The 576,716-nt window shown below is 40.8% G+C and overlaps 1 long non-coding RNA gene across 3 annotated transcripts; it reads left to right on the top strand.

The window, feature by feature from the left end:
* The first annotated feature begins 336,940 nt into the window (after positions 1-336,940).
* On the top strand, positions 336,941-352,780 carry LOC142151748 (uncharacterized). 3 transcript variants are annotated; one of them, XR_012691241.1, is made up of 5 exons: positions 336,941-337,186; positions 340,177-340,252; positions 347,979-348,084; positions 350,138-350,272; positions 350,443-352,780. It is a non-coding gene; the product is annotated as an uncharacterized LOC142151748 (long non-coding RNA). The 3 variants fall into 3 exon arrangements; XR_012691240.1 differs by having other exon boundaries at positions 350,138-352,780; XR_012691242.1 differs by having other exon boundaries at positions 340,172-340,252; positions 350,138-352,780.
* The last annotated feature ends 223,936 nt before the right edge of the window (positions 352,781-576,716 follow it).

The following is a 576,716-nucleotide window of genomic DNA, read 5'->3' as shown; positions in this document are numbered from 1 at the left end:
TACAACATAATGTACTGTATTTCGAAATGTTCTAACTAACTGTCTTAATTAAGACAGTGTGTACTATCTTGGTTTCACGCCACTCTCAAAGATATAATTGTCACTAACACTCTGTCTCTTGTGTGCCTGTGATCAAATAATTAAAATGGTTCTGCATGATGTCTTTGTGGGGATTTTTCTTCATCTTGGAAAGGCAACTTTATTCTTTTAACACAAACGCCTTCCCTGGCTTCCCTTCAAAACTCTTTGTACAGTGGGAGAAAAAAAATGTAATAATTCTTGCCAGCACATATGGTATTAGAAATATAGTTATCCTGACATTTACATTCACCCTGGAGTTTTATACAAAAAAAAATAAAATCACAAACTTCCACTATCAAGAGAAAGGGAATACATGAGTAAAACAGGGAGGCAATCTGACCCTATGTCTCAGAAACTCTCATAATAATAATGACTCAAATAAATGACACAATAACAAAGTAGTGAAGAGAATATGGCCACAAACTTTCATTTTAATTTTCCATAATTAAGCTTAAGGGGAGGGATGTGCAGGGCAACCAAGTACCCACAAAGCTCCATGGATAACATGCCTGTATATTCCATGGGCCACATATGCTACATTCTCCTACCTGGCCACCTAAAGCTCCATCTGTGTGAAAGCCATAACCAGTGTGTAATAACCATTTCCGTGGAAAGGGAACCCTTCAGGACTGCCGTTCAGGCCAGATCCTGGTGCTTCCCCAAATCAATCCCTACCAACCTACCCTCTTAAAAGGACAATAAATATGCCCCCTCTCCTTAACCACAACATAGGCTATGAAAACCATGACCTGTTTTATAACAAATATATAATATTATCCAAATGTTTACATAGAATATCCAAATTCCCTTTACTTTTATTAAAATATATATTTCATTATTTTACAGACATCTGTACATTACAAGCATATTTCTGAAGTTTTAAACGTTCTAACCTCTGCTTCCCTGCTGATTCGTAACTGGGTGGGTTGAGTGTGGTTATCTCCTTGTGTTCTGCTGGAAAGAGATGGACGTAAGTTCATCTTGCTGGTTTTAGGCTTTTCTCTGCCTATGCTGAGACATCAATGAAGTCACACAATATCCTTAATTTTTCATTCTGAGAAGTCTCCTAGCTCCGTGCCCTTAGACCACAAAATCTTACATGCTCGCAGAGCGGTAGTGGGACCCATGACAGTCTCCTGGGTGCAGTTATTATGACTGATTCTTAGTGGGTGCCTTCTACAAGATACTTTATAATATAAGTTCAGTATTGGGTTAGTATGCATTTATAACGGAGATTTAAAAAAAAATAGGATATTTGTGGTTCACCAACTATTTGACAATTTATTGTGGGATACTGAGAGATGAAGTAATAATTATAATTGCTGTTTACTGTTATGTTACCAAAACTTAGCAATGGTCTATATTGTTGAGCTTATAGTTTAGTGCCAATCAGACATATTGTCATGCATTAGACCTTTTGGTGTACTTTCAGGCAAAGCTGCTTGACAAGTTCTTCTTGCGTGCCTTACAGCAGCCTCCATATTGACTCTCAGGTGGGCACGCACCTGCTATTTAAGAACTCGGTCTCTCATTCCTTTCCACCCTCTCATTTCCCCTAGACTAGATATTCAAGTCTATGCTATCTGTGCTGTATTGACTGCTTGGCTCCGGTTCCAGTATTTTCCTGGTATTAGTAACCGTTTCACTGTAATCCTGGTATTATCAAGTGTTCCAGTATATGCCTGGTATCATCATCTATCCAGTATGTCCCAGGTATCACCACCAATCTGGTGTATTCCTGGTATCATCATCTATCCAGTATGTCCCTGGTATCACCACTAATGTGGTGTACTTCTGTTATCATCAACTATTCAGCAAATTATCACATTTGTTCCACTAATTATCATCATGTATATGATCAAGTATCTCCATGTAAAACCATTCATTACTCTAAAATTACTATATTTATGTCTATTTCTATTGTGCTGTCTATCCGAGAGTTCGTGCAATATGTAGCTTAGGCGTTCCTATACCTTGCTGAGTTATTAATAAAATGTAAGCCTTAGCAATCTCAGTAGTAGGAGTTGATGTATCATGCAGAGAGCATCAGTGTTGAAATCAATTTAGCTTCTGCTTTACCTGGACAGGCCTTGTTTTAATAGTTAGTGTAAGTTGAATGTACATTCACATGAGTATTATACTGTTCCACTTAGGGCCGGTGCTGCCATTACGTGATCCTAGGTAGTTGCTGCTCCTCTATGTCACTGTTATACTGGGAGTTTGAAGAGTCAAGGCTGCTGTCCAAGGTAAGAAGCAGCAGGGTCGCAGCTTCCAAATGGAGGGGGCGCTGCTTCTGTCCAGGTTACTAACTGTCCCCTTGATGAGGGTTTCTCTCCATGTTCTCTTGATTGTAGTGCCGCTTCAGGTGCAGCCTCCTGCCTCATCAACTGTTCTCAATGCCCTTGAGCCATCTCCAGATTGAGCAATATCATCATTGGCTGAGGAGGTGGAGTGTTGGGACGTAGTGGCAGAACTACCATTGGTGCAGCAGGTCCGGTACACCGGGGCCCATGGAGGTAATGGGCCCCCTCTGCATGGGGAAATAGCAAGCCTTGGGCCCCGATTCCCTCCTCCCCGCTTACCTGCACCAGGGCCCACAGCTTGCTAGCTTCCCTCTGGTGGGATGGGAGGATGGTTTGTTCTGAGGGTGGAAAAGTATAGTGTTTGTTTATTGCTCGGCAGGGATTTGTTATATTGCCACAATAAGCAATACACGAGTAATACATTTTATATCTCTCTCCATGTTAACCATTTTGTAGCCTGGTTTCCTGTTTAGTGGCTACAAGAGTAAGGAAAGTACATCTTAATATACTGTAAACCTAGTTTGGAGTTGGATAAATAAGTTGCATGCTGTTCACACGGAAATAGTTTTTCCACCTCATCCTTAGTTTATCTGTAAGCCAAGACTGTCAATAGAACAAAACAGGATGTTTGTCATGTCTATTCAGTCCCTCATCATCCTCTTAATACTTTAGACATTTACGTGGTAGAGCAATGGCGCATTAACCTGGCATGAAACAAACGTAATCTCTCTGGGGAATTCCACAGATCTTATGACTTTCTAAAGAGACACCTGTGAGGCTTTTAGCCAAGTATACAATACAGCTAGGGGCCAAACTATGTTATTTATTTTGTGTCCAGGAGGACTGCTCAGCGGCATAAACCCTGTTTCTAATTATTTTTTAATAAAATGTGTATTCAATACAGCATTGAATTTTTATGTCTTAGACTTGAATTCATTCTCATTTTACCAGCACGATTGTATTGAGTAGACAACACGGGATGTACAGAACACCGAAAGCCATATACAGCCCTGTAATGCACATACAGAGTAATTTAATAACTTACTAACAGACCCTTTTGAACTGTGGTCAATTGTGATAAATGAATATTGGTAACACTGAGCACATGTTCCTGTCTAGCTCTGCAACCTATATCCATTTGTATATTTTACTTGTCTATTTTTGTTAGCAGTACATTCTTACAACCAACATGTATCTACATTACTGTATTCAGTTAAGATGTTTAGTTAGGGACTAAATTATATCTGGACAGCAAAAGAGAAATTATCTCAATTTTGTCATTTTAGTTCATGAAGGGGGTTAGACCAAACACAAGAGCAAAACTCGCTGATTAGTGTGTTTTAACAAAAACTGGTTGGAAGACCCTTTAGTGTCTGAAAACAAAGTGGTGTGTCATGGCCAAAGCATATGCTTGGATGTGAGCCAAACAAGTCATTAGCTTATGACCAGTTATGTAATGTCCTCTTGGGGCGTGGAACACCCCACTTTTTAATGCACTAAAATAATTCCAGCGATTAGCATTTTTCTTCAGAGCGGGGCTCAACCCCTCTAAATAAATTGTAATCTTCAATTATATGTCATTTTGCAAATTATAAAAATGCATTCTTTTTTATTATTTTAATTGTAAAAATAAAACTGGTAAAACAAAATCTGTTGACAGGTAGCAATAACACAACATATTATTTGATGATGACTAGACTACTAGAGAGTATGTGGGTAGTTTATTTGTTCTCCCTGCGAGAACATGGGTTTCCTTCAAATTAGACTGTAAGCTCCACTGGTGCATGTACTTACATGCCTAGATAAAATCCTCTGATTGTACAGTGCTGAGCAATATGTTGGCACCATGTAGATAAATAGATAGTAAGAAAAAAAAAATATTGTTTTAAATAGCACTTGCGATTCCAAATCTGTCACAAGTTGTTAAAGTATATACTCCCTTTCTTCTTTTTCTTTGCAGTGATTGCCAGCCTACCTTTATCTCCCACTTATGAGGAGCATTCGATCCATGATACATTATGCATGAAGTGTCTGCAGCTACATGTATTTTATCTTCAGTCACTGCTTTCAATTAGCTTCTCTCCACAACGAAGCATAATTATAGGAAACATGTTTCCACAGGGCTTCCAAAAAATATTTGCATTTCAGTACAAATTATTAATTATTCACAATAAGGGCTTTTATTGTTGCAAAGGACAAAACAAGCATAGTTCAGGCTACACTGCAAGAGATGGATGATTGGAATTCTACAGGCGTTGGATTTTTAAATATCCTGCTGTCCCTGCAATCACTCTGTGAAGAGATGTGATTCCACAAAAGCACACTATTAAGTTGTTCTCTCTGTGAGCACTGATTACAGACAAGTGGGTGTTTAAATTGTTCATCAGGTACATAAGTGACATGTCATCACTTGCATTGCGGCATGTTAATGCTTAAAGGGACATCTATGTTAAAAAGAAAGGAATACTTTTTTTTTGTTAAACTGCAGAAGTGTAATAAGCCAAACCAATAGGGTTGGGAAACTCTCCTCTCAAGGCCAATTGATAGATCCCATTCAAGGCTAGATTTAACTCTTCAGACACCCTAGGCCTCTTTTCATTACTTGGCTCTTATGCAGGTTCTTATGAATAAACTGTGGGCGATATATGACGCAGAATGTATGGAAGTAATATTAAATAATATTAAAAATAAGATTGTTCTTACTGTCTATCTACATTTATGATTTGTAGCTTGTTGGAAGATCTAATAATCATTAATTACCCAGAATTCTCACAGAGCAGTGTATGGTATTATAGACCCGTATAGAATGGTAAGTGATATCACACAAAAGTTGTACTACCATAAAGAAGCATTTATGGGCACAGCAGTATATAGTACAGATACAAATTGTGAATAAGTCTACTGAACCATGCATGTTTGACACAGTTTTGATTTGTTTAAAATAATGATCCTTAAACAACTGCAAAATGAATAAACACATTTCTGCTATTGCATTATTATGCTGGATAAAGTTCAGATCTTCACTCTAGTTCATACTTGCCAACCTTTTTAAACTTCTTTCCGGGAGATCCCAGGCAAGGGGGCGTGGTTGGAGGGCGGGAGGGAGGGTTGCGTGGAATCGTGTCATTTTGGCCCAACCCCCCGCGACAAAATGCAGTTTTTTGTTGCGGGGGGGCGGATTGCGTCATTTTGACAGCTCGTCCGGGAGACCTACCCGAATTTCGGGAGTCTCCCGGACATTTCGGGAGAGTTGGCAAGTATGCGTCTAGTTGGAGCAATAATAATTGCATACAAATGTTTATTGACAAGAGACGCGATACAGCTCATACTTTGGTTTATTACATGTGAGAGCAGACTAACGTACCTAACTGTGACTACATTGCACTGTGGATATGTTTTCTGCCTGCCTTTTCATATTTCTAAATTACACATGAAAGAAGAGCTCATGTCTTCCTACCTGTAAACCATTGCGGCTTCACAACATCCCAACTTCTTAAAGGGATAGATTCATTAAATAAGATATGTAGTCTAAAATAATTGCCATTTTCATTATATTGTCTTAGAAAATAATGATGTTTTATAATAGTGCAGTAACTTCTTTTAGCCTGTAGGTGTCACTGTTGTCATTTTTCGATGGCTAGAGCTCTTACTTATGGGTCACTGCTAATCTCAATACCTCTGATGGACTTAGACATTAGAATCAGCAGCCCACCTACAGCTGCAGGATACTGCGAGGCAGTGTAAAATTAACATTAAGATTAAATAACGATCAGAAAGCAATTCTATATTACGGATAGTGAGTCACTTGCACAGTACAATTATACAATTAGACTTAGCGAAATGTCTTAGAGCACAGGATTGGGTGCAGGTAGACATATAGATGCTGGACCTTCAAATGCATAAACAACAAATACAAATGAGCAAAAATAGCTGCAAGACAGACATTTTGTGGAGTGAAATGTACACAAAAAGTTTTAGAAAATCAAAATTATGAGAGTGGTTAATTATGGTGTACAATAGAAATGTATGGTAATGTAAACATGCAAAATACAGTAGGATAACAGATATGTAGTAAATCACTTCCACAAAGACAATTATATTATCGGTACAGACTTACAGAGTCAGATGGCAACACCTTTGGGTATAGACTAGAGATGGGCGGCTCCGGTTCCCCGAGAACCGAACCCACACAAACTTTGGGTATCCGAGTACCGAGCTGAGTAGCTCGGTACTCTCCCGCCCGCTCCGAATCCAAATCGAGGCCGAACGTCATCGTGACGTCGTTGGATCTCGTGGCTCGGTTCTCGCGATACTTCAAGATTATAAATACATGCCTCCACAGCAATCCATCGCCATTTGACAGAGGGAGAGAGCAGGGTGTAGTCACAGGCTGATTAGAGCAGGGACAGAGAATCCAATATTCTTATTCCGATTGTTGTAACAAAAATCGCTATAGAAGAGAGGAGGATAGAGGTTTATTTTTTTTTAAAAAATATTTGGCACTCCCCAGTGCTTTTGGGGTGTCCCCCATAATTGTGCATAAATATTTCAAAAGTCATATCTGTCAAAAGTCATATCTGTCAGCAGTATCTACCAAATAATTTTTAGTACTCCCCAGTGCTTTTGGGGTGTCATCCATAATTGTGCATAAATATTTCTGGCTGTCAAAAGTCATATCTGTCAGTAATTTTTAGCACTCCCCAGTGCTTTTGGGGTGTCCCCTATAATTGTGCATAAATATTTCTGGCTGTCAAAAATACTATCTGTCAGCAGTATCTACCAAATAATTTTTAGCACTCCCCAGTGCTTTTGGGGAGTCCCCTATAATTGTGCATAAATATTTCTGGCTGTCAAAAATACTATCTGTCAGCAGTATCTACCAAATAATTTTTAGCACTCCCCAGTGCTTTTGGGGTGTCCCCCATAATTGTGCATAAATATTTCTGGCTGTCAAAAGTCTTATATGTCAGCAGTATCTACCAAATAAATTTTAGCACTCCCCCAGTGCTTTTGGGGTGTCCCCCATAATTGTGCATAAATATTTCTGGCTGTCAAAAGTCATATTTGTCAGCAGTATCTTACCAAATAATTTTTACCACTACAAGTGCTTTGCGCTCAGAATGGATTCAAAGCAGTCCACATATGAATCAGAATGAGCAACCAGGTTCTGTCACCAGTCCTGATGTTAGTGTTCCCAGTACGTCATCTGGGCAAGGCGATGTCAAACTACACAGTGTTTCTAAATCAGTCCAAAAAACAAAAACCCCAAAAAAATTTACTGTGTTGAAGCGAAAAAGAAGTGTTACTGAGCAAAAGTTAAGTGCCGATAAAAAAAATTGCCAGCATGCCATTCTACACACGCAGTGGCAAAGAGAGAATGAGGCCTTCACTTTTGCCTAATAGTGGCAGATCCCAAAAACTTACAGAGCCTACAATTGGTGCACAACTACTGTAACGCGTCAAAGCCGAGCTGCAAGATAACAGTAAGGCATTAGAGGATAATGTTTGCTCTGATTCACAAATGACACCAATCCCTGTGGAAAGTCCATCCAACAGTGGTATGTCTAATCGTGAGCATTCTGTTAGTGTACCCATAAAGAAGGGCCCTTTCAGCAGTTCTGCTAATGTGTACCTGAACAGCCCGAGTGCAGCCGGTGATACACAAATTGAGGATGCCACTTTGGAAATAGAAGAGGATGAGGGGGAGATATGTGGAGGTGACGAGGGCGCTAATGAGGATGTTGATGATTATGATGCAGACAGATACCAAATTGCCTTTCTCAATTTCTATTTATATTCTAGATTATATAACGGCTGAATAGTTTTCTATTTTATTCCTAGTGGAGAGGGGATCTGATGCAGACAGATACCAAACTGCCTTTGTCCATTTCTTTGTATATTCGAATTTCTAGTTCTACAGTCTATGCAGGCTGCTTTGTTTATATTGAACTACAAGTGGAGGAAGGGGGGGGGGCATAGATAGCCACCAAACTACCGTGGTCCATTTAATTTTACTTTCTAGTTCCACAGTCTGTGCAGGCTGCTTTTTTTAATATTCAATTACAAGTGGAGGGTGTAATATACACCCAAAGACGATGGCTACATTGCCAATAATCAAAGATGGAGGAGGTAGACAACCAGGTTTGTCTGTATAATTTGCAGACAAGTGTTCGAATTAAGGACGGCCTACCAGGGATTAAACTGTTTTTTTCATAATTTATTAGCTTTAGAATTACCTCACTTATCTAAGAAACTGGTGGAGCACTAAATTAGGCTATTTTAGACCAAAAAAATTGTATTTTTTTCAAAAATAGCAAAACAAAACCAAACAAAACCAAAACCAAAACCAAAACCAAAACACGAAGGTAATCCAGATCCAAAACCGAATACAAAACCAAAACACGGGGGTCAGTGACCATCTCTAGTATAGACAGACAAACAGATGCGGCTTTGAGACATGCACAAAGTATGAATAATAATTCACAATAAAGTTTTACAATACCCATTTTCACTTTACATAGCAGAGAACACACATTACCTTAAAGTCAGATACCACTAAAGGACACAGTTGAGACTTATATTACCTAAGGGGGCTTGAGGGTCTTGACTTGGTGTTTGTATAGACTAGAAGCTTCAGCGGGTCATCGCACTCAGGAGCCATCCTAGGGTTTAAATGCAAGGATGAAAGTCAACCACCCAGGGTCTTCCCTGAAGTGTACTCACCCTCAGCGCAGGGCAGTGGCCAATACCCATATAGCAGCAGCACGTGGATTAGGCCTTTGGGCAGTATCAGCTGGAGTGCTTTAGTTTAGGAGGTGCAGCTGCAATCAGATCCATATAAATACCAGACCACACAATGATCTGTTCAAGGCTTAATGATTAAAGCTTTCTTGTTTCAAATACAATCAGTAAAGACATGAAACACCCAGAGCTTTTCTGGCTCACAATGGTAAAAAGCAAGTTACAATCACGGCAAACTGCACATGTACAAAATCTGGCTAGTCAGTCATCATAAGATTCCTTGAGGAGTACTGTAACTCTATATACAGCTGTGCGGTAACATACATGAGTTGAGAGTTCAGTAAAAGTTACACCCTAAGCATAAGAAACATTCATACAGTATTTATGCACCTATTAAATAAGATACTTAATAGTATGCTGGAACCATTGAATGCATGCAGATAGAATATAATTGTTCCAAGCTCGCTGAACTCCATTCAAGAAATAAGTGCAGTCTAGCTCCACATTTCACATCAGTTTGCCACCTTTGGTTGACTTTAATTTATTGGCCTACTTGTGCCATCCTGCAACCTTTACTTCATTCTCTAGTTTAGAGGACATGCATAAGCAAATACATTAAAGTTACCTAAAGGAGGAAAACCCTTTTACCACAGCTGCCACTTTTTCTGTCACAATGGGGTATATTTACTAAACTGCGGATTTGAAAAAGTGGAGATGTTGCCTATAGCAACCAATCAGGCGCTAGCTGTTATTTTTTAGAATGTACTAAATAAATGACAGCCGTATCTGATTTGTTGCTATAGGCAACATCTCCACTTTTTTAAACACGCAGCTTAGTAAATATACCTCTATGGGTTTAAACTGTATGCATCACTTAGCCAAAATGTAATAGTTGAGACTTAAGACCTCAAAGGATGTGAAGGCTATGAGTAAATGTTGCATGGTTCCATATACAATAAAAGACAAAAGGGAAAGAATATAACACATCTGCTTTTAGCATGTGTAGGACATGATGACATTGTGTAGGATTCCTGGCTTATACGTATAAATACAGCTATGCAATCTTAATGCCAAAAGTATTTTTTTTTCAACATAAGGAACCATATGTTACATTAACTGCCTGTAACCTATTATGCTATTTAGTGTATATTTAGCTGTATATCTCTGTTCATAACATAGCAACCAAACACTCTTCACTAAAACCACAGAGGAACATTGCTTGTTTAGTATCGTCTGTTAACATCTGCACACTAAACTGCTGTGACTCCCATGTATGATAGATACATCGTTAAAACATTTTTTTTTAGGTAAAACTGTGCTGTAATAATGCTGACTAGCAAATATGACCTAGTAAGTTGCCTGTGGCATAAAAGTGGAGAGTAATTTTATGGTTAAAAAAACGAACAATGGGCAGGGACAAATCATGGTTAAATGAATGGATTTCATTGATTGTGGAAGGGTTGTTGTGTTGTATTCGAGGTGGTGAAGGTAGAGTTTGATACATAGGTTCATGTTTACCTCCAGATTCAGGTGGGATTTTGTAAGGGATTGTCCCAGTGTCCCCACCAGGGCCGGACTGGCCATCTGGCAGTTCTGGCAAATGCCAGAAGGGCCGATGACCAGATGGGCCGGTTACTAGCTGGCCGACCCCACTGCTCAGCACACAGACTGTCATGCCGAATTCCAGCATGACAGCCTGTGCGCTGAGCAATGGGGCCGGCCCTACACTAACTTCCTTGTTGCTGCGCCTCCCCTCCTCCCCTCCTCCCCTATGAAGCTCTCGGCGATCAGTATCACATGGGACGCGCACCATGTGATCGGTGCCGTCCCATGTGTTAAAGGAGACTACAGAGCGCGCCGCGGAGCAGAGCAAACAAGGTGAGGGAGGGTAGTTTGTGTGACAGTGCATCTAAAGAGTGTTTTATGTGGGACAGTGCATCTAAAGAGTGTTTTATGTGGGACAGTGCATCTAAAGAGTGTTTAATGTGGGACAGTGCATCTAAAGAGTGTTATATGTGGGACAGTGCATCTAAAGTATGTTTTATGTGTGATAGTGTAACTATAGTATGTTTTGTTTGTGACAGGCAGGGCCGGACTGAGACTAAAAATCAGCCCTGGCATTTATATCGCACAGGCCCACCTGTGTTCATGAGCAGGGAAAAAAACGTGCGCTGCAGCGCAGTGGCTGCGCCGCCAAGGGCGTGGCTACATTATGTTGGGGGCGTGGTCAAAATGGTGTGTTGATACATACATTATAATAAAACAATACATATATCAGGCCCTCCCCATTCACATCACACCACCCCTTCAGACACATTATGACACCCCCAGTCCACTGTACCTATCTATGCTTCTGATCCGTCAGGGTGGGAACTTTCTCTTAGTCTCACGAGATTAATAAATCTCATGAGACTTAGAGCTCCTCAGCTTGCTCTGCAGTCTGTGCCCTGTCCGGGACTGGGAGCACAGATCCCTCCTGCTGACCAGAACTGGATAAGGCTCGGGGGGCCAGGACACTTAAGGCAGGGGGGCTCCTATGATGCAATTTGGCTATTAGACACATTTTCGACAAATACACAGGCAATACTGTGTGCACTACTGTTAGGTGCACGCAGTTCTACCTTCACAAGCAGTACAGTGTGAAGCAGGACATATCTCCCAACTGTTCTTGTAGTCAGACCAAATCCTGACTAAGCGGGACAGTCACCCACCAAATTCAGGACAGTTGGCAGACAGTCCTGGTCTCTCCTACCTGTCTTGTCATTGTCACCACTTGTGGCTGCTGGTGTCTTTAGATCCGTTGCTGCTTGTCTGGATCCTGGGATGTTGGATGGCCTATTTGGAAAAAAAATGAGTACATTAAATTTAGAAAACTTCAACCAGCACCGTTGTTAAATTAATATAGCACCCACATTTGAAAATTAGGCCTCCCTCCAGCCTCAACATTAAAATACTAGTACTTACATTTGATAAATTCATCTATTTCCCTCCAACTAACCCTGACATTAAATTAATAATATTCCCATTTAATAAATAAACCTATTTCCCTCCCTCCAAACGACCCAAGCTAGAAATTGACATTCAATTAACAGCGCCCAAACCACGCCAGCATTAAATTAAAAATCCAATCAATTTAAAATCAACTCCAATTCATCTTAAATTGATAGGCCCCACTATTAAATTAAATTGCCCCACCATCACCCCACAAATAAAATAGCACCCAATAATTAGCCCCCCACCTGCAATTCACCATTAGATTAATAGCCTACCTCTCACATTATATTAAGACCCCCCCCCCTGACACTCACACATTATAGTCATACACCGGCCCTCACACACACATTATAGTCATACACCAGGCCCCCACACACACACATTGTAGTCATACACCGGCCCCCACACACACACATTATAGTCATACACCGGCCCCCACACACACATTATAGTCATACACCGGCCCCCACACACACATTATAGTCATACACCGGCCCCCACACACACATTATAGTCATACACCGGCCCCCACACACACATTATAGTCATACACCGACCCCACACACACATTATAGTCATACACCGACCACACACACACATTATAGTCATACACCGGCCCCCACACACACATTATAGTCATACACCGGCCCCCAGACACACATTGTAGTCATACACTGGCCCCCACACACACATTATAGTCATACACCGGCTCCCACACACACATTATAGTCATACACCGGCCCCCACACACACAATATAGTCATACACCGGCCCCCACACACACATTATAGTCGCACCAGCCCCCCCCCCCCCCACACACACACACATACTATAGTTACACTGTCACACACAAAACATACCCTGTCACAAACAAAACATACTATAGTTACACTATCACACATAAAACATACTTTAGATGCACTGTCCCACATATAACACTCTTTAGATGCACTGTCCCACATTAAACACTCTTTAGATGCACTGTCCCACATAAAACACTCTTTAGATGCACTGTCCCACATAAAACACTCTTTAGATGCACTGTCACACAAACTACCCTCCCTCACCTTGTTTGCTCTGCTCCGCGGCGCGCTCTGTAGTCTCCTTTAACACATGGGACGGCACCGATCACATGGTGCGCGTCCCATGTGATACTGATCGCCGAGAGCTTCATAGGGGAGGAGGGGAGGAGGGGAGGCGCAGCAACAAGGAAGTTAGTGTAGGGCCGGCCCCATTGCTCAGCGCACAGGCTGTCATGCTGGAATTCGGCATGACAGTCTGTGTGCTGAGCAGTGGGGTCGGCCAGCTAGTAACCGGCCCATCTGATCATCGGCCCTTCTGGCATTTGCCAGAACTGCCAGATGGCCAGTCCGGCCCTGGTGACAGGGTATGTTTTGTGTGTGACAGTGTAACTATAGTATGTGTGTGTGTGTGGGGGGGGGGGGCTGGTGCGACTATAATGTGTGTGTGGGGGCCGGTGTATGACTATATTGTGTGTGTGGGGGCCGGTGTATGACTATAATGTGTGTGTGGGAGCCGGTGTATGACTATAATGTGTGTGTGGGGGCCAGTGTATGACTACAATGTGTGTCTGGGGGCCGGTGTATGACTATAATGTGTGTGTGGGGGCCGGTGTATGACTATAATGTGTGTGTGGGGTCGGTGTATGACTATAATGTGTGTGTGGGGTCGGTGTATGACTATAATGTGTGTGTGGGGGCCGGTGTATGACTATAATGTGTGTGTGGGGGCCGGTGTATGACTATAATGTGTGTGTGGGGGCCGGTGTATGACTATAATGTGTGTGTGGGGGCCGGTGTATGACTATAATGTGTGTGTGTGGGGGCCGGTGTATGACTATATTGTGTGTGTGTGGGGGCCTGGTGTATGACTATAATGTGTGTGTGAGGGCCGGTGTATGACTATAATGTGTGAGTGTCAGGGGGGGGGTCTTAATATAATGTGAGAGGTAGGCTATTAATCTAATGGTGAATTGCAGGTGGGGGGCTAATTATTGGGTGCTATTTTATTTGTGGGGTGATGGTGGGGCAATTTAATTTAATAGTGGGGCCTATCAATTTAAGATGAATTGGAGTTGATTTTAAATTGATTGGATTTTTAATTTAATGCTGGCGTGGTTTGGGCGCTGTTAATTGAATGTCAATTTCTAGCTTGGGTCGTTTGGAGGGAGGGAAATAGGTTTATTTATTAAATGGGAATATTATTAATTTAATGTCAGGGTTAGTTGGAGGGAAATAGATGAATTTATCAAATGTAAGTACTAGTATTTTAATGTTGAGGCTGGAGGGAGGCCTAATTTTCAAATGTGGGTGCTATATTAATTTAACAGCGGTGCTGGTTGAAGTTTTCTAAATTTAATGTACTCATTTTTTTTCCAAATAGGCCATCCAACATCCCAGGATCCAGACAAGCAGCAACGGATCTAAAGACACCAGCAGCCACAAGTGGTGACAATGACAAGACAGGTAGGAGAGACCAGGACTGTCTGCCAACTGTCCTGAATTTGGTGGGTGACTGTCCCGCTTAGTCAGGATTTGGTCTGACTACAAAAACAGTTGGGAGATATGTCCTGCTTCACACTGTACTGCTTGTGAAGGTAGAACTGCGTGCACCTAACAGTAGTGCACACAGTATTGCCTGTGTATTTGTCGAAAATGTGTCTAATAGCCAAATTGCATCATAGGAGCCCCCCTGCCTTAAGTGTCCTGGCCCCCCGAGCCTTATCCAGTTCTGGTCAGCAGGAGGGATCTGTGCTCCCAGTCCCGGACAGGGCACAGACTGCAGAGCAAGCTGAGGAGCTCTAAGTCTCATGAGATTTATTAATCTCGTGAGACTAAGAGAAAGTTCCCACCCTGACGGATCAGAAGCATAGATAGGTACAGTGGACTGGGGGTGTCATAATGTGTCTGAAGGGGTGGTGTGATGTGAATGGGGAGGGCCTGATATATGTATTGTTTTATTATAATGTATGTATCAACACACCATTTTGACCACGCCCCCAACATAATGTAGCCACGCCCTTGGCGGCGCAGCCACTGCGCTGCAGCGCACGTTTTTTTCCCTGCTCATGAACACAGGTGGGCCTGTGCGATATAAATGCCAGGGCTGATTTTTAGTCTCAGTCCGGCCCTGGTCCCCACAGTCAAGACTTTTATCCCGTGTGCTGGGACTATATTACTATTTTAAAAGTGGCAACACTAACTTTATTCCTAACCCTAACCCTAAAGCTAACCCTAAAGCTAACCCTAACTCTAACCGTAAGGCTAATCCTAACGCTAAAACTAACCCTAAGGCTAAGTTTAACAGTTAGCTCTGATTTTAAAGTGGCATTGCGGCTTTAAAAATAGTGATATAGAGGTCGCACTTTAAAATGACGTGAAAAGAAGCTGCCGTTATTCCTGATGATCGTGATTTATTAGTACACTGTCGGGAACTGCATTGGTCATTCTTAAGGTCAGTCAGCATTTATTACAAGTCGGGTAAGTGGGTTTCATGAATTTTTGGTTGTGGTAGTCACTGTCGGTGTTATCAGCACTGTTAAAGTGACTACCACCGTGGCTGTTAGTTGAGAGTGAATGACTCAGTATAATGTGTGAGGAATAGTGGTATGTTTTTAGGTGTTCCTGTAGAGAGTAGGGGGCGCAGTCTAATGAAGTGGGCTCTGTTAGGGCTATATAGTGAGTGATAGAGTATAATATGTGGTATGTTAAAGTGTGATACTATTGAGAATGAAGAATGGAATACAAAGTGTAGGGTTGGCGAAAGGGGTTTTTAACTAGCGAGAAATTTCAAAAATAAACTAAATTAACCTCAGTAAATGTTCCAAAATCAGTGGTAGGTTATAAGAGAAGTGTATGGGGAGGTAGCTCGGAGTTCTATGTGTAAGGTAACACGGACCTTACAGATGCCAATTAAGTGGTGGATTAAGAGATTAAAAAAATGCCTGTGGTAAAAAACTTGCAGCATATTCCAATGAACATGGCAAAACATTTTTGCTTTTTATTGCAAAATGCTTTGGTGTACGAGGCTTTCTGTGTTTATTAATAAACGTAGGGTAGGAGGTTTGCCTCTCTTTCTAATGAAATTTTGAGCTCAAAGTGTTGATTAGACAGAGGCAATGGGTGAAGGGGCTCATAAATATCTGAGTAATAGGAGTCCAAGTATCAAGAAAACACAGTGGTAGTTTTATTCCACCCTCAGATGAAGTAAATTCTTTAACCTTTTGAAATGCATATGTGCCATATTCTGTTGCCTCTTAAACACTAATTAACCTATTCTCAGCAGTATTAATTATTAAAAATAAATTATCCTGGGTGGGCAGGTTTAAGAACTGCAAAGACTTCTCTATGAAGTGACTCAAAACTACAATTACAAAGAGCGGTGCACACTTCAATTTGTTAACCAACAGATAGAGGGTGTGCAAGCTCTGCACAGGTTTTCCATGCGTATTATGATGCAGCCAATGGCTAAGGGAACACTACACACATAGCAGTACTCCTCTGTGTCATTAAGTAAGCCAACATAAATACACAAGTTAGACAGGTAGTGTAGACAAGTGATGGGCAAAATGATACACTTCAAGGTCCACACATGCGGCCCTCTAACCTTCAGAAGGAATGGTATCATTAGTCAATACATATAATCTAAGAAAGAGACACAACGTTCCCTTAGAATAACCCCCACATTCCACCCTAGCCTCGCACTCACCCCAAAACACCCCTCAGACTCCTCACACCAGCATATGCTCTATAGCACCCCATCACACCTAAACACATCACAGTCAACCCACTTTTCCTAAACCACATTTATGCCCCCCAATAAGAGGAAAAAAGGGAGGCTCTATGACGCTTAAAGCAGAGAGTAAGAATTTGGGCCGGTGTAAACTTCTCCCAACCAATAATAGTGAAAAACATGCAATCAGTATTTATGTTAGTATATTCAAAGAGTACATGTACAATTTGAAAACAAACAAATGTCTCCCTCATGAAATGAGAAATGTTGCTATGAGTATAGACATAAAAATAGCAGTAATACCTGTAATGTATAAAATGGTTCTAGATGTAGTATTTCCTCCACTTACTTTTTGACTGAACTAACCTGAACTTAATTAGTTGATGTTTAAGAAAGTCTTTTACATCAATGACCCTAGGTTAGATCAGATCAAATTGAATTGGATTTAAAGGCTTGTTTTACAACTAATTAAATGTTAACAGTTATCCAAACGTAAATGGAGAATGGAAAATATTGGACCATACAAATGTCCAAGTGATAAAATATGATATACTGTCATATCTGTATATATGGGGGCAAATGTATCCAGCTGAGAGTTTTCCGGTGGGTTTGAAAAGTGAAGATGTTGCCTATAGCAACCAATCAGATTCTAGCTTTCATTTTGTAGACTGTACTAAATAAATGATAGATAGAATCTGATTGGTTTTTCAAACCCACCGGAAAACTCTCAGCTTGATACATTTACCTCATGGGGAGCTTTTATCTTATAGCTAAACCTTTTCAGAGTCGGCAATAGCAACATTGATACATGGAAGTTGTAAAAAGTACTACCAAACTAATGAAACAGGAAAGTATATATAATAATACTTTAAATGCATTGAATCCAATTATTTCTAAATACATGACCAGAGCCCATGCTGCAAGTATACTTTAAATGTGTGGAATCAAACTACAAGGAAATCCCTTCTGGGTACTCATTGAATAATCAGACATACAATTGCATCTACAATCCCACAATACAAGCTGGTAGAATATACTTGGAGCTATTTCCTGCAACCAGTCCACCTGCCCTCAGCACTATTCTATTTGCTGGCACTTTCTGAACTTACCGTAGATTGCAAAAGACAGTCCAGCTCCAGCACACAATAAAGGACACAATGTTTATTTAATGAGAGCAGCTTTCAATTTAATATTTATCAAAGCTCCACTCGACTCTCTTATTAAGGTATATGTGGTACATACGAAAGAAAACAAGCTTGAGTATTGGCTTACCTTCCATTTGGTGTGTTTTAAATGGTACCATGGTGTTTGAATCCTTCTTTCCTACCTTTTCTAAACATTTACATGCAACTTCTATTATATCTGAAAGAGTCTTGGAGGTCCAATTAATCTTGGTTAAAAGATGGCTTGCCCCTCTCCCCATGGTATTGGAATGACATTAAGCCAAACAGCTCAGTAAATATTGCATCCAGGGAGCTGGTTACCAAGAAAATAATGGGTTCATTATTTCCTATGGAAACTGAAAGCTCTTACTAACAGTTACTGTGCTTGTAACACACACATCTGCCAACACAGACCTGGCACAGGGTGAAATACATTCTGGGAATCTGCACACAGAAAGTGAAAGGTTGTGATGTCCAGAACCCAGTAACAAAGATAAGATGTTAAACATCATCTCCTCCAAAGGAGAAATGGAGGGGTCCCTTCCTCCAAAGCAAATTAATGTGGGTGTCTCTTCTACTGAGTCTTTTTGCTGTGGATATAATATACTGGCAACTTAGAGGGGGAAGGGACCACACATCCTACAGATGGAACATTATGGTGTGTAGATTTATGTATTTTGTATGCTCATTTGGTCATAACCATAGGCACCAAGTTTAAACGTGCACTTCCTCAGGGATCAGCAGTATATAAGAATACTGGTGACAAGATAATATGAACATACTAACGATGTGGTTAAACAAAAAGGAAGATTAACTCGGACCTAAAGTCATAGCTAAGAAGTACCAGAGTCATTTGTTCCATAAAAGTTTACTTAGTTATCTTTATATCCTGTTTTTGCTAGGGCTAAACTACATGCATTTTTCAAGTTGCACATTTTTGGGAAATAAACATTACCTGCCAAATCCTATGAGGTTCTGTTATTTAGTTATGTTTCATAATTTTCATGACTAACCATGACTATTCTAAGTAATGGGAGTCACTTTGAGCAGTATAGTGTCATGTAGTTATTACATGGCAGAAGCATAACGGAAGACAACATAACTAATCACATGCAACTGCACTTTATCACCCAACATGATTAATTAAATCTTCATTTCACAAAATGCGTTTATTGAGTCACCTACAACTTTCTTACAAGGCAGTTCCACTCTAATACCAGTGGTATGTTATGTAAAGGCGTAGGAGAAGATAGATTTATCAGACATTTTAATACTTTAGAATAGATGGCTCCTGGTAATGTATGTTTGGAGAACAGAGTTAAAATAATGATATAGGTTTATTTCTATGTCAACACACTATCAAAACAAACTCATTTTGGGGCTGATATTGAGTTGAATTTATGCCAGTTTGTATAGTGTAAAATATGCAAGTTGGTTCTGCACATGCCCACAAAACAGGCCACACACATATGCAGATTTGCTATAATCTGACCCTTAAAAGGAGGGATTGGGGTGAAGGGGCGGTCTAACATAGACTGAATACAGTAAGCGTATGACAGATTCAGACCTGCACAGAGAGACATATACACCTGTCAAGTCCATTTCAATTAGTGGTGCCTAAGGGCAGGTGCAAATACATGGTGATTATGATGACGGTCGCCAGCACAAGCCAACCGCTTCTGAATGGCTGATGCTGATAGATCTTTTTCTATTGATTATACATATACATATGTAAGCTGATTAGAGCAAGTTTTTTTTTCACACAAGAGAAGATGACTTATACCTCCTTTATTAAAGAGAACTTTTAAAAACGACAAAAGAGGCAATAAGCTGAACGCGCTTAAAATCATGTGTGTGTGTGTGTGTGTGTCTGTAAGTCTCCTGCATAGCCAGCCAATAAGATCCGTAGGGAGGGTCCATAGTTTTCTCTATATATTCTCCCTCTTGAGACAGGCTGGGTACTCTTGGTTTCCTGCATCGTATACCTCCTCCCACTCAACTATAGTCATGGCTATTCTCTATTTAAGTGATGCACTTACTTTTCTTCCCTCACAGAGGAGCACCCACACTTGCTTGGTGTGGGTGCGTCATAGTCGAGTCAAGCGGGGTGTAGTCACCCCTTTTAACTGAACTCTAACACCAGTCAATCGTAAAGGATTCATTCTTTGGACCAGTGGGCAATGGTCTGACATTCCACTGTTTGGCTTTGCATTTAGATTGCTGACTGCACTGCTATCGCCACCACCATTTAGTTTACTTCCCTTTAAATAAAATAATTTGCAAATACAGTTATAAGAAATAAACATCTAAAGGAAGTTGGGTGCATGAAAAAGAGACATCTACACTATGCAGTTTATTTTATTCCAACTTAATAGTGAATGCAAATGTTTACAAACTTGTAAGTGTATCTGATGTATGCCTGACGTAATCCTATTGCATATGCTACTTGTTCAGAACTACACACCTTTTGATTTGTCTAACTTTACATATGCACACAATCTGCGAATTTGGAGGCAAATGCGTTTGATCTCAGTATGAACCCCTTTATGTTTTAGATATACCATTTTCCAGTGTCATCATGTGACACAGTAAGGAAATAGGAAGAGTTTTCTAGGCAATAGACTGCGCCCCTACCAATCATCATCATCATTTATAAAGTGCTACTAAGTCCACAGTGCTGTACAGAGAACTCACTGCCCCATTGGAACTCACAGTCTAATTTCCGTAACATACACACACAGACCAAGAGAGACTAAGATCAATTTAATAGCAGCCAATTAACCTACTAATTTGTTTTTGGATTGTGGGAGAAAACCAGAGCACCTGGAGAAAACCCACGAATAGACAGGAAGAACATACCAACTCCACACAAATAAGACCATGGTTGGGAATTGTACTCATGACCACAGTGCTGTGAGGCAGAAGTGCTAACCACTACACCACCGTGCTGCCCACCCAATGGCTGCAGTATTACTCTAAAGGCAACACACACCTCCCAAAAAAACATGCAAATATGTACAAAAGAGGAAAGAATTTTCAGCTCTAAAGGTTTGTGCTTACACAGATAAACAAAACAATAAAAATAAAATGACAAATAATACTTATTTTTTCTTGAAGGCTTTTTGTTACACAGTGGGCCTGATTCATTGATGAAAGTAAGCCAAAAAAGGAGTAAGTTTTCTCCTGGACAAACCATTCTACAATGCAAGGGGTGCAAATTAGTTTATTATTTTACACAGATGCTTAACACTGGCTGTTTTGTCATGTAGCACACAAATACTTGATAGTTTTGCCGAGGTACAAAGTTACTCCTTTTTCTTGCTTTACTTTCCTTAACGAATCAGGCCCTGTATCTCTAGTAATACATTTGAATTAACTCCCATTGGACCACCCATACTCTGTGATTAGCTCTGCTCTGTAATGTATTCTTGCAATTAAAGTGCTAAGGCATTAACAAATACGGAAGTTTCATTTTTGCACTGTCGGGGGGCTTGTGATGTATTTGACACCCTATTATACAGGAGCTACAGTTATCTAATCAAACGCTCCATTTATAAATATCTCCCATCAATATCACTGTTAATGCCAGAAACATCTGCAGTCCTCTAGAGCTGGTAGCTTTCTACCATCACTGATTACAAGTAATACTGGGGCTCCAAAGGGAATAACTGAATTGGAAGACAGAAGAGGCATGTGCAAAAGAGGTGTTAGTGTTTACTGAAGTCTGCTGAAGTCTCCATACAAGGTGTAGCTACTTATATAATGGTAATGGAAGAAAAAAACATTTCTGTGCTAACCACTGAGCCAAGAAGGAGCACTTTGGCACATTGATTAGCAGCGCTGCCTCACAGCACTGTGGTCATAAATTCCAGATCAGGGCCCTAGTGTGTGTGTGTGGGACGGATGTGAATAAAAAATATTCATTGTACAGCGCTGTGTAATACGAGGCATTATATATATATATAGACGATAATAATAATGATTCTGTTTATACATTATCATACATATCTTTGTTGGCCATCTGAAAAGTTGGAATTGCTGTAGGGTACAGGAATTTAGTATTCAACATCATGTTAGCACATATCCACAATTATTAAAACATTTTCAGGTGAAATATCTGAAAATGTTATGTTTTTCCATACTGCAATATCAGTGCTGAAATGTAATACAAAGCTGGCAAATATATCTAACGAAACGTCCCTGGGAGCAATGAAATTGCAAAAAATTGCAAGCAGTATGGTAGTTTATTGATTGAGATGAAAAAAATCCTATCTATGACTGTATGTGTTTACGCTAGATCAAACAGGGGTAGACTTAATGTGCCACTGACAAATGGCAAGTATAAAAGATTATCAATTATAAAAGGCATCAAACATGATTTGTGATTTTTTTGGGGGAGTATTAGCGTTTTTTAGTTTTTTCTATTGAAATCACCATACTTCATATACTAAGTGCAGTAACAATTTTAACATCAATAGTTTTCCAAAACTGAAGTGGATTGTTTTTTACTAGAATTTTTTTTGAAACAATACATGTATACAACATAAAATGATTCAAGTAATACAAAAGAACAATGTAGTTTGGTGGAAACACAAGATGTTAGTGAAGGTGATAATCCCTGACAGTAACTAATGGTTCTATTTGTAGTTGTACAGGTTACACTGCTCTGTAATCTACTCTCATTCGCACCATTATTCACTCTGTTTCTGTTATCTTCCTGACTTCATCATTGTCAGGCTGCTGATCCTTTTACTAATAGCCAAGTAAATGCCTATAGAACAGTTCAGAGGGTGATGGGTAAAACTGCCATCTTTACTGCATGAATCATGTTGATACATACATATATATATATATATATATATATATACTGTTGTAATTATTTTCATACTTTAACAATATATTACTTGTGATTTAGACACATTAAGGGTCATGTGCGATCCTACAATTTGCTTTATATGTGGAACTTGTCAGGAGCCGCGGCGGCCTCGGGCACCGCCGCGACTCACTTCCTGTTTCAAGTGAACGTCCCGGCCGTCTCCATGACGACCGGGGCGTCACTTCCGGTTTCTCGGCAAGGCAACGGCCGGACGCCGAGTGTAACTAGCGGTGCGCCCCGGCAAGTAAGGCAGCCGGGAGCATGCGCTAGGATAGCCTCTGGGCTAAATAATGTCAATAGCATGGCCTGGGATGCATTTCAGGGCTAAGCCCTGATTGGCCAAAGTCTCTATATCAGGCAGGAAGGGCTTAGCCTCCCTGCCGGTTATAGCGTCCAGTTTGCCTGTCAGCCTAACCTGCACCTGCTCCTGCTTTGTATTGGTGAAAACCTGTTGGACTGATTGCCTGTGTATGACCCCTTGCATGGATTTGGACCCTGCCTGTGTTTCTTGTGACCCTGACCTTCTTGCCTGTATCTGGACCTAGCTACCGTGCCTGTGACCCTTGACCTCGCCTTGTATATTGGATTCTCTGTCTGCTGCCGGCCCTCGACCCTTGCCTGGACTTCACACTGCTTTCCTGGGTTCTCCCTAGTCGGTACGCACTTCACGACCCTCTGCTAGTCTGCGGTCAAGTTTGTCCCCACCATCAGGGGCTCCAGTGAACACCTGACTGACAGAGCAGACTCCGGGTTGTGCTGTACCGGCTAGAGGGGTTCCTAACATTATAACCGGCCACACACGTAGGGTGTAATGGATGGAGTCGGAACCACACCGTCTCCGGCGCAAGCCCTAGCGGGTCATGTCGAGTCCCTATACCAAATGATCCAGGAATTGTCTGAGCGTTTGTCCGTTCAGTAAGAAGCTGCAAAACCTTCACAATCCATTCCAGATTCCATTTGTGAACCTAAAATGAATCTGCCAGACCGGTTCTCCGGAAATAGATCCCTGTTCCGTAATTTCAGGGAGAGCTGCAAGCTCTATTTTCGGTTGAGACCCCGCTCCTCTGGTTCAGAACAACAAAAAGTCGGGATTATCATTTCCCTCCTTCAGGGTGACCCCCAGTCCTGGGCCTTCTCCTTGCCACAGACCAGTCCTGCCATGCAGTCAGTAGACGCTTTCTTCGAGGCATTAGGTCTACTATATGATGACCCGGATCGAATGGCCTCCGCTGAGGCTCATCTACGGGCCTAGAAACAGAGGAGTACTGCGCCGAATTCCGTAGATGGTCACCTGACAGTGGATGGAATGACCCTGCCTTACACAGTCAGTTTCGCCTAATCCTGTCGGAACAGATCAAAGATTCTTTGGTGCAATATCCGTCTCCTACCTCATTGGAGAATCTTATGCACCTCGCCATTAAAATCGACAGGAGAATTAAGGAGCGAAAGTCTGAGAAGGAGGCATCTTCTCTTCCATCTGCCGTGATTCCTGTTCCCGCGGATGGTGAGGAGCCTATGCAGTTAGGAGCCTATCGTCTCTCCCCTGAGGAAAGAGACAGGAGACGATCACAAGGCCTATGTCTCTACTGTGGCACTAAGGGACACTTTTCCCGTTCCTGCCCTAATAAGCCGGGAAAAGAGCATGCCTTGGGAATGAGGGGAAAGTTCACCTAGGTCTGCAAATTGTTTCCCCAAAAAATACTGTATTGATCCCTGCACAACTCACGTTCGGTGCCAGTTCCGTGGCCCTGTCAGCCTTCATTGATAGTGGAGCTGCAGGCAACTTCCTCGACATCGGATTCCCCCCTTCTGCCGGGATTCCTATGGTCAAGCTTCGTTCTGCAGTTACAGTTTGTGGCCTAGATTGGAGTCCTTTGCCTGGAGGCAAAATTGTTTGGGAGACTCCATAATCCTCCTCCTTATCGACTGTCCATCAGTTCCGCTGATTCTGGGTCATCCGTGGCTTTCTCGTCATAACCCTTTTGTGGATTGGGTGAAAGGAGAGATTATCCAGTGGAGCTCTTTTTGTTCACAGTCCTGCTTGACCTTGTTACTCCGGATCCTGCAATCAGTTCCTGAGCAGCTTCCTTCTCAATACCATGAGTTCCTGGACGTGTTCTCTAAACAAGCTGCTGACTCCCTGTCACGGGCACTAGGAGTCTTTACCCAGGGATCACCAGGTGATAGGCTTACCAGAGCAGTATAGGTGGTAATATGGTACTCTGGTAGCAGGGTGATCACGGAACAGAAAATAGCAGATGATGAGATGCTCAGGAAAGTCTATGACTAGCAGCACTGGCAATATGGAGGTAGTAATACACGAGGAACTGTATGGACAAAGGACACGTGAAGGTAGTCAGTGGTCTGCGGTAGCAAGTTGTACCACTGCTATAGTGAGGAGGAATGTCCAACAGAAACGAGGAGGTGATGAGAGTCAGCGTTCTGCGGATAGCAAGTTGTACCGCTGTCTGAGTGAAGGAATGGAATCCAAGTGGAGGTATCCGGGGAGTCAGTGGTCTGCGTTAGCAAGTTGTACCACTGCTATGTGAGAGGATACTGGAACAGGTGAAACTGTAAACAGGGGTCAGTGGTCTGCCACTAGCAAGTTGTACCACTGAATATATATGTGAGGAGGTGCACGGGGAGAGACTGCAACACAATATATACACGGGCACCTTGACTTTGATCCACAGTAATATGCACAATATAAATGTATAAATGACTGAACAACACTGCCAATATAGAAAGTCTCTTGAAGTAATCCAGCATGAGATAACACAGTCAATGATGGCAATAGACTCAGCGGATAGTACACTCCAGAGGAGAACCAACACAGTCAATGATGGCAATAGACTCAGCGGATAGTACACTCCAGAGGAGAACCAACACAGTCCAGCAAGGTATGCAATACACAGCACAGTCAATGGGAAGTATGCATACCGTGGTTCAGGAGAAGGCAGTCAGACAGGAGTGCAGAGATACCTGAACGGCAGGAGGCCGGCAGGATGCAAAGTCCCTGGATGGGTGAAGCGGTGGTCTAGCAGGTGCAGCGCACAGGTAGGTAGACCAGCAGGGAACACAGGAAGGCGTGGAGAGCGGGTCAGCAGTAGATGGATGAGTAGCGCTGAGAAGTAACAGCAGCGGGTCTCTGCGGGAACACGGAGGTAGCCAATAGCAACCAGCAGGTGCAGTAACGATGGGACACCGGAGCAGAGTTGAACTGGAACAGTTGATCACGGAGAGTAGCGGGTAGCAATAGTGGCAGCAGACTCAAGGAAACACGGGAGAGTTGACAAGGACTGAAGACTGAAGCGCACAGAGGCAGCGGATAGGAATCAGCTAAACAGTCACGATGAAACACAGACGGGTTGCAGGTTGAAGACTGTAGTGCACGGAGGCAGCGGATAGGAATCAGCCAAACAGTCACGATGATGAAACACAGACGAGTTGCAGGTTGAAGCCTGTAGTGCACGGAGGCAGCGGATAGGAATCAGCTGGCAGTCACAATCATGAACAGGTGAGTGGATGTGAATGAAAGACTGTAGTGCACGGAGGCAGCGGATAGGAATCAGCTCACAGTCACGATGATACAGTAGATGGTAGAAGTGGTATGGGAACCACAGTAGTAGAAGTGGTTTGGAAACCACAGAGGTAGAAGTGGTTTGGAAACCACAGGAATCAGCTGGGCTGAATAAACGAGGAAACACAGGAACACCTTCAGAGACTCATGGGGAATGAGACTCCAAGATCAGGCAACGTGGTGTTGACCACAGGTGCTTAATATAGGGAGGTTGTCTGATCTGCCAATTAAGTTAAAGGAACATACACTGGAGGTAGAGAAAGGGCTGCGCATGCGCAGTCCCTCAGGATGGAGGACGGCCACGGTTCCTAAATGTCCGGGAAGAAGCACTCACAGTCCGGTGAGTGACAGTACCCCCCCTTTTAAAGGTGGGCACAGAACGCCTGGAACCGGGCTTGTCCGGATTTTTGCAATAAAACCTCTTCAAAAGGGCAGGAGCATTAAGATCTTCAGCTTTGATCCAAGAGCGCTCCTCAGGACCAAAGCCCTTCCAATGAACGAGGAAACGGAGGACTCCTCGCGAAATTTTTGCATCCAGTACCTCAGTAATCTCGAAATCCTCCTCCTGATGAACTTGAACTGGCTGCGGAGCTGAGGGAGGATTTGAGAAACGGTTGATAATAAGAGGTTTGAGTAAAGACACATGGAAGGCATTGGAAATCCGAAGATTCTTAGGAAGAAGAAGTTTAACACATCAGTAAATGAAGCATATTGAGGAGGGAGTCCCGGTGAGGTAGATGAGATGGAAGATTGCTGTACTTTGAGAGGAATAACTTGGGAAAGGCAACGATGGTGGCATTCAGGCCCCCAAGACGTGACTTGAGGGGTGCACCAGTCAATCTGGGGAGAGTGACACTGAAGCCATGGAAGGCCTAAGACAATCGGACTTGTCGTAACAGGAAGGATTAAAAACGATATTACTTCATGATGCAGGGCACCAATCTGAAGTGTCACTGGAGACGTACTCTGAGTGATGAGACCGTTGATGAGACGTGATCCATCTATAGCCGTCACAGTAATGGGTGTTTTTAAGGTAATCACTGGTAGAGACCATTGATTTACTAATGATTTGGAAATAAAATTTCCTGCTGCTCCGGAATCAATTAATGCCTGTGACTCAAAGGTTTTGGTAGCAGAGGAAATCGTAACATCAAAAGCGCAGACTTTAGATTTCATGGAAGATGGAGAGGACTCCAGGGACCCTAACTTCACCTCTCCAGAACTAGTTAGGGCCTGGCATTTCCCGATCTCTTAGGGCAGGAGCTGAGAATATGAGTGGAATCAGCACAATAGATACAGAGTCTATTCTTTACTCTTCGTTTTCTCTCCTCGGAAGATAATTTGGAACGTCCTATCTCCATGGGAATCACAGAGGGTGAAACTGGACGAAATTGAGGGTTAGAACGAAGAGGTGCTTTAGCAGAAGTTGTTTTCTCAGCCTCTCTTTCACGAAATCTCATATCAACACGATGGCATAGAGAGATCAAATCTTCAAGTGATGAAGGAAGCTCTTGAGTAGTCAGTGCATCTTTAATTTTATCGGAGAGCCCCTGCCAGAAGGCGGCAACTAGGGCTTCAGTGTTCCACTGAAGTTCAGAGGCTAAGATCCTAAATTGAATGACGTACTGGCCTACTGTATGAGATCCTTGTCGTAGGCGGAGGATGCTGGAAGCAGCGGAGGTCACACGACCTGGTTCATCGAACACACTTCGGAATGTAGAAATGCATTTGGCACTATCTTGTAATATCGGATCATTTCTTTCCCACAGAGGGGAGGCCCAAGCCAGGGCTTGTCCTGAAAACAAAGAGATAAGATAGGCCACTCTGGAACGATGGGTAGAAAAATTTTGAGGTTGGAGCTCAAAATGGACTGAACATTGGTTCAGGAAACCCCTACAAGTTTTGGGGTCGCCATCGTACTTTGACGGAGTAGGCAGGTGAAGCGTGGAAGCTGTAGACACCTGGGATGGCACTGGGGAAACTGAGGAAAGCACAGAAGCCTCAGGAGTAGCTGTCACAGTCTGTCCAGATGTTCCTTGGGAGGTTAATGACTGATAACACTGAAGTAACAGCTGTTGGCGGGCATCCTGTTGCTCCACACGGCTGACCAGATGCTGCAGCATCTCCTTGGCTGTAGGTTCCGTATCTGGGTCTGTCATGGCCTGATCTTACTGTCACGGGCACTAGGAGTCTTTACCCAGGGATCACCAGGTGATAGGCTTACCAGAGCAGTATAGGTGGTAATATGGTACTCTGGTAGCAGGGTGATCACGGAACAGAAAATAGCAGATGATGAGATGCTCAGGAAAGTCTATGACTAGCAGCACTGGCAATATGGAGGTAGTAATACACGAGGAACTGTATGGACAAAGGACACGTGAAGGTAGTCAGTGGTCTGCGGTAGCAAGTTGTACCACTGCTATAGTGAGGAGGAATGTCCAACAGAAACGAGGAGGTGATGAGAGTCAGCGGTCTGCGGATAGCAAGTTGTACCGCTGTCTGAGTGAAGGAATGGAATCCAAGTGGAGGTATCCGGGGAGTCAGTGGTCTGCGTTAGCAAGTTGTACCACTGCTATGTGAGAGGATACTGGAACAGGTGAAACTGTAAACAGGGGTCAGTGGTCTGCCACTAGCAAGTTGTACCACTGAATATATATGTGAGGAGGTGCACGGGGAGAGACTGCAACACAATATATACACGGGCACCTTGACTTTGATCCACAGTAATATGCACAATATAAATGTATAAATGACTGAACAACACTGCCAATATAGAAAGTCTCTTGAAGTAATCCAGCATGAGATAACACAGTCAATGATGGCAATAGACTCAGCGGATAGTACACTCCAGAGGAGAACCAACACAGTCAATGATGGCAATAGACTCAGCGGATAGTACACTCCAGAGGAGAACCAACACAGTCCAGCAAGGTATGCAATACACAGCACAGTCAATGGGAAGTATGCATACCGTGGTTCAGGAGAAGGCAGTCAGACAGGAGTGCAGAGATACCTGAACGGCAGGAGGCCGGCAGGATGCAAAGTCCCTGGATGGGTGAAGCGGTGGTCTAGCAGGTGCAGCGCACAGGTAGGTAGACCAGCAGGGAACACAGGAAGGCGTGGAGAGCGGGTCAGCAGTAGATGGATGAGTAGCGCTGAGAAGTAACAGCAGCGGGTCTCTGCGGGAACACAGAGGTAGCCAATAGCAACCAGCAGGTGCAGTAACGATGGGACACCGGAGCAGAGTTGAACTGGAACAGTTGATCACGGAGAGTAGCGGGTAGCAATAGTGGCAGCAGACTCAAGGAAACACGGGAGAGTTGACAAGGACTGAAGACTGAAGCGCACAGAGGCAGCGGATAGGAATCAGCTAAACAGTCACGATGAAACACAGACGGGTTGCAGGTTGAAGACTGTAGTGCACGGAGGCAGCGGATAGGAATCAGCCAAACAGTCACGATGATGAAACACAGACGAGTTGCAGGTTGAAGCCTGTAGTGCACGGAGGCAGCGGATAGGAATCAGCTGGCAGTCACAATCATGAACAGGTGAGTGGATGTGAATGAAAGACTGTAGTGCACGGAGGCAGCGGATAGGCATCAGCTAACAGTCCCAATGATACATGGTAGAGTTGAAGTGGTTAGAAGACTGTAGTGCACGGAGGCAGCGGATAGGAATCAGCTCACAGTCACGATGATACAGTAGATGGTAGAAGTGGTATGGGAACCACAGTAGTAGAAGTGGTTTGGAAACCACAGAGGTAGAAGTGGTTTGGAAACCACAGGAATCAGCTGGGCTGAATAAACGAGGAAACACAGGAACACCTTCAGAGACTCATGGGGAATGAGACTCCAAGATCAGGCAACGTGGTGTTGACCACAGGTGCTTAATATAGGGAGGTTGTCTGATCTGCCAATTAAGTTAAAGGAACATACACTGGAGGTATAGAAAGGGCTGTGCATGCGCAGTCCCTCAGGATGGAGGACGGCCACGGTTCCTAAATGTCCGGGAAGAAGCACTCACAGTCCGGTGAGTGACACTCCCTACCGCCTCATCGCGATTTTGACTGTGCCATCGAGCTGATTCCTGGTTTCAAGTTACCTAAGGGGCGCTTGTATTCTCTCTCTGGTCCCGAGACCAATTACATGCAAGTTTATATTGAGGAGAATCTTGAGAAGGGGTTCATCAGGCTATCTAAATCTCCTGTAGGTGCCGGATGCTTCTTTGTGTCAAAAAAAGATGGTGGACTGCTGCTCTGCTTTCACTACCGGGGCCTCAATCAAATTACAGTCAAGAACACCTATCCTTTCCCTCTCATCTCAGTGTTATTCGATCAGTTAAGAGTTGCCACCGTCTTCACCAAAATCGATCTCCGTGGAGCATACAACCTCATCCGCATCAGAGAGGGAGATGAATGGAAGACGGCATTCAATACACACTCTGGCCACTACGAATATCTGGTCATGGCGTTTGGCCTCAGTAATGCACCTGCTGTGTTTCAAGATCTGATTAATGAAGTTCCTCGATTGTGTCGTGGTCGTCTATTTAGACAACATTCTCATCTATTCCATGTCATTAACTATACATCAGGGTCACGTCAAACAGGTCCTACAGAAATTGCGAGAACACCACCTTTATGCCAAATTAGAAAAGTGCGAGTTTGAGGTGCAAAAGGTATCCTTCCTAGGTTACGTAATTTCTTCTGAAGGGTTCTCTATGGATCCAACCAAGGCCCAAGCTATCCTGGATTGGGTGCAACCAAATAATCTCAAAGCAGTGCAGAGGTTCCTGGGCTTCGCTAATTATTATAGAAGATTCATTCATGGCTTTGCTGATATTGTGGCTCCTATTGTCACCCTGACCCGCAAAGGAATGGATTCCACTAATTAGTCGCCTCAAGCAATAGCTGCATTTGAAAACTTGAAAAAGGCCTTTGTATCCACTCAGGTCCTTAGACACCCAGATCCTAAAAAACTGTTTGTTCTTGAGGTCGATGCCTCTGATGTCGGTGCTGGTGCTATATTATCTCAGAAGGACTCTCATACTCACCGTCTGCACCCATGTGCCTACTTCTCGCGTAAGTTCTCTTCAGCTGAAGCCAACTACGATGTGGGCAATAGGGAACTACCGGCAATTAAATGGGCCTTTGAGGAGTGGCGACAATGGCTGGAGGGTGCAATACATCAAATCTCTGTTATCACGGACCATAAAAACGTACAATATATACAATCGGCCAAACGCCTGAACCCCAGACAGGCCCATTGGTCGCTGTTCTTTACTCATTATAATTTTGTAATCACCTACCGACCAGGTTCTAAAAATGTCCGGGCAGATGCGCTATCTCGGAGCTTCTTGGCAAATCATGTTCCAGTTACTAATCCCGAACCCATCATTCCTTCTTCCATAATTTATGCTGGGCTAACTCAAGACCTGAGCACAACACTTCAAATGTTCCAAAGACTAGCTCCTGATAATATGCCAGAGGGACGTCTATTTGTTCCAGTTTATTTAAGGAAGGCGGTTCTTGCAGAGGCACATAAAGTTATGTCCTCTCTTGTGATAACTGTGCCAGGAATAAAGTCCCCAGGAGTCGGTCTGCAGGCCAATTGGTTCCATTGCCCATCCCTGCGAAGCCTTGGACACATTTATCAATGGACATTATAGTCGATCTACCACTCTCTGCAGGACATAACACCATATGGGTTGTGGTAGACCGCTTCAGCAAAATATCACATTTCATACCGTTACCTAGGCTCCCTAGTGCCTGAGATTTGGCTATCCTGTTTATCCTGCATATATTTCGTCTTCATGGACTTCCTACCGATATCGTGTCGGATCGTGGTTCACAATTTATAGCACAATTTTGGAAATCCTTTTGTACCCTGCTTGGAATCAAGATTAGCCTGTCGTCTGCATACCACCCTCAGTCTAATGGGCAGACTGAAAGGATTAATCAGTCCTTGGAGCAGTTCTTACGATGCTACACTTCCGAATTTCACGACAACTGGTCGTCTTTATTGCCTTGGGCCGAATTCGCCTATAACAATTCATATCATTCATCTGCGCAAATCTCGCCATTCTATTACAACTTTGGTTTTCATCCCAGATCAAATTCCTTGTATTCCCTCAGATCCGCTGGTATTCCGGAGATTCGTTCCACAGCTGCTGATCTCAAGGTCATTTGGAAAAAAATGCAATCCACTTTAAGACGGGCCTCATTTTCTGCGAAAAAAAATTCGGATCGCCACTGTACCACCTGCTCCCTTAAAGTGGGCCAGAAAGTGTGGCTTTCTACACAAAATATTAGGCTCAGACAGCCTTGCAGGAAATTGGGCCCTAAATTCATTGGTCTGTTTCTCATTGTTAAGCAGATCAATGCCGTGGCATTTAGGTTGAAAATTCCTGGATCATTAAGGATACCAAACACATTCCATTGCTCTTTGCTTAAGCCTGTGCTATACCCAAGTCAATCCCAGCTTCCAAGTCCGCATGTACAGAATAGGAATAAACCTCAAAAATACATAATTCAGAAGATTCTCGATTCTAAGAACGTGCAGGGCCAGGTGCACTTCCTGGTACAGTGGTGGAATCGCGGCTTGGAAGAGCGGTCCTGGGTCCCGCGAAGGAAACTTAATGCTACAAAACTTTTAAGAGAATTCTTCAAAAAATTCCCTAAAATACCTGGGTGTCGGGGTTCCTTAACCCCTTCTCAAGGGAGGGTACTGTCAGGAGCCGTGGTGGCCTCGGGCACCGCCGTGACTCACTTCCTGTTTCAAGTGAACGTCCCGGCCATCTCCATGATGACCGGGGCGTCACTTCCGGTTTCTCGGGCGTGACCATTGTCAAGGCAACGGCCGGATGCCGAGTTTAACTAGCGGTGCGCCCCGGCAAGTGAGGCAGCCGGGCGCATGCGCTAGGATAGCCTGCAGACTAATTAATGTCAAGAGCATGGCCTGGGATGCATTTCAGAGCTAAGCCCTGATTGGCCAAAGTCTCTATATAAGGCAGGAAGGGCTTAGCCTCCCTGCCGGTTATAGCGTCCAGTTTGCCTGTCAGCCTAACCTGCACCTGCTCCTGCTTTGTATTGGTGAAAACCTGTTGGACTGATTGCCTGTGTATGACCCCTTGCATGGATTTGGACCCTGCCTGTGTTTCTTGTGACCCTGACCTTCTTGCCTGTATCTGGACCTAGCTACCGTGCCTGTGACCCTTGACCTCGCCTTGTATATTGGATTCTCTGTCTGCTGCCGGCCCTCGACCCTTGCCTGGACTTCACACCGCTTTCCTGGGTTCTCCCTAGTCGGTACGCACTTCACGACCCTCTGCTAGTCTGCGGTCAAGTTTGTCCCCACCATCAGGGGCTCCAGTGAACACCTGACTGACAGAGCAGACTCCGGGTTGTGCTGTACCGGCTAGAGGGGTTCCTAACATTATAACCGGCCACACACGTAGGGTGTAATGGATGGAGTCGGAACCACACCGTCTCCGGCGCAAGCCCTAGCGGGTCATGTCGAGTCCCTATACCAAATGATCCAGGAATTGTCTGAGCGTTTGTCCGTTCAGTAAGAAGCTGCAAAACCTTCACAATCCATTCCAGATTCCATTTGTGAACCTAAAATGAATCTGCCAGACCGGTTCTCCGGAAATAGATCCCTGTTCCGTAATTTCAGGGAGAGCTGCAAGCTCTATTTTCGGTTGAGACCCCGCTCCTCTGGTTCAGAACAACAAAAAGTCGGGATTATCATTTCCCTCCTTCAGGGTGACCCCCAGTCCTGGGCCTTCTCCTTGCCACAGACCAGTCCTGCCATGCAGTCAGTAGACGCTTTCTTCGAGGCATTAGGTCTACTATATGATGACCCGGATCGAATGGCCTCCGCTGAGGCTCATCTACGGGCCTAGAAACAGAGGAGTACTGCGCCGAATTCCGTAGATGGTCACCTGACAGTGGATGGAATGACCCTGCCTTACACAGTCAGTTTCGCCTAATCCTGTCGGAACAGATCTAAGATTCTAAGAGTCTGTATATAAGGCAGGGAGGGCTTAGCCTAACTGCTCCTGCTCCTGGTTCTGCTTTGTATTGGTGATAACCTGTTGGACTGATTGCCTGTGTATGACCCCTTGCATGGATTTGGACCCTGCCTGTGTTTCTTGTGACCCTGACCTTCTTGCCTGTATCTGGACCTAGCTACCGTGCCTGTGACCCTTGACCTCGGCTTGTATATTGGATTCTCTGTCTGCTGCTGGCCCTCGACCCTTGCCTGGATTTCACTCCGCTTTCCTGGACTCTCCCTTGTCGGTACGCACTTCACGACCCTCTGCTAGTCTGCGGCCAAGTCTGTCCCCACCACTTGGGGCTCCAGTGAACACCTGACTGGCAGAGCAAACTCCGAGTTGTGCTGTACCGGCTAGAGGGGTTCCTAACAGAACTATGCTTATTTGTCCACCAAGCACATTTCTAGCTCCATGTCAATTTCACTGTCTTTGGAAACACCCCTGTAAAATGAATCTATCCCTAGTTTTGTTGGTCGGAGGATGATTGCAGGGTTGAAACAGTAAAAATGTCACATCAAAGTCCAACCTGCTAACACTTCATTCATTTTTCCATTACGCTCCTAAACTGGTGTTTGCTTGAGCTCCATTCAGTTAGTCAATCATAAGGCGACATTTGGACTGTCATTATTAAACGTGGCACTTTTTTGTATTTCAGGATTTTTATTTCGCTGTTTGAAAAGTACATACAAATGTGTTTCCCCACAGAAGTACAACTGGAAGCAGCAAGTGCGCCCAGTTTTAAGTATGGAGACGAGATCCGATCAGACAAAAGACTGCGCACCCTGCAGGAAAGAAGGGAACACCTCTCCACACCTAAATTCTCATTTAAATAATCCGATACTACAAAATAAAAACTCTTTTCTGCACTTCTGCACAAAGCTAGGCGTGCTTGTGTGCCTGATCCGCAAAACATAGGGAATATATGTGCATGTAACATACTCTAACATTAAAGTCAACCGGAATATTTTGCAAATTTTAAGGCAAATTACACTCGTTGGGGACCTTCACAAGAGGTCAATATTTGGATGTATAATAAAACATGTGAAGGTCATTTGTAGCTTGTTGCTACCATTTGAGAGCTATTTTCCAGTTTATGAAATACAGTCATTATCAGCATTGTTCAAATAGATGTGTGGTACTTTCATACTTCACATATTTTCTGTCTATATAGTTTTATCGTACGCCAATGTCAGACTTGCTGCACCTTTAAGCGATCTGGAGGGTATTTGTCTAGTGCAAACATGCTTCTCTTTATTCATGTCTATTACATGACCTGACAGGCAGGCTGTTTTCCCTGACTAGAAGCAAATAACACGTTCACTAATTGGAGTAACAGATCATTCCTCCTGCAGGCTCTAATATTCCCATTGCAGTTATCTGCTGAGAGAAATGTGAATTTAGCATATTTAGTTATGCGGCGCACCAGAGAAGCAGTGGGCTCATTTTCATTTTGGAGAACTTTCTAACCATAATTTCATGCTCATTATCGTGATCAGTCAGATTCTACATTTGCTACCCAGTAAAATTGGGGCTTGTTTAGTCTGATTGTCTGATTGTCTGACCCAAGGGCAAATGTGCTGTAGTGTATTTATTTATTATTGTTTTTTTTATGGTACACTGAGAAGCGAACCAATGCCTCCAGCAAATCTAACAGAATCATTGTTAGCTCATTCAACCATTCAACCATTGGGCTCTATCTTCTTTATAAAAATTCATAAATGAAAATATTATTCAGCGATTTACATCAGATTTTATGTATGTTCATTGCTCCTAGTGATTTCATATGATTGCAGGATCTTATAGCTGAAATGCATGTTAAAAAGTAGGATGAATGAATGGTTTCATGTATAGATGCATCTGACACATCAATGTTCAAGCACCAGGTGGGCAAGAGCCTCACATCATTATTTTGTGCTGTCGGGCAAGCCAGTTCCTTCTGCTATGTAGCTCAGTCTGTTGCCTCCTGCTTAATTCCATTCCCCCCCTCACTTCATGACGCTGCCTGTCACATGCAGCCCTGTGGTCACTAATTAAATCCCCTAAGTGGACAGGTCTTCAAACGGGATCAGCACATGTCTCCTGGGAGACTCGGATGACAGAGGGCAGGAATTGGAAGTAGCATAAACGCTGAGGTTGTCTACATTGAAGAAAAAGTATTGAGCTCAGCAAGAGTTAACTTGGAGTTGTTAGTCATTATCAGCCAATCGGGTTTAGGGCGTAGGAAGGGGCTACGGTAGGGAAAGCTTATAAGGGTGGTGAGTGGCAGTTGGCTTTCTCTTGCCTTCTGGAAAGCTCCCTGTCCATCCAGGCCCTTTGTTTTGTCTGCTGTGTTTGTTGCTCTGCATTTCTTCCTGAAAGGTTCAGTTGGTGGAAAGCAGACCAATCAGCAGCCATAATGACACAATGTGTTGGGCACTCGCTCCTAACAGGGATGGGCAATTAGTTGTACTACCCCTTGGGGGAGTTATGGGGCCCCACTTGCTCGGATGGGCCTCGGTTACTGAGCAAAATGGGGTAGAGTTGGGCTCCACCGCCTAAAAGTGTCCCAATATTTAGTTCAAAGTTTATGGTTTATGGTTATGGCTGAACGCTGATTGGTCTTGCTATTATTTGCCACCACTATGATTTTTGAGTTTCATTTATGACCTTTCATTCACCAAACAAGTGTCTTGTGTCTTTATTTGATAGTGGAAAGGTAACTCTTGAAAAGTGAAATAATGTTAAAGATAAAAATTATCACTAGGCAGCTTATGTATTGTTGTGAAAATGTAAATGATCTGATTTGCTACAGCTAGTTCTGTCACCACCCACTTCAAAACTGGATGGGCATTAGATAAAAATTGAAAACTAAAATAGCTCTTACTCTAGTCAAGTGTACCCCAAAGCTTAACAACACAAATATATATTATTTTGAAAGAATAAAGTTAGTAACTTTTATTTTCATCATTAATGTGATTTATGATAGTGTGTAAGTAAAGAAAAATCAGAATTCTGGCCACTTGCTGAGTTTTCTCCCATCTTCCATCCCTACATGCTGTTGAGGTGTGCCTGCTTGGAGTCTGAGATTAGCACATTCCCCATAACTGTCACAGACTCTTTTTTCTGTATACCAAGATATTGTCTGTTCATGGAAAATTCCTAAACAACAGACTTTATCTCATTTATGTAATTAATGCTTCACTCAAAAGCACTGACAGTTTGACAAGATCTGGGGCCTCTGGATTGCCTCTGTCCATACTAATGATCTCTGAAATTAATCTGACAGCTCTGCTCTTTCTCTCCTTTTATTTTGCTCATGATACGTGTAGTTTAATATGTTTGCTATAAATCATATATAAATCATAAATATAAAACCATATATTAAAAATTTATATTTACAATAAAGACTTAAATTTCTGTAAAATCCAGGTGTTTCTATTTTTATTGATTAAGGTGTTCTAGTTAACATATAGACATGCCATATAAGAAACTTTTGTTTTAGCAAGCTTTTCACCTGTGTAGTTAGAGGATAATTGACGTCTCACATGCTTAGTATCCAGATGACAGTTTTCTTCACTAAGGGGAGGCAATCTCTACAACCCAATGTAATACGCGGACAGGTGACTAAACCCTTTCTACAATTGTTTCACATTCCCAGGAAAGTCCCTATACTCTGTGCTGAAAAGGGACAAAGCCTAACATTTGTCAGTATGTTCAAAGCAAAATAGGTGCATGGCTGAGTGGCTTGTGGTCGTGACTTGTGTATGGTCTGCATGAATCATCATAATCATTTATCTATATAGCGCCAGTAGATTCCATCCTTTACAATTAGGAACAAACAGTAATAAAACAATACTGGGTAATACATACAGACAGAGAGGTAAGAGGGCCCTGCTCGTAAGCTTACAATCTATGGGACTGTGAATCTGGGCGACCTTTTTTACAATTGTGTATAATTAGATGCAATATTAAACAGGATACATACATTAGATCTGGGTTTTCCAAATCCCGTCCTCATAGCCCCCTAACAGTACATGTTTTCCATACAGTTCGTCCTTGCTGGAGCACATGTCTATTCATTACTGACTGACACATTGCAACGATCCAATGGTTGCACTAATTACTTCACTTGTCACCTTGAACCTGCACTGTTAGGGTTCCATGAGGACTGAGTTTGGGAAACCCTGCTTTAGATGAAGATAAGCAGACGGAGAAGACAGGATCATGTAGACAGAACACATTGACAAAGACAAAGTATAGACACGTAGACAGAACCTATAAACAGGACACTTAGATGGAGACAATTAGGCAGAGAAATGCACATTAAACAGGATAGACTGGAATTAAAACTATAAGAAAATTGGTGATGATAGTGAAATGTGTGTTACGGCAACCGGTGCGGCATAAACTCATAGAACTAGTAGTAGAGGTCTTCACCTTTAGCAGCCGCCTTTCCTGTAGAGACTGGTTATGCTCACAGGTACTCGGATGACCCCAGGACTTAAACTCAAAGTAGTATAAGTTTATACTCACACGGCCGGTACAGGAGGTAGCACACGGAGCAGAGGCAGGCCAGAGATCTGCGGACTGGACGGAGCACCGGAGGAGATGTTAGGTACCAGCAGGGTCAGGGTCACCGGCAAGGGTTCAGCGTCCGGGTACAGGCAAAAGGTCAAGGTCACAGGCAAAGGCTCAGAATCCGGGTACAGACAATAGGTCCGGGTCACAGGCAAAGGTCAGAATCCGGGTACAGGCAGAGGTCATACACAGGCAATCAATCTATGGTTCAACACCAAACAGAAGCTGAGGAACAGGCAGCAGTACTGGAAACAGGACGCTGTAACTGGTAGTGAGGCTCAGTCCTCACTGCCTTAAATAGTCCCAAGAGCCAATCAGGAAAGAGCCCTGACAGAGTACCAGGAGTAGCTTAATTAATCCCTGGCAGTACTAGCCTATTATGGAAGAGAGTCTAGCTGCCTAATTATCTCCCAGCCATGAGTGGCTGGCCCCTTACAGAACTCCAGCGTCCCGGTTGTTGCCAAGGCAACCGGGACGAAGACGCCGGAAGTGGCGTCCCGGTCATCATAGCGACGGCCGGGGTGCCCGCAGCAGGAAGGTAAGAGTCGCGGCAGTGCCCGCGAGTGCCGCGGCTAACAATGTGGGGGTGCTGGACACAAATAAGTGGCTATAGGAGCAACAAAGGAAGTGGTGTTATAATGAAACTACATTGGAAGACATGACAGGAGCTGAGAAAGAGAATTAATAGAGTTATTTATAAATAGATATGAGCAAAACACAGCAATTCAATTTTCAGATCAGTTCAGTACTTTAGTTCCATGTTTCACTTCTTCCGGTAAACTGTGATGTTTCATGTTCAATATTCAGATCAGATTCTTCCAGTCTCTGTCACAAACATGTCTCCCTGCAGGTCTGGCTGGAGTGCAAATTTGCTGGTCCCAGGAGGAGGCCATTTGGCAGGGGTAGCAGACAAAAACACACTTCCCGCAACCAAGGAGTTTGTCCCGGGAGAAAGAGTAGTGATTGATGATTCTGAGAGTGGAGTAGAGGGGGATGTAACATGTGGTTATAGGATTGGAGACTATAGAATAGTTGGAAGAAAAGCAAATGTCAAAAACAAGTAATCTTTAAACATGGCACCACTGTAATCTGCTAAAGCTAGACTGAAAGTGAAGAATGCATATGAGCAGCAAACAGTTCTTGCTCCTCAGCTCTGATTTATGTTTTCTTGCAGAGGTGTGGAGTTGTGTTTAGCAATCAGGTACTATTCCTCAGCCCTGATTGTAGAGATGTGCTTTATAATCAGGTGTTCTTCCTCAGCTTTTATTGCTGTTACAAGCAGAAGTGCTTTGTCATCCCAGTATGTGCTGCATAATCCCAGTATGCCAGAAGATGATGACACTGTTGCAAGTGATGGCTCACGTCCGCCTACTCTCCACTGCCTCCTTTGCAATCAGCACGGGGTCCTGGAATCTGTGACAGCCAGGCACTCGCACAAACTAGTATAATTTTTTAAGCACAATCTGGAGGGGCAATTAGTACCATCTGAGCCCCTAACCTCTGATTGGCCACTTCATGTATTTAAGACAGAGAGGGCTTAGCCTCCTTGCCAATTATAGTGCCTGTGTGCTGCACAATTGTTGACCAGCTCTGTCCAGTTCTGCCCTGTGGATACTCTGCATTTGACCTAAATCATGTTGTGACCTTTGGCTTTGACTTTGACTTTGATCCTACTTGTAGGCTGATTGCCCCTGACCTCTGCCTGTTTACTGGATTACCACTGCTTGCTACCTGCTCTGACCTCTGGTTATCTGACTCGCTACGGACCCACGACCATTGAACTGTCTTTAGTACCAGCCCTCTGTATTCCGGTTATCCTCCATCCTGTGCTACAGTTATTCTGATAAAGTTTTACTACCTTAGAGTTAAGTCCTGGGAGTAAATGTATCAAGCTGCGAGTTTCCAGCGTTATTGAAAAGTGGAGATGTTGCCTATAGCAACCAATCAGATTCTAGCTATCATTTTGTAGAATGTACTAAATAAAAGATAGCTAGAATCTGATTGGTTGCTATAGGCAACATCTCCACTTTGCAAACCCGCTGGAAACTCGTAGCTTGACACATTTACCCCCTGAAGGCATCTGACTACCTCTGAAGAAGTTCAGTTCTACAGGAATGGCAGCTACAGTAGGTGAAGACTGATATTAGCCTGGTACTAAAAACTTTTAATAGCCATTTACTATAACAGACGCTTCTGTTTCTGGTGTCTGCAGTGCTGCGATCCTATTGAGAGCACCTGGTGTAGCATTGTCTCCCAGTGATTCAGATGGTCTGACATGTGTGCATTGAGTGAACATCTTCTTATGAAAACTATAAGAAATATTCTTCACCGAAAGAAGGCAAGAAGTATAAAAATATAGGTGTACCGTTATGTTACCCTCCATGTAATTTGCAACCAGTTTTTTATCATATGTCTAAGTTTTTTTCTTGATGGCAACTAAATAGGTTGTATAAGGTAGTTCTATGTTATAATATAAATATGGATCACATGATGTAACCTGATTATGCCAAGCTGAAAGCAATTTATGGTTATCAATTTGCACAAAAAAAGAAAATATAGTTGTGTTCCATTGATGTCTTTTTTCCTGTTGCGTGGTTAAATTGACTCAAACCCAAAAACATCTTTAATGTGGAATCCCATAAATCTCTGGGTGTCATAACTCATATGAACACAAATCCCGCTAGCAAAAATCATCTTGGCACAGAAATTAGGCTGGGACAAGCAGACGGGTGAGTGGGCAGTAGCTAGTTCAATGCCAAAATAATTATGCATACCATTAAGCATTTTAGTACAATTGGGTACCCTAATATCTTTTTGAAACGTGAAACACATTAGTATCACCTTAGAGAGAAGATTGGGGTGTCTGAACCACATATAAACAGAACATTTCAAATAGCACTGAAGACATGCAATAATAAATGATATATATTCCTGTATATGTGACCTATTTAGTCTTAAGATACCAATGTAAATATAAGTACCCTTTTGCCAACCAGCTTTCTCCAATAAGCCTAAACAAGGCCTTCCATGCTCTCAGTTTTATTTATAATATTCGTATAACTTCTAATTCCAACCTAGCTCAGGAGAATATTTAAAAAATGGTTATAAATGGGTTTGAAATTCATCTCACTCACTATTATTATTGTTATTATTATTATTATTATTATTATTATTAATATTTGTTATCATAGATATGTAAGGTGCCACATTGCTCCATAGCACCGTACAGTAGGGAAAACAGGACATACTTAAAACATCGACATACAAGGCAGACAAAATAAATGCAGATGTGAAAACAAAGGGTAAGGAAGACCCTGCTCATAGAGAGCTTACATTCTAAGTGGAAGTGGGCACAGCTGAAACAAGAGAAGCGAGTGTGGCTTAAAGTAGAGATTAAGACAGCTTGTGAGGGTGTATTAGTGTGAATAGTATCCTCAAGGATAAGATCAGCTTTAAAAAAAAAATTGGTGTTTAGAGAACATCTAAATATTTAAAGGCTGTGCGAAAGCCTTATTGAATGTGATAGGGAATTCCGTGAGTGTGGAGCAACACAAGAGAAGTCTTGTAGGCGGGAGTGAGAGGTGGTAGATCTAAGAGGGTAGGAGGGAGAGTATTTTGATATGAGATTTGTGATGAATGAAGGAGTGGTGTTGTTGAGGGCTTTGTAGGTCAGGGTGAGTAATTTGAATTGGATTCTGGAGGAATCCAGTGTAGGGATTTACAAAGTGGTACAGCAAATGTGGAGCCATGAGAGTGGAAGGCTATATCCACAACCTCATACAAAAATTAATTTATGAGGTTTTATCACTATCTTGTGACACTAAAAAATAATCAAGATCACAAGAAAGGCAATTATTATTACAATATATAATGAAAAATCTGGTACCATTGTCCGCCATACACCTGATCTCACTGTTCCTCTCAAAATGCCACTTACCTGTAAAAAAGGGTGTTTTGATGTATAAAATGTACCACTTGTCTGCTCATGATTAGTGGCTCAACTTTTTGTCATCCCCCAACTAGAAGAGCCTTCACTATCAAATATCATTATACACTAACCCTCTCTGTCCTGACTGTTGGGACGCTGCTCTCCTCTCCTGTTCCAGCTGTTGCCAAGAAGCCAAGATGCTCTGTTTCTTCCATCTTGGCTGATTGCTAGACTACAGACACAAATTACTGTGGGGGGCTAGCTTCCTATGAAGTATCCTGATTTGCCCTAATTAATTTAAATGCCAGGGAGGGCTTAGCCTCAGTGCTGGTTATAGCGTTCTTGCCCTGCATGATTTGTGAAGCCTGCTGTGTTGCTAAACCTGAGATTCTGATTGACTGCCTGTAAACTGACCCTGCTTATTTCTCGATTTTACTTGCTTGCCACCCGTCTTGTCCCTTGGCTTTGTTTTTGGACTCTTTAAACTTGCTGCCACCCTGACCTTGTATCTTGACCTTGGTATTTCTGTTTGCTGCCTGCCCTCTCCCATTTTGTATCGGTACTGGTTATTCTGTGTATACCGTCTGTATTACTACTCCCAGCCTCCATGTTCCATCACTACCTGTTTTCTCTTACTACTTTGAATAAGAGACCTGGGGGCATCTGACTACCTGTGAGAATATTGCTCTCTATGGGAAAGAGAGCTTGCTATAGGTGAAGACCTCTCATTGCCTTCTTCTAAGAGATAATCTGGTTTCCAGTGGGAGCCATCACATCAAGCCTCAGTACCTATGTGATCTATATGATCATTTGTCCATGTAAGAAACTCCATTTCGGTCTTAGAAAGCACCTTCTGAGAGAGGATGGCCTACATCATTTGGCTATCAAAAAATATATTAAATATGGATTCAATGACCAACTAGTTGCAGATCATTTTGTGAAACTGCAACATCTAGCTGACTCATTGAGATACGTGATTATAGATCATGATTCCATCACAAGCAGAGGAGGAGATCATGGTAATCTACTTGTACATCTAAAGGCCAATTGGATTCATAAACTGGGAACTCAGTCCAAGTGAACATACAGTGATATTGTCCTTTTATTGCTTCTTATAGTCAGCTCTAGTGTTTATAAGCTACCAGTTCTGCAATTTTTGTTTCATGGACTTTTATTTTTACAATACCTCTCATACTGTGTCTATAAATGTGGCTGAATGAGGACAGCACTCATAGGATGCAATTTATGTAATGTAGAACAGCCACTCAGCAGGTCCAACACAGCTTTAGGCTCGCTATGTGCATCGCTTTGTGCTAGTGTGCCTAAATTTCCACCAGGGCGCATAAGTTTGTGGAGGACGATGGTCTCATTTGGGGAGGAGCAGCAATTTGAACAGGCAAAAGGATGGAGTTGCTTGGAATGAAGGTGTTCATAGAGGAGTACAGCACAGGTGCACCTTATTTTCACAAGCAGTGCAGAAATGAGATATGGAGCAAGGCTATAATAATGAGATCTGACAACCTGCACACTACCGCATCAGCTCTAAATGATTAAAGCCAGAATTCCCCAGGACTCCCCTTCCCCTGTCAGCCAATCACAAGTGTTTGCCCCAGAATGGTTGCTTGTGATTAGCTACCCAGGACTCCTGTTCACCAGCCAATGTTATGGAATGATCCAAAATATATAGTAGTAAACTGGAGTGGTGGGGGATAAACTGAACTTTCCTTTTATGTCATATGTATAATGCTGCCTAGTGTGGGAATACTAAGTGTAAGGGGTGGGTCCCTTCCCCTAATGGTCATATAGTAAAAAAAAACAGTATTCCCTGGCGCAATGGATATGGAATGGGTGCAAAAATTTATTCAAAACAGAAGACTAATAAAACATTTATAGCATATATGGTCCAGAGCAAAATGAACTCGATATACATAAATATGCAATAAAGTAATATTCAGAATGACCAAATTCCAATGTTAGTCCAACAAGTTCAATACTCAACATATACATCCTCTCTGGAGGTAAAGGGAAATAAATAGAAGTCCAACATCTCAATAAAAAATGACAAGTTCAGTAAGGATAGGTTTCCAATGTATAAGCCCAGAGTCCGGTTACAGTAAATCAATAAGGATAAAATACATACCTTAAGTGAGAACCATGCATTCCCACTCACTTGTTGAATAGCCTTAAAACTGTAAGCAGGAAGGATGCGGTCAGATGTTTTCCTTAGTGATGCTGTATCAGGGTAAAGAGACACAACAGCCCTGTGTGGAATTAATTGGTTCCAGTTTGTCCCTTAGTGATCCGAAGTGTAACGGTCAACACTGCTGGGGTTCTCCATCCTTAAATATAATGATATAGTGATAAGCCAAATAAACAGGCTTCCGCTTGAAAGGTAGATCTCCAGAGCAGTCAAAGTAACCTTCTTAATCGTCCTCCTATTACCTACACAAAGTAACGGGTGGCTGATGTTCGGGTGGTGCGTCCACGCGCATATGCAGCGGTGTTTGCGGTTTCTGCCCGCACAGGAATGCCTTGTTAGCAGCTCCATGGAGACAAATAGATGCATGATGGGGAGTGAATCGCAGGCTTAGAAGTTGGTCTCTGATGTTAGATGTAGTATGTAGCGAATGTCAGTGGGCAACAAACGCTTTTCGCCCAGACCGGTCTTCTTTAGAGATGAATGTGTTACAAAGCGTGGAGAATGAGACTTCTTTGCTGCCTTTCCAAGTTGTCCCATGTGGTCCTCAGGCTCCGCTGGTTGCAAAAATCATTATTTTTGAGGACGGAGAACCCTAGCAGTGGTGACCGTTACACTTCGGATCACTAAGGGACAAACTGGAACCAATTACTTCCACTCAGGGCTGTTACATCTCTTTACTCTGATACAGCATCACTAAGGAAAACATCTGACCGCATCCTTCCTGCTTACAGTATCAAGGCTATTCAACAAGTGAGTGGGAATGCATGGTTCTCACTTAAGGTATACTTTTTATCCTTATTGATTTACTGTAACCATACTCTGGGCTTATACATTGGAAACCTATCTTTACTGAACTTGTCATATTTGATTAAGATGTTGGAATTCTTTCTATTTCCCTTTACCTCCAGAGATGTATATGTTGAGTATTGAACTTGTTGGTCTAACATTGGAATTTGCTCATTCTGAATATTACTTTATTGCATATTTATGTATACCGAGTTCCTTTTGGTCAGGACCATATATGCTATATACGCTATATATGTTATATTATGCTTCTGTTTGAATACATTTTTGCACCCATTCCACATCCATTGTGCCAGGGAATACTGCTTTTTTACTGTATGGAATGATCCAGTCTAAAAATATTGCTTTCTGTGGCATTATGTGAATATATGTTTTAGATTTTTTTTAAAGGGAAGTGCAGTGTGAAAATAGAAAATAATGAATATGTGGTTGATGTGATCAATGTGCCTATAGGCTTGACAGAAACAGATATATGGAAAATAAGTTCTGCCTTATACTTTTATAACTGTGTTATATATTACCATGATTTACTATAATTCCACCACTATGTAAGTGTAAGAAAAAAAATCTATGTAAGAAACTCTGTTTCATAGAGTATATTTTATGGGGGAGATCAGCTATATAGTTAAGTGATGGAAGGTCCTGCTGATGTTTGACTCTTAGTAGGAATGCATATAATCCCTAAAATAACTAATTTGAGGGACAAGTTGTTTGTGTTATATTTTCCATGTTTCAGCTCACCTGCAGTGAGCACATAGAGACTTATGTTGGCTAAAAAATCTTCTGTCACTATATGTAGTATAAATGTTTATTTATGGCACAGTAAATATTTCTTAAATGTCCATTATTTCATTTGAGAACTGCTGTAACACTGAATGATTTATTAAAGAAATCTTTTGGAGTAGCAGTGTTGCAAATGGTAAACCCGCATCTTCTACCAATACTGCTGCTTTTGTTTTCATATTCTTGCCATTGAACCCAATAAAGTTATACCTCAAAGCCCGTTAAACCACGGTGATCAAGATTATGACCTTATATTGTAGTGTTTGTCATCGAAAAATAAAAAAAGCTTATTGAATAAATGGATGGGTCTCCTCTCAAAATAAAACAAACAAAATAATTATGGGTTTCCCAATTTCACCAGCTCCACTCCATCACTGAAGTTACAACCACCTGTAAAGATTATCACCATCCTAAAACAAAACTTGCAACACACATATATAACATTTAAAATTCTAGAATATTAGAAGCTTGCATGTAAGAAATTATCTTAATGATAAACCAGATCGTCTCACATTGGTGTGGGCTCACCTGGCTCTTCTACAAAAGGCAAAGGACTACTCCAGCTACTTCCTGATTACTTGCCTACCTGTTTATTATATTATTATTATGTTCAATATCCTTCATTTTGTTATGTTATAGTTGTCTGATAAAAAATAACCAACAAAAAGTTGTAATACAGTTCAATGAATTAAATATATTTAACTAGTAATGGAACAGTGCATTGTTGGGTCCCATAGCAAAACTTAGCTAGAGGCCCGACAATGTCATTCTTGCCCCTTGCTCCTCTCTAAATACTGCAGAGGATAAATGACTAGGAACACCTCTGGACCATGTATATATATATATATATATATAATTTTAAACTTAACACCTTAAATGCTGCATAATAAAATTAATATGATGATGAGGGGCACATATCGTTTTGCCTTTGGTCTAACTGGGGTTTAGTTATTAATAAAAGAAGCAGTGTTTCAGGTATGTGCTGCACTATTGAGCTAGTACTGTTGAAGCATGTGGAGCTAATGTGACTTTGTTCTGATACTCCTGTAGGCATGCAGTATGCAGCAAAAGCTGGCCAAATGTGGGGTTTTGATGGCCAATATGCAAACCCAAAAATTTGATTTGTCTTATGAAATTGATAAAAAAATAAATAAAGAAATATAGAAATATCTGATCATCCAAGGATTAGATTGCCATGTGTGTCCAGTCAGGGGTGGAACATAACAATTTGGACCTAATAGCAATATGCCACACTTGTAATAGCAGTATTTATGCCACTGTGTGCACTCATTAGTCATCCAGACTACATGGGGTCTCTGTCATCCACTGATCTCTTGCAGACAGATCAGAAGTTTAAATTTGGTGTCAACATTTATGGCACATTAGCTAAAGCTTCATTGTTTTATGATTGAGTTGAATGACCAGATCCCCATGTGCATGGGCAGCGTAACTAGCAAGAGAGAATATTACCAGTGATGGTGTCACAGGATTGACAAGTCTAATTTGTCAAAACCATATGCTGGAATTAAGTCGGCTGCCCCTGTTCTAATAAGATCAGGAGCAGTCAGCTGGGGGCGTACAAGAGAAGGCTCAGCTGACCACCTGTTGCCCACAGCTTCTATAGAGTAAGTAAATAGAGTGTCTGTCGGCGGCTTATTATGACAAGTCATTTTTGCATTTGTCCCTGCGCAGCAGTGAAGCCTGGACAGCATTCTGTATCATGCACCAATACATTTGGACTGCAGCCTTGACAGACAACCAGGAGGAGGTAAGAATTATTATTTTATTTTACAAAAGTTAAGCAAGGGAGGGGCTGAGAACTGGGTATTGGTGGGAGGAGGGGCTTTGACTGAAGCTTTGCCTAGGGTAGTAAAAAACCTTGCAACAACCCTTGGTGAGTCCTGTCCTCCTCTCCTCATCCTCCTCTTCTGCTCCACCTCCTTCCTCACAGAGCATGGCAGCATCCCATGTGGTGCAGTGCTGTTCCACATATTGGGGCATTTCACTGATTTTCAGCCCATGAAAAACACAGTTAGTTGCATTTGATTAATAGTACAAACCTAACCTGAGCAACCTAGCTTCAAAAAGGAAGGATAGGGAAGCCACTAACATTTTTAGTATCCATCTGTTTTGTAAACGTTTTTACTTGTTGTAATGGTGGGGCACTACATAATTTTTTTGGGCTTGTAATCTTAAATGTCTTTTAGCCGAAGAGAAAAATGTTGCCTATCCCTGATCTATTACATGTGCCACCTGTATTACTTACATAGATACATAGTTGGTAAGGTTGTAAACAGGCATCCCATTGAAAGTATAGAAATACTCCAGAATGCTGGGACCTCTTGAATAGCCATAAAAGTTATTTTATGGGGAGAAAAATGTTATGTGTGCCCCAGTGATATCAGTTAAATAATTTTGTGCCGCAGAACAAACTTGCATTAATGCTGTCATGTCCATGTTGCAAAAAGTCCTGATCAGCTCTGTTACTCACAGTGCAATATTTTGCACATATGAATCTGCTGCTATCTTGGCTGGCAAATCCATGTGATCTCTAGAAAGACAGGCTCATCTTCACATGTTCACAAATGACTTTGTATGACACCCAAATAACGCACAATAAAGAGCAAATGTGTTTGCACAGAGAGTTTGTGAGAACTATAAAGACTTAAAACAATCTATGCAGTAATAATTTTTTGATCACAGCAAAGTGTTTGGAATAAAAATATTGTTGTCAGCTTATGGAGGCAAAGGGAATGATTGGATAGAGAATGGGGTGGAAGGGAATTAGAAAGATGATCCTCGCAGATATGTCTGCATACAGTTGAGTACAGGTTAAGTCAGGTCCAAATAAGATAACCAAGGCAGAAAAGCATGTGCACCTTAAACACAGTCACGTTATTAGAGGAGAGGGAAGGGGAAGGTTGGTGCATGAACACTGCAGCCTCATTATTGGAGAAATGAAAGATAGAAGCAAGATCAAGAACAAATATTGCACATTTGTGTGTATGCTGGCTGAATTTTAGTTTGGTTACATTAGGGAGTTACACAATTGTCTTGCCTACTGTTATGGGCCATGGCTGTTTGATAAGCTTCTAGAACCAGATTGGTAGAGATCTTCCCCTATAGCAGCCGCCTTTCCCGTAGAACTACTACATTCTGAGGTACTTGGATGCCCACAGGACTTGGCTCTATTGTAGTAAAAGCTTATAAGAACAAACCGGAGCGCCAGGCAGATATTAACCTGAATACTGGAGGTGGAAACCAGAGACAGTTCAAGGGTCGTGGGTCACATGTGAGCAGGATAGCTGGGAGACGGGCAAAAGTTCAGGGCAAGTAGCGAACATGGGTAAGCCAAAAATAGGCGAAGATCAAAGGGCACAGGAGTTCAAACAGAGTCCAAAGTCAAACCAAAGGGTCACAACAGGGAATCAACCCAAGATAGCAAAGATAACACAGGAACAGTGGAGCTTGTCAGCAAAGAGTTCAGGCCCAGGAACGCTATAAGCGGCATAGAGGCTAAGCCCTCCCTGCCTTATATACACACAATAATCAATCAGGGAACAACAGAAGCACAGTTAACATGAGCCCCAGGGGCTGCTTAATTAACTTGTACAACACTCCTCCTATTGCCCAGGAGGCTGAATAATAAGTAATCATGTTCATTGCGCACATGCTCAGCTAGTCATTTGCCAGGATGCTACGCCAATAATGGGAGTGTCCTGGCGGTTGCCTAGGTGACGGCCCGGACGAGACCCTGGAAGTCCCAGCTGTAGCCATGGCAGCCGGGACATGATCCGAAACGGAAGTGCAAGAGCTGTTGCGACTCGTCACACCTGCCACTGAAAACACACTCACTGGCTACTTTATTAGGTACACCTGTACACCTGCTCATTAATGCAAAGATCAAATCTTGTGGCAGTAACGTAATACTTAAAAGCATGCAAACAGGATCAAGAGTTTCAGAATGGGGAAGAAATGTGATTTAACTAACTTTGACTGTGATATGACTGTTGATGCTAGACGAGGTGGTTTGAGTATCTTAGAAACTGCTGATCTCTAGAGATCTTCACACACAACAGTCTCTACAGTTTACAGTAGAGATGGTCACTGACCCCCGTGTTTTGCTTTTGTATTTGGTTTTGGATCTGGATTACCGTCGTGTTTTGGTTTTGGGTTTGCAAAACCGCCCTTGCGTGTTTTGGTTTTGGTTTTGTTTGGTTTTATTTTGCAATTTGTTAAAAAAAATTACATTTATTGGTGGTAAAATAACATAATTTAGGTATTATTTTGTAGCTACATTATTATTAACCTCAGTAACACTAATTTCCAGTCATTTTTTATTCAATTTTGTGTGGAATTATTTTTGCACAAATCCTGGCAAGAGTTGTCTATCCATTTGTAGCCTTTTTAAAGCCACATTCAGTAGAGGTAGGGACCTTAACCATCTGGGATCTTCATCCATGTTTCGTCATTTTTCAGCGATTTCTTGGAAAACTGTTGGGAAAATCAGAAACTTAGGTCAAAAAAAATAACAACAAGTAGTCCAGCATAATCTACCTCCCTTCTCTCATCTACATCCCAGCACCTGCAATCTTCCCCCCCGAACACCTTCATAATCAATATTCCCCTGAACCAACAATTAGCAGTTAAACAATCCTTTGCAAGAGGAAGCAAGAATGAAACCTGTCACCCAGTCGCAAAGCGGATCACAGACGCCCTGGGTACTATGCTAGTGTTAGATCTTTGTCCAATGTCCACTATTAATACAGTTGGTTTAAGACATTTAATGTTCTGTCCCTGTTCTGTCCCTGTTAGCAAATGTCATCACTATACCATTTTTACTAGAAAAGCTAATTCTCTCCTGTCCCGGAAAGTTCCTAAAATTTTAATTATTGGGTGACAAAATGGCATTCTACCCACTGTACACTTAACCACAGATATGTGGACAAGCGGAACTGGGCAAACTAAAGATTATATGAGTGTGAAAGCCCACTGGGTTGGTCATTCGCCTTCCCCAGCATGGACAGCAGCAGCATGTACCCAGGTACGTCACATTTTTGAGAAGTAGGCTACTCTGCTTCAGTAAGAGGCATACAGCTGACAAACTGTTCCAAAAACTAAGGGATGTCAATGAAAGATGGCTAATCCTGCTTGCACTCTCGTGAGGATATGTCATTTCTGATTACGACCCCAATATTGGTCAAGCATTACAGCGGGGTTGAATTCCATCACATTTCCTGTTTTGCACACACTATCAACTTGGTGTTACAGAACTTTTTAAAAATGACATGCAGGAGATGCTGTTTGTGTACAGAAACATTTAGGGTCAATATCTGGTTTCTGCAACAGCATGTAGGAGGATGCAGCAGCTGCAAGAAGACTAGCATTTGAGGGGAATATACTTTAGTCCAGCGAAGTAGTTACCTGTGAAGAAAGTGCAGACACGGTTAGCTTGAGTCAAGTGATTGCCTTAATAATACATTTTGAAAAGGTGCTACAGAAAATTATAGTGTGAAATAAAACAAAGTAAATGTGCTAACTATATTGTAATTGTTGATTAAATACTTAATTTTCTTTGCAAGGATCCCAGAATTATCAACATCTTGTTTGGACGTCTTCTCCTTCAGTTTCTCTGGCAACTGCTTGTTGTAAAGAAAATTGCTTTCCCAAGACACCCAGTGGTGATGCAGATGAGTCCGCACAACATTTTGATATTTGCTCTGCTGTAAAAGAATTGTCCAAAAATCGTGACAGCTCTGCCCTAAAATCAACTAGTCATTCCCTTTGGAAGGCCATTATCGCCAATTACATCATACTAAATAGACTTCTATGATGGTGGGATGAATTAGTATTGTTTGAGGAAGATTATCACTAAACCCTGCCACCTCTCCTGTTTCGCAGTGAGCTATGGTACAATAAAATGTAACTGCAGATTTAGACCACGACTGTCAGCCCTGTTATTTCTATTTCAGCAATTACAATTAGCAATGGAGCAATGGAGCTCTTCTCTTTGGGTGTTACCTATATAGCGCAGCACAATTTGCCTGCAAAATCTACAGACAAGCCTGCTTGTCTTCCTCTTCATCAATGACTCTTAGCAATTGAGCACTCGTCTTTGGGTGTATATTACACCCAAACATTATTAGTGAAAATTAGGAAAAATACAGTTTAATCCCTGAAAGGCCCTCCACCGTCCTTTGCATGTTAATAGTAGGATTGGTTGGAGTTATGGTCAAGGTCACACATTTTTTTGACAAATCTTTCAAACCAGCCCAGATGTCAAACTGTTGTGGTCTGCCACCTGCCTCATCCCTGCTTGTGTTTGGAAAGTGCAAATTGGTGCCAGAATCTCACGTGCCAGAACTGCTGCCACTGGTGCCACACTGCTGCCTCTGGTGCAGGACTTACACAATCAACCACTTCATCATCAGCGCCCTCGTCGGATACCCAAATCTCCCCCACATCCTCTTCTAAAGACAAAGTGTCATCATCACTTGGTGTATCACCGGCTACACTCGGGCTGTTCAGGCACACATCAGAAGAACTGCTGAAAGGGCCCTTCTTTATGGGTACACTAACAGAATGCTCACGATAATATATCCCACTGTTGGATGGACTCTCCACAGGGATTGGTGTAATTTCTGATTCAGAGCAAACATTATCCTCTAATGCCTTACTGTTATCTTGCAGCTCGGCTTTGACGCCTAACAGTATTTGTGCACCACTTGTAGGCTCGGTAACATTTTTGGATCTGCCACTAATAGAGAAAGGCGAAGGCCTCATTCTCTCTTTGCCACTGTGTGTGTAGAATGGCATGTTGGCAATTTTTTTTTATCGCCACTTAACTTTTCCTCAGTTACACTTCTTTTTCGCTTCAGCACAGTAAAAAAAAAATTTGGGGTGTGTTTTTTTGACTGATTTCAAAACACTGTGTACTTTGACTTGCCCAGATGACGTACTGGGAACACTACCATCAGGGGGTAAATGCATGAAGCTCCGGGTTCTTCAACACCTGCGAGTTCGGCGTCTTCAGCGCTTAAATTTAAAGTGGCGCTGCCTTGTAAAGGGAAACTTCCCTTTACAAGGCAGCGCCACTTTAAATTTAAGCGCTGAAGACGCCAAACTCGCGGGTGTTGAAGAACTCGGAGCTTCGTACATTTACCCCCAGGACTGGTGACAGAACCTGGTTGCTCATTCTGCTCATATGTGGACTGCTTTGAATCCATTCTGAGCCCAAAGCACTTGTAGTGCTACAAATTGTTTTAGATACTGCTGAAAAATATGACTTTTGACAGACAGAATTATTAATGCAAAAGAATGGGGGACACCCCAAAAGCACTTATTTGGTAGATACTGCTGACAGATAGTAATTTTGACAGCCAGAAATATTTATGCACAATTATGGGGGACACCCCAAAAGCACTGGGGAGTGCCAAATATTGAAAAAAAACAAAAGTCCTCTATCCTCCTCTCTTCTCTAGCGATTTTTGGTAGCTCAATTGGAATAAGAATATTGTATTCTCTGTCCCTGCTCTAATCAGCCTGTGACTACACCCTGCTCTGTTCCTCTGTCAAATGGCGATGGATTGCTGTGGAGGCGTGTATTTATAATCTTCAAGTATCGCGAGAACCGAGCCCCGAGATCCGATGACGTCACAATGACGTTCGACCTCGATTTGGATTCCGAGCGGGCGGTACTCAGATACCCAAAGTTCGGGTGGGTTCGTTTCTCGGGGAACCGGACCCGCCCATCTCTAGTTTACAGAGACTTGTGCGCAAAATGAAAAACATTGAGCAGGCAGCAGCTCTGTGGTCAAAAGTGTCTTATTAATGAGAGAGGTCAGAGGAGACTACCCAGACGGGTTCAACCATGCGTTACAACAGTGGTATGCAGAAAAGTCTCTCTGAATGCACTGTAAACGAACCTTGACGTGAATGCTTTACAACAGCAGAAGACCCCACTGGGTTCACCTCCTGAGAGCTAAGAACTGGAAACTGAGGCTACAGTGGGCACAGGCTCACCAAACCTGGTCAGTTGAAGATTGGAAATATGTCTGGCTTGACGAATGTCGATTTCTGCTGTGATATGCAGACGTTAGGATCAGAATTTGGTGTAAACAACATGAACTCAGGATCCATCCTGCCTTACAGTTTATTCTGAATCTACTGCCACATTTCAAATTTACCTTTGATTAAATAAAATTAAGCAATTAATATATATTAAAAGAGAAGGCAACAAAAAGTAAACATAAATAAGCCTGCTGGGGATGTAAGCATTGAGGGCCATGGTTGGGAGAGTGAAAATTGAATGTGAACCAGTGCCCTTGGGCTGTATTTACACGACTGATTCATTCATTTCTAGTTCTAGATGTTCAGCTGAGGACAGCAAGTAAAACCTTAGCTTTCTGATGTTCTGTAGAAAAAAAGAGCAATCTGGCTATTTATCATATAAATCCCATATCTCTTGGTTGTGATGACTGAACTGTGTGCATTGGGTATTATTACAAGCAATTACATTTTATTCAGGACAAACAATCCTGCAAACAAACTAAGTCTGGCAAGTGTGATTACTTATCATGTCATCGATTACAACAAACTCTAAACTGGCTTATAATATTTTCTCAGCTTCAGCAATAATTGAAAAAATACAATAAAAAAACAACCAAAAATAAAAGGAAAAAAACTCAATGACAACCCCCAGTACAAAACATAACTGTCCTTATGACAGACCAGAATAAATGTAGCAATTGGTGTAGGGCAAATAGAGTTTCCATAACAGAAAAGCAAGTTGCCTTAAAGTGAAACATGAAGCATAACTTCATTTGCTGCAAACTGTCAGTTTATTGTGTTATACTATATTGATGTCAATTCATAATCCAGTCCACTTGGCTTCCTGTCCACTGCTGTGTGTAGAATTGTGTTTCACTATACACAAAACACTACTCAAGGTAACAATTTAAATATTATGTTGCATACTGTAAATTAACTCTTTGGAACAAGAGGGAATGGAAAATATTGCAAAGATAAAAAGTAATTAAAGCAGCAATTCCACAAGGAAGATTTGTCTTTTTTGTTCTAAATAGCAAATTATGTACCCATTAAGCACGCATCTGATTATTTTTCTTAGCTGTCCTTCTACAATTCATTATTTCGTTTTCACTATCTCCCTGGAGGTTACAACATGTGACTGCCAGTTACACAGACAGATGCTCACGTCTCTCAGCATGTCATGTGAAGATTAAGGGGAAAGGAGGAAGGGGAGGACTTTAGCATTCACAGAGCTCAGAGAGGATTCCAAAGCCTCTCTGCTCACTACATCATGTGCCATGTGACTGTATTTGCCATGGTAGTTCAAGACACATTGCAGATTTATAGATCATTAATAGCAGCATGAAGAAACAAACCAAGAACAAGTGGTAAATATCAACATTTGTTATGTTAAAAAAGACACCTCATTTTTTCATGGGATTGCTGTTTGATAACATAGTGTGATTGACAGTGTGCACAAAACATGTGAGAAACTAGCAGGGTCATCTGGCATTGTGCAGGTCTGATTTGTAATGTGTTGCTGTTTTTATATATTAGTAAATTATTCAGTAAATCGACAAAAAATGTTATTGTGAAAATAAGATTTGTTGCATTGTTGCATTTTTGTTATGCCATGTTATGTCGAGGTTTCCTTACAGCAATCAAACAATTTACAACCAAGAAATGATGTCTTCAATATTTGTCACTCTGTCGCATTGTCGCGTTGTCGCTAGGAGGTCTAATAGGCTACTTTTTTTTATGCCAAACAACCATGTAAGTTTTGGCACCTTTCCCTTGTGAGCTGGGGAAGATATATACATATATAAATATATATATGCACACACAAATACTTGATAGCTTATTTGTACACTGAAATTTAAAGTTGATATTTGTGTGCTACATGAAAAAACAGTCAGTATTTAACTTATGTGCAAAATAGAAAAGTAATTTGCACCCCTTGCATTGTAACATGGCTTTGTCCAGGAGACTACTTACTTAATTTTTTACTTAACTTTCCTTAATGAATCAGGCCTACTCACAAGGCCAAGAGGAATTGGTTGGAGTGAGGGCATTCCTTGCAATGTATAGAGAAGATGTACCGGTGTACAAAGTTTTGTAAAGCAGTGCTAAAATAAGATTTTCTTTTGTGAAGCAAAGATATTGAACTGAGAAAAGGGTTTGAAAGGGTACATAAATGAGGCTAAACTGAGATTTTAGGAGCAAAATAGAAAAGTTTAATTTCTTAAAAAAGCTCATTGGAAGTTGGACTGTGATGTAATGTTTTTTGGACTAATCCATGCACGTAGGCACACTTCTAGTTTGTAGATGTGTCTCCCCAGTTGAGAGTAGACATGTTTTCTAAAGTGCCGTGGCCAGGACCATTTAGGAGCACCAATGCATAACCAAAGCATTTATGGCATGCATTGAGTGATGCATTTTTTGTGACATATTTCCTTTTCATGCTGTATTGACTAGAAAGAATTAGAAAGAATTTGTATAAGTGTTTCTGGGCAATGTACAAACATTGACTCCCTTTGAGATGTAACAAATAAATGTTCCCATTTCGTGCCTGTAGCCTTTTCCGAAAAAAAACCCAGTTGATATCACAATGAATTTTCTGTATATTTCTGAACCTAGATGCAATGGTGCTAATAGGAAGTAAAGTGAATTTTAATAAATACTCTATTTGAAGTCAACGACGAATTGCCAGTGTACTTCTACACTTACATAGGTAATGCATACTTATATGTTATCTCAGAATTTCCGGGAGGTTCCCAAAATTCGGGGAGGACTCCCAGAGAGTAGGCATCCTCACTGCCCACAAAGGTGGGGTTTAATGACACAAATTCTTTTCACCAAGCCTCACCCCTGCTATGCAATGCCATGAATTTCAGCATTTCATAGCAGGGGGCATGGCCACAGTGACATGGCCATGCCCCCTCGTACACTTATCAGATGAGAGGTTATGAAAGTGGGCAAGTATGCGGTAATGTTGCTGATGTCAAGAACACATTTTGGCTGATGCTGAGTGAACGCATATGTATCCAATAAGTAAGTTCTAAAAAGCTGAATATAAAAGAGTGTATTTACACCCATGTGCTGGGATTCTCAAGATAAGCCAGGCATATACCTGGATACACTTACACCTAACCAGGTCATAAATCACAACAAAAGTTTTTTAACATTTGTTTTGATAGCAAAAAATGCATTCACTAAAGGGTTTGATTTGAATAATAAAGTAGATAAAATCATCCTTCTTGTGTATAAACGAGTGTAGCATGCAAAATCATATTATATAGGCACAAGCAATTTAAAAAGCACATATCAGCCTCAGAGGCTAATCAGTGGGTAATTGCACCAGCCCTCAGGCACCATGAAGTGATATGGCTACTGACTAGGGACAGATGTATATACATCTCCGCTCAACTTAGCATGAGCCCTATTGTGTTTTGTGGCTTTCTGTGTGCTGTAGTTAGGGTGTAAAATGTGTTAAAAATATAAAGAAAGGAGACAGATAAGTAATTCCACATTTCTTTTTTCAAATTCTATAAATTCTGTGCACACATAAGTTTCAGTCTGTGCTTCTAAGAGTCACAGAGAGCTTCACTAGATGTTTCCCTCTAGCACAATACAGGAAGAATTAGTATTTAAGGTGCTGTAAACTCATTTTATAAGGCTATAGATATGGGGCATTTCTTGATACTTATTGACTTCATTATGTTCCATGCACTGTGACCGGTTTGATTCTCCAGTGAGCATTATTTAGATGGTGAATTGTTGGCGAATATGAAAAGATTTGCAAATTAATTTGCCAATGGCGAGTCTCTGCAATTCTCCTTTATGTATATGCTGACACAGTGATTTTTATATTTTGTTTGTTTCTGAGCGCCGGACATTTTTCTTTTATTTGCACTTGCACATTGGTCTTATTGGTCCTTGGCTGCCGTCTTAAATTATTTTATACACTTGTACACATTTCATTATTTTAAGAAGCGCGTCTTTTTCTCTTTCACTATTTTGTTCCTTGCACTGTGACCGGTTTGATTCTCCAGTGAGCATTATTTAGATGGTGAATTGTTGGCGAATATGGAAAGATTTGCAAATTAATTTGCCAATGGCGAGTCTCTGCAATTCAGCCTAGTTTCAGAATCAGCCAAATCAATTCATAGCCTATTCAGAGCCTGTTGGTAGCTGATAGACATAAGAAAAGTTGCTATGCTTAGAACTGGAATGTTAAGGGGGTATATTCATCTTTCTGGACTATGCTTATTTTAATATATATATATATATATATATATATATATATATATATATATTTCAATATCCCTATTATTCTTTGTATATTTGTGTTTTAAGACATTCTTTATCAATTTAGATTGCCTTTTAAAATGTTCTTCCTCAAACTATTTGAAAGACCAGGACAAAACCATTAATGTATATTTTAACTTGATAAATGTTTAAGATAATCAATCACATTCAGTCTCACTTTTCCCGTTCATTATTCCATGATTAACAAGAGCTAATTTGGAATGAACGAATGAATGAATGGACGCCTGCTGGCAATGTGAATATTGACAAGATGTGAGAAGTGAAGCTGGTGAAAAGAATTTAGAATTACAGCCATTTCTAATGGACAAGGCATATTGATACAGAGAAGTCCATGTATAAACAATTGTAGACAAAGGCTTTGTCTGATATTTTTGCAGCATTAAATAGTAAAAACTAAATTAATTACATATGTACAAATATTCTATGCAGGCCCGGCGCTCCCATTAGGCAAGGTTAGGCACTTGCCTAGGGCGCCGGGCTCTGGAGAGCGCCTGGAGGGCGCCACAGAATTCTAAAAGACTTTAAAACTGTGCGGCGACCGCTGACCATACCTGTCACGGCCGCCGCACAGCATTCAGATGCACGGGGAGGGGGGAAGAGGCTGTTTTGTCACCACTGCCGCCTCTCTGCTCCGTCTCCTCCCCTCCACTTACTAGTGTCAGTGAGTGGAGGGGAGGAGACGGAGCAGAGAGGAGGTGGTGGTGAGACAAGGTAAGGAGAGGAGGGCGGCGATTTTTGCGGGGGGCGGCGGCGATTTTTGCGGGGGGGGGGGAGGGGCGCCACTTTTTAAAAATGCCTAGGGCGCCGTGGACCCTAGCACCGGCCCTGATTCTATGGAGTGCATGAAAGGAAGCAGATATTGGGTCTCATTTTAAACAACAACATGGAATTTTTGAGATCCACACAAGTTGTACATAAGTGTGATGCGGTCTATTATGTGTAGGTTTCATCTCCAGTTACACCTGTTAGGAGTGCCTGTTTTGCTCAGACACCTTGACCACTGGTGCAAACATACGTGCTGATGATGATGCTTGAATGTTTTATTATACACATCAAAGTGTGCCTAAAAATGTGATTTTCCGCAAAAGTGTAACTGGAATATGCAAAAAGCATCCCATTGAAAGTATAGAAAGTGAGTGTGTGTCCATATTAGGGAATTTAGACTGTAAGCTCCAATGGTGAAGGAACTGATGTAAATGAGTTATCTGTACAGCGCTGCGGAATTAGTGGCGCTATATAAATAAATGATGATGATGATGATAGGCATCAGGTTGCATTTCCGGCACCTCTGACCATATAAAGCGTTCAAGTCCTTTTATGGGATGTAAAAGTCTGTGCACCTTCCCATAAAATGCAAAACACCTTCTCCACCCCCTTCAGCTGTGGGAGGTGACACACTCTTAAACTACTCTTAAACTGTTGTGATAGTGCCCTCTTTTGTGGTGCAGGTAATTTGAGGGGGGTTAGATGTGTCATGCTTCCTTTCAACCTTTGTTGAATGCATTGCTCCATCTTTCCTGCTTCCTTCTGTGGCATCTAGCCTTCTTAATCAGGCAGCATCTTTATTTCCATTGCCCATGAATATGACATAGATCAGCTTTGGTCTCTGCATTGAACATTGTTATATCAAAAAAACAGCTTTCTCTCCTATGCCACGATGATGAAAATAAACAACACTGAGTTTTGGTTTTTTACTAATATTGCTGAAGTTGTTTAACTATTAATTCACAATGTACATTGCATTAAGCTTATATAGATGCACCTTGAAAAAGACCAATTCAGGTCGAAACATGTTGGAGCTTGTTCACTGTTGATTTTATTATATCTCTTACACTGAATGGATGCTTATTTTTGGCGTGCTCTGCATGGGAACCAGTTTGGAAACTCTGTGGAATCTTACCAACTGCCTGAATATTTCATCTATCTGGTATGAGTAGATATACATAGTTTTTATATTGTATATCTCTGTGAATGTATTAATAAATTTTTATTGAAGCAATATCACACTAGAGATATTTTATTTAATTTTTTTTATGTTGGTGAAACATCTATAGTCCATGTCAATGGAAATATCCCATGGATAAAGACTTTATGAAAAGTAAAGACAAGTTACTATTTTGATGAGCCTACATTCCATCTGATTCTTGTGAGTACCCCACCAAAGGGGGTGTCTACATATAAGAGAAGATCTTCTGTATTAATTTAACAACATAGTTTTGTTGTTTTGATGCATTATTCTGATTGTATTACACTATATTGCCCTTTTCTCTCTGTTTCATGATTTTATGAACAACTTGTGAGAAGTGAGAATCGGAGGGCTGTCATCAGCAAATTTAAGTATTTTTCTTTACTATCTATTTAGAAAGAATATTTATAAACACCTGTAGGTTTTCATATAACTATATTTTATCTATGAATGTTGGGAAGTTGTGTATATTCCCTTTGAATTCTAGCGGGCAGCTGTTAAAAGTGAAGCGCTACTTGGATTTCACATCCTTTTTTTACTTTGTATTAATTCACAATGTACATTGCATTAAGCTTATATAAATGTACAACAAAGCTTTACTGTACCTGTTATGTTTTATCTGATACGTGCAAGCATGATTATAACAAAGGGAAAAATTTAAAATTAAATCTTGCTTTTCCACTGAATTGAAAAAACTAGGCACACTTGGGCATCTACTCTGCACTTAATAATCTGTACTTTGATAGGAATGTTCTCATACCACACAAGCCCTTTCTCTGACCCTGTATAGATTTCTCTGCACTGTAATCTTGCTCTGAAAACTTATGGTAAAAATATAGCTTGTGTAACTCAAGACACACAGTGAGTCCAAAGCTGATGTTTCACTGCTCATTGGATGTTTTGCACTTCATAAATAACCCCATTTTCTAACATGCACTAATTGATGATTGGTTTCTGTGATGCAAATTTTGCACCTAAATGCAAAGTTGTTGTCACAATCTGCCTCGGGCTGCACTGCAGCACTCTCCATGGTGATGCTGATTTCCTTCCACAGCTTCTGCCTGTAAGGGACTATATTAGACTCTGCCATTAAATGAACCCGATACCTGCAGTACCTCTGCACCACCAAAGGTGCCACTGTTGTACTTGGGCTATTCTCCTATCTGCAGGAGTTAAGCTCATTACTCCTGGGTGCTTATCATCTGTCTCAGGCCTTTTAGAAGACTGCCTCTCCCAGCAGTGATGGCCAGTTCATCTATTGTCATAGCTGCTGCTGGTTGTTCTGTGTACTCCTGTTTTTGGATCCTGATTGACTTCCTTTTATAGACTCTTGCTTGTCCTTTTGTTTGCATCTCATCTCATGACCCTCACACTGGCTTCGCTTTCACCATTATCAGCTATTTATATAGCACCACTAATTCTGCAGCGCTGTACAGAGAACACACTCACGTCAATCTCCTGCCTCATTGGAGCTTACAGCGTAAATTCCCTAACAAATACACATACACACAGACAGAGAGAGAGACTAGGGTGAATTTGATAGCAGTTATTTAACCTACCAGTATGTTCTTGGAGTGTGGGAGGAAACCAGAGTACCCAGAGGAAACTGACGTAAACACAGGCAGAACATACAAACTCCACACAGCTAAGGCCATTGTCAGGAATCAAACTCATGACCCCAGTGCTGTGAGGCAGAAGTGCTTTGACTTCGCTTCTGCTTTCTCCCTGGCATCATCATGGACATTCTGAAATCTGACCAATGGCTTGTCTGACCCTCCTTTAGTCTGTGCCTGCCAACTGTTTCATTACCTATGTTCCTGTTCCAAAGCTGTCAGCTTACCTTGACCTCTGTGTATTTCTGCCCGAACACTGTTACACCGCCTCTGATCCAGTCTCCTGGCTGTCAGTTTACCTGGACCTCTGTGTACTCCTGCCTGCAGACCGTTTCACCTAATTCCTGCCGCACTTTTTCTGTCTGTTTTGACGTGTGTTCCGCCAGCGTCTTTATCCGACTAGGGTAGTTTTTGCAGGTAGACGCCCATAGTATCTAAATTATTCATGGTAACATCTACATAACTCCGTGTTTCGCCCTTTCCCTTCTACTGAGACGGAAGCTGTCGCAAGTGTACACTGCATCTGAAAAGCAGACAGCATGGCAGGGAACTGTTGCTTACTGCACATGCCCGTCAGTGGAAATGTGCAGGATGCGCCTGAAATGAACTTTGCGTCCAACTCTAAATAAGGCCCTCAGTCTTTCTCTGCCTGCTGATCATTCCACCTGCCTGGAGACCGTAGTCCTCAGCCCTATCTGGCTATCCTGATATCTACCATTCAGTACATATGTTTATCCGCTGTTCTCATTTGCTTCATCTCAGTCTAATCTGTATGTTTAATGCCTAATAATCCACTTTGCTTCATTCTGCATTACTTTCTGTAGTGTTCTTGCCAGGGCCAGATTAACAAGAGATCTAATTGGGCTACAGCCCACGGGCCTCTGGCATCCAGGGGGCCCTTGAAAGTGTTCAGCTGCATTTTTGATTGGGGCAGGGGTGCCCCCGGCCCGATCAATGCTGCTGAGCCTGTCACTGTAGTCCTACCGCGGTGCTCAGTAATCTCCTTACTGAGGAGATCTCCTCAGTAAGGAGCTTACAGCGCGCCACGGAAGGACTACAGTGACAGGAGAACAGAGCGGTAAGCACTTGGGGCGGGGCTCAAAGGGGGGCCTCACGGGGGGAGGGTTGGCGGTGGCTCACAGGGGGGCCTCACAGGGCATGGAGGCCCCTAATCCTGACAGTTGGTAATCTTGTCATGCTGTACTATAATATGAAAAAAGCTTAACCTTGAGAGTTCTCAGGTATTCCTATTACTACATGACCTTAGACAGGGAAGCTATCTGCCCCTCTGTCCCCAATCACCACAGATAATATCACCCAAAATATCTGATAGTACACCAAGCAGTGGGGAAAATAACCAGACACTTACAAACCACACTTTCTTCTGTGCAACAAAGGTATGTTTACTGGCAGCTGGGGCCTTAACTCCCTCTGGATTCCATCTTGTGGCAGGTCTAGCATCTCTTCATTGCCGATTCCTTAATGTAATACTGTGCCCTATGCCAGGAGTTCTTGACACTAATAATCTCTTTTCTGGCCTGCGAACAATTGTGATATCAAGCCCTTGGCACCATTCTCTTGGATCCGAACTCTTAGAACATTTAAAACTGCCTTCAAACCTGCTTCAGATTTTCTCGCCATACTCTGTTTCCTGCATTATATCTTGCACTCATAGCCGGCCTGGGTACTTTAACTTGCCTGGAAAGAGAAAGATGAGGGAGAGATTTCCTTTCATGTGCCATACCAGCTCCAGAAATGACATCACTCTCTCCTCTCACTTCCAATCCCATATATTCCTCCCTTACTCCAAATACATACTGGTAGGTTAATTGACTGCTATCAAATTGACCTTAGTCTGTATCTGACTGTGTGTGTGTTAGGGAATTTGAACTGTAAGCTCCGAAGGGGCAGGGACTGATATGAGTGACAAATATTCTCTGTACAGGAATTAGTGGCACTATATAAATAAATGATGATGACTGACCCAGGACAGGCTCCCCACTATTTTTAAGACTCCATTGGGTTTTCCTTCTGCTCCACAAACAACTCCACAAATACTGCAAAAGGATAAAAAGGATTTCTGTCGTTAAAGTTCCTCTTCACAAGGTCAGCAGCAATAATATAAAGAACTGTGCAGCTGGTTAATTTAAAATTTTGTCCAGATCTGTCATCTGTCATTTTCATAACATGACACTGACATTAGTGAGAAACTGTATGGAACTATAAGGGAAAAAACAAATTGAAAGCTAAAAAAAAATGGAATTATATATATAATAACATCATAGAATGTTAGATCTGACAATCAAGTATTTGGGATATTTGTTATCAAAAAATGAAAGGAAGATAATTTGATGTTTTTAGGTATCTGAAGATTTGGCAAAAAACCTGAATGAAACATATATTGTTAAAATACTAGATTTCTACAATTCTTAACCCAAATGTGTAGAAAAACCTAGCACTGACTATAACAGTCTATACCTTGTATAGTATAGATACAAAACCGATTCAAATAACAATTAATATACTTAGATAGGAAAAAATTGCTGCTTATTTATAGAAGATGTTGTGCATCAACTTCAATTATAATGGAGGAAAACAAAAAACAAAAACAAGCGCAAATAGATCCTATCTAATAAATGCCACTGTAGATTTAAAATATATACTAAAATTTATTTATACAACCATTAATACATATAGAAAACAAAAAATTAAAAATAAAATATCAAAACCTACTCCACCAAACCATTAATCCGGACTTTAAGATCAAAATTGGTGTTTCTTTTTAGTTAAAATACTCAACCACTGACAATAAGTAGCTGTGCTAACAGAATAGCTGTATGTATAATGCATCTTATGAAAAATTACTGGTTCATCTTTCAAAGAGAAATATATTACATATTAATGCATAAAAACTTAGTTGTACATTGTTGAGGCTCAAACTTTTGTTCAATGAAATATAAAGAAATAATGCAACATACTGAAAGGAATACGGTAAAAACAAAAGGTAATAATATGCATTAAGAGAAATGGTAATAAAATGCAAACAGAAAATAAGAAAACTTAGAAATGTCAAATAATAATATCTGTACCAGGGATTACTACAGAGAAAGTAAATTTCAAGATTAAAAATTTTCTTTTGTTCCTTTAGCCATTATCATACTGTTGATTATTTTTCCAACAAATTATTTTGGCTATGAAATTAATTTAAACAGTCATATGAATGAATCACCAAAAATCCTCTAGCTCTACATATCTCATGGATATTATACATATTCTATGTTAAATATGTTGGTTGTGGAAACATCAGGATTGGCCCTACATTTAGACTACATACAGTAAGACATATGGGAGTCTTAATCTTTAATTGTAATAGTGTACATTGACCACAATCCGAATGACATTATCATGTGGCATCTGTTTATAACATCAAAACACTAGAGGTCTTTTCCAACCACCTAATTGTCATCCTCACTCATAGCAAGGATACATCCACTGCATAATTTTATTCCAGTTTCTTCCCTTACCAACTCTTTTTTCCAAATGTAGTTTTACTTAGCCAGTCCATTACATCTCCCTCTACTGTCTATTTGTCTATATAGAATGTATTCTTACTTGATGCATATGGTGGAAAAAGTAGAAATTTTGCAATGTCTATCTTACTACTACTTTACATCCTACTTCTAAGATACTCTTCAAAATACATCAGTATGTATATGTCAAGGATTACAACCTATACTTAGATGTTGTGGATGATACAAGTTCCAGGGGCAAGCGTAGGATTTTTAGAGGGAGAATTCCAAATCACAGGATCAAGCATAGGATTTTCATGGTCACCATCCTTTTTTAGGATTTTTGGGCAATTCTTCTTGGCCTGTTTGGATGTTCGGTACCTGCATTACTTCCATAAACATGGCAGTGAGCTTACAGCTAGGTCTGAACTGGTAATTTTTCAGTCTCTGCATTGCACAGAAACAATCTAGACTAAACATTGTGGGCCTGATTCATTAAGGCACATCAAACAAATGTATTGTGTGCTTTTTCAAAAACTGACATAAATCAGGCATATACATGTCCCTATTGAACAAGAGCAGATGTAAAATACTTCTGTTGAATTTATTACAGGTCTAGGTGTGCTCTGCTCTAACAGACAATACACTGCAGGATACGTCTAAAACATTTGTGGAATATAAAGCCCCAAAAGAATGCACAGAAAAAATAAATATTCAATTAATGTCACCTGTTAATAATGTAATCATTAATTATAAAGATTTTTGAAAAGTTCCCCCCACCAATAAAATACATTTGGCATACCCGATCGTCATCATTAGTAATCAGCACTTACACCAGACCTGTAGCTGGTGCCAGTGATATGACCAAAAAACACGTAGCGATAAGATGCCCAAATGCTTGAATCGGACGATGCTGCATGCGCTCGAGCTTGACACATCCTTACTGTACATTGTTGACTACGTGCAATGTACACGCATACACCCATTCCTCTCCCCATTCTGCCCCTGAAATCATACGCTGTAGTAAGAGTCCGTTGTGCTTGAAGATTAACTGGTTGTTGCTGCATTCTCTGGCGTATGGTTTGTTTCTGGACATGTGCAGAGCAATTTTATGCAAAATACGGCACGTAATGGTATCCATGCTCATCAATAGCAGGATAACAAAGGAACTAAATGTGAACCTCAAATAGCAGGGCCATTTATTTTATTTTGTGATGCATCCTCATAACTTATTCAATCGTATTATCAACATTTTAATATAACTACCAGGGAAAACTCTGCTATATCTAAATCATGTTATATACATCTAAAGAACATTTCCAGAATTCGCACATCTCTCATGCAAGGCACTGTAAAAACCTTAGTTCATGCACTTAACATCTTCTGCATTGACTATTGCAATTCCCTCCTTACTGGTCTTCCCCAAAACAGACTCAAACCCTTACAATCTATTTTGCACGCTGCGGGAAGACTGATTTTCCTTGCAAATAGTTATTCCTCTGTTGAATCACTTTGTATGTCTCTACACTGGCTGCCTGTTTTCTACCGAATCCAATATAAAATACTTTTACTAACCTACAAGGCCATCAATAAAGCTGCACCAACATACATCTCCTCTCTTGTCTCAAAATATCTCCCAACTTCGCAACTCCGTTCTGCACAAGATCTGCGTCTCTCATCCACCCTCATTACATCCTCCCATTCCCGGTTACAGGACTTTTTCGGGCTGCACCCACTTTGTGGAATTCTCTCCCTCGCACAATAAGACTCTCCTCTAATCTACAAACTTTCAAGCGTTCTCAGAAAACCTACCTCTTCAGACAAGTTTATAATACTCCTCAACCACCCTCTTAACCTCACTACCTTACCCTATTACCACCTGTAACACAATATCACACAAGACAACTACCCCCTGACCAACATTGTTGTGTGACAGGATCATTTAGCCTATGAGTCACTTTTACCTTTGCAGCCTGGCTGGGCCACAATGCAAAATGTAGACTTAGCATTAGCCTCATGTGTCAAACTCCCATTGTCCCATAGACTGTAAGCTTGGGAGCAGGGCCTTCTCACCTCTTTGTCTGTTTTACCCAGTTTGTTTATTAGTTTACTGTGTTTGTCCCCAATTGTAAAGCACTACGGAATATGTTGGCGCTATATAAATAAATGATGATGATGATGATGATCAAGGACATCTTTAACCCTGGAGGCAATTAAAAGATAAATATGGTCTGCCAAACTTCCTTTTTTTTATTATATTTCTCCAAAATCGCTATATACAATCCTTACCTACCCCTGTGGATCTAAATGCTGAGGGTAATTTGGTAGATGCCCTTGCTGACTTGATGCATTTTTTGTCCTCCAATAAATATAAAACAAAATATCTGTATTTATATTTGATACAATCTACAGGCATTCACCCTTAGACAGGGATTTGTAAGAGCTGGCAGTCTAACATCACTGATATGGTTGACCCTGATATTATACTCAAATATCATGAATCTGTCATGAAGTCCTTAAAGTCCACAATGTTGCAAGAAGTCCATTTAAGAGTGATTATTAGAGCGTATGTTGCCCAAAGCCAAAGGAAACATGTGGTCTTGGATGAATCTGAACATTGTGTAAAATGCCAAAGAGCAAATGCCTCCTTCTTTCATAATATGTGAGAATGCCGCAAGATAATTAGATTTTGGGACAAAGTCTTGAGTTTTATTAGCACTACTTTTTCTCTTAGATTAAAGAAAGAGGTAATCCCTATGCTGTGCTCAAATCTAGATAAATGGAAACCAGTTCTGCAAGGTACTGAGCTTATTTCTCTACTAGTACTTACATTAAGTATAATAAAAAAAGTTATATTAAAACTGACAATAAAACTGACTATTTTGACAGATGGGCAACAATACCCGAGGTTGAGAATGGAGTGGAAACATTCCACAGAAAATGGGGTATATATGTTGACACATTGACAGATGGTCAGCAAAAACCCATCATGCAGTTGTTCGAATCTACTAAATGGTTCTTATATAGACAATTCAATGCTAATACTAGCCCAGACCTTCATAATTGATGTTGGCAGTATTAGATTTGGATGCTTGACAGTTGATGGGAAGAGTCACTCTGATGGATGACTTACACTTTAAGATGAAAAAATGAGCGTGGATGGCTCCAGCACAGGTTGCTCTTATTAAGATAGTAATTATTTTGTATCTTGGTTGTTGATAAAGTTTGAGCTGATAACAGATGTTGATTACCTTGACTTCAACACTATGGAGCATATTCAATTAGCTTTCGGATTCGCGTTACCGCGAAAAGTGCGCGTTCTTGCGGGTATTACGGTACCGCATTAACGCGGATTTTCGTACGCAACCCTATGGGCTGCGAACGAAAATCCACGTTATTGCGGTAACGTGTATTACATTTCGCGGCTGTTCCAGGGCGTTACCGCGAATCCGAAAGCTAATTGAATATGCCCCTATGAATATTTATTTTTAGTTTTTGTCATTAATTTTATTTTGACTCTGTCTTTCTAATTCTTTTTTGAATTTTTTTTGGATATTACACATCTTAATATTTAGTTTTATATTTCTTTGTATATTATTATATGTATGCTGAGGGGAGAGTATCCAACCTGTGCTTTATACGAAGACTGGGATTCTACCACTACTTCTATATGAACAATGCCTTGATACTAGACACCACTTTATCCTTAATGTTTATAACTGTGTAATCCTGGTACATGTTGATACATATTTGGTTGCATTGTTGTATATTGCTCTCTGACACAATAAAAAAAATACACAAGCAGGGAGGTTAAGCCCTCCCAGCCATTTAAACTAATGAGGGCCAATCAGAATGCTCCATTAGGAACCCCCCACACAGCAATTAGTGATTGCGGTCATGTGACTGCAATTACTAAACAGAGCATCCCGGCTGCCTGGCAACCAGTCAGGACGGAAGATGAAGTCTGCCCGGCAGAACAGCGTTCCGGTTGCTAGGCAACAGGTGGGACATACAAAGAATGTGAGCTGTCATGAGTAATACGGTGGCTCATAAACAGTTAGTGAGCATAGTGTGCTTGGCAACAGCCAGGACAGAGTGTCAATGTGAGCTGTCACAACAACTACAATCCCCATCATGACATTATGATGTCGGTATTATATAATAATGGTTATAACATCAGTTATGTATGTGAAATGTTAATGTTTAAAATATTAGCTTCTAAAACTCTGAGAATAAAAATAGATAGTGATTGTGGCAACCAACACACAGTAAGAGTAACTATTAATGAGGTCATCATTAAAGAAAAATATGGACATACTTGACAATTCAAGGGGCATACATTAAAGTATTTTTTATTACCAAGAGGCAGCATACACATGTGGCACAAAGTAAATACATCCACACATAGAAAACATTGAAGATTATTTTTTTTTATTATTATTAAACAGATCATTTTACAGTAAATTGTACATGAATGTATATGTTTGTATTACTAATCTGTCACTAGAGTCCACTAATATTTACGTCTAAGGGCAAATGCTGTCTTCTTGACTTCACTGCTGCGGTTTTTTAGTTTCAATCATGTTTTGTGGGTTTTGTGATTGTGGAACATTTTTAATTTCTCGTTAGAGAAACAAGAATCTTTTTGCCCCATGCTGTTTAATTAGGAATAAAAGAGTTTCATTAATATTAGTCATATCAAACAGAGATGATTCACCATGTGTCCAAAGCCAAACTGGATCTGAGAAATAATTAGTCCTAAATGCCTAGTAACTGTAGAAAAAAGCAATAAATCAGCCGCGGTGCTAATGCAATTATATTTCAGTGCAGAATACATTGCAGATTAATCATCTGACAACAGTTGGAAAAGCTATCAATTAAGGATTATCATTGTCTGGTAACATAAAAAAAATGACATTAAGACGCTGGGAAGTCAGGCATTTTTTTGCTGCATGTTAAATGAGGGATCAGCACCTTGAGATAATTACTTCTTGAAGTCATTCCATAGGGATAATAAGTGGCAATGAAAATTAAACTCCGGGCCAAGGTTTACAGGTAACACCTTGCCATAAACTCTCCAATGATGCTGTGACAAGTTTCCAGATGTCATTTTAAGAAATGTGAAGATGGTTTATATATTATTTTGTGCTTATTATTTAGCATTATGTGTTTGCACCAGTCCATTACATTGAAGAGCACTTGTTGCCTTCACACAGGAGTTTGAGCCATTCTGTGGACCAATTCAAAGCTCATGAGAATGCAGAACCATTAAGAACCAGTGATATCACAAAGACAGTTTATGACCAAAACTCATGAGGCATGACCAATATTCATGAGACATTGGTATCAGGGAGCAGGCTGCACACACCCAGTAGTATTAGGTGTTCTTTAAGCAGATTTGCAATTTTATATCTAGTTATGTTTTCTTTGTACCAATTATGAAATGGATTCTACTGCTAACAATTTAAAAATGTGTAACTACAACCTGAAGCCGTTTCACCATGTCATAGATTCCTAGGTCTACTTTTACCGTTTGGATAATACTTGCTAAAAGTAGAGCATGCCTGAGCATAGTGGGCCATTGTATAGCCAGGGCAGAAATACTACAACTACCATATTCTGTTTTGGGGATACAGATTCCCGTTGCTCAGCATCGATGATGGGTTTTCTTTATCTTATATGAAAATGCAATAATTTATCACATCCCTGGAGGCTAACACAGTGTATTTGTTGATTACGAAATGGCATTGGTTATCCTAGCATAGGTCAGCCTATATTTTCTAAGCTTTGTGCTTTTAGAAAAAAAAAGAAAAAAAAGGTCACTTAAAATGGAAACACATCAGTGAATCTTTCCCTTGTTAAGCACTAAGAGGTCTTACCTCTGCCCTTGAGAGATTCAAGCTTACATTTCCTTATTTGCATGCAACACTCTGTATGGCGGTTTAGTAAATTTGTCACACATTAAGTACCCTTTGTGATTTACCAATTGAAGAAGTGGTCAAGGAGCATTAAGATGTGCACATGATCAAACTCAGGATGACTTATTAGTGTAACACTGATCATTGCTCACATTCAGAAAGGTGTGAACAAAAGTGTGATTAGAATACACATACACAAATTATCTACATATTGTTACTTTACTTACTTAACGCTCTGTCCTTTGTTTCATTATCTAATTACATTTTCTTCCTACGTTTCGTATAACTTTCAGTCAGGGATCTTCTAACTCACTGCCTTTTTTATTTTTCTTACTTATTTCAGCTAGTAGAATATATGTATTAATTTTATATATAATTAATGTTGTCAGAGTTGGTCAGGAGATTCGATCTTAGGAATTTTGGCCTAGCCAATGAGATATACATTGTATAATGTATGATGGGATAGTTATAGTTCGTACAATGTATGGTAATACACAATTGCATTTGGCTTTATGCTGAAACTGATGTAAAACCATAGCAGGATAGATTCACTTAATATGTAATTTAATATTATAGTTCAGTTTAGTGCATAGGAGAGGTAAAGTTGTTCTTGGCTTCCTAGTAGAGTGGGGCCCATTAGAGGAGAATTAATCCAATGTCCAGTATACTTTCTATACCTGCCAACAGTTCTAATTTTTAGTGACCAGGCTGTAGCTTTTCAGAAAAGGGACATGGTTTTATTTGAAATGTGCCTGGACTGGGTTGATCAGGGCCTGGTTTTGTGTGGATCTAGGTGTGGCCTAATATATTCCAGTAGGTTATTTTATATAAGCTGTTTTGTTGTTGGACTGCATGCTATTTATTGCTTCAGGCTTCCCTTATTTCTAGTTCTGACCTCATGTCCTTCTCCAGGTTGGCTTGTGACACCTAACACAGCCCATAGTGAATCTCACTCATTGTTTGAACTTACTGTAAATGTCAAAGAGGAGCAATTCAATGATCTGTCTTAGGTAAGATTAAGTCTAGTACCCTCACACTTTCATTGTGGTTAGAAAATGCCTTATCTTACACTGAAGAGAGCCCCCATTTCTGAGAATTATATATCAAGACTGAGGGTATTTAACTATTTCCGCACTGCCCTTACTGACTATGTAGTATGATGTAAACATGCCACTGTCCTGTCCAGCATTAGTCAGGTTAATGTCTGGTCTGTATCATTTTGACAGATCAATATGCGCTGACATTTGAAGCCCCTGTAGCTGTAGAAGAGATGATTTGCTGTCAGGATAAGGCCCATGGGTGAACAGAAAGCTTTGGATGCCAATTACTGAATAAATATTTATTCCATTCGCACACCAAAACGAAGACCCATCAGCAAGCGTAATGACTATCATACAGAGATAACAAATGAGCAGTTAAAAGATGCTAGCAACAGAAAACAAAATGCTCACTCTAGAATGGAAAATGTAGCTTGGAATATATTAATAATATCATTCATATTATTTAATTTACTAAACGCTTGTGAAACATCAAGAAAATAACATAAATATCATGACATTAAATGAAAATATTGGGTGTGAGTCATTAAGGAGAGCAAAGCAAAAAAAAGGTGTAACATTGCACCTTGGCAAAATCATGTTGTATTGGAGGGGGACAGTGGCGCACGCAGGGGGGGGGTTTCTGAGTCTCCAGAAACCCCCCCTGCGCTAACTAAGTGGCCGCTATAGCTGCACTGTCCTATACAGCAGCCGCGGCGCTGTCAAAGAAGCGTCCGCGGGGGTGCTGTAGTGTATACAGCACCGCCGCGGACGCTTCTTAGACAGCGCCGCGGCTGCTGTATAGGACAGTGCTGAAGAAACGGAGCTGCTGCGTATGCGCAGCAGCTCTCGCGGGGGGTGGGTTTTTTTTTGGGTCAGGGGGTAATCCTCCGTTCGTCCCTGGGGAGGTAAATTTAAAATGTGGGGACAGATTTATATTTGGGGTAAGGCATGTCCTAGATCAACTTTAAATTGCAGTGTAAAAATAAAGCTATCAAGTGTTTGTGTGGTAGATGAAAAAACAGCCAGTATGTTCCTTATATGCAAAATAAACTAATTTGCACCCCTTGCATTGTAACATGGTTTGCCCAGGATCAAATTTACACTTTTTTTTGCCTTGCTCCCCTTAATGACTCAGGCCCTTTCAATCTTGAAAATTTAAATATGACTAGTAATTGAATGTGTTTCATTCTTGAGAGCTACATAAAAGATTTTTTTTGATCCCAACCCAAAAATTCAAGAAATGCACATTGCTATTCACTTTCACCATTTGTGTATTTGCACTTCTTGCTGGATCATGTTGCCTGGAAACCTTTCACGTTTCCAAGTCACTAAGGATCCCTTTGTATCCCAATTACCTAGCAACCCCTTTTTACATTGGAAGGTTAACTTCACCTAGCAACCTCTTCAATGTGTGGAATCCTAGCAACTCTTATGAGTGACAGATCGCCTAGCAATTGTAAGTCCTAGGAATTTTCAATGGGTTGCTGATTGTTAACCTATCAATAAAATACATTCATGTTTATCAAAAACTCAAGGTTGCTATTTTGTATTCATGATCCAACTATTTAGACTGTTTGCTAATAAGAATGGATGTATATGACAACTAAAAAAATAAGAAAACGGTTGTTGTCCTCAGAGCAGGACTAAATGTGTTTTGCATTACTCTAAAATCAACCAGGTAAAAACAATCACAACGTCTTTGCATCAAAATAAAGATCATGAAATGTCTTTGGGTTGTATAGATTGGTTTATTTTATTTCCAATCATGCTTTTGTTTCTTTTCAGTCACTATAATGATTGCTAGATAGTCTTAGAACAGTAATCTGTGGTTGGGAGGGTGAAGGGCTAAGTATTGGCTTGATATGAGACACATAATGCTTCACCTGCTGCCTCTATAATGAGTAGTAAATTCACTGGGGGATTCCATCGATCCAGCATTATAAACACAACAGCTCTGCAGTCAAGTGTCACTAAAATCCATTATGTTTCCATGTTATATATAAGACTTGTGATTTTCTGAAGCTTGTTACAAATGCAATCTTCCGTGAAAATAAGTGATAAGATACTAGATTTGTGTTTCTGAGTTGCAAAGAGAATAACATCTAGGTTATTAAGATGTAGACAAGTATTTGCTATGGATGACATTTTATTTAAGGGCTTGTTAAGACAAGAGCTTGTAACACGTTTTATGACTTTTTCTCATGTCACAATCTCATATGAGCACATGTAAAAGATTAAGTTTGACCCCCCCATCACTGTACAGTCCCCACTGCTGATTCTCCACACATATCAGAATGATGGCAAGCTTTTAACATTTCATCTGCTTTAAGGTACTGCATTTGGTTCTGATATATTTTTTAAAAAAAGTATGGTGTGGATCATCATCAGTGCTTGACTAAGAATATATCCAGTTAAACTGCCCAAAGGGATTATAACTTTTGAAAACCATCATATATTACATACCATCATGTAGAACCCACTGGGACCCCACGGCTGTTACCTAACTTTGTTAGCACATGGACCTCTCCCTACCTGTTTGCTAAATGGGGAGGCAGGCCAAAAAGTGATGGAGGGATTGTCCAAAAAGGGAAAACCACTGGGCACATACATTTTTAGGGAATATTTTCTATGGAGTGTAATGTTCTACACCATGATATAATAATATAACAGTATAAGGGGGGTATTCAATTGTCCGCGGGTTCGAGCTCGGAAAAACTATTACTTTTAATACGGTAATCTCTCGCTGGATTTCAGCTCGCAGCTCCCTGAGCTGCGAGCTGAAATCCAGCAAGTAAATTACCGTATTAACGTTTTTTCCACGCAGGATTACCGTAATAATGGTAATTTTGCACGGACCGCGGGATTTTCGGCAATTCCGCGGACAATTGAATATGCCCCTATGAGTGAGGAACTGGATTTTCTACCAATAATACCATATTATTTGGTATTGCTAATGTTAGATGATTGAACAAATTGGTGGGTGACAATTGGTATTTGTGGAGTCAAATCAGTCATATAAATAAAAACAAACAAATATTAACAAAGGATAAAACTAAAGGAAGAGATTTATGGGCCCTGTTTCCCATAAGGGCATTGGGCCTGATTCATTAAGGATCTTAAATTAAGAAGTTTCTTATTTAAGTCCCCAGGGCAAAACCATGTTACAATGCAAGGGGTGCAAATTAGTTTTCTGTTTTGCACATAAGTTAAATACTGACTGTTTTTTCATGTAGCACGTAAATATCAACTTTAAATTTCAGTGTACAAATAAGCTATGAAGTATTTGTGTGCTACATGAAAAAACAGTCAATATTTAACTTATGTGCAAAACAGAAAACTAATTTGCACCCCTGCATTGTAACATGGTTTTGTCCAGGAGGCCCATTGTGTAGATATTAGGTCATCCTTTGTTGAGCTCAGTTTTGCATGTAATTACTTCATTATGTTATTTCGGTAACATAATTTGAGTAGTTGACCTAATTTTCTGTGGCTGTTATGCAAATTATCAATGAAGGTATGCTTTGTCAATACAGCATAATATCACATACTTACTGTCTTTTAAATAGGAGCAGTCAGTGTATAAAGATGTTGTTGCTGCTTAGGCATTAACAATGACATAGATGTTATGGTCTGAAATGCTATGAAAATATTTGACAAACAACATTTGTTTAATTGTTTTTTTAATTAAAGTGGGTATAATAAATACTAGGTAAACACTGTAAAATTGCACTAATAAGGAAAAAAAAATGCCATATCATTTAATATAAAGGATAGAATAGGTAATTGTATTCAGTATACTACAATCACCTTGAAGTTCCATGAGGCACTCATCATTTGACCTTGTTTGTGAACTCCCTAGTGACTAGTAATATGTTATGTACACAAAATTGTATCCTCTATCTCAGTCATGTGAAACCAATTTTATGTTGAGGGCCAAATTGACTGCCCAATTTTGTTGTTGAAGGACATCTATCATGAAGATAAAACAAAAGATCAGTTGTAAAATGTTTTCATATTTATAATGACTTTGAAAAATGTGAATGACAAAATGATTGTTCTTTTTACAAAATTAACTTCAATCCTGACACTGAGCCTACTGCTACTCTTCTGTCTCACTGAGCTGGGTGCAAACATCTGATCCCAGTAACTGGGGAAGGGATTGTGTGATGTGAATCTTCAGATGCTGTACAGTAGCTCTGCAGTCTTACAGTTCACTTGAATCTTTCCACAATGGGCTGATAGTCTGTATCTAGCCCCCATCGTTTATGAGATCAGATGCCGACAACCCACTCAGTGAGATGGAACATTAGAAGTAAGCTTAAAATGGGCGACAGGCGCTAAATTTAAAAAAAAACCAACATACATTTTAGAGAAAATATTAATCTTGAGAAATCATAATTTAAAATATGAAATTCTTTTTTATTCTCAGTGTTTTTGATAATTATTCTTTAGTTTGGAACCAAAACAGGAAAACCCTTACTTTGAAACTGATTTTAAGAGAAACAACTGTACAAATATTTGATATACATGAGTAATATACAATAATCTTTTTTTTTCAGCCTAAACGATTTTGATATCTAGAAACTGCCATGATAAACTTGGTGTTACTAGGTTATAATTGTTCTCAGCAAAGGAAAAAAATAACATTTTACTATAATTGAAAATGGACATCACTGATCACTTGTTTTTCAAAAAAGCATAATTCAGTAGGTAATTTGTTAAAGTAGAAATTATATTTCGTAGCATAATTTGCTGCGGACTTAACAATTTAATAATCTTTTTCAGTGATTAACGATTGAGATGGCCTTTCACGTAATTATTATATTTTTATTTTCAATAGCTAGAGCAAAAGTAAAAACATGTAAAATATATAATATGATATGATTTTGTTAATAAATGAACAAGAACATTTTCGCACTATCTGTATTTGAGCTTTGGTCCAAAGTTAGTGGTATCCAAATATTTAGCAATGTAAAGCAAGAACTTTCTAACAGAACTTTATAAAAAATTCATTAAGATGTTTTTCTTAGTTATAAGATTTCATCTTTGTCATGGAACAAATGACAAAATAACAGCACAAGAGATCTGTTTATATAAGCTCACAATCCACTGAACTGTAATAAACATTGCAGAATATAATTTTGTTTGTATTGATTTTTTCGATAACTAATACGTTGCAGTGCCATAGGTTTCTTTACACAAGCATTTCACACCCCCCCTTTAAAAATGACACTGTTTACTAGCCACATTACACATTTATAAAGGTCTTTTCAAGGATCAATTGATAATTTTTTAGGGTCCCAACGATTGAAACTGAAGAGATTTGAAGGATAAAGAAGCAGTTTTTATTGCTTTTTTTGGCCAGTAGATACGTTGAAGCCTAAGATATCACAGTATAAAGATTGACGTTTACTGTATCCACCAAAACAGCAGAAGAAATAAAATGTCAATTTATTTAAGTCATTATTTATTTTAGACAGCCACACATACTTTGATATTACACAGCAAAAATAAAATGTCCACGAAAAAGGTGGAACAAGACACATGGTATTTTGCAATATAGGGCTTTCAACTTGCCAGGTTATACATTATTAAGCTTTCTCTTTTAATAATGAGTTTAAAAATTCCATTTGTGGAAGCTGTGCTCCTAAGACGTTCTGCATGTAATATTTCCCTGGATGGGAAGATTCCAATACAAACAGCACAGCGTATCACTACAGACTTACTCTGGCAGGAAATAGGCTGTAACAGCTTAAAGACATATTTTCATGTGGATATGAGAAAACTAGTTACAAAATAAACACTCTCCATGTTTGCAGGTGCTATGTTCCATTGTGTTAGCCAAACAGATGTTAGGTCATGGGACATTTTTTGGCATCCAGCTGTTTTTTCATTACGGATTTTCATGTCACTTTTTAGATGAAGTTAAGCATTACACCACAGCATTTCCAAGAACTAGGCTGTGTTTCATTTACAAGCTGTTAATATCTCTGTCTTTACTTTGGTTTGGCAATGTTCAAATAATACTGTGAAATAAACGATGACCTTTGAAATGAAGGAAACAAGCAGGATATAGAATATTGGAAAGAAATAACCTGTATTAATTCTGGCAAAGTCAATACCACCACACCCTCTCTCTATCTATCCATCTCATAGCTATCTATCCATCTCATAGCTATCTATTCATCTCATAATTACTATCTATCCATCTCATAGCTATCTATCTATCCATCTCATAGTTACTATCTATCCATCTCATAGCTATCTATCCATCTCATAGCTATCTATCTATCCATCTCATAGTTACTATCTATTCATCTCATTGCTATCTATCTATCTATCTATCTATCTATCTATCTATCTATCTCATAGCTATATATCTATCCATCTCATAGCTATCTATCCATCTCATAGCTATCTATCCATCTCATAGCTATCTATCTATCCATCTCATAGTTACTATCTATCCATCTCATAGCTTTCTATCCATCTCATAGCTATCTATCTATCCATCTCATAGTTACTATCTATTCATCTCATTGCTATCTATCTATCTATCTATCTATCTATCTATCTATCTATCTATCTATCTCATAGCTATCTATCTATCCATCTCATAGCTATCTATTCATCTCATATCTATCTATCTATCTATCTATCTATCTATCTATCTCATAGCTATCTATCTATCTATCCATCTCATAGCTATCTATTCATCTCATAGATATCTATCTATCCATCTCATAGCTACTATCTATTTATCTCATTGCTATCTATCTATCTATCTATCTATCTATCTATCTATCTATCTATCCATCCCATAGCTATCTAACTATCCATCTCATAGCTATCTATTCATCTCATAGATATCTATCTATCCATCTCATAGCTATCTATCTATCCATCTCATAGCTATCTATCCATCTCCTAGCTATCTATCTATCCATCTCATAGCTATCTATCTATCCATCTAATAGCTATCTATCTATCTATCTATCTATCTATCTATCTATCTATCTATCTATCTATCTCATAGCTATCTATCTATCCATCTCATAGCTATATATTCATCTCATAGATATCTATCTATCCATCTCATAGCTATCTATCTATCCATCTCATAGCTACTATCTATTCATCTCATTGCTATCTATCTATCTATCTATATATCTATCTATCTATCTATCTATCTATCCATCTCATAGCTATCTAACTATCCATCTCATAGCTATCTATTCATCTCATAGATATCTATCTATCCATCTCATAGCTATCTATCTATCCATCTCATAGCTATCTATCCATCTCATAGCTATCTATCTATCCATCTCATAGCTATCTATCTATCCATCTAAGAGCTATCTATCTATCTATCTATCTATCTATCTATCTATCTATCTATCCATCTCATAGCTATCTATCTATCTAACCATTGCATAGCATTTTATCTATCCATCTCATAGCTATCAATCTATCCATCTCATAGCTACTATCTATTCATCTCATATCTATCTATCTATCTATCTATCTATCTATCTATCTATCTATCTATCTATCCATCTCATAGCTATCTATCTATCTATCCATCTCATAGCTATCTATCTATCCATCTAATAGCTTTCTATCTATCCATCTCAAAGCTATCTATCTATCCATCAAATAGCTTTCTATCTATCAATCTCATAGCTATCTGTCCATCTCATAGCTATCTATCTTTCCATCTCATAGCTATCTATCTATCAATCTATCTATCTATCTATCTATCTATCTATCTATCTATCTATCTATCTATCTATCCATCTCATAGCTATCTATCTTTCCATCTCATAGCTATCTATCTATTCATCTCATTGCTATCTATCTATCTATCCATCTCATAGATATCCATCTGTCCATCTCATAGCTATCTATCTATCTATCTATCTATCTATCTATTCATCTCGTAGCTATCTATCTATCCATCTCATAGCTATCTATCTATCCATCTCATAGCTATCTATCTATTCATCTCAGAGACATCTATCTGTCCATCTCATATCTATCTATCTTATATCTATCTATCTATCTATCTCTCTATCCATCTCATAGCTATCTATCTATCCATCTCATTGCTATCTATCTATCCATCTCATTGTTATCTATCTCTCGTATTATTAACAGTTGTTTATAGCACATACATATTAAACAGAACTTTACAGAAAATATTTAATCATTCACATCAGTCCCTGCCCTACAAGATCTTACAATCTATAATCCTACCACATGGAGACACACACTCATACACACAACCACACAACACACACACACACACACACACACACACACCACTTAACCTACCAGTATGTCTTTTAGTGTGGTAGGAAGCCCGTAGCACCAGGAGGAAACCTACCCAAACACGGGAAAACATAACTCCACATAAATAGGGTGCTATTTATCCATTTATTTCTATGGTACCCATTTATTCCTATAGGGCATGATTAATTTTGAAACACAAACTGAAAGCAGTTCTCAAGTGCAAGAGGTTCTCAAGAAACATTTCCATATTAACAGATATAACTACTCTTTGGCCATATGCTATTTGCTGCATGCAGACAGAACAGACTGCACACTACACACAATGCATATGTGCAATTTAAAATCCCATCAGAATGCCTGGAAAAAAAGATTTAACTACATTAACAACTTTTAATACTACAAACATTCATAAAAAATACATTTTATCTTTTTTTTAGATTTTTTGCATGAAATACTGTACATATATCAGAACGTTCTTTATGCCTACTGTACATATAAAGCATGCTTACGGTTTATCTTACTTGCAAATACAAGTTCTGACATGCATATGCGTCTGTCATCAGTATCAATTGACACTTGCCCATGCCGTGTAGCTGGTGCGAGTGATAAAGCTAATGCTCATGTAACTCAGAGATGCCCAAACCTTGAATTTGGGGAATATGGGTGCACATCTGCCCAACTGTACATTGCCTTTGTGCATACGCCAGATCTTTCCCACGTTCTTGCATTCAATGGCATAAAGTCAGTTTCTGACCATGCGCAGAGAGATTCATACAAGATGTGTCACGCAATGGGACTTACATCTGAAGAGGAATCACGCTCATATTATCAATCTGTCAAAAAGTTAGACATTCATGCTGTGCAGGTAAAGTCCACCTCTCAGACTTTGCCCAATGGTAAAATTATCTGTGTGACTTACTAATTTAAATTGTTACAAGCAAAAATAAAGCAACAAGTTAAATGAGTGACATCAAGATTACTTAACATCATTTTGCACAATTATAGGAAATGATACATATGCAGTATTTATGCACATAACCCTAAACTTTCTGGGGTGTTACTTAAGCTAGCACAGATATATTCAGAAATATTCCACATTCTAACTAAATATAGGGATATTATGCTATTCCATTGTAAAACATCAGCTGTGGAAGTAGCCCAGGAACCAGTTTTGTAGGGAACAAAAAGTTGCTCTATCCATCCACACCCCAAAGCAGGTCTGTCATATCGTTACACACTTAATCACTGCCATCATCTATTGTGTTATTATAAGCACTCATGCTGCCCACAGCCCCACATCCCCTACTCAAAGAAAAACAGTGCCGATGCTAATGAAGGTTTACAATACTGGTGTTATAAAGCACTTTTTCTTCAGGAATTCTTAGATATAAAATATCTCTTCCCAGGAAGGTCACATAAAGATAAATTCACATTCACTAACCAGTGTATGAGTTCAGTTAAAGTTACATAACAAATATGGATATGAAATTTTAATCCCTGAGGGAGATATTTCATTGCTTTAGATTATCTGCTCAACTGTTATTTATAGTTTACACACCTTATGTATCTTTCAAATCATGAAATATGGCATTGTGTGAGGGAGCCTTACAGATTGTGTTCTGCATGAAGTCCCTGTGTGTGACTTATAGATACCCAGGGGCGGATCTAGGAAATTGCTATACCTGGGGCGATGTAGGGGGTGCGATTTAGGCCCCGCCCCCTTTCCGACTTCTAAGGCTGCCGGCAGCTGCACAGTATGTGCAGGTCCGCTCGGCAGTGACAGTGTGCTGCCCCGCTGCTCTGATTGTGTTTAAAACAAAATCAGAGCAGCCGGGCAGCACACTGTCACTGCCGAACGGACCTGCACAGTGTGCTGCCGCCGGCAGCTAGCCCCTGCTAGGGGGTGCGATTGCCCCGATTGCCCCCCCTGGATCCGCCACTGTAGATACCACAGTCACACCTTCTTGCTAACTGACAAGACTAGCACCTTTCAATACCAATATATCCACCTATCTTTACAAATAGCATAATTAAATATAGGTATCCTAGTTTAAAGGCAGGAGGTAAATCGGGTTATCAGATGTAAGTCCACAAATGTGGTGACTCTGTCAGGTTTATGACATGCATATGCTGATCTGGGTTCTGAGACTTTGATTAACTGAACTTAATAAAGTCCACCTGGGCTTACTGGCCACTATATCTGAGGAGATATAATTTGCTTTCAGTCATATCTGTATTTTATTTTTTAATTTGGCCTTTTGGATGACATTTTAAAACAGAAATTCCCTACATACTGGGAAAAATAAAGATTTTTTTTTTTTACTTTTAAGCAAACCACACTATTGTTGCTTTATTGGTTTATAAACCCAATCTGTGGGGTGATAAGTGAAATGAAATATAGAAATGTCTGGTTCATCTGTAAAAAGTGAATAACTCCTATAAAGTCAGACCTCTCTAAGAGAGGAAAGAAAAGGAGATTGATATTACACTTGTGGATGAGAACATTTATGAGTTTCAAATTTAATAGGAAAATATCTGCTGTGAAGTTTAAATCAGAATAAAGATTGCAGTGGTTTAGGTTTAAGAGTTAGCACAGTTTGCACTATGATCTTTTTTTTGTTTGTTTATTTATATGTAACACTGGAAGAAAAATAGGAAGTGATACACCTTTATTAAGAAGAAAGTACACATCATTTTAAAGGACAATATTTGTTTGCTTGTTTATAATATAACACTGGAAGAAAAAAAGGAAGTGACACACTTCTATTAGGAAGAAGGCAAACATCACTTTAAAAGGACATTGTGTTAAAATATGCCTATAGTTGCACCACCCTGATGAAGGCCATCTTGTCTGATCTTGGAAGCTAAGCAGGATTGGGCTTGGTTAGAACTTGGTTAGAACTTGGATGGGATACCAAGTGCTGTTGTTGCATAATGTACCAATAATGCACAATACACTTTATTTGTTTTTCGGATATTTTGTAATATTGGTTAAATTGGATGTTAACCTAAGGTGTATATTGCTGCAATTGGAGGTAGCACAAGGGAATCTGAAACATTTATTACTCCTATAGTAAGGGTTATTCATCAGACAAACTAGTAGGTTAATTGGCTGCTATCAAATTGACCCTAGTCTTCCTCTCTGTCTGTGTATTTTAGGGAATTTAGACTGCGGAATTAGTGGCGCTATATAAATAGCTGATGATTATGATTTTGACAGGTAATTCTTTGTAAAGTACAGTTACACCCTGCTATTTCTATTTAAAATGTTAAAAGCACTAACACCTAATCAAATGTATATATAAATGTAACACCCTCCAAAACCAAACTAGAAACATGAGTGGATGAGACCCTGCTCCAGACACTGTATCAGGAACTGCCAGATGCAGTAAAGGCAAAAGTGCATCAAGCGAGGGCGCCAATAGTTAAGTGACTCAGGTTGTGGTAGAAGACCAGCAATATATTTTGCTAAAAGACCAGTGTTGACATCCAACATATTGTACATTATTTCCTCCTGATGTTTCCCTCCACAGATTTTCAACTTGCTACTTTGGTCCATTTAGTGATGGAATTAATCAATGTTGGTGTTCAGTAAATTCTCTGATAGAAATAAAAAAAATGCCAATTTTGCCATAATTCATGAATTTAGACGAGTCTCAGCAAAACACATTTTAGGGTATTCATACATTGGTACTTGTGGCTGCCTGGTAACGTCACTTATAATGAATAGGGAAGGTCGGGCACATAAGAGATCAGATTTCTGTCTTTTCAAAGTCACTTGATGGTAATGTTGACTGAAATCTCTATTACACAAATAGAGTCTGGGATTAGAAAAAGATTAGTTAGACATTAATAAAGATCATTTCAAACTTTCTTATTATCAATTGAGCATATGTCTTTTTTATGCTTGTATGAGGTTCTGATATAACCAGTAAACCCAAATCACTCATTTGGACAGTATTTGGACTGTACGTTGCTCCTAATATATCTCCACAGGATTCTATCAGAGGAGTTATACAACAATGAAATCCTGCTCCCTGTCACCCTTTTTATTGGAAATAAATTAGAGGAGGAGCAGGCAATGTTTCATTTATTTGTAAAAAAAATATCTACCTATGTATTAAAACAACAATGCACCCCCTATTCTGAAATATAAGCATACTAAAAGTTACCTACAGCATTGTACATTTACATGGGCAGGGAGCACCCCGGCAACCATTAATACTCAAATATTAATATCATAATATTCTATTGGCATGTTGTCAACCTACCCAGAAGGTTGGCTTTATTTAACAGAATACAGTATACAGGTATATATATTTTGCAGGCACTAATGTGAAATAGTATACATATTCATACACTAGATGAGTGCTACATCTCCCTGCAGCACATCATCGCATATAGCAGGAAGAAGATACTGCTGCACAAAAGGTATTTTCGGCCATGTGCATTGTACACATGCAGAAGATATCTGGGTGGGCTGGACTGCACTGTGCCTCCTTTCCCCAGTATCGGAAACAGCAATTAGTACTTATCTCACAACACTCCCCATCACTTAGAGATGTCTCTGGTTACAAAACATATGCATTCAATTTTACACTAAACTTTAATGTCATTCTCCTGTAATGAAAACACAGGGTTAATACAACAAAATATGTCAGCATAAAAACATTAGTATTCATAACATTTCAAACCACATTTTATATGACATGTAATCAACACTTGTGATGTAAGTCCTTTTGCGACATGTAATCAACACTTGTGATGTAAGTCCTTTTGCAAGCATATCAGCTGCATTCTGCTCACTTGCAATGTATCTCACACTAATTTACTTTTTCTGAACAAGTTCTCTGATTAAGTTATGTCTAATGGCAGTATGCTTAGACCTGCCATTATGCTTGGTGCTTGCTGACAAATCAATAGCACCTTTGTTGTCTCATCTGATGTCCATAGTCTCAACTCTACTTAGAAGGTGTAGTTCACACAAAGTGTTTCTAATCCATAAAGCTTCTTTAGCTGTTTCTGCCAGAAGCCATATACTCTGCTTCGGTACTTGAAAAAGCAACTGTAGGCTGCTTCCGACTTGCCCGGCTGACTGGTGCACCAGAAAATTTTACCTTTCAGGTATCTTTGGATTCTTCTAACAGCTGTCCAGTACTGTTTCTTGGGATTTATTGAAAATTGACTCACTTCACTCACTACATGTGTGATGTTGGGACGAGTTCCAACACTTACATACATTAAACTTTCAATTACATTCTGATAGTGGATCTCTTTCTCTATTTCAGATTCACTTGTTGGTGACATTTCTTAGGTTTATTTTAGTACTCTTATCAATAGGGATATTAACTGGTTTAGCATCTGTCATCCCTTACTTTAGAATGTGAAATTCTCATTGCCAACAGGTGATGTGCAGGACATTAGTCTTTCAATCAGAATTTTTCTCTCAACAGCCTTTATATATTGTCTATAGGATGCTCCTGACCTGCAAGCCATAAGTCATCCACATATACAAGAACGATGAACAGCTTTCCATCTATTATTTTGTGTTATAGACAGTGGTCAGTCTCTGATCTTACAAAGTCCATGTCAATCAATGTATTGTCAAGTTTAATGTTGCAACACCAGCCACTTTTTTTCAAGCGGTACAGAGATTTCTCATTATAAGGTTCTGGGGGGCTCCATATAGATTTCCTCAACTGATTTCCCCATTTACAAAAGCAGAGTCAAATTCTAATTGGTAGAGCAACAAATCATGCGACATATATATGGCAATAACTAAACGAAGTGTATTGCCACAGGCAAGAATATTTCCCTGTAATCAGTTCCGGATTTTTAAGTAATTCCCTTTGCAACAAATTCCTTTGCAACAAGCTGAGCTTTGCAACAAGCAATTGATCTATCTGTATTTAACTTTTTACAGAAAACTCAATTGTTTTTAATTGTTTTAAGGTGGTATGGCCTATTGACAATGGTCCAGGTTTCCTTTTCATCCAAATATTTAATTTCTTTATCAAGGGCTGATTTCCACTATTCCCACTTATCACTGAATTTTGCTTCTTGCAAATTTTGTGGTTCTGAGAATGCAAAGTTGGCATATTTCTCACTGTATCTCATTGGAGATTTTCATTTATTACTTCTTCCTGCTTGTTATCAAGATTTAAATTCTCTGACTCAGACACATTGGAGAATGTGGGAAAGTCAGGTATTACTACATTCTTTTGAACTTCACGTCCTATTTCTCCACTAGGTGATGTTTCATGGAATATGATGTCTCTGGATTTCATGAGTTTCTCATTCACAATGTCCCAAAGTCTATAGCCTTTACTCTCGAAACAGTATCCATGTAAAATACAGTCTTGTAATTTAAAGTCCAATTTATGCCTTCTCTCTTTAGGGATGTGTACTTATGCTTTGCACCTTAAGATGACTGACATCTTCCAGACTATGCTTCATTTGGTGTCTTGCCATTTACTGCAACAGTGGATGCATAGTTTTTACATCATATTTTCTAGGCTATCATCACTTAACATCATACGTGATCTCTGAACTATAATATGATTTGCATGCTCACTTGCACCATTTTGTTCAGGCATGTGCCACATAGTCACCTGATGTTGAACATGATTTTTTAGAAAGTCAACAAAGTTCTTATTGAGGAATTCTCCTCCATTATCAGATCTCAAAATCTTTAGTTTATAGATCCATTTGAGTCTCCAGCTGCGTTTTGTATTCCTTGATCTTGTGAGTTCCTCTTTCGCTTTAAGGAAATACACTTGAATCATCCTTGTGTAATCATCAATCAGTATCATAAAGTACGGTAACCACTTATTGATTCAGTCTCCATAGGGCCACATACATCAGTGTGCACCAATGCTAATGGTGCCTCAGCTCTTGTCGCTGACTTTGAGAAGGGTTGTCTGGTTTGTTTATCTTTGATGCAACTCCCACATATTGGTTTATCAGGATTATTTACAGCCATTCCTGTTACCATTCCATTCAGAAGTTTCTGCACATTATCGTATCCAAGATGTCCTAAATGTTTGTGCCACAGTTCCTTAGTCTGACTTGTGTCAGAAGTAGCCATTGCATAACACCCCTCGGTGACTTAGGCATAGAGTTGCTGGCAACGGGTAGCTGTCGCTATTAAAGTCCCTCTTTTATTTTGCACAGTGCACTTGCCTTCTGCAAATTCTACTTTATAACCTTTGTTTTTCTTCAATATTTGTAATTAGTTTTACATTTTATTCTCAGGTGGACTGTATTTGTTCCGTAGGACATTGTCACTGATCCCTCTGACTGTGATGGAATCACACTCGCTCAGTAAAGTAAACCAATGCTTGTTATAACTGAAGTGTCGGGTGAATTCTCACACCAAAAGTTATTTCTGTGACTGTCCAGCACATTCAAAGCTGACTCACTGTTTTTGTCACGGTTACTTTTCACACCATTTTGCACTATCAGTCTGCACTCCAAGGCCTTATGTCCACTTTTGTGACAAAAGAAACACTTGTACTTTGGCTTTTTAGGTTTAGTGTCCTTAGCGAGCAAAGCAGTTGTTTCAGCTTTAGTGTCCACCTGCAAATGTAACAGTTTCACCCTCATGACCTCTATAGTTAAGTTGATAGGACATGACTATAATGCCTCTGGAAGAATATAAAATTCAGAGGTCAGGATCAGTAAAATAGCCATTGTGACCTCTTCATCATCCAGTTAGGCTCCTACAGACATTAAATGCTGTGAAACAGATAACATTTTTTCAATGTATTTGTTCCACGGCTATGCCAATGGTTCTAATGGCCCTATCGACATCATCGAGTTTCGATTTGTCCCCTGGGTCACTTGTGACCTTCCACAATTATTCACATTTCAACTGCATCTCCATAGTGAATTTCCACATGGAATAATTCTCTGAGTCTCTCAACTTTCCATGCTTGTACCTGGAGTATACATTTTCACCTTAATTCAAATAAAGGACTTGGCAAACTTGCTGTTTCCTCCGATTTGAAGTTGCTTTTCATGTTCAAAGTGTTCCTCACATTTCGGGCGCTTGGCCCCTAACCTATTGGCAGATGCTTGCTAGCAATAGGTGTCAGCAGATGTGAGTAGTGATGTTAGTCCACACATTGTCAACTTAATTAGAAAACTGGCTTTATTTTAAAGAATATAGGATACTGGTATATATGTCTTGAATGCACTGTCATGGAAGTGGTATAATATATATATATATATATGTGTGTGTTGATATATATATATATATATATATTTATACAGTAGATAAATGAGATGTCCGTGCAGCATAGCATCAAATACAACAGGAAAAAGATCCCGGACATACTTTGCATACGCAGAAGGTATCTGGAGGGGCCAGACGGCACTGTGCCTCTGGTCCCCCTTAATGGAGACAGTGGATAGTGCTGATCTCCCAACATATTTTACATTAAGAAGTGCATTATTCATATATTTCAGTAAATGGTGCAATGCAAATAGTAATGTTAGGCGAATGGCTAGATTTTCTTGATGAAAACAATGGACAAAGGGTACTTATTTCTTATACATGAAATTATGGTATGTTTTACCTTACAGAGTACTTCCCTTTCACTTTTCAAAGATAAATGTTTATATAATATCTGGCTTGTCCTCATAAGCACATATGCCTACTGACCACAGTAGGCTGTAATGTCTGATAGCGCTCCTTTGCTTTACAGTCACAATATCTGGAGATTTACATCTCCATTGTGCTTCCTGGCTGTCCTTGGCTTAAATGAATGTACTATATGTTATAGAACAATAATATGGGGACCAGTGTTGGAAAGCAGAGGTATAGAGACAGATATTCTGCTCAAACCGTTTTGACCCTAACAAGGACACTAACCACCCATCATTCAGGCTTTTTGTAAGATATTATTTCACTGTTATATATTAAAGGACAAAGCCGATTGCTCGCTGAAAATTGATTGGGGTCAAAGTTACAATATGTGTAATATTGTATTCAATTTTCACAATTTAGGGTACATCGGTTCTTTCAGCATGGGAAGTCAAGGCTTTCTGCTATTATGATGAGACTCTTGAATCATAGCTCAGAGCATTTGTGTGAGCTGCAATTAATCTGGATAGTCTCTTATTTATAGCACTTGGATGGATGTCTGGATACATCTGACATGCTAAAAAATGCAAGCTTTCAATCCCTCCCTGTAACTGTGCCCAGAATCAATACTACACACTAAACAATAGAGAAGCATTTAGATTCTAATGTGTGAATTTACTGATTTATTTCTGACATCCTAACAGTATAAATTAGCCTATTTATACAAGCAGAGGATTCATAAAAAGATCATCAATTATATCATTCTTTGGAACTTTTCAGAATTATAGGTTTCTCCACTAAGTATCAATAGCAACCATAGCCCAGTATTGCTAAATTATGTGCACCTAAATAATCTTGGAGGCAATCAAAGTGTATGAAATCTTACAGTTTGTATATATATATATATATATATATATATATATATATATATATATATATATATATGTTTGGAAGTGATTATTTCATTAAAAATAAACACAATTGTAGGGCATGTTCTCGGAGCACAGTAATATTTAACACTGTAGAGGCAAATGTTCTCATTAATGGAAATTACATTGTAATGACTAGACATATGAGCTGTGAGCTTCTATGGAACATGAAATAATGTCCTCTTGCATCAGTCCTGGGTTCTGCAGTATAATATTAATAGCATTGCAGGTAACCTTGGCTCTGGGATCATGGGTTCAGTTTAGGTTAGTTACTGCTGATTCTGTATAACGGAGGATAAAGGAAATATCAGTTTGGAAAGTAGGGATGTAAATAGAGACTTGTGGATAAACCACCAAATTCTTCTCTATGTTTTCAGCATATTAATAATAATCAATGTTTGTCTCTTTCCTATCTTATAATTACTTTATATCATATGCTTGTCTACTCTTTAATAATGATCTGATCAATATCAATCAGATAATTGACGAGTATGAGGCTTGCTCTAAAGCCAAACACATGGGGATATTGTAGTATGTCTTTTCTAAAGCCTATCTTTTGTGCTTCCTTAAAATGTAATTTAGCTCTTATTCTATAAAATGGTGTTTAATAGAGTAATGTATGACTTTTCTGTTAAAAAGGCAAAAAATAGTATTAGTAGTAGAAATTGATTTATTAGTATAAAATAGATTACGAGTTGTTATTTTTTTAAAAAGCAATTTATAACGTCAGTATTAACCATAATTTAAAGTTTAACTCTACTCATTTTTTACCTTTTTTTGTCCTTAGATATTTTTGGTGTAATGTCAAACATTGTGTTCGGAATCTGATGCTATTTTACATCTGGCCTGTAGTACCTCTATGCACCAGAAGTGCTGCTGTTTTGCCACTGGACATTTCCACCTCCCCTGAGGGAGTTAACCTCCTTCCCCGATCATCACCTGCATCTGTTCCACTGCCTTATATACCAACGCCAAACATTGTTCCTTGTGGTTCAGCAATTGTTTGCTGCTTCTGGTCCCCTTCAGTACTCCTGTGAATTGCGCATGCTGTTGTCCTGATTATCTGATTTTTGCCTGTTCCACCATTTTGCACCTTTTCCTATGACCCAGGTTCTGGGTTCATTTGACTTGTTTGTGGATCTCCTGATTTATGACCAGTCCAATGTCTAAATTGGCAAACCAGAATCTCCAGCTTCTCAGCCTTATCTGTCAATCCAGCTGTCCAATATCTGTAGTCCACTGTCTAACTTGGAAAACTGGAGTCACCAGCTTCTCAGCCTTATCTGACAATCCAGACATCCAATATCTGCAGTCCAATGTCTAATTTGGAAAACCAGAATTTTCAGCTTCCCAGCGTACCCTGGCAATCCAGATCACCTTGTACCTGCACTCCCTCTGTTATACCCAGATACCGGCATTACCAAGCCGTTAGATCAGGTTTGACCCTGTGTGCCATTGGACTGTGACCTGATTCTGCCAAATACTTTCTGGTTGCCCCCTACCTGCTACTGTGAGCTGTTCATTTATTCAAACAAATGCTAGACTATTCTGTTTTAATCCCTGCCTATCTGATTCTGAGTTCTGCCATACATCTTACTAGAATCACCTGTATTAACATTGACTGCCTTTTGATATTACCTGTGTGATCTGTGTTCAAAATCAAGACACTCCGTTTGCAATAACTACCAATACTTTCCATTGTATTCATACCGGGAGCCTTAACACATTGCTCATGTTTGCTTATTACATACAATTTGAGTTTGCCAGAAAAGTGGCCTTATGTTTTAAAGAATAGGGATGTTATAGCCTGTCATATCCTGGTGCTGGCTGTGGGTTTACAGGGGGATCACATGCTGCCCCCCCATCTCTGCAAGTGCCACAACCTGGCAACGGTATGAGTACTAGTGCCTTGTGTTATGCACATTTTGTTGCTATCCAATAACGATTGTCGAATCTCGATTTGTGTTTCCAACGCACAATTATTTTTTCTCAATAAGTAGCAGAATAATTCAAGTGAAATAATAATAAGTACAGCCGTTACTTATCGCAGGCGCTCTGGATCCAGTGAACAGTCATTCAGATCTGAAGTCTGTGGTCAAAGATGACTGATCACTAGATGAAAAGCTCCTGCTTATATGCAGATAGAAATACAGTGAAACAATGCAGATGACGTGGCTTGCTTCTATTGGTCCAGGTTTCAGGAGGGGTCCAGGGTATTGCAGATCATAGGCTAGTTCAAACCAAAATATCCAAAGGTGGGGGTCATCTCTCCAGGGGATGTGCTCCGACTTTCCCGCCAAGAATCCAGTCTCAACTAGTCTATTAGCATTTTATAGTCAGTATCACTTTAAAGGTTTATTCTGCAACATCAATAACTAGAGTATGCATTGTGCGATCTCTTCGGCGAATGAACCGGACAGCTGCTGATGAATATTGGATTAAAATGACACCAGACATGACACATTACCTTTAACCTGAACCATATGTTTTACTAACATGCGTATAACTTATAATATTAAACATGAATACTACTATATTTCGACATAAATAACTATGTGTTGTAACTACAATTAATGTGTACTATTTACAAAGGTGTGCGTTTGTGCGAATGTGTGTAAAAACTGTTTTTGCCACATGTTGCGGCTGGATACGCCCTTCCATGGGTTCATACATTTTGACTTTCATCCAAGGTTATCATGAATGTGAAGGATTAGTTGCTCAGAATTCAGTAATACTAGTTTATGAACGCTACTGATATTTAATAAGAATGAGCTGATTTTAGTTCTGGTTTCAGCTGAATACTAAGGTTTTTAAAAAAATAAAACATTTGAGTTTGGACAAATATTTGGCATTCTGCTAGCTGAATCCAAGTAATTTTCCCCTGTAATTACAGTGCATATAGTTATTGCATATTCAAACTAAAACTACACAAACAGTTTATTATTTAGACTATTAAATGAAGGTTCAGATTTGGTTTGTATTTTGAATAGTTTGAATCAAGAGTTCAACGGAATTCTAGAATATGAATTTGATGCATCGCTAATATTTTGTACGAAATCCTCTAAAAAAATCTCAAGCAGAAAATAAATGCTGCCCATTTAATGATCTATCTGCTGTTTTAGCTATTCATTTAAAATGTATTACAAATATATTAGTCAGTGATCTATTACATGTTTTGGCTGTTAAGTGTTTTATGTAGTTGTTTTTGAGTCATAAAATATTTTTATATATCGAGGTAGTCAACATTTTATACTCTGACATTAAAGGAATAATGTTTAATCACAGTCTTATTCTTTACTTTTTAAATTTTTAATTTATTTTTAGAGCAGTTTACAATCATTTAAACAACAGCTTTTAAAATACTCTATATGTTGTATTTGTTATAAAGAAGATTTACTATATATGACTCTGGCACAATATATAAATAAGTATAAAACAACATTATAAATGATGTTTAAAATCACTGCTAGGCCCAATACTATAAAAAAAACAAACCTCAATATAAATTCTTTATAGCAAGAATCATTGGACAATTAGTGGTTTTGTATCACATTTCCCTACAGACTTATTTATTGCTAAATGTATTTAAATCGTTCTCTACAATATAATTATGGGCTCAGTTGCCTTGTCTATACATTAATATGTACTGTGTTTCCTTGGGAGTGACAAGGACACTGCATATTATACATGATATACAGCAGTACTTTATGTTTTTTCTGTTCAATTGTACTTTTAACATGATATTTATAAGCAATTATCACCATAGAAATTGCTAAGAGCTTAATGTGTTTGCCACCACAAGTCAGTCACATTGCTTAAGTGTATTCCCGGACTGTGAACATATGAAGCTATATTTGTTTGGTTGTATGAGTCTTCGAGGGACAAATTTCACTTGTTTGTACCATTGAAAGACTCAATACTACCTTGTTTACTAAGCGAAAAAACGCCAAGCTGCAGTGCAGCCTCCTCTCTGCAGGTGTCGAGCGCCTCACTTTCAGCCAAAGCTCAGAGTTTTTCTATGGTGGTGATTGTAGTTGAGCAGAAGTTTGCAATTCCACTTGTAGATCCAAAAAATAACTTGATTTTAACTCCTGCTTTGATCTAGCTGAGATGAGGTCTCGTCCTGGGACACCTTGAACTTGTGACATTAACACTTTTGCACAGGAGCCTTCCTCTGGGTTTTCTGCCTTTCGCTCAAACCTTGACACATTATTAGTTTATGGAGGTGTCTCCTAAGAGAGGGGAGTAGACATGCACCTTGATATACACTGGGCTGACCATCTTGGTGCACCAGCACAACACCAAAGCTGTGTGGCAGTGCTTTACAGGTGCTTCTTAAATGAAGAATGTTGTCTCCTTGGTCCATGGTGATTTAATAACAATCCTGTCCAGTATTTTTGCGTTGTGAATATTTTACCTGCATTTGACACAGATGAACGCTGTTTAAAGAATTGGGATTGAAACTGTGCACAAACTCTTGCAAAATAATCACAATGATGTATTGTTTACAGACTTTGAAGACATATACATTTCGCCATAGAGTGAAGAAGGTTGCACTGTTGTCAGTCCCATCTGTCCAGGAACCTTATGCCAGCAGTTTTGTACGTTGTGCCACTTTGTATACTTATCCCCCATGCGTAGTTATTTCTGAACTGCTTTTTCTTTACACACTTGCGTGCATTTCTTTATAGGATTAATTAAGCAAAATCCAAACCATACTGAATTGTTTTTACTCATATCTAGATAATGCCTTTGGACCTCATTTAGATAAAATACAGCTAGAAGGTACAATTTTACACCTTGGCAAAACCATGTTGTGTTGAGGGAGGGAGAGCCAAATTTTAAATGCGTGGAAAGATTTAGTTTGGAGGGGGACACGTCCTAACTCATCTCTAAATCACAGGAAATAATCCATTTACACCCCCTTGCATCACAACATGACTTGTCCAGGTTTTGCACTCTTTAGCTGGATTTGCTCTTTACTCTGACTCAGGACCAGTTTTTTCCCATTGGGCCGATTTGTTTCCAGTGGTTTGACTAATTATACTCAAAATGGTTTAAAAGACATAATTGTATTTGCATAACTTGAATAGCCAAAATCATGACAAATTTGAAATACATGGCTCAACGCTGCATAGCAAAATAAGAGTATGGTTGCCTTGTTGTGAATTCAAACCTAAAACATGTGGAGCAATAATTTATCATCTACCCTACCATACAAGTAGAAATCATGAATATATTATTAAGCATTTTTACATGGAAAGATTCTGGCACTTGATTTGTATATATGTAATTGCAACTATAATTTAGGAAGTATGTGTTCTGAAGTGCGTTCAGTCCATTCACCAAACAAGTTTATTATTTGTTTGGGTAATTATGTCTGTTTATCTTAGTGGACGTTTAAAATGTCTTTGAAAATGACTTGGATCAGTTTGTTATGTCCACATTTAACTTAAAGTTTCCTAAACAAATTAGAAATATAAATCTACCGTATCTAGCCTTTGTTGTAAAACTCTTACAAACTCTTCCAAGAAGAATCTCCTTGTAGGAAGTAATTAAAACCTTATTTACGCAGTAAAACAATGTAATAATCAGAGCTGCAGAGCTGCATTCTTTAGAACAGTGATAGTATAAAACAGAGGTGACAAACCTGTGTCTAGCCAGCCATTGTGGAACTATAAGTTCAAGCATACCCTACCAGCTGCCAGCTATTTAGGTTGCATACCTCAGCTATAAAATGTATACATTGGGCCTGATTCAGTAAGGAACCTAAATGCCATTATGTGCCATATTTTGCACTGTTCATGCTTAGAAAAGTACTTGCCTATAAACGCAATTACATCAAATTCATCTTCAAACGCAAGGACTTGTCAGACAGTTTCATGGGCAGAACTAGGCAGAGTGGGAGTATATGCATGTAGTCAATGTACTGTAAGGACATGCCAAGGTTATGCACATGCATATTCTCCCAATTAAAGCTCTGGGCATCTCTCAAGTACGTGATTTTGGGTCGTATCACTTGCACCAGCTGTAGAGCAGGTGTAAGTCCCAAATGATAGTGATGATGGCTGTGTATGCATGCCACAACATGTGTTTCCAAATAGGAGCAACTGTAAAAAGTTATTTTATATAGTGTACGCATTGATAACATCTCAATATTCGGCGGGCAGGACGCCAACGGAAGCATTCCGTTGCGTATGTGACAGAGACGCCAGGCAAGGAGAACGGAATGCATCTCGTCTCTAGGCGATAGGACGCGATTGCGCAGAGAAAGAAGGTGATCGCCCAAGACACAGAGTGGAAGTGCGGGAACGGCGTCTGACAGATTAAAAAAATAAAGTCACAGTGAAATGTTAATTAAGAGAAACTGATGAAGGGGAGACTGACAAGATGGAGGGCACAGTGTAATGATGAAGGGGCAGTGGGCACAGTCACAGTGCCACAGTGTGATTGTGAAAGGGTAAAAGCATGATGAAGGGCACTGTGTAATGATGAAGGGGCAGTGGGCACAGTGTGACGGTGAAAATGCAAAAGCATGTTGGAGGGCATCATGGAATATGTAAATACAAATGAGATGTTCAACCATGTCCATATTCTTATTGCTTTTTCTGCACTAACAGCGTGGGAAAGGCCCTAGGTTATAATTTGACCTGCAGAATGTTAGATTTCATTATGTGGCTGAGCTTCCTTCGGTTTGGATATAGTCCATTGTCTACTTTTATGGTTCTTTGTATTTCTGTATGTGTACAGAATTCTGTATGTGAAAGAACAATAATGAATTTATGTTTATACGTGGTGCTTGGACTTTTTTTAGAGGTTTGTAGTTAGATAGCAACTACAGTCAGCCGGTAGGGAAAGTCCTGAACTCTTTTTGGAAATTATAAGATGTTATTTCTTCTATATTTCTGAATGACTGTTGCATTACCAATTTGAATTTGGGGCAATGTGTACAGTATATATCGTGTAGGATTATTGACTTTGTTGTTTTGTTTGGATTTTGCTTACTCCATCATGACGGCATTTTCAGCAGGAAATTAGAATGTATGGTATATTATTGGTAACAAATTTGCTATTAGCGTTTCTTATTCTGTAGAAAAACTGCAACATAATAAGTGAGATTGCTTTGCATTCTCCATCAGCCAGTATTTATAAGCACACATCTGGGTATGCTAAATGAAAGAAGAGGAAAGAGATGGAAAAGGAAGCACTGAAACAACAGAACTTGATGTAGTCTTTCATAACACTGATGATTCCTACAGTTCCTTCTGAGTATCCTGAACCTGAATTTGATGCACCAGAACCTCCTCAGTGCAGTATGACTGCACACAAGGATACAGGTAAACAGCAGGTTTCCCTACCAATATCACAAGCCTGAAGTCTTGGCCATCCCATGACATAGAAGCAGCAAAGGTGCAATAGACCTTCTTCTGCTTTCTGTGAAGAAATTGGAGATCTTCAGACCGAGAGCATTCAGAAATTGTCTACTGCCTTGTCAAGATCACAAGATACATCCAGAAAATCTATGGAGAATGATATCTTTAGAAAGGATAGACTATAATTTCTTTAATATGGTGCACTCATTTCCTAAGTATAGTAGAATAAAGATAATTAGTTGAACATCAAAATTGATTAAAATATAACTTTTGTTGTTACTATTTATACTATTCTTAAAATTAGCGAAATATAAAAATGGTGCTGAATAAAGTGAGTTAATGTTTATTTAAAACACTGGATACGCTGCTACTACACTTCTATGTAATCAAGGGAAAACATGAATATATTCTCTATATATTGCTTCAGGAGGAGAAATAATAAGGGACTGGACTGTTCAATCACTTTCTTAAGTCTTGATATATTCGTGTGGCAGAAGCTAGCTGACATATATCCTACACTTGTATACAGAGATCGTTAATATCCTCTACTAGATAGGCATATGGTAAGGCCCTCTGACTGACTCCACTACAAAGGAGTGCTGTTCTATCCCTTAGTGCTCTAGTCTAAGGGTAAATGGGAGAAGAGAAATTCCCTATTATTGATTGCTACTCGCTAGCTGGATAGAGTATTCAAGTCTAATAGTATTGAATATTAACTGACTTGGGCACGCATCCAGCATCTGTATACAAGTATATGATTTATGTTTTAAATACACATTAACTCACTTTATTCACTAGCATTTATATATTTCGCTAATTTTAAGAATATTTTAAATAGTAACAATAAAAGTTATATTTTAATATATTTTGATGTTCAACTAATTATCTTTATTCTACTATATTTATAAAAATTAGTGCACCATATTAAAGAGCTTCTAGTCTAACCTTTTTATTTATCTGCAAGTTACTGGAAGCACCCCTCATGGAATCTAGCAGAGGAATCTGGGATTAATGCATAATTGAGGGTATTTCTCACAATCAGTGCGATAGAATTTATTTATTTTTTCTCAGGATGATATCATTATAAGTTATTCTCATGATCCCGCTAACTGGGTACTAGGTAATAACATCACCAAATTCATTTTCCCGCAATCCGTTAAAAAATGCTTTGTCAGATTATTCAGCATTTAGAAAAATCTATTCTGATTGCACAAGACTTCTGATTCCAGAGGGTTTGAAAAAGTGGAGATGTTGAATATAGCAACCAATCAGATTCTAGCTATCATTTTGTAGAATGTGCTAAATAAATTATAGTTAGAATCTGATTGGTTGCTATTGACATCATCTCCACTTTTCAAATCCGACAGAAACTTGATAAATTTAACCCTAGATCTCTTTTAGAGAGAAAAACATTAATGGTGAATGTGTTCACTGCGATTGACTTATATACTCTAAATCGAAAGTCACTGTATTTTGCATCCCTTGTAAACTATACAGTAGTATATCACATGCCCTTGTAACATCAGGACTTAATGATTGGAAAAATGGATGGATCCAAGTTTAAGGACCATGAAACCTCAGTGATCATTGCACTGATGTAATGAAATTCACACAATGAGCCACATATAGATGCCGAATAGACAACGTCCTTATTTTACAAATGGATAAAAAAACAAAATTATTTCTAGGGAACTTTTAAAGAGAGTTGTTGCCGCTATCAAGTTCCTATGGGGACGTGGTTTACCCTTTCATGGGAATAATGAGTTATTTGGTTCTCCACAGAATATTTGTTTCCTTGGATGTCTAGAACGTATCCCCCAATTTGATCCATTTCTTGAAAATCAAGCAATATGAAGGAGCAGGAAGTGGACTAAGCAATTACATGTCCTCAATCACAGTTGAAGAATTTATTGACCTTATGAGAGCTAAAGTTTTAGATACAATAGTCCATGAACTCAAAAGGTTCAAAAAGTATTCTGTCATTGTGGACCCCGGACCTCAGTCATGTTGATCAAAAAGCAATAGTTGTGAGATATGTGAACACGAATGGACCAGTGGAGCGATTTTTTAGGATTTGTGCCAATACATTCCCATACTGGAGTGAACCTTGAAAGCATTTTACTATCAGTGCAGTCTGATAAAAATTATTGATATTTGCAACTGTCGAGGACAAAGCTATGACAATGACAGCAGTATGTCTGTCAAATACAATGGCTTGCAAGCAAGAATTTGTGCATTCAATCCTTTAGCACTGTATGTATCTTGTTCTGCTTACTCACACAATATAGTGGGACCATGTGATGCTAATTCTTATTTAACAACTGTGTTGTTCTTTAATTTCTTAGAGTATGTTTACACCTTTTTTTCTTCATCAACTCATCGATTGGAAATACTCATTAAATAACTCAGCAAAGCATCTGGATACCTTTCCCACAAGATGGCCAACTTGTGCTGATGCTACAAAAACACCAAGACGAGGCTACAAGTATGTTGGTGATGCACTCAATGAATTGAAGATTTCAGAAGAACAACCTGCGAATGCTCGAGGAAAAGCAAAATCTCTGGAAGGGCAACGTAACACATTTCAAACTGCTATCTTGCTTCTTGCTTGTTGCATGGGGAAATATTCTTGAAAGGTTGGATGCAACAAGTAAGACTTTGCAAAAAATAAATGTTTGTATTGATGAAGTAGTGAATCTCTGTAGTTCACTAGAGGAATATGTCCAAAATAAGATTAGAGATTTTTTTGACACCTTTGAAATTGAAGCTAAACAATTGATATCCAACCATTTTTATCCAGGTGAAGGAAAGCGCTCAAAAATTCAAAAAACTTTTCCATAATGAGGAAGAAAATAACAATGAACCACATTTTACAGCACGAAAAAAATTCATTTTCAATACCATCAATATAATAATAGATCGTCTTACTGTGGAGCTGAATAAGCAAAACAAGTCCTATGAAAACATCAATAGGCGATCTGCAGTTCTTAAATCATTTGGAATACCAATAAATGAGCTGTGAAGTTTGGCAGAGAATCTGCAAAACAATTACCCAGACGACCTTGAAGATTGTTTTACAGAATAATTTATCTTATTTTCTTCAATGTTGCCTGAGGAGAATAACCCATTGGCAATGGGGCAGTATATAATTGACCATGATCTTATGGATACATTCCCTAATATAGAATCCATGCTATGTATTTTTTTATGTTTGCCTATTGCTAATACCAGTGAAGAGAGGTAATTTCCCTGTCTAAAACAAATTAAAAATGAAGAAGATTCACCATGGGCCAAGATCGTCTATCATTGCTATCTTTGTTATTTGTGGAACCAGCTCTTGTTAAACAACTGGGGGTAAATGTATTAACTTCCGATTTTTGCTATTCGGTGAGATTGCAGTTATAATTTAAAGCAGCAATGGCTTTAAAGTCACAGCAATGCCGAATTGCGGCGACTTGCAAAACATTGGAAGTTAATATATATACCACCTGGACTTCAATGACCTAGTGGATGATTTTGCAAAAATAAAAATACACAGAATAACACTGTAGAAATATAAAGGTAAAGGGATGGTATATTTGTGAGAAGAAATTGATTATAACTGTGTATAGTGATCAGGGAATTTTTTGTATGACATTGTTTATGCTTTCTCTGACACCAGGCATTTAAAGTTAATATAGCTTACTTTGTCGAAGATTGTTTGCAGTGTGCTTTATGTCAAGCAGTAAATTGCAAAAAAGTTCAAGTTAACATTTTCTTAGCTTCAAATGTCTTATATCACACATTGTTTGCACTTTGTCTGATATAAAGCATTTAAAGCTAGGAAATAATTGTGTACAACATTATTTTCACTCTGTTTTAGGTAAGGGGTTAAAAAGTTAATATTTTTTTGGTATAACATTGTTTGCACTAACTTTTGTAGTAGGTGTTACAAGTTAATATATGCTATGCTAAAAAAATATAGTGCTTTGGATTGTTTCAGGGAAGGGGGGGCCCCAAACCAGTATCTTGCCTAGGGCCCCATGAGGTCTAAATCCGGCTCTGTTCGATTCGCAGATGAAGGACTACTAACAGTACCTCGAATCTCACATACTTAATTTGGGACTTAAGCTTTTAGCTCTGCTGTTCCTATTCTCTGGAAGTCACTGCCTCGTACAGTCTGCGGAGCCCCCACTCTAGAAATCTTCAAAAACAGAATAAACACTGAACTGTTTACTGAAGCATTTCATTAATTGCCCCTTTATCATCTATAATAATCCACATTCTTAGCTCTCTTTTCTATACTCCTGTACTGTTAATCCTTTATATATTTATTTAGCATCATGTGTTTTTTAATCTGCAAATGTAAAGCACCTTGAGTCCTATTGGGAGAACTGTGCTACATAAATAAAATGGTGACTATTATATGTCTGTGTGTGTTCCTGTGTCCTGTTCAGAATGGCTAATGTTGCTTAGTATTTCATTTATATGTACCCTGTGGAATCTGGCCGGGCTGAGATTAAAATCACCCTTGCTGATAGAACTGAGCTATCACCCTTAATTTACGTTCCCCTCAAGTCGTGCCTCAGTAACAAGCAAACCACATCTTCTGCCTTTTTGGCCAGCACCATCCTGCAGATGACATGATTAAATAAATCAACATATTTACTCAGCCCATAATAGAGCCCCAGAGTCATTTATCACTGTGTTAATGCAAAATCACAAATTGAATGGAATGTGTTTGTTAACATATGACTATGAATTAATAATTCATTCCTTATTTTTTAACAGAAATTGAAAATGCTTCTGTGAGTCAGACCTGGGGAGTTTTCGACCATTTTTTTCCTGCTGTTTTAAAACCGCTGAATATATTAAAGGCCAAACCGCCATTAAAACGACCAAAATGAATATTTTCTAAAACCACCACTTTACAAATTGCCATCCCAATATTAATAATGATGAACATACAAACTGTAGTATTTAATAAGCTGGGGTTTTTACAAAACCAACGCAAAACAGCCATGAAAATGGCCCAATCAAAAGAGGTGCCTGTGAGAGGCGACATTGCTCAAACTGCATATTCTTTGAGCTATCTGGCCATTCATAAAATAAGAGGAAGCACCATTGACATATAAATTATGGAGCAATCATTATTTATTGATACAAGGGCAACATTAATTTATAACTAACTTAAGGGTTAAATTTTATTTTGCATTATATTAAGGGGACAATATTATTGTATTATGTTATGGGGAAATATGAATATATAATTATATTAATTGGGCAATACTATTTTACTGCTAGTGGGGGCAATAATTATTTATGAAGCACACATGTATTGATTTATTACTGTTTATTTCCAATTATAAAGCGCTGCGGAATTTGCTATCACTATATAAATAAATGTTGTTGATGATAATGTTGATACGTAGAGATGTGGCCATGTCTAACTAGGCTACATCTCCAGGGGACTTGTTACAATAACATATACATGCCTCTACTGTACACTGCTTGTGCCTTTCTGACTCTGATCCACTTCTCTAGGCGTATGGGGCCACAAGTGCAAGTTACTGAAAACCTGGATCCATCCGCATTTCACTGTGCGTGTGCAGTAAGGGAAATGCAGAACGTTTTCAGCATACAGTTGGAAACAGGCAGCATTCATTCTGTATTGCGCATATTTCTTGTTTTGTTTCTTTCCTCTTACGTGTCCATCTGTCCATGGTTGTTCTAGTGTTGTTTTCTTTATTCCTGTGTTTTGAGGTACTGACCGTGGAGGTCCTCCTGTGTTGCTTGTTGCAGTGGCTGATAAATGCCTTTATATAGCTGAAACAACAGGGTCGGGAGGCTTCTGTACCACCAACTCCTTGGGGCAGATTCAAATGATAAAAAATCAGAGCGAGGTGTTTCCAGAACGGCCGTGAGACACCTTGTCTGAATTTTTTTTTTGCAGAAATCTCACTGAATTTTATTGTACTACTGGTAAAAAATCTGCGGCCATGATGTTCTGAGGAATCTGCCTCCTTCTCTGCTTGCTAGAAGGCAAAGGGCTCAGCTGCTGGAGCATTCGAGGTTAAGAGACCCCATCCATCCCATCACAATAGAAGTCTGAGACAGGACAGTTTGCTAATAAAAGTTGTAAGGATTATACTGGCAGACAATGAGTAGCCCAAGATGTGCTACAGTTGCTGGGCACAAAGAGAGGGCTATTACATGTGGTTGGATCTAGTCTGGTACATTTACAACCATTTGGGGAGAATCTGCTAATTTTTCTTTGGCTGTCAGTGGAGGTGTGTTGAAGAGCTCTGACAGATTAAACCACTGCAGCGAGAAGCTATAATAAAAATAGTTTTTTGGCCTATATTTCCATAATATTACATGAGTTGTTGGAGCAAGATGGTGGCATTTGCTGGGGCATAGAATCTTGCACCAGCCTGTGGAGGGAATTGGATGGGGTGTGGAGAAAGTTACCAATATAATATAAAGCAACCAATAGCACATTTTTATGGGTGTTTCTTGCTTTGTGGAAGAACACTTTTTATCCCACAAAAGCACTGGAATTTACTCTTAGCCATCCTAGTTTTTTAATTTAACATATTTTGCATCTTCCAGTTACATTGCAGTAGACAATCACATTACTTGGTGCACTTTGACCAATGGAAAACAAACAAGTGCCACATTGTAAAGGTAGTCCTAATGTCCATTCTCTGAGCAGTTTAGGGAGAGCAATGTAAAAGTTTAATTTAATGAAATGAGGGTTCTGAAGTTGTATGAATTTGTAGCTTCTCCAAAGAGTAGAACGTAGGCATGTACCTTGATGTGTGCAGAGTGTACAATGTGGGTGCACCAGTGCCAAGTGAATTGTGATGCAACTCCAGTGTGATGAGGTACACTGATATTTTTTCAGATGACAGACCATGGATATTGGTTGTTTTATGTTTGTTCGATCATCTGTTTAGGAGTTGGAATGCATTGAGCATGTATTTTGTATATAAAGAATATTGTATATTTTGTTTCCATTGAAGATGTGTTCATGATACAGGGACTTACGAGAAATACACTACTTTGTTCTCAATTCTTCATCACTAGCTCCTCCTTCATATCCTCATTTTATAGTGGGTGGAGAGAAAACAACTTGTAGCCAATCAGTTGATCAGAAAAAACCTCTGAGATCCACCAGTCAGGATCTCTCCAGGAAAAATATTACTTTTAATAGGTCCCTTCAAGCCCGCCACAATCAATGATTGCAAGACAGTCCAGTGTCACCATCCTCTAATTTATACCCAATAAATCTAAAGTCGGGGGAGAGGGGGTCGGATGCCGCGAATCGGGGGAGGGGGGGTCGGGTGCCGCTCGTCGGGTCCCGGCAGCCTCTTCGCCTCTCAGTGTCTCAGTGATAGAGAGAGGAGGAGAGGCTGCCGGGACCCGACGAGCGATCACGTGACTCTTTTTTTTTTTTTTAATCTGGACTGACCGAGGAGGAGCAGCGCACCGGAGAAGAAAGGCAATAGAAAGGTAAGTAAAACAACGGAGGGACAGAGGTGGTGATGGTGAAGGGGCACAGAAGTGGTGATGGTGATGGGCACAGAGGTGGTGATGGTGAAGGGCACAGAGATGGTGATTGGCACAGAAGTGGTGATGGTGATTGGCAAAGAAGTGGTGATGGTGAAGGGCACAGAGGTGGTGATGGTGAAGGGGCACAGAATTGGTGATTGTAAAGGGGCACAGAATTGGTGATAGTGATTGGCACAGAGGTGGTGATGGTGAAGGGCACAGAGGTGGTGATGGTGAAGGGCACAGAATTGGTGATGGTGATTGGCACAGAGGTGGTGATGGTGATTGGCACAGAGGTGGTGATGGTGAGGGGCACAGAGGTGATGGTGAAAGGGCACATGTGATATTGTGAAGGGGCAAAAGTGACAATGAAGGGGCACAGTGTGATGATAGAGGGACAAAAGTGACAAGAGCACATACTTAGATTTATGCGTATTATTTTTGCAAACAACTTAAGTAAGTATTTCTGCCCTGACTTCAATATTTATTGAGTTGTTTTGACCCAACTACTTAAAAAAACGGGACTGCTTGGTAATTATTTAGGGGTGCCTTTTTCTGCAGCAGGGTGGCCTTGCTCTTTTCACATGTTAGGTACGCCCCCAAAGATGCAAGCCACGCCCTCACCTCCTTTGGCGGTGGCACATGCTTTCATATCTACTTAACTATAGGGGTATATGGTAGGCATGCGGCGGCACATGCTTTCACTTCTATGTAACTATAGGGGTATATGGTAGGCTGCATAAATATAGTACTATAGATTGTTTCAGGGAGGGGGCCCAAAAACAGTATCCTGCCTAGGGCCCTATGAGGTCTAAATCCGGCTCTGGGAATATAAAGAAGACGGCCAACAGTGGGGTGGGTAATATAGCACACATGCAGCCTAACTGAATCTCTTACTCACTTTTTATTTCACTAACCATGGTTATAATAAAGCCGATTTTAAATTCCTAGGACTAGCATTTTGAATCTTCTCAATAACAGACAACTGAAAACCTTACTCAAACCCTTTCTGAAAATATTATGCATCATCCTTATTAGGGTAAAATCGTAATCGTAACCATTTACAGATAACATCTAATCTAATTGGAGAATCTGCCTTACTTAGAGTCAACACCTGACACTTCCCCCGCCCCCCGGAATGCCTCCCATTTCTTCGCCACAATCCTTTGCTGGATCTCCTCCTAAGCATTGCTTCCATGCATGTGCTCCCCGCTTTGCAGTGTCTTAATTAAATGCAAAATGTTTCAATATATTTTGGCTTGCGTGATAAGCCTCCCCTGTCCATAAATCTCCTCCCTTGTTGGCATTCATAAAAACCCTTCTTTGGTTGTGTGACCCTCAGCCAAACCTTCACATCCTTACCCCCAAAGTTTATGGACTGCCGGCCCTTCTGCTTCTTACAAAACTCCTCATCATATAAGCTTCCCATAATACCGTTGGATTTCATGAACATCCTGTGTACTAAATGCATATACTTAATGACATCTTAAAACTTGTTTTGAGTCATTCATACCACTCAGCCAATTGCCCACCTCCTCGCCTACAAGTTCTTTACCTCTGACCTCATCCAAATTCTTCTTAGCCTCTTCCATTATGAAGAAAATGTCCACAAACTTCCCACTCTTAACCGTATCTCGCACTTTACAACGCTGTTTCTACCTTATGCCTTTTTATTATTGCCTGTTAAATGTTTTTCAAAGGAGGATCTGGACAAATCTTCACTATCACTTGAAAATTTCTCAACTTCCTCTGACCAGCCTACCCCAGCTAAGGATTCATGCTCACCCGAATTGGCCTGGCTAGTCTCCACCCCTGCTGCAATTTGCAGACTGGTTGCGGGATAGAAGGGAACCATCTGTTTCCGTCTCTCACTGCCACACTCCACAGACCTCCATGGCATTGAAACAAATCTGTGGAAGTAGAGAAGTGTTAAGACAGTCCTGAAGACAAGAGGCTGGAATCCCACAATTACTCAAAAAATAACCTCCTACTTCCTTAAGCCGGATTGATAATACAAACTTGGCTTAAATTTACACAGCTATCTGCTATCTTTCAGTAAGGGTACTGATCTTAAGGGACAAAGGACCCTGTCCACTTGTGTGATCATGTTTTTGAGTGCAGCACTTCTTGTGAGAGGGGCAGTACAGTGAAAGGGGCAAGTGGAAGGGTCCCCAACAGTAAAGTAGTGATGTCAGACTCCTGTTCCAGGAGACTTGTGGTGTCAAACGCACCTCTATATGAAGCAGATGATCAAATAGCCAACTTGTTTTAATTGGCAGATCAAAACAACTATATGTTATTGTTTTTGTTTCACTTTGTGACAGGCGATCATGGCAGCGACTATTCAGAAAATACTGTGATCAACTGTAGAACCAATTTTAGTATACATTTAACACTTTAAAAGACCACATAACCTAAGATATAAGTTACCTTAGATATCACAAATATACATATGTTTATATAGTGTATTAGAACTAGAGTAATTTGAGTTGAAGATTGTGGGGGAAAATGTTTTCCTTAGCACAACAGATGCTGACCTCTCTCAGCCTGAAATTAGAAAAACAGCTTGTACTAAATTCCATAGCAAATGTAAATGCAATGTAAAATATTTGAAGTTCTGTTCAAGTATGCGTCATAGCTACCAATTGTCAGTTATTTCCTTGAACATTCCTTGGATTCCTTGGTTTTTTTTTTGCTGCATATTATTATTATTATCATTATTATTATTATCATTATTATTAATAACAATTATTATTATTATTATTATTATTATTATTATTAATGATTATTATTTTATGGAAGCTTATAAATCATTAATTAATAAGAGGAGGGCACTAATTTGAAAGGCATTTTCAAAGCACACCCAAGGTGAACTGCACAGTACCTTGGTTTTGCATCAGTATACCTCGATGATCTGCCCAGCATACATCAAGGGGCACACCTCTGCATTGTGGTGCAGCCTCCGCAATCAATGTCAGCCTCCATCTGTAAAGGGCTGAGACATGTTTAGGAGATGCACTGTGCAAACAATACATCAAAGTCCGATCACCAACCCCTTAGGTACTACCCCTTTTAATATACTACATATACTGCTCTTTTTCCCCTGAGATACAAGCTTTGTTGACCTTATTTCTGGCGTAAATAAATCATGAGAGTAAGAGGACATTGGAATTGTTTTTACTACATGTGTTAATTTTGTATTTGTGTAAGAAATGCGCCTGCTCTGCCGAAGGCTGGGTAAGATGTCATCTTGCTGTATACTTTTACTGTGTCCCGTTTAGTAGAGATGAATATTGTAAGAAATTTCACACTTAAAATACTAATAATAAAAAAAGTTTTCATGCACTGTGCACTGTTTAAAATAAAAAAATAAAAACAGACAGCTGTGTGGTTCAGGGGTTTTAAAAAGATTGGGACCCTGAAAGTGCTCCCTCTCCACCTCTTTACCACTTAATTTTTTTCACTGCTCTACAAACGAGGAGCTCCATACATTTATAGGAATGCCTTCATTCCACCTAACTCCGTCCACCTCAGTCCAACTCATCCCTCCTCCCTCTGCAAACTGCTGCTCCTCCTCAATGCAGCCGTTTTGCTCCACAAACCATCATTGAGGTGGAAATCTAAACAATTGCACAAAGTTAGGCATACAATGTGCCCACAGCTGTATGGGAGTGCCCATATTGCTCTTCAGCAAATACCTCCACTACTTTTAGCCTTATGATGTGGCGTCTGCCAGTGAATGTATGGATGCCCATCTAGCACAAAAAGGTGACCTCATTAACATGGGTCCATTCACTAACAATTTATATTTCTTTCATGACATTTGCCTTTGAAGTAGAGAATAATGTTGACAGAAACTAGAATATATGTTGCTCTATTTAAGAAACACCTATGTACAGATGGTTGGGTTGCTGTGCCAAAAACAGGTCAGTCACAACCTTCAATATGTAAAAATACAAGGGGGATTTGTCCACACACCCTAATTCCTAAATATATTCAAGGTGCTACAGTGATTTATGGTACAATACCCAACAGCAGGTACACACTTTAATCACTAAAACCATATTTAAAAACGATTTAAAAAATCCTTTTTATTATAATTGATAAGATATTATAAGGTGGTTTTTTTAGTTTATTGACATAGTAACAATCATATATTATGCAGCGTTGTACAGAGATTATGTAGTCATTCACATCCCTCCCTGCCATATTATAGCCTAATTCTTTACCACACTAAGGTGCATTTTGTATGAACCCAACTAACTTACTAGTATGTTTTGGACTATTGGCAGAAACTCACACAAACATGGGGAGAACATGCAACTCCACACAGATACAGCCCTGGTTGGAATTGAACCCATGACCCAAGCACTGTGAAGTAGAAGTGCTGACCACTGTGCCATCTGCACATCTGATCAAACTGTGGATCCCTATCTACCACACAACGTAGCCTCATTCTAATACCATTTATTTTGGTTTGTGTATTATTTCAGACACAGGAGTGTGGCACCTTCTAATGCATCTGGAAATGAAGTGTGTGTGGACCAATACCCACTATGTTTGATATATATGGCTTGGTGCACGTCCTGAAAATTGCTTGGAATAGTATTTTAACATTCACATGTACACATGTATTTTAATGTGTTAAAGCCCTGTTATTGCAATTAAATGTATCCAACATGCTGATCTACTAAAGAATCAGATGCTATTACAGCAATCCCTGGTTTCAGGCTTATTTTAAAACTCCTGAGTGCCCTACATACTGTATATGCTGAAATCTGTATACAGAAATTAGAGACCATAAATATTTAAAAAATAATTTCCACCTATAGTAACTACTCTGTAGATAATTATTTTAAACAAATACCTTTACAACCCAGGCATGATTATACTGTATTACTATGTATGCCAATAACCTACACTTTCAGCATCTGGCCAAGTGAATTTAAAACAGACTAAATGTTCGCAGAAAGGATGAATCTCTCGTAGGAATAACTAGTCAGCATGAGTAATCTATATAAATAACCAAAATTTGTTTTCTTTAAAAGAAACGATCACAGCCAACACCCCAATAACCAACCCACTCATAGCATATTACATACTGTACACTGACTGTATACAAAAATATGATGGATAAATAGACAGTAGGAGTTTGAGACATGGATATGATGTGTTTATAGAACTGGATTTGCTTAGAAAAGGAATAATATAATGTTATGTACCAAGTTGCGTACCCCATGGAAGGTGTTGAGGCAGCTTCTGGGCTGTTGTCACAGCCATATGTGATTTTTTTTTTAACCAGTAAAATAAAACAGGAACTTCGGATTTTCATAACTCTAGGTTTTCATGTGTTATTCAGCAAAAGATTTCCTTCCAGGCCATGATTATATGAAAACATTCTCATGAAAGGCTTCCCTGTTACTTGCCAGCGTATTAATAGAAAATGTAAGTCACACAGTATGAATATTAATTAAAGACTTAAGATGGAATAAGTGTGACATAAGTAATGCTCAGTTCTCATCAGGCAACATGTTAGAGCAATATATAACTATCCTTTGCAAAATGGAGAGAAATGCTAACAATTTTATGTTCACCTTTTCCTTCATATAAAATGGGTCTCAAATATATATTATATATATATTTATATGAAATATATATATATATATATTTATATATATATATATTTATATATTTCAAAACATTATATATATATATATATATATATATATATATATATATATATATATATAATGTTTTGAAATGTATTCTTTGCATTTCACTTGATTATAATTTATATATTTTTGTATACAGTGTTGCACTGCTTGAGAAAGATGTAACAAACTGTTAGAAGAAAAACCTTTACTAATGATGCATCGAAAGCTAATGAAATAAACCTGATACAAACTGCCCTATAAAAGGGAACCAGTTGTAGGTAAGACCCAACCCTCCTGACGAAGTTTTTTTAAACGAAATGCGTAGAGAAATTCAGAGGCAGTTCGTGTGAGGACTGTCTTTTACCGATTGCAAGTGTCACCTTGCTGAATGATATATCACATGCTTTTATCCGAAGGATTTCTGGTACGTGTTACATTATTTTGTGTCTGCTAACTAATAAATGCTCAGCCCCATGGTAAAGACTATAATGAAAATAACAGAAGGTAAGTCAACTGACAAGATGTCTTAAATGATTGGACGGATGTTTCCAAAACCTATACATGTACAAGTGCGTATGGATTATAAATTATGAATAATTGATGCTTAATGTTTTAGATAAATATTCATGTAAAGAAAGGAAACAAGGTTGGAATGAAATGAAATGCTCTACATTTCTTTCTTAATATCGCCTACCAACAATGGGAGCCAACTAAGGTAATGCATGGTTTAACCAACAAGTGCTTAAAAAGAAAGTATCTTTCCAATATACATACACTGTCATCAGTTTATTTCAAAATTAATTTTGCTATTAATATATACTGTATATATGTCATCAGTTCAGCCATTAGTTCACTCTTATGTCTGCATCAGCCAATAGCTTTCAAGGCTTTGATATGCAGTATACCCTATATCTCAACTAATTATATTGTCTTACAAAATAGGGTTGGGTTTAATTAGAGAATTTAAATATAGCTCTGCTGTAACTATATTCAATAATGTTAAGACGATTTTAGTCTTGTCATGTTAATCTTCTTAAATTGATGACCTCTGGGGTGGACAGTTGCACTTCAGCCACAAAAATCCCACAAATCCAATGTTTCAGGTTCAATAGCCTCAGCGTATTTAATTCACCAGCTCGCAAACAGAGCAAAATATAAACAAAATCCTAGCAGTCTGGTTACTAATACAGAGGTATTCTCTCTCTAGAGTGAGGGACCTAGTGTCCCTCACATAAACCAAACAATGGAACTCAAAGATCAAAGTTGCAGTTTCTCTCAAGAGTCATCTGACCCATCTGACCCATCTGACCCATCTGACCCATCTGACCCATCTGACCCATCTGACCCATCTGACCCATCTGACTTCCTCCCCAGACAATGAGTGAACTGCCTAACAACCTTTTACAGGCACCACACAGGTGCAACTCCTGATCAGTCTGCAGAGAGACTGGCAGACCAGAAGACCCGGACTAGGCCTTATGTATGGAACCCACCCTTCTCTCTCCATACATAACACCAGAGATCCTTACCATATTTTCCTTCAACTGGGAACACACTTTGAGAAGCTTATCCTCAGACACAACAATCTGCTTGGTATTCCAAAATACAAACAACAGGAATCTAGAAATGAAGTATCTGCCATTCACTTCTTTCTCAGCGCTTCTGTCACTATATATATATATATATATATATATATATATATATATATATATAAAAAATATCTCTGTCAACACAATGCTGTTGCACTGCCAATTAAACAAAGGCCCACTAGCTCTATTTACCATGCCTTGAAGTGCTAAAAAATATAGGGGCATGTTTATTTGTAGTATGTTTGTTAGTATTATAAATGTTGTATTGATTGAAAACTGGGATGATCTGAACTCATCATTCATTTAAAAAATATTGCTTTGTGCAGACAAGGATATTAATATCACAAAGCCTGTGCATGTGCTAGCATAGAGGTCAATAACAGTTTAGTAAACAGCATTATTGATGAACAGACTGGCTGAGGCAGCCATGTAATTGTTTTATTGAACAAGAAAATTAATATTATTCTGCCAGCAAATGATACAGAACGTTTTCATTGATCTGAGGCAGAAAGGAGTTTTGATTCAGAGGAGATTCTTGAAGAAATCAGTAAGCACAGTTTCTGTTTCATTTAAGTCTTAAAAACAAGTATTCACAACTATCTTATCACATTATAATGTCCTTTGTTTTAATGGTTTATTTTATAAGGCTATCTGCTGTTTTTAGTGCTTCTATGAAAGCATGGGTTAATAAAGACACCTGTAGCTGCAAAAAGGCATAAAACACAAAGCACCTTAACTTTGCTAACTTGAAAGTGAGGTTGGAGGTTGGGTTTTGTGCGCAAAGTTTTGATTCATAAGTGTTTTATGCTGTGGAGTTAAATGTAACTGGTGCTAACCTGGAAATATTGTGAGTAGATAGAGATGGTAAGTCCCTGACTGAGCCTCGTCCTGGACAGAGACTGCATCTGGGCTGTCACCATATTCCTCTCTTACTTGGGAGTCAAATAACTAATTCTCCCATCCTCTAAATATTAGAAGCTGGGAATTAACTTTGTCTTGTTGTTTATTGAAAAAAATCAAACCTAAACAAAATCTTTCTCAACTCTATGAATCATCTGACTAGTGACATTTTCAGTTTAAGTCGGTATGTGTATGATGAGCCCCTCTGTGATTCTTTGCATGAAACAACTGCCTTACACTCAGCAAGATACTAGAGTACTATAACCTACAGCTGTAAGGCCAGGACATTTGGGCCCATTACAAGGAGAAGAGGATTTCAATATGCCTTTTATCCTGGACATCTTGGAGTAAATGTATCAAGGTCTAAATTTTTCAGGGTTTTAAAATCGCAGCAAATTGCAGGTGTTAACCCACGATTTTAGTCTGAAAGGTATTAAATGTATCAAGCTGCGATTTTTACCCTGATCTTCAAAATCGCTGGTCACCTCTGGCGATTTGCTGCGATGTCAAACTCTCCCATGTTTAGCCAACTCTCCTGTGTTGTCCTTGGCTCTCATCTTTTTTTATTTTTTTCAAGCAAGTATGTTCCGGCAAGTTATTACAAATATGGGGCCCTACTGGCTGAAGAGAAGAAGACTTCAAGCAACAAGGGGGCACTCCCGGCCAGAAGAAATGAAGACTTCAAGCAACAAGGGGTGCTTTTTGCCCAAGAAGATGAGAAGACATCAAGCAGGACTTTTGGATAAAAATTATTTTTGGACATTTCAAGCCGGACTTTGGGAATTACAAATTTATTTTGGACTTGTTCAAGCCGGACTATTGGATACAAATTTATTTGGGACTTGGTTTACAGCCATTTTAGGATTAAAAGCTGCTGACAACAGATGAAAACATCAGTGGTGAGTATATGAGGATTTATTATTTTTAATAAAAATATGTGGTAGAAATGAGGGTGTTTAGTGTCTATTGGGGTTTTATTATTTTTATTAAAAGTATGTGGTTTTAATGAGGGTGTGGTGATTTATTTAACATTTTCTTTTGTGGAACTACAGGTCCCAGCCAGCCATGGGTGTCAGAGCATGTTGACACTTGTGGTTCTCCAAATGCCAACATGCCCTGGCTGCCATGGATATGCTGGTGCTTGTAGTTATACAAGTATCAGCATGTCCACACTGGTTATGGCACCCTGGCTGGCTGGGACTTGTAGTTCCACAAAACAAAATGGCGTCTGTTATTTTTTTTTTTTACTTATTTCACCGTTTATTACCTTACACCCACCGCTCGGGGGTGTAGGAAGAGCCCTAGTGTGGCCCGCTCGTTTTTTTCGGTGGACCCCACTCCCTAGTGAATCCACCCCAGCGCTGAACAGCCTGGGGTTGTTTTGTCATTATGGCAGGGGGACACCTGCCACGTGTCCCCCTGTTATAGTGCCACCAACCCCAGGTGGTTTTCCTAGTGCTGGTTATATGAAAATTGGGGGGCCCCCACGCAAAATTTCCCCCCAATTTTCACGTAATCAGCAGTAGTCTGGCAGCACTAGGGTTGATAGTGAATAGAGGGTGGATCCCACGCTTTTTTTTACTTTTATTTATTTTTATCAGTTTTGACAGCTGCCAGGACCTCCGGCTCTATAGACACGGCAGTGTAACAGTTATGTGTTTACTGAACACGCTGCTAAAATACAGCATGTTATATGTAGCGTGTTTTAAAGCAAACTCAGGAGAGTTTGCTTAATCGCAGCTTCATACATTTGAGATTTGTATAGCTAGAGTGGCAAACAGTCGAGAGTCTGTTCTCTATGGATTTTGGAAATAGCGATTTTGACAGAAACACATCTCTGGTGATTTTGCATGAAATCTCAGGTTCATACATCTGCGAATTTCAACTCTCCCAAGAAAATCGCACCTTGATACATTTACCCCTTTGTGTCCAAAATCATGGAATTCTAATTAAAACCCTTGAAAGTTCAATTATACTTCATCTTGTACAATACACTTTCTAGAGATGGCCAGCATTTTTATTACATCTACCGATACAATAAAATAACAGATCAACATGCAAGAATTAGCAACTAGTGTCCTGATACAGTACGCATACGTCAATGCCGATACGTGCCGCATTTTGCTTAAAAACGCTCTGCGCATGCACTGAACCCGACCTTACGCTAGTAAATGCAGCAACTTCAATATTCAAGAGCAAAGGACCTTCATTACAGCCTATGATTTTTGTGGCGGAATGGGGAGGAGAATGGGCTTATGCAAGTAGTCAATGTACAGTAAAGTCGAGGCATGCAGCCACGTTAGATTCAAGCTTTGGGCATCTCAACGGTACGTATTTTTCTGTAGTATCATTTGCACCAGCTACAAGTCTGGTGTAAGTGCCGAGTTGTAGTCGTGACAATTGTGTATGGAAGCTAGAACATGTGTTTGCAATCAGAAGCAACTGTAAAAATGCATTTTATGTACAGTAGACATTCATAACATCCAAATAAATGTATCTTATATAAGAAAAAGAGAAAATAAGCTTTTTTTAATGTTATGTCATTAATTACAATATTATTAACATGTGACATTATTCGTTTTTTTTTTCTCCTGTGTGTTCATTTGGGATTTTATATTCCACGTATGTATTGGACACATACTGCAGTGTATTGCCTGTTAAAGCAGAGCGAACCTAGACCCATATTGATCATAGCACCTGTATCTTTAGACCCGCTCCTTGATGAAAATGGATGTGTGTATGCCCGATTTATGTGTGATTTTAAAAAACACACAATACTTGTGATCCTTAATGAATCAGACACTAAGGGCTAGATTTACTAAGCTGCGGGTTTGAAAAAGTGGGGATGCTGCCTATAGCAACCAATCAGATTCTAGCTTTCATTTATTTAGTACCTTCTACAAAATGACAGCTAGAATCTGATTGGTTGCTATAGGCAACATCCCCACTTTTTCAAACCCGCAGCTTAGTAAATCTAGCCCTAAATGTTTAAAGAAGAACTAGTGATGTAGTCTGAAAGCTTCATCTACATTTTAATGCTGCAATTGTAAAAATGAAACTAATGGAACACTGACTTTATTATTGTGTTTGTGAAGCTGCCATTAGATAGCACTTCAATGCATCTTTGTTTTTCCATTTTGTTATAGTTGTTAAAATGACACATCAATAAAAAAAAGAATCATAAGAACATTACTGGAGAATTGCAAATTTCTTGCATATCTTTTCCTGGAACAATTTGCAATTATGCCAATAATTTGGCAGGTTTACAAATCTTTTATTATTTGTTAAAAAACAGAAAAAATTGCTAGCCACTTAAAATCACACATTAAGCAAATAAAATGCTGCTTTTAATTAATTAGTTTAAAGAGCAACAATTTTGCTCTGAACTTTGAATGTTAATCAGAAACTTCATGAACCAATAAGCATTCCGCTGGACACTTTTTCACTCATCTGAAGTATTACTAAAAGTGCCATTCATAGAATTAATTTTAGATTAAATTAAAAATATAAATAGGAATTAATTTTCAAATATTCTATATATTCAAATTCCAGTAACATATTAAATTATTGTTTTCAATTGATTACCGCAAACAGTGGTAAAGGAAACCATTTAGTATTATCTATATTCTTCCATTAATTTAACTTCTAATGTCATTTAGGGCCTGATTCATTAAGGAAAGTTAAGTGAAAAATTGAGTAAGTAGTCTCCCGGACAAAACCATGTTACAATGCAAGGGGTGCAAATTAGTTTTCTAAGTTGCACATAAGTTAAATACTAGCTTTTTTCATGTAGCACGCAAATAGTTGATAGCTTATTTGTACACTGAAATTTAACGTTGATATTTGTGTGCTACATGAAAAAAATAGCCAGTATTTAACTTATGTACAAATTAGAAAACTAATTTGCACCCCTTGTATTATAACATGGTTTTGTCCAGAAAACTTAAGTAAGAAAATTTCTTGCTTAACTTCCTTAATGAATCAGGCACTTAATTTTTATCTAATAACATAAGAGAAAATAATATAAAAACAGAATCGAATTAAACCAATAATATACAATATATACTTTCCAGTCTTTATGGAGCATGTCAATCAAAGTACAAAGTATGTCTACCTTTAGGATAATCGTAATGATGATCATAATGTGTCCATAAAATTCATTGAGGTAAATCGCTACACTCCAAGGTCTGTTTTTGCAATCAATAAAGTAAATCTGGACTTTCATCAAGTGCAAATTTAATATAGAAAACAGCTGAAGAAATGAACTCACCAGCACCCAGAACCACTACAAAATTAATTAAAGGAATATATTCATTTTAACATATCAAAACCACTTTGTGCTGAAACACACTGACATGTATCAGACTTCAGACTACAGAGTTAGTCCTTAGCCATAGCTGGCACAATAAACAATGGTCATGCATATAACCATTGCAACACCTCTATCACTCATTGACATCACAATTAAAGACACATGCAGTTCTTAAGAATAATAATCTGTGATATCCAATTAAAAAAAGAGCTACAAATAGTATATCAATAGATACATGATCAAGATCAGACCAATTAAACATAATATGTACAAGCTTCATTGTAAAAGAATGTAGTTTGTTTCATTTTTCCACTATTCATTGATTTGCTTTAGTATTTTACCAACAAACGGAACATGAATATGTATAATGTATGTGCATTTGTAAATATGCAAGTCTTGGAATCATTCAACTAATAGTTTTCAACAAGAGAACAGCTGATTTATTTTATTTTATGTCCTTGATAACCTTTACTTTAATTAACTTTTGCTTAAGTCTTGAAATGAAATATGTGAATAAACTCAGAAGAATTTATAGGTCATGCTCTATGTATACAAGCACTCATATGACCACTAGTACCGATCAAGTCTTTCCATACATAACCAGCAGATGCAATATTAAAAACTCACACCTACAAATTGTGGTAATAGATATGCAGATGTCAATCGTTACATGATGTAATTTATATATTCTTTACCTGTTGTAGTCATGTGACCATAGTCATGTGTCCATTATCATCAATCAAGGCACATTGTGTTAGTTTAATCTGTGAATTGACGATTGTGCTTTATTTTTTAGACTTAATTTTACAATGTTTTATTGTTTATGAAAACTGGCGTAAAGGCAATGGTGGAAAAAAAAAAGTTATAACTTTTGATGATGTGTTACATAATGACACAAAACATGTGTCTGCATTTGATGCAGTCACAGACCTTCCGCCTATGGTAGTGTTGTTTCCAGATGTTCTTTCTTCCCTTCGTACCTTTATTATTACTATTATTATTATTATTATTATTATTGTTATTAATATCTTTTATTTATAAGGTGCCACAAATGGAATGCAGTGCAATACATGAAATATACAGTAGTATAAAATACACAGACAGCAAAAATACATAGTAATTTACATAATACATTATGTAATTCTTTATGTAATTTCACAACATTTCTTATTCATCTGTTGACATTTCCCTTTGTTGTCCTTGTCATTGTTGATTGATGAGTTTTGAACAAGGCATAAGGGATCAGACTATACCTTTCTTATTATACAAGGAACCTGAATAATTTCCTTCATTAGCACATAAGGCATAAGGGATCGGACTATACCTGTCTTATAATAAAAGGAACCTGAATAACTTCCTTCATTAGCACATTTTTGACAAGCAAAACCAATGTCCATAAGTAAGGGTATTTTTGGCATAATGTTGCATAAAATGCTGGCAGGCAGTGGTTAAAGCAATTCCCTAAAACAAGTCAAGTTCAGGACAGACAGAGTTAAATGCAATTCTGTTTAAACAGGCCAAGGTCATGTCAGGCAGAGATAAGTGCAGATCCATTTAGCAAGCCAAGGTCAGGTGCAGGTAAAGACAGCAAATTTCAAAAACAATTCAGGTCAAAAACAAGGAGACAGACCCAGATCAGGATACAATAGTCCAAGGAAGCAGGAAAGGGATATATAAAGCCAGAGGAACCAATGAGAGATAAACAAATGCTTACCTTCACAAGTGCAGTGACATTAATTGTAAAACAATTGACAGCTAATGTTGCCTAGCAACTGGCAAGATGCCAGCAAAAGCAGAGAAAAGTCACAGGTTGCCATTTACATGTCAACTAGCTGAGATCAAAGCGCCGCTTGCTGCAGCCCGACAAGAAGAGGACGCTGTTTGCTGTTGCTAGGCAACTGGCCCAAAGTGCAGGGGCGACCGCTGCATCTCTTAACAGATGCAACTGCTTACCTTTAATATTTTTATGATAAATTAAACTTGCTAGAACGTAACAGAAGTGAGCATGTGAAGGCTAATTTGCTACCTTTCTAAAGTTTATCTGTAGGAAAATACAGGGCATATGCACATTCCTCTCATATTAATCAAAACACACCATTTGACTTAAAAACTTTATTTTGTCTTGCATTGCATTTCACATAGTAGATTTCTACCATGAAGAACTTTGGGCACAAATAGAGATTATGGTATTGGTGCAGTCATACAGTGATATTTTAATGTATAATGGTATGGATTTCATTGTATTTGGTTAACTGTGCAATATCAAGTTACTTGCAGAGCTGGTTTTAGGGCCATAAGTGCATATATTTAATGCAAGGTTTTCACACATGTACAATAGACAAGGTTTTTTTCTTGTAAATATTGTAATATATGTAGTGGATTATTTAAGTTTTTTTGCTGTTGTTCTTTTAACCTATTTTATTTCAATCCTTACCATAATTAATATATTGTCTTATTTATGTTTGTCACCCCTAACCCTAATATGTTACATTTATATGACGTATAACATTTTAAAATATGGATTATTATATATTTCATCTCTTATAGTTTTTTGAACACCATATGGAAGTAGAAATGCTGAAGTCAGAAAAGGAAAATGTGTCTTTTAAACTTCAAGGTTGAATGTTAAGCAATATCAGAGTAAAGCCCAAATCACTTACAAAATGGGCAGAAATGACATTTTTCAAAACCACCACTTTACAAACCGCCATCCCAATTTTTACATACAAACAGCTGGATTTACTAAGCTGGGGTTTTCAAAACCGCTGCAAAACAGCCATCCAAAAGGCCAAAATAAGAGAGGTGGTTGTGAATGGCGAGATTGCTCAAACTGCTGCTGTTTGATCTATTTTGCCATTCAGAACATAAGAGAGAGCACCATTGACATTTTAAATATTTGGAAACTATTATTTATTGATAAAGGGACAAAATGAATTTAATATTAACTTATTGGGGAATTGGTTTTTTTTAAATATTTTTTAAGGGGACATTATTATAGCATTATATTATGTGGGAAATGTAAATATATAATATTAAATGATTGTGAATGGTGGATATAATTATTTATACTGCACAATTTGTCATTACATATTGTCCGAATAATATAATAATTAAATGATTTTATCCCCTTAATATAATTCATTTTTTCCCCCTCATAAGTTATTATTTAATTAATTTTGCCCCTTAATCAATAAATAATGATTGCCAACCTAATTTAAATGTAATGATGCTTCTCTTATGTTCTGAATGGCAAAATAGTTCAAACAGCACATTTAAGCTATCCAGCCATTCTGAACCAGGTATTAAACCTGTCCTGTCCTGTCTTTTGGATGGTGGTTTTGATGGCGGTTTCATCCAAACCTCCGGCGGTTTAGCTTTTTCAATCTGCCATACATCGCCAGTCATTTTAAATTGAAGCCTCAAGCTGCCCTATAGTAAATGCGGCGGTTTGGACCACCAAAACGCCAGCGATGGGCGGTGGTTTCAATCCGCCACCAAACCCGATTCTTAGTAAATCTAGCCCATGATGTGAGAATTCAACAAGATATTAATTAGCAAAGAATGTTTTATTGTTAGTTAACACCTGCGATGATAATGAAAAATAGTATTCTATATAATAAATTGTAAAACTTTGTCCTTGGCTCATATTCGGAATTGTGAACTGCTAGCTCTGTATGTAGTTTATAAAAGCATCTTGATAAGTCTTCATCTTTGTTCCTGAATTATTCTATGACACATAAGTCAATAAATAATATTAATATTTCACATTTCCTTGATTCAGAATCCAGACTTTTTTCCACAGTGTTGGCGCTATAACTTAGATGTTCATTCATGTTGGATGGGGCAACTAGACAGAAATAAGTTGCTTGAATGTGATGCTCCACTCTTTCTTTGCCAAATTTGCCTTCATAATTTCTGCGCTTTCCAAATATGAATCTTTCAAAAGCAAACTCTGCAACATTATTGGCTGGAGTTTGTTCTTTTGTACACATAGACACAATAGACCAGTTGGCAAGCTTCTTAACATTGCCAAATAACTACTTGTATGAAGAGTCTATAATAATGCTAATACAATTTATGGTTCACATAAAACAGTAAAAGACAATTACTGGCAACAGACCCAACAATTGAATAACCTCATGCCATATGTTTGAAATACAGTGATAATATTGATATTTTACCGAATATATTCCACAATATAACAGAGGCATTTTACCAGTTCTTTCTTTTCTATGTTGATGGTGACTTTTCATTTCAGGTTTTTATTTAAACTGACACAATATCTTCCAGATCTCTCTAGTCATTGAATAATTATGCAAATCGTCTGTCTTCTGTGGATCCATGCAATATAAATATCACACGTACCATGACAGTGGGTGGCAGCTGAGACCCAAAATCTTCATGTCTGTTTCTATTTTTTTCATTTGAAGGCAGATGGTATAATTATTTATTTTTTTAAACTGTTCTTTTCAAAATGAAGCAAATACTCTTTATATATTTGTATTCTTTCATGCGGTGAGCTTGTCAGTAGTTATTTATCTCCCATAGCAGACATATTCACCATCACCTACGGTGATGAAGATTGCCCATCCTGGTTCTTAGATATCATTTACTTTTCCTTTTAAATAACTTGCTTCATTAGCAACAAAGTGTTCATAACCAGAATCAATTTTCTTACTATTAAACTTAATGGATGTGAAAAAAGACAGTAACTAAACAGGCAATGTCCAGGTAGTAGACAAATGAATTGATTAACATGAAAAGAAAAAAAAAGATTTATTTATACTTTCTTGTTTTGCCTGGTTTATTGTTACAATGAAACAAATCAGGTTAAACCTATTCACATTGTTAAAAATGTGGTAAAAATTAGTTTGAATAATAAACAGATTATTTTGCTATAACACTCTTATTTACCTGTAAACCTCACCGCCCAGAGCTGGCCATAAAACCTAGCTCACCATTTTTGGGATAGAATATATCCTACCTTATAAGATCATGTGATACTCTTATTGGGCATCTGTGATTCCCAACTGGCAGAATGAGTATTAGACTATTTATTAGAACCCTGATTTGAAGGATAAAATATAAATTTCTATTTTTTGGCAGGAGACCAATATACTACCTACTCCTTCTGCTCTTTTGTGATGCCATAATATTATTTGCAGATCTAACGTTAGATCCTATCTCTCTCTGTGTTTTAACCCGCTCTCTCTCAGTGTCCTGCCACTAGCACAAATCCTCTCCTGATCCATTTGTCCATCTGTATGTAGATACTAAACAGGTATCTAATATTGTATACATGACTCACTTGTGTGGCTCATAAATATACATTGTTTTAAATCCACTATTTGAGCTACAGTTGTAATACAATGTAATTGGGGATCCAAATGCTGAGTATGTATAACCATGAAATCCACTTGTAAACTGATTTTTTTTAATATAGTTAGAGGAGAATATTAATTTACACTCGCAACCAAACTGTAATAATGGTTTTGAATTTTTGACGATAATTCATATAAAGCCCTGAAAAGAAACTTATTACAGACCTATAATGTGTTGTCAGTGCAGTTAATAATGATTTGATTGAACTTCATATGTTTGTAAGTCTTAGGGGTAAATTTATCAAGCTGCGGATTGTAAAAAGTGGAGATGTTGCCTATAGTAACCAATCAGATTCTAGTTATCATTTATCTAGTACATTCTACAAAATGACAGATAAAATTTGATTGGCTGCTATAGGCAACATCTCCACTTTTTCACACCCACGGCTTGATAAATTTACCCTCTAGTCAATTAAACCCTGCACAGATTAAACTTTCTTGTACACACATCCTCTGTTGCAATCATATTCTATGTTTTAGGGTGAATTTTAGGGAAATTATAACCGCAATAAAATATAAGTTCCGGATTAAGAGCATTGGGAAATTAATGTTCCCTTACATTCATCACTTCCCAATCATGATACTGCTGTACTACACATAATGAAATTAACTTCTAACTGTAAGCATTTACCAATACTTAACATTTGCTTTTCAGATAGACACGTTTCCACATATTTATAATCTATATAAGAGTGAGTGAGACTTTCTAAGTGTCCCTTTAATACTATAAAGGGCACCCAGTGAAGAATTCAGATACACTGTAACATAAACACTGTGTCAAAATACACTATTAAATATTATGACAAAAATACAAGATGAAATTGTATACAATGCACTTCTTCCCCTTAGCAATCTCAAACAAGCAAATTAAAATACTTGGGAGTCTATATTACTTCCAACTATGAGACTTTGAACTCAACCAACTTCTCACAAGTTATTAACACAATTAAGTTAGATCTGCTCAGATGGCAAAAAATTATTATTTCCTGGCTGGGTATGATTGTCTCCATCAAAATGAACATATTACCCCGTTTACTTTACCCATTCCAAACACTCCCAGTGAAGATACCCAAATCTGTTCTGCTACAGCTGTACAGCTGGTTCTCCCAATTTGTCTGGCGTCACAAACCCCCATGTACCATCTATGTGACTCCGCATTGAGCTACACATAATGGAGGTAGGGGATTTCCAGACGTTAACCTTTATTAAAACCCTACTCACCTGGGCCAGACCGTGGCATGGTCTTCAGGTAGACTTAGCTTACAGTGGATAGATCTGGAATCCTCCGGTTGCAAGATGTCTTTTTTGGGCTAGGCATTAGGGATGCCAGCGAGTGACAGATCTAGAACTATGAAAGCCCACCCTGTCAACTCCTTTACTTCCCACATATGGGACTATTGTAGATTGTATTTCAAGACAACCGCAATACCCTCTCCCATAGCGCCTCTCTGGAATAACCCTGCTTTCTCACCAGGGTAATGCCACTTTCATTTTCAATCTTGGCACGTGAGAGGCATAAAGCTGATTAGCGATGTACTTGAGTCTAGTCATTGTATTTTACTGACATCACTCAAAGAAAAGTTCAACTTCCCTCAATCAGCTGTTTTGCGTACCTTCCGGTAAACATTATGTCGAATCCCTCTCAAAACCTGACTTACGAGAAAGATAACCCCTCTGGAATCTATGTATGTCAAAGAGGTATTATTTATAACTTATATAACCTACTTGTCACCTCCAGACAGACCAACTGCCCAGCCCATGAACTTAAGTGGGAGGCCAAATTGGGCAGGCTACCAGATGAGGACACCTAGTCAGCAATCAAAGAGAGGGTCTCAAGAACTTCTATCTCTTCTCTTGTGAAAGAAAACGCTTATAAAATCTTTTAGGCAGTATCTTTTTCTGACTAGGTTGAAAACAGTATACGGGACCACATCTGATCTATTTTGGCGGGGGTGCGGAGAGGATCGTTGCTCCACATCTGGTGGTAATACTAAAAGATTGCTATATTTTGGGATGATGTGGTTGCTCTAATAAGTGAAGTTACACAGATACAAATTACTAAATGTCCCTGGTCCAGCTCTACATTAGAGGCTCTCGATAAATATGTAGAGAAGCTGTCCATGCAAATCCTTAATGCTTAATGCAGCCAGATGCCTAGTGGCTAAGAACTGGAAAAAATTAGATCCCCCATCTAGACAACACCTCATCAATAAAATATGGTTTCTGGCATCAATGGAATACATTTTGGCATACCTAAACAATAAATCCCACAAACTCTCCCAAATCTGGTGCAATTGGTTTATATTTAATAGCCCCTCTAGTTCACAAGACACCAGCACTCACCCTCAGGATACTTAATCCCTCTTCTTATAACCTGTCAAATTTGATGTTATATGTGTATTCTGGGGGTCCCATGTCTTGTCTCATTCTTTTGGTTGAGCTTAGTAGGTCTCATGTCTTTCCTTTTACATTTCTTCTGACCTGGGGCTCAGCTTAAAAAGGACACACAAACCGTCTCAGGCCTATTGCATGCCATGTACATGAACATGGACCTGATGGAACTATAGAACAATATAAAGAGCAAAAACTTTGAAAAATACCTTTTTTTGCAAAACAAACCATCCCCATATACATTAGCACAAAGATGAAAATGCTCTAATTAAAGCTAATATACAGCTTTAGAAATTACTGCTGTTTAGAGGTGCTAGCATTACTAAAAATGGTTAAAAAAAAGTCAAATAAAGAATGGAATAATTTCTTGTAACATGGGAAGGAAGAAACGTTTCCTTAACCCCTGATCTTTTCTGGCTAGCTGTGAAGTGCTTTTTCTGCTAGTTCCGTGCACATAATGTAACAATATATTTCTCAGTGGATATTGTAGCTGCATCACATAAATGAAGTGCAATTGGCTTTTGTAATAGCACTGGGAATAAAATGATACATTGTGTGAAGGAAACAAAAATCACTTTTCAAGACTTCAGTGGCTATTACTTACAGATGTCTATGTCAGAGACCTCTTAGGCCTTGTGCACTCTGTTTTCACTAATTCATAAAAAAGTTGTTATATAAAATGTTTACAGAATACTTTAGTTAGAAGGAGATATCGCCATTACTGGCTACAGTCAAGTAAAAGGGCTGCTAGCATTTTGCTGCTTTCAGATGCAATCAAATAGCAACGGATTGCAATTCCGTAAATTACAATGATCGGTGTCGTGATAAACACTGCAATGATTAAATAATACAATATATTATGTTTTTCTATCAGTTGAAATGGAGTACCCTACCTTTCCCTTGTGTCATAACTCTGTGCAAAACAATATATTAACAACATTATTCAACATAATCTGCATCATTATTATTATTATTATTATCTATCTGCTCTGCGTATACAGAATGTTATCTGCCCACTTTATAAGCAATAATCATGTCAATTCTCAATCTGCAAATACAAAAGAGGTCCAAGCCTAAATGCACAGGGCTTGATTTAGAGTCGGAAGCAAGTCCTTTTGTTCTGTGCAAAAAGCACTTTTGGGAAAAGATCCTTCTTAGTTTGCACTCCGCTGAGATGGATCTCCCCGTTGCACCTCTCTGCACTTAGAGAGGTGGAACGGGGGAGGTAGTGATTGTCTGCTTTACAGGGAGCTGTGCATGATACACTTGCATGCCGGCCCATACGGCATATAAAAGGGTGTGTTTGTGCAATTTGCACAGTATTCTAAGTAACAAGGATCTAAAGATCCGTGCCACTCAAAATACTGTGTAAAATACAGGATAGAATTTCGTCTGCATTTAGATGTAGAATCAGTAAGCTGTGAGCGTCTCAATTTACTCAGCACCAGTCGTTAGATGGAGCAATACTTATCTCAGTGGTTCCTAAACTGTGCGCCTAGGCTCCCTGGGGTGCCTTGGAGATCTCACAGGGGTGCCTCGGCCAGGGCCAGTGGTAAGCAAGGCGGCGGACTACTTGGTAATTATTTTGGCTTAGGGGTGCCTTGAAAAAAATTTGGAGACCCTAAGGGTGCCTTGAACTGTAATAGTTTGGAATCCACTGACGTATCTACCTGCAGTCACTGTCCTCTTAATACACTTAGCTATAACATTGTGCACAGTTCGCTAAAGTAGGTGCATGATGGTACAAAGAAAGACATTCTTAAATGACCCTTTGAGATTAAAAAATGAATATAACATTTTCAAATTTTATATTCTATATGGAATAACCCTTTAGCTTATAGTGAAGTGGGGTAAAAAGAATTAAGAGAACATTCAATACTGTGAATAAAAGACAGCAATATTCTTAATAAAATGGAAGGTTTTCATATATCTCTGCTATAAAATAGCATTGTCTCACAAAACCAAATAATGAGGGCTTCAATCTTTAAGGAATACTGGGTGATTCTATGACAGAAATATGTAAATACCTTGTTTTCAACAATGGCTATTGCGCTAATATACATTTTATTCATAAGTTTCAGAATAATGGTAGATATACAAACAAATACTGGTTACAATGTAGGAACATGAGTTAAGACAAATGAAATGAGGTTTCTTCTCACAAGAGCTTGTAATCTATTATAAATACAGTATAGAGTTATAGGCATATAAGATAAAGTATATACTTATACATTAATTACATTTTCAGAACATGTATCTTCTGTATAATTTAGCTTGGTGTATAAGAGCACTGTGACCAGTTACACAATACATAGTAATACATTGGAGATCTCTCTAGTTGAATCTTCTTGTTTAATAACTTCATAAATATTCAGAAATTGAAGCATCTGAATTGTTCTCAGGAGCGCACAAGCCAAGGAGAATGCGCTTCATTGAATACAGTATAAGGGTCGTGATGTAGTATTCAATACATTCCTTTTGGAAAAGCCGTCAGTAAAACACATGGGTATCGTTTTACCTTTTTCTTGTCTCCAAAAACAGGAAAACTCCTAGAGAATTTCACAGTCAGGTTTTAAAAAAAAAAAAAAAATAGAGAAAAGTAAAAGTGAGAGAAAACAAACTTACGTATGATTTCAAGGTCATTTATCAAACTGTTTTATGATGCAGTGAAAAATGACAATGTGTGCGGGTTTTCCATAAATTCTGCCAGATTACGTGAGGCAAACAAGAAAAAGGATTTGCAAAGTTGTCTTTTGAATGTTAATATGGGAAAAAAAGGTGAATGTTGATGTACTAATGTGTTATGTAGACACAATAATTTCTCAGGATTAAATGTCTGAAAACAAGTTGTGAACGCATGAAGAGTCAGACACCAGGAATATCTTTTAGTCTGCCAAGCAATTTTTCTCTCCTCTTGGTGATACATTAGAATAAATATACTTATTTCATTTCACAAGGAAACGTGTAGAAATAGGAAAAATACACTTTCCATGATTTTTACCATTATTACTTTTACACAGTAAAATGGGTGGTACTCTCTCTGTAAATGCAGCTTCCTGCTTACGACAGTGATTGGTGATAGTGATTCATAAAGAGGATGGGACATTAGAGTGTGAGATATGATTGGTTGTCAAAAATGGGAATCAACATTTACAAAGAAGGAGGGTGCATTCCCTGAAAGTTACCTCACATTTCAATTGGCTAATAACAGTGTAAAGATACATTGGTTAATACGATTAGCAAGCTAATTAGGCTGTTTAGCATGCTTATTGACCCGGCTAACATGCTAAACTGCCTGGCCAGTTTGCTAATCTCATCCACTGCCATTCATCTGCTCCACATAATCATTCTACAACAGTGTTGACATGAAGCACGGGCTGGTGAGAAAATGATAAAACACTGCTTGATACGATATTAGCTGCCAATCTATCTGACCAGTGGACATGAAGGGCCCACAGGGGAATGTAATGGTGAGGACCCCGCAGAGGGTGTGTGCCCACCAGACAGTATTAACTAGCCTCTTGAGGGGGCGTGGTCAGATCACATAGGACATGGCTAGCTTTATAGTATAATATATCCCACATCGGGAGAACAGTCACCTGAGCAGACCAGTCACCCAAGATCGGGACTGCCAAATCAGAATCAGAACAGTTGGCAGACTGTTCACTCCTACTTGCTCTTGCAGCTTTCACTACCTGCTGCTGCTGGTGTTTTATGCTGAGTAGCTTTTAATCTGGTACTTGAAATGTTGGGGCCCTGTTTGAAAAAAGGATAGGTATATGAAATATGAAAAGTCTGGCTATGAGAGAAACCCTCAAAATCAATAGCATCCACTTTAATAATATGACCTACCTCCTAGTAGCCAGTCCTGGCATTAAATTAATAGTGCTTCTTTGAAACAGGTATGGGTTTCGACGCTGCTCAATCTTCCTACTGAAGGAAAAGTGCCTGGTTTCTGGTCTCTGTATTAATATTCTTAGTGATACTAGTATAGCCATATGTGACAATGTTAAATTCAGCTATATCAAGAGTGAATCGAAATGTAGGCTAATCCTTATTAAAACAATAACACATGCACTTTTCTCAGTAATTGAGTATCTTACAGTTCTGCGGATTCATTGTCCTTGTGGTGTGTTTACTTTTTGTCTTTTGTTTCTTCCTCAAGTCCTCTGTTTACAATTTCTATGTACAGTTTCAGAAGTTCGCTCAGTGGTTTACATGGAATATAATAGAAAACATATACCGTATTTACTCGAGTATAAGCCGAGTTTTTCAGCACACTTTTTGTGCTGAAAAAGCCCCCCCTCGGCTTATACTCGAGTGATGCTCCAGGACCACAATGAAAAGTATCTGCTTGAGGTGGTCGGCGACAGCAGTCTGAGATATCCCTGGGGTACACTGCCCTGTCTGATTCCACTGCGCTGGTGACCTGCTCTGCTCTGTATGCTTCCGAGTGAGCGGCGCCCGCAAACCCCCGCCCTCCCCTTTGGAGCCATTTGCTCTGTCTGCTTCCGGGTGAGCTAGGTGAGCGGGTTTCCCCCCCTCACGTGGACCCTGTGCCAGAGCAGTTAGCGGCGAGGGGTGCTGATGAGAAGCCAGGGCCTGATCAACCACTAGGCTGACCAGGCTGCAGCCTGGGGCGCTGAGTTCTGGGGGGCGCAGCGCGGCACACTAGCAAGCTGGGGTTTTTTTTGTTTTTGTTTTTTTATTCAAATGCCGGCGATCGGCTTCTTTCTCCTCTGATGGGGCCGCCCCTGTTCACAAGGGGGCGGTCCCGCATGTTCCTATACCCAATCACGCAGCTAACAGCATCTGATGCTGTTAGCTGCTGTTGTTAGTCAGTGTATTGCTTAGTGTGGTCACGTGAGATCTCACATCTCACGTGACCACACTAATCACAGAGAGCGCGCCCGCAGTGACAGTGCAGCTTACAGCGTCGGATGCTGTTAGCTGCGTGTGAAGATGACAGAAGCGCCGGCTGGTGAGAGGAGAAACAGAAAACAGCAGTGTAAGTGCAGCTTGTTAAATATCAGGAGGGGGGGAGACACATCGGATGTGGAGGGGGAAAGATGACTGGGGGGACTAATGAACTGGCTAATGTGGCTAACAAGGGGGGTCTTATAAATTGGATATGGGGGGGATTAATGAACTGGCTAGTATGGATTGGATAGGGGGGATTAATGGAGTGAAAATGGGGAGGTAATGAACTGGTTAGAGGGGGGCTTATGAATTGGATGGGGGGATTAATGGAATGGCTAGGGGGGATTAATGAAGTGCAAATGGGGATTAATGAACTGGCTAGAGAGGGTGTTTATGAATTGGATAGGGGGGTGCTTATGAATTGGATGGAGCGGGTTAATGTTAGTGTAGTAGCCTAGGGCGGCTGTGACCCTTAATCAGGCCCTGTGAGAAGCCGAGATGCCCTCACTAGTTGCAATGCGCACATCCTGACAGTGGGATCAATGTTATCTAGAGCAGCATAACTGCTGGGTGCCGCTGCTTCTAATGAATGTGCTTCCAAATCCCGGGATTGGCCACCCTACTGCTGCATTCTGCAGGAGACTCCCTGAAATAGCAGCAATCTCCCTCTCTCCTTCATTAGTCTAGCAATCTCCCTTATTTCAACTAGCCCACATTACACTGTTACATTGTAGTGTGGGGAGGTAGCACAAGGATATAGGGCATGATTCAGACCTTATCGAGGGGCCAGCATTCAGTTAAGCCGCTGCCCAGCTGGAGTGAAATCTTTCCTTGTGCATCAATGTGCTGCATTTCCCACCCTAGTCTTATACTCGAGTCAATAAGTTTTCCCAGTTTTTTCTGGTAAAATTAGCTGCCTCGGCTTATATTTGGGTCGACTTACACTCGAGTATATACGGTATGTTCTCTTTGGTGTTCAGCTTACAATAAGTAATGCACTTACGTCAATCTGTAATTGGATAAGAGTGTAACTCTGTTTGCCAGGATGGGGGACTTCTTCTCTTTCTAGTGTCACACCTCCTTTCCCTTCATGGCATGTTCCAGTACGTTAATGGTTACAAGAAATAGGTGGCAAACATAGTGATGTACATTTAAACAATTTTATTTCAGTTCCCCAATTATTGCACTTACTTTAAATATTTAAAAATGTTCATATCAAGTAACTGTTTGTAGGAATTGCACTTCCCCGCAGAGGGCTCTAGTTCCTGTGATCTCACTGCCGTGCTGCCGCACTCCTTCGAGTGCCGACAGTCGCATGTACTGCCGGCACACGGAGGAGTATGGCAGCACGGCAGTGAGATCGCGGAACTTCTTCTGCAGAGACAGAGTGTTCATTTTTTTCTTGCAGCCTATATATGTGGGACTGCGCGTGTGTTATTATTATTATTATTATCATAGATTTGTAAGGCGCCACAGTGCTCCGCAACGCCATACAGTAGGGAAAACCGGACATGTATAAAACAGGGACATACAAGGGAGACAAAATATATGCAGACATAAAAACAAAGGTGATAGAGGACCCTGCTCATTTGAGAGCTTACATTCTAAGTGGAAGAGGGCACAGCTGAAACAAATGGAGTGAGTGTGGCTCAGAGTGAAAAATTGGGCCAGTTATGAGGATTTTGGATTCTGGAGGTCACAGAGCCAGAGTGTGGCCCCTCATTTTCTTGCACTTAATGTAAACAAACCTTTTCTATACCTGTTCTGTTTTTTTAATATTAAGCAAAACATATATTATAATTTTATACTCGATCTATAAGTTATTGGAAATTACTTACTGTATATATAGAATGACTATAAGCTCCACTTACACTGCTCACACACTTGTGAGAAAACAATCTATATGGCAGTAAAGAGCCATAACACAACAGATAACTGTACTTAAATGCATTTGATGTAACTATATTGTCATATATATATATATATATATATATATATATATATATATTGCTTTTCATCTCTTTCGGAAGAGATTACATATGAATCCTTTCACGTTGTCTTTTGAAAATTGTCTTGAATCTTATATTCTTCGTTATTATTTATTCAGCACTTTCAGACACATATTTAAGTTTAATTTATGTATTTCAAGGATAACAGTGATGATACATGGTGCAAGCTGAATTTTCCAGGAGCCAGGGGTTAATAAACGAATAGAAGGGAGGCCCAAAGTGAACGAGAGTTGCTTGGGAAGAGTAATGAATGTTCAAAGCACCGAAATGAACCTTCCCTAGCACTTCCATTTCTAACTAGTTAAAGATCACACCAATGAAAAATGACTGCCCATTTGCAACCTATAATGAAACTGAGATGGTGTGAAGATGAATGAACAGAAGTTTGGTTATATATTGTATAGAGGAGCATGAGAAATAAACCAGCTCCCTCCCCACCCTTCTTTTACCTAAGAAGCAGTTCTCTCACCAAATAACTGTGAAATCACTTTAAACCCCCTGAATTTTCCACAGAGTCTAGAGGAAGGGCTATATCCAATTCTAAAGTTTCACTTAATATATACAGCTGCTCAGTGAGATGTTGGGAGATCTTTGAGAATGTGGTGGGAACCTTTCCTGGACAACTGAGATTAATAGTTTGTTTTCTTGCCAGCCATCCCTATCTATGATCGCTTGCCAGAATCTATTGTTCAGCCATTCCACTCGTGGGAGAACCAGCTGTGGCACTGTTTACATTGTGAGAAGATGCCTCTATGTCAGGGCAGTAAGGCAAAATGTGTCTTGTATCTCTGCATCTGACAGTAATCTAATAACAGCCTACACTCTTACTACAAAAAATGGATAGCGTTAAACATACTACAAAATAGTACAGAATAAATAAATAAAGAATGGAAACTGGATGAATGGGCAACATTTTTTATTGTCATCTGTAGGCTGTATGTTCTTATAAAGAAGGATTTTGTCAGGTGTCCTCATAAACACTTAAATTGCGATATGTGTTTCTATCAATAAGAGAGGATCTCAGGGCGAGCTGAACCGTCAGTGTGAATAAATTCATTCTCTACTTCAGTTTCCTTCCCAGTTTTTCTTATACACAAGGACAAAGGGTCAGGCAGAATAAAAGAATTTTCGGCTGCTGCTGTCGGATTGATTGGTGTCATTTACACAACAGTGGCTCTGGGACTAGGTTTGGGTTTTCACAACCCTCCTGTAGCTGAGATCTGACATCTGCTGTATCACTCACATGCATGGTGTCAGTATTACAAGTATCAGACAAATATATGTAGGCAGGTGAATTTCAGTATGTTTTCGTATTTCTATAGTAAATGTATATTAAATTGCCCTTGGCTTGGTGTGAGATTGATGATATGACAGTGTTTCTACAACTGTGGTTTAGGATTTCAAAGTAGTTATAAATAAAGAAAAACATCTATAGACTGCATTAAATGACTAAAATATATTACAAGGTCTACATTGTTATTATTCCATTTTTATCATTACATATTGATCAATGCTATCTTGTATTAATTACTTCTCTCCATTTACTAAACTGAATGACGACTAAACATTACATTGAGTTGTAAATTTATGGGTCCAAAGTGAATTTGCAGAGAATGTCCATTGCTTTTTAGCCCGGATTGTCTCCACCACCAAGCTCTTTACCATCTCCATAATAAAGTAGTTTATCAAAAAATCTTGACTGCAGACAATGGAGGTCATTTATGAAATACAAAATTATACCTTTGGGCCTTCCGTACACCAAAATTTGGGCAATTGTGCCTAGATTTCCCCAGGTGCATAGGTTTACAGGCTAATTTGGCTGCATTTGTGGAGAAGCAGCAGGGGAGGAGTTTGGACAGAGTGAAGTATGGTGTAGGCTCACCGGTGTTTGAAGGAACAGTGCAGTTACAGTTTATGTAATCAGATTATTTACAATAAGAACAGTTTTCGCCAGCCTCATCATTGGTTGTGCCCGAAACCCTTCCTTGAAACAGCAGCTGTTCTCATACGCCATCTTGGGATTTGCCCTGTCTGAAGCTATGGGACTGTTTTATTTGATGGTTGCTTTCCTGATCCTGACCCGCTCCGAGGACAGGGGCAGGAGGGGAGTTTGACTGGGGCGGTACACCTGTCAAACCGTTACGCAGGTGTCCTAAGGCGAGCTCAGGGAGGACAGAAACCTCCCGTGGAGCAGAAGGGCATGGCTTAATCTTTGAGACAAGCATATACTACTGGCAGGATCAACCAGGTAGCTTCCCTCTCCTTGCAGCAGAAGGGAGTAGTTTATGAAATTAGATTATTACAATAAGAAGAAACTGTTCCTTGCCATAGAAGAAGCTTCACAGAAATGGAATGTATTTGAGATTCCATTGCTGCAATTTTATCCCTAATTTCCCTCTTCCAATCCATTGCTATGTTGATTAGATTATTTGATGGAGAATTTATGGTTGTGTTAGACGGAGATAAAAATATTTCTGGTTGGCCTGCCAGGCTTCCCCAGTATATATCTGATAAAGAAGTAAATCCTTATCCAGCGTAATAACATTCGGGAGGAGTAGCTTTCATTAAGTCCATCTGTATGGATGTAGCTGCATTATCGGAACATGAGATGGGGGTTGTCACGAACACGCTCCCAGCTGCCGTGACTTTGGGGTGTTTGCTGTATGAGGTCACACACGATTTCAGCCCTCAGTCTCTCTACCTATCACACAGGTTCTAGACCTACGGAATCGCCCCCAAACACAGCGCTCTCACACCCCCCAGACACTTCAGGTTCAGCCACCACCTATTGGGTACGGACAATAGGACCCCAATATACTGTCCCACACTGGCACACAGGCTTCTAGTTATCCACAAACTAACAAGACCCACACCAGCACACACAGGGTTAACTTTTCACACCTCCAGACTGTTACACAAATGTAAATACAAGCACACACAGCTTGTTAACCAAATGTATCAACAAATCACACACTGGCATTCCAAGGGTTAACCTGGTCCAGCAATCTCTCTTCTAAACAGGCAATGGATTCTTTAGAGTATCAAGGACGCAACTTATTAAATTATAGATTTAATATACAAAAAGTACAGGGCATTCAGATATAAAGAAAAATAATGAATAAATAATTAATACATTTGACATAACAAGCAAAAACAGTTTAAAATAAAAAGGATTACATTCAGATTTGCACTTACATGAATTGCATTCTGGCCAAGGGGAATTGGCTAAGGAGATGGACAGCTTATCAATGTAACTTGATTTCCCCAAAATTCTGACAATTGTTCCTTTCCACAGGTTTTTAAGCCAAATGAAATGGGATGGTCTTCACAGGGGCAGTGTTTAATGCTAATAGGGGGTAGAGATGTCCCCTGGGTGTCACTATACTTTGCTCACAGATATTCCCAGAGTCTTGGCCTGTTTGTAATTCTTCACAGATATATCTCAGAGAAATAACACCCCCCTCAATAAACCGGTCATAATCTCCCTCACATTTAAATACCAAACATGATGAGATTACAACAATATCCAATCTCATCCTGAAATACATGTGCCTATGGCTGTTCCCTGTGTAGTTGGTATCTATGTTTCAAGACCCTTGTGTGGTTTTTGCCCCTCAGTACGGAGTGGCATCCAGATTTCCCAAAATAGAACTATGACAACATTTTCCTTTGAAGGTCATATTTCTATATACCTGTATAGGCTTTCACATGCTGCCTACCAGGATCTCCAGCTGTGATTGGCACCACAAAGTCTATTCAAGTGTCTAAAGCGAACAGTGAGACATCCTGGAAGCTGCTAAAAGTGGCAGGCTTATCTCCTCACACTGGGATGTAAAAAACCTTCAAACACAATTACATCAGACTCTGCGTCTTTAACTTTTACACTACCTTATCAATGGATTCATTTGATACAACCTTTTTACACTGCAGTTATGAATTATCCCTTATAAATAACTGGAAGCTCTCTATGTTCACGACAGGGGTAATACCTGCTAATTTTTTAGTTGCCTGCATGGATTTGGTGAGATGTGGATTTTGTTTAGTTTTATCAAGATTGGTATCTAGATCTATATTAATGTCACCCCTCAGGAAGACTTGTCCCGTTGCAAATTTCAGGATTTTCCCAAAAAGCTTAGTGTAGGATATGTTTTGAGCAGCATTGGGGACATACACTGACACAAGGGTGATAGCCACTATGTTAAAGCAAGAAAAAGTAAACATAGAGTTGTGCAGAAGTACCTAGTTGAGCATTTATTATGGATGTAACACAAAAGTATAAGATAAGTGCATCAAAACAGTAAAGAACCACAAGTCCTATAACATACAATATGGATATCTGTAGATACTACACCTTCATAAACATAAATGAGGGACTCAAGCATAAGTTCAAACAGAAACAGTCTACATGACCTCAGTTAAATTTGTAGTAAAAAATAATAAAACTTTGAATGGATATAAAAAAATTATTAAAATAATATATATAACCAGCTGGCAAAATATGATAATCGAATTTTGGTTATTCCATGTTGAGAAGAGAAAGATGTCCTGATAATGATTTGAAAAAATACATGTACATGAAAAAAGGAATGTTCTTTATATAGGCTTATCCTGAGAACCGTTCACAATTAGACCAAACGGTAATTTAGACTGGTGTATAGGCATATAATCACTCGTCAAATAAAGAGGTTATAAATGGAACTTCTTACCGCAGCCGCGGCTTATATATATTGAAGACCCCGAATATGAGACCACAGCGGGTATATCGAACTTCCAACGGGGATATAACTTCTTACCGCTTCAGCGGCTAATATTGAATTAAGATCCACATACCTCCAGGGAATGAAGTGATTCCGTAATTACAGCCAGCAGAAGGTGAATGTCCTCTTAGCAGCAAGCAGAGTAAGTGATCTCCTTACCGTATGATCGACTCCAAGCATAAAGCAATGATAGTCTCTTTGGTGTGCACCACAGATCCGGATAGAAAATAGATATAAAGACAAAAGGTTCCACTTGTTTATAAAGTCTCCAGCCCGACAGTGAAGCTCAAGATAGAACGGGCAACATTGACAGAAGCGACGCATTTCGTCTGATATACAGGTGTATATCAGACGAAACGCATCGCTTCTGTCAATGTTGTTCTGTTCTGTTCTTTAAGGAGGAAGGAGACAGGAGTGTTGACTGTCGAATGCAGTAAATGATGGTCACCTGGGGCAGCTGACAGGGACCAGTTGACATTCTGCAAAGAGTCAAGAGCTTCCCCTTTACCTTGTAATAATGGAATCTTACATGAACTTCTTGTGCGTGATTGATCCTCTGCTGCTCTAAAATTAAATTTATAATGAACTCTGTCATGACAAACCTCACCTGAGCATGCGTGACGTGTGGGGGTAAAAGGGTTAATAAAAAAACAAACGGGTCTGTTTAAAAAAATACAAAACTCCTTAAAATGATATCTCACACTCACTCTCTGCCACCACTAAGAGTTGATTCAAGAGTTGCCACTCTTTAGGATGTCTTAAGATACTCACAGACATATCCCAAAATACAATCACAACTTAATTTAGTCAGAGCTACTGTTAACCAAACAATTCTCTGCCATAAATGTAGCATTATAATAACCAAGCCCATCTGACGCATGAATACTTTATGAACACAATGACAGAATATTATTCATTGGTGTTTAAAATTAAAAAAGTTAGAATGATTATTGTATAAATAGGATAACAATTGGACATACAGATATACAATTGCAAAACAGCTTCTACAAATAGACAGGAATAAAATCAGAAACCGAAAACTCATGTAAGTTTTATGTACTGCTGTCAGGGGAAAGGCTAGAAAATGGACAGCTTCTAAGTAGCAGACTGACCTTTCAAAATTGACAATCTTCAAAATTAATTTCACGACTTCTAAAACCTCTTTTTTTCCCCTCAACCTCCCCTGCTTATGAGGTCATTGAGAGAAGGGAGCGACTGCTTTTGATTGCCTGGCTGCTTACACACTTTTTATTAATGAATTCTATAACTAAAATACCCCAGGTTTATTTTAACATACAGACTTCACAGGTGCTCATATCGTTTGGAGTAATCATGACCATATTTATATATTTTATATTCTTAGCTCCTGATTAAGCCATAATCATGACAAACTTTATGCAACGTGAGCTACTACACAGAGGTATTCTGGAATAGTTGTGACAAGAGTTATTGCAGATAAGCTGGAAGCACCGCTATGTCAATGGACTCAGCAATATATTTTATGCATATATTTTTCCACTGTGTGCAATTTTCTAGGTCCTCTCACTTGCTTATGTTCCAGTCAATTTCTGACTTTATGGAGGACACTTCTTAGTCCACCGACTCCTGTAAGTTACAAATCTTATCTACCTTCTCTTGTACCTTGCCCATCCTCTCACCAATGGATGCAATCTCTTCAGATCTGTGACCAACCCTTAAATCTCCTGCTGCAGTGACTTCATAGGATTGTGCACCGAATTGGTAAGGGCTTCATGGTGGAGTGAAATCTTCCTTGGGTTGCGCATTGAACTCAGTGAATTACTAGGCCCTTGACTTGGCTCTTGAATACATTTGCAGAGCCTGATTATAGGGTTTGTTTATTCCTGAAAGCCATGATGTCATGACTGCTTACTTGCAAAAATGGAAACCGGAGGAGTGTAGTGGATAGGGTAACTGGTCTGGAGAAGAGTCTATCATGTCTCAAGGGGGAGAGCCAGGCATTCTACAAACAATGGGTCATGACTGCCTACTCTACACAATGAGATGTGATCTAGGGGGGTGAGCTTAGCCCAGGTAGATAAAGCACATGTAAGATTGGAAGAAGATTGGTGGTGCACTCGTTCCCTGGATGTAAGACTGTGAGACGGAGCAGACATACACACAGACCCCGGTATTGTAAACATCTTGATTGAGACAATGTGATTGAGAAACAATATCCCCTGATCTCTTTATGGTACAGGAACATGCAGTGGGAAACTTTAATGTATCTATTTGATTTTTAACACATGGGACATTTTAAGGGCATAGATTGAAGTATGTGTTCTGTTTAATTATTAAAAGAAGATAGTATATAGGGATTGCCCTGCTTTGTCTTTTGCTTCTCCTTTTTGCTATGTCTGTAGTGGACACGAGATCTGGAAGCCTGAGAATAAAGATGGAACAAGTCATCGACAACTGACAGTGAAGGACAGGAAAAGCTCTTGGGAAAAGTGTTATATGTATATTTTCACAAACTGAATTATGATAACAATGATTTAATATGTACTTAGGATTTATGTGTTGTGAATTACATGATTTATAATGTCAAGCTTTGTGAGTCACTATACAACAGCTCCCCAACATTATTTAGAATTTTTTCTCACATGTAAGGGCTAACACTAACTAGATTAGGCATATTGTAGTACTACCAAAGAGCTAAAGGGTTTGTATACCGGTCACCAAGCTCTAATCAGTTTGGGTAGGGCTGAATGAAAAGGAGCTCACTGAACAGAAAGTACCAGCTATGGCCTAGTGTTCAGTAGGTAGAACAAGTAACTAATGAAAAATGTTCTAAGAAGGGTGGCAACTGTCTCTGTACTATCCTGTTAGAGGTGGAAATGAAGCATGCCAGGGACTTAACTCATCATCATCTATTTATATAGCGCCACTAATTCCGCAGCGCTGTACAGAGAACTAATTCTCATCAGTCCCTGCCCCATTGGAGCTTACAATCTAAATTTCCTAACATACACACAGACCGAGATAGACTAAGGGCAATTAATTAGCAGCCAATTAACCTACCAGTATGTTTTTGGAGTGCGGAAGAAAACCGAGCATCCACAGGAAACCCACGCAAAAACAGGGTGAACATACAAACTCCACACAGATAAGGCCATGGTCGGAAATCGAACTCATGACCTAGTGCTGTGAGGCAGAAGTGCTAAACACTAAGCCACCATGCTGCCCACAACTATGAGTATACAAGTATTGCAGCAATAATAGGTTAGCCCAGCATGTTACTAGGTTGAGAATATTCAGTGCTATAAAAATACGGCACATGTGAACATTAGTTATATCAGTTAATAGAAGCAATACAAATTAAAATGCATAGCGTGTATGTCCTCTATCAATCCTTACACCAAACCAGATTAGATTCTTCAACAACTCAGCAATAATCAATAAACGACACTGACAACATAACAATAAGGTTTGGAAGAAGAATATATTTTCCATTTAAACAAAATAGAGTAATATGTGGCGGTGAGAGCAGAGCAGTCAGCTAATTTTGCAATAACCAATAAAGGTGGAAAGGTTAGATCATTATACCACCAACTCAGGATATACCTTATCTATTGGCCAGTGCTAACTTGTCATGAGAATTGACTACTCCACCCTTTGGACTCAACAATGCCGTTCCCCACATACATAGTGCCAAGGGGTCTTCCATGCAGGCTGACCAAGAGTCTGGTGACTTCGATGAGGGGTAGTGACCCGTGATCCAACTCTAAACAGCACCACATGCTAATCAAACTGCTGACTGCAATTCTCTCCCACCCACCGCCGTGATCCTCTAACAGACTCACAGCCAATAACTGACCTAACGACAGCTCTCAATTTCCACAATATCTGGTCAATGAAAAATCTTAAACCTTCCCTAGTTAGATGAACACTGTGTGGTCTAAACAAGTGTGTTGCGTCTACTTTCAGCAAAGAGTGACCTATGACTATTCATCCTAATGACCTCGTAACTTTGCCCGCTGAATGGTAAATTTTTCGCATGAGGGAAACCATAGTGGACGTGGGAATACTGGTCTTCCATGCCAAACGGGGAACAACATTGGACCAACATAATTTTACTGACGGCCACCTTTGCACAATACTGCTCAAGTCCGTTCTTATACATTTAATCAAATCCAACGATTTGCCAACCCATACATCATTGCCACCTAGGTGTATGACCAATATATCTGGAACACCATGAGCCTCTATCTCCTATGTCAGTACTGGTATAAGGGAGTGCCATTTCAAACCCCATCTTCTTTCTAGTCACCGATCGTGCACCGGATGTGATAAATAAGACAAGCCATGGGACAATTCGTGTTTGCTCGCCCAAAAAATGTAGGAATGTCCCACTACCCATACTTGTGTCTACTTGTTGTGTACACCTAAAAATAAAAAACATATGAGAGACCGTGTCACATGACAAATAAAATTGAACAGGCCTAGGCTCTAAAAATCGTTGTGTCTCACTATACTGTAAGCATTAGCAATACCTAGGGCCCTAATGCCAGGACAACCCACCTACGCTATGTATTGAGGCCGACACAGAATAAATTAAATACTATCACATGCATACATAATAAGACATACCACTAGATAAGTGTAACAACATAAGAACCATAGGAGACGGCAACACAAATGAAGGTTAAAATCCCATAGAACCCCAGAGGCACACCACTAATCAGGCCTTGATCCGTGGAAAGTACAGGAAAAAATCCCTTCACGCCCCCGCTAAAAGTGTCAAGCAGCAGAGCCCTGTGTCCACCGCCAAGACAAGAGATGAGAGAAAGAAGAGAGCAGGTAAATGGAAAGAAAACATAGAGTACTTAATTATCAGGTCTAATATATTTCTTGTAAATACCTGACTTCCACCTACCAAGGGCTTAAATTTCCAGACCAGAAGCGCCTCTGGCCGCTGCAGTGGTAGCTGCCCCAATACGGAAAGAATGTGTACCATATAATGAAGGGTCTAAACCGACATGAACTATTGAATGTTTTAGCAGCACTTGAAATTGGAATTTCAAGCGTGGAATGCAAGCGCCCAGTGGGCCACTTTTGGTAAGCAGAACTGGGGCTGCGGGAAGAAGTGAATAGGTGTACTAGTCACATTTCAGCATTGCTGGGACATATGCTAGCCAATCTATGACACAGGGACAAAGAGCAATTGGATCTGCTTGATGGGGTAAGGTAACCCAATGACCCTTACCTGCCTGATCCATTTTGGACTTGATGATTTTGCACTGTATGGATGCAGAATGTAGCACGATATGTTTAGCTAAGAGAGGGGAACCCATGGAAACTCTGGACTGGGTGACTAATTCACTAACTCTGAACGCCCCATGGTATGCCAATGAAAAAGCGACACTAAAGAGGGATGCCTCCTACTGATCCGTGGTCACCTCACAAAATATTGCAATGATTCTAGACAATATATTAAGGTCAATCGGTCTTCTACTATCTGCTGCCGTGGGCCTCAACTTCGCCCAACCTTTAAGAGCTTTTAGAGCTTTTGCTATGATAAAGGACTTGGTAGGATCTTGAACTCCATGCAATTTTGCCATGAACGAGATGCCGGCGATCGTGGAGGCCGTAGATGTTTTGGAACGCAACGCAGGACTAATACATGAAACAAATTAACCTCTGGTGGTGGTGAGGTGCTCTGCTTGTTTATTGCCTGCACTACACAAAGATTGTTGCACCAGAACACTACCTTATGACCGCTGAGTCTGGGAGCCCACAATTCCAATGCCACAATGATGGGGAATAACTCCAGCATTAAGAGTTTGCGCACCAAGCCGTTAACCCTCCAAGATTGAGGCCATGGTGAAGCACACCACTTGCCCTGATAGAAAGCGCCAAAACCTTTTGCTCCTGATGCATCTGTATGCAAGTCCATCTCTTTGGTAGATATTTGGGGTGAGGACCAGATCCTCTCACTGTTAAAATCTTGCAGGAAACTTAGCCAAACCTTCAAGTCCCCTCTTATCTCTTCATTTAGTCGCACTTGGACGTGTGGGCGATTCAAACCAGCTGTGGCTAGTTGCAACTTCCTGCAAAATATCCTACCCATGGGTATTACTCTATAGGCGAAGTTAAAAGAATCCAGTAGTGACTGAATCCGCCGCAATTTACTGGATGGGGAGGACAGAACTTCTGTAATCAAGGATTATAATTTCTTCATTTTATCCATTGGCAAACGACAACAACCCTCAAGCGTATCAATCTCGATCCCGAGAAAAGATAGTTGTGTTAAAGGCCCTTCCGTTTTCTCTTGCGCTATGAGAACAACCATTGTAAAAAAAAGAGTTTTAGCAGCGAACAATGTATTTGAGCAGATGTCTGAATTAGAGAGGCCCACGAGCAAAAAATCGTCAAGGTAGTGTGCAACGCCTCGCTGGCCAGTCTCTGCCTGCATACACCAGTGCAGGAAAGAGCTAAAAGCCTTGAAAAAAGCGCAAGTGACTGAAGAACCCATGAGCAGACATCTATCAATATAGTATTCATTTTGTATTTTGAAACCCATGAAACGGAGCGACTCTGGGTGTATAGGAAGTAGTCTGAAAGCCGATTCTATATCTAATTTTGCCATTAAAGCTCCTGCACCTAATTCTCTATCTAGTGATAGGGTGTCCTTAAACTATTGGTATACTACTGAACTGACCTCTTTACTGATGGCATCGTTAAATGAGCTACCCAAAGGGTGTGATAAATGCCTAAATTTACCTGGAACTTTCTTTGGAACTACACTTACCGGAGATGTGATTAAATTGGGAATAGGAGGAGAAGGGAAAGGTCCTATCATGCGTCCCAGACTGACTTGCTTGCCAATTTTATTTAGCAGTATATCAGGGTGAGTAATGGCTGAACGAAGATTCTTCGTAGTGCTAGCTATCACCTTGAACTGTATGAGAAGGCAAAAGCCTAACTGAAAACCTTTGCGGAGGAAGGCAGCCTGGGAAGTGTCAGGGTAAAATTTTAGCCATTTTTCGAGCACAGACAGATTGATAGGGGAGTAAGACTTAAGCATTGTTGCTGTGACCTCTGCCAACACCAGGGGCAGTTTTTGGGCATTCTTTCGCTGGGTGTGGTCCCCGACAATTGGAGCAGGTGTGACGATACCGACAGGATTCCCCCTGCCGCAAGATGCATTGTTGAAAGCGAAACATTTGTTCTTTGCGTACTGGGGAGCTCCTCGTCTCCCCGGTTGCTGAAACCTGTATGTGCAATTAACTTGTGAAGTGCACAAGGATGCCCGATTAAGTGCCATTTAAATTTCAACATCCCTGAACCCTAATGGTAAGGACTTATACCCGCTAAGTTTTTCTCTGAATCTTTCATCAAATGTGCGCCAAATACAAGGGCGATCGCAAATGTGCATTTCGTTAAAAAGGTGAAGATATTTCCACACATCTAGAGATTCTTCCAACCTAGTTTCGCAAAGAGGAAAAAACAGTTATGTAACAGATACTGGATTACTATTACTAATCTTGATTAGCGCTGGCTTACCTGAGGCGCGGAGTCTAACGATCTCCCTGGTGTTCACCAAGAACCGCCGCAAAGGCGCGGTGGGCTTCGCTGCCAGGAGTCATGGTCCTCAGGTTCGCCCCAAGATGTAGTGCAGAAGTTGTGGAGTCAATCAAGCCGGGTCGGTACACAGGAATTGAAGCAGGCAGAATCAGGAGGCAACTCGGAGTCAATCAGGCCGGGGTCAGTACTCGGGTCACAAGAGTAGAGGGATAGTCAGCAAGCTGGATTGGTACACAGGGGTTGGAGAGCCAGCATAGTCTAACAGGCAGAGATCAGCAAACAGGAAGACACAGGAGACTGGAAGACACAGCAATCCATGAAACACAGGAGCCAGGAACAGGTAAGTGTTGCTCTGACACTCAGCGAGTGTCAGAGAGATCTTTAAGTACTTACAGGGATTCCAAATCCCTGCCTCTAGGTTGCAGTCATGTGACCGCCTCCGGGTGCGGCACGTGGTGCTGGATGTGGAAGTGCGGCTTCCGAACGGCGGGGAGGTAAATCCGTTACAAGTTAAACTAGTTTTGTATACTTCCTCCCCAACCCCATCCTTTGGAGCTTGCTGCTTCTAACTCTTACTTCAATGAGACCGTGAGCTAAAACATGTCTACATACAACCCCCTATAGCAGTGGTTCCCAAACTGTGCGCTTAGGCTCCCTGGGGTGCCTTGGGGTTCTCACAGGGGTGCCTCAGCCAGGGCCAGTGGTAAGCAAGGCGGGGGACTACTTGGTAATTATTTTGGCTTAAGGGTGCCTTGAAAAAATTTTTGAGACCCTAAGGGTGCCTTGAACTGAAATAGTTTGGAATCCACTGCTCTATAGGATGAGAACAAAGTCAAAGCAGTTGTCTGAGCCGGTGGCTGTGGGCGGAAGATGTCAGGAGGCAAAAGCTGCAGTTCTATTGACCAGAGGTAGTCTGGCAGAAGGGCCATACAATGGAGGAGGTATGTGAAGATGTGAGCTGAAGTAAGAAAGATGACCTCTGTCCCTTTTCTGATCTTAAGAACACTGGACAATATCTGATGGTGCAGACCTTGTTTGCAGGCCAGATAATGAAACAGTCTGGAGGCAGAGTAAGGGTGAACTGCAGCTGGCCTGGGTTGCTGGAGGCAAGTGTCAGGACATGTTCACAGTCTGATTTATTTATGTTAGTATGTACACTGAGGAGGTGGCCAAGCCCCCAATAGTTCAATAGGCTACCCTGATGATTTGGGGCCCTAATGGGGATCACAACTCTCCCTGTTGAAACGCCTCTATGTGACAAAGTAAATGAGTGCAATAAAATGTATATTAGACAGAAGGAAATCGTACAGTAGGATACATCCTAGAGCACTCTCCATAAAGACATGCTAATAAACAATTGCTTTAAAATGATGACTTTCAAATTTTAAATCTTCATAATTTAGGGAATTATTGGCCTGTGCAGAGCTGAGAAGACACGTTCTTAGTCTGTATTATTTTTCAACTAAAGCTGTACCTGCTGTATACGCTGACCTCTATACCAACATAGAATAGTCACTTTTTATATCTTTTTGTACTCATGGTGATGCCAGAACAGATAAGTGGTCAACATATGGCTTTCACTGCTCACTGTGTGAGAAAATGGTCAAACCACACGTTCTTTACCATCACCATCATTCTCAACACCATCACCATTGGCTTCCACACTTCTTAATAAGTGGAACATGAAGCATTCCCACACTACATTACCTTTGATCAGTTTGGATGAGAGATTACATATAGCAAAGACAATGAGAAGCATATTGAAAGTATCAAGAAAATAAACAATTATTTAATCGCAGTACTCCTACATATACACTTCAAAGTAGAAAACTACTGTATTTTTTATCGCATCTGAAAGGGACACAATGCTTGTGCATTTGCCAAGAAACACTTGCATGAGCTCTTCAGTCATTCATACAGCAATAAAAAGAAATAGGTCTGAAAAAAATGCATCAGGTGTTCAGAGTAACCTCAGGTCAGTGGTAATGAATGTAATAATGAGATTCAGCAAGCTGTTACCAAAATGCTCTTAAGAGGAAACAGAAATTAGGGCTTGGATACTTTTTTAACAAAAGAAAAATAAGTCTTGAAAGCTGAGCACAATTATTAAAATAAGACTAAAGCAATTATGTGTTTATAATAAATCCTGCATATTTCCTGTGTATTTATTTTTTGGGGTGCCTGTGCATTTTTTTACATTGTCCCCCTCCATGACACATGCTTTTCCCCTATGGCTTTTTAATACTGTTTTGCAAGATATTCACCTCATTCCACATTATAATTCCAATTTTTGCACATTTCATCAGTGGCATATAAGTGTTCCTAGTCCTCCGAAAACCATACCACTTATCAGAATGAGTATAGTGATCTCAGCTTCACTCAGTGACTTTAAATTCAGTGACATTTACATGTATAAATACAGTGACGAACAGGACTGTTGCTTTGTGCATTTTCTTGAATTCATGGTCTAAACCTGCATTCAAAATAAATACCATTTTTTCAACAATGATCAATCAAAGATTATATAAAAAAAAGTTCTATAGGAACAGTGACTATATAAAAAAGCAGATATAGTTAAAAGCAACAAATCTTGTGTTTGATTTTATTTCTAAGCTCTACTATAAAAATGTTCAAATCTGATTGGTTCCCTGAAATGATCTTTATTCCTCATGATATTTATATGGCACTCACAGAGTAGATGAAGGCGACTCTATTTGACCATAACATGGTCTCATGAAAGCGCTGTGAGATGCTATATTAATTCACAAGGTTACTAAATCTAATCTGAATAAGTTTGTGGACATGTTATTTTTATTTAATTTACTTATTACAAGATTTATATTTACTGTAAACTCAGATCTTAACATCCCCCAGGTACCATTTACTGTACTGCCCAAGCCCTATTTCTAATTATTTTTTAACATTTTGGCAGGCATACATAGATTAAAGATGAAAAAAATGAACAGATGATGAAACTAAGGACAGCCTGCCACACTTGCAATTTTGCCTCTATGAAGCTACTACAAATAAGGGTCTATGAGACTCCAAAATTAGGTTCAGACTTCCCAACTCCCGCAATAGCAGGCAATGCTCCTGGGAATGTAAACCTGCCACAAGGTAGGCTTAACCATGAAACAAACTGAGCTTCACCCACAGTAAGCAAATAATGTCAGGGGTGTGATGACACGTCATCTTTCCTCTGCCAATCAGGGGCGTACTGAGGTGGTTAATTATGTGACTGCTCCACCCTGTTTTTGACGCAAACCATGACATTAAGCCCAGCCCACTGTGTATTTTCTTATTTTGCATGTAGCCCATACTTGCCAACTCTCCCGGAATGTCCGGGAGACTCCCGGATTCGGGATGAGTCTCCCGGACTCCCGGGAGTGTATGGCAATCTCCCGCAACTGACCACTTCACTAGGAAGTGGGCAGAATTAGGTCCAAAATGCAGCGATTCTCCGGGAATCGCAGCATTTGGCCCCACCCCCGCTATGAAATGATGCGTTTGCATCATTACATCATGGAAGGCGGGGCAAAAATTACACGATTTTCGGCTCCCCGCCCCCCGCACGCCCACCTCCCCCCGGCAGCTCCCAGAAGCCAACCACAAGAAGTTGGCAAGTAATATCTAGCCTGCCTAGAAGCAAAGTAGGAAAGTATGCATGTTTAGGCCAGCCTGTGTAGAGAAAACTCATGTTTAATCAGCACAGGCTATAAATCCTGCAAATGGTTCTGTGGTTTTACTCCTTTGAAATAACAATACAAATGACCTATAGAGCTAGTTAGCTGACAGCCCTCTTGAAACATGAAGTAGCCAGGAACAAGAAACTATTTTACTCATAGTGTTCTAAACTTTCCTCCAACATAGGCCCCAGGGAAATTGAACATACTTCAATAGCATTTCATAACACCACATCTATTTGAATTAATTGATAGGTTCACAGAAGTAAAGATTTCAATCTAATCATCAAATAAGCTTGAGGTGAATGTCCACAGCACCTGGTCTCAGATTTTATTTCCAACTTATACTGATATCCAGAGACACTCCCTGCACACATTAGCTGGCTCCTTTTCATTTCAAACATGGCCAGTGTGGCTTCTCCGTTCAGCTTCTTGGCAGCCTCACTGCAGCAGAGCAGTTATGAGAAATCTATCCAATGGCGTAAAGGTTTTCCATGTTCACAGAGCACAATTATACATTGCTTAGAGTGCTAAAATGAAATCCCAGCTACAGCTGCACTGTATCCCAAGTGCATGGTACAAAATTGTTCTAATTGCTTCATTTATCATAATGTCCATTTGTGTTACAAGTGCACGTTTCTCTGCAGTAAATTCATGGTATTAGGGTCACGTTCTTCATAGTTTATTGCTAATTCTGTACAGTAAATATTGGAATGTGAATGCTGCCAAATTGGTTCTTGTCAGTGCACTAGTTAAAAGCCGAATTAATGTCAGATTTTTTTCTGCAGAGAAAAAATACACAGCTGTTGTGTGACACTCTTAGAGTTTCTGCAGGCGGTCATAAAATATATGAAAACCCAATTGCTCATGAGATGTGACATGGTATAATAATTACGCTACAGCAGCAACAATGTGGATAACCCTTGCCCTGCAAAAGAAGCTACAAATATCCCATTGCAAGACTTCTAGCACTAGAAAAAATATGTGAAGCAATCAGTCCTTTCTCTGCACAGAACATTCAAAAGCCGAACAGGGGTGAGAAATAGTTTATTGTTTTGCACATAAAGAAAAGACTGCCTTTTTTCATGTAGCACAAAGATACTTCGTAACTTTATTTTTATACTGGAATTTAAAGTTAATCTAGGACATGCCCTGCCCCAACTATAAATCTGTCTCCATATTTTATATTGACATCCCCCTCCAATGCAACATGGTTTTACCAAGGTGCAAAGTTGCTCCTTGTTTTTTTGCTTTGCTCTCCTTAATGACTTATAAAAACAGCAAGCTTCCCTCCAAAAAATAAAATCAACTCCAGTGCTGCCAGCTTAGACTGGTATTGGCAAAATCAGGGAGACAAAAACTATGGTGTCCCCAAAAATTGCCAAAACCAGCAGTAGGCTGTGTCAGTTTGGGTTTGAGCTTATATAGCCCTAATACCAATCAGCCCTAGGTTTGTCAGCCTCTGGCTTAATTCTTAATAAGTAAAATTGGTAGCATAAAACACAAACAAAATGTGGGGCATACCCCCACTAGAACAAATCAGCACCATGCTGCTGTCACTAGGGCTCTCCCCACACCCTAGGTGTGGGTTAATAAAGTGAAGCAAGGAGTTAATTTGTCAATTTTGTCTGTGGTGCACTACAGGTCTACAAGTGTTTGAGCATGCTGGTACTTTTAGTACTAAATGTGCCAGCACACCCATGGCTACCAGGGCTTGTTGGCACTTGAGGAACCACAAGTGAGAGCATGCCCTGGCACCCAGGGCACCCAGAACATTTAATTGAAATAAAAAAACACCCCAACACAGCCTTAATTGACCCTTTTCTATTTCCACACCTAATCAGAAGGTTGGCACAGGGACCGTTGTCATTTTCATCTGTAAACAATCCGAGCTTGGCAAAATAAAAAAACATCATAGATGCTGCACAACTCGCACTGTTAGGAGGTCCACCGCAAAAGAGCTCTTTGTGGCTGAGCAGTAATATTTATAATCAAGGAATTTAGGATGCTCTCTACATGTATTCAGACTGAGACATACTCCTTTTTACTGTGCATGTGTAGCACAGAAAACGACATCAGTTTCAGACTTACGTCCGACTTTACATGAGCCCCAGAATGAGCAGTTGAGGATAGGGGAAGAAAAGACGTTCAAGCCATTTATATTGTAGGTACTAAGAAGCAGCAGAAGGCCAAAATGCTATTGATACAATGTTAGACAAAATAAGGCCTTGAAATTCATGTAGAATGCTGGGCTATTAGTTTCTCTCGCACCCCTACTTCCCTATACACACAGAATAACACAAGTTAAGTTCATCCATGAGGTCATTGAAACATGGGATGAACGTAACTTGTATTATTTTTTTTTACAACTGAAGGCCTGATTGTTCTATCTTGCTGCCAGCACTAGTAGATTTGGTATTAACCAGGTCAAATAGTAATAACATGTAAGATTCTATTAGATCCAAATGACAGAGGATCCAATAGTACTGACATGCAGTTAAAAAAATCAGATACAATAATTTTCCTTCTGTCAGGAAAGTTTGTGATGCCACTGTACAAACAAATTCTATTCATACTAATCATATTGATGGCAAGTGTGACAGGATGGACCGACTATGCCACCCTGTCTGTTGCTGCTGGGAACTGGCTGAACTTACTTTGCCACCATTCCCTTTCGTTATACTGAATGCACCCTCTAACCGCAGCTTACAAATGCTGTCACTACTGGACTCCTTATCGGCATCCAGTATCGGGTTTCTTCTGGGTAACTGACGCTGTGAGTGTACCCCGTTACTGATGTACCTGGGCTGGTACTCCTGACCTCTTCCTATGGATCAGGGTTGCTGTGGATGGATCCCCCCTGGCCTATCCCACAGGCCAAAGCTGCTGGGTAGCGGGCAGAGCGATGGTACTGGATGCTGGGTCCAAACCTCAGAAACAGCCGGGAACGGATTGCATTTTGGGTCTAATCTGTAGGTCACAGGGATAGAGAAGTTTCCAAGATGGTCTTTGAAGCAAATGATGTTTATTTGCTCACATGGCTGAAGGTACCAAAGAGCAGCTCAGATGGAACAAGAAGAACAATTTTCAATACAAGACAGTGCTTTTTATACAGATTTGAACACAGCCTCACAGGGTAAGCAAACCCCCTGAGGTCTGATTTATTTTTAGAATCAGGATGCAATTTGTTTACCAAACATGGATTTACATGCAATGCAAAACTAACAATATTTACACTTATCTGTGATATCATAAAACGTGCTGTGATTTCTAGTAGCAAGTTTTAATTAAACCTTCCTGTGCCTTCAGGTGCTGGACCCTCACACATCAAAAGTTCTAACTAACACAAGATTAACATGGGTCCTTTCTTCAGAAAGCTGCAGAATACACATTCCCAAAGAAAGTCACAAAACCCCAAACCAGTCATTTCTCTACTATATGATACACAAAAGACTCAACAAAGGCTTATTGTATCAGATATATAATGCATTTCTTCAAGCAAAGTTAAAACAAACAAATTTCTTTCCCTGGTCTCAGAAATGAGGATATCTCCTTTACCAACATACACACAATATCAAAAATAAGTACATTTGCAATTATATAAATAAGTACCCTGCATTATTTCCTTTAAATAAATTTATACCATAATTTATTTATAAGTGATCCAGTCACAGCCAGATATATAACATCTTGAAAACTCCAAAATAAAGAAAAGAATTGGGGTTCTCATTCAGACAACAAGGGCCTGATACATTAAGGAAAATAAGGCCAAAAAATGAGCGAGTTTTCTCCTGGACAAAACCATGCTACAATCCAAGGGTTGCAAATTAGTTTATTACTTTGCACATAAGTTAAATACTGGCTGTTTTTTCATGTAGCACACTAATACTTAATAGCTTAATTTTACACTGAAATTTAAAGATGATCTAGGACTTGCCCTATCCCAACTATAAACCTGTCCCCACATTTTAAATTTACCTCCCCCTCCAATGCAACATGGTTTTGCCAAGGTGCAAAGTTACACATTTCTTTTGCTTTACTTTCCTTAATGAATCAGGCCTCATATTGGTGGGAATTCCATAATTCTTAAATAATTGATCTACAAATATCAAGGGCAATTATTTGGCAGAAGATGGAATAAAGAAATAAAAAGTGAGGCATTTAACTAAATGAATCCTTCAGATAAAGGTAAATCAATAATAAAATAAAGACTGAACCTACATTCATTTAGTAGGTTTGTGAGGTAGAGTGGCCGGGGCTCATTTGTAAGTAAATGTACTGTGCATATGCATTAAGAATGTGTACGCATAGAGGCGTGGAAGAATAGCCATACAGAGCAGATGTAACAGATTGAGCTTCGGACGGTCTGTGGTTTAAACCTATGCCGTCAGTGTCTCTCCAAACTTATGAAGCCCACTGATCCTGTTATATGGCGGTGTACAGTAGTACATATAGCTGTCATCAATAATAAGGCTGAGAGATGGGGGGAAGACCTGCAGGATTATGTCTGTAACCAATCCCAAGACATGTCTCTCTACTGACATCTTGTGGCCTCCCTCTAAACTGCCTTTCCTTACCCTTGAGGAGAGGTATGGTCAGGGCCGGATTTACTGCTAGGCAACCTAGGCACCTGCCTAGGGGCTAGCGGCTCTCGGGGGGCACAGCTGGGGGGGACAGGAGCAATTTTTTTAAAAAAAATAATAATAATAATTTCGGCCCCTCCCCCGACTCGCGGCACCCCCGGGGGGGGGGGGGGGTGCCGCTAGTCGGAGGAGGGGGGGGTCGGGTGCCGCGAATCGGGTCCGGCAGCCTCTTCTCCTCTCAGTGTCTCAGTGATAGAGAGAGGAGGAGAGGCTACCGGGACCCGACGAGCAATCACGTGATTGTTTTTTTTGTTTTTTTTAAATCTGGACTGACCGAGGAGGAGCAGCGCACCGGAGAAGAAAGGCAATAGAAAGGTAAGTAAAACAACGGAGGGACAGAGGTGGTGATGGTGATGGGCACAGAGGTGGTGATGGGCACAGAGGTGGTGATGGTGAAGGGCACAGAGATGGTGATTGGCACAGAATTGGTGATAGTGATTGGCACAGAGGTGGTGATGGTGAAGGGCACAGAGATGGTGATGGTGAAGGGGCACAGAATTGGTGATGGTGATTGGCACAGAGGTGGTGATGGGCACAGAGGTGGTGATGGTGAAGGGCACAGAGGTGGTGATGGTGAAGGGCACAGAGGTGGTGATGGTGAAGGGCACAGAGATGGTGATTGGCACAGAAGTGGTGATGGTGATTTTCACAGAAGTGGTGATGGTGAAGGGCACAGAGGTGGTGATGGTGAAGGGGCACAGAATTGGTGATGGTGATTGGCACAGAGGTGGTGATGGTGATTGGCACAGAGGTGGTGATGGTGAAGGGCACAGAGATGGTGATTGGCACAGAAGTGGTGATGGTGATTTTCACAGAAGTGGTGATGGTGAAGGGCACAGAGGTGGTGATGGTGAAGGGGCACAGAATTGGTGATGGTGATTGGCACAGAGGTGGTGATGGTGATTGGCACAGAGGTGGTGATGGTGAAGGGCACAGAGGTGGTGATGGTGAAGAGGCACAGAGGTGGTGAATGGCACAGAGGTGGTGATGGTGATGGGCACAGAGGTGGTGATGGTGATTGGCACAGAAGTGGTGATGGTGAAGGGCACAGAGGTGGTGATGGGCACAGAGGTGGTGATGGTGATGGGCACAGAGGTGGTGATGGTGATTGGCACAGAGGTGGTGATGGTGATTGGCACAGAGGTGGTGATGGTGATGGGCACAGAGGTGATGGTGAAAGGGCACATGTGATATTGTGAAGGGGCAAAAGTGACAATGAAGGGGCACAGTGTGATGATAGAGGGACAAAAGTGACAAGAGCACATACTTGGATTTATGCGTATTATTTTTGCAAACAACTTAAGTAAGTATTTCTGCCCTGACTTCAATATTTATTAAGTTGTTTTGACCCAACTACTTAAAAAAACGGGACTGCTTGGTAATTATTTAGGGGTGCCTTTTTCTGCAGCAGGGTGGCCTTGCTCTTTTCACATGTTAGGTACGCCCCCAAAGATGCAAGCCATGCCCTCACCTCCTTTGGCGGCACATGCTTTTATATCTACTTAACTATAGGGGTATATGGTAGGCTGCAAAAATATAGTGCTATGGATTGTTTCAGGGAGGGGGCCCAAAAACAATATCCTGCCTAGGGCCCTATGAGGTCTAAATCCGGCTCTGGGTATGGTCACCCCTCTTTATAACATAATCCATGACAGTTATTAATATCTGGAAACAAGCACTAGGGAGTTGAACAGGGACCTGGGACCCCATTTGGCATAGGATTATTGGGGAACCATCAGGACCCATGTAGCCTCTTGCTCAATTTCCACCTTGATTAAGGAAAATGCTTACAAAGTATACTTTAGATAGTAACTTGACAAACTTTCTAAAATATACTATACTATCTCTTGTGCCTGCTGACAGGGCTGTAGCCAAATGGAAACGTATATTCATATGTGGTGGTCCTGCCCAAATATATCTTCTGTTTGGGAATAGGTCATGACCCTCCTGTCCTCGCTTCTTTCATGTCCAGTCCAGAAAGACCCCTGGTACTTTCTCCTTTGTCACCCTCTCCAAGATGCATGCAATCACTCTGGGAAGTTGGCTTCTAATATTCTTGCAGCTGCCCAATCCTTAATTGCAAAATCTTGAAAATAGACTGGTTTACAGCCTGTATGGAAAAAATTGCTCACCACCTGCATGATACTGATGATTAAATGCACCAGATCTAGGCTCCCTGGTTACATTTGTAGTTTGCTGTCATTTACCCCTCAGTATGAGCCTGGAACGATACTCCTCTTTCTTTACGCATTTGATATATATTAAAAGTCGATACTTTCTAACCTTTGCCCCAAAATACAATCACTAAACATCACTCCCTTTATCAACCCTTACCGTGGGAATACATCAAGATTACAATTTGACTACATTTTCTTTCATGATTTCATATTACTCTGGAGAACAACTGTTCTCTTATATTTTAAAATGAATTTCAGTTTATACCTTTTCATGTCACAATTTTGCGCCCCACCCCCCCCTCCTAGGGTACATTGCGTCCTGGGCTGTAGCTTAGGCAGGCTAGTAGATAATCAGGCCCTGCATAGGGCATGGGTACACACACTTGTACACCTTCAGCACATCTGGCACACATACTGTTGTTTTTGAGCTGGACGCTTCATGTGATGCATCCGACTTTACATATGCCCGAAACTGCACTTTTTTAGTCTTTTCCTACATTTGTTTTAAGCTCAAATGTATCGACTTAAAAAATTCTTGGCTTATTGGATTTGATGAGGCAGATCTGGACTCAGGGCAACTATTATTTAAACAAGCGGGGAAATGGGAAGGATTTTTACTTACTTTTAGTCTGGGGCGGGCGTGGCCGGTTGCCCACACTACATTTTGGGCCGCCTGGTCTTAGGAGAGAGGGGGCCTTGGTTATGTTGGCATTGCCAGAGCATACTGGGTCTTGGCGCTGACGAATAGTTCACTTTTGTGTGGAGGATATGCATTTTTATATTTACAACTGCAAAGGTTCATGCAGATGATGATGATCATCATGTATCCTTGCAAAAGAGGTCAATCACCCACAAGTGATATGGCTGCTTACAGGAGTATCAGCAGATGGGTGTCTTTCTGATTTATTCGCAATTACATTAACTGTACTTGACCTACTCCTTCCCAACCCTTCCTTTACTCATTCAACCTCTCTAAGGGAGAGGAGTGGTAAGTGTTTAAAGCGGTCGAATCTACATACAAACATATGCATATGAATCATTGGTACATATGTGCAATATGGAAATTCATATTTTTTGCAAGAAGAAAAGACATTCTTCCAACTCCACACATGGACATCTCTGTTTTATTGATTATAATTCCATGTTTATTTCATGCTTGGAAACAACAAAGAAGTAACATTTTCGGTAGGTAATTTCCTTTAACATTCATCAGTTTGCACATAAACCTATTTTAGAGGCTCCCTGTAGTATCTGATTTTAATTCTAGATTTCAATTTACTTTAAATGTTTCCTTTTAATTTATTTAAATGTAACCCAAACCCTATTTTATTATAAGAACTCTGATTTATGAAAAACTTCTATCAATTGAAAAATTCTCACTAGAAAACATTATTCTCATTTTGTATAATTTTGGTCTTAAATTTCAATAGCATAGCTTCCTGGAATCAATGAGATGAGTTAAGGGGGTATTTCATCATCATCAACAACTATTTATATAGCGCCACTAATTCCGCAGTGCTGTACAGAGAACTCCCAGCAGTCAGTGCCCGATTGGAGCTTATAGTTTAAATTCCCTAATATACACACACACAAACAGAGAAAGACTAGGGTCAATTTTGATAGCAGCCAATTAACCTACCAGTATGTTTTGGAGTGTGAGAGGAAACCCAAGCAAACATGGGGAGAACATGCAAACTCCACACAGATAAGGCCATGGTCGGGAATCAAAGTTATGACCCCGCTGCTGTGAGGCATAAGTGCTAACTACTAGGACACCATGCGGCCCACATTTTAAGGACCACTTAACTTTAGAGTATTTTATCTCCCACTGACCCAACATACCAATCCTAGCCCACCACCTTTAACTGGCACAATATTTCACACTCACTCTTTCCCTCTCATTGTGCTCTTCCCTCTGCATATGTTACAGTGAATAGATACACTGCCAAACTACCAGATCTGGGGGTAAATGTATTAATGTCCGTATTCTTCAACTCCGGCGTCTTCGGCGATTAAATTTAAAGCGACGCTGCATTATAAAGGGAAACTTCCATAAAGACAAACTTGGTTTAGAACCAGATATTCAATATGAGAGCCAAAGTGTGCCATGATTCCCGATGATGAATGGTCACAATAACAGGCCTATTTGGTCATCAGCAAACAGATATTTCTGCATGGCTATGAAAGATGATGATTTTTAGCTCACTAATTTGGTATTTTGGGGAATTTTGCTCTAAAATGGTGTTTAACTATTGTATTTGGATTCTCTATTCTGAATACCTGAACTGGATACATGAGTGAAGAAATGCTTGAAAAAATCCTCCAAAGATAAAGTTATTATTTATAAAGTCAATGTAAGTAATAGCTGTAATTTTGTGTTTATACAATGTAAAACTTAAATATCCCTAGTATATTTTTTAAATGTCCCAGGATACAATTGTTTTAATGCTGCTTAGAAAAGACTTACATACAATCAGAAAGACCACGTTCAGTGGCTCAGCCTGTATTAGACTAAAATGAGTTTCCTTTGCAACTCATCAATTTCACTCTGAGTCTTAGCAAGACACCATTCATTCACAATGCAAATCCTTTCCTTGGCTTACGACTCTCTCCTAATTAACATGTAAAATCCTACAAATCTTTTAATCACCTTGTCCCTCAACAAACCTTTAGGCTTTAAACATTTTCTGAAGTTCTTTACTTTTTAGATTAGCCTAGCATTTAACATTCTCTACAACTGTGAAAAAGTAGACTTATCAGCAAGTTTGATATGTCTATTTTTCATTTATATAAAATGAATGCAGGGGCGAACGGAGGATTGTCGGGGGGGGTTCCCCCCGACCCCAAAAAAAACCCACCCCCCGCGAGAGCTGCTGCGCATGTGCAGCAGCTCCGTTTCTTCAGCGCTGTCCTATACAGCCGCCGCGGCGCTGTCTAAGAAGCGTCCGCGGCGGTGCTGTATACACTACAGCACCGCCGCGGACGCTTCTTTGACAGCGCCGCGGCTGCTGTATAGGACAGTGCAGCTATAGCGGCCACTTAGTTAGCGCAGGGGGGGTTTCTGGAGACTCAGAAACCCACCCTGCGTGCGCCACTGGAATGTAGTAGTCGACTGCTACCACAGTATACCTTTATATTACATGTAAATAAATATCCTCTAGAAACTCTCTGCTCTCAGTTTGACAGTCTCCAATGAACAATGTGCTGGTTTGCTAGACAATACAAATACTCTTTCGAAAGAAATCTCAGTACTTCAGCACAGTACTTCCATGGGACAGGTGCAGACTATTTATTGAAATGTCCTGAAGATGCTAATGAAGTTGAACAGATCTACTGTGAAACCATATTGTTAAAGACAGATGGGACCCTGCTTTTCTAGTCCTGCCAGGTTGCATGGCAAAGGGGTTAGTGGGAGAGTATGAAAATTACTCTCTGACTGTAATCAAGACTGAGGAGCAGTTCCTTCATTATCATACCATATAGAGTCTATTCAACCTATAAGAATGTGTAGTCCGGGGTCCACCTCTATGTCTGCATTACCAATGTTTGTGCTGCAATTATCTCCTGGTTTATTGATGTGGAACTACTACCACTGTCCCTGTTTTAGAGATGCTATTGAAATAAACCCAAAATAACATCAAAGAACTTTAGTGTAAAGTATTTGCAACACAATCTGCTAGAATCGTTGCTAGGTCTTAAACTAGTGGAAGCCCACAAATGAGAGAATATGGTTCAATTACGAAGCACAAGACATGTGGACTAACAGAGCAAAGATGTCTTTCTATTTGTGATGGAATGTGAAGGGTCACAGAGAATAATCCTGAGCCTTGGTGCTACTATATATGAAGGGTGGAGCTAGTCAAACACAGGCAGAATGGGGAGATTCATACAGGATCCCACTGAGCTTTCTTCAATGCACAAAGATCTCAGAGGCAGTGACATATACACTATGGGTGCATGGTGAGCAGTGCACACAGACCTATGAGTCGGGATCCCCGCTACAGCCCTGACTTATGAGTCCACCCTAAGCCCAAGGTTGTGCTGGCATGTTAAGCGAGGGCCTTGGCTCTGGTCTGGATGGCCCTAGTATTTTGGTTCTTCCTGGTTGCTAGTCCCTCCCAAGGACCAACCACTGAATTAAATAAATCCATGCTTGTCCTGACAAGAGCAGGATGCCTATGCTAAGAGACAGAATGCACAACCATTCAGGGCAGGGGGCTGATCCACTTCTTCTCCTCTTTGATATGACTGGCTCACCTCCTATTCAGCTCCTCTTTTCTCTCCCTTCTTCTCCACCATTCACCTTCCTCTTCTGTTCCTCACATTCTTTTTCCTTCACCTCCATTCAATCTACTTGGTCCGACCTCCCTCCCCCTCCAGTCTTTTGCTCATTTGAGCACTGTAGACAAAGGACTCTCCCCCAGCAATCTCTGTTAATCGGGTAAACGTAACTAGATATCAATGTAATGTGTCAATGTACTGTATGTCAAGATGCGTGTGTCATATTATTCTATTGTAATGTGTCAGGGTGGCATTAATGTTATGCGTGTTTGGGGGTATTAATGTAATGTGAGATTGGGGGGGGCTATTTATTTATTGAAAGGGCTAATAATGCAAAGTATTAAATGTGTGGGATATTAATTTAACAATGGGACTATTTGGGGGTGGGGGCCTATTTATTGATTTATTACTTAAAACGAGCGTCAACAGAGCTTAATAAACTAGCAGCAGGTAGTCAAAGCTGCAAGAATTGTTAGGAGAGAACAGCTCAGTCAACCACTTGACCTGATTACTGTGACGCATTCCCTATATTGTTGAACTGTCCAGCGCAGGGAATATTTCTTCTTGACTGCAGGGAAAAATTCCCAATCTAATTCTGCCAGCAACTCTTTATCTGAAGTAGTGTCCAGTGGAGGAGAGCAGAGCGCTGCTCTGTACTACACAACTTATGCTGCTGCACCATCATGTGAGCTGTTTCTGCAGAGCAGTGGTATCAATGGAAGTTTCCAGTGCTCTGCTCAGATTTCCTTCCCCCATAGAGCAGAGGTGTTGGAAACTGCTGTGAAGAGTAGAGCCATCCCCCAGTGAACATCGCAGCTGGTAGCAACATCTGAGGCTGGGTGCTTGGGACACCCATGACAAGGGGAGGATTGCAGAGGAGCATATGTGACAAGAAACTTGTTCCCTCACCATTCTCCCAATGTGTAATAGGAGAGGTGCCCCAAGCAGGGCCCTCTTAAGACCATCTTGGGCCCCCGGGCACAGCAGTGCACCGGGGCCCCTATATATACAAAAAAAATAAAAATGATGATTATATATATGGGCCCGTTGGAGGAAGCCAAAAAAAAAAAAACCTGGAAAAAGAAAAGAAGAAAATACTTACCGTGCTGTCGGCTGGCGATCCGGCTCCCTAAATGGTCTCCTCCTCCGTCGCGCTCCGCAATGGATGTCGGGCGGGCGTGATGACATCACGCCCGACATGCACTGCGAGCGAGACGGAGGATGAGACCAGGGAGGGAGCTGGATCGCCAGCTGACAGCACGGTAAGTATTTTCTTCTTTTCTTTTTCCAGGTTTTTTTTTTTTTGGCTTCATTCGACGGGCCCCCCTAGACTGCCGGGCCCCCGGATACCTGCCCATTGTGCCCTATGGGAAAGACGGCCCTGGCCCCAAGCACTACTTTTGCACAAAGGGCCACTAATATGCCCCTTCTCAGATGTAGCAGCAACTGCATCTCAGCCATTACTTTCAATGGGACCATTTTTGCAGATGTACATTAATATGTGCATATACACCAGTGTAAATAACATTGCAAAATTACAACTAAAGTGTGTAACACCTGATATAAGGGGCAGCACAATGTCCCCTGTCATTGAGTAGTATAAATAAATGAGACACAATTACACATTAAACACATTTAAAGGAAGTAGTGTAAAAGTAGGCAGTGTTTTGTGAAGGCAGTTTTTATTCTTCCTGCATTCTTATTTTATTCATGGATCAAAATGATCCCCAATATCTTTATCTACCCTATGTCACCCACAGCCAGGTCCTAGGTAGTTTGCAGCACTACACACATTCAGAATGCTGGGGCATATGAGAACAGTCTGAACTTACCATTACAGGACCATTGCCACAGGTAATTTTGATGTTTGGCAGGTTACTATGCAGGCACTGCTAGGGACAGGAGCATGGACTATGATTATACTTTTTTTTAATACATGTAATATAGATGGTTCACACACACACACACACACACACACACACACACACTTCATGTTAAAAAGAAATAGATTTTAGGTGGAGAATCAGAGGACCCCTGCGAGCAACCTATTTGTGTGCTTAAGAGACACAAATACAATATAACCTTAGAAGTCAGTGACAATAAACAGCGTTCTAGACCCCTCTTCCTATCTCCCATTGGACATCTTCTGTTTTGTATTTGTTAGGCGGGTCATTTGCAGTTCAGATGATTGTATAGATTGACCTGATTCTGAAATTTGGATGTACTCACAAATTGGACTTGAGTTTTTTAAACGTTTGTTGAATAATTAACGCCTATGGCAGAATCAGACAGGAGACAGTGCATGGAACGTAAAGAAACCATCTGCAGGCATTAACAAATGTCATATTTCTATAGCTTCAGAGAAAGAGTTCACAGCCCCTCAGACACTCATGTTTCCTGCACTATACAAGGGTAAAACATCTGTAATGCTGTCTGTGACTACCACTAGCCCGGACTACTGTACACTCGTGTGTGCAAAGCATTTGCTGCATAGCTGTGGAAACACTACTGTAGCATTGCCTGCCTGGTGCTGTTATTTCCTGTTTTTTTCTTATACAATTGTGTACTATGTTTATCTTAAATTCCACTATAATACAGGTTTAAAAATACCTAGGCAATACATTGTGAGAGCAACCAGTGTAGTACTTTGACTGCTTCAGAATTTATAAAATGTTAGACAGCAAATCGGCAAGCAGAAATAGGAAAATGCTAATTTTGCTGCGATCAGTGCAGGATAGGGCTGGCAAATTATAGCCCGGGGGACAAGAACCGACCCAGCAGCCTATTAGGAACATTTTAAAGGGAAAAAAATGCAGGTGGCCCAGTGACGCAGCCCAAGGTAGCCCACTATGGGAACAGCCCGGTGGGAAGATGCCTCCCTGCCCTCCAGCCAAGCCTTCCCCTGGATCCATGAATTTTGAGGATGTATTTGGGCAAATCATAGTGATAAGTGAATTTTGGGTGACTCACACACCTTTAGTAGTCATTTCTAATTATGCTATCAGCTTTTATTTCTTGTGCTGCTTCTCCTTGTGTAATTATCTGTACAACATCACACTAATAAAAGTGACTTTCATAAAGCAGGACACTCCTAGCTTACGGGCTGAGCAGACTTATCCTTGGGCATGTATGTTGAGAAAGAATTTAAATGGCGGTGGAGGGGCAGAACAGCAGCTCATTATAATAAAACCTATGTATGCAAATCAGGCTCCAAATTAAGAAAAATAATAACAACAAAAATCCCCACAAGTTTAGTTTTTCATGATGCTCAATATTATTTATATTATTATTTTCTATATTTTTAAAAAGTGTGTTTGTTTACACCTATCTGCTTTGTTTGTGCTTTTCACGTTAATAAATGCTTGAAAAGAACATTTAAATAGAACCAATAGTCAATGCTACCATTCCTACCACTGCATCATAAATTTTAGTGACACTTTTAAAATGCTAGAACGCAGCGCATCCTATTTCTCATGCATTAATGTATGCTACCAGTGTTATAATTTGTAGTGTTAAAAGTGCAAGGCATGAAAGCACATGAAAAACGTGTTAAAATGTAGCTCTAAAACACGTCTAGAGTGTGAGTTAGTTTCATACACCTTCACCCATTTTTCCAGTACATATATATGGGAGAGGCTCAGAAAGTTCCTCTTTAAAACTGCTGACACATTTTCTACTGTCTGTTATCGTAATGTCACCTTGTTACCTTCCAGCACCCTGTGTGGATTTAGTTGACACTTTATAACTATTTCAAGATATGTATCCAAGCACAATTGTTCTGTAGTACATATAGTTTGGCTCCTTGCACTAGAATTGTGATTAATCCCTCATCCTCTTTACTACTCTCGTTGTTGGACCTGTTTCATTGGCGGGAGTCCCTGACAGTTCCTATTGCTGCACAGTATTTAATATAAACCTTAGTAAAAAAAATAACCCACCCTGCAATCCCAAGACAACAAAACCATTAGTAAGAAAAACACTGAGAAACATCACTGGTGCCAAACACAAACCTGACGAAAACAGGGGAGAAAACAAGAAAAAATGTAAAACATACAGTACTCTGTTGTATTGTAATTTAGAGCCATAGAAGGACTATTTAATTTTATTACTGTTTAGAATGTGCTGTTACCAGGAAATGTAACTTGCGAAGGTATGGTAGTATGAACAGAACAGAAACCATTGTGCCTTTAGAACACTTGCCCTACGGGCTGTAGTGAAGGTCATTAGTCTACCTTATAGGAAAGAGAGAATTGACGCCCTCCTTCTTAAAGAGAAGCCTTGTTGCAAATCTATCTGCTTATTATAATAATTATTTTTGTAATTTGATTTTTTTTCCAATGACTTGAGTGTTTCTTGTGTGTTTAATGAAATTCAGAAAGTTTACTTACTAAAAACAGGATATGCATATATAGTGGCAAAAGTGGTCTGGTATACAGTGGTATGCCACACCGCCACTTCTACTGCTTTGGTTGTAAAACTATCAAATTCTAATCACATTTTTCATCCCGCTACTTCTAGCTTTCCATGCCAGCAGTTGTAAATCTTCACTTTGACCACTGCATATATATATATATCTTTAAATTACAATTATATTTTTCTTGTACATGGGATGTTTTGGTACCACAGAGCTCTGCTGTAATTTGGAGGGGGAGGGGGGGGGGGGGGGGGGTCAGCAGAAGTGGCCTTGGTCAAAGATATTAATCCAGGCCTGAATATCTGCCTTCCTGGTTACACTAGTGATTGATTTCCTCATTACTATTTTGAAGGGTTTTCAACCCTGATAATTTTTTATTTTTGTTCATTTCTGTTAAACTTGTGTACTGTGTAAGAAATAAAGCACAGACAATCATGTACACCCTCTAGATTCAATATCATTTGTTCAATAAAAATAATAATATTGAACCAATGTCTCAATATATTTTGTATTTGACCAAAAATGCATTCACCTATTGGGACACATGGAAATGTGCACAGAGGTTGATTGCTATTATTGTGGCAGTAATAGCAGCAGCTTTGTATCAACCTCAAACAGGCAAAACAGTAATTTACATTATTACTACTCAGAGCAAGATTAAGACCCCATAGGTTCCTAAGAAAGATACATGTTCAGGGTCCTCCTCCCCTCTGATCCATCCCTGCAAAAATCCATTTTCTAGACAAACTGGAGCCCCGCTGCCACTACAAATACATCCTTTATGCAGCAGACCTGCCCACAATACCACGCCCTCAATGCTGGTCACATTATGAGGGGAATTCAATTCTGCTCCATGTGCCCTTGAGTGTATTCAGAGCAGTCCATGAAGGCAGTCTGATGCGATGTACTCTGCTTACACACACATAGAGGAGTGCAGGAATATAAGCAGAGATTCCAAACCATGATAAGCGATAATGTGGGTAGCCGGACATTGTGGTAATGACCAGAGGTACATCCTGGAGAATTAAATTCCCTCTTATGTCTCCTACCGCTTGGTGTTAAGCCAACTAGCATTAGGTCACTATCAGAAAACATCTATCATTGCTGCGCAGCTAGTGAGACAAGGATGAACTCCCTTGAACACCTCTCTGGCCCCTCAATATAAAAAAGTTTAAAACTTATATGAGTACTTTTGTTATTGGCCCTATAACAATGTTTCGTCTCATCATGAAGGAGTGAAAAATCTTAAGTCATCAAGTGGTTAAGGTAGACATAGACCTATCATCTTAAGACAGCTCTTGCTGCCACCTCTTACCCTTTCAGTGCCCATAGAAAACCAACCAAAATGTTAGCAACAGTTATGTTAGAGAAAAACAAAGAGATGTATAACATGGTGGCACGGTGGTTAGCAATGCTACCTCACAGCTCTTTTACCATGGGTGTGATTTAACCAAGGACCTATCTATGTGGAATTTGTATGATCTTTTGTCTTGTAGGTCTTTCCTTCTGGTACTCTATGTCTGGTAGAGAAGTCTAACTTTAGACTCATATGTTGCAGGGATTGATGTGAAAACTATATTATCTGCACAGTGATGTGAAATATAGGGATACTATAGAAATAAATTATAACAAATAAATAATCTCAAGGTAAGGCATAATAATTTATAAAACAAAACAAAATGGCAAATGGCAATAGTCAGCTATGCAGAATCAGAGGAAAACTGAAAGCCAGAGTCTTAGTCCTCTATATAATGTCAAGCATTGTATAAATGTTTACTTGCCAGTATTTATATATACTATTAGTGGTAATGGATTCTTTAATTTAGTGGAATCAAATTTAAAGTGAGACTCCAATACAGGAATCTCATTTTTACTCCTTACTCCAAGTTCAAATTGTCCCTATTCATTGCTTCTACATTTGCATAATATACCTCTGTTTAAATTGTCTGTAGTCTTGGCCTCTCTCTGATTGGTAGATTTGGCTGCGATGACCTTCTCCCATTGCCATGCAAGTTCCTATGAAATCTCCATAAGGACTGGAGTCTGAAGCAACAAGACTGCTGGCAATGTGGCTGTTATTGATAGTGAAGTCAGTAACATGGATCCACAGCACTGTAAATAGTCATGTTTCCCCTCTGCCTGGACTCACCTCTCCACATAGCCATTTAACAGTGTACATGGCATTAGAATAACAGCAGAAGTTCCTTTTCAATTAAATTTAGTGATTTACTGTGCATACCTGGAATTGCCTTGATAAAAAGTATTGTTGAAAATAGCTAATAATGGGCTAATAACCTTTTCTCAATGAACTGTATAGTAAAATAAGTTTCAATATTTGTCTTTAAATGTTTGGGTTCAGAATTTGTGGCAAGCATTGACACATTTAGTAATATTGGACCTCTATAAATTATTTGTCTGAAATAAGCTGTTAAAATGTATCCCACTATATTAGGGATTCTCTACTCAGACAACAGATCATGTAAACCACCATCTATACATTATATATGGGGTGAGAGTACCTGTCCAATAACTTTATTGTGTATGGAGCGATCCGTTTAGCAACTAATTCAATCAGCTGATGGACTACACAAAGCAATCCTACAGCCAGTGGACCAGTGCATTGGTAGAAGCGGAGTAAGTGGAGGGATCTGCCTTCAGAATAATTTTGTCAGCCATCCGCACAGAGAACATAGAATTTGACGGCAGATAAGAACCCTTTGGCCCATCTAGTCTGCCCATTTTTTAACCTATGGTAACTTCAAACCCTATTTGAGCCTTTATTCTTTGTAAGAGTATCCTTAGGTCTACCCCAAGCATGTTTAATTTGCTCTACTGAATTAGCCTCTACCACCTCTGATAGGAGGCTATTCCACTTATCCACTGTTAGGCTGCTAGTGGTCAGATAACGAACCTGCAGAACGGACTGGCGGAGGTCTTCACCTAAAGCAGCCGCCTTTCCCGTAGAGCTAAACGCGCTCATGGGCACTTGGATGCCCCAGAAGTTAACTCCAATGTAGTGTAGGTTCATTATACTCACCGCAGCGCAGGCCTGGAGACAGTACAGATGGTAAAGGATGGTCAGACGAAAGCCAAGGTCAGGGGTCACTTGCAGAGAAGAATAGTCAGAAAACACGCCAAAGGGTCAGGGTCACGAGCAGATCAGCAGAACCCAAGGTACAGGCCAAAAGGTCAGGGTCACAGGCAATAAGGCAAGGTCCAGTAAACAGGCAAAAAGGTCACAATAGAAATCCAGCAGTATATCAGAGCAGGTTAGCACAAGTAACACACTAGGACGCTATAACCGGCAGGAAGGCTAAGCCCTCCCTGCCTTATATACAGATTTTGGCCAATCAGGGCTTAGCCCTGGAATGCATAGCAGGTTTTAGGCTTTAATAATCACTTCACAGAATTTAATTAGTCCGCAGGCTATACCCTAGAGCATGTGCCCGGCTGCATCACTTGCCGGGGTGCACCGCTTGATACACTCGGCGTCCGAACGTTGCCTTGGCAACAGTCGGGCCCGAGTAACCGGAAGTGATGCCCCGGTCGTCATGGAGATGGCCGGGATGTTCACCCAGGCAGGAAGTGAGTCGCGGCGGTGCCTGAGGCCGCCGCGGCTCCTGACAATTCACTACCCTTTCTGTGAAGTAATATTTCCTCAAATTTCCTCTGAACCTACTTCCCTCCAGTTTCAATGCATGTCCTCGTTTTCTAATACTTCTCTTCCTCTGAACAATGTTTCCCTCCTGTACCTTCTTAAAATCCTCAATATTTTTCAAAGTTTCTATCATGCCCCCCTTGTTTGCTTCAAACTATACATATTAAGATCTTTTAGTCTTTCCTGGTAAGTTTGGTACTGTAGGCCACCATTTTATTTGCTCTTCTCAATGTCTCTAATATATTTATATCCTTCTGGATATATGGCCTCCAGAACTGGACACAGTATTCTAGATGAGGCCGTACCAATGACCTATACAGTGGCATTATTACTTCTTTCTTTCTGCTACTGATTCCTCTCCCTATGCAACCAAGCATCTCACTTGCCTTTCTCATTGCTTTGTTACATTGCTTACCTGCCTTTAAGGCACCCGGTGCAATCTAGCCTCTGAGAACATCAGTGCCTATGTGAAGGGCAAGTTATCTGATTGCCAGAGATACTGTGCACACTGCATGGAGATATCCACAGTTTTGTAGTCAGGTGCAGTGTTGTCCCTGAGAACATCAGTGAACATATGGAGGACAAGTAAGCTGATTGCCGGTGATATCTGCTTCTCAGCTCCGCTGTGAGCAGAGACGACTATGGTGAGAGTCATATTACCAGCTGTTTGTTTTTCATGAAGTTTTATGTTCGGTAGAATGTAACATCATTAACATTGACCATCCGATATACACAGCTGTTGCTGTGTGAAAACTATAATCTTCAAGCTTGGATGGGAAAATTCCTTGGAGCCTATAGATAACTTTTGTTTCAAATGACAAGCAGTATGTTAGACTCACACATCTTCTGGCTCTAACTTTAATTAGTTTACTTTTACATCCATATGACAAATTAAAATTGTTCCACCAATTATATTGAAAACGTGTGAGATTTGCTTGAGAAAGCTTTCAAAGTTTAGTTAATGTTTTAGTGAACTAAAGGTGTGCATATCCTTTACCTTATATGTATTGTCTTTATATTGTGGGACAGTTTGTTACTATTAGTAAATTTAATTTTATTTTAGATTATAATTCTTTTCTCTCATCATTATATTATTTTTATGTCTAAGATCTAGTGAGCACCTCTTATTATTGCACAGCAAATTTTCACCTGGATAAACTATAATGCAATGCAAAAAATCATATTTGTACTCCTTGCACCTCAGAATGATTGCTTCTTTGTAAATATGCACCACTTAGCTTGAAATCTCCTAACTCTAAATTATGTCCTTTACACTGTAATTTAGAGTTGAACTAGGATGCACCTCTCTCCCAACAATAAATCTGTCATCATCAAAATGTATTTATATATTGCCATCAAATGCTGTAGCGCTTTACAATTGGGAACAAAGACAGTAATAACACAATACTGGATAACATAGACAAACAGAGGTAAGAGTGCCCTGTTCGCAAGCTTACAATCTATAGGAAAAAGGGAGTTTGATACATGAGGTTAAATGCCACATATTGCATATTGGTCCAGTCAGAATGCAAAGGTAAATAGTGCTTAGTGGACTATATAATCCAGCCACACAGCAATATTGGTCAGGGGGTCAGAAGGTTGTAGACTTGTATTAACTGCGCAATATGGTATCTGTGTAATGTGAACTGTGTAATATGGTAACCTAGGGAGGTTAAGTGGATGGTTGAGGAATATTATAAGCTTGCCTTAAGAGGTGGGTTTTCAGAGAACACTTGAAAGTTTGAAGACTAGAGGAAAGTCTTATTGTGCGAGGGAGGGAATTCGATAAAGTGGGGGCAGCCCCAAAAAATTACTGTTACCCCAGGAATGGAAGGATGTAATGAGAGTGCATGAGAGATGCAGATCTTATTTAGAACACAGGTGTCAAGTTGGTAGATATTTTGATACAAGTGAGGAGATGTATGTCGGTGCAATTTTGTTGATGGCCTTGTATGTTATTAGAAGTATTTTATATTGGATTCAATAAAAAACAGGCAACCAATGTAGAGACTGACAAAGTGGCACAGCAGGGGAAGAACAATTTGCCAGGAAAATCAATCTAGCTGCTGCGTGTAAAATAGATAGGGGTTAGAATCTGATTTGTCTGACATCGACGTTGATGTAGAGTATGAAGAGTCGCTGGAGCCACTTGATCAAGAGATGTTGCTAGGGTTAGGGAAAATGAGATACTGCCACATCACAAGAGGAGAATGTAGAAATTGGGGAGAGAAGGTGTTTGAAAGAGGTGGAAACTGTTGAAGATTAAGAGTTAAGATTTCTGCGGGTATGAGGAGGCTTGGTAGAGTTTGACTACAGAGAGGTTAAAGTACTGATGGTGAGCACATTGTCTGCACATTTTAAATTTTCCCACCAAACATAGTTTTGCCAAGGTGCAAAATTGCACCATCCATATGGATTTACTTCTATCTCTCAATGAAGCCTTATATGAGGCAGACACAATAATGGTAGAGGCAGGTGGATTATACTAATAATCCCTGTATACCAGTGGGAAGACGAAGAGTAGATCAGCCAAATTTTCCTACTTGTTTGTGTCCCCTGTTTTGTCACTTTGTCCTTGTATTTTGTAGAGCATAATAAAGTATTATTTGTTATTATGCACACAACAAATAACATATATATATATATATATATATATATATATATATATATATATATATATATATATATATATAAGAAGGCTATCTGTTGACGAATAATATCTTTGACACCCCTGTACCGGTTGGGATGAAACCAACGCGAGGTGGTCTAGTTGGATCCAGACCAGGTTTTAGGGGGGTTTGGGTCCCTGATGGGGGAGCCTGTTTTGGGCCTTCCACTGGATGGATTTGGATGACATTTAATATAAAATCAAAAACTATACTGGGCAGCCAGCTCATGGGTGTGTTGGAAGAGCTGCCAAGCTACTAATTATTTGAAACTGTTGACAGTTACATCCAATTCATTCATAACTTAATAACTTGAAGATTTAAACCCAGGCAATGCTGGGTGCATCAGCTAGTATATATTTAAATTGGGAGCTCCATAGTGTAAACCTTTTTTTATTAAGCAGTCTAGTTAAAAATAACCAGTTTGTGCACCAGAAACGAAATTATATACTTACTCATTTATTCACTGTAATAAGTCCAAGATAAAAAACAACTGAAGAAAAGAAACTCTTAGCTGATCCTGCAGTGCACTGACATTTCATCATCAAGATTTCATCAGAGGGAGTGGCTTGGCACTGGGCACACTAATAATATATTGAGAACCAATCCAAACAGAGAGGAGGGGCTCTGGACTTGAATGAAGAACCTGGTTCCAAAGAAGCAGTAGTATGGTAAGGTAAGGAATGACTTAACGCTCATTGTCACTCTGTTTTAGTGAAAACCATTTGGCAGAATGCAAACCAATTAAACAATATACTGAACCTTGAAAAAAAATAATCATTTGTCCTAAACAGGTAGAAAAATAGATTTAATTCTAGTTTAGCACAGTACATACAATTTCTGCACATTTTCAATCATATCAGCTGATCTACTTTCACATAAAATGTGATTTAGGATACAGGATCTGTTATTGTGAGTATCCATTGTGCAGTACTGCATAATATAATGAGATATACATAAAAATATTCTAAATTACTAATTTCCGCAGACGCATATCTAAAATGATATATGCTGCTAGGATATAGCATTGATAGAGGATTGATTATTTTCTGGTTCATTGTTAAAATGTTATTGCTTGTCTACATATAATAGTGTTTCAATGTCATCCATTTGTATATAATCCTTGGTTTTTGTAATAAGTGATATCATATTGAACTGATAAATAATTCATTTAGGTTCAGCTCTGGGTTCTTCTGCAGAATAGGAAATGAAACTGTTTCATGTTAAAGTCTCATGCATTCCTAACTATCGTGGATCTATCATATTGACATCCAATTATTGAAACCTTTTTTACAAAGTCAATATTTACATTAAAATGTTCATACTTACGCTCTGGGCATGAGCTCAACCTCATTTGGCTGCAGGTGTTTTAGTCCCTAGGCACTGGATGACTGAAGGAGACAAATGAAATGCTCTGTCTTGTTAACACCAAACATTCATCTTTTGTCTCTCTGTTTTTCCTGAGTCATACAAGGCTCTATCTGTCTTCATTGCTGTAGTGCTGATAGGAGTACAGTTGCTCTCTACAAAGATATTGTATCAGAATGTAATTCTCTGGATCGCTAATTATATTTAGAATGTTCATATATCCAAGCTTCTTTTTACTGTTTCATACAGTAGCTTTTGGCCTCTGCAATAGATATTCCATGTGAATAATACATGAGATGAGCGCACCATTTCAGTGTACTCCTGATCTCATTCAAATATTGCCGTTCCGCATGTTTCCATGTGGCAGAACATATTTTGCTACAAGCTTGAGACACATTAACTACACTCACTGGAATGCTATGTATTGACATGGTTTCAATATCACAGTGAAGGATTGTTCATATAGATTGTTACCACTAAACTTATAGCAACGAAAACAAACCATAGAAGTCTCTTTGTAGGGATTTAGACTTGACATTATTTCCAGCCACCTAAAAGATCAACAGAAACATCCTTAACATAGAGGTCATACATCAGAAAAAAATACATACATTTCTCCAGCCTTTTGACCAGTTTTTCAGTCTCTCTCTCTGAGAAACACTAAACAGCTTGATACTGGGTGTTGAAAAGAAACACTATGCTCATTGAGATTTGCATAGCTCTGCTCTAGATGAAAATACTAATGAGGCCAATCTTGATCAGGAATGGAAGCCCAAACACACAATTCAATAGAACCCCCTCCCCCAAATCCTATATTCCAGTACATAAATACAATAAAATAACATCATACAGAGAACCTGTTTTCTCCCTCATACTACATTACTTGGAACCTCTCACAAAGTATGTTACAGAAATATACAGACTTTCTAGAACCACCTGATGTGGAAAAATTAGACCCCTAGAACCACTTCACAGGGCCTACTTTTTCTATGGAGACAGACTAGATGCCAATACTTCTCATTTGCTAATGTTTTGTTTTTAGATTATCATTTTTCTACAGTAATAATCAATAAAATGCATTTTTGTTTTCATCTCCATATATGCAAGGCTACAAAAAGGGTTTGATATCCTATAATAGAAGAGGAACTTCACTATTGTATCTTTGCTTTACTGGCAATGAGTTAACGAGTAGAGATAGTTTGTGCAATGCAGAGAGGCATCAACAATATGCAGTTTATCCAAGTTTCCTAGAGACATACAACTGTAAGCAGAGCTATTGTAAAGGTGGCAACACTGGAATGCAATTTCCAGGGACTATGCCAGTGCATTTATACAGGGCTCTTGTTTTATGAAACTGTCTAACTATCTATCTCATATCTATCTATCTATCTGTAAGAAGAGTGGAATGACATTCAGCAATGTATTTCCATCTCATTTTTATAAGCATATACAGTACATTACTGCTCAATTGAAAATAGATCATTATATCAGCTTCCAGCCAAACCTGAGACCGTAGAAGTGATGCCAGTTGACAGCCAACTGCTAGATGTGGTAAAGGGCAGCAAGCAATAATGTGGTTAGACTGTGTAATATCTTTCTGTGGTGTGTGTCTTCCTGCACTCTTTAGAATGAAAGGTGAATGCTGCTTGAGTGCCTGTCATAATGGTTTTCTACAGATTATTATGATAAATGTAGTCATAACACTCATGGCAGTATTTAGAATGGTCCATGGACACAGTTTATTGGATCCAGGGTCCGATAGAAAGATGAATCAGCTAAAAGAGTGTTGAGTTATTGCTTTAGGTTATTGATCTAGCAATCTGATTGGAATTGATGCTTCTATAATGATAAATAATTAATTAATGAGTTTCACAAGTTGAGGGCAAAATTAGCTCTAACTAGCTATAAGGAGAGCCATGGTTCTCCCCCTCTCCAACATAAAGCCTGATTGCCATGAGATGGCTGCCCCCACCCCCCACCCCCCACGATCACCACCAATTCTCCACAACTAGTGATATATGGATATAATGTAGTGGCTTGCATTCATTCTACAGTCTGGTGTTAACTTTCAGCTGCATAATGATCTTTCTTACCTTAAGAAATGCAGTGCTTTATATGCTTAGAAAAAGCAAAAACCCAAATATGAATATACTCTGCTGAAGCTCTTTCTTCTATGTATAAATTTTTATTTCGAGAAAATGCATCTATTTGTCACCTCACACAGAGTTGGTCCCCTGCCCCATGCCATTTTTTAGGACTGCCCCTGGTAAATCAGTCTGTACCTACTTTTATGGGATTGAGGGCATCTTTAGCATCACCTTCTTCATTCATTTACATGTTTCCTTTATTCTTCAAAAATATTGCTTAGATTTTTTTTTTTTTTATACCTTCTCCGCTGTTCAATCACATTTAAAAAAAAAATTCATCCCACAAAACAAAAGTTTTTTTTTGTATGTGGGTGCTGTCACGACCCGCGGCGGTGCTCACAGCCGCCGCGGTTCGCTTCTGGTTCCTCCTGGCGTCCCGGCTGTCACCATGATGACCGGGACGTCATTTCCTCTTCCTGCCTGGCCGTCGCCAAGGCAACGGCCGGACGCCTCTTCAGTAGCCCTGCATCCCGGCAGTGCTAGAAGCCGGGCGCATGCGCACATTAGACAGCCTGTGGGCTGATTGTATGAAGGGGGCTGAATTACAGGACATTAGCCTGCAACTGTGTGTTTCAGGGACAAGCCCTGATTGGTCCTGCTCTGTACCAGCAATTACTCTGCAGGTGTGTATACAAGTCCTGATTGGTCTATGTCTGTATTTAAGGCAATGAGGTCTGCTGCCTCATTGCCGGTTATAGCTTCTGTTGCCAGTCTGCTGACCTGCTCTGTGCCTTGTTCCTTTCCGTTGAATATTCTGCTGATTACCCGTGTATGACCCTTTGCCTGGATTTGGACCCTGCCTGTGTTTCTCGTGACCTTCACCTCTGGCTTGTTTACCGACCTTCCTGTCTGCTCGTGACCCTTGACCTCGGCTTGCTTATTGGAATTGCTATCTGCTGTTGGCCCTTGACCTCTGCTTGGACTTCACTCCGCTTACCTGGGTTCTCCCCAGCCGGTACACACTTCATGACCCTCTGTCAGTCTGCAGCCCAGTCTGTCCCCACCACTAGGGGCTCCAGTGAACACCTGACTGGCAGAGTAGAATCCGGGTTGTGTTTTACCGACTGGAGGGATTCCTAACAGGTGCAAAATGAGGAGCACAAGTGCATCTTGCCCTCATTCAGCAAGGAATCCACACAATATCTTTAGAAGATGCAAATCTTTACAACCTCATGGTATGCCATCTTGCTAATGTTGAAATCTGTGCAACTCTGATAAGATTAGACTCATTTGCACAAATAGGCACATGCCAAAGACAGCATGGTGGCAGCGAGGCTAGTATTGCTGCATCACAGTGCTGGGGGCTTGAGTTTGTATCTGATGAGGATCCTACCCGTTTGGTGTTTCCATGTGCTTCTCGTGTTTGCTTGGGCTTCCTGCACATGCTCCGGTTTTCTCTCACAGTCCAAAACCATACTGGTAGTAGGGGTGTGCACCGGGCACTTTTAGTGTTTTGTGTTTTGGGTTCTGATTAGCTTGAGGTTTTGGGTTCTGATTTGTTTTGCCAAAACACCTGAGGAAAGGTTTTGGTTCTGATTTCGGGTTTTGGGTTCTGATTTATTTTTTAAAAAGCATAAAAAGTGCTAAAATCCTGTTTTTTGGTTGTTTTCCACTCCTACGCTACTATTAACCTCAATAACATTCAATAACAATTATTTCCACTAATTTTCAGTCTATTCTGAACACCTCACAATATTGTTTTTAGTCCAAAACGTTGCACCGAGGTAGCTTTCTGGACTGCGTAGTAGAGTGGGCCCAATTTGGTACCGGAGCCACAATACCTCCGCCTTCAAATGGTCTCAATTCCACTGCACAGCTGCCTGCTCCTACATCCTCTGCAGCATATACAGGGTGTAGTTCGAGCGCGTCAATACCTCTTGTTTTTGACGATGACAGGTCATTTTCATTAATTTTGGATTTGGCCCCAACACTGAATGCAGTTTAATATCTGATACGCATCTATCTGGACTGCGTAGTGGAGTGGCCCCGGTACCCAATTTGGTACCGGGGCCACAATACCTCCTCTAACTGGTCTAAATTCCACTGCACAGATAAAAACAAAGAACATAGTATTAGAAATGGCAGTTCCTCATTTTTGGAACTATAAAAACAAAGAACATAGCAATAGAAATGGCAGTTCCTCTTTTTTGGAACTACAGAAACAAAGAACGTAGTAATAGAAATGGCAGTTCCCCTTTTTTGGAACTATAAAAACAAAGAACATAGTAATAGAAATGGCAGTTCCTCTTTTTTGGAACTACAGAAAGAATAAACGTAGTAATAGAAATGGCAGTTCCTCTTTTTTGGAACTATAACAACAAAGAACATAGTAATAGAAATGGCAGTTCCTCTTTTTTGGAACTACACAAACAATGACCGTAGTAATAGAACTGGCAGTTCCTATTTTTTGGAACTACAGAAAGAATGAACGTAGTAATAGAAATGGCAGTTCCTCTTTTTTGGAACTATAACAACAAAGAACATAGTAATAGAAATGGCAGTTCCTCTTTTTTGGAACTACAGAAACAAAGAACGTAGTAATAGAAATGGCAGTTCCTCTTTTTTGGAACTATAAAAACAAAGAACATAGTAATAGAAATGGCAGTTCCTCTTTTTTGGAACTACAGAAACAATGACCGTAGTAATAGAACTGGCAGTTCCTATTTTTTGGAACTACAGAAAGAATGAACGTAGTAATAGAAATGGCAGTTCCTCTTTTTGGGAACTACAGAAACAATGAATGTAGTAATAGAACTGGCAGTTCCTATTTTTTGGAACTACACAAACAATGACCGTAGTAATAGAACTGGCAGTTCCTATTTTTTGGAACTACAGAAATAATGAACGTAGTAATAGAACTAGCAGTTCCTCCTTTTGGAAACTACAGAAACAATGAACGGAGTAATAGAACTGGCAGTTCCTATTTTTAGGAACTACAGAAATAGTGAACGTAGTAATAGAAATGGCAGGTCCTCTTTTTTTGGACTGCAAGAATATATTGCTCTATAATATTTTTTATACTTTTTCAATTATTTTTTTATATTTTTTTAATCTTTTTTTTTAATATTTTTTAGAGATTTTTTTTCCTTTTTTAAAAGATTTTTGGCTGATTAACAAATTGCTATGGACTTATCAGAAACAAATACAGGACAAAAGCACCACTGGACTCAGCAGCACAGACACTGGCCAAAGTACCACTGGAATCAGCAGGACAGAGCACTGGAAAAAGTACTACTGCACTCAGCAGGACAAAGCACCACTTGACTAAATAATTCAGCAGGACAGAGCACTGGACAAAGTACTAATGCACTCAGCAGGACAAATCACCACTTTAGTAAAGTTATCAGCAGGACAGAGCACATCAACCTCCCTCTTCACTAACCACAGGGAAAATGAAGATGGCGGCCGCGGGCGGGGCATTTATGAGATCCGAGTCTCGCGAGATCTGACATGAGACTTGGATGTCATAGCCTTGGTTTGGCTTCATTTGGCGCCCGGAAGTTCCCGAACAGTGCTCGGATCCCGTCGGATCCGCACTGTTCGGATGGGCTCGGATTAGCGAAATCCGAGCCCGCTCATCTCTAACTGGTAGGTTAAATGCCTTCTGACAAATTGACTCTAGTGTGTGTCTGTTTACTTGTATTCCTATACTTGTGGAAACATTGACCGGTTTACACACCAACACTGTGGAGTACTCAGTCGTAGTGTGGGAAAAACAATGAGGTCCCCCTGAAATTTACTAACGCTAGTCAATGCAGGAGACCTTGCTAATATATTCAGCTTCAAAAGCAGGCATGTCAGACCAAAAGTGTCTTTCTGATGTGGAGGTGAAAGTGTGTGCAGTCCACCACTAGAGCTCGTTGGAACAGCAGGCGAATATGTACATTAGATCACTTGCCAGAAGTGAAAGAGATTGCAGCTTTCCTTTTATGTGTATTGGTGATAAGACACGATCACATCCCTCTTCTACCGAAAGGGAACAGTGGGACATGACACAGCCCAGTTGTGGCTCCGACTATATACTGGAGAGCAATGGAGACAAGTATGTCCCTGACCCTTCAGAGGAGAGTTGTGCAGCCACTGGCAACAGTAGTGGTGAAGCACCTTGCGCGGTAGTGGGACACAGCGAAGGACCAGAGAAAAGTTACATACAACGTCTCTTGATTTGATGGCAGCGGAGTTTTAAACACAGAATATTGAAAAGATGATTTGCTGTTCGTCCAAACATTTTTTAAAAAGGAATTGCTCCAGGGCGTATAATTAAAAGTAGTACTGTTTGTACTGTGAGAAGTCTTTCACAAAAAAAGCCCAACATATCGCGTAAGTTGCCTGGGCCATGAAATTTCCCAAGCACTCAAAAAAACAGTGCATGCAATGTGTACATCTTCGGTTTAGAGACAACTTTGCACAAAACTCTGAGGTGATAAGGATAGGACGTGGTATTCTGATTCCATACAAATTACCAGACAAAACATAGTTCTCGAAGGTTTCATGCACTGTGCTGCTTGCCAAGGCTTGTTTGCAAGACAGTGCCTGTGGCAAAAAAAGGTGCAACAAATCTGAGCCTGGCAAAAACAGAGTCCAGCCACTGTGTGCCTTTGCTCAGCCTGTTCCACCAGACATCAATGGTGACTTTTGGAAGCCCTTTAGCAACATGACCCCAGAAGAAATTTTACTCACATTAAAACAGGAACAGAGATGAGATCCAAACTGTGCAGAAGCACATGATTAAGTTGATTCAGACATGCAGACTGCCTGGAAAGCATGATTGCGTTACATGTATCATGGTTGAACTTTCAGCACTGAGAGATCGAAATTGACGAGCTGTGAAATTCTAGATAAAGAACCATACAACAGCTGTAAAGAGAAATAAAAATGAATTCAAATGATATGCAGGGGTTAACCATGACTGTAACCTGTTTAACTAGCTATGGCTAGGTGTTAGTGAATGTGGGTGTATGGATGTCCTCAGACAAGAAACCTTCCTCACAAGGCAGTCTGTATCAATTTTTTAATCTTAGTCACAATGAAATTCTTAAGTGGTAATGGAAGTGATAAATAGCTTCTAAAAACCACATTATTGTACTCCTGACAGAGCATTAGGAAATGGGTGTTCCTATGCGGCAAGTATTGGCAGACAGTGGTGTAATAAAAATAAGTGTGTGTGTGTTTGTGTGTGTGATGTGATGTGAATGAATACATATTATCTGTATAGCGTTGCATAATATTCAGCACTATATAAATAAAAAATAGAAAAAGTCATTTTTGGGGCTTTCAGAAATGACTTTTCCTGCCCATTTGTCACAAAACCAAGAGGAAGTAGTGGATGGAGCCTGTTTAGCAGTGATTGGCGCTATTGAACAAAGAGGTACGGAGTGTAACATACCCCCCATCTTCACCAGGGACCCCCACAAGAAGGTATGGGCTTCGCTGCATAGAACGTGCAGATCATGGTCCTCTAAGTCAGTCATTGGAGAAACAGGTTGGTGAAAGAAGCGTGGTCAGACAATCCTAGGTGAAGCCGGGCTGGTGTGCAGTGACGGATCAGAAAGTGGTCATGGAAGCCAAAACTCAGAGCCGGTAAGGAAGCGTAGACAAAATCAGGATCCAAAGGGAGAAGCCAGGAGCCAGGCCATGGTCACAACAGGGAAGTCAAGCCAACTGGAACAGGAGTGGTCAGCAGAACTCAGAAACTGTAACTGGTAAAATCGCATCCTATTGCCTTGCAATGGGGCACACATGCAGAAATTCCTGGTACGGCAGGGGGGGGGGAAGAAGACAACAATCCCTAGACAGTGGGGAGAGTGCAGGGACGGCGCCCATGTCACCATTTGCAGACCAATTTGGTACAATAAATGAGCTGTCAACCTTCGGTAACTTGATATTTGCATGCTTTCAATAGGTGTACTCACCTTTTGCTTTAAATATTACCTATAGCTTTATGTCCTAGAGGTAAATGTAAATTCAGCAAGTTGCTGATATTCGTCGACTTTGCTGGGCAGATTTAAACTTGGTACAGGCAAAACTTGGAATCAAATGATGTAAAATACACATACGAGATATGTCTATTAAATAAGAGACTGTGACTGCACCTAGTAAACAAAGCAGTCAGAACCGGTTATAACTGCATATGTAGTAACCTTGAACCTGTCTGAAACTGTATGACAAGCTGCAACACTCTATGACATTCAGTTGATTGTGAGTCGCCATTTAGTTTTGTTGTGTTTTCTGTAGAGTGCCGAAAAAAATGCTAATTTTAAAAGTTTAACAACGTATCAGTTTGACATTTTAGCAAAATTGCACAAAATACCAACAGAATGTTTTCAAATCCTTACTACGGACTATGGGAATGACTGCCTGTCTTGTGCGCGTGTGTTTGAGTGGCACAAAAGATTTGGCGAGGGACGTGAGAATGTCGAAGATGATGAACGCCCTGTACGACCTTGCACTTCAAGAACCGAAGAAAATGTAGAAAAAAAACCAGTCAGATTGTTCAAAAAGACTGCCGACTCAGTGTTCGAATGATAGCTGAATCCGTGAACATTGACAAAGACAGCGTATAGAAAATTTTGCGTGAGGATCTTAACATGATGAAAGTTTGTGCAAAAATGATCCCAAGGGTTGTCACATCAGAGCAAACAGAACGTCGCAAGGAATGTTGTGTTGACATTCTGCAACGACTTGACACAGATCCAAACCTGTTTCATAAAGTAATCACTTGTGATGAGGCCTGGATCTTCCAGTACGATCCTAAAACCAAAAGACAATCAATGCACTGGAAAACACCCTAATCACCAAGAATGAAATAAGCTTGGCAAAGCAAGTCAAAATTCAAAGCAACGATCATTGTTTTATCCGATATCAAGGGTGTAATTTTGGAAGAATGGGTTCCAGAAGGCACAACAGTTAATCAGCATTATTATATGGAAGTTTTGAAAAAGCTGAGAGAAAGTCAGAAAGAAACGGCCGCAACTGTGGAAAAATAGTTTCTTTCTTCACCAGGACAATGCGACTGCTCACACAGCACTTTCTGTGAAGCAGTTTTTGACCGACAAACACATTACTACACTTGAACATCCTCCATTTTCGCCCGATATAGCACCTTTCGATTTTTATCTTTTCCCAGAAGTTAAGTCAGTGCTTAAAGGGACACATTTTGAGTCAGTTGATGCTGTAAAGAAGAAAACGGCAGATATGTTGAAACAAGTGACAGAAGCTGATTTGCTCCATGCCTTCGACCAGTGGAAAACAAAACTACAGTGATGTATTAGTGCAAATGGGGAGTATATTGAAGGGGACAAACATTGCATTTGTAATAACAATAAATAAAGGTGAGTTATTTATTCAGTCTCGTTATTTAATAGACATACCTCGTACAACCGTGTCTAGATGTAGGTATATAAAGTAGGTGTGCACTATGAATTATGTATAACTAAAATCACATATTAAATTGGCAATAGAGTTGATAAGAAAACGTAAATGCCTTCACACAAGGTGTTCAAGCACAGCTGAGAAAAAGGGATATAAATAGATATATGGATGGGGGTTAGATGACCCCCCTGTCCAGGTGCTTAGAAACAGCTGGATGGGAGATGCCCCCACTGCTTATGGACTGCATTACGCAGTACTACAGTCATGGGCGGCAGGAGCATGGGTGGGGGGGCGGGGGTGAGAACTTGCTGAGAGGGGGTCAGGGAAGGGGGGGTGCAGATGATAAATTGGGACTAGTGGGTGTATACAACTGCACCCCACTAATAACATTAATGTTTTTAATATATATTATATAATTTATGTATTATATTGAAAGGGAAGTGTGACGAAATGAGTTTGATAACCCTGTGAGCATGTCTCATTTCTCACATAATGTGGATTATAGTACTTTTTATTAGAGATGAGCGCACTCGGATTTCTGAAATCCGAGCCCACCCGAACGTTGCGGATCCGAGACAGATCCGGGTATTCCCGCCAATTGCAAAACTGAAAGCGAGGCTCTGAGTCATAATCCCGCTGTCGGATCTCGCGATACTCGGATCCTATAAATTCCCCGCTAGTCGCCGCCATCTTCACTCGGGCATTGATCAGGGTAGAGGGAGGTTGTGTTAGGTGGTCCTCTGTCCTGCTATATCTCGTGCTGTGCTGTGCTGTGCTGTTCAGTTCTGTGCTGTGCTGTGCTGTTCAGTTCTGTGGTGCTGTGTCCTGTGCTCTGTCCTTCTGAGTTCAGTGGTGCTGCTGGGTCCTGTGCTGTGTCCTGTTCAGTCCAGTGGTGCTGTGTCCTGTGCTCTGTCCTTCTGAGTTCAGTGGTGCTGCTGGGTCCTGTGCTATGTCCTGTTCAGTCCAGTGGTGCTGTGTCCTGTGCTCTGTCCTTCTGATTTCAGTGGTGCTGCTGGGTCCTGTGCTGTGTCCTGTTCAGTCCAGTGGTGTTGTGTCCTGTGCTCTGTCCTTCTAAGGGCATTGTTATTTCCCCATTATTCCCGAATTATAAAAAATTTCAAAAAAAGTTATAAAAAAAATTACAAAAAAAGTAATTATAAAAAAAAATAGAAAAAATATCCCAAAACAATCCTGCATTATAAGTCCATTGGTGCTGCTATATTACAAAGTTCACTGATTCTGCAGTATAAGTCCAGTGGTACTGATATATTACAAAGTTCACTGATTCTGCAGTATAAGTCCAGTGGTACTGATATATTACAAAGTTCACTGATTCAGCAGTATAAGTCCAGTGGTACTGCTATATTACAAAGTTCACCGATTCAGCAGTATAAGTCCAGTGGTACTGATATATTACAAAGTTCACTGATTCAGCAGTATAAGTCCAGTGGTACTGATATATTACAAAGTTCACTGATTCAGCAGTATAAGTCCAGTGGTACTGCTATTACAAAGTTCACTGATTCAGCAGTATAAGTCAAGTGGTACTGATATATTACAAAGTTTACTGATTCAGCAGTATAAGTCCAGTGGTACTGCTATATTACAAAGTTCACTGATTCAGCAGTATAAGTCCAGTGGTACTGCTATATTACAAAGTTCACTGATTCAGCAGTATAAGTCCAGTGGTACTGCTATATTAAAAAGTTCACTGATCCAGCAGTATAAGTCCAGTGGTACTGATATATTACAAAGTTCACTGATTCAGCAGTATAAGTCCAGTGGTACTGCTATATTACAAAGTTCACTGATTCAGCAGTATAAGTCCAGTGGTACTGCTATATTACAAAGTTCACTGATTCAGCAGTATAAGTCCAGTGATACTGCTATTACAAAGTTGACTGATTCAGCAGTATAAGTCAAGTGGTACTGCTATATTACAAAGTTCACTGATTCAGCAGTATAAGTCCAGTGGTACTGCTATATTACAAAGTTCACTGATTCAGCAGTATAAGTCCAGTGGTAGTGATATATTACAAAGTTCACTGATTCAGCAGTATAAGTCCAGTGGTACTGCTATATTACAAAGTTCACTGATTCAGCAGTATAAGTCCAGTGGTACTGATATATTACAAAGTTCACTGATTCAGCAGTATAAGTCCAGTGGTACTGCTATTACAAAGTTCACTGATTCAGCAGTATAAGTCAAGTGGTACTGATATATTACAAAGTTTACTGATTCAGCAGTATAAGTCCAGTGGTACTGCTATATTACAAAGTTCACTGATTCAGCAGTATAAGTCCAGTGGTACTGCTATATTACAAAGTTCACTGATTCAGCAGTATAAGTCCAGTGGTACTGCTATATTAAAAAGTTCACTGATCCAGCAGTATAAGTCCAGTGGTACTGATATATTACAAAGTTCACTGATTCAGCAGTATAAGTCCAGTGGTACTGCTATATTACAAAGTTCACTGATTCAGCAGTATAAGTCCAGTGGTACTGCTATATTACAAAGTTCACTGATTCAGCAGTATAAGTCCAGTGGTACTGCTATTACAAAGTTGACTGATTCAGCAGTATAAGTCAAGTGGTACTGCTATATTACAAAGTTCACTGATTCAGCAGTATAAGTCCAGTGGTACTGCTATATTACAAAGTTCACTGATTCAGCAGTATAAGTCCAGTGGTAGTGATATATTACAAAGTTCACTGATTCAGCAGTATAAGTCCAGTGGTACTGCTATATTACAAAGTTCACTGATTCAGCAGTATAAGTCCAGTGGTACTGATATATTACAAAGTTCACTGATTCAGCAGTATAAGTCCAGTGGTACTGCTATTACAAAGTTCACTGATTCAGCAGTATAAGTCAAGTGGTACTGCTATTACAAAGTTCACTGATTCAGAAAAAATGGTGGAGGATTATTTTGCTGACACCATCCAAATAGACATGTCAGACAGTCCATATTGTTACTGGCAGGAAAAAAAGGCAGTTTGGAAGCCCCTGTACAAACTGGCTCTATTTTACCTGAGTTGTCCCCCCCTCCAGTGTGTACTCGGAAAGAGTTTTTAGTGCAGCGGGGAACCTGGTCAGTGAGCGGCGAAGGAGGTTGCTTCCTCAGAACGTTGAAAAAATGATGTTTATAAAAATGAATAATCAATTCCTTAATGAAGTACAGCACTGCCCTCCAGATAGTACAGAGGGACCTGTGGTTGTGGAGTCCAGCGGGGACGAATTGATAATGTGTGAGGAGGAGGAAGTACACACTGCAGGGGGAGAGGAATCAGAGGTTGAAGATGAGGACGACATCTTTCCTCAATAGAGCCTGTTTAGTTTGTACAGGGAGAGATGAATTGTTTTATTGGTGTGGGGGCCCAAACAAACCAATCATTTCAGCCACAGTTGTTTGGTAGGCCCTGTCACTGAAATGATTGGTTTGTTAAAGTGTGCATGTCCTATTTCAACAACATAAGGGTGGGTGGGAGGACCCAAGGACATTTCCATCTTGCAACTCTTTTATTGCCATTATGTGACCATTCAACAGTCGTTTGCCATGAGCACAAAGTAAAACAAAATTAAAACAAATTCAACAAATTAAACCAAAAGTAAAATGCCCTGTCATAATCAAAAACAAGAGGTATTGATGTGCTTGAACTACTGTAGTGTTTATAAGTTAGAAACACTACACTTGAAAGCTTGAGCCTTTAATAGAAAAAGTCACTCTTCATTGCACGAATATTTGCAACAGCGACAATTTTTGGGGTTAACAAAGTCAACAAATAACACTTCGACCCTGTCTGTCTTTCACATACTTGATGGGATCTCAATGATGAATGCTCTGTACCATGGTCATCTAAAACAAGAGGTATTGACGTGCTTGAACTACTGTGGTGTTTATAAATTAGAAACACTACACTTGAAAGCTTGAGCCTTTAATAGAAAAAGTCACTCTTCATTGCACGAATATTTGCAACAGCGACAATTTTTGGGTTAACAAAGTCAACAAATAACACTTCGACCCTGTCTGTCTTTCACATACTTGATGGGATCTCAATGATGAATGCTCTGTACCATGGTCATCTAAAACAAGAGGTATTGACGTGCTATAACTACTGTAGTTTTTATAAATTATAAACACTACACTTGAGAGTTGGAGGAGGTATTGTGGCCCGGTACCAAATTGGGTACCGGGGCCACTCCACTATGCAGTCCAGATAGAGGCGTATCAGATATTAAACAACGTTGACTGTTGCTGCCAAATCATAAATTAATGAAAATGACCTGTCATCATCAAAAACAAGAGGTATTGACACGCTCGAACTACACCCTGTATATACTGCAGAGGATGTAGGAGCAGGCAGCTGTGCAGTGGAATTCAGACCATTTGAAGGCAGAGGTATTGTGGCCCCGGTACCAAATTGTGTACCGGGACCACTGCACTATGCAGTCCAGAAAACTACCTCGGTGAAACGTTTTAGACTAAAAAAAATATTGTGAGGTGTGAGGTGTTCAGAATAGACTGGGAATTAGTGGAAATGATTGTTATTGAATGTTATTGAGGTTAATAATAGCGTAGGAGTGAAAATAAACCCAAAAACTTGTTTTTAACACTTTTTATGTTTTTTTCAAAAAAAATCAGAATCCAAAACCTTAAATCCGAACCAAAACTTTTCGTCAAGTGTTTTGCGAAACAAATCCGAACCCAAAACCTCAAGCAAATCCGAATCCAAAACACAAAACACAAGACACCAAAAGTGGCCAGTGCACATCCCTACTTTTTATAGCCCATGCTGTTTGTTCCCCAGCTCACCAGACTACAACTGCATTGTCCAATAACATGTGGCTAAGGGGACATTGTAGTTCAGTGTACATATGTATATTGTTTATTGTATATTGATAACTTGAAGTAAGGTTGCTATTCATTGTCCTTAAGCCGAAGCCAGGGTGGATTGTGGGTAGGGATCAGGTTGCCAAGTGCTGGAGTAGAAAAACTAATTAGTGTCCATTGTTCTCACCAGGCTAGTCCAGAGAGAGGCTATCTAACAGGGGAGGCTCTCTGGAGGGACAGCTCATCTTCACTCCCCTGTCCAACTCCCCCCCCCCCCCCCTAGTCCAGCACTGACCAATGGTTAAGTAGAATAGACAAAGGGGTTTGCCCAGGGAGGGGAAAGACTGTGGAAATGAGACCTGTGATATATAAGGAACAACTCTAGGGGGGAAGGGGGTTCATGCTTGGATTTCATTCAGGAAGGTGCAAGATGGAGTTTTGAATTGTCGTTTTCTAACTCGAGTCTATATATGCAGCTGAGAGGGATCCATGGGTCATGAAGTCTGGACAGCAGGTGACTATATCTCCTTAAGTTATTGGGGTAAGGGACAGATGATGTGGTAAATCTGCCTGGCATTTATTTACTGTGTGTATATAATATTCTAGTGTTGTTTGTATGACAATAAATATACTGTTGTATGTTTTTAACTGCATTTTGCCTGAGTGACCATACGAATCCTAGAAGGTACTGGGTAGCACTGGGCCAGATAAACCCGGTATCTTCACAGGAAGTGTCTGCAGAGATAGGGTTTAGGCTTGGGGATCCTCCCTCTGCCACTTGTACTGTGCCGGATGATGCTCCGACTATATTGGTAAAGGATCGGGTCATGTGCTCGGTCAGAGCACGTAAACTCATACCACCTGAGAATGGCTGGCATTGTGTCCTAACCGCCTAATCAGAGACCCAGCTATAGTGGTGATGAGAGGGTGGGGTGTGTGAGGGGTGGCCTGTCAGAACAGCAGGTATCACTCTCCGGCGGTGACCGCTTGTCAGGCCACTGCTGGAGGCAGAAATAATAGATAGAGGGGGGCAATACTTGTTCAGGGAGGAATGGGAGGAAGCAAACAATGGGCTGTGGCGCAAGTTGGCAGGTTTTAAGAGAAAGAGTACCATGAAAAGATGACAGGGGAAGAAAGCACTAATAAAAATAAGTGATGAAGGGGGGAAAGTGAGAAAAAGTGGGGGTTGGACAGAGGGGAAAAATGATAAAAAAAATTAAAGGCATGAGAGAAAGTACAGCACCAGAGAAAGGGGGAAAGCAAGATTAAGAAAAAGTAGCAACAGGCAAAATAACACACTGCAGAAATATAATAGATATGCAGCAAAAGAGGCCCAGCAGCCACTGGGGGTGGAGTATATAGTGTGGCCAACAGCCCTTCCCGCTGGATCTTATTGGCTGGAGTATGCAATGGACTAAACCCTTAATAGGTAAGTGAATGACATCATGCACAAATAAATAGTTTTGTGCGTTCAGCTTATTGCCTCACATGTCATTATAAATATTCTGCTATGATATTTAACAATTTAAACCAATGCCATCAGTTTACAAGGGAAAACATTTCTACAAATAGCTCTGAGCATGGGGGATGTCCACAGCAAACAATCAGATGTTAACTGTCATTACTCTAGTTCAGCTTAGAAATGGAAGCAAATGTATATTTAATGGGCAACAACCTATTTATCTCAGTTACCTGTAGAGATGTTATCAGAAATGTTCCTGTTACATCTCCATGTTAGGAAGCATGTCACAGAAATATCAAACATAATGTGTGTGGGAAAATCCTCCACATCCTTTTTATGTTTCCTATGTGTCGGATATTTGCAAGTGTTAACCTTAAATTCACAGTCAAAGTTATGGTCTAATCTCAAGTGCATGCCAGTGTGAAATGAGACATGTTTGTAGACTTTAGAATTTGTAGGTTTTATCCTTTTCAACTGCATACTCCAATAAATCCATACTTGTCAACTTTTTAAATCTGTACTCTGGGAGATTGGAGTACAGATCATGTGACAGAGGGTAGGAATGGGCGTAACATCATTATGTTACTATAACTCCGCTTCTACCATAAAATACAAAAATTCACGGTATAGAATAGCGGGGGTGGGGCTAAATGATGCAATTAAGCCCGCCCCTGCTATTCAATTCAGTAAATTTCGACATTTTACAGGGTCCGGGGGATTTGCCTACTCTTCTGAGAGTCCCGGAGAACTGCGCGAAATTCAGGAGCCTCCAGGAAATTCCGGGAGAGTAGGCAAGTATAAATAAAATTCATTAATATCTGTTATCAAAACGTAATATTTGCTGTGGGACCAGGAAATGATTTAGAGGCTGTTAGGGCCCACGACCACAAAGATGAGCTTTTAGAACAGATGGAGTAGAGATCTTCACCTTTAACAGTCGCCTTTCCCGTAGAGCTTTATATGCTCACAGGTACTCAGATACCTAAAGGTCTTGGGCTCAGAGTAGTAAAAGCTCATCAAATATGGCCGTAGCGCAGATGGAACTGGGGGCACTAACCCAGACTGGAGCGGATAGTCAGTAGCAGATATCCATATCGATATCCAAGCAGAGGTGAGGGTCACGAGCGAAACAGCGAAGTCCAGAATAAAAAGCCAAAAGGTCAGGGCAACAGGCAAACAGGCAAGGTCCAAGGTACAGGCAAGGGTCACAACAGTAGATCAATCAAACAGGAATCCAACAGCAGGTCAGCACAGTACTGGAAACGCTGTAAGCGGCAGGGAGGCTAAGCCCTCCCTGCCTTAAATACAGAAGAGAGCCAATCAGAACCCTGCCCAGTAGATACCCCTAGGGGCTGCTTAATAAATTATTGCCTGCTTAATTACCCCGCAGGCTATACTAATTACCATGCACGTCCCCGGCTGCCCTAGCAACGGTCGGGCTGGAAACCGAAAGTGACGTCCCGGTCGTCAAGGAGACGACCGGGATGCAAGGCACAGAGGAGAGCAGGCCGCTGGGGCTATGGACACCGCCACGGCTCGTAACAGATGCAGGGCATATCTTTCCATGTCTTTTGCAGGCTAACTGATTTATTTAACAAGAAGGATAACAAAATCTTATACTCAAGGGAAAGATAACCTTTGCAAGTATTTAGATAGGGAAAAGAACTTAGAGGGAGAACGGGTCAACACAGCCTTCTGCTCACACTTTCCTTTTAACTTTCAAGTTTTGTTCAGGTGAAGGACAATGCTGAATATGTGTCAATTATATACACAACCAGATGTATACAAGCTCAACATAGAAATAATGTTATGTATAATAACAACAGTTGTAGTGTCTTTTAATATATTGGAGAACTGAAAACTCTGTTACTAGGGAAGAAATAAACCTGAAAAGGAAGAGAGAGGTATGTAACGAGAAGATGATTTGAAGGTGATTTGCAGTAATACAGTATGCAGTTGTGATATGTTGGCAATTCCTAGGAGCTCTTAGGGCTTGAATAAAAGGGTCATTTACAAATCTGCAAAAATGTGAATGTACGTGTATTTGTTTTAAAAAATGTGTTTGGCTTGCACACCTCCATTCCATTTTGGGTAGAGTGTCTGTGTAGGTCATACTTGCCAACTCTCCCGGAAAGTCCGGGAGACTCCCAAAATTCGGGTCAGTCTCCCGGGCTCCCGCGAGAGTTGGCATTTCTCCCGCATCCCGGAATTTCCTTGTTAAAATGACGCGATTCACAGAGAATCCAGTCATTTTGGCCAAAATGACGCGTTTGGCCACGCCCCGGCCCCTCCCGCCCTCCAGTCATGCCCCTCTCCCGGAAACAAGTTTCTGAGAGTAGGTAAGTATGGTGTAGGTGCATTGGCACAAAACATTTGCATGAGGGGGATGCATACGCTGCAAAATAAGAAACACTATAACTTCAAAGTCCTGATCACTTTAGAGTTCCATCCTTAATTACAACTTTTTAAATTTTTCTTAAAATCTTCTTGTTAATGTCTTCTAATCAATGGAAACCTTAAATAAGGTATATGAATAACAGCGCTCCCTTAAATATCCAAAATAGTATTAAAGTAATTAAGAACATTAAGCTGTACATTCAAAAGCCCATCTAAAGTGTGCAGTCCCTCTCTGTCTCATGCAGATCTACTCATCACAGGATGTCTTAGGAACCCCTCCAGCCGGCACAACACAACCCGGAATCTACTCTGCCAATCAGGTGTTCACTGGAGCCCCTGATGGTGGGGAGAGACTGGGCCGCAGACTGACAGAGGTTCGTGAAGTGTGTACCGGCTGGGGAGAACCCAGGCAAGCGGAGTGAGGTCCACGCAGAGGTCAAGGGCCGGCAGCAGACAAAAGTATCGGTAAACAAGCTGAGGTCAGGGGTCACAGGCAGATAGCAGAAACGGTAAACAGGCCAGAGATCAGGGTCAGAGGATACACAAGCGAAGTCCAATTCAAAGCCAAAGGTCATACACGGGAAATCAGTAGCGGTATCAGAATACAGGAACAGGAACAAGCAGGTCAGCAGACTGGAGCACAGAAGCTATAACCGGCAATGAGGCAGCAGACCTCATTGCCTTAAATACAGACAACAGTCAATCAGGGTTTGCCCCTGGGAGATACACAGCTGCAGACTAATTGTCTGCCAGACCAACAGGCCAATCAGGACCATGAAGAGGACAGCTGGAGGCTAATGCCTGTTAATTAAATACTGATGACCTAATAGCCATCAGGTTACTGCAGACCTGTGCGCACGCGGCCAGCTGCCCCTTGTTGCCGGGACGCGGCGCTGCTTTGTACAGAGTCCGGCCGTTGCCTTGGCAACAGCCGGGGTTTAGGAGGAAGTGACGTCCTTATTGTCATGGTGACGGCCAGGACGCCTGGGCACACAGGAAGCGAGCCGCGGCGGCTGTGAGTACCGCCGTGGCTCGTAACAGTACCCCCCCTTGAGGAGGAGTTAAGGAACTCCGACACCCAGGTTTCTTTGAAAATCTCCGGAAAAATTCCTTCAATTGTCTTGGAGCATACAGACGTCTTCGCGGAATCCAAGATCGTTCTTCTACCCACGATTCCTCCACTGCACTAGGAAGTGCACCTGCCCTTGCACTTCTTTAGAATCCAGGATTTTCTGAACAACGTATCTTCGTGGCTCGCTCGAAGACTGGGTTTGAGTTGGATAAAGTACTGGCTTCAATAGAGAACAATGGAATGTGTTGGGGTTCCTCAACGAAGCAGGAATTTTCAATCTGAAAGCTACAGCATTGATCTGCTTGATAATGGGGAAAGGGCCGATGAATTTAGGCCCCAGTTTCCTGCAAGGCTGTCGGAGCCTAATATTGCGTGTGGACAGCCACACTTTCTGGCCCACTTTGAGGGAGCAGGTGGTACGGTGACGGTCCGATTTTTTTTTAGCAAAGAATGAGGCTCGTTTCAATGATAACTGTACCTTTTTCCAGATGACCTTGAGATCCCTGGCTGTGGAACGAATTTCCGGAATACCAGCGGATTTGAGAGAGCATAGAGAATTGGACCTGGGATGATAACCAAAATTGCAGTAAAATGGAGAAATTTGAGTGGATGCATGACACGAATTATTATAGGCAAACTCCGCCCAAGGTAACAAGGAGGACCAGTTGTCGTGAAACTCCGAAGTGTAACAATGCAGGAACTGCTCTAAGGACTGGTTAACCCTTTTGGTTTGCCCATTAGACTGAGGGTGGTATGCGGATAAAAGACTGATCTTGATGCCAAGAAGGGAACAGAAGGATTTCCAGAATTGTGCTATGAATTGGGACCCACGGTCCGACACAATGTCAACCGGAAGACCATGGAGCCGGAATATATGCTGGATGAATAGGAGAGCCAGATTTCGAGCACTAGGGAGCCTGGTTAGTGATATGAAGTGAGACATCTTGCTAAATCGATCTACTACCACCCATATGGTGTTGTGTCCTGCAGAGAGTGGCAGATCGACTATAAAGTCCATGGATAAATGAGTCCAGGGTTTTGCAGGAACAGGCAATTGAATCAACTGACCTACCGGACGATTCCTGGGAACTTTATTCCTGGCACAAGCCTCGCAAGAGAGAACATAACTCCTGACATCAGTAGGTAACGATGGCCACCATACAGTACGGGATAAGATTTCTAATGTTTTCCGGATTCCGGGATGTCCAGCAGTCTTACTATTGTGAGCTTCTGCAAGAACCGCCTTCCTTAAATGAACCGGCACAAATAAACACCCCTCCGGTGTATTATCAGGGGCTATCCTTTGAAACCTTTGGAGTGTAACGTTCAGGTCTTGGGTTAGCCCAGCGTGGATTATGGAAGGGGAAATGATAGGTTCTGGGTTCATAATTGAAACATGATTTGCCAAGAAGCTTCTGGACAGAGCATCTGCTCGGACATTCTTAGAACCTGGTCGGTAGGTGATCACAAAATCGAACCGAGTGAAGAACAGCGACCAACGGGCCTGTCTAGGGTTCAGACGTTTGACCGACTGAATATATTGTAGGTTTTTATGATCCGTAATAACGGAAATCTGATGAGTAGCACCCTCCAGCCAATGACGCCACTCCTCAAAGGCCCACTTAATTGCCAACAGTTCTCGGTTACCCACATCATAGTTGGCTTCTGCTGAAGAGAACTTGTGGGAAAAGTAGGCACGGGGTGCAGATGGTGAGTATGAGAGTCCTTCTGAGACAAGATAGCACCAGCACCGACATCAGAGGCGTCGACCTCAAGAACAAATGTTTTTTTAGGATCTGGATGTCTAAGGACCTGAGCGGATACAAAGGCCTTTTTCAAGCTTTCAAATGCAGCTATTGCTTGAGGTGACCAATTAGTGGAATCCATTTCTTTGCGGGTCAGGGTAACAATAGGAGCCACAATATCAGCAAAGCCACGAATGAATCTTCTATAGTAATTGGCGAAGCCCAGAAACCTCTGCACCGCTTTGAGATTATTTGGTCGCACCCAATCCAGGATAGCTTGGACCTTGGTTGGATCCATGGAGAACCCTTCCGAAGAAATTACATAACCTAGGAAGGACACCTTCTGCACCTCAAATTCGCACTTTTCTAGTTTGGCGTAAAGGTGGTGTTCTCGCAATTTCTGTAGGACCTGTTTTACGTGACCCCGATGGATAGTTAATGACTTGGAATAGATGAGAATATCATCTAAATAGACAACCACGAAACAATCAAGGAACTCTCGTAGCACTTCATTAATCAGGTCTTGAAACACAGCAGGTGCATTACTAAGGCCAAACGGCATGACCAGATATTCGTAGTGGCCCGAAAGCGTATTGAATGCCGTCTTCCACTCATCTCCTTCTCTGATCCGGATGAGGTTATATGCACCCCGAAGATCGATTTTGGTGAAGACGGTTGCACCTCTTAAATGATCGAACAACACGGAGATGAGAGGAAGTGGATAGGTGTTTTTGACCGTGATGAGGTTCAATTCTCTGTAGTCAATACAGGGTCTGTCACGGGCACTAGGAGTCTTTACCCAGGGATCACCAGATGGTAGGCTTACCAGAGCAATGTAGATGGTAATAGAGTACTCTGGTAGCTGGGTGATCACGGAACATGAAATGATGGCCGATGAGATGCTCAGGAAAGTCTATGACTAGCAACACTGGTAATAATGAGGTAATAATACACAAGGAACTGTATGGACAAGGACACGTGAAGGTAGTCAGTGGTCTGCGATAGCAAGTTGTACCACTGCTATAGTGAGGAGGAATGTCCAACAGAAACAAGGAGGTGATGAGAGTCAGCGGTCTGCGGGTAGCAAGTTGCACCGCTGTCTGAGTGAAGGAATGGAATCCAAGTGGAGGTATCCAGGTAGTCAGTGGTCTGCGGTAGCAAGTTGTACCACTGCTATGTGAGAGGATGATGGAACAGGTGATACCGGAAACAGGGATCAGTGGTCTGACATCAGCAAGTTGTACCACTGAATATATATGTGAGGAGGTGCACAGGGGAAGACTGCAACACAGGATATACACAGGCACCTTATACACGATCCACAGTAATATGCACAATATAGATATATATATGGATATAAATGACTGAGCAGGTCTGCAATCTAGAAAGTCTCTTGAAGTAGTCCAGCACAATGATAACACAGTCAATGATGGCAATAGACTCAGCGGATAGCAGACTCCAGAGAGAACCAAACACAGTCCAGCAAGATATGCAATACACAGCACAGTCAATGAGAAGTATGCATACCGTGGTTCAGCAGTAGCAGTCAGATGGGATTGCAGCGGTACCTGAGCGGCTGGAGACCGACTGGATAGGAAGTCCCTGGATAGGTGAGGCAGCGGTCTAGCAGGTGCAGCGCACAGGTGAGTAGACCGACAGGGACACGAATCCACAGGAGTCAGCAACACGTGGGACTGGACTCATAGGGGACCCAGGAGAATGGAGATGATCCAGCAGAGGGTAGTAGATGAGATACAAATCCAATGCTGACAGGAGGGTAGAGACCAGTGGAACACGTGAAGGCGTGGAGAGTGGATCAGCAGGAGATGGACGATAGCGCTGACCACAGCGGCAGGACTCAGCGGCACACGGAGGTAACCAGTAGCAACCACAGGAACCAACAGCGATGGGAAACAGGAGTGCAGCGCAGGGCAGGAGCTGTAGATCACGAAGTGTAGCAGATGGTAATGAAAGCGGCAGTCTCGAGGAAGTCACAGCAAAGATGAGATGAGACTGTAGTGCACGGAGGCAGCGGATAGTAATCAGCTGGCAGTCACGATGTTGAACACAGGCGAGTTGCAAGCAGGAGACTGTAGTGCACGGAGGCAGCGGATAGTAGTCAGCTGGCAGTCACGATGATGAACACAGGCGAGTTGCAAGCAGGAGGCTGTAGTGCACGGAGGCAGCGGATAGTAGTCAGCTGGCAGTCACGATGATGAACACAGGCGAGTTGCCAGCAGGAGACTGTAGTGCACGGAGGCAGCGGATAGAAATCAGCAAACAGACTTGATGAGAAGCAGGTGAGTGAAGTAAAAGCTGGAGTGCACGGAGGCAGCGGATAGCAATGAGCAAACAGTCACATTGATATAAAATAACGTTGAAGTGGTTTAGAAGACTGTAGTGCACGGAGGCAGCGGATAGGAATCAGCAACAGTCATGATGATACAGTTGATGGTAGAAGTGGTATGGGAACCACAGTAGTAGAAGTGGTATAGAAGACTGTAGTGCACGGAGGCAGCGGATAGGAATCAGCAAACAGTCCTGATGATACAGTTGATGGTAGAAGTGGTATGGGAACCACAGGAATAGAAGTGGCTTGGAAACCACAGGAATCAGCAGCGCTGAATACACGAGGAATACAGGAACACCTTCAGAGACTCATGAGGAATGAGACTCCAAGATCAGGCAACGTGGTGTTGACCACAGGTGCTTAATATAGGGAGGTTGCCTGATCTGCCAATTGAGTTAAAGGGGTATACACTGAAGTATAGAAAAGGGCTGCGCATGCGCAGACCCTCAGGATGGTGGACGACCACGGTTCCTAAATGTCCGGGAAGAGGCACTCACGGTCCGGTGAGTGACAGTACCCCCCCTTTTAAAGGTGGGCACAGAACGCCTGGAACCGGGCTTGTCCGGATTTTTGGAGTAAAACTTCTTCAAAAGGGCAGGAGCATTAAGATCTTCAGCTTTGATCCAAGAGCGCTCCTCAGGACCAAAGCCCTTCCAATGAACGAGGAAGTGGAGGACTCCTCGCGAAATTTTTGCATCTAGTACCTCGGTAATCTCAAAATCCTCCTCCTGATGAACTTGAACTGGCTGCGGAGCTGAGGGAGGAGTTGAAAAACGGTTGATAATAAGAGGTTTGAGCAAAGATACATGGAAGGCATTAGAAATCCGAAGACTCTTAGGAAGAAGGAGTTTCACACATACTGGATTAATAACTTGAATGATCCTATATGGACCAATAAAACGAGGGGCGAATTTCATGGATGGAACCTTCAAACGAATATTTTTTGTGGATAACCAGACACGATCTCCAATTTTTAGTGGTGGAATAGCCCGCCTCTTCTTATCAGCGAACGATTTATATTTGACAGATGTCTTCTTTAAACAGGTTCTGACCTGAGACCAGATATTTTTAAAGGTCTGACAAACAGTTTCCACCGCAGGAACTTGGGTGGGCGGGAGGGCAGGAAATTCCGGAAAAGACGGATGGTGACCGTAGACCACAAAAAATGGAGTTTTGGATGATGACTCATGGTACATGTTGTTATGGGCGAACTCAGCCCAAGGGAGTAACTCTACCCAGTTGTCTTGATTGGCTGATGAAAATATCCTTATAAAAGTCTCAAGATCTTGATTGACACGTTCGGTTTGTCCATTGGATTGCGGATGGTAAGAAGATGAGAGTGCTAATCGTATGCCCAAGGTTTTACAAAGGGCTCGCCAGAATCTGGACACGAATTGTACTCCTCTATCAGACACAATCTCAGATGGACATCCATGGATACGGAAGATCTCTTTAATGAAATGTTCAGCCAGGATAGACGAGGAAGGCAAACCAGACAGAGGGATGAAATGAGCCATCTTCGAAAATCTGTCCACTACCACCCAAATAGTGTTATGGTTCTTACTAGGTGGTAAGTCAGTAACGAAATCCATACTAATATGGGTCCATGGTTTGGACGGAATGGGTAGTGGTCGCAGCAACCCTGCTGGGGTTCTGCGGGAGGATTTGAATTGCGAACATAATTCACAGGAAGCAATGAACTCTTTGACGTCTCTCCTCATTGAAGGCCACCAGTAACTTCGAGAGAGGATCTCAAAAGTCTTGTGTTCACCGGCGTGTCCAGAAAAACGAGAGGCATGGAACCACGAAAGGATTTTCCTCCTTAGAGTAGGAGGCACGAGGGTCTTCCCAAATGGTAGCGTTTTGGTGGATGAAGCAGCCAGTGAGATACATTTGGGGTCAAGAATGGTATGGTTGGAAACCTCTTCTATATCAGAGGACGTAACAAAGGCTCTAGATAAGGCATCAGCTTTTTTGTTCTTGGCAGCTGGTTTGAAGGTAATTATTAATTCAAAACGGGAAAAGAAAAGAGACCATCTTGCTTGACGAGGATTCAAGCATTGGGCATACTGGAGATATGACAAGTTCTTATGATCCGTGAAGATCGTCACCGGATGGCGAGCTCCCTCCAACAAGTATCTCCATTCCTCTAATGCGGCTTTGATAGCCAGTAATTCCTTGTCTCCGATGGTATAATTCTTCTCTGCGGGTAGGAGACCCCGAGAATAGAAGGCACAAGGGTGGAATTTTTGCTGTTCCGAGCGTTGGGAGAGAATAGCTCCTAAGCCCACATTAGAGGCATCTACTTCTAGGAAGAAGGGGAGTGTCACATCAGGCTGACGAAGGATTGGAGCCGAAGAGAAGGACTCTTTTAATGTTTGAAAGGCTTGAATAGCCTCAGTTGACCATTGCTTAGGATTAGCCCCTTTTCGAGTCAGGGCCACAATAGGAGATGCAATGGAAGAAAAGTCTTGAATGAAGCGTCTATAGTAATTGGCAAAACCTAAAAGACGCTGGATCGCACGAAGAGTAGTTGGCTGGGGCCAATGTAGTACAGCATTTACTTTGTCAGGATCCATCTTCAGACCAACTCCGGAAACAATATACCCCAAGAATGGAATCTGGGGTAATTCGAATGAACATTTTTCTAATTTACAGAACAATGAATTTTTCCGTAGCCTGGAGAGGACTTCTGCCACATGTTGGTGGTGAGAAGGCAGGTCCTGTGAAAAAATCAATATGTCGTCCAGGTAGACGACGACACATACATATAATAAGTCCCGAAAAATCTCATTGATGAAGCCCTGAAAAACAGCGGGGGCATTACATAGCCCGAAAGGCATTACCAGATATTCGTAATGCCCGTCTCTGGTGTTAAACGCTGTCTTCCATTCGTCACCGGAACGGATTCTGATTAAATTGTAGGCACCACGAAGATCCAACTTAGTAAAAATACGGGCTCCCTTGATGCGGTCAAATAGCTCAGTGATCAACGGAATGGGATACCGATTCTTGATAGTAATGGCATTGAGTCCACGAAAATCTATACAAGGGCGTAATGATCCATCCTTCTTTTTGACAAAGAAGAACCCAGCTCCAGCGGGCGAGGTGGAAGGTCGAATGAACCCACGCTGGAGGTTCTCCCGTATATATTCGGATGTAGCTTGAGTTTCAGGTAACGAGAGTGGATAGACCCGGCCCCTGGGAGGAGTCTTGCCAGGAAGAAGATCAATCGGACAATCCCAAGAACGATGAGGAGGAAGACGTTCAGACTGAGCTTTATCAAAAACATCGGTAAATGAAGCATATTGAGGAGGGAGTCCCGGTGAAATAGCTGAGATGGAAGCTTGCTGTACCTTGAGAGGAATGACTTGGGAAAGGCAATGATGGTGACATTCAGACCCCCAAGACGTGACTTGAGGGGTGCGCCAGTCAATCCGGGGAGAGTGACACTGAAGCCATGGAAGGCCTAGGACAATCGGACTTGTCGTCACAGGAAGAATTAAAAACGATATCTCTTCATGATGCAGAGCACCAATCTGAAGGGTTACTGGAGACGTACTCTGGGTGATGAGACCGTTGATGAGACGTGATCCATCGATAGCCGTCACAGTAATGGGAGTTTTTAAGGTAATCACTGGTAGAGACCATTGATTTACTAACGATTTGGAAATAAAATTTCCTGCTGCTCCGGAATCAATCAATGCCTGTGACTCAAAGGTTTTGGTAGCAAAGGAAATAGTCACATCAAAAGCGCAGACTTTAGATTTCATAGACGATGGAGAGGACTCCAGGGACCCTAACTTCACCTCTCCAGAACTAGTTAGGGCCTGGCATTTCCCGATCTTTTAGGGCAGGAGCTGAGGACATGAGTGGAATCAGCACAATAGATACAGAGTCTATTCTTGACTCTTCGTTTCCTCTCCTCAGAAGATAACTTGGAACGTCCTATCTCCATGGGAATCACAGCAGGTGACACTGGACGAAATTGAGGGTTAGAGCGAAGAGGTGCTTTAGCAGAAGTCGTTCTCTCAGCCTCTCTTTCACGAAATCTCATATCAACACGATGGCATAGAGAGATCAAATCTTCAAGTGACGAAGGAAGCTCTTGAGTAGTCAGTGCATCTTTAATTTTATCGGAAAGCCCCTGCCAGAAGGCGGCAACTAGGGCTTCAGTGTTCCACTGAAGTTCAGAGGCTAAGATCCTAAATTGAATGACGTACTGGCCTACAGTATGAGATCCTTGTCGCAGACGGAGGATGCTGGAAGCAGCGGAGGTCACACGACCTGGTTCATCGAACACACTTCGAAATGTAGAAATGAATTTGGCACTATCTTGTAATATTGGATCGTTCCTCTCCCACAGAGGGGAGGCCCAAGCCAGGGCTTGTCCTGAAAACAAAGAGATAAGATAGGCCACTCTGGAACGATGGGTAGAAAAATTTTGAGGTTGGAGCTCAAAATGGACTGAACATTGGTTAAGGAAACCCCTACAAGTTTTGGGGTCTCCATCGTACTTTGACGGAGTAGGCAGGTGAAGCGTGGAAGCTGTAGACACCTGGGATGGCAATGGGGAAACGGAGGAAAGCACAGGAGCTTCAGTAGTAGCTGTCACAGTCTGTCCAGATGTTCCTTGGGAGGTTAATGACTGATAACACTGAAGTAACAGCTGTTGGCGGGCATCCTGTTGTTCAACACGGCTAACCAGATGTTGCAGCATCTCTTTGGCGGTAGGTTCCGCATCTGGGTCTGTCATGGCCTGATCTTACTGTCACGGGCACTAGGAGTCTTTACCCAGGGATCACCAGATGGTAGGCTTACCAGAGCAATGTAGATGGCAATAGAGTACTCTGGTAGCTGGGTGATCACGGAACATGAAATGATGGCCGATGAGATGCTCAGGAAAGTCTATGACTAGCAACACTGGTAATAATGAGGTAATAATACACAAGGAACTGTATGGACAAGGACACGTGAAGGTAGTCAGTGGTCTGCGATAGCAAGTTGTACCACTGCTATAGTGAGGAGGAATGTCCAACAGAAACAAGGAGGTGATGAGAGTCAGCGGTCTGCGGGTAGCAAGTTGCACCGCTGTCTGAGTGAAGGAATGGAATCCAAGTGGAGGTATCCAGGTAGTCAGTGGTCTGCGGTAGCAAGTTGTACCACTGCTATGTGAGAGGATGATGGAACAGGTGATACCGGAAACAGGGATCAGTGGTCTGACATCAGCAAGTTGTACCACTGAATATATATGTGAGGAGGTGCACAGGGGAAGACTGCAACACAGGATATACACAGGCACCTTATACACGATCCACAGTAATATGCACAATATAGATATATATATGGATATAAATGACTGAGCAGGTCTGCAATCTAGAAAGTCTCTTGAAGTAGTCCAGCACAATGATAACACAGTCAATGATGGCAATAGACTCAGCGGATAGCAGACTCCAGAGAGAACCAAACACAGTCCAGCAAGATATGCAATACACAGCACAGTCAATGAGAAGTATGCATACCGTGGTTCAGCAGTAGCAGTCAGATGGGATTGCAGCGGTACCTGAGCGGCTGGAGACCGACTGGATAGGAAGTCCCTGGATAGGTGAGGCAGCGGTCTAGCAGGTGCAGCGCACAGGTGAGTAGACCGACAGGGACACGAATCCACAGGAGTCAGCAACACGTGGGACTGGACTCATAGGGGACCCAGGAGAATGGAGATGATCCAGCAGAGGGTAGTAGATGAGATACAAATCCAATGCTGACAGGAGGGTAGAGACCAGTGGAACACGTGAAGGCGTGGAGAGTGGATCAGCAGGAGATGGACGATAGCGCTGACCACAGCGGCAGGACTCAGCGGCACACGGAGGTAACCAGTAGCAACCACAGGAACCAACAGCGATGGGAAACAGGAGTGCAGCGCAGGGCAGGAGCTGTAGATCACGAAGTGTAGCAGATGGTAATGAAAGCGGCAGTCTCGAGGAAGTCACAGCAAAGATGAGATGAGACTGTAGTGCACGGAGGCAGCGGATAGTAATCAGCTGGCAGTCACGATGTTGAACACAGGCGAGTTGCAAGCAGGAGACTGTAGTGCACGGAGGCAGCGGATAGTAGTCAGCTGGCAGTCACGATGATGAACACAGGCGAGTTGCAAGCAGGAGGCTGTAGTGCACGGAGGCAGCGGATAGTAGTCAGCTGGCAGTCACGATGATGAACACAGGCGAGTTGCCAGCAGGAGACTGTAGTGCACGGAGGCAGCGGATAGAAATCAGCAAACAGACTTGATGAGAAGCAGGTGAGTGAAGTAAAAGCTGGAGTGCACGGAGGCAGCGGATAGCAATGAGCAAACAGTCACATTGATATAAAATAACGTTGAAGTGGTTTAGAAGACTGTAGTGCACGGAGGCAGCGGATAGGAATCAGCAACAGTCATGATGATACAGTTGATGGTAGAAGTGGTATGGGAACCACAGTAGTAGAAGTGGTATAGAAGACTGTAGTGCACGGAGGCAGCGGATAGGAATCAGCAAACAGTCCTGATGATACAGTTGATGGTAGAAGTGGTATGGGAACCACAGGAATAGAAGTGGCTTGGAAACCACAGGAATCAGCAGCGCTGAATACACGAGGAATACAGGAACACCTTCAGAGACTCATGAGGAATGAGACTCCAAGATCAGGCAACGTGGTGTTGACCACAGGTGCTTAATATAGGGAGGTTGCCTGATCTGCCAATTGAGTTAAAGGGGTATACACTGAAGTATAGAAAAGGGCTGCGCATGCGCAGACCCTCAGGATGGTGGACGACCACGGTTCCTAAATGTCCGGGAAGAGGCACTCACGGTCCGGTGAGTGACAGGGTCTTAATCCCCCGTCTTTTTTAGACACAAAAAAACATCCAGATCCTACTGGAGATTTGGTTGGCCTGATGAAGCCCTTTTCCAAATTTTCCTCAATATAATCCTGCATGGACTTGGTCTCGGGACCCGAGAGAGAATATAAGCGTTCCTTGGGTAACTTAGAGCCAGGTATGAGCTCGATGGCGCAGTCAAAGTCACGGTGAGGTGGTAAAGTATCCGCAGTTTTCTTGGAAAACACATCCCAGAACTCGTGGTATGGTAATGGAAGTTGCTCCGGAATAGGCTGGATCATTCGCAGAGGCAGAGTCAAGCAAGACTGTGAACAATACGAGCTCCACTGAACAATTTCTCCTTTCTCCCAATCCACAACGGGGTTGTGACAGGAAAGCCAAGGATGGCCCAGTATCAAAGGAACTGACGGACATTCGATAAAAAAGAATGTTATAGACTCTGAATGGAAAGCTCCAATTTTTAACTGTAATAGCGGGGTCTCCCAGGTAATCTTGCCGCCAGGCAAAGGACTCCCATCTAGGCCACAAACAATAATGGCGGACTTGAGCTTTACTATCGGAATTCCAGCAGAGCGGGCAAACCCGATGTCAAGAAAGTTGCATGCAGCTCCGCTGTCAATGAAGGCCGACAGGTTCACAGATCCAGAACTGGAAGTGAGCCGTGCAGGAATTAATACAGCATTTTTTGGGGAAATAATTTGCAGACCTAGGTGAACTTTCCCCTCATTCCCTAGGCATGCGCTTTTCCCGGCTTATTTGGGCAGGAACGGGAGAAGTGGCCTTTAGTGCCACAGTAGAGACATAGACCTTGTGATCGTCTCCTGTCTCTTTCCACAGAATAGATACGCCCCTAATTGCATGGGTTCCTCATCATCCGTGGAAACAGGAATCAGAACAGATGGAAGAGAAGATGCCTCCTTTTCAGATTTTTGCTCTTTAATTCTCCTGTCAATTTTGATGGAGAGGTGCATCAGATCCTCCAGTGAGATAGGAGATGGATATTGCACCAAGGAGTCTTTGATTTGTTCTGACAGACCAAGACGGAACTGACTACGTAAGGCGGGGTCGTTCCATCCACTATCAGGTGACCATCTCCGGAATTCACTGCAGTATTCTTCTGCCGACCGCCGGCCTTGTTTTAAGGCCCGTAGATGAGCTTCCGCGGAGGCCACTAGATCCGGGTCATCATAGAGTAGAACCAATGCCTCAAAGAAAGCGTCTACGGACTGCATGGCAGGACTGGTCTGTGGCAAAGAAAAGGCCCAGGACTGGGGGTCACCTTGTAGGAGGCAAATAATAATCCCGACTCTTTGTTGCTCTGACCCGGAGGAGCGGGGTCTCAACCGGAAATAGAGCTTGCAGCTCTCCCTGAAATTCCGAAACAGGGACCTATTTCCAGAGAAGCGATCCGGCAAGTTCATCTTAGGTTCACAGGTGGAATTCGGAGTGGGTTGAGAAGTTTTTGCGGCTTCTTCTTGAACAGACAGACGCTCAGCCAATCCCTGGATCATCTGATACAAGGATTCAACATGGGCGGCTAGAGCTTGTGCCGGAGACGGTGTTGATCCACTTGCATCCATTCCAACCTCGTCTCCATGAGTGGGCCGGTTATAATGTTAGGAACCCCTCCAGCCGGCACAACACAACCCGGAATCTACTCTGCCAATCAGGTGTTCACTGGAGCCCCTGATGGTGGGGACAGACTGGGCCGCAGACTGACAGAGGGTCGTGAAGTGTGTACCGGCTGGGGAGAACCCAGGCAAGTGGAGTGAGGTCCACGCAGAGGTCAAGGGCCGGCAGCAGACAACAGTATCAGTAAACAAGCTGAGGTCAGGGGTCACAGGCAGATAGCAGAAACGGTAAACAGGCCAGAGATCAGGGTCACAGGATACACAAGCGAAGTCCAATTCAAAGCCAAAGGTCATACACGGGAAATCAGTAGCGGTATGAGAATACAGGAACAGGAACAAGCAGGTCAGCAGACTGGAGCACAGAAGCTATAACCGGCAATGAGGCAGCAGACCTCATTGCCTTAAATACAGACAACAGCCAATCAGGGTTTGCCCCTGGGAGATACACAGCTGCAGACTAATTGTCTGCCAGACCAACAGGCCAATCAGGACCATGAAGAGGACAGCTGCAGGCTAATGCCTGTTAATTAAATACTGAAGACCTAATAGCCATCAGGTTACTGCAGACCTGTGCACACGCGGCCAGCTGCCCCCTTGTTGCCGGAACGCGGCGCTGCTTTGTACAGAGTCCGGCCGTTGCCTTGGCAACAGCCGGGGTTTAGGAGGAAGTGACGTCCCGGTCGTCATGGTGACGGCCGGGACGCCTGGGCACACAGGAAGCGAGCCGCGGCGGCTGTGAGTACCGCTGCGGCTCGTAACAGGATGAGAAGATACTGTCATGATTCTCTTTTGCCAATCTGAAGTAGCACTGGCAGTAACAGAAGCACGGAGACTAACAAACCCCTGGTTTTCACCAGTGACCCCTGCAAGGAGGTTTGGGCTTCGCTGCTGGTGGGTTCACAGGTCGCGGCCCTCTGCTCTGCCTCCAGGCAGAGTGCCAAGTTAGAAAGCTTAAGGAGTGTCAGAACAAGTTGGGTCAGTAACAATTAGTTATATAAACAGTACCAAAGGACAGGCAGAAGAGAGGTCAGAAATGGTTCGGGGCAGAAATCACAGAAATAAGCCGCAAGATGTACAGGAACACTGTAGTAAAGGTTTGGAGCCCAGTATAGTGGCATAGGCCTGTGCACAGAGCAGGTTAAAATAGCTGAGCTGATGATATAGGGTGGGTCTCAGGAAAGCACACTTGACCCCAGCTTCAGAGCTCTTAAAGGGCCATACACCATCTGTTATACAGAGTAGGATTTGGGCACAGTTTTCTGCATCTGAAGCACAGGGAAGAGCAGAGAGAGCGCGCCAGGCAGCGTTCAAAAAGTAACAATGTGTAACAGATACATAGATATAAAAATATTGGAGGTCACTAGGCAGAGGAAGGACAATAAATTGCAGGTGTATAAGATATGCACTTACAATGTCTATATAACTATCATATTGTATAGAGTACAAGGCTGCTTACCACCATACCAACTGATTGGTTGGATATCACCAGAAATGATGTCAAATACGTGTATTCAAGGCTATTTTTTAAGTGGAATACAAAGGAACATGTATATTGGAGTGGTAGTGAGACATTCTTTATATAATACATATTAATCACATGCAAATGTCATAGAGCATTAAAGTAAATAGCAAATAATGTACACAAAAACCTATATATAACGCATATAAATATAAATCATTAAAATATGCATAAATCTAACATAATATAAAAATATATAAATCATTTATATATTAGATATAAACCACATAATTGATATGACCAGGCATATTGGAATAAATGCATAAATAAATAACCCATGTAGTACATACACTATATGGACAAAAGTATTTGGCCACACCTTTTAATTATTGAACTGAGGTGTTTCAATCAGACCTGTTGCCACAGTTGTATAAAATCAAGCACCTAGCCATACAGTCTCCATTTGCAAACATTTGTGATACAAAATAGGTCGTTCTAAAGAGCTCAGTGACTTCAGGCGTGGTACTGTGATAGGATGCAACTTTTGTAATAAGACGGTTCATGAAATTATATCCCTGCTGAATATTCCATGGTCAACTGTAATGTGATATTATTAGAAAGTGGAAGCGTTTAGAAACAACAGCAACTCAGCTGCAAAGTGGAAAACCAGGTAAAATCACAGAGCGGGGTCAACAAATGCTAAGGTGCATGGTGCGTAAAAGTCACCAACACTCTGCGGATTCACAAGCTGAAGAGATCTGAACTTCCACTTAATGTAAGCACAAAAACCGTGCAGCGGGAGTTTAAGGGAATGGGTTTCCATGGCTGAGCAGCTGCATGCAAGCCTCATATCACCAAGAACAATGCTAAGCATCGGATGGAGTGGTGTAAATCACACTGACACTGGGCTGTGGGACAGTGCAAACATTTTCTGTGGAGTGACCAATCACACCTCTCTGTTAGGCAGTCAGATGGGCGAGTCTGGGTTTGGCGGATGCCGGGAGAACGTTACCTACCTGATTGCATTATGCCAAATGTGAAGTTTGGTGGAGGAGGTATAAGGGTATGGGGCTCTTTTTCAGGGTTTGGGCTAGGCCCCTTATCTCCAGTGAAAGGCAATCTTAATGCTTCAGCATACCAAGTCATTTTGGACAATGTTATGTTTCCAACTTTGTGGCAACAGTTTTCGGAAGGCCCTTTTCTATTCCAACATGACTGTGCCCCAGTGCACAAAGCAAGGACTACAAAGACATGGTTTAATGAGTTCAGTGTAGAAGAACATGACTGGCCCGCAGAGAGACCTGACCTCAACCCCATCGAACACCTTTGGGATGAACTGGAACGGAGATTGCGAGCCAGGCTTTCTCATCCAACATCAGTGGTTGACCTCATAAATGCTATATAGAATGAATGGGCACACATTCCTACAGAAACACTCCAACATCTTGTGGAAATCCTTCAAAAAACAGTGGAAGCTGTTATCACTGAAAAAGGGGGACCAACTCTATATTAAAGTATATGTATTTGAATACAATGTCATTACAGTCCCTGTTGGTGTAATGGTCAAGGGTCCGAATACTTTGTCCATATATTGTATGTAGAATTAAAATATTAATATATGAATAAACCTAAACAAAAAATATGTAAAAGATAAATCCTTTATATAGTACAAAGAAAGCATATAATCATGCAAAAATAACAAACAAAAATAAATTATGTATATACCATATATACCAATGCACATTATCTTTGAGGAGAGCATTAAAATCAAAACCATAGTTAAAATCTACAGGTATCTGAATATAGAGATTACAGTTCCAATAAGTTTCTCTTTTATCAAGTACTATATGTTTTTATCACCACACCTAAGGCCCAATTTAATGTATGCAGTACCAAAATAAATCAGAATAGAATGATCCCCATTACGTACCTCTTAAAAGTTTGTGCGTTTCTGTATGTCGATATGGTGTTCTGTTGTCACGTAATATCGCCATCTTAGGAAGCATTTTTTTCACGTTTGGATTTTTATTAAAATATTTATTATATATACTGCATATATTTCTTTCTATATTTAGACAGTTTACTTTTATTTTTTACAAAAGTAGCATGCGCATGTGTGATCCCGCAGGCAGGCGCGGGCTGGGAGAGGCATGGCCGGGGGGCAAACAGGCGGCCGCATCACATAAAAAGGGATGCGGCCTCGTCATTGATGATGCGGCCGCAACCCCTGTCATGTGTTGCAGCCGCCTGTGCGCTGACGCGGCATCAGATGCGGCCTACCCCCCGGCCATAATAGCGGCCTGACCGAGCTGCCCCCTGCCCCCCGGGCCAGCCCGCCCCTGCCCGCAGGCCTGGTTGGTTAAGCAATAAGACTCCTCTTTCCGCTGCCACACAGTATTGCTGGGGAGCGGAGTATAACTTAGCTGTCCCGATGATATGTTATTCATAAATTGCAGCAATAGAAGACTTTCTATCATTGCGATAAATCTTTGTTATGGTCACATAATGGTAAATAGGCAATTAGATCCTTATAATTACATCTTCAATACTCTTTAATGCCTTTTCACATTTTCTCCCCCAAACCCACTGTTTACTAAATCCATTCCTCAGGGAGCCCTAACAATGCAGGTTTTCCAGGTCACAAGTGAAATACTTAGTACCACCTGTGGATTTTTTAAAATGTGTCTGTCCGCAATGAATACACCTGTGCTCCAGCAAGTAGAAAACATGCGCTGTTAGTGCTCCCTGACGACTAGATTTTGGCATACTCGCCAACTTTGGCATCATGGTCTCCATGGTATCTTTGGCATCATGGGGGCATGGCCATGAAAGCAAGGCCACATGAATAATGTCATTAGGCCACACCCCCTTTCAAAACTTTTCCAATATATCCCAAATTCACCAACGAAGAGGGCAGGATGTGGGAGGATGCCCGGCTCTCCCAGGAGTCCAGGAGAACTCCCAAAAATTTGTGAGTCACCCGGTCATTCCGGGAGAGTAGGCTACTGTGGATTTGGGAAACACTGCCCTAACCAAAAACAGCTACTCTGCCTCTTGGGAACATACAACAATAATAGAATAGCACCATGACTCACTTCAATAAATTGGAATTAAAAATGTAGTTGTATTCTTGAAACAAATACATTTTAACGAGTGAGGCTGGTGTTTCATAAGTTTATTGTTGCAGCGCTAGATATTACCATTGTCAAAAACTGTGGTAGATGGCATGGCCTATACTGATTAATGAAGGGATAGATCAAGCTGCCAGGTCAGCCATTAAAACTGGGCACAACTTATTTATACGTACTTTTTTAACTGCATTGCAATCAGTTTAGCCACATGCTACCTGATTTCAGCTGTAACTATGTGTATTTCACAAGATTAATAATAGAGCACCTTCTATTGTAGGTTAGTTTTATATTTTGTCAAAAATGCTTTAACTTTACAACAATGTAGTCATATAAAAAACATACCTCCCCAACATGCATCTTTACAGCTAAATCTGTGCTGAAGATTAGGATGCATAAGAAGAGGCCAAAGCAATTTTAAAAAGAAAGAAATGTCTTAAACCCAGGTTTTAATAGGAATCAGATGGTTCATATGACCTCACTCCTATACTTAAAACTTCTTTCCTTTGCAAATCGGGGCTGCCTTGTATTTCCTTTTCAAAGCTATGCTCCTCTCCACAGACATCAGCTGATAAATTGAAGTTTGTGTTGGGCTGGCATACAATAGTCTCTTTTCCTTGATATGAATCATTTATGAGAAACTGGCATTTCGTGTATTTTGATTAACATGCCCGCAAGATGAACAGCACAAACCCAGGGCAGAGAGCAAAACTTGTTATATTTTCTCAAAGAACTTTTCAAGCAATCACTCTCTTTATGAAAAGAAAAAATATGTAACAGAAGCTAACAATTTTCTGTATACTGTACACAGAACAGTATTGAATATTTTACCTTCACTGCAAGAAGATAAAGAAATATATTTCTCCTGAATTTTTACACAACTTTTATAAATATATATTTTGAGCTTTTTTTAATACATATAAAAAACATTTTGTCTCGTCTCCAGACTTGGGTAATGGCAACATATAGTCTTCATATTCTGAACGCTGTATCAATAAATGAGCAAAAAATGGCACCATTACATATCCCATAATGTAGTCTGGAATGTTGAGGCCATAAGAACTTCTGTCAGCCCCAGTGGCGCACGCAGGGGGGGGGGGGTTCTGGGTCTCCAGAACCCCTCCCCTCCACTAAAAAAGTGCCCTACATAGCGGCACTGTACTATACAGCAGCCGCGGCTGTCAAAGAAGCATCTGCAGCGGTGCTGTATTGTATACAGCACCTCCGCGGACGCTTCTTTGACAGTACCACGGCTGCTGTATAGTACAGTGCTGCCGAAACGGAGCTGCTGCGTTTTTTTGTTGGTTTATTTTTCTGTGGGGGGGGAAAGAACAATCCCCTAACAATCCTGCGTGCACCCCTGAGCCCCATGGTGTTCTAGGAACACAAGCGACCCTTGGGTATATTTACTAAACTGCTGGTTTGGAAAAAGTAGAGATGTTACCTATAGGAACTACTCAGATTTTAGTTATCATTCATTTAGTACGTTCAACAAAATGACAGCTAGAATCTGATTAGTTGCTACAGGCAACACCTCCCCTTTTTTAAATCCGCAGTTTAGTAAATATACCGTGTGCTGTTTCAAACAGGTGCATTTGTAAAAATTGTAAAATGTAAAAATTAAGAGGGTCATGTTGAGTTGTATGCAAATTTTGTTTTCAGCTTGTGCAGAAGTAACAAAGCGTATTATACATACAACTTAGCTTGAGCCCCAAAAAGTTATTTTTAATAAATTTGGAAATTTGTAATATTAACACTAAGCCTTGTATTACTTTAACATTAGCCTAAAGTTCTACATGTAAATCTATATCAAGTTTTTGTTACGTCTCATGGGAGACTCCTATTAGTCAGAGTTATCACAGACCTTCCCAAGGCGCGTAGTCTAACAGACCCCCCAGTCTTCACCAAGAACCGCTTGGCAAGGCAGGATGGGTTATGGACCGGAGGCCCGCAGGTCGCTGCCCTTAGATTAACCCGCTGAAGTAATAGGTGAGAGGCTGTAGATGAGAGATCCGGAGAGCAGACTCTTAAGTGGTAAAGCATGGCAGGATAATTTAGCTGAAATCGATCAGCACACAATGAAGAATCCCATCACATCTCAGTGGAACACCGGGTTGGATACACTGAAGAGATCCCAGCTTCAGGAGAGTCGCATAGTCAGATACACTGATACTTAGACAGCGGAATGGACAATGATAATAACCAGGTCACATAAACGAAGGCACAGGCAGCAGAGTAGTCAGTATATATAGCCTGGTTGGATACACTGGAGCACAGGCAGCAGAGTAGTCAGTAAGTACAGCCAGGTCAGATACAAAGGAGCACAGGCAGTAGAGTAGTCAGTAAGAATAGCCAGGTCGGATACACAGGAGAACGGGCAGTAGAGTAATCCAGAAGCAGTGGTCTAACAAGCCAGAGGTCATACACCGAGAAACACCAGGAAGCAGCACAGGATACAGAGAGAGAGAGAGCCAGACACCAAGCTCTAATTTGTTGCTCTGACACAGGCAGTGTGTCAGAGCGTGTGTCACATGACCGCAGCCGCACACTGCCCGCCCGGAAGAACAGAGCAGCAGCTGCAATTGAGAACAGGAGTGAGGGACAGGTAAGTCTCTTACAATTTTAACCCTTAGCCTAGCCCAAGCTCTAAGTCAAGTTTATTCAATAACCTAACTGAAGCTCTAAACCTGCCCTTAGTTCTAAAACATCTCTGATTTTGCTCCTCATATTCTAGTAGTAATTAGTATTCTTACACTAATGTAATACATTAGTCTTTGTGAGATAATGTTTTTTGCTCTCAAGAAAACTTCTAAAATTCCACTTCTGAGATACAGCTGCAAATTTCCTCTTGTGTTTTGTAAAAGGGATTGTGGGCTTATGGGCCCATTAATGGAACCTAATTGGACCTTTTTTTTGGGGGGGGGGGAGTTTATAGTTCAACTTTACACCTTATTGGGCTGCAGGTTCACAACTGACAAATTTTAATTTTGATTTTAGAGGCATAGAAACTAAATAAAACAAACATCTACTGTTTGATTTATCTTTACACAAAACTTTCTGGATTGTTTTCTATTGGGTATTGGGGATGATTTTGCCATCAGTACTACTTCCCTTACTGCCTTAGGTCTTAAGACATACTAGCTATATGAATTGCCTGCCTTAGTATACTTTTAAGTGATTCCTGAATCCCAGGCAGTTGTAGATGGCAAAATAAATTCAAATATATTGCTGTCTAGGCTGTCGTATCTTGTATCCATCTTAGGCAGTGGAGTAAATAGTTCTATCTGCTTTAACACCTATTAGCAGCACTTACTAACATTAAAATACAGGTGGATATCTCTTTTAAAATTATTGACATTACATCAGCCTGCTACCCCTACTCACCCCACTTCACAGCCCATCACATGCTTGAATTTTGAAAAATTTAAATAATAATTTTTACCTCCTCTTGGCTGACTGTCCTGCTCTCTCTTACCTGTTCCTCAAGCTGTCACTATCTGAAGCTGCTGTTGTCTTAAGCTCAGTTGCTGCTTGTCTTGATCCTGGAATGTTGTTGGCCTATTTGGAAAAAAAGACAAGTATATCAAATTTAGAAAGCCCCAACCAGCCTCAGAATTATACCAATAGCACCCGAGTTTAATGATTATGTGTTCCTCCCTGCAACCAACCACAATTATTAAATTAAATAATATTAATAGTATAAAAAGCCATATGTACCCCAACCAGACTGTCACAGCACTAGGGTTTCTGTCATCCATCTCGGGACCCTTGGGACTAGCTGTGGCAGAGATAAAGTGAAAACAAGGAGGCTGGATGAAGGTCTTGCTCAAGGAGGATGTGCTCTACTCCTGTACACCAGATCTGAGGAGGAGGAATGCTGGACTGAACTCGTACTGAAATAAACGACTGCAATCTCGACCTGGTGGACTGGAACATGGACACAGAAACAGAGGGACTGAACCCACGGCCAGAGATTCAGTACCTCCAAGGATCCAGAAATGCAGACGAATATTGTACCAAAACTGGGACTGGGAAGGCTCAGAACTCAGGCCGCTGGTTATCAGGGGTGACTACCTCCTGAGACTTATAAACCTGGAACTGGCCCAGGCAACTCAAAACTCAGAACCTGAGACAAGCCTGGAACTGGAAGTCAGTACCCAGAGACACAGAAATAGCTCCAGAAGTTGGACGACTCAGAGCATTAACTACTACCCCAAATAGTTAGTAGGTGAGACGGGAATAGGCTGAAGAGAGCAGGATCCAAACTAGGGATAAGCTGGATCTACAGGAGGGGTGACAGCTGGAATCTGTACAGCAGCAGATAGAATGAAGCTGAATCCACACAAAGCGTTAATAGCCAAAGTCTGTATTAGAGCAGGCAGAATGAAGCTGAATTCACACAAAGGGTTAATGTACAGCAGCAGGCAGAATAAAGCTGAATTCACACGAAGGGTTAATGCCTAAAATATGCATAGCAGCAGGCAGAATGAAGCAGCAAACAAACAGCAACAGTGGTAAGCTGGAACTAGAAAAGTGTTGCACTGGCAATTAGTTGAGTGTAGGAGGTGACGTTTATAGTCTGCAGAGGGAGCTAATTGGTGGATGAAGTCAGGGGCTCAGAATAAGCAGGATGTAGCAAAATGTCTCACCCAAGATGGCAGCCTCCAGTACAGCAGACAGAAGTCACACTTTCTCCCAGGATTTAGAATGCTGCATTCTGACAGGAGGGAGATGCACGATGATATGATACTGCTGAGCGGTGCAAACAGGGCTAAGAACCCAATTCATGACACAGACCCATTGTTAAATTAATAGTAGTCGCATTTAAAAAATAAACCTATTTCCCTCACTCCCCCCAAACATCTATATGAATAAATTAATGTAATTTACATTTAATAAATATACATATTTCCACAACCATCCCCGCCATTAAATAATTCACATTTACATTTAATGAATAACCCACTTTTTCCCCAAACTCAGACCCACATTCAATAAATAGCCTTCAAACCACCCCAGCATTAAATTAAATTAAAGGTCCAATCACCCCATCTTAAGTGAATAGACCCCAGTATTAAATGAAATACCACATCATCACCCCATAGATAAGTTAGTAGCACCCATTAAATAATTAGCCTCACCCACACAATACCATTAAATTAATAGCCCACCTCTCATCCTCATAACATTACGACATCAGCCAACCATACCCTCACTAAATTAAGACACTCCCTTCCCTTTTTACATTAAGACAAAACCCCTTTTCCTCATTACATTAAAACAACCCCATTTACCCCTACACAACCACGCCCTGCTGGAGAGGCAGACACATAGGGGAGGAAACAGAGGGAGGAAGAAACACATAGGGGAAGGCAGGAATTATTATTATTATTATCTTCAACTTATAAGGCGCCACAAAGGGTCCGCAGTGCCGAACTGTACATATACAGAAAACAGAACCAAGACACAACATGATACAAAAATATATACAAACACAGGTGACAGGGTAAAGCAAATCAGATTATATCTGACAGATAGTGAAAGGGATGGTAGAAATCAGCGAGAAGAAGACCAAAGCTTAAGAAAACAGGGCTAGCAAAGCCGGCCAAGAGGTACATAGGGTAAAGGAACAGTAGAAGGAGCACACAAGGAAAGAGGGCCCTGCTCATGAGAGATTACAACCTAAAGGGAAGGGAGAGACACAAAAAGGGTGGTACTAACTGGGGAAGAGATCCAGGACAAGGAAGTTAAGAGGAGGACTGATAGACTTGTATAAAGAAATGAGTCTTAAGGGCACGCTTGAAGCCTTTGAGAGTAGATGCTAACCTGATGGAACGTGGAAGATCATTCCACAGCAGGGGAGCAGCCCAGGCAAAGTCCTGAAGACGAGAGTAAGAGGAGGTGATCAGTGAAGTAGTGAGACGGCGGTCACAGGCAGAGCGGAGGGGGTGGGTAGGAGTGTAGGTAGAGATGAGATTGGAGATGTAGGGAGGGGAAGATTGACTAAGAGCTTTAAAGGTGAGGGTGAGGAGTTTAAATTGAATTATGTAGGGTATGGGGAGCCAATGTAGTGACTGTTGGAGGGAGACTGCAGATACAGAGCGGCGGGAGAGAAAAAGGAGGTGGGCAGCAGCATTGAGGATAGACTTAAGAGGATCAAGGCGAGAATCAGGTAGGCCAGAGAGAAGAAGGTTACAGTAGTCAAGGCGAGAGATAACAAGCGAGTGAACAAGGGTTTTCGTGGCTTCCGTGGTGAGAAAGGGTCGTATCTTAGATATATTCCGAAAGTAGCATGATTTTGAGAGGGACAGAATGTGAGGCTTAAATGAGAGGGAGGAATCAAGGATGACCCCAAGGCATTGGACTTGAGGGACAGAAACAAGGGTAGTGTTATTAACAGAAATAGAGAAGGGGGATGTGGGAGAGTCATGGCAGGGGGGAAGACTATAAGCTTGGTCTTGGAAATATTGAGTTTAAGGAAGCGTTGGGACCAGGGCCATCTTAACAACATTATGGGCCCCCGGGCACAGCAGTACACCCGGGCCCCTAGATATAGATATAGATACATAGATGTATACAGATACAGATATAGATATATAGAGATAGAGATAGATAGATAAATGTACTTGCTCAGTGACCCTTGAAGGTTTTTTTGCAGGTTTTTTTCTTTTGCAGTATTATTTGTTCTCATTAAGAGCCTTGCCTATGGGGCCCCCTTGCCCGTGGGGCCCCCGGGCAGCTTCCCATCGTGCCCAATGGAAAAGATGGCCCTGGTTGGGACATCCAAGATGAGATGGCTGAGAGATAGGAGGAGACACAAGACAGAAGGGAAGGGGAGAGGTCAGGGGATGAAAGATGTATTTGGGTATCATCAGCATAGAGGTGGTACTGGAGGCCAAAGGAGCGTATGAGGACACCAAGGGAGGAGGTGTAGAGGGAGAAAAGCAGGGGGCCAAGAACGGAGCCTTGAGGAATGCCAACAGGTAGGGGAAGAGGGAGTGATGTAGAATCATGAGTAGAGACTGAGAAGGAGCGGTTGGTGAGGTAAGAGGAAAGCCAGGAGAGTACAGTGTTACAGAGGCCTATAGGTTTGAGAGTTTGCAAAAGGAGTACGTGGTCAACGGTATTGAAGGCAGCAGAGAGGTCAAGAAGGATAAGAAGGGAGTAGTGTCTATTGGATATAGCGAGGAGAAGGTCATTAGTGACCTTAGTGAGGGCAGTTTCAGTGGAGTGGAGGGAACGAAAACCAGATTGGAGCTGGTCAAGGAGTGAGTGAGATGAAAGAAAGGAGATGAGACGGTTGTAGACAACCCGTTCAAGGAGTTTGGAGGCAAAAGGAAGAAGCGAAATAGGGCGGTAAATGGAGAGAGAGGCGGGATCAAGTGACGGTTTCTTGAGTATGAGGGAGACAAGAGCATGTTTAAAAGAGGAGGGGAAGATTCCAGAGGAGAGGGAAAGGTCGAGGAGGTATGCAAGGTGGGAGCAGGCTTCGAGAGAGAGGGAGCAGAGGAGGTGGGAGGGGATTGGGTCCTGTGTGCAAGTGGAGGGGGGAGAGGAAGAGAGAAGGGTATGGACTTCATCTGCAGATACCGGAGTGAAGGAAGAGAAGGAGGGTGAGCTAGCAGGAGGGGAGGGCAGAAAGGAGATAGCAGCAGCAGAGGAATGGATCTCATAATCCGTGGCCGCATAAAGGTGGCTGGTCCAGCAAGTACCTTGCGTGTACCTGGGCTCCCCCAACCTAATCTGGCTCTGGCAGGTCTCCTCAGTGACGCTCCCCAAAGACTAGTGCACTAGTCAGCTGCCAACAGCTGCCTAATGATAGCATTGGGCCTGTACTTGCTTACTCTCTCAGAATGTCTGTGAGACTCCTGAATTTTGTGTAGTACTTGAATACCAGGAAAGAAGACCTTGCTCTTGGAACCCATCCATCATTGTGTTATTTTGTCCCACCCCTGTGACGCAATGACGCGATACCTGCATTTCACTGCAGTGGGTGGGGATAAAATGACAAGTTTACAGCACCACACCCCTCCAGCACTTACCACTTGACCTACCTTCCGTGATCTCCTGGAGGGGAGGTTTTTTAAGTTGGTAAGTATGTTCTTTATGAAAAAATGTTCATACCTCCAACTTATTAGAATTCAGACATACAATATCACAGCTCTGTTAGAACTTCATGTAGTTCCAGGGCTTGAACTAAATTTATGGTTAGGATTTAGTCCCTGGAAATGTAGTTCTATATGACACAAAGTTTATACATCCAACTTGTGCTTCAATAGATGGGTACTTCTTCCATTTATTTTTAATGAAAAATGGTAAACCTGCGTGGAAAATTTAATAAAATATTGAAATGAAATGTTAAGTGGTTGCTTATTTGCTTATGATTCTTTCAAAACAATTTCCTGCAGTATTAAGATTATGTCTGGTATTAAAGATTGCAATAAATAATTTCAGTTGTACTGGGTTTCTGTTTGAAATAATGCCCTTAACTCTAGCTTTTTAATCATTTGATTACTAGATTATTCTACAATGCATCCTATGTTTCCTGGCAACAAGTGGGTTAAAAGTAATAAAAATCTGAACCTGAGTCTACCATAGCAATTTTAGATACTCATACTGACACCAAAATCGATTGTAATCCTATTATACATGCGGACAGGAACCCTATAGCAGTATATAGAGCAGAGTTGTTCAGGAAATGAAAGGATTCTTGCTGTGCTTTGCTCATAATGAAAAGTGATTCTGCAGCTGCCTTTTTCTTTATAAAAAAAAAAACATTTCTATTTAATATCAGTGTTGGACCCTAGGATTTATGATGTACAACATTTTTATTTACAGAGTGAGAACGCAATGTGTGGGTAATGAGCTCTTACTCCAAGCAATCTCTGTTCTATTTTAAATAATGGAATCTACTTATATTTCCAATTTGCAGCATCATAATTGTAAGCTATCAACACATCACAGCAGTTAGTAGTGCATGTATTATTATTCTAACGCAATCCATTTGGACACACAGTCATTTGCAGGTACTCAGTACTTTTATCAAAGTAGGAATATTACTTTAATAATACTGCCCTGAAAGTTGTCTCCCAGTTCTGCATGCTCTTAGGCTGATTATTTAGTCTGAAATGTACTAGCCCTTTCACTGCCTTATTAGTTGTGCACAATAGTTTACATAAAAGGACTTACGCTCTTCAGATTCAAGCAGCCATTAGGTAACGTGTATTTGACAGCTGTATGAGTGCTGAAAAGGTTTTGCACAGTAAGGGCCTGATGCTGAGTTAGGAGCAAAAGCAAGGAGAAAATTTGCACCTGGACAAACCATGTCACAATGCAAGGTGTACATATTGATTTCTTTTTTTTGCACTCAAGGAAAATACTGTCTGTTTTTTCATGTAGCTCACAAATACTAATAGCTTAATTTTTATATTGAAGTTGATCTAGGACATGCCCTATCCCAACTATAAATCTGTCCCCACATCTTAAATGTACCTTCCCCTTTAATGCAACATGGTTTTGCCAAGTTGCAAATTTTCTCCTTGTGTTTCCTTTGCTCCTAACTCAGCATCAGGCCCTAAGAGTACGTTTATGTTTTACCCATTCACTCTCCAATTAAATTGTCTCTTTCTCCAAATACCAGCATGCTAATTGTTGCATACATATCTTATGTGCCAATGATTATCAAATCCTTTCCAAATCTCCTACCAAATACCCCCATGTATGTAGTGCATTTTTGAGGTTACCGAGACCACCGGACAATGTCTTCCTACCAATTGCTCAGAACACACCTACCCTACAGCTGCTATATTTACCTTGACAGTTACAGGAACACTACTGAGAGGAGGACAGGAATTGGGGAAAATAGGATTGGGAAAAATATGAAAGACTAGGAGAAATACTTTTTTTATATAATACAAAAAAGTTAAAATAATAATATTTAAAAAACCAAAACAAAACAAGGGTCACTAGGGATCGTCATATGATTCCTAAGCCACAAGACAGACCTGTGCATGTACCAAATATGTAGAGGCACACCACATGTATGCATGGCCGGATTAAGGGGGGAGCACAGGGGGCACGTGCCCCGGGCCCCCCTCTCTCCGAGGGCCCCCCTTTTGATCTGATCACCTCACCTGTCATTTGGCGATCCAATTGTTCCATTGATTGTGCGGCTCTGACGCATGCGCACCCTTCTCCAGCCGACTGACTAAAAATGTCTAATAGATGTACAGCAGCACCGCTGCTGCTGTACATTTTAAGATGACCGAAATGGAGCTGCTGAGCATGCGCAGCTGCAGCAGCTCCTCTCAGGCATTAGAACAAGTGAATGGGGAGGTCGTCAGACTTTTACTGTTTATGTACATATTTATGCAGATTGAAAAATAAAACAATATACATATTCAAGAAGACCATGCCAGAGTGGTGGCAGGTTAATGTAGTCATACAAGACGGGCAGATTGTAATTTAGTAAATATAGCTACTTATATTAAAGCTTGATAAAGATTTTAGCCATCTATATATATACAAGTTAACCCGTGCATGATACTCATGCATTCTAGTGAAATCAAGCTACTTAAGGTGTTAAAAAGGTTCTTGTCATGCATTTGGGCCATAGCCCAGGCCTCCTCAGGGGAAGAGCGTTACTTCCCGACGCAAGCGCCCTTTTTTAACGTGGTTTTGTCCACATGTCACCACCTCATCATTTTTCTCCATCACCTCATCCTTCATCTTCATCGCCACATCCTTCATCAAGCTACTTAAGGTGTTAAAAACTCCCCACTGTCACCCCCGGCAACCACCAACCACTCCCAACTGTCACTTCTCCTTCAAGAAATATATAGGTCAGTGTATAACTCTGCCCAGCAGGTGGCGCTGCAGCTTGTTTTTTTTTTTTCAACACACACCACTAGGCATTTATATAGTAGATATATATACATACATATATACTCTAATTACAGCTTTAAAATAAGTGGCAGGCTTCGATGACTACCTTAATACTGATTAATAAAAAGAGGATCCTCTAACATAGTTGCTGCATTATATAAGGGTATACATACATACATAGCTACACACATACAGACATATATAGTCAAGATTGGTGTTATGTTATCAATGTTTATTTTTTTATGCTAGTTTTAATGTGCGGTATCATTGCTAGTTTTAATGTGCATTATCAATGGTATTTTTAACGTGCGGTATCATTGCTAGTTTTAGTGTGCTGTATCATTACCCCCCCTGTCTTAAGGGCCCCGGGCCCCCCAAAGCCTTAATCCAGCTCTGCATGTATGTAGCATTATTATAAATCAAATAACTGTATTGAGTAGAGATGGCTAAATTTGCAACAAAGCAAGAGATGTACATGTAGAAAAATATACCACAGGTACGATGAAGCTGGTATTTTGGTGCAGAAATAAATTGTATGAACCCAAAACAATATTGCCTGAAAATAAAAAATACTTCCAGAATGTAGTTGTATAAATTAGTAATAGTGCAGCTCTTATCAATGCTGTAGTATTTGGTGACTTATTTTATTTGGAACAATAAGATTTGAGTGGTCCACATTCTTTTAAATGGATAGTAATAAATGTTAAATATATCTGTAGAGTTTAGAACAATATATATGTGAATACACTTGGCGCTTCACTGTATATCTGACACGCACAAATTGAAGTTCCTATAAAGATGAGTCCCATGTGTACATGTGGCAGCTCTGCTTCAAAAACTGGTAGGTTAGTCCAGAAATAAATAGGATGATAACAAAAGTAAATATGAAGTAGAAGCCTTTTTATAAGTGAATATATTCAAACCTGCCTACCAAAAGGATGATTGTAACAGACACTTCAAAAGCTGTGTTGAATTGGTGAGTCTTCCAAGTAGCAATGTCCTGTCAAGAACGTCCAGGGAGATCAGATATTCTCACAAAAGAAACAAAGAAAGATCATAGTGTATTATCCTTTAAAAACCAAAATTCTAGGACCACCAGCATTCCATCATAAATCTGCGTACCAGAAAACAATATATAGTAGGCTTATCTGTATAATGGTGTTTCCTCTGTCACTGGCACTGGATCTTCCAACTATATTATTCTGTGGTCCTTCTGGATGTCACATCCGTTTTCATGAATGCCAAAAGACAGAAAAACCGCACAATAGTGTATTATCTTCAGATATATAAGTACACTATACCAATAAGCATTCCAAATATTAAATGCGTACCAGAACAATAGAGATTATGAGTATATCTCAATAGTCTTGTTCAGATGTTCTCTTCAAACTCATAAAACATAAAGATGAGTATGTACTTTGTAAAATATTTTTTTTTTAAATAGGCTTGTAAAAAAGATTCAAACACAGAAGTGCACCTATATAAAGATGCCTAGTATCTTATCAGGCATTTATATATTGTGCCCCAATAGTAAAATACAGATTCATAAAATGCCTTATAAAAAACTGTGCAGGTGTATCAGACCCTCCAGCCATCACCAATGCCGGTGAACTGAATTCGTATATGTATATCAGACATACAAACAAAAAATATATATGTAAATGCAAGCCTGAAGATAAAATTATATTAGACCCTCCAGCCAGTAATTATACCACTATATCTGAAGGCTTTTCGTCTCAAAGTATTGTAGATACTTCCTCAGGAGAATTTAGAATATGAATAAAATATTTCCAATTCAAACAGACAAAGTTAGTGAAATTGGCATCAATGTTGAGCTGTCCATGGATATAAAACTTCCTCTGGGCATGCAAGTGACTTTTGTTTATAATGTTCCAAATGTAATTTCCTCCTCATTTACACTCAAGAATTTAACTTTGACCAACTTCATCTATAGGGTGGCCATAGGTGCATTTATTTTTGTTAAAAACTTCATGATAATGGTACAAGCTGACCTTAACCCATAAATAAAAGAAGGTGTAAAGTGGGAAGAAAGTTGTGTATTATTAATAAAATTAGAATATTAAATGTATAAAAGTAGAATTTAAATGATTTAAAAATAATATTTAAAGAAATGTATACAAATAAATAACAAATAATAAGTAGGTGAGCAGAGGAAAAGGATGAAAGGAAAAAAGAGAGAGCAGAGAAAAATGAAAAAACTAAAATGTAAAAAGTACAATAGTGGTAGGGGGTGGGGGGAGAAAAATTTGAGAAATACAAAAGTGAGGAAGGAGAAGGGAAATGTAAGGAGGAAGAGGACAGGAGGAATGGTGAAAGGGATGGGCTTGGGGGGATTGGGTCTGGCTGGTCTAGTAAGAGATAGTTGGAAGGTAATATGTAGATAAATGGGAATATACAAGATGGAGAGCTGTAGGATGAGATGAATATAGGAAGAGATGGTGGGTGTTTGGTATATGTGAATGCCGAGTGAGATTAGGCTATAGTGAATTAAATCTTAGAGGTTCATATAATTGTAGGGTGTCGAAAAGGGAAAGTATTAAGGTGCAAAGGATAATACAGAAAATGAAGTATAGTAATAGCATAAAAAGAACTTTTTAACAAAACAAGTCAATAAGGTGTTGGAATACATTATACTGGTGGTTGTAAAGAATTATGAGTAATGTTATAGAGAAGTAACAGCATAATAATAATAATAACAACAACAACAACAATAACAACAACAACAATAACAATAATAATAATATATTAATGATAGTAAAATGTTATAGCACCGAAAATTAAGTACCGTATATACTCGAGTATAAGTCGACCCGAATATAAGCCGAGGCACCTAATTTTACCACCAAAGACTGGGAAAACTTATTGACTCGAGTATAAGCCTAGGGTGGGAAATGCAGCAGCTACTGGTAATTTTTTTTTTCTTCAAAAGCTCACTTCTGTTTAATTACTGTAATTTCAGTCAGAGTTTTAAACATTCAGGATAATCACAGTCTTAAAAAATGATGTCATAACTCAAACATTTCTATAGGGATTCTCACCAGATCTTTTGTAGGTCTATTAAAGTCCAGATTAGAGGACTTTAAATGTTTATGTGCCATACATTCTCGTTTTACTCACACTCCTGAAAACCAGGCATTCCAAGGATAATTGTGAATGGTCTTGTATGCATTAGTCTATTTATCTTAAATTAACATGCACTACATGTCTTCCATATATTTTAATGGAGATGTGATGGCTTACAAATAGTCCACACTTTAACCTTTTACTTTACCAGCGCTGTATATTTGGCACAATATTTTCATGGACCTATTAGCTGCCCTATTTTACGATGTGCACCAACTTAATATAAAGCTACACTGTTTCCTGACCAGCGCAACAAATATACTTTACAAGGAAACAGAGAGACAGAGAGACAGAGAGACAGAGAGACAGAGAAACAGAGAGAGACAGAGAGAGATTGATTCAGCCTTTCACTTACCCCGCAGTGGAACGCATTTGCGTTCCAAATGCCGAACTTCCTGTCAGTGGAACGCACATGCGTTCCACTGCGGAAGATAAGAGCTCAGGGACCGGACACCAGGTTAGTTCACCCGTGTATAAGCCGAGAAGGCTTTTTCAGCATACAAAAATGTGCTGAAAAACTCGGCTTATACACGAGTATATACGGTAATACATGGAAATAATTAATTACTAGAATAATAAAGTAAATATATATACACACTATATGGACAAAAGTATATAGTGTAAACGTGCCCTGTGCAGTGATGAATCACACTTCTCTGTTTGGCAGTCAGATGGATGAGTCTGGGTTTGGAGATGTCAGGAGAACATTACCTGCCTGACTACATTATGCCAAATGTGAAATTTGGTGGAGAAGGGATTATGGTACTTGACTGTTTTTCAGGGTTTGGGCTAGGCCCCTTATCTCCAGTGAAGGGCAATCTTAATGCTTCAACATACCAAGTCATTTTGGACAATGCTATGCGTCCAACATTGTGGCAACAGTTTGGGGAAGACCCTTTTCTATTCCAACATGACTGTGCCCCAGTGCACAAAGCAAGGACTACAAAGATATGGTTTAATCAGTGTAGAAGAACATGACTGGCCCGGAAAGAGCACTGACCTCAACCACATCGTCAGCAAACTGTTCTTGGATGGTTGGGATAAGTTGCTCTTGGAAGATGTGTTGCTACCATTCTTTATTCATGGCTGTATATTGTAGATGTATTAAAATGTAAAGAGGTGCTGACAGATAGAAATTAATATTAGCCACCAGAGGCAGAACACCATGGAGATACAGCTTTTCAACAGCTGGAGAGCCACATTCAGCTAGTGACTAAAAGGGTATATTGGTACTTGTTTGACTGCAAGCACAAGATTCCTAAAATGTTATTTATTTTGTAACATGTTGAATAACATTGCATGTTGATGGTATAATGGTATTACTTTCCTACACTATCGCTACTTATCTGCTGCTGTGGTAAAGCCTTATGCCAGAAGCAAAGAGAATACACTCATGAGCTTGTGTAGTTTTAGCCCTGTGTACCTTTTTTTTTACTACTGGGGGGGACCTTCGCCTTTCTACCATATCACTGGGCCTGTAGAATCCTTCATTACACTACTTCTGGGGTGCCAACCATCCGCCCCGTTACACCGACACTAAATGACTGTGTCCTGGAATGGAAATGTTATTACCCGCTCAGCCAATTGCAAGCAGTCTCTTATGGTAGCTGCAATGTGATTGGCTGGTGCAGTTCTTACTTTCACTCCTGCTCAATACATTTTATAGGGAAATAATATGGGATCGAAACAGTATCATGCACAAAAATAAAAAATTCAATAGGACATTCAGTGTTAATGTGTCTAAAAGAAAAATACCTTAGTAACAACAATATTTGCTTGCTGAAATACAATTCTTAATTTGATGGCACAAGACATGAACAGATCTAAGCACTTAATTAATGAATTAAGCGACTAATTAAATAAAACCTTGCACTTGTAATTGAATTGCAAAATCAATGTTACCTTTGCCTAGAGCCATCTGTGTCCTATGATGTGCTGCAAGATAATCGATTGGAAAAGAGAAGAAGTTTCTCCTTATGTTAAAAGGCCTCAGGGGCATGGCTTTGATACACATCGACCACTGCGGCAAAGATAGGTGTGCGGTTCGGGAATCAAATCCATTAAATCTCCACAGACTTCTGAAGCTTTTTTACTGAACAAAATGTAAATGAATTTTTGATTTTCCTGGGTACTGAGGTTATGTATACAGTATGAATAAATGTCACCAGATACATCCTATAAAGTCTGTGCTTATCTCTCTCTCTCTCTCTCTCTCTCTCTCTCTCTCTCTCTCTATATATATATATATATATATATATGACTATTACAGACCAAGAATAGGACAATAAGTCTTTATAGTCTGACGTCCATTTGGTGATACATTCCATAAATGTATCAATGAATCTTTTTTTGGAAGATAGAGAGGTTGCTTAAAACATAAAATGTAGGTGTTATTTTAGTGTCAGTGTATAAAGCATGTGCAGCTTCGGTTGAAAATAATAGGTACTTACCATTTCTGCTCAAGCCATCAATTCCTGATAGATTTTGCAAAAGAACTTGGAAGGCATCATTTCTACAGCTATCATGTTTGCAAAGTACATGTCTTTGACCTGCTGTAATTTTGCCAGTAAGTTTAGTGGCCATAACCGTGGCTGGCTTGGAATATTATCACACTTGGGCATGGGACATGAGTAGCTGTTCATCCTCATGATCTCCTTCTGAAAGCTGGTTCTCTGAGTCCGCGTTTCAGATCCACAAAGGTTTGGTGTCTATATTATTTGGAAGCCAGTTGTAAGGCAGTATGGAGTATTCTTTTATTACTGAACTTTTATGCACTTTCTGTTCTTTAGCAACTTTTCTATGAAAATGCAAAAAGTGGTAAGATATTTTTTAGGAACGCTTTAAATTGCCTTGCTCTAAACCACATGTCTCATGACATTCACTGTACATTCTTTTTTGCGGTTACGTGATCAATGGCATAGTAAACTGAATGGCAAAAGATGTTATTGGTGTGGTTTTTCATGTAATACTGAGTTAATAAATCTTACAGCATGCAGCTCAGCAAGGGTTTTCCATAAGCTTTAAATTCTGCAACTAGAGAGCGAGAGAGAACATTCAGTGGAATCGGGATAGAAAATCACTGGCACAGGGCTGGTATGTTTTTTATTTTCACATAATGACAGCTCTGAGGTTAAAAAGCAAAGTAGTTATGAAGACAGGAATTATGAGTTTATAAATCAAAGTTTCCACATGAATGACTAGGCGATGGTTATTTTAAAAGACTTGTTTTTTTTTATTATGTTACTCTCCTCTCAGCTATTTGGTTGATAACTTTGTCTGTTTTCAGTTCGTGCCATGCTTAAATCTTAATTCAGAAATCGAAAAACCCACTACAATCATAAAGACTTTGTTCATTAAAGTGCACCTGTTACATTTTCACAGTGGTGGCAGCCATTTTGTGGAAGCATAAAGCACTTTGGGGCCTATTTATCAAGCCTAGAAGACTGTTTATCCATCCTGACAAGTAAAATAAACGTCAAAGTGCTTCAGAAAAACCTGTGTGAGGTGCTATCTGTTTGCACGCTTTTCACTATATATATATATATATATATATATATATATATATATATATATATACACAAGTTAACCCGTGCATGATACTCATGCATTCTAGTCAAATCAAGCTACTTAAGGTGTTAAAAAGGTTCTTGTCATGCATTTGGGCCATTGCCCAGGCCTCAACCACCAACCACTCCCCACTGTCACCCCTGGCAACCACCAACCACTCCCAACTGTCACTTCTCCTTCAAGAAATATATATATATATTGTTTAAATCTTTATAAACACTTTTAACAATTAACAAATTAAATTAACAAATTAAAAACATCTTAGTATACCAAATTTCAGCCCTTTCTGATTTTTTTTTTCACACACACTAAGAATTTAGTAGGTCAGTGTATAACTCTGCCCAGCAGGTGGCGCTGCAGCTCGGTTTTATTTTTTCCGCACACAGACAGACGAACACACGCCACTAGACATTTATATATTAGATATCATATATAAATCATTATGAATCTATAAAAGCACAACAATAAAAGCAGCAAATAACAGAAATGCCAGTCTCTTCATCACACTGTTGCCCCTTCATCACACTGCTGCACCCTTCATCACACTGCTACCCCCTTCATCACACTGCTGCACCCTTCATCACACTGCTGCCCCCTTCATCACACTGTTCCTCTAATCACACCATTCTATTCTACTTATCTTCTAATGGTCTGCATTTTCTTCTGACAGCAATCCCATCTTTAGATAGGGACACTGGAGACAGGAAACGGCAGCCGTACTGTTCACACCAGAGAAGTGAAGCCATATCCAATACGCCCGGGAGACATGAGCTCAGTAGAGGGAACGTGTAAAGGACTTGGACTTTCCGGACATTATCTGTATTACTTCTCCACTCCATTTAGGCCTTTCATGAGAGACCTTTCCATTTTGGTGTCTACCTTACTACATCCGAGTATGAGTGTACCGTTGTTCCAATTTAGAGACAATTAAGTGAAGTTTCCTGGATTATTTTGGAACATACATGACTGTGTTTTGCTCTCTTAAGAAATGTAGGATTGTTTTTTATTATACCTACTTATGGGTTTAAATGAAAAGGCCCTGGAGACTATTATTATTTATTCCTTTTTGATTTATGAGAACAAATAAGAAGAACCAATTATCTGCTGTGCCTTCTTTCTACATACAATATGTGTTTAATTTAATGTTCTTTATGATATTTATATCATTTATTCACCAGTCCACTGGTCTATTTGTACATATTTGGATATGTTTTTAATTTTTTAGATATAAATTTGACTGCATTTATCAGTATTTGTTGCCAATTATTTGCATATTGCGCACTGTGGAATTTGCATGTTTAGTGTTCTACGTCCATTGGGAGATTTTCTGGAATTTGCTCTTCACATTCCCACATTGGCAACAATTTGCACATTAGTCAGAGCAGATTTAAATGACTGTGTGTGAGTATTTGGTGCTACAGGGCTCACGTAGTCTAGGTGAGAAGGCCTGTAGCAGTGTTATCGGAGCGGTGCAGGCAGCCTATGCAGACTGTGCATAGACTGGTAGTATCACATACTACTCAATGCGGCACATCATCTCGTAATAGAACATTGTACTACAAGCTGTAGTGCAATACTCTTTCAATGGATAACGCTGACGTATTGTGTTGTATGTGATGCGGCGGGCCTAAATAGACTTTAATTCTCTGCTCCGCCCCTGTACTAACTACATATGCAAGTTATATAAGAGGATGACATTAGACATATCCATGGTTGCAGAATACATTCTTCATTTAACCTTGTTCATATAGGATATCAAATATATTTATAGGCTTCTTATTGTCTACCACAATGTTTCTTTAAATAGGCAGCTTTGTATCTATGCACATCTTTGGTAATAATTATTTGTTATAATACTCAAGTTTTCTTAATGACGGTGATGACGTTAGAACTCAAATATAAACAATGACATCAGAATTAACTGTTTATTTATATAATTTAACGGACTTTATATGTATTTTAACTAGGGATGAGCGGGCTCGGATTCCGCTAATCCGAGCCCACCCAAACAGTGCGGATCCGACGGGATCCGAGCACTGTTCGGGTATTTCCGGCAGCGCCCTCAATCCAAAACGTGGCTATGGCATCCAAGTCTCGCGTCGGATCTCGCGAGACTCGAATGTCATAAATTCCCCGCTTGCGGCCGCCATCTTCATTTGGTCTGAGATCAGAGAAGAGGGAGGTTGTAGGGTAGTGGTGCTCCTGTGTGATCAGTCCAGTGGTGCTTTATGCTTTTGTCATGTGCTCTGTGCTGCTGAGTCCAGTGGTGCTTTGGCCAGTGTTCTGTTCTACTGAGTCCAGTGGTGCTTTTGTCCTGTGCTCTGCCCTGCTGAGTCCAGTGGTGCTTTGGCCAGTGCTTTGTCCTGCTGAGTCCAGTGGTGCTTTTGTCCTGTGCTCTGTCCTGCTGATTCCAGTGGTGCTTTGGCCAGTGCTCTGTCCTGCTGAGTCCAGTGGTGCTTTTGTCCTGTGCTTAGTTCTGCTAAGTCCATAGTCATTTTATAATTATTAAAAAAATCATAAAAAATTTTTTTAAAAATATACAAAAATAATTTAAAAAGTATAAAAAAAATTCTAGTGCAATATATTCTTGCAGTCCAGAAATATTAGTACTGCAATACCTACGTTAACTGTTCTTGCAGTCCAGAAATATTAATATTGCAATATTTACCTACGTTCACTGTTCATGCAGTCCAGAAATATTAGTACTGCTAAATTTAAATACGTTCACTGTTCTTGCAGTCCAGAAATATTAGTACTGCTAAATTAAAATGCGTTCACTGTTCTTGCAGTCCAGAAATATTAGTACTGCAATATTTACCTACGTTCACTGTTCTTGCAGTCCAGAAATATTAATACTGCTAAATTAAAATACGTTCACTGTTCTTGCAGTCCAGAAATATTAGTATTGCAATATTTACCTACGTTCACTGTTCTTGCAGTCCAGAAATATTAGTACCAGAGATTTAACTATAATGGAGTACAAAAATTTGGAGGATAAAGTAGGGAAAGATCAAGACCCACTTCCACCTAATGCTAAAGCTGCTTCCACTAGTCATGACATAGACGATGAAATGCCATCAACGTCGTCTGCCTAGGGCGATGCCCAATCTCCTAGTAGAGGGCATGTAAAATCCAAAAAGCCAAAGTTCACTAAAATTAGCAAAAAAAAATAATTTAAATCATCTGAGGAGAAACGTAAACTTGCCAATATGCCATTTATGACACGGAGTGGCAAGGAACGGCTTAGGCCCTGGCCCGTGTTCATGACTAGTGGTTCAGCTTCACCCAAGGATCTAAGCCCTCCTCCTCCCCCCCCTCTAAAAAATTTAATAGACTTAAGCTGTCATCAACAACACAGCAAACAACTCTGCCTTCTAAAGAGATGGCATCACAAATCGCCAAGGCGAGACCAAGGGTGTTGGTGGTTGCGAAGCCTGACCTTCCCATCACTGTACGGGAAGAGGTGGCTCCTTCCACCATATGCAGCACGCCCTCTGCATATGCTGGAAGGATCACCCACAGTCCAGTTACAGATTTGGCTAATGAAGGTGTCAATGTTGTACACCGGGAGGAGGATATTGATGTAGCTGGCGCTGAAGAGGAACTTGACGAGGAGGATGCTGATGTGGTTATCTTAAATGAGGCACCAGGGGGGGAAACAGTTGTTGTCCATGGGATGAAAAAGCACATCGTCATGCCTGGTCAGAAGACCAAAAAATCCACCTCTTCGGTGTGGAGTTATTTTTATCCCAATCCGGAAAACAAATGTATGGCCTTATGTACCTTATGTAAAGCTCAAATAAGCAGGGGTAAGGATCTTGGCCACCTAGGGACATCCTCTCTTATACGTCACCTGAAGAACCTTCATAATTCAGTGTTTAGTTCAGGACCTGTGGCAAGGACCGTAAGGGACACCGAAATCCCTTGGTCCTGTTGTATACACAACACCAACACCCTCCTCGTCAACTTCCTCCACGACCTCCATCAGAGATAGTCCTGCAGGCCATGTCACTGGCATGACTGAGTCCTCTTCAATCCGGGATTCTTCCGGAGGATCCTGCAGCAGTACGCCTACTACTGCCACTGCTGCTGTTGCTGCTGTTAGTCGGTCATCTTCCCAGAGGGGAAGTCGTAAGACCGCTAAGTCTTTCACAAAACAATTGACCGTCCAACAGTCGTTTGCCATGACCACAAAATACGATGGTAGTTACCCTATTGCTAAGCGTATAACTGCGGCTGTAACTGCAATGTTGGTGTTAGACGTGCGCCCGGTGTCCGCCATCAGTGGAGTGGGATTTAGAGGGTTGATGGAGGTATTGTGTCCCCGGTACCAAATCCCGTTGAGTTTCCACTTCACTAGGCAGGCGATACCAAAAATGTACAGAGAAGTACGATCAAGTGTCCTCAGTGCTCTAAAAAATGCGGTTGTACCCACTGTCCACTTAACCACGGACATGTGGACAAGTGGTTCTGGGGAAACGAAGGACTATATGACTGTGACAGCCCACTGGGTAGATGCATCCCCTTCCGCAGCAACAGCAACAGCTGCATCAGTAGCAGCATCTACAAAATGGCTGCTCGTGCAAAGGCAGGCAACATTGTGTATTACAGGCTTTAATAAGAGGCACAACGCTGACAACATATTAGAGAAACTGAGGGAAATTATCTCCCAGTGGCTTACCCCACTTAGACTCTCATGGGGATTTGTGGTGTCAGACAATGCCAGTAACATTGTGCGGGCATTAAATATGGGCAATTTCCAGCACGTCCCATGTTTTGCCCACACCATTAATTTGGTGGTGCAGCATTACCTCAAGAGTGACAGGGGTGTGCAGGAGATGCTTGCGGTGGCGCGCAAAATTGCTGGACACTTTCGGCATTCAGCCAGTGCCTACCGCAGACTAGAGGCACATCAAAAAAGCATGAACCTGCCCTGCCATCACCTCAAACAAGAGGTTGTGAACTCCACCCTCTATATGCTGCAGAGGATGGAGGAACAGCAAAAGGCCATTCAGGCCTACACAGCCACCTACGACATAGGCAAAGGAGTGGGGATGCGCCTCAGTCAAGCGCAGTGGAGACTGATTTCCGTGTTGTGCAAGGTTCTGCAGCCATTTGAACTTGCCACACGAGAAGTCAGTTCCGACACTGCCAGCTTGAGTCAGGTCATTCCCCTGATCAGGCTGTTGCAGAAGCAGCTGGAGAAAGTGAGGGAGGAGCTGGTAAGCCATTGCAATTACACCAAGCATGTAGCTCTTGTGGATGTAGCCCTTCGTACGCTTTGCCAGGATCCGAGGGTGGTCACTCTTTTAAAGTCAGAGGAATACATTCTGGCCACCGTGCTCGATCCTCGGTTTAAAGCGTATGTTGTGTCTCTGTTTCCGGCAAACACAAGTCTACAGCGGTGCAAAGACCTGCTGGTCAGCAGATTGTCCTCTGAAGAGGACCGTGACATGCCAACAGCTCCACCCTCATTTTCTTCCACATCTATGGCTGCGAGGAAAAAGCTCAGTTTTCCCAAAAGAGGCGCTGGCGGGGATGCTGATAACATCTGGTCTGGACTGAAGGACCTGCCAACCATTGCAGACATGTCTACTCTCGCTGCATTGGATGCTGTCACAATAGAAAAAATTGTGGACGATTTCTTTGCTGACACCATCCAAGTAGACATGTCAGACAGTCCATATTGTTACTGGCAGGAAAAAAAGGCAGTTTGGAAACCCCTGTACAAACTGTCTCTATTTTACCTGAGTTGTCCACCCTCCAGTGTGTACTCCAAAAGAGTTTTTAGTGCAGCGGGGAACCTGGTCAGTGAGCGGCGAAGGAGGTTGCTTCCTCACAACGTTGAAAAAATGATGTTTATAAAAATGAATAATCAATTCCTCAATGAAGTACAGCACTGCCCTCCAGATAGTACAGAGGGACCTGTGGTTGTGGAGTCCAGCGGGGACGAATTGATAATGTGTGATGAGGAGGAAGTACACACTGTAGGGGGAGAGGAATCAGAGGTTGAGGATGAGGACGACTGCTTGCCTCAGTAGAGCCTGTTTAGTCTGTACAGGGAGAGATGAATAGCTTTTTTGGTGTGGGGGCCCAAACAAACCAATCATTTCAGCCAAAGTTGTTTGGTAGGCCCTGTCGCTGAAATGATTGGTTTGTTAAAGTGTGCATGTCCTATTTCAACAACATAAGGGTTAGTGTGAGGGCCCAAGGACAATTCCATCTTGGAACTTTTTTTTTTGCATTATATGACCAATCAACAGTCGTTTGCCATGTTCAAAAAGTAAAACCAAATTTAAACAAATTCAAGAAATTAAACCAAAAGTAAAATGCCCTGTCATAATTTACAACAAGAGGTATTGACGTGCTCTAAAACTACTGTATTGTTGTTTATATTTTATAAACACTACACTTGAAAGCTTGAGTCTTTCAATGAAAAAGTAACTGTCCATTGCACGAATATTTGCAACAGGGACAATTTTAGGGTTAAGAAAGTCAACTAATAACACTTCGACGCTGTCTGTCTTTATAAACACTACACTTGGAAGTTGGAGGAGGTATTGTGGCCCCGGCACCAAATTTACTACCGGGGCCACTCCACTGTGCAGTCCATATTTAGGTGTATCAGATATTAAACAACGGTGACAGTTGATGCCCAATTTTTTAATTATATTGTTGGCGCTGTAAAAAATTGTGTTCCGGGCACACCACACTACGCAGTCAATATAGATAGATGCGTATCATAGATAAAGTACATTCAGTGTTGTGGGGCAAATTGAAAAATATTCAAAATGCACTGACATCAAAAACAAGAGGTTTTCACACGCTGAAACTCCATGTATATGATGGAGAGGATGGAGGAGCATCCGTATGTGCAGTGTAATGCAGACCTGTTGAAGGTTTTTTATATATTTTATTGTGGTGCCCAGTGCCCACTACTCTACGCAATCCAGATACTACTTTTGGGTGTAATTCAGACCTGTTGAAGGTTTTCTATATATTTTATTATGATGCCCAGTGCCCACTACTCTACGCAGTCCAGATACTATTTTTGGGTGTAATTCAGACCTGTTGAAGGTTTTCTATATATTTTATTATGGTGCCCAGTGCCCACTACTCTACGCAGTCCAGATACTATTTTTGGGTGTAATTCAGACCTGTTGAAGGTTTTCTATATATTTTATTATGGTGCCCAGTGCCCACTACTCTACGCAGTCCAGATACTATTTTTGGGTGTAATTCTGACCTGTTGAAGGTTTTCTATATATTATATTGTGGTGGCCAGTGGCCAGTCCTCTACGCATTCCAGGTACTATTTTTGGGTGTAATGCAGACCTGTTGAAGGTTTTCTATATATTATATTGTGGTGGCCAGTGGCCAGTTCTCTATGCAGTCCAGATACTATTTTTGGGTGTAATTCAGACCTGTTGAAGGTTTTCTATATATTTTTTATTGTGGTGCCCAGTGCCCACTACTCTACGCAGTCCAGATAATATTTTTGGGTGTAATTCTGACCTGTTGAAGGTTTTCTATATATTATATTGTGGTGGCCAGTGGCCAGTCCACTACGCAGTCCAGATACTATTTTTGGGTGTAATTCTGACCTGTTGAAGGTTTTCTATATATTTTTTATTGTGGTGCCCAGTGCCCACTACTCTACGCAGTCCAGATACTATTTTTAGGTGTAATTCAGACCTGTTGAAGGTTTTCTATATATTTTTTATTGTGGTGCCCAGTGCCCACTACTCTATGCAGTCCAGATACTATTTTTGGGTGTAATTCAGACCTGTTGAAGGTTTTCTATATATTATATTGTGGTGGCCAGTGGCCAGTCCTCTACGCAGTCCAGATACTATTTTTGGGTGTAATGCAGACCTGTTGAAGGTTTTCTATATATTATATTGTGGTGGCCCGTGGCCAGTCCTCTACGCAGTCCAGATACTATTTTTGGGTGTAATTCAGACCTGTTGAAGGTTTTCTATATATTATATTGTGGTGGCCAGTGGCCAGTCCTCTACGCAGTCCAGATACTATTTTTGGGTGTAATTCAGACCAGTTGATGGGTTGATGGGTAATTGTATTGTGGGGAACACTCCTCTACGCAGTCCAGAAAGATACCTCGTTGCAACGTTTTGTACTAAAAAAATAAATTATTGTGAGGTGTTAGGTGTTCAGAATAGCCTTTAAATTAGTGGAAATTATTGTTATTGAATGTTATTGAGGTTAATAATAGCGTAGGAGTGAAAATAAGCCCAAAAACTTGATTTTTACACTTTTTAGTTTTTTTTCAAAAAAAATCCGAATCCAAAACCTTAAATCCGAACCAAAACGTTTCGGCAGGTGTTTTGCAAAACAAATCCGAACCCAAAACATCGAGAAAATCCAGATCCAAAACACAAAACACGAGACCTCAAAAGTCGCCGGTGCACATCCCTAAATTAATTGCAACCAAATGTCTGGGTTAGCAAGTGTGTTTTTAGCTTGAATTTGAATACCCAATTATAAAGCGCTACGGAATATGTTGGCGCTATATAAATAAATGATGATGATGATAATGATGAATACCTGTAGAGTGTGTATCTCTTGGATTGTCCATGGCTGGGAAAAATCCAATCTAAATATAGTCTTGCAATGATCACATCACAGAACAGCACTGAAACATATGCATTTTAGCTAGGACAATACAAAGGACCTGAGTCTTTGCATTAAATCGCTCTGTGCATGTCCAAAACAAGCAGAAGCAACTGTAAAAATACATTTTATGTACAGTAGACATTAATAGCATCATGATAAATGTATTGGGTTGAAGAAAATATTTTTTTTTACAATTTTATCATTAATGACTATATTATTACCAGATGACAATCATTGAATACTTTTAATATTTTTTCTGTGCATTCTTCTGGGACTTCATATTCCACATATATATTGGACGCATCCTGCAGTGTATTGTGTCTGTTAGAGCAAAGAGCAGCTAGACCCGTATTCAACACGAGACGTATCTTCAGATCCCCTCCTATTTGAATATGGACACGCGTATGCTCAATTTACGTGTCTATTAAAAATTTAAATTTTGCATTCCTTAATGAAAACAGGCCCAATATGTTAATTTATACCGCTTTAACCACTCTAAAAATCATACACCAAGTTTTAAAGACATATGTAATGTCTTGTTCTATACATCTATCAGTCTAAACTTTAGACTGATAGATGTATAGAAAAAGACATTACATATGTCATTCATATAAAATATAAAGAATGTTTTACTTTAAAGGTATACTATACATTCCTTACCATATTTTCCAAAAAGAGATAATATAATATTTGCAGACTGGGAGATACAGATCAAAAGAGAGGCTTTTCCCTTTGTATGCATTTATCTAACAAACATTTACTGACGCTCAGGTACACACACGCAGACAGACCCACGTGCGTTTACACACAAAAACATCCACAGACACACACACATACACATATTTGCTCCTGCGTTATTTAATACAGCTGGAAAAAAATGTAGTTCTCCCGAATCTCTATGCAGTTTACATGAGTTCTCTGGCTTCTTACATAATGTTAATGATTTAGAGTCAGACAGTTTGACCTCAGGATCCTGAGAGTCTTGTTGCTGAGACTTCCTCTTCTTATAAATAGCGGCCCATCTGCACCCCTCACCCTATCCATTATGAGCTAATGTCTGCACTTCCTACTATACAATAGGTCTATAAATAAAGCTGGGTTTGACTCATGCTTGTGTTTTTATTAAGTTAACTGTTAAGTTATGATAATAACATATTGCATCAGGGTTTGCCTCCAGAGCATGGGAGAAATTTGAATTTTTCTCTAAGAAATGTATGTAAATTAAATAGTTCACTTGTAGTACTGTGTTGAGTGCCAAAAATAGCCAGTTTGACCAGTGTATTTTGCCTTAAATATTCCAAGGACAAAGAGGATACATCACAGTGTCTGATGAACATATTGCATGTTAGGAAGAGTAATAACTTCACTACCAATGTCCAGGATACTGCTACTTTAGTTTTTCTATTTATATACTAATTGGTTAAGCCTCATTTGCTGTGTATCCAAGGGAGTAACATAGGGGGTCAGGGGGTGTGGCAGCTAAACCACCTGGAGGCGAGGGGGGCAATGCAAATGTACACCTTCCCTGAGAGCCACGCTCCCTCCTCACGTCCCTGCTCTGCCATCAACAGAGCAGAACGGAGGCCTTTACTGAAGGACAGGGTAGACGAGAACGACATCAATGGACTCCTACCCAAATTTCGCTATGGGGCCAGGTGATGCACTGTTCATGTTCTGCCCTTGAGTGTAACCTAAATAAATCATAAGTAATAATACCAAATGAGCTAGACAAGCGCACCTAGCCCATTTTTATCTATGAATTCCCTGCATCTACCCAGCTCCACTCATCAGAAAGAGCCAAAGATATTCACCACTGTGGAAGCTGTCATTTTTTAAAGCACAAACTCCGTGAGCTTATATCAGGGGCTTTCACACAATCACTGCAAACCATATTTCCTTTGCTGATGCCACACTATTGCCCTTTCATAAATGAACCCCATTATGTCATGTTGCTATGTTTTTGAACAACTGTTTGTGTTAGTCAGTTTGCATATATGATGATGATGATGATGATGATGGTGATATCACCCATGTAGGGAATTTTGACCAAGAGTCCCAAAGCTATTTACAATTCATAAGCAGCTACACAAAAGCTGGAGCAGCAAGCTGGCCTGGGATAGGTGTGAAAGCAACATAGATTATAGAAGTGTGAAAGTCTTTTCAATCACATCCATGCAGATACTTGGAAAAGTAAACGCTCAGTTGTTGAGTGACAAAGCAGTATATTTGTTGATCTATTGCTGTCCAAAATTTTAGATCATTTCCATTCCATGATGTTTAACACTGCAAGCAAAGTCATTATGCTGAAAAGCAGGAAAAGTTTGCTGGTAGAGCTGGCAGTGAGATCTCCTGCACAGGGACGCAAACATGAAAATGTCACAATGCTTGTATAGTATTACCAAATAATGATGTTAAAGTGAAACACCCTTGGCTCAGTAAGAAGGGATCTACAGAATATGGGCATATTAATTCACTAGTTAAATGAAAGGTTTTAGCATTGCTGACAACTGTTATGGCTCATCCTATCAACTCTGGCATCTTCCAGGTTTATGTTTCTGCAGACTGCCCTGCCTGGCGAGCAAATAGTGATCATACATTCTGTACAGGCTAATGTGAGGGATGAAGGTGTTCCTAGTAAGGAGTGGGCACATTGGCACTCCTATGTTTGCAGAGCAGAGGAGTGAGATTATTAAGCTAAGAAACGGTTCCAATGTCTTGACACTCTCATAATTAATTAATTAAGCTGGCATTTTAGAAGGCAAAAAATGTTTTTTTTTATATAAAGTGGTGATATAGTAGATGGACTTTGATGTGATGCTTACACTTATGCAAAGTGCACCTCTTCAATTTTCCAACCTCTCAGCACTCTTGTCAACACCGCACATGGAGCCTCACCACTATCCGCAATACAATACAATGTATGTAACTTGATAGTAGCTCTATCAGCGAGATGTAGCGATATAACTGGCCAGATATAGATGAACTTGAGCCAACAGGCACAGGTGTAGCAGACAACTCACTATAGTAGTTCAGCATGCAGATGAACAGCGGAGAGAAGTTTCAGCTTGCAGATGAACAGCGGAGAGGGTTTGCAGTTGAGCCTACCAGGAATCAAAGATGACAGGAACTTCGGCAGCAAGTATAGCCCAGTGAGCAGGTAACGGACAAACGGAAGGTCAAGGTATACAGCCAGATCCAAATGCAACGTGAGTAACACGAAGATCAGGCAATGAGTCCATAAACGTGGGAGGTTAAAATAGTGCTCCAGGACCAATGAGAATCGGGAGGAGGTCCAGATCCAGGTAGCAAAGAACACCTGTGTGAAAGTAATGTCTCTGAAGCAGAAGCAAGCACAATCACTGTTCTTAAAGGGAAAGTCACAGCGCCTGCACCTAGCTTTGGTACCGGTGTGTGACAGCTACTAACCAACACAGAGCAGTTTTCCTATACTCTGTCCAATCAGAGCCCTACCTGACATTTGTATTTCTGGTGACAACATGGTCATAAATCCCACCCCCTAAGTTCGTTGACTAGGTGTAATCCTTGACTCAGAGCAATCCTTTGTTCCCCACATCGACTCTATATCTAAATCATTTTACATTCATCTAAAATACATTTCCAGAATACGCACATATCTCACACAAGAAACTGCAAAGTTCATGCACTCATGATTTACCGTATTGACTATTGCAAATCCCTCCTTACTGGTCACCCCGAATCAGACTCACACCCCTACAATCTATTGCGCACAAAGCGGCTAGATTGATTTTCCTTTTATAATTCGTCCACTGCTGACCTACTCTGTAAGTCTCTACATTGGTTGCCTGTTTTTCCCGGAAGCCAATATAAAATATTTCTACTGATACAAAGCCATCAACAAAACTGCACCAACATACATCACCTCACTTGTCTCAAAATATCTCCCAACTCGACACCTCCATTCATCACAAGATCTGCGTCTCTCTTCCACTCTCATTACATCCTCCCATTTCCAGTTAAAGGACTCTTTTTTTTCAGGCTGCACCTGTCTTGTGGAATTCCCTCCTTCACACAATAAGACTTTCCACTAGTCTTAAAACATTCAAGCATTCTCTGAAAACCCACCTCTTCAGGCAAGCTTTGGGCACCCTATTACCACCCTGTGCACAGTTCACACAAGACAATAACCCTTTGACCAGCATTGCTGTGTGACTGGATCATACAGCCCACTTAGTACTTTTTACCTTTGCAATCTGGCTTGACCAATATGCAATATGTAGCACTTACCCTCATGTTTGAAACTACCATTGTGCCATAGATTGTAAGCTTGCGAGCAGGGCCCTCTTACCTCTCTGTCTGTATTACCCAGTATTGTTTAATAACTGTGTTTTGTCCCAACTGTAAAGTGCTACAGAATTTGCTGGCACTATATAAGTAAATGTTGGTGATGATGATAATCAGTGTCGGACTGGGACATGCAGGGCCCACGGGTGAAATGCAATGGTAGACGCCCATGAAGAGGCGTGGCCAGTCAACTAAAAGGTGTGGTCATTCACCAGAGAGGCGAGGCCAGGCAGTGGAAGTGGCACAGTCAGTCCACATAATAAAGTTTAATTTTTAATTTTAGTATTTAATTATACAAACGTCACTGTAGATCTTAAGCGCTATTTCACTTCTTCCATGTGAGTTGCTTTTTTCAAATCTCCTGCTGCCGGTGTCAAGTCAGTGTAGTGATTACGTCAGCCAGATAGTGTAAGAAGCGAACATCAGCTCAATGAACGTAGCAGCGTAGGACTGGCGAACTACCATGGTGTCCATATTATAAACAAGTACCAAAAGTAAAAAAATAAACTTTATTTGTTTAAATAAAAACAAAGCAAGATTTTATAGTTAATAATATCTATATTTTAATAATTTGTCACCTACATTATAATAATACTGATAATAAAAGTAATGTGCATGCATTTATCGAGAGCAAAGTTAATCTAGTCTCTTCTTTTGTTTATTTTGTCTCTCTTCTGCCTTCTCTCTTCTGATGGCTCTAGCACAGCTACGAAAGTGGTGTAGGGACACCAGCCTAGAGTCTGATAGGGGAGTATGGTGGCAGGTGAGGGGCAGCAGCAGGAAGAGGCAATGTGTTGGTGGGGACACTGCTGCTTGGGGGTGTCTGGCAGCAGGGATAGGGAGTGTGGCAAATAGGATGTTTGGCAACAGGAGGGGACATAAAGATATAAGGTGGAGCACCACATATGTGCAGCAGTCTGGGGGTTGGCATATAGATGTAGAGGGGAAGCACAGACCAGTCCAGGGTATACTACTAATGCAGCACTAGATATAATTATGGCTCTATTGTTCCTTGTGTTTCAAAGTTATTCCATAATAAGAGAATTATTTACATCTAATCGCACTCACACTCCCTCTCTTATACACTCACATTTCTCATACACAATGACTGACACTCCTTCTCTCATACACACTCACACATTTCTCATACACAATAACTCACACTCCTTCTCTCATACACACACACTCACACATTTCTCATACACAATGACTCACACTCCTTCTCTCATACACACACACTCACACATTTCTCATACACAATGACTCACAATCCTTCTCTCATACACCCACATTTTTCATACACATTGACACACACACCTTCTCTCATACACACACACTCGCATATTTCTCATACACACTGACACACACACACACACACCATCTCTCATACACACACACTCACACATTTTTCATACACATTGAAACACACATCATACACACTGACTCACACTACTCCTCTCATACACACACATTTCTCATACACACTGACTCACACTCCTTCTCTCATACACACACTCACACATTTTTCATACACATTGACACACACCCCTTCTCTCATACACACACATATTTTTTGTACACATTGACACACACTCCTTCTCTCATACACACTGACTCACACTCCTTCTCTCATACACACACATTTCTCATACACACTGACTTACACTCCTTATCTCATACACACACACTCACACTTTTCTCATACACACTGACTCACATTCCTACTCTCATGGACATACACTCCCTCACAATGGTAGCATCTGTGTGTGTCTATGGCTGCATATGTTCATCAGTTACACCATGTGTGTGTCTATGCAGCACTTGTTTGTTTATGGCAGTGTGCTTGCGTCTATGGCAGTGTGTCTGCATTTGTGGCAGCGAGTGTATATCAATGACAGTACCTATGCACTAAATCTGGTCACAAAATTTCTCAGTGGGTGTCTGTAACAAATGCAATTGCTGTTGCAATATAAAAAAAATATTTGTGATCCATACTGATAATTTGAAAACCTGTTCATAAATTATGAGCATTTTTGCAAGGGAAAATTTTGTGTGGTGATTGATGGATGGTAGGATTGTTCTCACCACTTTAGGGCAGGTGCAAATATGGAATAAAATAATACAAAGAAATCTTGTTTTACAGGATGGAATATTTCAATGGTCAGCAGGGGTGGATATAGACCATAGTTCAAAGTGTTCCTGTTTTTGTGGGGTTATTTGGACACAAAAATGGATCAGAAACTTACATGATCACAGAGGTGACAGAAATCAGTATTTTCTAGGGATGTGCACCGGTGACTTTTGGTGTCTCGTGTTTTGTGTTTTAGATTCGGATTTTCTTGAGGTTTTGGGTTCGGATTTGTTTCGCAAAACACCTGCCGAAAGTTTTTGGTTCGTATTTAAGGTTTTGGATTCGGATTTTTTTTGAAAAAAGCATAAAACGTTCAAAAATCAAGTTTTAGGGCTTATTTTCACTCCTACGCTATTATTAACCTCAATAACATTCAATAACAATCATTTCCACTAATTTACAGTGTATTCTGAACACCTCACAATATTGTTATTAGTCGAAAACGTTGCAACGAGGTATCTTTCTGGACTGCGTAGGGGAGTGGTCCCCACAATATAATAAGAAAACCATCAACTGGTCTTAATTACACCAAAAATTGTACCTGGACTGCGTAGAGGAGTGGTCACCACAATATAATAAGAAAAACATCAACTGGTCTTAATTACACCAAAAATTGTACCCGGACTGCGTAGAGGAGTGGTCACCACAATATAATAAGAAAACCATCAACAGGTCTTAATTACACCAAAAATTGTATCTGGACTGCGTAGAGGAGTGGTCACCACAATATAATTTAAAAACCCTCAAATGGTCTGAATCCCACCAAAAAATGTACCTGGACTGCGTAGAGGAGTGGTCACCACAATATAATAAGAAAACTATCAACTGGTCTTAATTACACCCAAAATTGTACCTGGACTGCGTAGAGGAGTGGTCACCACAATATAATAAGAAAACCATCAACTGGTGTTAATTACACCAAAAATTGTATCTGGACTGCGTAGAGGAGTGGTCACCACAATATAATTTAAAAACCCTCAAATGGTCTGAATCCCACCAAAAATTGTACCTGGACTGCGTAGAGGAGTGGTCACCACAATATAATAAGAAAACCATCAACTGGTCTTAATTACAGCCAAAATTGTACCTGGACTGCGTAGAGGAGTGGTCACCACAATATAATAAGAAAACCATCAACTGGTGTTAATTACACCAACAATTGTATCTGAACTGTGTAGAGGAGTGGTTACCACAATATAATTTAAAAACCCTCAAATGGTCTGAATCCCACCAAAAATTGTACCTGGACTGCATAGAGGAGTGGTCACCACAATATAATAAGAAAACCATCAACTGGTCTTAATTACACCAAAAATTGTATCTGGACTGCGTAGAGGAGTGGTCCCTACAATATAATTAAAAAACCCTCCACGGGTCTGAATTCCAAAAAAAAAGTTTCTTGACTGCGTAGTGTAGTGTTCCCCACAATATTATTTAAAAATTTTGCCGGAGCAGTCAACGTTGTTTAATATCTGATACACCTATATCTGGACTGCATAGTGGAGTGGCCCCGGTACTAAATTTGGTACCGGGGCCACAATACCTCCTCCAACTTCCAAGTGTAGTGTTTATAACATATAAACACTACAGTAGTTCTAGCACGTCAATACCTCTTGTTTTAAATTTTGACAGGGCATTTTACTTTTGGTTTAATTTTCTGAATTTGTTGACATTTTGTTTTACTTTTTGAACATGGCAATCGACTGTTGAATGGTCACATAATGCCAAAAAAAGAGTTGCAAGATGAAATTGTCCTTGGGCCCTCCCACCCACCCTTATGTTGTTGAAATAGGACATGCACACTTTAACAAACCAATCATTTCAGCGACAGGGCCTACCAAACAACTGTGGCTGAAATGATTGGTTTGTTTGGGCCCCCACACCAAAAAAACAATTCATCTCTCCCTGTACAAACTAAACAGGCTCTACTGAGGAAACATGTCGTCCTCATCCTCAACCTCTGATTCCTCTCCCCCTACAGTGTGTACTTCCTCCTCCTCACACATTATCAATTCGTCCCTGCTAGACTCCACAACCACAGGTCCCTCTGTACTATCTGGAGGGCAGTGCTGTACTTGATTGAGGAATTGATAATTCATTTTTATGAACATCATTTTTTCAACGTTCTGAGGAAGCAACCTCCTTCGCCGCTCACTGACCAGGTTCCCCGCTGCACTAAAAACTCTTTCCGAGTACATACTGGAGGGGGGACAACTCAGGTAAAATAGAGCCAGTTTGTACAGGGGCTTCCAAACTGCCTTTTTTTCCTGCCAGTAACAATATGGACTGTCTGACATGTCTATTTGGATGGTGTCAGCAAAATAATCCTCCACCATTTTTTCAATTGTGACAGCATCCAATGCAGCGACAGTAGACATGTCTGCAATGGTTGGCAGGTCCTTCAGTCCAAGCCAGATGTTATCAGCATCCCCGCCACCGGGTCTTTTAGGAAAACTGAGCTTTTTCCTCGCAGCCATAGATGTGGAAGAAAATGAGGGTGGAGCTGTTGGCATGTCACGGTCCTCTTCAGAGGACAATATCCTGACCAGCAGGTCTTTGCACCGCTGTAGACTTGTGTCCGCTGGAAACAGAGACACAACATGCGCTTTAAACCGAGGATCGAGCACGGTGGCCAGAATGTATTCCTCTGACTTTAAAAGAGTGACCACCCTCAGATCCTGGCAAAGCGTACGAAGGGCTACATCCACAAGAGCTACATGCTTGGTGTAATCGCAATGGTTTACCAGCTCCTCCCTCACTTTCTCCAGCTGCTTCTGCAACAGCCTGATCAGGGGAATGACCTGACTCAAGCTGGCAGTGTCGGAACTGACTTCTCGTGTGGCAAGTTCAAACGGCTGGAGAACCTTGCACAACACGGAAATCAGTCTTCTCTGCGCTTGACTCAGGCGCATCCCCACTCCTTTGCCTATGTCGTAGGTGGCTTTGTAGGCCTGAATGGCCTTTTGCTGCTCCTCCATCCTCTGCAGCATATAGAGGGTGGAGTTCCAGCGCATCACAACCTCTTGTTTGAGGTGATGGCAGGGCAGGTTCATGGTTTTTTGATGTGCCTCTAGTCTGCGGTAGGCAATGGCTGAATGCCGAAAGTGTCCAGCAATTTTGCGCTCCACTGCAAGCATCTCCTGCACACCCCTGTCACTCTTGAGGTAATGCTGCACCCCCAAATTAATGGTGTGGGAAAACATGGGGCGTGCTGGAAATTTCCCATATTTAATGCCCGCACAATCTTACTGGCATTGTCTGACACCACAAATCCCCATGAGAGTCTAAGTGGGGTAAGCCACTGGGAGATAATTTCTCTCAGTTTCTCTAATATGTTGTCAGTGTTTTGCCTCTTATTAAAGCCTGTAATACACAATGTTGCCTGCCTTTGCACGAGCAGCCGTTTTGTAGATGCTGCTACTGATGCAGCTGTTGCTGTTGCTGCGGAAGGGGATGCATCTACCCAGTGGGCTGTCACAGTCATATAGTCCTTCGTTTGCCCAGAACCACTTGTCCACATGTCCGTGGTTAAGTGGACAGTGGGTACAACCGCATCTTTTAGAGCACTGAGGACACTTGTTCGTACTTCTCTGTACATCTTTGGTATCGCCTGCCTAGTAAAGTGGAATTACAACGGGATTTGGTAGCGGGGACACAATACCTCCATCAACCCTCTAAATCCCACTCCACTGATGGCGGACACCGGGCGCACGTCTAACACCAACATAGCAGTTACAGCCGCAGTTATACGCTTTGCAATAGGGTGACTACTATCGTATTTTGTGGTCATGGCGTATGACAGTTGGACGGTCAATTGTTTTGTGAAAGACTTAGCGGTCTTACGACTTCCCCTCTGGGAAGATGACCGACTAACAGCAGCAACAGCAGCAGTGGCAGTAGTAGGCGTACCGCTGCAGGATTCCTCTGATGAATCCCGTATTGAAGAGGACTCAGTCTGGCTGCTGACTTGGGCTGCAGGACTGAATCTGATGGAGATCGTGGAGGAAGTTGACGAGGAGGGTGTTGCTGGTGTGTATCCAACTGGACCACGGGATTTAGGTGTCCCTGTACCGATGACGGTCCTAGCCCCAGTTCCTGAACTAACCACTGAACTATGAAGGTTATTCAAGTGACGTATAAGGGAGGATGTCCCTAGGTGGGCAAGATCCTTACCCCTGCTTATTTGAGCTGTACAAAAGCTACATATGGCCATACATTTGTTGTCCGGATTTGGATAAAAATAACTCCAGACCGAAGAGGTGCATTTTTTGGTCTTCTGACCAGGCATGACGATGGGCTTTTTCATCCCATAGACATCAGCTGTTTCTCCCTCTGGTGCCTCATTTACAATAACCACATCACCATCCTCATCATCAAGTTCCTCCACAGCACCAGCTACATCATCAATAGCCTCCTCCCGAGCCTCCTCTTCCCTTACAGTGATGGGAAGGTCAGGCTTGACAACCACCAACACACTTGGACTCGCCTTGGGGATTTGTGATAATTTCTCTTTAGAAGGCAGAGTTGTTTGCTGTTTTGTTGCTGACAGCATAACACTCTTCAATTTTTTGAAGGGGGTGGAGGAGGAGGAGGGCTGAGATCCTTGGGTGAAGCTGAACCACTAGTCATGAACACGGGCCAGGGCCTAAGCCGTTCCTTGCCACTCCGTGTCGTAAATGGCATATTGGCAACTTTACGTTTCTCCGCAGATGATTTTAAGTTTCTCTTTTTGCTACTTTTACTTAACTTGTGCTTTTTGGATTTTACATGCCCTGTACTAGGAGATTGGGCATCGGGCTTGGAAGACGACGTTGATGGCATTTCATTGTCTATGTCATGACTAGTGGCAGCAGCTTCAGCATTAGGAGGAAGTGGGTCTTGATCTTTCCCTACTTTATCCTCCAAATTTTTGATCTCCATTATATGTAGCACAAGATACTGCAGAATGTGTGAACTTGGTAATATTGCAGTACCAATGGACTTTTACTGCTGAATGTGTGAACTTGGTAATATTGCAGTACCAATGGGTTTATACTGCAGGATTGGTTTTGCAAATTTTGTTGTAATTAATTTTTTTTTTAATTATTTTTTTGTATTTTTTTTTATAAATTTTTTTAAATTTTTTTGAAAATGGGGAATAATGGGGAAATAACTATGCCCTTAGAAGGACAGAGCACAGGACACAGCACCACTGGACTGTACAGGACACAGCACAGGACCCAGCAGCACCACTGAACTCAAAATTGACAGAGCACAGCACACAGCACCACTGGACTGATACTGCAGAACACAACACAGCACAGCACGAGATCTACCAGGACAGAGGACCACCTAACACACCCTCCCTCTACCCTGATCAATGTCCGAGTGAAGATGGCGGCGACTAGCGGGGAATTTATAGGATCCGAGTATCACGAGATCCGACAGTGGGATTATGACTCCGAGCCTCGGTTTCAGGTTTTCATTTGGCTCCAATACCCGGATCTGTCTCGGATCCGACTCGGATCGGCAACGTTCGGGTGGGCTCGGATTCACGAAATCCGAGTGCGCTCATCTCTAGTATTTTCACAATTATTTCAACTAAGTCCCTTGCCACATCTAGCCACAAATTATACACAATGCACAAACACACAGACTAAATATTTAAATTAAGTAGGGGGTAGGGGGAATGTGATTAAAGAGGATTGGCTAATTCTGCTTTTTTAAAACTTATATGCAATGGTTCTTAACCCCTATGGAAGTTATGTGAAGTTCAGAATGAGTCAGTGCCTCCAGAAAGTAACTGTGTCCATCATTTCTAGTCTAGATACTTGTTGTGATTGATAAGTGTTTCAGTTATATTAATGTAGACTTGGCCCATTTAAGCATAAAAACAGACCACACCCCATGTGACTGGATAAATTTACCATGCCCAAATGACAAGTGAAATGCCACACCCACTTGGCCAGACCACCTTTAAATCACATGACACAGTTTTCTCAGGATATAGAAAAAGGGTCTGGGAGCCCACAAGTTAATTGCCTTCAATCATAGATAAAATATCATGGCCTACAGCAGAAAGCAAAATAGGAGCAACATGCCCAAAAGAGGGAAAGGAGATAGAGAAAGCAGGAGCCATGCAGAAGCATAAGGAGATATAAATATATATATTCCAGCTACTGTGTACTACAGTCTAGACCAATGCTGTACAATATTTTCTTGTGGCTATAGGGGATATATGTGTAATCTAATAAGCACTTATTTTTAATTGCTGCAGGTTACACATTGTATTGTGCCATAGCTCATACAGAAACAGGAGGGGTGACATTGTTGTTGTCACTCTCCAGTCTCAGTCATGATGATACTAATCCCTCTACCTCATGTGCTAAAGCCTATGTTCAAGTGCATAGTGGTTTTAAGTCAGTGAAACAAAAATGTAAATAAAAAGCTTGTACGTTTTTAAATAAAAATAAAAACTCTCTAAAAAAAGGTGAAAATTTACTGTAGAAAAACATAAAATGGCCAAGATACCATTCTACTGAAAATATTGCCAGGCATACCAGCATCAGGTAGCTCCCTTCTCTTAGCTAGATTTCAGCACCTGCAATCTACACTATCATCATATTCACCCTCATCATTGTGTACATCTTCCTCAAATAATACTAATACATCCCCGCTGGAATCCACCATCACAGAAGTCTGTGTACTTTGATGTAATTGCCGATAATGGCCTTTCTCTTGGAATTTGTAGTTCATTTAATGGCAGAGCTGTCACGATTTTTGGGCAATTCTTTTAGAACAGAGCATGTGTCAAACTGTTGTGCTGACTCATCTGCAATCGCCACTGGTTGTCTTGGGAAAGCTAAGTTTTTGTCCGAGAAGAGAAACTGAAGGAGGAGACATCATTACAAGATGTTGATAGCTTTTGGATCCTGGCGAAACGAATTAAGTCCTAGATCTACAATTAAAATATAGTTAGCGGATTTGCTTAGTTTAATTTCATCCTTCAATTTCTCTAGCTGCTTCTCAAAAAGTATAATTAAGGCAATCACTTGACTCCAGCTAACCGTGTCTGCACTCTCTTCACAGGTGACTACTTCGCTGGAATAAAGCACATTCCCCCACAAATTCTAGTCTTCTTGCAGCTGCTGCATTCTCCTACATGCTGTTGCAGAATCCCGAAAAATGACACAAAATGTTTTGGGACACAGACAGCACCTCCTGCATGTCATTGTCATTTTTTAACAAGTTCTGTAACACCAAGTTGATTGTGTGGGCAAAACAGGAAATGTGATGGAATTCCCAACGCCGTAATGCTCTAACAATATTGGTGGCGTTATCAGAAATTACATATCCTGAGGAGAGTCCAAGCAGGATTAGCCATATTGCAATGACATCCCTTACTTTTTGTAACAGATTGTCAGCTGTATGCCTCTTAGTGAAGCCGCTGATACACAGAGCAGCCTACTTCTGAAAAATGTGACGTACTTGGCTACATGCTGCTGGTGAAGGCGAATCACAAACCCAGTGGGCTGTCACAGTCATATAATCTTTAGTTTGCCCAGTTCCGCTTGTCCCCATATCTGTGATTAAGTGTACAGTGGGTGGAATGGCATTTTGTAGCACAATAATTTAATTTTTACGAACTTTCTGGTATTGGTGAGGAATAGCTTTTCTAGTAAAATGGTGTTGTGATGGAATTTGGTAATAGGGACAGAAGACCTCAAGTAACTGTTTAAAACCAGCTGCATTAATAGGGGATATTGGACGCAGATCTAATACTAGCATTGTCCTTATGGCGTCTGTGATCCGCTTTGCGACTGGGTGACAGCTTTCTTACTTTCTTCCTCTAGCAAAATATTGTTTGGCAGTCAATTGTTGTAAACTACTAGTAGTATTCTTCTGTGTTGAAGATCGACTCCCAGCAGCAGCAGCAGCAGCAGCAGCGGGACTAACGCTCAATAGTTCTTCAGAGCAATCATGGTTAGTGGAGGAGTCATCTAGCCTTAGCAACTTGGATGCAGGACTAGCTCCCATTACTTGTGAGGATATTGATGATGAAGGTGTTAGGTGTGTAGATTGCAGGTGCTGGGATCTAGATGAGAGAAGGGAGGTAGATGATGCTGGACTGCTTGTTGTTATTTTTTTAACATAAGTTTCTGATTTTCCCAACAGCTTTCCATGAACCTGCTTCAAATGCCGTAACATGGATGAGGATCCTAGATGGTTAAGGTCCCTACCTCTACTGAGTGTGGCTTTACAAACGCTACAAATGGCTAGACAACTGTTGTCAAGATTTTTGTAAAAATAATTGCACACATAAGAGGTGGATTTTTGGTCTTATGCCCAGACATGACAATGGCCTTTTTCTTATCACTGGCAGGAACTGCTGCAATCTTTGTTTGAAAGTGTATAAAAATAATATTGGGATCTGTGAGGTGGTCAAAATTGACTGCAAATGACTTTAAATTAGTGTTAGTGAGGTTAATAATAATGTAGGATCAAAAAAAGAGCAAAATTATGTGATTTTAGCATATTTTAGCAATTTGTCTAAAAAAATACAGATCCAAAACCAAAACACACGAGGCTGGTTTTGCCAAAACCAAAACCAAAACACAAAGCTAATCCAGATCCAAAACCAAAACCACTTTACGGGGGTCAGTGAGCATCCCTAAAATATACCTATTTCCCGCTACCATCACTGCCATAAAATAATTCATAGTCACATTTAAAAAAGAGACCTTATTCTCCCCAAACCAAAACATCTTAAATTAATAGTCCCCACTATTGAATTGACTCACCATCACCCCACAAACAAAATAGCACCCAATTATTAGCCACTACCTTCCTCATACACACTACATTTCCACAAGTCCCCTGTGCCCTCACACACACACACATTACTGTACCCTTTTATCATCACCACGCTGTGCCTCTTTAAGATCACATTGTGCCCCTTCATCACAACCACGCTGTGCCCCCTTATGATCACACTCTCCACATGCCCTCCATGCTGCTTTTCCCCCCTTCACCTGGCCCCCCTTCATCACACTGTGCCTCTCACACCCTCCCCTTCTTCATCACACTGTACCTCTCTCTCTTCCCCCTTCTTGATCATACTGTGTGTCTCTCTCTCCCCTTCTTCATCATACTGTGTCTCTCTCTCCCCCCCTTTCTTCACCACACTGTGCCTCTCTGTCCCCCTCTTCTTCATCACACTGTGCCTCTCCCCCCTTCTTTATCACACTGTGCCTCATTCCCCCAGGTTCTTCATCACACTGTGCCTCTCTCTCCCCCCTTTTTCGTCACACTGTGCCTCTCTCCCCCCCTTCTTTATCACACTGTGCCTCTCACCCCTTCTTCATCACACTGTGCCTCATTCCCCCAGTTTCTTCACCACACTGTGTCTTCACGCTGTCCTCCCCTTGTCTTCGTTCCTTTACTTACCTTTGTATTAGCTTCTTTCATCTCTTTTCTCTTTTCTTCTGTCTTCTGTCTTCTTGCTTCTTGCTGGGTCTTCTTTGCGCCGCTCCTCACTGAAGGTTGGGCGTGACTTGATGATGTCACACCCAACATTCAGTGTGAACAGAGCAGAGAGGGACGCTGGCGCCGCTATCATGTGAGTATTGTTTGTTTTTTAACTACCCTGTATTCCCCACCAACAAACGGGAACGAAAAAGACAGAAGCAAAAAAAATTGGCAGTGATGTCACACACTGTCTGGGAAGTAGGAGCTGTCAGCTCGCTCCCTCCCCCTGATCACCTCCCCCCCCTCCCCATTCACGGGTGTGCATGCTACCTGCTGGACAAACAAAACAAAAAAACTAAGTTACATTTTTTTGTTTAACTACCTGGCTGTGTTGTAATTTGTATCCGCCCTCCCCCCCCCCTCTCCCAGTACCCCTGCCCAGGGCTCTAATATTTCTAGTTACGGCTCTGGGTAAATATATATGATCCAGCTCTTTTGTGTATACTAGTCTAGGCCAATGCTGTACAACATTTGCTTGTGGCCATAGGTGATATAGGTGTAATCTAATCTTATTTTAATTGCTACAGGTCAACAGTAATGAGCCTCAGGAGGCTGTTAATTTTGCTGCTTTGCATCTGGCTGTCCTTTAACCCGGGACGTGGCATCTTAGCAGCATGGTATCCCGGGTGTGGCCTTGGCGACAGCAGGGGGGAATCCAGAAGTGATGTCCTAGTTGTCATGGAGATGGCTGGGACGCAGCCGGCTCCAACAGCAAGTCGCAGCGGCTACAAGCGCCGCCGCGGCTCCTAACATAGAAAATACAGTTAAACAACACAGTTGAACAAACGCTGAACACCAATTGAAGACATCCAGAAATAAGCTATATCTGCTACAACCTGACTGTACAATTGGGTATTTTTGTTTATTTGCCTCAGTTTCTTGCCATTTATTATTAAATCCCAATGTTTAACAAATTGCCTTATTTACTCTCCTTTCATGGCATTATATTTAGACCTATATCATCCTTCACCCTTCCTGCAGAACACACCTTTGTCCACACGGCCCCCCAATTGCCTCTAGTTAACACTCATGAACTTTTCTCCTATTTATCTTCACTAACTATAACATCCTCATCCTGTGACAAGAAAATAAAAGGTCACACATCTTACAATCCTCTTTCCTATCTTTCTCTCTCTTTATTTCTATTATCTGGTGACATAACACCTAATCCACCCCGTTCCCCCCCCCCCCCCCCCATACACGTACCTCAGAACTCTACTGAAATCCAGCAAAATTCAAACACATCACTTGCCTCCCATCTCTAACAAAATGCTGTGCACTTTGGAAAGCTTTCTCTGTTAGAAACAAACTTAACTCCATATATATACGATTTCTTCCTCTGAAACAACCTCAAACTTCTGGCAATAACAGAAACATGGCTTACACAATCAGACACTGCCTCACCTGCAGCCCTTTCACAAGGTGATATCCATTTCACCCACTCCTCCAGACCTGGTGGAAGACATGGCGGTGGGGTTGAACTACTTCTCTCCACACAGTTCTACCAAATATCCCATCACTCAAGTTCACATCTTTTGAAGTACATGCTATTTGGATTTTTAACCTATTCTCTATGCATTGCTCTGATCTATCACCTCTTGGACCACACCAACAATGTCCTGATCTTTTGTCTGCATGGCTCCATCACTTATCTTCTGACATCCCTACCATTATTATTGGTGATTTCAGCATCCCCATTGTTACTTCACATTTCAATTTTCCTACCAAACTACTCTCTCAATCTTTCAAAAATAGAGCTAATATTATTCCCACTAGCCAACAGACGTTACCTATCTGACATTACTATTTCTGTTGACAACATGACCCACACACCTGCTGCTTAGGTGTAATCCTTGACTCAGAACTATCCTTTGTTTCCCACATCTAATCTATATCTAAATCATGTTACATACATTTTAAAAACATTTCCAGAAGACGCACATATCTCACACAAGGCACTGCAAAAACGTTAATTCATGCACTCATGCTGTCATTTATAGTTCTACAAATGTCAGCTTGCTCTAGCAGCAGTGGAAATGTTGGCACTTTTACTTCTACAAGTACCAGGATACCCAAATAATTTAGGTATGAGCGGACTCTCTGGGACCCATAGTTTGCCAGCAGAAAAATACATTCTTAATCTTTATTACCTCATACCAGTGGTGAGGCAAGACCCATAGGGGTATATTTACTGAACTGCGGGTTTGAAAAAGTGGAGATGTTGCCTATAACAACCAATCAGATTCTAGCTGTCATTTTGTAGAATGTACTAAATAAATGACAGCTAGAATCTGATTGGTTGCTATAGGCACCATCTCCACTTTTTCAAACCCACAGTTTAGTAAATATACCCCATAGTGCTTTCAGCATTGGGCTGCTTTTCCTGTGGCTCACACTCTTTTGCAAACCCCTAGTAAATTCAGTCCTGTGCTGAATGGGCTAGATCTGGTTGACATGGCTGGGAGAACCCATGTGCAGATTTCCCTTCTATAGTGTCACCAGTGCAGGTTCTCATAGCCTAGTCTGGTAGCAGTTTTTTTGGGGGATCCTCACACTGCTGTTCCTCCACAATTGCCGCTATCTGCCTACACTCTGAGTAATAGTGATGGTAGTGCTTTGGACAGGGACACATTGCTTTTTCATTTTTAATTTATAGAAATCTTGCTTTAAAACACTTGCAAAGACAGTGCTGATAATTATCATCATCATCATCATCATCATCATCATCAGCAGCAGCAGCAGCAGCAGCAGCAGCACATATCATGCACTAGGGGACAAGCACCCCACCAGATACCACTACTGCAGTTGTCTAGACTTCTACGTGAATACACCTTTACTATGTTAAAATGTGCTGTCCCTATCCACCTCTTTTAGCATAGAGAGAAGTAAGTGTAAGATGCATCTATAGTCTATATAGGGACTTATGTTCACACATTTTTTGTGCTCATGTGCAGTAGGGAAATCCATATTTATACAGCTAAAATGGACTTGAACTAAAGTAAAAGTAAATGAGGCCCAGAGAGTATAAAACTCTACAGTAACTCTACAGTAACATGTACATTTACATCATGGCACCATAAATAATATAAATATTTTCTTGCAGTATCATCCTTGGCAAGTAAAACAATTAATTAATAACTTCATATTATTAATATTATACTTATGTAATGCATATGCTCCATAAGGATGTACAACTGGGGAGGCAAATTGAACATATCCTAATAAAAGGAATACAATGCAGGAATATAAAATAAACTAGAAGGAGAGAAATTGCTGCTCGGCTACAGCTTACACTGTAAAGGAGATGCAGGACATCATAGCACATCAGCAATAATAACATAAATATATTTCTTACACATAAAACAAAGACTGCACTGTGAAATCTGGCTATCCTTGTGCTGCTTCTAATATTTAATAAAATATCCACAATGCAATAGTAACCTCCAGCTTTGTTGGAGTATGGCCATATTACTTCTGGCAAGCAGATTTCCCTTTATACACAGAGTTTTATTACCACTTTGTATGTATACTTATAGTCTATACATATGTCTCTTATTTATACTCTGAGGCAGTCCATCTGCTAGATTTATTTAAGTGAGTTTTGCCAAAGGTATATACACAAATTGTGTCTCTATGGTGAATTGTACAAATCTCCTCCCACTTGCATGATATCACATTTTCTGCTCACAATGGTCAGGCTATAAGAAAAGTAATGTCTGCATTATTTATTTTTGAATATTAAGGAATATCTATACTATTTCTCACTGAAGTACGTCTGATTTTCAGAACAGAGGGGGGGGAGTATATCTGCAAGGGAATAAATGTTTTTCCTTCAGTTCAAAAAACACAACAATGGACTATAAGCACAAGGAAGCCCTCCTATTCTGCATATACTAAATTACTGAGAAATTAATTTATTGTTTTTATTATTATCTTTTATTTATAAAGAAACAACATACATTCCAGAGCAGTGTACACTGTGGGGTCATAATACAAATAAATGATATACAAAGTCATGAGACAGGAAATAAAGATGGCCCTGCCCAAATGAGCTTACAATCTATGAGGTGCGGGCAACACATGAAACATAGGGGGTGGATCAACAAAATAATATAATTAATATATATTATTTTGTTGCAGAGGGTGATTCCCAGAATATATTAATATTTCATAAAAAACGGGAAAGAAAAATTATTCTCAAATGGAGGCACTCTCGGAGACCAAAATTGGAATTACTTTTACTTATAATTATCTAATGTTTATATGAAATTCAAAATGTTAAATCCTTTGTTACATATATCCCATAGCAAAATATTTTTTAGAAAAGATTAGTCAGAAAGTTGTGAAACAGAAGTTCAAACAGATCAAATGTCAATATAGATATCTCTTCCATGGTAATAATATTATTATAATTATAGTCTGACTTCTCTAAACATGAAAAAATGGCTAGTGGTTAGCATTGCTGTGTAAAAGCGCTGGGGTCATGGGTTTGATCCCAACGAGAGCCCTATCTGTGTGGAGTTTGCGTGTTTTCCCCGTGTTTGTGTGTTCATGGTCCAGTTTATTCCCACACTCCAAAGCCATAGGTTAATATGTAGGTGCCATATAAATAACTGTTAACAATAATACAATTAGAAATTATTATATCCGAAATATTTATAGTATTTATAGTTTAGAGAGATAATGTATGGATATGTACAAAAGAAATATAATTGTATCCAAAATACTGCAACTGTCTTCAATAGGAAATTGGTTTTAAAAATCTGCAATCGTTTGTATCAATTCTATCCTCAGACAGGGCATAGTGTGCTTAGAAAAATAGTCCATGTTAAAGTTTATTTTAGCCCCATAAATATCTGCCACACAATGTATCCTAATAGTTCCTTAATGTTGTTATATTGCCTGTAAGGTAAATGGAATTGTCACATAAGTATGCCAGTTTATATGTTAGATTGATTTGCATAAGTAGATATGTGAATCTGCCCAATCTTTGTTCAATTGGACTGCTTTAATCCTAATTGACATAGTTCTATATGTACATTAATAATCAGAATGCTTGTTAATGCTGTCCCAACATAGTGTTTCAACACAGGCACACTAATGAATTAATTGCAGCTGTATTGCACCGACCATATTTTACACACACATGCACACACTTGTCTATTCAAGATTTGTCACAATCTTATCTGTTCCCCGTTCCAGCACTGTCTGTCTCTGACAGTGGCCGGTTGACACCCGGAAGTATCAGCATCACCTCAACGCAAACAGGAGGCAGAGAATTCAAACCCCTTTACTATTTACACCTGATCTGGCACTGTAGCAGTGGTAGAGCAGCAAGTGTCTCAGCTTGTCTGACTCCCAATCCTTGTTTGGTTCTTGTGCTCTCGCTCCCTGAGTTGCTGTCCTTTTCATTGACTGCTCGTGTACCTGCAATGGCTCCGTTCTGACATCTCACCTGCCTCCTGACTCTGTAACTGCACTGATCACTTGTGTATTAGACCCTGGCTCTGTCCTGAACCTTCATCTGCCTCTGATTCTGCTACCTGGTTGTCCGCCTGTGTACTAGACCATGGCTTATTCTGGCACTCCACCTGCCACCAGTACCTAATACTTCAATAACTATTTGTGAACAAATTTAGACTCAGTTACTCTAATTGCTGTCTGTTGCTTCTTCCCCCTCATACTCTGTCCAGTACCATATATTACACCTTGTGGTAGGTCAGGGAACCACGACCTGCAGGTTCTCAGCAACTAAGTTGACCCCGCCTTCGGCGGTTCTTGGTGAATACTGGGGAATCTGTTGGACTCTGTCCGCCGGGTCGGCCAGTGCCAATCTAGGTTAACGCAACGAGTCCTGCCACTCAGTCCATTACAAGGTTGTGGTGAGTTTGCACACTGTTAAGCTACCAGCGTGCCGGGATTCCCATGAAACAGAAACAGAATTTTTGGTGTTTCACACACCTCTTATGGCCACTATAGAATAAAGGTGCTACTCTATAAGGGGTGAAGACCTAAAACATTACTTATTTTGTTTATTGTCAGAGTTTTTGCACAGTACAAAAATCCTTCTGTGTGTATATCTTGGGCACACCATCCTAGACCATCAAAAGACAATAATATATCATGCATTAAATATGTTAATCATTACAATAAAATACTCAAGGCAACATTGTGTCACATTTGTTAACATTGCTGTCCTCAGAGCTTTGGCCGTGTGCTCTATTCTGATCAGAGAGCTATTTATGGAGTTTCAGAGGTGCACGCAGGGGGGGTTTATGGTTCTCCAGAAACCCCTCCTCTCTGTGAAGAACAGTGTACCTACATAGCAGCACTGCCGCGGACGCTTCTTTGACAGCGCTGCGGCTGCTGTTCAGTGCAGTGTCGCCGAAATGCACAGCAGCACTCTCTATGGTTTTTTTGGGGGGGAAACACCCCTTAAAAATCCTGTGTGCGCCCCTCAGTTTATATATTATCCACAGGTTTGTGAGGGTTTCCTCACACAGTTCAAAAACATACTGGCAAGTGGATAAGTTGCTAAAAAAATGAACCCTAATATGTGAATGTTTTTGTGAGTGGGAGAGGTTTTAGACTGCAAGCAGGCAGGCAGAGTCTGAAATAGATAAATATTCTCCGTACAGCACTGCTACTACTATTCCACCACTTCTCTACAGTGGCGGATCCAGGGGCTTGCTGTCGGCGGCTGCACACTATGTGCAGGTCCGTTCGGCAGAGAGAGTTAGGGAAAGAGTCCTGCCCAACTGCTCTGATTGACACAATCAGAGCAGCCGGGCAGGACTCTCTCCCTAACTCTCTCTGCCGAACGGACCTGCACATAGTGTGCAGCCGTCGGCAGCCTTAGGGGTCAAAAAGGGGGCGGGGCTAAATCGCCCCCCCTAAATCGCCCCCCGTACAATTAAGTTCTGGATCCGCCCCTGCTTCTCTATGAATGGTATAATCCATGCTTTCTGCTTTAGTTTGAAATTAAATATTGTACTCATTATAAGTTAAGTAACTGCTGAAAAAAGAACTTGTCTTATCATGATCAGAAGCAGAAACAAAAAAGAATCAGGTTAATTTATCTCTAATAAAATATTGTAGTCCAAAGATGTGTCATATGCAGGTAACACTTTTAATTTCACCTTAAAAAGTTACTGAAGAGCTACTAATGTTGTATTAAATAGAATAGAATTGAACACTGACACATATTATTTAGAAATATTGCATATTCTAAAATGTGTAACCCTCATACACAGAGATCCTATCAAATTCAACCTATAATGGTTCTATTAAAGTAATTTTATTGTTTTCCAATAAGCATTGTCTAAGCGAATTCTTGTGTTTTCAAAGCACAAACAATTTATTTAGCAGAAGCAAAAGTTAGCAGTTCAATACATAATTATAATACAGTACAGCCGATACCAAAGATACATACATACCGCTGCGATCGCTGCGCACTCTGCTGGATCCGGCTAGAACAGTACTTCACTCCAGCATACTGTGGTCAGAGAATGTCTGGCATAGCTGGTCCCAGGGAGCTTGTATATATACACTCAGTGTTACAGAGAAAACAATACAGATGATGTGGCTTGCTTCTATAGGTCCAGACTTCAGGAGGGTCCAGTGTAAACAGGTCAAAGGCCAGTTCAGACAACCCCCTCTAAGGGTGAGGGTCAACATTCCAGATGATGCTCCCGCCCAGAAACCAGTTTAAGCTAGTCTATTCACAATACACAGTCAGTAACATTTTAAACATTTATTCCCTAGCATCGCTAACTAGAGTATGCAATGTGCGATCCCTTCGGTGAATGAACCGGACAACTGCGGATGAATAGGGGATTAAAATGATACTAAACATGACATGTTTCCTGTAACCTGAACCTTAAGTGTCACTAAAGTGTACATATAACCTTAATATATATATATATATATATATATATATATATATATATATATATATATATATACTAAATACTACCTGCTCATAAATCACTGTGGAATGGAAAACCATTATAAATATGAAATATATAAATAACTAAATGTGAGAGTGCAAGTGTTTGCGTGCGTATTTTATTGTGTGATCGCTCCGTGCCACGTGTTACGTGGCATACTGATCGCAATCGCATGGTAAAACAATATTAACCAATATACTTTCGTTTATCCAATTATACAACTTTGACAGTTCTTACCTGCTGACCTCAAGACTTTGTAGGGAGCAACTAAAACCTACAGTTTCATTTATGTTGCATTAAGATGACCCACCAGGGGAAATACTCCAGAACCTTCATAAGTAGGGAAAAAGTTCTGCATGACCTTAGTTAGTAACCAGATATGGTTTGCTGTTATTTCTGCATCTTTTTCAGTCCCTATCACTGATTTCTCTCCCTTGGTGCCAAAGTCGCAAAACGAAGGCACAGCCGACTCAGGGACATTGCCTGCCGGAATTTTTGGGCAGGTATTTCTCCACAAAGAGTTTAACAAAAACTCTCCTGAGTTTCAGACATAAAGCTTCTCTCACATGAACTATGCCTCCTTATTGCTACTGGACTTCTAAAAAGTCTGACTCTCCTGTTCTTCTAATATCACGTCTTGGACCCTTCTATGATGTACCAGCTCTATCATCACTAAGAGATACAAATCTCTAACAGTAAATATAACTGGTTTCTACATATAGCAATGTGCCTGGAGATAGATAGCGGGGGTACAGTGAGTACAAGAGATTATCTGAAAATGTTATTCCCAGCGTCTCCTGTATAGGAACCATTTTTGTTACGACACTTTGTCTTTTTAGTATGCTGTCTATGGAAAGCTTTGTCATTGACTAAACCACTGCTGAGGCAATTGCAACAATGCCACTTACAGGATACTTGAAGTATCACAATATCATAAAAAGATTACAACTATATGATCAAAACTAAATAATTGAATTCATTTTGCATTTTTACAACATGTCAGATATTACATTTGTATCATTATATACTTCTTATACAAAATATTACCTTGTTAAACCCTGATATAAAATTCAAGAATCCTTCTGAAGCTATCAGTTTTATTGTTGAAAACATGTAAAGTCATTTTTTTCTTTTCAATTTAAAAATAAATAAATAAAATATTGTTATATACAACTATGTATTAATTGTGGAAGTATTTAATTACAAGTGATCCAGAAAAAAAGCCTGAGCTCTGCGGTCTCAACACAGCAGGCTCTCTTGAATTCCCTTTGATTGTCAGTGTAACAGCATACCTTGTACACTGACCTTCACAGAGCACACAGTCTGCCACTTTCTTCCATGGCTGTTCTCATCATGAGATTAGCTGTTTTCCGTATATTTACACATATCTGGTTCCCTGCTGCAGACATTAACTAGTTCACTCAACAATTTTTTCCCCCAGCACACTGCTATAGCCAGCAACAGATCTGCCATTTCTACTGTAGATAAAAATGCAAAAGTCTTTGTTGCACACATTTGCAAATGTATGTTTAAGCCATCCACCCTTTCAAGCACCTGTTATGGCCTATAAATTGATTTGAGCAGCTTCCACTTTTGTATTAACTAGTTCACTGCCTTGAGGGAGTTAATAAAAAGGGATCCATCAATAGTGAACATAACTGGCTTGACCTCCTCGCATGTCTACCTTTTATTTTTTTACTATGATACTCAACTGCTGCTTCGTGGAGCTTAACTGTGGTCCGTAATCTTTTTACTCTGTGGCAAAGTCTATGCTCCTTTTATTGAAGCCCCTGGTAAATACAACGGTGCCCATTAAATTCTGCAACTTGGGTTAGCCAGCTCAAACTTCTAGCAGATCACAATACTGTATATTCAAAATTGACAGCACTGAATTTTCTGTCATCTCTTAGAATAATGCTATACTAGAATTACGTAATGTGAATTAGCATTAAAGTCCTGAAAGATCACATATTTAATCATCAAACAGATTAAGTAGCAGCATATTCCTGATCATTAAGTGTCAGCATTACAGTGAATTCATTGTTTTTAACTGTTTCAACCCTTTATATGATACATGATGACATCTAGCGGGATGTATTTAAATGTATAAGAAGCATTTTGCATAAATTTGTAATCCTTACAATACATTAATTGGGAGTGTTGTGGGTCTTTACCAGTCTTCTATGGACAGGAAGGGAGGTGCAGAGCAGCATGCTAAAGAGGAAGAGGAAGCAGACCACCATTAGAGTAAGAAGGGGGTAGGGGATGTGATGGGATAGGAGGAGAGGTCATAGTTCTTCCGTAGAAATCTTTACGGACCCATTAGAACTTTGCTATGACCCCCAGCCCTCAAGTTCAAGTTTTGTCCCTGCTTTAAAGGATTAATACACACATTCATTATGATAATTGAACATATGTTGCTAATTTTGTGTTAACAATTTCATACCCCTATTCATTTATTCAGGAAAAGACCCCGACTAAATAAACTGCTTGTTCTGCAATACAGAGAGCTGAGCATTAAAACAGAAGCTGCTAACATTTGACAACATGAGGAGTTAACTTTACACATCATGGATGTACCTTGATTCTCGCCAAGTATGGGCTGTAATCATTGTACTTTTTAGCCTTTTTGTGTCCCCAGATCCCCAGGTTACAGGAGAGGTGATTATAGGCATGTTCAAATAATAGTGAAACCCACTGGGACCTACTCTGATTCTTATATTCACAGACATCCCTAAATGTATTAAATATAAGGTTTAACCATGGTTTATGTTATGAATACATGATGTTATCAACAGTGATTAGGCTCATCTTGGGAGATTCATTGTGTGAACCTGATATCTTCTGACATCATGGGACCATTGATAGCAGAGGGTCTGAAACAGCAGGTCAGCGCCTAACATACGATCCAGCCCTGAGTGATGAAAAGGGCTGGATCGAATGGGGAAATAGGGTCCCTGAAGAAAAGTGTCACTCTGAAGGAGGGGAACCAGAAACAGGATAAAAGGCTGCATCTAAAGACCAGAGAGAGAGACTGTGAGCAGATTGTCAGCACTGGCGAGGGGTTACGGCTCCCTCAGGACTGACTGAAGATTTGCAGTGCTACTGATGCACTGCGAGGATCAGCAAGTCTTCTTCCTTCATCTGGAATCCCTGTGGGTCTTATGGATCTGTGTGTCTACCAAAACGATGGTGACAGTGAGGCAGGACTGCTGCTTTGCTGGGAATGTCAAAAATTAAACCTCAACAATAGAGGACAGCCCAGGGTTGGCTACTAAGTCACCAGTATCATCATCATTGTTTATTTATTTAGCAAGTAACACAAACAGCTGTCTATTGGATACCAGGTCCAGACTTATATATTCACCAAGTCACTTGAGGTGCACAACCCAACAGCAAGCGCAGAAGCACCCCGTACACTGTCTACACATGCCCATCAAATGATGAGTGTCATAAAGAGTGTAAATTCAGGCATGTATACACCTAAGAAGACACCATCCAGATAAGAGCAATACACAATTAGATATTTGGTGGTTTTCAAATACTCATTCATCAACTTTTATGCCGCTGACCTTTTGTAATATTTACTGTTTCCCTAAGGCTTTCAGACCACTAAAAAATATTTATGTATTTTATGTAAGGCGAGTCCCATCCTTTTCTAGATATTTCCTAAAAGAAAGTAAAGCAGCTGCATCTGTTGCCTGATTATTGTGCTTTGCGCCATAGTCCTGCTTGTCATTAGCGCCTGTTTGCTGGCTAAATACCTGGATTCTGGCCTCTGGCTCTGATATCCCTGGCTTTTTCCTGGCTCTGTCTCCGCATAACGCTAAGGGCTCTGGCATGTTTGGCTTGTTCCTGACTTCATCCCTGGTCTCTCTACTGACTACCAGCAATTAGGATCTTTCCCTGAACTTTACATAGTAGCAGGGCCTATGTCTTCAGTTCCTGTACCCAGGTTCATGATAGCATCATCACATGTAGGAAGCAGCTGGTTGTTTCTCCATGTCAGAGGTTGGTGTTCCATGTGGGGAAGGAGCCACAAGGGCATAAAACACTGCCTGAATGACATTATATTACTCATTCAGTGTAATAGGCACCATTTGCATCCTAGGCAACCTTCCAGGTTTGCATAATGATAGTGCTGACTCTGGCCACCACACAACATAGCACTTTAAATAGCATATTTAATCATTCATATTAGTCCCTGCCCCATTGGAGAGTACAGTCTAAATTCTCTACCATACAACCAAACTAGAGTCCATTTTGCCAGCAGTCGATAAACCTAGCAGCATGTTTTGTAATGTGGAAGAAACCATGGCAACCACAAGAAATCCATGCAAACATGGGGAGAACACGCAAACGCCATACAGATAGTGCCCTGGGCATCCTAACTCTCTGAGGTAGCCGTGCCAGCTAATGTGCCACTACACTGCACACATCATTTAAACATATGACTAAATATAACTACTAGTAACTATTCAAATTGTAAAACTATTAAATCCATTATCTTCAACACTGTCAGTAGAAAATAAAATGCATCATATATTGGAAGTTGGGAAGATTTTCTGGCGCTTATGTAGAACCTCGGCTAGACTGCCTTCATTTTTCATCAGATGTACCTCTTTATTTCCCCACATTTTTACAGGATTGTGATTTCAATGCAGATACTTCCAGTCCTATAGTCTTACCTTATAGAAAGTGTGGCTGGGCATGTTCATTGATTTGGTCTCATAGCTAAACTGTAACAGTAAAATGGATTACATTTTGTTGAAAGATCATAAATAAAATAAAGTGGCTGACATTGCATCCAGCTCTCCTTAAAAGTAAAGAGTGATATCCTCAGCACAGTCACACGTTGAATAATGACTCCCCATATCCAGTGTTTTCCGTTTGATTTATGGGGATGCACACAAGCAGTTATTTAAAACTCTTCATACATTTTCTGGAAGTAGCAGGGTATCAGATTTTAGACAGGTATGACACATAGAGTACTTTATGTGAGACGATGGATAATGTCGCTATAGTCATGACTAAAAAGGTGACCTCTTCCTGGATGCCTGAGTGTTCCCAAAGGGATTACTAGCACTCAATAATCTCACATTTAAACCTAGCATGTCAGAGTACTACTGACAAATGTAACAGGAGAAACCTCACTTATATTGCCCTAACCCCACCAATTTGTAAAATAATCTAGCTGATTTTCTTTCCATGCTCCCAGATATCTAACGGGATGCTAAAGGCTTATGTATGTCATATATGCAATTAACTGCTGTTATCAGGTCCCCTGGGCAGGGTGCATACCAGCAGTTTGTTTTGCTTACAGACAGCGGCATATCTAGGTAAGCTACACGCCTCGGATGGTACAATGTAGGGTGTTGCAGGACATTGTTTATAATTTTTATTTTGAAATAAAATATAATACTAATAAAATTTTTTATTTAAAATTATTAATAAAAATATTTCTCTTATTTTTGGTCATTTCTATAGCTACATTATATGTATTGGGGACACAAAACCGCCCTGCAGCCAGTTTGCAGTCCATTGGCTTGTAAAGTGCTGATTTGTAGGCTCATAATAATTATTCAGTTAATAACTGACCAATATGTTTTAGATTTTCTCTATTCTGTACACCTATGATTTTTAGATGAGACATGATGACTCTACGAGCTTTTACTCATACAGGTCAGAGACGCTTACCCTCAGAATCCATCTACCAGCAGTAGAATTTCTGAACTGCTCCTTGAAATATTTACATCATTCTGCATTGGTAGCAAAATTTGCCATCATTCATCAAGTAAATTTGGCTTTAAGTAAGTCCTACCCCATCCACAAAGTGGAATCATCTGACCTTCCTCATCTCAGTTCTATTCATAGACTATAAATTTTATGAAATGATAATTAAAATGCTTAACGGTTGATGTTCTCATATAATAATCCGTGCCCGTAACATATCTTACAAAGCTTATTCCATTGGAAGTTAAAATGTACAGACAGATTTATAATTGGGGTACAGCACGTCTTAAATGTCTTAGATCAACTTTAAATGTCAGTGTAAAAATAAAGCCATCAAGTATTTGTGTGCTAGATGAAAAAAACAGTCAGTATAAAACTTATGTGCAAAATAATAACTTAATTTGCACCCCTAGCATTGTAACATGGTGGTTTGCCCTGGAGAACATTTACTCCTTTTTTGCCTTTCTTTCCGTAATGACTCAGGCCCTCTGTGTCCAGGTTGAATGACTCGATCTGTCCTGCTTTACAATGTAGAATGTGACTTTGAAAAAGCTGAGGCGAAATGCACGTAGGTGCCAATTACAGCGTGTTTCCAACCTGAATGTATGTGAGCTCTTGTGGTTGTTAGAATCAAGTTATGAATCACATACCATTATATTAGATTAGCGATCATCTGCAATACTCTGATGCTGCAGTACAGATATAGATAAGAATAATACTAAGTAATTAACCTGCAAATCACTTTCAGTATAGGGAAGAGACCGGCCATAAGAATTTATTTCCCCCTCTTGAAAATAAGATACCTCATCAAGTTTATAAATGACTGTGCTCAGTGACATTAACAGTATTAAAAGACTACATATGAGGACACACAATTAGTACAAGAACTTACTTTCTAAACAGATACCTGGGAATGAAAGCAATGGTTACTTGTGATATATAACCTGCTTTCAAAATCACATGTGGACAAAGAATGTTCAGCCGTTAGAATCTCTCGTTCCTCCTGGTAACTAGACACTATACTAAGCAGAGGCGGAACTAGTGAGCTGTGGGGCCCGGTGTGGGAAGGTGGGGAAGAGGGGGGCCCACAGCTCGCTAGATCCCTGTGCAGCGGGCTGCATTATTTCCATGCACCGCACCTGCTGCACCAATGGTAGTTTCGCCACTGATACCAAGCATATAAACGATTGTGATTAGCCACATTAACAGCGTCATAATACCATACACGAGGATAGTTAATTAGAAAGAGAATCTATTTCACCAATCGCTACACTGTAATGAAGGCAGTGGCTATTTGTGATATACTAAGTGTCGCAATCAAGGTATAGAAATGAGCAGCAATGAATAAATGGGCATATTACCTATGAAACTACATGTTAACCAGAGAAGTGATCATCTGTTCTAATACAGTCCCCCTTTTGCAGATTTACAGATGGACAGATAGTGAGAAAGTTGATCTATTCCATTACTGAGACATTGTAATGAAAGGAATAATGGCTGAGAGCAAAATGTAAAAAGTATTCAATGATAATATATAAATACTTATTTTTAGATGAAAGGACAATATGTCATAATAAGTCCTAGTGAAATCATAATAAACCTGAGAGCTTAAAAATATATGTATATTTAGCGTCAGTTAATAGGACAATATGGTATAGCAAGTCCTAGTAAAATGACAATAAAACTGAGAGCCTTGATTCAGTAACGATAAGCTGTAGAGAACTGATGCGGTTTAGATCCAATGGGCCCAAGTCATTAAAGCATAATAAAGGAGTAACTTTGCACCTGCGCAAAACCATGTTGCATTGGAGGGGGAGGTCATTTTAAAATGTGCGGATAGATTTATGGTTGGGGTAGGGCATGTCCTAGATCAACTTTAAACTTCAACTTCAGTGTAAAAATAAAGCCAGTATTTAACTTATGTGCAAACTAATAAACTAATTTGCACCCCTTGTAACATGGTTTGTCCCAGAAAACATTGACTCCTTTTTTTGCCTACTTTCCTTAATGACTCAGGCCCAATATCTCCATTTATCTGAAACTAGTAGAACGGACTCGCTGATGATGACAATACAAAATAGGGAATGTGAATGACATTTAACTCCTTGAATTTATCATCATTCTACAGCATGAACAATAACTGTGCACAATATTGCAACATATATTGTTAAGGAAATTTAAGGAAGAATACATAAAAGGGATATAAAATAACTGCAAGAGTTCCCAACTGTTGTGTTCCTTAACACAGTTTTAAATCAACTATTTCTTACTGTTAGCACACATCTATTTTTTATTTAAAAAAAAATATTTTGCCAAGTATAGGTTATTGTGTTATCATATAATATTTTAAAGGTATTAATAAATGAATTGATTTTATTGAGATAGTAGTACAAATTTTGGAGAATGGTGGAGTTCCACAAGAGATTTCACATACAGTATCTCTCCTGGTGCAGCAAACTCTGCTCTACGAATGAATTAGGCAGAGAATTTAGAGCCACACAATTTGTATATGAGAAGTTACATTCATAATTTTTAACTCACTCCTATAGGTAGTAAAGGGTCTTTCCTGTGCGGAGATTCATTGTCTTTTCAATGCAGAATGACAGTAGACCCAGTATTTTGAGCTTTGTCGGTGGCGGATCAACATCTACTTCTTCATCAGTCCTTATGGTAACCCTAAAAATGGTATCTGAAGACTAAGGTTACTGCTTTTTTGGGTCACCATAAATCTTTAGAACAGACTTTATGTAACAAGCCAGTAAAATTAAAACATAGCAGTTCTAATAATCAATACAACAACACAAAGCACAAATCATCAGCACAATTTCATAACATTCTATAATTGTCATTTGTGTCATATTTGGCAAGTTAAGCCAATAAAACATGATCTTCTCACCAACAGCTTAAAAACTCCTTGAAACAAAGAGGTTAAGAGAAGCATTAATTAGTATTTGCTAGAGGTTCATAACCCATTAATCTCAGTAGTTATTAATGTAAGCTCCTTCCAAAAGCTTCTTTTTGTTCAGTGTGCCAAACAATGTTTCCTTTCAATATCTGGTCTCCTACTCTACAGAAAGGTGAAGTCACACTGGGTACAGTCGATCCATTGTTCAGATAAGCTGCACAGAAGTATAGTTATCCTGGTATGAGTTTCAGTACGTCTGCTTACAGAGCATGATGTTGGCAAGAGTCGGTACCCACTTAAAGTTATGGGCTGTCATTTGTCTTTTACAGTGCATGCATGGCTATAAAGATCAATTTAATGGGTATGTGGAGTTTAATCAGTAACTGCCAGTTAGTTGCTGGCAACAAGTTCAATAAGTTGCAAACAGTAGCAATGTATTAGCTTAAAATTGTAGGGTTGTGATAACTATTACAAGCTGTATACAATCAGTTGAATGTCTGGAAAGATCACAACTGCCCTGTGCTCAATGATAACTTAATGACATAAATGGTAGTTCTCATTATCACTTATAAATAATAATGCTATATTATATTACTAAGATGTTGTTTGTAATCTTTATTACCTTTACAATTGATATTATTTAGATAAGGGCAAGAAATTTTTAGTTTAAAGGGACATTTCAGAGAAGGTAAAAAAAAAAAGTAAACGTTTGAATGACTGTAATAAGTTTCACAGGTTGTTAACCTACAATAAATTAGGGTACGCTGTGGAATGACTGGAAGGTCACATTGTTCCTCAATGCCTACCAACCATCCATTTAACCTCTCATCTCTTCTGCTCATCCTCCCTTGACCCCTCATCTCTCTCCGCTTTGATTCACAAGCTCCCTTTTGTGCCTGACTTTGTTTACCCTCCCTTAGGATGTAAGCTCGAATGAGCAGGGCCCTCTTCCCTCCAGTCTCCATACCTGTTCTTCTGCTCCGTCTCTACTGTATCTGCCCTCCCGGAGTTTCTGAAGTACTGGTACTGTGTGTTTATTGTTCTGTACTGTTCTACCCTGTATAGTCTACTGTATAGTCTACTGTTTGTACTATGTGCGGCGCTGCGGAAACCTTGTGGCGCCCTACAAATAAACGATAATAATAATAATAAAGGACATCTTGTAGAGCACATTTATAACGATGATGTAGTAATTGAAGACAAAAAAGCTAAGCTGTTCATGACTACAGATTGGTGAATTCATACAACTGATTCTGAAATTCAGACAAATTTCAGAGATCCTACCAGAGCAGGGGGGCAGCTCGGGAGAAGTCTTGAATTCTGGAATGGGATGAGGTGATCAGAGAGGAGGAGAGGCGACGGTCATTGGCCGATCGCAGGGACCGGGCCGGAGTGTTGGAGAGGAGAGGAGATTGGAGATATAATAAGCAGTGGAATGGGAGAGAGCCTTGTAGGTGAGGGTAAGAAGTTTGAAGAGGATTCTGTAAGGGAAGGGGAGCCAGTGTAGGGCAAGGCAGAGAGGGGAGGCAGAAGAGGAGCGGCGAGAAAGGAAGATAAGCCTCGCAGCCGCATTAAGTATAGAACGAAGGGGGGCACGGTGAGAGCGGGGGAGGGGTCTTATAAAGTCATATCACAGTATAATTGATATGACTTTATAAGACCCCTGTCTATTATATCAAAAGAGCTAACGCAAGCACACAATTTGAAAAAAAAAACTTTAATTCAATAATTCCAAAAACCCTTCTTCATCACTTTATTAAATATAAAATAAAAACTTATTTTCGTCATATTCAAAATGTAAAAAAATAACCCTGAAAATTATCTAAAAAAAACAACCCAACCCATACACATAATAACTTGCTTTACTTTAGCTTCATATTTTGAATCAAAATTTTGACATATTCCACCGAAAAACAGAGTCTAGACAGCTTGAGCAATGTTTATTCATGAACAATATCTCAATTTATTTTGTGTGAAAAGTGAAATCTCTGATCCACATGTGCAATACTCACACATTTGTCTGCTTGCAGTGCTGCATTAATGTCTTTAATATGGTCAGTAGATGTGCATGACCATTGCATTTACTTGTCCATTCCTGAGTTTCCTGCACCACCTGCACACACTGGGCCTCATTCATGTTCAGACCGACGTCCGTTTGCGCAGCGTATCGTGCATGATTTCACATTGTGCATGCAATTTATATCCACGTACAAGTAACACTTATTATTCCCTGCAACTTGAGAGGTGGACCAGGGAAAGGAAGGGCAGACTAACGTAGGCCATGTACATTAATGCAGATGTGGCTGATTCAGTAAGTACTCTTGTTTTATGCCTAATCTTTTACACCCACTGCAGGGTAAGAGTAAATGCCAGATAATAGTGATGACTGACACAGAATAGACTTTGAATTTAAAATTACATGTATGAGTGTCAGTAGCTATCACAGAACAACTGTATGGTACTAAGATATACTACATAGTGCATTGTATGTACTGTATGCATTAAAGCCATCTTTATTTATGTAAATAATGTCTAAACATTTTTCTTAAATTTTTTTATCTGGAAACAATTTTATTTTTTCTATTACTATACTTTTAACAGTTGTCATTTTAATGTATGATAAAATAAAAGATTTATGCATTATAATATTGACTTTTATTGTACATACGCATGTGCATATACTGCTGTTATGTGTGTTATGTGCTGTTAGTCTGTTATGTGTGTCTATTTATGGCAAGTACTGATTAAACAAAGTATGTTTTCACCAACATTCAAATCGCAACATATCTTGAGATACGCTTGGATTTCAATACGGGTGGAACAAATTTACAAACCCATTTTAAATACGGAAATAACATCCAAGTTGAGTTTGGACATGAATCAGGTCCACTTTGTCTAAGGTTGTGAATATAACTGTGATCTAGTGACGGGGGAATATACTAACTGAGTTTTGAGTTATCAGGTAGATGTAGAAGTTTATTTTTAGTGGGAATACAATAGGGAACTCTACTTTCTGGCCTCCTCATGAATTTAAAATATTATTTTAAAATTAAAAGATAACTGAACTGAAAGCAAAAAAACCCGAAACTTTTGAGTGCAGTTAAATTAAATTAAATGAAAAAATATTTTTTACTTATCTTCCATGCTCCATTGGCCGCTTCAACGGCAATACTCTCTTTGTAGGAAATAATAGAATGGTGTACAACGTTGGATTATTATCCCCACTGGAGACAATGGAGGATCCGTAAATAGACCGTGGGAGTATGTAAGCAGCCTTCATTTAATTTTATCTTATCCAACTCCACTCAAAACTAAAAACCACATTTTTATTTTAGGATACAATGATCTTTGTATTATTATATACTACCATGTGCTAGGATGGTAGTGAATTTGCTGTTAAAATGAGTGGGGAACATTTATTAAGAGAATGTTCTTAACTTTATTATTGTGTATTCCACCCAGTGTTTGTATAATTGGGTCTTGAGGTTCAAAATCTCTATGTCACGGCTCTCAGGTATATTCCACAATATTAATATACAGAAACAATGATGCTGGTAATCTTAAATATTTATTGTGAATACAGGCAGGGGTGGATCTCAGTGGCTGAAGGGCCAGGCAAGGGATGAAACAAAATGTCCAGAAATAATATGCAAAACAAAAGTCTTTTAAACTTGCCAGGCTCCAGAGATGCAGAGTGAAGTCAGAGTGAAATCAGAGTCCAAAGTCCAGGTAATTATAAATAGCAAATATCCAGAGTTGTAACATAAACAGGGTTCCAGAGCTGAAACACATGCAGATATCCAGAGCTGTAACACAAACAATGAACCAGCAGGGAATGATTGCCACGGGTCAGTCTTTATGGTCTGATGATCAGCATAACATTTAACTGCTGAGTGAGGACACAGAATCCACATAGCGGCCACTAGTGGGTAAAACTCAGAACTGCACCTGTAGGGACTTAGTGCAGAAAAGCATCAGGCCATAACACTCTACATATAAGGAGGATGTATAGTATTTTAGAAAAAAAATTCAAACAACTTTTAGTCTTTTCATAATTACTGCGTACTAATTAAAGGGGCTTTTCTAGAATAAGTTACAAGGGAGTTCCCCCTTTACCTGATGCCTGGAGCAATCGTCTCAGTTATTATTAACCTACCACTATGTTTTTGGACTGTGGCACAACAGCACAATCCTGGGAAGAACATAAAAACTCCACACAGATATTGGCCTGGTCAGCATCAAACCTAGCTCTGTGAAGCAGTAAAGCTAACCACTGTGCCATTGTGCCACTGTGCCTCCTGGACGGGTTGGAAGATAGGTACTACCTAAAACTAAAAATACGTCTTAGGTTTTCATATATCCGTAAAATCCCTCTTCCCATGCATTCCTAATTCTTAATAACTCGTTTGAGTTGGGGGGTTGTGATTACAGCGCATTTCACCATTTTTCTATGTGTAAATGTTAAGTAAGGTTTATTCGTATATTCATTTGGTGAGATGAGTGTTGCTGCAGTATAAGAAACAATTTAATAAGATTTGCTCTATAATATGAAATCTCGTCTTTAACTTCAACATGTCTGAACAATGTCCAGAATTATATATAGCTAGCAAACAATGAAATAGATTATATTGTTGCAATTGGTTTAAGTTTTATCAGGACATATCCACTGGCCGGAGGACTTTTTATTCATCACCCATTTCTCACAGTTTAATTTATTTTTTAATCCTTGGTCCAGTCTAAGTATATACACCAGAGCAACGGTGTATCATGTGTATTGTTATTTTATGTTATTAGGTACATTTTGCCCTTGTTATTACATGCAATATTGTATGTAATGGAAGTATAAAGACTGTTGCCATATGTGTGAAAATAGCAGGACAAAAGAAGCCATATTGCATATGTTATAGATAAGATAATTACTTTGCAGTCTGGCTGGGCCAAGATGCAAAATGTATACTTAACCTCATGTGTCAATCTCCCATTGTCCCATAGATTGTAAGCTTGCGAGCAGGGCCTTCTCACCTCTTTGTCTGTTTTACCCAGTTTGTTTATTAGTTTATTACGTTTGTCCCCAATTGTAAAGCGCTACGGAATATGTTGGCGCTATATAAATAAATGATGATGATGATGATGATGATTTGTCTCAAATGTCCATTATTATGAGGTGTGACTTAGATCTGGGTTGTTAATAATGTAATCAGATCTATGTCTAAATGAGTGTTAAGATAGCTATCCCAAGGGTCAACAGGTAATCTGGGAGGTAATTAGATTAGAACTTTAGATAATGTTCAACACAGTACTATAATGGCTGAAATATTAATATGTATCAATATAAATTTTATTGTCTCAAAATGTATTTTAGACTTAGATTGTGCAAAGCTACAGATACAATGTGTTAAATGTCTTCCACGTAAGTGTGAAGTGTCATGCTCTTCCCTGATGTAATACTGTAACCCTTTGTTAAGTGTACAGCAAAACATATTTTTTTATTATTATTGCAGTACCGTGTAAGTGTATAGCCATATAGTTAATTCAGTCAAGCCATTCTATGGTATAATCAAGGAAACTGAGACGGTATGTCTTACAAAGAAATAATTTATGTGTCTACTGATAGAACCCAGCTGATGATTGGGACATCTTGACACTACATTTTTAGGGGGATATACAAAAGCAAAGGGGAGCAGGTAGAAACACAATACATAGAAACCTTGAATGGAACTGCAGCATAAAAAGGCTAGAAAAAGTCAAAACAAAATATATTAATGGAAATACCGTAGATCAATTATTATTATTATTATTATTATTATTATTATTATTATTATTATTATTAATTTTTATTTATAGGGCGCCACTAGGTGTCCGTAGCGCCATACAGGGACAAACGAGATTACAATATGAGGTGAGACAGCACAGTACAGTAAACAATAATGACAGTAACTCAGTGAGCTCAAAGCACCGCTAGAGGGGCGGAGGAGGGGAGAGGGGAAGGTCCGCCAACGACGGAGTCCAAGAGGGAAGGCACGGATGACAGGGAGACCCCTAGAGGGGAGAGGAGGGAGCGAGAGGGGACACGGGACAGAGGGTCCTCAAGGAGGAGGGCTAAGTAGCTGGAGAGCAGAGTTAACAGTGGTGAAGACAGGAGGAGAGAATACACTGCTCAAAGGAGCGTACAATCTAAGGGGTGGGGTAGACAGACAGAGAGACACGGGGGAGAGATGGAGGAACGGAGGATAAGGGGGGAGGAAGAGGCAGAAGAAAAGGTAGGAAGTTAAGTGGGAGACTGGAAGGCTTTAAGAAAAAGGTGGGTTTTTAAAGCCCGTTTGAACCTGGACAGATTAGGGGAAGTTCTGATGGAGGGAGGGAGCTTGTTCCAGTGGAGGGGGGCAGCACGGGCGAAGTCTTGGATATGCGCGTTTATATCAATACATATAAAGGGATGATAATAGTAAAAAATCAACTTTAACCCTTCCACCAAGTAATTTTTCCGAAATATTTAATGCAGAGAATTCAAGTGAGTTTTGGTGATATTTTTTTAGATAAATGTAGACATCACCCACACACATTCTGCCCTTCTTTACAAACAATAAATGTTGACCTTTTCATAGTATATGCTCTAGCACAAATAGATGTGGATTCGTAAAGGTCTCATCTTTTGATAAACGCAATCATTTTTTATGTCTTTAGTCTAGTAAACATGAGTGATTGTTGTGACTTGTATAATAAAAAAAGTTGTACTCCGCTCACTTTCATTTAAACTTATAACTTGATTCCATTATAAATTTGGTGAGGTTGACTAAAATTAATCAACCAAATCAGTAGACATTTTGTTGGTTCTCCACTCTAGCAAAACTTTTCATTCAACTCCAATGAATACTAAATCTGGGTACACATTACAGGTTTTTTTTAACCAAATATCAAGCCAATCACATGATAAATAACTGTTAGGTCAGATATCGCATTGGCGTGTACTCTTCCACGATCATGTGTACCAAAGTGTATCGCTTGGTATCGTTTGATTTGATTTTATAAACTGGCTAAAAGCCACTATCAACGATGGATCGATGTCGGGCAAATTCTGCAGTGTGTATACACTCACGACCAGCAGTGTAGACAGATCTCTTTAGAGTGTGCATCTTTTCAGCAGATGCTTATGGCAGATGAAGAGTACAGATCTGAAGATAAATTGTTTAGGTTTGTACACATAAATCTGTATGCTCATCGGGACTTTCAGTCTTTGGTAAAATCGTTACAGAATTCACATCTCCAGTAATTTTCGGATTTGTGTACCCAGCTTACATAGTAAATGATATTTATTGTTCACATTTTGCTTATTTGCTTAATTTTTCATATTTTAATTTTTAAATGAAAACTTGAAAGAAAGAATTGATTAATAGAAAACTACCAAAATAAGACTATATTTCAATTCAATACAATCCAACCTAGTACATTTGAAAAGCGCATTTGGGCCTGATTAATTAAGGAGCGGAAATCCGCGGTGGTGCGGAAACGGGACTTGTGCAGCCGCGAATAATCGCGATCACCAAACCTAATGGAATATGCCCCTAAGTGTTAACAAATGAACTTGATTAAAAGGATTGGATGAGAAAACATGCTTATACTAATATATAAAGCTGTGATCAAGAGATTTATGCTTCAATGGGTAATGAGCTGTAGAGATAAGAGACTATATATAGGGACTGTAAATTAAGAAATATATACATATATAGTTTATTAATATATGCTACATGCCGCATCCATGCAAACAGAGGTTAAAATTTCATTAAATACTGTACACGATTTTGGATAAAGTACCTGGAAAGGAATGGGTGCATGTGTTTTTCCATCTTTCCTCAGGCAGGTCTATGGCCAATACTTTGTTTTGGTATAATAAACAGGATTTTCTGCTTTACAGGGAATGCTTACATTGATTTGTGCCTTCATAAAAGTGTTCTGCTTCTTGTACATGAAAAGAGTCAGATACCTAGAGAAGCAGCTCTGCTGAATTACTGTGAGTTTGCGAGTGGAGGATTGGCTTTACTTACATTCGCTTTAACTGGAAGCAGGTCTGTATTGATCTGTACCCTGCAGGGTGAGATGAACATGCAGAATGTATGGTTCTGTCAGCTTTGATTAATGTGTAATAGCCTTAAAGCCCATAGGCTGAGACAACAGCCCCTCCTCTCAAAGATATGTGAGGAGGATCTGCTAAGACCTGTACTCAGCTGTTGAGAATTGAGAATACATCACAGCGTCTGACTTTCCATCCTCGGTTTAATGAATCATGTCGGATTTTGGTTCAGAAGAAAGAAACAGGGTTACCTTTTAATTCTAAGCAAAAATCAGTTTACTGACAACTTTTTAATATTTATACTTTGCTTTGAAAAATACCGCTTGGATATATGGTTGCCCAGCATTTATTCGTTGATATTGTTCTGCCAAAATTAACTGGAAAAAATAATTCTACATCCAAATGTTTTTAATTTATTGTCTTGTTCACGCTCTCTCTAAAGATATGGCTGCAAAGCACAGAGACAAGTGAAACTTGCATGATGGCACATAGAAACCAAAGAATTCAAGTCATATAAAGGTTAAAATCTACCTATTAATTTGTAATATGTAATTTATCATTCACACCATTGTTCTTTCCTATGTCCATGTCCACAGTCTTCTGATATCAAGTTGCACATTTATTGAATAAAACAGGTCTGCAGGATAAAGGCATTACTGTTGACAGGATGCTGCAAAGCATCTTGTTAAATGTATGTGCTGTCCATACTGAGTTTTGCAGAATTATCAAATGCTAATGTGAGAGGTGTTATCATTTACGCACGTAACAGATTCAAATGCAGTTTAGGCAATCTTAGCCCAAATTTATTGTCTCTTTTGTAATTATTATGTATGTTTAGTTAGATTGTGTCACGTATCCTTCCCAGCAGGCTAGAAAAGAATGGACTGCATGAAGGAAAAACAAAGAAAAGGCACTGAAGAAAGATGGGCTCAACCTGTATGTTTGATATCAGCAGATGGACGTACCACTAAAAAATGGAGGAAGAAAATTGAAGAAACCTACACAGGTAGCATACTATGTGCATTTGTATTTTGCTGTATGCAAACAACTAATGGTTATAGTGAATTTGGTGACATATAAAGGGCAGGAAACCATCACTGTGTAGCATGCAGCAATAGAGACTTGTATATAATACACATCAGAAAAAGACCAAGAACAGCTAGGTAAATTTCCCTCCTAAACATTGTGATACAACACCTGCACGCTGCACTCACACAAATCTGTCTCTCATTACCTGTCCCACCTTTACTATATACTGAGGATGGCTAGAAAAGTGGAGACTTTTTAATACAAAATGTTGAACATTTCAACAGTGGAATTTGGCCTTAAGTGTACATAACCCTACCTCAACCACAGCATATGTAAGAATGAATTGACCATCTTTCTTCAACCTATATTAATGTACTACAAATTCAGGAAAATGTGTATTTACAAATACAGGGCCTCATTTAAAGTTAGAAGTAAATTCAGCTATAAGATGCAATTTTGCACCTTGGTAAAACTATATTGCATTGCAAGTTTGACAAATTAAAATGTGCAGACAGATTGGCAGCCTGGGGCATGAAGGGTCCACCAGGGGAATGCAATTGTAGCGGCCCACCAGAGAACATGTGGCTAGCTGCAAAAGAGGCTTGACCAGCCACCAGTGTGGACACTGCAGGCACTCTAATGTAGTATATAAGAATGCAGTGTACATAAAGAATGCAGAGCCTGATTCTCGTCCCCTAGATCGGGACAATGTCCTGGCTGAGAGGAACAGCCACCAGAATTAGGACACTTGGCAGACTCTCATGCTGTCTCCTACCTGTTCTTGCCGCTTTCACTACCTGTTGCTGCTGGTGTCTTGAGTTCAGTAGCCGCTTGTCTGGATCCTGCAATGTTGGGACCCTGTTTAGAGAAGGGGATAAAAATGTGAAAAATGAAAAGCCTAGCACCCAATTTTAATAATTAGGCATCCATCCAAAACAGTCTGGCATTAAATTAATATTATTCCCATTTAATGATTTAACCTATTTCCCCCCAACTAGCCCGTACATTTAATTAAAAGTATTTACATTTAATAAATGCACCAATTTCTCCCTAACCTGTCCCAACATTAAACCAATAGTATTTATATTTAATAAATAGATGTTTCACCCCAACCAGTCCAGACATTAAATTAATTACACTGTTTCTCCCCAACCTGCCCAGACATTAAATTAATAGGTGTATTTATTAAATGTAAATACTATTTCCCTCTAACCTGCCCAACATTAAATTAATAGTATTTAAATTTAATAAACCTATTTTTCCTCAAACAGCGCAGACATTAAATTAATAGTATTTACATTTAATAAACCTATTTCCCCTGAAACAGGCCAGACATTAAATTAATAGTTTTTATATGTAATAAACCTCTTCCCTCAACCAGTCCCAACATAATTAATAGCATTTACATATAATAAATAAACCTATTTCTCTCCCTCAATGCCCCAACATTTAATAATAAGTATTCACATTCAATAATTATCTCCCAACTATTATTAAATTATTAGCCCCTCCTCACAAATTAAATTAATAGCCCAAACCCCCACCTACATTACATTAAATTCTCCCCCCTGTCCCCACACTAACCTTTCTGCATCTGACGCTGCAGAGACAGAATCTTCTGTTTTCCTCTCTTGATGCCTGCACATGTCATGTGGTACACGCACCATGTGTCATGAAGTCTGGAGAGGAGAGACGAGGAAGGGAGCAGAGGGCCGGCTCATTGCTATTTGTGGCCACAAGCAAAAAGATTTGCACCTTTGTGAAATGATCTGTTCCTCTACAAAAAATGCACACAAAATTTCCCTGTAACTTTTCTCATCTAGTTTGAATACAAATTTTAAGGGAGGAATTCAATTTCTTACAATTTGTCGGGTAGTGAAATGTAACATCACAGGCAATGTAACATCACTGGACTGGAAAAGAGCGAATATTGTCCCACTGCACAAAGTGGAAGCAAGAAATCGGCAGGCAACTACCGACAAGTGAGCCTTACATCAGTAGTAGGGAAATTAATGGAAACACTCTTAAAAGAAAGAGTTGTAGAGTATCTGAAATCCAGTAATTTTCAGGATCCCAAACAGCATGGATTTACTGGGGGGCTGAGATTATGTCAAACAAATATTCTTGACTTTTTTGACTGGGTGACTAAAGTAGTAGATTAAGGTGGCGCGTAGATGTAGCTTATCTGGATTTTAGTAAGGCTTTTGACACTGTCACACATTGTAGACTGTTAAATAAACTTGAAAGTTTGAGATTAGATTCTAAGATGGTTGAATGGATAAGATCTTGGTTGCAGGATAGACAATAGAGAGTTATGGTAAATGGAGTGCATTCACTGATGGGAAAGGTTACCAGTGGAGTACCCCAAGGATCTGTACTTGGACCAATGCTTTTTAATATCTTTATTGGGGACACTGCAAATGGTATTAAAGCGAAATTATGCCTTTTTGCAGATGACACAAAGATATGCAACAGGGTAGACACACCAGAAGGGGTAAAACAAATGAGTTATGATCTAGGTAGTGTTATCGCTGACAGAAAATACCATAAACTTGTAGAACAGGCAGAAGAGGTCTTCCCCTATAGCAGCCGCCTTTCCCATAGAGCTGTATGCGCTCACAGGTACTCAGATGCCCCCAGGTCTTCAACTAGTACAAGTTTATAGTATTACAGCAGCGCAGGTGAGGGCCTGATGGTAGAATGTAACAGAGTCCAGAAACAGGCCGAGGTCAGAGGGACAATAGCAGGCAGCACAAGGAAGTCCAGGCAAGAGTCCGGGCCAGCAGAAAGCAACGTATCCGGAAAACAGGCAGAGGTCAGGGTCACAGGCAATCCAACAAAGTCCAGTAATCAAGTCAAGGGTCAAACATGGCGAATCAACCAACCAACTGAACAGGAGCAGGAGGAGGGAACAGGTCAGCAACAGGAACTGGAGCTATAACCGGCAGTGAAGCTCAGTCCTCACTGCCTTAAATAGAGATGAGGACCAATCAACAGCAGAGTGCCCAGCTGAGCTCATACCCCTATCAGCCAAATGAGACTGCTCATACACCCCTGTGCACATGCATCCCGCTGTTAGACAGCTGGCCTCGTCCCGGTTGCCTAGGCAACAACCAGGATGAGGAGGGAGGAAGTGACGCCAGAGGCACCAGGAAGCGAGCCGTGGTGGCCAGCAGTGGAGCCGCGGCTCGTGACAGATAGACTAGAGAAATGGTCAAGAGAGTGGCAACTAAAAAAAATGCTAAATTATGCACTTGGGTCTCAAAAACCCAAAGGCTAAATATAACATTAATGGCACTATAATGCAAACTACTGAGGAGGAAAGGGATCTAGGAGTTACTATTTCAGGTGACCTAAAGGCAGGTAAGCAATGTAACAAAGCAATGAGGAAAGCAAGTCAGATGCTTGGTTGTATAGGGAGAGGAATCAGTAGCAGAATGAAAGAAGTAATAAGGCCACTGTATAGGTCATTGGTACAGCCTCATCTAGAATCCTCATGTTCAGTTCTGGAGGCCATATCTCTCCAAGGATATAAATACATTGCAGACTGTACAAAGACAGGCAACTAAAATGGTGCATGGCCTACAGCACAAAATGTACCCGGAAAGACTAATAGATCTTATTATGTATAGTTTGGAGAAGAGAAGGAATACGGGGGACATGATATAAACTTTCAAATATATCAATGGTTTTAACAAGGTACAGAGGGGTAACATTCTTCAAAGGAAGAGAAGTATTAGAACAACACCAGGACATGCACTGAAACTGGAGGGAAGTAGGTTCAGAGGAAATTTGAGAAAAAACTGCTTCACAGAAAGGGTATTGGATAAGTGGATTGCTTCCCATCAGAGGTGGTAGAGGCTAATACAGTAGAGCAATTTAAACATGCTTGGGAGAGACATAAGGGTGTTATTACAAAGATTAAAGGACCAAATAGGGTTTGAGGTTACCATAGGTTAAAAAAAAATGGGCAGACTAGATGTGCCAAGCGGTTCTTATCTGCCGTCTATGTTTCTATGTTTCTAATGTAACATCACAGATTTTTCCTCACGTACCATAGAGGTGGGTGAGAAGATCCGTAGTACCCAATAATTATTGCAGATAGACATCACAGTTCATCGTTTAAGATTGAATTCCCCCCTAAGACGTGATGGAAAAGTAAAGGCCATTTTCTGTGTTGTATCACCTGATTGAATCATGCATCCTTTATGTGAAATGCACTAGATGGAAGCAATGTGATGTTTTATTTAATATTTAATAAAAAAATCAGGTTTTTGCAATAACTTATAGTGAGGGCATGACCATTTATTTTCATGTCCTCAGTTACTTAAGTATCTGACTACCAGCAACAAGAGGGCCCCAATACAGAATACTCTGTTTTAGCTCTGACAGTTGTAAAGAAGATTAGCTGGGGGAGGCCAGAAAAAGATCAAGCAACAAATATGCTGCATTTTACTGTAAATGTTAAAGATGCTGTTGAAGGATGGAAGGTTTTAGCTACAGTAGCCAAGTATAGCGGCACTGTGGGAATTGCCATCTCTCAATACTAGTATTTCATTTACATCCTACTTTGTTTTCCATGGATGTTGCATGGCAGACCTCCTATAGATCAGAGGTCCTCCAAATATGGTCTGGGCCTGTATTTATCTTCCCTTCAGGTGTTAAAAAAAGTCAGCCTGAGCCAGTAGGCTACTTCATTGTAATGTAGTGTACTATTGTACATGCACACTTCTTTGCTTGGCACCAGAAAGCCTATTAATCAAATACATAGATGTAAACAATGTTATTATACCAAAATATTATAATATGGTAATAAAATCAGAGGAAAACACTATCACAAAGTATTTTCATCCACTGAATCAAGTGTGGACAAAGTTTAAGACCTATAGGGAGATATCATGTGAGCTGGCACACTGATTATGTACACTGATCTGTACATATTGGGTTTGATTTAGGGTTGGGTGTACATTTTACATGACATAAAAATGTAACATGTACAAAATTTATCGCACTGCAGATGGACTGAACTTGTGCCCAAATTTTGAGTTGAAGGTATGTTATATTGATGCTCACTTGCACTTGTAGAGGTGGGTCAGTGGCTTTTACATGTAAGCTTAGTACAGTAGTACAGTACAGTAGATGCAACCAATTTTGACTCACACATATTGTTAAGATATGCCTAGTGAAAGTTTCCTGGTTGATGTTTATGACAACATTTTGGCACAGGAACTATGTTTGTGCTAGATCGTAATGTAAGTGCAACTTCGGCTACAGCCACAGAAATATAGGAGTATGGACGTGTTTTGAATGCACACAAAAGTCACAATTTTACGTTTAACTCTGAATCAGGAACATAATGTCTGTTATTATGATATTATACAAACAATTCCGCGATCCCACTGCAACCACTGGTTTCTTTTAAATCTAGAATCTGTGAAATAAGTAAGCAACTTTCAAATTGCACAAGGGGATCACACTAGTCACGCTGGAAGGACCAGATGTGACAGTCCTGAGTATTAATGAAAAACCAACAGTGCCTGGCATCTGCGGAACCCACCATGTCATTCCCAGCTGTCTGTGTTCCAGTCATTTAACACAGCAGGTGTTAGGGTGAACCCAATCAGACACTATCACTTTATTCATTGTGGCATTTATACACAGGGGAAGCACATCCAAAGAAAATTATCCATTGGCATCCACAGACTGGAAATTCAAACGGGTAATATAACCTGAAGTCTCCTAGATTTTCATTGGAATTCACTTTGACAGCAGTAGGAAACATAGCAATAAATACATTTTATCCTAAGGAAGTTTTCTCTACTTTTAATACAGCAGCATAATTTATATCATTATATATATTTAGTAATATGTTTTAGATTAGACAAAATAGGTAATGAGACAATGTTTTATTTATGTTCATTATTACTTGTGGAAACATAAAAGGATTTAATGAAATGTGTGCTGAATTCATATATCCCATTAAACAGTGTTCATCTCTTGTAGGCATATAATTGAGTTTTTATAAGCAATATATAAACATGGCATAAATTACTTTTTAAGTATTAGGGCATATGTAAATAGCATCCCTGCAATTGAACAGCAGGTACCAGTACATATCTTCTGCTGTATTTCCAACAAATATTTATAGAAACTATATAAACAATCAAGACTCAGGGGTATATTTACTAAACTGCGGATTTGAAAAAGTGGAGATGTTGCCTATAGCAACCAATCAGATTCTAGCTGTCATTTTGTAGAATGCACTAAATAAATGATAGCTAGAATCTGATTGGTTGCTATAGGCAACATCCCCACTTTTTCAAACCCGCAGTTTAGTAAATCTAGCCCTCAAAATGAATTACACTCAGCCAAAGTACTATAAGATATAGAAATTGCTATACACGATTGATAGATTTTACCCTGTTGCAAGGACAGTGATGTACCAAGTCATTCTGCATGTGAAATTTTGCAAGTTTCGCCGTTTAATCTGCCTTGAATTTTTTTCCTGGCTGTACCCTAACCTCCCCAGACGTCGGAAGAGTCCATCGTCGCCCCAGCTGTATTCACAGACTGCAAATTTACAAATACATTGGTGAGTGACATTTCCTAGGGTGGCAAAGTAAAATTGGATAAAGAAGGCTCTAATGCACCTTTGCAAAACGGCCTGTTCTATAGTAACACTCGATTCACACAAAAATGTAATCGCAAATTCACTCATCTGTATTCTGAGTCGGCAACTGAAATCCATTACATAAGCTGAAAGCAGAGCATGTTTTCTCATTTGTACTATCTACATCAAATGGGACATTTCCTAAAGTCATAAATGTATTGTTAGTAAGGGGCTTGGTTCCCTTTATTTCAAATGTTATATTTAAAAAAAAAAAAAACACTTAACCACAATTCAAAAGACACCTTGTTAAACATCATAAACTTTTGTCAATTGTTATTGGTTATTTTGGGTATGCTCACATTCACCTGTCTGACCTTTGACTGCATGTCTCCAACCAGTCACACCGAAGCATTAATTACTATTATTACTAATTCTTTTTTATGAGGGTTGAAATTTGCTTTTATACAGTGCCAGTCAATTAAAAATCTCAGACAGAAAGTAGTGCATGCAATGGTTGGGACTCATCAGTGCATATAAACAACCTTTGATTATACTAAATTATATATAGCATTCAACACTCCATTAATATTACATATGAACCCACTATTGTCTAGGGATGTGCACCGGCGACTTTTGAGGTCTCGTGTTTTGTGTTTTGGATCCGGATTTTCGTTATTTTTGAGGTTCGGATTTGTCTCGCAAAACACTTGACGAAAGGTCTCGGTTCGGATTTAAGGTTTTGGATTCGGATTTTTTTGCAAAAAAACATAAAAAGTTTAAAAATCAAGTTTTTGGGCTTATTTTCACTCCTAGGCTATTATTAACCTCAATAACATTCAATAACAAGCATTTCCACTAATTTACAGTGTATTCTGAACACCTCACAATATAGTTATTAGTCCAAAACGTTGCAACAAGGTATCTTTCTGGACTGCGTAGAGGAGTGGGTCACCACAATATATTAAAAACCCTGAACTTTTATGATTCACACCAATAAATGTACCTGGACTGCGTAGAGGAGTGGGTCACCACAATATATTAAAAACCCTGAACTTTTATGAATCGCACCAATAAATGTACCTGGACTGCGTAGAGGAGTGGGTCACCACAATATATATTAAAAACCCTGAACTTTTATGAATCGCACCAATAAATGTACCTGGACTGCGTAGAGGAGTGGGTCACCACAATATATATAATAAGAAAACCATCAACTTGTTTGATTCGCACCAATAAATGTACCTGGACTGCGTAGAGGAGTGGGTCACCACAATATATTAAAAACCCTGAACTTTTATGAATCGCACCAATAAATGTACCTGGACTGCGTAGAGGAGTGGGTCACCACAATATATATTAAAAACCCTGAACTTTTATGAATCGCACCAATAAATGTACCTGGACTGCGTAGAGGAGTGGGTCACCACAATATATATTAAAAACCCTGAACTTTTATGATTCGCACCAATAAATGTACCTGGACTGCGTAGAGGAGTGGGTCACCACAATATCTTAAAAACCCAGAACTTTTATGAATCGCACCAATAAATGTACCTGGACTGCGTAGAGGAGTGGGTCACCACAATATCTTAAAAACCCTGAACTTTTATGAATCGCACCAATAAATGTACCTGGACTGCGTAGAGGAGTGGGTCACCACAATATATATTAAAAACCCTGAACTTTTATGAATCGCACCAATAAATGTACCTGGACTGCGTAGAGGAGTGGGTCACCACAATATCTTAAAAACCCAGAACTTTTATGAATCGCACCAATAAATGTACCTGGACTGCGTAGAGAAGTGGGTCACCACAATATATATTAAAAACCCTGAACTTTTATGAATCGCACCAATAAATGTACCTGGACTGCGTAGAGGAGTGGGTCACCACAATATATTAAAAACCCTGAACTTTTATGAATCGCACCAATAAATGTACCTGGACTGCGTAGAGGAGTGGGTCACCACAATATCTTAAAAACCCTGAACTTTTATGAATCGCACCAATAAATGTACCTGGACTGCGTAGAGGAGTGGGTCACCACAATATATATTAAAAACCCTGAACTTTTATGAATCGCACCAATAAATGTACCTGGACTGCGTAGAGGAGTGGGTCACCACAATATCTTAAAAACCCTGAACTTTTATGAATCGCACCAATAAATGTACCTGGACTGCGTAGAGGAGTGGGTCACCACAATATATATTAAAAACCCTGAACTTTTATGATTCGCACCAATAAATGTACCTGGACTGCGTAGAGGAGTGGGTCACCACAATATCTTAAAAACCCAGAACTTTTATGAATCGCACCAATAAATGTACCTGGACTGCGTAGAGGAGTGGGTCACCACAATATATATTAAAAACCCTGAACTTTTATGAATCGCACCAATAAATGTACCTGGACTGCGTAGAGGAGTGGGTCACCACAATATATTAAAAACCCTGAACTTTTATGAATAGCACCAATAAATGTACCTGGACTGCGTAGAGGAGTTGGTCACCACAATATCTTAAAAACCCTGAACTTTTATGAATCGCACCAATAAATGTACCTGGACTGCGTAGAGGAGTGGGCACTGGGCACCACAATAAAATATATAAAAAACCTTCAACAGGTTTGCATTACACTACACATACGGCTGCTCCTCCATCCTCTCCATCATATACATGTTGGAGTTTTAGCGTGTGACAACCTCTTGTTTTTGATAATGTCAGTGCATTTTGAATATTTTTCAATTTGCCCCACACCACTGAATGTACTTTATCTATGATACGCATCTATCTATCTTGACTGCGTAGTGTGGTGGCCCCGGTACACAATTTGGTACCGAGGCCACAATATAATTAAAAAACCCTCCACGTGTCAGAATTCCACCAAACAAGTATCTGGACTGCATAGTGGGGTGGCCCCGGTACCCAATTTGATACCGGGGCCACAATACCTCCTCCAAACATGGTACAGACAATTCGTCATTGAGATCCCAGACAGACAGGGTCAAAGTGTTATTGTTTGACTTTGTAAACCCAAAAAACTGTCCCTGTTGCACATAGTCGTGCAATGAAGACTGACTTTTTCATTTAAAGGCACGATCTTTCAAGTGTAGTGTTTGTAAGTCTAAGTCATATTATACTTTTGGTAAAATTGGTTTATTTTGTTCCTCTTTATGGTAATTAGTAATAGAATTAAAGTATGAAATAGAATTAAAGTATGAAATAGAATTAAAGTATTAAATAGAATTAAAGTATGAAATAGAATTAAAGTATGAAATAGAGTGGTATATAGAGTTGTAGTGTGGTATAGATAGAGTGGTCCACACAATATAATAATAATAAAACCCTCAACTGGTCTGAATTCCACCAAACAAGTATCTGGACTGCATAGTGGGGTGGCCCCGGTACCCAATTTGATACCGGGGCCACAATACCTCCTCCAAACATGGTACAGACAATTCGTCATTGAGATCCCAGACAGACAGGGTCAAAGTGTTATTGTTTGACTTTGTAAACCCAAAAAACTGTCCCTGTTGCACATAGTCGTGCAATGAAGACTGACTTTTTCATTTAAAGGCACGATCTTTCAAGTGTAGTGTTTGTAAGTCTAAGTCATATTATACTTTTGGTAAAATTGGTTTATTTTGTTCCTCTTTATGGTAATTAGTAATAGAATTAAAGTATAAAATAGAATTAAAGTATGAAATAGAATTAAAGTATGAAATAGAGTGGTATATAGAGTTGTAGTGTGGTATAGATAGAGTGGTCCCCACAATATAATAATAAAACCCTCAACTGGTCTGAATTCCACCAAACAAGTATCTGGACTGCGTAGTGTGGTGGCCCCGGTACACAATTTGGTACCGAGGCCACAATATAATTAAAAAATTGGGCATCAACTGTCACCGTTGTTTAATATCTGATACACCTAAATATGGACTGCACAGTGGAGTGGCCCCGGTAGTAAATTTGGTGCCGGGGCCACAATACCTCCTCCAACTTCCAAGTGTAGTGTTTATAAAGACAGACAGCGTCGAAGTGTTATTAGTTGGCTTTCTTAACCCTAAAATTGTCCCTGTTGCAAATATTCGTGCAATGGACAGTTACTTTTTTATTGAAAGACTCAAGCTTTCAAGTGTAGTGTTTATAAAATATAAACAACAATACAGTAGTTTTAGAGCACGTCAAAAACTCTTGTTTTAAATTATGACACGGCATTTTACTTTTGGTTTAATTTCTTGAATTTTTTAAAATTTGGTTTTACTTTTTGAACATGGCAAACGACTGTTGATTGGTCATATAATGCAAAAAAAAAAGTTCCAAGATGGAATTGTCCTTGGGCCCTCACACCCACCCTTATGTTGTTGAAATAGGACATGCACACTTTAACAAACCAATCATTTCAGCGACAGGGCCTACCAAACAACTTTGGCTGAAATGATTGGTTTGTTTGGGCCCCCACACCAAAAAAGCTATTCATCTCTCCCTGTACAGACTAAACAGGCTCTACTGAGGCAAGATGTCGTCCTCATCCTCAACCTCTGATTCCTCTCCCCCTACAGTGTGTACTTCCTCCTCATCACACATTATCAATTCGTCCCCGCTGGACTCCACAACCACAGGTCCCTCTGTAGTATCTGGAGGGCAGTGCTGTACTTCATTGAGGAATTGATTATTCATTTTTATAAACATCATTTTTTCAACGTTATGAGGAAGCAACCTCCTTCGCCGCTCACTGACCAGGTTCCCCGCTGCACTAAAAACTCTTTCCGAGTACACACTGGAGGGGGGACAACTCAGTTAAAATAGAGCCAGTTTGTACAGGGGCTTCCAAAATGCCTTTTTTTCCTGCCAGTAACAATATGGACTGTCTGACATGTCTACTTGGATGGTGTCAGCAAAGTAATCATCCACAATTTTTTCTATTGTGACAGCATCCAATGCAGCGAGAGTAGACATGTCTGCAATGGTTGGCAGGTCCTTCAGTCCGGACCAGATGTTATCAGCATCCCCGCCAGTGCCTCTTTTGGGAAAACTGAGCTTTTTCCTCGCAGCCATAGATGTGGAAGAAAATGAGGGTGGAGCTGTTGGCATGTCACGGTCCTCTTCAGAGGACAATCTCCTGACCAGCAGGTCTTTGCACCGCTGTAGACTTGTGTCCGCCGGAAACAGAGACACAACATACGCTTTAAACCGAGGATCGAGCACGGTGGCCAGAATGTATTCCTCTGACTTTAAAAGAGTGACCACCCTCGGATCCTGGCAAAGCGTACGAAGGGCTACATCCACAAGAGCTACATGCTTGGTGTAATCGCAATGGCTTACCAGCTCCTCCCTCACTTTCTCCAGCTGCTTCTGCAACAGCCTGATCAGGGGAATGACCTGACTCAAGCTGGCAGTGTCGGAACTGACTTCTCGTGTGGCAAGTTCAAATGGCTGCAGAACCTTGCACAACACGGAAATCAGTCTCCACTGCGCTTGACTGAGGCGCATCCCCACTCCTTTGCCTATGTCGTAGGTGGCTGTGTAGGCCTGAATGGCCTTTTGCTGCTCCTCCATCCTCTGCAGCATATAGAGGGTGGAGTTCCAGCGCGTCACAACCTCTTGTTTGAGGTGATGGCAGGGCAGGTTCATGCTTTTTTGATGTGCCTCTAGTCTGCGGTAGGCACTGGCTGAATGCCGAAAGTGTCCAGCAATTTTGCGCGCCACCGCAAGCATCTCCTGCACACCCCTGTCACTCTTGAGGTAATGCTGCACCACCAAATTAATGGTGTGGGCAAAACATGGGACGTGCTGGAAATTGCCCATATTTAATGCCCGCACAATGTTACTGGCATTGTCTGACACCACAAATCCCCATGAGAGTCTAAGTGGGGTAAGCCACTGGGAGATAATTTCCCTCATTTTCTCTAATATGTTGTCAGCATTGTGCCTCTTATTAAAGCCTGTAATGCACAATGTTGCCTGCCTTTGCACGAGCCGCCATTTTGTAGTTGCTGCTACTGATGCAGCTGTTGCTGTTGCTGCGGAAGGGGATGCATCTACCCAGTGGGCTGTCACAGTCATATAGTCCTTCGTTTGCCCAGAACCACTTGTCCACATGTCCGTGGTTAAGTGGACAGTGGGTACAACCGCATTTATTAGAGCACTGAGGACACTTGATCGTACTTCTCTGTACATTTTTGGTATCGCCTGCCTAGTGAAGTGGAATCTCGAGGGGATTTGGTACCGGGGACACAATACCTCCATCAACCCTCTAAATCCCACTCCACTGATGGCGGACACCGGGCGCACGTCTAACACCAACATTGCAGTTACAGCCGCAGTTATACGCTTTGCAATAGGGTGACTACTATCGTATTTTGTGGTCATGGCAAACGACTGTTGGACGGTCAATTGTTTTGTGAAAGACTTAGCGGTCTTACGACTTCCCCTCTGGGAAGATGACCGACTAACAGCAGCAACAGCAGCAGTGGCAGTAGTAGGCGTACCGCTGCAGGATTCCTCGGATGAATCCCGTATTGAGGAGGACTCAGTCTGGCTGCTGACTTGGGCTGCAGGACTTAATCTGATGGAGATTGTGGAGGAAGTTGACGAGGAGGGTGTTGCTGGTGTGTATCCAACTGAACCACGGGATTTAGGTGTCCCTGTACCGATGAGGGTCCTAGCCCCAGTTCCTGAAGTAACCACTGAACTATGAAGGTTATTCAGGTGACGTATAAGGGAGGATGTTCCTAGGTGGGCAAGATCCTTACCCCTGCTTATTTGAGCTTTACATAAGCTACATATGGCCATACATTGGTTGTCTGGATTTGGATAAAAATAACTCCAGACCGAAGAGGTGCATTTTTTGGTCTTCTGACCAGGCATGACGATGGGCTTTTTCATCCCATGGACATCAGCTGTTTCCCCCCCTGGTGCCTCATTTACAATAACCACATCACCATCCTCATCATCAAGTTCCTCCACAGCGCCAGCTACATCATCAATAGGCTCCTCCCGAGCCACCTCTTCCCGTACAGTGATGGGAAGGTCAGGCTTGACAACCACCAACACCCTTGGACTCGTCTTGAGGATTTGTGATAATTTCTCTTTAGAAGGCAGAGTTGTTTGCTGTTTTGTTGCTGACAGCATAACTCTCTTCAATTTTTTGTAGGGGGGGGAGGAGGAGATGGGCTAAGATCCGTGGGTGAAGCTGAACCACTAGTCATGAACACGGGCCAGGGCCTAAGCCGTTCCTTGCCACTCCGTGTCGTAAATGGCATATTGGCAACTTTACGTTTCTCCTCAGATGATTTTAAGTTTCTCTTTTTGCTACTTTTTCTTAACTTGGGCTTTTTGGATTTTACATGCCCGGTACTACGAGATTGGGCATCGGGCTTGGAAGACGACGTTGATGGCATTTCATCGTCTATGTCATGACTAGTGGCAGCAGCTTCAGCATTAGGAGGAAGTGGGTCTTGATCTTTCCCTACTTTATCCTCCAAATTTTTGGTCTCCATTATATGTAGCACAAGATACTGCAGAATGTGTGAACTTGGTAATATTGCAGTACCAATGGACTTATACTGCTGTATTGGTTTTGCAAATTTGGTTATAATAATTATTATATATTTTTTTTTTTTTAAATTTTTTATTTTTTTTTATTTTTTAAAAACTTGGGAATAATGGGGAAATAACTATGCCCTTAGAAGCACAGAGCACAGGACACAGCACCACTGGACTGAACAGGACACGGCACAGGACCCAGCAGCACTACGGAACTCAGCAGGACAGAGCACAGGACACAGCACCACTGGACTGATACTGCAGAATGTGTGAACTTTGTAATATTGCAGTACCAATGGACTTATACTGCTGGATTGGTTTTGCAAATTTGGTTATAATTATTATATTTTTTTTTTTTTTTTAAATTTTTTATTTTTTTTTACTTTTTTTTTATTTTTTAAAAACTTGGGAATAATGGGGAAATAACTATGCCCTTAGAAGCACAGAGCACAGGACACAGCACCACTGGACTGAACAGGACACGGCACAGGACCCAGCAGCACTACGGAACTCAGCAGGACAGAGCACAGGACACAGCACCACTGGACTGATACTGCAGAATGTGTAAACTTTGTAATATTGCAGTACCACTGGACTTTTACTGCTGAATGTGTGAACTTGGTAATATTGCAGTACCAATGGGCTTATACTGCAGGATTGGTTGTGCAAATTTTGTGGTAATTAAAAAAAATTAAAGTAGTTTTTGGTATTTTTTAAAAAAACTTTTTTTTATTTTTTTAAACACAGGGGAATATTGGGGAAATAACTATGCCCTTAGAAGCACAGAGCACAGGACACAGCACCACTGGACTGAACAGGACACAGCACAGGACCCAGCAGCACCACTGACCTCAGAAGGACAGAGCACAGCACACAGCACCACTGGACTGATACTGCAGAACACAGCACAGCACAGCACAGAACTAAACAGCACAGAGGACCACCTAACACACCCTCCCTCTACCCTGATCAATGCCCGAGTGAAGATGGCGGCGACTAGCGGGGAATTTATAGGATCCGAGTATCGCGAGATCCGACAACGGGATTATGAGTCAGAGCCTCAGTTTCACATTTAAATTTGGCGCCAATACCCGGATCTGTCTCGGATCCGACTCGGATCCGCAACGTTCGGGTGGGCTCGGATTTCATAAATCCGAGTGCGCTCATCCCTACTATTGTCCATCTATTATTTTTCTATGGATCTGACTGTTTTCATGTTTTATATTCTTTAGAGTTGCATGAAAAATGTGTCAGTAAAACATATAGGACATTAGTTATTTGTATGCACAATTGTAAGAAATAGTGTCTTCAAAGGTTGACGACTTTGCCTTATTGCACTGTAAAATATTGTAGAATTTTGAGTAGAAAGCAAGTTTCACATGCGGCGCCCATAACCTAGAGAGGCACATTGAGGGCATGCAAGTTCAACTGATTTACACTACTGTCACGAACAGCACTCACCTGAGTCTGCGTGACGTTTATGTGACACAGGGTTAACCACACAACAACCACTTGGTATGTCTAAAATGATTAAATACTTCCCTATCTATGCCACACACTAGCTTTGCGATACTAATTACCACCACCAAGGTTTTTTCGGATAAGAGCTGACACTCTTATTTAGGAAGCCTTCGGTTCTCCCTAGCATTAATCCAACACAATTTACTTTAATCAGAGTTCACTTAAACCACAAGGTTTGCACAGTTTCAATTAGGTAGCGTCTGGACCAAACTGTCGCGTGAACACAGAGACTAGAACTTATTAAGTGTAATTTAATATGGAAGACACATCCACAATGCTTAAGGTAAAAAGATAATAAAATGACATACAAATATAGTGCAATTGTTTCTTATAAAATAAAAAGGATAAAACACAGAATTGATACCTCACTTAGAATCAAGTTTGTGGTGCCGGGAGGAGCAGGAAAAAAATGGAACCTCTTCAATTACTCCCTCAGAAGAAGAACCCAGAGTTACATTTTCAATACAGTTTTAAAGTCAAGCTAGAGGGCCCCCCAGCCCCCTTCCCTGTGAGGTCAGAACCAACAGGAGGGGAGAATGCAAATTAGGGTCTTATGACTTTGCTGTTTGAATACCTCTAAGTCAAGTTTTCTTTACACCGTCCTAACTTTTCAACAGTATGGTTTACGAACATGATTTTACCTTCACACAACAGGTCCTAAGTTTCCCTTCATCTGCATACCACACATGCCTCTGGTATGTATGATATTGGAGAAAATGATATGATCTTTTCCTGTGCCCTTATTCAGCTTGAATCTGTCATTAACATACAACCCAGTCTCTGCAGTCGGCCTGTCTGGGGCCTCCCAAACATGTGTGAGATTTCATTGTCTTGCAAGAGATCTCCTCAAAGGCATTCACATTTGCCATCCTGCCATAAATGATATAAGGTGCTATCCTTATCTACCAGCCCCCCTGGGTGGTTTAACATCCACAAAACCCATTGATCTAACAGCTTCTAAGAGAACCAGGTCACACTATTTCTAGGAAGTAATACACAAACATATATTTGCAGATTTATGCCTAAACATTAGCTTGCACATGACAACTACATACAAATCTTTTGAGATAACTCAACTTTATGTAAATATCATCATCAGAGCATCTTTACTAATAGAAAGTTTGAAATTTTTTTTTTTTTTTTGAAGAATGGTCTCTATCTCGTTTATTAAAAACCAGAACCACAGCGCACAAAGAATGGGCTTTTTACCACTAATACGGAGGGACAAACAGAGTGGAGTCACTCCACAATAGCTGCAACCAGCATTGGCCTATGCCTATCACACAATAACAGGGAGACCAGCAGAGTGAGGTTCCCCTGTCCTGTGGAATACCAGCACTAGCCTGGTCAGCATGGGACTGAATTCCCTAGGGAAATAGAACCCAGAAACAATATGTGGGCTACCCCCTGAGTCAGCCAATCTCATGCTGAATTTGAAACTGGAACTCATCCCAAACCACCCTGGCCAGATAGAGTTGGGTAATGTATTCATATTTTTCCAATTTTTCAAATAATTTGAATTAAACATATGTAAATTGAGATATATTTGTAAGATTTCCATGCAGTAGTGGCTCCATATCAGCATTAGTTTCAATAAGTAAGATAGAAATATGCTGCATTATACCACTATCATTAACTTAAATAATTATAACAAGCAAACATTTTGTTAAATGAAAGAAGGCAGCATCATGCCACCTCTATTATTGTCTCACCCTAGGCCAAAGATTAAGTTATCGTTCCTGAGACTGGAAACAGAGGATTCAACCTTGTGCAGCATGGTGGCTAAGTGGTTAGCACTTCTGCCTAATAGCACTGAGGTCATGAGTTCAATACCCGACCATGGCCTTATCTGTGAGGAGTTTGCATGTTCTCCCTGTGTTTGCGTGGGTTTCCTCCGGGTGCTCTGGTTTCCTCCCACACTCCAAAAACATACTGGTAGATTAATTGGCTGCTAACAAATTGACCCTGTGTCTGTCTGACTGTGTGTGGGTATGTGTGTTAGGGAATTTAGACTGTAAGCCCCAATGGTGCAGGTACTGATGTGAGTGAGTTCTCTGTACAGCGCTGCAGAATTAGTGGCGCTATATAAATAAATGGTAATAATAATAACCTCCTTCCAGCCCATCTGTGACAAGTTGAAGGTACTGGTGTAAGTGCCACACACTTCACTATCGGGAACTGGGTTCCGCTAGCCTACTTTATCTACTGTAAGGTTGAGGAGCATTGACCTTTAAGTAGAGTTTTGTGTCTTAATCTAGGATCTAATGGCACATATAGCACTGGAGTAAGATACCACTATGCCACCACTCTGAATAGGGAAATGACCATTGTTCTGAATGGTCCTATAAACTTCAGACAATTAAAATGTTACATAGAGGTAGAGATGGGCGGGTCCGGTTCTCTGAGAACCGAACCCACCCGAACTTTGGGTATCCGAGTACCGAGCTGAGCAGCTCGGTACTCTCCCGCCCGTTCCGAATCCAAATCGAGGCCGAACGTCATCGTGACGTCGTCGGATCTCGGGGCTCGGTTCTCGCGATACTTCAACTTTATAAATACACGCCTCCACAGCAATCCATCGCCATTTGACAGAGGGAGAGAGCAGGGTGTAGTCATAGGCTAATTAGAGCAGGGACAGAGAATACAATATTGTTCTTGCAATTGCTCTAACCAAAATCGCTAGTGCAGAGAGGAGGATAGAGGTTTATTATTTTTTCTTAATATTTGGCACTCCCCAGCGCTTTTGGGGTGTCCCCCATAATTGTGCATAAATATTTCTGGCTGTCAAAAGTCATAACTCTCAGCAGTATCTACTAAATAATTTTTAGCACTCCTCAGTGCTTTTGGGGTGTCCTCCCTAATTGTGCATTAATATTTCTGGCTGTCAAAAGTCATATCTGTCAGCAGTATCTACCAAATAATTTTTAGCACTCCTCAGTGCTTTTGGGGTGTCCTCCCTAATTGTGCATTAATATTTCTGGCTGTCAAAAGTCATAACTCTCAGCAGTATCTACTAAATAATTTTTAGCACTCCTCAGTGCTTTTGGGGTGTCCTCCCTAATTGTGCATTAATATTTCTGGCTGTCAAAAGTCATATCTGTCAGCAGTATCTACTAAATAATTTTTAGCACTCCTCAGTGCTTTTGGGGTGTCCTCCCTAATTGTGCATTAATATTTCTGGCTGTCAAAAGTCATATCTGTCAGCAGTATCTACTAAATAATTTTTAGCACTCCTCAGTGCTTTTGGGGTGTCCTCCCTAATTGTGCATTAATATGTCTGGCTGTCAAAAGTCATATCTGTCAGCAGTATCTACTAAATAATTTTTAGCACTCCTCAGTGCTTTTGGGGTGTCCTCCCTAATTGTGCATTAATATTTCTGGCTGTCAAAAGTCATAACTGTCAGCAGTATCTACTAAATAATTTTTAGCACTCCTCAGTGCTTTTGGGGTGTCCTCCCTAATTGTGCATAAATATTTCTGGCTGTCAAAAGTCATATCTGTCAGCAGTATCTACTAAATAATTTTTAGCACTCCTCAGTGCTTTTGGGGTGTCCTCCCTAATTGTGCATTAATATTTCTGGCTGTCAAAAGTCATATCTGTCAGCAGTATCTACCAAATAATTTTTAGCACTCCCCAGTGGTTTGCGCTCAGAATGGATTCAAAGCAGTCCACATATGATCTGAATGAGCAACCAGGTTCTGTCACCAGTCCTGATGTTAGTGTTCCCAGTACGTCATCTGGCCAAGGCGATGTCAAACAACAGAGTGTTTTCAAATTAGTGCAAAAAACAAAAACCCAAAAAAAATTTACTGTATTGAAGCGAAAAAGAAGTGTAACTGAGCAAAAGTTAAGTGACGATAAAAAAAAAATTGCAAGCATGCCATTTTACACACGCAGTGGCAAAGAGAGAATGAGGCCTTCACCTTTGGCTATTAGTGGCATATCCCAAAAAGTTACCCAGCCTACAATTGGTGCACAACTACTGTTACGCGTCAAAGCCGAGCTGCAAGATAACAGTGAGGCATTACAGGAGAATATTTGCTCTGATTCACAAATGACAACAATCCCTGTGGAGAGTCCATCCAACAGTGGGATGTCTAATCGTGAGCATTCTGCTGATGTGTGCCTTAATAGCCCGAGTGTAGCCGATGATACCCAAATTGAGGATGCCACTTTGGAATTAAAAGAGGATGAGGGGAAGATTTGTGTAGGCGACGAGGGCGCTAATGATGATGTTGATGATTATGATGCAGACAGATACCAAATTGCCTTTCTCAATTTCTATTTATATTCTAGATTATATAACGGCTGAATATTTTTCTATTTTACTCCTAGTGGAGAGAGGATCTGATGCAGACAGATACCAAACTGCCTTTGTCCATTTCAATTCATATTGTACAGTATATAACGGCTGAATTTATTAGTATTTTATACAAGTGGAGGGGGGCCTAGAGAGACAGAAACCAAACTGGCTTTCTCCATGTCAATTAATATTGTACAGTCTATAATGGCTGAATTTTTTGTTTTTTTAAAAAAGTGGAGGGGGGCCTATAGAGACAGAAAGCAAACTGTCTTTTTCCATTTCTTTACATATTTAACTATAAGTGTAGGGTGTAATATACATCCAAAGACGATGGCTGCATTGCCAATATGCATAGATGGAGAGGAAGACAATCTGTTTTGTGTGTAGAATAAATGAAGGCCTACCAACGAAGAATTAAACAGTTTTTTTGGATGATTTATTACCTCAACAATTAGATTACTTATCTCTAAAACAGTTGGAGCACTAAATTGGGTTATTTTAGGCACAAAAACATGTATTTTCCAACACAATAGCAAAACAAAACCAAACAAAACCAAAACCAAAACCAAAACACGCAATGGCGGTTTTGCAAAACCAAAACCAAAACCAAATCACGACGGTAATCCAGATCCAAAACCGAATCCAAAACCAAAACACGGGGGTCAGTGACCATCTCTACATAGAGGTTCCAGGCAGAAATGGAGGTCACCATGTTGCAGCCCAGAAAAGCAGGTAAGCGAGGAACGGCTGAGAGAGTGGCCAGTTCATTGTGGTCCTGTGCATAGTGGCTAGCAATCACTTAGTCTCCATGCAATGTGTCTGGCAATCATTGGGTCTCTGAATAACGTGCTGTCAATTTATAGGATCTCTGCAATGCGACTTGCAATCTATAAAGACATATCCATTGCCAGTATTAAATACAGCCATAAGCTGCAGCTGTATTAAGAACACAGAGGGATGCAGACATATAGAAGCCCAGATTCATATTATGGATAAGGCTCCCGAGCCCTGTAATATGCCACTGCCTGAGACGGTCTGGTACTAGCAGTGGTGCCATTTTTGCATTGGACATGATACCTTATCTTCTTATGCTTATTGTTTTTACATTATATACAGATGCTAATGGTGCACAGTTTATATAGCTCCCTGAACTTATGAATACAAAAGGGTTCTAAATGTTTGTCTCGCCTCTGCTACACATGGAAGATATTTTACAGGTTCCGACAAAATTATTTCTTTGCTCTGCTCAAGAGATTTGACAGTGAAGTTTTATCAATGTATAGTCACGGCAAAGGTTTTATTGCCTGGCAAATCATTCCTTCCTACAAAATATAATTTTGAATTAAACTGTGTCTCTGCCTAAAGAATATATTCTATGTGCTATCTTGTCCATATAATACTTTTTCCCAGCTGATATTATTAGAAATGTCCTTTTTTGAGATATAAAATGATATATTGTTGCGGCAACTCTGCCTGCATGATAGCAATTCAGTAGCACACAGGAGACAAGGAGGGCATTTTTATAATAATAGCATCTTGTGATGCAGCATATCCTCAGCATCTCTAGCTTGGCATTTTTATTAAGGACACATTTTAGTAAGACAGGACACATGTTAGGAAGCGTATGATTGATATGATATTCTTAGTGATGGATCTTGGAACAGATGTTTGAGAACACGCAGTTGTCAGAGAATGGAAACAGTATCCTGGTTTACAGCATTACCTGTCTTATCTGAAAAGCAGCAGGAATCTAAGGCTTTTATTGTGTTTCTAAATACTCAATTGGTTGAACAGCCTAATATTCTCAGCTTGGTTGCTACATTTTCTCTGCTGAAGGTAAATACATAATTCAATTAATATGAGAGAATGTGACATGTACAGTAAGATTAAACACTTGTAGATTCTGCAGTAGCACTGAAATTGAATAGCATGAAGTGATAGCTAAGTGGTTAAGGGTAATGATTGTATAAAAATAGCACTGAGCAGCTTGCTGGAGATCCTGCTTCAAATCTCAATGTCTGGTCTTTGTAACTTTGGACAAGTCACCATTTTTCCAATGTCCCCAATGGACATTACATTAGAAGGTGAAGGGAATGTCGCTGTTAAGGAACAAGTGACTGTGTAGTGTCACATTTGGTCTGTGAATGCACCTGCTTGGTGCATAATTGTCATGATCGGACTTGAAGATGCAGCTGACTAATATTGACTCTACTAGACAGGATGGCACGGAGTTTAACGTACCCCCGGTCTTCACCAGAGACCCCCGCAAGGAGGTATGAGATTGGCCACGTGGGGCACGCAGGTCGCGGTCCTTCAAGCTAGTTAACAGTGCAGCAGGAGATAGCAGGAATAGTCATATGGTCCGTGTAGTAGCCAAATTATAGCGCAGTACACAAGGGTGAACCGGAGGGATGGTCGGGAGGAAAGCCAAAGGTCAGAATCCGATAAACAAAGAAGTCAAATCGCTAAACAGAGAATGGTCAGGAACAAGCCGGGAGTCAAACATTTAAATATGGGAGCAGGATACAAGCACTGGAAAAAGGTGAAACCAATACTCTGGCACCAGGGAACAGGAGTAGCCTTATATAGTAGGGCACTGGCCCTGATAGGTACCTGCGGCAGTCAGGTACTCCTGACCGCTGATATTGCGGTGAGAAGCGTCCCGTTGCCTAGCAATGGGACAAGGCTACCTCGCATGCTCGCCCGGCGGAACCCTGAAGAACGACCCGTTGCTAGGCAACAGGACGGGAGTCCGCTGGAGAGGACAGGCGTCCGTTCCCAACACCTGGCATAAAGCGAGAGCGGTGCCTGACAGTACCCCCCTCCTTGCTCTTCGGAGTCGAGGACTTATTCTTCAGAAACTGAGCCAGGAGACGAGGAGCATGAAGATCCTTCTTGTTGACCCAGGATCTCTCCTCAGGTCCGTAGCCCTTCCAATGGACCAAGAACTGTGGTTTACCTCAGAGGGTTCGTTCTTTAAGGATACGCTCGACTTCAAACTCATCCCCAAACACGGCCCTGACAGGAGGAGGAGCAGGAGTTTTCTTTGAAAATTCATTAATAACCAGAGGTTTGAGGAGAGAAATATGAAAAGAGTTATGCACTCACAGGGAGAGGGGTAATGGGAGTTTGTAAGTAACAGAATTCAGAACTTACATGACAGGACATCCAATGTAGCGAGTTGCGAACTTCATGAGGTTGTCTCTGAGTCTTATGTCTAGCACATACCTCACAGGCTTTGATAAACTTCTGAACATCAAGACTTAAAGAGGGCCACCAGTAAGACCAGGAGAGAAGTGTCACCATTTTCTTCACTCCGGCATGGCCTGCAAATCTGGAGCAATGGGACCAGTTTAATAACATGCTGCGTAAATGGTGGTGAACAAAAGAACGGCCCCTAGGAGGAGTTTTGACTGAGCATTGGGTCAAAGCCAGAAACTTTTCGGAATTAATAATAGGTTTAATGGGTACAGACGTCTGTGAGTCAGAGGGGTCAAAAAAGCGTGAGAGGGCATCTGTCCTGAGGTTTTTGGAGCTGGGCCAGAAAGTCAAGATGAGTTGGAAACGACTGAAGAATAATGACCATTGAGCTTGTAGAGCATTCAAACATTGGGTGGTTTGCAGGTAAATGAGATTCTTGCGGTCAGTAAAAATGGTAACTGGAAAATGGGCTCCTTCCAATAGATAGCGCCATTCCTCCAGTGCGAGTTTAATAGCCAGGAGTTCTTTGTCCTTGATACCATAGTTAGATTCTGGGGGAAATTTTTTTTTAGAGAAGAAGCCACAAGGTCTGAAGATGCCAGAGGGAGTCTTCTGGGATAGAATAGCCCCTATACCTACGGCAGATGCGTCAACCTCCAGGAAGAAGGGTTTAAATAAATCGGGCTGAATCAAAATGGGAGCTAGAGAGAAGGCTTCTGTGATAGCTCTAAATGTCGAAACTGCTTCGTTGGGCCATGACTTAGTTTGACCTCCCTTACGTGTTAGAGAAGCAATGGGAGTAATAAGAGTGGAGAATACCTGAATAAATTGCCGGTAGTAATTTGTGAACCCGATAAAGCGTTAAGTAGCTTTGAACCCTACAGGTTGAGGCCAGTCACGGATAGCTTTACGTTTATCTGGGTCCATTTGGAGGCCAGAACCGGAGACAATGTATCCCAGAAAGGGAACCTGGGGTTGATGAAATAGGCATTTCTCCATCTTGCAGTATAAGTGATTCTCCCGAAGACGAAGAAGCACATCTTTTACCTGGTGGGAAAAAAGATCCTGGGAAAATATCAAAATATCATCCAGATAGACCACCACGGACTGGTACAATAAATCTTGGAAAACCTCATTAACAAATTCTTGAAGACGGCTAAGGGCATTACATAGCCCAAAAGGCATTACCAAGTACTCGTAGTGGCCATCTCTGGTATTAAATGCTGTCTTCCACTCGTCCCCCTCTTTAATCCTGATCAAGTTGTAAGAGCCCCTGAGGTCCAATTTTGTGAATATTTGAGCTCCCCGAATATGATCAAATAATTCCGGAATGAGGGGTAGAGGATACCGGTTCTTGACCGTGATGGCGTTGAGTTTGCGGTAATCTATACATGGTCTAAGGGATCCATCCTTCTTTATCACAAAGAAAAAACCTGCACCAGCCGGAGAGGATGATTTATGGATAAATCCTTGTTTGAGGTTTTCGGAGACATACTCAGACATGGCCTGGGTCTCCTGTATGGACAGAGGAAATACCCTGCCCCGGGGGATGTTCTTGCCCAGCACTAACTCAATGGGGCAGTCCCAAGGGCGGTGAGGAGGTAGAGATTCCACAGCCACTTTGCTAAAAACATCAAGGAATTCGGAGTAGACCTCGGGAAGGGTATCACAAGAGGGAGTGGCACAGCAAGAGATGAATGAATTACTGCGAATGACAGGAGTCAGACAATGAAATTTACAGAATGAACCCCAGGAGATAACCTGGGCGTGGTGCCAATCTAATTGAGGGGAGTGTGCCCTTAGCCAGGGTAGACCCAAAATAATAGGGTTGATGGATTGCGGGAGAACCAGAAACTTGATCCATTCTGAATGGAGAGCTCCTACCATCAGCCGGATGGGAACAGTGATGCAGGTGATAGAGCCATTAGAGACCCGTTTTCCATCTACTGTGAGGTTCCCAAACGAAGCAGCGAGACCAAACTAGAAGATATGAAGTTACCCGCGGATCCCGAGTCCACAAAGGCAGAAAGAAGTTGAGGGCCATCAGGGGAAGATAAGACAACAGGCATGAGGAATTCTCGTTCATTCTGAGGACAGGGAGAAGCGAACCAGGATCCTAGGCTGACCTCCCTGTTATCACCTAGGAGGGAGCATTTCCCGGTCTCTTGGGGCAAAGCGAGATGCGATGTCCAGGTTCCCCACAATAGAGGCATAGCCGGTTCTTCAGGCGTCCATCTCTTTCCTCAGGAGATAATCGTGACCGGCCAATTTGCATAGGTTCCTCTACAGCGGCAGGAGGGGTTTGGAACTGAGGTGCAAGGTGTGGGAAGGACCGGCGGCTACGTTCACGTTCTTGTGAGCATTCCTGGTGACGAATATCCACCTTAACACACAAGGAGATTAAATCATCCAAGTTAGAGGGCAGATCTCTTGATGCCAAATCATCCTTAATTCTGTCATTCAATCCTTGCCAAAATGTAGCGATAAGAGGCTCGTTATTCCAGCGAAGCTCCGATGCTAGTGTCCGAAATTGGAACGCGTACTGGCCTGTAGTGAGGACTCCCTGACGAAGGTTTAAGAGGCCAGTGGAGGCGGAAGACACCCGACCTGGTTCTTCGAATACTCTGTGAAAAAACTCAATAAAGGTCACCGAGTTCTGAAGTAGTGGATCATCACGTTCCCACAATGGTGTTATCCAGGCGGGTGACTACGCCCTGAATACATTGTAATAGATGAGCCTGATTGGCTTCCTGCTGATCCACACGCTGGGCTAAGTGCAACAGAAGATCCTGGGCCGACATTTCGTTCTGGTTACTCATGGCCAGAGTATACTGTCACGATCGGACTTGAAGATGCCGCTGACTGATATTGACTCTACTAGACAGGAAGGCGCGGAGTCTAACGTACCCCCGGTATTCACCAGGGACCCCTGCAAGGAGGTATGGGCTTGGCTGCGTGGGGCACGCAGGTCGCAGTCCTTCAAGCTAGTTAACAGTGCAGCAGGAGATAGCAGGAATAGTCGTATGGTCCGGGTAGTAGCCAAACGATAGCGCAGTACACAAGGGTGATCCAGAGGGATGGTCGGGAGGAAAGCCAAAGGTCAGAATCCGATAAATGAAGAAGCCAAATCGCTAGACAGAGAATGGTCAGGAACAAGCCGGGTGTCAAACACCAAAGGACACTTAAATATGGAAGCAGAATACAAGCGCTGGAAAAAGGGGAAACCAAAACTCTGGCACCAGGGAAGGTACATGAGGAGCCTTATAAAGTAGGGCACTGGCCCTGATAGGTACCTGCGGCTGTCAGGTGCTCCTGACCGCCAATATTGTGGTGAGAAGCGTCCCGTTGCCTAGCAATTGGACGAGGCTACTGCGCATGTGCGCCCGGCGGAACCCTGAAGAACGACCCGTTGCTAGGCAACAGGACGGGGGTCCACCAGAGAGGACAGGCGTCCGTTCACAACACCTGGCATGGTGCGGGAGCGGCGCCTAACAATAAATATTTGAATAGTGTGGATCAGAGTGAGCCATTGCGTTTGAAGACATACATGGTAGTGTCCACATGTGACATCATTGCACACACGTGGCCACAAAGAGAATTAGGAATACAGTTCAGGATGGCACTCCACGCATTCTCTTTCTCTTTGTGCACCCCCTGGAAATGCAAGTATTTTTCCCTTCCCCTTTTCCCACTTCCCCCTTTCCCTCTTCCCTCCCTTCTTCACCACAGAGCTACATGGGACCAGGCTACATGGGTCTAATATGGCCAGGCTACATTGAACTAATGTGATCAGGAATATGGAACTAATTTAACCAGGAATATGGGATTTATGAAACAGGCAATATGGCACTAATAGGATAAGAAATATGGGACCAATGGGATCAGGAATATGGAACTAATTGGACCTTCCATGGATACAATGATTATTTACTATGGGACCAGGAATATGGGGTTAATGGAACCAGGAATATGAGACTATTGGGAAAATGAATATGGGACTAATGGGATCAGCAATATGGGACTAATGAGATGAAGAATATGAGACTAATGGGACCAATAATATGAGATTATTGGGACAAGGAATATGGGACTATTGGGATCAAGAATATGGGACTAATTGGATTAGGAATATGAAGTTAACGGGGTCAGGAATATGGGATAAATGGGACCAGAAATATGGGGAAAATGGGACCAGGAATATGAGATTATTGGGACAATGAATATGGGACTAACGGGATCAGGAATATGGGACTAATGAGATGAAGAATATGAGACTAATGGCGCTAGGTTAATGAAGTTAATGGGGTCAGGAATATGGGATAAATGGGACCAGGAATATGGGGCAAATGGGACAAGGAATATGGTACTGATGGGACCTTCCATGGGGACAAGGATTCCTCTATTATGGGAGCAGTAACATTGCATTGGCTAATGTTTATAATGGATTATATGGATTATGACTATATGCTAAAGATAATAAAGGATTAACATTGAAATTGTATTGGAACCTGGAATACACATTCATATACATATACTGTATAAAGAGAAGTACTTATGCATATTTATAAAACAGGGAGAAATTCAGAGTAAACTTGAATTATACATGCTAAATTGTTTTATATTATATTAGTAATATGGATATTGAAGATTTTATTAATGAGAATATTTGATATCTTAAATGAAGCCCCACATACACATGTAATCTTTCCTGATATAAGTATTATTGTCCATGAGGTGTGTTATGTGTATCTAAGCATATGGTTATCTATTCATACATTATTATAAATGTATAGCAGAAACTGTGTGGGTGGCTGGAAGGAAAATATATTAACTGTGAATATGACTGTATGTCCCCCCACATCAAGGATAACTGATATGGTGTGCCTGTGAATAGTATATTGATAGATATGTCTAAAACAAAAAGTTAGTTCAGCGCAGAAAAGGAACTGTATTTCTAGGGTAAACTGGAAACTGCCTTTGTGCGTAATTAACATGTTATCTTATCTGTTGAATTATAGTATATTGTAAGTACGTTATGTAAGGATTTATGCAATGTTTATATGAGCTTAAAGTTATCTGATAGACAGGGCTGATGGCTGTATGGACCGGTCCGGTCCCTGCGCTTCCTGTCCCGCAATTTTTATTTAATTTTATTTATTTTTTTTAAACTTCCGCGTGGCCGCACGATGACATCACATCGCGCCGACGCAGCCGCCCAAGAGCCTTCGGTAAGTTGGTGAGCTTTTTTTCTTTGTAATCCGTCCCGGGGATAGTGACAGGTATTGCGGGGGAGGGGGGGATGGGTGGGCAATAACTAAAAATTACTGCACGGGAGAAGTGATGTCTGCAGGGGGAAGAAAATGTCTGCAGGGGGAAGGGGGGGGGGGGGTGAGTGACAATGTATACATGGGAAAGGGGGAGTGAGTGAAAATGTATGCATGGGAAAGGGGGAGTGAGTGACAATGTATGCATGGGAAAGGGGGAGTGAGTGACAATGTATGCATGGGAAAGGGGGAGTGAGTGACAATGTATGCAAAGGAAAGGGGGTGGTGAGTGACAATGTATGCATGGGAAAGGGGGGGTGAGTGACAATGTATGCATGGGAAAGGGGGGGTGAGTGACAATGTATGCATGGGAAAGGGGGGGTGAGTGACAATGTATGCATGGGAAAGGGGGGGTGAGTGACAATGTATGCATGGGAAAGGGGGGGTGAGTGACAATGTATGCATGGGAAAGGGGGGGGGGTGATTGACAATGTATGCATGGGAAAGGGGGGGTGAGTAAAAAATGTATGCATGGGAAAGGGGGGGTGAGTGACAATGTATGCATGGGAAAGGGGGGGTGAGTGACAATGTATGCATGGGAAAGAGGGGTGAGTGACAATGTATGCATGGGAAAGGGGGGAGTGAGCGACAATGTATGCATGGGAAAGGGGGGGTGAGTGACAATGTCTGCAGGGGGAAGGGGGGAGTGAGTGACAATGTATGCATGGGAAAGGGGGGGTGAGTGACAATGTATGCATGGGAAAGAGGGGTGAGTGACAATGTATGCATGGGAACGGGGGGAGTGAGTGACAATGTATGCATGGGAAAGGGGGGGGGTGAGTGACAATGTCTGCAGGGGGAAGGGGGGGGTGAAAATGTCTGAAGGGGGCAATGACTGTAGGAGGGGGACAATAAAAATGGCCAATGTGTGTGGGGGGGACAGTATATGACTGTGTAATGTGTGTGGGGGGACAGTATATGACTGTAATGTGTGGGGGACAGTATATGACTGTATTATGTGTGTGGGGGGACAGTATATGACTGTAATGTGTGTGGGGGGACAGTATATGACTGTAATGTGTGTGGGGGGACAGTATATGACTATAATGTGTGTGGGGGGACAGTATATGACTGTAATGTATGTGGGGGGCAGTATATGACTATAATGTGTGCTATTAAGTGAATGTGGGGCTGCTTGGGGAAAATGAGGTATATTTATTGAATGTGATTATGAATTATTTAATGCCTGAGATGGTTGTGGGAAATGGTTATTTTTATTAAACATAAATGCTATTTAATTTCTTGCTGGGGTTGTTTAGAGGGAGGGAAATAGGTTAACTTATTAAATGGGAATACTATTAATTTAATGTTTGGGGCTGGTTGTAGGGAAATAGGTATATTTATTAAATGTATATACTATTTAATGTCAGGGCTATTTGGAGGGAAATAGATGTATTTATCAAATGTGAATACTATTATTTTAATGTTGGGGCTGGAGTGAGGCCTAAATTTAAAACGTGGGTGCTATATTGATTTAACACCGGTGCTGGTTGGAGTTTTTTAAATTTCATGTAGCCATTTTTTTTTCCTAATAGGGCCTCCAACATTCCAGGATCCAGACAAGCAGCAACTGATCTAAAGACACCAGCAGCCACAAGTGGTGACAATGACAAGACAGGTAGGAGAGATCAGGACAGTCTGCCAACTGTCCTAAATTTGGTGGGTGACTGTCCCACTTAGTTAGGATTTGGTCTGACTGCAAGGACAGTTGGGAGGTATGTCTTACTTCACATTGTACTGCTTGTGAAGGCCGAACTGTGTGCACCTAACAGTAGTGCTCACAGTATTGCCTGTGTGTTTGTTGAAAATGTGTCTAATAATCATATTACATCATAGGAGCTCCCCTGTCTTAAGTGCCTAGGGCCTCTCAAGCCTTAATCCAGCTCTGGTTAGCAGGAGGGAGCGGATAGCTACTCCCAGTCCCTGGATAGGACACAGCCTGCAGAGGAAGCCTAGGAGCTCTAAGTCTCATGAATTTATTAATCTTGTGAGACTAAGAGCTTCCCTGCTCACTCTACAGGAAGTTCCCACTCTGATGGATGCCAGCAGCATTAGAAGCTTAGATAAGTACAGTGGGCTGGGGGTGTTGTAATGTGTTTCTGAGGTGGGGGGTGGCATGATGGGGAGGGCCTGATAAATGTAATGTTTTATTATAATGTATGTATCAATGCCCCATGTTGACCATGCCCCCAACATAATGTATTATAAGATAAAACACACCATTAAATCATCCTTTCTCCCAGTTATCATGAAAGTAAATCTATCAGCAGGGCTGGACTGGGAGTAAAAATCAGCCCTGGCATTTCAAGCATACAGGCCCATCTCTGTTGATGAGCAGGACAAAATCATGTGCCGCTGTGCAGCAGCGGCGCCGTCACCCCAGTCCGGCCCTGCTGATAGATTTACTTTCATGATAACTGGGAGAAAGGATGATTTAATGGTGTGTTTTATCTTATAATACATTGTGGTTATGTTGATGATAGATTTGTGTTCATATAATGATTGACACATAATGGTGGGTTACTTGACGGACTAGTCAAGAGATGTGTGATATAAGGCCTGGTCACAAAAGGTAGCCGCACAAGTAGCTCTCACAGATTTCTTGTTGGTACTCCCTGCCTATGGGGGTTGAGATGTAAAATGAAAGTTTAGGTGGGTAACTTAGAAAGATGCCTTTTAGAACATCTGAATTATAGTCACAGGTGCTGCATTATTTGATGTCACTTAAATTAGCAGAAAATGCTCTACTTGTATTATACCCCAATTATTAATGACTGTTGTAAAATTGAAATTAGGCGCTTGTCTTACTATTAGCGTTTCTTATTTCAGCTGCATATAAAAATCTATATACAGTGCTTGGTGGATATTTTTACCTACCAGAAAAAAAGATGCATGCAACATATAATCTTCATGACATTCTGCCATTGCACATAAAGCAAACACACATGTAGACAAGCATATTAATTCAATTAGATATTTCTAGAAGGCGTGATAAATGAAATTTATATGCATCAGTAAACCTACCATATATTGCAATTAGGGTGGCCTTTTTTCCTACAAGGGAACTATAAAGTAATAATAACATTCCCAGATACTGTCATTTTATGAAAATTTGATGAATATACATTATTTGTCATATATAGAAATAATATATTGTATTTTTCATGTAATTTTTTTCTCTCAAAAGAGCCTTTTTATTCTACAGTACAATGCAGTTTAATATTTTCCTGACCACTAAAAATCCAAAGTATGTTCATATTTTCAACTCCTTATTGTTCTTATTTAGCAACACACTTTCTTATGTATGTTCCATATTTGCAGTCTTTCAATAACCATTCAGCAAGCATATCATGGATGTTCGTAGTCCTTTTCTTATGGAATCAACTTTGTATCCTGAGCATTACTATCCTTAAATCCTTTGTTTGTTTTATACTTCTATTTCTCCATTTAGATTGTAAGTTCTAGCAAGCAATACCTAAATAACCTTTGTATCAAGAATGTTTTGCTGTTTTGAAGTACCGTACAGTGTTGTGGAATATATATATATTGCATAACTAATGTATAATACCATACATGCCAACTCTCCCAGAATGTCCGGGAGACTCCCGAATTTCGGGTAGGTCTCACGGACTCCCGGGAGAGCTGGCGATTCTTCCGCTTCTGGACCATCTGCCCACTTCAATAAAATTAAAGCAGAGTGATGTAATGCTTGTTTGGGTTCTTTTTACACTGTAAATAGACCCAAAATAGGCTTTACGTCACCGGGGACGGAGTCAAAATAACGCAAATTGTGAAGGCCCGCCCCCTCCACCCATACACCCCTCCAGGATCTCCCGGACCCGGCCAACATAAGGTTGGCAAGTATGTATAATACTACCTAATAATATTAATAGAACCCAGGTTTTCTCATATATTTTAAGCTTCTATTATATTTTAAGTTTGTGAAACATATATATGTATATATATATATATATATATATATATATATATTTATAGATAGACAGATAGATAGATATAGATTTATGTGTATATATATATATATATATATATATATATATATATATGAATGTAGCTAATTTCTTTCCTATATAGCAGTTCTTGTTTTAGATGAGGATCATTGCTGTCAGTGACATCATGGTTTGTCTTTTTGATGGATGAAATATTTGTTTTTTCAAGCCTAGTTTTTCTATTGCTGGCAGAAGGCATGTTACCAGATTGCCTGAGGACAGCTAGAGAATTACAATCAATAGCTGCTTTCTTTGTAAGAAAACATTCCTCTCTTTTCCTCTTTGCTCACCCCAGCCGCATCAGAAATGTAAGTTTAATTATTACTATAATTATTATTATTTTTATTATTATTAACCTTTATTTATATAGCAGCACCATATTCCGCAGTGCTTTGCAGTTGGGAACAAACACAGTAATAAACAAGACTGGATATTTCAGAGAGGAACAAGGGCCCTGCTCATAAGCTTACAATCTATAGGGAGTTTTATTTTCCAACTAATACAACCACCTAACTGTATTGTTAGGTCTATTACACATACATTTGTGATGAACCTTGCAGTATTCCATTACAAAATATTTACAATCGTGATCATTAATGGGTATTTACCCATGCATACATTTTGTAGGCTGATATTCATGAAAATGCAGCCTATTAGTTTCCAACGAGCATGTGACTTTACTTAGCCAGAGGCTAATGCAGTAGTTTTAATACATGTTGAAACACAGCACATTTAATCACACCTGCTAATGTAAAGAATCACAAATGCACACCAGCCAATGTCAGCTAGCTGTCTTTTATTTTGCAAACAACTGTGTAACATTTTGAAGAGCTTGGTGGGAAAAATGAAATGCTTTTAATTAGCAGTTAATACTGGTGTGCATTTGTGATTCTTTGCACTGCAGCATGAAGCTGATGCCTCTGTAATGCCCTGCAAATCACAGGTGTATTATTCATAGTTGCCTACTCTCCCGGAATATCCGGGAGACTCCCAAATTTCTGGGCGTTCTTTTGGTCTTTTGGGAGAGCAGACAAAACTCAGGGTTCCTGGCTGACCATTAGTTTAATGGTGGTGCGGGGCTTATGGTTTGTGTGTCATCGTGGCCCCGCCCTCTGCTGTAATTGGCTAAAACTGTGTGATGTCATTTAGGGGGTAGGGCCAATGACTCGATTCCCAGAGCCCCACCTCCAACGCACCCACCTCCCCCCCGATCTACTGGACGCCAGCTTGCCTAAGTTGGCAAGTATGGTATTATTACATGCACTCACTCAAAAAACTATATCTCCCAGACTATCTCTGGAAATCTCATTGAAAATTGCGTCTGCCATTTTGGGGTGGACAAACTGCAAATTACAGCCCCAGACTGCCCTAGAAGCATGCAGAAACAGACACTGCAATAAGTTGCAGAAGCCAGCAAAAAGTGGGCACTTTGGTAACATAATTTACTAGAAGGCTTCAGGAGATTCTTGGAGGAAATGGGGAGGAGCTAAAAATGGACTGTTGGAAGCTAGTGGGTTGTGGCTGCTGAGTTAATCTGTGTGACTGCTGGCTGGGATAATGGGGGATCTCCTATACAAAGAGACATTGAATGCTATGGCTGAACTGTTGTCCTGAGGGATGTTTGCAGCCAAAGTATGTAAAAGCCAGATGTTAAAGCCAGCCTAGAAGGAAACATTTTTGAATTACAGCAATAGACATAGCTTGCCACTGCCCATGATGTGTCAGCAGGACTCATATGAAAGCAGATAAGTTTTTGCTTTATTTTGCTTTGCGATGTTCAAGTTATTAAAGTTAAATGTGAGGCATCAAACTGTGTAATTAAAACCTATGACCAAAACTGTAATATTGCTATTGAAAGGTGTTATACTGCTGTCAGATGGAAGAATCTATTGCAGCCAAATATGCTGTATTTATGTATGTATCTGCAAGCTGACACATTGTACAAGGGAGATAGAAAGAAATCATTTCTCACAAGAGTTTGTCTATATTGCATCAGAAGTTTGATTCATTTGTGAAACAGACTAAAGTGGTTGCTGCAGAAAGAATTGTAAGTTTAATTCTACAATTGCTGGAAGATGCTAATTACTGATTTCATCTTGTACAAGTAAATAAGTTTCATGTGTCCAGCTGAAACGTCACTTTAACATGTGGATTAAAGTTGCCCCTGTGTGTTCTGTCTATTGTAAAGTGATCCTAATCTACAGTCATTTCTGATAAAGCAACTAACTTGAACAATCTGGATTAATCATTGTTGCATCTCTACTGATTTTGTGTGATAAGTGTTACATAGTTGCACTAAAAGTCTATTGTGATTGATTTGTCTAGAAAATCTGCTGCATTAGCATTTAGTGTAATGGTCTAATTAACTCATTAGCAGCCGATTGTCTCTCAAAAGTATTTATCCAGTGAAACTAATTTCACTGAAGCACAGTGCTTAACTTCAAAGGGAGATATATTTATGACCTATATGTTGTAGTGGTTTATGTTTGAATAATACTGATATTGCTGAAACAAGATTCCTAAATTGTTATTTAGTTTGTGACATGTTGAATAACTTAGCATACTGATGATATTGTGGTATTACTTCCCTACACTATTGTATCTGCCATGATGGTTAAACCTTACTCTGCAACTAAAGAGAATAAACTCATGAGTTTATGCAGATTTAAACCTCTGTCCCTTGTTTCATTTCAACAATACTGGGAGGACTTTTGCCTATCTACCATACCACCGGGCCTGTAGAATCCTTCCTTACACTACTTCTGAGGTGCCAGTCAACCACCCCGTTACACCTAAATGATGCATTGTTATGAATATTGGTTTATTTTAAGGCTGCGTCCGTTTTGTGTGGGTGATGTACACATTAATAGAGGAGTAGTGATTTGTAGTTATTCAATAATACAGGACAGAAACACATCACTGCTTTGAAATAGTGAAGTTGTCCCAAAATGCTTTGCATTACCTTTCTCTAATTGGAAATGGGAGATTTGTCTACATCAGTTTACCACAGTTTGTGACCACTCCGCACTAAAGGACAAGTAATAAATGTGTGGGTCTAAACATTTACAGCATTTAATTTTTCATTATCTACATCAGGAGATTAGGACCCTTTCCGGTAGGTCAGCTGGCAGGTGTGAAAGGAGATGTGGTATCGCCATTGCATTACCACAGCCCCGTCCCTGGTTAAGATTCATGGCACTGCATGACAGGGATGATCTGCGTCATAAACCCCTGTCTCCACCCTAGATCCAAGAGAGTGCCTGCTCTTCCGGGAGGACTCCCTGATATTCGGGAGAGTAGACAATTATGCTCTGGCATATTAGCTTCTAGGATTTGTTGCTATTAAGTTGAATCCATTCTTTATACCACCTGGCTGCCACCAAAGAATACTAGATTCACCCACATGCTTAAAGGTTTGCAAAGTGTTCTTGGCTTCAAATTTTTTTCACCTGTTTCTTTGTCTCCTGATGTATTTGTAGTGGTGGACAACAAGTTACATTTTTGCTACATCAGTCCACAGCACTTTCTTTCCAAATGTTTCTAGCTTATCAAAACTACTTTTGTGATGAGGTGGTAGGAAATATTTCCCTCTGCCAACTCTACCATACAGATCATTCTTGTGTAAGCAGCACTGTTCTGTAGGGTGGGGTACTATAGTGCGAATGAACCAGTGGTTCTGTGGACCTGTGACCCATGTGTCATCTAAACCTGTCTGCAGGTCCTGTATATGTGTTCTACTCTGCATATATGAGCAACTTACAATCAGTTCTATAAGAAAATGTGCCGGGTTTTCCAGAACTTTGCTTCTTAATGATGTTTCTGACAGTGGAAATTCCAAGCTACAAGAATTGAGAGATCTTTTTCTATATCCATTCACTTCTTTGTAACAGTCAATTATCCAAAGTCAGCAGCTCAGAGGAGCCCAAGGCACAACATCATGTAAGGTAAGAAGGGACATATTATTTATTCATCTATGAAATTGTCTTCATCTGGTTTAATGTAAGGTCTAACTAGTAAATCAAGTTTTAAGGACTTAAAAAATAAATATTAAAAAATTAACTGTCCGGTACCCAAATCTTTGCACATTTATTTTTTTCAACCTGCTAAATTGAACAGATAAACAGTATGTGTGCATTAAAATGTGCAGAAATATGCCAAGTTTCAGGCTTGTATTCAGCAGAGGCAGCCAGTGGCACAGGAAATATTGTCCAGATGGAAGGAATAGATTGAACTAAATATTGACATATCTGGCAAGTGAATGTCCCAGAGACAGTGGGAAAACACTAAGCTGCATCTTTTCATTTGGAGATTCAGTGAAACACGTAACATGAATAGAGGTGTCCAAACTTTTGTATACAACTGTAAATATAATAAGCCATCCTAGGGGAAAGATACCAGTCAAGTAGCATCGTATAGCTAATCCCATTACTTGTAACAAAAATGTAATTCTGTGCCAGTCCTCCACTGCTAGGTGTTTTTGTAGCCAGCTCTTTTGTTTCAGCATATGGGTAGACTTTCGTCCAACTTGGATTTGTACAGCGCATATGCAATTTGCTGATAGCTTACCCATAAAAGTGGAGTGTTCGCATTGTCTCTCCCATAAAGAAATGGTTTGCTTTTTTGAGTCAACTGGTCATATGTAAATATTTCAGTTTGGGAAATTTGGTACTCAGTTTTTTAAGTCTTAAAAGGTCAACATCTTGTTTAAATTGTAGATGTGTTTCATCTGCAAAGTAGAGATCTATCAATGGAAGGAAGTAGTATGCTCCCCAGATGAAAGTCTGGGCTATGAATAAGTGGGGTCTCCTTGGTACATTTATTAATGAATTTGTTAGGTAATTTAAAGTAATACCAGATTTGAAGGAGTGGTGAATAAATGGATTGTAGTCCCAGTTCATCATCATCATTTATTTATATAGCGCCACTAATTCCGCAGCGCTGTACAGAGAACTCATTCACATCAGTCCCTGCCCCATTGGAGCTTACAGTCTAAATTCCCTAATATAGACACACACTCATACACAGACAGACGGAGGGAGCCACTAGGGTCAATTATGATAGCAGCCAATTAACCTACCAGTGTGGTTTTTTTTGGAGTGTGGGAGGAAACCGGAGCACCCGGAGGAAACCCACGCAAACACAGGGAGAACATACAAACTCCACACAGATAAGGCCATGGTCGGGAATTGAACTCATGACCTCAGTGCTGTGAGGCAGAAGTGCTAACCACTAGGCCACTGTGCTGCCCAGTTATGTGATCTATGAATAGGAAGGAGCCACAAGAGACCAGTCAAAGGTCAAGGAGACACTAAGGTAGATTCAGTTTCAGTAGGTAACAGGTAATGCAACATTCGTATTACACAACACATTAGTATAACATAAAAGCCAAACAATAAACAAACTTCCACCCTCTTTAGTCCTATTAGAGTTTTAATGTGATGTTTACTTGTTCAAAAAATGTTTTCTCTGCTTTATGTAGAGATTTAGGGCTCTCCCATATTTTGAGGCGGGTGCATCGCAAGATGTATTCAGCTCTGCACATGTAGTATATGTTACAGGTTTACGTCAGGCATACATACACCCACATACACGCAGTCAGGTCATAAATACAAGAAAATAATGTGTTTTGATAGCAAAAAAAACATATTTGCTATTTGGCCTGATTTAAATAACAAAGCCTCTATAACACAGCAAATGTAATAATCCTTCTTGCGTACGAATGAAATTAGCAATAAAATATTTTTAAATAGGCACATGAAATCCTATAATATATGCATGAACAATGAAGAAATCAGCTTCAGAGGTGAATTCACAATCAACCAATCAGAAGCAGTTAGCTGGTGCTAGCGACTGTCATCATCACCGGTGTGTATTTGTACTAGCTCTCAGGCATCTACCATTGATATGACTTTGACAGTCGTATCTACATCTCCTTGTGGGTTCGCATCTGTTTGCAATTACGCAAACATGCCCTTGCTGTACTCGGCCTACATTAAGGGCTCCAGCCAATCAGACACTAGCTGCTGTGATTCCTTCTATCCTCAGTGAATCCCTTCTCTTTCATTCACTTTGTAACTCTGCTAAGACTCTGCCAAGTCATGTATTGTTCAACAGGAGTTTTTATTTGTTTAACCCTTGGATAAAAACAACTGCCAGTTTTTCTTTTATTGTAAAAAAATATATAAATCTCCCTAATATGCCCTATATTTTTGTGGGCTCAGTTCTGATACTTGTTCAGCTGACAGAGGGTTGTGGCCTTGTTGGAAATGTGTGTGCCATGGGCAGATTATTGTGTTATATTTGGAGTATACAGTATTTTGGGAATAAATTATAAAAAGATTGCTAAGTGAATAATCCTGGAAAAGTGTATTTTTTTATATTTGCATGTTTTTCCCTATCTAATGTTATTTGATCCCTCAAAAAACAATACCACTTTCACTTGGGAGGAGAAAAAAATAAAAATGTTATTGTTGGCAAAACCGAAAGAGCACCAGGTTGAAATTTTTGAACATCTCTTCTGGTTAACGCAAATATGAATGAGTGCACATGTACAGCTTTGCAATAACGCCACGAAATCCATACATCTGTGTGCTACAGTTTAATAACGTGTATGAGTGCTGGCTGCAAAGTCACATATTTCTCTGCAGCAGCAATCCTCACTCTTATCCAAGCAATTCAAAGAGCTTTTAGGTATTAGTTGTGCTTTGTGCTTCAAAAAGCTCGGCAAGAGCTAATGTAATCCATCTTTAGTAGAATGCTTCATGCAGAAAATGACATTGGCACAACCTGAGGCCTGCGTAGAGCTAGCGATCATTGCTGAAAGGGCCATTCTGTTGCTTAATGTTTAACACCTTTTAATACCAACAAATTTAGAAACACAAATGTGATCCATACTAGCAGTTAAAATGTTAATAATGAGATTTCTATTTTTGGACCACAGGTAAAGCTGAATTGCTCCCTGACTTGGAAGAACAACCTGCAGCAACTTCCTAATTAGCCGTCTCATCCCATGGGCAAAGTGAACTTTTCGTGAACGCTTTTCTGTTGCCAATATACTTGTTACATGAGTTTCTTTATATGGGGTAAATGAATGTCTGAAGTCAGATCACAATGAGTTGTAATCCACATGTGTGACCCCGCTGAACTCTCTTGTCACGCCGTCATGTTTTTTATTGAACTAATATTTCATCAAGGACGTGTGAAAGTTATATTACAAACTATCGCCCTTCAAAACTTCTCTGTGTAAAAATGTAAGGAAATTAATTGGCCTCTCTTAATGCTCCAGAATAGACTGCTAAATAACTTTCATCACATCTGATTCCTACATGGCAATGGGAGTACATCTGGTTTCTTTTAAGAAATGGTGTAGTGGAGGGAAAAACTCTTTTCATCAATTGCTAAATCGGTACATGTATTATATTTTTTTGTTGTTATTTAACCATGCAGTAAATTCAAGAAATCAAAAACTCTAAAATTCTTTAGAAACCATATTTGTTTCAGTAAATAAGAACCATATATGGAAGAGATCACTTCACTAGGACTTAGCTTGCTGGGGAACTATAATTTTTATATTTGATTTGTGAATGTAATATTTTATTCTGTATTAAAGATTATTTCTCTTGACTTAATGGGCACTTTCCTCTGGCTGCTCCAGTTTCCTCCCACACTACAAAGAGATACAGGTAGGTTAATTGGCATCTACTGAAAAGGATTCTTGTGTGTGTGTTTGTCCGTCTTATACTGAATATAGATTGTAATTTTCACTGATGTGAATGATTCAATATTATCTGTAAATTGCTGCATAATATGTAGGCTTTATGCAAATAACTGTTAACAGCAATTAAAAAGTCACAGTGTATTGTGAACTTAGTCTAATTGCACTGACAGTTAATGTGTATACTCAAAACTCATTAGAACAGAATAAATAAGAATATAGAATAAATAATAATGATTAGAAACTGGACAATGTGCTCATTTCCCAATCCTCAACTAGCCCCAGCACTTCACAGCCTGATCTAGTTTCCACAATAGCACGGAGTCTACAAGCTCAGTGGTGCATCTGTGCACTGTGCATGGGGTCTTTCTTACAGCTGGTGAATACTCCTATTGAAAGCTCAACTAAGTATATAATGCAGGGGCACCAAGAGCGGGGGAGATGGTACAAAGTACCGGGGCCTAGGCCTGCCTGTGTAGTGGAAGGAGTCGCAAACCTGATGTGGCCTCGCCCCCTTCAGTGACAATAGAAGGGGCCCCGAGAAGTTGCTGTCCCAGGCCCAATATTTATCTTGGTGGCCCTTAATTGATGTAGTGTGTTGTTTACTGCTGAGATCTCTTGGGTGGAAACAGACATTGATAAGCTGCCAGTTGATATGGAGTTAATCACATTTGCACACCCGAAATTCAACCAATAAGTGCAGGAAAAGATTGATTGATGATGTCTGTGGCTTAAACAACTCGATAGGAAATGGCAGCTACTTCACATATTGGGACGGATTTAAAACAGTAATTTCAGGCTAATATTAGCAAACTTCCCAATACTGGCAAAGAGGCATATCTGCAAATGAATATTGCACTACTCGTGGGGAAAATCACAGAGAAATGAAATGATGAGACTGGGAGAAAAGGATCAAATGCAGCAAAGAAATTAAAAGACTTGACACAACTGTCCATGAAGTGATTGGCATCCCCTTATCTGTTTGTTTGGCAAGTAGCTTGGCCCCATTCTCCAAATAGACAGAAAACAGACAGTCTGATATGGCTCAAGCGACACAAAGGTATTTAATTTTACCAGACAATAGAAGTATAATCACCAACATAAGTCTGGCACTGTGGGCTACCTTCAAGTGTAGATGAGAGCCACTTTCTGGACTGACCAGTATTCCTGGTAACATTTAGCCAACAGCTACAGTACATACTCATGTTGCCTGGAGTGGTAGCTGTCAGTTCATGTGGTTCCAGTCGGCTTAGGGTATAGTGTTTTATTGGGTGACTTTAACTCCATTTTGAATACAATTACAGTGTACAGCAGTGTAACATAAGTCCCACATGGCAACATTTAAGAAATAACATTACAACATATAGCATATGTATTCACACAGTGGCCTAGTGGTTAGCACTTCTGTCTCACAGCACTGGGGTCATGAGTTCGATTCCCGATCATGGCCTGGTGGAGTTTGTATGTTCTCCCTGTGTTTGTGTGGGTTTCCTCCGGGTGCTCCGGTTTCCTCTCACACTCCAAATACATACTAGTAGGTTAATTGGCTTTTATCAAAATTGTCCCTAGTCTGTCTGTCTCAGTGTGTGAGTATGTGTATGCTAGCGAATTTAGATTGTAAGCTCCAATGGGGCAGGGACTGATGTGAATGAGTTCTCTGTACAGCGCTGCGGAATTAGTTGCGCTATATAAATAGATGATGATGATGATTGACGCGGGGAGGATGCCAGAGGGGTTTAACCAATACTCCAACAGTACAGCACCCGGCTCACATCACATTTCCAGAACAAATGTTGTATGTGTTTGCTTTTTTTGCAAAACCAGACTGTTGTTTTGGCTTTGGTTTTTAAATTCACCCCAAAATAGTATATGCCTTAATATTTATATCATTTATATTCACTTACACTAATTTACAGTCTATTTTATAGGGACCAACTAACAATTATCAATATTGTGACTCTAAGCAACACTAGCTACAGTTTGCAGCAAGCTGGCTGGCCAAAAATATTAAAAAACAATGTTACATACACTCAATAGATAGCTGTAGTTAAGTTGCCCTTGGGCACTCACTTAGCCTTATGTTGTAGACTAAACATGAATAATATAATAAACCAGGCACTTCACCCAAATAAATTACACATTTGTGACTGAGATGCTTGGCTTGTTTAGATCTAAAAAAAAAAAAAGAAAGAAAGAAAGTTTCCAGCACAGCACCACCACCATCACCATGACAACTCCATTAGATTATGGATTTTGGATGGATAAGCTCAGTGTTGGAATTTTCCTCAGTTCACTTGTCATCATCATCCAATATAAGCTCATCCCCACTGGAATCAACTATTATCATTTGTTACTGGTGCAAAAAGATGGCATTATACACAAATGAAAAAGAATGGAGAGAGAGCAGAGGTATGTAGGATGACAGTTTAATAAGTGATACATAAGGCCAAAGAACAGAATGTCTCAATAGCACAAGATGGCAGCATTGGACCCAAATGAAAGACCGGCACAGCAGCTGTTTAATAAAAGATACAGGAGGGCAAATCCCACAATTTCTTAATAATAATACATGGCGATGGTATTGTTGCTATCCTCTCCAACTCATCTTTATAATGTAGATTAAAGAGGACATGCGCATAGTTTAACAATCCAGGCACTTCAATGACAGAGAATGGCACTTTGTGCTTGGTTTGCTTGTCCCATCCACAAAATAAAAGATTATGATTATTGGACTATGGATTAGGACATTTTCCTTCATTTGTTCATCATTATCAGTCTCAGCACTGCTGTCAAGACCATTACCAAATATAAACTCACCTCTACTGGTATCCACTGTTCTAGATGTTCTAGATTCCCTCTCACTTTGTTAGCAAAGGTATACATCAAACAAGTTGTAGGTTTAATGAATATCAGTATTTCTATATTTTTTGGAAGTAGCCTCCTGCGACGATCATGTACAATGTTGCTGGGACTCCAAAGGGTCTTATTTTCCTCCCATTGTCCAATGTCAATTTTTCTATTATCTGTTACAATCTGCCTCCGGCTGCTCAGCAGCATCTTCCATGTAGATGCTGCTTGCCTCCTGCAGCTCCTGTCTGCCAAGAACATGTTGGGCTTTGCCATTATATGTATCCAGCCTTCAGTACCACTGTTCCACCAAAGGGGCCACTGTGGTACTTGGACAGCTCTCCTACCTGCCAGAGTTAAGCTCATTACTCCGGGATGCTTAGCACCTGTCCCTAGCCTATAAAAATCTGCCTTCCCCAGCAGCCCTTGCCAGGTCATCTTTTACCTCTGCTGGTTTTCCTGTGTGTTATATTTGATTGATCTCCTGGTATTGACCTCTGCCTGTCCCTCCATTTTTGGCACCGCTTCCTGTGACCCCTGATTCGGCATTCTTGTGAAATTGCACCTGCTTCACCCTGGTATCGTGATGGACTGTCTGGCATTAATCCCTGGCTTGTTTGACTCTTCTGTGTTACTGTGTCTGCAGTGAATTGCTCCCCTTTCAATCCAACTTCTACAGTCTGTAGCAGTTATCCAGCTATCTGACTCCTGTATCTGCAGTAGTTACACCACTGAGTCTGATCCAGTCTCCTGGCTGTCTGCCTACCCGTTCCTCATGCCTCCTGTGTAACCAGAGTCAAGACATCCATGACTCCTCCGGTGCCTCGTGTCTCCTGTGTAACCTGAGTTCTGACATCCGTGACTTCTCTGGTGCCTCGTGTCTCCTGAGCAACCTGGATCCTGACATCCGTGATTCATTTGGTGCTTTGTGCCTCCTGAGAAACCTGAGTCCGCACACTATGACTCATCCAGTGCCTTGTGCCTCTTGAGTTATCCAAGCATCCTGATTTTACCTGCTTCTCCAGCCTCAGAATCCAACTTGTCATCCGGCCCCTTGGCACTGACTCTTTCAACTCTATTATTGTCCATTCTCTGCATCTCTGGCTTACTGAGTTATCTTTGATATTACTGTCATACCCTGCTGACTTGGGCTTACTGCTTATTGCATCCTGAAACCTGTGTAACCTGTGTTAAATAACAAACACTTTTTTTCCGCTTATGCTCTTTGAATGGTTTTTATATTGGGAATCCTGACATTATCCTTACACTATTCTTCCAGCAGTCAAGCCAGGAAGAGTGCTTTAATTTGAGCTATATCTGTGGTAAAAACAAATTGCATCTCTATTAATCCTAACTAATGTCACAATAAACTTTGACCTGTAGCAACTAATCATCAGTGTCATTATTCTCCTTATAATAAATCAGTTTTAATAAGTGACCATTTCATATGCTCAAACTTTTTGCACTGATTACATTGCTTTACATCTGTTTTAGTTTAATAGGTTTGTATTGCAATTTGTATTGTAATAATCAGTAATATTTAGCAATGGTTAAACTAGTAGTCTATATGACTTGAATAGCTTATTTTACCTCTTTAATTACTTTTGTTTTAGATATTGTTTTATGCTTGCATGTTTTGTGTGTGCTCTGCTCAGTGCTCTTTCTTTTTGCCACAGTACATATATGCCTATATTTATTACATACAGAATACAAAGTAGAAACACATCTGGCGACTAGTATATAAAGCAGATGTCTATCTGGTGATAGAGAATCTAATGCATAAATGGTGATAAAAAGTTAAGACATATTTTGATCCAACAGAAAACTGCAGCAATGCTGGTGCCAACTATAGTAAATTAAGCCCTTTCTGAGGCCTAGAATAATATTCTGAGGTATATTTGGTGTCAACTATAGAAAATTGAGTCTTATCTGTGAAAAGAATATTCTTCTGCTAAACCTGATAGCGGAGTGCTCTTTATAAGAGGGGTGTAAGTAGCACATTTGGGTTCCCCAGATGACACTAGGCACTGGAGATGCTTGAAAATCTCACTGATTTGATGGTCACAAACATGTTTTTGGTACAATTTCTAATTTACTCCAATTAAAATTTGTGGTTTGAAATTTGCGTTTCGCGTCTTCCATTTGCAGTGCTTCATTCACAGTTTGGGGTCACTGTTTAGAGGTTTGCGCTTGCGCTTTCATTCACTATTTGAGTTCACTAATCGCATTAAAATGAATGCTTTTAAATATGCTATGGTTAAACACTATTTAAGTAAGATATTTGCGTAATAAAAAAAAGTATTTTAACATTTTTTAATTCAAACTGCAAACACAACTGTGTTCAAAGTTCGCCATTTTTATTCAAAGTTTACCTTCAAGATTTGCTGTTCACCATTAACTTTTTTTAAAAATTATATTCTTAGTAGTTGTGATTTTTATTTATGATCAAATAAAAGTTATGTGTGTTCTGATGTGAAATTATTGTACATATGCATATGTGTATACTTCATTCTGCTATGTTTGTCTATATACAGAAAGTACTGTATATACAGAGCGTATTTCTGCTCGCTAACATATTTTAAGGAAAGCTTTGGTTTGAAAACGGTTGGAACCACTCAAAAGTTGCTTGCACTTTTTTAACACATAAATTTTGCCCAATTTGCACGTGGACTTGAATCAGGCCTATAGAGAGCATCCACAGTGACAGATGTCTATGCTGCCTGCTATGTGCAGGCATATGGGGAGGATAAATGGGGAGCAGTTATAGTTTAGGAGCAGAGGACGCTCATCTGTCACAAACGTAAACCTACCCTTTCTAACGACTATTACTACTACCAAGATACATATTTTCAGTAACACATTGAAAATCAATTAGCAATATATAGGTCTTGCAGTGAAAGCAAACTTCTGATTTGGCAGCACGGTGACTTAGTGGTTAGCACTTCTGCCTCACAGCACTGGGGTCATGAGTTCCGTTCCTGACCATGGCCTTATCTATGGAGTTTGTATGTTCTTCCTGTGTTTGCGTGGGTTTCCTCCCACATTCCAATAAAACATACGAGTTGGTTAACGCTCTGCTATCAAATTGACCCTAGTCTGTCTGTCTGTGTGTCAGGGAATTTAGACTGTAAGCTCCAATGGGGCAGGAACTGATATGAGTGAGTTCTCTGTACAGCGCTGCGGATTTAGTGGCGCTATATAAATAAAATGATAATAATGATGATAAATAGGTTACTATTCCTTTGCTCTTTGTTAATACCATTCAGAGTCTGTTAACTTACGGTAGCTTAGAAGAGTTTTTGGAGAGGACTGCATAATGCAGTTGCTGGAACTTACTATTCAAAAGAAGCATTGTAACTTTATAATTTCCACCAGATAGCTTGCTTACCTACAGTTCTACACATTGTAGGTCAATGATAAAGGGTTAAATAAATTAAGCATAACAAAATTAGTTCTGAACTCATCAAAATCTTGTTGTGAGTAAAATATCAGGAAACACTGCATGAATCATGTCTTATAATGAAAACGCTCGCTCATCCATGGCTACCCCTATTTAACCTGGCTTCCTGCCACAGTCGTGACTTGTTCCAAGGTTCCTGCATTACAGCCAACCTGGCTCTTTTATTCCTCTCGGAAACCAACCATTGCTGTTCAAATTAAGGCACTTTAAATATCAGGGAGGAACTGATTCAGCTTCATTAGTGGCAGTAAAAGGAGCCTTTCAGAGGAAGCTCCTGTGTCATTTTTAAAGAAAATTCAGAAACAGATATCAGTGCTGTTAAACTTAATTTAATACACATTTCGCAGTCTGTGGATGAACAAGGCAACTGATTGATATAGAAAGGTGACATGGATAAAATTGCAGTAAAGGTTTATTTTACTCTGTTTGAACCCAATTATTATGAGTCATACTCATTTATTTCACTTAATGTGTAAATTTTGATTGAGCACCAGACTATAGCTGAAATAGTTGTAAGGTTATATAAACAAACAGATAAAGTTTAAATAAACAGATAATGCTGGATGTTTAATAGAATATGAATTTCTGTAATTTTCTACAATTTTATTTTACTATCAATGGAGTCCAATTTTATCCCTTTGAGGATACACAAACTTGTACTGATTCTTCATTTATTTTGATATACAAAATAATGTAATTTAAAAAGTGCTTGAATTGGTGCTTATTCATAGAGAAAATGTAGAAAGAGACACCAGGGGGTTAAAGTATCAATGTGCGATCTTATAAAACCAGCGATTTTCTCGGGAGAGTTGAAACTCGCAGATATATGAACCTGAGATTCCATGTATAATTGCCAGAGTTGTGTTTCTGTAAAAATCGCTATTTACAAAATAGATAGAGATCAAACTCCCAATTGTTTGCTACTCTATCTATACAAGTCTTAAATGTATGAAGCTGCGATTTAGCGAACTCTCCTGAGTTTGCTTTAAAACATGCCAGATACAACGTGTTGCATCCTAGCAGCGTGTTCAGTAAACACATCACTGTTATACTGCCGTGCTATAGAGCCGGAGTTCCCGGCAGCTGTGAAAACTGTTAAAAATAGATAAAAGTAAATAAAAAAAAAAAGCGTGAGGTCTCCTCTCTATTTACTATTAACCCTTGTGCTGCCAGACTACTGCTAGTTCCGTGAAAATTGTGGAAAAAAATTGCGTGGGCCCCCCCATTTTTACTGAACCTATGTTCCATGAATCTCAGCTTTAGAGGTCTAGTGATCCTACCAATATATTGCTGTTTATAAGAACACTCCAAAATCTATACTACATAAATGAATTCATAGTTGATAAATTATTGTATTCTTGAATATGTCTCTTTTGTCCCACCATGTTTCTATATTGGAGATGTAGCTACATGTTGTACATTTCTGATGGTTACATTTAAAACATCCTATTGAAAGTCATGAATTAAATCCTCTATATTGATGGTTTTATATGTGCTGCATATAATGGAGTACAAAAATTTGGAGGATAAATTAGGGAAAGATCAAGAACCACTTCCTCCTAATGCTGAAGCTGCTGCCACTAGTCATGACATAGACGATGAAATGCCATCAACGTCATCTGCCAAGGCCGATGCCCAATCTCCTAGTAGAGGGCATGTAAAATCCAAAAAGTCAAAGTTCACTAAAATTAGCAAAAAAAGAAAATTAAAATCATCTGAGGAGAAACGTAAACTTGCCAATATGCCATTTACGACACGGAGTGACAAGAAACGGCTTAGGCCCTGGCCCGTGTTCATGACTAGTGGTTCAGCTTCACCCAAGGATCTAAGCCCTCCTCCCCCCCCTTTAAAAAATTTAAGAGAGTTAAGCTGTCATCAACAACACAGCAAACAACTCTTCCTTCTAAAGAGATGTCATCACAAATCCCCAAGGCGAATCCAAGGGTGTTGGTGGTTGCGAAGCCTGACCTTCCCATCACTGTACGGGAAGAGGTGGCTCCTTTCACCATTTGCAGCACGCCCTCTGCATATGCTGGAAGGATCACCCACAGTCCAGTTACAGATTTGGCTAATGAAGGTGTCAATGTTGTACACCGGGAGGAGGATATTGACGTAGCTGGCGCTGAGGAGGAACTTGACGAGGAGGACGTTGATGTGGTTATCTTAAATGAGGCACCAGGGGGGGAAACAGTTGTTGTCCATGGGATGAAAAAGCACATCGTCATGCCTGACCATAAGACCAAGAAATCCACCTCTTCGGTCTGGAATTATTTCTATCCCAATCCGGACAACAAATGTATTGCCATATGTACCTTATGTAAAGCTCAGATAAGCAGGGGTAAGGATCTTGGCCACCTAGGGACATCCTCCCTTTTATGTCACCTGAAGAACCTTCATAATTCAGTGTTTAGTTCAGGACCTGTGGCTAGGACCGTCAGCAGTCCAGGGACACCTAAATCCCTTGGTCCTGTTGTATCCACACCAGCAACACCCTCCTCCTCAATTTCCTCCTCGATCTCGATTGGAGATAGTCCTACAGGCCATGTCACCGGCATGACTGAGTCCTCTTCAATCCGGGATTCTTCCGGAGGATCCTGCAGCGCTACGCCTACTACTGCCACTGCTGCTGTTGCTGCTGGTAGTCGGTCATCTTCCCAGAGGGGAAGTCGTAAGACCGCTACGTCTTTCACTAAACAATAGACTGTACAACAGTCGTTTGGCATGAGCACGAAGTACGACAGTAGTCATCCTATGGCAAAGCGGATAACTGTGGCCTTAACAGCTATGTTGGTGTTAGAAATGCAACCGGTGTCCGCCATCAGTGGAGTGGGATTTAGACGGTTGATGTAAGTATTGTGTCCCCGGTACCAAATCCCGTTGAGATTCCACTTCACTAGGCAGGCGATACCCGGGATGTACAGAGAAGTATGAAAAAGTGTCCTCAGTGCTCTGAAAAATGCGGTTGTACCCACTGTCCACTTAACCACGGACATGTGGACAAGTGGTTGAGGGCAAACTAAGGACTATATGACTGTGACAGCCCACTGGGTAGATACATCGCCTTCTGCAGCAACAGCAGCAGCTGCATCAGTAGCAGCATCTCCCAAACGCCTGTTCGTTTGAAGGCAGGCAACGTTGTGTATCACTGGTTTCAGTAAGAGGCACAACGCTGACAACCTCTTAGAGAAACTGAGGGAAATCATTTCGCAGTGGCTTATCCCACTTACACTCTCCTGGGGATTTGTGGTGTCGGACAACGGCAGTAACATTGTGCGGGCATTACATAAGGGCAATTTCCAGCACGTGCCATGTTTTGCCCACACAATAAATTTGGTGGTGCAGCATTACCTGAAGAGTGACAGGGGTGTGCAGGATATGCTTGCGGTGGCCTGCAAAATTGCTGGACACTTTCGGCATTCTGCCACTGCCTACCGCAGACTCGAGCAACATCAGAAAAGCCTGAACCTGCCCTGCCATCACCTCAAACAAGAGGTTGTGACGCGCTGGAACTCCATCCTCTATATGCTGCAGAGGATGGAGAAGCAGCAAAAGGCCATTCAAGCCTACACAGCCACCTACGACATAGGCAAAGGAGTGGGGATGCGCCTGAGTCAAGCGCAGTGGAGACTGATTTCCGTGTTGTGCAAGGTTCTCCAGCCATTTGAACTTGCCACACGAGAAGTCAGTTCCGACACTGCCAGCTTGAGTCAGGTGATTCCCCTGATCAGGCTGTTGCAGAAGCAGCTGGAGAAAGTGAGGGAGGAGCTGGTAAACCATTGCGATTCCACAAAGCATGTAGCTCTTGTGGATGAAGCCCTTCGTACGCTTTGCCAGGATCCGAGGGTGGTCACTCTTTTAAAGTCAGATGAATACATTCTGGCCAACGTGCTCGTTCCTCAGTTTAAAGCGTATGCTGTGTCTCTGTTTCCGGCAGACACAAGTCTACAGCGGTGCAAAGACCTGCTGGTCAGGAGATTGTCCTCTGAAGAGGACCGTGATATGCCAACAGCTCCTCCTTCATTTTCTTCCACACCAGTGGCTGCGAGGAAACAGCTGAGATTTCATAAACGACCCGCTGGCGGGGATGCAGAGAACATCTGGTCCGGACTGAAGGACCTGCCAACCATTGCTGACATGTCTACTGTTGCTGCATTGGATGCTGTCACCATTGAAAAAAATGATGAAGGATTACTTTGCTGACACCATCCAAATAGACATGTCAGACAGTCCTTACTTTTACTGACAGGAAAAAAAGGCAGTTTGGAAGCCCCTGTACAAACTGGCTCTATTTAACCTGAGTTGTCCCCCCTCCAGTGTGTACTCCGAAAGAGTTTTTAGTGCAGCGGGGAACCTGGTCAGTGAGCGGCGAAGGAGGTTGCTTCCGCAAAATTTGGAGAAGATAATGTTCATAAAAATGAATTATCAATTCTTCAATCAAGACCAGCAATGGCCTCCAGAGACTACAGAGGGACTTGTGATTGTGGAGTCCAGCGGGGACGAATTGATAATGTGTGAGGATGAGGAAGTACACACTGTAGGGGGAGAGGAATCAGAGGTTGAGGATGAGGACGACATCTTGCCTCAGTAGAGCCAGTTTACTTTGTACAGGAAGAGATGAATTGCTTTTTTTGTGTGGGGGCCCAAACAAACCAATCATTTCAGCCACAGTGGTTTGGTAGGCCCTGTCGCTGAAATGATTGGATTGTTAAAGTGCGCATGTCCTATTTCACCAACATAAGGGTGGCTGGGAAGGCCCAAGGACAATTCCATCTTACACCTCTTTTTTTGGCATTATGTGCTCTTTGGGGCCTAGTTTTTCAAACTGCCATCCTGTCTGCCACTGCAGTGCCACTCCTAGATGGGCCACGTGTTTGTGCCGCCCACTTGTGTCGCTTAGCTTAGACATCCAGCTACCTCGGTGCAACCTTTTGGCCTAAAAACAATATTGTGAGGTGTGAGGTGTTCAGAATAGACTGGAAATTAGAGAAAATTAATGTTATTGAGGTTAATAATAGTGTAGGAGTGAAAAAAAACCAAAAATATGGATTTTAGCCCTTTTTAATCTTTTTTTAAAAAAAATCAGAACCCATAACCCAAAATCAGAACCAAAACTTTGAGTGGGGTGTTTTGGCAAAACCAATCCGAACCCAAAACCTGAAGTTAATCAGAACCCAAAACCCAAAACATGAAAAGGGGCCCGTGCACACCCCTACTATATATAATGTAATTGTGTATTCAGTGTTACTTTTGTAAATGTGTACTTTGTTCATCCCCTTATGTACAATGCTGCAGACCCTCTGTGGTGCCTTATAAATAAAAGATAATAGTAATAACATTCCCTAGCTCTCCAGCTGTTGTTGTAATTAAAGACTCTAAGGGGTTAAGAAAAGTTGGTGTTATGAAATGCTGTGAATGTTTCACAGACACACACATGGGTTTTGCATCTGAAAATCAGATGCATTTTGAGGACGATGAATAGGATATCTGTTTGGACACAGGAATTTATGCATATTCACACTGAAGCAGCATGAAAAAGAGAAAACCTGTTTCACACCTGGAAATTAATTTCAGGCACGTTGCAGAGGGAAAGTCATGCATATTGAAGTGGAAAGAGACAGTACATACAGGGCACTCGGGAACTTTGCAGTCATGTCCTCTCTTAGAAACTTTCCATTTAATCTGATAATAAACTACTTTTGAATAACATAATGTATCCTGACATGAATTAATGTGTATACTTCTGTCAAACTCTAGCAATCTTTCTCTGAAGCAGCTATGACATTCTACATTTGATGGGACATTAAGACATTTGATTAATGATCTACTCATATGTTTTTGAGTGTAGAGATGACTAAATCATTCAAGCTAGTTTGCAATTTGATCATCCCAGCCCATTTCGACAAGTTCAAACTTTTATTTGAACCAGTCTCAAAATATCAATAATTTTGGTTCGACCACCATGATGTGTATTTTATAACGGCTATGCTCTAAACTCAGCTTCAAAGTCGAATGCCCATTCTGTACTGTATTTGCACTGTAGCTATAAAACCGTAAAACTAAATCAGATTATTATAAAATATATTTTATGCATGTAAATATTTATCAGTTTATGAGTTCCCTCATAGCACTGAAAAAAAACACTAATATGTTTTACTCATTCAGCATCTCTGATTTATCTTTCTTAGGATAAGTAAACACTGGTGTTTGAAATATTTTGTTTTCTTTAAATAAAATGTGTGTAATGATTTCAGACCAGACCTTTGGCTACGCCCCAACTTATGGGGCCTCATACCTAGTGATGTGACCGCCATCTTTACTGGTGAACACCCAACAGTATGAGACAATTGCCTCTCTTGCTAGACATCCCCATTGTGACCTAGCCTGCCCTCGGGGGATGTGGCCACAAATAATAACTCTACAAGCATGACATCCTTCAGGAAGGTACACTCCACTGCTGCTGAGTCTCCCATTCGATATCAAAAGACAGGGGCACCACGGTGGCTAAGTGATTAGCAATTCTGCCTCACAGCGCTGGAGTCATGAGTTCAATTCCCGACCATGTGGAGTTTGTATGTTCTCCCCGTGTTTGCGTGGGTTTCCTCCGAGTGCTCTGGTTTCCTCCCACACTCCAAAAACATACTAGTAGGTTAATTGGCTGCTATTAAAATTGACCCTAGTCTCTCTGTCTGTCTGTGTGTGTGTATGTATGTGTGTGTGTGTTTTAAAATGAAATTTAGACTGTAAGCTCCAATGGGGCAGGGACAGATGTGAATGAGTTCTCTGTACAGCACTGCGGAATTAGTGGCGCTATATAAATAAATGGTGATGATGATGATGATGATAATGAAAAGACATTCACATTTAGCCAGTTGTTTTTTTCTCCTTTTTATTTATAAAAAGTAATTTTGAATGTTTAATATTATATTCAAAAGGGTATTTTAAAAGTCAGTGTTATTAAAAAAAAAAAAAGAAGAGATTTGCTGGCTCACCGAATACCTGAAAGTTTATTTAATTTATTCCTGCATTGGAGATAACTATTGTAATTTGACTTGGAAGGATAACATTGGAATAATAATAATTTTGGGGACATTAGTCATTTAAAATTAAACAGTGTGAATGAAGTCAGCACAAGTAATACAGGGGTCAGAGGGGGGTGCTTAAGCTATTAAAAAACTAGATAGAGAACTGATGTTTGGTTTATATCAACAGTGACATTTGAATAATATGAATAATACATTAAACACATCAATATAGGCATTGTAGAAGATTTTTAATACAATGACATATTTCTGCATTCACTGATTATTTAGTTGTGCCAACTAATCCTTGCAGTCTAAAAGATAATTAAGGAGGGTGCCAAATTTGTGGACAAAATATTTTGTGCAGTTTATGTTTATTGATCAACTCTATAACATTTTTAAAAAGGTTTACAAATTGATTTTAAATAGTGATTAATGATTTTATTCTAGTGGTTGGGAACATAAACTGCTGCAGATAACTCTAATAAATGAGTCAAACACTTCAATGTGAACCTATAAATTGACATATAAGTTATATGCTCTGAGGACCCGAAGAAAAAAATCCTACAATTGATTTATCTATTTTTAGCATTTGTTAATCTTGATGAGTCCATGGAACAACAAATATAAAATGAAAGTGTTTACTATCATTTCTAGAGCAAATACAGAGGGAAAATATAGATTTATTTATCCACTGATAATATTTCTGAGTTTGTGATCATCTGCAGCAATATTTTAAACTGACCCAATAATAATCGTATTTAATCTATGGGATCACAATCGGGCAAATTGGTAAATGGTTATCGGAAGATGACCACAGATGACCTCTAGTAACCTGTGTGTGCGGTCATCTTCTGACCACATTAACAGGCACAGTGACACCAACAGGCTGCTCTGGCTGCTCAGTCTGAGCACTGAATGGCTGAATATTGTCTAATTTAACAACTTACTTTATTGGTCAAATTGGACTCTGGAATTACAAATTGGTCGCTGGAATTACAGATCGGCATACTTGAAATTTTAATTTTGTGTTAATAATGACCATTTCAAGCCATGTGTTATTTCTGTAATGACATTTCACAATTTCTAATGAGAGGCACTTGTATTTGAAATACCACCCCAGTTCCTGCCACTTGGACTGTCCTTGTCACTGGCATAGATTTTCATGCTGCAGCGTATGGTTAAAGTTTATGCATCTCAACAGACTACAGAGTCTGAAAAACTTTTATGAGTGCACAACTGCATGTTTATGTGCTAACAGTGCTATGTAATAAGTATCCCAGCTAAACCTACTATTGTAACTTCTTTGGAAATGTCCTTTAAAAAATTCACTTCCCCCATCTGTACCTGCATCATGCGGTCCTTTGGCATTCTCTCACTTTGTGCTGATGGGACCCATGAAGTAAATGAAGGCCAAATACTAAAAGTACAAAATACAGCGGAGAATTCTATATGCTGCTAATTTTTTGGCACAAAAAAACATTTGACAATAGAGACAATAGTTAGCATGCTGGGATTTTGCAAAGTTTACATGTCCCTGAAATAAAATGACATTAAACATTGGGGGCTGGGTTTAATAGAATCTTCGGCTCTGCATAGTGGTTCTTTTTTTGTGAAAACTCAATTCATGAGCAGTCCCTCTAGAGCAAAAAAAGAGAGTGCCACGGAATCTGCCACTGTTCAAATATGGCAGGAAAGAGCTGTGTTTTCAAAAGACATTTCCAAAAGTAGAAGCTTCAATGTACTGTAGAAGTAACCATTGAGGTAGCCCAGATGGTCACACATCAATGAAACAGCTGCAACACAGGTTACCTAAACTATTAGTACAACTTCACGAGGTCTTCGCCTATAACAACCCCCTTTCAGATTAATGTGATATGTTCCACAGAACCTGCTTCCCACCAGGTTTTGACTCATAGCAATAATAGTTTATCAACACACAATGTTGCCGCTGGACAGAACACAAAAGTTGGTAGCAGACTATTACATGGGTAAGCAGAAAGTTCAAAATTCAAGCCAAAAGGTCAGGACAGACTGTGTACAAGGCACAATTAAAAGAAAGGCTAAAGTCTGGGCTAGCTGTGTTCAATAGAAATAATCCAAATTACAGACTAAGGTCAGGGCAGGCAGAGGTTAATGCACAATCTGTTTAACAGGACAAGGTCAGAACAGGCAGAGGTTAATGCAAATCCAGAAATTGCCAATGGTCAGGACAGGAGAAGGCAGCAAAGTCCAATAAATAATCTGGGTCACAACAACACGACAAATCAGGTTAAAATTTCAACAGCACACTGGCTCAAGCAGAACCTATCACCAGCACAGGTGATTGATTTATTTCAAGCGGGGCCAATGAGGACAGACCAATCTAATTAGCTGCAAATGTGCAGCAGAACTAAATTAACTACCTAGACACCAATGTATACAGTAACACAAAAACAGCAATACAAGAACAGAAAGCTGGTTGCTTTTACCTGGCAACCAGCAATACTCTTGGCGGTACCAGCCAAGTCCTGTCCTGCCGACATTAGCATGCTGATTGTCACTGTCAGGCAACCAGCTCGACACAAAAAGTCTGGAAAAGGTCAGATAACAGGAGATCCCACTGGGTGCAGCCTAGACTATGGTCACTCCTCCACAATTATGTCTCTTATTGTAAAGGAGTGAAGTTTTAAGGGAACAAAACAGATTGGTTGAGCCAGTGATTATGATAATGACACACATTTGCATTTCAGTCACCTATAGGCATGTGCCTTATATCCATTAATTATAAATTTGAACATGACTCTGAATGAACATATTCCCCATGTTTTAAGCAAGCTGTGTGTGGTGGGGGGGACGACAAAGACAATGTCATGTCTGGAATTTTTATTATTATTATTATTATTATTATTATTATTATTATTATTATTATTATTAATAATAATTGCAAAACAGACCTCACAAGAGACAGATATGATACTATAATTACACAGCTGATTGTTCATTTATTTTTCTCTTGGCAATGGTAATTGTTACAGAAGTTTATCAGCAAAGAAACACATGGATAACACATTCATGGACAGATGCTCATTAATGCCCTGAATGTTTTCCCTGCTCTAGCTCCAAGTAATTGTCTTTTCCTCTGTCTGGCAGTGTCACTCATTCCTCTTCAAAGCTCTCCATTTTACTTATTAAATGAAAAGAAACACTACTCTAAGCTTTTTTGTGGGGTGGGGGTGGGGTGAGATGGTAATTTAGGAAACCAACCAGTTTTATCCTAATGGAGACACAGATCTTTTTTGGTTGTGGTTTCAGCTTGTAATTCCATTTCATTGCATAATAATCACATGAGCTCCGAAGGAAACTATACATTCATTTCTCTTTCGACTTTATTTTTCCCTAGAATCAGCCAGATGTAGCAACTACTAGCTATGATTACATCTCCAAATGCTGCGGCATTCCCACTCCCTTCAAGAATAGTCATGTGTGTAAAGGAAACTTGTTTTTTTCAATCAACCTTTATTAAACTGTATAATGAGTTGCGTGATGTGTACATCACACAGGCTCAGATCTCAAAAACACCTAATTTCCCCCATACACCATTACCAGGTCAGTATAAAGGATCAGTAGGGCAATGGTACAAAAAATGTGCACTGTGCAACACCTTGATTTTGCACCATTGCACAAGTCTAACTTCATTCTACTTTGCTACCAACACTTCCAATACAATACATTTGTCCGTGACCTTATACCCAGAGGAAACCCATGCAACCATGGTGAGAACACACAAACTCCACACAGATAGGGCCCAGGTTGAAATCGCATCAGATATATATATATATATATATATATATATATATATATACATACACCGTATATATATATATATATATATATATATGTCTGCTCTATTGGTTTGTAGGGATCAAGGAGCTCAAGTCCTCTTTTCTGGAGTGTTCAGAACTTTAGAATTAATTCAAACTATATCATTATCATCTATATTTATATGGCGCCACTTACCCATCCTTCATATTGGCCATTATCTTTTATTTGAGACTATTTTTTTACATATCAGTGGTTTAGCCAATAGCTTGCTATACCAAATAAGCAGTCCAGGTCTTGACCGAGTGAAAAGGTGCTGAAGACAAGGACACAAGGGAGAGAAGTGGTGGTGGTCAGAGGGTTGTGGAATGAGGGTCAGGGAAACAAATGGAAGAACTTGAAACATAAACTGGTCAATTTAAATAGGTGACTTAATACCAATGATAAACCATCCCATGACCAGGAAATGATACATTAAACAATTAAAATTATGTTAAGAATTAGAAATCACATAAACTGAGATCTATCAAACAACAAAACAACAAAGTAGTAGTAAAATATAGCCAACTAGATCTAATTATTTTATTTGTTTTTGTTTTTAACTGTGGAGTAAACACTTAAAAAAATATATGTAATGTCTATATAAATACAAATAATAAGTGGGTGGGGCCAGAAACAACCTGTAAATAGAGCATTAGAAAAAAAATCACAGAACTGTTCCCACCGGTACCTGTAGCCAATCAGACCACAGGAGCTAGATCTATGGGCTCTGTATATTTGTGCTACAGCAGCCACTAACCGTGTCTATAAATGGGCATTTTTCAGTGTTATGGGGGGAGGAACGTGAGCACTCCCAATTATTTTAATAAGTTGGCTCCTATGAATCAGACCATAGGATCATTAACAATACAAAATTTTACAGAGCATCCAGCCAACTACAAAATAAACAGCAATATAATATATGATACATATTTTATATATATTTCAGTTTATACATCCAACTTCCTACTGTTTGTTCTACCTGTTCAATCCAACATCTTGTTTCTCAAAACACATTCATTACTCCCTGTGTAATATAGAAATTATGCCAGGGTTTAGCAGATGGCAAGTTTCATTTTGTGGTATTTCCATAGTGTGTAGGTACTGTCTAATAACAATTACATGGGCATATCTGCCTGAGTCATTGCTTTAAATTTTCCATTAGTAAAAAATCATTGTGGCCACTTAGTACGTTAAAGTGCAGACATGTTCTACATATGGATTTTCTCGGGTTTTCATCACAGTTCCACGTAGATTATTTCCTCACCACAAGATATTTAGCAAGTGGTATCCCTGTAATAACTTTTGGTGTGAATACGCCGCAGGGCTTGTGACATTGCAAACTAAATCCTTATTAACAGTATACATATTTCAGTTCAATTCCAGAGTCTGAAGGACAAACCTTACTTAAGTGTGGTATCTGAGTGACTGTAAAAGCACTCACCCACAGAGTGGAATCTATGTATTCTCACTTTGTGCTATGTGGATTTATAGGTTCCCAGAATGAGCCAGAAGTTCTAGCTTAATATAAGCAAATAAAAATCCTTTTATACGTAAGTATTTTCACTGAATTCATTTTCTGTTTATTTGCAAGGAATATATGCGGGGAGATTGAAAGCAGTGAAGACGATATATTTACTACTATCAAATGTGGCAACAGCTACAGTAATCTTCACCTGTCCTTGAATCCTTGGCAATATACATAAAGCTAACTTTGCCTTGGAAGGCCAGTAAATCATTTTGAGATGTTTGCTGCACATTCTGTTCCATATACATTATGTGCACTTAGAATATTGGTGGAACCTGGAACAATGCCTCCCATATTACAGATGGGTTCTGCAGATTATTGTCCCAGGGAAACGAGGGATATGGGGAGGTCATTCCCAACACCTTTTTATAAAAGTGGTGAAGAGTCTAGTAAAATAAAATATCTCTTATATCAGAAAAAATCACCTCTGATGGGTTTTATATGGAAAAACAATGTCATTTTAAAATGTACATGCATTTCAGAGCCACAGCAGGGGGAAACAGTTTCATGGTTTTATATTATATACATTAATATATACAAGAAAAAAAGTAAGGCTTGTGAAAAAAAATACTAATTCTTATTTAGGAGTGTATAACAATCTCTATGTGATTTCTGCTTCAAGCATTGCAGTTTCTAAGGCCTTGTTTAGTTTAATTGATGAATTATCTGGGTACTCTGTTGCTAATATTTATACTGTACAATACCTTATTTTAACTTTCAAACATCTAATAATAAATATTTATATGTTTTCATTCTTATCTACTTGTCTAGTCCAACAATCAGTAAATTTATTGACAGTCAAATCTTCAGTTCTTAGTTAGAAAAATATTGACATTATTGCTATTCATACAGAAGCAACACACCAATGATAGTGAGATTATATAATATTGCAAATATATAATATTGCAAATCCCTTACCAACACTGTACTTACAAAGACTGTGCCCTCTCACTTCTGGCCAAAGATTAATATAGCATCATAATGTGTCAGTTAAAATGCATATTTATTATATTTTTTATTAAATTGTCAGTAAAATAATAATTTTAACTTTTAAACTGTAAAATAATTTTTACTTTTTACTTTTCAAATGTTTAGTACTTTGTTTCACTTAGCTACGGTGGCACCCCTCAGCAAGTTGTGCATATTGTACTCTTACCTTAAAATATTAGATTTTTGTCCTTGTATACAATTGCTAATGTACAGCTTACATTCTGATTGGATGTATTGTCCAGATGACATTCTGATCCAGTACTTGGTTCTGTCACTCAGCTCACAGAAACTCAGCGCTTAAGTTCAAGTCTTGGGAAATCACCATGTTATAAATAGGACCAGTGCCGCTAAGAGCTCACTTTGCAGGGGGGGGGGGGGGGGCTTTTTGGAGCTAGTTTGTGACATCTAGAAGGGTTTTTTATTTTGCAAAGAATCCATGGATGTATTACTGATAAAGACCATGGATATATTACAGATGAAGACCCTGGATGTAGGAGAGCAATAAATAGGGTGAATGAGGGAAGAACTCCACTGAAAGTGAGCTCTTAGGGGCATTGGTCCAACAGCTTGAACTCAAGTGCTGAGTTCAGGCCGTGGAAAATCTCCATATTATAAATATCTATTACAGATGAAGACCCTGGATGTAGGTGAGCATTAAATAATCTTTTTCTACTGTATTACCCGCAGTATTGCTGGTTTAAATCTACTGCTTTATGTTGACATTGTGACTGCCCACTTTGCAACCTATGGACATGTCAACATTTTAACCCTGTCGGCCTAATGAACATATAGGCATTCTGACTGTCAACATGTTCTATGCTGACATATCGTTTGCAACCCATCAATGTATATGTTTGTGTGTGTGTTTATCTTTTTTTTTAAGGGGGAGTAAGGGTTCCAGTATGTTCTCCATTCCCGGGACACTCCATTAGAATCTTTATGGAACGGAATTGGTGTACTTTATAAAGTTCAGATTACATGGAAGTCCCTATTTTCTGTTAAAAAACAAAACCTGACAAATGCTTGCAATCTCTTGAAAGGTCAGTGCTTATCTAGCTTTCAATGGTTAAGTATTTAATGTATGCAAATTGAAGAACTGAAGCCAAAAGCCACACAAGATTGTCATTTGTGATGGACAGATGGCTTCTTATTTACAGGAGAGAGAAAAAACGGAGATATTTAAATGATCACAGCCGTCATCTGTAACAGCAATTGGAAAATGTATAATGGGTAAACTGAAGACTATTTCTGCCAGAATCTCCAGATTAAGCAATGTTTATTAATCTCACAGGAGGTGCATGTCTGCCTGGAATCCTCATTGTCAGCCATGTCGTGTCTGCGGATGACAGACCAGAATTCATTTATACCAAGATGGACAGTAACACAAGCTGTCTTGTGAAGCTGGGCCCAAATTTGTGACCTTGCTAGATCCATTTCTTGTAACAATCAGATAGTGACAGTTTGGATGCTTTGTAATATATCCCTTAGACTCAATTTGTCATGATGCCGTAAATACGTGGATTAATGCAGAATACTTTACAGCAACCTAAGGACTCATTTCATTCATTTGAATAATGAAACCTAGTTGAAGCTTTGTGAAGAGGCTGATGTGCTATACTTATCCTTGAATTTTGTGTGATTTAAAAACTTTTTTGAATCAATCAATTATTAATTTAGAGTGAGGTGCAAAGTTCCATCTCTACAGACTTCACTCTCCGCCTTTGGCTCGCTATTCCCTGGAATACCATACAACACTGTATTTGTACATTTGTGTTTTGCTAAACCAGTGACATCCCTGTAGTATGTGATATAAAGTATGAGTGATATCACTGTATCACTGGGTCCTAGTGAATATAAAATATGGCTGTCCTATAAATAATTAGTACACTTGAAATATTATTCTTGCAAATGTGTCATGAGGCGCCAATATTATTATTATTATTATTTTTATTTATATTTATAAAGGCACCGCAAGGTTTTCGCAGCACCATACATACGGGGTTAGAACATAAAAGAAAAAAAAAACAAAATTACATAAGATAAGCAGAATAGTAAATGCATGGATGCAATTAACTAAACAAATAGCATGGCATACAAAATTAATTCTGCATAAGGGAAGACAAGGACAAAGAGGAGGATGGAGAATGGGCAGACACATAGATTACAGAGATTTTTTGTATTCAAGACTCTACAAGAAGAGAGCATGACAACCTTTAAATGGGGGCTTGACCATGTCATGACTAGACATGGCCACCTCCAGGGGAAGAGCCTAGCATTGTCCCCAAACAACATTCCCCTCATTTGCATTTTCCCAGCAGCCGGGACAAATGCGGTTGATGTAGATAGAGTTGGGGTTGATGTGGATAGAGTCTGAAATATCCCCCCTCCCACACTGATTTGTGTGGCTGTATAGCAAACTACCACCATAGTTCTGGGATCTATGTGTGAAGGCCACCATAGATCTGAGGTCTTGATATGGAGGCCTCCAGAAATGCTCTCCGTATTGTATAAAGATCACTAGAATAGTCTCCTTGAATACTAGTCAGATAGGACTGTGTTGTTTTTGACCATAGCTCTTTCAAATACCAATTTTTAAAATATGTAATTGGCTATATGTACACCACACCTATTTTTATCCTGCTGTTCGCTGGTAACAAGAACCTACTAGATCATTTGCTTGTGTTTCCCTCCCCAAAGTATATATATATATCTTTAGATATGTTTGAATTAGGAATTGCAGCAGAGACTCATAGTCACCATAGCACTTGCTATATCTGTTTGTACACACTTCATACATGTGCGAGGGACTAAACTAACTTCCAACACCAGATTTATGCCACAAAGTACTTCCAGAGACTTTCTATGTGGAAGCTGTGGGGCAGTGACTATTCCTATATCGGAGGGGGACCATTGAGATCTTTTCCACTGTGGAGTGGTTAACAGATAAGCGCATTGATTTTTATTTTATTGTGAGTGCATCATTTGTAAAAAATATGTAATAAAAAAAATTCACTACATATAACACTATATAACACTATATGCTATATTTTATTTCAATGCCCCTGGTGTACTAATGGAGTGAATTACTCGAAACTACTGATGGAGTGGAATCTATTTCCAGAGGGCAATCATCAAGACTGGTGACAGAAAAGCTATGTTTTATTTTTGGTGCGTATATTACCATTAGGTTAATGGGTGAAAAGAAGCATCAATTATTAACACTCTGATTGGTTTTTAATTTTTATTGTGCTGTATTGTATGTTTTTGGAATGCTACACACTGTTGGCTACACAGATTGTCATTCACATGTCAAGCAATTTAAATTTTTTTGTTTTGTACGTTTAAACACATCACTGGGTGCAAGGCACAGGTTTAATTAAGGTAATGCACTATTGCTAGTTTCTTTCATATTCTGTAGTTCATGGTACACATTTTGGTATCCTTGATGACGTCCTGAGGAAAGGTGCAGGGCCATCTTAACAACATTATTGGCTCCCGGGCAAAACATTAGACTGGAGCCCATATATAATATATATATATATATATATATATATATACACTTTTTTTTTTACATATATATGTAGGGTGACCCTTAACTTACCTTAAGTCCGATTTCTTCTCTTCATTGCAAGCACAGAACGGTAGAGGGGACCAGGGAGGGAGCCAGATCGCCACCTGACCACTTGATCTGAACAGTCAGGTAACCGCAAAAGGTAAGTTTTTTTTTGTTTTTTATTACAGCAGTCTTGCCTTGGGCCCCTTTTCCCGCTGGGCCCCGGGGCACCTGCCCATCGTGCCCATTTGGAAAGACGGCCCTGGAAAGGTGTGAGGACCAAAATTTGATACGTTGAACAAGCAAGCTATTATCTGGTACGCATAATAATTACCACCATACTTATAGGTTTTGGTTCTTAAAATACTACACTAAGAGGCGCCCTGCCTTCTTTCCTTCATATATATATGAAGACAGATGATGTTCACACAGTTTTGCTGAACCACTTTTGCTAAACTTTATTCAGGGATGTCAGAATGATACAGTCAGCAAGATGTGCAGATGTGCAGTTTCAGCAAACAAACACAAAAAGTATTTCCTGTGGCCATGCATCTGGCTAAACATTCAGTCACCGGACAACTAGTTCAGTGTCGGCTGCCCACCCACAAAATAAAACCACCTATTTATTCTTCCTCCCAAGTACTAACTACTAAACAAGGAATAAATTACACCCATTTCTTCCAGCTATGTTTCTGTGTGCAGAAGAGTGCAGGAAATTAATCCTGTCTGCTACATGAACTCGTAGACTCTCTGAAAGACTATCAATCTCGCTCTTAGCCATCCATGGCAAACTGCCTGTCAAAATATATACTGTATATATATTAGAGATGAGTGGTTCAGATTCAAAGAAATCCAACAGATCCAAGATTTGTGGATCCAAGTATTAACAAAACACAACTCGATATTTAGCGCTTATCTGAAAACAGGGCGAAACGTCATTTCCGGAAAAAAAAAAGTGAATTTTGGATCAATATCATTATATATATATCTATAATATAAAAGCCTAGTGGCGTGTGTCTGTGTGTGGAAAAAAAAACAAACCAAGCTGCAGCGCCACCTGCTGGGCGGAGTTATACACTGACCTACTAAATTCTTAGTGTGTGTGAAACAAAAACTCAGAAAGGGCTGAAATTTGGTATACTAAAATGTTTTTAATTTGTTAATTTAATTTGTTAATTATTAAAAGTGTTTATAAAGATTTTAAAAAAATATATATATATTTCTTGAAGGAGAAGTGACAGTTGGGAGTGGTTGGTGGTTGCCGGGGGTGACAGTGGGGAGTGGTTGGTGGTTGCCGGGGGTGACAGTTGGGAGTGGTTGGTGGTTGCCGGGGGTGACAGTTGGGAGTGGTTGGTGGTTGTCGGGGGTGACAGTGGGGAGTGGTTGGTGGTTGCCGGGGGTGACAGCGCGAGAGGAGTGTGATACTCAGGACCGCTGAGTGAGATCCCTGTGTCTGGATAGACATCTGGATAGATGTGGCGATAAAGATGAAGGATGAGGTGATGGAGAAAAATGATGAGGTGGTGACATGTGGACAAAACCACGTTAAAAAGGGCGCTTGCGTGGGGAAGTAACGCTCTTCCCCTGAGGAGGCCTGGGCTATGGCCCAAATGCATGGCAAGAACCTCTTTAACACCTTAAGTAGCCTGATTTGACTAGAATGCATGAGTATCATGCACGGGTTAACTTGTATATAAATATATATATATATATATATATATATATATATATGTGTGTAGCCCTCCCCCTGTTCTCGTCTGCCATTTTAGAACAAACAGCGTGTAGGAAGGAAGATGGGTTGCAGGTTGTGCTCCTAAAATAGTGTGTAGAGAGTGACTAGAGCAGGGGTCCTCAAACTTTTTAAACAGGGAGCCAGTTTACTGTCCCTCAGACCGTTGGAGGGCCGACTATAGTAAAAACAAAAACTATGAACAAATTCCTATGCACACTGCATATATCTTATTTTGAAGTGAAGAAACAAAACGGGAACAAATACAATATTTAAAATGAAGTAAAGTTAAATCAACAAATTTACCAGTATTTCAATGGGAACTATGGGCCTGCTTTTGGCTAATGAGATGGTCAATGTCTGGTTCCATATTTGTTACTGCTAGTCGTAACAAGTGATGCAAGTGTGCATCCGTTAGTCTTGATCTGGTTGGAGATTTCAAATGTTTCATTCTAGAAAAAGTCTGTTCACAGACATAAGTCTTGTGTACAATGAATTACATATAAAAAAAAGGTTAAAATCGAATCAAATCAATTTCTTAGGAAATGGCATTGTGAGTGTAACACCTTCTAATTAATGGCCAGGCAATTAAACAAGACACCCATAAAATGAATTTAGTAAAATATTTAAACTGTGATCTACTGACCTTCATTTATGAGCAAAACTGCTGATTTCCTGAGATAAAAGTTGTGCTAAGTATTTATAAAGCTGTAACTATGTTCTCTTATACGATTCTACTTTTACCACTAACAAAATTGTGTGCTCTCCTAATGCTGGTTGCAAGGTTATAAAACGGGTTCATTTTCTGCTATAGAGTATAGCATTCCTTGCTTGTCTTGCACTGTACTCTGAGTAATATACCTTCACTTAAATGGCCCTTTTGAAAAAGTTATTATTTTACAGGGCCATAAAAGAGTTCTAAACGTGATGTGCTATGATTGGCAAGACATATATAGTAGCTCTTAAGACTAGGCAGTAAGTACTCACAGAAAGGAAGACTTGTTTCCAGCTATGGGTCGCTACACAGCTGGTGCTCATGTGCGTTGTGAGTGTCTTCCTGTTTGTCGTTGAGTTGGCTGTGGGGTACATAGGGAGTTCACTTGCCCTCTCCTCTGATGGGTTTGCTGTTCTCTCCCACCTCATCTCCATGATAATCGGTTTGCTGGGGGTCCGGTACAGCCGTGTCCAGTGGCACCAGAGGAACACCTACCGCTTCCTTAGAGCCGACGCAGTCGGATCGTTTGGCAATGCCATTTTTGCTGCGGCGCTGATGTTTAGCATCCTGGTGGAGGCCATCAAGAGGTATATAAAACCACAAAAGACTGAGGAAGCCCTGCTGGTCCTCATTGTTGGGGTCGTGGGTCTGGCCATTAATATAATAAACTGACAGGCAGCGGTGGCATAAACACCCGGCGGGCCATATAAATGTCCTCAGCGGGCCGCATGTGGCCCGCGGGCCGTAGTTTGAGGACCCCTAGATTAGAGTGTCTGTGAAGATTTTGTCCAAATCCATCCAGTGGAAGGCTCAGAACAGGCTCCCCAAGTCAAAGTTCTGCCCAGCATACACCAATGGGAGATATGACTGGGACTCTAACCCCCCTAAAACCTGGCCAGGATCCAACTGGACCACCTCGCATTGGTTAAATTCCAATCGGTGCAGGGGTGTCCGAATGCATAACCAGGCAGACAAACAAGTCAAATCCATTCAGTGGAAACCCCAGAACAGAATCCCCGGGTCAAAGATCTGGCCAGCGTACACCAACGAGAGGTCCGACCGGGACCTTAACCCCCTGGTATGTCTTCAGGTATCAAATGTTACCAATCTGTAAAGTTTTTGTCCAATTCGATCCAGTGAAAGGCTCAGAACAGGCTCCCTAGGTCAAAGATTTGCCCAGCGTACACCATCATGAGGTCCAACCGGGTTCCTAACCCCCTTAAAACCTGGCTAGGATCCAACTGGACCACCCCGCGTTGCAGGGGTGTCGAAGACATGCGACAAACAAACAAATAAACATGCAAACTTCTTTGTTTACATATATAGAAAAACAGGGTGCGATTACTGTATGATTATGCAGCACACCCCAAAATACAATTAGATTTATTTAATTTAAATTAAAAAGGTTTTTCACTGAAAGAAGCAATTTTGTGAGGGTACATTTTAGTGACATCTTTATGAAGCTGGCAAAAAACAGGGTTTGACTGTGAGCAGCATCCACCAAAAATAATTATTCTTTTTAAAATCTTTTCTAGTCAAAATAATTTTATATTTGGTAAGGGGCCTCACAGTCATTTTGTCATGGGCAGTCAGGGACATTTTTATTAAGTGGGCAAAAACAGGGTGTTGTGCTTGAGTGTGAACAGCAGGGTGTTCTTTTCTAAGACTCTGAGCAGCACAACCCCCCATAAAAAAATATTAAATGTGATTTTTAAGAAATGAGAAATAATAATTTAAAATGCCTTGTATTTTTGTCACTAAGTTTAGCCAGCCAGCTCGCTGTAGACTTTGGCCAGAATTGGTGAAAATTTGGATAGCTGATCAGATAGCAGATCATTAAAAAATATAGACTGGAAATCACTGGAAATTAATCTTAATGCTATATATAGTAATGTGCTAAACAAGTAGCAAAACAGCTCAAAATGACAGATCAAAATGATATAATTTTACCTATTTCTCACCATTTCTAATTATATCTAGATCCAGACGTTTTAGGGGTCAGCGCATCTCTCTCTCTCTCTCTCTCTCACTCTATGGGGACTGGTTGTTGGTATGCGCTTTAATGTCTTCACTAGTCAAAGGAATTGGGAAGAGCTCTAAGGGCAAGATTTACTAAACTACGGGTTTGAAAAAGTGGATATGTTCCAATCTACTTAGCAGTTTAGTAAATACACCCTTAAGAATTTCTCCCTGCAGAAGGATGCAGCTGTTTTTTTTTTCTTTTTTCATCCTTAACCCAAATAGCATGGGGGATGGGGAAAAAAATCTTCAGGAATAGGCCCAAGTCCAGGACTGCTGGCAGCCCAAAACCAAGGCCTGAGGGGTGCTGACACAGAGGGGTTGAAACAAGGCACAACTTCACACTCCAGTAGCAGGCCACCAGCCTATGCTGCTCTCTGAACTTTCTCCCTAGGTACATCCCCAAGTTTGCCTATATAGTAAATGTAGCTCTGATGAACCTATATTTTAAATGTCTCAATCCCTCCACAAATTACTCATAGTCCCATCTCAGGAACCTAGAAGAGCTGAGATTTCTACTGCTTGTGCTAGAATGATGGTGCTATGAAGACATCACAGAAGGGTATTCCCAAAACATTAATTCTGTCCATTTTGTACTGAAAAATTAACGCTATATAGACCTTTATGGTTTCGCAGAACAGTACAGGGTACTACAGAGCAGTAATTTAAAATGTAAGCGCCTGGGGCAAGTAGCAAAAATGCCACCCCCCTAGACTTCAATTTTAACCAAATTTACCTAAAATATTCATAAACTGCGCTCCTCTCTCACTCAGCCCTAGTTACAGCCCTGGGGTACAATCATAGAATTCATTTGGCAAGTGAACATCAGAGAGAATGCATTTGTAGAAAAAACTCCAAATTAAGATATCTGTAGCTGGTTATGCAATGCAGTTTTAAGTTCAGTATTTTTTCAGGACACAAATATCCTCCTTCTGTATTACTTACCTACTGCCAGGTCCTGATGGCGACTACTTAAAAAAATGCCTGGTGATCTCTGCAGCATCCTTACATCTATGGCTACCTTTACAACCAATGATTGTTGTTGTGTTTATATAGAAAAGGAATTCCTTGCTGGCCTTACTGACCCTCTTGTAGAATTATATAGTAATCCATTAATTGTTGAGGGGTCTGAGCAGCATTCCATGCTGCGCTTCCTGCACTCTGCCTCTGACGATCCTGACAGCTGCCAACAAATTGAAACAAAGGAAAATGAATATCTGTTGAACGGACAACTCGGACTGAACTTATGTGGGACTCATTTGAAGTTTGTTTTCATATGATTATGACCTAAAGCGTAAGTTTGTTCTTTTCTTATTGTTTGTGTATCCTCTGTTTAGAGCTTCCTAATGTCCACCTAAGGTATCAGGCACGCAGATCTGTAAGTCTGATTTATACAGAAATTACTTACTCAATTTGTTTACTGTTATTGTATTGGTAATTAGATTTCTGAAAGATGAGTGAATTTTTAGTGCATGTGTGACACACCAACACCATCCCCAGAAATCTATCAATGAAGTTAGATGAATTTCGCAGACCTTCGTCCCAGATACTGTCAGAAAGACTATTCTGCACAGGTGCATCCAGTGTTTGGAGCCCACAGAACCGGACATCCAGTATAAGGAGTCCACAGGGGCATCCAGTGTAGGGATCCCACAGAACCGGGCATCCAGTGTAAGGAGCCCAACAGAACCGGACATCCACCCCATGAGTCCACAAAATGCGATTTCCACTGTTAGGACAACCCACAGAAACTAGATGAGAGTCTCTATTGGGACTCAACAGTACTGTCAATATGGGGGAATATAGACAGTACGCAGAGAGTTGACAGCAACTCCCCTATAGAAATGATGTACAAAGATTTTAATAAACGTGGGGAGTAGAAGGTCTGCAAGTAATTTTTCAAGAAAGCGGGGATAGGCAAAGAATGAATTCATATGTGTTCAGTGAATATGCTAAATGTATCAGAAGCTGAATGATATAATGACCACAAAAGTGAATCAAGTAGGTTGTGTACTATAAATGTATGTTTGATGCTGCGCAGCTGAAAGAGTGAAATGCGCCGCCTCCCTTAGTCTGTGTAAAAGATTTCAGTGGGTTGAGACAAGAAGGACTTTGTATTTTGTTATCTGGCAATGTATGTAACATGGATAAAAAGGTTCTTCGAGTATGCTTCAATAATTCAAGAGTAACTAAAATGTGTCCGGAGTGGTGAGTGGTAATAACATGTTGAAGCTAACTTGTATTTAGTCTAATCCTGGGACTTATAGTTCCACAGCTGTAGGCTGGAAGATATCAGTTAATGTTTTTTCTTCTGTATGTGAGTTTCGTCTCTGTCTTACTGCGTGTGAGGGAGATCCGTGTTTGTCTGTCTTGACCGTTTTACAAGAGAAATGTTTCAAGGTTGGAAAAGTTGTATATTTGTAAATGTAATGCCTGCATTGCTTAATTGTAAGCTTTTGAAGGCATGCAAAAGAAGTTTTAAAATCTTTGGTCTGTCACTGCACTATTAAGTGGACGGACAAGACTGTAAATAATGTACAGATAGTGTCAGGAGAAAACACTAACCTCCAGCTAGCGGAGGTCCAACAAGACTTTTCTGTATTTGAACAAAATAATTTTGTCTGTGGATTTGAGAAAAATAGCTTTCTCTTTAAGATAAAAGAGAATTGTGGGAATGAGCTTTTACATGTAGATATTACAAGCGGTTTTAATCTGTGTAAAAATGGCGCTGATCAATGTTCTCAGAAATCAGGAGGGTTTGTTTGTCCATAAAGAAATGTTACGAGATAAAATGCCATATGTGAGTGAGACTGTTTAAGTGAATATATTTGTACTTTTAACGCGGAAATCACAGAATCTGAAAATATGTGTGAATATTTGGTGATGGGAGATTTTGTTGAGAAAATGCTGAGTGATTTGCAAACCCAATGGGAAGTGTCTAACGAGAGTTCTCTCATTTCTAAGAGAAGCAGTGTTGCTTTCAAAATGGCTGATGCCTGGAACCTTTAGAGAGGGCTGTTTGTTGTTGAATTTAACCTGGAAAACACATTAGAGTCATTCAAGGGGGCTGTACTAGGTGATGATGAGAAAAGTGTGACCTTGAACACTCGCCCAGGTCACGTCACATTGACATTCCCTGTTTTTGAGATTAGGGACTGCCCATTTGAGGAAATCATATTTTCATGGCATGGAATGCATAGCATCCCAGTTAAGCTATACAGAGAAACACATAGACAAGTGTCTTATTAGCAGCTGTACACTGCACAAAAATGTTTACTGGTTACCTGATAATGGTGTACTAAAACTGACAAGCATATTTCATAATAACCCACACTGATTGGGAACTGTAAATTAATGACAGTTACCGTAATCACTAATGAATAAATGTTAAACTCTATTCAAAAGTTTTTTTCTTTTTCACAGAAGGTCTCCAGCTACAGAGAAAGACCCTTTAGGCAATCCAGATTGAATTTATCCAACTTCCAATGAATAGAAGTCTGCATTATGTCCACAGCCACAACAAACATAAGTAGAAACTAATGAAGTATCTAAATAACGTAGACTCTGCTGAGTAATGACTACTGTGTTTTTGGAGAAAGAAGTAGAAATGGATTAACATAGTTAAATATAAACTGGTTGCTCAGTTTGTTTTTTTGTTTTTTTTAATGACCAAATTTTAAATTAGATGGTTTGAAAGAAAGTAATGCAATGAAATGTCAAATTATGGTAGATAACAAAAGGTTTTTATTTTTATCCTCATAATAGTTTTGAGTCAATCAGTGTTGTAAAGACATTCACTGCCCTTATTTACTGTGCTATAATCGTCATATACTGTAAATACTTCTTTGTATTATGGGTATGGTAATGCATTGATGGGAATTCAATGTTTGTACATAAATGAAAAATACTTAAGACTTTATGAGCTATTATCTGTGCTCCTGCATTGCACTTATGGGTGATAGTAAGCCATTTGCACTCTCCTCTGAGCAGAAACAAATGTTTAACCAATTTTAAGCTGAAGTAACTTCAGCACCAGCACTGTCTTTGCCAGATTAAGACAAGCCTTTCACATTATTTTGTCATGAAGTCAGTGCACACGCACAAGGGGTACTGACACAGATACATGGTTGCAAGCTTAGGTCACTTGCATACTACGCTACACAATTATACCCAATCATACGAGCAGTACCTACTTGTGTTAAAAGCAGTAGCTGCGGCTGCTTTAGTACTTGAAAAGAGTATAGATATTGTGCTAGGACACCCAGTTACCTTAATGGTACCAAACGCTGTGACAGAAATTTTAAACCAAGTACAACTAAATTGCACAAAACATTTGTCACCAGCCAGACTTGCTAAATATGAAGTAGCATTATTTTTGCATGATTCAAAAGATGGGAGGAGGCGTCAGGGTTCCACTAGCGGGGGAATCCCAGTTTGAAAAAGGAGAAAAAAATATACACATATTTTTCAGAATATGATTGTGTAGAACTAATGAGACAAGAATTTTTGGTTTTATCTAACATTAAAGATACAACGCTACCAAATACAGACATCTCACTCCACTACATAGATGGTGTTCCTTATACAGGGTGTGCTGTAAACACAAACACACAGAGGTAGTGATTCCGCAGACTCTACTGAGTCACATGTCAGCACAAGAAGCTGAACTGAAGGCCCTGACAATTGCATGCATATATGCAGAAGGACAAACATTTACACTAATTTAATTAATAAGTTTGGAATTGTGCATGTTTATGGCCTTATAAAGAAAAGTAGGGACTTTATGGGTTCAGCAAGCAAACCAGTCAACATGCTGAACATAATAGGGCACTGTTTACCGCATTCCAGCTGCCACCAAACTGTCAGAGATGAAGGTGAAGGCACACACAGAGACACTACCCCGATGCCATAGCCCCAGTACCCCAAGAGGAGTCTATTTACATGGTGACCCCCTGACCCCAAGTTTGACTATATCATACTCCAAATTATGCAGAAACAAGCAACAGAACATGAGAAAAAGACTTGAGCAAAACATGGAGCATTAGAAGTGCAAGGAGAATGGTGTAAAGGTCCTCGTTTGTGTCTGCCAAAAGCAGTTTATCCCATTATGGCCAATATAGCACATGGGAAAAAGGAATCTAGGGAAAGATGCTATGGTTGGACTCACTAACAGGTTATGGATAGCACCGGGGTTTGCCCAAGCAGCACAGGTGTTAGTGGTAGGATGCCTAATCTGTACACAGAATAACCTGGGTAAGTCTGTCCCAACTTCATGGAAAAGCACAGCCCAGACACAGTATTCCTATAAGAGGATACAGATAGACTTTACACAACTTCCTAAATGCTCGGGCTTTGAGAATGTGCTGGTATGTGGCGACTTCTTTAGTCACTGGCTGAAGGCATTGGCTGTATAGGAAAGCAAATGCTAAAGCAGTAGCCAAGAAAATTTCAAGTGGGGTAATGTGCAGATAGGCGGTACCAGAGGAGATTGAAAGTGACTGAGGAACACACTTTACAGGGCAAGGATTCCAGGAACTGTTGAAATACATGGGAATCATATCTTCCCTTCACACCCCCTACAGATGCCAAAGTTTGGGATGTGTGGAGCGCCTTAATGGTACTCTGAAATTGAAAATGCAGAAAATGATGGCTGAAAAGGGCCTGCCATGGATCTCATGTTTACCTATGGCCCTGTACTCAGTAATAAACACTCTTAGGTAAGACACAGGTTTAGCACCAAATGAGATTCTGTTTGGCACAGCACACAGAACAGGCTGCTATTTTCCATAGCAACTACAGCATGTATATGGTGATTTGTTAAAATATGTTGCTTTATTATAGAAACAACTAACTGAAATATATGGTCAAGTGTTCTCTTCCATTTCAGGCTCTAATTTTGATGTAGGTACCCATAAACTGCAACCAGGGGACTGAGTGGCCGTAAAAAAGCACGTCAGGAAGAGTCTTGAACCCAGATACGAGAGTCCTTTCCAGGTCTTATTGATGACTCCCATGGCTGTGGAATTACAGGGAAATGACACCTGGATGCATGCATCCCACTGCAAGATCTTCAGACAAGGGGAGTCTGAGTAAAATGTATTTTACAAGTTATTTAAAGGTCCAAGGGACACCAGAGAGTGGTGTTCATTGATATTAGCAGGAGGAATATTGATTGCACGTTATTTTCCTTTAGTCTAGAAAGGAAAGCCAGGTCTGGAAGAACCAGACTCACGCCAATAGTAGTGTAGAGATCATTATACATAATGAGAAAAATTCAAATATGAAATTTTAACCCAACCAAATAAAGAAAAGAGCAACCCATGACTGTAGGGATTTATACCCAATATAGAAATGTATTTGTGAGTTTTGTGGCTCAACACACTATTACATTTACACAAGACAATAGGTTAATATTGGACTACCTGACAGCTTAGTCTGGAGGGTACTGCCTGACCCTAAATATTAAAATTGAAGCCCAGGGTTGCACCTTTTTAATTAATGACACAGATAATCCAGAGAAAATAATTGATGAACACTTACAAAAAAGTAAGACATGAAATATACATTTTTAAAGGAGCACACTGGAGATGCTTATCTAGAAGGATAGTTTTCATGGCTGTACCTGGCCGATTGGTTCAAGGGTATAGGAGGATGGGTATCAGGTTTTATACATGTTGTACTTCAAGTACTGTTACTAATCCTTATTTTATATATATATATATATATATATATATATATATATATATATATATATATAATATAAAAGCCTAGCGGTGTGTGTTAGTCTGTGTGTGAAAAAAAAAAACAAGCTGCAGCGCCACCTGCTGGGCAGAGTTATACACTGACCTACTAAATTCTTAGCATTGTCTAATATATAAAAGTAAAAGCCTAGCGGCGTGTGTTAGTGTGTGTGTGGAAAAAACTATTTTCTCAGAAAGGGCTCATCCAATTGACCTGAAATTTGGTATACTGACATTATTTGACAAAAAAATTAGAATAGTGAAGTCAGTTAACTTCCATCATCCCCCTTTCCCCCGTGGGAGGGGTAGTAAAGGCTAAATTTACGAGTTGAGGGGTCAAACTCATTTTCCTGAGGTCATTTTACCTCATGAACACACATTAAAAAGGGCGCTTGCCTCGGGAAGTAACGCTCTGCCCCTGAGGAGGCCTGGGCTAGGCCCAAATGCATGACAAGAACCTTTTTAAGACCTTAAGTAGCTTGATTTGACTAGAATGAGTATCATGCACGGGTTAACTTGTATATATATATATATTAATGAAACTGATTACGTGTCTTATTAACAAGTGTATTAAAGCTAAGTGTTTCTCTTCCAGAAAAATTAAAGTTACCACACCTGTCTTAACCGCTGTACTGTACACCCGATCTAATGAGTGTGAACCTTGTGGAACTCTCAGTACTACTGCCAGTTGTGATCAGTGCAGAAACCAAGAACCTTTTCCTTGGAATCCACATGCTCATTACTGAAGCCTCTCCTTATGAAGATTTACAGCACAATGGACAATCCCTTTTACTGTGAAATAAGTGACATATAACACTTGCCGTGTGCACTGTGTATTTTCTCTCTCCCTTTCCTTTTTTCCTTCCCTAAGAAATCCATAGTTAGAAGACAAAAAGGAAGCACAAGAGGCCCCAGAGCCTCTCATGTTCACTGATATATTTGAAGATCTGACATCAGGACATGCAGTGGGTGCAAGTCTCATTGACCATCTATTGACATCAGCTAGAAGAGGGATCATGGACTTGCTATTGGTGGGGGATGGGTTGTTCTATGTTTCCAGTTTTAGGCATCCCTATGCATATGTTCTGTTAGAAGGGTGTATGTGTATAAGTACCCATTAAAAGCGACAGCAAGAATGTGATCTCTGATAGGTAGTGTTAGGGCAAATAATGAATAAAAAGATGAAAAATGATAAATGTGATTTTGCTAAGCTGACGCCATCTTGTTGCCTTATAGCCATTTTATTCTCTTATAGCTCAAAGACAGCATATATAAAGCTAGTTTGTAAGAGTTATTCATTGTTTGCAAGAAACCATGCCCATGACCTTGGATATGGCAGACAGGTGATAAACCAACTTCCCCTGGGGAGAATTCCTGTGTGAAAATATGAGAATGTTGCAAGATCTGTGTAAAGGAAGCATGAGTGTTTAAAACCTTTTGGGCGTAGTTTTCTGTAATATGTGATTTTGTGCTATATAGATATGAACTTGTAACTAATAAATCAGAGATAATTGCACACACAGAACTCGCAGCGTCTTTTATTCTCTCTGGCCGATGAGCTCTTAAACTGATAGACTGACACTTGAACAATCTGATTTAGATTCGACATCGGTTTGGTAGACAAGAGGGTAGTCAGAAGGTTGCCGGGTCGGTACACAAGCAGGTAGTCACAAATGCAAGGAATTGTAGCAAGTAGCAGGAGCTGAATAAACAGAATACTCAAGCACATGTCTGATTCAGGAAGTGCCTATTTTAGGCCCAAACAGGAAACAGGATCCAAGATGGTTTCTTCTTGATGCAATTCTGGCCATCTTGGATAAGGGCAAGTAACAAATACAGAGACCTCTAGTGGTCAAAGGTACAAATATCAGAGTAATTCCTTAAACCCTTCCTCAGCAGGGGTGATTTTTCAGTTACTTGGGCTCTGACACTTTCATCGTGTACTCTCAGACCTGCAGCTCACACCTCCTCTGCAGGGATGAAATCATTCATGCTCTGACACTCTCTAGTATTGCAACTCTCAGTTAAGCTTGCACTATTAAAACATCTTCATCATCCAGGGCTGATTAAAGTGACTGAGTTGTATCAATAGGCAGCAACTCCCCCCCTTTCTCTGGGCCCCTCTTTCTTGCAGTCATCCATGGGGCTCTTCCATATAGTATACTGTTTCCTGCGGAGTACCAGCCATGAGCCCGCTCCCAGTAAACCCCAAGGGATCTGAGACCTCCTCTCCTCTGTCCTGTGCCCTCAACTATCACACTGACTCTTGCCAAGCGTGGGAAATACATGACTGTGTTCACCAACAACATGGCCTACTAAAGCCGGAGGGGGAGTTACATTACATTCAAATTAAAAAATCATTAAAATCATCATTATTATAAATATAAAATGTTATAGATTTTATTTTTATGCCAGCCACCCTAGGTAAAAATGTCCACTGATTTTTTTTTGTCTTATCTTCCAACTTACAAGATGTTTTGCAGACATTGTTATTCATTCTTCCTTCTTCTGTCTTTTGGCTGAAAGGGTCAGGGCTTGTTCACACCTATCCGCTGTTAATGTGCTTTTGGGATGCTAAGTAATATCTGAAAAACATTTTAAAATGAGATGAATTGGTTCACAGTGGCTCATTCCCACCATTGTGTTCTTTCTAAAGTACAAAGTTCCAGAGATATAATCTTTGAATTCTGCTTTTGCTCCATTGTTCTTCAGAACCCATTGTATTTGTAAATTCTCTGTGTCTATGAACAGAGCAGGGATGATGGCGTGGGATTATTCATTGTGTTCTGGGGATTGGTTGGGTAGTACTGAGTACACTTAAAGCAAAATTCCATCTGCAAAATGGGAGGAATTTTGCGGTTAAATGTGGAATGAGGCGAACAGATAAAATAGGAGAACATTTTGCTCATCTCTGCTAAACAGCCATGGCAGTTTTTTAAGCTGTAAATGAATTTACTAACACTCCATAAAATCCAGCTTCTACCTAAAACTGTAACTCCTGAGGCAGGCTTTTAAATGACAGAGAGTATGGCACAGGAATACAAAGCAACTGTAACCAGATCATTGTTTAGTGAGCATTCAAATGACTGGTGTCAGACAGTGATAAGGTATTCTTAAGGATTCTGCATGCACTGCTAGTGAGTAAATTAATTCAATAGCCTAAATTAAATTGCTTGTCATTGTCATTAGGTCAAAAGTAAAAAGAAAATCACACTAGATGGTTTCTTTTCTTTCTTCTGGACCCATTGATGGCTGAATTAATTTGATTTAATTTACCTAAATCAGTACTCTGATTTGTTGTATAGTTTAATCATGGATGACCCTTGAAATGTGATTGTAACTACTGGCTTTTCAGACATTTCACGATAAAAATATAGACTATACTATTTTCTGGGAGCTGTAGCTGACCTCTGTTATCAGCACTCAGTAATTTAATTTACATTATATCAGAGTAAATGAACAGTGCAGTTTAAAAGTCGAATAATCTGACTGTTATTTCTACTGTAAATTTTCCTTGTAACCTTGAAAAATATAGGCTTTATGGGTAGAGATGGGCAAATTAGCTTGCACATAGTTTCTGGTTGACCCCAAAGTCTGCCAATAAATAAACCCTACTGGAGAGTGTGGCAACCCCTTCCCATTTACAAAATAGTGAACAGTGTTTATCACTGAAACAGTTGTTCTGCCATTATTTCCTATTAAAGCTGGTTCTGCAGAGATATAGGGGCCGACCCTGCAGCCCCCATAGATCTCAGTAAAGCAAGTAAATAATTTGCAAATTGTTCCCATACACAGTGCACTGTGTAAAATAGACAAAAGAATGGGCAGCATGCCCTCCAAATCCTCAACTGCCCCAGTGCTAGATACCTAGGTTAAATTCTACTGTAACAGGGAGACCATGAACCTTCTAAAGTGAAAACCAGCCCTAGGCTGGTCAGGTGCCTCTATGGAGGGAAGACACAAATAACAGTCAGTCCCTCCTCCACACATTAGTAAACCCCACACAGAAAGCAGTTCCCAATCTCCCTTGGCTGTGGTGGCCACCACAGAAGTCCCAGAATAATGGCACCATTATGCCAATAGAGAAAAAAAAGACTAAAAAAATGTATTTAAATTTATTAATAGACTCCTCTAAATCTCATGCACCACTTTATTAAATATAAAATAAAGTATTATCTTCTGTTTTGATCTGTTATAATAATGCAACTTGTTCCACCTGTTTAGCTTCCAACTCAAGGTGTGATTAGCATAAGCATTGTATAGGCTTGGATTGTTCCATTTGGGTGGTGATGGGGGCAGACTTAACTAGCCTTAACTCGTGATGAGGTGTAGACCATAGATTATCTGGGACATGAAGATCAGCAAGCAGTTGTCTTTGAGCTGTAGCGCACACAAGTATCCAATTGTCTTTACCCCAATGAGGGAAGAATCTATACTGTATACTGAATTTCTCTCTAATTTATCTGCACCATACTTTTGGGAAGATCATCCATCAGTGAAAAGGACATAGTAACAGTTACCTCCTTATACCCTTTACTGTTATGACAATTATATTCCCTGACCCTAAGCCAGAAAATTCCCAGCCAGAAAGCTGCACAGTTCTCAAGATTTGTATCACCTAATTTCCTTGCGAACTGCAGTGCCACACCTAGACCAAAACCATGTAGGGAAAATTTTTCTATTTCCCAGTCAGGTAGATCTGAATCACAACATCAAAAACTTTAGACTCCTCTCTTAAGTCAGAGAAGACCTCTATGTAGTAACAAGGATTGCTTGTAGTGTGAGGATAATACGTTTTATTACAACATTGCAAGAAAACAGTCAAGTAAAGACACCACATGGTAGATGTACTAAAACTTCCAATCAGATTCTAGCTATAATTTACCTAGTACAGTACATTCTAGAAAATAATAGCTATTATCTAATTGGTTGTTATGGGTAACACTTCTACTTTTCTGTTTTAGAGCTTTTAATAAATCTACCCCAAGAAGTCTTCTAAAGATACTTAAAGTGGTGTCACATGCTGGACCCACAGATCTCCTGGCCGGGGTCTGGCACACTTACCTGCCTGCCGCTTCACTTTCTTCTGCGCTTAGTGCTGCGGCTCCCTTCTTTCGGCCGCCATATTGCTATCTTTAACCACCTCCTCCTCTCATTCATTGTGGTTCCATTCATTAGCTGCAGAGTATTGACGGCACCTGCTACAGCTTGATCGTGCCTTTTCTTTGAGTCTACACCCTGCTCAGACATGACTCCTCTGTATTCAGCATCCTTCCAATCTTCCAGTTATTCGCGGTGGTTAATACTTCAGCCGCAGACTATAACTCCTCTGTATTCAACAGTATTTCTAGTTATTCACGGTGGTTAAGCTACCAGCTACTCACAGTGGCTAATTCTTCAGACTCTCTCTCCTCTGTCCTCAGGCCTCTTCTACTTGTTTGGGCCGACGGTCCACTCTCATTTCCAGTCTGATCATCTCTACTCTTAGCGTCCAGTCTCTCCCTCTGGTTTCATTTAGCACGTAGTCGGAGGGCTGCGACCTACAGGGTAGAAGCCGCAAAGTCCATAACTCCTTACAGGGGTCCCTGGTGAAAACCATCTAACTCATTAGACTCCGCACCTCTGGGTTGGGTAGAGCTAAGCCAGGCAAACCAAGAGGATCTGACAATCCTACTGTTGGTGACAAGTGGACCCTTTTTACATATATGAAGTGTGTACATTAAATATAATCTGCCATCACCATCGAATGTAACATTCCATTGGAAACACAAAGTGACAATTGCTTTCTTCTGCCACATTTTTCAATACATATATTAAGCATTGTTTCTTGAACATATAGAAAACAGTCAATTAATCCTTTAGCCCCTGTAACCAGCGCCAACATTGATAGGATGGCAGTAAGATGGAACCAAATAAAATTTCCCTTTAACACACGCACTACAACAATATAAAATTGTTTCGCTCTCATTAGCACCATTAGTTATTTAGGTGTAAAAATAGACAGGCACATTTGTTGTGACCTCAATCGAGGTATTTTCTAAACACACTGACTGCCACAAAACACAATCATATTTTGTACTTATAATTTGCACCATTATTTATGGAGGTATACAAATATCCAGACAGTATATTGTCATATGTCAACTGGTGTATTGTTCAAATACACTGACACACATTGTCCAAATGATACCACTGACCACTGTTCCTTCATTGAAGAAATATATGAACTCCCTAGCGCTTGGCAACCATAGTGCAACAGGGAAAAGAAGAAATATGCAGAATCCACCATGGCTGATAGCAGGAAGGTACAAAGTCAGGATCCCTGCCAGAGTTGTGAAACTGCATCAACACCTGTTACTTATGAAGACATACTCAGAGCTAGTAAGGAAACTATAGAGCCTTTACATAATGCAGATTATGCAAACTGCAAAGCAAGCAAATGTAAGGAGGATTACTGAAGCTTTTCAGCACATCTATAAACACCTTACAACAATTCAGAAGCTCCAAAAACAAGCGTGTAACAAAAATAGCGACTGAGAGAATAGATCCTGGCGTAAACATCTGCTCTAAGTGAGTCTCTCTGCATCACTAAAATGTCCTACTCTCACTCAATTTTTTCTCACCCAATTTTTATATGTTGATCGACCTAAATTACTCAAAATTCCCAAGAAAAATGGGGTCATCACAGTAAAACAAACTTAATGGTTCAACCCCTAAGGGACAATATTGAGAAGACACCTAGGGGGTAAATGTAATATGTATTAATTGATTTTTGCAAGTTGCCGCTATTCAACGAGTTTGCAGTGAAAATTTAAAGTGACAATAGCTATAAAGGCATTGTTTTGCCTTTAAAGCCATTGCAGCTTTATTTTTTTTACTGCAAACTCGCCAAAGAGTGGCGACTTAGAAAATTCAGAAGTTTATACATTTACCACCTAGAGCAGGGGTCAGGGAACATTTTTACCTTTTACCCCAAAATATATTTAGATACGCCGACGTTACCCCCTTGATTTGAAAGGAAGGAAATCATATATTATTAATTATTGGAATTCATAATGTTATTGAATCTATTCAAAATTTGTTTGAAAGCTTCAACTTCAAAACTTCAGGTTTTGGAGAAATGATGTTGCTTCATTTTTGATACATGAGCATCAATATTGGTGCATTTTGATGTCAGAGCAATTTGGATACAGCCTTCATCGTCCAATCGATTTCTCTGCTTTGTTTTTATGTTCGTTAGAGTGGAAAATCCTTGTTGCGGGTTGTTGCAAAAGGCATCAACTTTTTGACTGCCTCCTCATGTGCAATTTTGAATGCCTTTGCAGCTGTTGACATCCAAAAATATGACAGATCTGCTTTGTTTTCAAATACACTACGTGCTTCATTATTGCATCAAAGCTCAAGAAGTGCCTCTGCCAACCCTTGAGGCTCTTTGGTACAACAGCAATTTCACATTTAAAGGGCTCTACAATCCAACTGACAGCATGTGAATCGGTAGCATTACCCCCAGAAATTTCATTTTCACCCCATTTGGGGTAATTTACCCCTATTCCCTGACCACTGCCCTAGAGCGACCATTTTCAGACATCTTAATTTTATGTATAAAGTAGGCATTTGGATGACATAAAATATTGCTGCTACCTCTTGGGAGGAAAGTCATCTCCATTTGTTTCAAAATGACCCAGTGGAAGTTAAAAAGACAAAGACAGACTTTTCCCTGATTTGCACGGCTAAACATTTTCAATGAAAAGACAATAAGGACTTCACAACAACATAGGAAGTTTGGATATTCCTAGTAGTGGAGAAGGAAACCAGCAAGAAAAGTCCCACCAGAAGTGCCAACTGATAGTGGACTCTGAAGTCATAATATCTAAATGAATATTTTTTCATTAGTGTTATACCATTCACACACAAAGGCAATCAGATGCATTATATTATATAAGTGAAATGCATAGAAACAGTAAAAATAATAATATTGCAATACTACTGAGCTTGAAAGCTTATAACTCGAATGTTTAGCGGCAATTTACAAATAAAATCTGTACAATTTTCCCCACTAACACTAAAAGGGTTATCCAATAATAAGGCACATACCTCATTAGTAATAGATGATCCAAACCATTGCTCTAAGGAGACATAATGGGGTTATGGGTAATCAGCAATATATGGTCCACTTGGTCCACATGATAGCTAAAACGTTGTTTGCATGTCTAACATTCAATCCTACATTTGTTTGCTACAAAGGATTTAAGGTGCAACATATTGCCCACAGAGCCATTTATGCTTCAATGATGAGTTTTGACAGAAGGTCAGGGCTCAGGGAATGGGAAGTGGGTGACACTTAACATTGAACCAGCTTAATAATTATTTTATTTCAAGTATTATGACACACTTGTACACTCAGTGTTCGAAGAGTGCTGGTAAACGGTGGTATGGCGTAACGTCACTTCTCCATCTGCCTTCATTGTAAAACTATCAAATTCCATTCATTTACATTTTCCATGCCGCTATTTCTAAATTTGGAGTTCGCTTACTGTATAAATATAAATTATGACCGGGATAGGGGAACCGGTTTCATCTCCTGGGGTAGATGGTAGTGTGTAACAGTCGAAAGTTCACACAAGTCGAAGGTTTTAGGTACAACTGGCCTCTGCCAATTTTATAAGTAATAAAATAAAACAAGCGTCAAAATAATCATCTTGCCTGTCCGCCACTAACTAAATACAAGTCACTCGTGACTAACAAACTAAAGCAAAACATAAGAACTTCAAGCATGGTTTTCTGACAGCACAGATCAGGCTTCTCTCACAGAAGCTCTGCAGTCCCTTTCCCCAGGTAGTGAGATACTGGATTCACTGTCTAGCAGTCTTTTAAACAGAGCTCACAGGTGCCAGCATTAATCAGTCTGACAGCAGAACAGAAAACCTGAACTGGGTCTTGTAAATGGAGCCAACTCTTCTCTCTTAGGGGTAAATGTATCAAGCTGGGAGTTTTCCGTCAGGTTTGAAAAACCAATCAGATACTAGCTATCATTTATTTAGTACATTCTACAATATGAAAGCTAGAATCTGATTGATTGCTATAGGCAACATCTCCACTTTTCAAACCCGCCGGAAAACGCGCAGCTTGATACAATTACCCCCTGATCTACATCCCAGGAACACTTATCTGCTTTTCCCTAAAGCTGAACCTCTCTCTGGGAAGCATTTCCAAAACATAAACACTCTCCCTGGTGGTGAATAAAACATGTAGGTTAGAAACCTGAGACGTATATACCTGCTTGCAAACACTATTCCACTGTCTTTGTCACAAAATACATATACATACACTAGTAAGGAAAGCATGGTGTTGTGAGCTAACAGAGAGTCTCTACAAAAGTGAGTATTCTAAAATATGCAATATTTTAAAGGAAATTATTAATTTTTAAGTACCATGGGGGTCACTTACAATCCTTAAATATGCAGCAATGCAAAATCTGATTTCTTCCTTTTTAGTGCATATTTTTGCACTGATGTGTCTACTTCCCTTTGTTTCCTTTGGAAAGGCAAGACTTGCACAAGGGTGGTGGTGTTTGTTTGGTAGGAGAGGATAGTGCATGAGGTTAGTACTGTTCCCATGTAATAAGTAATAAATGCCAGAAAGTGATATTATTTTTATATGGGATGCATTAAATGCACAAGAGTGGTATTGTTAGTGGTATTGTTAGCTGACATGAAGAAGAAATGCAGAAAGGTGGTCTTGCAGTGGACATCACATGTAGGAGGGTATTATTGCTGGTTCCCTAATTTTGGCAAAAAAAATGATTAAATTACAAATCCGTTAAGTCCTCTATATTTGGGAGGGAGTAACTACAAAAGTCAGGCCACATGCACCAGTGTAGGAGTGAAACAGACACTATTTCTCCATCAGAAAAATATATTTTAGGTTTATCTAAATTATTTTGACCTGCCATTTCATTCGATGCAACTGGGGCTGTCATGTAACTTGTAGTTCCTAGAAGTCTGTTCTCCTGAACAGGCGTGGCTTACTTACTATTAGCTGAAGTACCCGCCACTGTCCGGGTTTAAATCTTAAAGTTATTAAGTTATCAATGAGTTAGATGTAACTGTCAACCTTTTAACAATAATTAGCAGTTTAGCAGCTTTTTCAACATACCCATGAGCTGGCTGCCCAGTGTTGTTTTAGTTTTTATATTAAATGTCATCCAAATCCATCCAGTGAAAGGCCCAGAACAGTCTCCCCGGGTCAAATTTCTGCCCAGCATACACCAACTGGAGGTCCAACCGGGATCTCAATCCCCTAGTATGTTTTCTGGGATCCAATGTTACCAGTCTGTATAGTTTCCCTCCTAATCCATACAGTGGAATGCTCAGAACAGGCTCCCTGGGTCAAAGTTCTGCCCAGCGTACACCAACAGGAGGTTTGACCAGGACCCTAACCCCCCTAAAACCTGACCAGGATCCAACTGGACTACCTCATGTTGGTTTCTTCCCACTCGGTGCATGGGTGTCCAAATGCACAAACAGACCAATGATTTTTATATATAAAATTAGGAATCTAACTAAAACAAATACCAACAGTCCTTTGTAGTCTGTGTAGGTTTTAGTTCTCGGTTAAAAGTATGTTAATGTCTTTAAACAAACCCTTAGCATCCTGGGAAAGGTCTCATTGGTGGGTATGAGCCAACACAGACAGAAAATCTTCTTCTACAAGTGGTATAAAAACTCTTCAAAGAAGGTGCATAGTGTATTTGAGCAATTATTCAGGCTGCTCCACCGACTAAAGAGGGTGTCGTGTGAGAGAGTGTGTCGATCATATGATTCTTAATTTATTCATGTGGACCCCTCTTCAGCAGATATACCCCACTGCTGTTGAGCCTCTTGGATGACAGCATTAAACAATGCAATTTGGACAGTGTATACATCACTTTTAGGGAAAACCTTAAAAGCCAGCCTAATTATTTTGCATTTAAAGAGACTCACAATTTCTTTTGGCAAACCCAGTTCTAAATAGCTACCAACAGGTCATGTTTTCATGATTTCTGCCTGTAGAAAGAGGTGCGATAATTACTGGCGCACCCAAACTCACATGTGCATGATTACAAAATCTTGGAAAGCTGTTGGTAGCTCTTGAGGACTGAGTTTGGGCATCTCTGTGTTAGATAATGTTTTAATTTATATAGTTCAGTGCAAGCTAAAAGAAAATGTAGAGCACTGTGTCTATCACTTCTTTGCTTGTCCTCAATCATTTTTTCTTTCCTTTCTGGACCTAGCCCCAAAATGACTTTATACCTCACCTCCATTTATGTCACACATTGTCATTAGGACACGCCACCAAGGTACCGTATTGTGAGATTATTATCAAACCTCAATTAACAGGGGAGCTCTGGGAGGCGTTAAAGAGATTCTGGGGGAAATAAAGCAGAATGATGGAAGTGTAGAAGATGGTGAGCTCGGCAAGCAGCCTTACTAGCACTATCTTAGAAATTACATAAAGTCCTATTATAGGAAAATTGTTATACATTAATTCCTTAATATTTATGTTAGATAAATACAAACAAGTACATAATTGGATTCCCTTTATAATATTACCTCTAGTTGCACATACACAAAGTCTGTGTCTCTGGGATGCTTACCACAGCCCAAAGTTACCACATCACTCCTGAGGTCCCAATAATCCATGTGGGCTTCAGTCCAACATTTTATGCAATTCAGAATGTAATACATTTAATGTATTGTGTCTGTCACAGAACCATAAAAGGGTTTTTTGTTTTTTTTATTCTAATTCGTATGTCAGTTATTGTTTCTTTGAAAACTAATAAGAACGGTGTCTGGATACTCTTTAGATACTTTCAATTCAACTCACTTTACACTTGTTAAAAAGGAGGAGAAAACCGAATACAAGAGTAAGACCATATTCTTCATTCTGTAAAAAGCAGAACGTAACAGTTCTGCTAATAGCACCTGTATATGATATTATTATTATTGCCTTTCATTAATCTCTAACTTACAAAGTAATATAATAATTCCCTACCAATTCTTGATCACTTATTGCTCAGAGGCATCTAGTAATTTTAATAATTTGTGCAAAACCCCTCTCATATTTATTGTCATCTCAGCATTTAGCTCATCAGCCTGCAGATTTCATAATTTTTCCTCCTTTGCTTTATAACGTCCATCTTTTCAGCCTCCCCCCACTATAATACTAAGGTCTCATTTACCTTGCTAGACCTCACTGCTACTTCTTCATCTTTTGAGAGCATTCATTTAAAAAACAAACGCAATATCAAGCAAAATATATTTTAAATTTGCATTTATTAAGATTATCACAAGTGAAATGTCACTTTTTAAATATGCATTGCAAGATAGGAATATTATGGACCAATCTTACAATCTTCTCCTATAAGAGGACCAAGATGGTGGAAGCCTCATGACCCATAAAGAGTCATTCTTCGGCACTCAGGAGAGGAAAAAAACCCTGTGGAGGAAACCTCTGGGGACCCATGGCTTGAAGGACTGCACTTCCCTCTAGGCATTAAGAGGCTATGCAGAGATAAATGATCAAACTTAATCAAATATGAACCTGAGAGATTGAAATTTACATAACTCCATACATACAGCTAAAGTAGGTTTGGCTGATACAATTGGCATAGCATGTGTCAACATCTTCTGACACCACCCAATACACATTCTTCGCAAAGCTGCGCAATTTACTGAGGAAGATGGTCATCCCCTTTTGAGAAGCACCGAATTACCCGAATGACTAAGGTATCATGATAACAGCGTTGTCCTGTTAGAACCTCAAATGGGAGAAGCAAACAAGCTCAAGGTCATATTTTAGGGTAGTCGAGCTCCAAGTCTGCAGACACATCCAAGTGAAACACCCTTGTCTTTGATGAGATACTTACTTTATGGAGGTATCTTTCTGCTAGTTGGCTATGCGAGGTATAGATCAGGGTGTAAGAAATGTATATTGAGTATGTAAATGACAGCAATGATAGTCATTGTCAGTGTTTTGGATATGTATGAGAGAGACAGCAACAGCAAAGTAGTGATATTAGCAGTTACCATTGTGACATCACAACATGACCTCACTCATGTTCTCCATTTCATAAAGGAGAAGCGCACAAATCAAAAGAATCTTTAGGGATGTGTAATATGTTTATATATCTCCATCACCTCCGCTTTCTCTCATACACAAGCTATTTATTTCACATTCCTGTATCCATTGTTACTCAGCTCCAATCACCTCTTTCTTGTGTCAATAATCTGCTGTCTCTGTCTACTTTCCATTTTGTTTGAACACTGCTAATTGGTTTGAAATCAAGCAGGGGTTTCCAGTATTTTAAAGAGACAATTAAAATATTGTTTTATAATGTTTATACATTGAATTGATACCAATAACCAAACCTAGACTAGTTGTTTCATGTGGCTTCTGTTGTTTTCTGAATTTTATTTCCCCTCTCTTTTAAAAATGATAAAATGAATCCATTGACATCAGAATATTATCTTTTATTTCCATGGCAGGGTTTCCTTAGTGGCCCTTGGTTATATGAGGCCTTTTTGTCAACCAACCTAATTTTCATTGTGACATCATTATTTTGAATTTTTTATGTTACAGTGCATCAGCAATAACCTCAGTTAAGGATAAACACTGTTTATGGTACTGCGTTCCCTAAAAGTGTAAGGATATTCTGAATTAAATATCATATTGTCATAAAACCGAACACTACATTCACTCCCCATACCCTCAGGATCTGAAAAGCAACCTTGGAAAATATTGTTGTTAAAGGTCTGCTCATGGATTGTGGGAAGGCTTTGCTCTACCATTAATAGAAGAAAGATCATTACATATGTAAATAAGGTCAAAGCTGATGTCACACTTCTGCAGAAACTCTTTTGATCAGTAAAGACTTATATAACTCATAATAATAATAGTACTGGCATATGCCGTATATAACTGTAAATTGAGTGGAGTAGCTTAAGAGGGTCACACAGGTGGTCATCCACTTTCAGACCTGTTGGGTAGATTCTTTATTTTAGATGTCATAATGAATGGGGTGAGATGCATATTATGCAACATTTATGCCCCTATCATATTTGACAAACATCTTTATTGAATATCAAGACAAAGTTCGTATGTATGTATTAATGAACACTTATTTAATTGCAGGAGAGAAACTGTAATATAGTGTCTTCACCTCACATAGACAGAAAGGGACCTGACATTGGGTGCTGGAGACAACCTAAGAATGGCCTATGAGGGGCTATGAAGGACACCCATGAGATCTAGAATACACTTGCATTCCGATGGCACATAACACTCTTTCCAGGATTGATTATTTTCTGGTGTCCTCATTCTAAAAAACCAAAATAAACAAAAATAACATTGAACTAATAAATTAATTAGACCAGGCTCTAATTTGGTTAGAAATTGAGGGCTCTCAGGATACAGGTGGCCCCAAGCAATGAAGAATCACAACTTATTTTCCTACAATTTAGAAACATGTGAGAAACCTCCTGGCATTCATACAACCATCAGCACATAAATTACGCACACCTTTTGTGGCAAATGAAAAAAGCACTAATTAGAGGGAAAATGATCTCCTATGTTAAGCAACATGACAAAATGCTCCATTGTATACTTAGATGAACAAAAGGAAATAATTTAAATAAACTCTAAAAAGAACAAAACCATCTAACATCAAAAAAACTTTCAGTTTGACACTATTATTTTAGACAGAACAATAAGACTGGGTATGTACTTCAGGGTTTTCAGCCGATCATCGGGCCAATTTTACAATAAATAACCGTTCGGCCTGAAATTGCATTGGTGTGTGCTCTCCAAAGATGAATGATTATCGCTCCAAAGCACATTGTATCGTTTGATTTGATTTTTAAACCAAACTAAAAATATTATTAAGCGTTGGAACAATGTGGTTCCAATTCTGCAGTGTGTTTGCACTCACAATCAGCAGTGTCCATAGATCTCTATGGAGTGTGCAGGATTCACAATCTTTTCAGCCAATGGTTATGACAGATGAAGACTACAGATCTGAAGGTAAATCTTGTAAAACATGTTTAGTGTGTACACAAGCATCGGCATGCTTTTTTTTCAGTTGTTGGTAAAATCGTTAATGATATCGCATCAAGAGAAATTTTATGTAGTGTGTACCCCGCCTAAGTCTTTAAAAGACTCCTATGAAACCTTTTGAGGGGTGAACGAGCTTCTGCCAATATAACAGCCCTCTGCAATAAAAATGGGAGCTATAGCATGAAGGACAAGAGACTTGTCCTTACTGAAGGAATTTTATGAGGACTTGAACACACAGGATCAGTTACACAAAGAAAATTATTGCACATTCTGGGGAAGAATTGTATTACTACAGATCACAAAGTGACAGACAACCGCCATTATCACCCCTATAACAACAGATGAAGTTCGCAGGGTTGTCAAAACATTACAAACACTTAAAGCACCAGACCCAAAAATTTACAAAATACTATAAGATCAAACTAGCAAACACATGCATGTATTTTTCAATACTTTCCATATACAGCATATTTAACGCAACCGTTATTAAGGTATTACCCAAACCAGGTAGAGACCTGGAGTCCCCAGTGTCATATAAACCAATTTCTCTAGTAAATGTAGATTATAAAATATTTACTAAGATCCAAGCTGAGAGGATGAAATAGATATTACCTAGTCTTGTAAATAGAGATTAAACTGGCTTTTTGTAGAGGAGGAATTCAGTAACTAATATCAGGAAGGTGTTGGCAGCTATCCAATCTCTTGTCTCATCTGGGACTTTGGATCCTAATTTCATTTTGTCATTAGCTGACGAAAAAATGTTTGATATGGTCATTTGGGATCATCTGCTTGGAACCGTTCACAGATTTGGATTTCTGGATGAGTTCATTCAAATATTAGTCACCCTATATAATAACCCCAGAATATAGGCGTTAGCAAAAAGGAATATATTATTCACCTTTTGTGGTGCAAAGTGGAAATAGAGAAGTCAGTTATCACGTCTACTCTACACTTTAGCTTTAGAAACCTTAGCGATCACCCTAAGAAAAGACAGCGACAATTCAGACGTTTGTAAAGATGATCTTAAAGAAAACTAGCCTTGTTTGCAGACGACATGCTGATGTTAGTCTCCAAGCCAGAGAATACTATTCTGGCAATTTTAGACATCTTAAATACTTTTGCTCTTTCACAGACTACAAAGTAAAGTGAACTGATGCCACTTACAGAAGTGGACATGAGCAAGCAAGTTGTGTTTTAAAAAAGGGCACAGAACTTGAGCATATCTCCGACTGTATTGAATTCAATATAAGATGTATTTTCAATTTGAATATGGATGTAAGTGCGCTCTACCTAAACGGTACTTGCCTTTTACTATACAGACAGAACAGACTGCAGTATATACACAAGCATATGTGCAATATAAGTTCAAAATATTCTAAATAAATAAACAACTATTAACAGTATAATCATTAATATAATTATGGATTTTCAATATATATATATATATATATATATATATATATATATATATATATATATATACATATATATACACATATATATATATATTGCAATATGTGGAACTAACATTCCCTGTTTTTAATATAGAACAGTACTTGATATAGCATTGATTATGTGTTTGGAGAGTGCAGAGTATCCCTGTTTTCTTGTCTATACAATGTGGGCAACCCCCTCTTGCACCCCAGTCTGTACATGGTGAGTGCAGAGGACCTATGTTTGTTTTTGTTTATACAATGTAAGTCCCATGACTCTTGCACCCCATTCTTTACATTAATAAATTCCAACTTGTGTCAGGTGAGTCCCAGGTCTCCCATGGCTGCTAGTGCTAGGGAAAGACTTGCCTTTAAAAGCTGTGTGCAGGTAAGCCTTAAGCCCAGATAAAATAGCATAGCATTTGATCATGTTAGGACTGACCAGAATGGGAAGACTTTGGCGTGAGTTGGTCAGCTTAAACATATATTGCAATATGTGGAACTAACATTCCCTGTTTTTAATATAGAACAGTACTTGATATAGCATTGATTATGTGTTTGGATAGTGCAGAGTATCCCTGTTTTCTTGTCTATACAATGTGGGCAACCCCCTCTTGCACCCCAGTCTGTACATGGTGAGTGCAGAGGACCTATGTCTGTTTTTGTTTATACAATGTAAGTCCCATGACTCTTGCACCCCATTCTTTACATTAATTAATTCCAACTTGTCTCAGGTGAGTCCCAGGTCTCCAATGGCTGCTAGTGCTAGGGAAAGACTTGCCTTTAAAAGCTGTGTGCAGGTAAGCCTTAAGCCCAGATAAAATAGCATAGCATTTGATCATGTTAGGACTGACCAGAATGGGAAGACTTTGGCGTGAGTTGGTCATATTTTCGTGACAATGCATCTGCATTCTTGTGCAGAATCCCAGGTCTATGTTCTACAGAGAACTTGAAAGGTTGCAGTGCCAAGAACCAGCGGGTTACCTTGGCATTTATCTCCCGGTTGTTCTGCATCCATCTTAATGGTGCATGGTCTGTTATTAAGGTGAACTCTCTGCCTAGGAGATAATAGCGCAGAGCTTCTGTAGCCCATTTTATGGCGAGACATTCTTTCTCCACAGTGGCATATTTTTGTTCCTTTGGAAGCAACTTCCGACTTAGGTACAGAACAGGGTTTTCTACTCCATTCTTCTCCTGTGACAAGACTGCACCTAAGCCAACACCAGAAGCATCAGTTTGGAGGAAGAACCTCCGGGTAAAATATGGTGCTTGTAGAACTGGAGAGGAACAAAGAGCTAGCCGAAGATCAGACCAGGCGGTTTCTGCAGAGTCAGACCAGGTTAATCTATCTGGACAACTTTTTTTTAACATGTTCGTAAGTGGATCAGCTCTAGTGGCGAAGTGGCTTACAAACCGCCTGTAGTAACCTACTAAGCCTAAAAAGGTTCTTAACTGCGACTTTTTCTCTGGTCTTGCCCAATTTTTGACAGCCTCCACTTTGTCTAGCTGGGGTTTTACATGCCCTCGACCAACAATGTACCCCAAATATTTGGCTTCTCTCATGGCTATGGCACATTTATCTGGGTTAGCTGTTAATCCTGCTGACCTTAGTGAAGCTAAGACCGCCTCAACTTTTGCTAAATGTGATCCCCAGTCTGGGGTATAAATCACTATATCGTCCAGGTAAGCGGCTGCATAAGCTGTGTGAGGTCGTAGCAATCTATTCATGGCCCTTTGGAAGGTGGCAGGTGCCCCATGCAACCCAAAGGGTAGGACTTTATATTGATAGAGACCATCAGGGGTGGAAAATGCAGTCTTTGGCTTGGCCGTGGAAGTCAGGGGGACCTGCCAATAACCCTTTGTTAGATCAAGGGTTGTTAAATAATTGCTACCAGCAAGATTTTCCACTAGTTCATCCACACGTGGCATTGGATAGGCATCAAACTGCGACATACTGTTTAGGCGCCTAAAGTCATTGCAGAACCTAATTGTCCCATTGGGTTTCGGGACAAGCACAATGGGACTATTCCATTCACTAGTGGACTCTTCAATTACATCTAACTGGAGCATCTTCTCGACCTCCTTCCTCACATCCACCCGTCTGGCTTCTGGAATACGATAAGGCTTCTACTTTACAATGACTCCTGGCGCAGTGACAATGTCGTGTTCAATTAAGGTAGTGCGCCCAGGAATGGAAGAGAAGACATCCCTGTTCCGGCGAATCATTTCCTCAGTCTGTTGACTCTGCTGAATGGACAAAGCTGGCTCTATGGGCACTTCAGACTTTTCAATGGCAGTACTCACTACCTGAGGAGAGGTTTCCTCATCATGCCAAGGTTTAAGGAGTTTAACATGGTATATTTGCTCCTCCCTTCTCCTACCTAACTGGCGAACTCTGTAATTGACAGGACCGACAGCCTCTAGAACTTCATATGGACCCTGCCAATGGGCGAAAAGTTTGCTTTCCTGGGTGGGAACCAGGACTAGGACCTTGTCCCCAGGCTTGAAAGATCGAACAACAGCACTTTTATCATAACTTTTCCTCTGTCGTTCCTGAGCCTCTTTTACATGTTGCTGCACAATTAGCCCTATCTTTCCTAGCCTCTCATACATTTGGGACACAAATTGTACCAGATTTGGCTCCCTGGGACCTTGCTGCTCCTACCCTTCTTTTAACATATCCAAGATACCCCTGGGCTGTCTCCTAAACAATAGCTCAAAGGGACTAAGCCCTGTTGAAGCTTGAGGTACCTCACAGATGGCAAACATCAAATAGGGAATAAGAGTGTCCCAATCTTTTTTTTCTTGAGCCACTGCTTTCCTGAGCATGTGCTTTAATGTGCGGTTAAAGCGTTCCACCAAGCCATCTGTTTGTGGATGGTATACAGAGGAGTGAAGCGCCTTAACCCCTAGCAACTGGCACATGTCCTTCATCAGTTTAGACATAAATGGAGTACCCTGATCTGTAAGAATTTCGTTGGGTATTCCCAAGCGTGTAAACATTAATACAAGTTCTCTAGCTATGGTGCTGGACTTTATGTTTCGTAGGGGAATTGCCTCTTGATACCTGGTTGCATAGTCAAGCACCACTAGTATATATTGGTGCCCACGTGTGGATTTTTCCAGTGGCCCCACAAGGTCCATGGCTATCCGTTCAAAGGGAACTTGTAGTATTGGTATAGGAATGAGAGGTGCCCTGTACATGGGTTTGGGACAGGTTCTCTGACAAATGGGACAAGACTGGCAAAACTTTTTCACTGCCATGTGTACACCGGGCCAGTAAAACCTAAGCAGAACTTGTTCCCGTGTTTTATCCTCCCCTAGGTGTCCCCCACAGACATCTGTGTGTGCTGCTTTTAACACTAGGGTTACATGGACCTGAGGAACCATTATTTGTTCTACTTTTTCCCCCTGTACATTAGCAACTCTATACAGGAAATTATTTTTAACAATAAAATATGGTATACCTTCTGCAGGCTGGGCGGCTTTCGCTACCCCATTTACCTCAGTCACACTTTTAAAGGCATGTTCCAAAGTGGCATCATTAAGTTGGTCTCGAGCAAAGTCCTGCAGAGGAAACAAAATTGGTATTGCGGACCAGTCCGTATCCTCACTGACAGGCGGGGTGGGCTCATCTGCGGCATCACCGACCAATGCTAGTTTGGACTGTCCATGTTTCCCCGCAGGTGGATGCTTTTGTGGAACTCCTGCTGTGACTTCTAGGATGGCATTCCGGTTTGACGGTTCCCAAAGATCGATGTCCAGAGGTTGTGGATTCTTAGGCGGTTCCTTTAGGACTGGGCTTCCGACCGTTGCATCAGTTGCCGGCATGTCCGGCCGGAACCGCTCACCGAGGACATCATTAAACAGTGGGAAGTCTCGCCCCAAAATGAGTGGATATGGGAGTTTAGGTGCTATGGCAGCTACCACCATAACAGTTTTGTCTTTGAGTGTGACTGGTAGTATTGTTCTTTCATACTCCTCTGTCGTGCCATGTTCGCAAAGTACCTTCACCTTGGGCAACCGAGAAGTTATGGTTTCGGGTAAGACAGAGCTGGAAACCAATGAGAGTTCACTCCCCGAGTCAACCAAGGCCAGAACAAGGTTTTGGTTGATTAGCACAGTCACCCGGAACAAGCAAGGACTTCCTGATGTAAGACTCATGGTAAAACAGCTTGGAAATGCAGGCCCAATATGTGCCATGGAACAGTCCTGTAGTTTAGGACACTCTGCCTTAAAGTGGCCTAGCTCACCACATTCAAAACACTTCAGATTAGACAGCTTTGCACCTGGCCCTCTGTCCGTAGCAGATTTGCCATTGGGCCCTGTAGCAAGGATTGTCAAACCTGGCTTTTGGCGTGGCAGCGGCTTTGGCACAAATGCAGGTTCTTTAGTCATTTGCTGTAGCGCACAAAAGCTTTCTACCACGGTGGCAAGCTCTTCATAAGTTTGTGGGTCTGATTGCAGAACCCACCTTTGCAAATCGCGGTTCAGCCCCCAGATGCAGTGATCTATCACCAGAACTTCAATAATCCGAGAAGGCGAATTCTCCTCAGGCTGCAGCCATTTCTTTAAAATTTTAGAAAGCTCAGCCACTTGCGCTCTGACCGGTTTTTCTTTATCATAGCGCCATTGGTGATAGCGCTGGGCTGGGCTTGGCCTGGCCCAGAAACTCCAATGCGAACCAATATCTCAGACTTTAGGCACAGATAGTCAGAGGCCCGTTCCTCATCTAGATCCATATAAGCTTGCTGAGCTTCACCAGTCAGATATGGCACCAGCCTCTTAGCCCAATCTTTAGGAGGCCATTTTGCCCTTTTTGCAAGTCTCTTAAAGGACACCAGATATGCTTCTATGTCATCACCTGGCGACATTTTCTGGAGAACAGGACCAAGTGGTTCATTTCTGCCATGCCTCACCTGGCTTAACTCTTCTCTTAAGAGGCTTGTGTTTTCCACCTGTGCCTCGGCAACTCGTAGCATTCGAGCTTGCTGTTCTTGCTGCGCAGCGGCCACATTCACAAGGGTTCTCAGTACTTCCTCAATGTTGACGTCTGCGCTGGTTGGGTAGCGGAAACTTGCTTCCCGGAGCATCCCACTCCTGACACCACTTGTGGCAAGAGCCCGTTACTGCAGAAGCACACGCATACAACTTCTTCCTTTTTATGGTGCTTTATTGTCAGGATAGTAAATTTTTTGACACCGTATAGATTTCACAGCAATACTTGGAGACTCTAAATGCTAGCTAGACATAGCTCAGCTCTCTCAAGACCAGCCAGCTTACCCAGCGTTGATCTCCCTGAACAAATGGCACAAACAAGGTTTTATACATGTTACTCCTCCCCCAGCCTTAGCTTGATGGACAGGTGACACACCCACCTTCTCTTTAAAAGAAAACACCCATCGGTGGCTCTGTTTGCCCAGACACACCCTGTCTGTTTGCTGAGAGGAAATTATGTAAGTTAACAAACTTTTAACTACACATACGTTTTTACCTGGTTTAATCTCAACCTAGGTGCATAACTGTGCCAATGTTTTATTCTGTTTGTATACTTTCTCTGCCTCTTGTCAGAAAAATGCCTCCCTTTGTTACAATATATATATATATATATATATATATATATATATATATATAATATATATATATATATATATATATATATATATATACATATATATATATATATATATATATATATATATATATATATATCAAATTGGCTGGTGGTACGGGATTGCTTTACTAACTGTATAATAGACTGTGAGCTCTTTTCCTCTGTCAGCAATACTTAATAGTCCGTTTGAAGATGCATAAAATGTTTGCCAATTTATGAACAAATTATTTAAGAGAAAAAACTCCAAATACACTACATTATGAGGTAAACCAAATTTTAACCCAGACCTTAACAATAGCCCATTCCTTGCCTGGAAAAATAAAGTTATAGCCCCTATCAAAGCCATATTTGACCCAAGGGGAACAATCTAAAGTTTGCTACAGCTGAAAGATAAATTCCTTCTACCCAACACACAATTTTACATGTATCTGCAAACTCGCCAATTAGTAATGTTTCTATCACAAAATAAATTGGAACTGTCTGCATCAGATTATTTGGAAAATTTACAACATGTTCCAAAAACGAATTATAGGCTCAAATGTCTATATTACGACCTTAAATGGGTAGATATCCATTAGTCTAAAAACTTGTCAAGCATAGCAAAAAGACATACTCAATTTTAACAACCCAGATACGTTGTTATATCACTTTGAAAAAACAATTAAATATCTTTGCTCCGCTATACTACAAGATGGGCATATTACAATAAGCAACTGATATTACATTTCTTAAGCTCAAAGAAATACATGTTGAATGGAAAATCCGGAGTTTGCTCACTGTGAAAAAGAGACAGTGCCAAATTCTACCATTGTTTATAGCGTCCTAGAAAAATGAAAAGATTCAGGGATAAAGTAATGATGTCTGTGAATAAAACTCTTGGCCTCAAGCTGGAAAAGGATCAGATAGTCCTTTTATGTTGTAACTTTGACACCTTGAAACCATATTTATCTCCAGAAGATATTAAACCACTGCCGACCGTGACTATTGGCAATAGCAGAGAATTGCATGTTAAGAAAATGGACTTCTCCGCTTATTCTTTTATAAGAAAGCTAAAATCCAAACTATTGGCAGTCAGCCATGGATGCTCACCCACTTGGCCAGACAAGGAAAGGTTTTCCTCCCTGTTCCTTGTATTTTGTTCCTTGTTCACCTACTTATGTTTATCATGCTTATATCTGCATAGTAAATTCTTGTATTTCTAATGACACCTTTTATCTGCACTTTCGGATTGTACCCATCCAGTTTAGAATGAATTCCTTTAATTTTATTGACTTCTTAACTAAGTTTGTGTTTCTGTTTATACGTAGCACTGTTGTGCACCTTTAATGTACCCCTTGTGAACAAGTTTGCTGTATTTCACAATTTTTGTATGTGGACACTCTGTACTCATATTATTTTGGTTTTAAAGTGTTAGAGATCGCGGCGGCCGCGGGCACCGCCGCGACTCTCCAGGATCCTCAAATGACGTCCCGGTCGTTGCTACGGTAACCGGGACGTCACTTCTGGTTTCCACGTCCCGGTTGCCTGGGCAACAACCGGGACGCTACAGATTCCCTGACGCCGCGCCCGGCCAGCTGGTTAATAGGCGGGCGCGTGCGCACAGGGCTAGTTAGGTGAGAGCTAATCATGGCTGTCCAGGTGCCTAGGAGGCAGCTTGTAGAGGAGTCAGTTATTAGTATGCAGCTGAGCACTGCATTACGATTGGCCACCAGCACTTCTATCTATTAGGCTATTAGGCTTCTCCTGTGTGGGCTCCTCTCGGATTGGCTGCTTGAACTATTTAAGGCAATGAGGACTGAGCCTCATTGCCGGTTATAGCGTTCTGTCCTCAGTTCTGCTGCCTGCTTGTGCTATCCATTTTGGTTCCTGCTACCTTGGATTTGACTACCCGTGTTTTGACCCCTGCTTGTTATTGGACCTGTGACCCTTCTCTTCTGACCTTGACCTTTTGCCTGGAATTCGGATTTTGCTTCTCTGCCTGTGAGTTTGACCTTTCGCTTGCCCTTGGATATTGCATCTATGCCTGTGACCTTTTGACCTAGGATTCTTCTTATACTACAGTCCACCAATCACTCCACTCCTGGGAACTCCTTTAAGTCAGTATACGTTACTCGACCCTCGGTCGGCCCGCAGCCCAGTCTGTCCCCACCACTAGGGGCTCCAGCGAACACTTGGCCTTCTGAGTAGTTCCCGAGTTTCACTGTACTGACTTGGGAGTTCCTAACATAAAGTACTTTATTGTATTTTTCAAATAAAAATAAAAGTACTGTTAATGATAGGTGTAGGGTTGATTTGGTACAAATCAGATTCCATGAGATATTAAACTGCTGATACAATTTTTGTGTTGTATTTTTTACTTTATCAGCAGAACTCATATAAGATATGTTGACTTGAACACGTAAGAAGTAATTTAAGATTCACAACACTACCAGGCAACAGTCAAAATTTGAAATGTGCAAATCTGAATTAACAAAATTGACAAAAATTGCATTTATGAGGTTTCATAATCTCAGTTTCTGGGCTGTACAGACAGTAATGAGATATTAACAGCTACTGTTGGGTGGTACATAGATATAATGGGGTTTAGGTATGAAGGCAAATATGGACAAAAGAACGGTATATTCCCACTCTTTCCTCCATATTTGCCTTGGGGTGGCTGCTTCGCATGGCTGTCCATTGAGGAGCAGTGCTGGAAGAGTCTCTCAGAGTGAAGGTGTGCATGCATGGTAAGTATATTAATGTTGAGCCTGCGACCTGTTGCCCCTCTTACCTCCTTCCCTGCACTGAAATCATCTGTTATCTCTGAGGATTTGGACAGAGCTGCTAGATATTTCATAACTATATTTTAATATTAGCCCGCTCTGCATCAAAACTGGGACCAGGACCAGAACAATGCATTGCTGGGCCACATAGCAAAATTTAGTTGCTTTAGCCTCCCAGGCCCCCCAGACTGCTCTCAGATGAGCAGTGCAGGGCCTCAGTTATAAGCATGCTCTCCTGGGTCAAACTGGCAGAAGAGATCTCGGCCCCCAATCACTTTCGGGACCCCAACAAGCCGTCTAAACTCCCCACCCCCTGTTGTTCCACCACTGAGCAGGACTCTATGTATATTGGTACATTAAGCCCATTCTGCTTTAAAAACTAATAATAAAGGATACATTGCTTATACTGTATATGTTATTACATCATATTTCCTGTCTGATTTTATATAATAACGATTCCTTAATGATATGATTTTTAATTTGCATTTAACTCATTTTAGACCTGGTTACAACTACATAAACAATGATTAATTCAAAGCATGGTATAAAAAAAATAGGTTATATAGTTTAATCTTTTTATCATCATCATAGTCAATGTCTTGCATGTTGGACAATCATTTCTTGGAAGTGTTATTCTAACATGCAAGAAAGGCAGGACCGTATAGTTCACCCTACAACATATGTATTATTATTATTATTATTATTATTATTATTATGTCTTTATTTGTAAAGCACTACAGTGTTCTGCAGCCCCAGATAGTGGAAAAAACATAGCATACATTAAGTAGACATACAAAGTAGACAATATAAGTGCAGATGTGAGAACAAGGGGTAGGCAGAGCACTGCTCGCAATAGTTTGCAATTTTGTGGAAACCAACATGTGATGTTTTTCTGGGTTTAGCTGTATTTTAAATCATAATAAGTCAAAAAATGTACATACCTGACATTCCTGAAACTGTTTAGAGAATTTGAATAATTGAGCCATAATACTGTAAACATTATTCTTTAATACAATAAAATGAGAGAGGATTCTCGGGGCAATACAGTGTCATTACCATTGTTCCACACAAGGTGTGATGTGGTATAAATAGGTAATTTCCTTTCAGTCATATCACATGACCAATGCAATAATCATATGACTAGAACATGTGTATGGAGACAGGTCGGGGAATAGTAAAATAAACTCTATCGGCCTGATTCATGAAGGAGCGTTAAGCAAAAGTAAGTAAGTAAGTAACCATGTTGCATTGGAGGGGGAGGTAAATTTAAAATGTGTTGGCAGATTTATAGGTGGGATAGGGCATGTCCTAGATCAAATTTATATTTCAGTGTACAAATAAGCTATAAAGTATTCGTGTGCTACAAGAAAAAATAGCCAGTATTTTCCTTATGTGCAAGATAATAAACTAATTTGCACCCCATGCATTGCAACATGGTTTTGTCCAGGAGAAAACTTAAGTGAAAAAATGAATACTTTTCTTAATGAATCAGGCCCTATAACCCTAAAAAGATTTAAACATTAATTATGATTATGTTGTGACAGGTAGCATTTCCAGATAAAGAAACATGTATTAAGAGCAGATGTCAATTACTCAAAAGTCCAATTTGCTGTCCAATATTCAAAATAGAGTTATAAAACAGCTTTATCTGGTGGAAAACATATAACACATAATTACATTCCCAATATGCCAGTGAATATACCCAGCAGTAGTAGCAATATGTTAGTTATACAACTTTGCTGTCATAACAGTGCTCCCCTATTGTGGCCTGTGGTACACAGTCTGCCCACCCCCCTTTCTACGGGCCAGTACTGCACTGTAATGGCACGTAGTACATTGATTTGGGGGTGGGGGGGGGGCACTAGTAATACCCTATTTTTCCATTGTGGACAATAGTACACAGCTCCTCTATTGTTAGCACTGATTCCCCTGTTGTGTCTAGTAGTACACTGCTCTCCCTGTTTTAGCCAGTAGTACCAACGGCTTCCACTTTTGTGATTAGTACTTGTGACGAAACGAGTTTGATAACACTTTAACCAGCTTGTCCAACGTTTCTCAGATAATGTGGATTATAGCAAGTACTTTTTATAGCCCTTGCTTTTGTTCCCCAGATCAACAGAGTACAACTGCAGTGTCTAATTACAAGTGGATAACGGGACATTGTAGCTCATTGTAAATATGTATAATGGTTATTGCATGTTTTGTATGTTGTTGATGTGGCAGTGAGGTTGTTATTCCTTAAAGTGAAGCCAGTGGGGTTATGGGTAGGGATCAGGTAGCAAGATACCAGTGAGGAGGAAGGCTAATTAGTATCCATTGTTCTCACAAGACTACTCGAGATGTTTGGTCTACAATCTGGCAGAGGAGGTTCTATGGAAGTACAGCTCATCTCCACTCTCCTCTCCAACCCCCCTAGTCCAGGACTCACCAATGTTTAACAAGGAGAGGCCTAGGGCTTTGCCTAAGAAGGGGAAAGAACTGTGGAAATTTGACCCTAGATATAAGGAGCCACTCCAGGTTGGGAGGTGATATTAATTCTGGTATTTGATTCATGGAAGGTGCAGTGTAGCTGGTTTTGAGTTTTTGTTCTCTACCAATGGACTACTAAGAGAAGAATTCCATGGGTCTTTAAGTCAGGACATACAGGTGACTGTAGCTCCTTAAGCTAGTGGGGTAAGGGACAGATGATGTGGTAAACCTGCCTGGCATTTATTTACTGTGTGTTCATAATAATCTAGTGATTGTTTTAATTACAAAAAATGTATTGCTTTACTTTCTAACTGCATTTGCCTGAGTTACTAATAAGAACCTTAGAAAGTACTGGGTAGGTTTCCCTGGCTTAGGAAGACACCTGTGGGTGGCCAGCCAGAGTTAAGTGGGTAGAATTGGGCCAAGAAAACCTGGTATCTTCACAGTACTACACACTGCTTCACTGTTGTGGCAAGTAGAACACTGATTTTACTGTTGTGGCCAACAACCACTGCTGCCTATGTTGTACCAGTTAGTACACTGCTACTCTATATGCCCAGTACTACACTGCTCCTCTGTCATGGCCAGTAGTACACTGCTTCCCCTGTTCTACCAAGTAATGTGTCATATGACAGGAGCCACAGACTGATTACTAGAGCGAGCTTCAGGTAGGTTAAAGAGGTACGAAACTGTTTGCAGTTTCAAAAGGTAATTTAAAAAGAGGACAAGTCCAAGAGTTTAGATAATAACCCTTCAGTTAGCCAAGCCAACATTTTGTGGACTTAGGCAACAATCAATATTCAGGCTGTCAAATCACCTATATCTTAATTATATTCCTAGTTATGGGTCTACTTTAAATCAACTTTAAATCAACTTTCCCAAGGTACTGGCATTGAAATACTTGTCATCATTGTCATGATCATGGCTTCAATGTGATCACGATTCCTTCCTAAGATATGAGTTAGCTTTGATAACTGTGTTTGCAGCAAACTACTGTGTGTAAGTAAACAAGGAGTTGATGTAGGTTGATGCATACTTCAGAGACCTGCTTTGTGTCATGAAGCCTAAGAGTTGCAGAGATGCTTGATTGTCACAGATGGCCAAACACCAGTGTTTTATGGCCCAGAAGTTTTGACTAGAAATGACCATAGGTATGCAAGCATGTTTCTTGTAGAAAAAATACATTCTTTTCATAATCCACGTTTTGGGAGATAGGGGTGTCATGTCTTTGAAAATAGAGGTTTAGCTTGCTGGACACCCATTCTCGTCCAAGCTGTGTTTAATATTACTTGGATTGTAGTGGTCTAACATATATGTATGTACTTTAAGTCTATTATATATTCCTAAATGTTTCCAGGGGGGTTGCATCCACTGCTACTATTGTGTAAACATGCTTTTTGTTTGTCTACTGTCATATGCATCCTGGTCATTGTATTTATACACAGGCAGCAGGTGTCCCACGGAGTCATATCCTGCTTAGCAGACCAGCTGAAGCCACACACTGCTAGCTGCCTAAAAGTGAGCTGAGGACTGGGGGAGGTCCATGGACAGTCCCTGGTATGTGAGAGGGTTTTAAAAATATACACACACGGTGCAGAAGAGCCTCTCTTCAGGACAGTGCTGACTAGTAGTTACTAAACCTGTCATTCCAGGACCTGCAAAAAGCAGGAGGACATTAAGTTCAGTCTTTACCACATGGGTAGAGGAGTGAAGAGTGTGGCTCAGCAGCAAAGTTGGCCTTGCCAAGAGACTGAAAGACACTGATGAGATATAGGAATGTGTAGTTCACAAAGTGGTGAATCCTCTGGTATTGTCGCGTATTTGCTATAATTTTTTATGCTGTGTGTTTTAATAGATATTATAAAAAGTTGTGTCTTTCACCCACTATTTGCCTAGGTGATTTATTTACCAGGAAGGTCAGGGGTGTATAGAGCTGCCCTAAAGGAATACCAATCGAATGACTGAGCAAACATGGTGGACTTAAGGAGTAGGTGGCAGAAACTCTTTCTAGGGAGCTTACCTTGGATGTATGCGCTTGATTTGTGTATCTTGAGGGTTTCTGCTGCCGCTACGGATGATCCGGGCATTCCAGTTCCCGAGCTTGTTGGTTGCTTTGTTGTTTCTGCCGTGGCGCAACCTGGGATGGAAATAGAGATGGGTGGGGAGGGCAGAAGACCGGGGGAGTAGGAGAAAACAGTATACACGGTACAGCCAATATACTTAGATGCTATTGAATTTAGCAGTTGATTATAGCTTAATTTGCAGTTTTTGACGTCTGTAGCTCTTTTGCTTTGATTAAAGCTCTAATGCAGTGTATATTGGTGTGGTGGTGGTACCGTTATTCTCTGTTGTTAGTGGTTTATAGTTCTGGAAGTTATAGCGGGCAGGGTTGTATATAGCCCTATGTTTAGCTCAGTGTTTATAGCTCACAGTTGTGGTAGCGATGTTTATGGCTACATGTTTATAGCTCAATCTGTTTAGCTCTTGCCTATTGTTAGTAGGTGGTGGAAGTGATAATGATCCTTATGAGTGGGGTAGTGTGTGTATTGTATCTTAAGCAGTGTCGGCCCAGATGGGTAACTCTAGACGAATTGGCCTTGTGTAATATATGTGGTTATAGTGTATATAGGTGTGTCGGGGAGTGTATAAAAATGGGTGCTAGGTATATAATGTAGTGTGTGGTTTAGGTGCGTGGATGTTTATATTGCTTAGTTGCTCTTATAGGGGCAGTTTTTAGATAATGGTGTCCTTCCTGGCGGGGGGTCTGGACAGTCTTCATGGTGGTGGGTGACTGATTGACGGGTGGAACTTGTAGCGCCGGTCGAGCGGTCAGTGTAGCTGTGGCCGAACGGCTTCCTACAACGGCATTTGGAGTGCATATGCGTTCCAAATGCCGAACTTCCGGTTGTCACGGACTTACCTGATCCCTGCCGCTCCGTCCAGCCGCACTTCTGCATTCAGGACCATGTGACCACACCCGGAGGCGGTCACATGACCACAAACCTAGAGGCGGGGATTTTGAATCCCCTTCAGTATAAAAACCTTACTCTGACACTCGCTGAGTGTCAGAGCAACACTTACCTGTTTCTGGCTCCTGCTCTTCGTGGATTGCAGTGTCTTCCAGTTTCCAGTGTCTTCCTGTGTGCTGATCTCTGCCTGTTTGACTTCCCTGGCTCTCCTATCCCTGTGTACCGACCCGGCTTGCTGACCATTCTCCTATTCTTGTGACCCGTGTACCGAACCTGGCTTGTTGACTCCGAGTTGCCTTCTGATTCTGCCTGACTCCATTCCTGTGTACCGAACCGGCTTGTTTGACTCCGCTACCACCGCTTCATCCCGCTGTACTACATCTTGAGGCGAACCTGGGGACCGCGACCTGCGACTCCTGGCAGCAAAGCCCACCCCGCCTTGCGGCGGTTCTTGGTGAACACCGGGGAGATCGTTAGACTCCGCACCTCAGGTAAGCCAGTGCTAATCAAGATTAGTAATATAGTATCCAGAATCTGTTACAGTTTGCTCTGACCATGGATACCACAGCTAAAGATCTGTTGGAGCATTTAGTAGGAAGGATGGATAAGCAGGAAGCTAATCAAGAGCAACTTTTAAAATTCCTCAATAGTCTATCCACTCGGTTGGATGTTGTCCAGAATATCCTAGTGGCTGGAGGATCACCTGGGCCGGCAGTGGCCCCTGTACCTCAGGCCGCAGCAGCAGCTTCTTCCTCGCAGCTACGGTTACCTAACCCACCCAAGTTCGATGGAGACCCTAAAAATTGCAGAGGATTTTTAAATCAATGCTCCATACAATTCGAGCTTCTACCTGGGAACTTCCCCTCCGGGAAAACGAAGGTGGCCTATGTGATTTCGTTATTGTCCGGGCAAGCCTTAGCATGGGCTTCCCCCTTATGGGAGAGGGACGACCCCATTCTACATAACTTCAACCTCTTCTTGTCCACATTCAAGAAAATATTTGATGAGCCAGGAAGGGTGTCCAATGCCGCTTCCGGCTTACTACGTCTCCGCCAGGGAAACCAGTCTGTGGGGAAGTATGCAGTCCACTTCAGAACTATGGCCTCTGAACTTCGCTGGAACGATGAGGCCCTAGTAGCTACATTCTGGCAGGGCCTTTCAGACCGAATCAAAGACGAGTTGGTATCCCAGGAACTCCCTACGTCTTTGGACGACATTATCTCCCTCTGTGTCAAAGTTGATTTGCGTTTCAAGGAACGTAATTCCGAGAAGGAACAGTCATGGCGTAGTATGATTCGCTTGGCCCCCAACTTCCAAACCCCTGTTCTTCCCCCTGAAGAGCCCATGCAACTTGGGAGGACCCGCCTATCAGCCGAAGAGAGGGAGAGGAGATTTCGGAACAAGTTGTGTTTATATTGTGGAGAGAGTGGCCATCTTCTGAGTTCTTGTCCCAAACACTCGGGAAACGACAGGGCCTAACGAGTTCTGGAGCTGTATCGTTGGGCCTCTTTTCTCAGTGTCAGTCAGTTCCCAATAGTAATGATTGCCTGTCTATTCCCATTTCCCTTCAGTTAGGACAAAAGACCTTCCCGCAGTCGGCTCTTCTAGATTCCGGAGCCGCAGGAAATTTCATTTCTGCCACAGTAGTTAAACAATTCGCTATTCCCACACAAGCTTTGGAACAACCCATCTCTCTGATGGCCATTGATGGGGGAAGAATTCCTGAGGGGTCCATTCTGGTACACACTATTCCTCCTCTGCTTCAGATAGGAGCACTTCATCGGGAGAAGATTTCTTTTCTAGTAATACAGAGATCTACCAACCCAGTCATCCTAGGACTTCCTTGGCTTCGTGTCCACTCTCCCACCTTGGACTGGAAATCTGGTCACATATTGTCCTGGGGACAGTCCTGCTTCTCTCGCTGCCTACAGAGAGTGGTTCCTCCGAATAGTCCCAGACGTTCCCAAGAATTTCCTGTGACTCTCCTGCCTGAGCCATACCAAACCTTCTCTGATGTTTTTTTGTCAACAAGAGGCCACTAGACTTCCTCCTCACAGAATCTGGGACTGTGGCATTGATCTGATACCTGGTAAACCCATTCCCAGGGGCCATGTTTACCCCCTTTCCCTCCCGGAGTCTAAGGCTATGGAGGAGTACATCCAAGAAAACCTAAACAGTGGCTTCATCCGTAAGTCTGCCTCCCCAGCTGGGGCTGGCTTCTTCTTCGTAAAAAAGAAAGATGGGGGCCTCCGCCCTAGCATTGATTACAGGGGCCTGAATGCCATTACCGTTAAAAATCGGTATCCACTGCCACTGATTTCCGAATTATTTGACCGGATTAAGGGTGCCACCATCTTTTCTAAACTTGACCTCAGAGGAGCGTATAACCTTATACGCATTAAGGAGGGGGATGAATGGAAGACGGCGTTTAACACCCGAGACGGCCACTTTGAATATCTGGTCATGCCATTCGGGCTATGCAATGCCCCAGCCATATTTCAGAGCTTTATGAATGAGCTGTTTCAAGACCTTTTGTACCAATCTGTAGTCATCTACTTGGACGACATTCTCATCTTTTCTCAAGATCTAGCATCTCATCGTACTCATGTATTGGAGGTCCTCTCTCGTATCCGAAAAAATCAGTTATTTTGCAAATTGGAGAAATGCACCTTCGAGCAGAGACAAATTCCCTTCCTGGGATATATTATTTCGGGCACTGGTCTACAGATGGATCCCACAAAATTGAAAGCCATACTTGACTGGCCCCAACCTTCGGGCCTTAAGGCCACTCAACGCTTCCTAGGATTCTCCAACTATTATCGTCAATTTATCAAGGGGTACTCCTCTCTCGTGGCTCCCATCACAGCATTGACACGCAAATCTGCTGATGCTGGTATTTGGTCCACTGAGGTTATCCAAGCATTTATATTACTAAAATCTCTCTTTTCATCTGCACCCATTCTTCAACAGCCAGATTGTTCTTTTGTCATGGAGGTAGACGCCTCTTCTGTTGGCACCGGAGCCGTACTATCACAGCGAGGTCCTTCTGGAAAACTTCATCCCTGCGGATTCTTTTCCCGTCGCTTTTTACCTGCTGAGAGGAATTATGGGATTGGCGACAAAGAGCTCCTGGCCATCAAGTTGGCTCTCTCCGAATGGAGACATTTACTAGAAGGAGCGCAATTTCCTATCACCATATATACCGACCATAAGAATTTGCTTTACTTACGCACTGCTCGATGTCTAAACCCTCAACAAGCAAGGTGGTCCTTATTCTTCTCACGCTTTGATTTCAACATCACTTTTCACTCGGGATCTAAGAATACGAAGGCAGACGCCTTATCTCGCTCTTTTGATCCAGCTGACATGGAATCCTCGGAAGATAATAAATTCATTGTAAATCCATGTCAAGTATTGGCAGCCACACACCTGAAAAAGGGTTGTCCTCCAGGCAAAACATTCATCTTGCCACATCTACGCACCCGGCTCCTTCACTGGGCTCATCACTCACTCTTCTCTGGGCATGCCGGCATTCGCAAGACCTGGGACTTATTGTCCCGAAGCTACTGGTGGCCTTCCTTGCTGGAGGATGTGAAGAGATTTGTTGCTGCTTGTTCCAAATGTGCTCAACACAAGACCTCTAGGAAGAAGCCTTATGGATGCTTGCTCCCATTACCCATTCCTGATTACCCTTGGTCACAGATCTCCATGGATTTTATCACGGACCTTCCCCCTTCCAAATCCTGAACTGTAGTGCTTGTGGTCACGGATCGCTTCTCTAAAACAGCCCACTTTATTGCTCTCAAAGGCCTTCCTTCTTCCTCCTCCTTAGCCGATATTTTTATTAAAGAAATATTTAGCCTCCACGGCTGTCCTCAACATATTGTCTCCGATAGGGGATCACAATTCATATCAAAATTTTGGCGGTCTTTTTGCAATAAATCCGGGATTAAGCTGGACTTTTCTTCCGCATATCATCCCCAGTCCAATGGGGCTACTGAGAGAACCAACCAAGAATTAGAGAAGTTTCTAAGAATATTTATCTCTAGTAACCAAGACAACTGGGTGGACCTTCTCCCTTGGGCCGAGTTCGCCCATAACAACCATTTCCATGAGGCCATCTCTAACTCCCCCTTTTTTGTTCTGTATGGCTGCCATCCTAGACTACCCACCTTCTCTCAAGTCTCATCTTCTGAAGTTCCAGCAGTGGACTCTCTGTTTCGTAACTTCTCTGATATTTGGGAACAAACCAAGACAAATTTAAAGCAAGCAACTGCCCGTTCCAAAAAAATCTACGATAAAAGGAGAAGAATGACCCCAAGTTTTGCAGTTGGTGACAGGGTATGGCTATCCACCCAGAACATTCGTTTAAAAGTTCCCAGTAAAAAATTTGCTCCCAAGTTTATTGGCCCATTCGCTATATCTGAGATTATTAATCCCGTAGCCTTTAGATTGAGTCTGCCTCCCTCCTTACGCATACCCAATGTCTTTCATGTCTCCTTGTTAAAACCGATGGTAACCAACAGATTCTCCACCTCATCCAGAACTCCTCCTCCTGCTGTGGATCTGGATCAAGTTGAATACGAGATTAAAACTATCCTAGATTCTCGTAAAGTTCAAGGTGCCATACAATTCTTGGTAGATTGGAAGGGTTGCGGCCCTGAGGAGCGCTCATGGGTAAGAGCCATTGATCTACATGCTCCCCGTCTACTTAAATCCTTCCATAAAAAATTCCCTTTGAAACCCTATTAGGTGTTCGGAGTCCACCTTTATGGCAGGGGGTACTGTCACGGACTTACCTGATCCCCGCCGCTCCGTCCAGCCGCACTTCCGCATTCAGGACCATGTGACCGCACCCGGAGGCGGTCACATGACCACAAACCTAGAGGCGGGGATTTTGAATCCCCTTCAGTATAAAAACCTTACTCTGACACTCGCTGAGTGTCAGAGCAACACTTACCTGTTCCTGGCTCCTGCTCTTCGTGGATTGCAGTGTCTTCCAGTTTCCAGTGTCTTCCTGTGTGCTGATCTCTGCCTGTTTGACTTCCCTGGCTCTCCTGTCCCTGTGTACCGACCCGGCTTGCTGACCATTCTCCTATTCTTGTGACCCGTGTACCGAACCTGGCTTGTTGACTCCGAGTTGCCTTCTGATTCTGCCTGACTCCATTCCTGTGTACCGAACCGGCTTGTTTGACTCCGCTACCACCGCTTCATCCCGCTGTACTACATCTTGAGGCGAACCTGGGGACCGCGACCTGCGACTCCTGGCAGCAAAGCCCACCCCGCCTTGCGGCGGTTCTTGGTGAACACTGGGGAGATCGTTAGACTCCGCACCTCAGGTAAGCCAGTGCTAATCAAGATTAGTAATATAGTATCCAGAATCTGTTACACCGGTATTGAGATGGAACACACAGGCGCCTGTGCATTCCACTGCGAAGTGGTTCTCTCCGTGTAGTTCCTTCTTCGTTTTGGATGTTACGGTTCTGTTTATGGTGTGGTTGGTGTCCAGATGTTGGTCACAATGTGGGAGCTTGCTGAGGTCTTTCTCGTGAGTTCTTTTTAGGTTCTTATATGCTGTGTATCTTTTTGGTGTGCTTCTCTATGTTGCTTAATTTTACCCCAGTTTCCTCACACCAGCCCCATAAGGTAACTATGGAGATAATGAATACCTCAAAGTACTCCATGTAACCTAATCATTTGTCCTATGCACATGTGTGAAAATTCTTAACTAGTTTAAATCTCTATATTTAAATCTCTGCTGTATTCCAGTTATACTAATTATAGAACTCTTTGCTAGAAGTGTTATCAAACTAAATATCAAAAAAATAGGCAGAGCACACCAACAAACTCCTTTCAGTGACTTCACAGAAGAAAGGTAGGGCTGGGCAAGTAAGGGCTAATGGAATTGTATTAGAAATTGACAGTTCTTAGGGCTCAGTCATTCCGCTGATGAACTGAACACACATTGTAGCCTTCCCCAGGATGCAGATAATGTGAGTGTGCTATGACCATTTCTGTTTTTAGTCCTATTTTATTTTAAGAAAGCTGTTTTGTTTTAATTGTTGTCACCATTTTCATTCAATAAGCATTGTGATTTTTTGTCATATTGAACTCCATGTAATAGTATTCTCTCATTGCGCTCTTGAAGAATTCATTTGCAATAAAAGCTTGGCTTTTGTAATGTTACATTTAAAGCATTATTTGGTTTACAGTAACTCTGATTAAATTAGTTTATGATTCCATTTTGGGATCAGACAGTGAGTAACTGTAATCTTTGTAAGCGTTTTGGCTCTTGAACTAATTCTTAGTGGTGACACATGTTTGGGCCTAATAGTAAGTGTGAGATATAATTTGTGGAATTTTAGGCATCTTTAGACAGACCAGATTGTTTTGTTTTCATTAACCCTTTCACTGATGCCCAGGTGGGTCTAGTTGTGACGATCATCTTATGCTTGACTATGGAAGTAAGGAAACAAAGTGAGTTGTGTCTCCTAAATGTGCTAGTTATATTACTTTCCATATTGCTCACCTGTGCATTCCCTTGCCCAAAAATGCACTAGATTTGTGCACAGTTTTCTAATATTAATCCAAGTTTACATCAAAGAAGCAAAATCTCCCATCATGCTCTTCTGTTCCTTGTGCATGAAAGCCATGTTTCCAAGTTTACCAGTGAGCCCCCATTTTGCACATTAAATGATCAGAATTGCAAAGCCACCTTCTTCCTTTTGTGATTTTGCTGTGTGCTAGGCACAAAACCTACCTAAATATGCCATTTCTCCAGCAATCAGTAGAGCCAATGTTTTGGGGCAAAAGACAGGTCCCTTGATATAAGTAGAGTTATTTTGGATGTCATAGATTATGTAAACATTCATCATCATCATCATCACCATTTATTTATATAGCGCAACTGATTCCGCAGCGCTGTACAGAGAACTCATTCACATCAGTCCCTGCCCCATTGGCGCTTAGAGTCTAAATTCTCTAACATACACACACACACACACACACACACACACAGACATAGAGAGAGACTAGGGTCAATTTTGGATAGCAGTCAATAAACCTACTAGTATGTTTTTGGAGTGTGGGAGGAAACCGGAGCACCCGGAGGAAACCCACGTAAACACGGGGAGAACATACAAACTCCTCACAGATAAGGCGATGGTTGGGAATTGAACTCATGACCCCAGCGCTGTGAGGCAGAAGTGCTAACCACTACTCCGTGCGTGTTATTGTAGATCAGGTAAATCGCTTCATGGCAGCAGTATATCCAATTGTGAACAAGCCTTTTCCGTAAGATAAATAATGTATAAATTAAAAACGCCACAGATTTCCCTTTGCTCATTAGGATATTCTATCAAAATATGACTAATAGAATTGCGCTCAATAGAGCGATTCAAGCACTCAATGAGCTACTAGTTGTCTTTTTTCTGGTTATTTCTTTTCTTTTTAGAGCTGGGTGATTCAAGTGCAAGGAGAGGGGAGGTTCTGGGCAACAGACCTAATTGCGCGACTGCCCTTGAAATATGCCTCTTTTTCACTGTATATTGTGGATAAAGTGCCGTAACCAGAACATGTGTGCAATCTCCCCTTTAATGAAACAACGTTGTAGCTCTTATATATTTTATAGCTCTTAGCTATCACAGGAGACATTGCAGTGATCATAATGATGTATACATTTCCACAGGACCATTATAATTATACATTTCTCTAATGATTTAAATATACATTACCAAGGAAGATGTATTCTATAACAGTGAACATACAGTATGTCACCTTTTATTTTTAAGATCCATTCAAGATATGGATTTATCTTAGAATAACTTTTATGATCAATGTGTAATATTTATATAGCATGTGACCATTTGACATGGACTTACACATAAAGTAGAAATCTGGGTTGTTTTACTAGCTTAGCCTGGGATTTCTATGTAGCCAAGACATAAGAAACTTTTATGTGCAATTGTACAGATTTAGACTTAGCTTCCTTTAAAGCAGCCTTACTGATATTTTGTTATGGGAAATACATTATTTCTGTTTTTTTGGAACAGCTGCTTCCCACCCCTGCTACCAGCTGTTTTCCAAATTACCAAATTATTATTTTGTATGACTTCATTGCATGGACATCTGAGTGTAACACCCCCTCAGTCTGCACCATATCTCCCCAAGAATCATCCATTTTTGTCCAATAATATTTTTTTTCTGGGTCGGAGATAAAAAGCTTTGGCTGCAATCTTACTAAAGGTCAAAATCATTTCTAGGATTTAGCAAAGCATTAAGAGAATTAGAGGAAAAAATTTGGTCATGTTATTTTGTGTTCTGCGTCTTAAGCCTATTGCTGCTTAGAGGGCATTGAACTGATCTCCATTCTTAGCAAGTTAATAGCTCTTAGCCTTTTCCATTGCATCTTAGAAATGATGGGTTATTAGAGCTCAACAGCACCTGAGATGAAAACCCAACAGAGTTTATCTTGGACAAAAGGATTGAATTATGTCCCTTGCTGAGAAGTTCTGCTTGGATAGACAGGAATTGATATACTGCTTATGATAAACAACAAAGGCATTTTTAGATGTTTTGCTGTAAAGACGTATTGGAAATATTTGAATTAAAATTATATGAAAAAACACCATGTTATATCTCAAAAACGTTGTTAACACAATTTTTTTGTATAGCAAAATTCAGTTTGTATTAGGTTTGACATGCTGATGGAGTTTATGCTAGTGTTTTAAAAAAAAATATATACTCTATTAAGGTTCTCTTGAAATGCAGAATTGCAGATGCACAAATACTGTTTTTGTCCTTTCTGAAGTACTTGATTCTATAACTGTACTTTGTGTTGGCGTCAAGAAACGTAAAAGAGCTTCATTGGGGAGGGAGAAAATTTGCATTTTGGGGGCATTACTGGTTTAGCAAATGACCACAGAGCATTTTTAACCCCACAAAGCAGCTTGATTTTTACATTAGAGTGGCAAACCACTGGATTAATTGAGATACTAATTCTGCCACCCAAATTTATTTTATACCAAATATCACATATCTACAAGAACAAGAATCAGTAGTCCTAGAAATGTGCTTCTCCACCAAAGAGCAACATGAAGGCACAATATATTCCCCACTAAAAATATAGAGGTCTATTTAACATTGGTGGATGGTGATCGACAGTAAATATCATTTTGTATTGCTTCATACTGCAGTGATACAAAATGTACTGCCACTAATACCTTCAAAGCAAGGGCTCATTTGCAACACTCACACACTATAATTTAATAAACCAAAAACTCTTTCCGTCGGAGAAAGGAGGAAGTGACCCCTGTGTGGCTACTGCACATGTGCGGCTAAGGTCGCATAGCGATGTAGTCAGAGAGGCATCTCAGGTGGCAATGGATGGCTATGGACCCCATTGGAAAGATAAGCTAACAACGTCTTGAGAAGCCATTTGTTTTTTAAGGTTGGAAGCGAAAAACAAAACTTTTCAATGCTGGTTAAATCGGATTGAAGTCTATAGGGACTGCAGTGACAAGCATAAAATAGGTCAATGCTTTAACCCTTTAATAAATTGAAAGAAGCCACTTTTGGCTCATCGCAGCCTACTATATAGACCCCATAGTATAAGACCCAGTTCTGAGCTTTTGCAATTACCATGTCCTTTTGAGTGAAAATGGCCATGAGACCCACTGGACTGTAAGAGAACTCTTAAAAATGCACACACTCCCCTTTTATTTTAATTCAATCATTTTGCTTCACAAAATAAAATTAACTAAACCATTGGTGCACTTTCTTTGTGCTTATCAAGAAACGACTCAATCCATCCAACTCCTGCTTTTGGCCTATGCAAACTTCTGGTAATCTGCAAACCGCCAACTTCAGAGTGATATTTTTCATTTCGACAGCATGAGCAGTCCTATTCTGTTACTTTTTTAATGCATTTAAAATAGAAAAGATGACTATATACTGATAAATGCACCCATCATATTAGAAACAAGTAACATTTTTAAAGCTGTTTAAATAATTCAGCTAATTCAAGCATGAGGAGAGATAGTAGAACTGGTCCGCATTTGTACGCAAAGCTTTGCACGTTTTTCTTGTGGAATTTGTCCTGAAATGTTCCCAGTCCTACCACAACCACGCCACACAGCAGAATGAACTGATTGTCATCATCCTAGCTGTAGCCATAGCTAGGCTATAAAGTTTGCAAAATATAAATTACAAACACAGTGAGGAATGGTGAAGCAGCATTGTAACTTGAAGATTTTATTGCAGAAAATTCACGTGTAACTCTTCCGTCAGCAAATTGCACAATCTTTACCCCCCTAAACCTCATTTAAATATCTTGTCCCAAGTAAAACCCTTGCAGTCAGCTCCATCTTGACACCCTAGTAGCTATGCTTCCCTTATAAACAAGCGCATTTGTACAAAAAAAGACACAAGACATTACATGTGGCATTTGCAGATTCAGAAATTAATCTTAAAGTACCCTGACATAGCATTCAGTGGTCCTCCAAAAAGACTGGAGCTTCACACAATTAACCACATCAAATTCTGGCCTTGGTTGGAACCATGGTCCCACCACTTGGAGAGGACAATATATTACTCCAAAGATCATAATTTGCATGCCTATATTATAGCTATGAGTTACTAATAAGTGCGTATGTCCTTTTCTGACATCTACAGTTGGTATTTATTTTGCATCAGTTACAGCTTTTTTCACACATCAATGGAGACTCTACACTGATGTCTCTGTAAATACCATCTGTATAAGCAGCCTGATTCATTAAGGAACTTAAATTAGGAAGTTTCTTATTTAAGATCCTGGACAAAACCATGTTACAATGCAAGGGGTTAAAATTAGTTTTCTGTTTTGCACATAAGCTAAATACTGACTGTTTTTTCATGTAGCACACAAATACTTGATAGCTTATTTGTACACTGAAATTTAAAGTTGATATTTGTTGTATCAAAGTTGATACTGCTTAACTTATGTGCAAAACAGAATACTAATTTGCACCCTTTGCATTGTAACATGGTATTGTCCAGGAGACTTAAATAAGAAGCTTCTTAATTTAAGGTCCTTAATGAATCAGGCCGATGATGATTATTATTTAGTAATTTTTAGTAATTTAGTAATATTTAGTTATTCAGTGATCATTTAGTAAAGATGCCTCTCCCCAGGTGAAGTCCTTCCCCCATGCTATGTTCACAGTATTCAGCAACCCCTAAGTTCAAGACTACAACAGGAAAGAGAAACCTAGCCAGGGAGGAATGTATATATGTGTGTGTGTATTTCTGACATCATCATCATGATTATGGTGCATTGCATTGTGAGATATAGTTTCTGTACTGTGTGGACAGTACATCATCGAGAAATATTTTATACCACTTTCATTTGTAGCCCACTGGCTATGTTATGCATTTGCACGGAGGACCATAGCTCATTTTAATTGCTTAGAACATTTCTCTTGTCACATTACAGCATGAAATGCCTCACAGATAACCTTAAACAACCCACAGGGGTGTAGTTTAACTTTGACTTTCTGTAAAGGGCCAATAAACGGGCCCTAAAGACTCTCATTTCATTCTTTCTCCATATAGTGCTTGATGCTAGCCAAATATATGAGTCTCATCAATTATACTCGCCCATCTTTCGCTCAACTGTTCACATTTTAAGTTTGTCTATTGAACCTAAACAAGTTATTTGATGTACCTAGGTGTTGTATGGTTACCTCCTAATACTGACTGCATATCTAACAAAGATGCTTAACACTGATATGCTCATTCCCATCGCAAGCACTGAACAAAATAAATAATTTAGGGTTTTGTGATTCTAAACTTTGCATTTACTTAATATTATATCAATGACTTCTTCAAAATCATTGCTCCTGGTACAAGGGCTGGTACTTGGGGAGGGCAGGAAGGGCAATTGCCTGGGCCCCGACATTATTGGGTGACCCCAAGCATTATTTTATGTTAACACCATCATCATCATCATTTATTTATATAGTGGCAGCAAATTCCGTAGCGCTTTACAATTGGCAACAAACAGTAATAAAACAATACTGGGTAATACATACAGACATACAAGTAAGACCAGTAGCTAATTTCAAGGAGTAGCCCTTTGTGCTGTACCTATTAATTACAGCTTCCAGTATCTTTATATTTTACTACCTTCACCATTTTTTTCTATGGCTACTGTCAAGTCTATTACTAATGCAACTGCCGAAATGAACTGGCTGGCAGTATTAAAAGGACTCAAGGAGCTATCATTAACATATGCAATACAGCTCCCAATCAGGGTTCTATAAAGCCCAAGAGATTCAATTGACATTCAGCTCAAAAGTTGTGACTCCCAGGGAAATTCACCTGGATACGAAAATGGGGGGAAAAACAGCAAACTAAGTTCCTCCCCGACCTCAGAACAGATCCCTGTTACAGTGAAAACCAGGCTGGTTAGTGAAGGGCTGGTGCTTCTATGGAGGAGGGGGAGGGGCAAAAATAGGATACTCTGGGGGGAAAATTTATCAAGCTGCGGGGTTTTTAAGAGTGGAGATGTTGCCTATAGCAACCAATCAGATTCTAGTAATTTGTTTAGTACATTCTATAAAATGACAGTTAGAATCTGATTGGTTGCTACAGGCAATATTTCCACTTTTTCAAAATAGCAACTTGATAAATATACCCCTGAGGTTCTTCTCAACCACCCTGGGCTATTTGAATGCCTGAAGTGGCAACCCAGTGGCCCTAGTAAAAGAATCTTGGCCATTAGAGCAAAATAATAAATGCACACAAACACTTTAAAAAAAAAAAAACACTTTCCTTAAATAAAAGACTGCTTATAAGTCTTGTTCACCACTTAATTGAATATAAACATTCCTTTTTTGATCCATTGTAGTCCAAATAGAAAAAAAAATGAAAACTGCCATTCTTCTGAACGATGCAATATGGTCACTGCTTGGCGTCACAATGATACTGATGGTGACACAGTGTTACTAATGTGTCTGGATGAAATCAAATGATCTAGTAGATGCAGAAACTAGTCACAGGGAAAGTCTGCACACAGGATGAGCAGACTGAGGCAAGTTGGGTACGGTTCACAGGATGAGCAGATCATGTATAGATAGGAAATAGAATTATCAGTTGATTTCTAACACCATTTTTAAATGGTTTACATATTTACTATACGTTAAAAAGTGCTGGTCCTGTGAAGCTTGGACCAGCAATAAGAACCAGTGGATAAGGGATGTTTCTGTTATCGTTGCTGGGCTAGCACTTGGGTCCCTCTAATGCACCTGTAAGAAAATACACTGAAATAAACACACACACACACAGACACACAGTATGACATAGTGCTAAGAAGGGTTCTCTTCTTTCTTCCAGCTTTCAATCCATTTTGATTAAGAAAAACACATACAATGATGAATTGAGCTGACATGTTAATCCACTTGTCAGAGTTTAATCAGTATAGAGCAGCTCCTTGAATCTATGGCTGAAAGTAAAGTATGCGCAACACCACTCCATTAGCGCTGTTGTTAAGCCTCACCCTGTGTGGGTTGGCCACACCCCTCCACTGTCTGACCAAGCCCACTGCAGGGCTGCATCATCACTTCGCGGCCGCATGTTATTATGTTGGCTGCCACCATTAGTCTCCCTGGTGTGCCTTTCATGCCCCAGTTTTACACTGAATAAATCCCACTGTGCAAGAACCAACAATGGAGGAAAATGCAGACATCACCTGGAACAGTACCGGTGTATGTCATCACAAGCACCATTATGATAGTCTATTACCCATTCAGGTTTCCCTTTATTATCAGATGAAGGCCATGGATTGGTGGCACAGTTTGTGTGAAGTTTGTAAGTTCTCCCAAATTTGTGTGGGTTTCTTCCCACACTCCAAAAACATACTGGTTGGTTAATTGGCTTCTGCCATAATTTACCCTAGTTACCCTAATTTTAATTATATATTTAATGGAATGCACTGCATAATATTTAGACAATATATATAAGGAGAAGAAGAAGTAGAAAAAGAAGAAGAATGAAGAAAATGGAAGAATAAGAAGAAGACAAAGAAGGAGAAGAAGAAAAAGAAGAAGAATTCGATGTGTTAAAATAACTGCAGTCTTTGTTGCTCCAGCACATTTATTAGAGATGTAATATCCTACTCCAAACACCCTTTGGTTTTATTTAAACCCATCTGTTTGCAAATATTTATTTTTGCTAAGAATAGACTCTTTCGGCGCAAGCTACAGCAAGTTATGTGAAAAAGAAAGACTAAATCAGAATGCCTGGCTTAGAGAGTTTGCATATAACAATGTAGCAACATTAATTACAGTTTTAAGTTGGTTTGAACAAAAAAATTAATTTTTCTTCTCCTTTTTAATATCAAGACAGATGCAGATAATGTCTCTCGCCATCATCATCAAAACTAAGGAGACTGTTTTTAGAAAAAGACATAGGTTTCCAGAGTGATTTGTGGATTCCTATTACATTCCAACATATCTCTTGGAAGATGTTTGAGGATGATTTAAATTGTATTACCTGCAGTTGAGTTTATCAGTTGGCTCACTGCCATCTAGTGGTTGCAGGTTTGCTTTATAGGCAAAACATGGAACATGTACAGTGCACTCTGAGAGGCTTAGTAAGAAAACCACAATCTAATACATTATGAACAGATGTGGTTTAGAAAATTCCACTGTAATATTAAGCATCTCAAACACAGTTAGCAGTAATGAAACTCTAAACTACGCGAATGCTGCTTTGTTACGCTTCTACAAAATAAACAATTAAATTTGGAAATGTAATAAGAATAGATTTTATTAGCCACAGTATAGACATTTTATTGTACTTTGAGTTCACTATGCTGTTGGCATGTTTATTGCTGAAGAAGTGATATTGTACACTTGTTCTCCTGATCTGCTTTTTCAGTTGAATTCTTACAGACGTAATGAGTAGCTGTAACTTGGTGGGTAATGTCCCCTATTGCTCTAGACCAAGGCCCATTGTACATGATCTAGCCTTAACTAATTCAGATGAGGTGAGGTCATATAAAATGAATGGATTTCACCATGTAGATGACTTTCACAAAGATAACTCATATGAATGGCTACCAAGAAGTGTCTAGAGGCCACTGATGCAGTGTTCTTCCATCATCTTTATGGTAAATTAAAAGTTCTCCTTCCATACCAGGGGCAAGCGAAGGATTTTTAAAGGGGGGTTTCCCCACCCCCAAAAAAAAATAAAGAGAGAGAGCTGCTGCGCATGCGGCCGTGCTTGCGCAGCAGCTCAATTTTTTAGCGATGCTGTACTGTACAGCAGCCGCGGCATTGCTGTATTGCAGTACAATACAGCACCGCCGCGGACGTTTCTGTGACAGCGCCACGGCTGCTGTACAGTACAGGGCAATGTTTAGTGCCCGTTAGTTCGCAGAGGGGAGGGGTTTCTGGAGAACCAGAAACCCCCCTGCGTGCGCCCCTGCATACATCTGTTTCCTGCACATTGAGCAAGATGAAGATTATACCTGCTTTAAGTAGTGGTGAGTTCTGTGGACTTTCTGCATCTAGTTATAGAGTGACTTAAATGAAGGGGACCCCTTTACAAAAATAGAAATAGTAAGCTTGTTTACAGAGATGTAAGAGAAACTTATAACCAGAACGTTACTTTCTACAACTGATCTATTTGATTTGAAGGACCACTAAACCCCACATTATTGACATTTTTAGAGAAAAACCATAAAGATTAATGTCAGGTAACACTATTTAATATGTCCTGATGGGATCTAATGCAGATCAAAAAGCTAAGTCTGCAGTTATTTTGGCATGACAAGCTTGAGCGCGCGCAGCAATGTCTGATTCAAGCTTTGGGCATCTAAAGGTAAATATTTTCTGTCCTTGCATCACTTGCACCAGTTGCAGGGCAGGTGTAAGTGCAGAGTGATAAGGATGGAAATTTTTTTTTTTAATGTTTTGTCATTAATGACTATTAACAGGGGACATTGATTTTGTTTCCTGTGCATCCTGCTGGAACTTTGTATTCCACATATATATTGTACATATCCTGCAGTGTGTTGTCTGTCAGAGCAGAGGGTACCTAGACCCGTATTCAACAAGAGACGTTTCTTCAGATCCGCTCCTTGCTGAATACGGACGCACATATGCCCAATTTATGTGCTATTTTTAAAAACAAAACAAAACACAATTTATGTTAGTTTTGCACACATAAATGAATCAGACCCCTACTCTTTGTTCTTGTGAGAAGTCTGCTAATCTAGGCACACTTCTAGGGCTAGGCAGCAAAATCTAAAGAGGATACTGTGTAAAAGTGCAAACTTCGCACTTTAGAACATTCCCACTTTCATGCAATATTCTACTAGAATATTGCTTGGTCTGGCCTTTATTACAGTGACACTTTAACACTGCCATACCTTGTTTTTACATATTTGGTATCCCTGTACTCTGTGGTTATTGATTGCACTACTAAAAATAAAAGGCAGCATGGTGGCTAAGTGGTTAGCACTTCTGCCTCACAGCACTGGTGTCAAGAGTTCAATTCCCGATCATGACCATATCTGTGTGGAGTTTGTATGTCCTCCCTGTGTTTGCGTGGGTTTCCTCCGGGTGCTCTGGTTTCCTCCCACACTCCAAAAACATACTGGTAGGTTAATTGGCTGCTATCAAAATTGACCCTAGTCTGTCTGTCTGTATGTGTTTGTTATGGAATTTAGACTGTAAGCTCCAATGAGGCAGGGACTGATGTGAATGAGTTCTCTGTACAGCGCTGCAGAATCAGTGGCGCTATATAAATAAATGGTGATGATGAAAGCCCTTATCCATGCTGAAAAATATTATGAAGTGTATTAAGGTACATAAAGTAGTTAAAAATATCATTGGTTAATTTCAAACAGTGGCTTTATTTATAATTTAAGTTCAATGTTCTGTGATTAGGTACACTATTTGATGGTAAAATATTATGTTTTTACATTTCCTTTTAGTACAATTTAAAAAAACAAAGATAAATGTCATATTGATTGTTATTTTCTTGCATTCTAATACATTTCGGTAAGACTATGTGGTCTATCTATCATTATCGGGCGCTGCTTATCCCAGAGATAGAAAATCTATTTCCCAATTTACTCTTAAAAGGTTGCCTGGGCAGATGAGTTATGGTCAACGCCCCAGAGACATTGACTGGCAGCAGTAAGAGGAATCGTACCGCTTGCCAGGCTAGTCCTGGCTTGCCAGGTCAGGCATGCCCACTGGAAGTGGAAGAATTTGTCTTCCAGTTCCAGATTCATTAAAAAATAAAAAAAAAAATAAAAAAAAAATGATGAAACTATAAATAAAAAATATTTATTAAAAAATATGCTTTATTTTTCTAATAAAGAATTTTTTCCTTAGCTGACCCCCGGCTATCACCATTCTGAGATGTACCTTGTACAAAAATATGTTAATGTAAACTCACTCATCGCCCATTGTACAGAGTAACATTAGCAATCACAGCACATTATTTAGTGTTGTTAACTCTTCTGTTAAATTTACACTGTATCAGATAATGAAAAGATGTAAAATGTATCATATGTTAGCAATAAAATAGATCTAGGTTTGTGACCCTATAAATAAGTGTTTTATGTTACTTGTAAATAATACAGTAAGCTGTGTGTGACAACAATACACCATACTGGAAATTCAGCAGCAGTTGCTATCTATGAAATGGTTCTGTGAAATAAAGGTTTTTGTTGTGAGTACACAAGTCATACAAACGGATTGCCTTGATGCTAATTGAAACACCTATACTGAAGTTGAAGGCATTGATTGAGATATCCATTGCGACAGGGACAATGTTACAATTAAATACCGAATCCTCCATCCACTTTTACAGGAACAGTCAGTGTGATGACACAGAACTAATTATTGCTAATTCTATCTGACAAAGACAACTTGAACAAGGGCAGAGTGGATTCTCCTCACTCAATAATTAAACTGTAAATCATTCTCACTCACCAGCAGGATTAAGTCATCGACTGCTTGTAACTGTTGCCTCATAAAGATGAGAGTAAGATTTCTATTTAAATATAATTACATCATAACGGATGGTAATTATCTTTAAAGCACTAGTTGCATCAATAACATTGCAGATCCTTGCCAATAACTTTGTGCATCACATAACTGGCAGAAGGTATAATTACTTCCTACCTAAATCTCATTCCTATAATTAGGGATAATAGAGAGCAAGTGATAAAATGGTTTACAAGATATTAGATAGGATCATATTGCAGTGAAAAGAAGTTTTTGTTATCTCTATTTAAGCTTTTGGAACCAAAAGTCAATATAGAAGTCTGTTAGAGTACTGTTTTTGTGTCTTCGTGGATTGTATCTAGAATTGTGTGAACTGATTATTCCAATTCTGAAATCAGTTTTGCCAAAATTCGCTGAGTTATTTACACTCCCCTGGAGAATCAAGCCAATCACAGTAAAACGACCGTTAAGAAGCCAATCGTCAAGGATCAACAATTTTCATGTGTCTATAGCCTTATAAATACAAACGCTACTTCATCTTCAGTGAGCAATGCATGCTTAGCACACAGCAGTATTGTCTGTAGTGCCAATTTCCTATATCCTATGTTGTTAGCCCTTTAATGACTCACAATCTATTGGAGTCCCCATCTCCATTTCCATCAGTACTACAATACATTTAAATCCCACTCTTTCCATTCTTGTTGTTACCCTTATAGGTGTTAAAATAATGATATAATTGCTATTTCAACTGGAATCTTTCTTAATGTGCAAACTTTTTGTCATTAGTGCCTTTAGCTATATAACTGCACACATACCAAGCAATGTACGGGGCGGCACGGTGGCTTAGTGGTTAGCACTTCTGCCTCACAGCACGGGGGTCATGAGTTTGATTCCCAACCATGGCCTTATCTGTGTGGAGTTTGTATGTTCTCCCCATGTTTGCATGGGTTTCCTCTGGGTGCTCCAGTTTCCTCTCACAATCCAAAAACATACTGGTAGGTTAATTGGCTGCTATCAAATTGACCCTAGTCTGTGTTCCTGTATGTCTGTGTATGTTAGGGAATATAGACTGTAAGCTACCATGGGGCAGGGACTGATGTGGGTGTGTTCTCTGTACAGTGCTGCAGAATTAGTGGCGCTATATAAATAAATAAATGATGATGATGTATTGTCATCTCAACTGGTGTATTGTTTATAATGTACTGACGAGTGCAAAGCAACTCTGTTTTTTTCTGCATTTGTCCATTCCCTCTAGTTGAAAACCGTATTGTATTGGGAATCCCAATATCAAGTTTATTGCATGTTAATGCAGGTCTTTCTGTTGTAGTGTGACCAGCCCAGCCTGGCATAGCCTGATGCTGTTTACCGCTGTTGCAGAGAGACCCCACACTGGTTGTTCACCAGCCTTAGCTGCAACCAGCTCAGGGTATAAGCAGGAGGTGCTGGTTACGCATTTAAGGGGGCCATGCCATTTGTATTTATTTATTTGTCAATGAATTTATTTAATCCATATTTTACACATTAAGGACCTCATTTAGAGTTGGACGAAATGTGCGTCTAAGACGTGTAAGAGTGGAAGTGTGCCACAGCCTGGTAGAGTATTACGAGTAGCCTGCAACCCTAGTTGAATCCCACTCGTAATACCCTACCGAGCTGCGAGCAGTTCCTGCAGCTAGCTAACAATTTGCGCCTCCTAATTCCTGCCGTACAGTTTTAGCCCTTTTTTGACGTGTGTTGCGTCTGCGCCTTACTACGTCTAGGATTTACTTACAGGGTCATACCTTCACAAGTCCATGTTACGCCATTTCCCTCGTAGTAAGCCGCAAGCAGTCGCAAGTGTTAATTGCGTCCAAGATGCAAGCGGATATGGTGCTTGCTGCACATGCATGATAGTGTTTTTTTTGTTGATGCGCTTAAAACGGACTTTGCGTCCAACTCTAAATGAGGCCCTAAATGTATATTCTGATGCTGGTATTGTCAATATCATGTATCTTAACAGAAGGCCGTCAGGACCTGCAGTAGATATGCCTCTTAAGAGGCATATCTGGAGATGCGGCCAAGTCTGATTATGCCGCATGTACTTTGCTAAACTTGCATGTGCACCCATCAAATCCTCCTCTCTAGGCTTAGAAGGGGAGTAAGGGCTCTAACTATGGACACATTTGGATGCATTTTCTGCATATACTGAGTGAAACAAAGCACATTTTCAAGGGTTGGGTACGACTTTCCGTAGTGAATCTGCTGACACTTATCCTGTCGACACCAAAATGGTGACAGGGTAAATGTCGACAGATTCATTTTGTCCACATATTTAAAATGTAGACATTGTGTTTGTCGACAGTAGTAATGTCGGCATTCACAATGCCGACATTAAACAAGCAGTGCAATTTATAACCTGGACTTTCCCACAACCCAGCTCTGACAGCATTTCATGGCAGCAGCTCCAGACTGTAGGAGCTAGTATGCATCGTCTGTGAAGGGTTTTTTATTTTAATAAGCATTTTCCAGAGTATTATTTGGTTATTAAGAACTGCAAGAATAGAAGATTTTTGTCCCCCTGAGTTTTCTAGTTCCAGCACTAGGCTGGCAGAACTAGGGTTAGTCTGATTAGGAGGAAGGGAGGCATGCTTTATTTATTTTATGTTTACCCTTTGTGTGCCGACACTATTTTAATGTATTTTGGTTGGGGATTCAAGCATTCTTAGTGTTTTTATTTGTTTATTTATAATTATTTTGTGCTGGTTAGTCTGGTAACTGTATAGCCGCCGGACCCGCCAGCATTTCTCGTTTAATGTCTACATTGTGACTGATGACATTACTACTGTCAACAATCTCAATGTCTACATGTTAAACATTTGGACAGAATGAAACTGTCGATATTTACCTTTTCATCATTTTGGTATTGACAGGTTAAGTGTCAACAGATTCACCATTGGAAATATGACCACCGGGGCTTTTTCAGGACCTATCAGTCTCCTTTTCTCTTTTGGTCCATCTGCAGAGATCACTCAGTAAGCTCAGGAAGGCATTGCAGGTTTTGGAACCACCCACTAGTCCAAATAAGCTGTTTGTAATATGCATCATCATCATCACAATTTATTTATATAGCGCCACTGATTCCGCAGCGCTGTACTGAGAACTCATTCACATCAGTCCCTGCCCCATTGGAGCTTACAGTCTAAATTCCCTAACATACACACACAGACAGACAGAGGGAGAGAGAGAGACTAGGGTCAATTTTGTTAGCAGCCAATTAACCTACTAGTATGTTTTTGGAGTGTGGGAGGAAACCGGAGCACCCGGAGGAAACCCACGCAAACACAGGGAGAACATACAAACTCCACACAGATAAGGCCATGGTCAGGAATTGAACTCATGACCCCAGCGGTGTGAGGCAGAAGTGCTAACCACCGAGTCACCGTGCTGCCAAGAAAAGCTGATGAATTGTAGTTTCTACCACTGGCTCCTCTTGGAAGTGTATGCAAGAGTTACATTTTGCTGCAGCTGTAAATCAGGCCCAAAGTATGTAGGTTTATGGGCTAGGTGCATGAATGTACCTGGGTATGCATCCACATGTAAAAACAATGTTATTATTAAACTGTTATTCAAGTGGTGGAAAAGGTCCTCTGTGAGGTAGCTCGTTTTAGTGGGGGGCCACAGGTAATTTCTCTCCCAACAAGTATGTGAATCTGACATGCCATTTAGAGGTGTTAGAAACGTCCTATATGGTCAATGGGACATCTTTTTGGATCTTTAAGTTTTACAGGAAAGACCATAACCTGTAATAAAGACAGCCCCAATGTTCCTTTACTCTCATAAATAAATAATTAAATACATAAATGTAGCTACATCAAGTGATATTAAAAAAGTTACATTATTCTTTGTAAATCCATGTTTACAGGGAAAGATTCAACAAGTAGGATGTGGGTATGCACCTTCTTTTGCACAGAGCAGACAAATAACTGATGTTTGTAAATTATCTTTACTTTATATAGCACATATGCTGTTGTGTTATTGGGCCTCCCTTGCTTAATCCAGTATTTATAAAGGTAAGTCCCGCTGTACAAATGCTTGCTTGCCAGGTCTCATGTTGCCCTTCACCTCCTGCAACTGTGCAGCTCTGTACTTGATTCTGTGATTCCCCCTCATTCCCCAATAACCCCTCTGGTACACTGCATTTTCTAGGCAAACAAGAAAAGTCTGCAAATTCAAATTTCAAGTGAAGGATATGTGCATACTGTACATCAGGAAACCCTCAGACATTCAAATAATATTGTGACATTTAATATTAGGTTTATTAAATACCACATTTCTTTATTAGTCTGGCCAGAATATTTCTTTCCAGGTGAAAAAACACAGTGAGACGACAGACTCCAAATGAATTAATCCTAGCTTGGTTTGAATATCAGCACTTAAAATGCACAACGTTTCTTTGTGATCATACACAGAGTTGGCTGCAGATGCTCACAAATAATGGCTACCTCTGTTGTTCCCAACCATGTCACATACTGTTTTACTGTACAGACACACACACACACACACGCACGTATCAAGGATAGTCGACTCTTCCAGTTCCCTGATTTATTAACTTATCAAATATTCAAACAGTCAAACAATGTATCACCTTTATTTTGTCAGGAAACTGCTCCTATCTACCTTTACCAGTCACAAACCACAATCTCCACACTCATGACTTGGAAATTTACTATAAGGGGACACAGAGGATTCCAGTCTAATTCTTGAGCTCACCTATACCTTAGATTACAGATTTAACTGTTCCATTCCCTAACATAGGCACACACTTCAACATTCACTGCAACTGCTGTCATCCATGTATAAGACCCGTAGAACGCCTATGACTTAATTACCCATTTGCGCACACTCTGTGCTCTGATAGCGAAAAAAGTTAATACTTCCCACAATGGTATTTAAAAGGTTAACATTGCCAAGCAAGCAATCTCTTCTAAACAGGCAGTGAATTTGTTTAGAACAATAAAGACAGCACTTACTTCATGATAGATTTAATATACAAAAAAAAGTACAATGCTTACAGATTTTAAAAATAATTAAGAAAATATAACATAGCACAAAGCAAAACAGATTAAAAATAAAAAAGGACAAAGTTTCAGAGTATAAACTTAAATACAAGTTGTATAATCTGCGCCAAGGGAAATTGGCATGGGAGATGGACAACTTATCATTGTTGATTGATTTCCCAAAAGTCTGACAATATCTTTTCAGTGGTCTTCTCTTTTAAAGACACTTTTTCCACCTTTCACCTCCTACATCGGTTAGTCTCCAGGTTAGGAATATGACACCGTTTTACAACCACAATTTACATCTTCCCTGTTTAATACCCAATTTTAAAATGTAATATATTTTTCCTGGGGTATGTCACACAGACCCAAGTATATCAATCAAACATAATCAAATTTCATAATCAATAAAGTACAAATTTACCAATCTTCAGATACCAAACATGCATAGGTCCAGTAGATTAGTTGAGCTGATACTCATTTCCTCTCATTCCCTGTGTGACTGACAGCTCTATTAGACATATGGGATGCCCTTCCTCATCATATTTATGAATATGTGTTTGATCACTAATTATATTGATTATAAGTGGTATTTTGGAAATGGAAGTATATTTGTCTTTATAAAATATAGCAAGCCATTATGTGGTCAAAGCCCATGACTCTTGGTGTAAAACTGCTAGGCCGGCTCCTTAAAAGTCTCATCAGGTGCCAAAAACCACTCCAAAACAGGACATAGCTCACCACGAGGTGTCTTTAAAGCTGTTAAGTTCCCCCTATGTGACAAAGTTATCTTCTAGTTCTGAGGTCTGCAGAGCCACTTTGTGTTAGGTCATTAACCCTGTGAGAGCAGAGCTTTGCATTTGCATTACACCCTAGCTCACAAAAAAAAAACAAGTTCTAAATGGATTCATTGCTATACAGTCTTTACAATGTAGTTAATTATGATTATGCTTTGTGCACTACAGTTATATTAGTAGTTAATCCTTATAACTGTAACTCCTCCCTTTTCACTACAAGCACCAGCAAGCCAGAGTACAAAAATACAAAAGAATTTTAATAAGAAATAGAAAAATACAAGAAATACAAACAAAAGTCAAAAAGAAATCAAAGAAAAAGATGCATTGTAAAACATATCCTGACCTATATAAATAGCTCCTGTGTCTTTAAAGCACTACCCTGCACCTGGTTGAGAGACGTGCTAAACCTCACAATCAAACTTGTCCTACCTTCACCAGGTTTTTTTTTCTGCACACTGCCTCTACCTGAGTCAGTTTCATTCTTTAGGTTCTGGGTCCTTAGGATAAAGGCAACCTTTGTTCTAACACCTTTGCGACTAGTGGGAGGTGTTTGGAAATTATTTCTAGTAACAAGCATTATTGAAATGAGCATTGAGCAGTATAATCGTAACATTTTGTGTGTTAAGCGTAGCAAAAGAAAACACTTGGAATTAGAGATGCTCACTGACCCCCGTGAACTGGTTTTCGTTTTGGATCTTGAATAGCTTCGTGTTTTGGTTTTGGCTTTGGCAAAACCTCCTTCGTGTGTTTTGGTTTTGGTTTTGGATCTGAATTTTTTAGAAAAATTCTAAAATGTGCTAAAATCACATACTTTTGCTCTTTTTTTGTTTCTACGTTATTATTAACCTCAATAACACTAATTTCAAGTCATTTTCAGTCAATTTTGACCACCTCACAGGTCACAATATTATTTTCGTACACTTTTGGACAAATACTGCAGCGACCTGGCTGGGTTTTAAGCGACAGAACAATGAAATCAAACATACAGCAGTTACTAGCACATCTAGGACACATCCCTCCCTCCCATCGTTATGTAGGATCTTAAAAAGGAATCCAAAACTTGCGAGATCCAAGGTCCGACGACGTAACAATGACGTTTTGCCTCGTTTTCAATTCCGAAAAAGCGTGAAAGTACTGAGCCGGCTCGGCTGGGTACTTGGATGTGCTAAGTTCGGGTATGTTCGGTTCTCGGGGAACCGAGCCTGAGCATCTTTACTTGGAATATGATGCAAGTTGGCTAAAACACTGCAATATCAATGTCAGAATGAATTAACAATTGAGTGCAATTGACAGTAAAATGGACAATAGCATAGAATAATAATACAACAACAATACACATGCAAAGGCAATTATGCAGTGCTACTGGAAGGAATACAATTTAATAGTTCTAACTCACAACCTGTATATGGCTAAGAAAAAATGTGTGGTCTTTGAGAATGTCTCCGCTAGGTTGATATTTTAGAAAACACAGAAAACTATGAAAGTAAGGTGCACCCTTGTTTTACATACTGACAGTCTTCTTTATTAGTGCCTGTTGGTGTAGAGGCTCTGGGGTATATTTACTAAATTGCAGGTTTGAAAAGGTAGAGATGTTGCCTATAGTAACCAATCAGATTCTAGCTGTCATTTATTTTAGTACATTCTACAAAATGACAGCTAGAATCTGATTGGTTGCTATAGGGAACATCTTCACTTTTTCAAACCAGCAGTTTAGTAAATATACCCCTCTGTCTGTTGCTGTGCCACTTTGCTCAAAGAGACTGGTGTGATAGCCTTCTCATCTTACACTGTCTCTAAGGGTCTAAGGGGAAGATTCAATTCTGCACCATGTCCTATTCGGCACCCAAAACATTGCTGAATTTATCCATGTTCCACATAGAAAATATCAGCGATGTTCCGGATACTGTCGTAATACCTGGATGTGCATGCAGCAGGACCTTGCGCTGAATTGAATTCCCCCTAAGAGCAGCTTCAGTGGCCAAGTACTGTGCAGTCTTCCTGCTCCCTGGCTGGCTTCCAAACTTCGAAACAAGCAGCAGGTACTATTGCTGTGTGTTTCTCTCATTCTTGCAGGCTCAACAGACTTGCAGACTGGTTTTCGGCGACTTATGGCTGCAGTCCGGACAATGACCCTCTCTCCTCCCTCCTCTGTTACACTCCTCTCTAACACCTTCTCTATCTGTGATTTCAGCTCCAAAGTCCTGATGTTTGGCTCTGATGTCACCTGCTGTTTCCTCACAGCTTGAAGTTGCTGGAAATTTTAGTTTTTAGCACCTGAGGCTTAAACTTCCCTTACTGCATTGAACTCCGTCCACCATGTCAATCAACTCCTAGGACTCCCTCTGGTAAGCACTGGGTCTGGGGGTTACATATATATAATATTGTAGAGAGGTATATCTAAAAGGTAGATTTCTAGGTCAGTAACTAAGTGTTGGGGTGCAAAATAAAAAGCCTGTTTTCAAATTAATCCTGAACTTGGAACATCAACTTATCAGAAGGAGCAAAGCAAGTACTTAAGTGCTTGTACATAAGGACACTTTTCACCAAAAGGTGAAGGTGGCAGATACCATGTATGCTGGAAAAGTCGGGAAACCTTTAAATAAATTAACAAACTGTTTGTGTTCAGTGCCACATAGTTAGGATTGAAGAAATTACTTGGGTGGAGATCTGGTCACCACGTCCTGTGGTCTTTTCTTCTCGGATGACTCCCCTGACAAATTGTAATTTATTCACTTGTAAAGAAAATAAACAGGGGACATATGTTCAAAAAATGAAATAGGTGGTATAACAATATAGGTGGGACTAACATAGATTCTGGGAAACTGCTCAAAGAAACATTTTTGTCTAATCGTAATAAAGGAAATTTTTCTGGTTTCATTGTCCAAAACTGTCACTCTATCAATAAAGGGGGATCAGTTTTCATTCAAGCTAGCATTACGCCATTAAAACTGAAAGGCTTTATGTCAGGATCTGACTGCAAGCTTATGCATTACATGTTGATTTGCCTGTCAGCTCCTGCCTTTGTCCCTTTTATTGTATTGCAGCAGTACCTCTGATTACCAGAGGTGCTGCTATTGTGCCTTTCTTGTTTGCTTTAGGGGTTAACTTGTTCTAATTATTCCATGCACCTGGGTGTGTTCTCATTTCCCTTATATACCTGTCACTCCCAGCACACATTGCTGGCTATTGTTGTCATATCCTGTTGTTACACCCTGTGGATTCTTCCTCCTGCTTTGCTCCTGTGATTATGCTGCATTGGGATCTCAACATACATTCTGCTGACCTGTTGTCCCATCCTGTTGTTCCTTTCCTCTGCTGTGTTTATGGTTTCATGCTGCCTGGATCTCTCCATATTACCACTTACCTTCATCAGCCATCTACCCGGTATTTATTCCTGCATGTTCCTGTATATTCAGTATTCAGCAATAAACTTCATGTGTTCTCTTCATTCCTGGCTCCTGAGCTGCACTTTGTATTTGAACCGTGACACTTTATACATGTGACACAAAAGGTGTTATCTACCTTATAAAATGTTCATGTGTTTGGGATATGTGGCAAATATATCTCATCTGGATAAGGTAAGACTAATCGAACATAGTAACAAAATAAAATCCTATAGATCTGACATACAAACTAAACAGAGTTTGTACGATATGTAATACAATACAACAAATTATGCATGATCACAGATTCTGACTATCAAAAACAAGCATTCAAATACCTTACAATTCACATTACTTTATAACAAACAAATACAGATCTATGAAATGGGAATATACAAAGCCCTACTGTTACCCTATCCTAGTAACAAGCCATAATTACTTGTTAGACTGTACAGACATAAACAAAGAGATTGGGATCAAATGGACATCATGTGTGCATGAATAATCCCCACACGCCCATTTTGATTGGTTGTTGCTGCATAACATTATAAACAAATTATGTTGACACAGAACACATTGAAGAATGTGGACCAGACAACTCCTCATAAATGTAACTCTTTTCTTCTCAACAAAAGGTAAATAAACATACACAGTCAAAATACAAATGAACTCACTAATATAATATTCTTAGAAAATGAAGACATGCCCTTGCAAATTTTCTGTGGACCATGAGCTTGCTTTTGATGTCACATTTGCCTTTGAAATCTGTCGTGCATTACTTTATTTTTTCCTGTAGGAGAAATGATGAATTGAGCTAGAGAAAACTAACAAATAGCATAAGTTTCAATGTACAGTCTGGCCTAGTATCCTTTCTAAAGGACAAAGGGTTAAGTATGTTTTTTTAGCAGTAGGTCAGAAATGATTACTCACCATTGGCTGTTTTGACATGGGGTTCACTGCAGAAGCCCTGGAGAATGCTTCTCTTTATTGATCTCTCCTCTGTATCTCCATGCTTCACCTCCTCCCCTCACATATTTCCCTCGCCCTACTCCCTATAATGCGGGAAGCATTATGTGACGGTGCATTTGTATTTCTGATTTCTGCAATGCTTCAACAGTGTTGCAGTGGCGAGTATTTTAGAGTAGTTATTTTTGTTGACATCAGAGACAAAACTGATTTCTCTGAGCATATATGTCTAGTTACATGAAAATACTGTGCTAGTGTTCTCTGTGTCATTTGGCCTTTGTCTTCTTGCTCTGTTAATTTTTCAATTTCGGCAAAGTCTCAAAACTTCTTCATCCAAGTCTGGATGTGTGTTATAAATGTGAAACTCTCCCGCCATGCTCAGAAGAGACATCACACTGCACAATCTTCCCTCTTTGTAGTAGGACAGAAACAGCTCACATCCCACTGGGAACAAGTTCCCAGCATGTTATTAAAACAAGGTGCCAGACAGTTTTGGACCTTTTACAGTTTTAATAAACTTCATGGAAGGATGAAGGCTTATAACAGCTTTCTCCAGATTGCTTCATTAGGCATGGTCTCTGATTGAATGCAGTTAACACTCTTTGTCAAAAATATAAGCACCAAGGACATTAAAGTTACCATAAGAGTAGATTTTGGTTCCATAGCAAGCAGGAGCTGGCTGGACAATTTTAGCCCGGGGCAAAACTCGACTCAGCAACCTATTAGGAACATTTTAAAGGAAAAAAAATGCAGGTGGGCCAGTGACCCAGGCCAAGGTAGCCCACTATGGGACTGGCCTGGGGGACAGATGCCCCACAGCCCAGCCTGCCCCTGATAGCAAAGATTGGGTCTCTCAGTCCAAATTCAAAGCATAAAATTGCGATATTTTGGCCACACACACTTTTCACTTCTACTATAGGGAAGCATAGGCTGCATTTTTTAACATAAAAATAACAATTTAAATTATATTTGCAATATGGACAGTACAATGAAAAAATATATATATCTTGCATGAATAGATAATATAACATTCAGACACCACCTATAATTTTGGATGAGTTCATATCCATTTTGGGCTGGGCCATACCACTTTCAGATGCATAAAATTGGAACAGTTGATAAATATGCCACTTTCTAGACAGGGTGATATGCAGTGTTGGTTATATGTCCCTACCCTGTGACTATACCCTCTGTACAATGTATATGTAGATTGAAGGTATTTTTCTGTACATGTGGAAAACAGCATAGTGCTAATCCTTTACAACATTTAGAAATGTTAAAGTGTGCCTTAGGTGCAATTATGTTGGGTGACAGAGCATTATGAAAGAGGGATGGTGAAAATCATGTGTCCATGGTGAAAAGAGGGTGTGGCCTGAAATTGCACATAGAAGCATAATTATACAACTCTATGCATTGGGCACACTAATTCCTGGTTAAAACTTTTGGCACCAATATATCCTCCCGCTCTAAAGATTATAGAGTACTAGATTTTAACATTTACACAACCTGAAGATACAATAAGATTGAGAGCCCTGCTTAAAACAGCCTACAATCTAATTGTTTATGTTGGGATTTCCTTTAGTGACAGAAACTCTGGGGGTAGAGTGTCTGAATTTGTTAAATTCTTATACTTTAAATTGACCTGAAAGTTAAATTAGAGATGAGATAAGTTGCCACAATGAATTTGCACAGCGGAACAGGTTGCTCTGCAGTGCTGAAACGTTTGGACTATGCAATCTTGGCTTTGCACTTGTTCTTTGCCATTCTATTGCGCAATATATTTGTACATTCACATTTTAATAGAATGAGAGATAGGAAATGGGGATCAATTATGCTGTTCAATAGAGTTTGAACAAAAAGGGATTTCTATGCAAAACACTTAAACCCAAATACCACCAGAGAAGTGTACGACATTCCACTTCCAATTGTGCAATCAGGTGAATATTCAAGTGAACATTGACCAAACCAACCATAACTTCTCCACAACTCTCAGGGAATCATAATTGGGACCTGTCCAATAATGTTCTGCCAAAGATCAAATTCCTTTGCTTTGCATCCATTAGATATTGATAAGTTTAGCTCTTGCAGATGTCTAAATTATAAAATAGAAGAAGTTTTAATTAAAAATGCCCCACTAAATGACACTTTTTAACGGGGCAAATGGTCACACACCTCCTGCACATTATCAATAAAGATGCCAGAATTGCACAGCAGCTGATACTATAAACCAGGCTTATGCAATCTCTCCAATGCGTCATTGAGGCGCAAAGTGGGCACAATGCGGGAGAATTGCCTGCTCTCCCGTTAGTCCGGGAGACATACCCGGAAATCGGGACTCTCCCGGACAATCCCGGAGAGTAGGCATATGTGACTCAAGTTGCTCAAGTCAGTTTAATAGTATCAGCTACCCTATAATTCTGACATATTCACTTTGGCTCAACAACAGCTGGGCAGCAGAGCATGCTGGTACATATAGTTCAAGCTCATCAGATACAAGCCCTTAACTGCTATAAGCCCTCTATTAGGACAGCTACTGTACTTCTACTGCTAAATTTCTAGGTAAATGCTCCTAGTGAAATGTGATATATTAGGCCTGTCTTTACCACATTCAGGTGGTGATGATAGTATGTGTCCAGTTAAAGGATGATCACTTTATTACAGAAAATTATGACTGGTACATTGCAAGTATATCTTTGCACAATTCAATAACATTGACATTTGTCATTATGAGAGGTCTAAAGATTACGGACTTTATTATCTAAGCTATTTTCAGTGGGAGCATGATGCCAAGTGCAAGTTCACACTGCAGGCAGTTCCCACATTGCAAACCCAGCGCAGTACTGTGTGCCAGCTGCCAAAAGCATGCAGAGGCACCATTTATTCATTGGATAGTGGGGCTGTGGGGCGCCCACAGGCACTTACATCGTTACATTGTGTAATAAGCGCAGATCCCTTTATCCTTTGGTGTGTGCAGCATATGAATCTTACATATGTAGCTTGCTGGGCCAGGAATGCTGAGGAGTTCTGCATAAGAGGAGCTCTGTCCTCTGCATTTGATTGAGTGCTACTTTACCCTTTAGCTAAACTACAGTTTTTTATTGTGTCTGAAAGGTGACTTTACACACACTCTAATACAAGTTATCTCCCATTCATAATTTCAGGCATTTTCAATGGATCATTATTGAACATTGTGATACATTTTCTGTTGGTCCATTATTGTATCATTTAATTAGCTGTCATGGTTTGCTGCATATTTCTTTGTTGCCAGTGTGGACAGTGTATGCGGTACTGCATGGGGATCAATACTCTTACATAAGAATCTCACTCATATGAATGAGTGAGATATTCACTTCACCAGTTAATATATATTTTTTAAAAACATGACCTGTCAGGGGTAGCTAGGTTGCAAAATCCTGCCCCTGACCTTTTCAGTTTGTAAACAGGATAGTGTTCAGACAGGAAAACATTTATTTATTTCTTCTGCTTTGTCCTTTTATATCCCTCCTGGTTGTGGTATATTGACCAATACAGCCACCCGCATGGTGCAGATTTATTAACAGATAACTCCGTCTAACATTAAAATCTTGTTTTGGGTGGAGTTCATACACATGATAAAATACAAAATTCTATTTTTTATGTATCTGAGGTCCAATATTACCCTGATCCAATGGTCCACCCAATGGCTCCAACTCTAGCATTTTTTTTTAAAGAATACTCCCATAATCTCATGAGAATACAATTGTGAAGATAATTCTGTCTATCAATTCATAAGGAGCTAGTGACATCACTGAGGCATGAAGTACTTTGTGGTTTATGCCTTGAGGTCCATTTATCATTGGTGCTTAGTGGGCGACAGGGAGAGTCATCTTGTAGTTCCTGCCATTGTTATTTACCATGCCAGGGCTCATTAGCGAGCTCTGGCAAACCCCCATCTAAAGTAACTAACGCTGCCGGTGAATGGAGGATCTGGCTACAGCTACAGATACGCATGCACATTGCAATGGGATCCCAGCACTGGACAAGGATTCTCCTCCAGCAGCGATGGAGTCCATAGGACTCCATTAAAAAGGTTAGATTTTTAAGGCATGAAGTGAGTGGGTCACATCACAGTCCCCATAGAAGTCTATGGGGACAGTAGTGACCAGCGTTGGACAGGTTAAGGCAGGAGAAACCTCTGGTTTACCCTGCTTTAACCCCTTGATAAGTTAGAACAGCTGCGACGGCCATTGATTGGAGAAAACAGCTGTTTTCTGCAAATTTTTGCCTCATGGCAGCTTAGTGAATAGACCCCTTAGTAATGTTGGTAGTTCACAGTGAATTGATAGGCTTAAAATAAGTTTAGCTAACAAAATGGCTGCCAGCACTGTGCACATGAACACTTAAAAAAGCACAGTGGATTATATTTTCTCAGTATTGTGAAATATTGAATTATTGTTAGTACAGTAATATATATATATATAAACCTAACTGCATCTCTCCTAAGCTGATGCTTTATGTTACAGGAGACAGAGATGACAAATGCCTCTAGCTGCAGCTCCACTCAACACCTCATACTCATATCTGCCGAGCCAAAAGAGGTTATCTCCCTGTATTCCTTGATGACAGGCGTTTTATCTCCCCTGTTCATTTCACGCTCTCTTAGAAAGAAACAGCGTATAGATAATGTGATAAGAGGGAGTGCAATGGAAATCTCCTTAGATGTAGTAATGTTTCTTGAGGAAAGATATGCAGCTAGCTAGAAATGTGATTTTGAGAGTGCGTGGGATTTCCTTTGTTTCCAAACAGGACTGCAAGCAGATAGCAGGGTTAAACCAGTGACTTGTGTCAGCAAGAGTCTATTAAGTGATGGATTTTTTTATTAACTTATTTAAATATAAAGCGGGCAGAGTCCACTTCGCCAGGCACTCCACATAGGCAGATGGAGAAATGGAAATTTCATCACTGCACATCGGATGCGGTTTGAGATTTCACCCTCCAAACCGCAGTTTAGTAAATTTCCCCCTCAATCTTTAGTGCTCGTTCAGGTGGGCGCTTAGCCAAAATTTGCACAAGCAGTGTTCCAAGCAGAATAGAACGAGCTGCTCTGACGATTGTGCAGGAATTCAGATCATTCATCCTGTTGTCTGCATGCTGCTGCTGTTCAGAATAACAGCGGTGTACACCGCGGGTGACCCCCAAACGCTGGAACTGAGCGTGCATGATATTCTGGTGTTAGGAGCCTGCCTGTTTGTGTGTACAGCAGAAGCGTTTGGGCACCAGGATCGGGTGGGGTAAGTTAATGCGACTACTAAAATAGCGACAACACTTAAAACAATATGAAAATGCAGATTCTTCTACTGTAGACAAGTACAAAATAGAGACTTACAGAAATATTCACAGAGAACATTTCCGGCAAGCTTGGCATGAAAGCTGACACGAGAACAAGCCGGCACTGTGATGGTCGTCACTTAAAATGGCAACAGTTACATTACTGCTATTAAGGAGGCAATGCGAGGACCCGGTGCCTGTACAATGTCTAAGCCTTAGGAAAAAACATTACACAGGTGCCGGGTCCTCGCATTGCCCCCTTAATAGCAGCAATGTAAGTGACGGCTGAAACAGTGCCGGTTTGTTCTCATGTGGGTTTTTATATCAAGCTTCCTGGAAATGTTCTCTGTAAGTATTGCAGTTAGACTCTATTTGGTACATGTCTACATTAGAAGAATCAGCATTTTAATGTCGCTTTAAGAGTTGTCGCTATTTTGATAGTTGCAATAATGACTACCACCGCCAGGATCAATGATCCTAATGACTACACGATAGCCAGAACAGTTTGCTCATTTCATTTGGATCACAGCTGGAGCAAATGTTGATGCCAGCCGTTATCTTATATCATAAAACCACGTGAGCACATTTTGACTAAATGATTTGAATGAATGAGCCCTTACTGTTTTATTATTAGAGCTGTAGTAGTTTGCTTACTGTTGCTTCTCTCCGTCAATCTCAAATGTTTTTATGCTGCATACAACAGACACTTACTGTTATTACGTATTAACAGGTAGTTCTGTCTGTAGCCTGGTTACATAAATGGCAGGAGCAAGACATCATTAAGTTATACCAAGCTGCTCCTGTAGAAACACATTGATTCCAAAACAATAAACAGAGAGAACAATATTACTATGAAATCGTATTATTGAAACAGTAATAACTTTTTTAAATCTAATCTTATACTTTAATCAGTAATGTGGAAAATTCACCAGCATGTTGCTTTCCACCCTGTACAATATACTCTACACTGACCTTCCCGCTTAACTTCCTAGTCCAGTTACCTGGATGGATTTAGTTCATCGATGCAAAAGGCTTTATTAAATATCAATTAATTCATCCAATAGGAGAATAAGTGGGAAGCCCTGGAGCAGAGCATTTTATACAGGCTGGAAGGGGTCATGTTGGAGGGTCTGATTTAATAAGGGTAGTAATTGGCTCAGTAAAAGTAATAAGGGGGTGCACAGCAAGCTGGTCTCAGGCTCTGCTGAATTTAATGCAGACTAAAAACTATTCGCCTGAGAGATATAAACTGGGGATTTACTCTGCCTGTCCTCAGAGCCAGGTGGTCTTTTCCAACTGCAGCTAGAGAAGCAAAAACAATGAAGGAGACAGAGGGGGAAACAGGGAAAGGATATTATCTAACAACATTAACCATTACTGTGGGAAATATAAAACCATGACACATATTAATAAATAGCTCAATCTGCGGTTGCCGGAAGGAATTGGACACAAATCAGAATTATTTCACGGGTAGTTTTCTCCAGTCTCTTTTGTGAAATTCCCACGTGCTGTTTTATTATTTGTCAGAGATTAACGCAATCCACTTGGGATCAGTTCACCAGAGACACATCTGGAGCCCCACACAACTCAGCTGCTCCACATATGACTGAAACAACTTTTTCATCCACTTCTGAAGAGCGTCGGGAAGTCTTCTCAGACCGGGCAGGGCTTTGTCTCACCTCTGGCAAATGTTTTTCATTAAGTATGTTATCCACCTAACAAATGGTCTCATTTATTTCGCTGCTGGGATTATTGCTTTTTCTTTAATGGTTTTATAGCCAATTGACTGTCCAAAACCCAGTAAAATATTTAGTTTCAGCATAATAATCATATCCTGGGAAATTCAGTGAACAAACACTACAATTTATCAGCATCCTAATATTTGTTTTAAACTACCATCATCTGAAATCATCCAGAAAGCACCTAAGTATTTTTTTTACACTACGTGCTTGATCGTTTGACAACAATTAAAATGATTGTTGGTCATTAAAGGAACCTAAGAGAGTTGACTCAATATATAATGCTACATGCTTCATCTACTCTCTTTCTGTAATCTGGATACACTAGTAATGAATGAGTTAAACACTGCATCTATTAGGAAAAATCCATTAATTCTCAGTGCAGCGCTACAGGGTGGGCCTTTCCTAAAGGCTCATTCTCATTATCTTTATAGAAGCAATTGCCTGCAGGGAAATTGACACTAACAAATTCTGAGGAATTGTTTGAGAAATGAGGCTGTGACAGGGATCACTGACTTCTATGACAAATGCTCCTGCGTGTTCACACATAGATACAGAGAATGTAGCTTCTACCATGCGTGTAGGTAAGAGCAAGCAGTTGCTAAATGCTGTACATGCACTGAAGTCAAATGCTTAAAAAAAAAGTGTGAACGAGCCTTTAGAACACTTATAACATTTCATTAACTTGTGATGGGAAATGTTAAAATAAATAAATTTGTGTTTATCAGAAGTTTAAATCACGAGAACTTAGGCAGGGGTGTAACTTGCAATCATCTGGCTCCACAGCAAAATGTTGGGAGGATCGGATGTGCATCTAATTGCTGCACCAAAGGTTCCCACTGGGCAGCTTTTCAGAGCATGCACTGGGACCAATGCATGCTGTTTGGAGACCAGTGATATCATAGTGAAACTGACAACCCAAACAGACATCCACTGCACGTGCACATCCCCAGAAGAGAAGATTGAGGGATTTTGGTACAGTAAGTAGATGCACATTGTCAACCCCCAACAAGATTTGGATGGTCATGTATCAATGGGCTGCTTTGGCGGAAGTTAAGCCTCAGAATTTAGGTATTGTGAGGCAAAGATTTTGGGTGGAAAAAGGGGACTGTCTTGGGGAAGCAGGGACACACAAGTGCCCTGCCAAACAGTGGTATAAAGAGTAGATATACCAATAACATCAATAACCTAAATTCAATAATCTCAGATTGGTTTAGGGCTATACTAGCAACTGTGCGACTAGTATCACATGCAATAAATTTCATCTGTGTTTTGTTTGCTACTGTTTGCAGCAGCTTGTTATTTCTATTGTTAAATTTGTATTTTTTTGTTTTGGTTTTTCGGACTTTGGACTATTTAGTTTTTCTATTGCAGGCGATTTATGAATTGGCAAAGATGCACCCAGACTGTCACAAATGAAGGCGTCAATAAATCACTAATGTGGTAAGCTGACTGTGGCCTGATTGACTACGTTCTATCAATTCCCATTTGTTTGCCTTTTCACTAGCTGCTCTTTTAGGGAACATCTGAGATTATGTGCTTAAAATCTGGTTGCATCTAAATTCTGATATGCTTGCTTTATGGGAAAAAGGTTATACTATAAGTGAAGACCGCACTAACCCTTTTTCAGGTGTTCATTAACTATATCTGTGGGCCCAGAAATTACAAATTTCATCTGAAAACTAGATAGTTTTTTACAGAGCAGATGGAGCTAACATAAAATGGACCACTTGCTACTACCACTCCAAAATGATAGCTAAAATTCAAAAGACTTACGAGATGGAGACAATAGTGCTCATGTATACCACAGCAGCTTCCTCTCCCATTGTCAAGTTGCAGAAGAGAAATTAATATAGCACTGAACAAATAGACCTGGCTCAGTAGCCTAAGGTTAATCAATTACTCTAGAAAGCTTCTCTGACAGAGAGTCAGCATAACACAGCTACCAAGTAATCTACAACTAGGGCCCCCAGGCATTGCATAACCATATATGTTTCAAATGCTTTACCTGTAATGTTTATCATGTATGACATTTGTAAATTCATACATTTGTACCTCCTACCCAACCCCTACGCATACATTTCCTCCCATTTATTTTCTGTATTTCTGTATTTTTGAAAACTTCAATGCAAATGTAAAGTTTAAAATGAACTGACACTATTATACACAGGGCACACATTTTACTATTGGTGGGGGTTTTGGGGTGTGGGTTCTTTTTTTGAACCAGCATTCTAAATGGACAAACTCATAAGCTGATGAAATAGAATGTTCACAGTTTGTTTCCTAATAACACACTCACAAGCTGATGAAATAGAATGTTCAACCTTTGCTTCCTAATGACACACTCACAAGCTAATGAAATAGAATGTTCTAAGTTAGTTTCCTGATTTTCCTGATATTCTTAACAAGGTGTTCTTAACTCAGATCTGGCACATGTTTCAAAACAAATAAGTGCACACTGATATGTTCTTAGTGCCAGATGACAGGTTAAACAGATTTAAATATTTAACCTTAATTAAACAATACAGTGGTAGTGCTATTAAGCTAAGTGGTTAATTATAGGTCTGTGATCCTGGGAACTTTAGAAAACAATTGCAACAATGACACAGAGTTAGATGTAATAATCTGCTTTGAAAACATGGTTCCCAAGGGGTGCTCAGAGGCTGTCTAACCTATAATTTGTGGTTGACTTTCAAGAGGATTTGTCTTGGGAATAAGAAGAATATTATCAAATGAGCCAAGAGTTTGTCGTCGTTGAGAAAATTATTGTACCACAATATCTCATAGAAGATCCTCTAGACCGTATTTCATTAAGTTGATGGAAACACAGCCTTGCCTTGACAATATTATAGTGATCACAATAAAGTATTCTAAAACATACTGAAATAGTATAGAAATATGTCCATTCTGATTATTTTAATCCACATTCTTACTATTTCCCATTTAAAACTTTATAATGTCTCTTCATGTTAATGTAAATGTTTCATATACAGTAACTAAATGTTTATCCTCTTATGTATAATTTTATGGAATATTTTGGTGTTCTAAATACTAAATGTAGTAATAAGAGTAATAATAATAATAGCAATAATAATAATAATAATAATAATAACAAAAAAAGAAGTAAAGCTATGGCATACAGTACTATACTAACTCTCAGTATAGCAGACATGTCTTACTCATTAAATAATTACCTGCTAGATAACTACCAGCTATTATTGGTTCACAAGTTTATTTGAGACAACCCAACCAGCAAGAATCCAACAAATTCCAAACCATGCTTATATTATCCTTTGTTTATATGCAGTTCATCTACAGTGATTATATTTAGGGAAGAAATTATATATATATATATATATATATATATATATATATATATATATATATATATCTAATATATAAATGCTTAGTGGCGTCTGTCTGTCTGTGTGTGTGGAAAAAAAAACCAAGTTGCAGCGCCGCCTGCTGGGCAGAGTTATACACTGACCTACTAAATTCTTAGTGTGTGTGGGGAAAAAAATTCAAAAAGGGCTGAAATTTGGTAGGGCTCAAACTCATTTTCGTGAGGTAATTTTACCTCATGAACACACATGTGTAGAGGCGTGCGTTAGTGTGTGTGTGTGTGTGTGTGTGTGTGGAAAAAAACTATTTTCTCAGAAAGGGCTCATCCAATTGACCTGAAATTTGGTATACTGACATTATTTGACAAAAAAATTAGAATAGTCAAGTCAGTTAACTTCCATCATCCCCCCTTTCCCCCGTGGGAGGGGTAGTAAAGGCGAATTTTACGAGTTGAGTGGTCAAACTCATCTTCGTGAGGTAATTTTACCTCATGAACACACATTAAAAAGGCCGCTTGCGTCGGGAACTAACGCTCTTCCCCTGAGGAGGCCTGGGCTAGGTCCAAATGCATGACAAGAACCTTTTTAAGACCTTAAGTAGCTTGATTTGACTAGAATGCATGAGTATCATGCACGGGTTAACATATATATATATATATATATATATATATATATATATATATATACCTGGCTCTTTCATTCTGTGCATGTTCTGTCTTCATTGCAGCAGCACTAGACTGGGAACATGACTAGCAAGGCTCTTTCCGACAAAGTAGCCCAATACACGATCACTGACTAATTTCCTGGTTGTTTCTGTAACATGTACACTTAGATTACTAATATAGCCCTCTGCACTGACAATGATCAGACCATCGTGTCTCATGGTCACAGGTCAGGAGGACCTGACTGTGAAAGTGTTACTTTATTATCATGCTAGGTCATTGCTGGTACAAAGGTCGACTCTAAGTAGTGCATGTGTCCTTCTTATTGTTGAAGCATATGAAGTATCATTCAAGCTGAGGAATTCGGGGTAGGCACTGCATAGTTCCTGTAAGACTGGAGCGAAATGCGTGGCGCTTCTTGGAACTGATCAGGTCTGATCTCTTAGCGCTACATTGTCAAAGCTCAGCAGAGGGTGCAACATGCTTCCTTCTTTCTCCATCCTCGTATCACTCACACCTGATGAACACTGAACTAGATCCAATCCCTGCTGGGAGTTCACTGTGTATCAATTTATTATTAGGATAATGAGGATTCAAATTTTATTTTCCAAACCATAAAAATCCAAATCTTGGTAAGAACATTAGGATTTGTCCAAAGACAAAAAATAATCAGCAATTTGGTTCTTCCCTAAAATAAGTGTAAGTGTTAAAACTCAATGCGGACTGTGACAAGACAGGTCCAAATTGTATCATCTTCCCCATCTGTCACTTTGAACCTATAACCTATTGTTTGCAGTTATCTGTAATAAAGATCCACACCTTTTCTTTGCCTGTGTCATCTGAACTCCTAGATACCAGGACTTTCCTCTGTGTGCCTATCCTAATGTCCTGGTATCATCACATGGACAATACCAAAGTCCACAGTGCAAGCTTTATTACAAGATATTGCAAAATGTAATCATCTTTATTGGCAACTACTAGAAGTCGTTCTTAAACTACACAAACATGGAATTAACCCAACAAAATGTGTCAGCAAGTCTACCCTTTTATATTGTGTGCCAGCTGTGACGTTCTTCAGCAGAACAGTTGTTTTTAGATGCCAGTGCAGTGCTCAGTGCTCTTTCCATTGCAACTCAGCTTGCATCCCTCCAACAGTAAACATACTGGGTCTGATTCATATTCGAATGTAAGTCCTGTTGCATGCCACATCTGTTGTGAACGTGCTCTGTGTAGGCTCAGAAATGGCCTTTACACCAGTGAACGCAAGTGCATTCAATTCAAGTACAAATGACACTTGCGACTACTTACTACTTGAAGGGCAGAACAGAAGACGGGAAGGGGCAGATATACGTAGGCAATACAGAATAAGGGCGTGTCAAGGTTGAACACACACACAACCATCCGATTCATGGTCTGGGCATCTCTATGGTACGTGATTTTTATCTCTTGCACCAGCTACAGGGCAGGTGTAAGTGCCGACTTATAGTGATGACTGATGCGTGTGCATGCCAGAACATGTGTTTGCAATTTGGTTAAACTGTACAAATGTACATATTAAGAACATCCTAATTTATCCATTTTATGTAAAAAAAAAAAAAAAAAATTCATCATCATCATCATTTATTTATATAGCGCCACTAATTCCACAGCGCTGTACAGAGAACTCATTCACATCAGTCCCTGCCCCATTGGATCTTACAGTCTAAATTCCCTAACATACACACACACACAGACTAGGGTAAATTTTTGATTGCAGCCAGTTAACCTACTAGTATGTTTTTTTTTGGGACTGTGAGAGGAAACCAGAGCACCCGGAGGAAACCCACACAAACACGGGGAGAACATACAAACTCCACACAGATAAGGCCATGGTCGGGAATTGAACTCATGACCCCAGCGCTATGAGGCAGAAGTGCTAACCACTAAGCCACCGTGCTATATTTGTTTAAATGTATTTTTATTGATGATTATGATATTAGGAGTTGTCAATGTATTGATTTTTTTTTCCATGCGTTCTGATAGGACTTTATATTGCACATATGCATCTGCGTCTCCTGTGATCTGTTCTGCCTGTCTCACACGGCAGCACTGTATAGCCAGAACAAACTTATGCCCATTTTCAAATGGAAGCATTTCTTGAGATCCGCTTGTATTTGAGTACATGTGTATGTGCGTGCAAGTTACGTCCGATTTTAAAATATGCAAACTGGGCATTTGCGCTGCGTTCCAAGATGAATCAGGGCTACTATTTCTTGAATATGTACTTCTATAAAAAGGGGGAAAAGAGATCTTGCTTGGATTTTCCAAAATAATAAGGCCAAAGCAACAGGATTCTAGAGAGGACCCAACAAAAGCCCTGTATGCTTATGATTGGGGGTGGATAAAATATCTGTGTTAGGCCAGGTGCAGACACTTAATTCCTGCAGTCTGCAAGTCAATTTATGTAATAATTCCTTCAAATGGACCTCTTCTCTCTGTGATAATGTAAACCAGCTGCCTGCTGATAATAACAGGGATGAAAAATAAAGGTCTGCAGCAATGATGTTTTCCAGACCGCTGGCAGTGTCCCGCTGTGGACAATATGCACAGATATTGCATCTCAGATGGCTTCTCAGCTGCTTCAAAGGCTATTTATTTCTAAACCATATAGAAGCCATTAGTCTGATCATGTTTTGCAAAAAAATGGAATTTACTTTCTACTTTTTTTGCCCTTTGGGGATTGAAAGAGTTAAAAAGTTTTCGAAACACTCTACAGGTTTATTTTTATGATGGTATGGTACAGCTGCTTTTACTGTGTCTTTTACAACTGTTTTGATAAAAAAAAGTGATAAACACATGTAGAACAAATGACCGCTTCCTTAAGTGATATAGTTAAATCATTATTTTGCTCTATTACAGGCCGGCAAAGATGAATAGATGTCACACATTGACTGTCTTTAAAAGGGAATATGTCTTAAAAAATCACACGAATGTCTCTTCTACCTTGATGTAGAGATGTTCACTGCCACCGTGTTCTGGTTTTGGTTTTGGATCTGGATTAACTCATACTTGCCAACATTTTTTTTTCTTTTTCCGGGAGATGCCGGCTGGGACGTGGGCGTGCAGGGGGCGGGGCTGCGAAATCGCGTCATTTTGGCCCCGCCCCCGTGACGGAATGACGCAAATCGCGTCATTTTACAGTGGGGGCGGGGCTAAACGCCGCGATTCCGGGTGAATCGCGGCGTTTAAACTAAATTTTTCCCCCTTCCTATCAGGGAGATTGCCACACTCGTCCGGGAGACTCTCGCAAAATGCGGGAGTCTCCCGGACAATGCGGGAGAGTTGGCAAGTATGGATTAACTTTGTGTTTTGGTTTTGAACCGTTCTTGCGTGTTTGGGTTTTGGTTTTGGTTTTGGAAAGCGATTGTTTTTCGATAATCCCTATTGTTTTTGCTAAAATATCATATTTTTGCTTAATTTCCCCCTACATTATTAACCTTAATAACACTAATTTCAAGTCATTTGCAGTCAATTATGACTACCACACAGGTCACAATATTATTTTCATACACTTTCAAACAAAGACTGCAGATTAAGAAGATGAAGCCTACCAGACCTATTATTTCTATTTCAGCAATGACAATTAGCAATGGAGCAATGGAGCTCTCCTCTTTGTATGTTGCCTATATAACACAGTACAATGTGACTGCAGATTTAGAAGACCAAGCCTGCTAGACCTATTATTTCTATTTCAGCAATGACAATTAGCAATGGAGCTCTCCTGAATGTCACTGGAGACTAGAGATGCACGGGCTCGGTTCCCCGAGAACCGAACCCACCCGAACTTTGCCTATCCAAGTACCGAGCCGATCAGGCTCTGTACTCTCCCACCCGCTTGGATTCCAAATCGAGGCCGAACGTCATCGTGACGTCGTCGGGGCTCGGTTCTCACGATATTTGAAATCCATAAATACCCGCCTCCAGAGCAATCCATCGCCACTTGACAGAGCGACAGAGCAGGGTGTAGACACAGGCTGATTGGAGCAGGGACAGAGAATAAACCTTATTCTTCATCCAATTCTGATAACATTTCTGATTACAATTCTGATAACAATTGATAGAGAAGAGAGGAGGATAGAGGAGTCTTTTTTTTTTTCAATATTTGGCACTACTAGTGCTTTGGGGTGTCCCCCATTCTTTTGCATTAATATTTCTGGCTGTCAAAAGTCCTGTTTGTCAGCAGTCTAGAAAAATAATATTTAGCACTCCAAGTGCTTTTGGGCTGTCCCCCATTATTTTGCATTAATATTTCTGGCTGTCAAAAGTCATATTTGTCAGCAGTATCTAAAACAACTTGTAACACTACAAGTGCTTTGGGCTCATAATGGAGTCAAAGCAGTCCACATATGAGCAGAATGAGCAACCAGGTTCTGTCACCAGTCCTGATGGTAGTGTTCCCAGTACGTCATCTGGGAAAGGCGATGTCAAACTACACAGTCTTTTGAAATCAGTCAAACAAACACACCCAAAAAAAATTTGCCGTGTTGAAGCGAAAAAGAAGTGTAACTGAGGAAAAGTTAAGTGCCGATAAAAAAAAAATTGCCAACATGCCATTCCACACACGCAGTGGCAAAGAGAGAATGAGGCCTTAACCTTTGTCTATTAGGGGCAGATCCAAAAATGTTACCGAGCCTTCTTCTTGTACGGTCACTCGTGACCAAGCAAGACCAAGTAATTTGGAGTCTACAAGTGGTGGACAACTACTGTTACGCGTCAAAGCCGAGCTGCAAGATAACAGTAAGGCATTAGGGAATAATGCATGCTCTGAATCCGAAATGACACCAATGCCTGTGGAGAGCCCATCCACCAGTGGTATGTCTAATCGTGAGCATTCTGATAATGTACCCATAAAGGAGGGCCCTTTCAGCAATTCTGCTGATGTGTGCCTGAACAGCCCGAGTGTAGCCGGTGATACACCAAGTGAGGACAGGGGCGGATCTAGAAAAATGCTGTACCCGGGGCGATTTAGGGGGGGGGGGGCGATTTAGGCCCCGCCCCTTTCTAGCAACTTAGGCTGCCGATGGCTGCACACTATGTGCAGGTCCGTCCAGCCGTGACAGGCAGGGACAGTGTGCTGCCAGCTGCTCTGATTGTGTTTTAAACACAGTCAGAGCAGCCGGGCAGCACACTGTCCCTGCCTGTCACGGCTGGATGGACCTGCACATACTGTGCAGCCGTCGGCAGCAAGTGTCTGCTAGGGGGGGGCGATCGCCCCCCCCTGGATCCGCCACTGAGTGAGGATGACACTTTGGAATTAGAAGAGGATGAGGGGGAGATTTGGGTAGCCGACGAGGGCGTTGATGAGGATGCGGTTGATTGTGTAAGTCCTGCGCCAGTGGCAGCAGGGTGGCACCAGTGGCAGCAGTTCTCACACGTGAGGTTCTGGCACCAATTTGCACTTTCCAAACACAAGCAGAGATGACGCAGGTGGCAGACCACAAGAGTTTGACATCTGGGCTGGTTTGAATTTTTTGGTATTTTATACAAGTGGAGGGGGGCCTAGAGAGACAGAAACAAAACTGGCTTTCTCCATTTCAATTAATATAGTACAGTCTATAACGGCTGATTTTTTTTGTATTTTCTACAACTGGAGGGGGGCCTAGAGAGACAGAAACCAAACTGCCTTTGTCCATTTCTTTACATATTTAAGTATAAGTGTAGGGTGTAATATACATCCAAAGACGATGGCTGCATTGCCAATATTCATAGATGGAGATGAAGACAATCTGGTTTGTGTGTGTCGAATTAATGAAGGCCTACCAGGAATTAAACTGTTTTTTGGATAATTTATTAGCTTTACAATTACATTACTTATCCAAGAAACAGGTGGAGCACTAAATTTGGTTATTTTAGGCCCAAAAACAATGATTTTTAAACAAAATAGCAAAACAAAACCAAACAAAACCAAAACACGCAATGACGGTTTGGCAAAACCAAAACCAAAACACAATGGTAATCCAGATCCAAAACCAAAACACGGGGGTCAGTGAGCATCTCTACTGGAGACTTTGAAGAACACTGCTACCCCTCCTCTTTCTTTTCTACCTACGATGTTGTCCAACTGCACTAGAGACTGCCAAGAACTGTGCTACCCCTTCTGTGCCCCTCTGTGAAATGGTGCTGGATCGCGGTGGAGGGCAGTACTTATAGAATCCAAAAGTCGCAAGATCCGAGATCCGTCGACCTAACGGTGACGTTTTGCCTCATTTTCAATTCCTAGGGCGTGTGAAAATACCGAGCCGGCTTAGCTCGGTACTTGGATCTGCTAAGTTCGGGTGTGTTCGGTTCTCGGGGAACCCGAGTCTGAGCATCTCTACATTGAAGTACATATGTTATCATTATTTTATATTTTCTGGTTCAGGTTCACTATTATTCAGCAGTCATTCCAGTAGTTAGCAAATAAAGAGGGACACTTTTTGCTGTGGGAGGGGAAAAAGGGAACTATTAAAGTCCTAACTGGGTGTCATTCACTAATAAAGTATAAATGTTCGAGAACTCATAGCATCCATTCAGACATATGGTTTCATTGTTTAAGTTAATTAGATCTGTCGAAGGTAATTAATACCGTATAAGATTTGAAAACAATGTATTGGTATCCAATAAAATCAGACACTATCTTAACAACAGTCCCCTCATCCAAAAAAATGCCCCATCAGATAGATCCCACCATTTTTAAGGTATGAAAATCAGAACTGTGCCCCTAAAAATGGGTCTATAGGGAGTTTTGACTAATTGTTTACCTGTTTCTATGGGTTCCATAAGCACTTTATTAATAAATAGCTCCTATACTGTGCACAGTCAGCAAGACAAAATCAAAGTTCTTTTATGTGGAAGTCAGATTGTGAGCTGTGAGCATACAAGGTAGTTTTATCTACATACATATAGAGTGAAGCTGATTTACAACAGTGTTGGTACACAGAAAACTGGTATACAGAAAACTGGAATCTTCTTGATAAATAAAAGTGAAACCATATGTGTTCCAAGACTTGCACACTGAAGAATTGATGAACACACTTTTCACATCAAGGACCATAAAGATGATAAATATTCGTCAGTTGTGAATGAAAGGAAGACAGTTTCTCCATCAGCATAGGAAGGTGTTCTTTTTTTTTTAAATCCAGTATTTTTATTGAAATTTTTTGAGATATAAACATACTAAACAACAAAAAGAAAAGAAAAACAATCGCATACATATCGGAATTAAATGACGGAATTTACAAGATTACATTAAAGCATAATAATAATAAATGTGCTATATTCATTCAGGATCATACATCGTAAATGCTTATACATAAGTATGTTACACATGCAGGGTTTATTACATGGACTCAGATACTTGTTATAAGAACTGCGGTAGCCATACATTTAAGTAGATAGAGCATCTGTGCTAGATGACATAGGATAGAATGGAGACTCTAACCATCTGTATCATATATTCTCAAATTCCTTCAGAGCCTGTCTGCTAGTATAAACAAATCTTTCGTGCCTTATGGTGGTATTGACCAGTGCCTTCCAATTTTTAACCGTGGGACTCGTCGGGGCCAACCACAGCCTCGCTATACAGACCTTAGCCAACATCAATAACTGTGAAATGTACATTTTTGTCAGTTTATTAACTTCAATCGGAGCCCAAAGAGACAAGTGGCTGGTGAACTAAGAGACACTTCAATTCCAGTAACCTGAATACATCTCCTGATCCTTCGCCAGAAGATTTGTATACATGAACACTCCCATAGAAGGTGCCAAAAGTTAGCATTGATCGAATTGCATTTCGGACAGTTAGGGGTAGCATCCGGGTGAAATTTTGCCAATCTAATAGGGGTAAAGTAGGCCCTGTGTAAGATAAACACCTGTATTTGTTGAAATTTTAATGATGAAGTATAACCTTTAGTACTGTCTGTAACCATTTCCCACTCCTTGTCTGATAAAGGGCCAATATCTATTTCCCACTGATTCCTCAAACCATCCAAATCATCTGCAGTGGATTCATACAGAAGACATGAATACATTCGAGAGATCAGACCTCTATAACCCAAGGCCTGTAATTGTTTCCTCAGTGGATCCACCCCAAACACCAAAGTCTCCCCTTTAAAATGTGTGTTTAGGGCGTGTCGTAACTGAAGGTAAGAATAAAACATTGTTCTGGGTACAGAGAATTCCCCAACCAACTGTTCGAAGGATTTAAGTACATTTGTATCATAAAGCTGACCTACCGACACCACACCCTGACCTACCGACATCACACAAGGAAGGTGTTCTTTACTGTAAGAGTGGTAAACCTCAGGAATCCATTCCACATAAGTGCTGGTGACAAATTCATAAACATAATATAAACATGGATTGGATGTCTTTCTTACAAGAAATGGTATATAAAGTTATAATTAGAGGGCATTATGAGGTGGTTGATCCAGGGAATGTATCCGTAAGTTTTGGGGTCAGGATAGAATTTTCATCCCCCAGTGAAACTAAGTTGACAAACTAGGGGTTCTGTATTGCTTTCTTTTGGATAAAATTCAGAATTTATGACATGTTGAACATGTGTCTTTTTTTAACTATAATAACTATCTTTTATTCTTTTTTCTATAGTCACTTTGTAAAAGAGGAAGACTAGTCAACTTACACCTGGCACGGGAAGTTCATAATTTAGACCACTGTGGTTTAAAATATATGCGGGATGCTGAGGTCAACTCCAAAGCTTTTATTTAGCTTTCAAGAAACGCTGATTTATAGAAAACACATGTTAAAAAGTCAAATATCCACCAAAATATTTCTCTGTGAGACAAGACTTTAACACTTGCTTATTTTAAAAACTTCAATTGTTCAGAAATAGTGACGCCAAAATGATTTTAAATTATTATCACTTGCAGCTGCAGTATAATTTATTGTAAAGATTACATGTAATCTTTAAAATAAAACTTGCATGTATTTGAGTTGTATTTAATAATCTAAACGCAGATATACATGCAGCAAGAGCATATAAGTCATGTAAAGTGACAGATTTAATTCATGATTTTAGCAAACATAACTTCCATGTATTTAACAGCTAAAGACAAATAGTAACATTTTTCAAGCTTTTGCTATACCCTTGGGGCTGATTTAGGGTTAGGTGTAAATGTTGCCCAGGTGCAGAATTTGCAGCTGAGCAAAGGGGTGCAAACCCAAACCTTCCTGCACGCAGGCCAATCTGTAGACCTATACTAGCCTGTTCTATTTTCACATTGCAGTTCAGAGTTGGGCTAGGCCACACCCCCTCACAACTCTAAATCAAGTTGTCCATGTCCTCTTCTGTAGCACAAAATGTTTTGCTCCTAGTGCATATTTTGCATCCATTAGTTGGATTTTCTCAAAGCTCTGAATCAGCTCTCTTATGTGTAATAAATGTGTTTGTAAAAATATTGGTACAATCTGAAAGTGAAATGTGCATTACCTAAGTGGGTTAAGGACTTGACAGTTTTCTTGTACTGAATACTATTTGTTTCTAAATTATTTTACCATGAAGACATACATTGTCAGGCACCTCTCATTTTCAAGTATGTCATGGATACAGTTGTGGCCATAAAGCATTACAATTGCATAAATACTCATAGAGTCAAATGACAGATATTTTGGAAGACATCAGACTGGTGGCAGATTTAGGTAACTCAGAATCTCAGGCAGGATGCTCAAATAATGGGGAATCCAGTAGGAGAATGTACAGCATCCACATTCCTTATTGAATTTAGGAACAATTAACATGATCCTGGAAATAGCTCTTAGGTCATAAGTGCTATTAGATGTAGGGAGAGAAGTCTGTTCATGTAATTGGTTAACTTGTACAGGAAGTATTTGAAGGGCAAATATCTAAAGTGAACTCTGCATATAGGCTTTACTGACAGTCAGCCTTGATCTAATAGCACATTACAATGGTTACACAGCAAAACAAAATGGCATAATGATTTGTAAAGAGTATCAAACTTACTAAGGTGAATTTGAGGTGCTGTACCCTAAACTGCATTCCCATAGTCTATAACAAGCATTACCATTTTTTGTGCAATGCACTGTCTGGCCATAGGAGTTATACAGAATTTTTAGGGACCACAAAAGTAGCATCTAGGCGGCTAGTGTTCGTTCCAAGGATTGACACAAACTGGGATCTTTATCATTCACTGGGTTTTCATCATCCATGTTTGTGTACACATTTTATTTTCCAATGAATTCACATTTGTTAGCTTTGCAAATGTTGGCTGTGTTCTAAACTTATTTGTTGGATCCACCTTGCTGTCCAAACTAAGTTTTATGTCTATATTTCAGTTTTAATGGAGCCAGTTGACTTTGGGCCTGTAGAGTTGGACTGCCCATGTGCACAAACGATGCATAGTAGAGAATGGGTGTTTTCATGTAATTGTGAATAAATAAGAGCTGGGAGATGGACACATACAACTGTCAGCAGGTGTACCTCTTGCGACTGTGTAGGAAACCTAGGGAGAGAGTGCCAAACAGACTACAAACCCCTTTCTTACACTTCAGGAACTTACTCAAGAACTTACCCAATTCTGAGGAACCACTATGGAACGCGTCTCTGCTTCCTATCCCAGCAGACCAGCAGCTGAACCTCCATCAGATCACTCTACTTCCCCCCCTAGGGAAGAAATAGAGGTTAAGACCTGTACCTACCAGGATGTACTGTCCGAGGCTACAGCAAGGAGAAGAGACCTTCACTCAACCCCGCCTGCCTCCACCTCATTTTGTTCTTGCCAAGGGTGCGGTACTAGGAGTTTTTGGGACCAGGAACAGTCCCGACCCAAATACTCTACTCGCCCCTCGGTGAGGGCCCAAATAAAAGTAGGAATCGAGAGTTATATTCACCCAGGCACTCCAACTTCCGGTCCCTGCTCTACTGCTCCTCTCCACCACCTGTGGACGACAGAAAACAACACAGCCCCCCTCTACTCTACAGGTGAGGCTGGAATGTACCACCCACACAACTAGTACTAGCTAACAGGCACCCTGAACCTACAACAACTAATGGTCAGGTAACGCAACTTCACCAAGTGCTGGGTGTAGTGTACTCCCTAAACCTCCTCCCTCTACCTACGGGGAACATCAGCTGGTGTTCACCTTCTACTCTGATGCTGACCCTGTCCCTCACCCAGGTTGTACAGAGAAGACTATATTCTCACTACGGAGTCACGCACAGAATGCCAAGGACCAGTTGCCACCTACACGACTGGGGCTCACTGGAGCAACATGCCACCGGGGTGGTGGCATCCGCCGGAACCGTCAGTTGCCACTGGCGGAATTCGAGATGGTCGCAATAACCCTAGTGGAAACACCGCCCCAATCTGGAACTGTCAGGGACCCTGCCGATACTCAGACTGGGACACCCAATTGGAACCATGGGACAGTTGCCACCTACACGACTGGGGCTCACTGGAGCAACGCGCCACCGGGGTGGTGGCTTTATTCGGAACATCAGTGGCCACTGGTGGAATTCGAGATGGTCGCGTTCACCCTAATGGAAACACCGCCCCAATCTGGAACCGTCAATAGACCCTGGCGAAACTCAGACTGGAACACTCAATTGAAACCACGGGACGCACCCCTGGAACTCAAAAGGGCTGTTCTGCACTGCCAGTGAGGTGCTCAATCACTGCCTCAGAAATTCCTTGTAACCTCGGGGACCTACGGGACGGGAAGACTACCGTGTGTCCTAACCCTCACTGCATATGTGCACTAACTAACCCCTTGTCCCCACAGACACAGAGAATTGCAGGATTACAGTAAGTAAACAAGCGCCTACCTTTAATGGGGGCCTGACGTCTTGCACAACAGTAACAGAAGCCTTCTGCTCAACTGTTATCTCGGGTCTATTGCCTGACGTTAACCCTTTCGTGCCACACTACACCTCTGTGTCTTGCGCCCTGTCCTAACTCGGGGCTCTTATGCCCACTCTCTACCTATAAGGGCCTTATTCTGACTCTGCCTACTGGGTCTTATGCCCCTCTCTAACTATGGGCTATAAGCCCAACTAACTAGGGCCTTGTGCCCGGACTCTAACTATAGGGCCTTATGCACTTCTCTAACTTATGGGCTTTAAGCCAAGCTAACTAGGGCCTTGTGCCCAGACAATTCCCTACCTATACCTATCTGTGCCAGTGGGCCTAGTGCCCGTAGTGCCGTAGGGCCTTGTGCCCTTATGCAGGGAATAGGAGTGCGATGGTGCCCAGAAGCACCCTACCTGTCTTCTCAGTCTTTGGGGATCTTCTCCAGAAGCCTCCCCAGCTGCCGCCGCCTCCACGCACTGCCGCAGTCTTCTTTTCTTGATTCCGCCGGTCTTCAGGTTGCAGAGTCGCTCCTAGCGCTGACAAGTGCTCTCTGCCGCCGCTGCCTTCTTTCGCCGTCATCTTATCTTTCTTTCTTGATCGCGCAGCTCTCTGGACCACGTCCACTTTTTTTGATCTCCGCCGGTGAACTGAACATGGCGGCGTGCGTGCCAACTTAAATAGTCGGCTGTGAGCCGACGTCATACAGCCTCGAAAGGACGCGTCGTGGTTATGTTTTGCTCGCCACATAACTGGAACTGACAATTGTGTGAGAAGATGACTGATGCTCATTACAGACAAATCCCGGGCAAAAACCTCTTCCAAAAAATATCAAACTCATTAGGAATACTCTCAATATGAAAATAATCCAAAGCAAACTGCAACTCTGAAGTGACATGAAATAAAGACAATGGATGTCTTTGAGTGGCCCAAAGTCCTGAAATTAGTCCTATTGAACTTCTGGGATAAACCCTTAAACGTGCTGTTCATCACAGCTCTCCAACTAACCTTATTCAGAGCAAGCAACTATGCATGAAAGAATGGGCAGTTATTGCTCCATCTATGTGGATTGGCATAATACTAGTGCTCAATGTGATAGTATAATTTGTAAACATTTAGGGGCTTATTTAGAGTTGGATATATTTGTACACCAAACAGTATGTAGGAAAAGATGCATGCAAGAAAACATGCTTTTATGTGTAGGTTGAGTTGGACTTATCTCAAGATCCATCTAGCTCAAAAACAGTAATATTTGCACCAGATGTATGTCATTCATGCATGTGTCTATACTTATACCCCATGACACTGACATGTGATTTGACAGTTTTATTATTATTAGCTTTTATAGCACACCACAAAGTTCTGAACTGCCCAACATAGCAGTAGTACAAACAAGGTAGACACAGTTCACATAAAATGTACATAGCAAAGATAGAACTGAAAAGTGCAGCTAACAAATGCAAGTATTAATAAAGCAATGGTATCATAAATAGAGCCATCCCTGGCAATTAAAAGTATGGCAAGGATAGCTGAATCTGACAGAGGAGGAGCAGGAAGTAATGGGGGAAGTGGGGAGAGGGAGGAAACAAGAGGAAGGAGGTAACTGTTGGTAGTACACATTAAAGTAACAATACACTATTTGTACACAATATAGTAATGTAATTGTGAAGATTTGTGCATTCTGATATAACCTGCCCATCTGTCATTACATCTGTCACAACTTTATTATAGACTTCTGAAATATATGCACAGGTGTGAAAAATAAACTTACAAGTGGGACTGATGGCCCAAATTTCCAGGGAACACAGTATGGAATTAATGTTGTCCCTTTAAATGCTGTCCCTTTAAAAAAGCCTGCAGGAGATAAAACTGTTGAGCTTGAAATTAAGAGTTCTGTCTCTTACCAGCGCCAACGTGGTTCTATTCCTGCTTCTGTAGACCATCTTTGCTGCTACATCTTACTGCCAGGAAGCTATGCTTCATCGGAAGTTGTTCACAGATCATTTCACCTGGTGAGCTTGCTGTAGAAAGGTTCCTGACAACTGGGTAGATGTTAGGCACCGTACCTCCACTCCTTAGGGACGGGCAGCTGTCACTGCCCACGCTGCGCCTGTCACTGCCCACACTGCGTCACAGACGCGACACTTCCGGTCGGCTCGCCGGGCCCATTGCACATACGGGGTCACATTGCTAGGCAACGGGACGCTACTCGGAGCGCCGGCAGCGGACGATGACATCAAGCCGCTGGCACTCCTATTGGCCCTTTGCACTATTTAAGCCAGGCCCTGACAACATGCTGGTGCCAAAGTACCTTCTCCAGCATCCTTTAGCTAAGTCTGACTAATTCTGCTCTCCTGTGTTCCCTGCTGACCCGGCTTGTCTGACCTTTCTATATGGATTCTCCCTGTGCATTGTTACCCTTGGAAGTTACCGAACTGGCTTGTTTGACTACTCTTCTGAATTCCTCCCTGTGTACTTCCATAGCTTGCACGTTACCGAACTGCTTCATCTGACCACTCCTATACCTCGCTAAACGGCTCAGTAAAGGAACGTAACCTGTGTGTCTCCTGCTGCAAAAACCATACTTCCATGAGGGGGTTCCTAGAGAAGACCAGGGGGCGCGTTAGGCTCCGCACCTTCTACTGAGCTGTGTCAACGTTAACAGGTACCCCTCAAGTGTATTGTGACAGTAGAGAGCTTTTGACGAAGCAAGTCGAAAGAAATGGATATACAGCTTGGCCAGAACATTCTTATTTTGCTGCAACCTGGACTGGTAAAGACAACCCCTTTTCTTTATAGACAATTGGGGGTTATTGAACACTGGAGAATTACTGAGTGATGGTTGAAAATTGGTGATCAAAGTGATTAGTTGTTTAAAGTATTGTTTACTATATATAAGCGATTGTTTGCAGTCATTTGTAATAAAGATACAGTTGTATCTACACTTTTTGTTTGCCTGTGTGATCCTGAACCCCTAGATACCTGGGTTATTTAGTGTTTTCTTGCCTTAACATCCTGGTAGTAAAGTTTCATACACAAGAAATAATAATGTCTTTACAGCTATTGATAAATTCAAATGTCACATTTTCAATATAAAATGTAATTAAATTCAATCCCCTCCATATCTCTCATTTACCCATTTAGAAAAGAACTTGGAACTTTCTTTTCCACGGTATTCCAAATGGAAATGTCAATTAAGTAATGCAAATAGATGTCCATAAGTTGATATAATATAGCCACAATGCTAATGTTTTAAGTACTATCAGCTGGAAGGATCAATAGGCAATCAGTCATCAAAAGTTGTCATCATCATTGTGTATCATTACCCCAACAATCCAGTACCCACAAGAAATACACATCCTAGACGGTGTACAGTCATGGCCAAAAGTTTTGAGAATGACACAAATATTATGTTTCACAAAGTCTGCTGTCTCAGTTTTTATAATGGCAATTTGCATATACTCCAGAATGTCATAAAGATTGATCAGATGAATTGCAATTGATTTCAAAGTCCCTCTTTGCCATGACAATGAAAGTTATCCCAAAAACAACATTTCCACTGCATTTAAGCACTGCCACAAAAGGACCAGCTGACAGCAGGTCAGTGATTCTTTGGTTAACACAGGTGAGAGTGTTGATGAGGACAAGGCTTGAGACCATTCTGTCATGCTGATTAAGTTAGTGTCACAAACATGCTCCCAGCTTCCGTGACATTGGGTGTTTACTGTATGAAGTTACACTCGATTCCAGAATTCAGTCTCTCTCTACTTATCACACAGGTTATAGACCTGCTGAATAGCACCATTACAGCGCTCTTACCCCCCCCAAATGCTTCAGGTTTGCCACCACCTATTGAATATGGGCAAAAGGACCCCGATATACTGTCCCACACTGGCACACAAGGCTTCTGGCTACCCACAGGTAAGAAAAGCCCACACCAACAATAAAAGGGTTAACTAGTCACACCTCCAGACTGTTACACAAATGTAAATGCTAGCACACACTAGGCTTGTTAGTCAAATGTATTAACAAATCACACACCGGCATTCAAATGTCAAGCTATATTCTTCTTGGTCGAGTGATATTCTTAACAGGATAATGGATTTGTTAGAGTATCAAGGATGCCACTTATTAAATTTATAGATTTAATATACAAAGGTACAGGGCATTCATATATAAAAAATAATTCATACACAATTGTCATAACATACACAAGCAAAACAGTTTAAAATAAAAGGGATTAGATTCAGAGTTTCACTTACATGAGTTGTATAATCTGTGCCATGGGAAATTGGCTTGAAAGATGGAAAGCTTATCAATGTGGATTGATTTTCCCAAAAGACTGACAATTTGTTGTAGCTGGTCTCAGCTATTTAAATACACTTCCATACCTGTCCCCACCTCCAGGGGGGGACAGGTGTCTGTGACATTTTTTTCAATCACCATTTGCCTGATTTACTACTCAATTCTACTATGTGACCTAACTTTTCTGTGTAGCATCACACAGACTCAATTTTATTATTAATATATCCCCTATGAATTTACCCTTTTATTGATACCAAACAGGCCTATGTACATGGTAACAGTTGCACTTATACTCATTTCCTCAACTTCTCTATGTGGCAGAATTTTTAATTTGACATATGAGCTGCCCTTCATCATGTGATAACTAAGTGGCTCGGGGATAGAAACATTAAATTTTGGGTCCATGGCCAGGAAACTACACAGACCTTAATCACATTGAGAACTTGCGGTCAATCCTCAAGAAGCGGGTGGAAAAAAGAAAACCCACAAATTCTGACAAACTCCAAGCATTGATTAGGCAAGAATGGGCAGCCATCAGTCAGTATGTGGCCCAGAAGTTGATTGACAACATGTCAGGGTGAATTGCAGAGGTCTTCAAAAAGAAGGGTCAACACTGCAAATATTGACTCTTTCCATAAACTTAATGTAATTGTCAATAAAAGCCTTTGACACTTATGAAATGCTTGTAATTTTACTTCAGTATACCATAGCAACATCTGACAAAAAGGTCTAAAAACAGTGAAGCAGCAAACTTTGTGAAAACCAATACTTGTGTCATTCTCAAAACTTTTGGCCATGACTGTATTTGCAGATGCGTTCATGTCTAATTATGTTACAATTATGTGAACACACCCTTAGTGCACTTAACCTATGCTTGCCCGCCCCTGCCTTTCCCCTTTCTGTCTCTCAAAGTAAATGGGGACATAAGTCAACAAGACACAAAAATTGTTTGAATGTATATGTACCCATTTTTGGTGTGTATGTGCAGTATGTAAATGAATATCTTGCACAATAAAAAAATAACTACATTGAACTCTAAAAGAGGCCTTTCTTTATGCATTACCATTTTCTTACTGTTTCTTTATTAACTGTATCATGTACACATATGAAATCTGGTAACCGTAAATACTGACTGTAAACCATATGTGCTCTCTCGTGAAAGAGAACGGGGCAATTTAAAAATTCTGCACTGAGCCCTCTACTGTCTTTTTCTGCCATTGCAATGTAGAGCTCTCATTATATCGCTTTTAACTCTTTAATTTGCAGATCACATAGCTTAGATGTAACATTGCATTGAATACTGCCATATTTTTGAGAATAATTGTCCTGAATTACAAGTAACTGTTTAAATGAACTTCCCTATTAAGGACAATGCATGCTGCAACAATGTTTTACATGTTTCAATTTAGATTTCAAAATATAATTAGTCAGAGTATAATGTTTCCACTTACAAAGAGTTATTTCTTTTACTCCTGACATACACAACATAATACCTCCCCATATCATTAGAGCAGCACTCGCTCAACAAGATTTGAAATTCTAAAAGTTATGACTGATGGGTGTTTCTGACCAATTTATCATTTTCAAATACTTCGATTGATGCTTTTTACAAGGAGTTTTAAAATGCATGATTTTATTTATGTCAAGTTTTCTGTGTCCCAGGCACCAAAAATATTATTTATTGGGCAATGGAACTGAGGCTGACAAATGATATGCATTCTGTTGCTTAAAATTGTATGGGGCATATTAAAAACAAAGAGCCGGTGAGGATGTGAAATGTAACTGTGATCACCTGTCTTACATATATATCACAACTATTACTTTTCAAAATATCTTTCTTTTACAGTGATTCTCTTTTTTTAATCTGTCAACTACCAGTACTACTAGCAATTCATGATTAATTCTTGTGGCTACAATATGCAAATGAGAAGAAAGAAAAGATTTAGCCACTTTCGAGCAATGTAAAATGTAAGATGACCTCTGATACTGTGGTTTGGCCAAGTAAATTATTAGCATTTAAAGGCAAGTAAAAAGTCTATCTCTGATTTAATTAACTGAGTTCTCCATGTCAGGATATAGCAATCTGTGGTTTGTGTACCTTATGCACCGTTTAAAAGGAGAATAATCATTAAATAGGTACAGACACAAGTTGTAAATATAAGGAGGAGAGACTTGGTAAGCCTAGATAAATCAAGTGTATCAAACCTGTTTTAAGGACTTCAATATATTTGTTTTAAAGTCACCACAAATATAAATAAAGGGAACTTCTCTCCAAATATATGTTAAAGCAGAATATATGTTTTGTATATTATAGTGAATTAAGGTTATTTAATAATAGTGAGCATCTATTGTAGTATTGCCATATTTTCTGGGAAAAAAATACCAATATATCTTTTGTGAATTTGTTCTTTTAATAACATATGTCCTATTTTCACATGTGAGTAAAATATCGGCCAAGTGACAACCTTAACCTATGGTGAAGAGTACAACTAGAATCATAACAGACAAATGGGCTTAGTAGCATAGATCCAGTAGAAATATACAATATACCAGGGTTTCCCAAACCCAGTCCTCAGGGCTCCCCAACAGTGCAGGTTTTCTGTATTACATGTGACATGATTAGTACCACCTGTGGATCTGTTACAATGTGTCAGTCAGTAATGAATACACCTGTGCTCCAGCAAGGAGATATGGAAAACCTGCACTGTTGGGGAGCCCTGAGGGCTGGGTTTGGGAAACCCTTGAATACACTGTCAAAAATAGACAAAATCAACACATACAACCTGGAAATAAAAAACAACAAATACATAAAGTGTAGAGAAAACAAAAACGTATTTCTTCAGTTTTTATTAAATCAGTGAGGTCATATAACAATATTCCTACTATAGGGGACAATAAAGGATTATATGTAAGTTGATTTGGTTTTGGAATTTGAAGTACTTGGAATTCTTGCCGTGAGGGCTGCTCATCTTTCATAGAGAGAGTAAGCTGTTCATATTAACAGGTTGTGGAAGTCACTGCTGTAGTGAGATTATTTTTGGATTTAGAGACATACAAAGGCACAAGTTGCTAGTGAAAATTTATGTTCTCTGCCTGTGCAATGTTACCCCCTTTTTGTCAGGCACAGAGTCTACCTGGGCAGTGTTGACCATAGCTGTCAGCGAAAAATAAACATATTTCAATATGGCTGGCAGCCAGCAAAACAAAACATGCCAAAAACTAAACAGAAAAAAGGTCTGCCTAGTATCAAAATAAAAGCACCCTCAACACAAACACTGTATTTCCAAACTTTCTATTCTAATCAAAGAGCAGGTTGCTAAATCTAAACAGGCAATAGCCACAGCTTTACAGCTTCCTGCCTATGATGAAAAGATGAACTGAAAATGATAAATTAATTGTCTATTAACAGTTCTTTTATTGCAATCAGTCCATAACAGATGTAGTTTGACATAAGAGTCATTGATATGAGAAACAAATGTTTAAGGGGGTTTTTTATTTGAAGTTTAGTTTATTTGCAAAAGAAATACAAAAAATAGAGAAGCCAGCAAAATCTAAAGCAAGCAATCAAAATTAACCAATACGAAAAGATACAAATGAAAAAAGGTGAAATAAAAAACATAGTTTCAAGTGAACATTCAAAAGAATCTCAACCAAATCATCCCACAAAGTAAACAAGTATAGCACTATAAAATAAACATGTTTAAACTCAGATGATCTCTTTATTTAGTATCTCCAACACAGACATTTGGTAACTGGACCATGCCATTTAAAAGTCATAAGTGAAGAAAGATATCATCTCTGGCGGGCTCTATATTTTATAGGGGGTTCAAACCAATGGGTGGATGAGAGGGATTAAATGTGGAGTTTCTTTTCTCTCTAAATACAAAAACTGGGATCTAGTTCCATTATTCTGATAATGTGTGGTCTGGCTCCAAATCTCCTTTAATACTACATGTTTAAAATCTGCCGATTGGCTTTATGAAGGTTGGTAATAAGTAGTATGGCTCCCTGTGTTTATGTTTTCCTGGGACAGTCTCCCTATTTCAACAAGACATCTCCAATTGTAAATTTCAAGTTAATATAATGGTTTTGGGTTTTTTTTATAAATGAAGGTGAAGACAGCAAGCTCTGAGAGTACCTGACAGAAATGACTAGAGATTCACTGCCCCTAAGGGTTTACAATCTAGAGCAACAATCTGTGGACATCGTTTACGATGTGCAAAGGAAGCTTTGGAGCTGCTGTATGCCTGGATTTGTGAAAGTGCATCAAGACTTCTGCTGAGCTAGATGGTTTTGTGCAGCAAAATGGTGGGATTTGCTTAGGAGCAGGAGTTTACACAGCAAGACGGAAGGAGTCAGTCAAAGTGAAGGTGTTCCTAGTAAAGAACACAGTAGGTGCACCAATGCATCCCATTTTGCAAAAACAAGGTTTTATTTTGTGGAATGAGAGTGGAGGGGAACAAGGCTGTTTGCAGCAGACAACAGGACGTACGTTTTGCACAGAGCTGGTATTATACTTACATTAGGGACTATTTTGCACCTTCACGTTGCACTTCAGTGAAGAAGGGCATTTCCAGGCCTAGTCCAAGCAATGCAATAAACAGTTCAAACCCAACTAGACATGTAATGATTATTATTATTATTATTATTATTATTATACATGAGGCTAAACTAAGCAGAATTTTAGGCAAAAAACGATAATATATATTTTTTTTTTGATAATTTTTTATTTTCAGTGGTCAATCAAGAAAATACAGACAGCAAAACGATAACACTGCGGCCCTGTTTGGAAAAATCTACTGGAAATTTAAGCCCTGCACAAGACCAGTTACGGTGGATCGTAGAGGCAGATCCGGGAGTGAACACCGGGTTATGCCAGTTGGGGGTTAAAGGAGATATTGCAATTGAAAGTTTTAGTTTGAAGGAGTTGGAGTCCCAGAGCATAGCATCAAATTTGATAGAAGGCAGTGCTCTAACAGAAATGGGGCGACGGGCAGGTGATATGCACCAGAGAGAGGAGAGATCTGGCAGGGTTAGATGGGCCGATTCTATATCAAGCCATGCAGTGGAGCCAGAGGGAGCATAGGAGGCAATGATTTGCGAAAGGTGGGATGCCAAATAGTATAATTTGATGTCGGGAAGGCCTCTTCCTCCTCCAGGGATTGGTCGTTTTAAAGATATTGGATGAGACTCTAGGAGGTCTATGGTTCCAAATAAAGCGGGTGAGTGCCTTCTGGATGTTGGCAAGGAAAGAGGCAGGGACAGCTACCGGAAGGGTTTGGAAGAGGTACAGCCATTTGGGGAGTATGTTCATTTTGACAGCTATGATCCTGCCCAGCCACGATAATTTTTTATGCTGAAAGTAATGATATTAAGGTAGTAGAAGACTACTCTTTTCCACAGTACACCACTGGAACCTTCCAAGAGAGGAGAGTAGCCATGGATATTGATGGGCTGTGTGTGAACCATGCTGCGTACTTCAATGGCATGAAGTGCACCAGCCAGTGGTGGAACTACCATTGGTGCAACAGGTGCTGTGCACCGGGGTCCATGGAGATAATGGGGCCTACTGCATGGCAGATGCAGAGGGTTAGGGGCCCTGGTTCCTTCCTCCCCACCTACCTACATCGGGGCCCATAGCTTGCTAGTTCCGCCTCTGGCATCAGCTGTAAACTAAAGCAAAGTTGTAGGGACAAACTGTCCATGGACACATTAGCATGTACATGGACATTCACCTCTCCTTAACAACTCTTTCAATGACAACATACACTTCATTCTGCCAAAACTCAGTCCTTGCTGAGACTTGCTGAAGGTTACACCTATCTCCTTCCCTGGAGAACACATTGATCATGATGTAAGGCACTCTAAGGCTAGATCATTTAACCTCCACAATACAGATTCCCTTGCCTGCCTTAACCCCCATTTATACTGTAAAAATGAAAGCAGCGCACCCTCACCTCTTCCGTCCCGAAATGTAACCCGTTGCACTTAAAACAAACTCTTTTCTATACAGTGCTGCATTATTTAAAAGTGAAAATGGAATAATAGCTATACTGTAGTAATACAGTAGCTACAATAACATCACAATATCAACACTCATATATATATATATAATTTCAGGAAAATCTCTGTTATTAGTGACTGGAAGCTAAAATACAACTAAATCAAATAGATAAGCTCAACATGCACCTCATTAACCAACACACCACCTCCTTCCAATGTCACACTACACATTTCAGGTGCTTATCACTGACCACTTGTGCAGACATGAGTTACACTGGCAAAGACCACCAAAACACTCCAGACACATAGAAGCAACTCCCCAAACTTTACTGTTATAATTAAATTAACTCTTAGGGTTCTATGCATCAATAAGATATGAAATGCACCACTCTGGGTGCCCCGGCAAAGTGACAGCTCTCCTGCAAAGATTTTTTTTCCTGCATACTGGCAGCCTAGCGCTGCCGGTGATAGGAGGAGTACTGTGTGCATGCGCACAGCACTTCTTCTGTAACAGATTTTGCAAATCCAGAGAGGCTTCAGTAGAATCCCATAGGAAAAGACAAGTAACACTATCCTGAGATGGCATTATCTTTCTGCGCAACGCAAAGCTTATCAAAGCTTCATGCATTGCAAAACTTCACAATCCCCATATTAATCTTTGGGGACTGCAAAGACAAATGTAAAGTGGGTTATGGCAGGAGAAATTTTTTATTTCTCCTGCAATAAGCCCTTGATGCATTCTGCAATGGCCACTTAACGGAGAAAACTGCTGTTTTTTCTATTTTGATGGCTCATCATAGTTTGATGCATAGACCCCTTAAGGTTTTAAGCTAGATAGTTTTATAAAAACATGCAGATATTTAGACTCTATTTTATAAATCCCTGTTAGTTAAATAAAGGAGACAAAAACAGCTAAATAATTACACTATAGATGCGCACAGAAACAGCATGTTTCGTGCACACAGGCCCGTCATCAGACATTGGACCTCAAAATAACATGAAATTGTTTGGAAATCTATCCAGCGTTCATAGTGCAGAAACATATAGTTGCAATGTGAATAACAAATCATTAAAATTAAGTCTGTAATAACATTTACAGTGTAATGTAAAACTAATATTATCTGCAACAGTGCCTGTTCAGATGAACACGGAATATATTTAAACATATAAAGAAGAAGATTGCATCTTCCACTTTATATTTAATATAATGCATATCAGTAAAACAAGCATTAAAAACCAGCATTTTATGTTATGTTACTAGCCTCATTAAGATCCTACACACTCTAGTATCTTAATCCAATAGAATTCTCTTTGCAGTAATCTCTACCGTTAGATTTTACCTTATCTATGAGTTGCCAATTGCGCTTAGAGTCGAACCTCCTAAAATGTCTATATATAGAAGTATCATACTTTGTGTTTAAGGAAATGTTCTAAACTGTACCCTTATGTTCCTATCAGGCCTAATTATCATATGGAGGAAAGCTCTATCTTTTCCCCGATGATAGGGCTTTTTATCATCTCTCTCTATAAAGCAGTGATAGCACTGCTACCACCAGAGGCAACCCCTGCCAGCGATAAAATTCATTCGCTTTCTCCAGCCATAGCTTCCCCATTCAAATCATGGGAAGTCTATTTAACAAAGATTGTGGCGATACATCTGCCACCGCAATCCTCCTTTTTCTACTGACCTCTCAGGATTGCTATAACAATGCTTCTTTTTTTTTTTAGTAAAGCATTTTTTCATTAGGCAATAGTTTTAAAATACTTAATTTTGAAAAAAAAATATTTGAAGCTATTTTTATCTATGTTTTTTTGTCAGCGGAACTAAAAGTCCAATTCAGTTCCACTGCAGATGTACGGTTCTGGCTAGCCAAATCACACATGCACATGTCCATCGAGACTGGCATGACAAATAAGTAAGTTAAGCCTTACAGCTCTTGGCCAGTATCACCTTTTTTAAAGATTGTAGTTTTATGCTATCGCCATCTCAGTTTGGCAGTAACAGATAAAAATTTATTAAAAAATGTTTTTTTAATTGAATAAAACATTTTGTTTAGGTAATATATATTGTGGCTTTAAATGACAGTGTGGGCTTAGTCTCCCTGCTGGTGACAGCATTTGTTTCTGCACACCTGCTATGTTGCTGCACATTCTGAAGATTACTTGTTGCCTGACCTTGCCTCTCCCTGGACATTCTCTGCCTGCTGCCCAGCCTGACCCTTTTCTTTGTTTCTGCACATCACTGGTTACTCTTTCTTCTACTACCTGATGTTCCTGTACCCAGTCCACCACTTACTGCCAGTCTCTATACAACTTCGCTACCTGGCACCTACGGTAAATTTTTACTACCATGACCACAAGTCCTGAGGGCATCGGAGTACCTGTGAGAATATCACTTGCTACAGGAAAGGTGGTTTGCTATAGGTGAAGACTTCTCATTTATCCTGTCCTAAGAATTTATCAGGTGTACAAGGGGAGCCGTTACGGAGCTATGTATTTAATGCAAAAAAACCAAAGACCATCATTTTTAAAAACTTATTTTGTATTAATGATTATACTGTTAATAGTTATTCTTTTATTTTATAATACAATATTTTTTAAGTTTTCTGATGTGACCTTATATTGCACATATGCTTGTGCATGTTCTGCAGTCCAGTTAAGTAATGTTTAGGCAGAGCATAATGCATCTTGAGATCTTTTAATTGAATACGGTCAGAACTACACTACACAAATATCAACTTTAAATTTCAGTGTACAAATAAGATATGAAGTATTTGTGTGCTACATGAAAAAACAGTCAGTATTTAACTTATGTGCAAAACAGAATGCTAATTTGCACCCCTTGCATTGTAACATGGTTTTGTCCAGGAGACTGAAATAAGAAGTTTCTTAAGTTAAGATCCTTAATGAATCAGCCCTATGACCTTAAACACACAAATGAAATCTTAATTTCCCAAGACTGGTATTTAGAAGCCACACTGGCACATTTATTTACAGAGGCATATGCCACTAAAGTCACTAAGAGGTACCTCTGGCCCACTTATCTTTAAGTTTGTGAAAAGCATACAAAAACTCTAATCACATAACAACTTTTTATGATAATATATTATTGTTACACTCAGCTTTGCTTAAAACATAATAATATAAATCATGCAATATGACTTGAAAAATAGATATAAATGTCCTTGCTACTTGTTCCCAGACTTAATATGCAAAAACACAAAAATGAGTAAATCAAGAGCACAGTCCCTCTGATTCACTTAATGTAACAAGGCACACAGGATTTCCAGTACTTGGTATTTAGCACTTCTGCCTTACAGCACTGCGGTCATGAGTTCAATACTGACCCTAGTCTGTGTTTCTGTCTGTGTCTGTGTGTGTGTGTGTGTGTGTGTTAGGGAATTTAGACTGTAAGCCCCAATGGGGCAGAAACTGATGTGAGTTCTCTGTACAGTGCTGCGGAATTAGTGGCGCTATGTAAATAAATGGTGATGATGATGATGATTTTTTCTTAACAGAATAATAAATCTCTTCTGAAGACTTTATGAGCAACGCTCTTTTTCATTCACGTAAGGTCAATCCAATATGGATGCAAGAACACGTGTAGTAAATACGGGCTGTTCCCCCATTTTTACTATGGCGCAGCAACTCACTGTCTCCTTTACTTTAAACTATGTCACAATTCATACTTTCCACTGGAAAGGATTAGCTTTAGTGGTTTTTATACACTTTTTCTCTTTAGTGTCTCAGTCCCAAAGTTCCTATTTATCTCTCTCGACATTATAGCCTTAATACTAATGTATAGTCTGCAGAAGGGTTTTTACAAATAAATCTTAAGGTCTCCCTGTCTAACTAACAACACAAGACTCAACCAAAGTATGTAATATCGACATTAGTTGCTACTTATCCTGCTGGTCTCCAGCTTCCACCGGCAACATGGTTCCTCTCAGGTGTGGAGTCTGGCAGCCGCATCCATTCCTCACCAAATGTTCTTTTCTTTTCTCTCTTCATTTCCTCCTCCAGTCTCCTTCTCTTACTCCCTGGTGCTTCAGTTATCAGGTCATTTTCTACACTCTGACAAGCCGTTTCTCCCTCTCTGTTCAACTCACACTTGCTCCTCTCCATTCCCAAGTTCTACCATCTTTCTTCTTCCCAGAATACCTCTCTCTGTTTCCCACTCTGCACCACTTTTGCGTGAGATGTAATTCTCTGATATCACTGTGGTAATCTACTGCGCATGCATGGCCCAACATGGATGCTGGAACTACATTTAAAACTGACTTGTGAGTACATTTCATTTGATTCAATTTAACATGAACTTGTGTGTTAACCAACATTAACTTATCTTACTTATTGTCACGCCTCCTACGGCAAGGCAGAGTTATCTATCAGATAGTGATGGCACTGGCCGAACCAGGGCATGGAATCTAACAGACTGTCACGGGCACTAGGAGTTGCTACCCAAGTTTCACCAGATGGTACTCTGCTGGAGAGGCGGGAATATGGCACGCACCTCAAAGCAGGCAGGTGAATGATTGGAGCGACACAACAGCAGGAGAGTAGAGATAATCTGAGGCAATCAACGACTTGGAGTTGTAAACTGGAAACTGGAGATAATGTAGACACGAGGAGTGGACGTGGATCGGTGATGATAGGTAGAGGAGTCAGTGGTCTGCGTACAGCAAGTTGTACCACTGCTCTGATGGGAAGAATAGGATGGGTGCAGGTAGGTAGCAGGGTAGTCGGTGGTCTGTGTGCAGCAAGTTGTACCACCGCTATGGTGAGTAAACGGGTCCAGGTGTAGGCAGGTAATAGGAGAGTCAGTGGTCTGCGAGTAGCAAGTTGTACAACCGCTGTGATAGGAGGACTTGTCCAGGTGCAGGTATGTAGCAGGGAAGTCAGTGGTCTGCGTGCAGCAAGTTGTACCACTGCTGTGGAGGGAGTGAGGACTTGTCCAGGTGCAGGAGAGTGAAGTTGAAAGGCAAACTGTGGCTGTATGGGAACAGCGCGAGTAGAGCAATGTCTTGGAAGGCACAATGAATAGTCCGTTTATATAGTTGGTGCCTTGCAGTGAGGAGAAGCTGAACACAGCAGTTTATGCACAATGACGCCAAGTAGTAGCGTGAGTATGTAACGAGCTTGAGTGACAGCAGTCCTAACTGGAGCAAAGCGGAAACACAGTCTATATGGGTACCTGTACCCTGCGCAATAAACAATAATGGATGCAACTGGTATGTGAGTAGCATAGATAATAGTCAATAGTAGTAACGCATACCCAGTTGTGTAGATCCGGAATCAGCTGGGAGATGAAGCGTTGTAGCGGTATGGGAACCGCCGCTGAGTTGAGCAGGGAAGCAGCGTGGAAGCTGTAACACGATCAGCAGGATGTCAGCGTTGGAACGGTCAGAGAACCGCTGCTGAGTGGAGCCAGGAGCAGCGTGGAAGCTGTGACGCGATCAGCGGGATGATAGTGTTGTAGCGGTGTGGGAACCGCCGCCGAGTTGAACCAGGGAGCAGCGTGGAAGCTGTAGTAAGAACAATCTGCACACAGTTTGAGAAACTGTATAACGAGTAAGCTGGAAGCAGTCTGGGATCTGCACACACCTATAGAAGTTCACTGGGAATGAGACTTCAAGATCAGGCCCCTACATAGGGTTGCAGGTGCCTCAAATAGGGTGAGGTGATTGATCTGTCAATCACCTCCATGGACAGGTGAAGCTACTAGCGAGACCTGCGCATGCGCAGATGGCAGGATAGCGAGCTGCCACGATTCCACACAGGTGTAGCGAGAAAAGATGGAGGACCTCGCACCAGAGTAGAGGCACTCATGGTTCGGTGAGTGACACAGACTCTCTGGTCTTCCCAAGGTGGTATGAGCTTTGCTGCTGAAGGTTCACAGGTCGTGGCCCCCAGAATGGCTCTCTGATGTGAAAGATGTAGTAAATGCATAGCTAGATCCGGAGTGCATAATCAACAAGCAGGGGATTGTTCCTTATTGTACCCCCCCATTAGGGGTGGACACTGGACACCTTAAATGGTTTGTCTGGAAATCTCTTGTGAAACTGTTTTAAGAGGATAGGAGCATTGAACATCCTTAGCTCTAAGCCAGGAGCATTCTTCTGACCTATAACCCTTCCAATCACCTAAGAACTCTAGGCTGCCTCTAGAGACATGATAGTCAAGGATTTATTTCACTTCATGTCCATGATGACCCTGCACTGAAATAGCCACAGGAGGGTTCCTGAGAGTGAAACATTTATTAATGAGAGATGTGAAAGACATTTGGTATTTTCAAGGAGGGAGGTAGTTTTAATCTAAAGGTCACTGGATTGATGACTTTTAGGATTTTAAAACAGCCAATAAAGCAAGGTGTGAATTTTCTGGAGGGGACTTGAAGGTGGAGCCTGGTTACAAGTGGATAAACAAATCTTGTCACCAGGAGAAAACAAAGGAGTGGGTCATCTTTTTTTGTGAAAGTATTTCTTGCTCTGAGAGGAGTCTTGAATGAGTTTTTCTTTGTCTAGCGACCACCATGATGACAGGTCATAGAACAATGAATACACTGTCGGTACTCCTGGAAATGGCAGGTTAGGTAACTAGGGAAGCCTTTGGTGAAAACCTTAGATGGCATAGAAGGAAGAAATTGAGGGGAAAGCATAATATTGGTTATTGTCAGTGAATTCTTCCCCTGGTAACCAGTCAACCCAATTATCCTGTTTGGCCGAAATGTACATTCTGAGGAATTTTTCCAGTTCTTGATTGGTCTTCTCAGTTAGATCATCCGACTGGGGTTGATAGGCTGATGAAAAGTTAAGTTTCACCCCAATGGTTCAGCAAAAGGATTTCCAAAATTTAGATACAAATAGGGTCCCTCGAACAGAAACTATTTCCTCTGGGCATCCGTGTAGATGAAAGGTCTCCTTTTTAAATAGTTGCTAAGGTGAAAACTAAGGGCAACCCTTTCAAGGATACAAAATGAGTTGCTTGAGAGAAACAGTTTAAAAATACCCACACCACTGAGCAACCGTTAAAGAGAGGAAGTCAGTACTAAAATTAATTGACAGATGAGTCCATGGGTGCTAGGGAATAGGTAAAGGATTCAATAGTCCATAAGGTGCTTGTCGAGGGAATTTGTTTCAAGCACAAATCGAGCATGAAGAGACAAATTCCTCTATGTTGGAGTGCAAGGAGGGCCACCAATAACTGCAAGTGATGAGCTCATTGGTCTTCTTAGTGCCGGCATGACCAGAAAACTGAGAAACATAGGCCCACTTGAGAAGTTTTGTGTGAAGATTTTCCCTGGAGGAATCATTGAAAGAGCTGGTGACTGCCAGAATACATCTAGGATCCAAAATTATTTTTTTCTTTTAGTGGGGGTTCCATATGTGAAGGGTCAAAAGACTAAGACAGTGAATTGGCCTTCTGGTTCTAAGAGCCTGGACGGAAAGTAATGAGAAGATCAAAGCTGGAGAAAAAAATGACCATCTCGCCTGGTGTGAGTTCAAACATAATGCAGTTTGTAAGTAAAGGAGATTTTTGTAGTCCATGTAAATGGTCATGGGGAATTATGCCCCCTCCATCAGATGTATCCATTCCTTCCAGGCTAACTTGATGGCTAGGAGTTCTTTATCCCCAATGCTGTAGTTTTTCTTAGCTGCAGTGAATTTCCGAGAGAAGAACCCACATATGTGAAGTTTCCTTGCAGAGGCTAGTTATGACAAAATTGCCCCTGCCACATAGGAAGATGCATCCACTTGCAAAAAGAAAGGTTAGGCAGCTAGGGGTTGTTGAATAACCATAGTGGAGGAGAAAGCAGACTTGAGATTTTTAAAGGCATTTGGTGTCCAGAACCCGACACCACGTAACCGAGAAAATGAATCTGAGTTTTCTCAAAGATGCATTTCTCTAACTTGCAATGCAATCAATGTTATCGCAGGTGAGAGAGTGTCACATGCTTCCGATGGGTAGGAAGGCCATGGAAGAAAATAAGTATATTATGTAGATACACCACCACGTACTAATAAAGGACAGCCTGGGAAATTTTGCTGATAACATTTTGAAAGACAGCAGAAACATTGTGTCAGGCGCCGTCCTGTTTCTGCCTCTAGACGGAAGCCTGCCCTCTTGTGATACCCACGTCCCATTGCATAGCGACAGGACATTCTCCGCTCCTGATTCTGATGCTTACACAGAGTTTGGTATTTCATCGTATAACGACAAGAGACTTCTCCAGTACCGATCCACACGCATGCGCAGGGCATCGCGTTCTGTCACATAGCAACAAGAGACACTCTCTTCTTGTTTAGCGGTTAGTTGCGTTCTTACTGCCGAAAACTGTAGCACCAATCAAGAAACACTTCCCTCTATTTAATGGTCACTCAGACACCATTAGAGTGCCAGAGAATTTGGTCTTCAGCCTTGCTCCAGCGTTTGTTCCTCTTAGCTCCTGCTCATTTGGATTCTGACCCCGGTTTGTTCCTGACTTCTCATTTGGTTCCTGATTCTGGCTTAGAGTGATTTCCTGGTTCTGACTCAGGTTCCTGACCATTCTCCTGCTTCTAATTTAGGCTGTGATTATCTCTCTGGTTTTGACCCGGTTCTGCTGACTACACTCCGTCTGTGTGTTGCTGCATCTGGACTTCCATCCTGTTTTCTGGTGCTCCATCACTGCTGCCTCATTGGACATCTCTCTAGCTAACTGACACTGAGTACCGCAACCCGCACACCTCTTGCAGCGGTGTCCATACTTCCTTGTGGGGGTCCCTAGTCAAAACCAAAGACGTGCTAGACTCTGCGCCTAAGTACTCGGTAACGCCTACAGCTGGTACGTGTCACCATCTTCATCCTCGTAATTGTGACACGTTGCATAATCCAAAGGGCATGACCATATATTCCATTCATCATTCCTTTTGATAAGGATTAAATTATAGGCCCCTCTGAGTTTTAACTTGGTAAACATAACAGCTCCCTTTATCCAGTCAAACAATTTGGTAATTAGAGGTATGGGATACTTATTCTTCACCATGATGGCATTAAAGCCCCTATAATCTATGCTGCCATCATTCTTCTTGAGGAGTGGAAGATTTCTTAAGCACTGAGAATGACAAGATGGACCCAACGCCAAGATTTGTGATGAGTGCCAGCCTATTACCAGTGAATGAACCCTTAGCAAAAACAATAGGATTCACAGATTTGGGAAAAACTAAAAAGGAAATAGATTCCATATGTAAAGCGCCAATTTGCAAAGATAGTGCAGAGGTACATAGTTGAATCGCTCCTCCTGCTATGTTGCTCCCATCAATGGTGGTGATGGAAATGGGGCATTCCAGGGAGACTGTGACTAGCCGTAACTGTTACGATTTAAATGCCTTAGTCAGTATTTGCACAGGCTTACCTAGGGCGCGGAGTCTAACGGCCTTCCGGTCTTCACCAAGAACCACCGCAAGGTAGTGTGGTCTTTGCTGCCGAAGAACTGCAGGTCGCGGCCCCCAGGTTAGCCAACTGACGTAAGGGAGAAGGTTCTAAGTGATGGATAGTTAGACAGGCAATATGACAAGTGATGTAAGTACAGGCACTAACCGTGAATTCCAGGGTTTGAAGGTCTGGAGCAGTAAGCGGTAGATGCACGGAGTTAATGAGTGCGTAGCAGGAGATGGGTCCAGGAACCCAGCCGGGTCGGTACACAGGGGATATCAGGTATACGTGCCAGAGGGAAATCCAGAGAGTAGTTGATAACACAGCCGGGTCGGTACACAGGGAAGACAGTCCAATACGTGGTGCCAGGAATAAGCCAAAGAATAGTCAGGTCACAGCCAGGTTGGTACACAGGTGTAGGAGGAATAAAGGAGTACACAGGGAGCAGGTTCACAGGAGTCAGGAACACAGGAACTGTTAGCCACAGGCCCGGCGCTACCATTAGGCAGCGTAAGGCAGCTGCCTAGGGCGCCGGGCTCTAGAGGGCGCCACTGGTGTCCGGCTCTGCTCTGTTATCCTGTGCAGGGGCAGCTGAACTGAAGCTGCTACAGCCCCTGCACAGTTTCAGATCCATGGTGGGTGGGGCGAGTGATCGCGCCCCGCCCGCACTCCACTGCCATGGGAGGCTGAGAGAGTCTCATCTCTCAGTTTCATTCACCCTCCCCCCCTCACTGCCTGTCAGCGTGACTTCATCACGTCCCGACAGGGACAGTGAGAAATGCAGCATAGAGGAGCAGCTGTGAAGAAGAGATGGCAGGTAAGTAAAGAATGCTAGGGGGGAGGGTCAGTGTGAAGGAGAGAGGACAGTATTAAGCAAGTAGAGGCAGTGTGAAGGAGAGGGGACAGTTTGATACAAGGGGAGGCAGTGTGAAGCAGGAAGGGGAACAGTAATGGAGGGGGGGTGTGAGGCAGGAGGGGGAGTGTAATGGATGGGGGACACTGATGAAGAGGGGGGGGGCAGTGTGCTGGATGGGGCACACTATGAAGCAAGGGGGGACAGTGTGCTGGATAGTGGACATTTTGATGCAAGGGGGGTCAGTGTGCTCCAGGGGGGGACATGGTCATCAGGGGGGCAGTGTGCTGCGGGGGGGCGACATGGTTCTGCAGGGGGGAGAACATGTCAAGCAGGGGGGGAGGCAGTGTGCTGTGGGGATGAGGACATGGTGCTGCAGGGGAGAGGACATGGTGCATGCTCAAGCAGGGGGGGGGAGTGTGCTGCAGGGGGGTACATGGTCAAGCAGGGGGGTAGTGTGCTGCAGGGGGGGACATGGTCAAGCAGGAGGGGCAGTGTGCTGCAGGGGGAACATGGTCAAGTAGGGGGGCAGTGTGCTGCAGGGGGTGACATGGTCAAGCAGCGGGGGGCAGTGTGCTGCAGGGGGGGCATGGTCAAGCAGGAGGGGCTGTGTGCTGCAGGAGGACATGGTCAAGCAGGGGGCAGTGGGCTGCAGGGGGGTACATGGTCAAGCAGAGGGTGTGGTGTGCTGCGGGGGGACATTGTCAAGGGGGGACGGGGCACTGTGAGGGGGCATGGTCAAGCAGGGGGGGGCACTGTGCTGCAGGGCAGGGGGAGCAGTGTGATAGGTAATTCTCAAAAGTTTTTGATCCCACATCTAACACTTGATTACTTCCCCTATAGAAATCCTGTGCCCCTGGACAGCAGTGGAGTCTGGACAGCGTTCTACATAAAACATCACTGCATCTAGACCGCTGGAGGAGGTAATGCTCATCTTTTTTTTTTTATAACAAAAGTGAAGTGTGTGAGGGTCTGGGAAGTGGGTATTTGGTGTGTCGTGGCAGGAGGGGGGAGGGGTGGGTTCGTTTGAAATTTTGCCTAGGGTGCCGAGAAACCTTGCACCGGCCCTGGTTAGCCAGGAACAGGAAACACATTGCTCTGACACAGGCAGCGTGTCAGAGCAGAGAAGATATAGTATTTGAATTCCCCACCCAGGAGTCACATGACTAGCTGCAGGAAGAACATGGAAGTGCGGGGACGCCATCAGGAGAAGCGCTGCACAGAGCGGATACAGCTGCTAGACCACGCTGACAGTGCAGCGGAACGGGGATCAGGTAAGTTCATAACAGTAACTTGGCTACAATGGCAGCCAAAATAAAATTCCCTGTTGCACCAGAATCGATGAAGGTTGAAAGAGAAGCTTGGCCTAAAGGGGAATGAAGCATCACTTTTATGACAAAAGTAGGCAAGCCATACGCAGTGTCTAACACGATTTCATACAGAACCGGTTAGGCTTTGCCCTTTCCCTGGCGCTTTTTTCAATTTTCAAAAAGATGGCCAGACTCAGCACAATAAGGGCATAATTTATTCTTAAACCTTCTCTCTCTTTCTCTTCAGGTGTGAGGCGAGAGCACCCCAATTGCATTGGCTCTTCGGAGGCTAAGACTGATATTTTGAAACAGGGAGCCAAATAAATATCAGAACGTTGCAAATTCTCTCTTTCCTGAGTTCTCTTCCAGAAGAGGACATCAATTTGGTTGCAAAGAGAGCGTTCAACATGGATGATACCTTTATTGGCTAACCAAAAAACTTATTATAACCAAAAAAATATAATTATATTTGCTAGCTTTCAGAGCCAGAGGCCCTTCCATCAGGCAACTTTACTTATTTGTAACAAACAGCCCTTCCGCACACAGTTCACTCCCCGAAATCGTAGGCTGTAGTAAGTGTCTTTTGTGCTAGCAAGTGCACGGAACAGGAGTGCGTTCACGAACGTTTCTGCCAGTTCTGGACATGCATAAAGGGATTTTGCGAATGATATGCTGAAATCAGCATATACAAGCCTTGATGAATCAGGCCCACTGACTTTCGATCCTGCTGTAACACCACCTCTGGGTTTGGAAACCTGTGTTATGAAAATTGTTTTGTTAAATTAATACTTAAAATCATGCTGAAACTTATTTGAATCTGATTTTGAGTGCCCCTATCTCCTGGACTGTACTGTAAAGGTTTTGCCATACCAGTAGACACTTTGGGGTATATTTGCTAAATGGCGGGTTTGAAAAAGTGGAGATCTTGCCTATAGCAACCAATCAGATTCTAGCTATCATTTATCTAGTGCATTCTACAAAATGAAAGCTAGAATCTGATTGGTTGCTATAGGCAACATCTCCACTTCTTCAAAACTGCAGTTTAGTAAATCTAGCCCTTTATCTGTTCTGCTAGGTCAGTGCCATCCTGTAAACATTCCATTCAAAGGGAGGGGGTATTAACAACAAAACTGCCTTAGTCGCTTAGAGCATAACATTGCTTGTCTCTTGTACTTGTAGACATTGGACAAACTACCTGATTAGTAGAACTCTGAATCCTAGGCAAATAAAACTGCATTTTATCACAATACGGTGAACTTTTAAGATATATAGTATCGGAAATGAAATTGAAATTGCACTTGCTTGAGGCAACAAATCCAAGTACAGATTCTGAAAACCTTTCACTGCTCCCGGATGTTAGAGACAGTTGTTTAGTTAATATATGTAAGTAGCATATGTGTGCATTGCTTGTTAGTCACACTAAAAGTCAGTTGACAGTCATTCCCTAAACAATTCAGAGCTTAACACCGCACATCACATGTACAGCACAACAGTCAGTTCAGTTCAAGAACAGTTTACATTAATGGCAACCTACAAAATAAATATCTGCAAAACCTCAAATTTTCTAAAGCACTTGGGTTAAGGAGGATGTGACAATCCTGAGATTTCACATCCTCCTCACCGCAAAATAAATCCCTTTGGAATTTATCTGCTCCTTATCAATAAATATAAAGATTGTATTACATGTGTGAAGGGATAGCTCTCTAGCAGTAATATCCATAGCCTGTTACTGCATACAAAGCACATGAGAAAACAATGCCTATATATATGCTGGTTATGGCTTTCAAGACATGCAGGTGGATTTTTGCCACTTTAATGAGCAGTGCTTGCATTTGATATGGAGCGTGAAATTAGCGTGAAGGAATCTTTATAACAGAACCTCAGACCCTTCATTCATTGCCCTATAGCAGAGCCCTTCAGTATCCTGGCTTGGCTTTATAATAACGTACTGTATATACACAACAATCACATTTGCTGGCCTGAAACGAATTAAAACTGGAATATTTATCATTAGTCATATGGAATGTAGCCAGTTTTACAAGTGGTCGTAAGACGGTCTCAGTGACTGAGCCTTTTAAAAATGTTCATTACTCATTACAGGTTTGCAGCTGTATCTGTGCTGTGCCTGAAATACATCTCCAGCAATCTATAAGAAAAACCTGATGTTTCTTATTTCCTGTGGGTGAGAGGTATTGATGATTAAGTCTCTGAACTGTGAGTAGTCAATGACTGCTGAGAATTTATTAGCAGAGATGAATTAAAGCAGGGGTGTCCAACCTTTTAGCTTCCCTGGGCCACATTGGAAGACGACGAGTTGGTTTGGGCCGCACATAAAATACACTAACACTAACGATAGCTGATCAGCGAAAAAACCATAGAAAACATAGTTAACATATTAAACTTACTTGGAAATGAAGTTAGTAAGAGGTAGGAAACCTATTGCAGAATCATGATTAAAGCAGTAGTCCCATTACCAGCTACAATTTAACTTACCTGCATCTGCCCCTTTGTGGGGTTCGGGGAATTAAATGCCCAAAAAATTTTTTTCCTCTCTTTCTGCACCCATGAATCATTTTCTTTATTGACCAGTTTGAAATGGTCACCGATATAGGTAACATCAGGAGGACTAATAGAAATCTACAGACATTTAAAGATAGGGTGGCGGGAAAAATGGCTCATGGAGCAGCCTCCGATGAGGGTAACAGTGGGTGATATTTTCACCCTACTCAGCACTGCACATTTAAAATGGTTTAAAATATTAAAAATACAATTATCTCTTAATATTTATATTAGATACATACAGAGAACACAGCTAGTTCATAATTGCATGGTGCAGAAAGTCCAAATTCAGAGTAACAACAATAAGATACTGGATAATCTTTCACTGCTGCTGATAGTTTGCACGGGTGACTCCTCTGTGCTGCACTACGCAATGGATGTTGGGTGTGATGACGTTACCCCCGACATTCACTGCGAGCGCCATACGGAGGAGGAGACCAGGGAGGGAGCCGGAGCGCTAGCTGATATGATCGCAAGGTAAGTATTTTTTTTATATTTATTTTTTTTGCAGGATTTTTTTTTTCAGCGCTGCCCCCTTGCCACAACCAAAACTCCTGCTGGGCCACATCTACAGGCATGCTGGGCCGGGACAACCGGGAATTCAAGCATTTGTCTGCTATAGCAGCACCCAAAAATAATGTGCACCTTAACAGCTACCTATTAAAGGAATATTATAAGAAAACATAAGTTATTGCTCAAGAAAAACTATCATTTAGTAAAATTCAAACTTAGGAAAAATATGAGAGAAGAAAAATACAGCTTGCCCTCAGTAGTTATACTTATGTCTTCTGTACTTAAGTAGTATTTTAAAAATGCAATGCAGTATTATAACAAGCCAAAAATTGATAACAGGTAAATATATTAATTTCCAATTAATATCTTTAAACAGAACCCTCTTCCCAAAATCCATAGGAATAATTATTCTTTTAATGATCTCATAACACGACTTCCCAAAGACATCACCTTGGTAGTTTAGATTGAATGTCACTTACAACTTCAGCAGCATTTCCGTGAATGTTTTAAAAACTATTTACACAATGCAAAAGAGAATGAAATAAATATCGTGCAGTAAAGAGCAACTTTGTCAGTGCTCACTCATAACAATTGTATAGTATATTTTTATTATCTGACTTCAAGTATGTGTTTTTGTACTATACAAAAAAATAGTTGGCAGGATGAAATTGTATTTTTGTATTCATAACAAATTGTATGTGTATGATTGAAAGTCAATTATTTGATTGGAGAGAATCCACTGAATTATAAATACACCGATCAGCCACAACATTAAAACCATCTGCCTAATATTGTGTAGGTCCCCTTGTGCCACCAAAACAGCTCTAGCACATTGAGGCATGGACTCCACAAGATCTCTGAAGGTATACTGTGGTATCTGGCACCAAGACTTAAGTAGCAGATCCATTAAATCCTGTAAGTTGTGAGCTGGCTCCACAATGGCTTGAACTTGTTTTTCCAACACATCCCACAGATGCTCAATCGGATTGAGAATTTGGGAGCTTGGAGGCCAAGTCAACACCTTGAATGCTTTGTCATGTTCCTCAAACCATTCCTGAATAATTTTTGCAGTGCAGCAGGGTGCATTATCCTGCTGAAAGAGGTCACTACCCTCAGGGAATATACTTATTGTGACAAAACGAGTGTGATATGTGAATTATAGCAAATACTTTTTATAGCCTTCTTTTGTTTCCCCAGCTCACCAGACTATAACTGCATTGCCCAATAACATGTGGCTAAGGGGACATTGTAGTTCAGTGTACATATGTATATTGTTTATTGTATATTGATAACTTGAAGTAAGGTTGCTATTCATTGTCTTTAAAGTGAAGCCAGGGGGATTATGGGTAGGGATCAAGTTGCCATGTGCCTGAGTAGGAAAACTAATTAGTGTCCATTGTTCTCACCAGGCTAGTCCAGACAGGCCATCTAACAGGGGAGGTTCTCTGAAAGGACAGCTCATCTTCACTCCCCTGTCCAACACCCCCCCCCCCCTTAGTCCAGCACTGACCAATGGTTAAGTAGAATAGACGCAGGGGTTTGCCCAGGGAGGGGAAAGACTGTGGAAATTAGACCTGTGATATATAAGGAACAACACCAGGGGGGAGTGGGGTTCATGCTTGGATTTGATTCAGGAAGGTGCAAGATGGAGTTTTGAATTGTCGTTTTCTAACTCGAGTCTATATATGCAGCTGAGAGGGATCCATGGGTCATGAAGTCTGGACAGCAGGTGCCTATATCTCCTTAAGTTATTGGGGTAAGGGACAGATGATGTGGTAAATCTGTCTGGCATTTATTTACTGTGTGTACATAATATTCTAGTGTTGTTTGTATGACAATAAATATACTGTTGTATTTTTATAACTGCATTTTGCCTGAGTGACCATACGAATCCTAGAAGGTACTGGGTAGCACTGGGCCAGATATACCCGGTATCTTCACATTTTTGGTGGCAAGCAGTGGGGTCACTCAGTCCCAGGTCTTCTCTGGGTAGAGCTGCAGGGGAACTGTATCGTGATACATTCCAGGGCTCTGCAAAGCAGTTAGCACTAGAAACCAGTTACCACATTATCCTGAACTTACTCCTAAAGGCTTTAAGGTAGAAAGTGTCACGAAAAGCATTGTGGGCTTTAGGCGAGGGAAGATGCCGCCTAAGTGCCGATTTGATAAGGGGAAGCGCACCCCGCCAGAGGAGAGCGGAAGATGGAACCGTGTCTCAAAGAGAGGAAATCACAGTGAGGTGATCCCTGGAAGTAAAATGGTTGTGAGCTCTAGGAACAAGAAAGCAGATCACAGCCCAGTGCTGAAAAAATTCCCAAAGGAAGGGATTAAGCAGTCCAGTACACCCAGGAGAAAGGTGTACTGGGATGAAGGACTGTGGGAGTGTCTGCAGGATGGAGATATGGATGTGTTGCACTACCCCACCACAATGCAGCACATTTTGGATTATTGGGATGAGGAGTGCCCAAAGATTATTATGTGGGAAGGAGCCAGTCTACAGGAGAAATTGGAGAACCTGTTGGATGTGTTCCTAATGTTGAAAGAGGAGGCAAGTGCCTGTAATTTTCGGGATGAACCAGAATGGGATGATTTTACACATGGAGTTATTTGTACTATGCAGAATCTGGCCAAGGGAGAAACCAGATACAACAATAATCAGCAGTACAAATAAGACGTAAATGGACTGTTACAGCACAGGGACATGCCTGATGAATCCCCTGCAAATGTACTCATAGAATCTGTCCCATTAGCAGATTCTACAGATCCACTAGAGACAATGAGTATGAAGGAGCTGATAGTGCAATGCCAGATCCGGGGTGTACCTTACCTGTACTGCACGCACAGGGATATCCTCAAACGTCTTTTAAAAGATCAGGAGAATCCCATCAATGCCTTCAGTGTCTATAGGAAATGGATGCGCACTTTGGGTCCCCACAGACCTCTCTGGGAATAAATGCAATGTCTGCAACAGAGTTTTGAAGAAGTAGAGGATGAGGTATGGCGACAAGGACTTACGTACACTGAAATGTGGCAGGATCAGTGTTATCGAGTGAATACTGAAAAATGCCAATTGCAATATCTTTTGTCACACTCTAAAAAGATGGCTGCTCAGTCTGTTAATCAGGGGGAGGTCCATCCCAGTGGATTATACACAGTTGCCCAAGCTACTATCTTGGGGGAGACTGGAGAAGAACTGCTTGGTGAGGATGTTGTACCTCTGACTACTCAGAAAGGATTAGGAGAAATCCTCCCATTTGGGGACTTGGATGGAAAAGAGCTACCAAGTAAGTACCATGTAGTAGCATCTTCTGATAATTTGCCAGTGTTATTGGAACCTGAGACTGTGTCTGAGTTAGAACAGAATTACAGAAAAGACCAGTTATCCACCCCTGTTGTGCCTGAAAATGTATTGGTTAATGAAGTAACGCAGGATACCGTATGTGTGCTCTCCGGGGCAAGTGATGTACAGTTGTACCCAATTGTGGCAGAAGAGAATCATAAACTTGCTCAACATATGATCTCAGCAGAAATCATGATTACAGACTGTAGGACAGAATTAATGGGAGAGGATAAAGGAATTGTCAGGTCAGAGGCCACTACCATGGGGCCCTTGGAAAATTACACTTATGCCTTCTCCTATGCAGAATTGGCAGATGGGGAGATGTGGACTGAGTGGGTGTCTGAGAGGGCATCAGCACAGCAAGATTCACCAGCCCCACCAGCTTTGATGCATCGCACTCCAGCTCCAAATCATGGAATCCAGAACCCCATACCAGAGGCCTGCACTGGACCATCCACTTTGTTTTGCTGCCAGGAGGACAAGTCTGTGTCCAATGAGGATTCACACTACCCCGATGCGCCAGAGGCGAGGGAAGTAGTGCAACAGTTTGATGTGGTAGCAGGGGAGGGGAGATGCACACCAACATACTTACAAGGGCACCCACAAGTGGTTTGGGAGGGGGACAGAGGATTCCCCATAAGCAAAGAATTAATGGAGCCCCCACGCTTGCCTGCCACTGGGCAGTTGTCCCTTGAGTGTTTAGGGGAGGAGGGATTGGATCTTTGCCAGAAACAAACGGACAAAGAGCCAGAAAGTTTGCCTGCCACTTGGCAGTTTTCACTCGAATATGTGGGGGAGGGGAGCATGGTCTCCAGAAACAGAGGACAGGCCAAGGGACTATTTGCAGTTGGGCAATTAAGGGTGGATAAGGCACCCCAGGGATGTTGGACTACAACTCTCCAACCATGGATGTGTGCACCGGAGTGGCCCAGTTTTATTGTTGACTCATCTTATGACACAGGGCAGCATAAACCCCCACTCCAGCTGGGTGGGAAGATATGCCTGCAGCCATGGGACCCTGGTGGGAGAAAGAGGAACTGTGTACTGCTGTCTACCTTACCATCAGACCCAGGAGAAACCACAGCAGGCCAGAGACTTTGGACTTGTAAGAAATGATTACTTGGGGCTAGGGAGCCACTGGGAAACAAGGGCTAAAAAAAGTAGGGGAGGAATGTGACAAAACGAGTGTGATATGTGATTTATAGCAAATACTTTTTATAGCCTTCTTTTGTTTCCCCAGCTCACCAGACTATAACTGCATTGCCCAATAACATGTGGCTAAGGGGACATTGTAGTTCAGTGTACATATGTATATTGTTTATTGTATATTGATAACTTGAAGTAAGGTTGCTATTCATTGTCTTTAAAGTGAAGCCAGGGGGATTATGGGTAGGGATCAAGTTGCCATGTGCCTGAGTAGGAAAACTAATTAGTGTCCATTGTTCTCACCAGGCTAGTCCAGACAGGCCATCTAACAGGGGATGTTCTCTGAAAGGACAGCTCATCTTCACTCCCCTGTCCAACACCCCCCCCCTTAGTCCAGCACTGACCAATGGTTAAGTAGAATAGACGCAGGGGTTTGCCCAGGGAGGGGAAAGACTGTGGAAATTAGACCTGTGATATATAAGGAACAACACCAGGGGGGAGTGGGGTTCATGCTTGGATTTGATTCAGGAAGGTGCAAGATGGAGTTTTGAATTGTCGTTTTCTAACTCGAGTCTATATATGCAGCTGAGAGGGATCCATGGGTCATGAAGTCTGGACAGCAGGTGACTATATCTCCTTAAGTTATTGGGGTAAGGGACAGATGATGTGGTAAATCTGCCTGGCATTTATTTACTGTGTGTACATAATATTCTAGTGTTGTTTGTATGACAATAAATATACTGTTGTATTTTTATAACTGCATTTTGCCTGAGTGACCATACGAATCCTAGAAGGTACTGGGTAGCACTGGGCCAGATATACCCGGTATCTTCACACTTATCATGAAGGAGTGCACATGGTTGACAACAATGTTTAGGTAGGTGCTATGTGTCAAAGTAACATCCAGATGAATATTAGGACCAAAGGATCCCCAGCAGAACATTGCACAGAGCATCACACTGCCTCTACTGACTTACCTTCTTCCCATAATGCATCCTGGTGCCATGATTTACCCAGGTAAATAGTGCACACACGGCCAGCCGTACACATGATTATACGTGTTTTCGTTGGTGGACAGTGGTCAGTATGGGTACTCTGACAGGTCTTTGGCTACACAACCCCTTAAGCAGCAAGCTGCAATGTATTGTCAGTTTTGACACATTTCTATCATAGTCAGCATTAACTTGTTCAGCAATTTGTGCTACAGTAGCTCTCTGTGGGATTGGACCAGATCAGCTCGCCTTTGCTCCCCACACACATAAATGAGCATTGGCCGCCCATGAGCCTGTCGTTGGACCACTTTTTGGTAGTTCGGTAGTTACTAACCACTCTATACCAGGAACGTCCCACAAGACCTGCTATTTTGGAGATGTTCTGACCCAGTCGTGTAGTCATCATGATATGACCCTCGTCAGAGTCGCTCAGGTCCTTACACTTCCCCATTTATCCTGCTTCCAACACATCAACTCAAAATGGGGTGTATACGGTGGTATGACATACCGCCACTTCTCCTACTGCCTCCATTGTAAGACCATAAAATTCCATTAATACCGCTTTCATACTGCCGCCCCGGCAATATCCCGGGTTTTTCAAGCCGGGTTTTTGCCGTGGCTCGGAGCGTCCCAGCTCAGAAACACCATTCATACTGCACCTCGGACCCGGGAATTTCCCGGGTTGACCCCATTCATACTGCACAAGTCTGTGCCCTGGCAATTTGTGGGAGTCATCACCAGAGCAGTTTTCATTGGCTGAAAAATGGTGATGTCATTGAAAGGTGACTGTTTTTTTGACGCATAAAGATGATGCAAAAGTGGGTGGTGATTGTTTACCACATTACTTTTCATCATGGCCAACTACTCACTTTTGTGTAGCCCAGAGTTCATGTTTACTAGTGTGTTTTTGCTGTTTTATGCAGCAAATGAGAGTTTGCTGCAGCTGCTGACACTGTGCACTCTTGCACAGTCCCCAGTTCAGGAGGAGGAACGCGAAGTTTATGGCACAACAGAAGAAAACTCGGTGTCTGTATATGCGCAGGAGGAGAGCTTTTCTCAGGGCCAGCATTACCTCAATTTTGAGATTCAGTGCTGCCAGTAACCGAACCATGCGTGCCAGAGAGCGTAGCCACGGAGAAGCTTTCTGGTCTACTGTGGAAGCGTTTGAGGAACAGCAGTGGATGCAACACTTCAGAATGTCATGTGGGACATTTAACTATGTGCTGGACCTTATTACCCCAGCACTTTCCAGGAAGGCCACTAACTGTGGGAAACCTATTCCACCATGTAGGCGCCTTTCTATTGTGTTGTGGTGGTATGCTACCCCTGGAGAATACCGGACAATCTCCTGCTTGTTTGGAGTGGGGATATCCACAGTGTGCACTCTAGTGCATGAAGTCACCACGGCATTGCTGGAAGCCCTGTATCATCGCTTCATCTCCTTACCGCAAGGTCAGCGCCTGGATGATACAATTGCAGGATTCCTGAATCGTGGATTTCCACAGTGTGCTGGAGCCATAGACGGGACACACATCCCCATCATTGCCCCCACAGACAACCATGCGGATTACTACAACCGCAAAGGCTGGCATTCCATCATTCTGCGGGCTGTGGTTGACCACAACTATTGGTAGGCATTTTTTATGGGTTTTTTTTATGTGACTGTGCCATGTGTAATGCATATTGTAAAACATTGCTATATGTATTTTTTTATGTCAGTTTCACAGATGTTTTCATAGGCTGGCCTGGACGTTCCCATGACGCCAGAGTTCTAGCAAATTCAGACCTTTACCAAATTGCTGAGGAAAGACAAGATGGCTGGCTGTTCCCTAGAGAGGTAAATATCAGTGTAATGTTGTATGATGTTTTTGTAATTGAAGCTTATATACTATTGTTTGCTATCAATATTGTATGTATTTACTGCCCCTTTTTATATATAGATGTACCACTTGCAAAATGCATTTGCACCATATAGTACCAAGTGTACTGCGTTATGTGACCAATATTTTTAACATGGTGATGTGAAACTGCATGTTTTTATTTACAGAAATCTACGTTTGTTGATGGTGTGGAGATACTGGTACACATCATTGGGGATGCTGCTTACCCTTTGAGGCGCTGGCTGATGAAGGGGTTCACTCAGCAACATCACCTGTCTCAGGAACAGATCCGGTTTACACATACCCTCAGCTCGGCTCGGATGGTGGTGGAAAATGCTTTTGGGCGCTTGAAAGGACGTTGGCGCTGTCTATTGAAGCGCAATGACATTGACACCAAGCTTGTGCCCCACGTGGTTGCTGCTTGCTGTATTTTACATAACATTTGCGAAATACAAAAAGAGCAATTTCTACCTGAGTGGAATGTTCAGGAATCTGAAATGCCAGTGCTGTCAGTGGACTACAGTACTTTTGAAGGAGAGCGCACCAATACCTCTGCTGAACTTATTAGGACCACCCTCACTGCCAATTTGACCTCACTTGTTTGAATGTACCACACATATGTAAAAGTAAAAAAAAAATGTTTATTTCACATATTGTATTTTGTTTTGTACATATTTCCTCATATGTCTCTTCACAAAAATATAAAATGACACAATACAAAAGTGCTTACTTGCATGTAGAAAAAAAAATATATATACACAAGTAGTAAACAGAAGACACAAATGTGCCCAAACAGTAAGTGCAAATTTGCTTTTCACGTAATATGTGAAGCTAACGGCATGTTTCCAGATCACACGTAACATACATGATAACAATTAACTGTTAAACATTTGTCCATAAAACATGATTATTACAATTGCCGATATTGTGGCATTTCTGGTTGTGGAGTGGTTTGGTTACCAGGTGGGTATTCTATGTTGGGGTTACCCATAGGTTAAGCATGTTGTGTATTCTTTACCGGGTTTGGAGGGTTATTGTTGCCTAACATGGGTTGCCCCCGCTGGTACATAGGATAATGTCGTCATAATAGTAAGGACTTTGAGGAGGTGCCTGCACCCGTGAGAGGAGTCTGTCCATGAATCCCATCATACAGTCACGATTTTCGCGTAACACGCGTTTCCTGCATGTTCATGATTTGCATGAGGAAAGTGTCCTGGAGATCCCGCTCATTGTCCATGAAACGCTGCATTTGTGTATTCTCGTGTTCCCTCATGGTGCTGTCCATCTCCCGCAGTTGATCCATCATGACAGTTGTCATTGTTTTAGTTGCTTGCTCCATTTTGTTGGACCTTTTGCATTTTTTAGGAACGTTGTAAACTGTACGTAGAAAAAAACACAGTAAAACATACATTAGAATATATAATGTGGCAGAACAAAAAAGTAGTGTTGTAAGCTGATATGTGCTTGAGGCCTCCTCCCTCTTGCCCAGTAGTTTTGCACTGCAACATATGCGTGTTAATGTTTTAATACTCTGGAGTGTATTATATTTGTCTTTTGGGCTTTTTGTTGATATAGTTCTCTTTTTTAAGTTATGTAGACATATTGGTATTTGGTTTACATTTATGTTGATATACTTCTCTTTTTTTGACAGGTATGTTCAAACATTTTTTTTTTTTTTAAAGTTATGTAGATATATTTCTTGGTATTTGGCTTGCATTTCTGTTGATATAGTTCTCTGTTTTTGGCAGTTATGTTTATACATTTATTTATTTTTTTGCCAATTATGTAGATATATTGGTATGTATATATAGTTGGTTATTATGTGAGATTATTAAAGATACTTACTGTTGGAGCGTAAACTGGGAAATGGCGTAGACTCTGACACCGGCACTGGTTCTGGCTGCGTTTCTTGTGAAGTATCTGTAACGACTTGCGCAGCAGGGAATGGCTGTGAATCGTTCAGTTTGTCCCAAGAAATGTTGGTGTCATCTGTTGTGGCAGAGCACTCCAGTTCTGGGGTGTCTTCTATAGAATCTTCTATTATTATCGTTGCGGTCTCGCTTGTCTGTGTGCTCTCTGGTGGTGTTGGTATAGCCGCATCCACATTGCTAGAAGATGACAGTGCAATTGGATTTGTCAGAGGAGAATGTCCAAAGACCATATTGCACTGGTCATAAAAGGGCCAGTCCATTCTTGCAGCGCCACTTTTGCACCTGTTGTGGTCATGGACTTTAGTGTACTGCTTCCTCAGGGACTTCAATTTGTTCAGGACTTGTTGCTGTGTCCTCTTTATGCCACGTTGTGTGAGTATTTTGGCGATGTTGTAGCACACTGTGGCATCCTTCACAGTCCCAGTCACTTCGAATTTCTTCCTCCCCTCTGACATTCAGCAGCTCACGCACCTCTTCCTCCATCCAGTGTGTCATAATTGCTGTTAATACACAGTTTTTCAGTGAAATAAAAGCAATTTTCTCCAACAAACTCCAATTCTGCTTCAGCTTGATCTGCACTCCACCATCCACCATTTCTCCAAAACTCCTTCTCGAATCTTCCACGGGCTCCCACTGATGACATCATCCTCCAGAGACAGGCAGACAGCCAATCAGCTTGTTTTCTGTGCAACCCGGGTTGAAAAACCCGGGTTGCACCATTCATAGTGCAGGCAACCCGGGTCCGACCCGGGAATTACCCCTTGATAAATCCCGGGTTGAAGACCCGGGTTTTTAGACCCGGGATTTTTGACTTGTACCATTCATACTGCACCAAGACCCGGGTCGTTTGAGCTCGCCACGGCAAAAACCCGGGATTTTGGTGCAGTATGAATGGGGTATTACTTACATATTCCATATCACCACTTCTAAATTTCTACTTTGACCACTATCTCTCTCTCTCTCTCTCTCTCTCTCTCTCTCTCTCTCTCTCTCTCTCTATATATATATATATATATATATATATATATATATATATATATATATATATATATATGCCAATGTCAATAAATATGATGCTCAGTTCGAGATTATATAGAGATAGTTTAGTAATAGTTCACACCAGAACACCTCCTTCATACAAAGTGGCAGCCTCCCTTCAAACTCTGGGTGGTGAAGCCGATAATCAAATCTATAAAACAAAGGTGCCTATGGTGTAGTATATTAGGGAGTATAGTCACAAAATCTAGGTCTGTGTATGTGCGTAGCAGATGTAGACTTGAAAGTGTTCTCATCAATACAAGAAACCTGGGTAACTCTGCTGCCAGCATGTAGATCCACTCCAGTCTTGTATGCTCATATAAAGGGAGAGAGAACCAAATAGTGCACTACCAACAAACAAATATAACCAGTATGAACCCAGCCACCTGGAATTGTGCGCACCAGAATTATATTAGAAAGCGCTTATCTGCATTGTTTGCTTTATGCAGCTGGAGCTCTCCTTCGCTCAATTCACTGGTTCTCCATTACTTTCAGCAGCTACACAAGAACATTGGCAGCCAATGGTGCTGTTATTGATTGTCATCACTCTCACCCAGCATTTACATGTGTCCTGTAGCAGGTTTAAAAGATATGGCTGAAAACAAGCATACTTATGATAAACTTAGGAAACTTTGAATTGGCTGCATCTGCTGTATCACGCCCTTGTTTTTAATGTTAGTTACACCTCATTACACCTCTCTAGTAGTAAAAGGGCATAAGTATCAGATGCATGTGGATATACATTTTGTGCATTTGCGTTGAGTTTGATTTCTGGGTATGAACAGTGTGAAATCAGACATGATATGTTATGCAAACAGTCTTAAGTCCAGACTTGAATCACTCCTTAGTGTCAAGGATGGCCAAGTTCCCTTATTCACTGGCGTTATAACATTGCAACTGACTTGTGCTTTGTAATGTAAATTCCAAGGTTGCAACTATGTGTTAAAATAAAACCGTAGTCTATGCATCCATATACATTTGCATTTAGATTTACTCCTGTCTGCAATAGTGTTATAGCACATTTTTTTGGCTGTTACTTCATCCATTGCAGAGCTTTTAAAGCATATCAACACACATGAAAAATTCCACACATACACTATATGGACAAAAGTATTTGGACGCTTGACCACTACACCAACAGGGACTGCAATGACATTGTATTCCAATACATATACTGTAATATGAAGTTGGTCCCCCTTTGCAGCGATAACAGCTTCCACTTTTCTTGAAAGGTTTTCACAAGATGTTGGAGTGTTTCTTTGGGAAGTTATGCCCATTCATTCTGTAGAGCATTTATGAGGTCAAGCACTGATGTTGAATTTGAAGGCCTGGCTCGCAATCTCCATTCCAGTTCATCCCAAAGGTGATCAATGGAGTTGAGATCAGGTCTCTGTGTGGGCCAGTCACGTTCTTCCACACCAAGCTCATCAAACCAAGTCTTTGTAGTCCTTGCTTTGTGTGCTGGGGCACAGTAATGTTGGAATAGAAAGACTTTTCCCAAACTGTTGCCACAAAGTTGAAAGCATAGCATTGCCAAAATTGACTTGGTATGCTGAAGTATTAAGATTGTCCTTCACTGGAGTTAAGGGGTGTAGTCCAAATCCTGAAAAACAGCCCCATACTATTGTCCCTCCTCCACCAAACTTCACAATTGACATAATGCAGTCAGGCAGGTAACATTCTCCTAGCATCCGCCATACCCAGACTCGCCCATCTGACTGTCAAACAGAGAAGGGTGATTTGTCACTCCACAGAAACGTCTTATTGCAAAGGTGGCATCCTATCACAGTACCACGTGTGAAGTCACTGAGCTCTTCAGAATGACCCATTTTGTTTCACAAATGTTTGCAAATGGAGACTGCATGGCTAGGTGCTTGATTTTATACACCTCTGGCATTGGGTCTGATTGATACACCTCAATTCAATAATTAACAGGTGTGGCCAAATAATTTTGTCCATATAGTGTATCTGTGTGTGAGCACATTGTGTACATAAAAAGTGTCTACTGCTGTGTGATCAAAGCAGGGCGTGTTGAACTCTCCTCACCGCCAGCCTATCACAAGCAGCGATTGATAGAAACTGCTGGTGACTGGCTGCAGGGAAAAGAAATCCTGCAGGCTTCCTGTTTCGATTGCTTAGCCACAGGAAGCAATTGTGTTTGGACTGTTAATTTATCTTGATTCTCCACCACTCCCTATTGCACTACTGTAACGCCTGTGGGGAACAGGACAGACGCAACACAAAAGAACTTACCTTGTAAACGATGGTCACCTCCAGTCTGCCTCTGATATCCCAGCTGCGATCCGATCCCAGCAGATCCGCAGCCGCAACCCTTGTCACCTCCAACCACGTCCCTCTAAGAAAGAGACAGAGATTACAGCCGTGCCTACCAGGTAAGGGCTGTCCGAGAATACGGCAATGAACAAGAACCCTCTCAGTCCAAGCTCCCTTGCCGCCTCCTCACTTTGCTCTTGCCAAGGCATGGGGGACTACAGGCACTTGAGGCCAGGACTAGTCCCGCCTCAAGTACCTCGCACACCTGCCGGTGAGGGCCTAACCGAAAGGGGAATCGAGCGTGATACTCACCGGGACACTCCAGCTTCCGATCCTGCTCTCCTGCACCTCCCCGACACCTGCAGATGACAAGGAACTCACAGCCTCCCTCTGCGCTAACGATGAGACTAAAGGTGTGCACCCACAAACGCTAAACTGACTGCAACCGCGACCCGACCCTAACAACACTCTAATGGTCGGCAACGCAACAAAGTCAAACAACTATGACTAACTAGGTGTGGTGCACTAACGGAACTGCTCACTACACACTACGGGGAACACCAGCCGGTGTTCACGAACTATACCGGAGGGCGGTTCCTAACCCCCTCACCCAGGTCATACCAAGAAGCTGCCTTCTTGCTATGGGGTCACCCACGGATCCTAAGGACCGGCTGCACCAGGCCCGACTGAGGCTCACTGGAACAGCACAATAACCTGCGTACAGACTGCTGCACGGAACAGCCGATCGAACTGAACCGCCCGACTGCCTACACCCGGGTATCGAACACATGTCCCACTCCGGAACCGCCAGGGAACCTGCACGGAACTGAGGACTGGGACACTCAACCTGAACCACGGGACGCCCCTGGAACTGCGTTGAGCTGTGTTGCACTGCCACTGACTCACTCAGTCACCCCCTCTGGAAACCAGTGCGACCCCAGGGACCTAAGGGACGGGAAAACTACGTGTTTTCTTCCCTGACTATGTGTACGCTGGTAACTACACTTGTCACCACAGCACAGGTTAGTACAGGAAAACACAGGGAACAAGAGCCTACCTTTAATGGGGGCCTGACGTCTTGCCCCTGGACACAGTTATGTAGCACACCCCAAAATACCGCAATACAAACAATACTTGCCGCACAGACAAAATAAATGCAGTATACAGTACTTTGCACGCTACTCCCCAGAGCACACTGCTGCTAGCCAACCAACCGGTTGCTACAGCACCACAGGAGCCTCCGCTCTACTGTACCTCCTAACTCCGTGTGCTCACCTCACACAGGACCGCGCCTACACTCACGAGGCTCTCATGCCTCTACCACACACCACCAGGGCCTTATGCCCTACACACCATGGGCCTCTGCCAAGCTACACACAGAGCCTTGTGCTCTGTTTTATGGGCCTCAGCCCCCTCTCTAACTCAGGGCTCTGAGCCCACTAACTAGGGCCTTGTGCCCTACCTGGGGCTCTAGCCCCTGCCTACTGAGGCCTGTGGCCTCCCTAACTAGCTGAGGGCCTTGTGCCCTTAATGGCCTACGGGCTACCAGCCCCTACTCAGGCCCTGTGGCCTTCCTATGACCTCTAGGCCACTAACTACCTAAGGGCCTTGTGCCCTTGCACCTGGGGGCTCTGAGCCTCCCCTCCCTTGACTAACTAACAGGGCCTTGTGCCCGTTAACAATATGGCCTACTGGCCCACTAACTTTATCGGGGCCTAATGCCCAAGTCCCTGGGCCTTGTGCCCCTAATTTACTGCTCCACGGGCCTTGTGCCCGACCGTGGCCACGGGCCTAGCGCCCGACTTAACGTTGAGGGTACTTACCTGCTCTGTGCCGGAATCTCAACTTGCCACGCCGTCTTCTGCCTTCTTTCTCCGGGCCTTCCAGACCCTCCAGCCGGCGGCGCCTCTTCTCCTGTTCGACGCTGGGTCCGCTGCTGCCTCTGAGGCGGGGGCGCTCTCAGCCCTTACAAGGGATCCCCGCCGACGATCTCCGCTGCTTCTGTTCTTGACTCGCCACTCCAGACGTCCCACGACGTCCTTCTATCTCCGCCGCCGACTCTCTTCTGCCAAAGTGGCGCCGCCCGGCAACTTATATAGTCGCCGGCGTGATGTCATTAGCCGGCGCGAGCGCTGATTGGCTCGCATCGGCGCCAATCTTTCAAACGGCCGGGCGCGAGCCACGATTGGCTCGCGTATCCGGCCGCTGATTGGCCAGCGGGGAAAAATGAGCCCTGATCTTCCTCCGCGGCAGGATCTTCAGGGAGGAAGTCATACTTACCGCCGCTGGAGCGCTGGACGGGTAAGTCACTTCTTTCTTCCTTCTTCACCCTCTTGCTGGGCACAGGAGCTGGGGACATCTTCCGTCCCTCCAGGGACACGGCGGCAGCGGGCATCTTCGCCCGCTTCTCGGGCACCGGCGACATCTCCACATTTCCGCCGCCTTTTTCCATTGTGGTCCCCACAATCGACGTCTTCTCCTCTACGTCCACCTCCAAGGGTCGCTTACCGGCATCCCTGACTTGCGTCCGTCGGATCCTCTGCAGTAAGACCCTCTCGCGCAGGATCCACACCATCCTGGCAACCTCCTCGCCCAAAGTCGGTATCCAGGGAGTCTCCTCCTCTGCGTCTTCCGGAACCTCCCACTCATGTGATACCTCCTCGGTTGCGCGGGAAGCTTCTTCGGAGGGTGACAACATTAACCACTCTCCAGCTGCGCTCTCTAAAGTACCGTCTTCTTCAGGCAGTACTTCTTCAGCATCTCTCTCCTGGGGTACTGATGGCTTCCATCCTCTCAGGTACCACCGGGCAGACATCTTCACATGTCTCCGGATATGACGCTTCCCCGTGGAGGGTCTGCTCAGTTCTCCCTTCGTCTTCAGGGACCAACTCTTCCACAGCCACGGAACAGTCGTCTGATGTATCTGACGTCTCCAATACCCCGGCTCCAGCATCCATCTGCCGCGGGTACTCCTGTCGCGAATCTTGCTTGGACGGGACGATCACCTGCGATCCAACAGTTAGCAGGCTCTGCCCATCCTTCCCTCCAGACTCCGACTGCTTTTGAGATAATTGATGGAAGGCTTCCTCGTCCTCCCACTCACCAGAGACCATCTTGTCTTCTGGGCAGTTGTATGCGAAGTGTCCGGACAACCCACACTTCCAGCACCGCTTTTCTTCCACCTGTTGCAGTTTAGTGCCTCCGGTCTTCTTCTTCCTCGTCTCGCAACGTTCCAGGACTTGCTTCATGCACGCTGCCACTTCTTCACAACAGAGGACACAGCTGGGTCCCTCATACCGCGGAATGATCCCCCAATGAGCCATCATTGATCCTGTCGACTACGCCAAAATGTAACGCCTGCGGGGAACAGGACAGACGCAACACAAAAGAACTTACCTTGTAAACGATGGTCACCCCCAGTCCGCCTCCAATATCCCAGCTGCGATCCGATCCCAGCAGATCCGCAGCCGCAACCCTTGTCACCTCCAACCACGTCCCTCTAAGAAAGAAACAGAGATTACGGCCGTGCCTACCAGGTAAGGGCTGTCCGAGAATACGGCAATGAACAAGAACACTCTCAGTCCAAGCTCCCTTGCCGCCTCCTCACTTTGCTCTTGCCAAGGCACGGGGGACTACAGGCACTTGAGGCCAGGATTAGTCCCGCCTCAAGTACCTCACACACCTGCCGGTGAGGGCCTAACCGAAAGGGGAATCGAGCGTGATACTCACCGGGACACTCCCGCTTCCGATCCTGCTCTCCTGCACCTCCCCGACACCTGCAGATGACAAGGAACACACAGCCTCCCTCTGCGCTAACGATGAGACTGAAGGTGTGCACCCACAAACGCTAAACTGACTGCAACCGCGACCCGACCCTAACAACACTCTAATGGTCGGCAACGCAATAAAGTCAAACAACTATGACTAACTAGGTGTGGTGCACTAACGGAACTGCTCACTACACACTACGGGGAACACCAGCCGGTGTTCACGAACTATACCGGAGGGCGGTTCCTAACCCCCTCACCCAGGTCATACCAAGAAGCTGCCTTCTTGCTATGGGGTCACCCACGGATCCTAAGGACCAGCTGCACCAGGCCCGACTGAGGCTCACTGGAACAGCACAATAACCTGCGTACAGACTGCCGCACGGAACAGCCGATCGAACTGAACCGCCCGACTGCCTACACCCGGGTATCGAACACGTGTCCCACTCCGGAACCGCCAGGGAACCTGCACGGAACTGAGGACTGGGACACTTAACCTGAACCACGGGACGCCCCTGGAACTGCGTTGAGCTGTGTTGCACTGCCACTGACTCACTCAGTCACCCCCTCTGGAAACCAGTGCGACCCCAGGGACCTAAGGGACGGGAAAACTACGTGTTTTCTTCCCTGACTATATGTACGCTGGTAACTACACTTGTCCCCACAGCACGGGTTAGTACAGGAAAACACAGGGAACAAGAGCCTACCTTTAATGGGGGCCTGACGTCTTGCCCCTGGACACAGTTATGTAGCACACCCCAAAATACCGCAATACAAACAATACTTGCCGCACAGAAAAAATAAATGCAGTATACAGTACTTTGCACACTACTCACCAGAGCACACTGCTGCTAGCCAACCAGCCGGTTGCTACAGCACCACAGGAGCCTCCGCTCTACTGTACCTCCTAACTCTGTGTGCTCACCTCACACAGGACCGCGCCTACACTCACGAGGCTCTCACGCCTCTACCACACACCACCAGGGCCTTATGCCCTACACACCATGGGCCTCTGCCCAGCTACACACAGAGCCTTGTGCTCTGTTTTATGGGCCTCAGCCCCCTCTCTAACTCAGGGCTCTGAGCCCACTAACTAGGGCCTTGTGCCCTGCTACCTGGGGCTCTAGCCCCTGCCTACTTAGGCCTGTGACCTCCCTAACGAGCTGAGGGCCTTGTGCCCTTTATGGCCTACGGGCTACCAGCCCCTACTCAGGCCCTGTGGCCTTCCTGTAATACAGTAAATTCAGGTTACGCCAGTAGCGTAGCGCATGCGCAAAGTGCTACGTTAATTGCGTAAGCGCTAGATACTGTAATATGTGATTTCCCCACTAGCGTGGGAAAATACCATAATACAGTAGTTAGCTCTTGCGCAAACGGCGTAAGAGCATTGCGGCTAGGACCTCCTACTAGGTAGGAGGTGTTTGCAGGGCCTCAAGTTTTTTTTTTTTTTAAGAACTTCAATCAAGCCTAAAGAGTCAGGATGTTACAAATATGTGCCCCTTCTGGGCGAAGAGTTCCTGTTGGAAAAGATTCCCTTATGGAGGAATAAATGGCTGGGACTGGGACAAGCCGGCAAGATGGATTTACAAATACTTAAGGACAGGACCAAGCCATCAAGAAAGAAGACATCATTGGTAAGTATTTGGGTTTTATTATTTTTAATAAATACTTGTGGTTTAAAAGAGGGTGGTTAGTGTCTTTATTTTGGGGTTTATTATTTTTAATAAATATGTGTGGTTTGTATGAGGGTGTTGTGGCTTTGTAAACTTTTTTCTTTGTGGAACTACAGGGCCCAGCAAGCCAGGGATGTCAGGGCATGTTGGCACTTGTGGTTCTCCAAGTGCCAGCATACCCTGGCTGCCGTGGGTATGCTGGTGCTTGTAGTTATACAAGCACCAGCATGGCCACACTGTTTTTGGAAACCTGGCTGGCTGGGACTTGTAGTTCCACAAACAAAATTGGTGTCAGTTTGTTTTTTTTACTACTTTACGCCGTATTACCCTACTACCCACAGCCCAGGGGTAGTAGGAAGAGCCCTAGTGCTATCAGCACTGGGCTGGTTCTTTCTAGGGGGGGGCGCTCGTTTTTTTCAGCGGACCCCATTCCCTAGGGAATCCAGCCCAGCGCTGAACAGTCTAGGGTTGGTTAGTCATTATGGCAGGGGGACCCCTGCCGCGCGTCCCCCTGCTATAGTGCCGCCAACCCTGGCTGGTTTGCCTAGTGCTGGTAAAGTGAAAATCGGGGGAACCCCACTCAAAATTTTTCCCCGATTTTCACAGGACCAGCACTAGTCAGGCAGCACTAGGGTTAAGCATAAATAGCGGGGGGACACCACGCTTTTTTTTAAAAAAAACTTTTATCTGTTCTTTAACATTTTAACAGCTGCCAGAGCTCTGGCAGCTGTATGACAGGTCAGTGTAACAGTGATGTGTTTACAACTCACTGTTACAACACAGGAGAGTTTGCCAAACACAGGAGAGTTAGCTAAACTCGGGAGTGTTTACATCGCTCAAAATCGCCAGAGATGACCAGCGATTTTGAACATGAGTGTCAAAATCGCAGCTTGATACATTTCCAGTTTTTTTAAAAAAAATTGCGGGTAAACACACATTTACCCCCTGGAGTGTCACAGGTTAGCCAAGCCTGTACTAGACTCAGAACATTTGACAGACTGTCCTACCTGTTGTTGTCACTTTTAGCACTTGTGGTTGCTGGTTTCTTTAGTTGCGGCTTGTCTGTTTCCTGGAATTTTGGGGGCCCTATTTGGAAAAAATAATGGGTACATTGAGAAAATTCCAAACAGCCCTGGTGTTAAATCAATAGGACCCACAATTAATATTAAGCCACAACCTACCACACACACATTACATTGCCACAAGCTCGCTGTGCCATCACACACACTACTGTGCCCCTTAATCACCATGCTGTGCCTCCTTATGATCGTAGAGATTGGGTAGCTCACCTGTTAAAGGCTAATTAACCCCAACACTGAAAACTGTTTTGGGTGGAACTTAAATAAGTTAAACATAAATAAAAAACCTGTGTTCCAGCAAATCTCCCCATTTGGGGGCCCCCCTATTCCATCAAGGGGGGCTGTCCTTGCTCCTGCCAGCAACATGATATTAATGGACAGCAAAGAGAGCATCGCTGGATTGCAGTGGACTTTTTCATGCAGACAGCATGTGAATCGCCCACACACTGCTGGCAGGAGAGAGGACCGCATGGATGGCAGCAACACCGTAAACTAAGTCCTTGCCTTTATGTTTAATGTATTTAATTCCACCATAAAAACTGTGTTTTTCAGTTTTTATCTTAGAAAGTTTTTATTCGTTTTGAAGAATTTTTGAAGGGGTACAAAAATAAAAATTGGAGGAAGGGAAGCACAATAAAACAAAATGGGGTGGGGGGGGTACATAGTGGATGAGAAACACAACCATATATCAATAGGTACATGTTATAGCCAAAAGTCACACATCAGAACCATTGCAATAAATTATTACTGGCACAGTAACGGACCTAGTAGCCCAACAGTATTCCCTCTCTTAGGACAGAGCTCTTCCCATACCAATCTCCCACCTCCTTTATAGGACTACATAGATCTACTAAAAGCTATAAGTTTGAGGGTTGGACCCTCAAGCTTTGTGTTTTTCAGTTTTAAGTGGATTAATACTGTTACCTGTGCTGCCCATATAACAATGACGTTGAGAGGGTTGCTGGAGATTTGTGTCAGGTTAATTTGTCTCCTTGTGTCTCCGGGAACAAACTACTTTATTTGGCAGGGAAACCGATGATTTTCTCTACAGAAGACAGCAACATTGTGCACAGTATCACCATACTAGTAAAGGTGCCACCTGTAGACGATGGGCCGTCACCTGGTCCTTCGCTTGAAGTTCGTGGTACTATGTGCCCTCAGTGCTGCCCTAGCCGGGGGTGCCCGGGAACGCACAAGGTGTCCCTCTCTAAATCCTGTTACTTCCACCTTCGGAATATATCTAAGATACGTCCCTTTCTCACCATGGAAGCCACGAAAACCCTTGTTCATTAGCTTATTATCTCTCGCCTTGACTACTGTAACCTTCTTCTCTCTGGCCTACCTGTTTCTCGCCTTGACCCTCTTAAGTCTATCCTCAATGCTGCTGCCCGCCTCATTTTTCTTTCCCACCGCTCTATCTCTGCGGTCTCCCTTCAACAGTCACTACATTGGCTCCCCATACCCTACAGAATTAAATTTAAACTCCTCACCCTCACCTTTAAAGCTCTTAGTCAATCTTCCCCTCTCTACATCTCCAATCTCATCTCTACCTACACTCCTACCCACTCCCTCCTCTCTGCCTCTGACCGCCGCCTCACTACTTCACTGATCACCTCCTCTCACTCTCGTCTTCAGGACTTTGCCCGGGCTGCTCCCCTGCTGTGGAACGATCTTCCACGTTCCATCAGGTTAGCATCTACTCTCAAAGGCTTCAAGCGTGCCCTTAAAACTCATTTTTTTATTCAAGTCTATCAGTCCTCCTAACTTTCTTGTCCTGGCTCTCTCCCCTAGCTAGTACCCCCATGTATGTGTCTCCCCCTCCCTCTAGGTTGTTAGCTCTCATGAGCAGGGCCCTCTTTCCTTGTGTGCTCCTTCTACAGTTCCTTCACCCTCTGTACTTCTTGGCCTGCTTCGCTAGCCCTGTTTTACCTGTTTTATTAATCTTCGGCCTTCTTCTTGCTGATTTCTACTATCCCTTTCTCTATCTGTCAGATATAATCTGATTTGCTTTACCCTGTCACCTGTGTTTGTATATATTTGTGTATCATGTTGTGTCTTGGTTCTGTTTTCTGTATATAAAATGTACGGCGCTGCCGTTTATATTGTCTATAAAAGGTGTTGGGATGTCGCCATCTGCACAGAGTAAGGCACTTTGCTCGAAACCACTTTCCCTTTGCCTTGGCCTTTTTGCCGGGGCACCTTCGCGATAGTGTGCTTACACATAGTCTCCCCGCTGCCGTCGCAGTGTTGTTCTGGAGTCACTTGTCACCTGTTTTGTAAGCTCCGCCCTAACAACAAAGGGGGCGGAGCTTAATCGTGGCGGGGCCTACCGGTGGTTAAACCGGCTGCCCGGCAGGCCAGTCCGAGGCTGTTTGAGAGTCACCCTGAGCTTGAATCGGACTAAAGTGTGTGCCACCGACCTTTGCAGGCACTTACTGTGTATTGCCAACGTTCATATGTCCCTTCCGTCCATTTCTGTCCTTCAAACCGTATGCTGTCTCAAGTGTCATTTGCATTTGAAGATTAATTGCATGCACTTGTGTCCACGGCATATAGTCAGTTTCTGAGCATTCGCAGACCAATCCAACGCCAAATGCGGCACACAATAGGACTTAACATTCCTTACTGAATCAGCCCCGATGTTTGCACTTGTGGTTTGTACACAAACACAATGCCGTTGGCTTAGCGCCTTATAAAAACCTTGATATTAACTGCAGTGGTCAAAGCAGACATTTAGAAGTGGCGGTATGGAAATTTAGAAGAAATGGAGTGAAAAATGTAATGGGAATGTAAGTTAATGGAATTTGATAATTTTACAATGAAGGCAGTAGGAGAAGTACACCATCACTTTGACCACTGATTAACTGCTTATGTGTATTTATTAACAACTGTCTTGTTTGCATGGTAAACATATCGCACCTGATTAAAAATAGAGTTCTAATAATAATAGGCGATTTATGAACAACAAAAGGTGGAAAACCTTGGTGCAAATGTTTTTAACGGAACAAATTCAACCAATTTAATAAACAGCTTTAAATAGTAACCAATGTTCCAGCAGACGTATGGTTGATTTAAGACTTAAATTAGGATACAACAAGCAATAATTTAAGATAAATAACACTTGCTGCAGTTTGTGAATAACCTTTAAATTGTCAGTTCACAGAACTGCATGTTCAAATTGCATTGTAAATATGTATAATTCAATAACTGCCTGTGTTTCAATGATTTACATAAAACCCACAGGTCTGTATACCCTAGCAAACTGTACAGGAAATACATATAACATCATTCATTACCCATGCTCTGAGAACAGACATATTCTGAATCAGCTCATATAGCATTTTATATTCTGAACCACTCTTTCAATAAAAAAAACCTCTTGGGGATTCTTACTGATTGCTAATTAGCAATGCGCACAATCAAGATATTTAAACAGATGTTCCCAATATTGCTTTGTAGGCACATGTAAAATACCCATTGCTCTCAGAGGTATTTTCAATTAAACAAGGTGGTTGGGCAAATGACATTTGCCTAGAGGAATATTTTCAAGATATTGAGAGTGAAGCCATTCCAACCTAGCCATGAAATATATTGGACTATGTACACTCTAACAAATAAATATACACAATTCTGAACACACATACATTTTGTATGCACACTGGCTCACACTTCCTAGTGAAGTGGGCAGATCTGGGAGATTGACACACTCTCCCGGGAGTCCGTGAGACTCTCGCAAAATGCGGGGGTCTCCCGGGAGACTTGGCAAGTATGTGCTTAGGCAAGAACTCCTCAGCAGTCTGCACTGTGCTTCATTAAGTTAATTGACATTGCACAGTCATTCAGCCAATCGAGGCATAGACATGCCCCCTACCCACACTGCCCCAAGCCACAGAGGAAGCTGGAGGCAGCACAGCAGGGACAGTTAAGTGTAATGCAGTTTGTGTGTCAGTGTGTGTAAATGAGAGAGTGTGAGTCAGTTTATTAGAGTGGGATCTCTCTCACAAACAGTCTGCCTTTCTTTGCTCTCCCAATCCTCAAGAGCAGTGGCGCACGCAGGGGGGGGGGTTTCTGAGTCTCCAGAAACCCCCCCCCTGCGCTAACTAAGTGGCCGCTATAGCTGCACTGTCCTATACAGCAGCCGCAGCGCTGTCAAAGAAGCGTCTGCGGCGGTGCTGTAGTGTATACAGCACCGCCGCGGATGCTTCTTAGACAGCGTCGCGGCTGCTGTATAGGACAGCGCTGAAGAAACTCGCGGGGGGTGGTTTTTTTTTGTGTCGGGAGGAAACCCCCCCGACAATCCTCCGTTCGCCCCTGAAGAGAGGGCAATTTACAGACGTCATATGTTGCAACATCCCACACTGGGCATCCTTGTGCTTGCTTCCCACCTATGTAGGGTAAGCAGCACTATAAGTCCCAGTTTTGGGCACACAACTGCTCCTTACACTGTCCTGGACAACAGGTTGGCACTCCCATCATTTGTAATCCAGTTCACACAGTAGCTTCATGGCACTCATTCCAGGGTAAGTCTTTCCATAAATATTTGGGGTCAACTCTCCTTTTTAAGCCCTTTGTTTCTCTTGGGCACCTAGAGATGCTCATACATAGTACCCCCAAGTGTGTTGCTTCTGGTGGGAGCACTGAACTTAGTACTTGTGTCGAGCACTAGCCCCATCCGATGTTCTTGAGCCACATGTTGGGCACCATTATGTAACCCCCTGTCACCATCTGTGGAATTAGTTAATTCCATGGGTAGGTAACGCTCTATATCAACTGCGCTTTTTTCTCTACCCTGGCTAGCTCTTGGGTGTGGGCATAAGTAACACGCCCACTCCACTCCAGCACATTGCTTGGGTTATAAATTATTAAGTAAATATATACTCCCATCTCCTCTTGCATTGTTCTTGGGTGGTCAATATGAAAATAACAGTTCACATACTCCTTACTCCTCCTGCACAGTACTTAAAGTTGCAACATGACTATGATTAAAAGGATAGTCCCATTTAATAATTTCTTTAGCACATTCCTCTCCCAGTGGGGGGCAAGACTTGGCTCAACAGTCTATTAGGGTACCTTGCCCCCAGCCCAGCCAATCTATGTTCTTCATAAGAGCACACTAGTCTAGATATACCCGTACTGGAGATTGTTTCCAAGCAGCCATTAATAGCCATTCAATGGAACACCATGCTTTAGTATTACCACCCGATAACAAAATCTTAGCCACCCACAAGAGCCCAGACAGGAACTTGATTTGGTAAATGGGCTGACCCACTTAAGTTGGGTCACAGAGAAGCTGAAGACACTGAATGCTGCTCAGAGAAAACCTCACCTACTTGGTCTCATTGTTCCACATTTCAAGCAAGAATGAATGGGGCTGCGGAAGTGCTCCAGACTGCAGTTTCTGTTTCATTGTGGGCAGGGCCTGATTAAGGGTTCTGAAAGCCTAAGGCTAATACATCTGTAGCGCTCCCCCACTCCCCCTCCCCTCGAATGTATACGCATATAGGTATACTCCTGAATTTGAATGTTCAGGAATATTCTCCAACGTTCAAATTTAGACAGATTGTGCCATTCTCTGCTCCGTGTTCTTGCTCTTCTCTCTTGTTTGTTTTTGCAGCTTTGTTGTCTTCTAGCTGGCTTTTTGAACGTTGCGGCCCTGTTTTGAAAATGCAAAAATTGTATTATAATGCAAAAGGTTAACAAACCCTCAATGATTAGGCTCTTTAGTTTTAATAAACACTCCATTAAGGCCTTGATAAAACTACCTCATTGTACAGACATATATAAGATATATCTGAACAATTGTGGTCATTCAAACACAAACCTCTGCCAGACCCATCTCACTAGTATATAGTATTCTAGTGATCATTGAGACCACAGAGAGCATCCATGTAACCACCACACAATAAACAGATCATGCCGCCCAAAGCTGCTCTATTTTTTAAATACCCCCTTAGCCGTTTCATTACTCCTTCAGCCATTTACATTACCTCAACCTCCCCTGCAGCCATTTTCATTACATCCCACAAAGCAGCTATTCCCCCTGCAGGCATTTTTTTTACCCCCCCTCCCCCCATGCAGCCATTTTCCTTACCTCCTGCAGCCATTTTCCTTACCACCGACCTGCAGCCATATTCCTTATCTTCCACCCTGCATCCATTTTCCTTACCTCCCAAAATGCAGCTATTTTCCTCACCTCTAACCCCTTAAGCCATTTTCCTTAACCGCCCTGTAGCCATTGCCCCCTGCAGCAATTTTCCTTACCTCCCACCCTGCGTCCATTCCCCCTGTGTAGCTATTTTCCTCACTTCCCCCTGCAGCCATTTTCCTTACCACCCTCCCCCTTCAGCCATTTTCCTTACCTCCCCATGCAGCCATTTTCCTTATCCCCACCCTGAAACTATTTTCCTCACCCCTCCTCAAACTATTTTCCTATCTCCCCCCCTGCAGCCATACACCCCCCATCCCACTCAGTCATCATAGAAGTCTTCCTCCCTTCCTCTTCCTCTACATGACAGGCAGCTTGTAGGACCTCCGCTTGCCTGTCAGTCCGGGACAGAAAGAACTTCAAGTCTTATGAGATGTGAAAAATCTTGTGAGACTTGATTAAGAGTTCCGTGGCTGCAGTGACAGGCAGCTAACAGTGTGGTACTGTCTGTCAGGCTGCCTGTCTGCATAGTGACAGTCAGGGCCGCCCCCTTTGGACCAGGGGTGGCTTTGATGACAGCCATGGAGCCCATCATTTTTATAAAAAAAAAGGTAAAGATCAGCTACAGACAGTCCTCACTGAAGGGACAGCCATACAGTAGCTGTGTTCCTTTACAGAAGTATTTTTTGGCCATGGCTGTTGTGTGTAAGGATGTCACTTAGGAATCATATTTTGCACTAATGGAATGAGATAGAATTGGAAAATGGGATGCTGGCCTGTGTACTAATAATGAGGAGGTTGATGATGAATGTGTTGACAGTGAAGATTGCATGATGTGTGGGACGAAACGAGTGTGATAACCCTGTAACCATTCTGTTTCTCGTTTCTCACATAATGTGAATTATAGCATGTACTTTTTATAGCCCTTGTTTTTGTTCCCCAGCTCACCAGACTACAACTGTATTGTCTAATTACATGTGGCTAAGGGGACATTGTAGCTCAGTGTAAATATGTATGTTGTGTATTGTTTATTGAAGATGTGGCAGGAGTATGTTATTCATTGTCCTTAAAGTGAATCCAGGAGGGTTATGGGTGAAGATCAGGTGGTGTCCACGATACAGGTGAGAGGGCTGGAGCTGCATTCATTCTCCCCCCCTCCTTCCTCTACAGGAAGCATGGAACAGCTGGGGACCCTGTGACATCACAAAGTAGTGTAAGGGGTTAATTTTAGGAGGGGCTCACTCATACCTTATCCTTGGAAGTAGGGGAAGCCAATTAGTATCAATTGTTCTCCTTAGGACTAGTCCAGACATTCTGTCTGCATCCCAGCAGGGGGCTTCTGCAGAAGGACAGCTCATCTTCACTGCCCTCTCCAACCCCCCCTAGTCTGGCACTGACCAATGATTAAGAAGAATAGACCCAGGGGTTTGCCCAGGGAGGGGAAAGACTGTGGGGAGGGGGTGTTCATTCTGGGATTTCATTCATGAAGAGTGCAAGATCTAGTTTAAGTTGTCGTTCTCTACTAGAGTCTATATATGCAGCTGAGAGAGATCCATGGGTCGTGAAGTCTGGACAGCCAGGTGACTATAACTCCTTAAGCTAGTGGAGTGAGGGACAGATGATGTAGTAATCCTGCCTGGCATTTATTTACTGTGTGTACATAATATTCTAGTGTTGTTTTTATGACAATAAATGTACTGTTGTACTTTTGTAATTGCATTTGCCTGAGTGACTATACGAATCCTAGAAGGTACTGGGTAGACTTCCCTGGCATAGGAAGGCACCCGTGGGTGGCCAGCCAGCGTGAAGTGGGTAGCATTGGGCCAGAAAACCCGGTATCTTCACAATGGGTCTATCCATTTGGCTGCTAGTTGATGCTGGGCTGCTTGCTATCTTTTGAAAAACGACTTTATGAACTTGCTGCAAGTGACGTAACAGAGAGGAGATGCCTAGATAACCAATGTGCCTACCTCTACTTATTGTGGCATCACAAAGGTACACAAATACCTTGACAAATGAGGTGATTTTCTTGGTCTTATACCCTTGCAAGACAATGTACTTATCATGGACATACATAAAACAGACACATACAAGATAGACAACGTAAATGCAGATGTAAAAACAAAGGGTATGGAGGAGCCTGCTCATTAGAGAGCTTACATTCTAAGTGAAAGAGGGTACAGCTGAAAGAAGAGGCGCAAATGTCACTCAGAATGGAGATTGGAACCTTTTTTACAGTGCATATGCATGAATAGTATCATCGGGCATAAGGTAAGCTCCTATTTAATTCTTTATAAGGATATTCTTATGTGTATCCCAAGCATGTTTAAATTGCTCTACTGTATTAGCCTCTACCACCTCTGATGGAATGCTATTCCACTTATCCCCTGCCTTTTCTGTGAAGTACTTTTTCCTCAAATTTCCTCTGAACCTACTTCCCCCCAGTATCAGTCATTGTCCTCATGTTCTAATACTTCTCTTCCTTTGAAGAATGTTTCCCTCCTGTACCTTGTAGAAACACTTGTTATATTTGAAAGTTTCTATCATGTCCCCCTTTCCCTTCTCTGCTCCAAACTATACATATTAAGATCTTTTAGTCTTTCCGGGTAAGTTTTGTGCTGCAGGCCATGCACCATTTTAGTTGCCCTTCTTTGTACAGTCTTTAATGTATTTATATCCTTCTGGAGATATGGCCTCCAGAATTGACCACAGTATTCTAGATGAGGCCGTACCAATGACCTATACAGTGGCATTATTACTTCTTTCATTCTGCTACTAATTCCTCCCCCTATGCAATCAAGCAACTGACTTGGGCAGAGAAATTAATTGAAGGTGGCAAAGAGGAGATGGTAAAGGCTGTGGATATTAGAGATGTGAAGAATACTTGTTTGACAATTGAAAGGCCAGTGCTGTAAGATGAAATGATGAATTTATAGTCAAGGAAATCGGTATATGAATGAGATTTCCTCCACGGACAATCTGCAATGCAGGAACACTTTTGTAGGTAGCGGGCCTGTTGTACCATGGTTGGGGTTTGGATCGTGGGAGACTGTATGTGGTAGCTGAAGTTGCATTGACTATGGCTGAAGTGAGTGTTTTGTTGCAGAAAGAGGCAGCCTAATTAGTGTGTGTATTACGCGTGAATCCATTACATGTGGATTTGGATGCAGAGGGGAGGACATGAGGTAAGGTGAGGCTGAGGAAAAGGAGGTTGTGATCAGAGAGTGGGAGGCTAAACTGGAGAAACTGGAGATGGAGAAGACAAGGTCAAGGGAGTGTTCATCACAGTGGGTGGGAGATGAGGTCCACTGGGAGATATCAAAGGAGGAAGTAAGTGAAAGAAGTTTAATGGCAGAAGAGACAGTGGAATTATCAATGGGAATGTTGAAATCCCCTAGTATAGTGTAGGCAGGTCAAAGGATATGAAATAAATGAGCCAGGCCTGCAAGTTGTCAAGGAATTGGGAAACTGGACCTGGGAGGTGATAAATGAGCGCAACACGAAAGTCGATAGGATAAAATAGTTGGATAGTGTGGACTTTAAGGGAAGAGAATGAGAGTGAGGGTTCAGAGGATATGACTTGGAAGGTGCAGCTTGGAGAAAGTAGAATGCCTACACAACCAACTTGTCTGTTTCCGGATCTGGGAGTGTGGCTGTCGAAGAGGGCTGCAGGGGATGTAATTTCAGAGGAGGTGACCTAAGTTTCTCTAATGGCAAGGAGGTTGAGGGACTTTAAAATGAATAGATCATGAATGAATGCAAGTTTATTACAAACAGATCTGGCATTCTATCGTGCAGAAAAAGAAGAGAGAGTAGTGAATATATGTGGATAAGGTTGTCGGGATTGGAAGTTTGGCGCGGATGGGAAGGTTTGGGGTCAAGAAAGAGCAGATATTGGGGATTGTACTGGGCCCAGGTTTAGGTGAGATGTCGCCAGCAGCTATTAGAAGGAGCAGAGTGAGAAAGAGGACATGCAAGGATGATTTGTGGGTGTAAGGTGTTTTTGTTTAAGTAGGCTGGTGAGTGCGGAGGGAGCAGTAAACAAAATAGTGCATGTGTGTAGACTTGCAAGGAGAGAAGTAGTGAAAGGGAAATAATAATAATAGGGGAGGAAGAAATAGATGATAGAGAAAAAAGAGGAGTTTTGAGAGAAGTGTGGTTAAAGTGAATAGGAGAAAGAGAAAGTGTAAATTGAATAGGTGCATAATGGAGAGATATGGATGAATTTGTAGTAGCTAGGGTATTTAATGAGAGAGTGAAAAGGAACAATTAATCCAAAGTGTGCAGGGAAATGGAAGAGATGAAAAATACTTTACCACCCCTGGCTGGGGTTAATAGAGTAGGCAGTTTCTGTAGCTCTGACACGATGAGGTCCAAGATACTGACAGTTGGGTGCAGCAACCAAACAGAGATGGTAGCAGCAATCACAATTGAGCTCAGTGGGCAGCTAAACAGATGTGGAGCTCTGTGAGTGCCACAGCTGAACAGAGATGGAAATCTGGTAGATGCTGCTTGTTTTTGCTATGAAGTCGAACCTAGGTGCTATTGTGAAGTTTGCCAACAGTATTCACAAATATCAATTGCTTTATATTTGTAAGAAGAAGGAAAAGTGGGAGCTTGGGCAAAGAGCTCAATGTACAGCTTACGCTAACTGCCATCTTCATGTCACCAAGCAGTAATATTTATCATCACAAAAAACGGTCTGGGGGGCTGTGATAATCAGGACGATTTGTACAATGGAAAAAAAAAAACTATAAGTCTACTGTATTCCAATAGATTGAGACAATATGGCTAACAAACACGGCAGTGTGTAAGACATGTAAACAAAAGTCATATCAGGCACTGCTACAGTAAAGTACACACAGCTATATACTGCATGCAATGTTCAGAGACGTGTACAATAGTTTAGGGCACTGGTAGTTACAGCTCACATCCTGAGTCACAGAGAGCATCCATAGATATTTCCACATATATGAGTGCCCAAGAAGTTTAAGCTCCTTTTATTAAGCCACAGACATGTGACATCTTTTGATGCTTGCTGATTGGCTTCTTTGCATTCTATACACATTTATTTGTCAAATCCGAAACTCTGAATTTCAGAAATGGTCAAATTGATTTGCCCATCTCTGCCCATAAGGAAGCTCAGTACATTCACAATAGCTTCTTTTATGTACACTAATCTAGTGTAAAGTTACAAGTGACACTAATAAGTTGATTTTATTGTTTTGTATAGCTATGTTGGAGTTGGAAGCTCATGCAAAAGTTTAAATTCAATTTGCTTTGAATTAATAGAAATTAAATAAAAAATCAAATCAATTTTAAAAGTGACCTGGGACATGGGAGCTGAATCTTGTGTTTGGGCCACTGATTCCAAGACCTAGTAACACCCTTCTGGTTAAGTAGAAGGTTATGTAGCAATATTTAACATTTTCCCCATGCAAAACATACCCGGGATCATTTATGTAGCGCACTAACTGAAGGCAGAAAAAAACGCTCTGGTTTTGCTCGGAAGCGTCGTGACAGTTGTCCAGCTCACTTCAGTGTACACAGCTTCTCTGTTCTCTGTAGACTAGTGTGTCTAGATGTGCATAGAGGCGGAATAATCTGCAGAGGCGTACTGTAGAAAAGTGCAAAAATCACTTTTTTCCAGGTTGATAAGATTGTCACAAAAAAAGTGCTTCTTCGAAAATGTTACAAATAGGCACAAAATGTGTCCCAAAGTATAGAGTGAGCTGGTACAGTCAGCTCATTTTGTGTACTGAAAATGGTTGTGTGGGAGGAACTCTCCTCCCTAAAATGTACCCTCTCCTCCCCCTTTTATCTCATTTTCATGTATCTTGTTTTGCAAAACTAGGTGTACCTGTGCACTTAACAGGGGCTGGTGGCAAATTTTAGCCTGGGGAGGAGGGGAGGTGAGACTTGACTCAGCAGCCTATTAGGGACATTTTAAAAGGAAAAAAGATTCAGACAGCCCAATGATGGTACTCCCCTATGGGGCCGGCCCAGGTGGCAGATGGCCCCATGAGGCACAGTGAATTTTGCCCTGTGCCACAGCAAAAAATGTGAATCCCTGTTAATGCAAAATGTTATTGAATGTATATTAATGGCCTGATTCATTAAGGAAAGTAGAGCAGAAAAAGGAGTAACTTTGCACCTTGGCAAAACCATATTGCAATGGAGGGGAGGTAAATTTAAAAAAATGGGGACAGATTAATAATTTGAGACCTGCATGTCCTAGATCAACTTTAAATATTGGTGTAAAAATAAAGCTATCAAGTATTTGTGTGCTACATAAAAAAACAGACAGTATTTTTCTTATGTTCAAAATAATAAACTAATTTGCACCCCTTGCATTGCAGCATGGTTTTGCCAAGGTACAAGTTACTCCTTTTTTTGCTTTGCTTTCCTTAATGAATCAGGCCCTAAATGTGCTGTTTCTGGGTGATGCATTTTTAGCGGATGGGAACTTGAACACTGAACACTGTTTAATTGGCTCCTCTTCCCAGAAGCCACATAAGTGACACCTTCCAGCTCTGTACTATGTTCAAATAGAACATCTCTATTCCTTCCCTAAATATTATGAAAGTGTAGACCTTCCAAAGGAATTTATATGAACTTTTGTTTATTTAATAGGAGCAGGCTGGTTCTTCTAACCTTCAGTGCAGACGGTGTGAGCAGGAACGGCTCCTACTTAAATCAAAACTCAGAGCCATAACACCGTAGTCTACGCATTCTGTATAAATAGAATGAAAATCCCTTTACATACTACTAAAGCATATGCTGGGTGAACAGATGGTACTAAAATAAGCTGCAGTTGTAGAAGCTCACTCAGCCCCCCTCCTCTTCTAGCCAAACAGTGTACAATTTGTTACCACCCGCAGTCAGCACTCATTTTGTTTTTTTTATATAACAAATATTTTATTAAATTTTCTGAAATAGTAAATATTTGATCAAATAATATTCACAGAGAGATCCTGGAAATTAAAAATATACAGCCAATTTACTGTTTAATATAGAACGAGAAAGCAAACACAGAGTAAGGAAGGCAAAGAAAGAATGCTTGTATTAAGTGATTTTAAACCAATTCACCATTATTGGCTGCTAGACCTCACAGCTTCAGCTTAGGTTCAGCTTCTGACAAGTGAAACAAATGGGCACATATTGGGCCTGGTGTAGAGTTGAGCTTATGCCTGTTTAAGTAGCATAAATTGTGCAAATTTGCAGTACTCCTGCCCACAAAGCAAGCGGTGCATATGCACCAAAGCAGACTTGCGCATACCAGGCACTTGTGTTTCCTTTTTCCAACTGAGTTGAAAAGGGACACTTCCATGGAGGGACGTGTAAACGCAGTGCAAATACTGTAAGGGTTTCTTCACGCAAATGCGGCTCATACACAGCTATTAGAAGCTGTATTTTTTTTTCCACCTGCTATAGGGAAGGTGCAATTATTCACTGATGATGATGACTTGTTTTAAAGCAGGTGCACATGCTGCTGATGCGGAGTCGGACTGTCGCTGTGTACCGCTCTCCATATGGGAGGATATATGCTATTTTTCTGTAAGGTTTTTTTTAGAGTTATTTACTTCCATTTTTCGACCAAATTTGCATCAGCCCCATTACCATTATACAGTGATTTCAAAATTGCCAAGTTTTATGTCTATGGACCACATTGCAATGTAGTAAATATAGGGGGATGTCCACTTTCAGGACCCTTACCATAATCTTAACTGACCTTCTCTCAACTGTGATATGAGGATTTGGCAACAAGGAATTCCAAGTTCTACGTCATTCTGTATGGGAGATGCTGGTCTGGTCACTTGCTGACAGTATGGTTGAAAAAGAGGGATAGGCTGCGCTTCCTCCAAATATATGAAGCAGCCAAATGCGAACCTGAGAGTGTATGGGGGACCCCTAAACTCCCAACAATGTTAGATACGTATAAAAATAGTCAGGTTCTGGGCGCTTGTAAAGGAAAGATATATCAATTTAATATGGATAGGTCCACAATACGCTCCGGCCGGAACGAGACAGCTTAGATGTGTTAAACAATTAACATGCATCAATTGACACTGCCGAAAACAATGATAATGGTAAAAAAACACTACTATCCCTGAGGAAGCCCACTGGCCATTGCCACCGGGCAAAACGCGTTGGGGACTGTCCCTCAACTCAGTTTTATTCAACTTACTAGCATGCTAGCATCTTACATTACCATATACAGACATCCACATCGGAGACCAGCCTGAAGCGTGTATGCGCTCATCCGCAGCGGCACTACCGCTTCCCCTGTTTAGCCTCAACTTTATGAGAAAGAGAGAGACTACGTTGGGGATTAGGAGGACTACATTTGGATCATCACCACCTATATTCTGCTGGGTACCTGTCCATTATTGGAGGCATTTTGATATCCATACATTTAATCTCAACACGGAGATATCCCGCAGCGTGCACACGCTATTTGAGCGGGATCATTTTTTCTTTCAACAAGAAGGAAAGGGATTTCCTTTTAGGAACTAGAAGAACTTTCTTCCTCATTCTTGTTTTAATAATTGGCATTCTGCTGGGTGCTTTTTATCATTGAAATCAACGCAATATCTAACCTCATCAGCACAGACTCTGGGACCGCTACTAAGTGCCTGTCTGCATTATAGACAGCCAGACATCCCTGCTTCATGTGAGTAACGGCTACCAATTTCATTTTTGCTTGCATTTTTCATCATCACCAACATTTTTATTTTACAACTCTGGACATTATATTTCCTTACCTTTTCTTTTTGCGGTTCATATCAATTGTTATTTCATATTTTAGTAGCTTGCAAGTGCACTCTAACCATATTTGCAATCACACTGAGTTTGTAGTGTTTTTTTACCATTATCATTGTTTTCGGCAGTGTCAATTGATGCATGTTAATTGTTTAACACATCTAAGCTGTCTCGTTCCGGCCGGAGCGTATTGTGGACCTATCCATATTAAATTGATATATCTTTCCTTTACAAGCGCCCAGAACCTGACTATTTTTATACTTGCTGACAGTGGCTGCTGCTGCAGTTCATTTGGCTGAAACCAAGTGACAAATGTCAGACTGCCAGGTACTGAGCACACCCTTCTTGACAGTTCTCCTGGTTTGATCACTATGACACCCTCATATGACTGCAACATGAGTGATGGGGTATTACAATAATAAAATAATTATTGTACTATGTAAACGCCCCCTGTACACTGCAGTGCAAATGTTTGGCATTATTTGCCATCTTTACCACGTAGTATAGCTGGCTGAAAGCTATTGTTGTAAGACATTTCACAGTGAGGGAATCACATGATCTGCACCCCTCAGTGGGCTTACAGACCTAAAATCTGTTGTGCATAGGGAATAAATATTCCCCTACTATACTGATAGCTTCAGATCTGATATTTCCCTGAATATATTGGTTTTATTTCATTACAGTAGAAAACCACAGAAGAAGCAGCTAAGCATAAAGATCTCCAGTCATTGTTCTTTTTTTCGGTAACATCTGTATAACTTATATAATTGTTTCCCATGTATACAGTATATGCAACACGGCATTGTGTACTGTTTGGAAAACCACAATTGAAAACTCATATGCGGAAGAACCCTTATATTAATACTGTATCTGTTAATGTCACCATTAGTTCTGTTATAATTAAAATAAAAAAAACTTTTTTAATATTACTTCGTTTTTGCCAGAAAAAGTAGACAGCAAATGATAGATGGTAGTAATGTGTCAGTGCCAGAACCTTTATAGCAGTTTAGATATTTTTTGACACAACATAAATGTGTCACCAGAAGTTGGAGCTTGCATTGAAGCAATTTGGACATGTTCTATTCCAGAGTGCATCTGATATGTCTAAGCATACATCTATCAATGTAGACAACTTAATGTCAAATAATTTCATACGTCCATTGTGTCAAAGTATAAATCCACTATTGTCGAATCCATAATTGGTGCAATACAATTGCTGAATATGTCCAATACTAAAAATCTGCTTTAAGTATTTGCTTTTCCAATACACAAAAGAAAACTGTGTTGGCTTGATAGATATTCCTGTGTATGTGAAACTCACAGGTTATAGAGCCCTACGAAACAAATTCACCCAACCATTAAATCAATTTAACATTTCAGTAGCGCACACATATTCCTCACATCCCCTGTTGGTTTGGCATCCCAGCAATCAGTATGCGTGTTGGGTAAAGTATGTCTGGCATTGTAATCATTTATTGAACACGTGTTTTTAAACCGCTAGCTTCAATTAGCTCTGTGGGTTTTGCTCTGAATACTGATAGGCTCATAGAGTTTCTGCTTGGCTGGATGATAAATAGGTGCAAGTATTGGAAAGTCAAAGCTCAGCAGTCTGTACAGGGACAGAAATAACATAACCAAACTTACCCTTTTCCTTGTCTGAGCTTAATTTATAAAGTGCACTTGGGGCCTGATTAATGCCAGAATGCAACTTGGACGTAAGTTCCATGTTTATAAAGACCAGGTAACTTGTGCGTAGTTCCACCTGTATTCAAATCCAAATGTATCTTAAGATACCTTACAATTTGAATATCGGTGGAAATGGTTGTAGTCTCTTCGCCGATGCTGATAAATCCGACGCTGAGGACACCTACAAAAAAAACCCGACAAGAATATACACAGACTTACCTGATCAGCGACTGTCCACATATCCGATCCTAGCAAAACACTGACAGGAGCTTGTTCCCAATGCACAGGTGTCTGCCAGTAGTGTCTGACGTCAGTGCGCCCTCAATGAATTTTTATTTAAAGCAGCAATGTCGTGACCATGCAGGTTAACTGCTAAGAGATAGTAATTTAAGAATTATTTTCAAATATAAATTTTTTGCATTATTTACATAGATAAAAATGACTTCAATGCATAAAGTACATACAATATGTACATATAATACATAGCATACCTTAGTTGCATACAGTTGTTTTGTGGTGGCTACTGATTTTTTAATACATAGACTATGCCGTGTCGGTTATCACTATCAGCCAGCATTATCTGCCCTGTAAACAACTGACAAACACAGAACTTGAATTAGCCGCATCTGTTGGAACACCCAGGTGCGCCGAGAGGAGGGCGGTACAAATTAACGGTGACTGGGCTGCTTGGGGGACCTGGGCTTGGCAGTCTAGTATTTTTTATTTAAAAAAAATATATAGTCTACCAGCAGGTGGCGCTAGCATGCACCCGCGAATTGAAGGTGTGGGTAATGTTAAGGGGGAGGAAGGGAGCAAGCTGACAGCTGTCAGCAGCTCCCAGTCCCCCGACAGTGTGATATCACACACTGTCCCAGCAGCAAGGAGGAGGAGTTCCTGCTCAACATAGGTAAGTGAGCTGGGCTGGGGTTGTGGGGAGTGTTATGATGTCTCTGCTCGGGGGCTTATGTCTGGGGGGTTAGGATGTGTCTGGGGGAGCTTATGATGTGTCTGGGAGGAATAGGATGTGTCTGGGGGGAATAGGATGTGTCTGAGGGTTAGGATGTGTCGGGGGGTATGATGTGTCTGGGGGGGTTAGGATGTGTCTAGGGGGTATTAGGATGTGTCTGATGGTTTTGTAATGTGGCTGTGGCGGGTGGTGTAATGTTTCTGTGGCGGTGGCGTCATGTGGCTGGGGGGGTGGCATGTTAAATGTTATGTTTTATTATAATGTTTGTCTTATATATCGCATGCTAAAAATTAAAAGGCGCTCAAAACCCTTAAACATATATAGGTGTGTGTTTAAGGGTTTTTTGAGCGCCTCTTAATTTTTACATAAAACATACATTATAATAAAACTAAATTTTATATACATAGGAAAGTCCACGGGACACCTCACAGCGGAGATTCCAACTGTAATTGCCAGCAATGTGCGCAGCGCAATGTCCGCGTGCCACATCACCGGCAATTAAATCTCCCCCATATTGTCACTTTATGAGTAAATTATTTTAGAGTTATGTCATTTCCTTTCATTATTGAATTACGTTTAAGAGCTTTTGAGCGCCTCTTAATTTTTATTGTGTATTTATCTTTGTATGGGGTTGCAGAGCCCCTAAAGGCAGCCATTTCACATCCCTTCTCCTACTATGTGTGGAGGCGGGTCAAGAAAGTTGCTGTATTGGGTCCCTAAATTCCTCTTAGCAGCCCTGGGAATGCCCTTACTGTACATTATTGTATTTGGACTACGTTAGTCAGCCCCTTCCTTCTCCTGTACCGCCTCTCATGTCGTAGGGAGCCATAAGTCTCATTTGCATGCGCATATGAATTGCCTGTTTAATGTCTGTTTGTGGTCATATGCCCTGTGAAATCACGCAAGATACATTATGCAAACTGAGGTATGTCTGAACAGGAATCAAGCCCTTTAGTTTTGTGCAGGTGCAACCTAATTATCTTCTATGCTTTTTAATGCAATCTTGTGTTATTAAAACTTATATTTTTATAATGCCTCTGTTTTTTGAAAAGTAACATATTTATAAAAATAAATATCATATTTATTATTTCTTCCTAAAATAAATCTATTATACTTTTAAATATTTATATTATGCAGTGCTTTTCATGCTGATAAAACTAATGAAACATTAAAAATTAAAAACAGCTACTGGTGTGCAATTCCTATTAAAGAACAACAAAGATTTTTTTTTTAACTTGCACTGTATTACATTAGAAATAAATGTATATCTATGATTATTTTTGGACTTTTAATTCAGTGCTTCTTCACTTTCAGTGTGTTGAGTGGCACGTTTTTTCAGCTCTCTGGTGTCACTGTTTCTAGTGATAGCCATCACTTATAGCTTTTTATGCAGTGACGCACATTTTGCTTCTGGTCCCCAAGTGCTATGGAGGATCGTGGGAGATACAAGTGTAAAATATTGCTGGGGCACTGTGACTTTCCCATTCAGCAGTCCCATGGATATTTACTACTCTTTATAACAGGGTACTGATCCCATATATGCGGAAGCACTGCAGTGTTCAGTATGAATTCTCTGTTTACTAATGACAGGAACGAATCATGAATTCCTGACTCTAACATTGAATTTCCCTGTTGTGCATAAGTACATTAATGGCAATGTGCAGAGTGTAGCCGCTATCTATGTGACACGGGGCACCTGGGCCCCTTTGTAGCCACAATCCTATAGACTACATTCAAATAGATGTTGTTTTTTTCCTGCATTAGCTTTCATGCATGTATGTGTCAGGGGCGGGCTGGGCCGAGGGGCAGGGGGGCATCGCCCCCCCGGGCCGCTCAGAATCACCGATGTTAGGGCCAGGGGGTAGGCCGGCCAGCCGCCCCCCAGATTCAAAATCGCAGATTTTTACCGGTGGCCGCATCTCATGACACGAGATGCGGCCGCCTCATCGCACAGGCGGCTGCATCACATGACACGGGATGCGGCCGCGTCATCAATGACGCGGCCGCATCCCGTGTCATGTGATGCGGCCGCCTCTGCGCCACCCGGGTTGAAATTGCCAGCCCGCGCCTGGTATGTGTGTATGTATGTGGTACCATGAAAGTGCAGCAAACAGAAAGCAGCTCAACCTTCATTCCACATATCTGAGAGGATAGGTGAACACAAAACAAAAATAAAGCTACTAAAATGTACTCTTCCTATATTTTTCCCTTCCTGTAATGTCCTACCCTATCCATAGTACAAATGTGCTGATAGCATTTATAGTGTAACTGTTACCTATACACAAAACTGAAGCAGTCATTTTGTGGGTTGAACCAATATTCCTATGATTCCTTTTGAAACACTTGGAATTGGTGTTCAATAAATATAGTTTATGACTCAGTTATATCACTTTTTTCTAATGAATTGATAGACTGCATGCACATGAATATTGATTCGGTCACCAAAATGGTTTTCTCCCCTGGAAGTAATTTACTAAGTGCAAAATGGCCAAGGCATTGTAAAATAAATACTGTTTGGGTATGTCACATTGCTTATTTTGCTCTGGTGTGGCTGGAATTCTGCCAGAATGCAGGGGTTCTCTGGCAGAGCAGAGGTAGATTAGAAGAGTCGGGCGAATGAGGACGTTCCTTGCTAAGTACTGATATGGCACATGGGTCCAGGGCCGGCGGAAAACAGTAAGCCAGGGAATCTGACATTAGCGGCGTTGCGCTTACTGGGACACCCCGTCAGCCTATGGTATCCATTGTGCACCTTCCAATTGAGCTTCAGCGGAGCATGTGCCATTCCTTCCCTTACTCTGTGTACTACATTTTTTCTGTCTGAAGTCACCTCTGCTCCATTTCTGCAGCAGAGTTGCATTGCATGTGAAAACGGGCAAACCTAGACTTTATTTTTATGGGGGGGAGCGGTTTAGCACTCCCCCTTTATTCTGATTGGCTGGTCTCAGTTAACCATGCTCCAGTCCCAATTGGCCCTGCCCTTTTGATCGACGTCTTGGCAATTTAAAATGTATGCTTGTGCTGCTGGAGGGGGGGTGGGGGATTGCCACGATTGCCCCCTCTGCCTTCACCACTGTGTGAAAAGCACCCAAAAGGAGAATGGTGGTGGCTCAGGGACTACGTATATCAGTGCATAGACCCCAATGTATCAGTAGGCCTATATGGGCCCGTTCACACCTGTCCACTGTGTATTTAAGTTGCTAACTAATGCCTGTAAATGCATTCATGACAGGGTGAACAGTTTCTTATGGTTCTGTTTCCACAATTGTGTTGTAAAATTTTAATGTGCACTAAAATTTTAGGACATGGCATGACCTGTTTCTCAGGCATTAATATAAGCTATGTGTTCAATAGATTGTATTGGTAAAAGCAGAAACACTTGTAAGGTACATGGAAAATTAATTGACATGCATTGGGAACGATTCAATTCTGCCACGAATAGCGCGTCATTAGCAATTTTACCGTTACTACGGTAAAACTGCGCATAATTACCCTTAATACGGTAATTTCAACGGTGGATTTTTACTCACGGCTCCCTGAGGTTAAAATGACCGTATTAACGGTAATACTGTTAACACCGCGATATTCTCGGCAGGATTGAATCGTCCCCCTAGAGTGTGCACTAGATTCCACGACTTTTATCCATTTTCTCAGCACATATGTTTAAATGAGCTCTGAACCTGTTTTTAATGCTCTTCAAAGACTAGTCACAGCAATGAAGCTGATTTCATTAACAGATAACATAGATCAGCTGAAAAATACAGTGTGCAAAGGGACACCCCACAGAATATGTACAGATGGCAAGAGCTGTATTTGTAAAATCAAGGCCACTTGTGACTCTTAAACTATTTCTGTGGAATTGGCTTCTCTCCCAGCAGAATCTCTGGCAGATACAGCTTACTACAACTATAGATAAAAACTATCACCCCCTCTCTGCAGTGTTTGTGTTATGAAACAAAGAGGTATATTTATCATAGGGTGAAAACTCAAACACGGCAATAGGGCTCTGCACTATACATCAAGGGCATGGGGAAGCAATCATTATTCTGTTGCCATTTCAGGACAGTGATAACACAAGATAGTTAGTGAAACAAGCAATATTTTGTTTGCAATTAGCAATATTTTAAAAAATATCTATATATATATATATATATATATATATATATATATATATATATATATGTTAACCCGTGCATGATACTCATGCATTCTAGTCAAATCAAAATACTTAAGGTCTTAAAAAGGTTCTTGTCATGCATTTGGGCCTAGCCCAGGCCTCCTCAGGGGAAGATCGTTACTTCCCGACGCAAGCGCCCTTTTTAATGTGTGTTCATGAGGTAAAATTACCTCACAAAAATGAGTTTGACCCCTCAACTCGTAAATTTAGCCTTTACTACCCCTCCCACGGGGGGAAGGGGGGATGATGAAAGTTAACTGACTTGACTATTCTAATTTTTTTGTCAAATAATGTCAGTATACCAAATTTCAGGTCAATTGGATGAGCCCTTTCTGAGAAAATAGTTTTTTACACACACACACACACACACTAACGCACGCCTCTACACATGTGTGTTCATGAGGTAAAATTATCTCACGAAAATGAGTTTGAGCCCTACCAAATTTCAGCCCTTTTTGAATTTTTTTTCCCACACACACTAAGAATTTAGTAGGTCAGTGTATAACTCTGCCCTGCAGGTGGCGCTGCAACTTGTTTTTTTTTTTGCACACACACACACACACACACACACACAGACAGACAGACGCCACTAAGCATTTATATATTAGATATATATATATATATATATATATATATATATATATATATATATATATATATATTTTATTTATATGTTTTTGTAATAGGGCTCTGCACTATACATCAAGGGCATGGGGAAGCAATCATTATTCTGTTGCCATTTCAGGACAGTGATAACACAAGATAGTTATTGAAACAAGCAATATTTTGTTTGCAATTAGCAATAATTTTTAAAATATCTATGAATATATATATATATATATATATATATATATATATATATATATATATATATATATGTATACACCGTCCTTCTTCTCCTACCCTTTTCGCAGTATAATATATATACATATATATATTTATTTATATGTTTTTGTAATTTTCTTTACAACTAATTTTTTTTTTTTTGCTAAGTGCAACTGAAAGTCCAAACATGGCTATCCACTGCTCATGCATAATCTGGATAGCCAGGTCACGTATGCACATACAGTATTCCCTCAGACTGACCCGGCAAAGTGATAGGTTAACTCTTTATATTTCCAACATAGTATTGCAAAACTGCCTGCCTATATTTTATTGATAACTTGCGTCGATAGTCAATTTCTTATCGCCACAATAAGCAGCAATAATAAATAAAATATACACTTCACATCAAAGTCCACCACACTACCTCTTTAGTACTTCCCCTATCAGTTAAATAAATATTTCTGCTTTCTCCTTAAATACTTCTTGATTTTATCCTTATTTATGGTTTAGATAAATCACGACAGTGAGAGGACATTACAACTGGTGTCTTACATGTGTCACTTTGTGTGTGTGAAACTTTTTATGACATTGCTCCAATAATCCAATTGATCTTATTATCAAGCATCAAGTTCAATTTAGGACTACACACACAGTTATATGCCCCATATTACTGCCAATGTCACAGTCTGTGTGGCCAGATTTAGTCATTGAAAGGTGTCATTAATATTCATTTCCTATCAAAATTAATTCTGCATCTGTTCTCCTGGGTAACATTCCCACGCTATACTTACTGTTAATAATAATTAAAAAAGTACATTGTCTAAATATCAAATGTATACATTAGCTTTTTCTATATCACTCATTGTGACTGCGACAGGTTAGTAGTATTTAGTTGTACAGTATAATTATTTATATTGTTCAGTGTTTTATGGTGAACACTTTATGCTTCCATGTGGCATATTCAAGTAAGACAACAGATCGTGGTTACATGCGGCTGCGCACATATACGGTACCGCAAAATCACGGATTTCCCTTGCACATAGGGCTGCGAAGGCAAATCCGCAATGTTGCAGCCAGTTTTATTCTGAAGAAATCAAAACCGCAACAATTGATGTCAGGTGGTGGCCAATTAGCCTGTTCTGTGATCTCAAAGGTCATTGGTTGTAAATGAGCAAGTTTATAATGATTACTCTAAAGGTGTGATCACTTATCCAAACCAGGTATTATAGTAATCAAAATATAGTAATTGTTAGAGAATGGATTTTTTTTTCACTTTGATGTTGAGGGTTATAAAGTGTAAATAAAGCTGGAAAAAGTTTGATTTCATTAATTTCAATTTCCATGGTGTAATGTGATAAAAGGTAATTATTTTGACAGGATATGATTCTTTTCTATAGGCACTGTAGCCACTTTTACTGTCAAATCAACTACTGTCTCTTTAACTTGTTGCCGTGGGCTCATCCACTCTCTCCTAACGCCACCTCTGCTGTAAATTGCAACCACCTGTGCAACTAACGTACAATTTCAAGCCAAGCTAACAAACCACAACTGGTTTCACTGTAGTTTATATTCTAAACATGTTTCTGGAAGACGAGCTATCACTCCTTGTTCCAGACCGTTATCTAAGCACAATGGAATGGATGCTTTATCCGGCCTCGCTGCAGCTGCTATCTGTGAATTCATTTTTACCTTAGTCACTTTTAATTTCAAGTCAGCAAAATGAAAAGGGAAAAAAATCACAACAAGATAACACTCAGTGGGTTCTCATGAGTCAAACCACTTTCCTGCTTTATCAAAGACTGTCTGATGAAACTTGCAGCCCCTGGGCATTATATCCCATTTATTCTATAGTCTGAAGTTAATTTGAGCAGATGAGCATGGAATGAGAAAATCAAGCAGCCAGAAAAAAGTGGCATCCAGCACTTTAGGCCACATATCTAAAGTCATAAATAAATAAAATATAAATAGTCAGCACAGCCTCCAGCTGAGTAATACAGTACTAAAAATGTTATAAGTATTCTGAAGGGAATAAAAAGGCATTTCAAACAGCAGCAATTTGCTCATATAGCAAAGGGAGAGACGTAAGGCACATTAGGCCTTATATAAATTCTACGACAATATACCCATCACAAGGCCTGCTTGTGTTGTGTGGCTGGCTAGAAGTGACAATTTGTTACATGCGTTTCCTGCTGCAACAAGCAAAGATACAGTATTGATGCACTTAGACTGTCAAGAACCCTAATCTTATGCAGCTAATGTGACAATCACCCATTCTTGGGTAAGATCAAACTCTAATGCTGGAAATCATGATTGTGAGTATAATTGCACTTGGCTCGTGATCACAAATTTGAGCAAAAGATTCACTGAAGCAGCTGCTACAGGAATGATCATTAAGGTAAAGAATCTGAAGAAGACACACTGCTAAAGAAGCCAGGAGGTAAATGTATGAAGCTCAGACTTGTGCAAGTCGCCGGAAATCGGCAACTTTGCAGGGGAAATGTAAAGGCAAGATTGCCTTTACAAGCCATCGCCGCTTTAAATTCCCCCTGAAAAGTCGCCGATTTCCAGCGACTTGCAGAAATCGGAGCTTCGTATATTTACCCGCAGGAGACTAAAATTGTCTAACGAGTCCATTGAATACAGGTAGAATGAAGCAGTTGATCATATGAAATACTACCCCAGTATATATATATATATATATATATATATATATATATATATATACAGAGATATATATAAATATATGTGTGTACTTGTAGCTGTATTTATCTCACTGCATAATTTGCTATAATTACTAGAGATGCTCAGGATCAGTTCGCCAAGAACTAAACACACCCAAACATAGCAGATCCGAGTACCGAGCCGAGCCAGCTCAGTACTTTCACATGCCCTCGGAATTGAAAACAAGACAAAATGTCATGGCTACGACGTCGGATCTCGGGAGTTTTGGATTCTATAAGTGCTGCGCTCCATGGCGATCCAGCGCCATTTCCCAGAGGGACACAGAAGGGGTAGCACAGTTCTTGGCAGTCTCAAGTGCAGTTGGGCAGCGTCATAGGTAGACAAGAAAGAGGAGGAGTAGCTTGGTTCTTCAAAGTCTCCAGTGACATTCAGGAGAGTTCCATCGGTCTATTACAAATTGTCATTGCTGAATACAAATAATAGGTCTGGCAAGCTTGGTCTTCTGAATCTGAAGTCACATTGTACTGTGTTATGTAGGTAAAACACAAAGAGGAGAGCTCCATTGCTAATTGTCATTACTGAATTATAACTAATAGGGCTGGCAGACTTTGTCTAAATCTGCAGTTACATTTTACTGTACCATAGCTCACTCAGAAACAGGAGAGGTGGCAGGGTTCAGTGCTGAAACAGAAATTGTAATAATAGGGCTGTCAGTATTCTTAAAAGTCTCCAGTGCCATTCTAGTGTGCCATAGCTCATACAGAAACAGGAGCGGTGGCATTGTTCTTGTCACTCTCCAGTCTCAGTCATGATGATACTAATCCCTCTACCTCATATGCTAAAGTCTATGATCGAGTGCATAGTGGTTTTAAATCAGGGAAACAAAAATGTAAATAAAAAGCTTGAACCTTTGTAAAGAAAAAAAACTCCTTTCTAATAAAGGTGAAAGTTTACTGTAGAAAAACATAAAATTGCCAACATGCCATTCTACCCAAAATATTACCTAGCATACCAGCATTTGTAGCATTGTACCTTAACCATCTAGGAACCTCATCCATGTTACGCCATTTGAAGCGAGTTCATGGAAAGCTTTTGTGAAAATCAGAAACATATGCTAAAAAATAGCAACAAGCTGTCCAGCATCAGCAACCTCCCTTCTCTCAGATAGATCTCAGCACCTGCAGTCTACACTGTCATCATATTCACCCTCATCAGTGTGTACATCATCCTCAAACAATGCTAATTCATCCCCGCTGGAATACACCACCACATAAGTCTTTGTACTTTGACGTAATTGCCGATAATAGCCTTCCTCATGGAATTTGTATTTCATTTTACAATTCTTTTAGACCAGACCAAATGTCAAAATGTTGTGCAGACTCATCTGCATCACCACTGGGTGTCTTGGGAAAGCTAAGTTTTTTCCTAGCAGCAATTTCCAGAAAAACTGAAGGAGACGTCATTGTGTCTTGTACCACTTGAGCTGTCAGCTTGCTGACCAGGAGCTCATTGCTTTTCTTGAGATCTGGGTCAGTTGGAAAGAAAGAAAACAAACAGCACTTAAACCTAGGATCAAACACAGTTGCCAAAATGTAATCATCCGATTTCAAGATGTTGATAACTCTTGGATCCTGGCGAAGCGAATAAAGTACTTAATCTACAAGTCCAACATAATTAGCGGAATTGCTTTGTTTCATTTCCTCTTTTAATTTCTTTTGCTGCTTTTCAAAAAGTCTATTTAGGGGAATCACTTGACTCAAGCAAATATTGTCTGTACTCTCTTCACAGGTGACTACTTTGAGTGGTTTCAGCACCTTGCACAACACGGAAAGAAAGTATTCTCCATGGTGCAATTCTTCTTGCCACTGCTGCATTCTCCTACATGCTGTTGCAGAATCCCGAAAATGACCCTAAACATTTCGGGACACAGGCAGCATCTCCTGCATGTCATTGTCATATTTTTAAAAGTTCTGTACCACCAAGTTGATTGTGTAAACAAAACAGGGAATGTGATGGAATTTTCCCCGCTATAATGCTCTAACAATATTGGTGGTGTTATCAGACATCATATATCCTCAGGAGAGTCAAAGCAGGATAAGCCATGTTGCAATGACATTCCTTAGTTTTTCAAACAGGTTGTCAGCGGTATTACCTCTGACCTGAGCCTTGTCTCGCCTCTGATAACCAACTCTCATTCCCGCCTTCAAGACTTCTCCTGTGCTGCTCCCCATTTATGGAATTCCCTACCATGCTCAATCAGACTTTCCCACGGCCTTCAAATCTTTAGATGCTCTTTGAAAACCCATCTCTTTTTTAGAGGTGACCTTATCCTCGATAACACTATTCACACTAATGCATCCTCACAACTATCCCAATCTCCACTCTGAGCCACACGCGCTCCTCTTGTTTTAGCTGTGCCCTCTTCCCTTTAAAATGTAAGATCTCTAATGAGCAGGCTCCTCCATAACATTGTTTTCATGTCTCCATTCATTTTGTCTGCCTTGTCTGTTCTTGTATGTATCTCTTGTTTTATGTATGCCCTTGTCTTCCCTACTGTACAGCGCTATGGAGCACTGTGGTGCCTTACAAATCTACGATAATAATAACATGGTTGAGGTTCCTAGATGGTTAAGGTCTCTACCTCTACTGACTGTGGCTTTACAATGCTACAAATGGCTAGACAACTGTTGTCAGGATTTGGGTAAAAATAATTTCACACATAAGAGGTGTATTTTTTGGTCTTATGCCCAGGCATGCCAATGGCTTTCTTCTTATCACTGGCAAGAACTGCTGCAGTCTTTGTTTGAAAGTGTATAAAAATAATATTGGGAGGTGTCTAAATTGACTACAAATAACTTGAAATTAGTTTTATTGAGGTTAATAATAATGTAGGGGAAAAAAAAGCAAAATTATGTGATTTTAGTAAAAAAAAAAAAGGGATTTTAGAAAGATATAGGGATCCAAAAACAGAAATAAAACACGCAAGGGCAGATTTGCCACAACCAAAACACAAAGTTAATCCACATCCAAGACCAAAACCAGAACAATATTATACTGTATGTTGTAATCGTTTTTATGGAAACTGATTGTGTGTGGAGGTATCTATGCCATTACCTACATACACTATTAAGTGTCTTGTGATGCTTTAAATTATACAGGGATATAGTATAATGGATTTTGAGTTTAATATTGTATGTTGTGCCAATAACAAAATAATTTTATAATAATTGTATTTGGTTTTATGAAAACTGTGTTTGGACTTTTCTCTAACCTAATTGTCAATAGAAGAAAATGCTTAGAACCTCAGTTAAAATATTGGTTTTAGAAGTCAGCACAGAAGAAGAAGGGGGAGCGGCTCTGATTGGACATGTGACCACTGAGGTTGACTGGACTTGTGATCCCTGAGTGGACAGCAGCTGAGTTTTGGCAGGAAATTTCCAAGTTTCAAAACTGAGGGGTTATACTATAATATTTTTATGTTAACGAGAGAGGCTGAGAGCAGAAAGACACACAGCTGAGTTTCCCCAGCAGTGACAATAAGAGCACCAGGACTTGTGTGAAGTGCTGAGAAGAAAGAAGGAAAATTCCCTTCCCCTGCAGCAGAGTTTCTGATACAGATTGCACCCCACGGCTGTGAGTGAGAAGTGGGGAATCCCTGGTGAAAGGTGCTGTTATAAGGAGCTTCAGTGGAAGACATCCAGAGAGGCCTGTAAAAAACAATCTCCTCACATAATTCAGCCTTTCTTTACACTCCCAGCTGCCAGCTTTAGTGTACCACTCATTCACTGACTGTAAAATGTGCAGTAGTAGGGGTATACATTAAAAATAAAAATCTATTTACATGGACTGTGAACAGAGACATAAAGAGCCAGGCCTTCCATAATATTAAGTACAGATCTGCTTAAAGCAGTGGTTCCCAAACTGTGTGCCACGGCTCCCTGGGGTGCTGCGGCAATCTCACAAGGGTGCCTCGACAAGGGCCAGTAGTAAGCAAGACAGGGGATTTCTTGGTAATTATTTTGGCTTAGGGGTGCCTTGAAAAAAATCATAGCAGACCCTAAGGGTGCCTCGAACTGAGAAAGTTTGGGTTCCACTGGTTTAAAGTAACTTCAGTGAATTTAGTCAGTGACTTCATCACATGACCATCTGCTGAAAAGATTGTGACTCTGTACACACTCTACAGATATCTGCCTACACTACTGGTAGTAAGTGTATTCATACTTCTACATTTGCCTGATATCGTTCCATTGTTTAATATGATCTTTAAGAAGTTTAGAAATCCAAATCAACAGATGTGATTTGCTTTGCTACAATAAAACATAATCGTGGGAGCATACACACTCTTGCAATATCTGAACAAACGTGTGATCTGCATGATAATTGCATAGATGTGTACCCAGCTTTAGTCAGAGTTCTTGATTGGGAACAAGATAGGGAATTATCAGTGGAAGCCTTTCTCCAGCTGAGAAATATCCGTTGTAAGATGAAAATAAGATTCACCCATTGTATTCTCTAGCTACATCTCTATGTTGGTTTTCATGATATACAGATAAAGTTGTTATAAAATGCACTTCCATGCTATTGATTCTCTTGAAAATCCATTTCACAATTCCAGTCCCAAGTTATTGAACAGGTAGCTAGAACTCACTGATTAGGTGAGTTAAATAACAAGAAGCCTTTGAAGAAGCATTCATACTTCACAAATGTGTAATCCTGATGGCTATAATTACATTCTGTTTTATGATGTATACACTATTATTGTATATTTTACACTTATTATAATTTTTTTTCCCTTTAAAAATAGCATTAAGTTTTATGAGTTTATTCATTCTTTTCTAATGATATTAGACAAGTTTGTATTAAATGTACTTATTCTATAATGTGATTAGAATATGAGATAAGCCAGTTAAACATGAATACAAAAATTCCAATGAACTCTTGAACCTTTTATTTTTTTAATTTGTAATTTGTTTTTTATTAAATCTTCAAAATTAGTACAAACATGAAGTACATGTAACAAGTAAGACATGTTTCAAACTTAGAGTCACAGATAAGATTCCTAATCTAAACCACAGTAAAGTAACTTTCTTAACGAATATACAATATAGAACAATTATATAAAGATGTAATGACACAGACATAATAGGAGGCAAAGAAAAGTTAAAGAGAAGGGAGGTATGAGTGGATAGGGGAGGGGGTAACTCCTCGAGGTGTATAAAGCACACATAAAAGAGAGATAGTGTCCACAGGGTTTACATGTAACGTGACCTCTCACATAAACATCTATCAACATTCAGATCTCAACTGAGAATAGTTAACCCGAGTCGATAAGAGAGCGGTAAGACTTGGATTCTTTAAATTCAAGCCATCGTAGCCATAATGCAGCATATTGCCACTTCTCTTGGTTGGAGAAGTATATGACCTCCATAAGCCAATAAAGGCCAATCCATCTAAACCACTCCCGTATGTCAGGGGGCACAGGAGATCATCAGTGGACTTGATCAACTAAATAACCAGAAGTCCGGTCCATCTGGGGCTGAGGTGCCTAAAATCTTCTCTGCAACAGTTTTCACCTTACTCCAAAATGCCGCTATCACAGGGCAGGACCACCATATGTGGAAGGTGGTTCCTGGTCCAGAACCACATCTCCAACACGACCCCGAGACATCCGGATGCATTTTGCTAAGTTGAGAAGGGCATCTGTACCAACGGGAGAGGACCTTGAATAGTGTCTTCACCACAGAGAGGCTAGAGGAGCCCGCCATCATGTATTGAAAAGTTTTGATCCAAAATTGTTCAGAGGTTTCTCTCCTCAATTCTCTGTCCCAAGTACTAGCATAAACAGGTAATTTGGAGTATAAGTTCATAATGAGTATTTGGTATATATTTGAGATGGTATATTTGGGTTCGGTGGAGACACAGCACAACTCAATGCCGGTCAGACCCCTACTCGCGCCCTCCATAACATCTCTCGATTGTAAATAGTGTCTAATTTGCATGTATGACCAAAACTTTGAATCAGATAGGCCTAGTCTGTTCTGTAAGAGAGAAAAGGCATGTACTCGTCCATTAACCACCAGCTGGCCACTCCAAAGCGTCTTGTCTGTGTACCAAGTTCCAAAAGCTTCTGCTGTGAGTCCGGGTGTAAAGTCAGGATTGGCAGTCAGGGGAGTAAGAGGCGATAGTGGGGATGATATAAATCTTAAAGTTTAGAGTCTGGCCCAGCATTGAAGAGTGGGCCCAATTGTGAAGTGTGTGCGAGTATGGGCAACCAGGGAAATATAGTTGTGGAGACCCCCACTGCATGTTCTTCAATATGAATCCACTGCTTAAAGGGTGCCGCTCTAGTCCACTCCATCACCGTTTAGGAATACCACCTGATAATATTTAGCAAAGTGAGGGAGCTGAAAGCCCCCTTGAGTCTTCCGCCTATATAAAATTTCATGGCAAAACCTAGGTGACTAACCAGCCCAAGCAAATTTGCGTACCACTCTTTGTAGATCTAAGAAGAATCGGGGAGGAAATATGTATCGGGAGGGTTTGGAGAAGGTATAAGATCTTTGGAAGAATATTCATTTTGATAATATTTATCCTCCCTAGCCATGAGAAGCCCCAAGAACACCAGCGGCCAAAGTCTGCTCTAAATTTGGGGATCAATGGGATAAAATAAATTTTGTATAAGATGGAGAGGTCTTCCGATAGCAATACTCCCAGGTATTTAATTTGAGAGGGATGCCATGTGAAGGGGAATGAGCTTTTAAGACCTTCCGCAACGAGCGGTGGGATGGAAAGGTTCAGAGCCATAGATTTTGTATAGTTGATTTTAAAATTGGACAGTGTCCCAAACCTTTCAAATTCAAGCATTAAATTGGGTAGTGAGATTAAGGAATTGGTTATTGTCGCTAATAGGTCATCTGCGAAGAGAGCCAATTTGTGCTCTGTCGCACCCACCCTCACCCCAGAAATATCTGGATTTTTTCTAATCGACCGGAAGTGCCTCCATATATAAGACAAAAATGAACGGGGACAGTGGGCATCCCTGATGTGTGCCATTGTAAATGGAAAATGTCTCAAAGAGAGAGCCATTAATCTTAATACGCGCAGTTGGGTTCTTATAGAGGGAAAGGATTCTATGAAGACAAATCGGACCCAGTCCCATGTGCTCCAGCATGCCTTGTAGGAATTGCAAGTCCACCCTGTCAAAGACCTTCTCAGCGTCAGTGGATAACAATAAGGTAGGAGAATGACCTCCTTTTATGTGGTGCATCAAGTCAATAATCTTGGCGGTGTTGTCTCGTGCCTCACGGCCCGGGACAAAACCTACTTGGTCACTATGTATTAGGTCGGATAGCAGGATTTTCAGCCGGTTTGCTGTCATCTATCGCAAAAATTTTTAGATCTACGTTTAATTCGGATATCGGACGATAACTGATGCACAGGGAGGGGTCTTTTCCATCTTTAGGGATAATTGTAATGTGTGCTTCGAGGAACTGTTGGGAGAAGCCTGACTTATCAGAAATCTCATTCATAGCCCATAGAAGGAGGGGATTTAACATCTGGCTGAACATCTTGTAGTAGCTAATAGTGAAACCTTCTGGCCCTGGACTTTTACCAGTTGGTGTAGAAGCAATGGCTTCTTTTAGTTCCTGTATAGTGAAAGGTCAGTCTAGCATCTCCCTATCCAGTTCTGAAAGCATAGGGAAATTGCATTTCTTGAGATAAGCTCTAATTTGTTCCCCCTTTAGATCTGAATCTATCACAGGAGAACTCGCTATATTATATAGCCCAGAGTAGTAGGCATGGAACACTGATGCTATATCCTCAGTCAAGTGGTTCTCCCTCACTTTTGTATGTTTTATTGACTGGATAAAAGAGGTCGCACATTGGACTCTTAATGCCTGAGCTAACATTTTGCCAGGTTTGTTGCCCCATTTAAAGTACTTATATCTGCATCTGTCATGTGACAATTTCATTCTGTCACCTAGTAATTTATTAAGAGCAGTCCTAGCATCCGTCAATTCTCGCAACGTTCCCCTGGCCAGAGAGGATTTATGGGTAATTTCCAAATCTCTAGTTTTAATTAGGAGTTTATCTTTTAGAACATTTTTTTCTTTTTTGACCTTTGATCCTAATTGGATGATCTTTCCTCGTAAGACACATTTATGAGCCTCCCAGACGGTAACTTTAGACATTTCAGCGGAATCGTTATGAGTGATATAATCTTCTATAGCGGCACCTATTTGGTCTCTGCAGTAGGTGTCATACATAAGGAACTCGTTAAGTCTCCACATCCATTATTTGGGTGTATTAAAAGGAATATGCATAATAAGGGACACTGGGGCATGGTCTGACCAGGTTATTTGGCCGATGTCTGTCTGTCGAATCAAGTGAAGGTGTTTGTGACTAACTAGAAAATAGTCTAGTCTGGAGTATGTTGTGTGGGGGTGTGAATAAAATGTCTAGTCTCGGTCTAGGGCATGTTTAAGACGTCAGGAGTCTACCAGCTGGAAGTCATGGAAAGCACACCTTACCTTGCGATATATACTGCACGGATGTCTTGGAGCTCCCACTGAAGTATCCAAAGTGGGATCCAGGGTCCAATTCAAATCACCTCCAAACACCACTACACCTTCCAATCGTGGTACAAAATAGTTCAGGTTTGCTGTTAGAAAGGATGCCTGGTTAATGTTTGGTACATAGACATTGATAAACATAAATATTTTATGAAAGATCTTACATTTCACAATTAAACCTCTGCCCTCGTCAAAGCAGTGGTGTGGAACATTATATATATATATATATATATATATATATATATATACACGCACAACATTAAAACCACCTGCCCCTAATATTCTGTAGGTCACCCTTGTGCCACCAAAACAGCTCTGATACACCATATCCACAAGATCTCTGAAGGCGTGCTGTGGTGTCTGACACAGAGATGTTAGCAGCAGATCCTTTAAGTCCTGTGAGTTACGAGGTGGGACCTCTTTGGCTCAGACTTGTTTTTCCAGCAAATCCCACAGATGCTCAATTGGATTGAGATCTGGGGAATTCGTCATCTTCCTCAAACCATTACTGAACAATGGCAGTGGGTGCATTATCCTGCTGAAAGAGGCCACTGCCAGCAGGGTGTACCGTTTCCACAAAGGGGTGTATTTGGTCTGCAACTATGTTTAGATAGATGGTACGTGTCAAAGTAACATCTACACATGAATGCCAGAATCCAAAGTTTCCCAGCAGAATATTATCCACAGCCTCACACTGCCCCTGCCCCAGCTGACTTGCCTTCTTTCCATAGTGCATCCTGGTGCTATCTTTTCCCCAGGTGAACAACTCACACATGCACCCAAAAAAAATGTGATTCATCAGACCAGGCCATCTTCTTCCATAGCTCCTTGATCTAGTTCTGGTGCTCACGTGCTCATTGTAGATGCTTTCAGTGGTGGACAGCAGCTACACAGCAAGCTGTGATGCACTGTGTGTTTTCACACCTTTCTATCATAGCCAGCATTGACTTTTTCAGCAATCTGTGCTACAGTAATGCTTCTGTGGGATTGGACCAGATGGCTAGACATTGTCCCCCACGCGCATCAATGAACCTTGAGTGCCCTTGATCCTGTTGCTAGTTCACCAGTTGTCCTTCCTTGTACCACTCTTGGTAGGTGCTAACCACTACATACTGGCAACACCCCACAAGACCTGTCGTTTTGGAGATGCTCTGACCCAGTCATCTAGCCATCAAAATTTGGCCCTTGTCAAAGTCGCTCAGACCCTTACGCGTGACCATTTTTCCTGCTTCCAACACATCAAATTCAACAACTGACTGTTCACTTGCTGCCTAACATATCGCACTCCTTGACAGGTGCCATTGTAACAAGATAATCAATGGTATTCACTTCACTTATCAATAGTTTTAATGGTGTGGCTGATCGGTATATATATATATATATATATATATATATATATATATATATATATATATATATATACTTATTTATATATATATTTATTTTATTGTGTATAACTGCTTATTCTGTTTGAAAAAGAGCCCAGGAGGCCTGAAATAAACAGCTGTTTAGCAACACTTGTTCTGGACATTTATTTACTGGTGTGTCCTAACTTTATTCAATTGAATTCATAAGCATGCACCAAAATGCTCCTCAAACATCAAGGAGAGTGCCTATTTGACAGCAATGCTAAAGCCAGCGCCTATTTGGGCTTGCACACTTGAAGAACAGTGGTCGCAACTGGGCGTGCTTCAGAAGCAAGGCGAAGAGTGTGACTGCAAGGAAATGTTGTTAGAGTTGTATTTCATTGATTCCAGTCTTGAGTTAAGTGTTACTACAATCACACTGGTGGTCATTTAAGATGGGGAAGTCTAATGCACAATTGTGTCTGCTTTGCACTGTATACCTGTTTATGTATATAGCATGTATACACGAAGATAGCATGTATACACGAAAAAATAATGTTTTACAGATATGCAACCATTTTGGCTGTAAGAGGTGTAGTTAACCGTTAATGCTGCAGTCACCTACTACCACGTCTCATTTGGCAGACACTGAACTGTGACTGGCAATTTCACCTCTATTCTGCCACACTGCTCTCAGAAGGATGTCTTGTTCTCCTTCCAAGGTCATACAATGCCTGTTTCTTCGTGTCACTCTCCCAACAGTCCCAGTACTACCGTTGCATATATCTTCAGTCTCCATTTCTTGATCAAGACTCCACCTGCTGACTGGAAAATGTAATCTCCAATATAGCTGTTAGGTAACCAAATCATCATTGTAATATCTGTAACTTAAGTCACTGTACATATATTGCTAGTGTGTGACAATACAATCTGATCTGGTCAACTCTGTCATTCAAATTTGAAGCCATCTTTGCTACTGGTAATTTCATTGAATGTGAAGAATCAAATTGTTGCTTGTTGAACAATTTGATTGTTTGCAATCAATCAACTTCATTGTTGGACAATTCATTTATTTACAATCCTATTTGGAGTTTTGCAAGTGGGTATTTTTACTATGTCTCATCTTATTAAACTGAAACACATTAGGTAATGTCCAGAAACCAGATCAGCTAGATCTAGCATAGTCACAGTCATATTCAAGGTCACATAGTAGACTTATAACTCACCCAGTAATCAGATTGAAGGTCCTGCAGACAGAAAATAGCTTGTACCACACCCTCCACAGGAGATCTCATAGTCTGTGCACTGGTAATTTCATTACAAATTGTTGTAAGTGTCAGACCTCCAGGGAATTAAGTTAACAGCTTGCTTTCAATCCTGCCTGCTGGCTTGCAAATTACAATTTGATAGGCAGTTGTGCGTTTTCTGTTTTTTTTAGCTTGCAATCTTTATTCCTAATTTGCAAAAACAATTGGGAATTTTGTATGAATCATGTCTATAAATCACATGTGCTGGAGAAGCAGTGAATGATCTCATATCACATGGCAGCTAAAAAATCTTGAAGTATTTAAAGCAGGTTCTATGTTAATACTGCACCACAGAGAACACTGCACATGTTCATCGTCTTTGCCAAAGAAGTATAATTATTTAAATGTGAGTTATGGTATGTACTGTATAAATACCATGGGCCTGATTTATTAGGGTAGGCATACTGAGCGCAATTTCTGTTCAGTATTCTACGCACGTATTTAGGCATTACGGACTCATTAATGGAACGCATCTCAAGATACGTGCGCTGTTGAATTCGGGTGTAGGGCTGCTGTGTTCTACTAAACAAGTCACTGCATGATACGTCCAATACCTATGTTGATTATAAATTCTCAAACGAAAGCACAATTTTTTTTTATAGAATTAATGTCACATTGTAATAATAAAGGCATTCATGATAGAACAGTGGAAAAAAGAGTTTTTTCCTCCCATGAAACACATTTATTAGAACGTTGTTAATGTTTACTGAACATAACACGTTTTAGCTTGCATACATAGCCGATATGACTGATATTCGTCCATACAAAGATCTGTAGCTGGGGCAAGAGATACAAGTCAAGATCATTTACCCTAGAGATGCAGAAAGCTTGTGTCGGACGCTGCTGCATGCACTCGAGCTTGGTACGCCCTTACATATGCCCATTCCCCTCCCCATTCCGCTCATAAAATTGTAGGCATATTTACATATTTTCCCCCTTACAGGGGCAAACACAGGATTTATAGAGTGGAAATTTCTACACCACGCCATCAGTGGGCGTGACCATGCATGTGGGCGTGTCTATAATATTAGACAGTGCTTGGCTGCTCTCCAACTCTTCCTATCTCTATAATATACACGGGCAATGCTGCGTGCACTACTGTTAGGTGCATGCAGCTCTCCTTTTTCAAGCAGAGCCGTGTGAAGCAGGGGCAGGGTCCAGCCACCTCAATTATACAGTGCCTCAGGCTTGGAGGGGGGTTTCTGGCCACTAGAAACCCCCCCCCCCTCGGTTTGCCTATGCTTTACATATCTTAACCAGATCTAGCGCTGCCAGCCTAGGCTAGCACTTGCAAAATAAGGGTACAAAAAGCATGCTGTTCCTCAGAATTGACAAATACTAGCAGTAGGCTTTGCCAGCTAGGGCTGCCTCCTCCTAGGTTTAACCAGCCCCAGCCCCTGTGCTGATAGCGCTAGTGGGGCTTCCCACACCCCATTTTGCCCCTAGACAGGGTCGGACTGGCCTGCCGGGGGACCGGGCTATCCCCCGGTAGGCCCCGACCCTGATCGCTCCCCTCTTTGTTGGTGGGGGGAGCAAGACACTTAAATAAAAAAAAAAAGAATACTCACGTGACCGCTGCTCTCCACGACTCCTCTCTGCTCCGTTCGCACTGAATGTCGGGCGTGATGAGGGGTAGCACAGACAGCATAGCAGAGAGTGAAAAGGGGCACAGACAGTATGGCAGAGAGTGAAAAGGGGCACAAACAGCATGGCAGAGAGTGAAAAGGGGCAAAGAGAGCATGGCAGATTGTGAAGGGGGAGAACAGACAGCTTGGCATATTGTGAAGGGGGAGAACAGACAGCATGGCAGAGTGTGAAGGGGTCAAAGCAGCATGGCAGAGTGTGAAGAGGGACCAAAGTAGCATGGCACAGGGTGAAAGGGAGCAAAAGCAGCAGGGCACAGGGTGATGGGGAGTAAAAGCATCATGGCATAGGTTGATGGAGAGCAAAAGCATGACACAGGGTGATGAAGGGGGCCGGGAGAAGAGGGGGGGGCAAAAGCAGCATGGAGGGCACAGTGTGATCATAAGGAGGCACAGCATGGTGATGAAGGGGCACAGTAATGTGTGTGTGATGGCACATGGGGCTTGTGGCAATGCAATATGTGTGTGGTAGGTGGTGGCTAAATAATGGGTGCTATTTTGTTTGTAGGGTAAAGATGGGGCAATTTAATTTTATAGTGGGGACTATTAATTTAAGATGCAGTGGTTTGGGGGCTATTAATCGAATGTGGGGCTGAGTTTGAGGAGCATGAGGTCTATTTATTAAATTTGAATATGAATTATTTAATGGCAGTGATGGTTGCAGCAAATAGGTATATTTATTATACGTAAATGCGATACATTTATTGCAGGGGCTGTCTGGAGGGAGGGAAATAGATTTATTAAATGGGAATAATATTACTTTAATGTTGGGGCTGGAGGAAGGGCTTAGTATTAATCGTGGGTCCTACTAATTTAATTCCGAGCTGGTTAGAATTTTCTAAATGTACCCATTATTTTTTCCAAATAGGGCCGCCAACATTCCAGGATCCAGACAAGCCGCAACAAAAGAAACCAGCAGCCACTGGTGGTAAAAGTGACAAGAACAGGTAGGACAGTCTGTCAAATGTTCTGAGTCTAGTGCAGGCTTGGCTAACCTGTGGCACTCCAGGTGTTTTGAAACTACAAGTCCCAACATACCCTTCCAGCAATAAGCTGCTATATATTGGCAAAGCATGCTGGGGCTTGTAGTTTCACAAAGCCTGGAGTGCCACAGGTTAGACAAGCCTGATCTAGTGGGACAATCCCGATTTTTGGTGACTGTTCTGCCCAATCTAAGGGGCAAGTCAAGACTGTGTACTCTTTATAGACACACTGTATTCTTTATATACTACACTATGCTGCTAGTTGTCCTTCGAGGGCTGACCCCTCCCTTTCTAGTGTCTGGTCTCGCCTCTATGATGGCTGGCCACACCCCCTCTGGTGGGCTCTTAGCGTTGCAGTCCCCCGGTGGGTTCTTCATGCCCCAGTCTGACACTGCCTTTAGTGAACTACAGGTTCCAGCATGCCTATGCTTCATTAAGTGTTTGATCATGATGCTGCTTGTAGTACTTCAAGCACCAATATACCCAAGGCTGCCAGGTCATGCGGGCACTTGGAGAACTACAAGTGTCAGCATTCCCTGCACCCAGAGCCCACTGGGACCATGTAAATAAAACATGAGTTTAAAATTAATCTTATTTGAAATAAACAAAACTCAGCACATCCCTCATTCACCCTCTTTCCAGGCTCTTCATCTGTAATAAATCCAGAGATCCTGGGCTTGGCAAAATAAATACACTCATTAGTGCCGCACAACTAGCTGGTAAGAGCTCCCATCACAAATGAGCTCTTAGCGGCGGTTCAGTCATATATATAACATGGGGATTTTCCATGGTTTGAGCTCAGGTTAGTCTTAAAATGCCCTGTATCCTGAGTTACGCTCTGCCCAAAAAAAACGGAAAAACTGTGAATTTTTGCAAACAGGAAGTGGAAAAAAAAGTCAAGCCACTCTGTTACATTTTCCAAACATCCACATTGACCACTGGACACAAGCATGCCATTTTTGATGCCCTTTGGATATATTTATGCGTCTTGAGGGGCCGTCAAAATACAAAAAGAGTTCCCAAATAGCAATAATAAGTTCACCATTTGGAAATAACAGATTTATCTAAGGATAATAAAAGGCTAACTTACACATTGGATACTCTAGGTACTTACTGACAGTACAGTATTGTTAGTAGTTACTAATATTGATAACTATGGGCCTGATTCATTGAGGCACGTAAATCGTGATACATGGCATATTTTGCATAGAATCGCTATGCGCATAGCCAGAAACTAAGCATATGCCAGAGAATGAAGCAACATCCAATTCATCTTCGAGCACAAAGGACCCTTACTACAGCCTACAATTTTATGAGCGGAATGGGAGGGGAATGGGCATATGTAAGGACGTACCAAGCTCGAGCGCATGCAGTAGCGTTCGATACAAGCTTTCTGCATCTCTAAGGTAAATGATCTTTAGTTGTATCGCTTGCCCCAGCTTCAGATCTTTGCATGGACGAATACCAGTAATATTGGCTGTGTATGCAAGCTAAGACATGTGTTTGCAATCAAGAGCAACTGTAAATATGTATTGTTAGTACTTACTAATATTGATAACTGGGGTAATTCATATGACTAGCTGTTAAAAAGAAGGTCAACTTTAAACTTGTTTCATGTAACAGTTTTCTCAAATCATGAACCCTTCAGTGAGCTTAAGTCAAACTTTTTTCCCTCTCAACAATGTCATAAGGGATGTTCTCGATTACCCCTGACTCTCCAGAAAATCTGTTGAGTTTATTACAACTGGCAGCATCCGGTAAAGTCAATTACCAGCTTTGCCAACAGAATTCCTCCCCGTCGCTCCCAAGTCACAATCACGGCTTTCCTTGCTGTGCGGTCCAATCGCAACGCTTAAAGATACTAGTTATCAGTAAACGTTGCGATTACTCTTGGGTGCACGTCGCAAAAACTTGCTTTGTTTCCGCCACCAGTATATCGGCCTTGTATACCATACACCAGTTGGGCACCTGCCTCGTCAGACAGCAACTGACACTCTATTTAACAATAGATCAAACCTTAGTGTATTTTAAGTCACCAAATCACACGACATACACCTTTTCTGCGCAGAAGATCAAGGTTCCCAACAATAGTAATAACGTTTCAGAGGTTTTAACAAGTGATTATACTATAACATGTATAACAACTATAAAAAAGATTGTTTAAACAATAGCGTATTTATCTATATCATCATCATTTTTATCTCTATACAGCAGAACACATGGAAGAGGTGTTGCTAGGAATTTTTGCATACTGGACATGGAGTTTTGTAATTACATCCCCCTTTGCCTGGAAAATTTTAGGCTCTATCCCATTTCACTTAGGTCATGCCCTCTTTTAATCAATGTAGTGTTCTTTTTTCACAATATATCATTGAGCTACGACAACTAAGGTGCAATATAACATTTGTAACAGTATTATAGAAGTAGCACTACATAGTTGTCCATATATACAAAAATGCAGATAGTGAGAAGTAAACCTTCATTGTACAATAACAATGCATACACCATACGACAATTGCTTAATTATAGATAGTTTTTTCTAATTCTGTTCCTTCCAGCAACAGATCTTTTTTTCCAATATGTGTTTACTTACAGTCTGAAGATATAGTATCATTAAAATATGTTTGGTAATATGTTTCACTAACTTTAACATACGCTGTATGTGTCCAGTCAGTGTGTTAGTTCAAGACAACATGATACTTTGTCCATGGATCAGCTTTGGTGCTTTTCTGACACATGCCTGCAATGACATTTATATAACCAATGTCTTAGTGTCTCTCTGTATGCACAAGACAGTAAAGAAGTCAAGATTTGGTGAAACAAAGTTTGTATTGTGATGTAATATGTCTATGCATAGCCCTGCCAGCCTAAAACAAAAATACTTCTAAAATTACTTTTTCCTAAAGTCTACAGAAAATAAACAGTAAAACATTGCCGCTCACAGCTTAATCTGAGCGTTGTAAAACTGTCTGCTTAGAGTTATGGCAAAAACTGTGACATTTTTCTTTTCTCGGCTTCCTACTGCCCAAACCTAATGGCTACACAAGAGCATCACTGGGAACGGAAGCCAGCCTAGCAGTAAATATGTCATATCCACTCACCAAACTGTCAGTTGACACGCTCCCTGAAGAGGTATCCTGCATTCCTGAATTCTAAATTCTGCAAGAAAAATATTTTACTCTTATCAAGTTCCAAAACCAGTAGACTAGCAGGCACATTTGTCAAGAACCAAGTCGTAGGTGCTAAACTGATCTGGTGCTTTCTTTGGCAATTGTCAGTAACACGCATTAAGGTGTGTATTCTATGGGGTGTGTGCTCCCAAGAATGACATTAACAGCTAGAAAAACTGCTACATTTTGTGTCGATTTTCATCTAATACTAAAACCGGATGGAATTAGAGATGCAGGAGTGTCAGAACTATGTGCAGTACCACATCTTTACCTGCTGGTGTCACTGCCCAAAGAGGTTTGTTTAAAAAGAGACGTCTCACCAAAAGAAGTTCTGGGAAAATACATCTCTAAGAGAAGAGAACCACGTTACCTAATTGTAGGGCCTTGTTTGCCTTCTTTATAAGCTGTTCAGAAGTACAACTTCCTTACATTAGTTTCAGTTCCCTTCTGACTAATTTTGTCTCCTTCCTCCTTCCCTATATAAAGCCCTAGTTTCTATCGGGTGAATCCTACCAAGAGCTGGTCTTTAATCTTTATGTGTTTGCTTTCTTCTGAGCTTTTAGTTTACCCTCTTTTCTGTCTTCTTTGACCTTTAACCATCCTGTCCTCATGGTATTCTCTCCTTACCTGTGAATGCTATCTGGAAGCAACACATTTTTTTCATACCTTCTGCAACTAAGTATTGTTTCATTTGATTTTTCATGAATTAGTATATTTGCATCTAACATCATCGTATTATGATAGTCCTTTTCCTGATTGGCTCATGCGTTCATTCCAGTTTGTTTATCTTTAAGTCTTATGTCAACACTGTTTCCAGTATTCTTAAATTTTATGCATAGTTACCTAATTTACATGAACCATGTTATTATACTCTCAGGACCTAAATATTTGAGGTGCAAATTATATGCTTTATTCCGATCCAGCCAAACAACTCCATTCCATCATTACCCTTTCCAGAGTAAATTTCAGGGATGAAAAACAGTCTGATGTTTGTTGCATAGCATCATCATCATTTATTTATATAGCGTCAGCAGATTCCATAGTGCTTTACAATTGGGAACAAACAGTAATAAAACAATACTGGGTAATACATACATAATTACAATCTATGGGACAATGGTTTGATACACAAGGGTAAGTGCTACATCATATTGAATATTTGTCCAGCTAGAATGCAAAGGTTACAAAGTATTTAGTGGGCTGTATGCTCAGTCACACAACTATGTTGGTCAGAAGATTTGTGAAGCCTTGTTTTAGCTGTGTAGAGGGTGGTAATAGTGTAACCTAGGGGGATTAAGAGGGTGGTAGAGGAATATTAGAAGCTTGTCTGAAGAGGTGGGTTTTCAGAGAATGTTTGAAGGTTTGAAGACTAGAGGAAAGTCTTGTGGTGCGAGAGAGTGAATTCCATAACGTGAGTGCAGCCCGAAAAGAGTCCTGCAACCAAGAATGGGAGGAAGTGATGAGAGTGGAAGGGAGACACATATTTTGTGCAGAACGGAGGTGTCGAGTTGGGTGATATTTTAAGACAAGTGAGGAGAAGTATGTCGGTGCAATTTTGATGATGGACTTGTATGTTAGTAGAAGAATTTTATATTGGATTTGTTAGAAAACAGGCAACCAATGTAGAGACTGACAGAGTGACTCAGCAAAGTACAATGATTTGCAAGGAAAATTAATCTAGCAGCTGAAAACTAGACTGTAGGGGCTCGAGTCGGATTTTGGGAAGACCAGTAAAGAGATAATTGCAATAGTTGAGGCGGGAGTTGATGAGTGCATGAATTAAAGTTTTTGCAGTGTCTTGTGTGAGGTATGTACATATTCTGGAAATGTTTTTCAGCTGTATGCAGCATGATGTAAATATAGAGTTGATTTGTTGAACAAAGGATAGTTGCGAGTCAAGGATTACACCTAGGTAGCAAGCTTGCAGGGTGGGATTTAAAGTAGAGATGAGCGCACTCGGATTTCTGAAATCCGAGCCCACCCGAACGTTGCCGATCCGAGTCGGATCGAGACAGATCCGGGTATGGGCGCCAAATTCAAATCTGAAACTGAGGCTCTGACTCATAATCCCGTTGTCGGATCTCGCGATACTCGGATCCTATAAATTCCCCGCTAGTCGCCGCCATCTTCACTCGGGCATTGATCAGGGTAGAGGGAGGGTGTGTTAGGTGGTCCTCTGTCCTGCTATATCTCGTGCTGTTCAGTTCTGTTCAGTTCTGTGCTGTGCTGTGCTGTGCTGTGCTCAGTCCAGTGGTGCTGTGTCCTGTGCTCTGTCCTTCTGAGGTCAGTGGTGCTGCTGGGTCCTGAGCTGTGTCCTGTTCAGTCCAGTGGTGCTGTGTCCTGTGCTCTGTGCTTCTATGGGCATAGTTATTTCCCCAATATTCCCAAGTGTTTAAAAAAATTAAAAAAAGTTATTTTAAAAAATACAAAAAACTAATTTAAATTTTTGTTAATTACAACAAAATTTGCACAACCAATCCTGCAGTATAAGCCCATTGGTACTGCAATATTACCAAGTTCACACATTCAGCAGTAAAAGTCCAGTGGTACTGCAATATTACAAAGTTCACACATTCTGCAGTATCAGTCCAGTGGTGCTTTGTCCTGTGCTCTGTCCTGCTGAGTTCAGTAGTGCTGCTGGGTCCTGTGCTGTGTCCTGTTCAGTCCAGTGGTGCTGTGTCCTGTGCTCTGTGCTTCTAAGGGCATAGTTATTTCCCCATTATTCCCAAGTTTTTAAAAAACAAAAATAAAGATATAAAAAAAAATGTAAATAAAAATTTTTTAAAAAAAATAATTATAACCAAATTTGCAAAACCAATCCAGCAGTATAAGTCCATTGGTACTGCAATATTACCAAGTTCACACATTCTGCAGTATCTTGTGCTACATATAATGGAGACCAAAAATTTGGAGATAAAGTAGGGAAAGATCAAGACCCACTTCCTCCTAATGCTGAAGCTGCTGCCACTAGTCATGACATAGACGATGAAATGCCATCAACGTCGTCTTCCAAGCCCAAAGCCCAATCTCGTAGTACAGGGCATGTAAAATCCAAAAAGCCCAAGTTAAGAAAAAGTAGCAAAAAGAGAAACTTAAAATCATGTGCGGAGAAACGTTAAGTTGCCAATATGCCATTTACGACACGGAGTGGCAAGGAACGGCTTAGGCACTGGCCCGTGTTCATGACTAGTGGTTCAGCTTCACCCACGGATCTTAGCCTTCCTCCTCCCCCCCCCTACAAAAAATTGAAGAGAGTTATGCTGTCAGCAACAAAACAGCAAACAACTCTGCCTTCTAAAGAGAAATTATCACAAATCCCCAAGGCGAGTCCAAGGATGTTGGTGGTTGTCAAGCCTGACCTTCCCATCACTGTATGGGAGGAGGTGGCTCGGGAGGAGCCTATTGATGATGTAGCTAGCGCTGTGGAGGAACTTGATGATGAGAATGGTGATGTGGTTATTGTAAATGAGGCACCAGTGGGGGAAACAGCTGATGTCCATGGGATGAAAAAGCCCATAGTCATGCCTGGTCAGAAGACCAAAAAATGCACCTCTTCGGTCTGGAGTTATTTTTGTCCAAATCCAGACAACCAATGTATGGCCATATGTAGCTTATGTAAAGCTCAAATAAGCAGGGGTAAGGATCTTGCCCACCTAGGAACATCCTCCCTTATACGTCACCTGAATAACCTTCATAGTTCAGTGGTTAGTTCAGGAACTGGGGCTAGGACCCTCATCGGTACAGGGACACCTAAATCCCGTGGTCCAGCTGGATACACACCAGCAACACCCTCCTCGTCAACTTCCTCCACGATCTCCATCAGATTCAGTCCTGCAGCCCAAGTCAGCAGCCAGACTGAGTCCTCCTCAATACGGGATTCATCCGAGGAATCCTGCAGCGGTACGCCTACTACTGCCACTGCTGCTGTTGCTGCTGTTAGTCGATCATCTTCCCAGAGGGGAAGTCGTAAGACCGCTAAGTCTTTCACAAAACAATTGACCGTCCAACAGTCGTTTGCCATGACCACAAAATACGATAGTAGTTACCCTATTGCAAAGCGTATAACTGCGGCTGTAACTGCAATGTTGGTGTTAGACGTGCGCCCGGTGTCCGCCATCAGTGGAGTGGGATTTAGAGGGTTGATGGAGGTATTGTGTCCCCGGTACCAAATCCCATCGAGATTCCACTTCACTAGGCAGGCGATACCAAAAATGTACAGAGAAGTACGATCAAGTGTTCTCAGTGCTCTAAAAAATGCGGTTGTACCCACTGTCCACTTAACCACGGACATGTGGACAAGTGGTTCTGGGCAAACGAAGGACTATATGACTGTGAAAGCCCACTGGGTAGATGCATCCCCTTCCGCAGCAACAGCAACAGCTGCATCAGTAGCAGCATCTGCAAAATGGCTGCTCGTGCAAAGGCAGGCATTTAATAAGAGGCACAACGCTGACAACATATTAGAGAAACTGAGGGAAATTATCTCCCAGTGGCTTACCCCACTTAGACTCTCATGGGGATTTGTGGTGTCAGACAATGCCAGTAACATTGTGCGGGCATTAAATATGGGCAATTTCCAGCACGTCCCATGTTTTGCCCACACCATAAATTTGGTGGTGCAGCATTGCCTCAAGAGTGACAGGGGTGTGCAGGAGATGCTTGCGGTGGCGCGCAAAATTGCTGGACACTTTCGGCATTCAGCCAGTGCCTACCGCAGACTAGAGGCACATCAAAAAACCATGTGTGATGCGCTGGAACTCCACCCTCTATATGCTGCAGAGGATGGAGGAGCAGCAAAAGGCCATTCAGGCCTACACAGCCACCTACGACATAGGCAAAGGAGTGGGGATGCGCCTGAGTCAAGCGCAGTGGAGACTGATTTCCATGTTGTGCAAGGTTCTGCAGCCATTTGAACTTGCCACACGAGAAGTCAGTTCCGACACTGCCAGCTTGAGTCAGGTGATTCCCCTGATCAGGCTGTTGCAGAAGCAGCTGGAGAAAGTGAGGGAGGAGCTGGTAAGCCATTGCGATTCCATCAAGCATGTAGCTCTTGTGGATGTAGCCCTTCGTACGCTTTACCAGGATCCGAGGGTGGTCACTCTTTTAAAGTCAGAGGAATACATTCTGGCCACCGTGCTCGATCCTCGGTTTAAAGCGTATGTTGTGTCTCTGTTTCTGGCGGACACAAGTCTACAGCGGTGCAAAGACCTGCTGGTCAGGAGATTGTCCTCTGAAGAGGACCGTGACATGCAAACAGCTCCACCCTCATTTTCTTCCACATCTATGGCTGCGAGGAAAAAGCTCAGTTTTCCCAAAAGAGGCGCTGGCGGGGATGCTGATAACATCTGGTCCGGACTGAAGGACCTGCCAACCATTGCAGACATGTCTACTCTCGCTGCATTGGATGCTGTCACAATTGAAAAAATTGTGGAGGATTACTTTGCTGACACCATCCAAGTAGACATGTCAGACAGTCCATATTGTTACTGGCAGGAAAAAAAGGCAGTTTGGAAGCCCCTGTACAAACTGGCTCTATTTTACCTGAGTTGTCCCCCCTCCAGTGTGTACTCGGAAAGAGTTTTTAGTGCAGCGGGGAACCTGGTCAGTGAGCGGCGAAGGAGCTTGCTTCATCACAACGTTGAAAAAATGATGTTTATAAAAATGAATAATCAATTCCTCAATGAAGTACAGCACTGCCCTCCAGATAGTACAGAGGGACCTGTGGTTGTGGAGTCCAGCGGGGACGAATTGATAATGTGTGATGAGGAGGAAGTACACACTGTAGGGGGAGAGGAATCAGAGGTTGAGGATGAGGACGACATCTTGCCTCAGTAGAGCCTGTTTAGTCTGTACAGGGAGAGATGAATAGCTTTTTTGGTGTGGGGGCCCAAACAAACCAATCATTTCAGCCAAAGTTGTTTGGTAGGCCCTGTCGCTGAAATGATTGGTTTGTTAAAGTGTGCATGTCCTATTTCAACAACATAAGGGTGGGTGTGAGGGCCCAAGGACAATTCCATCTTGGAACTTTTTTTTTTGCATTATATGACCAATCAACAGTCGTTTGCCATGTTCAAAAAGTAAAACCAAATTTAAACAAATTCAAGAAATTAAACCAAAAGTAAAATGCCCTGTCATAATTTAAAACAAGAGGTATTGACGTGCTCTAAAACTACTGTATTGTTGTTTATATTTTATAAACACTACACTTGAAAGCTTGAGTCTTTCAATGAAAAAGTAACTGTCCATTGCACGAATATTTGCAACAGGGACAATTTTAGGGTTAAGAAAGTCAACTAATAACACTTCGACGCTGTCTGTCTTTATAAACACTACACTTGGAAGTTGGAGGAGGTATTGTGGGCCTGGCACCAAATTTACTACCGGGGCCACTCCACTGTGCAGTCCATATTTAGATGTATCAGATATTAAACAACGGTGACAGTTGATGCCCAATTTTTTAATTATATTGTTGGCGCTGTAAAAAATTGTGTTCCGGGCACACCACACTACGCAGTCCATACCCTTTTTTGGTGGTATTCTGACCCGTGGAGGGTTTTTTAATTATATTGTGGCCTCGGTACCAAATTGTGTACCGGGGCCACCACACTACGCAGTCAAGAAAGATAGATGCGTATCATAGATAAAGTACATTCAGTGTTGTGGGGCAAATTTAAAAATATTCAAAATGCACTGACATTATCAAAAACAAGAGGTTTTCACACGCTGAAACTCCAACATGTATATGATGGAGAGGATGGAGGAGCAGCCGTATGTGCAGTGTAATTCAGACCTGTTGAAGATTTTCTATGTATTTTTTTATTGTGGTGCCCAGTGCCCACTACTCTACGCAGTCTAGATACTATTTTTGGGTGTAATGCAGACCTGTTGAAGGTTTTCTATATATTTTTTATTGTGGTGCCCAGTGCCCACTACTCTACGTAGTCCAGATACTATTTTTGGGTGTAATGCAGACCTGTTGAAGGTTTTCTATATATTATAGTGTGGTGGCCAGTGGCCAGTCCTCTACGCAGTCCAGATACTATTTTTGGGTGTAATGCAGACCTGTTGAAGATTTTCTATATATTATATTGTGGTGGCGAGTGGCCAGTCCTCTACGCAGTCCAGATACTATTTTTGGGTGTAATGCAGACCTGTTGAAGGTTTTCTATATATTTTTTATTGTGGTGCCCAGTGCCCACTACTCTACGCAGTCCAGATACTATTTTTGGGTGTAATTCAGACCTGTTTATGGTTTTCTATATATTATAGTGTGGTGGCCAGTGGCCAGTCCTCTACACAGTCCAGATACTATTTTTGGGTGTAATGCAGACCTGTTGAAGGTTTTCTATATATTATATTGTGGTGGCCAGTGGCCAGTCCTCTACGCAGTCCAGATACTATTTTTGGGTGTAATTCAGACCTGTTGAAGGTTTTCTATATATTTTTTATTGTGGTGCCCAGTGCCCACTACTCTACGCAGTCCAGATACTATTTTTGGGTGTAATTCAGACCTGTTGAAGGTTTTCTATATATTATATTGTGGTGGCCAGTGGCCAGTCCTCTACGCAGTCCAGATACTATTTTTGGGTGTAATTCAGACCTGTTGAAGGTTTTCTATATTTTTTTTATTGTGGTGCCCAGTGCCCACTACTCTACGCAGTCCAGATACTATTTTTGGGTGTAATTCAGACCTGTTGAAGGTTTTCTATATAATTTATTGTGGTGGCCAGTGGCCAGTCCTCTACGCAGTCCAGATACTATTTTTGGGTGTAATGCAGACCTGTTAAAGGTTTTCTATATATTATATTGTGGTGGCCAGTGGCCAGTTCTCTACACAGTCCAGATACTATTTTTGGGTCTAATTCAGACCTGTTGAAGGTTTTCTATATATTTTTTATTGTGGTGCCCAGTGCCCACTACTCTACGCAGTCCAGATACTATTTTTGGGTGTAATTCAGACCTGTTAAGAGTTTTCTATATATTTTTTATTGTGGTGCCCAGTGGCCAGTCCTCTACGCAGTCCAGATACTATTTTTGGGTGTAATGCAGACCTGTTGAAGGTTTTCTATATATTATATTGTGGTGGCCAGTGGCCAGTCCTCTACGCAGTCCAGATACTATTTTTGGGTGTAATGCAGACCTGTTGAAGGTTTTCTATATATTATATTGTGGTGGCCAGTGGCCAGTCCTCTACGCAGTCCAGATACTATTTTTGGGTGAAATTCAGACCCGTTGAAGGTTTTCTATATATTTTTTATTGTGGTGCCCAGTGCCCACTACTCTACGCAGTCCAGATACTATTTTTTGGGTGTAATTCAGACCTGTTGAAGGTTTTCTATATATTATATTGTGGTGGCCAGTGGCCAGTCCTCTGCGCAGTTCAGATACTATTTTTGGGTGTAATTCAGACCTGTTGAAGGTTTTCTATATATTTTTTATTGTGGTGCCCAGTGCCCACTACTCTACGCAGTCCAGATACTATTTTTGGGTGTAATGCAGACCTGTTGAAGGTTTTCTATATATTTTATTGTGGTGCCCAGTGCCCACTACTCTACGCAGTCCAGATACTATTTTTGGGTGTAATGCAGACCTGTTGAAGGTTTTCTATATATTTTTTATTGTGGTGCCCAGTGCCCACTACTCTACGCAGTCCAGATACTATTTTTGGGTGTAATGCAGACCTGTTGAAGGTTTTCTATACATTATATTGTGGTGGCCAGTGGCCAGTCCTCTACGCAGTCCAGATACTATTTTTGGGTGTAATTCAGACCAGTTGATGGGTTTTTAATTATATTGTGGGAAACACTCCTCTACGCAGTCCAGAAAGATACCTCGTTGCAACGTCTTGTACTAAAAAAAATAAAATATTGTGAGGTCTTAGGTGTTCAGAATAGCCTTTAAATTAGTGGAAATGATTGTTATTGAATGTTATTGAGGTTAATAATAGCGTAGGAGTGAAAATAAGCCCAAAAACTTGATTTTTACACTTTTTAGTTTTTTTTCAAAAAAATCCGAATACAAAACCTTAAATCCGAACCAAAACCTTTCGGCAGGTGTTTTGCGAAACAAATCTGGACCCAAAACATCGTGAAAATCCGGATACAAAACACGAGACCTCAAAAGTCGCCGGTGCACATCCCTAATTTAAAGTCATGTTGTCAACAGAAACAGAAATGTCAGGCACGAAGCTTCTATTTTTGGGTGGGAATATTATTAGTTCTGTTTTTGAAAGATTGAGTTTGAGTTGGCGAGAGGACATCCAAGACGAAAGGGCAGAAAGACAGTCAGTAATGCGAGACAACACAGATGGTGAGAGATCAGGAGAGGATAGACAAATTTGTGTATCATCCACATAGAGTTGATACTAAAATCCAAAGATGCTTATTAGTTTTCCTAGAGAAGTGGTACAGTTAGAAAATAGCAGAGGACCTAGAACTGAGCCTGATAAAAGAAGCAGAGTAGAGATGGATCCAGAGAAATTAACATTGAAAGAGCGATTAAATAGGTAGGGTGAGAACCAGGATAAGACAGTATCTTGAAGATAAAGGGATTGTAGCGTTTGTATGAGGAGAGAGTGGTCAACAGTGTCGAATGCAGCAGAGAGATCCAGGAGAATTAGAAGAGAGTAATCACCTTTAGTTTTAGCTGTGATCAGATTATTGACAACCTTGGTCAGCACAGTCTCTGTGAAGTGTTGAGAGTGAAAGCTTGATTGAAGAGGATCTAATCGGTTGTTTGCAGAAAGGAAATGTATGAGGCAAATGTAGGCAATTCTCTCAAGAAGTTTGGAGGGGCATGGGAGCTGAGAGATGGGACGGTAATTTGAGAGAGAGTTTGGGTCAGAAGTTTGTTTTTCTAGAATAGGCGTAATCACTGCGTGCTTGAATATTGATGGAAAGATACCAGTAGAGAGAGAGAGATTACAGATTTTAGTTAGAGGTGGAATGAGCACACAAGACAAGGACCTACCAATTTGTGAGGATCAAGAGGACAGGAGGTATAGTAGGAACATAAGAAGAGAGTAGAAACTTCTTCTTCATTTGTGGGATCAAATGAACAGTGGGTGTCAGAGCATGCTGGGAAGGAGTTGAGCTGATTGGTAGTCGAGGGAGATGATACCATTATTGGAATTATTTGAAATCAAGCAGCATGAATGTGCTGCAATAATCAGTTAGGTCCATGTGGCATCTACACAAGATTAAAGTGTCCTTCAAATACTTTTCAAAGGTCCTCACAGTAACTTGGAACTCATTAGCTTATATTCCATGACAAAATGAATATAACAGGCATAAATAAAGCCACACAGTACTAAAAAATACAATAATACATAAGGTTGAAATGGATATATTAAATATAATTAAATAATTTAGACTAGTGATAGGCAAACTGAAACACTTTGGGGACAGCATAGCGCTGTCCTTTAACTTTCGAAATTACCCTTACATTCAGTAATAAATAAATAATGAAATAATACACTTTATCAAATAAGTAAGGCTGTATAGGATGAACACAGTTAAAAGTATGCGAGTGATTAACAGAAGTACTCACCCAATAGCGTAGGCCAGTGGATCCCAAACTTTCTCAATTTGAGGCACCCTTAGGGTCTCCATAATATTTTCAAGGCACCCCTAAGCCAAAATAATTACCAAGTAGTCACCCGCCTTGCTTACCATCAGCCCTGTCCATGGCACCCCTGTGAGATCGCTGAGGCACCCCAGGGAGCCACGGCACTCAGTTTGGGAACCACTGGCGTAGGCCTTCAACCACAGCAGCCAATAGGAACAAGGCAGGTATTACTGGGCTGCAGATTTATAACTCCTCTGCACCAGCAGGGGATTCTCTGATTTCCTGGATCCGGTTTCCTCCCTCCTGCCCAACAAAGGGAAGTTTGCAAGGAGGTCAGATGCACAGCTTTTCTCATGGCTCATATAAGCAAAACACAGTTTAGGTAGGAGAGCATCGCAGTCAGCAGTTGATAAGCATGTGGTGCTGTTTAGAGTTAGCCTTATATGGCAGCACGGTGACCTACTGGTTAGCACTTCTGCCTTACAGCACTGGGGTCATGAGTTAAATTCCCAACCATGTTCTTATCTGTGAGGAGTTTGTATGTTCTCCCTGTGTTTGCGTCGGTTTCCTCCGGGTGCTCCGGTTTCCTCCCACATTCCAAAAACATACTAGTAGGTTAATTGGCTGCTATCAAATTTGACCCTAGTGTGTGTGTGTGTGTATGTTAGGGGATTTAGACTGTAAGCTCCAATGGGGCAGGGACTGATGTGAGTGAGTTCTCTGTACAGTGCTGTGGAATTTGTTGCGCTATATAAATAACTGATGATGATGATGTTGTCAGTCGTTTATTTAGTAATGCTAAGTTGTTTAAGAATCTAATGTTATGGGTGTAGGGACTGTTAGGAAAAATACACGCTATGCATTTTAAGAGACACATATCTGTAATAACTTATCAGCAGACATTTTAAAGTGTTACTAACTAAAATAAACCAATCTGACATTAAAGCAGGAAGTAGCGGATGGTCAGAGGTGAAGGCTTGAAGGGCAGTATGTTGCCCATCAATATTTAGACTGACAATACTGTCATAGTGACAGTCGGTCTATAAAAATTAACATAGCACCAAAAGAAGAATGCTGGGGAGGAAAGAGGAATAGGGAATGTGGGTCAATTGCAGTGCATGAATCTGTTTAGGTAAACTGGATTTGACTTCTCAGGTAGTGGTCTGGAATCTTCATGTGTTTACTTTGTTCTATCCCAGCAGGGAGCAGCTTTACCTGTAAGAAGCTTCGGGCTGCCATTCCAATCATGTCAGAGGCCAGCAGTCCATGTGGGAGTGTTGCAGGCGCATTAAAACTTTATGTCCCTCAGTTAGTGTTTTAGGTGCCCCCTAACCATTGGTGCCCTAAGTAATCTCCTACACCTAATGGTAGCTTTGGCCCTGTCTATTGCACATTAACAAATCCTGTACCAAAAAAGTATTTTAACATTTTTTTTTAGAAAACAAAAAGTAATTGATAAAATAAAAATGGTTCAAAAGTGAAAAAAATACATAATTAAAAAGCACAGACACACGCACTGCCAAAAACATTGAACAAACTTCTAATACAGTAAACATTACTTATAACATGATGAGTTGAGTTGAGTTAGAGAACATAGCTAAGGGAAGAATGGGTTCTGTGTTGTTTACATTTTGTTCTTAGTATAATGTCCATAAAGTAAAACCAGTTTTACGCCACTATGTTAACAAAAGTTAGTCCTATCTGTCCCTAAAATGATAAACAATTTCCAACTAAACTAATGCAGTGGGAAAAGTTGAAAAACTGAGATGCATATTTGGCATGCACCCCTAGAAGCCAAAAGGTTGGTAAGATCTAGCTAAATCTATCACTGAGCACCATGGAATATCAATGTGCTAATTCTGGTGTTGGTCAATTCTGAGCTGGTGTTTTAAATTAGTTAAGGACTGGACCAAAAGGAAGAGATATATTATGTTGGACGATTTATGTGGTGTCACACAATGCACTTAACGCCACAATATAGCTAACAATTTAGAATCAACAGAACATTCATTATGGTTAAGAAATATAAGAAGAGATCTCACTTTATTGCAGTTACATTTTAGTGGTTTTCTTGCCTGCATTGCATGATCATATAGTGTCCTCTTGTGGTCACAAAGCAAATTACACTCTTTCCAAAACTGCAGGTCCACAGAGCAAATGCCAATTTGTGGTGTAATGCAAATGCATCTGTTTTTACATGGAGGTGCATAATTTAGCTGGCGAAGATGGCGGCATCTGCGGGTTTATCAAATTTTATATGTTAGGATGGAAGTGGCTGAGTGAATAGGGGTGTTCTGTGCTTAATGAGGGCTAGATGCATAAATACACCGAACTATGCACCCACATGAAAAAAGATATCGTTCTGACGGATGATATTTTATAAATAATATATAATGGGCTGATGGCCTTAAAACATAAAGGCAGTTTTTTAAGAGTTAGTAGGCTGGCTTTTGAAGTAAAGTTTTTCATATTACCACCATATGTATTGCCAGAAACCTGTAAACATTTGTTTATAATGTTTTTACCAGTTCCAAAGTCAAGAGTAAAGGTGCGCTGTAGGTGTGCTCTTTGTTATGCACAAGATGAACTATTAGACATGCCCCCAAGCTCAAATGACCTTTAGTGTGCCGATCGATGTTTCATAATACTTAAGACAATTCTTAACTTAATAAAAATAATTTCAGATTTTAATACTTTTTTCAATTAAAGCAGATATAACCATAGTACTTAAAGTCATAAATGGCCAACTTGTCCTTGAGACATCTTCACATACCCCTTACATACCTTCAGATCTCCCCACATGATATCAAATGCTCCTTGCATGCCCATCATACCTCCCCACATGCCCATCAGACTTCCCCACATGCACCGTACATGACCAATATCACCATCTGCCACCAGATCTTGCCACATGCCCTTTACATGCCATCAGACCTCACCACATGCCCATCAGCCTCCTAACATGTCATCAGATCTGCCAACATGCCCCTTACATGTCATCAGACCTTTCCAAATACCCATCTTACCACTCCACATGCCATCAACTATCACCACATGCCCCTTACATGCCATCAGTATAACCCGGTGGTAATCATTTATAAGATTACCACAATTCCGACAGGGGCAATTCCTACAAAAAAAAAGCTAAATAATTAAACTCAGAATGTAAAATAAAGACACTTACCTTGAACCCAACGCTGGAGATCACCGATGGAAGCACAATGCTGAAAGCAAGCCATTCCAATTGAAGAAGTGTTCGTCAGTGCGGGGTAACGTCATCGCGACGGCTGTCAATACAAATTAAAAGTGTCGAGTTCAAGGTAAGTCTCTTTATTTTACATTCGGATTTTAATTATTTCGCTTTTTTTTGTGTAGGAATTGCCCATGTCGGAGTTATCACCATAGATAAACGGTACCCAAACCGTATCACCACCTGTCAACCTCACATATCCCTTATATGCCAACAGACCTCCACACAATCCACCAGATCTCCCCAAATGCCATCACATCTCCTTAGATGCCGATCAGTCTCTTCACATGCCATCAGCAGGGCCGCCATCAGGGGGGTACAGGGGGTACCCTTGTACCGGCCCGGGCTCACCAGGGGGCCCGGCGGCACACTCTTACCAGGTGGGCCGCTATCTTCAGCTTGGCTGTCACTGTGACACTGTAGGGTCACTATACATACAAGGTATTATTTTGCAAAGGGTGATGGTGATGATGGCTGTAAGTCAAGTCATCTTTGTATCAAATAGAATTGGAGAATATTAGATTAAGAAATAACTCCATAAAGTGTAGGGGGAAAAATATGCTGACACAGCGTGTTTCCTATTGTGTAAATATGCCTATTTATATGCATTGCACATACATACATACATACATACATACATACATACATACATACATACATACATGCTCACCCACATTCCATTTTGTTTTGTCCCAAGAAAAGCTATGAGGACTCACACACAGTCCAGCAGAGGACGTGACGAGGCGTACAAGGGAGACAGACGTGGGACAATAGGTAAAGAGGACACCACTGTTCTCATCCAGTTTACTGTTTGGTTATGTCATTGTATTCATTTGTTAACATCCCTATTTATTCTCCTCTTCTATACCATTGGGCATGTAGAATCCTGCCTTACAATACTTCTGGGGTGCCAACCATCGACCTGTTACAGCAGCATCAGTAAACATTTAAATGATAATGAGACCAAGGGCACAATGTTAAATTGTGCAAGATGGCATTGTCCTTGGGGCCACCTGCCCACCCATATGTTGAAAATGACATGCACATAGATTAACAAGCCAAGCACTTTAACGACAGGGACTGTTCCTTTTGTAGCTGAAGTGCTTTATTTATTTGGCCCCCACAAAAGCCAACATTTTGGTTGCTGGTTGTTCAACTGGAGAACAGACAAGAATGTTAACAAATGAATAATGGGCATTTGGATTACAGTGGTCATCTTCCTCAATGGTGAAAAATTATCACCCTCATCATCATTCTCATCAAAGATGGTTATCTAAATTACATTTTATTTTGAAAATAGAAGATTCACCAAGTAGGTACCTTTTAGGCAGCATATGTGACAAATTGCAGAGGGTCAGCAGCAAATATATTGGAGAGGGTCAGTAGCAATACATTGGAGAGGGTCAGCAGCAATACATCGGAGATGGTCAGCAGCAATAAATTGGAGATGGTCAGCAGCGGCAGAATTAGACGGACAGCATCGGCATCAATAGACATTATTTAACAGATGATGAGAGAATAAGGACACAATGTTAAATGGTGCAAGATGGCATTATCCTTAGTGCCGCCCACTCAGGTGTGATACCTACATGTGTATAATAGCTACAGAATTGACATAATATGATTGGTGGGGAGCCGAATAGACAGGGTTGTAATGTCGACAAAATAATGACATCAACAGTACTATAGTACAGCAATTGAAATGTAGACAGTATTAATTAGGATTGCAATTCAAATGTAGACAGTGTTATCCCTGTCCCTATCCTTAACCCTGTCCCTAGCCCTATCCTTGTCTCTGTTCCTGTGCATAACCATATTCCTAGTCCTATCCTTAACCCTATAATAATATTTTCAACATTTGAGTTGTCTACCTAATCATACTGTTCAACATGTGAATTGGTGACCTAATTATACTGTCGACACCTGAATTGTCGACTAATGTTGTTGACTTTATGAATGTCGAATAAATGAATGTTTAGCTGTTGAATGCAACGCATTACTATTACACAAGCTGATAGACCAAGGCCAAAATGTAAAATTTACTAATGGGCATTTGGCTAACAGTGATCATCTTCCTCTATGTTGACAAAGTCATCACCCTCATCATCATCCTCATTACTGAAGCAATGATCATCATCACACAATATTAATTACTACTGGAATCTACATATCTTGTTGGTAATTCTCAGCAAGAATGGCATTTCTCATACAATTTGTAGTTCATACTGATGAACACTAGTTTTCTCCAATTTTGGGAAGTAGTCTCCTCTGCCAATCACTCACAATGTTCCTGTCTGCACTAAATACTCTTTCTGTGTACACACTGAAGGGTGGACAGCTTAAGTACATCATAGCTAGTTTGTTCAAGGGGCTCCAAATTTTCCCTCCCAGAATTCAAAGGGACTGTCTGAGATGCTAAGTTCTACTTCATCATTAAAGTAATCCTCCACCATTCTAATAAGACAAGGTGTATCCAATTGAGACACAATAGAGGTGTCAATACATTTGGGCAATTCTTTTTAGTTTGGCCACATGTCATAAACTTTCACATTGGTGTGCTGCTGTGTTGTTGACTCATCATCAGTGTGACTATCAGACAAGGGAAGATTTTTCTGGCAGTAGCATTTGGAGGAGAAGCTGAAGCAGGGAACTTTAAATGTGCGACTTCAGCCGACAGGTTGCTCACAAGAAGCTGTTTACATCTGAGAAGATTTCTGGCATTTTGAAAGAAACACATTACATATAACTTAAACCTAGGATCAAGTATGGTTGCCAAAACCTAGTGATCCAATTTCAAGATGCTGCAAACCCTTGGGTCCCGGCGATGTGACTAATGAGCTTGATCCACAAGGCCGGCATACTTCGCCAATCGCTTAGTTTCATCGATTACTTCAGCTTCTCCAGCTGCTTTTCTAGTAGTTTGATTAGGGGTATGACTTGACTCAGGCTGGTAGTATCGAACTCTCTTTATTTGTTAAGAGAGGGTTTCAGTAACTTGCAACTTAACATGTTCACCCTCTCCCTATCTCATGGTGTGATGTGTAGGTCTTGATGGCTTATTGCTGTTCTTCTAGTCACTGTTTCATTTAAAGTAAGGAATTACACCTTGTTTCTACCTCTTGCTTCAGTTGGTGACATGGCAGATAACATTTTTTTGTAGCCACTGCAATGTTCTACATGCGGTCGCTGAATGTCTACAATGTCCAGAAATTTTACGGGCCACGAACAGCATCTCTTGCACTAACCTCTCATTTTTTAAGAAATTCTGCACCACCAAGTTTATTGCGTGAGCAATGCATGGTACGTGTTGAAATTCACCAAGTTGTAATGCACACATAATGTCTCTGTTATTGGCAATGAGGAATCCTGAGGAGAGTCTTAGCAGAGTAAGCCATTTTGCTATGACATTCCTGAGTTTTTCCAACAGATTGACACCAGTATGTTTCTTTGTGAAACCAACGATACAAAGAGTAGCTTGCCTGTGAATGACTTGGCATTGAGTGCTAGCTTTATTATGCAGAAACGATGAGGAGGAGGATGGTGAAGCTATCTGCGCTGTTGCTGCTGGCAATACACTTGCCTAGTGTGCTGTCACGATCATGTTTTGACCAGGACTGCTTGTCCACAAATCCGTAATTAACCTTTTTGAGATGATGCCACAATAGCCGCAATAACAGTCCTAACTCCTTTAACAGAGTGTCAGCCATGTGTGAGAGAGATGTAATGATTTGCGGAAGAATTCATTTAATTTAATCTATTTGCTATGATTTTTGACAAAAATTTCCCTTGTTGGTATTGGCTATCCATCAGTCTTCTCCCAATTTAAAACACCTCTGACCTCTCCTGAATTGTCTGTTCTTGATTCTCACCTACCAGTGTCAGCTGTGTATTCCGTTCCTCTGGTTTCTGTTGCTCTCAGGGCTCCAGCACCTCTGCACTGGTTCCTGACTACATACCGCTGCTACTCACCTGTTGGCCAGATACTTCTCAGCCAAATCCGTGATAAACCTGCCTCCCGCTAAACGCTGTAGTAGCCACTGCTTCTCACCTGTTGGCCGGATACTTCTCAGCCACATCCGTGGTAAACCTGCCTCCCAATGTATGCTGTAGTGACCGCTGCTACTCACCTGTTGGCTGGATACTTCTCAGCCACACCCGTGGTAAAAACCTGGCTCCCGCTGAACGCTGTAGTGACCACTTCTTCTCACTTGTTGGCCGGATACTTCTCAGCCACATCCGTGGTAAACCTGTCTCTTGTTGAGTTTCGTGTCACCATTGATTCTCTATCTACTAGCTGGCTATTTCTCATCCTCATCGGTGGTAAACCTACCTCTGGCTGATATCCATAGCCCACGCTATACCTCATCTGCTGGGCAGACACCTCATAGCCACATCTGTGATAACCTTGTCTCTGATTGATCATCCTAAAGCATCTGTTACATTTCTCCTTCTGGCCGGACTGCTGTTAGCTATAACTGTCATATATACCTGCTCTTCTGAGTATTCTCACATATATTCTAGTTGTCTAAACTTCTATACCTAAGCTGTACTTCGTTGCTCTGCTGCACTCTCTTGAGGGCCGCGACCTGCACAGTGTTGCCGCAAAAACCCAAACCCTCTTGCGGGGGTCCCTGGAGAAGACCAGCCACTGCGTTAAACTCCGCGCCTTGAGAGTAGTGACAACAACTAGCAGAACGCTGGGTCAAGAACTCTAGTGTCTGTGACACCGCCTTATGGGGCAATAAGGCGGTGTCACAGACACTAGAGTGTCTATAAAACTTATTCTTAGAATAGTCCAATCTTGTTAAGATTCTAGCAAAATTACTGGCTTTGAGGTTAAGTAGAGTGGTGCTGGAATTAATTCATCCGGATCAGACAGGATTTATGCCGGGCAAGTCCACGTCTATCAATCTTAGAAGGCTGTATACTCTCCTGCAGGTGCGGTCATACTCTTCTGAGAGCGAAGTTGTGGTGTCCTTGGACGCAGCCAAGGCGTTTGACTCGGTGGAGTGGCCATACCTGTGGGAGGTATTGTCCCGAAATTTATAAAATGAGTTAAACTTTTGTATTCACATCCAGTGGCGCGGGTCTGTGTCAATGGGCATCTTTCTCAACAATTTCAATTAGAGCGGGGTACTAGACAGGGATGCCCGTTGTCTCCGGCCCTGTTTGCATTAGCAATAGAGCCGCTGGCCTGTAAGATACGGCATGGTAGAGAAATTGTGGGACTTAGATCAGAGCACAGAGAGGATAAGGTGGCATTATATGCAGATGATATGCTGTTGTTCCTTTCAGATCACGACACTTCCCTAAAACATTTGCTGCGGGTGGTTGATGGATTTGTTTTTTTTTCCGGCCTAAAAATTAATTGGGATAAATCTAGCGTGTTCCCTCTGGGATGGGAGTGTCCCGTGACAATGCTAGAAGGCTTACAGTTAAAATGGGCATCGAAATTCAAATACTTGGGAATATGGATCTCTAATACCCCTGCTGAATATGTAGAACTTAATTTGCGGCCCCAGATCAAATACATTAAAGAAAAAACTCATGTATGGAAGAAGCTCCCATTTTCTGTCTCCGGTAGGATAAATTTAATTAAGATGATGGTGCAGCCAAAGTTTTTATATATACTCCAGCAGTCACCTGTATATATTCCACACTCCATTTTCCGATGCTTTGATAGCTATTTGATTTCATTGGTTTGGGGAGGGGGAAGGGCTAAGGTCAAGCTCAGCTCGCTGTATAGATCCAGATCTTCTGGTGGATTTGCACTTCCTAACTTGAAATTATATTATTTTGCCTCTCAATTGGTCCACCTTAAGGCATGGGTTTCGGACCCCGATTACCATGAGCTACATTGGGTGTTGGTACACCAATTTAATTCTAATCACATTCCCTTACAGTCACTGCTGGCGGGGCGGCTTGGTATGCGGGCTCCTCCGCTCCTGATTCAGGCAGTTAAGATTTGGACAATCTGTAATAAAATAATGAAACAAACTGACATTGATCCATATACTCCTATCTGGGGGGCAAAGAAATTTGAGAAGTTGAATACAGTGAAGAGGGCCAGGGAGTGGTCTCGGTTGGGTGTGGTGTCGGTAGGTCAGCTTTATGATACAAATGTATTTAAATCCTTCAAACAGTTGGTTGGGGAATTCTCTGTACCCAGAACAATGTTTTATTCTTACCTTCAGTTACGACACGCCCTAAACACACAATTTAAAGGGGAGACTTTGGTGTTTGGGGTGGATCCACTGAGGAAACAATTACAGGCCTTGGGTTATAGAGGTCTGATCTCTCGAATGTATTCATGTCTTCTGTATGAATCCACTGCAGATGATTTGGATGGTTTGAGGAATCAGTGGGAAATAGATATTGGCCCATTATCAGACAAGGAGTGGGAAATGGTTACAGACAGTACTAAAGGTTATACTTCATCATTAAAATTTCAACAAATACAGGTGTTTATCTTACACAGGGCCTATTTTACCCCAATTAGATTGGCAAAATTTTGCCCGGATGCTACCCCTAACTGTCCGAAATGCAATTCGATCAATGCTAACTTTTGGCACCTTCTATGGAAGTGTTCATGTATACAAATCTTCTGGCGAAGGATCAGGAGATGTATTCAGGTTACTGGAATTGAAGTGTCTCTTAGTTCACCGGCCACTTGTCTCTTTGGGCTCCGATTGAAGGGGAAAGTTAATAAACTGACAAAAATGTACATTTCACAGTTATTGATGTTGGCTAAGGTCTGTATAGCGAGGCTGTGGTTGGCCCCGACGAGTCCCACGGTTAAAAATTGGAAGGCACTGGTCAATACCACCATAAGGCACGAGAGATTTGTTTATACTAGCAGACAGGCTCTGAAGCAATTTGAGAATATATGGTACAGATGGTTAGAGTCTCCATTCTATCCTATGTCATCTAGTACAGATGCTCTATCTACTTAAATGTATGGCTACCGCAGTTCTTATAACAAGTATCTGAGTCCATGTAATAAACCCTGCATGTGTAACATACTTATGTATAAGCATTTACCATGTATGATCCTGAATGAATATAGCACATTTATTATTATTATGCTTTAATGTAATCTTGTAAATTCTGTCATTTAATTCCGATATGTATGCGATTGTTTTTCTTTTCTTTTTGTTGTTTAGTATGTTTATATCTTAAAAAATTTCAATAAAAATACTGGATTTAAAAAAAAAGAATAGTCCAATCTAAGCTGAGCATTAGAAATTATGAAACTTTCAAGAAGATGTCGTTTTGAATTGTAAACAGAAAGAGTCTCCTCCGAGGAGCTATTTAAATAGAAATTAGAAACATTAGCCATTGCCATACGTATTTTCCGTAATACTCTTGCTTCCTCTTAGCCAAATAAGAAATAATATAACTTCTCAACACTGCTTTGGCAGTTTCCCAAAATAAAATAGGGTTGTCCTAATGAAATAAATCATCATCTACTTACTCAGACCATATAGTAGTCAAAAATTTTCAAACTTCCTCTGATTGATAAAGATAAGAAGGGAATTTTCACCAACTTTTCACATAAATATGAGTATGTGCCAATACGGTAACTGATATAGTTGCATGATCTGAAATAAAAATACTATCTATATTGGCAATAGATGGTCAGCCACTAAAAAATAATCAAGCCTCGAAAAAATTCAGTGAACTGATGAATAGTATGTATATGTCCTATCCGTAGAATTATGCAATCTCCATGGATCAGTCAGAGTATGTCTATATTTTAAACCCTGAATCTGTTCCCATTGTAAACTGGATACATATGATGGAGTCCAAGTTCAAGTCAGCAACAGCATTGAAATCACCAGGCCCTCAAGACACAATAAATACTCCAGTGTCTTCTTCACAGTAATGCCCCCACTTGAGCAAATGCAGTGACAACATGTGTAATTTGACTAGATCATCAATGTATATGTTGTAACTATTGGAACACTCTATATGTACTTGTACTTTTCCTCTCCTAATACCCTTCCTTTCCTCCACCTTCCTCTCCCTATTTTTTGTTTTGTTTTTATTTATACTATGTAAACTGCAAAATTTCAATAAAAACTATTATTGAAGAAATCTCGCCCAATTATAAGATTTGGAGGTATATTTACTAAACTGCGGGTTTGAAAAAGTGGAGTTGTTGCCTATGGCAACCAATCAGATTCCAGCTGTTATTTTGTAGAATGCACTAAATAAATGAAAGCTAGAATCTGATTGGTTGCCATAGGCAACATCTTCACTTTTTCAAACCCGCCGATGTTTATTACCAAACATCAATCTAAATAAATGGGTTTACACTCAACCAGCAGATCAAAATAGTACAATGCCCTCGAAAAAGGACAAAAAAACCATACATAATGCCCTGCCCAGAACATCAGTTTAATAATAAGATAATAGACAAACAAATCAGTTATAATCCACCATAAATCACAAATTTCAAATTTTACATTGAAAAAATTAAGAAAATTGTAAATTGCACCAAATAACTTAGCATATATTACATTGCCTCGCCCATATTAGATATAAATACCAAGAAAATCAGTAAGGAAGAAAGAGAAATCAAGAAACAATGACCAAAATAGTATACAAAAAATGATAATCTAATGTGTCAATCATCTAAATTCAGATTTTGAATAAAATCCTTGGCTTTGTTAACATCGTCAAACAATAATGTTTGACCTGCATGTATAAATTTTAAGTTTTGCTGGAAACAATAAAGCAAAGCGTTTATGATTATCAAAGACAAGTTTACATAGAGGAGTAAATTCTCTGCGTCTTTAAGAAACTTGTAGGGAAAAATCTTGAAAAATCAGGACTTTATTATTCTTTAAAGTGAGACTTCCTCTTTTTCTCTAAGCTCTTAATATGTTATCTTTTTGCGAATATTTAGATATTTAGAAATAACCACCCTTGGCCTCTCTCCCTCGATTTCCCTATCGGTACCTATTCTATGAGCTCGTTCCACAATGATGTTGTAGTCAACTTTTTTAATCCCCAAAATTTCAGGAATTTCATCCTGAAGTCAATAAGGTCAGGGTCTTTTAGCGACTCAGATAAGCTGATAAAACGTAAATTGTTTCGTCTATGGCGATTTTCAAGGTTCTCGACCTTATCTATTAAAGAATGTAAAGCTTGTTTTTGAGAAAAAGCGATGTCGAGCTTCTCTGTATGAGAGTCCTCTACATCGCTAATAGGTTGTTCTAAATCTCACATACGATTGTCGTTAGATTCTAAGTGAACAATTATTGAATCCATAGAGGTCTGTAAACTAGATACCGTGCCTTAAATCTCCCCAAGTTTGTATTCGAGCAAGGGCATAATAATTAGTGACATCTCCTTAGCATCTTCAGAAGCTGAATGAGCAGCCAATAAGGTAAATGCAGAAGCAGGTGCAGCATCTTCTCTCTCAGGGGGGGCATAGAAGAGGATGAATTACTTTTAAGTGACTGAGAATTAGACTGGGTCTGTTTACATTTTCCCATTTTTGCAATAGCAGGTTTATGTAAATAACATTTTATCCCACAAAAATTGAACAAGAAGTTAACATTTAAATTTAAGATATTCCATTCGCAGAAAAATAAAGTATTTCTCTCTCCTTTTTCCTTCTCTTTTCTTTCCTTTCTCTTTTTATCCCTCTCTTTTCCTTCAATCACAATGGCAATAACATATATCAAATTATACCTTCAAAAAGAGTGTCAACATGTTATAAGCCTATCACCAACACACTCCAAAACACACAATGCCCATGTCACATTATACCAGCTAACCTGCATTTTGGTCACTGTTCTTACCTGTTTCCCTTGGCTCTCACTCCTTGCATTCATTTGCTGGTCTGAACTGAGGATGTGCACACCTGGGGGTAAATGTGTCAAGCTGAGAGTTTTCTGGCTGGTTTGAAAAACCAATCAGATTCTAGCTATCATTTATTTAGTACATTCTACAAAATGACAGCTAGAATCTGATTGGTTGCTATAGGCAACATCTCCACTTTTCACTCTCAGCTTGATACATTTACCCACTGGTCTTTTCAAATTTTCTGCATTCTCTTGAAAAACAACACACAAATACAGTGCTAAAAAGGTTATGTAATAAAAAAATAATAGTGCAAAACAAATACAGTCAGGGATGATGGCTCACACACCACAATTCATAAAAAATTATTTAATTCAATTTGCCACATACACAGACGAAAAAAGAAAAAGAAAACACATACACAGTTACAAATGAAAAATAAAAATGTAAACATAAAAAGAAACCCTAAAACAATGTATCTTTCCTCCACCCAGACTCCCATCCCACCATGACCTCTCTATTGTCGTCAATAACACCACCATCTCCTCTGTCACCCAACTCCGCTGCCTGGGTGTCACCCTCGACTCCTCTCTCTCTTTTTCCCCCCACATTCACTCCCTTGCCCAAACCTGTCGCTTCCAACTACGCAACATCGCCCGCATCCGTCCTTTTCTCTCTCAGGATGCCACCAAAACTATCATCCACGCACTCATCATCTCCCGCCTTGATTATTGTAACCTCCTCCTCACTGGCCTCCCCCACTCCCATCTCTCCCCCTCCGCTCTATACTCAATGCGGCTGCAAGACTCATCTTCCTCTCACGCCGCTCCTCCTCTGCCTCCCCTCTCTGCCTTGCCTTACACTGGCTCCCCTTTCCTTACAGAATCCTTTTCAAACTCCTCACCACCACTTACAAGGCTCTCTCCAACTCTACTGCCCCTTATATCTCTAATCTACTCTCCATTCACACTCCTGCCCGCTCCCTGCGCTCGGCCAACGACCGCCGCCTCTCCTCCACTCTTATCACCTCATCCCACTCCAGAATCCAAGACTTTTCCCGTGCAGCCCCCCTTCTCTGAAACGACCACCCTCGTTCCAAACGTCTCTCTCCTACTCTGTGCTCCTTCAAACGTGCACTTAAAACTCACCTCTTCCTCAAAGCCTACCAACCATCTACTTAACCCCCATCTCCTCCCTTTTGCTCATCCTCCCTTCTCTCCTCTTGCCTCAACTGGCTCCTCTTGTGCCTGGTCTGTTTACCCTTCCTTAGGATGTAAGCTCGTATGAGCAGGGCCCCCTCCCCTCCTGTCTCCATACCTGTTCTTCCGCTCCGTCTTTACTGCATATGACTGGCCGGAGTTTCTGAAGTATTGGTACTTTTTGTTCATTGTTCTGTATGGTTTCACCCTGTATAGTCTACTGTTAGTACTGTGTGCAGCGCTGCGGATACCTTGTGGCACCTAACATATAAATGATAATAATAATAATAATAATAATAATAATAATAATAATAATATCAGGCATATGTCCTACAAAAAACATTAAAGCAGAATCAAGACCAATAAAAATACAAAATCCTAAATGTAAATATATGGACCCAATATGACTATAAATATTGAAGGGATATGCAATATAGTCCTTGTCTCATTAGACGTTAATAGAGCGATTCTGATTTATATATCCAATTAGTTAGTTACATACTCAAGGTTGGAAGGACTTCTTCTTTACAAGAATTAAGGCAGACTCCACAAGATAATTGTCTACATTTCCATATCAAGAGTAATCAATTAGATCTTCCAATGATCAACTGTGAACTGGAATTGCGAGAGTCAATAATCCGATAGTGATGCCAAAGTTCCTAAGCACATGTATCCTTCAAGCTACCGATTTATTATTCCAAAGAATAAGCAACTGAGGCCACTCGGATAAGCCAGCTGGCAGCTCTTACCTAACCACCGGTGAAGTCGCCCGGGCCCCGGTATCAGATGACTCCGTTCACAGGCTAGATAGCTGATGCGCATGTGTGTAAGACAAGTCTGAACCGATGATAAAATAAGCTGTGATAATATGTAGCATTCAATGGATCTATGATCCAGCAAGCAGAGATTCGGTGGAATGTAAAACAACCAAAGGGAGTCTGGTAGGAATGTACCTCATCATCGGTCCCATCTTTAAGCTTACATATGGACCCTGAGAAAGTGCGAGCCATCATTGAGTGGCCTATTCTGAAGGACATTCAACGCTTATTAGGGTTCGCCAACTATTATAGACAGTTTATTCAAAGCTATTCTTCTATTGTGGCTCCCACTATTGCTTTGACCAAAAAAGGAGCTGTGTCACGGGCACTAGGAGTCTTTGCCCAGGATATCATCAGATGTAGTCTTACCAGAGTAGTGTATACACACAGCAGTCCTCTGATAGCAGGGTGACTAGCGGAACAGGAGAATCAGCAGATGGTGAGAGGATGCTAAAGGAAAGTCTATGACTAGCAGCAACTGGTTATGGATTAGACAATATGAACACGAGGATCTTGATGGACGTGAAGACGTGAGGAAAGTCAGTGGTCTGCGTACAGCAAGTTGTACCACTGCTATAGTGAGAGGAGTTGTCCAGGAGTAGATAGGAGGTAGTGAAGTCAACGGTCTGCGTACAGCAAGTTGTACCACTGCTTGTAGTGATGGGACTGGTTCCAGGTGCAAGTAGGTAACGGGGAAGTCAGTGGTCTGCGTACAGCAAGTTGTACCACTGCTTATAGAGAGGAAACTAGTAACTGGTGCCAATAGGAAACTGGGAGTCAGTGGTCTGCGTTCAGCAAGTTGTACCACTGCTATAGGTGAGGATAGGCACTAGTGTAGATGAGTGGAACATAGAAGGTAACACGGAGAGCACAAGGAACTTGATCCCAAATGGTATACACGATACAATAGCAAATGACAAGCGCTGCTTGAGAGATACAAAGTCACTACTGAGATCCAGGTCAAATGAGACAAAGTCAATAGCATCTATAGCTTCTGAAGATAAAGGACTCCGTAGATGAGCAGGACACCCTCCAAGCGGATATGCAATAAACTAGTAAAGTCAATAGAAGGTAAGCATACCGCGATTCAGTTGAGCAGGCTGTCACGAGAGAAACACAAGGATAGCTGAGCGGCTGAACGCCGACACGAGTAGAGGCCACAGGAGAGTGGTAGCGGTAATCCGTGTCTGTGTAGCACACAGGCAGAGAACTTGACACGAGTGGAGCAATGATGATTCATGCAGAAATCAGCAGGAACTGAAGACACGATGAAACACAGGAGAGTTGAAGCGGTCTGGAAACCGGCAATGCAATAGTCAGGAATCAGCTGGGATTGAAGACACGATGAAACACAGGAGAGTTGAAGCGGTCTGGAAACCGGCAATGCAATAGTCAGGAATCAGCTGGAACTGAAGACACGATGAAACACAGGAGAGTTGAAGCAGTCTGGAAACCGGCAATGCAATAGTCAGGAATCAGCTGGAACTGAAGACACGATGAAACACAGGAGAGTTGAAGCGGTCTGGAAACCGGCAATGCAATAGTCAGGAATCAGCTGGAACTGAAGACACGAGGAGAAACACAGGAACACCTTCAGAGACTCACAGGGAATGAGACTCCAAGATCAGGCAACGAGGTAATGACCACAGGTGCTTTAAATAGGGAGTGTTGCCTGATCAGCCAATTAACTAAAAGCAACAGGTCTGAAGGGTTCATAGAGGCTGCGCATGCGCAGACCATCAGGATGGCGGATGGCCACGGTTCCTAATAACAGGAGAAGAGGCACTCACGGTCCGGTGAGTGACAAGCTGACACTAAGAATTGGTCCCAGCTGGCTCTGTCTGCTTTTAGTACCCTCAAGAGGGTGTTCTCCAAAGCTCCAGTTCTCAAACAACCTGATCCGTCTCAACCGTTCTTAGTTGAAGTAGACGCTTCAGCAGTGGGAGTTGGCGCAGTCCTTTCTCAGTACTCCTCTGCTGGAAAACAGCTTCATTCTTGCACCTTCTTTTCACATAAATTCCTGCCGGCTGAAAAGAACTATACCATCGGTGACAGAGAACTCCTAAGTATTAATTTGGCACTTTCTGAATGGAGGTATCTCCTGGAAGGGGCACGTTTTCCAGTGACCATTTTTACTGACCACAAAAACCTGCTGTATCTCCAGTCAAAGCAATGTCTTAACCCCCGCCAGGCCCGGTGGTCTCTCTTCTTTTCTCGTTTTAATTAACGTATCACTTGTCGTCCGGGCTCAAGAAATAAAAAAGCTGATGCCCTATCAAGAGCATTCCCTTGTGAACCTGAATCTCCGGATGTTGTGAATCTGCCTATTTTGGAACCCAAATTTCTTCAGGTCACGTCTTTGTCTCCTAACCCAGTACCGCCACCTGGGAGAAGTTTTGTGCTTTGAAAAAAAGCTTTTGCAATGGTTTCACTGATCTTGATTTTCTGGTCATGCCTGATCCGCCAAAATCATTGAACTAATTTCTCTGAGTTATTGGTGGTCCACCCTTAGGTCGGATGTTAAACAGTTTGTGGCGTCTTTGTGCACAACATAAGACCTCTCGCCAGTCTCCTACTGGTCCTCTCATGCCGCTTTCTATTCCATCCAAACCATGGTCACATATATCCATGGATTTTGTAACTGATCTCCCTCCCTGCAGTAAGTTTACCATTATTTGGGTGGTTGTAGACCATTTCTCGAAGATGGCACATTTTATTCCACTTGTTGGCCTTCTATCAGCATCCTGTTTAGCATATATTTTTGTCAAGGAAATATTCCGCTTACATTGATGTCTCTGACCGGGGAGTCCAATTCACATCCAAATTTTGGAGAGCTTTCTGTAATCCCCTGGATATTCAGCTGAATATCTTGTCATCTTACCATCCGCATTCCAATGGTCAAACTGAAAGAGTGAACCAAGATTTGGAGACTTTCATTTGTCTATATTCCTCAGCTTCCCACAATGATTGGGTGGATCTTTTGTCTTGGCACAATTTGCCCAGAACAACCTCTATCAGGAATCCACCTCTTCTACTCCGTTCTCCAATTTTTATGGCCTTCATCCTAATCTTCCCAAGTTCTCAACACTCCCTCCCACCCAGGTTCTGGCTGCTAATGATCTCCATCTCGATTACCTTGCTATTTGGAACCAGACGATTGAGTGTCTCAAGAAGACTTCTTCCCGTTATAAACGGTTTGCCAATAAAAAACGTTGGGCGGTTCCTCCCCTCCAGGTTGGGAACAAGGTGTGGCTGTCCAGAAAAAATATCCATCCCCCCAATTCATTGGACCCTTCAAAAATCTTTGAGTCATCAACCCAGTATCCGTCAAACTCAAGCTTCTTAGCTCACTCTGCATCTCAAATTCATTTCATGTTTCGCTCCTCAAGACTCTAATCATTATTCCTGTTTTCTTCCGATAGGAATACGTCTCCTCCAGCTGTTCAGCAATCTGAGGAATTTGAGATTTCCCAGATCCTGGATTCCAAAACCTTTTGGGACAAGACCAAGTATTTAGTGGATTAGAAGGGATATGGATGTGAGGAACGGTCCTGGGTGGATGCTTCTGATGTTCACACTCCATCTTTGGTCAAAAAATTTCATGCCAAGTATCCAAACAAAGCTAGGTCTTAGGTGTGCGATGCCCACCTTTAAAAAGGGGGGGGGGGGTACTGTCATATATTGCACCAGCTAACCTGCATTATGGCCACTGTTTATAACTGTTTCCCTTGGTTCTCACTCCCAGCCTTTCCTTGTTGGTCTGAACTGAGCATGTGCACTCCTGGTTTTTTCAAACTTCCTGCATTCTCTTGATTGGCTAATTGCCTGTCAGCTCTGTCTTCTCTACTAAGTTGCCAGATCTTCAGGTCTCCTTACCTGTTAGGACTAGAGATGCTCAGGCTCGGTTCTCCGAGAACCGAACACACCCGAACTTAGCAGATCCGAGTACCGAATCAAGCCGTCTCGGTGCTTTTGCGCGCTCTCGAAATTGAAAACGAGGCAAAACATCATTGTTTCTGCGTTGTATCTCGCAAGTTTGGGATTCTATAAGTACTGCCCTCCACGGCGATCCAGCGCCATTTCACAGAGGGACACAGAAGTGGTAACACAGTTCTTGGCAGTCTCTAGTGCAGTTGGGCAACGTCGTAGGTAGAAAAGAAAGAGGAGGGGTAGCAGTGTGTTTCAAAGTCTCCAGTGACATTCAGGAGAGCTCCATTGCTAATTGTTGTTGCTGAAATACAAATAATAGGGCTGGCAGACTTGGTCTTCTAAATCTGCAGTCACATTGTACTGTGTTAAATAGGTAAAACACAAAGAGGATAGCTTCATTGCTTCATTGCTAATTGTCGTTACTGAAATAGAAATAATAGGGCTGACAGTGTTGTTCTTAATCTGCAGTCACATTGTACTGTGTTATCAAAATAGATTCACAGCAGCACAGAGAGAAAAAGGAGCACTAAGCAGCTGCTGACACCAGCCATGATGATAGCAATCCCTCTATGTCATCTGCTAAAGCCTATGTTAAAGTGCATAGTGTTTTTAAGTCAGGGAAACAAAAATGTAAAAAGCACCTTTTACCTTGGTCAAGAAAAAAAGACCTGTAATCCAGGCAAAGTTTTCTGCAGAAAAAAATAAAATTGCCAACATACTATGCTACACACGCAGTGGCAAGGAAAGAATGAGGCCTTCACCTTTCACTACAAGTGTTAGTTCTGCAACTGTCACTGACACATCTTCTTGTAAGGTTCGTCATGAGCAAGCAAGACCTTGTCATTCAGACTCCAAAAGTGGTGTCCAAATACCTTTAAGTGTAGAAGTCAAGCTGGAAGAAAACAGTAAGGCATTAGAGGAAAATGTATGTTCAGATTCAGACAATGACACAAATCCCTGAGGAGAGTCTATCCATGAGTGCTATGTGTAATCCTGACCTTTCTGATAGTGTACCTATAAAGAAGGCCACTTTCAGCATTTCTGCAGATTTGTGTATGAGCAGCCAAACTGTAGCCAGTAATACACAAATTGAGGATGCCATTTTGGAATTGCAACAGGATGAGGGGGATATTTGAGTAACTGACGAGGGCGCTAATGAGGATGTTGATGAGGATGATGTTTTTTGTGTAAGTCCTGCACCAGTGGAAGCAGTTCTTGCACATGATAAGAAGAAGGCCATTGTCATGCCTGGATATAAAACCAAAAAAATCCACCTCTTATGTGTGGAATTATTTTTACCCAAATCCTGACAACAGTTGTCTAGCCATTTGTAGCATTTGTAAAGCCACAGTCAGTAGAGTTAGGGACCTTAACCATCTAGGAACCTCATCCATGTTACGTCATTTGAAGCGAGTTCATGGCAAGCTGTTGGGAAAGTCAGAATCTTATTTTAAAAAAATAACAACAAGCAGTCCATCATCAACTAGGTCCCTTCTCTCAGCTAGATCCCGACACCTGTAATCTACACCCACAACACAGTCCTCATCAATATCCTCAATAGCAATCAGAGTTAGTCCTGCATCCAAGTTGCTAAGGCTAAGGATTTCTCAGAAGAGTTCTTGAGCGCTAGTCCCACTACTGCTGCTGCTGCTGTGGGTGAATCTTTATCCCAGAAGCCGACCAAGAAGAACACTAGTAGTTTACAACAATTGACTGTTAAACAATCCTTTTCAAGAGGAAGCAACTATGAAAGCTGTCACCCAGTCGCAAAGCGGATCACAGATGTCATGGCGACTATGCTAGTATTAGATCTGCGTCTAATATCCACTATTAATGCATCTGGTTTTAGACAGTTACTTGAGGTCTTGTGTCCCCATTACCAAATTCCATCATATCACCATTTTACTAGAAAAGCTATTCCTCACCTCTACCAGAAGGTTCGTAAAATTGTAATAATTGGGCTACATAATGCCATTGTACCCACTGACAAGCGGAACTGAGCAAACTAAAAATTTTATGACTGACAGCCCACTGCATTGGTGACTCGCCTTCACCAGCAGAAACAGCAGTAGCATGTACCCAAGTACGTCACATTTTTCAGAGGCAGGCTACTCTGTGTATCACCAGCTTCACTAAGAGGCATTCAGCTGACACTCTGTTAGAAAAACTAAGGGATGTCATTGCAACATGGCTTATCCCGCTTGTACTCTTCTCAGGTTATGTCATTTCTGATAACGCCACCAATATTGTGAGAGCATTACAGCTGGGAGAATTCCATCACATTCCCTGTTTTGCTCAAACATAAACTTGGTGGTGCAGAGCTTTTTAAAAAATGACAGGGACGTGCAGGAGATGCGGTCTGTGGCCCATAAAATATCTGGACATTTCCGGCATTCGGCAACAGCATGTTGGAGATTGCAGCATTACAAGAGCAATTTAATTTGCCCTGCCACCAACTGAAGCAAGATATGGTGACAAGGTGGAATTCCACCCTGTATGCTTCTGCAGATGGAACAGCAAAAAGCCATCCATGCTTACTCTACAAGCCATGACATTGGGAAAGGAATGCTAAAATCATTCAAAGTAGTCACCTGTGAAAGTGAGTTCAGACACTGCTAGCTTGAGATAAATGATTCCCTTATTAGACTTTTGGAAAAGCAGCTTGAGAAACTGAAGGAGGAGATTAAACAAAGCAATTATGCTAAGTATGTTGGACTTGTAGATCAAGTCCAACATACCAGGATCCAAGAGTTATCAAAATCTTGAAATTGGATCACTACATTTTGGCAACGGTGCTTGATCCTAGGTTTAAGCTATGTCTTTTCTTTATTTCCAACTGACCCAGATCTGAAGAGATGCAAGGAGCTCCTGGTGAGCAAGATGACAGCTCAAGTGTTACGTGACAGGACGACGTCTCCTCCTTCAGTTTCTCAGTCAACTGCTGCTAGGAAAAAACTTAGCTTTCCCAAGAGACCCAGGGATGATGCAGATGACTCAGCACAACATTTTGACATCTGGTTTGGTCTAAAAGAATTGACCAAAAAACGTGACTCCTCTGCCGTTACACCACCTGATCCTACTATCAACATCCAAAGGATGGTAGAGGACTATTTTAATGACAGCATAGAAATAGACACATCAGACAGTCCCTTTACATAATGGGAGGAAAAAAAGGGAATTTGGAGACCCATGTACCAACTCACTTTGCACTGCCTAAGCTGCCCACCTCCAGTGTGTACTCGGAAAGAGTTTTAAGCACAGCCGAGAACCTTGTCAGCTATAGGCGTAGGAGGCAACTTCCTCAAAATGTGGAAAAGATGATGTTCAATAAAATGAACTTCAATTTCCAGGATGAAGGCCTTTCCCGCCAATTACATCAAAATACTAAAAACTTCTGTAATGGTGGATTCCAGCAGTGATGAATTAATAATGTATGAGGATGATGTACAAACTGATGAGGGTGAGGATGAGGCTGAGGATGATGACAACAACATTGTCACAGTAGAGTTCATTAACAGCACTGTTACCTTAAGCCCATCGTTAGATTGTTTTGTGGGGGCCACACAAACCAAGCATATCCGCCTAAAAAGTGGCACTACTTGTCACTGAAGTGCTTGGCTTGTTAAAGTGTGCATATCCTTTTTAAGATCCAACAAAAGGGTGGGTGGGAGGTCCCAAGGACAAATCCATCTTGCACCACTTTTCCTTTCAGCTACCGCTGTGTGTCAATGTTACCTACATATGCTATATACTGTTGTGTGCTTTGCAAAAATCTTAGACACCCATTGATGATGCAGATGACTCAGCACAACATTTTGACATCTGGTCTTGTCTAATGTAAAAGAATTTATCAGAATTAGTGACACCTCTGCTGTAACTCCCCCTGATCCTACTATCAACTATCAACATCCAAAGAATGGTGGAGGATTATTTTTAATTTTTTTGAACGGTATAAAGACAACAGTTTTATTAACAAAGAACAACGTTGCTTGCAGAATTAATGTAAGCATGGATGTCTAAATAGACATGTATATATATATTACCTTCCACTTTGCTGCTGTTTCATCAGTATTGCACAAAGTGTTTGTAATCTACACTTTATGTCTAAGGCACTTAGCTATATTATAATTTGTTGGGAATTGGAGCTGATTCGAAGCTCAGTGATGAACTTGCCTTTTGCTGTGAATTACAATGGCTCTATTTAGTGCATTGTCTGGCACCCTAGATTGGTTTGGGTCCGATGAAAGCACGCATCCCGAGGGTGGTCAGCGCTCGTAACCATGTATTAGCTGTAGAATTACCACAGTTATCAAAGGAACGGGTGGAGCGATCAAATGAACCATAACTGATTTCATGATCCAAGAACAATTCCATCTTGCATCACTTTTCTTTTCGGCCACTGCTGTGTGGCAATGTTTCCTTGATGTGCTATGAACTGCCATGTGTTTGCGTCATTGCTCTGTCGCTTAGCATCCAGCTAGGTCGCTGCAGTCTTTGTTTGAAAGTGTATGAAAATAATATTGTGACCTGTGAGATGGTCAAAATTGACTGCAAATGACTTGGAATTAGTGTTATTGAGGTTAATAATAAGGTGTCACTCGCCGGGTCTTCGGTTCATCTAAACCGAGACCCGGCTCACTCACCTCTCCACTAAAGTCCTTACTTCCCCATGGCCGGTTGCCATCTTAGGTTCAGGTCTAAAAGCCTCCTCTCTCCCCTCATTTGCCCTCTGACTGCCTCACCCTATTTAAGGCACCTTCCTGTTACCCTCAGTGCCTGTTCTTTGGACCTCATTATTCTAAGAACAAGCTGTGGATAGTTCACCTCCTGGTGCTCTGTCCTATTGTCCGCAGTTCTACCTCCACCATTCCAGTGGTAATACTTGCAGTCTGCAGATCATCACTTCACCTTCTAGTGTTCTATCTTAGTGACCACAGAACATCTCTCCTCCTTTCCAGTGTTGCTGAAATCCGCTGCTATCCACAATATCCACTGATATCAGCGCAGCTTTCTTTCACCCTCCAATTACACGACATCACAACATCATGGCTTTTCAATCTGCTTACCGCCTTACAACAATGTCCAGAAACTTTCCAAATCTTGCAAGCTCCAGCCCCCAGCACCGAAAACTGCTGCTTACAAACAGGCACCGAAGATAAGCTCAATGAGCGCGTCTGTTCGTTGTCACCTCACTGCCGGAAACCACCAGCACATACCAGGAACAGTAAGAAAAGACCACTCACCAGAAGTCTCCTCCAATGTGAAAAGACTTTCTCTTCCTAATCAAACTTCTACATGCTCACTTACATTACTTTAACTTGTCTGCTTTCAAGCTCTTTTCACCTCTCCAACATCTTCTCTACCCGCTCTCTACATTCTCCTCCGCTAATATGGCAGTACCTCATTTTCACCAAACCCTAGCAACAGCCCTTGATCAAATGGCTCAAGTGAATATTCATACTTCACATCAACTTCAATGTCAACTGTGGCACACTAAAGTAACACGAAACCTTCAAAAACTTTCCTGTAAAGCAGAACTTCCCTGGTGTAAATCTCGCACCTCTAATGATTTCCTCACCTATACTCCTATCTACCATTCCTATCGAAATGCTCTGGACACTACAAAACAAATATACTACCAATCTCTCATCTATGCTCAGGCCTCAAACACCAAACGCCGGTTTAACACATTTAAATTTCTTCTCAACCCTCCCACCACAAACCCTCTGACTACCATCAGTGACCAGGATCTTACTTCCTACTTCAAGGACAAGATTGATAAGATCAGGCTAGAAATGGTATCATCTTTCTTGACAAGCAATCAGCTCAATTCTTTCCCAGCACCTTCTGCACCCTCTCTTCATTTGATCTCACAAGTGAAGATGAAGTATCTACACTGTTCTTATCTTCCTACTCTACCATTTGCCCTCTTGATCCTATAGCCTCACAAATAGGTAGATCCCTGTCTCCTGTGCTCATTCCACCTCTAACTAAAATCTATAATCTATCTCTTTCTACTGGTATCTTCCCGGCATATATACAAGCATGCACTGATTACTCCTATACTGAAAAAACAAAATTCTGACCCAAACTCTCTCAAATTGCGGTCCAGTCTCTCAGCTCCCATGGGCCTCCATACTTTTGTAGAGACTTGCCTACACTCACCTCACATACTTTCTTCCACAAAAAACCTATTTGATCCATTTGAAGTGTTGAGGCTTTCGCTCTCAACACTTCACAGAGACTGCATTGACTAAGGTTGCTAATGATTTGTTCACTCCTAAAACTAAAGGCCATTACTCTCTTCTAATTTACCTTGATCTCTCTGCTGCATTCAACACTGTTGACCACTCTCTTCTCAAACAAATGCTACAATCCCAAGGTCTTCAAGACACTGTCCTATCCTGGTTCTCAACCTACATATTTAATCGCTCTTTCAGTGTCAATTTCTCTGGATCAATCTCTGTTCTGCTTCCATTATCAGGAGTCCCACAAGGCTCAGTATTAGGTCCTCTGCTGTTCTCTATCTATACCACTTCTCTTGGAAAACTAATAAGCTCTTTTCAGATTCAGTATCATCTCTGTGCGGATGATACCCATCTGTGATGTCCCGCGTTACTGACTGTCTTTCTGCCATTTCATCTTGGATGTCCTCTCGCTAACTCAAACTCAATATTCCAAAAACAGAGTTAATAATATTCTCTCCCACTGTTGGCTTACAGGAAATCGATCCCTAGGCTCTGCTGAACATAGCTAGGCCCACCCATGGGCACGGAGTCTAACAGACAGGTGGTTTTCACCAGGAACCCCCGCAAGGAGGTATGGTCTTGGCTGCACCAAATCTGCAGGTCGCTGTCCCGTGAGTGAGTGTACAGCAGAACGATGTGGGGGAGCCAGGTGAAGTGGATGGAGATGATGGAGTCCACAGACGAGTGGTATAAATACAGGCGCAACAATGATATAGGCTGATGGTCAGCAGCCAATGAGTCACTAGGAGAATAGGTGCTCTGTGGTATACAACGAGAGGACAGAGGCTGTCACTATGAAGTACTCTGGTGATGGTAATGGAAGTACTGGAGCAGTAATAGTTCAACACAGCCAGAGGCTGAAGACTGACTGGAGTGGTGGAGGTAACTCGTAGTAACAGCTGATGAGTCCCAGATGAAATAGCAGCTCTGAACGGTAGTGATGAGAGATCTGGAGCTGTCACAATAGAGTACACTGAAGATGGTAATAGAGGTACTGGAACAACTATAGTTCAACACGGCCGCAGTCTGAGGCAAACTGGAGTAGTGGAGGTAACTCGTAGTAACAGCTGATGAGTCACAGAGAGAGTAGCGGCTCTGAGCGCTAGCAATGAGAGATTTGAAGCTGTCACAAAGAAGTACACTGGAGATGGTAATAGAGGTACTGGAGCAGTGATAGTTCAACACAGCCAGAGACTGAGAGCAGACTGGAGTAGCGGAGGTAACCCGTAGTAACAGCTGATGAGTCACAGATGTAGTAGCGGCTCTGAGTGGTATTGATGTGAGAACTGAAGCTGTCACGATGATGTACACTGGAGATGGTAATAGTGGTACTGGAGCAGCGATAGTTCAGCACAGACCACGAACTGAGAGCAGACTGGAACACAGGCAAACCACAAGGAGAACAGGAATCAGAACCACAGGCTGCAGGAAGTGAGCTTGAAGAACAGGCATCAGACAGGTGAATCCAGGAGGTTTAAATAGTGCTCCAGAAGTGCTTAGCCAATGAAAACAAGGGGGGAGGTCCTAAAGTGCAATAGGCTTGCACCTGCACAGATCTGAATGTAGCTGAATGAATGAACTGGAGAATGTCTGATGCTGGAACATAGCAGTTTCCAGATGAATGGACTGCAGATAACGAGACAGGTACTATCTGTGGGACCGGTGCGTTACACCCACCAACAGAAGCATACCTGACATTTCTATTTCTGTTTCTGACAACATGACCATAAATTCCATCCGGCAAGCTCGCTGCCTAGGTGTGATTTTTGACTCAGAACTATCCTTTGTTCAACACATCGACTCTATATCAAAATCATGTTACATACATCTAAAAAATATTTCCAAAATAGGCACATATATTGCAGAAGACACTACAAACGCGTTAATTCATGCACTCATCATCTCCCGCATTGACTATTGCAAGTCCCTTCTTACCGGTCTAAACAGACTGAAACCCCTACGATCTATTTTACACGCAGCGGCCATACTGATTTTCCTTGGAAATCGTTATTTCTCTGCTGAGGCACTCTGTCAGTCTCTACATTGGTTGCAGTTTGTTGTTTTTTAATAAGTCCAACATAAAATTCTTCTACTAAAGTACAAGGCCGTCAATAAAACTGCACCAACACGCATCTCCTCAGTTGTCTCAAAATATGTCCCAACTCGACAACTCCTATCCGCACAAGATCTGCATCTCCTATCTACTCTCATTATATCCTCCCATTCCCTATTACAGGACTTTTTTCGAGCTGCACCCACTCGGTGGAATTCCCACCCTTGAACAATAAGACTTTCCTCTGGTCTACTTACTTTCAAGCATTCTCTGAAAACCCACCTCTTTAGGCAAGCTTATAGTATTCCTCAACCACCTTCTTAATCTTACTCCGTTACCACCCTTTATAAATTAACACAAGACAATAACCCTCTGACCCCAGACCAACATTGCTGTGTGACTGGATCACATAGCATACAAATCACTTTTTATCCTTTGCAATCTGGCTGGACCAATATGAAATATGTAGATTTAACCTCATGTATCTGACTTCCATTGACCTATAGATTGTAAGCTTGCAAACAGGGCTCTCTTACCTCTATGTCAGTATGTATTACCCAGTATTGTTTATTACTGTTTGTCCCCAATTGAAAAGTGCTATCGAATTTGCTGGCACTATATAAATAAATGTTGATGATGATGAATGTGATTGTGATTAACTCCGAATAAAAATCAGCTGGTCCTATAAGATTTCCTTGGTTGTATCCTACTGAGATAGCCATGGTCCACAAGGAGCTTGCAAAACATCTACATGATATCATTTGCTGAAAGGTACTAATCAAAAGTGAGGTATAAAAGAGTTTCATAAACCTCCACCATGCCTCACTGTTGCCTGCAGACACACATTGTACCGCTCTCCAGCCCTTCGGCTGAGTATTGGAAAAAAACAGTGGGACCCAGGTAGCTCTATCTACTGTTTGGAGAATTTGGGGCATGGAAGAATTGCAGTCAAAATACCAACCTTCAACGTGAAAACAAGCCAAGCGACTCAATTATGCATGAAAACATAGGAACTGGGTTGCAGAAAAATTACAGCCGGTGCTCTGGACTGATGAGTCAAAAGTTTAAATATTTGGCTGTAACAGAAGTCAGTTTGTTCGCCGAATGGCAAGAGAGCAGTAAAATAATGAGTGTCTGCAGGCAACAGTGAAGCATGGTGGAGGTTTATGAAAGTCTTTTATACCTCACTTTTGATTGGTACCTTTCAGCATTGTATCATGGTTGTGGTTCCTTGCAAGTTTGGGCGGCATTTTAGCAAATGGAGTTGGGGACTTGGTCAGGATTAATGGTGTCCTCACTGCTGAGAAATAAAGGCAGGTACTTATCGATCATGCAATACTATCTGGGAGGCGTCTGATTGGCTACATCGTCATTCTGCAGCAGGACAACAACCCCAAACATACAGTCAATATCATTATCTTCAGCATAAAGAAGAGCAAGAAGTCCTGGAAGTGATTATATGGCCCCCACAGAGCCCTGATCTCAGCATCATCAAGTCTGAGTGGGATTGCACGAAGAGACAGAAGGATTTGAACAAGACTACATCCAGAGAAGATCTGTGGTTTGTTCTCCAAGATGTTTGGAAAAACCTCCCTGCCAAGTTCTTTCAAAAACTGTGTGCAAGTGTACCTAGAAGAATTGATATATTTGTCACGACTTGCATCCTACAGCTCCTGTCTGCAGGTACTTTGTTGGACCTTTTGCATATATTGTATCCTGCCTGAAGTGCCACTGCCCACCAAAAAGGCCACTGTGGTACCTAGACTGCCTCGTTATTGCTGGAAGCTTTACACCTGCTTCTGGCCTATATAAGCCTGCCTGTCCCAAGCAACCTTTTCCAGATCATCAGGTCACTCAATCTGATGGGAAGAAATCCTTTGACTTCTGGTTATTCATTGCTTCTGTGTGTTCCTTGCTGCTGTATATTGGATTTCTTTAATCTCTGCATACCTGTTCCACTACTCGTGGTAAATGCTATGATCTACATCTGTCATCCAATCAGCCTGCATTACTGACTATTGCTACCTGCTCCACAATCCGTGGTAAGCTGCTATTCATCGCTGCTGTGTGTTCCTCGCTGTTGTATATTTGATTTCCTTCATCTCTGCATACCTGTTCCAAAATCAATGGTAAGCTGCTATTCATCGCTGTTGTGGCTCATCGTTGCTGTATATATCTGGACTTTGCTGATCTCCACACAACAGTTCCACTTACCTGTGGTAATAGGCTGTGAGCAACGCTCGCTATCTACTCTGCACCGTTGACTACTGCTGTTCCGTTATCCCTGTGATAAGCTGAGGATCATCGTTGCTGGATACCTGGATTTCTCTACCTGTTCATCTCCAGTACACTTCAATGAACTTGTGTTATGTTTTACTCCCTAGTGGTACGGTACTTGTTGTGACTTTGATCATTACGTACGCAGTCTGTACTATTGAGCACTGCTGACGGTGATTACTCTTTGCATATCTTCGTGACCATCATTTTGCATCTTAAACCGGTATTATCTGTGTTGCTAATAAACCACTTCATTCTCTTACCCTTTCTCCGTGGTCTTACCTTTGGAACCCTGACAGTATGATCTGGCCAAACCGAGCCTGCTGCTGCACACTTTCTTCCCTTGTGTAGAGGATTCCCAGGGTATTGGCTTGCTCCGCATCCAACATTCTAAGTCCATGACTACTATTTCCTCCGAAAATCACCTGTTCCAGATGCTTCAAGTGGACATTGTTCAACTACGCACTCAAATCTCGCAAGTATCCTCTTTGCTGAACAAAGTGCTTAAGGAACTTCCAGTTTCCATCCCTAATACATCCTGTTCGAGTACCTGCTTTTGTTTTGAAAATTCTTTTCCTAGGGACAAACTAGTTACTACTGTAAACCCTTCTGTGTCTATATTTGGCTATAAGGAGTCTGATTGCTCTGCTAACAATCCTACCATAGATTCACAGTTAATCGAGAATCCTGTAGCAAATTCCAGGTTCTTAGGTGCTCCACGCCCCCGCCTGACTGAAGAGGAGCGATGGTGCAGGAGGACCAACAAGCTATGTCTTTAATGTGCCAGTGATGTACATTTTTTACAGGACTGTCGACTCCGCAGACCTAAACCATTTACAGTACCATCTTCTGCTTACTGCACTCCTCCTTCTGGATTTGTTGGCGCTTCACTTTCCGCTTCTTGATTACAACCAGTTCTGCTCTCTGGAATAAGGCCAAATACACCAGTCTCCAGTACCCAGCTGCCAGCGTCAGTCTCTAGTACCAAGCTGTCAGTGTCAGTCTCCAGCACCCAGCTGCTAGCTTCTGTCTCCATTCCAGAAGTGTTGTCTGCTTCAGTGAGGACCCTGTCCCCCCAGTCTGTTCCAGAGGGGGTGTTGCCCTTGCAGTCCATTCCAGAGGGGGTGTTGCCCTTGCAGTCCATTCCAGAGGGGGCGCTGCCCTTTCAGTCCTCTCCTGAGAGGGTCCTGTCTCTCCAGTCATCTGCAGAGATATTGCCAATCCATGCGGTTCAGTCCGAGCTGCCACTCCATGCGGTTCAGCCTGAGTCTTCAGCCGCTGCCTCTATTCCCAAGTTTTCATCCACTGTCTCTACTCCCAAACCTTCAGCTGCTGCCTCTATTTCAGAGTCTTCAACTCCAGAGGGGGCGCCGCCCGTAAAGTCTGCTCCGGAGAGGGCCCTGTCCCTCCAGTCCACTCCAGAGTTGCCAGTCCAATGCAGTTCACCTGAGTTGCCTGTCTGTGTGGTTCTGCCCGAGTTGCCTGTCCATGCGGTTCAGCCCGAGTTGCCACTCTATGCGGGTCAACCCGAGTTACCACTTGGTGCTGTCTGCTCTGAGGCATCTCACAGTGCTGTTTGATCTGAGGCATCTCACAGTGCTGTCTGCTCTGTGGCTTCTCACAGTGCTGTTCCTTCCAAGCCTGGTGCCCAGTCCGGGCCTCCTTCCAAGCTTAGTGCCCAGTCTGGGCCTCCTTCCAAGCCTGGTGCCCAGTCCGGGCCTCCTTCCAAGCCTGGTGCCCAGTCCGGGCCTCCTTCCAAGCCTGGTGCCTGGTCCGGGCCTCCTTCCAAGCCTGGTGCCCCGTCCGGGCCTCCTTCCAAGCCTGGTGCCCAGTCTGGGCCTCCTTCCAAGCCTGGTCCCAGTCCGGGCCTCCTTCCAAGCCTTCTGCCCAATTCGGCCCTCCTGCCTAGTCATTCGCCCAGTCCGGGTTGTCTCCTAACAAGGGTGTCCTGCCCGAGTCCCCAGAGGCGTATGTTCAACCTGAGATGACTAAGTCTCATGCTAAACCAAAGTCAACCTTTGTTCCAGACTCCCGACCACCTACCTTCAATGGGGATATTCAGCAATTTAATGCTCTTATTAAATTTTGTTTATCCTATTTTCCCTCTGTACCCGACCTCCTAGATACCCAACGATTTGCAGCTTTTTACTGATGCAGTGATCGAAGAATTTGCACCAGCTCTTGCCAACTTCACTACCAGTGCTTAATCTATGCCACGTTCTTTATCTTCGGCTACTCCAACTTTGAGGTTATCTTTTTCTTCGCTCCATAAAAAGAAAGGTAAAAAGAAGAGAAGTGTGACTTTGGGATCCCTGCATTCCTTGGACATGGTTTCCATACCTTCTCTGCCCATGGATGAGGATTTTCCTACTACATGCCCAATTCTGGACTATCACTCTGACTTTTCTGACCATTCCTGGTAAATTGGGCGTCTGGAATCCGCCCTTTAAGGACGGGGTACTTTCACGACTTGCATCCTAGTACTCCTGTCTGCAGGTACATTGTTGGACCTTTTGCATATATTGTATCCTGCCTGTAGTACCACTGCCCACCAAAGGGGCCACTGTGGTACTTAGACTTACCTGCCTTATTATTGCTGGAAGCTTTACACCTTCTTCTGGCCTACATAAGCCTGCCTGTCCCAAACAACCTTTCCCAGATCATCAGCTCACTCAATCTGATGGGAAGCAATCCTTGGACTTCTGGTTATTCATCGCTGCTGTGTGTTCCTTGCTGCTGTATATTGGATTTTCTTCATCTCTGCATACCTGTTCCACAACGCGTGGTAAGCTGCTATTCATCGCTGTTGTGGCTCATCGTTGCTTTATATATCTGGACTTTGCTGATCTCCCAGAACCAGTTCTACTTACCTATGGTAATAGGCTATGAGCAACGCTCGCTATCTACTCTGTCTGCTGACTACTGCTGTTCCATTCCACATCCCTGTGATAAGTTGAGGATCATCGTTACTACATACCTGAATTTCTCTACCTGTTCATCTCCAGTATACTTCACTGAATTTGTGTTATGTTTCACTCCCTAGTGGTACTTGTTGTGACTTTGATCATTACGTATGCAGTCTGTACTATTGAACATTGCTGACGGTGATTACTCTTTGCATATCTTCGTGACCATCATTTTGCATATTAAACCGGTATTATCTGTGTTGCTAAGAAACCACTTCATTCCCTTACCCTTTCTCTGTGGTCTTACCTTGGGCACCCTGACATCATTGCTGCTGTTTTGAAGGTATTAAAGTAATTCTATTGTTTTAAAATAAGCATTGCTCAATCCATTGAATGTGTGTCCAAAGCACATGGTGGTTTATTTTAGCAGATGTAAATAGTCAACAATTCAATACGTTAACATATTATAATACAGTACAGTGCAGCACAGCCTATACCAAAAGTTACATACATACATACATACCGCTGCAATCGCTGCGCTTCCATGGGTCCCAATGGAACAGTGTATCTGTTAGATAACTGTGGTCAGAGTTGACTGACCCTGATGGGGGATGCAGCTAATATATACAGTCAGTGTTTCATTGTGAACAATAGAGATGACGTAGCTTGCTTCCATAGGTCCAGGCACAGGGTGGCTTCAGGGTAAACAGTTCATAGGCTGATTCAATCTAAGGAATCCAAAGGAGGGGGTCGTCTCTCCAGGGGGTCTGCTCCTTTCATAGCCAGCATCATACAAAGGTTTATTCCCTAATATCAATAACTAAAGTATGCAATGTGCGATCTCTTCGCCGACTGCACCGGACAGCTGCTGATGATTAGGGCTTTAATATGATATCAGGCATGACACCTTTCCTATAACCTAAACCTTTAATAACACTAAAATGTACATATACTCATATTATATAAACTAATAATAAACCAAATGCTATCTGCTCATAAATTACAGTGTAACGGAACAGATATGAATTGTATAAATAACTAAATGTTGTAATGCGAGTGTGTGCGTGCGTATTTTACCGTGCGATTGCATCACGCCACGTGTTACATGGCGTACGCTTCACAATACGCACGGCAAACCAATATTAAACCAATATACTTTCGTTCATCCAATTATACGACTTCAACAAAGGCAATGGGCGGTCACACCAAATATTGATTTGATTTAGATTCCTCTTGTGTTCATTCACTTTGGTTAATTGAATTTGTTTAATTAATAAAAATAAACTTCTATTTTTCAAAGTGCTCTTACATGGTAGCATTTTTTCTATACCTGCTTAAAACTTTTGCTCAGTATTGTATAGTTTACATTGCAAAACCTAAATATCACTGTGCCAGCCACTGGAGACCTTTTTAGCTGCCTACTGCTGGTTATGAACTGTATTGCTTCGTGTGCATTACACTCTGTCCAGGCCACTGCTCTTAATGATAACTCAGGGCTTTACAGCGGTACATACTTGAATCACTTATACCACCACTGTTCACTGTGAGACAGAGGGACCAAGGAGCCCCGGACAAGAAACCTTGGATGGGTAATTATCCCACGACCATCGTTAAGAAGCTATTTCTACACTGCAAGATAATTTCTGATTATCATCAGATCTCTGCTATATCTGCTATACACTGGTTATAATTTAAACACTGTTGTACAACCCTTTATATTGTGCTCAACCGACTGATTGGCTTTGATGACAATTTTAAGGATCTCTCTCCAACATTCCTATTAAGGACCACAATACAATTACCTGGTCTTCTTTGGGCAGAGTCTTGTGTTCACTTATCTGATAAGCTTTATTTCACCCAGCTTATACTTTAGAAAGTGGGGACACTCTATGTACACATCCCCTGCTGGGTTGCCTTCATGAAACTTATTATTCCACTGATCGATTTCTTACTGAATCTGTTATAGGGGCAGAATTCGAATTACCATCCTCTTATGAGCATAGCTGTATTATCTGCACAAAGTCAACATTGTTGGAATTTCTATTAAGTCTTCATACAGCATCTACTGGATGTACATTAGAAACACGTTCATCGGGCAGTTTGTTGCACTATGCACCTGATTATATTCTGACACATTATTTATACTTGTTATGAATTATGGAGTTCAATTTGCATTGGATGATACTTTGTTTGTATGTATATGTTACTTTCAGTTCTGGTTAGAACACTGTGTATTTATTTCAATACAAGTTTTTCACTCTATTACTTTTGTTGTGAACACCTATATTTTACAAATGTGAGGCCAGATTTGTTTTACCAGTAAGGAACATCAGTGTGGGTTCATTTATACATTATATATATTTATATATTGTTTTCCTTTTTGGCGCCCTGGGTTTTCAGAAATGTAAGTCAAAATATGTAACCATGATTAATATAAGCCAAAAATAATGTTGATAAGATAGTGAAAGCTGCTTGAATTTAATTAATGATAGGGATCATTGATATCTATGTTCAACAGATCAAACTAAGCTGACATTGTGATACAGATAACAAACCAAGAAAACAACTTGTTCTAACTTTGCTTGTAATCTGGGAAAACAACAGTGAACTGTAATATAGTTGGCAAATTGTCATTTACCGTAAACATTAATTATACCCATTTCTAATTCTTTATAGGCAGCATTAACCATTCAGCAAATACAGTGAAAACTAATAGACAGTAGGCCTATATTAGGATGCTTAGAAGTATAAAATAGCTGGCAACAAGACCATATGCGATTCAACAAGAGAAACTGGTGTTAAACTGCCTTCTTGATCTATTAAATAATATTAAAGGTGATAGCCGCCAACTTTTGTTTTTGACAAGAGAAACTTTAACTTCCCTAGTCCTTATCAACCATTATCTGAACACCAGTCAGCACTTTCCCTCCCTTCCTTCCTCTCCTCCTGGTCTAGTTTCTCCTTCTTCCCATTTTTAGCACATATGCACCAAGACAGTTTATATCTCTCACCCAATCCTCGCTCACAAAATATACATTTATGTTCCTCATCAGAGAAGTTACACCACTAACTAAGTAGTTAACAATTGGTAAACTACAGTTAAAAATGCAATACAAGCATATCAAATTTATGGTTACACATGCATCCCTGTGCCTGTGTGAAGAAAGCCAAACAAAGAGCAGTTTCGTAGGCACGTAGTCTGTAAGTAGTGGTCATTAAATTATGTTCTGGAGTTCTGCATATTCCAGCAGAGACCAGATGCAGAACTGTAGAATAAAAATAAAAAGATAATGGAGGAACAAGTTAGGTTATAAACATGTATTACAACACTACTCTGTGCTGCTGGATAACCCTGCTCCTTCCACTATCTAACTCTCAGTCTGTGGCTACCTTCTTCCCTCCATTTGTCTCCTCACATTATGACACGGTACTTATCACATGCAGCCTTGTCACATGAGTGGACAGGTCACTGTCAATATCTGCACACTTATCTCTTATAATCTCTGAGCTGCTGTGAATATTATGAAATAATTATGTAATAAATGATAGCGATATTTCTTAAGAAGTCAGTGATCGGATAAGATATATATTAACGGCCAGAGAGACATTAAATACATGCACAGGTGGGGTGTAGTATATGCTCTGAGTTTATCAAGACTAATCATCATCTATTTATAATGTTTCGGTCATGTAGATATTTTTAGTACTGCGCAAGCGTAAAACACAAATTCCAGCATCAGCAAATAGTACAAAGAAGAAAGAAAGATATACATGTCCTGTGAAACTGGACATAACTTTTACAAATCATAGTTGCAGTTCTTGCATGTCCTTGAAACTTGTTAATAAAACTAAAGCCTATTGTGACTTGCAAAGCTGTAGCTAGGCCTGAACCCTGAACAAACTAAGTTAAGTCTTTCAGAAACTTAGGTATATAGCATAGCTACATAATGGACAAGTAAATAATGAAGTCAGTTAATAAAGTTAAGTGCTCTTACCCTAGCAAAACAGATTTTGAAATTAGTCAGTATCAACCTCTCCAATTGTAACAAGCTTGGACTTTTGCCACTTATACCACAGTAAGGAAAATGTTTGTCAAAAGTCCTGAGTTCTTAGTTATAAGAGGAAAAATACATCCATGTGTGTACAATGAGAAGAACAGCCAAGGATGAGTGTTAACATCTTAAGAATATTGTCATATTGTCTAACAAATTTGTCACAGTCATGTCCTTTATGTTTGGTGCAAAAAATGTGAGTGGCGTTTGTCCTTTACGTTCACATTAAAAGATAAAAAAAATTGGTTTAACAGTTTCCTAAAAACGCAGTATTTAAGGCTTTGTACACTACAATATTCCAATAACTGAAACATACACTCATTACCATATGTATTTTTTGAAGAGACTCTCCAGCTTGTCCCTTGTAATGTCTCAATCCACCCCTTTGCGGTACATTCTACAGCACTGAAAAGCATAATATGATAGCCCACAGTTATCAGAGTTACGTGAAACTACATGGCCAAAAGTATGTGGACACCCAAACATCACATCCAACATCTCATTCTAACACCATGGACATTAGTATGGAGTGGGTCTCCCCCCTTGCTCTTATAACAGCCTCCATGCTTCTGGGAATGATTTCCACTAGATTTTGGAACATGGCTATGACAAACTGCATCCATTCAGTAGCAAGTGCCTCCATTGGTGGAGGCACAAATGTTGGCCAATACGTCCTGGCTCATAGTTGGCATTCCAATTCTTCCCAAAGATGTTCGATGGGGCTAATATCAGGACCATATGCAGACCAGTCAAGTACTTCCACACCAAACTCTGGAAAACATTTTTTGATGGATCTTGATTTGTCATACTTGTAGTGCCACAAGTTCAGTATAAATGGTGCCCCCATTACAAAACATTAGGGGGCATATTCAATTAGCTTTCCGGGCCGCGGGATCGTGCCGGAACAGCCGCGAATATTTAATCCACGTTACCGCAATAACATAGGGTTGCGAATGAAAATCTGTGTTATTGCGGTACCGTAATACCGGCAATAACGCGCACTTTCCACAGTAACGCGCGTTACCACGGACCGGAACCCTAATTGAATATGCCCCTAAGTGTTGTCCCATCATAATTAATTATTGCCTCCATTAGCAGTCAAACAATGTTGTCCCTTAATTTAATTATAAAATAATTTTGGGCAGTCAATTTTATTGTAAAATAATATTGCCACATTAATTTCATTATAAAAGAATATTGTCCCCATAAGTTCATCATAAATAAGCAGCATGCTGTCTCATCTTTCTAGTCTATCAGAAGCAGATCTTTTTTTTTGTTTCAATTTAGGTGTTTTTTTTTTTATTTAATATTTTATTGAAGTTTTGTATAACTGTAGGGAGCCGTCAGGGGGATACAGAAAAAAAACAGAGGGTGCGAGATTAAGGATGGGATGAAAAAAATACAATTACCCTAACAGATGCTCTTTCGAAACATTGTCAGAAGAGTAAGGTCAGGAGCCTTACTTAAATCAAAGCTGTTGACAAGATAGAACACTAAAACACTACCAAAAGAGGAAACTGGTCGGAAAAGGAGAGGACTAAGCGAGGGAGGGGGCACCAGGGAGTATTAGTACAGGGAAGAAGAGGGTAAGGAGGAGGGGTGAAAAAGTTTGGAGGGAGGTATATATATAAAAGAATGAGTAGAGTTTTCTTAGCTATTCAGCAAAGATAATTAATCAAAAGAGTTCTCAAGCATCAAAATAATCAGTCCAGATCAGCAATGTCAACAAAAATTGATTGGGATGATCATGTAATATGCTGGTGATATTTTCTAATTTATATATTTACCAAACATTGTTAATTAGGGTTGAGATTGAGGGGGGATCTGGGGTTTTCCATGTTCATGCAATTAGGAATCTAGCTGATGTGAGGATGTGAATAGGAAGCTTCCAGACCAAGCTATGGTCTCCAGGAAGAAGACGGGGTAGAAGGCAGAAGCAGAACACAATAGGGATATTATAGTGACTAACTCTGCATATCAAATCTGTCACTTCCCACCAGAAGGGCTCAATTTTAGGGCAGCTCCATCAAACGTGAGGCAGAGAAGCCGCTGGCCATCGTTCTGTCAGCAACGACCCGATAAAGCTGGAAAAATTGTCTTAATTCTGGAAGGGACTATATACCACTGAAAGAGAAGTTTACAAGAATTTTCTTTGAACTAACTGTACATTTAAAATTGCATTAAAATCCCCTCCAAATATAATATCTCCCCTTGTACTTTGAAGAAGCTTTGTAAAAAAAATTGTCTAAGAAGGCTCCCTGTCCCACATTTGGAACATAGAGTGAGTCTTGTCACGACTTACAGGGACTGAAGGCCACTTGCTGATATTTGCACTGCTAAGCTAGGAGGCCGGGGTTTAAACACGCCCCCTGTCTGTGCCAGAGACCCCGGCAAGGGAGTTTGGAGTTTACTGCAAGGGACGTGCAGGTCGCGGCCCTCCAAGTTAGTTATCAGCAAGTGGATGGTGAACAGATGTAGTCAAGCAGGCAGAGGTCAAACCGTTCTGGCAAACGTGGTATAAAAAAAAAAGGCAAATCAGAGTCGGCAAACCAAAGGTCAGATACAGCGGGAGCAGTCAGGCCAAAGAGAGATCCAGAAGCATAACCAGAGGAAGCCGGGTCGGTACACAGGAGGTCAGATAGAGAGCAGGGAAACAGGCTGGAACGCTGGAGCATAGGAAGACCTAGATACTCTGCCACCTCCCTAGTGTTAGGGCCAGGTTTAAAAAGTGGAGCCCATTCCCTGATTAATGGCATTTGAACCGACGGACCGAACAGCTGACCTCCGGCAGGAATTGGAGAGAAGCGTCCCGTTGCTTGGAAACGGAGATGCGAGTGGACACACATGCGCATGGCAATGAAAGACCCTGGAGGAAGAGGATGGACGAGCTGCTGGCAAAGGAAGGCGTCCGTCCCTGGCACTGATGGTGAGTGCGGAGACCATGCCTGACAAGTCTATTGTGACAGGAGTGTCATAAAGTGTACCAGTAATAATCATATATCTACCTTGCTCGTAGAGAACCGTCCAGGGTGAAGGGAACAGAGTGATGTATAAAAATGGTCGTACCGCTAGTTTCGCGATCTGAGATGACATAAATAGCTTGTGTGTAAATCCAATTTGTTAGCCTCGGATGCGAACAGGTAAAATGAGTCTCTTGAAGCAAAATAATGTGTGCTTTCAAGCGCTTAAAATGTTGCATTGCCAATGTTAGCTTTTAAGGAACATTAAGACCATTCACATTCAAGGCCACAAGTTTAAGAGTCATGGCAGAAAGAGGGAGAAGAAATAGTGCCTAAGGAGCAAGATAACTCGTACCAAGGGTATGTATAGGTTGAGAAGAGTGGGGGGAGATGTTAGTATAGAAACAGGGAACAAGATTGGGGGAAGACTGGATACCGACAATCAGATCTAAGGTCCACTGTGTTCAAAGGGAAACATCCTGTGCGTCAAAAAATGTTTTGGGGGAAGTGATTGGCAGCCAAAAAATTTACAGCAAATTAAAGGGGGAAGATAAGGGAAAAAAGGAACAGAGCTCCGGGGAATGCCGTGTCCGGGAGGCCAATCCATGGAATAAGGGTGCGATATGGATCAATCTGTAGTGCTAGCAGCTGCATATAAAATAGATTTCATAGTAATGGAAAGTTGAGAAAGGTGCTGTTTAATTAAAATATATATGTTTTTCTTTTTTAATGAGCAGAATGACCCCACACTCAGTGTCCTTAAACAGTTCCAACATTAGACAGTTTGGGCTGCTTTTCACAATAACAGGGAGACCACAAGCATGGGGTCTCCCTACCATGCATAAAATCTCCCACAAGGTGGTCAGCTCAGGACAAGTGCTTAAAAGCACTGGGGCTCTTCTTGACCACACTAAACTCTTGGGCAGGGTAATGAATGAGACTGGGACCCCTGGAGTACCATCTATGCTTCCTCAGTGGTCCTCATCAGGAATGACTCTCTTAGGGACCTCTGACAATCATGAAAAAGTTTTAAAAATACAAACTATTTTAAAATAAACATTATTTGGATGAAAGACTCCAGATATCCCAAAAGTGCTGTTAAATGTGCGAGGGTCCCGCTTAGTGTTGGATATACATCATACACGTACATATATAGTTTTGTGGGTACCATTGATTCCCTTCTCCTTTCGCCTGGAGACCGTGGCTAACAGGCGTAAGGAGAACAGTAAGGGCATGTTCATGTAATTGTGATGCAATTAGACATGGATGCATCAGCAGATATGCCTTTTATGAGGTTTATCTCTTGCAAATAATGGATGACTCAATATTGATGACTACCAGCAGCACTATCTAGAAACTTCTAACTAGCTGATTGCATATTTACCCCTCCAGACGATATTACTTCATCAGTAGCGTCGCGGCTAAATAAAATGAAGTCACTTCCATTTGGAATACTGCAGGAGAGAAGATTCACCTTTGTTTTTTAAAGGTGGAAACTAAGAGATTTTTGTTTTGTTTAATTTACTTTGCAGTTGTATTTTGTTTTTGTGTTTGTATTTAATTACACTTTATAATGAAAATGTGACTTTTGCATTTATTAATAGTGAGTAGAGATTTCAGGTCAGAATCGCCTCGGAGTCTCTTTGCGGGACGTTCAAAATCAAATTCTCCCTATGAAAGGTTCAACTCAATGGCCCTGTGTCTTTTTTCAACCTTGCTAACTATGTAACTATATTACTACTATAATAATAAAAATTAACATTGGGACTATTTTATTACTTTCAGTGTTTAGAACTGAATGTACTTTACACCAAAACCACTTCAACCTGTTTTACAAGACCCACTCTGCAATTAGTTGTTTACTCCATTATAATCCTGATTACAAAGAGTCTTAGAATGGCAGAATGTGCTTCATAGCTATGGAATGCATACTGTTAGTACTTTGGATGAGTGTATTTAAATTGTTTCATTTACTCACTCATCCCCAGAATAAACCAACATAAGTGTTTATTAAAGTAAAAAAAATTCCATATTTGTGATATTTATGTCTATATTTAAATTAAGGAGAGTTTGTTTTCTTTGTATAAACTGAACAGAGGAGATGATCAGTTTGTTACTATTTCTTTTTGAAAAGAAACATTTAGTTCATTGAACCATTTTTTGCAGCATATCCAGTTCTGTCGTCATCACATTCTCTTCTAACTCATCAAGTTGTGCATCACAATATTAGGGTTTTTGTAAGGATGATGTCCTAGTAAAATGAATGTCTTTTGCCTAGAGAGCCTCACAAACTCAGATGTTCTGCTCTGACCAGTGGTGAAACTACCGCCACTGTGGCGACCCAGAACACTGCGAGGACCAGAACTGATTGGGTGGCAAGAAACCTTCTGCCCGTATTTCAGAAAAGCAGATTTGCAAATGTGCAGTGAGCCCTAATCTGGAAGGGCATCACCTTGCCCTCCCCCAAATTTTGATATAGGGCCAGGTGGCATGGTTTTTTTTCCAGCCCTGGATTTGACAGCTAATAAAATGCAACACACAGGTTTATTGGGGCAGCAGTAAAACACCCAAAGCAAAGAAGTGCTTTATACTTTTCTTTTTAATCAGATATTGAAACTGCTAAAAATGCTGTATGCAAGGTTTCTGGAAGCATTTCCCTATGAAAGCCTATTGAAGAGCATTTTTTCAATACATGTTTTTCCAGTTGTGTGAAAAAGCTCTTGTGTGACACAACTCTAAATGTGACCTTGTGTTTTACAAATACTCTTAAAGTCAATAACTTATCCAGCCACTGTTTATATTGGTGATAAGTTTGGAGACTGCTCATATTATTTAAAAATCTGACTCTATCTAAATCGACTTGCTTAACTTTCACTTTCTCTATTTATACACAATTGGAATCCCCATTCATCATCATCATCATCATTTATTTATATAGCGCCAGCAAATTCCGTAGCGCTTTACAATTGGGAACAAACATTGATAAGACAATACTGGGTAATACAGACAGAGAGGTAAGAGAACCATTGTGAATAAACAGGCATCATTTTAGGCAAAAAAAAAGGAGTGCACCCTAGCACTGATAGATTACTTGTAAAAGTGATCTAGTGATGCTGAGGTGTATGGAAGTGCCCTTTTTTGGGAAGATTACTATCTAGCTCCCCCTGGAGGCAGTGTATAGTGACCTTATAATGACTGACAGCACAAATGTGGAAGCACGTTTTGCACATAGAAAAACACAGTTACAGTAATGAATTTGGCCTTTAAGAACCCCTTGCTAAACATAAATGTTTAAGCCCAACAGAGCACTTAATCTAATCTTCTCTGCAAAATACAGAAAGGATTTTCTGTATTCTGCCCATATTCAAATCCAAGTGGATCTCAAGAAGCTTTTTGATTTTGACTGGGTGTAAGTACGCTCTGCCTAAAAGTTACCGGCTGTATGTTAACAGACACAACAGAGTGCAGCATACACACATGCACATGTGCAATATAAAGTCAGAACACATGCAAATAAAATATTTTAGAAAATAAGTGAACAACTCATAATATTATAACTATTAATAAAATTGTGTATTTTTTTTTAAAAAAAGTCTTTTTTTACATTATATACACATAAATTCAGGATGTTTTTAATGTGTACTGCACATAAAATGCGTTTTTAGAGTCTTACTTGTATACACGTGTGCTTTGCTATCTAGTGGCACACATAAATGTAGTTTTGAAAACAAAGACTATACAGTAACAGTCATAACTATTAGTCAGTATTTACACCTTCCCTGGTGCAGTTAAGAGTACTTACGAGAAACCTAGGATTCAAATCTGCTGCATCTGTGTCGGAACGCCTGCGGAAAGCCCTTACTGTACATTGCCTACATTCGTCCACTCCTTCTCACCTTCGTTCTGCCCCTAAATTTGCAGACACTCTTAAATGTCATTTGCATTTGCATTAATTGCATGCTATGGAGTTCATTGGCATAAGTTCCATTTCAGAGCATGTGCAGAGCAAATTCACTCTGGATACTCACACAAATGTCCTAACATGAATCAGGCCCACAATGTACAGAGGACTACCAATTTAGAGAGCAGCCCTGTGTCTCTCCCACTTATGGATATCATTTGCCTTGCTGAACTGAAGCAGATACCCCATTAGACTCAATAGCAGGACAGCTAAGAACCCCAGAAACACCAGGCCCCAGTGAAACATCTTTCATGTGACGTCATTTAAGCTTCATGTTACTTTAAAATTAAGTCTTCCATTGTTTTTTATTATTATTTGCATATTTTAGTATATTTTACTTGTATTTTTATTTATTGATTTTTTGTTGTGTTTGCAGTTTGCGCAGTTGTTTTTTTTTAACTTTCCTTTTATTTCAGGTTTGCAAAGTCAACATTTTATAGAACACTAGTTTTATTTGCAAAGAAATGTATATTGGTGGTCATTTTATTTAATTTGTACAGGTTTTTTTTTTGCACACTGCACAATGTTTTATTGATCATTTTATTGACAGTAATGATGTAACTTGACATTAATTTAAAAAGGGGCCCCTTACAGGAGGATTTGTCCCAGGCACTGCCAACTCTAGGGACAGCCCTGGCACCATGTGTGACCACCTGTTAAATGATCAAAATTCAACCCAATTGATCCGGAAGGATGGAAAAAACAGATCAGCTAATGAATAGGCTGGCACGCGTGTGAGATAATTTGTTGATCTGGAAGTGGTAGAACAGTGTGTGTGGCCAGCCATTCATTGCAATCTGGCTGTTGGGCCCAGTGCCTACATTTTTTTTAGTTAATACTGTGGTTAACCAGAAACCAGCATCTTTTACTGATTCTAGCAGCTATCCAACTAACATAATTTCCAAGAATCTACTTCATTTCTATACATTTATATATTACTTTATCAAATATTTTGCATATGGAATTGTGCCAAAGATTACTTGCAGAAACTAATAAAAGTAGACATTAAAGTTACATATAAGCCTATCACCACAAGGTGGCAGCACTGCTTAACATTATATATATATATATATTCACAATGCATTATGTTTTCTATTGTGAACACAAGCAGGCAAGTATAAATTGCACATTTTTAATAATCGCTATGTAATTCAAGTTATGTTAATACATATAAAAATTCTTGTAAATAATATCTGTGTAAATAACGAGTTTTAATGTCATCGCTAATAATCAGTGAGTTCTTATATCATCATTTCAATGTTCATTAGGAAAGCTTGTGTACCATAAGGAAACATGTAACCTATATTAAAATTGCTTCTCATTAGAAGTCACCTCAAATTTTGTGACCTGTATAAATTGTGAAAGTCAAATAATCAGATGAAGTTGTTTCAAATTAAATAACATCAATTTAATTGCCTTTATCTAAAATATGCGAATAGCACGCTGCAGTGTGGAAGGGCGTATTACGTAATAACATTAGCGAACACTTCTGCATACATTTACACTTACACATTCATTTGTAAATAGTTCACCTTAATAAAGTTCCAGCACATAGTCTTTTGTAATCAAATGTAATAGATTTAATAGTGTAATATAATAATAATAAAACCACTTTTTTTGATATCTAAGGTTCAGGATACAGGAAACATATCATGATTAGTGTCATACTAATCCACTTTCTATCATTAGACATCAGCTACAATCGGCTAAGCAATTGCTCTTTACGTATGCTAGTTATGGATGATAAAGGATTAATGTAAACTTGTGAGCAGAGCCGGATTAACACCTCATGAAGCCCTAGGCAAGATATCGGTTTGCCCCCCCCCCCTTCACACACACAATGGCCCCTCACACACACATAATACACACACACACAGTGGCCCCTCACACACACATAATACACACACACACAGTGGCCCCTCACACACACATAATACACACACACAGTGGCCCCTCACACACACATAATACACACACACAGTGGCCCCTCACACACACAAAATACACACAGACACAGTGGCCCCTCACACACAGTGGCCCCTCACACACAAATAATACACACACACACATTGGCCCCTCACACACACATAATACACACAGACAGTGGCCCCTCACACACACACACACACACACACATAATACACAGACACAGTGGCCCCTCACACACACATAATACACACAGACAGTGGCCCCTCATACACACATAATACACATAATACACACAGACAGTGGCCCCTCACACACACACACACACAATACACACAGACAGTGGCCCCTCACACACACACGCAATACACACAGACAGTGGCCCCTCACACACACACACAATACACACAGACAGTGGTCCCTCACACACACATAATACACACACTATTAATATACTATTCTACCCCTCCCCCAACTTACCTTTTTCCATCTAGGAGCTGTGCATTCTTCATCCCCTTCACACATGGGACAGCACCTGTCATGTGGTTCACTCACATGTGACACAGAGGGAGGAGACCAGCCACCACACTAGCCCCGTGTGGCCCCTCCCAACCCCCCTCCCCCGACTCACGGCACCCCCACCCACGCACGAGTCGCAGGGGGGGAGGGGTGCCGCGAGTCGCTGGAGGGGCCGAATTTTTTTAATTTTTTTTCAAATTGCTCCTATCCCCCCCAGCTGGGCCCCCCGAGAGCCGCTAGGCCCTAGGCAGGTGCCTAGGTTGCCTAGCGGTAAATCCGGCCTTGCTTGTGAGCAGGGTTCTCTTACCTCTCTGTCTGTATGTATTACCCAGTATTGTCTTATTAATATTTGTTCCCAATTGTAAAGCGCTACAGAATTTGCTGCCGCTATATAAATAAATGTTGTTGATGATGATGATGATGAATGCTCAAAATGATATTTTGTTTGGAATGCTAATAGATTGGTTTGAACCAGTATTTCGGCGCGAAGACACATAGGCAACTGTTGGAGAGTTGCCTCCACCCTTGAAGGGCATCGTTTGAATGGACCTATGACCTGCATTATACTAGACTGTCCTAAATCCTGAACCAAGGGAAAATTGCCATTACATCACCACTGTTTTTTATGTACCACAAACTGTATATAAACCAGGTACTGAGACCATCATTCAGACTATTTTGACCACAGGCTTCAGCATTGAATGACTGTATGCTGGTTCCAGGGCGCTGCGTATGTATCAGCTGTACTTTATTTTATTTTATTGTTATTTGTTACATCTTGCTATTAAATCTCTTTTGTACTTTGGAACCACTTTGATCGCAGCGGACAATATTTATTGATAGCGACTAGAAGAACCTAGCAAAATTCACTTATCCTAGTGGTGTAGTGTCAATATAAACGTCCCTGTTGTGATACGTAATGTGCTACTAAGTGCTATGTTACTGCTCATCCATACTACACATGAGGGTAACATCTGCATATTGTTAGATATATTGCTACACCTATATATGGATCCAATAAAAATTGTATTTGCTACAGATATCTTGTACATTTACAAAAGTTTACATCCATCACTTACAATGTTAGACCTTCTACTTAATATTATCTAACAAATTGCAAGGATGTAGGTCAGGGGAGGGTTGGAAAATTTCAGCCCGGGGGAGCAAGACTTGACTCAGCAGCCTA

This window comes from Mixophyes fleayi, chromosome 4 (assembly GCF_038048845.1).
Source record: "Mixophyes fleayi isolate aMixFle1 chromosome 4, aMixFle1.hap1, whole genome shotgun sequence".
Lineage (NCBI taxonomy): Eukaryota > Metazoa > Chordata > Amphibia > Anura > Limnodynastidae > Mixophyes > Mixophyes fleayi.
This window is presented reverse-complemented; position numbering and strand designations above follow the sequence as displayed.